Source organism: Oncorhynchus kisutch, linkage group LG6 (genome assembly GCF_002021735.2).
Source record: "Oncorhynchus kisutch isolate 150728-3 linkage group LG6, Okis_V2, whole genome shotgun sequence".
In the NCBI taxonomy this organism is placed as follows: domain Eukaryota; kingdom Metazoa; phylum Chordata; class Actinopteri; order Salmoniformes; family Salmonidae; genus Oncorhynchus; species Oncorhynchus kisutch.
Genome location: NC_034179.2, coordinates 48,612,863 through 49,179,614, shown reverse-complemented (window position 1 = coordinate 49,179,614; position 566,752 = coordinate 48,612,863). Strand labels below are relative to the sequence as shown.

The 566,752-nt window shown below is 42.0% G+C and overlaps 1 protein-coding gene and 1 long non-coding RNA gene across 2 annotated transcripts; both read right to left on the bottom strand.

Moving 5' to 3' along the window:
• Window positions 1-197,592: 197,592 nt before the first annotated feature.
• Window positions 197,593-502,838, bottom strand: LOC109891838 (kin of IRRE-like protein 3). Its single transcript, XM_031826835.1, has 16 exons — window positions 502,371-502,838; window positions 349,199-349,348; window positions 338,475-338,624; window positions 306,292-306,449; window positions 304,293-304,443; window positions 267,169-267,274; window positions 249,036-249,184; window positions 244,982-245,109; window positions 239,312-239,438; window positions 223,551-223,651; window positions 217,793-217,991; window positions 215,819-215,926; window positions 215,170-215,253; window positions 214,288-214,397; window positions 213,543-213,632; window positions 197,593-199,381 (listed from the first exon to the last, which is right to left on the bottom strand). The coding sequence occupies exons 1-16, from the start codon at window positions 502,417-502,419 to the stop codon at window positions 198,896-198,898; spliced, it is 2,346 nt and encodes a 781-aa protein (XP_031682695.1). The 5' UTR covers window positions 502,420-502,838; the 3' UTR covers window positions 197,593-198,895.
• A 58,430-nt stretch (window positions 502,839-561,268) lies between these two features.
• Window positions 561,269-562,563, bottom strand: LOC109892164 (uncharacterized). Its single transcript, XR_002255574.2, has 2 exons — window positions 562,443-562,563; window positions 561,269-561,719 (listed from the first exon to the last, which is right to left on the bottom strand). It is a non-coding gene; the product is annotated as an uncharacterized LOC109892164 (long non-coding RNA).
• Between the last annotated feature and the right edge of the window lie 4,189 nt (window positions 562,564-566,752).

Genomic DNA, 566,752 nt, shown 5'->3' with positions numbered 1-566,752 from the left:
TCTCATTCGCAGAGTGGAAACGTTGTTTGCTGAGTTCCCAACCTGCTACACATGTGAGAAACAAGTTTTGGTTTATTTCATAACTATAATTTAGGAGATTTGTCAATTTCTTCATTGTCTTTTGTTTGGAGTGCTCCATGTGAGCAATGAGCATGTGTGTGGTTTATCTGTCCTGATAATGTCGAGGGAGCGCATGCGCCTGAGCATGCAAACCTGCTGAGTTGATACAATGCTGCACTTCACTACATACAGTGGTTCCTCCTTTAAAAGTTGCAAGCTTACACCGCAGGACTTAGAGGTACCCATCTTCACAGCTTCATTGCTCCAGACCACCGCAAGGGGGAGTTAGAGCACTCATTATGCATTTGGGTCTCAAGGTTTTTATATGACCAATCATATTGAGTGGTTCCAATTATGAATTTGATGTGAGCCATCCGTCGCTGGTGACTTTCTTCAGCAAAGAAGGCTGGCAAAACATTACGGTGGAAGCAAATATAAGTAATTATAATGTCATAACGAGTCAAGCAAAAAATGCACAATTGAGAGGAATATGTTAGTGAATGTAGAGACAAATGATTGTGCATATTTTTTTGTCATAAAGGTAATTTGTGAAAATCTCATTCCGTACAAATGTGCGCAACCGCGACATTCAAACGAGGCTGCAAAGAAAACTAATGGGACTGTGTTGACATCAAAATCTGGGGTGTGAACTACATTTCTATTCAAGCTTTGATTGACATGGTAATGGCTCAATAGTATCGGAGAAAAGTTGAAAAACTGACCCCTCCGACAATGTTACATCGTGAAGTGTCATGGTGTACAGGACGCATAAAGCAACTAATTCTGTCTTACAGCCTCTCTCCACCAGGTGTAGCACTTCTCTCACCGTTTAAAAACAAGAAAGGGACAAGGTAAGGGGGGATACCTAGTCATTTTTTTGTGTCGTCACTGCAAGCTATCATGACTCTCAAAAGCCGTTGTTTACTTCTGAAGATCACTTTAGCACCACCCTAAAAACCCGATTCAAAATTGACACAGACCTTCAAATAGATATGTAATAACACATTATATAAACTCTTTATAGTGTTTTATGTACATTTTGGAGGCGATAAGTTGGACAGATATTTCCCCACACAACATCTCTCCTTCTCACTATCACGCAATAGGTTTCACATTTTTTTAAAGACGTGACGGAGCTCATTGCCTTCTTGAAACATGCAGAGATGGGCATCATGAAGGTCTCGTCATTGATTTTGTTGTAAAGGGGAGAAATTGTGCTTTACAATGGTATTGATATTACAGTTGATCTGGAAGTATTACGTTTTTTGGGCGCTAAAATAAGTTATATTGTATGGACCAGCGCGATGTACAAAAGTGAGTTAGTTCACGTTAGCTAGCTAGTTTTATGACATGAGTATGAAATTGTAATTCGTGTTGTTTAATGTTTTAGGGACTCCTGAGAAAACCAGCAAACCAGGCTGTCGTCTTGTGAAACAGTGAATGTAAAGAATCTAGCTAGTTAAAGCATTTACTGCAAATTGAATGTACAATTGTGTAAGCTTGCCTTGCTTATATTTTCCATGCAGTGCAGCTGAAGTAACATAGCTAGCTAACTATTTATTTGTTTATTGTGTAGTGGAGGAAAAAATAACTATGCTTATGGATGTGTAGCTAACTACAGTATGTAGCCAATCTGTGTATGGACCCTAAAACGGTTGGTATGAATATTTGTTCAGAACCTATGAACCTCAGCTATCATAGTTGTTGTATCGACTTCAAGTCTGAATGGCATTAATGAAGCCTATGGATTGAGTAGAGTATAATAACTTTATTGTGCCAAGGATGCAAGTCCTATATACACGTACTGTAGTTATTACCATGCATGAGATCCCCACATTGTAGCCTGTACATTGAACATATTCACTGATCATGTACTCTCCTTGGCAAATAAAGGTGTGGTTCAGCGATGAATCTCTGTGAGACATTCTTTTTCAGTCATATCCAATGTGTATATATACATATCCATGTGTATCAAACTCCATTCTTTGAATGATGCTGTGTCTGCATGTATGTATTACAAATATACACTTCAACAGTGTTTACCACTCCTGCTCCTGGGACATCAATGATTACACATTGTAACTATGCAATAGACTAGAAACATTATTTAAGTAAAGGCTGATTTGTAATTCACATATACAGAAGAAATCAGTACACTACACTTTCTATGCATATCAAACTCCCTTCATCTACATTCATCTGAGGACACAGGATAAGTGTAGTATTTCAATGAGATACTTAATTTCAACCAGTGGAGAATGTGAAACGCTTTATTGATAGTTCATTATCCAACTGTTATAAATACAGAATACATGAATTATAAATATTATAATTGTAATATTATATAAATACAAGTTCAATATGTACTTCAATACACATATGGTGTGCATTGTAAAAAAGAAAGAGGAAGAAAAATGAGGTGGGGAGAGGCGTAGAAGACAGAAAAGGAAAGAGGTAAAACAGAGGAGCAGGGAATACAGCCTATGATTAATGAATTGCAGTGCTACCCTAATATTCTCTCAGTTCGTCACAATTACATAGTGTCTCTAGCGGTGTCTCCTAACCAGCCTTGGGCTCTCAGTCAGCTCGAAGGTTATCTTAAGAGCGGGTGAGGCGGCGATGACGGGACTGGCTTCCTCTCTCACATCAAAAACATACCTGCAGATGAGAGACAGATCGATAGAGCGAGAGCATGATTAAGCTTCGTTTATTTTATTCTAACACGGTCGGTCATCATAATCATCAGGAGGTGAAATGCAAAACTGACCTTGGATCATTAACTCTGGGACTACTACATCTCTATATGTATTTCGATGTAAAGCACATCTTTAATAATACTTCCTGTTGACCTGACCATTTAAAATGGCAGCAGTTTTACAGGCACCTAAACAATTGTGCTATTATGTTTGTTTTTTTCGCGTTATTTGTAACTTAATTTGTCCATAATGTTTCTGCCACCGTATCTTACGGCAAAAAAAGAGCTTCTTCATATCTGGACAGCGATCATTCACCTCGGATTAGACACAGATTTTTTCTTCAACAAGCAGGACGCACAGGATATACTGCGAACACCCAACAAGGCCAACATCCTCGTTATTGGCAAGAGAAAGAGACGCAGGTACAGAGGACACAGAGCGGGGTGCCTCGTAAGGATCCGCAGATAGTGAGTGAGAAAGCTGTCGTTACCGCCAATATTACTCGCCAACGTACAATCATTGGACAATAAATGAGACAAGGTACGATCAGGAATATCCTACCAACGGGACATCAAAAACTGTAACATCTTATGTTTCACAGAATCGTGGCTGAATGATGACATGGATATTCAGCTAGCAGGATATACACTGCACTGGCTAGATAGAACAGCACACTCTGGTAAGACGAGGGGGGGGCGGGCTGTGCATATTTGTAAACAACAGCTGGTGCACAAAATCTAGGGATGTAGAGTACCTTATGATAAACTGTAGACCACACTATTTGCCAAGAGAGTTTATCTTTATTTTTCGTGGCTGTTTATTTACCACCACAGATGGATGCTGGCACTAAGACCACACTCAGCTGCATAAGGAAATAAGCAAACAGGAAACCGCTCACCCAGAGGCGGCGCGCCTAGTGGCCGGAGACTTTAATGAATGCAGGGAAACTTAAATCAGTTTTACCTAATCTCTATCAACACGTTAAATGTGCAACCAAAGGGGGAAAAAATTCTACATCACCTGTATTCCACACACAGAGACGCGTACAAAGCTCTCCCTCGCCCTCCATTTGGTAAATCTGACCACAATTCTACCCTCCTGATTCCTGCTTACAAACAAAAATTGAAGCAGGAAGCACCAGTGACTCAGTCTATAAAAAAGTGGTCAGATAAAGCAGATTCTAAACTACAGGACTGTTTTGCTATCACAGACTGGAACATGTTCCGGGATTCTTCCGATTGCATTGAGGAGTACACCACATCAGTCACTGGCTTTATCAATAAGTGCATTAAGGACGTCGTCCCCACAGTGACTGTACGTACATACCCCAACCAGAAGCCATGGATTACAGGCAACAATCACACTGAGATAAAAGGTTGACCTGCCACTGTCAAGGTGCGGGACTCTAACCCGGAAGCTTATAAGAAATACGTCTATGCCCTCCGACGAACAATCAAACAGGCAAAGCGCCAATACAGGACTAAGATTGAATTGTACTACAACGGCTCCAATGCTCGCCTTATGTGGCAGGGCTTGCAAACTATTACAGACTACAAAGGGAAAAATAACCGCAGGCTGCCCAGTGACACGAGCCTGCCAGCTGAGCTCGCTTCGAGGCAAGCAACACTGAGTCATGCATGAGAACATCAGCTGTTCCGGATGACTGTTTGATCACGCTCACCGTAGCCAACGTGAGTAAGACCTTAAAAACAGGTTAACATTCACAAGGCCGCGGGGCCAGACGGATTACCAGGACGTGTGCTCCGGGCATGTGCTGACCAGCTGGCAGGTGTCTTCACCGTCATTTTCAACATGTCCCTGATTCAGTCTGTACTACCAACATGTTTCAAGCAGACCACCATAGTCCCTGTGCCCAAGAACATCAAGGCAACCTGCCTAAATGACTACAGACCCGTACCACTCATGTCCGTAGCCATGAAGTGCTTTGAAAGTCTGGTAATGGCTCACATCAAAACCATTATCCCAGAAACCCTAGACCCACTCCAATTTGCATACCGCCCCAATAGATCCACAGATAATGCAAACTCTATTGCACTCCACACTGCCATTTCCTACTTGGACAAAAGTAACACCTATGTGAGAATGCTATTCATTGACGACAGCTCAGCGTTCAACCCCATAGTACCCTCAAAGCGCATCACTAAGCTAAGGATCCTGGGACTAAACACCTCCCTCTGCAACTGGATCCTGGACTTTCCGACCGGCCACCCCCAGGTGGTGTGGATAGGTAGCAAAACATTTGCCACTCTGATCCTCAACACTGGAGCCCATCAGGGGTGCGTACTCAGGCCCCTCCTGTACTCCCTGTTCACCCACGACCGCGTGGCCAGGTACGACTCCAACACCATCATTACATTTGCAGACGACAGTACAGTGGTAGGCCTGATCACCGACAACGACGAGGCAGCTTATAGGGAGGAGGTCAGAGACCTGGTTGGGTGGTGCCAGAATAACAACCTATCCCTCAACGTAAGCAGTACTAAGGAGATGATTGTGGACTGCAGGAAAAGGAGGACCGAGCACGCCCCCATTCTCATCGACTGGGTTGTAGTGAAGCAGGTTGAGAGCTTCAAGTTCCTTGGCGTCCACATCACCAACAAACTAGAATGGTCCAAACACACCAAGACAGCTGTGAAGAGGGCACAACAAAGCCTATTCCCCCTCAGGAAACTAGAAAGATTTGGCATGGGTCCTCAGATCCTCAAAAGATTCTACAGCTGCAACATCGAGAGCATCACTGCCTGGTACGGCAACTGCTCGGCCTCCGACCACAAGCCACTACAGCGGGTAGTGTGTATGGCCCAGTACATCACTGGGGCTAAACTGCCTACCATCCAGGACCTCTACACCAGGCGGTGTCAAAGGAAGGCCCTAAACATTTTCAAAGATCCCAGCCACCCCAGTCATAGAGTGTTCTCTCTACTACTGCATGGCAAGCGGTACCGGAGCGCCAAGTCTAGGCCCAAAAGGCTTCTCAACAGTTTTTACCTCCAAGCCGTACGACTCCTGAACAGGTCATCAAATGGCCACCCAGTGTCCCCCCAACCCCTCTTTTACGCTGCTGCTACTCTCTGTTTATCATATATGCATAGTCACTTTAACTATACATTCATGTACATATGTACATACTACCTCAATTAGCCCGACAAACTGGTGCCCCCGCACATTGGCTACACGGACTATCTGCATTGTGTCCCGCCACCAGACACCCACCACCCGCCAACTCCTCTTTTATACTACTGCTACTCTCTGTTTATTATATATGCATAGTCACTTTAACCATACCTACATGTACATACTACCTCAATTAGCCCAACTAACCGGTGCCTCGTTACTGTTATAGCCTCACTACTGTATATAGCCTCGCTACTGTTATTTTTTACAGTTTTTTATTTTTTTATACTTATCTATTGTTTACCTAATACCTATTTTTTACTTAAAAATTGCACTGTTGCTTAGGGCCTGTAAGTAAGCATTTCACTGTAAGGTACCTGTTGTAATCGGCGCAGGTGACAAATAAACTTTTTATTTGATTTGACCAAGTGACCTCTCAACTATGTGTCAAATCAAATCAAATCAAATCAAATTTATTTATATAGCCCTTCGTACATCAGCTGATATCTCAAAGTGCTGTACAGAAACCCAGCCTAAAACCCCAAACAGCAAGCAATGCAGGTGTAGAAGCACGTCAGCCAGTTCAGATGCGGGAGTGGTTCACCAACACAGCTGATATAACCTACAGGATATAGGGAAAAGGGGGAGAGGGATGAAGTGAAGGAGAAAGACTTTTATTGAGAAAACAAGGCAGTTAAAGAGACTGTGTTCAACAGGAATCTGTGTGTGTGTAGTCTCACCTGGTTTCCACACTATGTGGCTACAGAGTACTTTATGCTGAAAAACAGACAAACAATAGAAGATAATGTCATTGTTCGGCTTTTACATTACCAGATCACAAATCCTAAGGCAACAGCTGGTGAGGTGTAAGGTTCGCCTCTGTACTTAAAGGGCGATTATTCCAACTCTCTGTGAAATGCTGCAGATCTGCCCGCAGACAAGGTAGTAAGACATATCCCACACAGAAGAGGTGGATAGAATTCGACAGGTCAAGGTAGCCTTCTTCCTCCAAACTGTGTAGCAAGTTGTAGTACTGACATGTCACAGCACTCCAAACATCTCTCCATAAGCATTCCACTCTAACAGAGAGAAAGAAAAGGTTTTGTGGGGGGGGGGGGGGGAAGCTTAATCTCTGTGTTCCTGTGGTCTTCCTCCATTAATAGTGAACACTGAGGTGGGTCCGAGGTTATAGAAATTCAAGTTGTGTGTGCCTCTGTGAGTGGTTACTGACTGTATGTGACGCAGACACCTACCCACCTATATAGAGGGCTATGTGTCTCACCACTTGGTTACTGCAAGGCTAACCCCCAGGGAAATCATGTCTTGGCAGCAACAGGGGCTTGATAGTCTAGTGAAAATGGCTCTTTGTTTATGTGGTGTAAATCTCAAAATTAGCAGCTGACATCTTCTTCAGGATCGGTGTCCCATCCACGGGACGGTTGAGCTAACATAGGCTAATGCGATTAGCATGAGGTTGAAAGTAACAAGAACATTTCCCAGGACATAGACATATCTGACATTGGCAGAAAGCTTCAATTCTTGTTAATCAAACTGCACTGTCCAATTTACAGTAGCTATTACATTGAAAAAATACCATGTATTGTTTGAGGAGAGTACACATTTTTGAACATGAAAAGTTATTAATAAACAAATTAGACACACTTGGGCAGTCTTGATACAGCATTTTTAACAGAAATGCAATGGTTCATTGGATCAGTCTAAACCTTGCACATGCACTGCTGTCATCTAGTGGCCAACATCCAAATTGCAGCTGGGCTGGAATAATAATTATGGCCTTTCTCTTGCATTTCAAAGACAATGGTACAAAAAATACAAAATATATATATTTTTTTCTTTGTGTTATCTTTTACCTGATCTATTGTGTGTTATATTCTCTGACATTCCTTTCACATTTCCACAAACCTCAAAGTGTTTCCTTTCAAATGGTACCAATAATATGCATATCCTTGCTTCAGGGCCTGAGTTGCAGGCAGTTAGATTTGGGTATGTCATTTTAGGTGTAAATGTATGTTTTTTTACTGAATGCATGTGAGACAGGTTCCATGTACAACAAGACAGGCAGAGAGGAGAGAGAAAAAGAACACAGGACAGTTATATTACCTCTGGTTATGGACACTTTTGCCAGCAATAAAGCTTCCACGACCTGTTCCTCGGACAGTGAACATACATCTGGCAATATCTACATTTTCGACCCCTTGATCAGCTCGCACTCTGAAAGTAAAGAAAATAGCTTATTTTTTGTAGATATGAAAACAATAACTGAGATACGACTGTTCAATCCAAAGCAGCAGATGTAATTATCAGGATACGTCAATACAGCACAGAAAGCTTAACACCAGACTGGTATTGTGGTTGTTCTTTAGGTGATGGGAAATATGCAATATGCATGCACAATAATATACTTACCTTCCTTGAAAATCCATCTATACCGCCAAAGATGACAATGTTCTATCTCGAAAAAAGCATTGGAAATAAAAGTGAAATATTTATCCTATTAATTAACCTGCTATATTATTTAAGTATTACCAGTTGATGAAGAACAACTCCAATTTCATACATCCTTAAACATTTGTCTACGAATAAGTAAGAATAAAAAAGTTAACTTAAGACATTCTACATATTAGTACCTTATCAATTTATGATTTGTATCAATGTGGACGAGAGACAGGGGAGCAGGAACAGAGTATTTTTGCCAAGCAATGCAACGAAGCTGGATCATTCTGCCAATGATACCAGCACCATCTACATGCTGGAAAGACTCCCTAACTCTTCACCATTGTACACGATGGCCCAATGCTCTGAGACTTCCTTTGACCATTCTAAAGCCCACATGAGGCATCCTTGCCTTAATGGCGCTGACTTTCTGGTCTAACTCTTCATCTGACATATCAGAATAGCATTCCCTGACAGACATATTTTGTTCTTTAGTCCTTCTATAAAAAAAAAAGCTAACCGTTACTCTGTCATGAAATATGATTATATATCGACTATGAAACAAACATGACATGGCCTGCTTATGAGTTGCCATGAAAGAAAGTTAGATGAATTCAACTGAAAATGGTGAGAACAGGCATTCATAGCTAAATGTTTTTGGTTAGCATGAGAATAATAATTGCATGATTTATCATTATATGGTATGTATGTATGTATGTATGTATGTATGTATGTATGTATGTATGTATGTATGTATTTTTGTAATATAGTCGAATGTTATGATCCGACACTGAATTGTAGGAGCTAACTACTAGCTATGTAGAAGTTGGATGGAAGAACACCCAGTGCTGCTTACCTGAGATGCCATCATCACACAGTCCTTCGTACGTGTCCGCTATGACTTCCTTTGTGTCGGAAAGAAAGGCTGAGCAGTATTGGTTGTAGCCAAACGGACACTAAAAAAATGGCCAAAATGGAGGGTGGTTGACAGTGAAATTAAATTGGAGTTTTGTTTTCAAATATACTTTTTGTTCTCAAAATAATAAGTTAAAAGTTTTGCGTTTTATTACAAAATATTTTATTACAAAATATCAGAATAGCATTCCCTGACAGACATATTTTGTTCTTTAGTCCTTCTGTAAAAAAAAAAGCTAACCGTTACTCTGTCATGAAATATGATTATATATCGACTATGAAACAAACATGACATGGCCTGCTTATGAGTTGCCATGAAAGAAAGTTAGATGAATTCAACTGAAAATGGTGAGAACAGGCATTCTTAGCTAAATGTTTTTGGTTAGCATGAGAATAATAATTGCATGATTTATCATTATATGGTATGTATGTATGTATGTATGTATGTATGTATGTATGTATGTATGTATGTATGTATGTATGTATGTATGTATGTATGTATGTATGTATGTATGTATGTATGTATGTATGTATGTATGTATGTATTTTTGTAATATAGTCGAATGTTATGATCCGACACTGAATTGTAGGAGCTAACTACTAGCTATGTAGAAGTTGGATGGAAGAACACCCAGTGCTGCTTACCTGAGATGCCATCATCACACAGTCCTTCGTACGTGTCCGCTATGACTTCCTTTGTGTCGGAAAGAAAGGCTGAGCAGTATTGGTTGTAGCCAAACGGACACTAAAAAAATGGCCAAAATGGAGGGTGGTTGACAGTGAAATTAAATTGGAGTTTTGTTTTCAAATATACTTTTTGTTCTCAAAATAATAAGTTAAAAGTTTTGCGTTTTATTACAAAATATTTGATTGACACTTTTTTTCTACTTTGAAGCCTTGTTTTTGCTTTAAGAATAATTATTTATGATTGAAAATAAAAAAGTTGCTTTCGAACAAATATTTTTGATTGAAAAGAAAAACGTTTTGCTCTTGACAAAAAGATGTACCTCCATAGCATAAAACAATGAAATATAAACCAAATAATCAACTAATAATTGTGCACGACTTCAAATGAAACATGCAGGGAGCAGGTTTTGAACCCTCAACCTTTTTCCCCGAAGTCCAGCGCACTATCGACTGTGCACCAAAAGCATGCTCAAGCCCCAGAGTCGATAGAGCGCATCCTCTTGGTAGCCTGCTACTCAATGTAATAAAGTAGACTTTTCAAATAAGTTGCCTTACATGTTATGTTGACTGACAATTTGTTAGCTACACTGTCCTTACGAACCACATAGTGTATCATTACAGCAGTATGTACCGGTATGTTAGCTATCTACCTAACATTAGTAGTTATACAAGCTTGCCAGTATTTTAACTACAGGCTATCTAACTACCCAACGTTTATTGACGTGATTATTCCTGTCATTCTTAGCTTAGCTAAATGGTATAGTTGTTGTGCGTTCTCAATGGACATTCGGGTGCTTTCGTAAATTCGCTCTGGCAATCTACTCCAATTTCAGAGCGCTCTCATCTGAGTGTACCAGAGTGCTGAATAATGAATTTACGAGCGCTCAACACCAGTTGAATATGGCCGATGTCAGTAAACATCTGCATAAAAGCATAATTAAATTGTTTCCAGCAGCACAGTTACAGTCGCCAACGCTCTGGTTAAAACTACCTAACCAGCTCTGCTAGGGTAAGTAAAATGGTCAGAGTGGTCTCATTTGTGTCTGGAAGTAGCTAGCAAGCTAGCCAATGTTTGCTTGGGTGCTTGACTGCTGTTGTAAGGCCAGAACGCTCAAATCAACCCTACTCCTTGTCCCGAACGTCCAGTGTGCACTCCAAGAGTGAAATGGTCTGAATTTACAAATGGACAATCTGACAACGCTCTGAATTTATGAGCACAGGCACTCCAGATTGAATTTAAGAACACACCCAAAGTTGAAAAATGTCTAACTAGTCATTTGTAATGCTAACTAGCTAGCAAGAGGTTGCATAGCAACAGCATCAACTTCCGGTAGAGAAGTAGAGAAGGCAAACAAATAAATAACGTGCCACAGAATGCTCCTGCAGCCCGCAGCTGCAGTATGATGCAACTTTTAAAGGAGGAACCACTGTAGCTCAAGTCAAGACAGATAGAAAGGGAGGCAGACAGGCAGAGTAGAGAGATTAATGCGATTTGAAAGAACCTGAATTTTCATCAGGATATTTTCAATGTTTTTTTATTTGTCGGCTTTAGACCTATGTATTTTACTTAGTTGACTATGGAAGTAATAGGCCTACTGCTGCATTGGCCTATAGGCTATCTCTGAGTTCCATGCGCTAATTTGTTTACAAGCCAATGAATCTCGACGTATCAATGTGTCCATATGGCAAAGGCTGGTGATCTTGCATTAGTTGAATTTTAACTTTTAGATTTTTATCATTTTAATTAAAATGTTTATGATAAACCACATGACAATAATTTTGAGAAATTAAAACATTATTGAAATGAAACTGTTTCATGAAAATGCGCATATAAAATAATCATAACTAGGATGCAGATAGGTTGAAATGGCCAAATAAATTTGAAACTCTACCTATGGTCAGGAGATCCCATGAAAAAAAACCTGGCCATCCTATATAAATCAAATGCCCATCCAAATGATTTGTTCTGGCGCTGGCCCTGCTTCCCTGATTAAATAAAACACTGTTAAATCATATGCATAAATTAATGATGATGATTGCATTTTCAGTTGTCCAATTATGGTAAAGATAGTGAATCTACTTTATTTACAAAATAGGGAAATGACAACTACAAAATATGAGTATTTTTATTTTAAGAGTCACCACCTGAAAATGTCTGTACATTTGTACATTTTCGTCATTTAGCAGACACTTTTATCCAGAGCAACTTACAGCTGCAATTAAGTGCCTTGCTCAAGGGCTCAGACAGATTTTTCACCTAGTCGACTCGGGGATTCAAACCGCTAGGCTACCTGCCAACTAGCCTAAACTGATTCCATTCATCCAGCAGAAAGAGCATTGGAAGTGTAACTAGGGGTGCTGCTGATGACTCCCATAATGGAGAACACAGTGGCATCCACAGTACTACAGGGGCTGACTGGGACCATAAATATGCTTCACTATATATCAGTCCTTCCTTTGTCCGCAGGGTTCCGTTCAGGCAATACAATCTTTTTTTTCCAATATGGGCTTTTTTTTCTTCTATTCTTTGTAGTGGATTTCCCCACATGTGTATTGGCCTATGATGTATTGATTTTGCTGATAGGTACCAGAGCAAGCACCAGCAGTCCTGGCTGGATTACTAAATCTATCAGGTATGGATGTAAGACCCAGATGCAGACACGTCAAATTAACAATGGTTCAATAATCCAGAAGGGGCAGGCAGTAGACAGGTCAAGGCAGGCAGGGGTCAGTAAACCAGAGGTGGGGCAACGGTACCGGACGGCAGGCAGGCTCAGGGTCAGGGTAGGCAGAGGTCAATAATCCAGAGGTGGGGCAAAGGTACAGGTCGGCAGGCAGGCTCAGGGGCAGGCAGAGTGGTCAAGGAGGCGGGAGTCAGGACAGGCAAGGGTCAAAACCAGGAGGGCGAGAAAAAGAGAGAAAAGAAATGTTGGTTGACTTGACAAACAAGACTGGCAACAGGCAAGCAGAGAACACAGGTATAAATACACAGGGGATAATGGGGAAGATGGGCGACACCTGGAGGGTTGTGGAGACAATCACAAAGACAGGTGAAACAGATCAGGGTGTGACAAAATCATTGATAAAACTGCAAATAACTGGCAGCTTGCAGTCTCCAATCATCTAGCCACAACAGAAAGGGGCTGTTTTTTGTTCTACCTTATGTTATTTTTAGTATTACATTGTTATTGATTACTGCATTGTTGGGTTTAGAGCTTGCAAGAAAGGCATTTCACTGTACTTGTGCATGTGACATTAAAACTTGAAAACGTGAGAATGATGCTGAACGTTGGACACTGTACACATGACATCATTTCATGTCCTCCTATGACTTCCCAAATATAATTACGACATAGGTTCTAATTTCACCCTGTCCGTTGCTGAAGTCTAGTGCCACCCGAATAAACAATACAAACGCTGAACATGATTTTAAATGTGTGTTGACTGTGGATCTGACTTGAAATAGCAGGGCAGAACAAAGGCTCATTAAAAAATAAATCAAGGGGATATCTGCCTTCGTGTTTTCCCCCTTGCTCAGAGATTCTCATTGTGGCTCAATGATGGCAGAGGACATTAAAATCACTCCCAATAATGTGTTTCATTAAAGCTGCACTTATTACAGCAACCATTCCAAAACGGTAAGAACAATAATGACCAATTCCAGCGTCAAATTACTGCTTGGTTATCCGCTACTACTCTTTCTGAACAAACCTAAAAGTAATTTGTCTACATTGGGCAAAACAGATAAAACATCGGAACGAAGGACACACATTTCATTCCCATCATGATAGAACACAAAAGTGAAAAATGAGAGAGAAAATATGATTCCTTCATTGTTTCTGTCAAGCGTGTACAACTGTTATGGACTGGTATAACAGCCTGCCAAAACCTGGGGAGACGAAAAGGGCATTATTGTCAATGTAATCTGGAGTGAGACAGTAGGCAGCTCTACGAAATAAGCTTTCTCTGATAACCATGAGAGAGGGAGGGAGCCAAAGAGAGACTGAGATATACAGACAGAGAGAGAGAGAGAGAGAGAGAGAGAGAGAGAGAGAAATGGACAGACAAAGACAGGGAGATATTCAAATCTAGGCAAACCTCGGGCAGTCTATATAATGATGATGAGCTCTACACTTGCCCCAACTAATCTTTAGCTGTACCATAAACACTTGTGTTTACAACCATTACAATTCATAGGATTCTGGAATTGACCATCAAATTTAACAACAAACAGCTTGGTCTACTGGGATGGCACTGGTACACCACCATTGGTCAAAAACTGTTATACATTGAGTTCTAATTGGCTCAGACAACTCAGCTCAAACTAGTTATTGTCAAACAGTTCTCAGACTTGCCAACCTCTACAGCCATTAGAATGAATACAGTAACCACTAATGGACATAAGACTAATCTTACATAAGACTAAAGCTATGTCCTACAAGGAACCATAATCCCTAAAGTGTGCTACTTTTGAGTAGTGCACTATTTATACAAAAAAAATCCACCTTTATTTAACCAGGTAGGCCAATTGAGAACAAGTTCCCATTTACAACTGCGACCTGAACAAGACAAGGCAAAGCAGAGAAACAAAAACAACAACAACAACACAGAGGTACACACGGGATAAACAAACGTACAGTCAATAACACAATAAAACAACTGTATACAGTTTGTGCAAATGGAGTAAGGAGGAAAGGTAATAAATAGGCCATAGTGGCGAAGTAATTTCAATTTAGCAATTAACACTGGAGTGATAGATGTGCAGATGAGGATGTGCAAGTAGAAATACTGGTGTGCAAAAGAGCAGAAAAACAAAACCAAATATGGGGATGAGGTAGGTAGTTGGTTGGATGGGCTATTTACAGATGGGCTGTGTACAGTTGCAGCGATTGGTAAGCTGCTCTGACAGCTCATGCTTAAAGTTGGTGAGGGATATATAAGTCTCCAACTTCAGTGATTTTTGCAATTCGTTCCAGTCATTGGTAGCAGAAAACTGGAAGGAAATGCGGCCAAAGGAGGTGTTAGCTTTGGGGATGGCCAGTGAAATATACCTGCTGGAGTGCGTACTACGGATGGGTGTTGCTGAGATAAGGCGGAGCTTTACCTATTAAAGACTTATAGATGACCTGGAGCCAGTGGGTTTGGCGACGAATATGTAGCTAGGACCAGCCACTATGTAGGGAATGGGGTGCCATTTGGGGCACATGATTTGGGACACTAGCATAAATTAGATGGTTGATAGTATGTTGAGTGTTTACAGTCCTCTGTCCTTGTGCAGGATGTTCAGAGGAGCCAGTGCAGATCATTTTACAGGATATAGATATTTAAACCCTTCACACATAGGCAACACCTTGTATTGTATGTTCTCCATCGTGTGATTCTCAGCTTTAATGTGTTAGGGGATTTTCTCTGTGCTTGACATCCACATGCTGTTATTGTGCTTAATCAGTGATTTTAAACGTTTAGATATGTATTTTAAATGGGAGAGATTGACACTGGGAATTGATCCCAAATGTGGCTAAATTGTTTGCAGTGGCTAGTTTAACAAAACCAAATTGTGGATTGTAGTCACTCATTGTTCATTGACAGCTTTCAATGTAAAGAAACAAATGTGTAAATGTGTAAAATCACTCAACTATCCCTTTAACCTCTATCTTCAGTGAAGGAGCTGGGCCATCCTCTCAACATATTATCTCCAAACAGATACACAATGCATTCCTCTTCACTTTGTAGAAAACACTCCAATCTAATCGGGGAGGCAGGTAGCCTAGTGGCCAGTAACCGAAAGGTTGCTAGACAAGGTAAAAATCTGTCATTCTGCCCTTGAACAAGGCAGTTAACCCACTGTTCCTAGGCCGTCATTGTAAATAATCATTTGTTCATAACTGACTGCCTAGTTAAATGAAGGTTAAATAAAAATAAATAAATAAACGTCATAAAATAGAGCGATAGATAATGGACTAAAGTGTTGACAGTCAGTATCCGATGCATGGCTGAACCGAAGTCATCAGCAAAGAGCACTGACAAGTCCATGTTTCTTATGAACAAAGATGGTTCTGTCATCTGTGCCAACGACACAAAAACGTCATATTATTCTGCAAAATAGAGTGATAGATAATGTACTGAAGTGTTAACAGTCGGTATCCGATGTATGGCTGAACGGAAGTCATCAGCAAAGATCACTGACAAGTCGATGTGATTCAAAGCAACAAGCCCCACCGTTGATGATATACTGTAAGCCGGGACCAAATGAGAAACAGAGGTTCCTCATTAGGCTGGAAAATGTTAATATTTGACCTAATTTCATGGCCTGCCTCCCAAATGGCACCCTATTCCCTTCATAGTTCACTAACAGGTAGTACACTATAAGGAATATAGGGTGCCATTTGGGATGCATCCATGGGTTCTTCAGATACTTCTCTCTCTCCCTGGATGATTGGACTCTGTCGTGGGTTATTGTCTCTGGAACGTGATGAAAGTAATGAGCACACTCCTGACGTACATCATTAGAACATATTTTCCGAGGAGTCACCTCCTTTGTTATTCCAAGACGAAAGGCTACAACTGGGCCATTTTTTATTTTCTTGACATTTATTTTTAAATGTAAAATTGCACACATTTCGGAGAGTCAGCAAGTTTGTTTTTAAAAAGGGCCTCTTCTCTAAACATCAGTTGATTAGAGAGGGTGGCGATATTAATTACATTTGGTTTTTTTTGCAGCATAGAATTTTTCTCAAGTTATGGAATGGACAACATCAAAAGCCTTTCGCTACAATGGCCTGTAATTTTTTGTCTTCTCGTGAAAAAGGAACACAGAGGGAGGTTGGAACTTATTATCATGTCCTGATTAAGGAGAAGAGGGAGAAAAATCAACTGGTAGCAAAACAATAATGCGGCCCTGTTAGACGTGACGGCCCAAAGGACTGTTTTCAAGGGCAACGCTATTTTCAAAGTACAAGTATGCACTTGACTGTTTTTTATGCTGTTTTTGGAGACGAAGAAGATCCGAAAAGGCTCTTGTTTGTTTAGTCATGAATGACACGGTGAGCCCAATTTAAAAGCTATTCGTGCGTCATGATGCAATGTTGATTATTCAACCCGTCTCTTCCAGGCTGTTCCCCACGGTCGATGACAACATGGGGTGGAACAGTAGACTATTTACCGTCGATGTCATTTCGCAAACTAAGACAAAACTGAAGCCACGGATGAAAGTGGGTTTTGGAGATGATTAATTCATGTTCTCAGTTGCGAGACATTTAAGTTTAGCATCCTTATTTTGGTCATCCTGCCTTACCTGTAAACAAGGCATTTAAATAGCATGTCCCCAGGCAAGGGGCTGTTTAAACTGCTTAGCTCATGCACAAATATAACTCTTGATTACGCATCCCAACCTCATGATGAAAATGTGTTTGGTTTGACTGAAAAGGAACACCAGACCTCACTTGTTTTTCATATCAGTGATGTAAGTAATTATTGGGAACTGCTTCACGGTTCGAAACTTTTTGGAGTATTGTTAGATTTTTGTTTACTTGAATGCTACCTGTGTGGTTGGTCCTGTATTCCCACAGTGGTACACCAAACTAACCAGACATCTATCTCAACTAATTGGATTATCTAGTGATGGTATTGCAGTTCACTGTCTGCTATTGACCAAAACTGAATTAGGATCTTAGCTGGGGATAAAATACCCTTACAAAAAAAACACCATTTGTGAAGTGTTCCAAAAACACATGTTTTCATGTGATCACGTGATCTTAAGTTAAGTTAATGTGATAACATGTAAAGAAACATGTGATAACATGACATGTGAAGTGTTCCAAAAGCCCGTTTTCACATGATTTCACGTGAAATTTCATGTGAGATCATGTGGTTTTCTGTAAGGGTACATTGAGGGCTTCCAATTAAATTCATTTCGAGGCCTTGTGCCTATACGCTTGAAAAATGGGAGGGATGTGTGTATGTGTGATAGACGCACTGCAGGCACTACCTACAACCTCCTCCCAACCCTTCCCCCACTCTTCTTTATTGCCTGCCGGATGAATGTGTGTGTGTTCAGTGTGTGAATGTGCTTGTGTGTTAACTCACTGCAGGATGGCTGTAGTAAATCTGCAGGCACTCTAGATCAAGCTTTGGAGGGGGACCCATAACTCTCCCATAAGTGTTTGTTTATCAAGCAGCTAAATGAAGCACCCTCCCTGATAACATTGCTGAGATTCCTAACAGATTTTCACCTTACATGTTACTCCCCACACCTCTTTATCAATGAATCCTTCATACTACTATAGGCTAGTGTGTGGCTCTTCACTGCATTGCGATAGTCAAATGTGATGATGTCTTAGGCACACCCAAGGAAAGCAGTCTATTCTAAATGTAATTTAGTGTTACATCTTATGCCTCTAATTACAGTAGGTAAACCACAAATATTTAAATATTTACTTTTGAAGATATATGTATCTAGTTTAAGATTAAATCTGGAAAAGACAGACAATCAGAATGTGAAATGAAATGTTTTGAAAGTGGCAAGACTACCAATGTATCCCAAGATGTGTTTTCTAGCTACAAAACGTACAATTCGTTTTTTTCCTATGACATACAGTACCTGTAGAATGACAAAGTCAGATCTGTAATATGACAAGTACTGCATAGGAATGATGATGTGCAACAGCTTGTGCTAAGATGACTGATGATTGTCACACACACACACACACACGCACACACACACACACACACACACACACACACACACACACACACACAGGATCTTAATTAATAATCACCCTGTTGCAGGATAAGTTCTCAATGAAGGAAATGTAAAACATTTAGTGTATTTCAGGTTTGAAATTTCAACTTAGAAATTTCAGTCTTGATTTTCCAGTACGAAAAATGTATCAACACCTACAAAAAAGTCCATTCCTTACACAGTTTTTTTTACAGTTACCCTGGCACTAATATCAGAACCTATTTCATTTTTCAAAACTCTAGAAACAAAACTCAAAACGGTCATCACTTGTAACACAGACTGTCCAATGTTCAAAACATTGCATTGTGCAGTCAAATCTTTAACGAAACCTTGCATTTGCAGTATCATTGGTTCAAATAACTCATTTATCATGAAATACCATGGGAACATTAATTGAGATCACCCACACACAAGATACCGATAGTGTCACTGTGTAGTTGTTCATACAATCATTAAATATTGTTGTACAAAATATGTGATACGTGTTTCATTATAGTACTACACGTAAATACATCACTGTAAAATGAATAGTAGAGAGAATACTACAGACACAGTGGAATCATTTAACAAAATCTGAAATGTATTGATGAAATACAATAAAATCACAACATAGGTTTCTTTGAATCAAAGCAAAAATAATTAGCTACAAAAAAGAAAACTATAGTAAAACATCAACTGCAGTGTTCCTCACCTGGTTTACTGTAAAAAGCAAAACAAAGGCTTGATTACTGTACTTCAATATTTCTATCAACCCTGTCTTGTGGATCTGGCCACAGGTTCTCATCCACATCACAATGGATGTTTTCATTAGCCAAACATCTTGGGAAGAAGTTTCGGTCATGGCGATTCCAGGCCTGACACTGGTCTGCTGTGATGTCATTGCATGCGTCATCCATGGGCTGGAAAAGAATGGCTTGTTCGTGCTGGCGCCTATCATATACCTTCACCTCCATGTGGAGACAAATTCCTCAATCGGGTTAAGGAAAGGAGAGTATGGGGGTAAGTACAGGGTGGTAAATTGTGGATGGGCCTGAAACCATGCTTACACCACTTGAGCATGGTGGAACCTGACATTATCCCACATAATGACATAAGTCACGCCATCAGCTCTGCAGACCTGATTTAGCTCATAAAGGAAGGTTACAAGGAGAGCTGCATTATATGATCCAATACAAGGTATGCGTCCCACCACACCGTCTTCCGATTTAGCCGCAAACATGGTGATGTTGGACCCACATTATCCAGGTACTTGGATGGTTGCCTGCTGGCCAATGAAATTCCGACCTCCCCTCCTTGTCTTGGCCAGGTTGAAGCCTGCCTCATCCAAAAAGAGGAATTTGTGATGGTTTTCGTCAGCATCCAGCCCCATCACCCTCTAAAAAGAAATTTTGGAAAGAGAATTACTGATTACAATGATGTAGAGTTTTGGGTGAATTTTTCACAACAGGCATCTCGAAACTGAACATACCTGAACATACTCAGTCCTCAGTTGCTTCACTCTGTCTGCTTTTCTTTCAAAAGGCACACAGTATAGCTGTTTTAGAGACACCTGGTGCCTTTTCAGCATGCGTGCAATAGTCGGCAAACATGGCTTCCACATTGTTGAACGTGTTGTCATTGTCCAAGACGTGCTGCCAAATTTATGCAAGGAGAATATATTTTTGTCCCGAACCAAATTCACCACAGCCCGCTCTTGTTGGTCAGTCAGCATTTTGTCTCTGCCTCCGCTATTTGGCCAAGTCTCAATTCTGCAGGGGGAAATTACAGTAAGAACACATTTACTCACATTACCTACTCTGTGGTACACAGAAGCTAGGATATGCATATTATTAGATTTGGATATAAAACACTCTGAAGTTTCTAAAACTGTTTGAATGTTGTCTGTGAGTATAATAGAACTTATTTGGCAGTCGAAACCCAGAGGATAAACCATCCAGGATTTTTTTGAGGTCACTCTCTTTTCAATGGGTTTTCTATGGAGATCTAGATTTCTAAGGCACTTGCCTGCAGTTCCTATCGCTTCCACTGGATGCCAACAGTCTTTAGAAATTTGTTGATGTTTGTCCTTTGTGTAATGAAATAGGGCTGTTCAGAACGAGGCTCGAGTCTAGTGTACTGTTTGTTAGAGGCACGTGACCTGAAAGCACGCTCCACTTTGTTTTTGTCCGGTATTGAACGCAATTTATTCCATCTTAAATTGTATTGCAAGAAATTCTATAAACCTGTTTTTTCTTTGTCTTTATGGGGTATTGTGTGTAGATTGATGAGGGGAAAAAATGATTTAATGCATTGTAGAATGAGGCTGTAGTTTAACAAAATGTGGAAAAAGTGAAGGGGTCTGAATGCTTTCCGAAATCACTGTATGGTTTACCAGCAGCATACCACCCTGGGTCCTGGTCAGTCCCTGGATGGGAGACCAGATGATGCTGGAAGTGGTGTTGGAGGGCCAGTAGGAGGCACTCTTTCCTCAAGTCTAAAAAATATCCCAATGCCCCAGGGCAATGATTGGGGACACTGCCCTGTGTAGCATGTCCTGACTCTCTGAGGTCATTAAAGATCCCATGGCACTTATCGTAAGAGTAGGGATGTTAACCCCGGTGTCCTGGCTAAATTCCCAATCTGGCCCTCAAACCATCATGGTCACCTAATAATCCCCAGTTTACAATTGGTTCATTCATCCCCCTCCTCTCCCCTGTAACTATTCCCCAGGTCGTTGCTGTAAATGAGAATGTGTTTTCAGTCAATTTACCTGGTAAAATAACGGAGAAATAAAAAATAAAAAAATAAAATGTGGCTTCTATATGAGTCAGAAACCTTTATTCTATTGTCAAAATTGACTACAGAGTAAGTAGTACCCACATGCCCACAGCTGGCTGCACACAAGTTATCAATTTGGAGTGCAGGTGTGCGGTACCTTATCGTAATGCCTGTGGTAAATGTTGTTTGACTTTTGGCTTAATGAACCAAATCTAAAACAAGGCAAAATCAGGAAATTCATTCGCCCTTTAAGAATCAGCATTATTTAAGGCACACACCGGGCACTCAAACTGTAAAACTATGGTGTGGTCCAGAAACAAACCCTAGAGCGAAATACAGCAGTTTGCCCACAGGTCTTTGCTAACTTCTTGCGACGAGCAATCCCGTATCAGGAGCGTAATCATAGCCTCAAAAACATTAGCATAACGCAGCGGACATAAATGCCCCTAGAAACTTTTCCTATTCATGAAAATCGCAAATGAAATGAATTAAATATATTCAAACACAAGCTTAGCCTTTTGTTAACAACACTGTCATCTCAGATTTTCAAAATATGTGTTACAGCCAATGCTAGACAAGCATTTGTGTAAGTTTATCATGGCATAATGCTATGCTTGCTCTGCTGGCAGCAGGCAACATTTTCACGAAAATAAGAAAAGCAACCAAATTAAATAATTTACCTTTGAAGAACTTTGGATGCTTTCACTCAGGAGACTCCCAGTTAGATAGCAAATGTTCCTTTTTCCCCAAAATATTATTTTTGTAGGCGAAATAGCTCCCGTTTCTTCATCATGCTTGGCTGAGAAATCGACAGTAAAATGCTACAACTATAACGCCAAACTTTTTTCAAAATTTGCTCCATAATATCGACAGAAACACGGCACGTTGTTTACGATCCATCCTCAAGGTGTTTTTAACATATATATTCGATAATATATCCGTCGAGGCAATTGGTTTCTCATAAGAAGCGATTGGAAAAATGGCTACCTCAGTATTTTACGCTAGATTTTATGCGGGAGACACCATGTGACCACATGCTATATATGGTCCTTTACAGCCATTCTTCAATGGAAATGCCTAAAAATATGTCACAATGCTGTAGACACCTTGGGGAATAAGCTCATTCGTAGCTCATTCACAGCCATATAAGGAGTCATTGGCATGAGGCAGTTTAAAAAAATGCGGCACTTCCTGGTTGGATTTTTATCTGGGTTTTGCCTGTAACATCAGTTCTGTGGCACTCACAGACAATATCTTTGCAGTTTTGGAAATGTGTGTTTCTTTCCAAAGCTGTCAATTATATGCATAGTCCAGCATCTTTTCCTGACAAAATATCTTGTTTAAAACGGGAACGTTTTTCTTCCAAAATTTTTAATAGCTCCCCCTAATGCATAACAAGAACCTCTTTCAGCAAACCTTTCTAATCCACTTTGCTGGTTACTTTAGATGCCATGCCTAATGATCACTACAAAGTAGTGCCACCAACAACACATCTTCTAACAGTCTTTTCAATGTGACACAGGACCAATTATGATACAGGTTTATAAGTTGTGAACTTACAGTAGAAGTCTACATACAGATGCAGGTCTCCTCCATAAGTTGCTGTAACATTCTTGATGTCACTGACAAGTTGTATTTACACTGAAAAGAGTGAAAAGAGAGAGGGGAGGCATGTAATCAATAATGACACACTATCTATAGTCTTTTGTTTTGTCTGTAATACTTGTCAATAGAACAATGATGGGTTCAATGCCCTCTTGTCCAGTTATTTTAGACATCACGAAGCTATTTGTGAGTTTGTTTACTTGACTGCAGTGCTGCTTAAGGCACTGAAGGCTGAGTGTGGCATTCCAGTTGTTGTTGGTTAGCTAGCTAGCTACTTCACCCAACATTGACAGTAAGGAGTTCTAGTGACAATACAATTTTAAAACACTTCTCAGAAGTCAGAACACTCAAGAAGCAAAGCACAACCCCAAATCATTGGGAGTGGCTAACAAGCGGTTGCATGGTATAAAAACCAGGCATTGCTTACAAGCAAGCCTACATGAAGCTATTTCAGGAAAATAATTCCCTCCTCATATTGTACAATATGTGTGTCTTTATATACATACAGTAGAAATAGGTTATTGAAGGATTCAGGATGAGGTTGTTTTTATTGTTCCAATTCACAGTTTGCCCGTGTCAAAGTAGCCTGTCATTTCGAACATTTGGCAACGCAGACGGCGTGCGCGCGAGCAGTGTGGGTGCAATAATTGAATAACATAGATTTCTAAATATATTTTTCGAAATATATATTGTATGGTCAGCCTATTAACTAAAATGCTTAGCAGGTTAGGAGAATGAGGTTATGGTTAGGAAAAGGGTTAGGCTTATGCTACAGTTGTCAACAATCGACTCGTCATGCAGCCCAATCAGCCACACAAAATGGTCTTGGAAAAAACCCTGTCTGCCCTCAGTTACAACACTCACTACCGAGTTTCAAACTGCCTCTTGAAGCAACGTCAGCAAAATAACTGTTCGACGGGAGCTTCATGAAATGTGTTTCCATGGCCAGGCAGCCACATACAAGCCTACGGTCACCATGTGCAATGCCAAGCATTGGCTGGAGTTGGTGTAAAGCTCACTGCTATTGGACTCTGGAGGCAGTGGAAATGCGTTCTCTGGAGTGATGAATCACGATTCCCATCTGGCAGTCAGACGGACTAATCTGGTTGTGGTGGATGCTAGGAGAACTCTACCTGCTCCAATGCATAGTGCCAACTGTATTTGTTGCAGGAGGAATAATGGTCTGGGGCTGTTCTTCATGATTCGGGCTAGGCCCCTTAGGTCCAGTGAAGGGAAATCTTAAAGCTACAGCATACAATGACATTTGGCGAAGGCCCTTTCCTGTTTCAGCATGGCAATGCCCTCGTGCACAAATCGAGGTCCATGCAGAAATGGTTTGTCGAGATCGGTGTGGAAGAACTTGACTGGCCTGCACAGAGCCCCGACCTCAACCCCATTGAACACCTTTGGGAAGAATTGGAACTCAGACTGCTAAACTAATCAACATAAACATCAGTGCTTGACCTCACTAATGCTCTTGTGGCTGAATGGAAGCAAGTGCCTGCAGCAATGTTCCAACATCTAGTGGAAAGCCTTCCCAGTAGACTGGAGGCTGTTGTAGCGTAAAAGGAGAGGCAAACTCCATATTAATGCACATGATTTTGGAATGAGATATTCGACAAGCAGGTGTCCACATACTTTTGGTCACGTAGTATGGTGGCCTTAGAGTAAGTGCATTTCTTTTGGCTAAATTGAATTATCTGAGAGAGGGCTGAATCAAATGATTCATGTCACATTTGATGTGGCCACAGACTGGTGCTCGATAAAAAAAAAAAATGGTACGCACACTACACAACACATACATGGATATACATGGATATGCTCACACACACACACACACACACACACACACACACACACACACACACACACACACACACACACACACACACACACACACACACACACACACACACACACACACACACACACACACACACACACACACACACACACACACATTCCCCTTCAATAGAGCATGGCATCTTTGTTTGTACCACAGAGGTATTCAAACATGAGTTGAGGTATTTAATCTTCCTCTACATTTTCCAGTAGATTCGACGGCCCCTCCCTTATCACACTACAAAGTAAACCACCTGAGCTTACAGCACGGCTGCATCTTCCCAAATCAACGACTTGTTGCCTAGTCCTAGTGCATGAGAGAGAGAGAGAAACATCACAAGAATAGAGAGGAGAAATATTTATTCTTGCAAACATTGGTTGCTTTAAAGTCAAGTAATGAAAATGAGTGTGTGGGTGTTGTGTTTGTGCGTGATGTGTATGTTGCTTGTCTATGTGTGTGTTGTGTGTGTTGGGGGGGGGGGGGTATATTTGAAACACGGATTTAAGGCAAGTCGGTGGAAGCAAGAGAAAGAAGGTATGTTTTAAAGCACCTGGTGATTTAGCATTGCATCATCAGCGCACTGTCGGCTGGAGATAGAGGGGAGAGAACTACGGCAGAAGGGAGAGATAGATAGAGGTAAAGAGAGAGAGTGAGGATAGATGGAGAGATGAAACCTGAGAAGAGAGAGTGATGACAGGGGGAGAAATTAGAAGAGAGAGAGGGAGACATACATTTAGAGTGTGATAGGGAGGAGGACAATTGAAAGAAGAACAGAACAAGAGATTGGGGGGATGTCAGAGAGAGAGAGAGAGATGAAGGAGAGATGATGCAGTGATATCTACTCTGGGAGACACAGGCACAATCCTCTGGTGGAGTGGAGGTAAAGGCCAGGCAATTAATTTAGCTCTACTCACATACACTCCGGTCTTTAACGTTCCAGCAATCCAAAAGAAATAGGAGCTATCTTTCTGTCCTCCTCCTTTCCTACTCAGGCCAGAGACTGCGTCTGCATACCAAGTTGCATCCTATTCCCTATGGGCCCAGGTCAAAAGAAGTGCACTAAATAGTGAATAGTGATCCATTTGGGACGTATGCTGAATGTGCATTAAGGGAAGAATCACTGCAGCATTACAATAATGTGTCATTATTAAAGGAAACACAGAGGCAGCATGATTTCAAGGACTTCATTTCCTATGACACAGCTAAATGGGATGGTAAACAATACTTTCCAAAGCAAACAATGTGGTATGCTGTTCTAACGAGGATTAAGTTAGTAAATCAGAAACAAGTTTTGCACTAATTAACGTTCTGAACGGATTCAATTACAAACACACTTAGGTATGCAACCCAATGAATGGACGGCCTTCATTGGAGCTTATGGTTTTGGGGGGAAAAACTCATTAGCGTTATTTGAACAAGGTCCAGTGGTGCGTTTTTTTGGTGTTTTCTCAACGTTGTCGAAAGCTGGGATCAAGCTTCCAAGCGGCAGTTTGGAAATTCATTGGTCATAGAGGAATACCGCAATGAGTGATGTGTGCATCAATCACTCTGCACACGTGTCATCATTTTAAGTGGGTTATTTTAATTAATGAAATACTGCCTTGGCATGGACTTCTGGAACCATTAAATTTGCAAATGATGTTGGGTTATGGCGCCCAATACTAATCCTCATTCATAACCCATATCTGGCCCCCAAAATAGGCGACATACACACTCCACCTCTCATGCTTGGGCATCATGTAGGCCTACTACTGAATTCATGAATGGTGATGCGCCTAACCTCCTACATGGTCTATGATGACAATCATTTGAACATTTCATGGATGGAAATGTCAGCTGTCGAATAGCTTTAAAAAAAAAAAGTAGTCTTTGAACCTGTGACCTTAGAATTGGTGTCGCTCTCTGGTTCAGCCTGGCGGTGTGGATTATTTATTTGGTCTTTGAGGAACAAAAAAAGTAAGCCAAAGCGGAGGCGTGACAAACAAGATTCAGAAGTGCGCTGCTGCCCTCTTATTTCCAAGATGCAGCAATTATGCTAATATGCTCAGCCATCTGAATATTACTCAAAGCCTGAAATAAAACCTTTCATTTCCCAGTGAAATATGGATGCTAATTTCATTACTCTCACAACAACAGCCTTTACACAAATTATGTTGGATACAATGCATCAAGATTTATTTGAAATTCTATGAGGAACGCTATTGAGTAGTGTGATGAAGATGCAACATCAGTGGAGGAATAAAAAGATGAACCGATAACACATTCAGGATTGAATCCTTCATTTCAACTCTTCTACTTGTCGTCCATCAAAGCAGTATAAACCTGACCAGATGTAAACATACTTTCCGACACATTTTTGAAAGAAACATAGTTTGAAGTTTTCAAAAGAGCTGGAAAAATTAAGGGGATATGAAGATATGTAATGTACCTTTTCAAATTTAGCACAAATAAAGTCTTGCGATGAAACCATGTAAATGTCATATCTATGGTGTCCATATTAGGACAGCCTCAGTCGCAGCAGGAACATTGTCTGACCCTGTTCAAGATCAATAATTAAATTAAACAGAATCTCACAACGAATATGTGCTACTCACAACAATTAACTACACTGAATTGGAAGAGTTATCTCTTGCTTGCAAGTCCTTTGACACTATTTGAGTGATTAGTGTCCCACTGTCCAGTGGATCACAGAGACCGGCTAAAGAGGACAACAACACGTGGCAAATCTTTGACCCAGATTTGCTGTAAAAGTAAGTCTATGCTAAACAAACTAATTTCAAATCAAATAACATTTTATTGGTCACATGCAGATGTTAATGCGAGAGTAGCAAAACGCTTGTGCTTCTAGTTCTGACAGTGCAGCAATATCTAACAGCAATGGAAGAAAAATGTATAAATATATGGATGAGCAATGTCAGAGCGGCATATGAGTAATGCAAGATATGTAAACATTATTAAAGTGGCATTATTAAAGTGACTAGTGTTCCATTTCTTAAAGTGGCCAATGATTTCAAGTCTGTATTATAGGCAGCAGCCTCTCTGTGCTAGTGATGGCTGTTTAACAGTCTGATGGCCTTGAGATAGAAGCTGTTTTTCAGTCTCTCGGTCCCCAGCTTTGACGCACCTGTCCTAACCTCGCCTTCTGGATCATAACAGGGTGAACAGGCAATGACTCAGCTGGTTGTTGTCCTTTGGCGTTCCTGTGACATCGGGTGCTGTAGGTGTCCAGGAGGGCAGGAAGTTTACACCCGGTGATGCGTTGTGCAGACCTCACCACCCTCTGGAGAGCACTGTGGTTGTGGGTGGTGCAGTTGCCGTACCAGGAGGTGATACAGCCCGACAGGATGCTCTCAATTGTGCATCTGTAAAGGTTTGTGAGGGTTTTAGGTGATAAGCCAAATATCTTCAGCCTTCTGAGGTTGAAGAGGCTCCGTTTCGCCTTCTTCACCACACTGTCTGAGCGGTCCATTTCAGTTTGTTAGTGATATGTACGGAACTTACAATTTTTCACCTTCTCCACTGCGGTCCCGTCGAGGTTATTTTCCTGACACCACACTACGAGAGCCCTCACCTCCTCCCTGTAGGCTGTCTCATCTTTGTTGGTAATCAAACCTACTACTGTTGTGTCGTCTGCAAACATGATGATTGAGTTGGAGGCATGCATGGCCAAGCAGTTATGGGTGAACAGGGAGTACAGCAGGGGGCTGAGCATGCACCCTTGTTTGGCCCCAGTGTTGAGGATTAGTGAATTGGAGATGTTATTATCTATCCTCACCACCTGGGTGCGGCCGGTCAGGAAGTCCAGGACCCAATTGCCCAGGGAGAGTTGAGACCCATGGCCTCAAGCTTATTGATGAACTCTGGAGGCTAATGTTGAATGCTGAGCTATAGTCAATGAACAGCATTCTTACATACAGTGGGGAGAACAAGTATTTGAAACACTGCCAATTTTGCAGGTTTTCCAACTTACAAAGCATGTAGAGGTCTGTAATTTTTATCATAGGTACACTACAACTGTGAGAGATGGAATCTAATAAAAAATCCAGAAAATCACAATGTGATACATCAGAAAAGCAGAACTTAATATTTGATACAGAAACCTTTGTGTGCAATTACAGAGATCATACGTTTCCTGTAGTTCTTCACCAGGTTTGCACACACTGCAGCAGGGATTTTGGCCCACTCCTCCATACAGACCGTCTCCAGAACCTTCAGGTTTCGGGGCTGTCGCTGGGCAATACGGACTTTCAGCTCCCTCCAAAGATTTTCTATTGGGTTCAGGTCTGGAGTCTGGCTAGGTCACTCCAGAGCCTTGAGATGCTTCTTACGGAGTCACTCCGTAGTTGCCCTGGCTGTGTGTTTCAGATCGTTGTCATGCCTTCTCACCAAGCTGCTTGCCTATTGTCCTGTAGCCCATCCCAGCCTTGTGCAGGTCTACAATTTTAACCCTGATGTCCTTACACAGCTCTCTGGTCTTGGCCATTGTGGAGAGGTTGGAGTCTGTTTGATTGAGTGTGTGGACAGGTGTCTTTTATACAGGTAACAAGTTCAAACAGGTGCAGTTAATACAGGTATTGAGTGGAGAACAAGAGGGCTTCTTAAGGAAAAACTAACAGGTCTGTGAGAGCCGGAACTCTTACTGGTTGGTAGGTGATCAAATACTTATGTCATGCAATAAAATGCAAATTAATTACTTAAAAATCATAGAATGTGATTTTCTGGATGTTTGTTTTAGATTCCGTCTCTCACAGTTGAAGTGTACCTATGATAAACAATTACAGACCTCTACATGCTTTGTAAGTAGGAAAACCTGCATATCGGCAGTGTATCAAATACTTGTTCTCCCCACTGTAGGTATCCTTCTTGTCCAGATGGGATAGGGCAGTGTGCAGTGTGATGGTGATTGCATCGTCTGTGGACCTATTGGGGCAGTAAGCAAATTGAAGTGGGTCTAGGGTAGCCTAGTGGTTAGAGCGTTGGGCCAGTAACTGAAAGGTTGCTGGATCGAATCCCTGAGCTGACAAGGTAAAAATCTGTTGTTCTGCTCCTAAAAAATACAGTTTCCCCAGTAGGCTGTCATTCTAAATAAGAATTTGTTCTTAACTGATTTGCCTAGTTAAATAAAGGTTAATATATGCCAATGTTTGCATACTTTAAATGATGACGGAAGTGAGTGCTATGGGGAGATAGTTATTTAGTTCTGTTACCTTTGCATTCTTTGGTACAGGAACAATGGTCTCCATCTTGAAGCATGTGGGGACAGCAGACTGGGATAAGGAGAGATTGAATATGTCCGTAAACACACCAGCCAGCTGGTCTGTGCATGCTCTGAGGATGCGGCTTGGGATGCCGTCTGGGCTGGCAGCCTTTCTAGGGTTAACACGTTTAAATGTCTTACTCACAGAAGGAAAGCACACAGTTCTTGGTAGTGTGGCACGTTGGTGGCACTGTATTATCCTCGAAGAGGGCAAATAAGGTGTTTAGTTTGTCTGGAATCAATACGTCGGTGTCTGCAACGTGGCTTGTTTTCCTTTTGTTGTCTGTGATTGTCTGTAGACCTTGCCACGTATGTCTCGTGTCTGAGCTGTTGATTTGCGACTCCATTTTGTCTCTATACTGACATTTTTCTTGTTTGATTGCCTGTATTCTTCCATATTCCCAGTCACCTTGCCATTGTTAACTGCAGTACGTGCTTTAAGTTTTGTGCAAATGCTGCCATCTATCCACGGTTTCTGGTTAGGGTAGGTTTTAATAGTCAAAGTGGGTACAACGTCAATCAAAAATACTTCCTTATAAACTCACTCACTAAATCCGCGTATACTTCAATATTATTCTCTGAGGCTACCCGGAACATATCCCCGTCCGCGTGATCAAAACAATCTGGAGGATTCCGATTGGTCAGACAAACGTTGAATAGTCCTTAGCATGGGTACTTCCTGTTGGAGTTTCTGCCTATAGGAAGGGAGGAGCAAAATGGAGTCGTGGTCAAATTTGTCGAAAGGAGGGCGGGGGAGGGCCTTGTATGCATTGCGGAAGTTAGAGTAACAATGGTCCAGTGTTTTTCCAGTGCGAGTGCTACAGTCGATATGCTGATAGAATTGAGGTAGTTTCACACCCTGATGTTACAATCCCTGATGATCTCTGGCAAGCAACCCTTACCCTGAGTAATATACCCGGAAGCGGTGGGTGGTGTGCTCGCGTCTGAAGTCTGACTAGAAGACCGCTCTGACTCCCACTCCTCCTGCAGCGTTGTTTTGAGTCGACCTCTCGAATCAGTTCAAATGCCCTGGGTGGTGTGCTTCGGATCTGCTTCGGGAAAGTCGTATTCCTGGTCGTAGTGCTGGTAAGTTGACGCCGCTCTGACATCCAATAGTTATTCCCGGCTGTATGTCATAACACTTGTATGTAATGTAATAAAGATGTATGTAATAAAGATGAGAAAATACTGCAAAGTTTCCTAAGGACTAGAAGTGAGGCAGCCCTCTCTGTTGGCACCATTTTACATTATTTTCGTTTTATAAAGCAAAGTGTATTTTGAGTAATCCAATCTGCTCTAAATCCTGGCCTGGGGAGAATACACATCTTATTAATGTACATCTGTCAAGCCTCCCGTCTTTTTCCATTCCACGGAATACATCAAACACGAGCTCATACTTGATGTGTCCAGATCTCTATTTGTCACCACCGCCATAGAGCTAGCCTCAATTTCAGGCCAGATGAATTAAATGAAGCATGGTGAAAGCCAATCTATCGGGAAGTGGGGAAAGTAGAATATACACACTATGTCTAAATAACAGAAGAAAACATAACCTTTAAGACATTGTCTTAAATTAGGATTTTTACGAATGATCTTGATCAAGTGTATTAAAATACATTTCATTATACGGCTGTAAAGTGCTTGGATTGGGCCGGTACACACCGCTAGTGCCTTTAATTTTCTACAGCTTGAGTTCCGGGACCTCTTATACTATATTGGCTTACAAATATGATGAGTACTGGCACCTAAATATGATGAGAACCAGCACCTAAAATGAGTACCGGCAGCTATTTCAGAACATTTCAAGCACTGGCTGTAGTAACCCAAGTAATCAGTGGTATACAGTAGCACTACTCTAAATAAACTTACAGTGCAGTATCATAATTGGTCAAATATGGGACTGCACTTTCTCCTCATTTGAAAGGTAATGGTGTGAATCAAAGCAAGTCTCAAGGGGTCAGTGTATTTCTCTCCCGAACAACTAAAATGTTCTAACTAAAGTGGCAAGTCATTGAATTGTATCCGTGATAAAGTTTGACAAAGTAAACACAGTTTATAACAAAGAGACAGCATTATTTTGTGCTTTATTAAACCAAGACATTATTAGTCAGAACCCTTGATGCAATGATGTCAGGCTCATGATCATTAGCTGACTGTAAAAGGGAGTTTTGTAAGTAAAAATGTAGTGACTAGAAACATACATGTATCTTCTGCTGATCTCTCGATTGCTGCTCAAAAGGGAAATGCTATTTAAGAGCGGGGGAAAACAGAAACAGATATATATACACTGAACAAAAATATAAATGCAACATGCAACACTTTCAAAGATTTTACTGAGTTAGAGTTTACGTAAGGAAATCAGTCAATTGGAATGAATTCATTAGGCTCTAATCTATGGATTTCACATAACTGGGAATACGTTTCGTCACAGATACTTAAAAAAAGGACATCAGAAAACCAGTCAATATCTGGTGTGATCACTATTTGCCTCATGGAGTGCGACACATCTCCTTTGCATAGAGTTGATCAGGTTGTTGATTGTGGCCTTTGGAATATTGTCCCACTCCTCTTCAATGGCTGTGCAAAGTTACTGGACATTGTCAGGAACTGGAACACGCTGTCGTACACGTTGATCCAGAGCATGGGTGCTCAATGGGTGACATGTCTAGGAATTGGGTACAGATCCTTACGAAATGGGGCCATGCTTTATCATGCTGAAACAACAATGGTCCTCAGGATCTTGTCACGGTATCTCTGTGTATTCAAATTGCCATTGATGAAATACTATTGTGTTCATTGTCCGTGGCTTATGCCTACCCATACCATAACCCAACCACCACCATGGGGCACTCTGTTCACAACATTGACATCAGCAAACCACTCGCCCACATAACGCCATACACGTGGTCTACTGTACGTTTGTGAGGCCAGTTGGACATACTGACAAATTCTCCGTAACGATATTGGAGGTGAGAGAGAGAATAAAGTAGACGGCACGGGTCAAAGTAATTGATTTATGACCCTGTGTCCATGATGACGTGTACGTATGTCCAAATATGGGCCTCCGGCCAGGCCATCCTGTTCCTGTGGTCACGTGTTAGAGGGTGTGTGTTATTTTATATCTATATTGCATCCTTTGAAGTAGTCATGGTGATTGATGTCTAGGGGCCTGGTTGAACTGGGGGGGTTGAGTGTTTGAACTTTTGAACGTGTATGTCCCCCACCCCCAGTTTTATTGCCCTTATGGTTGTTATCTGATGAAGCAGGAATGTCCTGGGGTATTGGCTGTGGCATACGCATTATAAATGTCCAGATCAAGGCCTGCGATTTTTTTAATAAAGGCCCGAATATTAAACATAAAAAATATGTCTCCTAGGCCAATTCTCGGGGTGCTCTGCAGCTCCTGTCATGAACCCAATGACAAAAGCCTGGAGGATGTTTTGCGTGAGGCTCCAGAATGTTTTAAAGAATTTTTGGGTACGAGTGAGGGACACGTTTTACATATTCCAACCTGAGGAATCTACGGTTAAGATATTCACAGACAGCGGCCCCAAACCCCTTTATCGGGCAGAAGCCGAGAGTTTTTCTCCAGCGCTAAGGATGAGAGAATGGCTTAAAATAAGACTCACGCTGTGTCAAATTGAACATGCCCTGAGTGCTTCAAGTCTACCCAGATATGCGTTGGAAGAGCTGGTCTGCGGACGAAATGATCTGATGGCCCTAAGAGTCGCTTCAATGGCGTATACCCATGAACGGGTATGGCCCCCAGTTTTATTGCCCTTAGGGTTGTTATCTGATGAAGCAGGAATGTCCTGGGGTATTGGCTGTGGCATACGCATTATAAATGTCCAGAACAAGGCGTGCGAACCCAGAACAGTAAACATGGATTTTGCGAACAGTAAACATGGATTTTGCGATCAGTGGCAAAGCTGTGATGACTGTAACAACGGAAGCAAGACCGCGGCTGAAACATAGAGAAAGGGCAAAGTATACTGCCGCAATATACGATGCTCCAAAAAAGCGGTTTCTAAGTGTGTATAGAACCCAGATACCGCCTGCAACTGCGCTGAAAGATGAAGTGCTGATGTCTAATGGACAGCAATGGGGGTATCTGTTTGATTACTTGGCCTGTAGAGTGAAACTCTATACGGTAGCCGAAGGAGATGAATATACCGACCAGACATTAGGAGTGGACTATGTGGTTGAAGACTGGACGGTTTTTCGCCAGGTTTTGTGTCCCGTACTGAGACGTATCACCAAGGGGTGCAGCTTGTTCACAGGCTACGAGACCCATTGGGAAGGTACCCCTGACTCCTCAGGAAGAGTATTTCACAGGGTGAAAATACAGAGAAAGAATGGACTGCCCTGTGGCTGCGTGGAGTTCTATATCAGCACCGAGGAAATCCGCAACCAAAACATCCGGGATGGAGGCTTGGTCGGTGATTTTAGGTTGCGCATGCTTATTCCTTTTAAAAGTTTGGATTTAATGGAATTGAAAATGTTGGAGTTGTTGGACGCTCTGTTTGTACAGAGCCAACAGCGCCAGAGCATTGTTCGGCTAAAGAAGTGCATAATATATATGAATATATATATATGAATCAAAGGAGCCCCAAGAAGGTACATCGTCAGAAGGGTCACCCCACGAAGAAAACTAAGTACGCGGCTGCGTTAACCACGCCCAGATACCCCGAGGGCTGGTTCAACAATAAAAGAAGGGTCCTTAAAACCTACCGTTCTTCACTTACGCATTAACCATGGATATTCCTACCGCATGCCAGAACTCCGAAACGTCATGGGGGCCCGACCCTAAGGATTGTATGCCGCGCAGCCCAACATTCTACTCCCCCCTGGCTAGACCCGCGACACCCCCTACATGTACACAGCCTGAGGACGTGTTTGATGGGGTGGTCAGTACTATTTTTGTGGACACCATCAAGGCCTCTGTAGCCACACTTTTAGATGTGGTGATTGGAGAATATATCCGAGAAAAATGCATTGGTTGTGAGATTAATCACCCCAGCCAGCGCAGGGATCCATGCCTTTACGACCCCCCAAGATACTACTTCTTCAACCATTTTGAGGCGCTGGTGAAAATACTTTGGTCCTGCAGGTTTATACCATTGCTGGTCAGAGCCCTGGAGTCTATGGGCCTTGTGCCATCTATCCCCAGAGTTTACGGGGTAACCGAGGCATTCCTACATGAACTGAAGGAGGCGATCTACATCCACGAGAAACTCAAAGAAATCCGACACACCCTGGTGGACGATAACAAATACAGGGAGGCTGTGGTGGCTGATGTGATGACTTTCTGGCTCAATAAACCCCAAGAGACCGAGTGACATTTTTGTTATTTAGATGTAAAGCAATGGGTAACTATGTGTATACGATGTTAGAGAGAATAAATACATTTTTTCTTTTGAGAGAACTTACAAATGTTATGCATCAAATTATTGAAAATAAAGTGAACAATGTATCGTTCTACACAACCCACAATTCCTGGACTAATGTAGAGCGTGTGTTGAAAATGGAACAAATCATGAATCATGTACGACATGCGGGCGAGTGTCTACAATGGACACAAATGGTATCCCGGCTTGGTGGTGATTCTGAAGAACTAGAAACAACCTTGTTGTAAGATTTTACTTTATTTGTTTGAAACACCATTTAATTGTAACATGTATCATACGTGTTGTTTATATACTTTTATAGCGGATGTGTGTGTTGTAAAAATTCAGCGAAACAAACTGTCATGAACCTCGCTGAAGAGGGTGCCTCTTCCTGTTCGGGCGGGGCTCGGCGGTCATCGTCACCGGCCTATTAGCTGCCATCGATTCCTTTTTCCGTTTGTGTTGGTTATTGGTTAATTGGGTACACCTGTTTTGTATTAGGGTTTGTTTGTAGGGTATTTAAGGGCACTAGGCCCGCTGGGTATTTGTGCGGGCTTGTTAATTGTTACTCTGTGTTTGATGGTGTGATTTGTTTTCGTATCTTTATTCTCCGGTCTATTTTGTCCAGTTGTTTTGGACTGGCAACTTATATACGCCCTGTGTGTGGGCGTGATCGTTTTGGTTGCACCGGTGAAATAAATTTGATATACGACAGAACCCTGCTCTCTGCACCTGATTCCACCCACCACTCATAGTTATTCGTAACAGAAGCCCGCACCTGAAGAAATGGAGTCAGCAGGAGCAGCGACCACCCCTCTCCCCACTATGGAGGAGCGCATCCATCACCACACAGCTGTCATCCATCGGATTGGTACGGCAATGGATCAGATGATGGAGAGGATGGAACGATGGGAGAGGAGTGGTCTACCGACGTCTATCTCAGCTCTCCCACTGCCGACACCACCTACACCACCTACTCCACCTACGTCGTCCTCTGGGTCCGGCGCACTGCGTCTCTCCCCCCCGAGGGAGTACGATGGAGCAGCGGCTGGGTGCCAGGGATTTTTGCTCCAGCTAGAGCTCTACCTGGCTACCGTGCGTCCGGCTCCCTCGGGTGAGGAGAGTGTGAGCCTCCTCGTCTCCTGTTTAATGGGCAAGGCCCTGGACTGGGCTAACGCGGTCTGGAACAGTCCAGACTCGGCTCGGGACAACTACCTGGAGTTCACCCGCTGTTTCCGAGCTGTGTTCGATCATCCACCAGAGGGTAAAGCGGCGGGTGAGCGACTGTTCCACCTCAGACAGGAGATGAGAAGCACGCAGGACTTCGCGTTGGAGTTTAGGACCCTAGCTGCTGGTGCTGGGTGGAATGACAGGACCCTGATGGACCATTACCGGTGTAGTCTCCGGGAGGACGTCCGCCGGGAGCTAGCTTGCAGAGACACAACTCTCTCCCTGGATGAACTTATAGACATGTCTATTCGATTGGACAACCTGCTAGCTGCCCGCGGGCGTTCAGAAGGGGTCCTGTTGATTCCACCTTCCAGCTCTCCCACTCCCACTCCGATGGAGTTGGGAGGAGCTGCATCTAGGGGGACCAGAGGGGGCTCCTCCTGCTCCTATTGTGGACGGAGAGGACACACTTCGGACCGGTGTTGGAGGAGTCCCTCTGGGAGTCGAGATGGTCGGTGGAACACTCCTCGGCCACCCCAGGTGAGTAAGCACCAAACTCACTCAGAGCTCCCTGTTGGTCACATGTTTTTGTAAAAAAAATTCCCTTCGTTTTTCCCCTCTCTTCAGCATAAGGCGCTAGTCGATTCAGGCGCAGCTGGGAGTTTTATGGATCGTGGACTTGCCCGTAAATTGGGTATTCCGTTAGTGCAGATAGACCCACCTGTCCCCGTGCACTCCTTAGATAGCCGACCGTTAGGGTCAGGGCTGGTCAGGGAGGCCACGATTCCACTGGACATGGTAACGCAGGGGAATCATGGGGAGAGGATCAGTTTCTACCTTATTGATTCACCTGGGTTCCCGGTGGTGTTGGGGGTTCCCTGGCTGGCTATTCACAATCCCGTTATTTCCTGGAAACAGGGGGCTCTTAAGGGGTGGTCAGACGAGTGTTCAGAGAGGTGTATATAGGAGTTTCCATCGGTGCCACGATGGTGGAGAGTCCAGACCAGGTTTCCACCGTGCGCATTCCCCCAGAATATGCCGATTTGGCAATCGCTTTTAGTAAGAAGAAAGCGACCAAATTACCACCTCATCGACGGTGGGATTGCGTGATAAACCTCCAGGAGAACGCTGCACTTCCCCGGAGTCATGTGTACCCACTGTCACAGAAGGAGACATTGGCTATGGAGACATATGTCACGGAAGCTCTGAGACAGGGGTACATTCGACCCTCCATGTCACCCGTCTCCTCGAGTTTCTTTTTTGTGAGGAAAAAGGTGGGAGGTCTGCGTCCGTGCATTGATTATCGAGATCTCAATGCGATCACAGTGGGTTTTAGTTATCCGCTACCTCTCATCGCAACGGCGGTGGAATCATTCCACGGAGCGTGTTTCTTCACAAAACTGGACCTCAGGAGCGCGTATAATCTGGTGCGTATTCGGGGAGGAGACGAGTGGAAAACAGCGTTTAGTACCACATCAGGCCACTATGAGTACCTCATCATGCCGTATGGGTTGAAGAATGCTCCAGCCGTCTTCCAATCCTTTGTAGATGAGATTCTTAGGGACTTGCACGGGCAGGGTGTGGTAGTCTATATTGATGACATCTTGATTTATTCTACCACACGTGCCGCGCATGTTTCCTTGGTGCGCAAGGTTCTTGGGCGACTGCTGGAGCATGACCTATACGTCAAGGCTGAGAAACCAGCCGTTTCCTTCCTGGGTTATCGCATTTCCAGCTCGGGGATGATGATGGAGTGTGACCGCGTTAACGCCGTGCGTAATTGGCCGACTCCGACCACGGTAAAGGAGGTGCAGCGGTTTTTAGGGTTTGCCAATTACTACCGGAATTTTATCCGGGGTTTTGGCCAAGTAGCGGCGCCCATTACCTCACTGCTGAAGGGGGGACCGGTGCGTCTGCGGTGGTCAGCAGAGGCTGATGGAGCCTTCAATCAGTTGAAGGGACTGTTCACTGGAGCTCCCGTGTTGGCGCATCCGGACCCTTCGTTAGCATTCATAGTGGAGGTGGAATGCGTCCAAGGCTGGGGTTGGAGCTGTGCTGTCTCAACGCTCGGGCACGCCACCGAAGCTCCGTCCCTGCGCTTTCTTTTCTAAGAAGCTGGGTCCAGCGGAGCGGAACTATGTGGGGGATCGGGAGTTACTAGCTATGGTAAAGGCCTTGAAGGTGTGGAGACACTGGCTAGAGGGGGCTAAACACCCTTTTCTCATCTGGACTGACCACCGTAATCTGGAGTATATTCGAGAAGCGAGGAGACTGAATCCGCGTCAGGCTAGGTGGGTCATGTTCTTTACACGTTTTAGATTTACGATCTCTTACAGACCAGGTTCCCTCAACACTTAGGCCGACGCGCTGTCCCGTCTCTATGACACCGTGGACCGGTCCATCGAACCCACTCCCATCCTTCCAGCCTCTCGGCTGGTGGCCCCAGTGGTATGGGAGGTGGACGCGGACATCGAGCGGGCGTTAAGGGTTGAACCTGCGCCTATACAGTGTCCGACTGGTCGAAGTTACGTACCGCTTGGTGTCCATGATAAATTGATTCGGTGGGCTCACACACTACCGTCTGCGGGTCATCCGGGGATTGATAGGACAGTGCGGGGTCTTAGGGGGAAATACTGGTGGCCCACTTTAGCTAGGGATGTGAGGCTCTATGTCTCCTCCTGTTCGGTATGCGCCCAGAGTAAGGCTCCTAGGCACCTTCCTAGAGGGAAGTTACAGCCCCTCCCGGTTCCACAACGGCTATGGTCCCATCTCTCGGTAGATTTCCTTACTGATCTTCCCCCATCTCAGGGGAACACTACCGTTCTGGTCGTTGTGGATCGGTTCTCTAAGTCCTGCCGTCTCCTCCCATTGCCTGGTCTTCCTACGGCCCTACAGACTGCGGAGGCTCTATTTACCCACGTCTTCCGGCACTATGGGGTTCCAGAGGATATAGTCTCCGATTGGGGTCCCCAGTTCACGTCCCGGGTTTGGAAGGCGTTTATGGAGCGTCTGGGGATCTCGGTCAGCCTTACCTCTGGTTATCACCCCGAAAGTAATGGGCAGGTGGAGAGAGTAAACCAGGAAGTGGGTAGGTTTCTGAGGTCGTATTGCCAGGACCTGCCAGGAGAATGGGCGAGGTACGTCCCGTGGGCAGAATTGGCCCAGAACTCTCTTCGGCATTCGCCCACGAATATGTCGCCATTCGAATGCGTACTGGGCTACCAGCCGGTCCTGGCTCCGTGGCATCAGAGTCAGACCGAGGCTCCTGCGGTGGAGGAGTGGGTACAGCGCTCTAGAGAGACCTGGCGGGCAGTCCAGGATTCTCTCAGGCAGGCCAGTGAACAGCAGAAGAGAGACGCTGACCGCCACCGCAGTGAGGCCCCGGTGTTCGCACCAGGGGACAGGGTCTGGCTCTCGACCCGAAACCTGCCCCTCCGCCTGCCCTGCCGGAAGCTGGGACCGCAGTGTGTGGGGCCATTTAAAGTCCTGAGGAGGATAAACGAGGTTTGTTATAGATTGCAACTTCCCTCTTATTATCGCATTAACCCCTCGTTTCATGTGTCTCTCCTCAGGCCGGTGGTAGCTGGTCCCCTACAAGACAGTGAGGTGCCGGAGGTCCCTCCACCCCCTCTGGACATCGAGGGGTCCCCGGCGTACACAGTACGAGCTATTCTCGACTCGAGACGCCGGGTGAGGGGCCTGCAGTACCTCGTGGACTGGGAGGGGTATGGTCCGGAGGAGAGGTGCTGGGTACCGGGGAGGGACATTTTAGATCCTTCCCTCTTGAGGGATTTCCACCGCCTCCACCCGGATCGCCCCGCGCCTCGTCCTCCGGGTCGTCCTCGAGGCCGGGGTCGGCGCGCTGCGGGAGCCGCGCGTCAGGGGGGGTACTGTCACAAACCTCGCTGAAGAGGGTGCCTCTTCCTGTTCGGGTGGGGCTCGGCGGTCGTCGTCACCGGCCTATTAGCTGCCATCGATTCCTTTTTCCATTTGTGTTGGTTATTGGTTAATTGGGTACACCTGTTTTGTATTAGGGTTTGTTTGTAGGGTATTTAAGGGCACTAGGCCTGCTGGGTATTTGTGCGGGCTTGTTAATTGTTACTCTGTGTTTGATGGTGTGATTTGTTTTCGTATCTTTATTCTCCGGTCTATTTTGTCCTGTTGTTTTGGACTGGCAACTTATATACGCCCTGTGTGTTGGTGTGATCGTTTTGGTTCCACCGGTGAAATAAATTTGATATATGACAGAACCCTGCTCTCTGCGCCTGATTCCACCCACCACTCATAGTTATTCGTAACACAAACCTGTTAATCTAAACCAAATATACAGGGTTTTGCATGATGCGATCATTGAGAAAACGGGGACATGTATCCTGCAACGAATTCTGAATTGTCTGTATACGTAATACATAATGTTTTCTTGAAAATAAAAATCCCCAAAATGAAAATGAAATGTTGTCGTTATTTGAAAGTGGCTCATTAACGTTATTGTACCTCAGAGGCAAGAAGGATGGCAGAGCAGATGTTGAAAAACATTTATTATAATCCCTCTAATCCTGGGTCTTATGGGGGTAAGGAATGTTTACAGAGAGCTTTAGCCGAAGAAACAGGTAGCCGGTTAAGCGATGCTAAAGTGAATGAGTGGCTATCAGAGCAAGATGTGCACACTCTACATAAACCTGTAAGAAAACAATTTCCAAGAAATAGATTTTTTTCTACCCAACCATTGTCCCAATTTCAGGCTGATCTATGTGACATGCAGGCCCTTGCAGATAAAAATGATGGAAATCACTACATGCTAACGGTCATAGATATTTTCTCTAAAATAGCTTTTGTCAGGGTCTTAAAAAATAAGAGTGGGGCAGAGGTGACCCGGGCCTTTGACTCTATCTTGAAGGAAGGAGGAGTCCCCAAGAAAGTGCAGACTGATGGCGGAAAATATTTTCTTAATAATAATTTTCAGAAACTCATGAAGAAGCACAATATAGTACATTTTGCTACAGGCTTGGATTTGAAAGCTTCAGTTGTTGAACGCTTTAACAGAACTCTGAAGGAGCGGATGTGGCGCTATTTTACAGCTCACAACACGCATAGATATATCGATATAATTAGTTCAAGATTTAGTAATTGGGTATAACAATAGTTATCATAAGAGTATACGGATGAAACCCTCCGAGGTCTCTTCGGAAAACTCTTTTCAAGTCTTTAAAAATCTGTATGGTTTGTTCCCCCTTCGCCATAAGAAAAAAAAATGTTAAATTCATTGTGGGGGACTTGGTTCGTATATCCAAGTTGAGGGGTGTTTTTGACAAAAAATATGAGCAAGGATTCAGTGATGAGCTATTCACGGTTACAGAATGTCTGCTGCGCATACCCCCGGTCTACACATTAAAAGATTATGACGGGGAACTTATAGAGGGATCTTTTTATGAGAATGAATTACAGAAGGTACAGTTGGGTAAAGACAAAGTGTTTCACGTGGAGGAGATTCTAGATCAAAAGAGAGAAATGGGTCAAAAATGTGTGCTGGTCCGGCTGGAAAAACTGGCCCCAAAAGTTCAACAGTTGGGTATTAGAGCAGGATGTGGTGGAGGCATCGGGGGTTAATTTAAACCCACATGCATGATAAAATACATCATCATTCGTGTGTACACCGGAGTGCATAATGGAACACAGCGGCTTCTACCTGACTCTCCCCAGTAATGCGTCCGCACATATATATCATAATAATCAGAGTTTGAATTCTACAACCAATTTTCCAAAGCCTATAGAGTTATCAGAGGCCTGGGAAGTAGGTCTCAGCGAGATTACATACCCCCATAGCTGGTATAATATCAAAGATGAGGACCGTGATTTTTATTGCAAAAAGTTATCGGAACCTGCAAAACTTATTAAGGCTAAAAAAGGTTCTATAGAACCGTCGACAGGATCGTCTCCGATTGGCCTATCACTGGACAATATGGAAATATTCCTGATGTACAACCCTATACATCAACGTATACACGTCTCAGGAGATGCTGCCTGGGGAATAAAGACAGGTGGTAACTTAGCCTACATGTTGGGGATGGGTCCCAATAAATGGACGTATGTGAAAGATAAATTATTCCCATTCCTCGCGGATATACATGCAGGATTTTACAACATATTTGTGTATCCTATCAAAGGGTCGGAGACAGCTGTGTGCCACTCCTGAGAACGGTACATATAGACGGAAAGGATGGGGACATAGTCACTGTCACCTACGACAAGCCACACTACGTACCTGTAAGCAAGAAATATATTGAAAACATTCTTGTTGAGCTTAAAACGGATCAGAACGAAAACATTGAATTTACTTATGGTAAAACGATTGTAAAAATCCACTTTAGACCCACCAAAACCTCTCTACATATATAATATTAGTATTATATATTTTATATACATAATACATATACATTTAAAAGGGTTATGGAACACCAACATCTCGACCCTAACCGTTATGTCTCATACTATGTTGATCAAGTGGGTAATGGGTTACCCGGCTATTATGGTTCCCCCACCATGTATGGTTCGGAGATAGGAGGTATATTTCGTAACCTCTTTAGGATGGTTTTACCGTTTATGAAGTGAGGCCTCAGCATAGCCAAACCGCATTTAAAATCAGCAGCAAAAAATATAGTAAGTTAGGTTGCATAGTCAATGTTATGACCAGAAGTTCGTCACCAGATGCCGAGCGTCAAGAAGGCTCAGGGCTGATGATGTTGTCTCGAAGACCAAAAAAGAGACCTCCGGGTATAAGGCGCAGGCTTGCGCCTAAAAAAACGGAGGTTAACGGTTAAAAGAACTCAGTTAGTCAAAAACGGGGTAAAGTAAGGAGGTCTGGACCAAAAACGGTAAAGAAAGAATACTCGGAAGTATTTTCTAAAAGAACAAGCACCATGGCTCTTTTACACCGCATGTCCTCTGAAGCTATAAAGACAGAGCTCGATCTTTTCACGGCCCCCCTAACCCAACATTCAGTAGAGAGGTCCAGTTATGTGGAGATAGCCACACTCTCTGCCATTACAGACAACGGTCCCATAGAGTTTTTCATACCAGGCCACGGTGACAACTATCTGGACCTTTTTATTTATTTATTTATTTTTATTTCACCTTTATTTAACCAGGTAGGCTAGTTGAGAACAAGTTCTCATTTGCAACTGCGACCTGGCCAAGATAAAGCATAGCAGTGTGAGCAGACAACAAAGAGTTACACATGGAGTAAACAATTAACAAGTCAATAACACAGTAGAAACCAAAGGGGGAGTCTATATACAATGTGTGCAAAAGGCATGAGGAGGTAGGCAAATAATTACAATTTTGCAGATTAACACTGGAGTGATGAATGATCAGATGGTCATGTACAGGTAGAGATATTGGTGTGCAAAAGAGCAGAAAAGTAAATAAATAAAAACAGTATGGGGATGAGGTAGGTGAAAAAGGGTGGGCTATTTACCAATAGACTATGTACAGCTGCAGCGATCGGTTAGCTGCTCAGATAGCTGATGTTTGAAGTTGGTGAGGGAGATAAAAGTCTCCAACTTCAGCGATTTTTGCAATTCGTTCCAGTCACAGGCAGCAGAGTACTGGAACGAAAGGCGGCCAAATGAGGTGTTGGCTTTAGGGATGATCAGTGAGATACACCTGCTGGAGCGCATGCTACGGATGGGTGTTGCCATCGTGACCAGTGAGCTGAGATAAGGCGGAGCTTTACCTAGCATGGACTTGTAGATGACCTGGAGCCAGTGGGTCTGGCGACGAATATGTAGCGAGGGCCAGCCGACTAGAGCATACAAGTCGCAGTGGTGGGTGGTATAAGGTGCTTTAGTGACGAAACGGATGGCACTGTGATAGACTGCATCCAGTTTGCTGAGTAGAGTGTTGGAAGCCATTTTGTAGATGACATCGCCGAAGTCGAGGATCGGTAGGATAGTCAGTTTTACTAGGGTAAGCTTGGCGGCGTGAGTGAAGGAGGCTTTGTTGCGGAATAGAAAGCCGACTCTTGATTTGATTTTCGATTGGAGATGTTTGATATGAGTCTGGAAGGAGAGTTTGCAGTCTAGCCAGACACCTAGGTACTTATAGACGTCCACATATTCTAGGTCGGAACCATCCAGGGTGGAGATGCTAGTCGGGCATGCGGGTGCAGGCAGCGACCGGTTGAAAAGCATGCATTTGGTTTTACTAGCGTTTAAGAGCAGTTGGAGGCCACGGAAGGAGTGTTGTATGGCATTGGGCATTTGCATCTAAAAGTGACCAAAAGAGATGGTACTAATATTGCAAACGATGCCAAATTGAGTCTCATTAATTACCCAGTGGCCACCACCTTCTCTCAAGTGGACTTTGGGGGAATGTCTAATCAGTCAAAGCAGTGCCCCATACCCATACAGGGCCATCATGGAGTGTTTACTCAACTACTCTGAAGACACTCTCAAGACCCAATTCAGCACCGGGCTGTTTAGCAAGGATACTGCAGGAGGCTCTATGGAATCGACAGACCCATCCACCGGTGCAAACAAAGGACTGGAGGCACGGGCTCGCTACTGTGCAGAATCTTGAGAGTTTCATCTGCTAGGCCCATTACACTCTGACATTTTCTTTCAAGAACGTTTACTCTTAAATGCGGTTGATTTAAGACTAAAATTAACCAGGGCCAAGGATGAGTTTTGCCTAATGTCTGCACAGGACGGGGACTTTAGTTTAAAAGTGTTGGGGGCCACGCTTTATATTAAAAAAGTGTCTGTATCTCCGGCAGTTCGTCTGGGTCACTCACAAGGAAATGCCCTTAACCCTATCCAAAGAATTACCATGAAAACCTTTAGCATACCTGTGGGCAGCAGAATCTGCAGTCAAGAAAACCTATTTCTAGGCCCTTTACCGCAATACGTGGTTATAGGTTTGGTTGATCACGCCTCCAATACGGGCAGCTTAAATAAAAACCCATTTCATTTTCAACACTTCAATGCAGAGTATGTAGCTCTGTGTCAGGACGGATGTCAGGTCCCTGCTAAGGCTTTCCAACCGCAATTTAATAACACCATATCTGTGCGAGAATTTTACAATCTATTCCTGGCTACCGGGAGGCATCTAAAAGATCTCTCTTTACCTATTGACAGAAATTATTTTGCAGAGGGTTACACAATGTATGCTTTCAATTTATCACCTGATGATGACACCTCAGGAAATCTTTCGGTGGTGTCCCAAGGTAACCTCAGGCTGGAAATGCGTTTCCGTACACCTTTAGCCTGTACCGTTAGCATGATTGTTTATGCATGCTCTGATTCAATCTTGGAGGTGAATAGCCGAAGACTGGTTTTAGTAGATTATTATTAAGGATCGTTGAGCAAAGACATGAATACCCAAGAATTGGAAGGGCTCATGAGCCGACTGATTGGAAAACAATTTTGTGGAGTGTTGGCTTGTGATGAATTACCTATGGAGAAATGGATGGTGCGGCCTGCCATGTTTATTGTCAATACCCATCCTAAACACATGCCGGGTGAACATTGGCTAGCTGTGACATTAGAAGAGGAAGGAGGAAGAAAAATCTCAACTTTTTTTGATTCCTATGGCTTTCCCCCCGGGTTTTTCATAGCATAGCTTTTGGGACCACAGGAGGACCATTCTGTGATATGGTCACGCTCTGCGAGTTCACTCATTAAGCCACCCAGATAGTTGCTGAGTGGGGGGCTCCAATCCCCCTGTTTGCTTACATAGACCACAGAGTCTGTGTCGTGGTAAAGAACCCGCCTCTGAAGCTGCTCCATGAGCTTGTACAGTTCAAGTCGGCCATAGGCCGTGGTAAATGCTGCAAGAAACACATTTACATTACCCGGGGGTAGAACCCACTTCTTGTTACGTTGCCATTGCACCAAGGCAATGTCTTGACTCAAGAATGAAAAATGTGAAATTTCGTATTGGTCCGAAAAAACAAATTCCCAAAATTGTTAGGGGTCTTCAATAATCTGCCCCAAAGCGAATTTAAGTACAATTTCGACACATTTCGTTTGGTTTTGTTGACCTCTATTCTGTCAGGGTCAAGAAGTATGCCTTCTCTGTCGTGATAGTCTTGAATTTACCTGTCTTTGCTCTCTTGATCTGTGACCGATGCAGGATAGCCTGAAGCCATTTGCTTGCATCTCAAGAAGGTCTTGATGTACTCTTTAAAAAGAGTGTCTGATTTCTTGGAAAAGTTCCACACTTCAAAGATTTTAGCCACACGATACCTCATCTCTAAAGCCTTAGAGAATTCAACTGTGACCCACACCCCTGTCAGGGATCTTTCTTGATCTGAGTGATCACATGGGGTTTGTTGTTTGTTTTCACTGCAGGTGCGACAAAGGGGAAAGAAAAGTTTTCCTTGAGGGCCCCTGTAAGGCAACACTGGTATAAACAAACCCCTAGGAGGGTAGACAGTTGCTTTGATCAGACCAAAATAGTTTTGAGGTAAGTCAAAATCACAATGAATAATTTCCGGATGCCCCATAGGATAGCATGAGGAACTCATTACATGAGGATAAAGGGATGTAAAATCTACATATCCTATTGTCTCGTCGGGTTGCGCTACATACCGCAATGTCAAAGCATTGGTACGGCCGCCATACAAGGCCTGTCGGGGTTCCAGGGGTTCTGGAGTGTCATAGCTGGAAAGAAAGGCTTGAACATGAGGATCAGACATTTTGAGGGTCGGTCCATTCGTGCTCCCACAAAACCTCCACTTTTAGGCCATAAGTAGCCTGTAAATAATCCAATTTGTCTTGAAACTCTTGGTACATTTCCCCAAAAGTCTTTTGGGTTAGGACACACATGGTCTGGGGCACAAAGCAAGATTTACAACCATGGAAGAAACAACCGTTGTACTCTTACACGGTCTCAACCCCGTCAATCTGGGTGTAGCCATCTACATGGTAAGAGCCAAACGCCTTCTCCCCCCGATTCAAAGCATGTTGAATAAAAATGTCTTTATCCTGGGCCATATACTCCAACCATTGAATGGACCCACTAGAGTATGACTTGAATTGGCATCGGTAGTTGTCAGGCGAGGGGATAGCTATAGAGGATGTAGGCAGATAGTGTGTACGATTGGTTTTCATGCATGCAGGGATCAATGCCTGCATCTTTGATTACCTCTTCTCTGAATCTGAGGCATCCTTCACGAAGTATAACCACATCATTGTCACAGTATGATTCCATCTCTTTATGGAAATCAAAGGTGCCATGTCTTACTGTCTCGTACCACGTCATGAATCTCTCACGCTCTTTGGGAGACATTTGATCACACCCGTACATTTCTGGGCTGGGATTTGATCCGACATAATGTAGATTCTCCTCAGTTGTGAAGAAGTGGTGGAACCAGCCTTTCACAGAGTTTTCCAAACCCAAGGCCTCTGGCATTTGAGCCAATCGCATGGGTAAGAAGCTTAAACTGTCAATGTATCTCTGGTTGAAGGCTGGGTCTACAAAACACAAGATTTTACTACCTTGAGCTATGACACTGGGTGCCACGCCTTGCTGTATCAATGGGTTCAGAAGAAGGTAAGAGTCGTAGGCTCTAGCATTGTGGGCTATAAACGTGAAGTTTCTGTACTGTGGCTTTCTAAAATGTTTTAGAAAGAGTAGTGCACAATTGGATCCTTCTGCAGACCACTTTTCCCCCTTGAAAGTCGTGGTAGATACAAAAATAGGCAAATCATCCCCCGATTGATGATCTCAAAATCATAGAACACATATTTCTCTGAATGTTCATCTTTAGCCTAGGGCTGAATATAACACTCGTGTGGCACATAAATTCAATCTCTGTATTGTTGAATTTATTCCGGTACACAACCCGGAGACGTCTATCAATACCATCTCCCTCCAGATTTATTAGACAATTTTCCAATTCCCCAAAAACATAATGTGTCGTTTCAGACTCTACGGACATGGGCGTTAATGGTTGGTCTATCGCTGTTGGGGTGGCGGGGGCCGAAAATGTCTTACTCTCGTTCATCCGATTAATTAAGGTTATGAGGGCTTCGGGAATCTGTGATAACAGGTTTTCATCGGGCGTCCCTGACTCGTTCATACGATTAATCATTTCTAGGAGTTCGGCTGGAATCTGGGATAATATGCTTTCATCGGGCGTCCCTGACTCGTTCATACGTTTAATAACTTCTAGGAGTTCTGGCGGTATCTGTGCTAAGAGGCTTTCAACTGTCTCACCTTGTTCCTGTAGTTCTGCCATTTGGATAATTAAGGATGTGCGTTTTGGGGTATTTCTGGAATGATACATGTTACATATATGATTTTAGCGCCTGTATTTGCGTTTTTTAATCGGTTTGCTGTTTAACATGCATGGAATTGTTCTATGCCAGAATAACATATTGTCTCGGTACTGTCTCTCAATTAAAACCCCCAGTCATTTGTATAGCAAAACGTTCCTCGATTTCAAAGCCCTGGAAAATAATGTGAAAAACCTTGCTTGTTCTATTGCAGATCCCGATGCCATAGAATTGACGGGGTCAATAACGTTGGCCGCATCACAGAATAACTGGTCGTCAACATCTGAAATGTCATTAAAACAGGTCTATCCTCCGCTTTGGTTGTTTCATCGGGAATGTTCGGTGCGCCGGAATACCCCAGCTCTAGATGTATGTGTCCTTCTGTGCCAATTTTCGCCAGGGAGGAGTCTGAAAAAAAACAATACATACTAAATAGGTTATTAAATATAAAAATATGTTAGATACATAAAATGTTATACATTTCAGGTATAATACTATATATTAACAATACATAGTTAAAATACCTCGGCTTTTTTGGCGCTGGCTGTTCTGACGAATCGCAGAAACCGGGGGGGGGGGGTGTGACTTTTTTCATCTAGTGTTCCCGATTCTGCAGGGCCGGTCTCCTGGCAGTCTGAAAAAACATAATTTGTCCTTGTTTTAACATATTCTATCAAAAGAGGTATAACTAATAAAAAGACGTATAACTAATAACAAAAGTATAATGGTCTCATAACATGTCCATGGAGCGCCGGCTCGTGAAGCCGCAAGTTCCCTGCCCAGTAGTACTTTTCTGGAGGGGTGGATTCTGAGCAATATACTAGAGCCCGTGTTGTTGGTTGCTTGTTGGGGTCTGGAATATGTCGTGAGGGGGTGGAGGTTTCCGGGATTCGCAGTGTGTATGAAAAAACGTTCGTACAGAACGGGAGAATTGGTTCCAAGTCACCCGATGTGTCAGTTGTCCATAACGAATCCTTTATCATTCTTGGCTGTATGTCGGCTGTAAATACAAAAAATAGCTTTTAAAATAGTACACACTATTTATTTTTTTATTTTTTTATATATAAATATTCTTGGGTATGTGATTAATTATAAGGACTTACCGCGAAAAAATGATGATGGCGGGGTTTTGAGACTGAGAATCCCCCTCATGTTGTTCCAGATCCGTTAAACCTCGTAAAAGCTGCGTAAATGTTTGGGATCCTAACAAACGTTAGATAATATTACCAGTTATACGCTATATATATTGGCATTTGGCCTGAAATACACAAATAACTCGGGTTTAATATCACAATAATATCCCGATAATATTTTAAAAAACGTAAAATTTATTTTTCACTTACTCACCTCCAGAAATATCCATTAGGAGAGATTCACTTATTCAGAATATATTTTTTAATCTGTCCTGGCAGCTAAATATTCAGGCCTGTGGGTTTGCGCTAAAGCTGTGCTAACAGTGTTAAAATATATGCTCCACGTTCTGTCCCTAATTTGCGAAAGTACGGAAAGAGTTTAAAGATAGATATCAATGTTTAACCCCGGGCGGTCGGCAGATATCTGGACATGCCATATGCATGATAGTGCAAACATTGGTTTCAAACGATTCTCTACAGATAGAATGCTTGGGTCCCCCTGTTGAACACACACACTCCTGCTGCTCCGTCACACGCACACTCACGCACGCCCCCTGATTTTCCGTGTCTTTTTCCTTCGCGACAGAGCTGGGTGATGATGTGAAATACATTTTCCCATAGTTAAGGGGTGAGATACAGTTTTTAAATTCCTTTTATTGAATTCCAAAATATTTCGTACAATCTTTAAGACATGTTAGAATTAATTAACAAATGTAACTAATATTTAAACATGCATCACGAGTATTTTATGTAAATACCTTGGCGGCCTGCAGTTGTACATTATTACAAACTTTAATAACCAGTAATGTTTATAACATATAACAGACATATTTTTTATGTTTAATATTCGGGCCTTTATTTTAAAAATCGCAGGCCTTGTTCTGGACATTTATAATGTGTATGCCACAGCCAAATCAATTACTTTGACCCGTGCCGTCTACTTTATTCTCTCTGAGGTGGCTTATGTTAGAGAAATGAACATTCAATTCTCTGGCAACAGCTCTGGTGGACTTTCCTACAGTCAGCATGCCAATTGCACACTCCCATCTGTAGCATTCTGTTGTGTGACAAAACTGCACACTTTAGAGTGGACTTTTATTGTCACCAGCACAAGGCGCACCTGTGTAATGATCATGCCATTTAATCAGCTTCTTGATATGCCACACCTGTCAGGTGGATGGATTATCTTGGCAAAGGACAAATGCTCACAAACAGGGATGTAAACACATTTGTGCACAAAATCTGAGAGAACATTTGTTGGATCTTTTATTTCAGCTCATGAAACATGGGACCAACACTATACTGGTCCACTAATACAGGACCCTCAGCACCGATATTTCCCACTGCTATGGATGTAGCATAGCAAAATTGTAATATAGGCATATGAACCACTGTTTGCTGACTGGTAAAATAGTTTGAGGTTATTCTAACCTAGTGAAAATAACATTTGTTTTATCCCCACATTGACTGAAAGATGTCAGGCAGCTTGTGGGTCCTTTCCTCTCCGCTTGCACCTGGCTATCAGGTATTTGGTATTTGGGAAGGTTTTTGTAGTGACTTTGTCACAGGGAACATACATTATCTGATCCTGCACTAAACAAACAGATAAGCAAATTGCAGCAATAGTGGAGATACAGAAACATGGACAATGTTGCGGTTGATCAATTCCTTCAAACTGCTCTGGGCAGCCATTTTTATTAGGCACTGAATTGAGCACGTCAGGGGCTGGCTAGATGACAGGTCCCAATGAATTTAGTGCAACAGTGAAGAACGAGGTGTAATTATCGTCAGAGCTGTCCTGAGACAGCTCAACCGAGACACCTTGCTCAAGTCACAATGGGTTGAAAACGTTATCTAAATGGGAGGGCTTGTTTTTGCATCCATAGCTACAATTAACATATTGTCAAGGAGTGTCATCAATATATGAGTGAAGGGTGACAAAAATTGTCATGATATCAATTAATTGATTGTTATTTAATAATTGTCTATATCGATATTCTCTCAGCATGTAGATTATGATATAGTACAGTTTACAGCATGCTACATGCAGCACAAAGTGTGGCCCATATGTCACTGTCTGTCCACATTTTCAGTGCAGCTTCATTGTAACGAAGACGCTGGGCGACAGGATGCAGGTGCAGAAGATGAGTATTTAATAAGAAAAAGGAAGATCAACAAAATAGGAGAAGTGTACACAAAGCAATACTACCTGATGACTGAGGCCAAATAAAGGCAGAGTTATCAAGGTGAAGAAGCCCATGTGTGGGTAATGGGGAGCAGGTGTGCATAATGATGATTGCCAGGGCCGGTGGATAAACGACTTTGCGTGCCAGAGCGGGAGAAGCCGTGACAGTACCCCCGACGCGCAGCTCCAGCCGCAGGATGACACCATCCAGGAGGATGGCTCCAAGGGCGAGGAGCAGGCCGATCAACAAGGTGGAAATGGAAATCCCAAAGGACGTTGGGGTCCAGGATGTCAGCCTCCAGGACCCAACTCCTCTGGGCCGTTCCCCTCCCAGTCCACCAGCTACTGGAGTCGACCCGCACGACATCGGAATTCCATGAGGGACCTGACAGCATAGGCAGGAGTCTCATCGATGTCCAGGGGAGGCGGAGGAGTGTCGCGGGGGACGGCACCAGCCAGGGGACCAGGAACCACCGGTCTGAGGGAAACATGAAAAGGGGGTGAGATCTGGTAGTTGGTGGAGAGTTGTAAGGGATAAGTTACCTCATTGATCATCTGGAGGACTTTGAAGGGCCCCACAAACCAGGGGCTCAGCTTCCGGCAGGGCAGGCGGAGTGTGAGGTTCCTGGTGGAGAGCCAGACACAATCACCAGAATGTAACACAGGAGCCTCACCGCGGTGGCAATCCACCTGTTCCTTCTGGAGGCGGATGGCGCGCTGGAGCCTCACATGGGCAGCGTTCCAAACCGGCTCTGCACGCCAAAACCACTCGTCCACCGCAAGGGCTTTGTTCTGGCTCAGGGTCCACAGGGCCGGGGCCAGCTGATACCCCACGACACACTGGATAGGGGTCAGCCTGGTGGAGGAGTGACAAAGTGAGTTCTGGGTGTACTCCGCCCATGGAAGGAACGGGCTCACTCCTCCTGCTGGTCCTGGCAGTGACTGCGAAGGAACCTCCCCAGCTCCTGGTTAGTCCTCTTTACCTGCACATTGGACTGAGGCTGGTATCCGGATGTGACGCTGGCCGTGGCCCCCAGCTTCTCCATGAAGGCTCTCCATACCCACAGCGTGAATTGGGGGTCACGGTCATAGATGATGTCCTCTTGAAGACCATTGTGCCGGAAGACGTGCTGGAACAGTGCCTCAGTGGTGTAAAGTACTTGAGTAAAACTACTTTAAAGTACTACTTAAGTAGTACTACTTGACTACTTTTACTTCATTATATTCCTAAAGAAAATTATACACATTTTACTCCATACATTTTCCCTGACACCCAAAAGTACTAGTTTCAAGTTGAATGCTTAGCAGTACAGTAAAAAGGTCAAATTCACACACTTAAAGAAAACATCCCGGGGTCATCCCTGCTGCCTCTGCTCTGGTGGACTCACTAAACATAAATGCTTCCTTTGTAAATTATGTCTGAGTGTTGGAGTGTGCCCCTGGCTGTCAAAAAAAGGAATACAAAAGGAATAAAAAAGGAAATTGTGCTGTCTGGTTTAAGGATATATATATAAGGAATTTGATGTATAACATTTACTTTGTACTTTTACTCAAGTATGACAATTGAGTACTTTTCCCACCAGAGTACTTAAGTACATAAAAATCTGATACTTTTGGGGATTTTACTGGGTTACTTCCACTTGAGTCATTTTATATTAAAGCATCTTTTATGACTATTGAGTACTTTTTCCACCTCTGGACAGCGGTAGGGAGACCAGAGAGAAGCATAAAATGGCAGGATTTCGAGAATCTGTCCACAACAATCATAATAGTGGTCAAACCATCAGACGGGAGAGAGGTGATGAAATGTATAGACAGATGGGACCAAGGCTGCTGAGGCACAGGACGGGGGAGGAATTTCCCTTCTGGAGAGTGCCGAGTAGATTTGGTTTGGGCAAATACGGAGCAGAAGTTGACATAGTGGGCGACATCATGCGCCAAGGTGGGCCACCAGTACTTAGCGGCGATGGATTGAATGGTGCAGGTGATACTTGGGTGTCCAGCGCCAACATATATGTGTGTCCAGGTCAACAGCCGATCCCTTACCTATGTGGGAACGTATGAGTGCTCCGGAAGGAAGTTAGTAGTTCCCTCTCCAGGGCCTGGCAGATGTTCACATCTACGTCCAAAGCACGGGGGCAACGACACATCGGGGCACCACCAGTACAGAGCTTGCTCAGGAATGGCAGCAGGCAGGTGTGAGTGCATCTGCACGCACAGTGAGGCAAAGACTTTTGGAGGATGGCTTGGTGTCAAGAATGGCAGCAAAGAAGCCACTTCTCTCCAGGAAATACATCAGGGACAGACTGATATTCTGCTAAAGGTACAGGGATTGGACCCTGCTGATTGGACTGCTGAGGACTGGGGTAAATTTTCTCTGATGAATCGCATTTCCGATTGTTTGGGGCATCCGGAAAAAGGCTTGTCCGGAGAAGACAAGGTGAGCGCTACCATCAGTCCTGTGTCATGCCAACAGTAAAGCATCCTGAGAACATTCATGTGTGGGGCTCACTCACAATTTGGCCTAAGAACACAGCCATGAATAAAGAATAATACCAACACATCCTCCCGAGAGCAACTTCTCCCAACCATCCAGGAACAGTTTGTTGATGAACAATGCCTTTTCCAGCATGATGGAGAACCTTGCCATAAGGCAAAAGTGATAACTAAGTGGCTCGGGGAACAAAACATCGATATTTTGGGTCCATGGCCAGGAAACTCCCCAGACCTTAATCCCATTGAGAACTTGTGTTCAACCGTCAAATGGCGAGTGGACAAACAAAACCCCACAAATTCTGACAAACTTCAAGCATTGATTAGGAATTTAATTGACAGCATGCCAGGGCGGATTGCAGAGGTCTTGAAAAAGAAGGGTCAACACTGCAAATATTGACTTCATGTAATTGACAATAAGCCTTTGACACTTATGAAATGCTTGTAATTATACTTCAGTATTCCATAGTAACATCTGACAAAAATATCTAAAGACACTGAAGCAGCAAACTTCGTGGAAATTATAATTTGTGTCATTCTCAAAACTTTTGGCCACGACTGTACATTTGCAAAAATGTCAAAAACTTTTTAAAATTTTTAATCAATTTTAGAAAAAGGCTGTAATGTAACAAAATGAGACTGAATACTTTCCAAAGGCACTGTATATGAAAAAAATATTGCGTATCTTAATTTCCTCAGTTTATGTATATTATGAGTTTTACCCATAACCAGGATTGCCATTACAAAAATCACATTTTTGGCAAGAAATTATTATTATATTGTCCCTAACATCATTACCCCATAGTAACAGATAGGTTGGGATACATACATACACACACACTCATACATGCTCCCCACCCTTCCCCCACAAAAAAACACAAGCTCAGATGTTCAAAAGTTGTTCCATCCCCGAGCCCAACTCAAGACAGGACTTGATGTGTGAATGCATATACAGTTGTAGCTGTTTGAGAAGGCATGCAAAATGGGGAGATTTGATTAACCAATGCCAGGTCCTAGCTGATGGAGCTCAGATACACCCCCTTCCCCTGAAACATACACACACTGGTTCCCTGTTGTGACCATTTTCCCGAAGCATCTCTGTGCAGTCAAACCATTGATTATTTTGTGCCACCGGAGCCACAGTAATTTGCCCCCTCTCTGATTGTCCGAGTGTGACGCCCTCTCCATGGGTTACTGCAGTTCGTGTTGTCAGCACTGCCAATACCTGGGTGGGGGCACCCCACCGGAATCCCCACTGGATAGGTACACGGTTGTCAAGGTTCTCATTAGCAGCTTTAACAAATTCCTTGTATAGTATGCTCACCCATCTAGGGGCTTAGCCTTTGTGGAACCAACCCTGCCAGGCAGGCTCAGAATCTTGATGGAGTGGAGCTGCTTTAGTGGATCTCTGACAGCATTTATCTTTCTGTCTTTGCTGCGTATAGGCTTGCAGTAGGCCTATTAAACAGATAAGGACATCTCCTTAGTGTATGGGTTGCTTAGGTGGGTGTCTAGGGTATAGGATTGGGGACCGTTCAATCAAGATAGGACAATAAATAAATACGTGTATTTTTAAATGTATATCCAATATCTGCACAAAATGGTAAGCTCTCTGCTGGTAGAAACACATGGGCTCTGGCATTTGCAACCATTTTCCTTTTTCATTCACTCCATACTTTTCCAAACACAAAAAAAACACACCCCAGTCATCATCACAATACAACCGCACATACCCACATACTGTGCCTTTTATGTCCTCTGTTTGCTGTGTTTTTATCCCTACCATGTTGATTCCTACCTAATTTCATTATTTTGTTTACTTGTGTGTTCCAGTTTCTTATCATTGAGGATGTATTACTATCCTTTCTTCTAATGCTGTCTTTTATAAATAGACAGTCGAATACAATTGTTTTTTACAACTTTCCCTTTTCTCTTGAACGGTATAGTGTATTTGTAGTCTATTTCTTTATTAATTGTTGTAATTTGATTTCCAATACATTTTTATTACAATCCTTACCATGGATAGTATTGGGAGTTCCATTATTTGCCTCCTCTATGGGAACTTTGTGTCACGCTGGTATAAAGGATCTTGGAGGCAAGCGCAGGAATACACAATAGGGGTTTTTAATACACCCAAAACAAACACACATATAAAAACACTGGGCTGTACCCAAACAAAAGAGTGAGGGTAAACCTTGTTGAACGCCACGATACCCGTAATACACAATATATATAGCAAACAGCATAACAGCTGCACCAACACATAGGTAGTCACACCACCAACAGACATGGGAACAGAGGGCACTTAGGAACCAAGTGTGTGTAATCAGACAAGACAGTCCGGGGTTGATGATAATGAATCCCGTTCAGTGAAGCCTAGAAAGCCGGTGACGTAGACCTCCGGAACTGGTGAACAGAATGAGTATCAGCACCGGGGGGGGGGGGGGATCCGTGACACTTTGTAATATTTAGAATAGCCATGGAGTAGTTCTGGTGTCTCAGAACAATTGGTTATCAATACAGTTTATCGACTATGAGGGCTACATGTTTCCTTTTTAATCTATTCACATTGAAGAGTGGGTACAGAACAGCTCCGTTCTGCAATTTCCTTCAGGAACTGATCATTCATATCTATTTTCATGCTTGCGAGTCTTTTACCCAGGCTTTTAACCATTATTTTATCTTTAAAGAATACACATTTGGCAATGTTTGGGCGCTCATATCTCTGTCCTCTCTGTCTGAAATGGTGTACACGTTTTTAGTTTGATTTTGTTGACAGTATCGCCTGGGATCTGTAGCGCTTTAAGAAATAATTATTTCACCACCCTTTCAGGATCCTCACACTATTTTTCTTTGATACCAGTAAGTACCAGATTTTGTCTCATAGATCTAGTCTGCATTTCAAGTAAGGCTTCTCTCAGAAACATGTTCTCCTTTTCAAGTTCCAAAACGTCCTTTTCAATCATATTAGCTTGTTTGTTTCATAGTCTATTGTGACATATTTTTCCGTCATTCATCTGAAGGCTCGACTTCAACTCCTTCATATCTTTACTGACTAGTTCAAGTATGCCCAGTTATTAATTTATCGACTTTAGCAAGTCGGTTTCTACACTTACCATTCCTGGTGGTGAAAAGCATAAATCGTCCGTTGAGGAGTATCGTTTTCTTCTGGTGATTGGTTCTCCATGCTTACCCTCCGACATGTTTGGGTGTCGATTGTGTTTGTGAAATTTGTTGATAGATTTCTCTAGCTTTATAGTTAGTTTTGGTTTGTTATCCAGATTGAAAGTTATTGCCACAAGTGTGTGGAGTGAAGTGGTAATATTTCATCAAACTTACAGATATTGAATATTACGTTTCTATCTTGAGGCATTCTGCACCGTTGTGTTCAGTTCGCCATAACACCTCTCCCTCCTGCCCATCCCCTAATTGTTATCTAAAACCTGAAACAATTACTCAAAAGTAAACCAGGCACCAAGTTAACTAAAGGTATCTTTTCAATCATCTCTTCTGAGTTGCTGAATACCTCATTACTTGGGGTCAGCTGTTATCAGCACATGACCCACCGAAGGAGATCAGTCTTTACCACTGTCTGTCTCATTCAGCTTCTTGAAGAAGACAGACCTCAAAATGTGTCTGTCTATCTAGCTCGTTGGTCCTGGTCTTGATGCAGACCTGCCGTACAAGTTCATGTCTTGCTTGAACCACCTGGATGATCTTGCCCATGGCCCAGGAGTTACGAGGCACCATTTCATCCCTCGTCCAACGCTTCCAGAACAGGTCCAACATGTATTGGACTTGTTTCCATCTTCTTCAGATTCCTCGAGCTAGGGATTGCTTGGTCTAGACGAGCAGCAGGTGATTAGGTGTCAGCGCCTCCAGGTCATTAGGTCACTGGATGCCTTGGTAATAGGACAATGGGTAATGATATCCTCTCCCTCACACAGAATAGTATGAAAGCCCTTCTCATCCAGGGTTTGTATTCTCAGTGGTGTTGAGAATCTTCCAGTTGAGGATTCATGCCACTGCCTTGAGATGAAACCAGGAAGAGAAATGTTCCATCCCCTGCTGGACTGTATCACCTCTTCAGCTGTCATCACAGTGTTCCTTTTCACCTCAGCGTCCTCTGTGGTTAGATCCCGTGAGCAATTTGGGTACTCTGGCCACTCCTCCTCTGACTTGTTGAGAAAGTCTGGTCCCAAGATTCAGGTTTCATTCCGTATGAAGTAATGCACCTTCAGTTCTCTCGATGTGTGATCAGCTGGGTTCTTGGCAGCATTGACACATCTCCACTGCAATGGTTCTGACATCTTCAGAATTGCGGTGGTGGTCTTGTTTTTGATGTACTTCAGTACGGCTGTACCAGCTATCCAGAACACAGAATCTTCAAGCTGCAGCTGCAGCTCCCTTTTCAGCATCTTGCCAATGCGTCCTGCTAAGCTCCATATGGGGAATCGTGGTAGGTTTGAGCGAAGTGACTCTGGCCTTTCCTATGATGAAGAATCTTACTTCGAATCATAAGATCGAATAATACTACACCGGCTCTGATGCTTGTTGGATGTGGCAGTGCTTTCAAACTATCACGGATTACAAAGGGAAACCCAGCCGAGAACTGCCCAGTGATGCGAGCCTACCAGACGAGCTAAATGCTTTCTATGCTCACTTTGAGGCAAGCAACACTGAACCATGCTTGGGAGCACCAGCTGTTCCGGACGACTGTATGATCACGCTCTCCGTAGCCGATGTAAGACCTTTAAACAGGTTAACATTCAAAAGGACACAGGACCAGATGGATTACCAGGATGCGTACTCAGAGCATGCGTGTATTCTCTGACATTTCCAACCTCTCTCTGACCCTGTCTGTAATACTAACATGTTTCAAACAAACCACCATAGTCCCTGTGTATATAAACACAAAAGCAACCTGTCTAATTGACTACCGCCCCGTAGCACTCACATCTGTAGCCATGAAAGGCTGGTCATGGCTCACAACACCATCATGTCAGAAACCCTGAATCCACTCCAATTCGCATACCGTCCCAACAGATCCACAAACGCACACCACACTACCCTTTCCCACCTGGACAAAAGGAACACCTACGTGAGAATGCTGTTCATTGGACTGAAATGATTGGATAGGTGGACTCAATATGGTGAGTGGCTACACCAAGCCCTTCAGAAGCCATTACCATGACAATTATGTCTATCTAGGGTCATATTCAGTAGACCCCAAATGGACTGAAACAGGGCGTGACAACTAGGGATGTGACAAATGGACAATTTTATTTAACTTTTAAACTGCCATTTTTTAAAATCTGTTTAATAAAATTTCATGTGAATTCACAATGCATGTCACGTGTGCTTCATCTCCAGCCTCTAGGTCACCAGGTTGCTCGTTATGGCGCACACCTGTCATCGTTACGCGCACCTGCGGGTCATCACTCACCTGGACTCCATCACTTCCCTGATTACTGTCCCTATATATGTCACTCCCTTTGCCTCCTTCCCCAGGCGTCATTGTTTCTGTTCCTTGTGCGTTGTTCGTGTTTCTTATTTTTGTATTATGTTTATTTATTAACACTCACTCCCTGAACTTGCTTCCGGACTCTCAGCGCACATCGTGACAATGCAGCTGTGCTGCTGCCAGCAATGTTTTAGGTCTCAGTGTGACCCTTTCAGATGGTTAAGCATTCCACCCGTAGTACCATTACCGTACCTCCATTCTACCTCGCAAAGTTTGCATTTCCTTCTCATTTAACTTCTCAAAGCACTGCCATACAGGATGTTGCTGCTGACACTTGCCTGACATTCTCGGACATTTTTTCCCCACTGTAACGACGTAGTGGTGGAGAGTTGACTTCAAAATAATTGATTACTCCTTGCACGTTGATGTCGACACCCATTTCTAAGTGTCAAGATTTGATTGCACTAGGAATGGACTCCTAAGATGAACTATTTTTGGAACGGAGGATTGCCGTACTTCTGAGAACAAACACTTGCATCGGCGAGAGAGGGGAAGGGTACAATATAGGCAGGACGGCCAACAGGCAGAGTCAGAACCGTGCACTAGGCCTATCTATCGGCAATCATGAGCTGTATCTCGCAATGGAATGCTGTACCTCGCAATTTCTTGGTTTGTAATGTCTCGCAACTTCAGTAAAGCAGGGCCTATCATCAATGGTTAGGATATTCTACGTGCAACCGATCAAAGACTGAACACACACCCACATCATTAGCATGCAGAAAGAACCATGTGCATATGCTTTGGTAATCTGTATCTTGTCTTGTCTTGCATGCTCTGCAAATTCACCAAAGTAGCCTAATGTTTGCCACTTCCTATCTGGCTTTATTGAAATGACAAAACTTTCCCCAGGCCTTTATAGCCTATCGTTTAGTTAGGCTTTAACACAGAAAACAATGTTTTGTGATAACCTTATTGTGTGGGGGTAAAACACCATAGTCTTTCACTTAGGGATTTTCTTAGCATTAAGGATCCCAATTCCGTTTTAACATGTAAACATTCTTACCCCATGGGACAAGTCATAGAGATAGAGGACTCCAGTGCCCAAGAGCCTCTTTTAGCATGGGCAGCGTCATTGAGGACCTTTACCATTTTGAAGTGGTCAACTGGGTGGGACTTCCCCTGGTTTAAGGAAGGGTCACATAATTCCATACAGGTCACCAGGAGGGATCAGCCAATGAATTACACTCATGAGGAAATATTACACAACTGCAGGTGGCAATAGATCACCTTTATACCTGTTCAAACAACACACTCTAGGTGGCAGTGTGCAGCCTCTCAATCTGTTTGCCTACTCATAGAAGTAGTATAAGAAGAAAATGGACCATGCTCAAGATTAACCTTCACCTGTGTTCTCCTGTATCTGCGCTCTGAATTCTAATCAAGGCCCACCATTGTGTGAGAATGATGCAAATATCCACCCTAGTTCAATCATATACTGTGGGTATCTTTCCTTTCAAAAAGCCTTAAATGAAAGATTTCACCTATTTTGAATGTTAGATCATTTGTGCATCCCTGAGCGATGTTCTATCCATTCCCGTATGATGCAAAACTCATCATACCAGCTGTATTTTGGCCAATAGCTCAGATACACATGAAATGACCCCGAGAATCAATAGAACATCGTTCAGAGATGTGCAAAAACAATATAACACAACAAATGGATGAATCTTTCATTTAAGTCTAGAGTAGCATGCCTGACATTCTCATTCAAAGCATGTTTATGTCAATGATGTGAAGAGCCTTCAAATCGTTGGAATGCGCTCGAGCGGATGAACTGCGGTTGACGTAGGTAGAGTCAGAGTTGAATGAACAATGTTCATTGTTGAGTGTAGGGGACAGTGTACAAGACAGAGGCACGTCCATTCTATGTGATTCAAGCTCTATGCTCTGTCTGTCCCTATTCCATGTCACACAATAAGAACCTCCAGACCCACAAGCCAACTCTAATTGGTTTGCCTTGCTTTATTGAAAAGATTCCCCAAGAGTTTTCCCCCTAGGCTAGCACATATCACACCAAATGTAGATCTAGCATTTGTCTGCCAATCATTCAGCGTGCTGTGTGCACTTGGTTTGTAAATTACATTCAGAGGTGCTATGTACTCTCGTCCAGCAAACAGTATTATTGTGTCTGAGCCCTTAAGGTATTTTGAATAGTCCATCTCCTTCACCAGGGATTTAATTCCTCCAAAGGTTTGCATGGATAAAACAAGGTGGTTCGTTCCTGCAACCTAGCTTTTTGCCCTTGCGGTCGTTGTTTCACTATCTGGCAAGCAGCGCGTGTCAATATTCAATCTGCAACGTCACTTAGGAGATGAGACAATCCCATATAGCGGAGCGTTGCATCAGCACTTTTTGTCAGGCCTGCTCATTGGTATGCTGTGAGGTGGGCTCCCCTGCACATTACTCCGCTTGATCTTCCCTCCACTGAGGCCAGAGCAAAATAAATCTGCTTAAATTTTTCTGCGCTGTATGTCTGTGCATCGTCTAATTGTTGTCTAAAGTACCACTGGAACAATAGGCATGGCTAGGAGCAATGTGTATGGAATGTCACTGCATGATTCATGTTGTGACTGGGAATAAGAAATGTACAGTACATAGCAGTTGCTGGACATCTGCCTTCTGATACTGATTTTAGAAAGTTGTTGCAAAGGTTATCTCCCTCTTTTTAGCCACATAACACTATGGTTTCTCCTAAACAATGTGCCTGCAGGCCTAATGCAATATGGCACCTGTGGGACGTTAACACCTCCAACCTAAAAACAAATCAATGAAAAGAAACGGTCATATCATGGATATTGAGCTACTTTGATACAGCTATTACATTTTGATCTGCCTAAAATCCTGTCAGACTCTAGAAGCTTCCATAGACCAGGGTTCACACCATAGCATTTTGAGTAACCTCATTGGTACTCAAAATGTCTGACAGTCCACCAATTATGGCATCATTGACTTGAATTTCCATTCTATTTATTCTAAGTCTATGGTTCACACCATGTGGCTGTTTGCGGTTTGTCCCTCCATGTTGTGGCAGGCATGGGAAAGATTGGTTTTCGTAGGTTGTTGGGTTGTTGTTGATCTGCTATAAATCAATGTATACAATGTATCAGTGTATAAAAAGAAAAGTTGGGATAGAAACTATTGCTGTGACTGTGATCCAGCCGAACTAACTTGATTACAATGCAGCACACACTTTTCATCAAAGGGATATAGCACAATAATGTAACTCCTCTGGCATGAAATTGAACAGCAGATATCATTTTTGGGCATGTGAAGAGAGCACAACGTTGTTGTCTCAATGGATAACTGATATGGACTGGATTCATCTTGCTGTGAATACCCATTCTTACAGACAATATTGTCATTATTTTTCTTTTAATGGTTGCTCAAAATGTAAAGAGCTTTGTTATTTATGTCTGTAAATGAAAAGCACTCAATTTATTTATTATTATTATCATACCTTTTTCATCTGTTTAACACTGTGGAATAGAACACAGTGTGTTATTTAAAGTGTACAGTATATATCCTAAGTACAGCTGCTTGAAGAATGGGAAGCTCTTGTAACTGCTGTTTCTAGATCACAGTTCTACAGTTCTACATGCATTTCCTCAATGCAACATGAACACAGTTGTCTTCAAGTGTTGAGGAGATGCAACTAGGGCTGTGGCGGTCACAAAACGTAGTCAGCCGGTGACTGTCAAGCAAATAAGTGTCGGTCTCACGGTAATTGACAGTTAATTAACATAAACACATGTAGCATTTCCTGGCTTCCACACATTCAAGCCACTGATGCAGACCTTTGGAACATCTACAAGTCTAATAAATCCTCGTAAATATAGCCTACACTGTCACAATAAATCCATTATTTATTTTAGACAGGTCTAAAGAAGCATGATATGAAGAAAATGTAGTCTATTTCAGAAGAACAGAATAACATATTCTGAGTTGACCTGATGTTGGGCCCTGATCTGGCTATGCCAAATGGCTGTGGGCTACACTAGTTCCTTTAGCAGACAAGATTTGCTTAGAATTCCATACCATTATTTTATAGTATGAAGAATACAATTAAATAAAGCTGAAAAAAATATAAATTCGTCAGCCAACAAGATGAGTATGCCTAACGAACAGCAAAGCACTAGCCTATGTCAATCTACTATCCTTCATTGTACAAAGGTCGACCTATTCTGTGTGAGAAATAAATATTCCAAACATAGTCTGAGACAGTTGTGGGATTCGATAGACCCCAAATGAAAACAACAACTAGCATCAAAACAACTTTTTATGCAATGTGACTGACGCAACAGATCAGAACATTTAGCTTGAAATGTTGATAAACTATGTCTATTTCTTCACATTAGAAGCGCAAATATGTGCACATGGTAATAGGCTATAAGCGCACATTTTCCATTAGCGGAAAACACTTATCAAAAGTGAATGCAAATGCAATTATGCATGTAGTGCTTTTAGTATAAAGGTTCATTTTTATGGTGAAAATGATCTTCCCCAAACTTAACTCACGCGCTGATTATATATGGACTTGCTGACAAGGTACAAATCGGTTGTTCTGCCCCTGAACAGGCAGTTAACCCACTGTTCCTAGGCCGTCATTGAAAATAAGAATTTGTTCTTAACTGACTTGCCTAGTAAAATAAAGGTAAAATTAAAATATGCCTGTTAGGCTCTACACCCCTTGTAAATCAGATTAATGTGCTTACTTTTAAGAAGTTATTTGGCCACTTCAGTATGGACTAGGCTACATGAGGTGTGCGATGATTTGAAAAAGTCACAAAAAAGTATTGTTTCTTATGCTGGGCATGATTCACAACTGATAATATATGGGCAAGTGGAGGACACTTTTCACGTGGTTCATTTTCACCACAGTCAGGTAGACCATACTCCTGTTGTAAATATTTAAAAAAGTTGCATACTCCATGTATAAAATCCTAGCAATTTAATGGGTATCTATCATACTCCTGTTGTAAACATAAGCAATGTGCTTAATATTAGGAAAGTTGAGAAATAAATATAATAGGCCTAGCCTATTAAAAAGCTGACTGGATCCTCCTCTTTTTAGTAAAGGGCATCAATCTGATTTCTTGCGCAATTGCATAGCCTATAGAAATGTTGCTCAACATGAACTCATGGCCTGTCATCAAGTGTTTCATTAGATTTTTGATAACATTTGCATTGATGTCAGAGTGATTTGAGGGACAATAAAGTGCTGAGAACCAGGCAGTTAGCAAGTTTGGTAGGCTACTAATGACCAGCAGCAGCATCAGAGCTTGGAGAAGCCTAATTACCGTGACTAAATGGTCACGTGGATTTTGACTGCTTCCATGACTCGTGACTGCAGCAACAGCCGTAGGTGCAACCGCACTTGGCAAGTCCTGTCTCATTGGAAAAACAAACAAAAATCAGAGGAGAATTCTAGAAAGCTGAATGAGACAAAGGCCTAGGAATATGTGCCAGGGCTGATAAACAACTCAAATTAATAAAAATAACGAGCGAGAAGAAGACAAAAACCAACGACAACAAAGACAAAAAACAAGTATTTTATGTCGGCGCTCTTGCATTAATGCCACCGACAACTGGGACTAATGGTTCTTGCATAATGCAGCCTTGGAGGGAACAAAGCATAATGTAAAACACTAACGTATTCATGACAACAGTGTGGCCTATGCCCCATTTTGTTAAGAACTAAATGTTTCATATGGAGCCCCGTGAATTCTAGTCTTAGTTGATCAGTGTGGTAGTCTGCATCCCAAATAGCACCATATTCCCTGTGCTGTCCATTACTTTTGACCAGGGCCTACATGGCTCAGGGCCCACAGGACTCAAAAGTAGCTAATCTGAATCAAGCTACACTGGTCCTGTGGGAGTCAGTACATCGTTAATATTCACAGTCTGTACCCAACACATTCAGCTGATGAATCGTAACGTGCACGTGAAGCAGGAAACTTTGGTACATCCATGTGTGCTAATGAAGAAGATTTATTATTAAGAGTCTGAGTGAAGTGTTGGGTGGTACATGTTTTCCCAAAGGACACTCACTTTCTCATCATACTGTACAGTAACTTGTCCTTGGGTCCATCCCAAATTGCACCCTATTCCCAATATAATGCACTTATTTTGACCAGTTCTATGGGGCTCGGTCAAAAGTAGTGCACTTTATAGGGAATAGGGTGCCATTTGGAATGTACAACCTTGTCTTTCTTGATTAGGCCTGGATTCCATTAGTATGCTTTGCCATCTGTAGCCTACCCTCCCCGCCTCTCTTTGCCTTGCTACATCTTTTGATCTGGTTTGTCAGTTTCTGTCAGCGCACAAGTTCTAAAAATGTTCAAACACTCCGGAAAACATGTACTGTTCTGACCTGCACGCCCCATGTTCTCCCGTTCCCTGTAAAATACTAACACTTCCACCTTTCTTGTCCATGACTTGTCCTACTTTTACTGTTTACTTTTACTCCCATTAAAAGAGAATTCCCAAGCTTGCCAAGATTTCAGGTTTTTGTTATTACTTTTTTGAGGTCTCCTTTGCTTTTGAGATACTGATGATGACAAGAATTCTCAAACAATTCTGTCCCTATTGAATAGAACATTGTTATTTTTTTGTAATATTGATCAAACTTTTCAGTTTAAAAAGTCTGATAAAATTGGACCTGAAATCATATACATTATATTTATAGGAACTCTTTGTGTTAGCAGCATTTAGTATTTGTAGGGCTCTTTCAACCAAGGGTATCAACATAGAAGGTATAACTGTGGGATACGGTAGACATAAAATAGTGGAATCAAATCACCCCCACTGTCAGATTGTTTTTATTTAATTGAATCATATTTGCAGTTAACTGTTTAATGATTCATAATGCATTTATTACATCTTTATAGACCCTTTATAAAAACTATAAAGGAATCAGTTGGAACACCAACAAGGGGTCTTGCGGTCTACACGGCTGCCTCCGGAACACATAAACAGTGCATTCGGAAAGTACTCAGACCCCTTGACTTTTTCCCCATTTTGTTACATTACAGCCTTATTCTAAAATGTACTAAATTCATTTTTTTCCCTCATCAATCTACACACAATACCCCATAACGCCAAAGCAAATGTACTTTTTTTAAACCTTGGAAATATCACATTTACAAGTATTCGGACCCTTTACTCAGTACATTGTGGAAGCACCTTTGGCTGCGATAACAGCCTCAAGTCTTCTTGGGTATGATGCTACAAGCTTCACACACCTGTATTTGGGGAGTTTCTCCCATTCTTCTGTGCAGATCCTCTCAAGCTCTGTCTGGTCGGTTGGGGAGCCTCGCTGCACAGCTGTTTTCAGGTCTCTCCAGAGATGTTAAATCGGGTTCAAGTCTGGGCTCTGGCTGGTCCACTCAAGGACATTCAGAGACTTGTCCCAAAGCCACTCCTGCATTGCCTTGGCTGTGTGCTTAGGGTCTTAGTCCTGTTGGAAGGTGAACCTTCGCCCCTGTCTGAGGTCCTGAGCAATCTAGAGCAGATTTTGATCATGGAGCTCTCTGTACTTTCCCTCGATCCTGACTAGTCTCCCAGTTCCTGCCGCTGAAACACATCCCCACAGCATGATGCTGCCACCACCTTACTTCACAATAGGGATGGTGCCAGGTTTCCTCCAGACATTATGGTTGGCATTCAGGCCAAAGAGCTCAATCTTGGTTTTATCAGATCAGAGAATCTTGTTTCTCATGGTAAGAGTCCTTTAGGTGCCTCTTGGCAAACTCAGAGCGGGCTGTCATGCCTTTTACTGAGGAGTGGCTTCCGTCTGGCGACTCTAAAATAAAAGGCCTGATTGGCGGAGTGCTTCACAGATGGTTGTCCTTTTGGAAGGTTCTCCCATGGTTGTCCTTTTGGAAATATTTTTTTTGCATGCACTGGGTCTTTAACAAGCAATGCTCAACTGACAGAGCTGTGGCTCATATCGCTCCCTAATCCCTATAGGGCTGGGAATTGCCAGGGACCTCACGTAACACGATACTTGGGTGCCAATACGACATGTATTGAGTCTCACAATTGTATATGTATTGCGATTGGATATTGCGATTTGATGTTCCAAACATATTGTTCACTATATGTCTGTGCAGAGAGACGAGAGAGCATGAGAAAATTTGTTTTGATAAGTCATGGAAATAAAAGTGCTGAAAACATGTTGTGGCACAGGTACAGGCAACTAGTGCTAGCTAATGCTACCGACAAATTGTGTTTTACAAATCGATACTTTGAGTCTAAGTATTGATATAATGTTGTCCGAAAGTATCTTGCAATATGTACAGTTGAAGTCACAATTTTACATACACCTTAGCCAAATACATTTAAACTCAGTTTTTCACAATTCCAGACATTTAATCCAAGTTCAAATTCCCTGTTTTAGGTCAGATAGGATTACCACTTTATTTTAAGAATGTGAAATCTCAGAATAATAGTTGATTTATTTCAGCTTTAATTTCTTTCATCACATTCCCAATGGCTCAGAAGTTTACATACACTCAATTAGTATTTGGTAGCATTGCCTTCAAATTGTTTAACTTGGGTCAAACGTTTCGGGTAGCCTTCCACAAGCTTCTCACAATAAGTTGGGTGAATTTTGGCCCATTCCTCCTGACAGAGCTGGTTTAACCGAGTCAGGTTAGTAGGCCTCCTTGTTCACACATGCTTTTTCAGTTCTGCCCAAAAATGTTCTATAGGATTGAGGTCAGGGCTTTCTGACGGCCACTCCAATACCTTGACTTTGTTGTCCTTAAGCCATTTTGACAAGACTTTAGAAGTATGCTTGGGGTCATTGTCCATTTTTGAAGACCCATTTGGGACCAAGCTTTAACTTCCTGACTGAAGTAAATAATTTCCTTGATACCATCTATTTTGTGAAGTGCACCAGTCCCTCCTGCAGCAAAGCACCTCCACAACATGTTGGCCCCCCAGTGCTTCACGGTTGGGATGGTGTTCTTCGTTTTGCAAGCCTCCCCCTTTTTCCTCCAAACATAATGATGGAAATTATGGTCAAACAGTTCTATTTTTGTTTCATCAGACCAGAGGACTTTTCTTCAAAGAGTATGATCTTTGTCCCCATGTGCAGTTGCAAACCGTAGTCTTTCTTTTTTATGGTGGTTTTGGAGCAGTTGCTTCTTCCTTGCTGAGCGGCCTTTCAGGTTATGTCGATATGGGACTCGTTTTACTGTGGATACTTTTGTACCTGTTTCCTCTAGCATCTTCACAAGGTCCTTTGCTGTTGTTCTGGGATTGATTTGCACTTTTCGCATCAAAGAACGTTCATCTTTAGGAGACAGAATGCGTCTCCTTCCTGAGCGGTACGACGGCTGTGTGGTCCCATGGTGTTTATGCTTGCGATCTATTGTGTGTACAGATGAATGTGGTACCTTCAGGCATTTAGAAATTGCTCCCAAGGATGTTGTAGAGGTCTACAATTTTTTTTTGAGGTCTTCGTTGATTTATTTTGATTTCCCCATGATGTCAAACAAAGAGGCACTGAGTTTGAAGGTAGACCTTGAAATACATCCACAGGTACACCTCCAATTGACTCAAATTATGTCAAATAGCCTATCAGAAGCTTCTAAAGCCATGACATAATTTTCTGGAATTTTAAAAAGCTGTTCAAAGGCACAGTCAACTTAGTGTATGTAAACTTCTGACCCACTGGAATTGTGATACAGTGAATTATAAAAACGAGTTTTAATGACTCCAACCTAGGTGTATGTAAACTTCCGACTTCAACTGTACATACGAGGAGGCATGCAAAGGTATGTCAATTGGTATTGGTACTGTATTTTATGCTGATCAAATTTATCACAAAGGCCTATACATTATGGAAAAGGTATGTGTATGAAAACCATTATCAAAACAGTTTTCATTCGAATTCTGTCGTGTCATAATAAACACTGAGAACTAAAATATTGTGTTATTCTTTTTATTGTTATGTGTATTATTATTACTATTATTATTAATAATAATAATGGGGGGTAGTTAAAACATTTACCCCAATAGGTTCTTCAAAAGGATCTTCGAGCAACCCCAAAGGGGTTCTTTCCCAAGTCTGTATCAGAATGAGTAGATTCATCAAAAGTTAATAAGGGTGGGTTTCGATTTGAATAATCGCTTACTTTACCCACGGTTAATTCTATCCCAATTACCGGCATTTAATAGAGTGAATTTGTATTGAGAATAAACCATGTATGAATACTGAAGCTAGTTATTTAGTGAAGTGCACAATGCTAAATGTCTGATTAAGGCATGTGCATACAGTAGATAGAGGTATTATTGGAACACATGGTGTGTGTTAGGCAACTGATGAACAGTGAAATAGAACAGTGAAATAGAACACTCATAGAAATAGAACAACTCATTATTTGGTGATTAAAGAACTACATTTCATTCTAGGAAAACACTGCTCATGACATGGACCTTTTGGTCACAGCACGAGAGCCATCTGCACTAATTGGAATAAATGCGATTGGAATAAATGTCAGATTCCAGGAAGTCTATCAGTTGCATGTGTCTATACATTAATGTTCATTCGTAAGGCTTACGAGGTGTATGTAACTTTGTCCAATGTTCAGTACAGGTCTTATGATATAGTAAACACCTCTGGACTTGGAGCAGACGGACCAGAAATTGTTGCAGGAATTTTTCACATACCGGACCATTATTTTCTTGCAGCCCATTTTCATTGATGAGCTGTTCCACTAAACTACTTTGGAGCCAGTGTCTGTGAAATTTGACAGCAGAAAATTAGCCAAATTATGATTATTCTGCGCAAAAGTTTTCTAATGATGAACTGGCCCACCGGGGATTAGCCCGAACTGCCCTATGGCCAGTCTGTCATATGAAGATCTGTTGCCAATAATGTTTTCAGAGATAAATGGCACACGCATAGGCATGCACAACTGGAATGAAGGACAAAGCCAATAACATTCTTATGAGCAATAATCTCACTCTGCTAGAAATTCAAGGAAAAACATAGCCGTACACTATTTACGAGCTTACTTACTTGAACAACTTCAATTTCACAATGTGCTTTCCTACATTATGCATTCCTATAGCAATGTTGAACTGAGGTGTCATAAATGCTTACATTTAAAGGTATAATGTAGCTGTTTTCATCTCAATATTGAATAATTTATTGGTAACAAAAATGTAAACAAAAATATCTTCTTAGTGAAGAGCAATTTCACCTAGAAAGAATTTTGCTAGGACCAGGAGAGTTCTCTCTGAGATTAAACAGAGGATCTCCACAGCAGCTGCTGCACATTCGATATCACGTAATAGTGGATTTCCTGAATTTGTTTTTATGAAATATTTATCAAGAGTTATTTTTCTCAGCCGCCCTATTATACATTTTTATCGAAATTCCTCCCTCCACCCCTGAGTCTGATCGATCAATACTTAATTCCAAGTGTTTGCATAATGAAGTGTATTAATTCACATCTTTCATGTGCTAGGGAGAGTGAGGTTCTCAGTTGTACAACCGTGTTTCTGATGTGGGTTTGACTAGGAGGGACTATGTTTGTGTGTGTGTGTGTGTGTGTGTGTGTGTGTGTGTATTTGTGTGTATGTACAGTCAGGTAAAAATGTTTTGGCACCTTTGAATAAGATGAGGAAAAAATACTGTATACATTTTTTTAATACAAATACTGAGATATATTGTATGCTGAAAAGAATTAGAAAATTATATTATTTTATACTAATACAGATGCCAAAAGAAATAGATTTTATTTAACAAGTAAATAAAACAATGTCTCAAAAAGATATGGGTAAAAATGATTGTCACCCCTGTTTTCAATACCTTACAGGGATAATGAAACTGAGCCTTTTTCTAAAATGTTTTATGATTGGAGAACACATTGGGAGGGATCTTAGACCATTCCTTCATACAGAATCTTTCCTGATCCTTGATATCCTTCGTATGCGCTTATGGACTGCCCTCTTCAATTCAAACCACAGATTTGTAATGGGGTTCAAGTGCTGAGACTGAGATGTTGATTTTGTGGTGAATTATCAATTTCTTTGTTAATGTGCTTGGGGTTATTGCTGGAAGATCCACTTAAGGCCAAGTTTAAGCCTCCTGGCAGAGGCAACCTTGCCTGACCACTAAAAGTAAATTTTTCAAGGACAAGATTTTAGGAGTATTCAAACAGGGCTCCTATCAAACCTAATAGGGGCCATATTTGAATACTATAATACATCCTTCCTATATCCTAACCACTCTGACAGAACACACTACTTTTCTGCCGGCCTATCTTTGTCCCATTATTTTGTATTTTTAAGATAGTGAACATGCACTTTTGTATCATTTCTTTGTTGGATAGGTATAGAATAAGATGGGGAAACAGATATGGGGAGAGACAGAATGAAAGGTTGTTGGGCAGGTTTTGAACCCATGTCCAAAGGGGGCAGGGGTCAGCACTTGGCTGTACAACACTGGCTCAGACTAGCATTTTTGCCATCCTATCTTGTTGCTGTGTCGAGTGCTGTCTGGTCCGCCATGTCCGGTTGCGGTACATGTAGCTACTCTCCCTTGATAAGAGCTGAGTGCCCAGTTCTGTCCCCTTGCTGACAAGTCAGGCAGGTGATTTAAAATTTGTCAGAGGGCCCTCACCCTACTGTTTGATTGACAGGAAGACAATTGATGGCGCTCTGGACATGACTGGATGTGTGAGATGGTGTGCGTTTCAAATGACATCAATGCGAGCTGTGGCAAGAAGGTTTGCTGTGTCTGTCAGCGTAGTGTCCAGAGCATGGAGGCGCTACCAGGAGACAGGCCAGTACATCAGGAGACGTGGAGGAGGCCGTAGGAGGGCAACAACCCAGCAGCAGGACCGCTACCTCCGCCTTTGTGCAAGGAGGAGCAGAAGGAGTACTGCCAGAGCCCTGCAAAATGACCTCCAGCAGGTCACAAATGTGCATGTGTCTGCTCAAACGGTCAGAAACAGACTCCATGAGGGTGGTATGAGGGCCCGACGTCCACAGGTGGGGGTTGTGCTTACAGCCCAACACCGTGCAGGACGTTTGGCATTTGCCAGAGAACACCAAGATTTGCAAATTCGCCACTGGCACCCTGTGCTCTTCACAGATGAAAGCAGGTTCACACTGAGCACATGTGACAGACGTGACAGTCTGGAGACGCCGTGGAGAACGTTCTGCTGCCTGCAACATCCTCCATCATGACCAGTTTGGCGGTGGGTCAGTCATGGTGTGGGGTGGCATTTCTTTGGGGGGGCATAAAGCCACCCATGTGCTCGCCAGAGGTAGCCTGACTGCCATTAGGTACCGAGATGAGATCCTCAGACGCCTTGTGAGACCATATGCTGGTGCGGTTGGCCCTGGGTTCCTCCTAATGCAAGACAATGCTAGACCTCATGTGGCTGTAGGCTGAATAGTTTCTAATTGCAGTGTAGTAGTGCACTATATAGCAGGGTTGGGCTCAACTCAGAATTTTGGAATTGACTCCCATTCAACTCATGAGTTGACATTCGAATTGAATTGATTTTGAATTTGACTGACAGGAAGTAGAATTGAATTCAGTCCAGTTCAAAGAAATTTCACTCAGTAATAAAACATGATAGTTTCATTGAATCTGACAGGTTACACTTCCAGATACAAACTAATATCTTTTTTTCTCTAGAGACAATGTTCATATACTATTTTAAGCTTTGAATACCCAATACAATACCCAAATTCCACCAACCATTTAATTTGTTTGGCTTCATTTTGAAGGCCTCGGTGTCAACTTCTTGAGGGTTAAACAAATGCATTTTTGCAAATGTAGTATTTTCCCCATATTTCAGTATTTCAACCTTTTTGTTTTCATTGAGCAGTCACTCATTTTAAGAGTTTGTCCTGAACATCTATTGTTTCAACAATATTTAATATACATGTGTATAACAATGTTTTATTTACAAGATGTATATTTGAATAGACAACACCTAATATAGAATAGAAGAGGCATTTGAGTTTCGCTTAATTCAATTCTTTTTCCTTTAATTCAAATTTGAATTGCAATTCTGTATCCTGTTTACTACTTCAATTCAAATTCAAGATGGGGGTAAAATCAAGAGTTACAGTGAAGTCGGAAGTTTACATACACTTAGGTTGGAGTCATTAAAACTAGTTTTTCAACCACTCCACAAATTCAGTGTAAACTAACTATTGTTTTAGCAAGTCGGTTAGGACATCTACTTGTGCATAACAAGTAATTTTTCCTACAATTGTTTAGTGACAGATTATTTCACTTATAATTCACTGCATCACAACTCCAGTGGGTCAGAAGTTTACATGCACTAAGTTGACTGTGCCTTTTAAAACTTCTTTGGGATAGGGGGCAGTATTTTCACATCCGGATGAAAAGCGTGCCCAAAGTAAACTGCCTGTTACTCAGGCCCAGAAGCTAGGATATGCATATGCATGGTAGTATTGGATAGGAAACACTAAAGTTTCTAAAACTGTTAAAATAATGTCTGTGACTATAACAGAACTGATTTGGCAGGCGAAACCCCGAGCACCATCCATCCAGGGAAAAACCTTTTTGAGGTCATTGTGTTTTCCAATGCTTTTCTAAAGGAAACCTGATTTATTAGGGCCCAGATTGCAGTTCCTATGGCTTCCACTAGATGTCAACGGTCTTTAGAAATTGTTCTATGGTTTTCTTTTGAGAAATTAAGAAGTAGTCCTATTCTTTCAATGTGTCACTCAGAGGGTCTCTAGTCTTTTGGTGCGCGTGAACAAGAGCACGCTCCATGTTGTTTTTCTTCGGTATTGGAAGCTGTTTATCCTGTCTTAAATTTGATTGATTATTTACATTTTAGGGTACCTTAGGTTGGATTACAAACATTGTTTGAAATGTTTGGACCAGATACTACTTTGTAGTTGTGTTGGGCGAGTTGGAACCGGTGTATTTCTGAATCAAACGCGCCAAATAAATTGACATTTTGGGGATATAAAGAAGGAATTTATCAAACAAAACGATCATTCATTGTGTCACTGAGACAATTGGGATTGCAAAAATATGAAGATATTCAAAGGTAAGGCATTTAGTATATTGTTATCTGACTTTTGTGTCGCAACTGCGTTGTTGAAAAATGATTTTCATGTTTTTGTATGCGGGGCGCTGTCCTCAGATAATCACCAAGCATACTTCCAAAGTTGTGGCAAAATGGCTAAAGGACAACAAAGTCAAGGTATTGGAGTGGCCATCACAAAGCCCTGACCTCAATCCCATAGAAAATGTGTGGGCAGAACTGAAAAAGCGTGTATGAGCAAGGAGGCCTACAAACCTGACTCAGTTACACCAGCTCTGCCAGGAGGAATGGGCTAAAATTCACCAAACTTATTGTGAGAAGCTTGTGGAAGACTACCCGGAACATTTGACCCAAGTTAATCAATTTGAAGGCAATGCTACCAAATACTAATTGGGTGTATATAAACTTCTGACCTACTGGGAATGTGATGAAAGAAATAAAGGCTGAAATAAATCATTCTCTCTACTATTATTCTGACATTTCACATTCTTAAAATAAAGTGGTGATCCTAAGACGGGGAATTTTTACTAGGATTAAATGTCAGGAATTGTAAAAAACTGAGTTTAAATGTAGTTGGCTAAGGTGTATGTAAACTTCCGACTTCAACTGTACATTTCATAGAGCAAATGGGAATATAATTGACCACTTTGATCTATACTGTACAATACAGTATGCTGCATGATAAGGATGATAAGTATGATGATGTATGACCAAGCGAGTGTACCTAGTAAGAATCTCTTGCAGCCCTCCTTCAGAGCTCTGCGTGCTATCGCTGTAAAATTGACAGCTCATATGGTCAGGGACTGGTGCAGGATAAAACGCACGATGCTCGCCTTGTCAAGGTTACGTGATGAGTGACAGTTTGGTCACATGTCAGGAAGGAACCAAAAGGAAGTTCTTGGGAAGACACAAACAGGCCAAGTCGCTTCAGCTGTGTTGGAAATGGCACCCTATTCCCGATATAGTGCATTATTCCCTATATAGCCAGGTCAGTTGTTTATTTTTTCTACTCCTCTCTCTGACCTGCCCTGTCAGAGAGCTGAAGCCCATCACACTTTCACACCACGTGTTCTCCAGGGTCACAAGTTTGCCCCTCCATCTATTTGTACTTGAGGAAAAGAGGGCACAGGCGTTACCTCTCCAGGGGCACAGACAGGTGAGAGAAGGAAGTGAGGGGATGAATCAGCGCTGAAGTGGTATGACATACTCACTCAGGAGTGCACATACACTGTAAACCCACACTTACACTCACTCACACAATACACACGAACACAACACACTCCCTCACAGACACATTCCCTCGAAAGATCGCACCCGTAGGCTTCTGCTGCTTCTTAAACAGACATGGGCTGTGTGAAATCAAGTGAGGATTATTCAAAGCAACAGACTCACATAAACAGACCCTCCAGCAGCCTAGCATATGGCTCCAACCAACCCAACCTCCCACTGGTCTGTGCCAGTAGACCTGCAGGACAGTCTTACTCAACCTGGTCTCACAGCATTTTGTAAGTAAATCCGAGACAATCCATTTAGTTCGATGTATTATGTTTTGTATGGTATACAGTGCCTTGCAAAAGTATTCATCCCCTTTGGCATTTTTCCTATTTTGTTACATTACAACCTGCAATTTAAATTGATTTTTATTTGGATTCCATGTAATGGACATACACAAAATAGTCCAAATTGGTGAAGTAAAATGAAAAAAACGTAAAAGTGGCACGTGCATATGTATTCACATGAATATTCACATCTTTCCCATGAAGCCCCTAAATAAGATCTGGTGCAACCAATTACCTTCAGAAGTCACATAATAAGCTAAATGAAGTCCACCTGTGTGTCTCATGATCTCAGTATATATACACCTGTTCTGAAAGGTCCCAGAGTCTGCACCACCAAGCAAGTGGCACCATGAAGACCAGGGAGCTCTCCTAACAGGTCAGGGACAAAGTTGTGGGGAAGTATAGATCAGGGTTGGGTTATAAAAAAATATCAGAAACTTTGAACATCCCACAGAGCACCATTAAATCTGTTATAAAAATGAAAACATATGGCACCACAACAAACCTGCCAAGAGAGGGCCGCCCACCAAAACTCACTGACGCGGCAAGGAGGGCATTAATCAGAGAGGCAACAAAGAGACCAAAGTAAGCCTGAAGGAGCTGCAAATCTCCACATTAGAGATTGGAGTATCTGTCCAATCCAAAATAAGAAAACACGTTTGGTGTTCGCCAAAAGGCATGTGGGAGACTCCCCAAACATATGGAAGAAGGTACTCTGGTCAGATGAGACTAAAATTGATATTTTTGGCCATCAAGGAAAATGCTATGTCTGGCGCAAACCCAACACCAACCATTACCCCGAGAACACCATCCCGAGAGAATTTGTGGTATGACTTAAATATTGCTGTACACCAGCGGAACCCATCCAACTTGAAGTTGCTGGAGCAGTTTTGCCTTGAAGAATGGGCAAAAATCCTAGATGTGCCAAGCTTATAGAAACATACCCCAAGAGACTTGCAGCTATATTTGCTGCAGAAGGTGGTAGATTTTTTTCTCTTATTTCTTGTTTGTTTCACCAGAAAAAATATTTTGCATCTTCAAAGTGGTAGGTATGTTGTGTAAATCAAATGATAATAACCCCTCAAAAATGTATTTTAATTCCAGGTTGTAAGGCAACAAAATAAGATAAATGCCAAGGGGGTGAATACTTTCGCAAGCCACTGTATATTCATTTGTGGCTGTTCATCACCCATATCGTATGATAGGTTATGAATTTTCCATTTGTATTATACGTTACGAATTTGCAAAATTTACATAATGTTAAAAACAATTCTAAATGTACAATATGTTATGAATTTGCTAGACGTATTTGTTTACAAATTCTAACTGGGTGGCTAAGAGTTAGCTGACTAACGTTAGCTCGGATACACATTAGGGTTAGCGGTTACGGTTAAGTTGAGAAGTTATGTGAAAGGGTTCGGGTTAGGGGAAGGAGTTACCGTAAAAGGTACGGTTAGGGCAAGGGTTAGCTAACATGCTAAGTAGTTGCAAAGTAGCAACAAAAATTGTACATAGTTGAAAAGTTGCTAATTAGCTTAAATGTTACGATTTAAACTCGCAACCTTTGGGTTGCTAGACATTTGCGTTTTACACCCACCCAAACATCCTACTTTCTCTTTTTAATAAAGTAACCATGTGTCTTTTGTAACCATACCAAACATATCATACTAATTTGAGTGCCGGATTTAGGTGTTCTATGTTACGTCTAGGCTGTCTTAGTACATCCCAAATGGCATCCTATTCCCTTAATAGTGCGCTATAGGCCCTGGTCAAAAATTGTGCATTTCATTATAATGGGAATAGGGTACAATTTTGATGCAGATTCCTCTGCTGATCTTTTCACTGTCAATCTTTGTCCCGATTAAAAAGCCTCTGTACAGGAACAAGGAGGACTCTTGGGGCAGCCAGATACTTTGATTTGGCCTGGCAAGGTAACCCTGATATCATCCATCCTCATCTCCTTCTCAAATCATGTGTTTTAAAAACCGATTTCCCCCTGTGCACTCTTAGAAAAAGGGTTACAAAAGGGTTATTTGGCTGAACCCATAGTTGTACCATTTTGGGTTCCATGTAGAACCCTCTGTGGAAGGGTTCTACATGAAACCCAAAATGGGTCTACTTGGAACAAAAAGGGTTATCCTATGGGGACAGCCGAAGAACCCTTTTAGGTGCTAGATAGCACATTTATTTTCTAGGAGTGTAAGATCTTACAGCACGCTTAAATCAGGCATGAGTTCACAGCGCTTGGTCCAGTGTCTCTGTTCCATCGCTCCCCTAGAATTTACCTGTTGCTGAGGGCAGGCTAGGGGTGTATAAAAGCCTGTAGTCATTTGCCTAGCTGGTGGGCCCAGAGAGGGAGGGAAGGAGGGAGGTAAGAACAGATGAACTCTAAATAAGTCACAGGCCATTAACTGAACACTGCATTTAGCAAAGCACACCCAACACAAGGACACACGCACGCACACAGAGACAAACAGGCCACTGCGAAATGCATTTGGTTACATTTCAAATTCGCACAGATTGTTCAAGACAAGTTATGTTTCAAATAAAACTATCGCGATCTTACTTTTAATAGGCTCGCTAATGGTTCTTGAATAATTATCTTGCTTTAACGGCCCTAAGAGGAAGTAGCTTGAGTTAGTTGGTGTGTAGCCTATGGCAGTGTTTCCCAACTTCAGTCCTCAAGTACCCCCCAACACTACACATTTATGTTGTAGCCCCAGAAAAACAAACCTGACAAGTTGAATCAGGTGTGTCAGGGACTTCAATACAAATGTGCACTGTTGGGGGTACTTGAGGACTGGAGTTTTTTATTTGGGGCGGCAGGTAGCCTAGTGGTTAGAGTGTTGGGACACTAACTGAAAGGTTTCTGGATGAAAACCCTAAGCTGACAAGGTAAAATGTGTTGTTCTCCCCTTGCTTTTTAAATCTGATTCTATTGCTTACAACAGTTACCTGATGTGGAATAGAGTTCCATGTAGTCATGGCTCTATGTAGTACTGTGCACCTCCCATAGTCTGTTCTGGACTTGGGGACTGTGAACAGACTTCTGTGGCATGTCTTGTGGGGTATGCATGGGTGTCCGAGCTGTGTGCTAGCATTTTAAACAGACAGCTCAGTACCTTGTCAGCTTGTCAAAACCTCTTACATAAACAATTAGTGAGGAAGTTAATCTCTCTCCAACTTTGAGCCATGGGATATTGACAAGCATGTCATTAATGTTAGATCTCTGTGTACTTTTAAGTGCCAGCCGTGCTGCCCTGTTCTGAGCCAACTACAATTTTCCAAAGTCCCTCTTTGCGGCACCTGACCACATGACTGAACAGTAGTCCAGTTGAGACAAAATTAGAGCCTGTAGGACCTGCCTTGTTGATAGTGCTGTTAAGAAGGCAGAGCAGGACTTTACTATGGACAGACCTCTCCCCATCTTAGCTACTGTTGTATCAATATGTGACCATGACTGTTTTACAATCCAGGGTTACTCCAAGAAGTTTAGTCACCTCAACATTCTCAATTTCCACATTATTCATTGCGAGATGTAGTTGAGGTTTAGGGTTTAGTGAATAATTTGGCCCAAATACAATGCTTTGTTTTGGAAATATTTAGGACTGATGTATTCCTTGCTACCTATTCTGAAACTGCAGTTCTTTGTTAAGTGTTTCAGTCATTTCAGGTGCTGTAGGTGCTGAAGGGTATAGTGTTGAGTCATCCGCATACATAGACATACTGGCCTTACTCAAAGTAAGTCATTAGTAAAGATTGCTTTTTTCAAGGCGCCTAAACAGCTACCCTGGGGGATTCCTGCTTCTACCTGGATGATGTTTGAGAAGATTCCATTAAAGAACACCCTCTGTGTTAGGAAACACTGACCTATGGTGTAGCTTTTGAGGTGTCACATCGCTGTACATAGATCAGGGTAAAATGATGTCTGAGTGTGCCCCTGGCTATCCGTAAATAAATTAAATGGTGCTGTCTGGTTTGCTTAATATAAGGAATATGAAACGATTTATACTTTTACATTTACTTTTAATACTTAAGTATATTTTAACACATACATTTACTTTTGATACATAAGTATATTTAAAACCAAATTCTTTTATTCAAGTAGAATTTTACTGGGTGACTTTCACTTTTACTTGAGTCATTTTCTATTAAGATATCGTTACTTTTACTCAAGTATGACAATTGGGTACTTTTTCCACTGCTGGGCACAGTACAGTGTTATCTTAATCCTAATAAGGCCCTTTGAGACACAGAAAATAGCACAGTGGAGATAGTTGGGAGTTGACAATCATATCTGCTTCAGTCAGAGCTATCACTCTGATCCTTTGCACAAATGGGTTACTGCCCAAGGCCATTCAGTAACGATATCGTTGTTGTTTGCTGTTTTTGATGGATGTTGTTATTCATAAAGTAAAGAGCATTGATATTTCACACACTTCAACAAATGCAAGCCAAAACGTGTGAAGATCAAATGACTTTTGAAAACCTCAAGGCAAGGGCCACGCTCAAAAATAAATAATTATACTTAAACCATTCTCCTATTTGTTTAAAATGCAAATAGACCTTGCTACTGTGGTAAATATTAAAATAAAAGCTTATTCCAAATTAAACAAACACCCCCACCTCTGTGTCATGGTTTAACAAAATGTTTTCCCCATTTGGCTGAACTTGTCATCCCAGATCTCTCTGCACGTATCTCAGCCCATTTTCAGGTGTCCCAACTTTTCTTTCTACAAAAAAGGTCATTTTGTCAGCAAGACACATCAGTTAATTCGGGCTACAAGAGTGTTGACCCAATGACAATGTGCCGAATGTCATTACACATCAAATCGAGCAAGTGCACAGTGCACTGTTTGGATGCTGGAATTATTTTTGAGTGGACAGTAAGATTAAAACATCATGACTGGTTGTGTTCATGCCAAACTAAAAAGGTAAAAAAAAAATTAACAGTTTAATGACGGGTTTACTATTAGGCCCATAAACAATGTTGTGCAGGAGGTCCCGTGAAAAAAAGAGACCCCCGAATGTCACAGTATAATTCACATTCTGGTACAGATCTAGGATCAGCTTCCCCAATCCTAACCTTAACCATAAGTGTGGAAAATGGCCCAAACTGACCCAAGATCAGTGTCTTGGGGAAACATCACCTTGTACCAACTGACCTAGTTAGAGACAGTGACCAAGTGGATAAACAGCACACTCTGCACATCTTTCTATGTGATTTCTTAGTAACAGTATCGCTTGTACATTCTGCCATCTAGTGTTAGAATCAGTAATTGAGTTTCAGTACCATGGGAAAATACACTACGCAGGCCAGTTAATTAGACACACACACATGCTCTACCAACTGAGCCATACAGGACTACACACATCTGCTATGTGCCCTGTGCCTTTCTCTATCTGACTTGATTAAAGCAGTGACATGTTCTCTATGTTTCAAGTCCAGTGAAGAAAGAGGGCTGGACAGTGGCCCGGTGGAGAGGAACCTGCTACAGTGAGATCTTACTGTCCCTCACCACCTGTGCCAACCCTAACTGGGAAACAGCATGCACTGGGTTAAGTATACAATGTAACATGAGATACAATACTGTATATAGGTGGAACAGCTAGTACAGGTATTGACCTACTTGCACTAAGAGAATGTCACTAAGTATGTCACTTTCAGTGGAGGCTCCTCAGAGGGGGAAGGGTGCAGGTGAGAGTGTGATGCAGGCAAGAGTGTGCAAGGCAGTATTGAATGTGTCACTGTTTATCACCTTGATTACTCTAATTTCTCTTGACCTGTGTGCACCTACGTTGCAAACATCCAAACGTAGGCTAGGTTGTAGCAACCTCATGATGTGTACAGGGAAAATTTGAGTGTCATGTAGTAGCCTAAACCTATCGATGTTACATTAAGCTGGGTGAATGGAATATGAATGACAGACATCCAATATGCTGTAATAGAAATAAGGCCAAGCTCATAAAAAAATAAAACATTGTCCTCCCTCATTTTAAACGCCTGTCACGGGGGACTAGGTGTGTGAGGAAGGAATCGAGCGCAGAGAGTTCCACAGGGAAAAAGTGCACTTTAATCCGGCACAAACAAACAAGCCCACAAACACAGTTCGCGGAAATATTTGGACCACCCAAAACACAGGGTGCCAGGTTCAGAACACGAACACACCTAATTAACGCACACACGTAACACAAAATTGATCCCTCACAAAACAAGGGCGGGTAAACGTACTTTAAATAAGGAAGCCCATCAAGCACACACAAAAGGACACAGGTGCAACTAATAAGACAAAACAAACAGACAACGAAAAAGGGATCGGTGGCGGCTAGGAGGCCGGTGACGACGACCGCCAAGCACCGACTGAATAGGCAGGGGAGCCAACTTCGGCGGAAGTCGTGACAGTACCCCCCCCCCCCCCTGACCGGCCTCGAGGGCAACCCGGAGGGCGAGTGTGGAGGCGGTGGAAGTCTCTCAGGAGAGAAGGATCCAAAATGTCCCCCACCGGTACCCAGCACCTCTCCCCCGGACCGTACCCCTCCCAGTCCACGAGGTACTGTAGGCCCCTCATCCGGCGTCTCGAGTCCAGAATGCAGGGGACCCCTCTGTCCAGAGGGGGCGGAGGGACCTCAGGCACCTCACCCTCACCTGAAGGGGACCAGCCACCACTGGCCTGAGGAGAGACACATGAAACGAGGGGTTAATGCGATAATACCTAGGAAGTTGTAACCTGTAACACACCTTGTTTATTCCCCTTTTTGACTTTAAATGGCCCCACACACTGCGGCCCCAGCTTCCGTCAGGGCAGGTGGAGGGGCAGGTTTCGGGTCGAGAGCCAGAGGGGCCTCGCTGCGGTGCTGGTCAGCACTCCTCTTCTGCCGTTCTCCCGCCTGTCTCAGCGACTCCTGGACGGCTTTCCAGTTGTCCTTGGAGCGCTGTACCCATTCCTCTACCGCAGGAGCCTCGGTCTGGCTCTGATGCCATGGGGCCAGGACCGTCTGGTAACCCAACACACACTGAAAAGGGGACATGTTCGTTGAGGAGTGGCGGGGGGAGTTCTGAGCGAGCTCAGCCCAAGGAACATACCTCGCCCACTCACCAGGCCAGTCCCGGCAATATAACCGCAGAAACCTGCCCACATCCTGGTTTACACTCTACCTGCCCATTACTCTCGGGGTGAAAACCAGAGGTCAAGGTGACCGAGACCCCCAGTCTCTCCATAAACATCCTCCAAAATCTGGATGTGAATTGGGGGCCCCGATCAGAGACAATGTCCTCAGGAACCCCATAGTACCGGAAGACATGGGTAAACAGGGCCTCCGCAGTCTGCAGGGCCGTAGGGAGACCGGGCAACAGGATGAGACGGCAGGACTTAGAAAACCGATCCACAACGACCAGGATCATAGTACTTCCCTGGGACGGGGGAAGGTTGGTAAGAAAGTCCACCGATAAGTGTGTCTACGGCTGTTGTGGCATGCGGAGGGGCTGTAACTTCCCTCTAGGCAAGTGTCGTGGAGCCTTGCTCTGAGTGCACACCTTGCAGGAGGAGGCATAAAATCTCACGTCCTTAGCCAGCGTGGGCCACCAGTATCTCCCTCTAAGACTTCGCACTGTCCCCTAAATGCCAGGATGACCCGAGGAGGGTAGAGTATGAGCCCAACGGATTAGTTTATCACGGACCCCCCTCGGCACGTACTGAGCCCCTGCTGGACACTGAGGGGGAGCCGGCTCTAACCGTTATGCCCTCTCTATTTTGGTGTCCACCTCTGATACTACCGGTGCCACGAGACATGAAGGTGGAATGATGGGAGTCGGCTCAAAGGACAGCTCCTCGGTATCATAGAGGCGGGACAACGCGTTGGCTTTGGTGTTTTGGGAGCCTGGCCGGTACGAGATGGTGAAACAAAACCGGGTAAAAAACATGGCCCATCTAGCCTGACGCGGATTTAGTCTCCTCGCTGCCCGGATATACTCGAGATTACGATGGTCAGTCCAGATGAGAAAAGGGTGCTTAGCCCCCTCAAGCCAATGTCTCCACACCTTCAGAGCCTTGACTACAGCTAACAACTCCCGGTCCCCCACGTCATAGTTTCCCTCTGCCGGTCCGAGCTTCCTCGAAAAGAAGGCACAAGGGCGGAGCTTTGGTTGCACGCCTGAGCGCTGGGACAGCACGGCCGCGACCCCAGCCTCGGACGCGTCCACCTCCACTATGAACGCTAAAGAGGGGTCCGGATGCGCCAACACGGGCGCATTGGTGAACAGCTCCTTCAGACGACTGAAAGCACTGCCCGCCTCTGCTGACTAACGCAAGCGCACTGGTCCTCCCTTCAGCAGTGAGGTAATGGGAGCAGCCACCTGACCAAAACCCCGGATAAACCTCCGGTAGTAATTGGCAAACCCTAAAAACCGCTGCACCTCTTTCACCATGGTCGGAGTCAGACATTTACGTATGGCTATAACGCGGTCACACTCCATCACCAGCCCAGAGGTGGAAATACGATAACCCAGGAAGGAAACTGCCTGTTTGAAGAACACACATTTCTCGGCCTTGCAATACTCGGTCATGCTCCAGCAGTCGCCCAAGTACCTTACGCACCAGAGACACGTGTGCCGCGCGTGTGGCAGAATAGATCAAGATGTCATCGATGTACACTACCACTCCCTGCCCGAGCAGGTCTCGGAGAATCTTGTCTACGAAGGATTGGAAGACGGCTGGAGCATTCTTCAACCCATATGGCATGACGTGGTACTCATAATGGCCAGATGTAGTACTAAATGCGGTTTTCCACTCATCTCCTCCCCAGATACGCACCAGATTATACGCACTCCTCAGGTCCAGTTTTGTGAAGAAGCGCGCCCCATGAAATGATTCCACCGCCGTAGCGATGAGAGGTAGTGGGTAACTAAACCCCACTGTGATAGAATTTAGACCTCTATAATCAATGCACGGACGCAGACCTCCCTCCTTCTTCACAAAAAAGAAGCTTGAGGAGACGGGTGATGCGGAGGGCCGAATGTACCCCTGTCCCAGCGATTCAGCAACATATGTCTCCATAGCTACTGTCTCCTCCTGGGACAATGTGTCCACGTGACTCCTAGGAAGTGCAGCGTTCTCCAGGAGGTCTATCGCGCAGTCCCCTCGACGATGGGGTGGTAATTGGGTCGCCTTCCTTTTACTGAAGGCGATAGCCAAATCGGCATATTCAGTGGGAATGCGCACGGTGGAAACCTGGTCTGGACTCTCCACCATAGTCGCACCAACGGCAACTCCTATGCACCTGCCTGAACACTCCCCTGACCACCCTCTAAGAGCCCCCTGTTGCCAGGAAATCACCGGGTTGTGCTGAGCTAGCCAGGGAATTCCAAACACCACTGGAAACGCAGGTGAATCGATAGGGAACAGACTAATCCGCATCTTATGACCCCCCTGCGTTACCATGTCCAGTGGCACCATGGCCTCCCTGACCACTCCTGACCCTAATGGTCGGCTATCGAAGAAGTGCACGGGGAAAGGTAGGTCTAACGACACAAGGGGAATCCTTAGCCTTAACGCGAGCCCACGATCCATGAAGTTCCCAGCTGCGCCTGAATCGACTAGCGACTTATGCTGTAGAGATGGAGAAAACCCAGGAAAAGAGGTTAACACAAACATATGACCGACAGGAAGCTTTGGGTGAGTCTGTTGCTGACTAACCTGGGGTGACCGAGTAGTGCTCCGCCTGCCCTCCCGACTCCCAGTTCCTCCAGCACCGGTCAGCCATGTGTCCTCGCCGACCACAACTGGTGCAGGAGGAAACTCCTCCTCCGGTCCCCCTCAAAGCAGCCCCCCCCTCACTCCATGGGGATGGGAGCAGGAGGGCCCGGGGGTGGAAACGACCCGAACGCCCGCTAGCAGCCAGCAGGTTGTCAAGACGGATGGACATGTCTATAAACTCATCCAACGTGAGGGTGGTGTCCCGACACGCTAGCTCCATGCGGACGTCCTCCCTGAGGCTACATCGGAAATGGTCAATCATTCCTGCGCGCTCCTCGTCTCCTGTCGCAGGTGGAACAGCCATTCAACACAGAACTCGGGGTAGTGATCCCTCGCCGAGTCTGGGCCATTCCACACTGCGTTTGCCCACTCTAGGGCTCGTCCCGTCAAACAGAAGACGAGGACGCTCACACTCTCCTCTCATGAGGGAGTAGGACGAAGTTGTAGGAGGAACTCCTGACACCCAGCCGCCGTCCCATCATACTCCCTTGGGATCGCCAGCCGCAGAGTCCCGGAGCCGGATGCGGTAGCAGCGGTAGGAGGTGCTGGTGAGGTGGGAAGGCCACTCCTCTCCCATCGATCCATCCTCTCCATCATCAGATCCATCGCCAATCCAATACGGTGGAGAATGCTGGTATGATGGAGGACCCTTTCCTCCATCGATGGGAGAGGAGGTGCGGCTGCTCCTGCTGATTCCATGACTGGTGCGGGATTCTGTCACGCGGGACTAGGTGTGTGAGGAAGGAATCAGGCGCAGAGAGTTCCACAGGGAAAAAGTGCACTTTAATCCGGCACAAACAAACAAGCCCACAAACACAGGGCGCAGAAATATATGGACCACCCAAAACACAGGGTGCCAGGTCCAGAACACGAACACACCTAACTAACGCACACACGTAACACAAAATGAATCCCGCACAAAACAAGGGCGGGTAGGTAAACGTACTTTAAATAAGGAAGCCCATTGAGCACACACAAAAGGACACAGGTGCAACTAATATGACAAAACAAGCGGACAACAAAAAAGGGATCGGTGGTGGCTAGTAGGCCGGTGACGACGACCGCCGAGCACCGCCTGAACAGGCAGGCGAGCCAACTTCGGCAGAAGTCGTGACAACGCCACTGGTGACTAAAGACTATAATAAAACAGCGTTGATGTACAATATTTATGTTTTAACTGGTTGGTTTATGTACTGATTAATTAAACTGATGACGTTTGAATTAGGAGACTTATTCATGCTTGTGCAGCATTTTGTTCATTAGACAAAGCCATTTGACCGTATAGAGCAGGGTAATTAGCATTTTATTGCATGACATAAGTATTTGATCACCTACCAACCAGTAAGAATTCTGGTTCTCACAGACCTGTTACTTTTTCTTTAAGAAGCCCTGTTCTCCACTCATTACCTGTATTATCTGCACCTGTTTGAACACATTAGCTGTATAAAAAGACACCTGTCCACACACTCAATCAAACAGACTCCAACCTCTCCACAATGGCCAAGACCAGAAAGCTGTGTAAGGACATCAGGGATAAAATTGTAGACCTGCACAAGGCTGGGATGGGCTACAGGACAACAGGCAAGCAGCTTGGTGAGAAGGCAACAACTGTTGGCGCAATTCTTAGAAAATGGAAGAAGTTCAAGATGACGGTCAATCAACCTCGGTCTGGGGCTCCATGCAAGATCTGACCTCGTGGGGCATCAATGATCATGAGGAAGGTGAGGGATCAGCCCAGAACTACACGTCAGGACCCGGTCAATGACCTGAAGAGAGCTGGGACCACAGTCTCAAAGAAAACCATTAGTAACACACTACGCCGTCATGGATTAAAATCCTGCAGCGCGCGCAAGGTCCCCCTGCTCAAGCCAGCGCATGTCCAGGCCCGTCTGAAGTTTGCAAATGACCATCTTGATGATCCAGAGGAGGAATGGGAGAAGTTCATATGGTCTGATGAGACAAAAATAGAGCTTTTTGGTCTAAACTCCACTCGCCGTGTTTAGAGGAAGAAGAAGGATGAGTACAACCCCAAGTACACCATCCAAACCGTGAAGCATGGAGGTGGAAACATCATTCTTTGGGGATGAGGGGACAGGACGACTGCACCGTATTGAGGGGAGGATGGATGGGGCCATGTATCGTGAGATCTTGGCCAACAACCTCCTTCCCTCAGTAAGAGCATTGTAGATGGGTCGTGGCTGGGTCTTCCAGCATGACAACGACCCGAAACACACAGCCAGGGCAACTAAGGAGTGGCTCCGTAAGAAGCATCTCAAGGCCCTGGAGTGGCCTAGCCAGTCTCCAGACCTGATCTGAACCCAATAGAAAATCTTTGGAGGGAGCTGAAAGTCCGTATTGCCCAGCGACAGCCCCGAAACCTGAAGGATCTGGAGAAAGTCTGTATGGAGGAGTGGGCCAAAATCCCTGCTGCAGTGTGTGCAAACCTGGTCAAGAACTACAGGAAACGTATGATCTCTGTAACTGCAAACAAAGCTTTCTGTACCAAATATTAAGTTCTGCTTTTCTGATGTAGCAAATACTTATGTCATGCAATAAAATGCAAATTAATTACTTAAAAATCATACAATGTGATTTTCTGGATTTTTGTTTCAGATTCCGTCTCTCACAGTTGAAGTGTACCTATGATAAAAATTGTGACGACTCAGTGGTGCAATTTAAGCTCAGGAAGTCGGTTTCAGCTTGCTAAAATGGCGTATGCTTGGGCAGTATACCATGTACCGGGGTATTTGGAAATAGCCACGGGAAGGGTTTTCAATACCGTCATTACTGTCCAAACTATTTATTTAAAGTTTTTCAATAGATATGAATATTTGTAGTAACCTTTTAAGTAAATACCTGCAGTAAACTTGTGCAATAATTTAGGAGATAGCGTTGTTCAGTTCACCTGTCATTTTGATTTTCAAATGCCTCTCCTGTGAAGTAGTGACGTTCGACATACACCTAGATTCTTGAAACAGGTCACATTTTTCAGTGACAACATGTTTCTGGCTTCCTTCTTCCGTTACACACAGGTGTTCAGTGTTAGGAGCATGCTAGATAGGTAATTAGCACAGGAGGTCCCTCTGTCTTCCGTAAACACATGCTGTAATATGGAGATATGGCCGCATGGGAACACTGACCCTATAAAGGTGTGTATCAATTTAATTTTGTTTTTTGGAAAATAGTTTCTCTCTGATATGAAAGATAAGTTCCTTATGCTTCCAAAACTGTATTGCAAGCAATATGTGTTAATATCCCAACCCCCCCCCCCCCCCCCCCTTACAGAAGACGCCTTCATCCAATGACTCTTATATGTAATGTAATGGAACTGAGAGTCATGATCAATCTCCAACCTAGCAGAGTAAGATCAACGTTACATTGTATTGCTAAAGAAGTATTTGAAAGTACTGAAGGTGTTTAAGGTAAAAGGAAGGTGTTTAAGGTTACAAAGTAGAGCTTCGTAGCTACATTTTTATGTGTCGGTTGTCAGGGATTGGTCCAAATTCACGTTTCAATACCCCCATTTCCATGATGAGTGCTAGCTTGCTAGCTATGTGGGAGTGCCTGACGCCATTTGTTGGCGAAAGGCAGCACTGCCCTGGATGTATTATGCCAGCGAGTCATTTTGTAATTAAAGGTTTTATTCTTCAGTGGCTATAGCCCTACAATCAATAAAAACATAGCTAAATACCTATGATTTAAAAATGTGTCCCATCTATCTTTTTGAGCAGCTGGCTAGCAGGCAGCTCACTCGGTCTCTTCTGGAGGCTAATTATTTGCTTGAAATGGTGCAGTTTATTCTCCCACCACTAGAGCAACTCATCAACACCAAAAATAACATAACAATGTAACCCAACTCAGGTGTTATTAGACTAGTGTATCCTTCTGTGTTACAGTTAAGACTTAGTGAGAAGTGTGTGTCTCTGTTAGGGTGTGTGTGTGTGTGTGTGTGTGTGTGTGTGTGTGTGTGTGTGTGTGTGTGTGTGTGTGTGTGTGTGTGTGTATGCAGGTGGCACGGGCACCGGGTTGGGTGCATTATTTAGCACTCTAGGCGTAATCAGTCGGGCCATTGAACACAACATAACTGTGATATACACTGAGTGTACAAAACGTAAAGTGTACCTTCCTTATATTGAGTTGGGGTATGCCTCTATAAGCTTGGCACATCTAGCCACTGGAATTTTTCCCATTCTTCAAGACAAAACTGCTCCAGGTCCTTCAAGTTGGATGGGTTCTGCTGGTGTACAGCAATCTTTAAGTCATACCACAGATTCTCAATTTGATTGAGGTCTGGGCTTTGACTAGGCAATTCCAAGACATTTAAATGTTTCCCCTTTTACCTTTTGTGACTAGGGGGCAGTATTTTCATTTTTGGAAAAAATAACGTGCCCGTAGTAAGGACAAGATACTAGAATATGCATATAATTGACAGCTTAGGATAGAAACCACTCTAAAGTTTCCAAAACTGTAAAAATATTGTCTGTGAGTATAACATAACTGATGTTGCAGGTGAAAGCCTGAGAAAAATCCAATCCGGAAGTGCCTCATGTTTTGAAAGCGCTGCGTTCCAATGCGTCCCTATTGAGCAGTGAATGGGCTATCAACCAGATTACTTTTTCTCCATATTCCCCAATGGGTCTACAGCATTGTGACATCGTTTTACGCATTTATGTTGAAGAATACCCGTAAGCGGCTGCATTGCGCAAGTGGTCACCTGATGCTCCCAGAGAGATTCTCACGTAAAATACAGAGGTAGCCATTATTCCAATCGGTCCTACTGAAAAACGAATTGTCCCGGTGGATATATTATCGAATAGATATTTGAAAAACACCTTGAGGATTGATTATAAACAACATTTGCCATGTTTCTGTCGATATTATGGAGCTAATTTGGAATCTTTTTGGCGTTTCGTGATTTCTCAGCCAAACGTGAAGAACAAACGGAGCTATTTCGCCCACAAAAATAATATTTTGGGAAAAAAGGAATATTGGCTATCTACTAACTGGGAGTCTCGTGAGTGAAAACATCCGAAGCTCATCAAAGGTAAACTATTTAATTTGATTGCTTTTCTGATTTCCATGACCAAGTTACCTGCTGCTAGCTGGATAAAATGCTATGCTAGGCTATCGATAAACTTACACAAATGCTTGTCTAGCTTTGGCTGTAAAGCATATTTTGAAAATCTGAGATGACAGGGTGATTAACAAAAGGCTAAGCTGTGTCTCAATATATTTCACTTGTGATTTTCATGAATAGGAATACTTGTCTGTTGTGTTATGCTAATTAGTGTCAGTCAATGATTACGCTCCCTCATGCGGGATGGGGAGTCACTAGAGGTGAAACCACTCGAGTGTTTGCTTATTTTTTTCTTTAAGCAATGGCTTTTTTTCTGGTCACTCTTCCGTAAAGCCCAGCTCTTCCGTAAAGTACAGCTTAAAGTGGTCCTATAGACAGATACTCCAATCTCCACTGTGGAGCTTTGCAGCTCCTTCAGGATTATCTTTGGTCTCTTTGTTGCCCCTCTGATGAAATGCCCTCCTTGCCTGGTCTGTGAGTTTTGGTGGGTGGCCTTCAGGATTGTTGTGGTGCCATATTCTTTCTATTTATTAATAATGGATTTAATCGTGCTCTGTGGGATGTTCAAACGTTCTGATATTTTTTTACAACCCAAACCTGATCTGTATTTCTCCACAACTTTGTCCCTGACCTGTTTGGAGAGATCCTTTGTCTTCATGGTGCCCCTTGCTTTGTGGTGTTGCAGACTATGGGGCCTTTCATAACAGGTGTGTATATATATATTGACATTATGTGACTTCTGAAGGTAATTGGTTGCACCAGATCTTATTTAGGGTTTTTCATTGCAATGGGGTGGATACATATGCACGCACCACATTTTAAAATCACTTCACTAATTTGGACAATTTTGTGTATGTCAATTCATGAAATCCAAATAAAAACCCATTCAAATTTCAGGTTGGTAATGCAACAAAATAGGAAAAACGCCAAGGGGGATGAATACTTTTGCAAGGCACAGGTGTTGCCAGGTCCGGAGGACATGAGAACATAATTAGCAGAGGTCCTTGAAAGCTTTTCTGAACAGCACAGTCTTGAGTTGTGCCTTAGAGGACAGAGACTCAGCAGCCCTAATAGTGTCTGAACGTGCGTTCCATAGCCGCCGAGCTGCGCAACTGAAAGCCTTGTCGGCCATAGTTTGTAGTCGGACCTGGAGGAGCGATGGGTGCGTGTGTGGCAGGAGGATAGAATGAGGTCAGACAGGTGCTTGGGTCCATAGTTGTGAATTGCTTGGTAGGTGTGAACCAGGATTTTCTAGTCGACGCATGAGCATATGGAGAGCCAGTGGAGGTTGAACAGCACTGGAGTGATCTGCTCGCTGGGGAAGGTGTGGGTGAGGACACGAGCATTACAGTTCTGGATATATTGTAGCCTGTTTAAGCACTTGGCAGAGGCACCAACAAAAAGGGCGTTAACAATAGTCCAGACGGGATGAAATAAATGCATGGCTGAGCTGCTCAGCTGCAGGTTGTGATAGCATAGGTCGTAACCTGGCAATGTTCCGCAGATGGAAACTTTTTGGCTTTGGTCATACTCTTGATGTGGGCCTCAAACAAGAGATGACTGTCAAATATCACACCCAGGTTGAGAACCTCACTGGAGGGGATGACCTTGACAGCATCACTATTTAAACTGTAGCTGCTGATGTTGTTTATGATGGTGTGAGTGCCAATCAGGACGTCCTGTCTTTTTGCTGTTTAACTGCAGGAAAATCAACTTCATCCACTCTTTTATGTCCTGCAGGCAGCTGACCAGGAGTGCATTGGGATTGGCGAATGTCAGTGTTTGTGGAGACGTTTAGCTCACTGTCGTCAGCATAAAAGTGAAAGCCCAGTCCATATTTCCTCAAGATGTTTCCTAGTGGCAGCATGTAGATACAAAACAGTAGTGTCCCAATGGACAATGTCTGACAGGCCCAGGAGATTCTCCATGCTGACCAACAGGATGGAGTGGCTGACCGTGTCAAATGCTGCAGAGGATACTGGCAGCCCCAGAGTCAGCATTCATTAGGAGGTCATTGGTGACCCTTACCAGGGCAGTCTATGTGCTGTGTCTAGCTCTGAAACCTGACTGGAAGGGCTCAAGTAGGTTGTGAATGGCAAGATGGTTTTGGAGCACGTTCGAGAGGGTTACTCAGGAAGGGCAGGTTAGAAATAGGCCTGTAGTTCTTGTCAGTGTCAGATCCAGGCTTTTTAAGTATCGGTGTCACTGCTGCCTGAGGAACTTGTTGATAATATCTGTGAAGAAAGGCTCCAGAGCAGATAAGCAGGTCTTGACAAGGGACCTAGGGATAGGGTCAAGTAAGCAAGTGGTGGGCTTCAGTGTCCTAACCAGCTTGGTTACATCAGCTGCAGTGACTGTTGTGAAGGTGGAGAACCTTGACTCAGGGAGCGTAGGACTGGGTAGCTCAACTACCGGGGCTGGAGAAGACAGAATGGTGTAATTGATGTTTTCAATTTATCTTTGGAAGAAGCAATGGTATTGATTGCACCATTCTGGGGAGGCTGAGGTATCAGAATTGTTCACAGGTTGGATGAGCTTGCTCACAATAGAGAACAGCACCCAGGATTTACCACTAGGGCTGTGGAGAGAAAATCTGGAGCATTAACAGTAATTGACCGTTAAAGAGGCTTTTGGTCCTAGACATGGCGCTCCAGAAGCGCTTGCCGTGCAGTACCAGAGAAAACGGTCTGACTTCGATGACTGGAGTCTCTGACATTTTTATGGGCTTTCCTCTGTCACCGCCTATTATATAGGTCCTGGATGACAGGAAGCTTGGCCCCAGTGATGTACTGGGCCGTACGCACTACCCTCTGTAGCGCCTTACAGTCAGATGCCGAGCAGTTGCCATACCAGGCGGTGATGCAACTGGTCAGGATGCTCTCGATGGTGCAGCTGTATAACCTTTTGAGGATCTGGGGACCCAAAATATTTTCAGTCTCCTGAGGGGGAAAAGTTTTGTTGTGCCCTCTTCCTGACTGTCTTGGTGTGTTTGGACCATGATAGTTTGTTGCTGATGTGGACACCAAGGAACTTGAAACTCTCGACCCGCTCCACTACAGACCCGTCAATGTTAATGGAGGCCTGTTCGGCCAGCTTTTTCCTGTAGTCCATGATCAGCTCCTTTATCTTGCTCACATTGAGAGAAAAGTTGTCCTGGCACCACACTGCCATTTATCTGACCTCCCCCCTATAGGCTGTCTTATCATTGTCAGTGATCAGGCCTACCACTGTTGTGTTGTCATCTAACTTAGCGGAGCAGGGAGGCGTGATTAATGTGTGTGTGTTACACGGAACACAAACCGGCTGCGAGCGTCAGCCATCGTGCGCACATTTATTGTGTCCCCTTACACCAAACGCTATCATGACACGCCGGTTCAAATATAAAAACAAACTCTGAACCAATTACATTCATTTGGGGACAGGTCGAAAATCATTAAACATTTATGGAAATTTAGCTAGTTAGCTTGCACCTGCTAGCTAATTTGTCCTATTTAGCTAGCTTGCTGTTGCTAGCTAATTTGTCCTGGAATATAAACATTGAGTTGTTATTTTACCTGAAATGCACAAGGTCCTCTACTCTGACAAATAATGCACACATAAAACAATCATTCATAGTCATCTCTCCTCCTTTCAGGCTTTTTCATCTTTGAACTTATATGGCGATTGGCATCTAAACTTTCATAGTATTACTACGATGACCGGCAACACAGTTCGTCTTTCAATCACCCACGTGGGTACCTGCTTCTATAAACCAATGAGGAGATGTGAGAGGCAGGACTTGCAGCGCGATCTGCGTCAGAAATAGAAAGGACTTATATTTTAGCCCTGGGCAACGCAGACGCTCGTTGACGTGTGGGTGCAATAATTGAATAACAGATTTCTTAATTTATTTTGCAACGCTCGCGCACGCAACGCTAGCGGTGTGGTCAGCCTATTAGTGTACCAAACACTGCCCGCGGCCAGTGACGGACTTCTCCATCACACAATTACACAGCGTTGTACGAGATCTTCAGTTTCTTGGCAATTTCACAGCCTTCATTTATCATTACAAAAATAGACTGACGAGTTTCAGAAGAAAGTACTTTGTTTCTGGCCGTATTGAGCCCGAATTCGAACCCACGAATGCTAATGCTCCAGATACTCAACTAGTCTAAAGAAGGCCAGTTTTATTGCTTCTTTAATCAGAACAACAGTTTTCAGCTGTGCTAACGTAGTTGCAAATAGGTTTTCTAATAATTAATTAGCCTTTTCAAATGATAAACTTGGATTAGCTAACACAACATGCCATTGGAATACAGTAGTGATGGTTGCTGATAATGGGCCTCTTTACACCTATGAAGATATTCCATTAAAAAAAGAATCTGGCGTTTACAGCTACAATAGTCATTTACAACGTCTACACTGTATTTCTGATCAATTTGATGTTATTTTAATGGAATTTTTTTTTTGCTTTTCTTTCAAAAACAAGTTAACTTCTAAGTGACCCCAAACTTTTAAATATGTTTTCTTTTTTTGGAGACTAATTCCAATTCTTAGAAAAGATCTAATGACTTTCTTAGGAAAGTAACATTTTGTAATATTTTTAAATGTAACCTTTATTTAACCAGGCAAGTCAGTTAATGAAGAACACATTTTTATTTACAATGACGGCCTACCCCGGCCAAGCCCGGACTACGCTAGGCCAATTGCAAATGCAGTTGAATCTGCTGGCTTCACAGCACATCAACATCACTCTAACCACAGTCAGAAGACAGTTGAAGAAACTTGAGTGGACTTATGAAAATGCTCTGTAATATATATATTTTATTTAACCTTTATCTAACTAGGAAAGTCAGTCAATAACAAATTCTTATTTAGAATGACGGCCTACCCCGGCAAAACCCAGATGACTCTAGGACAATTGTGCACCGCCCTATGGGACTCCCAATCACGGCCGGATGTGATACAGCCTGGATTAGAAGTAAGGGCTGTAGTGAGGCCTCTTGCACTGAGATGCAGTGCCTTAGACAACTGCGCCATGTTCCCCTTTGGCCCTGGGCTGACTAACCCAACATCACCCCCACTTGCCCTTGTACCCCTTGTACAAGGTACAACCCTTTGACCTAACTCTTAGCTCCTGACACATCCCAGTCCTCAAGCCTGTATTCCACTTCTAGGGTTTGGTCTGTATATTCTTCTCCTTCGGCTAAGGTATAGAGCTTCACTTTACAGGATTGGTAATCAAACACATAACACCATAATTTGTCCATTAGAGATAACTACTTGATCTCTTAGTACCTTTATGGTTGGTATTTGGGTTCTGGGAGCATCATATATTTCTGATTTAAACTAAACCCTTTTTCCATGTTGTGGCCAGGGTCCTACCTTCAATGTCATGGTCATCAGATGCGCGTCAGTAAGTAACAACTCCATGTTTCATTTTTTTCTGTGGTTTATCAAATCAAATCAAAATCAAATCAAATGTATTTATATAGCCCTTCGTACATCAGCTGATATCTCAAAGTGCTGTACAGAAACCCAGCCTAAAACCCCAAACAGCAAGCAATGCAGGTGTAGAAGCACGGTGGCTAGGAAAAACTCCCTAGCAAGGCCAAAACCTAGGAAGAAACCTAGAGAGGAACCAGGCTATGTGGGGTGGCCAGTCCTCTTCTGGCTGTGCCAGGTGGAGATTATAACAGAACATGACCAAGATGTTCAAATGTTCATAAATGACCAGCATGTTCGAATAATAAGAAGGCAGAACAGTTGAAACTGGAGCAGCAGCACGGCCAGGTGGACTGGGGACAGCAAGGAGGGGGCATGGTCCTAGGGCTCAGGTCCTCCGAGAGAGAGAATTAGAGAACGCACACTTAGATTCACACAGGACACCGAATAGGACAGGAGAAGTACTCCAGATATAACAAACTGACCCTAGCCCCCTGACACATAAACTACTGCAGCATAAATACTGGAGGCTGAGACAGGAGGGGTCAGGAGACACTGTGGACCCATCCGAGGACACCCCCGGACAGGGCCAAACAGGAAGGATATAACCCCACCCACTTTGCCAAAGCACAGCCCCCACACCACTAGAGGGATATCTTCAACCACCAACTTACCATCCTGAGACAGGGCCGAGTATAGCCCACAAAGATCTCCGCCACGGCACAACCCAAGGGGGGGCGCCAACCCAGACAGGATGACCACATCAGTGAATCAACCCACTCAGGTGACGCACCCCTTCCAGGGACGGCATGAGAGAGCCCCAGTAAGCCAGTGACTCAGCCCCTGTAATAGGGTTAGAGGCAGAGAATCCCAGTGGAAAGAGGGGAACTGGCCAGGCAGAGACAGCAAGGGCGGTTCGTTGCTCCAGAGCCTTTCCGTTCACCTTCCCACTCCTGGGCCAGACTACACTCAATCATATGACCCACTGAAGAGATGAGTCTTCAGTAAAGACTTAAAGGTTGAGACCGAGTTTGCGTCTCTGACATGGGTAGGCAGACCGTTCCATAAAAATGGAGCTCTATAGGAGAAAGCCCTGCCTCCAGCTGTTTGCTTAGAAATTCTAGGGACAATTAGGAGGCCTGCATCTTGTGACCGTAGCGTACGTGTAGGTATGTACGGCAGGACCAAATCAGAGAGATAGGTAGGAGCAAGCCCATGTAATGCTTTGTAGGTTAGCAGTAAAACCTTGAAATCAGCCCTTGCTTTGACAGGAAGCCTCTCTTTTGGTTTCTTCTCTCTCGTAGTGCTAAGACTCACAGGACTACCCGGAAATGGCTTTTTCCTGTTCATTCTACAACAGGCAACCAGTTAATTCTTCAAGGGGTCACAACTCACTCAATAGCATTTCCACAAGTTCACTACAAAAGTTCATACTCAGGCGCTCCTGGGAAATTACTTTTTACTTCAAACACATTTCTTTAAGTTCAACAAGGTCACTACACATCACATTAATCACCAGGCCATTACTTTTAACTTCAAACACATTTGAAGAGGATGAAGAGGTCAATGTCACTAAGAGGTCAACAATTTCAACCGTCAAACATATTTTTTACTTCAAAGAAACAGGTGCACTATCAAGTTACCTAATGACACACTAAATATCAACCCCTTTCTGACAGCAACCGTCCACTATATTCTCTCTCACTGGCATCCTGGATCCACTTCCAATCTAAACTGTCATAAACCATTGTGTCAGAAATATCTCAAGTATGCCTAACTTGCCTGCTTCTTAATAAAATTGAATAAATATTTTTATACAAATGAACCAATTGAAATGATAAACTTTTCAGGTATTTACAAGGCATGTCATTAACTATTTTATGTCCTGCATAGTTCTGTATCGAAACAATCAAATCCGTTTCAGAAGCATGGTCAGCGCAATGTGCAATGCATTGGCATAGGCATACAGCTACACAGACTAAGATTTCCAGACATTTCAAATATACACTGTGCTGCTCGACGTGTTGTGTATAAGTTGTCATGAGACCGCATCTTATCAGCTTCTTATTGTGCCAAAGATTGACACACCCTTACTGTGCAGCAGATCATGACGCATCACCTCCCTCCACCCAGTTCAAAACTAAAGATCATGACAATGTTCTACAAGAAAAACAAGAAACTACAAGCGATCAATGTGCACAAGGGTAATTAATAATTAACAGTTTTGTGTTAGTGTGACATTTATTTAGATAGTTGCGTTAGGTATGGTTTAGGTTTATCCTACAGTGAGTTGAATATGATTTTAGAAAATTACATGGATTAATTGCTCAAAATATGTTATTGGCACTAAAGTACATTTTCTTGCCAAGATTAAAAATACATGATGGTTGCCTTGAGGAAGTGTGACACCTACTTGATACCCAACATCCAAAATGGGTTTTATATAGAGATTTTCTATAATTAAAATTGTATCTAGAGCAAAGTGCAGCGCAGATAAACCCAAGCGCCTGTCAGGCTATCATACAAAACAGTTGACAGGTTTAAGTCAATTTGCTGGAGGGCTAAACAGCAGTATTAGCAGAGTGCATAACAACAAGTAGTTTACAGACACATTCGTCAAAGTTTAATCCACAGTGGGGCTCACACCTTCAAACACCCCCCCATTTCTCACATTCAAAATCTAAAACATAGAAAAACAAACACCAGATCCTGATGTAAGGTGCTGAAGTTTATTAGGAAACTGCCAAATGCATGTTTGTATTCAGACTGAGGCAAAGCAGTTGTCTTCTTCACTGCTGTATATGAACTGTAGGGCTCAAAGGCTTAATAAATGCACATAATGATGTATGAGTCAAAGTCTGCCTCCCAAATAGCACCCTATTTCCTATTTAGTTTACTACATTTGACCAGGGTCCACAGGTCAAAAGCAGTGCACGATATAGGGAATAGGGTGCCATTTGGGATGTATTTAACACTTTACACCAGTTGAACTCGGGGCCACCTCCAGTCCATGCCTAAAGTGATACTGGCCGAGTGTGACAGATTCAATGTACTTCCGCTCATCCAGGCAATCATGGGACATGGGTTGCGACATCAGCGAGACAGGAAATTGCACCAGCTGCCCCAGGAAATGAACGGTGTGACTGGCCAGTGACATTTGGGTTTTATTCATTAGGCACAAAGTGGAAGAAAACGGACTAAAATTGTGAGGGACTATACCAGAAAACAGACATGTATTTTTTAAATTTGATTTCACCTTTATTTAACCAGGTAGGCTAGTTGAGAACAAGTTCTCATTTGCAACTGCGACCTGGCCAAGATAAAGCATAGCAGTGTGAACAGACAACAGAGTTACACATGGAGTAAACAATTAACAAGTCAATAACACAGTAGGAAAAAAAGGGGAGTCTATATACATTGTGTGCAAAAGGCATGAGGAGGTTGGCAAATAATTACAATTTTGCAGATTAATAACATTGGAGTGATAAATGATCAGATGGTCATGTACAGGTAGAGATATTGGTGTGCAAAAGAGCAGAAAAGTAAATAAATAAAAACAGTATGGGGATGAGGTAGGTAAAAATGGGTGGGCTATTTACCGATAGACTATGTACAGCTGCAGCGATCGGGTAACTGCTCAGATAGCAGATGTTTGAAGTTGGTGAGGGAGATAAAAGTCTCCAACTTTAGCGATGCATGGCGAGTAGCGCATGTTACAGCATTAGCATGTCACCTGGGTCAGGGAGTAACTGATTACATGTAATATGATTACCGAAAGAAACAAGTTTAAGTTTGTTCCACCTGAATGAGTCTGACCACAAGCCAGAGACCACAGTGATGACACACCAAATGGGTTTGATGTATATTTTTGTCTTCTAATGTTTCTTAAAGACGCACTCCGGGATTTTAAGAACTACAAATTTGTAACATTTGACACGATTTGGATTTGTAACATTTCACATGAAATGGATGACTTAGTACACAATTGGATGCAACACTGTTTCCCTGTATTTCATTTGCGCATGATGTGTGCGATGTGACATGACAGCACATGTTAAGCTAAAGTGATGGCCCTGTATAGAAATAATTTCCTACTAAATGGGTTCAAGATGACTTCTGAATAATACAGAGGACATTTAACATGCAAGGCTGTACTGTACATGTGCCACGAAGGCTGCTTCAGTGACTGCACAATTGTATGGTGTCCTGCTGAGACTGAGGCTGTACTAATATTGACACTGTACATTTGTATGGCATTCATTGAAGGCCTTACTCTGACATGGACATGATCTTCTTTTCTGCATGACATAGTTCATTTTGATTTGCGATCTTGTCTGAGCTACGAACACACAAGCTGGTTCATTCCATTCACCTTCAAAAGACGTATAAACATTCAAATCAAGTGCTCTCTCTCAGAAGATATGCCTGTTTTTTCCAACCATACAAAAGTATGTGGACAACCTTCAAATTAGTGGATTCAGCTATTTATATGCCATGGCAAAGCAATGGTGAAATTCCCCTTTAAATCCACTTCAATCAGTGTAGATGAAGGGGGGGATACAAGTTAAAGAAGGATTTTAAGACACAATTGATTCATGGATTGTGTATGTGTGCCAAAAATATTTAAATGCCTTTGAACGGAGTATGGTAGCAGGTGCCAGGCACATCAGTTTGAGTGTCAAGAACTGTAACGCTGCTGGGTTTTTCATGCTCAACCGTTTTCCATGTGTGAATGAAGAATGGTCCACCACCCGAAGGACATCCAGCCAACAGCAGGCTAGTGGTCCAGTACATCATTGGTGCCCAAAGACACATAAAAGAATGCACAACTCATCGTACCTTGACATGAATGGGATATGGCAGCTGTCAACCTTACATATTCCCACACAAGCCTAAGATCACCATTCGCAATGCCAAGCGTCGGCTGTAGAGGTGTAAAGCTCACCACCATTGGACTGTGGAGCAGTGAAAACATGTTCTCTGTAGTGATAAATCACGCTTCACCATCTGGCAGTCCAAAAGAAGAATCTGGATTTGGCGAATGCCAGGAGAATGCTACCTGCCTGAATGCATAGTGCCAACTGTAAAGATAGGTGGAGGAGGAATAATGGTCTGGGCCCCTTAGTTCCAGTGAAGCGGAATCTAAGGCTACAGCATACCAAATGACATTGTAGAGGATTCTGTGCTTCCAACTGAGTGGCAACAGTTTGGGGAAGTGCCTTTTCAGATTGGTGTGAAAGAACTTGACTGGCCTGCACAAAGCCTTGACCTCAACCCCATTGGAAAGCCGACTGCAAGCCAGGCCTAATCGCCCAACATCTGGTGGAAAGCCTTCCCAGAAGAGTGGAGGTTTGTATAGCAGTAAAGGGGGAGGGACCAACTCCATATTAATGCCCATGATTTTGGAATGTGATGTTCGACAAGCAGTTGTCCACATGCATTTGGTAATGTAGTGTATGTCCTGGCTCTGACAGATATAGGAAGGCATTCTGGTCTGTTTAAAAAGAATACCCTATGAAGAACAGTAGCTAGAAATGTACTGTGGGCAGTTTTCCTAATATTGAGTTGCACTCCGTTCCACAGGGATACTGGACCATGTTGACTAAAATGCTTCCCCACAGTTGTGTCAAGTTGGCTGGTAGTGGATCTCTACTCCGAATAACTCGTTCCATCTCATCCCACAGATGCTGAACTGGATTGAGATATGTTGAGTGGGCAGGCCACTGGAGTAAGCTGACTTCACTGTCATGTTCGTGGAACCATTCCTGGACAATTCTAGCCTTATGGCATGTGGCATTATCCTGCTGAAAAAAATACACTGCTAACATGAAGGGATGCACCTGATTGGCAATGATGTTCAAATATCCTGTGGCATTTAATCATTGCCACACTTTTATCAAGTCGCCCTATGTGTGCCATAAACACACTCCACACTATCACACCACCACCACCAGCCTGCAATGATGACATGCGGTATGATGAACCCATCAGTGGGAAACAGCAAAAACCGGTATTCATCAGACCAGGCAATGTTTTTCCAATTCTCCAATGTTTTCGTTCCTTGTTTTTTTGCTGAAAGAAGTGGGAATATGAAAGGTTGACAGCTGCCATATCCCATTCATGTCAAGGTATGATGAGTTGTGCATTCTTTTATGGGTCTTTGGGCACCAATGTTGTACTGGACCACTAGCCTGCTGTTGGCTGGATGTCCTTCGGGTGGTGGACCATTCTTCATTCACACATGGAAAACGGTTGAGCATGAAAAACCCAGCAGCGTTACAGTTCTTGACACACTCAAACCGATGTGCCTGGCACCTGCTACCATACTCCGTTCAAAGGCATTTAAATATTTTTGGCACACATACACAATCCATGAATCAATTGTGTCTTAAAATCCTTCTTTAACTTGTATCCCCGTCTTCATCTACACTGATTGAAGTGGATTTAAAGGGGAATTTCCCCATTGCTTTGTCATGGCATTATAGTCCATTTTATATTAACCAAACAGGGGCAGGTAAAAGGCAGGTCAAGGGCAGGCAGAAGTCAATAATCCAGATAGGTGGGCCAAAAGGTACAGGACGGCAGGCAGGCTCAGGTTCAGGGCAGGCAAAGGTCAGTAATTTAGAAAGGTGGGGCAAAGGTATAGGAAGGCAAGCAGGCTCAGGGCAGGCAGAATGGGGCAAGGGGCAAAAAGGGGTGTATCCTTAAGAGGATATTATTAACAACATTTCATTTTTGTCATACAATCACAATTATCCAAGCTAGAACTGGCACATTTTCATTCCAAATGGTAGAATCAGGAAATGTTGACTTCCTGGGTTTTCCTCTGCTCATGGTGAACCACAGTCTGTCATTCATAGCGAATGCAGATACCGCCTGCTAAGGTAGATGGGGCGTGCCCACAACCGTGGATGATGGCATTGTGTACTTCTATCAAACTCACAGCGATCTCAGAACTTCTGCAGGGACATCTTGTTTTTCACTAACATTTGTCATCATGTTGTATTCTGTGCATGGCTGTACTAATTACAAACAAGTGTGAGAATCTGTTTTCTTTTACCATTCTACTTACCAAAGATTTATCCCGATGCTGCCAGTAGAATGATGTGCCTTACGGTGACCAAAGATTATCAGAGGGAATTTCAGGCTGAACTGAAAATCAAGAGCTGAGAAGTGATGCGGTACTAGCAAGCTAACGTTAGCAAATGAGAGTAACTCAACATGGTAGCTATCTATTCCACCCTTGTATGGAAAACACTCCGTTACGAAAAATAGAATTGTCAATATAGCTAACATTCTCTGTTTGTGTCTTGATAGCAATGATGAATTTGCATACATCTATGGTTGGTTAGTTGGTTCTCAGCTTGCTAGAAATTTTGCTGCCAATTTAGTGACGCTAGTTAGCTAACAGCAAGCAAAGCTATCCAGCCTAATATAAAGATCAATACAATTTGTGGGGTGGTTAAATTGTGCATTGTTGTGTGTTTTGTTGTAGATGGTATCAAGGTGTGCTTCCAACCCCTAGCTCTGCACAAGGTGAAGGTAAATTGGCAAAAATATTTACAAGCTGAAGGTTAACATAGCTAACTGTACAGTAAGCATGGCATAAACATGAATTGGATAGTGTTTGTCTGGTTTGTGTTATGGGGTTACAGGTGGTTATAGGTAGCCTGAGGACCACAGAATATCTTCCAGACCATGTTATCAATTTAGTCTAGCTCACTTCTCTTTTTACCTCTTTGTGTTACTCAGGTTATGTGGAGTCATTCCACAGTGCCCTGCTGAACATTTTTGGATACATGAGCATAAGGGAGCAGACACACCTTGCGGTTATGGAGCACAACACGATTATGGTACAGAAACCAGCAAGGGACACTGAAAGTTATAAAATCAAGACTACAACAGTAATGACACAATCACCTCATTCTTTTATTCTCAAAAAACAATACAAAGACATGGCAACAAAAATCCCCTGCAAATGGATACTATTGACAAGATTGATCTGTCAAAGTCAATGGGCTGGGGCAGATTTACAGACAGTACTTTAAGATAAGGAACAGGGTTTTGGTAGGGCAGGGTTGTGCTTAGATGGTAAATGTATTGTTGTGTATGAGACTGATTGAGGTGACATTTCTCCTCAATCTCCCAAACACAACAATTCATAATGTTTTAGATTTTTCACAACTCCCAGCAGCTCCTAATGCCCCTCATTGTCCCTAAACAATACGCTAGCCGGTCCTGTTACCAACAAAGGCGTGTTGCTCTACGTCCCGTCCACAAAAAGTGTAACATGCTAACACCACAACCATGTCAGCATAAGCAAATCTTCTGCAAGAGGACCAAACAGTTGGTGGTTCAGAAGCCTTACACCATTTTTGGCAGAGTCTTATCCAGCTGGCTATTCACCACATACAGGAAAAGACCATTCGCCATGAGCACAAAAGCCTCTGCTTCCCCAGCCCATCATGCCAAACACCATTGCCAGTGTACCAAAGCAATATAAAGGACAATGCATGCATTTACACAGGCAGCCCTGACATTATTTTTTACTAACTGGTCTTTTGACCAATCATATCAGTCCTGAAAAAATGCTGATGTGAAAATATATGTGATTAAGACTAATTCATGGAAAAAAGATCAGAAATAGGCTGCTTGTGTAAACGCAGGCAGTGCTGCTCAGCACAGGACCATGTAGAACAGGGGTCTCCAACCCTGTTCCTGGAGAATCACCCTCCTGTAGGTTTTTGGTCCAACCTCAGTTGTAACTAACTTGGTTCAGCTTATCAAACAGCTAATTATTAGAATCAGGTGTGCTAAATTAGGGTTGGAGTGCAAACCTATAGGACTGTAGCTCTCCAGGAACGGGGTTGGAGAGCTCTCATCTAGAAACACCATAAAATAAATATGGATATTTTCTATCAATCTTTGATATTTGTCTGCATTTGTGGATTCACAGAATATATTTCTATAAGCTGCACAGGGCTCGGTATCATAAAACAGATGATAGACATTAAAATATCCAAATAATGTTTATTTGTCAAAATCTAAAGTGCAGGGGAGTTTACACTATTTTAATGCTAACTGAAGAGAACTTGGTATTCAGCAAGATTAATGGTAAAAGTAACAAAACATAAAAAGGGTGTCATGGAAAGAGCAAGTGTCCCTAATGTTTTGTACACATTCTATTTACTGTAACAATATAAATATGGCCACATATTCTGGTTTGGTCACAGGAGTAGGGTGAATGTGTACACTTTGGCCCTAAGGCCTAAACTGCAATCAGGAAAAATGGTTCATGACATTAGAACTGCAGACATGCGCGCTGTCCGTCTATCTAATGTTTTGTACACTCAGTGTACAGTATATCTGCTGTAACAATATACATCTGGCCACATATTCTGTATTGGTCACAGGAGTAGGGTGAAGTTGCCCCTGGAAGCTGATCTTGAGTCAGTTTTGCATTTCCCTCCCCCCAAAAAAGCTGACGCAAGATCAGTGTCTAGGGACAACTTCACTCTAATCGTGCAAAGGTTAGGATTGGGTGAGGGGAAGCGGATCGTAGATCTGTACCTAGGAGAAACTTCACCCCGGAGCTTGGTCACGGCTGTATTTTCTCTGACAGGATAATTCCAACCTGAGCCTTTGGATGGTGCCAGAGCATTGCTAATGTTTCATATTGCTGTGACTGTAGAAATGGTTGAAAAAGCTCTAACATTATTTTTAATGCGGAGGCCATTTTGGAAGGTGCCTTATTGAACCATAATAGTATTTTTCACTTTTTATTTTGCTTTTAAAGGAATACTACCAGGTGATGCGTTTTGCATGATACCTCAGGGCAGGTTTTTGCTCTACTGAAATGGCTTTATCTTGAAAACTTGACTGCTGACATACACCATCTTTTGGGATTGTATCGAAGTCCACTGGGGCATACCTGTTAGTACCTGCATGTATTATTTTGTTGGCAGTGCCCCTTATCGTGAAACCCATAGCCAATACTTTTTCTTTAACAGTTATTTGGGATTATTCCTAAATTATCAAAAGCAGCTCATGTACTTACTTTTCACAATGACGGGAACCCTGGTGACCTAAACAACTATCAAAGATTGTGTTTTGACAAAATATTTGAATTAATAAACTCTAAACTTCACTCCTTCTTAGGAGGCATTTAATGTAGTTTTTACGAGCAACATACATGGAACGCATTTCAGTATACCCCACAATTAGACACATTAGTGCCCTTCGGGCATTTCAGGGTATGTGTAAATGACCAGCTCACAGAGAAATGTATATGTTTTTTTATAATTGTGTATTTATTTTTCTCATGTTCCCGCCTTTTGCTGTTATAATTGTGACGCTAATTCTTTTTGCTGCATTTTTGTGAATCAGGTCTCCCTTGTTAAAGAGACATCGGTCTAAATAAGACTTCCCTGTATGAATAAAGATGTTTAAAAACAACAGTGGACTAATGAACAAAATACTAAAATATTGGTGTTGAGTGACGTATTCCTTAAACAGTATCCACATCTGCACACCTTCAACCCACTGGTAATCCTTCAAACCCGTATAAGACTTTCATGTTTTGGAAATAAGTATATTTTTCAACCATACTGTAATCTTATGTTAGATATCCAAACATAATATTCTCATTGACCATTATGTGTGAAGTATCAGACGACAGGGCACTGAGTTATCCTATAGCTAGGGCCTTGGGTATTTCCTCATCAAATCATGTGGTCAGGAAAACCTCAGGGTAGTACTGAGGAATGAAGTGATGCATTAATGCAAATTCTGGTTAAGCTTTAGCATCAATTTAGACTAGTGAAGAAAACAGTTGATTTTATCTGAAAGCATATTGGAAAGCATCCATCTAACAATCGGTTATCTTCCTCTCCAACTCACTCAATGATTGACTTGATTATGGCATGAAAGTAATTTTCTTGTGCTCCATTTTGTCAAGACACACTGTTCTCTTCCTTTGCTCTTTTGACTCTGACAACAGAAAAATGCCTTGGCTGTTACATTAATTTGCCCTAAGTAAGACAAAGCATGAAATTGGAGGAAGAAGAAAACAAAGGAAGACGAACGAGACGTGAACCAATCAGACACGTCTTGGAGGTTTGCTAATGTTGCCGGTGTTATGCTGTGCATTTTATATGCTTTTGTTTTGTGATCTGCTCTGTTCAGCATTTGTCATGCACATCACAAAGAGAAATGGGTTGGAAGTGTCTCATCTTAAAGGCACATGTGTCTTTGAACCGCAATCAGGCATATGACACTCTCGTAGATTCTAGGAAACCTGGTCCATCAAATTAGAATGGAGTGTGCATGCCTGCATGCTTGTGTGGGTCTGTAGATGCAGCACCTCTATGTATAGACGTAGGTATGTGTACACTTTGGCCCTAAGGCCTGAACTGCAATCAGGAAAAACTGTTCATCACATTAGAACTGCAGACATTCTGTCTGTCTCTCTGTCTGTATGTGCTTGTGTGTTTTCCTTCAAATGTAGATGCAGCACCTGAAAATGCAGCACTTTTATGAGAGAGAGGTGAGGCAGACAATGCCATTCCTGTGTGTGTGAATGTGTGCTTACATGCCTGTACGTTTGCGTTTCAATTTGATTGTCTGTAACTGTACATGTAGTACCTTGATATATGCAGAATAAATTGTCATGATTGTCACATTGTTGTATTCCGAATGACAACAACAATGAACGTTTATTTAAATGGCCATATGGGGCCTAGAGAAAAAATTACATCTGGGAATTACAGGAGTATCTATGACTATCAAGTAATACAAAAGCAGGGAAGAGAGAAAGAAATAACTAACGAAATAACAAAAGAACAAAAGAAAGGAGTCAGGGGTAATATCGTTTTTCATCTCTCAAAACATACTTAGATTGATTGGTGTGTTTGTTTGGTGCTGGTGAGCTGGCTGTGAATGTAACTAAGGGGAAGCTGTTGCTATGGTAAACATGTAGTCCTCCCAAAAATCACAAAGTACCTGCAGTGTATGAGTGGAAATCCAATGCAACATAGATCTGCCTTAGCAAAAGATGAAGAAACTAGCAATGGACATTATCTTAATTAGATGTTAATAGCATCTCTCTCCAGCTTTAAAAACAAATATTTCAGTGCACAAACCAGTCAGTGCATGTTTTTTTAATGGTCCAGGCAGAGATGATGGACAGATACTGTAGGGGCTTTAAAGACCATGCTGAAAGTTAGAATATATACCCCTTGTAAAAGAAAATGTGTGAAGCACGTGAGCTAGTAAGCAGTGCCCCTTCAAGTGCGACATTCGTTCAGGTGAAGACTCTGACCAGGGACAACAACTGAAGGAGAAGCCAGTTCTACAAACAAGTAGATATTAGTCCTCGGCCTGAAGTACAACTTTTCACTGTGGAAGAGGCTGTATTTATGTTGGTTGGGGATTTGGACAGATCCTTGCACTTTGAAAACGATGATGTTGAGAGAAATAGTAAGTAAACAGCAGATCGACAGTAATTTGACTTCTTACCATCTATGAAAGTAATCTGTCCATGGTTCTTGAAGTGTGTATACCCTAAATACTGTAGACTTTATGGTTATAATCTGACCCATCTATGGACATATGTTTGTGTACTCTATCCTGTCTGACTATCCATCAGTCTGACATACACTACATGACCAAGAGTATGTGGACACCTGCTCATTGAAAATCATGTGTATTAATATGCAGTGGTGGAAAAAGTACTCAATTGTCATACTTGAGTATAAAGAAAGACACATTTGAAAAAAGTGAAATACACCCAGTAAAATACTACTTGAGTAAAAGTCTGAAAGTATTTGGTTTTAAATATACTTAAGAGTCAAAAGTAAATGGAATTTGTACTTAACTATCAAAAGTAAAAGTAGAGGTATAAATCATTTAGAATTCCTTGTATTAAACCAGTTGGATTTAGGGGGCGCTATTTTAATTTTTGGATGAAAAACGTTCCCGTTTTAAACAAGATATTTTGTCACGAAAAGATGCTCGACTATGCATATCATTGACAGCTTTGGAAAGAAGACACTCTGACGTTTCCAAAACTGCAAAGATATTGTCTGTGAGTGCCACAGAACTGATGTTACAGGCGAAACCCAGATAAAATCCAACTAGGAAGTGCCGCATTTTTTGAAACCGCCTCATGCCAATGACTCCTTATATGGCTGTGAAGGAGCTACGAATGAGCTTACGTTTTACACGTTTTCTCCAAGGTGTCTACAGCATTGTGACGTCTTTTTTAGGCATTTCCCTTGAAGAATGGCTGTAAGGGACCATATATGGCATGTGGTCACATGGTGTCTCCCGCAGAAAACCTTGCGTAAAATACTGAGGTAGCCATTTTTCCAATCGCTTCTTATGAGAAACCAACTGCCTCGACGGATATATTATAGAATATATTTGTTAAAAACACCTTGAGGATGGATCCTAAACAACGTTTGCCATGTTTCTGTCGATATTATGGAGCAAATTTTGTTGTAGCATTTTAGGGTCGATTTCTCAGCCAAGCATGATGAACAAACGGGAGCTATTTCGCCTACAAAAATAATATTTTTGGAAAAAAGGAACATTTGCTATCTAACTGGGAGTCTCCTGAGTGAAAGCATCTGAAGTTCTTCAAAGGTAAATGATTTAATTTGATTGCTTTTCTTATTTTCGTGAAAATGTTGCCTGCTGCCAGCAGAGCCTAGCATAGCATTATGCCATGATAAACTTACACAAAGGCTTGTCTAGCGTTGGCTGTAACGCATATTTTGAAAATCTGAGATGACAGTGTTGTTAACAAAAGGCTAAGCTTGTGTTTGAATATATTTATTTCACTTCATTTGCGATTTTCATGAATAGGAAAAGTTTATCGGGGTATTTATGTCCGTTGCGTTATGCTAATGCATGTGAGGCTATGATTATGCTCCCGGATACGGGTTTGCTCGTTGCAAAAGGTTAAGCAAACTATTGACGATGTGGCGTACAGCAGGTCAGCCACCAGGGGGAGACTCGTCCAGGCTGCTGGCGCCGTTCCTCTCTGGGAATGCCCAAAAAGGCGTATTGGGACCTGAACGATGAACAGGCGGATAACTACGACGGACTCAAACGGGAGATACTCAGCCACTACGGGTACAGCCTGGCCCATCTGGCTCAGCTATTTCACAACTGGAGGTTCGTAGCCGAGACATCCAGATGAGCGATCTAGGAGGTTTTTTGAGTGTGGCTGGTGCCCGATGGCACATTGCCTGGAATTGCCCAGCTCGAGAGGAGTCGATGTCATCAGCAAGCCCCGGAGGCGAGGTGGGTCACACAGTGAACTACGTCTGCTCCTGTTGGGCACACCCCGAATCAACTGCACCCATGGTCCCGGTGAAGATTGATGGACATGACACAGAAGCTCTATTGGTACTCCGGCAGTATGGTTAACTTCGTAACCATGAGCCTGCTGAACCAGGAGACCAAACGTGGTAGGGAGATGTCCATTTCCTGTGTTTACGTGGACACAAAGTGGTATCCAACCGTATGGGCCAACATCGTGACGCCACAAGGGAACTGCCAGATGATGTTTGGTGCAGTACCAGAGTTGCCTGTACCTCTCCTAGTGGGATGAGATTGTCCACTGTTCGTGGCCCTGTGGGGGCACGAGCTGAGGAAGAAGGTATGCGCCGTCTGAAGACAAGAGCGAGGGCAACCTATAGCCTGTGCGGCCTGGAAGCAAACGGTTGACCAACCGGAGGGGGTGCCGGAACCCGACCCCACGGGAGATAAGAGCCCAGCGTCCCCCTCCTCTATTTCGAGGGGCCAGTTGAGACACCTGGGGGCCAACTGAGGGGAAAATTTGGGACGGCCCAGTGGGAGGACCTTAACTTGAAAGCTGCCGCAGCCCATGTGATAGCGATAGTTGGACAGCTACAGTCTGGCGATACCCCCATTTCCAAATCAAGAATAACCTTTTGTATCAGGTGTCGCGCCAACAGGGGTAACTTTGAGAGGTATTGTTGCTGCCCCAATGGTACGTGGGAACTGTTCTTGGCCCACACCCACCTGTTATGGGCGCACCTGAGAATCAAGAAGACCCGGGAACGTATTGCCTCCCGGTTCTACTGGCCCAGGAAGAGGAGGGCCGTGGAAGACTGCTGTCACAGCTGTCCAGAGTGTCAAATGACTGCCCCAAAGGCACACTTCCGAAACCCACTGGCCCCCTACCAATCATCGGGGTACCCTTTGAACGCATAGCCATGGACATAGTGGGACCCCTGATAAAAACAGCACAAGGACACCGGTACGTCCTGGTAAATCACAGACTATGCCAACCAGTATCCCGAGGCCATTCCACTACGGGCGGAGGTATCCAAGGGAATCGGCCGGGAGCTGTTCCACCTCTTTAGCTGGGTGGGCATCCCTAACGAGATCCTGACAGATCAAGGTACTGAGTTTATGTCCTGCCTAATGAAAGATGTGTGCTCTCCTGCAGATCAAGCAGATCCAGACCTCCGTCTTTCACCCGCAGATGGATGGGTTCGTCGAGCGGTTCAATAAAACGCTCAAACTTACGCAGCGTGGTAGAGCACGTGGAGACGACGAGGGAGCGGATGACAGTCATATGGCCAGTCATGAGGGAACGTATGGAGAAGGCCCATTGCGCCCAATCCCAGGTCTACAATCGGGGGGGCCAGCCCCGAGAATTCCAGGTGGGAGACAGGGTGTTGGTCTTGATCCTCACGGCCGAAAGTAAGTTCCTGGCACGAGGTGTTTGAGAAGCTGGGACCTGTCAATTACTGCGTACGGCAGCCCGGGAGACGGAAACCCCAACCGATTTACCACGTGAACCTGTTGATTAAATGGCACAAGAGGACCGCCTTGGCCGTGTTATGGTCGGAATCCAGGACGCCAACGGTACCAGTGGTGGTCCCGAGCAATGAGGACAAATGGTACGAAAGAGGCCATATCAGATTCCGGAGGCCCGAAGGAAGGCCGTGAAACAGGAAGTGGGGGCTATGCTGAGAATGGGGGTCATTGAAGAGTTTCACAGTGCATGGTGCAGCCCCATTGTGTTGGTGCCCAAATCGGACGGTAGCCTGCAATTCTGTAATGATTTCTGGTGTGTGAACGACATTAGCTTGTTCGACGCCTACCCCATGCCGAGGGTGGACGAGCTCATTGACCGATTGGGAAAGGCCCGGTACATCAACACCCTTGACCTGACCAAAGGTTATTGGCAGGTACTGTTGACAGCTTCCTCCCGGGAGAAGGCTTCTTCGACACCAGACGGATTGTATCAGTACCGGGTGCTCCCGTTTGGTGTCCACGGAGCCCCGCCCACATTCCAGCGACTGATGAACAAAGTACTTCGACCACACCAGCAGTACGCTGCTGCATATTTGGATGATATCCTCATCCACAGCCAAGGTTGGGAAGAGCACCTGACGCGCCTCCAGGCGGTGCTGGATGTGCTCAGACAAGCCGGGTTGACCGCGAACCCCAAGAAATGCAAACTAGGGTTCAAGGAGGTGGAGTACCTGGGGTATTTGATCAGACGGGGGAACATCATGCCCCAGGAGAGGAAGGTTCACGCGGTACGTGACTGGCCCGTTCCACACACCAAGACACAGGTCAAATCCATCCTGGGACTGGCAGGATACTATAGCCAGTTTATCCCCAACTTTGTGCCTATAGCTTCCCCCCTCACCGATCTAACCAGGACCCGCCTCCTGAAAACAGTGAAATGGACAAACGAGACAGATGCATCATTCAGCCACCTGAAGGAAGCGCTGTGCTCCCATCCGATTCTCGTAATGCCCGATTTCCAGGTGCTGATGTTGGTCCAGACAGATGCATGTGACAAGGGACTAGGGGCCGTTCTGTCCCAGCTACACGATGGGGAGGAGCACCTCATCTTGTACATCAGCTGAGTTCTGATATCCAGAGAGAAAAAATACTCTGTTGTTGAGAAAGAGTTTCTAGCTGTGAAGTGGGCACTAGACACTCAATTATTACCTGTTAGGTACCCACTTCACAATGGTCATGGACCATGCTCCCCTGGTCTAGATGGCCAGGGGAAGGGACACAAATGATCGGGTCACCAGGTGGTTTTTGTCCCTTCAACGCTTCTGTTTTTCTGTTGTGCACAGGTCAGGGGCGAAGCATGGAAACGCGGATGCCCTATCGAGAAGGGAGACATACTGATGACAGTCCACCCCCTGTCACGAGAATTTTCAATCCCAATGATGATAACTAACAATTATTTAAGCTTTGACCAATCCCCGAGATTTGTAGGACCCTGAGTTTAATAATAATTAGGCAAAGACTCAGTTTATGCAAAAGGTCCGTAAAGTTTATTCACGAGAACGTTCTAAAGTCCATAATACAAAGACATGCCATTTTATAACTCACCCCCTCCCTACATACTACACGCACATACAGACACACAAACGTTAGATGGGATGTATTTTTCCCCACAATTCTCACCACTCGTTTATCACTACCAAGCTGGCAGTTCCATCCTCCCGAGATTAGAGGGACCGTGACAGGACTCCCTTTCCTGCTGTAAGTTTCTAAGAGTTCTAACCAGGTCAGGTCATACATACTTTAATTGTTCTCTGTATTCTCCTAGACACACACACACACACACACATTTCTCTCCCTTACTTGTCTCTACCGAACCTTATTGGACTTATGTTTATCACTTTATTTATTCATTATAGATGTTACATAATCTAATAGTTACATTTGTCTAATTATTCATTATACATGTTACATAATCTAACAATTACGTTATAATTACGTTTCAGGGTGGAACTCTTTAGTCATTACCTTAAACATATAAATTCCATTATCACTCCCCGACATAGCTAAGGGGCGTTGGCGTACAACAGGTCAGCCACCGGGGGGAGACTCGTTGTATAGTTGGGGACGGTACCAGAGGTAACAGTAGGGAGTTCAGTTTGTGATCCCCACAGGATACAGCAAGACCCAGAGCCCAGAAGAGGATATCCTGGAGAGGGTCTCTTGGGGGAGACCTATTTTCTTTTGGACTATTTTTTTAATAAACACCTTTGAAACTGAGCTAATCCGACTCTGTCGGTGTCTGATCTGTGTAAATGCTTTGACCCAACCCCCTGGTCTGCCACCATGGATAGCCAGGGGAACGGTATGTCAGTCAGAGGCAGTAGGGATAATCAGGGATATTCTCTTGATAAGTGTGTGAATTGGGTCATTTTCCTGTCAAAATGTAACTAGTACTTTTGGGTGTCAGGGAAAATGTATGGAGTAAAAAGTATATGATTTAGTTGCAAGGTGATGAAAACAAATATCCTTCTGGTTTTGATGAAGTTCATAAATGCCATTAGCTAGCTAGACTGAAACTGCTGGGGGAGAGCTAGCTAACGTTACCTAACTCCCACCATCAGTTTCTGAGTTCACCACTATGCTATGTTTCAAGAAAATAACTACTACAGTACATACAGTATTTGCTAGCTGTAGTTTAAAGACTAGTTATTGAGTAATGAACACTTTCAGTCAAACTACACTGATTAAAAATATATACATAACATGTAAGGTGTTGGTCCCATGTTTCATGAGCTGAAATAAAAGATTGCAGAAACTTTCTTACTTTTTGCAGAAAAGCTTATTTCTCTCAATGCCACAGTTATCTCAAGTTTTGAGGGAGCGTGCAAATGGAATGCTGACTACAGGAATGTCCACCAGAGCTGTTGCCAGAGAATTGCATGTTCATTTCTCTATCATAAGCTGCATCCGACGTTGTTTTAAAGAATTTGGCAGTACGTCCAACCGGCCTCACAACCGGACAGTGGATGAAACTGTGGGTTTGCACAACTAAAATATTTCTGCATAAACTGTCACAAACCATTTAACGGAAGCTCATCTGCGTGCTCGTCATCCTCACCAGGGTCGTAACTGACTCCAGTGGGTAAATGCCCATCTTCGATTGCCACTGGTATGCTGGAGAAGTGTGCTCTTCACAGATGAATCCCGGTTTCAACTGTACCGGGCAGATGTCTGACAGTGTGTATGGAGTTGTGTGCGTGAGCGGTTTGCTGATGTCAGCATTGTGAATGGTGGGGTTATGGTATCGGCAGGCATAAGCTACGGACACAGAACACAATTGCATTTTATTGATAGCAATTTTAATGCACAGAGATCCTGATGCTCATTGTCGTGCCATTCGTCCACTGCCATCACCTCACGTTTCAGCATGATAATGCTATGTTGCAAGGATCTGTACACAATTCCTGGAAACTGAAAATGTCCCAGTTATTCCATGGCCTGCATACTCACCTGTCATGTCACCCATTTAGCATGTTTGGGATGCTCTGGATCGAAGTGTACAACAGTTTTTTCCAGTTCCCCGCCAATATCCAGCAAATTCACACATCCATTGAAGAGGAGTGGAATATTCCACAGGACACAATCAACAGCATGATCAACTCTAATCGAAGGAGATGTTTCGCGCTGCGTGAAGCAAATGGTGGTCACACCAGATACTGACTAGTTTTCTAATCTACACCCCTACCTTTTAAAAAAAAATCTGTATTCCCTGTCTTGAAGTACATAGATTAGGGACTAATTTATTTCAATTGACTAATTTCCTTATATGAACTGTAAAATCTTTGACATTTTTGCAAGTTGCATTTATATTTTTGTGCAGTGTACTTCGTTCCCCTAACTGTTTATTGATGCATTGTTGACTGAAAAAGTTGACAAGAAAATTGCCATCTTGATTTTATTGAAATAGGCTGTGGTGTTTTAGTATAATTTGTCTGAATAGGCTTGTGCACATTTACATGACTGTTTAATTAGTTAGAAAACTTACTGACTGATTAGGATCATTCTTATAATTTTTTGTTAGGGTTTTTGCATTTCAGATGGAGAGGGAGTTAGATCACTAGAAAGCATCTCAGCAGTCATTTCACCACAGGATTCAATGGTATTACTGTCAATGCTTATGAACTGAATATTGTATGCTAATTTCCAAATATCAGTGACAGTAACAAAATGGTTCAATTGTTCAACAACATGTGCAGTGCATGCTAACATGGCTTTTGTGATGAAAGGTACACAATGCATTCATTTTCATCTCCCCATCAGGTCACTCAGACCCAGCGCCAGGATAGTGACTTAGGGGGCAGTTGAAATCGGTGACGGGCACAATTTTGGGGGGTACTTGTATTGGAATTATATTGAATTATGTTTATATAATTCTATACCACAAACTTAACCTCTCTGGTACAAGTGGGACGCTAGTGTCCCACCTCAACAGCCAGTGAAATTGCAGGGCGCCAAATTCAAAACAACAGAAATCCCATAATTAAAATTCTTAAAACATACAAGTATTATCCACCATTTAAAAAAATAAACATCTTGTAAATCCAACCACAGTGTCTGATTTTAAAAAGGCTTTACTGCGAAAGCACACCATATGATTATGTTAGGTCAGCACCTAGTCACAGAAAACCATACAGCCATTTTTCCAGCCAAAGAGAGGAGTCACAAAAAGCAGAAATAGAGATAAAATTAATCACTAACCTTTGATGATCTTCATCAGATGGCACTCATAGGACTTCATGCTACACAATACATGTATGTTTTGTTCGATAAAGTTCATATTTCTATCCCAAGATTTTTGGATATAAATATGAACTGTATCGAACAAAACATACATGTATTGTGTAACATGAAGTCCTATGGTCAGAAATGCATTGTCTCAAACAAACATCCGGTGAATGTGCAGAGAGCCACATTGATAAACGATACAATTGTTAAACATACGAATAAAGATAAACTTTACCTCAATGCAACCGCTGTGTCAGATTTCAAAAAGGCTTTACGGAGAAAGCACACTTTGCAATTATGTTAGGTCTGCACTTAGCAACAGAAATCCATACAGCCATTTTCCAGCCAAGGAGAGTGTCACAAAAGTCAGAAATAGCATTAAAATGAATCACTTACCTTTGATGATCTTCATCTGGTGGCACTCCATGTTAGACAATAAATGTTTGTTTTGTTTCTATAAATTCCCTCTTTATGACCAAATACCTCCTTTTTGTTCACGCGTTTTGTCCAGTAATCCGAATGTTTAAGGCGCGTACACTAATAAGTCCAGACGAAAAGATTTTAAAAGGTACAATAAAAGTTAGTAGAAACATGCCAAATTATGTTTAAAATCAATCCTCCGGTTGTTTTTGTCATAAATAATCAATATTTCAAGCGGACAAAAGCTTTGTCAATAGGAAAGGAGAAACAAGAAAGGCGCGTTCCCGATCAGGCGCATGGCTGATGAATGGAAACTTCCACTGGCCACTGATTGTAAGAGCTGTATCTGCCTCATTTTTCAGAGTAAAAGCCTGAAACAATGCCTAAAGACTGGCCCCATGTAAAGGAAGCCATAGAGCTCGTGAACTGGGTCCTAAGTCTGTATGGCGGATAGGCTTTCAATGGAAAAACAGCCTTTCAAAAATAATAGTACTTCCTGGTTGGACTTCCGCCTGCCATATCAGTTCTGTTAAAATCACAGACATTATTTTAACAGTTTTGGAAACGTTAGAGTGTTGTCTATCCAAATCTACTAATTATATGCATATCCTATCTTCTGGGCCTGAGTAGCAGGCAGTTTAATTTGGCCAGGCATTTCATCCAAAATTCCAAATACTGCCCCCTACCCTAGTGAAGTTAAAGTTCAAATGTTGAGACTCATACATTGATTGACTGCTTTTGTAGTGATAGGTTGTGGCTAAATCTTTAACCTATCTCTGCTGTGCTGTATCAGCACAATGGCTGTGTCCTACACACCAAAGCAAGGCTGTTTTGGTAATGAATATAGGCTACAAGATAGATAGGGTATTCACCTATTACACGAATTCTATGTGAATGCAGCCATGCACACAGCTGTCTTACCAAAATAATGCTGAAAGTAGTAACTTCATGCACACAAACAAAAATACTGAATAGCAGTTTGTCTTAGAATACCAACACAACTGCTAATGGGAACAAATTCATATGAATAGAACAAAACAGCAGTACCAAGTAGGGCTAGTAAACAAAATATCAGATTGATTAAGGCATGACACTGGACATTCAGTTCATGGTCCTAGCAGCATCAATTCAAAAGTGTCCTTTTGGTGGGTAGCATTGTATTCTTTAGACATGCAAATGTCCTTAGGTAACACCTTCCTGCAAGCAAGTTAGAAAGGAATGTACTATTATTCTTTGTGAGAGCAAAACACAGAACTGAAGGTACACCAATAAATCACAGATTAATTCACATTTCAATTAGCATAAAATAGTGTGTTTATCTGATTAGATTGGCCAATAGCAACTTCAAATGTGGTTTTATCAAATCAGTCAGATGAATATTAAATATATCAAGATCACTGCATCATAAAGACAGTATATTTGAAAAAAACTGACATGTCTTGAATATTAGAAAAATATATATACTTACAGAATTTTGAAATAATAAAGAACAATTCTTGAGTTTAAATCAAAACGTGCCTAGGAAAGGCATGCGTGGGATAGGTGTACATTTCATAAGTCTGAATTGGGCCGTAAGGGCATAGACAACGTGGTCCCCACAGTGACTGTACAAACGTATACAAACCAAAAGCTGTGGATTACAGGCAATATCTGCACTGGGCCTCTACAGGACCGGTGTACCCCCACGGGACGGTTGAGCTAACGTAGGCTAATGTGATTAACATGAGGCTGTAAGTAACAAGAACATTTTCCAGGACATAGACATATCTGATATGGGCAGAAAGCTTACATTCTTGCTATTCTAACTGCACTGTCCAATTTACAGTAGCTAATAAAGTGAAATAATACCATGCTAGTGTTTGAGGAGAGTGCACAGTTATGAACTTGAAAATATATTAAATCAATTAGGCACATTTTGGCAGTCTTGATACAACATTTTGAACAGAAATACAATGGTTCATTGAATCAGTCTAAAACTTACTACATACACTGATGCCATCTAGTGGCAAAAATCTAAATTGTGCCTAACCTGGAATATTACATTTTGGCCTTTCTCTTGCATTTCAATGATAAAAAAATAAAATAAAGAACGCATGTTTTTTCTTTATTATCTTTTACCGGATCTAATGTGTTATATTCTGCTACATTCATTTCACATTTCCACAAACGTCACAGTGTTTATTTTCAAATGGTATCAAGAATATGCATATATTTGCTTGAGGTCCTGAGCTACAGGCAGTTAGATTTTGGTTTGTCATTTTAGGCAAAAATTGAAAAAAAGAAAGAAATGGGACATGGACATGGACGCATACAAGAAAGCCTGCTACGACCATAGACGAGACATCAAACATGCAAAGGGACAATATAGGAGGAAGTTGGAATTCTATTACACCGGACCCGTTGCTCATTGTATGTGGCAGGGCTTGCAGATGGTAACAGATTACAAAGGGAAACCCAGACGTGAGATGGCCAGTGATGCAGAACTCCAAAACGAGCTAAATGCCTTTTATTCTTGCTTCAAGGAACACAACACTGAGTCTTGTGTGAAAGCCCCTGTTGTTCCGGATGACTGACTCGCTCTCCATGGTCGATGTGAGTAAAACTTTTAAACAGGTTAACACTCGTAAGACCGCCAGGCCAGATGGAAAACCAGAGCATGTTATCAAAGCATTGCAGACTAGCTGCTAAGTGTCTTCACTGGCATTTGTAATCTCTCCTTGTCCCAATCTGTAATCCCAACATGTTTCAAGCCACCATTGTCCCTTTTACCAAGAACTCCAAGGTGCCCTGCCTAAATGACTATCGCCCTGTGGCACTCACATCCGTAATCATGAAGTGCTTTGAAAGGCTGGTCTTGACACACATCAACATAATCATCCTGTAAAAAAAATTACACACCCAAAAAATTACACACCCTTCCCCCTCATAACATTTACTAAAAAATAATTATTAGCACCACAAATAACAACTGTAGCAACCCTGTGTTGATAAACGTGGATATCGACTTTACCACTTCAGCATGGTTTGGTGGCACAGTTGATGCTAAGGGGCTAACAGGCCAGAAGGTTGAGGATTCGCTGAACACCACAGACAAGCTCACTTTCCCTGCCTGTCCCATTACACTACCATCAGAGCTGGTTGCAGCTAGGGGGAAATCAGATTTTCAATATATACTATGAATTTTCACTGACAAGTTTCTGTGCCAATGCCCCACACACAACCAATAAACAATGCATAAATGCACACCGATTACTGACTTTGAGAGCCCAATATCCTTTTGCTGTTGTTCTCGGATTGATTTGCACTTTTCGCAACAAAGAACGTTCATCTCTAGGAGTCAGAACGTGTCTCCTTCCTGAGCTGTATGACAGCTGCGTGGTCCCATGGTGTTTATACTTGCGTACTATTGTTTGTACAGATGAACGTGGTACCTTCAGGTGTTTTGAAATTGCTCCCAAGGATGAATCAGACTTGTGGATGTCTACAATATTTTTCTGAGGTCTTAGCTGATTTCTTTTGATTTTCCCATGATGTCAAGCAAAGAGGCATTGAGTTTGAAGGTAGGCCTTAAAGTACATCCACAGGTACACCTCCAATTGACTCAAATGATGTCAATTAGCCTATCAGAAGCTTCTAAAGCATTGTCATAATTTTCGGGAATTTTCCAAGCTGTTTAAAAGGCACAGTCAACTTAGCATATGTAATCTTCTGACCCACTGGAATTGTGATACAGTGGAATAATCTGTCTGTAAACAATTGTTGGAAAAATTACTTGTGTCATGCACAATCATTTTGTGTTGGTTGAAAAACTAGTTTTAATGACTCCAACCTAAATGTATGTAACCTTCTGACTTCAACTGTATATAAAATGTTAGTTTTTTTGCATATGTGCAGTGAAATCTGTTGTTTTACTGGGAAAGCCAGGTACGGCGCCCAAGGAACAAGTTAGGGTGAAGTGCCTTGCTCAAGCGCACATCAACCTTGTCGGCTCAAGTATTCGAATCAGCGACCTTTTGGTTACCGGCCCAACTCTCTAACCGCTAGGCTACCTGTCACCTTAAACGTGAAAAAGTGTAATGTATAAGAAATGTACCAAAACACCTTGATAGGGGAGCGGCATGCAAGCAGATGAGGAAATATGACTATTTGGAAGACATTATATAGTTTAACCTGCAAAATGGGGAATGTAAATCAGTGAAAAAACACACTACCCTCCTCTGTGATCCTAAAGCAGCGCTCATATCACACGTTTTGTGAATAGGAGCCCTGTTCTGGTATTACTGTCTCGAACCAGCAGGTGGCAGTTGCTCACTCCTTTAACCCACCACATGGAAAAAGACACCTGTGTGTGTTCTGAGCACTCTCCCTATCTACTCTATCTCTGTTTTGAGATCTTTCTTTCTCTCTCTGTCTCTCTGTCTTTCTCTCTCTGTGCTTCTTCTGTGGGAATTATCTAACAGGCATAATGAAAAAAATGATGAAACTAAGAGTAACCCAAGCACTTACTGGAGAAAATAGTCTCTATACCCTGTGGATAGTATTGACATTCTTTGAGGTTGCCTTGTGCATCCGTTGCCAAGAATAGAATTGGAGCGGCCAGGTTCATATTCATGTTAATGCATTTTGAAATACTTATAATATAACAATAATATATTTAAATGATTTAATAGCATAACATCTACAATGGATAATAATGATGCAAACAACTGTGGGAATTAGTCGATTTACATGTATGCAATCCTGTAAATCACTCTGGATTAGAGCATCTGCTAAAAAATGACAAAAAATATGATATTTTCGTTTGTCTCACTGCGCAGGGCTTCGTTTTGCATTAGGACATTTTCTTATTTTCTGCTAGCTCTTGTTGTAGGTTAACGGCCACTGTTTTGGCTATTAACCTTCTCCAGCCTTTTGACAGTTAGAGGTATTGTTTTCGTCTTTGTTAATTTCAAACACCACTTCTCTGTTGCCAAACAGATGTGATATACTTTATGTGCTCTTTGACATGGACATTGGGGAAAAAGTTCAATAATTTGACAAGAAAGATAAACTGGCATCTGAATTAGTTTATAAATCTTAATTAATAAGGAAACACATAATTGTGAAGTAGATTTGGTTGTTGCTGAATTAGGCAGCTAAAAGACTTTAAAATACATTGTAATGTATAAAAATGTATAATTTAAAAGTGGAACCACTGGTCCTCAACATTTTCTAATATACATTACCCTATAGGAGTTGTTATACAATTACCAGTGCAACATAGTGAATTGAGTAATCAAACATGCTCCAGTGCTAACATTTTTATGCAATCAATGCCATAGTGTGTGTGGGTGTGTGGGTGGGTGGGGGGGGGGGGGGGGGGGGGGCTAGTTCATGTGCATCGTTAACATTTACTTGGTGCCTCATTGGCCAATTATAACCCGGCTGCATTCCAAATGGCATGCTATTCCTTATATAGTGCACCCAATTATTGAACTTTTCCCCCCAAAAGTATTCCACCTCATAGGGTAAAGGGTATGATTTGGGACACAGCTCCTGTCCCTGTCACATACTATGGTTGTAGAACCTCATGAAGATAAGGCCATTGGCTGCAATAAAAACCAAACAAAAGAAAATGGAATGAAACGTGGACTAATCTTGTCATATAAGAAATTAGAGTTTTGGCTGCAATGGTGTGTCCTAATGAATAGACCCAGTTGCTGGTAACCAAGACATGTTGCTTTCTAGTAGCAACAAGTAGTAGGAGAGGAGATACATACGTATGGGAATTGAACTGGAATGAAAAATGTATTCTTGTTAATTAAGAGTGTAAATAGGACTGTGTCTGAACGGGAAGGGAATTGGTCCTCATTAGGTACTTGGCTCTTGATTCAGACTGGCCATACAGGGCACAATATATACAGTGGGGCAAAAAAGTATTTAGTCAGCCACCAATTGTGCAAGTTCTCCCACTTAAAAAGATGAGAGAGGCCTGTAATTTTCATCATAGGTACACTTCAACTATGACAGACAAAATGAGGGAACAAATTCCAGAAAATCACATTGTAGGAATTTATTTGCAAATTATGGTGGAAAATAAGTATTTGGTCACCTACAAACAAGCAACATTTCTGGCTCTCACAGACCTGTAACTTCTTCTTTAAGAGGCTCATCTGTCCTCCACTCATTACCTGTATTAATGGCACCTGTTTGAACTTGTTATCAGTATAAAAGACACCTGTCCACAACCTCAAACAGTCACACTCCAAACTCCACTATGGCCAAAATTGTAGACCTGCACCAGGCTGGGAAGACTGAATCTGCAATAGGTAAGCAGCTTGGTTTGAAGAAATCAACTGTGGGAGCAATTATTAGGAAATGGAAGACATACAAGACCACTGAAAATCTCCCCCGATCTGGGGCTCCACGCAAGATCTCACCCCGTGGGCTCAAAATGATCACAAGAACGGTGAGCAAAAATCACAAAACCACACGGGGGGACCTAGTGAATGACCTGCAGAGAGCTAGGACCAAAGTAACAAAGCCTACCATCAGTAACACACTACGCCGCCAGGGACTCAAATCCTACAGTGCCAGACGTGTCCCCCTGCTTAAGCCAGTACATGTCCAGGCCCGTCTGAAGTTTGCTAGAGAGCATTTGGATGATCCAGAAGAAGATTGGGAGAATGTCAGATGAAACCAAAATATAACTTTTTGGTAAAAACTCAACTCGTCGTGTTTGGAGGACAAAGAATGCTGAGTTGCATCCAAAGAACACCATACCTACTGTGAAGCATGGGTGTGGAAACATCATGCTTTGGGGCTGTTTTTCTGCAAAGGGACCAGGACGACTGATCCGTGTAAAGGAAAGAATGAATGGGGCCATGTATCGTGAGATTTTGAGTGAAAACCTCCTTCCATCAGCAAGGGCATTGAAGATGAAACGTGGCTGGGTCTTTCAGCATGACAATGATCCCAAACACACCACCCGGGCAACGAAAGAGTGGCTTCGTAAGAAGCATTTAAAGGGCCTGGAGTGGCCTAGCCAGTCTCCAGATCTCAACCCCATAGAATATCTTTGGAGGGAGTTGAAAGTCTGTGTTGCCCAGCAACAGCCCCAAAACATCACTGCTCTAGAGGAGATCTGCATGGAGGAATGGGCCAAAATACCAGCAACAGTGTGTGAAAACCTTGTGAAGACTTACAGAAAACGTTTGACCTCTGTCATTACCAACAAAGGGTATATAACAAAGTATTGAGATAAACTTTTGTTATTGACCAAATACTTTTTTCCCACCATAATTTGCAAATATATTCATAAAAAATCCTACAATGTGATTTTCTCAATTTTTTTTTCTTCTCATTTTGTCTGTCATAGTTGAAGTGTACCTATGATGGAAATTACAGGCCTCTCTCATCTTTTTAAGATGGTGGCTGACTAAATACTTTTTTGCCCCTCCGTAGTGCCCTACTTTTGACAGGAGCCCTATGGGCCCTGGGCAAAAGTAATGCACTTACTATATAGGGAATAGGGTGCCATTTGGGAAACATTTGACAAACTCACCTGGTTCAACTCATTCAGGGGTTGATGATTAGTTGACAAGTTGAATCACGTTTCATTGTCCGGGGTTAAAACAAAAATGTGTACTGGTGGGGGTACTGGAGGACTGAAGTTGGGAAACATTGATCTGAGGTGTTTCCCAAATGGCAGCACTGGAGTTGGGACTACACTATGTCAGGGTTTCCCCAACGTGTTCCTGGCTCTCCTATAATCCACAACAACCTTTTAAAGAGGGAACATGACCACAGTTTTAGATTTTGAATGAGTTCTATTCCTTTCATTGTATTGTGTGTTTTGAACCATTTTCAGCCACCTAGCACAAAGGGGGTCCAACATCGCAAGAATTCTGGGAAAGCGGACTCGGCAGACCAGAAAGGGGTTTGAGAAGTCAATCGAGGAGTGAAAAATTCTACCTTAGTTGTTAATTTCCACAAAATATAAAAGCACAACCTAGATTCAATCCAATATGTTCACGGATCTTCATTGTAAAGGGTTAAACACCGTTTCCCATGCTTGTTCAATGAACCATGAACAATTAATCAACCTGCACCTGTGGAACAGTCATGAAGACACTAACAGATTACAGACGGTAGGCAATTAAGGTCACAGTTATGAAAAGTTAGGACACTAAAGAGGCCTTTCTACTGACTCTGAAAAACACCAAAAGAAAGATGCCTGGGGCCCTGCTCATCTGCGTGAACGTGCCTTAGGCATGCTGCAAGGAGGCATGAGGACTGCAGATGTAGCCAGGGCAATAAATTGCAATGTCCGTACTGTGAGACGCCTAAGACAGCGCTACAGGGAGACAGGATAGACAGATGATCATCCTCGCAGTGGCAGTCCACATGTAACAACACCTGCACAGGATCGGTACATCCGGACATCACATCTGAGGGACAGGTACCATATGGCAACAACAACTGCCCGAGTTACACCAGAAATGCACAATCCCTCAATCAGTGCTCAAACTTGTAGGCCTGTTGTAAGGCAGGTCCTCACCAGACATCACTGGCAACAGCGTCGCCTATGAGCACAAACCCACCGTGCTGAACCAGACAGGACTGGCAAAAGTGCTCTTCACTGACGAGTCACATTTTTCGGATTTGCGTTTATCGTCGAAAGAATGAACGTTACACCGAGGCCTGTACTCTGGAGCGGGATCGATTTGGAGGTGGTGGGTCCGTCATGGTCTGGGGCGGTGTGTCACAGCACCATCGGACTGAGCTTGTCATTGCAGGCAATCTCAATGCTGTGCGTTACAGGGAAGACATCCTCCTCCCTCATGTGGTACCCTTCCTGCAGGCTCATCCTGACATGACCCTCCAGCATGACAATGCCACCAGCCATACTGCTTGTTCTGTGTGTGATTTCCTGCAAGACAGGAATGTCAGTGTTCTGCCATGGCCAGCGAAGAGCCCGGATCTCAATCCCATTGAGCATGTCTGGGACCTGTTGGATTGGAGGGGGAGGGCTAGGGCCATTCCCCCCAGAAATGTCCGGGAACTTGCAGGTGTCTTCGTGGAAGAGTGGGGTAACATCTCACAGCAAGAACTGGCAAATCTGGCGCAGTCCAGAGATGCACTACAGTATTAACCTCTTATGGATCCCTTAAGCACAAATCCCGCTCGAATTCTGTTAGCGGGATTGATTTGACAACATCCAGTGAAATTGTAGTGCGCCAAATATCAATATTCAACCTTCACAAAAATACAAGTTTAATATATGAAAATAAAGCTTAACTTCTTGCTAATCCACCCGCTGTGTCAGATTTCAAACAGGCTTTATGGCGAAAGCAAACCATGCGATTCTCTGAGGACAGTGCCCCGCATACAAATACATGAAAAACATATTTCAACCAGGCAGGTGCGACACACAAGTCAGAAATAGCCATATAATAAATGCCTTACCTTTGAAGATCTTCTTCTTTTTGCAATCTCAAATGTCTCGGTGACACAATGAATGGTCGTTTTGTTTGATAAATTCCTTATTTATATCCCCAAAATGCCCATTTATTTGGCGCGTCAGAAATACACCAGTTCCAACACGACTACAAACTTGGTCCAACAACATTCCTAATCCAACCTCAGGTATCCTAAAATGTAAATAAACGATAACATTTAAGACGGAATAAACTGTTTCTAATACCGGATAAAAACAACGTGAAGCGCGTTCCAGTTCACTCGCAACAAAAGACTAAAGCCCTTCAGAGTGACACCTACAAAGAACAGCCCTACTTCTTCATTTCTCAAAAGAAAAACATCGAACAATTTCTAAAGACTGTTGACATCTAGTGGAAGCCATAGGAACTGCAATCTGGGCCCTGATAAATCAGGTCTCCCAAAAATCTTTCCCTGGATGGATTGTGCTCTGGGTTTCGCCTGCCAAATCAGTTCTGTTATACACAGACATTACAGTTCTAGAAACTTCAGTTCTAGAGTGTTGTCTATCCAAATCGACTAATTATATGCATATCCTAGCTTCTGGGCCTGAGTTGCAGGTAGTTTACTTTGGGCACGCTTTAAAAAAAAAATACTGCCCCCTATCCCAGAGAGGTTAATGCAGCAGGTGGCCAATGACTATTATTTTTGATTTTGACCCCCATTTGTTCAGGGACACATTATTCCATTTCTGTTAGTCACATGTCTGTGGAAGTTGTTCAGGTTATGTCTCAGTTGTTTAAATCTTGTTATGTTCATGCAAATATTTACATGTTAAGTTTGCTGAAAATAAATACATTTGACAGTGAGAGGGCGTTTCTTTTGAACATTTTCAGTCGTGCTGTGAACAGGTAAACACCAGGGTTACTGTAGACCAAGGTAAGGCTAATGTTGATTTCTTAAAGCAAACTTGTTGCGTATTTAAGTGATAATGCCCAAGAAGTCGGTTGTAGGATATATTGGCATGGTGTTCATTGAGGGATGGCAAACTGTGCCAATATATCCTCCAAACACCGGCTTCGAGGGCATAATCACTTTTATACAACAGGTTACCAACATATTCAAATAACATTGACATATTTTTTTATTTTTTTATTAATTTATTCATATTCATATTTCATCCTTCCACAAGATATAGTCCCGGAACAAATCTAGGGTTGCTACCCAAGGCGGCTTGTCGTTTGTTCTATTGGTTTGGTTGCCAGAGACACAACCCGGTCGTTCAGTCTTTTTGTTCTGTATCTATGGACGTGACCCATTCGTTTGGTATAAATGTTCCATTGCCATACTGGCTGACAACGTTATCGCTTGCTAGCTATCCAACTACAGCTAACTTACAGTCATGTCAAACAGCGCAGACAGAACCACAACAGAAGCCCCATTTGTTTAAGCTGTTTTCTAATTACATTTTATTTGGATACATCTGTAACAATGAGGTAATGAGGCAGGATTTCGCCTGGCATAGAAAATGTGCTCTCTCGTTAGGACACTGTTGTTAAGAGGAGCTAGCCAAAACAGTAACTTCAATCTGAAGCTGCACTTCGTTTCGTTTTACCTTTTTTCAATTTACATTTCTTTGTATATATCCATAAAAATTATGCCAGTTTTTTCATCATTTCGACTGGCTAAGAAACACTGCCTGCCTCTCTCTCTCTCGCATCAAAACCCTTACAGGTTCAATACTATGGGACAGCTGGAGATTGTTTCAATATTCAAATTCAATGTTGCAAATATCAAAGAGACAGAAAGTGAGGTTTACACAAATCTCTGCTGTTGAAAACTAACTGTTAATCAAAAAGAAATGTGAGATCATGTCTAGATGCTTTTTAGAGTGTAGATCAAGTTCAGAACTTCCCTGCCTACGCTGATGAGACAGTGGATTGCGCAGTCAGATGGAACAGAGTAAATAGGCCATTTAACATCATAGATTTAGCCAGTAGTATCTTGTGGAATCGACACTGGCTGGAATGCACTTTTAACCAATTAGCATTTAGGATTAGACCCACCCATTTTATGATGTATTGTAATGCATTGTCTTGTGTTTTAAACAGTTTTCAGCCACAGAGCTACAATAATATTTTCAGTAGTGGGGGCTACAGTAGGCCAGCGTATGGCTAAAGTTGTTTACAAGTTTACAACTGGGGCGGCAGGGTAGCCTAATGGTTAGAGCGTTAGTAACCGAAAGGTTGCAAGTTCATATCCCCGAGCTGACAAGGTACAAATCTGGCGTTCTGCCCCTGAACGGGCAGTTAACCCACTGTTCCTAGGCCGTCATTGAAAATAAGAATTTGTTCTTAACTGACTTGCCTAGTTAAATAAAGGTAAAATAAATAAATACAATTTACTTAAAGCTAACTTATTGCTAGAACATTGGTCAATTGTATTATGTTGTACTAGTAATTTAACATACTGAAATGTTCATTTTATATAGAATAACAAATACCACATTACAGTAAATCATGTTTCTGCACCAATTATACCAAGTAAACGTATTAAATGATTCACTCATACTGTTAGAAGTCTACTGTTAACAAATTCATTATGATGGATATGAATGATGAACAGCTATGTTATTAAGTAAATCTGTAATAATGTCAGTGGTTTAATAAAACAGTCATTCATAACCAAAACTCATCATTGATATACAAGTAGGGGCATTCCATTGCATATTTATGTTTAAAGGGGCAATCTGCAATTACTACATCCATGTTTGGACTTTTAAGTAAATGATATACCCAATACATGCCTTGTTTTACTCCATTGTTTACAAACAATACAGTTGTAAACAAACACTGTGGTGTATAACCTGAAAACATTAGAAGTTCACTCGCGTTAAAAGTTCTGAATGAGAAAGTGTAGGTTGTATAGAAATAATGATGCTCACATTTACAATCATTAAACAAAATAAGGAGGATTTCTATTAGCCTAATGAAGTTCAAACACATTTCAGTGTTTGAACTTGTAAACAAGGCTGCATCGGTACACTCTTAGAAAAAAGGGTTCCAAAAGGGTTCTTCGGCTGTCCCCATAGGAGGACCCTTTTTGGCTCCAGGTAGAACCCTCTGTGTTCTCTGTCTTCAAAGCGTTCTCCTATGGAAAAACCCGAAGAACCCTTGTAGGTTCTAATAGCACCTATTATGTATAATGCCAGAAGCCGCTTGTGGATTTGACCTCTCTAACACAATTCCACATCCGACACCTCCAAAATTACCTCTATGTGGATGTTGGCTAACGTGGATCTGATAGAATAGAGCCCTAAAACTTTAATCTTGACCTGGATTCAATCCGATTGCCCTTGTAGATAGTGCATTCAAGGTAAATGTACCTTTAAAAGTCACGTGTGCTCTAACGGGGATCCATCACAGTCCGGATTGAATCCCTGCCTAAGATATCATGGAAGGTCAGTCGTTGCAATCATAGCTCTGTCTATGAATTTGAGACTGATTACGTTTCTCAAGCCCCACCCCTTAGCTGTTCACCAAACTGCTTTGTTATTGATTGAATAGCAGGCTGCCCCTTTAATATAGCTCGACTTATTTCTGCGGGAAAAAATATGCAAAGTTATGTAAAGGCATCAAGAGGTCAATTGTGGTCATACAATAAAAGGCAAAACACTTCTGGGGTTGAATATAAAAACGGGGGAAAAAATAACCCCAACCCTTTATAGGCATGAGGGGTTAATTCAAGCCATTACAGGCAGATACGTGGTGATAATCCACCAAATGGGTTTGAGCACTTGAAAGCTGCTGCTGATACATGCATCACACTTGCAAGATAAAAGTGAATGTGTCCCAAATGACACCCTATTCAGTATATAGTGCACTACTTTTGACTAGGGCCCATAGGGATCTGGTCAAAAGTAGTGCACTATGTAGGGAACAGGTTGCCATTTAGGACATAAACTGGAGTACTTGCTCCTGCTGCTGTAATAAAAAGTGGACAGCTTGATATAGGGTAGCTTTATGATAACTTCCACTCTACACTACGCCATGTCACAACATACCAAAAAGATGGATTTGTCATACTTGCATTCCACCACTGAAATGTGTACTTTTCCGAATATTTCTGATCACAAATCTGCCAAATGGTAATAAGGTTAAGTGGGGATATCAACAGAGACCTAGGTGTAAGATGTGCGATAGCGTAGGTTGAGGATTTTCTTTATTTTCTTTCTTTGTTATTCACAATATCCAACAATGTCTCTGCATCAATTCATGTGGAAAATACCAAATAACATAAATAATATAACATGCAATCAAGACAATGCATTCCATGTTAGAAGTTTGAGAATCTTTCTCTCCAATGTTTTAAAGTGGTCAAAAGTAGTGTACTATATTGGTAGTATGATGCCATTTGGGATACAGTCCAACACTGGCAGGGCTCTGTTGCTCTGCCTGTCACTGTATGATTTAATCACATTACTGCATTGCAGAGGGATCTGGCCACTTTCCTTCTCTCATCTCCAAGTCTCACAGCCGTGACACTCTATCCCATTCTCCCCAGTCCCTTGGGTGGAGAAAGGATGGGAAGGAGGGGGTAGTTTAAGCCTCATGCACATGTAGTTGGATTTTTCTGCTGTCAAATAGATGTTGCAATGCACAGTATGCAATGCTTCACTCTCATTTTATGAAGAAGTAATGTGAAACAATAATTTATCTCGTGAACCCACTTAATGAAAGCACTTCCCTCAAGGGGACTGCACTTAATAAGTAAGTGTTAGCATTGTATAATGTTGCACATACTAAGGATTAAGGTGAAGGCAGAGCCTTAAGTCTCCATGAGTTTCAAAGGTCATTGCTAGAGCTTTTCCAATGTGACCTTGACAAAAACACAGGAAATGTTTAATTCATGAAATGTTTTACTGTGTGTATGCTTTGGGTAAAAAATGAACCCTCGACCCCACTTCATCATATGAGCCTTCTCAACCTTTGACCCTTTGATGAGTTTTCTCCCTCGATGACGTCCATACATCAATATCATCATTGCTATTAATGTTACAATATGAAAGTTCTCGTTGAAAACACACACAACACATTTTCATACACTCTCTATTTACCTGTAAACATTACATGAAAACTCAGTATCCAGCTGTGAGGAGATAAAACTTTAGCGACAAAATATTTTCTAACTACTAGAAAAGAATCATCCATCCAAAAAAGGTCAAATAGTATGGACCTGAGACTGAAAACAATTTGAGAATAGATAGAGCTGGTAAAACTATTTCTGGAAAATGTATTTGGATAAATTTAATTACCAAGGATAGAATGACAAACCAAATAAATATGTATAGTAACCTAGAGGAAGGTAAATGGTGGTTTCTTCCCTGTCTTGTTCTCGGGCGGTGGCGAGAATGATGAAGAAATCTAGGTTATATGTGTGCACTGCCCGTCGGAGGCTTGACCACTTTGGCCAATCAGAACGTACATTTTTTTTATTCACCATGTGTCTGCTTTGATGTTCCTTAAACTCCACGGAGGCCCTCTTACACAGCTAAACCCAGAACGATACTTGCCACTTGATTACGGTGACACCCGCTGGCGGACAGAGTGGCCACCATCAAAGCCCAACGTGCCTGACCCTGTCTGGAAGTTGCTGTAGCCCTGCTTGGGATATTTAGCCTACATTGGCTATTGGTTGAGATGCAGGGCCCCTTCTAGCTTGGTATGTCAGGGTGAGAAATGTGAATTGGGCCAAGTTGGAGGTAATAATGCATTTAGGTTATAGTTTATTAAGATCCATGAATACACCACACCAAAAGCTTGATTTTATGGCTGTTTAAAAAGTAATTCCCTGCAATTCTACGCAGTAATGATTTACAGTATATTCACTACTCTGTCAATTGATTTGATAGCATGTTTAATCTATGCAAATAAATTATATGAATTTATAGTTCACCTCTCTGTTTACTTTTATTCTGTAATATGGTATATTTTAACCATGTGTTAAAGCTAATCAAAACAAAGTTTATTCATGATACACAGTGTAAGCTACACAATACAATGAAATGCCTACTCACAAAGCTCTCCTCGCAAATGACAATGCAATGACATTAAGCTATATGTACTATATTTGTATGCGTACAAATAGCTATTAGGCTATAGGCCTACTGCAAATTGTTGTTTTTTTGTTCATGAACTGGCCGAATGGCAGAGCTGTCCTTCAGCACCACACGTTGGTTCAACTTCTTTAACATCATTGAGCGATCCTGGTGCTGCCCTTTCAGCACCATGAAGGATGCTCCTATCGCTTAACATTACATCTCATCAAGATCTGTTGCCTACGAATAATAGTCATACTCATCACTTATTATTATTACAAATAGAAGATTATCACTTCTCACAATGGTGCTCGTTGAGTAAAGTTAGATCAAAGCTGAATTATTGTCTCGCAAGGTCATATAATGATTCATTAGCATTTTACATAACAGAACGGAATATAATACCACAGCATAGTAGGCCTATAATGTTAATGTTACACCAAAACACCTGTTCATTTCTAATGAGATTTTAGGGTGGTTAGCTGAAGATGAAATGATCATGCGCTTTTAAACTCAACAGAGCGCGCCACTAGGCAGGATATAGTGCCTTTGGAAAGTATTCAGACCTCTTGACTTTTTCCACATTTTGTTACGTTACAGCCTTATTCTAAAATGGATTAACTAAATCAATCTACACACAATACACCATAAAGACAAAGCAAAAACAGGTTTTTAGACATTTTTGCAAATAAGAATATGGATGAGCAATGACCGAGTGGCATAAGCAAGATGCAATAGATGGTATAAAATACAGTATATACATATGGGATGAGTAATGCAAGATATGTAAACATCATTATTAAAGTGACATTAATAAAGTGACTTGTGATCCATTTGTTAGTGGCCAATGATTTCAAGTCTATATGTAGGCAGCAGCCTCTCTGTGTTATTGATGGCTGTTTCACAATCTGATGACCTTGAGATAGAAGCTATTTTTTTTACAGCTTTGATGCACCTGTACTGACTCACCTTCTGGATTGTAGCGGCGCGAACAGGCAGTGGCCTGGGTGGTTGTTGTCCTTGATGATCTTTTTGGCCTTCCTGTGACATCGGGTGCTGTAGGTGACCTGTAGGGCAGGTAGTTTGCCCCCGGTGATGCGTTGTGCAGACAGCACCACCCTCTGGAGAGCCCTGTGGTTGTGGGCAGTGCAGTTGCTGTACCAGGCGGCGATACAGCCCGACAGGATGCTCTCAGTCGTGCATCTGTAAAAGTTTGCGAGGTTTTTAAGTGACAAGCCAAGCTCCTGAGATTGAAGAGGTGCCGTTGCGCCTACAAGCCAAGCTCCTGAGATTGAAGAGGTGCTGTTGCGCCTACTTCACCACACTGACTGTCAGACATAACTCACTATGTTGAATATGATATAAACATGTGCTTTATTTTTTTTAATTTGATTTATTTTACCTTTATTTAACCAGGTAGGCAAGTTGAGAACAAGTTCTCATTTACAATTGCGACCTTATAAAGGGTGACATGTTGTGCTGAAGGATGGCATGTGCTCTAAAGTGTTGTCATGTTAGTCACATTACAACGAATCTCATTCCAAGACACTTCCTCCCAAATGCACGGAAGGTCTGGTGGACCAACGCATAAAACTTGGCCGTCATTAGTTTTGCAAATCAAATTTTAAGAAGATAAAATGATGAAGTGGACAGGGTTTAGCCATAATTATGACTTTTTTACTTTGTTAACTAGTGACGAGTAAGGTCACTCCTATAGAATTCTATGGTCACTCCCACCAGGGCCAATTTTGAATGGTTGATATCCTCGGCTTATATGTGCTGTGTATTTTGTATTTGTATTTATTAAGGATCCCAGTCAAGGCACGAGCTACTCTTCCTGGGGTCCAGCAACATTTAGGCAGGTATATAATTTACAATGAAAAATATTACATTACATTATATTTCATAACACATAAAGTGTGTGCCCACAGGCCACTACTCTACTACCACATATCTACTTGTACTTGTGTGTAGAGTGCATGTGCTATCACTTGTATGCGTATGCCTGTGTCTGTGCCTGTCTGTGTGCCTCTTCACAGTCTCTGTTGTTCCATATGGTATATGTGTATCTGTTTTTAAATCTGATTCTATAGCTTGCATCAGTTACCTGATGTGGAATAGAGTTCCATGTAGCCTTGGCTCTATGTAGTACTGTGTGCCTCCCATAGTCTGTTCTGGACTTTGGGATTGTGAGGAGACCTCTGGAGGCATGTCTAGTGGGGTATGCATGGGTGTCCAAGCTGTGTGCTAGTAGTTTAAACAGACAGTTTTCTTACAGAAACAAGTTTTGATGAAGTCAATCTCTCCTCTACTTTGAGCCATGATAGATTGTTGTGCATATTATTCATGTTAGCTATCTGTGTACGTTTAACCTGTTGAGTGTAGGGGTATTTTGATGTTTGGATGAAAAATGTAATGTAATCATAGCCTCAAGCTCATTACCATAACGCAACGTTTCCTATTCATGAAAATCGCAAATGAAATGATATAAATATATTCAAACACAAGCTTAGCCTTTTGTTAACAACACTGTCATCTCAGATTTTCAAAATATGCTTTTCAACCAAAGCTACACAAGCATTTGTGTAAGAGTATTGATAGCCTAGCATAGCATTAAGCCTAGCATTCAGCAGGCAACATTTAACACAGGCAGCAGACCATTTTGTGGTGCTGAAATGTAAAGCTACAACTGTAGCACAATAAAAAGGAGGAGAACGGTTCCTAGTGCTGAAAATATAGCTAGCTTGTTATGCAAGTGGCACACAGAAAAGGATCGAGGAAAAAACTACACCAGTCGAGTAATTCATTTCAACAATAATTTTCATTTTTAATTTAACTTTACAAACAATGAGGGCTTAATTTGAGTCTATTTCTTCCCGAGCATAGGAATATAAAATAACAACTGGCTGAAGTAGGCTATGAGGCTGAACAGCATCTTTGACAAGAAATAAATAGATTTTTGTTATTAGGCCTCCTTACAATTGCAACAGGCCAAAAATGTAACATCCTACATAAAACAATAATTTAAAGAAAAAAGGCGATGTCTGTGTCTAAATGTCTGTATCGGGAATCTCGGGAGAGCCTGCTACCGACCAAAGAGAAAATACCTTCACCTTGAGACCTAAATGTGTTATTGTGTTATTGACTGCATGTTTGTTTTTGTCACACTGCTTGCTTTATCTTGGCCAGGTCGCAGTTGTAAATGAGAACTTGTTCTCAACTGGCCAACCTGGTTAAATGAAGGTTAAAACAATAAAAAGCCCTGGATAAGAAATCACAATTATGTTGGTATTTAGTTTTGATTGTTTTCATAGAGGTAAAGGAAGACTCGCAGGTGTAAGTGGATCCCAACATTGTTAGCACATAAAATGCACATTTCTTTATTGTGCTGTATTCATCTGAGCATGCCACCCAAAACGCACACAAGGACTCGACACTCCTGAGCTCATCCATGATTTTTCTCGATGTCTGGGATTCAATCAGCTCAGATTGAATTGCGGCCTCATCCAGCTAGGATATAATTTTCTTACTGTAGCAAGGGAGGAGAATTTTCCACCTTGGCGGACTGTGAGAGGATCATGTACAAACCCAATAATATCCCTGGGTAGACTGCAGACTTCAAATCTGGTGGAGAAATTGTCCCTCAGCTGCTTGATGAAATATTATATCACTTCTATGACAATGCTGTGGCCTGGTCCCTCTGCTTGTCATTTCTTCAGTGTGTTGAAATCCAGTAGCCTTTCAGATGACAAGTCCAAATCAAACAACTCAAGCTTCCTAGTAAAGGCCTCAACTTTTTCCACCATGGCCACGACTGTTTCCCCTCTTCCTTGTAAGGGAACACCCCCCTGAATCGTACAAAAATGAATGGGAAGTCATTGGCACTGGACAAACCATATACACGGTATCCAATACCACTCAAAAAGTGCTTTTTGGACTGTTTTTCGAAATTCTTTCGATTGTTGTGTCAATTACACATGTATAAGAACTGTATCAACATACTTTAGTCAAATTTTATTATCATAATTATTTATTTTTTACTTGTGCATAAGGCATATGTTTTGTCCATTTGCAATATGATTTCATAGGAAGTCAAAAGTCGAAAATGTGAACTTTTTTTCAAAAACATATCACCCCTTAACCCTTTCATGGGTGAGTTCCAAATATCTCTAACGGTCACCCCAGCGTGAGTTTTTTTATGCACGTGATGTTAGAACGTTCTCTCCATTCCAGAATGTGCTTGTTCGGTAACAGTACATTTAATCGGCGCTGCCCTCAAACCAAAGCACGCAGCCTGTTTTTATTTGTCAATTTTAAATTATTTTCTAATAAGTTTTTATTTCTAATAACAGTTTGAAATTAGGTGTGTTCCGCCTCATTCATTCACATACAAGTAGTCATTTTTACTTTTGCGGATCAATTAATTTTTTTGACATTTCTGACCCTGACAAAATTCCCCAAACTCTTCTCAATTGTTTGTGCAGTTCAAGTCTGCAGACTTGAACTGCACCAGAAACCAGAAACCGTGTTCATGTTTTCCACCTGTCGCCTGCATCGCAATCAAAGTTGTTTTCGTTACCAATAATAACTTTGGAAATGTGTGTGTTTATATCAATGTGCCTTATTACGTTATAATAGTTTCTGCATGTTGTTTCTACTGTAGCATAATATTTTGGGTATATTCCTTATAACCGTGGACACGCAATGTAATGTTACTCATTTCATAACATTTATGGTGTTATACTCAATGATTAGGTAGCTAGCTACATTCTTCTATTAGCTCTGGAAAACAATGCTAATTGCGTCAGGGAAGTATTAGCATGTGTTGTATTTTGAAGCTACCCTGGCTTTATGACTCCCAAGTGGCACAGCGTCTCCGTGCTAGAGGCGTCACTACAGACACCCATCTTCAAATCCAGACTGCATTTCTATCAAAGTAAGTGCCTTATTACGTTATAATAGTTTCTGTGTGTCGTGTTATACTGTGTCTACTGTAGCTCACTGTGTGTATGGAACATAATATATTTGTGTATATTCCTTATAACCGCGGACACGCTAGGTAACGTTACTCACCTTTTATGGTGTTATATTAAATTGTGCTTATGTAGCTAGTTACATTCTTCTATTAGCTCTATAAAACAATGCTAAATGCAGCAGAAGAAGATGTTGTATTTTGACGATACCCTGGAAAAATGTAGAAATATCTTATACCACTTGGTCGTTTTCTGAGTGCATTCCACAAAGCTGTTTATCATGTCCGCCTTATGCACTGCTCCCATTTTGAGGTTATAGTCAAGCACGCAGTCTAGTTTGATGTTTCTCTGTCTGGTTTGTTTCTCTCTCCCGTCAGGTGGTCCAACATCCCTGTGGCTGACATGGTTGCTGTATGGACAGAGGAGAGGACATGGACGTCTCGTTTGTCATGGAACTTTACTGCCAGCTGTTAACATTTTTTATTTTGTATAACGGGTCATTTAGGATGGCAGTAGCGTTGTTGATGAAATGCAGTCATAGCAGCAGAACTAGAAAGCAGTCTTGGGAAAAGAGGGTGGCAAAGAAGGGAGTTGCAAACATAGGAACTCTGCCCCAGTATTCTCTTATGGAGTTCCTCTTTATGGTCACCAGAAATGTATACATTTCACTAATTGTGGCTGCCCCCCCACTCCAGACTGGGACTCATCAACACAAACAGCAGGGCCAGGAGGGGTGAAATGGCTGGCAGCCTTCCAGCTACCACAGAACTCCTGTACTATCGGTCTGCCTCCGTCACCACCAGCATCTTCGAAGGGAACTGGGACTTTGTCAGTCGACAAGGGGTCCTCTGTCACTGTCAGAACCTGATTCCTGACATTCAGACTCATTGTCAGATTTTTTTTTAAATCTCCATTTCTGCATTTCTGAGTTGTCTCCTTTTGAAAGACATTGCAAATGCTACAGCTTAGCTCATTAGCTACGTACATAACAACACTGAATGGCTCAGAGCGGGAGTGAGAGGTTACGTGATTGACTGCCTGCACGCGCCATTTGTATCAATAAATCACTATCAGAAAATATTTTTTTTGTAGTGTTCCTATATTTACTATTTTATTCACGTTTTTCAATTACCGGTGATAAATCATGCATTCCGATTTTTGCATAGATTGTAAAGGGCACATATTATGTGTGTGAAATAATGTTTTGAAGGTTGTACTGATTATGAGCTAAGCTAATTCCAGCTATGTGTGTGGAGCCATGTTTGTTGACATACAATGCATTCTGGGTTTCACTTGATCGTCTGTCAGACTAAAGATGATATAGCAAAATGAGGTAAGAGTCCACACATTTTTTGAGGACTTCCAGAAATTAATGGTGGGATGTGAACGACGGTAGATGACACACCCCTTCAACATGCATACTATAAACAGACCAAACACATCTCGTCTTCTCTTATCTTCGGTTTCTGTGAGGAAAAAAAATGCATGGCTGCGCGCTGAAACTAATCGTCGGATTACTTTCAATTTCTATAAAGTGTTTTACTGGGCCTGCTCTGAAATATGTGATAGTTGGCTTCTAAATGAGTTGGAAAAAGTGGGTTTGGTGTCAGATGGTATCAGTTTGATGTCAGAATGACATCTAAATGACTGATGGACACTGACTTGCTAGTTGACTTTTGTACATTTGCAATATGTTTAAACGGAGAGGGACCATCACCAAAATGGCATTCTGAAATCAACACAGTCTCCAGACTGTGCCGAGTTCAACGAGACACCCCGCTTGACCGTAGCTCGCTCTGAGTGCAGCAACAGTGAAAAAAAGCAGGCTGAAAATGAGGCCTGGCCCTACATTTCAGGGGATTTTGGGAGACAGCGGCGGAACCGTTAGGTATAGAAGGACAATTCAATCACAGCAATGTTCCTAAGGTCCTCCCGATCTGTGCAAGCCTAACTTTGACCGTGTGGCATTAACCCTTAACAGTAAAACAGGGTTTTTTGATCTCACAGATTACAATGACATCTCTCCCCATAGGAATACATTGCCTGCTCCCCTAAATTCAACCTAGAGCCTATGTGGGTTAACAATACCTTATGAACCTGTCTTTAATGACAATCCATCAGGCCACTATGAGGTCTACCTGTGTCTATTCTAAGCTTCCTGGAGCAACTGGAAGTGGTTAAATTCACCCAAAAGGTATTTTGATGTACATAACCTGCAAATGTGAAAATTACTGCATTCAACCCTGTGTAGATCAGTCAATTCTTAACATAAAGTCCTTAAACTCAGGATTTTGTAAGAGCATATGCCAAGCAAGATATGTGTTTACTTATAGCTTCCTGTGCCGACCGGAAGTGCCTTTAATTGGGGTCACAGTGTCTGTTTCGAAGGGTTAAAAAAGGCCAGATAAAGGTTCTCCCACTGTCACCCAAAAGCAAATGAAAATTAGGGCCAGGCTTCACCTCCATGACCAAGGCCCTTCTCCCCTGATTGCTCAGTTTAGTTGGGTAGCCAGCTCTAGGAAGAGTATTGTTGGTTCCAAACTTCTTCCATTTAAGAATAATGGAGGCCACTGTGTTCTTGGGAACCTGCAATGCTGCAGAACATTTTTGGTACCCTTCCCAGATCTGTGCCTCGACACAATCCTGTCTCGGAGCTCTATGGACAATTCCTTTGACATCCTGGCTTGGTTTTTGCTCTGTCATGCACTGTCAACTGTGGGACCTTATATAGACAGGTGTGTGCCTTTCCAAATCATGTCCAATCAATTGAATTTATCACATGTGGACTCCAATCAAATTGTCGAACCATCTCAAAGATTATCAATGAAAACAGGGTGCACCTGAGCTCAATTTTGAGTCTCATAGTGAAGAGTTTGAATACTTATGTTTTTATTTTACCTTTATTTAACTAGGCAAGTCAGTTAAGAACCTGTTCACCCCACACGTACCTCTAGGGGTACCATCCCCCCCTGCTCAACTGACACAGTGGCGCACAGAACGCAAAAATATTCTTAGAAATATTTAACCTCCACACATTAACAAGTCCAATAGCTCAAATGAAAGATAAACACCTTGTTCATCTAGCCAGCAAGTCAGATTTCTAAAATGTTTTACGGCGAAAACATAGCACATATTTATGTCAAACCACCACCAAAAGATAGGCTAATTTACATAGCCATATTTGTAGAACAATAGATGCAATCACAAAAGCAGGATTAAAAGAAAAATAATTCACTAACCTTTTGAAAATCTTCATCAGATGACAGGAATAGGACATGTTATACAGTACATTTATGTTTTTTTCAATAATATGCAATTTATATCCATAAATCACTGTTTACATTGAACGTCATGTTCAAAAAATGCTACTAGAATGTCCGGAGAAATTATGATAACTCTGCCAGATAACAGAAATACACATCATAAACGTTGACTAAATATACATGTTCTACATATAGTTAGAAAGATACACTTCTTCTTCATAAAACAGCTGTGTTACATTTATTTTTAACGTTACAGAATTCGTTCACTTGTCAATAATATGAGACGGCGCTCATAGATTAGCAATATGGCTCCGCTATTTCGGAGTCCACAGAAACACATAATAACCACATAAATATTCCCTTACCTTTGCCGTTGTTCGATCAGAAGTCGTGGAAGAAGTCATACTTACCAAAACCAGCGTTTGCCTTTCAAATGTGTGTCTTTGGGTTATCAAACGCGACTAATTTCGGCTGAAATGCACCCAAAATTCTATGGGTTGCGCATCAAAACTTCAAAATTACATATTATATGTCGACTAAACTGGTCAAACTAAGTTCAGAATCGAGCTAAAACATGTTATAAACATACATAAAAATCCTTAGCCCGAAAGGACAAGCCTATATCGTTTGGTGGATCTTGGAACGAAGAGAGCCAAACACCGAGGCGCGCACGTATTATTGCGTGACCCGAGGGTTTCTTCCCGCCAAAGGGTGAGGGAGCGCGCGATCTTCACAATGAAGCGCCCCATTGAAAGAGGACATCGCGCTGAAGAGATAGGAACTGTTCCCAGATCTGTAGCTGGTTGGGAAGGGTGGGGGCGATGACGTCAAAGTTGGGCCAACTTTTCTGCTGACAGAAAGAGTTTGGAAGAATGGCTGCCCTGTGAGTTCTGCTTTACATAGAGACATAATTTGAACGGTTTTAGAAGCTTTAGGGTGTTTTCTATTCAATAATATTTATTATATGCATATATTAGCAATTTTTGACAGATTTTTTGTCAGTTTACTATGGGCACGCATTCCTCCAAAGGGGGCAGTATTCTGCCCTAGCCTTAACAGGTTTTAAGAACAATATCTTATTTTCAATGATGGCCGAGGAACAGTGGGTTAACTGCCTGTTCAGAGGCAGAACGACAGATTTGTACCTTGTCAGCTCAGAGATTTGAACTTGCAACCTTTCGGTTATTAGTCCAACACTCTAACCCGAATTACTCAACCACAAACCGTCACCACCACGATAAATCATCAAGTTTAATCCATCATTGTATTATTTTATTCATTAAATTGGAACATCATCCAACAACAGTATATCTAAGTCTGGACATTACATCATTAGCATGTCCATCATTCATGCATCAAGTGGCTAAGAGGAACTTTGAAATTAGTCTGCATAACAGTTGTTTTAGCTAACATTCCACTCCTTATCATTGCCAAAGAGACTGTACTTTCAGCAATCTCATTGTTTAACATGTGCTGGAATTAAGGCAGAGTTGCTCATTAGTTGTTGGAAATAATTAGAATTGATAGCAAAGTCAAAAACAAACATTTAGCTGTTAGCTAGGCAAGTTGTTGTATTTTGAGGACTAAGTTGTTTTGTGGCTGGAATGTATTTAGTTTGAGAATTTAGACATTCGCTATCAACTTTTTGGCAGAATGGTTTCTTCTGGACCAAAAAAATGGTTGCTTAGCAACCGGATAACAACGTCTTCTGTGGAGCAAAAAAATTACCATGTTCCTGTAACAATGTTCAGGGAGTGTGTTTAAATAAAATAAATGGAACATAATAAACTAGAAACACTAACATGAAGGAACCAAAGGAGTGACATACAGTATATCGGGAAGGTAATCAGGGAAGTGATGCAGTCCAGGTGAGTCTAATGGCGCGCAGGTGCGCATAACAATGGTGACAGGTGTGCACCATAACGAGCAGCCTGGTGACCTAGAGGCCGGAGAGAGAGCACACGTGACAGTTCCAATATTTCTATAATTGTTGTGATTGGAAGATAGCTGTGAGGGTGATTGAATCATGGTCAAATGCTCTGTTTTCCTGGAGCTCATTAATTATTGAATGTTAATATTTGAAGATGGCAGAAAGGTCAGTCTGGCACATGACATGGTGGACAGGGAGTGGACTAGCTAAAGAGATTGGTACCCAGGCTAGTGGGACAGGTGTATTTAATTGATAATTCAAATGAAACTGTTAACAGACATTACCCGGGGATTGTGGTGAATAACTTCCTGCTATCAACCCATCAGCATCCAGGATCCAAACTACCCATTTTATAAAGAATGTTAAGTCTCCTATTAACTGAGGTGAATGAAGCTACAGCAGCCAAGGTGATAACGAGTCAATTTTTCTTGTTTTTGTTGTTTTCCTAAATGCATTTGAGTTTTTAAAATGTGAAGAAATGCAGTAAGAGTTTCAAACTAATATATATATATTTTTTAAATATATATATATATATAGTCACGCCCTGACCTTAGTATTCTTTGTTTTCTTTATTATTTTGGTTAGGTCAGGGTGTGACATGGGTGATGTGTGTTTTTGTAGATTTATGGGGTTGTTTTTATCTAGGTGTTTATGTTGGTCTATGGTTGCCTAGATTGGTTCTCAATTAGAGGCAGGTGTTTATCGTTGTCTCTGATTGGGAACCATACTTAGGCAGCCATCTTCTTTGGGTATTTCGTGGGTTATTGTCTATGTTAGCACAGTGTTTATATAGTGGTCACAGTCGCCTTATTCATTTTTTTGTTTAAGTATTCTTCATTAATAAAGAAGAATGTATTCTAACCATGCTGCGCTTTGGTCTACTCCATACGACGATCGTGACAAATATATATATATATATATATATATAAAAAAGGGCGGGGATCACCCTCTCAAGTCCACCCCTGTCCCTTCGCCATACCCTAAGTTAAGCTGAAATTAAGCCTCTGCTGTTTTTTAAGTGATAATGCCCTCGAAGCCGGTGTTTGGAGGATATATTGGCACGGATGTTGTTAAACCAGAGACGAAGTCGAGGGACAACAATCTGCATTATCACTTTTATACAACCGGTTGCCAACATATTCAAATAATGATTGACATATATTAAACTTTATTTTGATGATTTTATTCATACTATTTCATCCTTCCACAACATACAGTACCGACACAAATCTAGGGTTGCTACCCAAGCAGGCTGGTTGTTCGTTCTATCGGTTCGGGTTGCCAGAAACACGACCCAATTGTTCAGTCTAAATGTTCCATTGCCATACTGGCTGACAATGTTCTTATCCCTTGCATGCTAGCTATCCAACTACGATTAACTTAGTCATGTCAAACAGTGCAGCCAGAATAACAGCAAAGTAGCTGCATTTGTGTTTGTTTTTGTTTAAGCTCTTTTCTAGTGACATTTATTTTGATACATCCATAACAATGAGGTAATGATGCACAATTCTGCCTGGCATGGAAAATGTGATCTCTCGTCAGGAGCTAGCCAACAACACAACTAACATAATCACTTGAAACTGAAGCTGGAAATATAGCAAACTAGCTGCACTTTGTTTCATTTTCCTGTTTTCTATTGATAGTTCTTTGAATATATCCATAACAATTACGCTGAGGGAGGATTTTGACTGTCTGAGAAAAGCTGCCTGTCTGTCTCATCCCGACATGTTCATTACTATGGGAAGCTGGAGATGTGAAAATCGAGATTGTGGAAAATGTTGGAGAGACAGACAGCAAGGTTTACACAAATCTCCATTGCTAAAAACTAAATGTTAGTCTAAAAGAAATGTGAGATAATGTCTAGATGCTTTTTATAGTGGAGATCAAGTTAATAAATTCCCCTGGCTGGGCTGATGAGACAGATTGCGCAGTCAGATGGAACAGAATAAATAGGCATGTTAAAGTCATAGATTTAGCCAGTGGTAACTTGTGGAATAGACACCGGCTGGAATGCAGTTTTAACCCATCAGCATTCAGGATTAGACCCACCCATTGTATTATATTCCAAAAAAGGATAGCATACCATTACTGTAATAAAGTCACAACTTCTACAGTAGAATTCTATTTTTCAACACTAGCAATTTAAACTTCTGCATTTCTTCGACTATCATAAAAATACTTTTGACCAGCTGAAATAGGTCACACAATTTTTCTTCATGGAAAATTACCTTTTTAGTTTTAATCACAAAATCAAATGTTAGCCAATGGTTGTTTACATTTCTGCAGAGCATTTCTACTCGGATGATTGAAAAAAGTCCTGTTGAGATTGAGGCTGTATTAATATGAACATAGCAGAGGAGGTATATTCTGCAATGTGTTGATCTTAATTTTCCTTACACAACACTTGGATCCATAGCCACTGGATAAACTATTTAGATCACTTTTAATTATTTCTGTCAGATTCACATTGAAATTAAATGGAGTACACAGCACTGTGTAACGGTTTTCTTCCTGGGAAGGAGAGGATGACCAAAACGCAGCGTGGTTAGAGTTCATGGTTTTTAATATGAGAAATTAAACATGAACACAATTCCAAAACAGTCCTATCTGGTACAGAGAACACAAAGACAGGAAACAACCACCCACAAACCCTAACACAAAACAAGCTACCTAAATATGGTCCCCAATCAGAGACAATGACTAACACCTGCCTCTGATTGAGAACTATATCAGGCCATACATAGAAACGGACAAACTAGACACACAACATAGAATGCCCACCCAGCTCACGTCCTGACCAACACTAAAACAAGGAAAACACAAAAGAACTATGGTCAGAACGTGACACACTGAATAGAGAATGATGAGCAGTTCCATGTGCTACCTTCGTGTAAGCACATTACCCATGGTCATGGATGACATTGAGCTTCACAGGGTATTTGTGTTTAAAGTCCATTGGCTCAAGACGAAAAGCAGCCGTTGTTAAGTGCAGACAGACATGCACAGGGAAATATTCCAAGTTCACCTTGAAACCCCTCTTCAAGAATGAACAAAGTTACAGAAACACAATCGCTGAATGACTGCATTATCTAAATGCCGCTACTCTGACGGGAGAATGGATGACTAAGTGAAAAGAGAATGTCGGCGTAGACATAGAACATACCGTAGCTCTCACTCTCACCTCAACTGACAAGTCTTTGTGCCATGTGTTTTCTTTGCCATTTGCCATGTATTTATATGGAAAACATATTCTACAGCAGCTGTGAATACCATTTTTGAAAGTAAATCACAGCTGAACATGTCCAATGTTCTTATATTGTATATACAGCTAATGTGGATACCTAATACATGTCTTTGATAGCAAGGGAAGATGATAATGTGCTAGAAATGTTCTTCTGAGTATCCAAAATCAAAACACCTCGTCTGTAGGTGTGCAGAGTTTTTTTTAAAACGTTTTTGACATTTTTTTGCATGGGTTTCAATGGACCACTTCTCTTCCCACCCTGTTAGAAAATGTTAACGTAAAAATGTTTGTCAGTGAACAACATCTTTTAGATCTAAAAGTAATGGGTAATTTACCCATTACTTTTAGATCTAAAAGATGTTGCACCAAATTCCATGAAATGAGTTTATTTTGCGTCCATTTGATATTGTAAGTAGACATTGTGCACCAATATTGACTTCTAAAGTCAATTATATAAAAATAAATGCCCTTAAATATAGACCACATGGATAATAAAAAACGTTTTTTTTTTTTTTGTTGAAAAGAGGCTTGCTAAAGTGCCAAAGTTCAGCATTTGACATGTTACTCCATCAACCATGTGTTACTTCTAGGATGATTTCAAACAATCAAAACATTTCTCCAAGTTTCACCCTCATTGTAAAGGTATTTTGTTGCTTTGACAAAGTCATTTCTGAAGATTGTGATTAGTGATTCATTTACTCTTACATGAACTGAACTCTCGTTTTAACATGGTGAAACGATTCCTATTAAAATGTTTTTTTTTTCTCAAAAGAAACATTGAGCATTTAATAGTCAAATTATAGTGTAAAAGCAGGTGAGCTGGTTTTACTGTTCTTGGCCATTTTCTGGTGTTTTGTGGTGGGAAACAGAACGGGTCGAGCACACAGTGCCTCCAGAAAGTATTCACACCCCTTCACTTTTTCCAACTTTGTTGTGCTACAAAGTGGGATTACGATGGATTTCATTGTAATTTTTGTCAATGATCTACACAGAATACTCTGTAATGTCAGTGGAAGAAAAATTCTAACATTTGGAAAACTTTTTGAAAAATAAAACATGAACATATCTTGATTACATAATTATTCAATGAATTGCAAAAATCACTGAAACTGGAGACTTATATCTCCCTCTCTAACTTCAAGCATCAGCTGTCAGAGAAGCTTACTGATCACTGTACACAGACAATCTGTAAATAGCACACACAACTGCCTCATCCCCATATTGTTATTTATCTTCTTGCTCTTTTGCACCCCAGTATCTCTACTTGCACATCTATCACTCCAGTGTTAATGCTAGATTGTAATTATGACTCTAAGGCCTATTTATTGCCTCACCTCCCTAATCTTCTACATTTGCACACACTGTACATATATTTTCCTATTGTGTTATTGACTGTCTGTTTGTTTATGTTTAACTCTGTGTTATTGTTTTTGTCGCACTGCTTTGCTTTATCTTGGCCAGGTCGCAGTTTTAAATGAGAACATGTTCTCAACTGGCCTTCCTGGTGAAATAAAAATTAAATAAATTCTTTAAAAAATTCATCAAGCTCTGTCAAGTTAGTTGTTGATCATTGCTAGACAGCCATTTTCAAGTCTTGCCATAGATTTTCAAGACGATTTAAGTTAAAACTGTAACAAGGCCACTCAGGAACATTCAATGTTGTCTTTGTAAGGAACTCCAATGTATATTTGGCCTTGTGTTTTAGGTTATTGTACTGCTGAAATGTGAATTTGTCTCCCATTGTTTGTTGGAAAGCAGACTGAACCAGCTTTTCCTCTAGGATTTTGCCTGTGCTTAGATCTATTCCATTTCTTTTTTTCCAAAAACTCACTAGTCCTTGCCGATGACAAGCATACCCATAACATGATGCAGCCACCCCCATGCTTGTAAATATGAAGAGTGGTTCTCAGTGATGTGTTGTATTGGATTTGCCCCACATGTAACAGGGTTATATTGGTGATTCCCCTTGCCACTTTATTGTTAGGCCAATGGGTTTTTGGTTTTAGTTTGGTCTTGCCTTCACCTACTCAACATAGCATCAACATGGCATCTTATTGGCTGGTTTGCGTGGATGTTTCAGTTAGAATCGTCCCAGTGAACAAGCACCAAACCAGCGGTAAGTTGTTGGTTGCAAAGCACTGTACATCAAAAGTTATTTTTATACTCCCAAGTGATGATTTGAATGTACAATTTATATTAATCTGTTTGTAAATGATATTAGAACTTCACACATAAGATGCAGCGTTTATTTTGTATTATTTGGGAACTACGTTGCCCAGCGACCAAGCACCAAATCAGCGTGCGTGAGTGCAGAGTTGGATGGTGAGCCGTGCACACCATGACGTGCACACCATGACGTGCAATTTTGTGCTGATGCTACTAGTTGGAGTTTGTATCAATGAGTGATTGTACACAACGCAAGAAGAGTACTGTTACACAAACATAGCACCTTGTATTCAGGACATAGTTGATTAGTTAGTTGATTTCTTTGACACATTTTCTGCGGTTTTACTGTAGTGCCTTGTTGCAAACAGGATGCATGTTCTTTTATTCTGTACAGGCATCATTCTTTTCACTGTTATTTAGGTTGATATTGTAAAGTAACTACAATGTTGTCAATCCATCCTCAGTTTTACGGATACAAGTATCCTGTGTATTTCTTTTCTCTCCTTCCTCCCCTCACAGGTGGCAATCATTCCCCAATCAGTCGCAAATCAGAAGACACCTGCTCCTTTTCGCTTACCCTATCACATCCCCTTTCCCTTGGTTTAAAAACCCATTCAGTTGTTTTCTCTGGAGCTCGATCTCTCTGTGTTTCAATCTCTCTGTGTCTCTCTCGCCATCTCTATTTGTATGCTGAGATCTCTCTTTTGGTGAAACTACATTTCACTTTGTCCGTTATCCTGTGATTTTTGTTATGGTGTTTGTTTGATGGTGGGAAAGGGGGTACCAAGACATGTTGCCCATGGGCATACACTACCCGTAGGTCAACTTTGTCTAAATACACTAGTTAGAACTGGGCGGCTCACACACTGTGTTTTTGGTTAGTTAGCTAGTCGTTGTCGAAGCAGGTAGACTAGCTTAGGGGTGTTTTTGAATACTTATTATTTATTTCATTGGGTCCAGCTCAGCCCCTTTTTCTGCTCCCCTTTACCGTGTGTTTAAAAAATAAACCATGAGTGTTTGATGGTCATTTAGTTGTCTGTGGTTTGTTCTCACTGTTACTTTTTCACTATTATACTTTGCATGAGTTATGTTACGGGTCTTGTTACCCCCCCCCCCCCCCCCAAAGGGATTCATAAGACTCAGTTTTCTCCTTTCACAGCTATTTAAACTTTGTAACTGTTGGAAAGTCAACATTGGCCTTATGGTGAAATCACTGAGTGGCTTCCTTCCTCTGCAGCTACTGAGTTAGGGAGGACGTGGTCACTGGTGTATTGATACTCCTTCCAAAGTGTAATTAATAACTTCACCATGCTCAAAGCGATATTCAATGTCTGCTTTTTTTTAACCCATCTACCAATTAGGACCGATCTCTGCGAGGCATTGGAAAACCTCCCTGGTCTTTGTGGTTGAATCTGTGTTTGAAATTCACTGCTTGACTGAGGGATCTTATAGATCATTTTATGTGTGGGGTACAGAGATGACAAAGTCATTCAAAAATCATGTTCAACATTATTATGAGTCCATGCAACTCATTATGTGACTTGTTAATTAAGCAAAGTTATACTCCTGAATCTATTTAAACTTGCCATACTCCTGAATCTATTTAAACTTGCCATAACAAATGGGTTGAATACTTATTGACAAGACATTTAAGCTTTAAATTTGTTTATGTAGGCCAGTGACCCCAAAATAATCCAAATGTAATCAATTTTAAATTCAGGCTCTAACACAACAAAATTGTGAAAAGTCAAGGGGTGTGAGTACTTTCTGAAGGCACTGTAACACACTAATCCTTTAACCCATAGACAGGCTAGAAATGTTTAAGCAATATTTTGTTTTTGAGGGGGGGGTGACGCTTACATTCAATTGTCACTGCCTTTTGCACATAACAAGCTTCCATTCCCCCTGTCATGATTTATGGCTGATTTAAGATGAACTTGTCGACCCTGATACTTTATTTGGCACTTAATAGATTTTTTTTATTGAGTTGGGAAAACGTGCTTTGTTATGGAGTTGAAGATGTGCTCTTCATGACAGAATGTTAAATTGAGGTGAAATCTAATGATTTTTGGGGGGAGAAAGTTCCACTTCTCAAAAGGCACCAACTCGGTGGAACGACCCTAATAACTAGGTCAAGATAACAGCTTGTAGCACCATAATCTGGTTGTTATAGTCAAGCACAAACACAATTTACAACATAAGGTGTCTTTCAACACCACCTGCTTGTCATATTGCTATGACAATGCACAAATATTCTAAGCTACACTGTACAATATGATAAGTATTGTTTTGACCATTTGAAATTGCTTTTCTTTAAACTGTGACATCCACATGGTTTTATTCAATCAAACTCACTCTCAGCGATAATAATGGAGGATTTCCAGGAAGAAACGCCACATGACCCAGATTTGGGGCGGCAGGGTAGCCTAGTGGTTAGAGCGTTGGACTAGTAACCGGAAGGTTGCAAGTTCAAACCCCCGAGCTGACAAGGTACAAATCTGTCGTTCTGCCCCTGAACAGGCAGTTAACCCACTGTTCCTAGGCCGTCATTGAAAATAAGAATTTGTTCTTAACTGATCTTGCCTAGTTAAATAAAGGTAAAATAAAATAAAAATAAATAAAAAATGACATTTGCTGTTACTTCTGCTTAGGTTGACTAGGGTCTTGGCCCCACTGTTGCTTCCATGGCCTGCGTGTAGCGGATAGCCTGATAATTCCCTAGCCTTGCACAATTAAGCCTCGATTACAGACTCCACTGGTCCAGGGGCTTTGAGTCAAGGTCCATCAAGTCCTCTACCTCTAACCTGTATCCCTTCCATTTCCTGATCCAGCTTACGAGTACATGGGGTTCTCTCTTTCAGTGAAACATCACCTGAGCTTTTGGTTCTGCTCTACTGACAGAGGGCAATGTAATAGGACTGCAAGGTACCGAACACCTGGTTTCAAGAGATTTAAAAAGAACATGGTTGGCAATGACGGTTTAAAAGTTGTGCACTTTTATGTATGGATAGCCTACTAAGTAGTTAAAAGTTACTGACCAATTTCCTTTATAGTAGCTGAAATGAATATCCTTCATTCATGTAAGGGACAATCAATGAGGGGCTATGTGTTTTATGGAAAATAATGCATGAACTGGAAGATGTGTGCCACAATGCACAGTGCAGTGGCACTCACCTTCCACAGAGTTGCATTACCTTCCATAGAACCCCAAGTTGATTATCACACTTATACAATGGCTATAATTTATCATACAAACACATTTTGCCACTAGAAATGTGTTCAACATTCACTGAAGTTAGCAAGTTTACTGGATGCCTGCAGTAGTTGCCATGGTAACCTAAGAACCAGGTTTGCAAGCTAATCAGGCCACCTCTCTGTGTAGTGTCGTTGTCTAATAGGGCTCAGTCCACCTCTATTGTGTTGTTATAATGTTGCACTTTTGGTTTTGCCATTTGGCAACATTGTATCAGCTATGCCACGCGTTATAGGGAATTATACAACGGGTGGGTTTAATCCTGGATGCTGATTGGTTAAAACCTCATTCCAGCAGGTGTCTATTTAAGTAACAAGGCACGGGGGGGTGTGGTGTATAGCCAATATACCACGGCTAGGGATGTTCTTAAGTACGATGCAACGCATACGATGCAACACATACCACACCCCTTATTGGTATTATAAACGGGTTACCAATGTAATTAAAAATAAATGTTTGACATACCCATGGTAAACTGTCTGATATACCACAGCTGTCAGCCAATTAGCATTCAGGACGCGACCCACCCAGTTTATAATACACAAGTGACCACTGGCTAAAGCTATGACATTGAAATGCCTATTTACTCTGTTCCATCTCACTGCACAATCCACTGTCTCATCAGCCCAGCCAAACCATTTACAAACTTGGATCTCCACTGTAAAAAGCAGACATTATCTTCCATTTCCTTTAGACTAGAATATAGACTAGGTATTCAATAGTGGATATTTGTATAATACTTGTGGTCTGTATCTCTAACATTTGCAACATTGTTTAAATATTGAAATCGATCTCCAGCTGTCCCATAGTAATGATCGTGTAGGGGTCAGGAGTCGGGAAAAGACAGACAGGCATGCAGCCAGTCGAAATCACGAATCAGCATCAGTTTTATGAACATATACAAAGAAATGTAAAATGAAACTAAGTGCAGTTGGTTTGCCTCCTGGGTGTCACAGTGTGCCACCAGAGATACTCGGTTCGAGTCCAAGCCGCGACTGGGAGGACCATGGGGCGATGCACAATTGGCCCAGCGTTGTCCGGGCTAGGGAGGGTTTGGCCGGCAGGGATATCCTTGTCTCATCACGAGGTCGCCAGGTGTACGGTGTTTCCTCCGACACATTGGTGCGGCTGGCTTCCGGGTTGGATGTGCGTTGTGTCAAGAAGCAGTGTGGCTTGGTTGGATTGTGTTTCGAAGGACACATGGCTCTCGACCTTCGCCTCTCCCGAGTCCGTACAGGAGTTGCAGCGATGAGACAAGACTGTTACTACTACCAATTGGACACCATGAAATTGGGGAGAAAAAAGGTGGTTGAAAAAAGAAATGCAGCTAGTTTGCAGTCTTTCCCGCGATTGTGTTAGCTGCGTTGTTGGCTAGCTGCTGAACAACAGTGTCCTGATGAGCGCAAACATTTTCTATGCCAGGTGAAATTGCGCATCATTTGCCCATTTTTATGAATGTATCCAAATAAATGTCACTCGAAAACAGCTGTAACAAATGCATCTACTTTGCTGTTATTCTGGCTGCCCTGTTTAACGGGACTGTAAGTTAGCCATACTTGATTAGCTAGCAAGCAAGGGATAAGAACGTTGCCAGCCAGTACGGCAATGGAACCCTTAGAACGAACGACTAGGTCATGTCTCTGGCAACCAAACCAATAGAAATGAACGACTAGCCGGCTTGGGTAACAACCGTAGATTTGTGTCAGGACTAAGTATGAATAAATTAATTATTTGATTATGTTGGTAACCCATTATATAAAAGTGATAATGCCCTCGAAGCCGGTGTTTGGAGGATGTATTGGCACGGTAACTTCGTCTCTGGTTTAACAACATCCGTGCCAATATATCCTCCAAACACCGGCTTCGAGGGCATTATCATTGAAATAATGAACACCAATCAGAAACGAGTATTCAACAATGCTGTGTTATAAATGTGATTACTGTATACTTAAATTGTAATTACCCTTTAATTAATTAGGTTGTCATGTGTCTACATATATATGCTGTCAAGCTTACAGGCATTTTCTTCAATGCCATGACAGGTGTCATCGAGTATTATTAACCTGGCCAGATCACGTGAGCACTCATTACTTCACCATAACCACAACCGGCTCACGGCTCTCACACCTCTGGACTATTCTTGGAAAATCTGCACCTGTGTCCAAGCCTATTTATCAAATGTGAGTTGTTTCTGCTGAAGCATAAAAATCATAGCATAGCTGTCAAAACATGATTTATTCCATTTGAGGACTGGTCTAAACTCATTTGGTTGTCACTCAGCTCTAAGCATATCAATTTACATGTCTTGTTCTGTGTTACATTTCACTCACCAGCCAGACTTCAGAAATGTCATGTAGAAAAACTTATTTGGATGTCGCTTATGATCTAACTCAATTGAGAAAGATAACCCTTTGTATTTTGATTGAGAATTCTGTCAGTTTTTTATGATCTTTCATAAGATCTTTTCAAAAACCAAGTGAATTGAGATCTAAAAGGCTGTTTGATATTTTTTGTCTCATCTTGGGCGTAATATCAGACTTATCTGATGATTCACTTTTACAAAACAAAGTCAATTTCATGATGACATGAAAAAAATATTTTATTGATGGAGAAGGGATGTCTTATATATGATTTCCCTCCCAACTCCTTAGTACTTTAACACGTGTCGCAAATGGCACCCTATTCCCTACATAGACATATGAGCCTTGGTCAAAATTAATGTAGTATATTAGGGAATAGGGCCTTAACCAGGGTTTGAGATTTAGTGAGGTCTGCATAGAGGCTCATTTACTGCACTTCTGTACGGTAAAAAAAATTCCTAAATGCTATTTGGAGAACAGCATAAACAAGCAAACATTAAAGCTGCAAACAGCATTCCTGGGGTTCAAGCTGTGTGCCCACTGAGACACCATCAGGGCAAATTGAAGTTCTGTACTCCTTACAACGGTTGGCTAATATCAGAACTCAAAATCAACAAGATCATGCTAAATGCTTTTGATTTATTTTGGACAATTTCTGTGATATTGAGTACTTTAAACATCTTCTTCTCTTGAACCAAATTGAGGATATAGCATCTATGTATTCATGTCTTTAAATGCAACATTTTCCGAGAGTATATCTAATACATGACCACTATGAACCAATGAGCTTGCATTAATGTTTTTTCCTGTCACACATTGCCACCATGCGGCCAAACTCAACCATACTCTACAAGTTAGCTAGACCCACCTCCCCTCACCTGCATCACTCTGAGTCAAACAGATCAAGATATATAAACATGTGTTTGTTATTACACCACCGTGTGGTCAATCTAAATGTGCTTAGATATATTGAGTCTGGACAGTGTTTGAATTCTTGTCACAAAATGAAGACTCATTTGTGTGAGACCTCGTCCATGTGAATGTTCATTGGCCAATAGCAGCCATGTTGTTTTTGTTACTAGTCTGGAAAATATTGCGTTGAGAGAGCTTAGTCCATGCATTCCACATGTCAAGTTTCATGCAGATCGGTACTAGAGGAGTAGAGTGATTTTCATAAAATTCAAAATGGCAGAAAATTCATAATTGCAGACTTTATGGGTTCTTGATGCAAATTTGTTCCTTGTGAGGGGAGTGACCTATGAATGAAATTCCATTTCTCTAGGTCACATGGGGTGCGGGTGCTGACCTTTCAAAGTTAGCATTTCAATCGCTTGTTATATGTGGCCAATTTGCATTGTATTGCATGAGCGGAGGTGGCCCTTGGGCCTTTCCCATATTACTTAGTTGCACAGTGCTGAGCCTTTACATATCACGGGAATTCTAATTTCTTCACCAAAAGGGCAGAAAAAGGAACATAATAATTAAATCGGCAAGCAGCATTGCCGGAGTTCAAGCTGTGGGTCCACTGTGCAACCGAATTGGACACATCGCCCTAGGATGAACAACTTCTGTACTCTTTACTACGGTTGGCAAATATCAGAAATAAAAAAAACAACCAGACCATGCCAAATGCTTTTAATGTACAGGACCAGTCAAACGTTCGGACACACCTCATTCAAGGGTTTTTCTTGATTTTTATTATTTTCTACATTAATAATGGTGATGACATAAACTATGCATTCTCTCAACCAGCTTCACGAGGTAGAAAGCGGCTTTTCAGGTTATGTCAATTTAGGACTCGTTTTACTGTGGATAAGATACTTTTGTACCGGTTTCCTCCAGCATCTTCATTAGGTCCTTTGCTGTTATGGGATTGATTTGTACTTTTTACACCAAATTACGTTAATCTTTAGGAGACAGAACGCGTCTCCTTCCTGAGCAGTATGACGGCTGCGTGGTCCCATGGTGTTTATACTTGTTTGTACAGATGAACGTGGTACCTTCAGGTGTTTGGAAATTGCTCCCAAGGATGAACCAGACTTGTGGAGGTCTACAAATAATTTTCTGAGGTCTTGGCTGATTTCTTTTGATTTTCCCATGATGTCAAGCAAAGAGGCAATGAGTTTGAAGGTAGGCCTTGAAATACATCCTCAGGTACACCTCCAATTGACTCAAATGATGTCAATTAGCCTATCAGAAGCTTCTAAAGCAATGACATAATTTTCTGGAATTTTCTAAGCTGTTTAAAGGCAGAGTCAACTTAGTGTATGTAAACTACTGACCCACTAGAATTGTGATACAGTGAATTATAAGTGAAATAGTCTATCTGGGATCAATTGTTGGAAAAATTACTTGTGTAATGCACAAAAAAATGTCCTAACCAACTTGCCAAAACTATAGTTTGTTAAAACTTCTCTAGGATAGGGGGCAGCATTTGGAATTTTGGATGAAAAGCATGCCCACAATCAACTGCTTGCTACTCATCCCCAGAAGATCCTATATGCATATTTTTAATAGATTTGGATAGAAAACACTCTGAAGTTTCTAAAACTGTTTGAATCATGTCTGAGTATAACAGAACTTATGTAGCAGGCGAAACCCCGAGGACAAACCATTCAGATTATTTTTTGAGGTCAATGTGTTTTCTTTGGGAATCCAGATTTCTAAGTGACTTGCTTGCAGTTCCTACCGCTTCCACTGGATGTCCCCAGTCTTTAGAAATTGGTTGAGGTTATTCCTTTGTGTAATGAAGAAGTAGCCCTGTTTAAAATGACTGTCACTTCAAGTGTACTGTTTGAGAGAGGCACGTAAGCACAAAGGTAGCGTCAGTTTGTTTTCTTCCTGTATTGAACACAGATCATCCCGTCTTCAATTTTATCGATTATTTACTTAAGAAATACCTAAAGTTGTATTACAAAAATAGTTTGAAATATTTTGGCAAAGTTTACAGGTAACTTTTAAGATATTTTGTAGTCACGTTGAGCAAGTTGGAACCAGAGTTTTTCTGGACCAAACACGCCAAATAAATGGACATTTTGGATATATATGGACAGAATTATTCGAACAAAAGTACCATTTGTGATGTTTATGGGACATTTTGGAGTGCCAACAAAAGGTAAGGCATGATTTTAAATTTTATTTCTGCGTTTTGTGCTTCGCCTGCAGGGTTGAAATATGTTCTCTCTTTGTATACGGAGGTGCTACCCTCAGATAAAAGCATAGTTTGCTTTCTCCGAAAAGCCTTTTTGAAATCTGGATTCACAACACGTGTAGCTTTTATTTGGTATCTTACATGTGTGATTTCATGAAAGTTTGATTTTTATAGTAATTTATTTGAATTTGGCGCTCTGCATTTTCCCTGGCTTTTGGCCAGAGAGGTTTTAACAAGAAATTTGTGGAGTGGTTGAAAACAAGTTTTATTAACTCCAACCTTAGTGTTGGAGTGTAGCCTCACATGTGAAGTGTAGCCTCACGTGTGAATCCTTAAAGAGATGGGTGAGACTAAAGCTTAACTTCTTATGGTATAGGGGACGCTTGCGTCCCACTTGGCCAAAAGCCAGGGAAAATGCTGCGCGGCAAATTCAAATAAAATTATATAAAAATCTAACTTTCATTAAATCACACATATAAGATATTAAATTAAAGCTACACTCGTTGTGAATCCAACCAACGTGTCAGTGTCACGGTCGTCCTCCTCTTCATCTGAAGAGGAGAGGCGAGATGGATCGGAGGACCAAAATGCGGCGTGGTATGTGTTCATCATTAATTTTAATAAAGAAAACACTGAACACTGAAACCCTATACAAAAAAACAATAAACGAAATAACAACCGTGAAGCTAATGCGAACTGCGCTGAAACAAGCAATCAACATAGACAATCACCCACAAACAAAACAGTGCAACCGAGGCTACCTAAGTATGATTCTCAATCAGAGACAACAAATGACACATGCCTCTGATTGAGAACCATACTAGGCCGAAACATAGAAAAATCATAGAAAATCAAAGCATAAGAAGCTATTATCTGATGATAGCAGAACAGTAAACAAAGAGGGTAGCATATTTCAAACCTGCAGGCGCTACACAAAACGCAGAAATAAAATATAAAAAATGCCTTACCTTTGACGAGCTTCTTTTGTTGGCACTCCAATATGTCCCATAAACATCACAATTGGTCCTTTTTGTTCGATTAATTCCGTCCATATACGTATATCCAAAATGTCAATTTATTTGGCACGTTTGATCCAGAAAAAAAACTACTTCCACATTGCGCAACGTCACTACAAAATATTTCAAAAGTTCCCTGTAAACTTTGACAAAACATTTCAAACTACTTTTGTAATACAACTTTAGGTATTTTTAAAAGTTAATAATCGATCCAATTGAAGACGGGTCTATCTGTTTTCAATAGAGGAAGACAACAAACCGAGCTACTTTTCAGGTCTTGTGCAACTCTCATCAGTGTTACGCAGTTCCTAGATGGCCATACTTCATTGCCTACAGGGAGGAGGTGAGGGCCCTCGGAGTGTGGTGTCAGGAAAATAACCTCACACTCAACGTCAACAAAACTAAGGAGATGATTGTGGACTTCAGGAAACAGCAGAGGGAACACCCCCCCATCCACATCGATGGAACAGTAGTGGAGAGGGTAGCAAGTTTAAGTTCCTCGGCATACACATCACAGACAAACTGAATTGGTCCACTCACACAGACAGCATCGTGAGGAAGGCACAGCAGCGCCTCTTCAACCTCAGGAGGCTGAAGAAATTTGGCTTGTCACCAAAAGCACTCACAAAATTCTACAGATGCACAATCGAGAGCATCCTGGCGGGCTGTATCACCGCCTGGTATGGCAACTGCACCGCCCTCAACCGTAAGGCTCTCCAGAGGGTAGTGAGGTCTGCACAACGCATCACCGGGGGCAAACTACCTGCCCTCCAGGACACCTACACCACCCGATGCTACAGGAAGGCCATAAAGATCATCAAGGACATCAACCACCCGAGCCACTGCCTGTTCACCCCGCTGTCATCCAGAAGGCGAGGTCAGTACAGGTGCATCAAAGCTGGGACCGAGAGACTGAAAAACAGCTTCTATCTCAAGGCCATCAGACTGTTAAACAGCCACCACTAACATTGAGTGGCTACTGCCAACACACTGTCAATGACACTGACTCTACTCCAGCCACTTTAATCATGGGAATTGATGGGAAATGATGTAAATATATCACTAGCCACTTTAAACAATGCTACCTTATATAATGTTACTTACCCTACATTATTCATCTCACATGCATACGTAGATACTGTACTCTATATCATCGACTGCATCCTTATGTAATACATGTATCACTAGCCACTTTAACTATGCCACTTGGTTTACATACTCATCTCATATGTATATACTGTACTCGATATCATCTACTGTATCTTGCCTATGCTGCTCTGTACCATCACTCATTCATATATCCTTATGTACATATTCTTTATCCCCTTACACTGTGTATAAGACAGTAGTTTTTTGGGGAATTGTTAGTTAGATTACTTGTTCATTATTACTGCATTGTCGGAACTAGAAGCACAAGCATTTCGCTACACTCGCATTAACATCTGCTAACCATGTGTATGTGACAAATAAAATTTGATTTGATTTGATTTGACAAGGGAATAACCTCAACCAAATTCCAAAGACTGATGACATCCAGTGGAAGCTTTAGGAACTGAAAACAAGTTCCTAAGAAATATCGTTTCCCAGTGAGATTTCACTGAACAGAGACCTAAAAAAAAAAAAATCTGAATGGTTAGTCCTCAGGGTTTTGCCTGCTACATAAATTCTGTTATACTCACAGACATGATTCAAACTGTTTTAGAAACTTCAGTGTTTTCTATCCAAATCCACTAATAATATGCATATCTTATATTCTTGACATGAGGAGCAGGAAGTTGAAATTGGGCACACTATTTATCCAAAAGTGAAAATCCTGCCCCCCTATATCTTAAGAGGTGTCAACAATGCTGAATGGGTGTAGACAATGAAGACCTCTCCAATAGGTACCAAAACATTCAAGTGCCAAATTGATCAAAAGTGAGGTTACAAGTTTAGCAGTTTTCAAAGCAGAATTACTTCCCCTTTGTTCCTCAACTGTAGAGTGTATGATATACCATTTTCTAGCTCTGAGTCTCACAATTTCAAATTTTGCTACAGAAAATTTGAATCGAGCTGGTCGGTCACATATATTCTATTTATCAAATGTTATGCGTATCGGTCATTCATTGCTAGAGGAGTATCGTTTTCAGCGTTTCTTTACAAAATTAATCAAGGCTGACCTTATTGGTCCTTGAGGAAAATGTGTTCCTTGTGAGGAGATGTATGTACCGAATTTCATGACTGTTGGTCAAAGGGGGGAGGGAGATTAGCTTTCAAAGTTAGCATTTTTAATAATTTGTTTTTGCACCAACATGTGGCCAATTGGCATGGGATTGCATAAGAGGTTTTGGCCAATGGGTCTTTACCATCATGTGAAGTTGCATGTTAATTTTCCATGACAGAATAATAATAATAATTATAATAATAATAGTGACTGCCAACAATAACAATAGGTTTTTATCCAGATTCGCTTCTTTGAACCCCTAATAACCCCAGCTGTTTTCACCTTGGCATGTGTAGGTTCATTCACTTCAGGCGATCCACAAACAAACAACAATTGTAATGTTATACTACTGAAATTGGGAAATATGAGAAATTATTGACACTGACAAGTAGCATCAGTGACTGTTCAGATTGTTGTATTCATGAATTGCATAAAGACCAAGACATTTTAGTAAATTACGTAGCGTTCACATTTGTATTCCTAGGAATTACTAATCAACCTCTGCACAAACAGACATCAATGGAGCACACAGATTATCATATCTCATTTACATGAATTATTAGAATATGACTTACGATTCTATATTAATATCAGTGACGTAATCGTAAAAAAGGTGGGTAATGGCTTAACTATAAACTCTAGTGGGCGTTAGAGATAAGATGAATAACCACCCATGTAAACAAAAAAGTATGACATTTTTAGAAGTGTATTTGTTCCATTCTGATTGCTTTAATTTTGTACGTTATCTTGCAAAGACACTATCAGGAGAGTCTCTAGTTGTCTACTTGAACTGGCTGCAAGATGGGGTAGTTCGCTTCAAGTCTCAGGCCCTTGGTCTGTGCCGTGAGAGGGTGGTGCAAGCCGTTTGAGAGTGTGGTGAATGATATAGAAAGAATTACTGCTCATAATTCCACTTGTTTGCAGAGGCAGACCCAATTAAAGCTTAGTCAGATCAAGAATATAAGCGTTCTGAGCCTAATATTGGGAGCAATATTTAGATGTTAATCTGTAATTGATTTTCTTTATTTTGTACAAAATACACTGAATATACAAAACGTTAAGAACTCTTTCCATGACAGACTGACCAGGTGAAAGCTATGATCCCTCATTGATGTCACTTGTTAAATCCACTTCAGTCAGTGTAGATGAAGGGGAGGAGACCGGTTAAAGAAGCATTTAAGCCTTGAGACATGTATTGTGTATGTATACCATTCTGAGGGTGAATGGGCAAAACAAAATATTGAAGTGCCTTTGAACGGCAGTATGACAGTAGGTGCCAGGCGCACCGGTTTGTGTCAAGAACTGCAACGCTTCTGGGTTTTTCATGTTCAACAGTTTCCTGTATGTATCAAGAATGATCCACCACCCAAAGGACATCCAGCCAACTTGACACAACTGTCACGTCTGCTCCCGTTCCCCTTCTCTAGCGCTCGAGGTCACCAGGCACCATTGTTACGTGCGCCTGCGCTTCATTGGACTCGATCACATCATTGATTGCCTCCCCTATACCTGTCACTTCCCCAGTTTCATTCCCGTGTCTGCATCGATGTTGTTTTGTTTCTCTTGTCCAGACGCTGTTCTTGTTCATTTCTTTTCAATTTATTATTAAATCCTCACCATGTTCTTGCTTCCCGTCTCCCAGCGTCTGTGGTTACGGAACCGTCACAACAACTGTGGGAAGCATTTCAATATTTGCGCAGGTATGTGAAGTGAATTACCCATCTCGCAGTCGGTTCAAGCAGGCACTTAGACGCTGCTGATAGTGTCTTTGCCAGATGCCGGACAACATTAAGGTCATTTTAAATAAAATGCAATCAAAATGCAAAAAATACAGTACTAAATATGTCATGCTTTTTTGTTTACATTGGTGGTTATTCATCTTATCTCGATCTCACCCACTGGAGTTTAAAATAGTTTAAAATAAATAGCAAATATACAGTTTATTCATGATGGAACGGTGTCCTACACTATATCACAGACACCCACCTGAGTGACCTACCCACTAAGGGGAAGTCATTATCCATTTCATAGGCCTACTGCAAATAGTTGTTGCTCAACTAGGTTTTGCGATTATGCTGTGGGATTTAGAGGTCATTTGTGGGTTAGAACGGTACCCTGCGTCACTACTTCCAGTGCAAGGGGGAGTTAGAGCACTGATTACGCTTTTGGGTCCCAAGGCTCTACTGTGTCTCTAACTGACAATGAATGGGCGACATAAACCAAATAGAAACTGATAATTGTGCACGACTTCAAAATTGAATTTCAATTAACTGAATGATGAGGATGGAATGGAGAAGGTGATTGAATTTACAACAACAGTTTAAGAACTGCACGTGCACACCCTGAAAAATACACTTGTTTTCTTGTTTCTACTCGTCAGTATTATTTACTAAAACTATTGTTACACTAAGGTTTTTATTCTAAGAGAAACAAACATTTTCAATTATATTCCATGATGTTCTTAAGATATACAGCATGTGTTGACTGAATATAAGCAAGTGATGTCTGCTAAATAATCAATTTGATGCCGGCGTAATATAGCCTCGGCAAATACATAAAATCTGAGTGACTCACTCATTCACGGCTTTGGATCAAAATGAATAAGTACCAACATTCTTTCTGATAGTCTTGAAGAAATAACTGTTTTGGTTATCCTGATCTGGACACCATGTATTATAATTGCCCATTATGGGCTATGAGCAGGTGTAACGGTTTTCTTCTATCTCCTCCTCTGACAAAGAGGTGTAGCAAGGATCGACCCAAAATGCAGCGTGGTGGTTATTCATGTTTTTAATAAAGGAAAACTATACATGAATAAACTACAAAAACAATGAACCGTGAAAACCTAAACAACCTAAACAGTCTGGTGCAAACACAGAGACAGGAACAATCACCCACAAAACACTCAAAGAATATGGCTGCCTAAATATGGTTCCCAATCAGAGACAACGATAAACACCTGCCCCTGATTGAGAACCACTCCAGACAGCCATAGACTTACCTAGAAAACCCCACTAAGCCACAATCCCAATACGTACGAAAAAACCCCAAGACAAAACACACCACATACAAAACCCATGTCACACCCTGGCCTGACCAAATTAATAAAGAAAACACAAAATACTAAGACCTGGGCGTGACAGCAGGACAATAGACTCTTGCCAACAACTCTCTGTATTTTGATAAGGCAATTGATCAGCATTAAAAACTTTGGATGGGACCTCACGAGTGGCGCAAAAATATTGTTATTTTTTCAACAAAGCGACTATTGTTATGATAATTCATTAATTTAGAATGATATAAAAGCCCCTTAGATATTCTCACAGATTAGATTTGCCCTAACGAAAAATGCCACTCATAATGGCGCTGATGAGGGAAATGTTCCCGCTGTTCTTAGTGCCTGTCTGCATGTTCAAACTAAAACTTAAACTGTAACTAATAATGGCGCAAACAATGCCGCTTAGATATGATTTCGGAGGGCAGAAATTATTAAATGATAGTCTACCAGTATTCTTGAAATGTCTCCAGTAGATTTTCCGTTCCTTCTGAAAGCCCTAATCTGCTCACTTAAATTATTAGAGAGCCTGGTCATGGTGCTACAGTATGTTAGAGAATAATCAAAGTGAGGACAATCGGCGATCTGCTGTATACTTATGGCCTATTGAATCTGAAAGTCACACCTTTCCAGTACTCCTCACCCTGCCCCAAACTCCACCCTAAACACAGTTACCATTCAAAAACGAGCTGTTTATCTGTTTATCTGCGACCAAATAGAACAGACGAAATGGACAAGCCAGCTTCTTTCTAAAGTGCCTTGCGAAAGTATTCGGCCCCCTTGAACTTTGCGACCTTTTGCCACATTTCAGGCTTCAAACATAAAGATATAAAACTGTATTTTTTTGTGAAGAATCAACAAGAAGTGGGACACAATCATGAAGTGGAACGACATTTATTGGATATTTCAAACTTTTTTAACAAACAAAAACTTAAAAATTGGGCGTGCAAAATTATTCAGCCCCTTTACTTTCAGTGCAGCAAACTCTCTCCAGAAGTTCAGTGAGGATCTCTGAATGATCCAATGTTGACCTAAATGACTAATGATGATAAATACAATCCACATGTGTGTAATCAAGTCTCCTTATAAATGCACGTGCGCTGTGATAGTCTCAGAGGTCCGTTAAAAGCACAGAGAGCATCATGAAGAACAAGGAACACACCAGGCAGGTCCGAGATACTGTTGTGAAGAAGTTTAAAGCCGGATTTGGATATAAAAAGACTTCCCAAGCAGCTTTAAACATCCCAAGGAGCACTGTGCAAGCGATAATATGGAAATGGAATGAGTATCAGACCACTGCAAATCTACCAAGACCTGGCCGTCCCTCTAAACTTTCAGCTCATACAAGGAGAAGACTGATCAGAGATGCAGCCAAGAGGCCCACTCTGGATGAACTGCAGAGATCTACAGCTGAGGTGGGAGACTCTGTCCATAGGACAACAATCAGTCGTATAGTGCACAAATCTGGCCTTTATGGAAGAGTGGCAAGAAGAAAGCCATTTCTTAAAGATATCCATAAAAAGTGTTGTTTAAAGTTTGCCACAAGCCACCTGGGAGACACACCAAACATGTGGAAGAAGGTGCTCTGGTCAGATGAAACCAAATTTGAACTTTTTGGCAACAATGCAAAACGTTATGTTTGGCGTAAAAGCAATACAGCTCATCACCCTGAACACACCATCCCCACTGTCAAACATGGTGGTGGCAGCATCATGGTTTGGGCCTGCTTTTCTTCAGCAGGGACAGGGAAGATGGTTAAAATTGATGGGAAGATGGATGGAGCCAAATACAGGACCATTCTGGAAGAAAACCTGATGGAGTCTGCAAAAGACCTGAGACTGGGACGGAGATTTGTCTTCCAACAAGACAATGATCCAAAACATAAAGCAAAATCTACAATGGAATGGTTCAAAAATAAACATATCCAGGTGTTAGAATGGCCAAGTCAAAGTCCAGACCTGAATCCAATCGAGAATCTGTGGAAAGAACTGAAAACTGCTGTTCACAAATGCTCTCCATCCAACCTCACTGAGCTCGAGCTGTTTTGCAAGGAGGAATGGGAAAAAATTTCAGTCTCTCGATGTGCAAAACTGATAGAGACATACCCCAAGCGACTTACAGCTGTAATCGCAGCAAAAGGTGACGCTACAAAGTATTAACTTAAGGGGGCTGAATAATTTTGCACGCCCAATTTTTCAGTTTTTGATTTGTTAAAAAAGTTTGAAATATCCAATAAATGTCGTTCCACTTCATGATTGTGTCCCACTTGTTGTTGATTCTTCACAAAAAAATACAGTTTTATATCTTTATGTTTGAAGCCTGAAATGTGGCAAAAAGTCGCAAAGTTCAAGGGGGCCGAATACTTTCGCAAGGCACTGTATGGTGCTACCCTTTCCAGGGTTAGGACCGTAAATGAGCCGGAGCTGAAAGGATCACCAAACTAAAGGTATTTTGTTTTCAGTGCATTTTCTTTTAAAACAAATTATATACCCTATCAATGTGTAGGCATACTGTGTAATAAAATAAAATAAATGTGAATTTGTTTTTGCAGAGCACACAACCATGATGACAACCGGGCAACAGCTAATGCGTTGGTCCAGAGCCAGGTGGTATTGGCAGAGAGTCACATGCACTGCCTACACCAAACGACTTCTTTTTAAATGATGTGAGCGAAACATTTCCACTTTACTTATAACAGCAAGCCAGACAAAATTAAATGGGCCTATTTAAATAATGAATATGAATTCGGAAGGCTGGAATTATAAAATATTAAAGCATTGACCCGCTCACTAAAGGCTTCAGTCATACAAAAGGTGTACTTAAATCCAAACTGGTTTTCCAGCAGATCAGAAGTAATGGCTCACCCAGTGTTGAAGAATGGCCTTTTTCCCATTTTCAAATTACAGTCTCTCACTTTCGGTTAGTTGAAAATGAAATAATCTCCAGAATGTAGCTATTTAAAAAAAAGCCATAGAAAACTGGTTGCAATTTCAGTTTAACCCACCAGAAAAGACAGCACGAATATTACAACAAATGTTATGGTTAAACTGAAATATACCAATTGAAATGAAAAATATATATTTTGGTAGAATAAAAAAAAACGTGTCTAATCTTTGGTAACGATATCATAAATAGGACTGGTAGAGTTATGTCACACATGCAGCTAACAAAAATATATGACAATGTCTGCTCTATCCAAAATTACAACCAACTGATTGTAGCATTATCACAAAATGAAGGAGGCAATTGGAAGGGGGAGAAGGAAAGGAACTTGTCTGTCTGCCCTACATAAAAGACCAGAATTGGTTAAAGAAAATTGTGATTAAAAAAGTATACCAGTTTTATTTCAAGACCAAAACATGTACACCTGCGCCATACAGGTTGCAAAATAGTTGGGAAGAGATTTTCAAAGTGCCGATTCCATGGCATGTGTTTTATGAAATGATACACAAAACAATGCCAGAATAAACACGTAGTTTTTCAATTTAGATTATTATACACATTTCTTGCAACCAATGACATGTTAAAATGCATTCAATATTCAGACCCCTTGACTTTTTCCACATTTTGTTATGTTACAGACTTATTTTAAAATTGATTAAATTCCATCAGTCTACACACAGTACCCCATAATGACAAAGCAAAAACAGCTTTAGATTATTTTGCAAATGTATAAAATAATAAACTCTGTAAATATCACATTTACAAAAGTATTTAGACCCTTTACTCAGTACTTTATTGAAGCACATTTGGCAGCGATTACAGCATCGAGACTTCTTGGATATGACGCTACAAGCTTGGCACACCTGTATTTGGGCAGTTTCTCCCATTCTTCTCTGCAGATCCTCTCAAACTCTGTCAGGTTGGATGGGGAGCGTCGTTGCACAGCTATTTTAAGATCTCTCCAGAGATGTTAGATCTGGTTCAAGTCCGGGCTCTGGCTGGGCCACTCAAGGACATTAAGAGACTTGTCCCAAATCCACTCCTGCGTTTTTTACCTTTATTTAACTAGGCAAGTCACTTAAGAACAAATTCTTATTTTCAATGATGGCCTAGGAACAGTGGGTTAACTGGCTTGTTCAGGGGCAGAACAACAGTTTTTTACCTTGTCAGCTCAGGGAATCAATCTTGCAACCTTCCTGGTTACTAGTGAAATGATCTAACCACTAGGCCACCTGCCGTTTTGGCTGTGTGCTTAGGGTCGTTGTCCTGTTGGAAGGTGAACCTTCACCCCAGTCTGTGGTCCTGAGCGCTCTGGAGCAGGTTCTCATCAAGGCTCTCTGTATTTTGCTCCGTTCATCTTTCCCTCGATCCTGACTATTCTCCCAGTCTCTGCCGCTGAAAAACATCCCCAGAGCATGATGCTGCCACCACCATGATTTATCTTAGGGATGAAGACATGTTTCCACTTGGCGTGATGCTTGGCATTCAGGCCAAAGAGTTCAATCTTGGTTTAATCAGACCATAAAATCTTGTTTCTCATGGTCTGAGAGTCCTTTGGGTGCCTTTTGGCAAACTCCAAGTGGGCTGTCATGTGCCTTTTACTGAGTAGAGTCTGGAGGGAAACCTTGCACCGTCGCATGGTGAAGCATGGTGGTGGCAGCATCATTCTATGGGGATGTTTTTCAGTGGCATGGGCTGTTTTTATTTGCAAACATTTCTAAAAACCTTTTTTTGCTTTGTTGTTATGGGGTATTGTGTGTAGATTGACGAAAAAAAAGACAATTTAATCCATTATAGATTAAGGCTGTAGCGTATTAAAATGTGTAATAAGTCAAGGGGTCTGAATACTTTCAGAATGCAGTATATGTATACTCTAAGCTGGAAGTAGAACACTAAGTATTGTTGTCCATTAGTTTACTCCAATTAATAAGGGAGGGGTGGTAGGGTTAGGGGAAAAAATAAAGAACAATATATGGGGGGATTGGAAATGATGCAGAGAATTACATTGAAAATACCCACAATCTATGTGCAATATTAAAGATGATCTACCCGATAAATTTTTTCTTTAAAAGAACAAGCTAAAATAATGGTCCACCACCCAAAGGACATCCAGCCAACTTGACACAACTGTGGGAAGCATTAATTTCAACTTGGGCCAGAATCCCTGTGGAACGCTTTCGACACCTTGTAGAGTCCATGCCCGACAAATTGAGCCTGTTCTGAGGGCAAAATGGGATGCAACTCAATATTAGGAAGGTGTTCCTAATGTTTTATTTATTTTTCCAATTTAGAAAAAATTACAGAGGTCCGGACTTCGGTGGCCTCGTAAGTAGTTACGGCCCTGGGTGCCATTAGGGACGCAGACTTCAACACTAAATCAATGGTGGGATGGCATTCATGTCCCACCTCAATGGCTTTCTGCTCAGTGCATGTTGGAATGTGCTACAAATCCCGGGGGAGAAGCAGCTTCTGTCAATTCAATACTTACTGTTGATTAATCGTCTTGCAGCGCTCTCTGTCAGTAGCCTATAATTTATGTAGAACAGAAACGAGACATTTGTTGATCCATGGGCTGCCAGATAGAGTGCACAGTGGGAAAGTGTAATTATAGGGAAGATCTGTCACACTATCTCAAAATTGTGGGGTCTCATTTATTTATATATTTTTATTTGTATTGATTGAATTTTGTTTTCTAATTTCAGGCGACAGGAACATTGTGTTATTAAGTTGTTAAAATGTTCCCAAATCAATTTGGTCGTGACTTATTCTGTGGAATGCAATCAGTTTAGGTAGGTATGGGCATGAATTTTGCATGATGTGTTTCTCCTTTTTTGGGATGCCGTATTCTTCAAGATGCCTTCTGATGCCGATCAAGTCAACCTAATTAGTCTGTTATTGCGCAATCATGTACAATTATTATGTACTTTTCATGATTCATTATACAATGCCAACTAATTGCATATGGTAATTGTCACCATTTAGATACTTTACATTCCTTCAAGTAACATGTCACATTCCACATACTGGTTGAATCAGCATTGTTTCCAAGTCATTTCAATGAAATTACGTTGGAACTAACGTAGAATAGATGTTGAATTGATGTCTGTGCCCAGTGGAATACAAAATACATCTGTGGTGGGTGTAATAATAGCTAATTGCTGGTTTCTCGCCATTTCATTGCTGTGGTATGCATAATATTTATCCCTGAAGCACTTACACATCTAAAGTATTGCTGTCTAGAGAGCCACCGTATGTTTGCACCACCCAACATTACTCAACCTACTACCTGAATATGATGGAACTGTCAAGTCAGCTCGGGGGAAGGTACAGATTCCCCTAGGTATGTATCTAGGATATGTAAGTCAGGGTCTAGGGGTAACTTCACTCTGTTCCAGATTATATAACCCATAGTACCTGAGTACTATGGAGCTGTCAAATCAAAACACTCAATTCCATAGTCCACTCTTGAGTTCATTCTGATTCAGGAATTTATTTCATACAAATGTGTGCTAATGTATTGAGGACAGCCATAAAGGAAAACCTAGGCAGTTGCACAATTGAATGCATTCAACTGAAATGTATTTTCTGCGTTTAAGAAAAATCCCCCCGACTCTTTCCTCTTTACCATGCATGACCAGAGAGGACTGGTAGAGGAATAAATATGGCAGTTGCTGTTCAAACACACAAACACACCCCACCAATGGTGTCTCTTCCTGTGTCACAAACACTCATTAGCTAAGTAAGCCAATTAAAAAAAGAGAGGGAAGAAAAACACCTGTTTATGTAGAGGCTTAACTGAATGAACAATAAAGACAGAATACAGTATGGAATTGTATTAAATAGTTTGGGGTATGGATTCCTCTGAGGATTAATCCTTGGAGCCAGATGCTGAACAGGTAGCCCTTTGCTGGGCATCTGGCATTGCTTACCTACAAGCCCTTAAAAACAATGCATTTTAAAAAATAGAGTTAAGAAAATATTGACTACATAAACTGAAGTGAAAATAAATAAAATGTAAAAGTAACACAAGGAAATCACATAACAATAACAAGGCTATATACAGGGGGTACCGGTACTGAGTTAATGTGCATGGGTACAGGTTAGTCAAGGTAATTTGTTAAGTGACTACACATGGATAATAAACAGTGAGTAGCAGCAGTGTAAAAATAAGGGGGTCAATGTAAATAGTCCGGGTGGATTCATTGTTCAGCAGTCTTATGGCTTGGGGGTAGAAGCTGTTAAGGAGCCTTTTGATCCTAGACTTGGCGCTCCGGTACCTTTTGCTGTGCGGTAGCAGAGAGAACAGTTTATGATTTGGGTGACTGGAGTCTTTTACATTTTTTGGGGCCTTCCTCTGACACCGCCTAGTATATAGGTCCTGGATGTCAGGAAGCTTGGCCCCACCCTCTGTAGTGCCTTACGGTCAGATGCGGAGCAGTTGCCATACCAGGTGGTGATGCAACCAGTCAGGATGCTCTTGATGGTGCAGCTGTAGAACTTGTTGAGGATCTGGGGACCCATGCCAAATATTTTCAGTCTCCTGAGGGGATAGAGGTGTTGTCGTGCCCTCTTCACAACTGTCTTGGTGTGTTTGGACCATGATAGTTTGTTGGTGATGTGGACACCAAGGAACTTGAAACCCTCGACACGCTCCACTTCAGCCCCATCACTATTAATCAGGGCCTGTTCAGCCCTCCTTTTCCTACAGTCCACGATCAGCTCCTTTGTCTTGCTCACATTGAGGGAGAGGTTGTTGTCCTGGCATCACACTGCCCGGTCTCTGACCTCCCCCTTATAGGCCGTCTCAACGTTGTGTCGTCAGCAAACTTAATGATGGTGTTGGAATCGTGCTTGGCCACACAGTCGTGGGTGAACAGGGAGTACAAGAGAGGACTAAGCACACACCCCTGAGTGGCCCCAATGTTGAGGATCAGCACGGCAGATGTGTTGTTGTGTACCCTTACCACTTGGGGGCGGCCCGTCAGGAAGCCCAGGATCCAGTTGCAGAGGGAGGTGTTTAGTCGCAGGGTCCTTAGCTTAAGGATGAGCTTTGTGGGCACTATGGTGTTGAACGCTGAGCTGTAGTCAATGAACAGCATTCTCGCATACTTATTATTTTTGTCAAGGTGGGAAAGTGCATTATTGTACCATACTTATAGACTAAAAGTAAATAGGGGAATGACATTCCACACATGGCTAATAGTAAAGAGAAGAATGAGACTCTAAACATCAATGAAATAGTCTATATTGATAAATTACTGTGATATTGCAAAGCACCACTTGTAAAATAGGCTACGATTATGCATGTAAGCCAATTTAATGTCAAATATGAATGACTATGCATACAGACTTTAGGAAACATGTTGTCTCTGATAATTATACGATATCAATTCATGATTGCTGCTGATGGTAATGGCGAGGCCGTTTGACAAGCTGTCCTCGGGTTCACCTTAGTTTGAGTCCACTCCATGAATTGGAGTGCCTTGAGAAATTATTCATACCCCTTGACTTATTCCAAATTTTGTTGTGTTACAGGCTGAATTCAAAATTGACAAAATCGATAGTAATTTTTTCACATTTATTGAAAGTTAAATACAAAAATACATAATTTATATAACAATTCACACCCCTTTTTTATTTGTATTTTATAAAAAAACATATTTGACTAGGCAAGTCAGTTAAGACCAAATTCTTATTTACAATGACGGCCAAACCTGGACGATGCTGGGCCAATTGTGTGCCGCCCAATGGGACTCCCAATCACGGTCGGATGTGATACAGACGGGAATCAAACCATGGACTGTAGTGACGTCTCTTGCACTGAGATGCAGTTTCTTAGACCGCTGCGCCACTCAGGAGCCCTTACCCTTTCTGAGAAAGACTAAGTGCTTTCCATACCTGGATTGTGCAACATTTGCCCATTATTCTTTTCAAAATTCTTCAAGCTCTGTCAAATTGGTTGTTGATCATTGATAGACAACCCTTTTCAGGTATTGCCATAGAGTAGATTTAGGTAGATTTAAGTGAAAGCTGTCACCCGGCCACCCACATTCACTGTCTTCTTGGTAAGCAACTACAGTGAAGATTTTGCCTTGTCTTTTAGGTTATTGTCCTACTGAAAGGTATATTCATCTCCCAGTGTCTGGTGGAAAGCAAACGGAACCATATTTTCCTCAGGGATTTTGCCTGTGCTTAGCTCCATTCTGTTTCTTTTTTATCCTGAAAAACTCCCGAGTCATTGAAGATTACAATCAGCTACCACTATTCTTGAATATATGGAGAGTGGTACTCTTAAATGTGTTGTATTGGATTGGCCCCAAACAGAACACTTTGTATTCAGGACAGAGTTAATTGCTTTTTGTGCAGTATTACATTAGTGCCTTGTTGCAAACAGTATGCATGTTTTGGAATAGTTTGATTGTGTGCAGGCTTCCTTCTTTAAACTCTGCAAATGAGGTTAATATTGTGGAGTAACTACAAAGTTGTTGATCCAACCTCAGTGGTCTCCTATCGGCCATTGAGCTCTAACTGTTGTAAAGTCACCATTGGCCTCATGGGAAATCCCTGAGCGGTTACCTTCCTCTCCGGCAACTGAGTTAGGAGTAGTGTCTGGATGTATTGATACACCATCGAAGTGTAATTAATAACTTCACCATGCTCAAAGGGATGTTCAATGTCAGCTTTTTTTTTTACACATCTACCAATAGGTGCCCCTCTTTGCGAGGCATTGGAAAACCTCCCTGGTCTTTGTGATTGAATCTGTATTTGAAATTCCCTGCTCAACTGAGGGACCTTACAAATAATGTGTATATGTAGGATATAGAAGAGAAGTAGTCGTTCAAAAATCCATGCAATTTATTATGTGACATTTTTACTCCTGAACTTATTTAGGCTGGCCATAACAAAACGGTTGAATTCTTATTCAGCTTGGGGGGAAAACATAATTCCACTTTGACATTATTGGGTATTGTGTGTCCAGGGACATAAAATCTCAATTTAATCCGTTCTAAATTCAGGCTGTAACACCATTTTTTTTGTTAAAGTCATGGAGTTTGAATACTTTCTGAAAGCACTCTAGCTGTGAACAGCACAACAGCAATCGGCTTATGTAGAGTTCTCACGGCTGGCGGGGCACGACCATAAATGTTAAGGGGAAAGAATAGGACTGTGGGCTACAAACCTGACATGATAAAAGCCCCATCATGAGTGAATAAGATTGCCTCTGTAAAGCTTATACCTTATATATAAGTCTAACCTGTACATATGAGAATAAACATTTTATTGTATTGATTTGCGCAGGCATGATAGCAGGTACAGTGAAGGCTAAATTATAATGACTATGCTTATGTAATGCATGCAGAACTTAACCCTTGTGTTGTCTTAAGGGTAAAAAATGACCAGCCACGATGTATAACAGCAAATTTGATTACTTTTCCTAGAGTGACCCCAACATTAGAAAAACTTAAACATCGCCTTCGTTCATATTTCCATGAAAGTTGTAGAGCACCAGAGTACAAAGATTGTCTTAGGGTAATTTTTGACCGAGGAGTTAAGATAATTTACACACCACAAAGACACACACATACACACAACGAGAAATTGAGATTATGTGTGCTACTGATTGAACTCAGACTAAACTGAAACAAAACTAAAACTGTATTGTGCATGTGCAGCATCTCCCCTTCACGACCCCACACATGACTCAAGTTCACAGACACATTTTTACAAAATTCAGACATAATAAACACAATTTCTGACAAAATAACAATTTACTGAATACATTGTTTACTAATGGAGAATGCAGTCAGGGGCTATAAAGGTGCTGCAGATGACGGTCCCCCCAGTTCTCTCTTTTGCTGAAGCCATGACTGCAAGTTTCAGTGCCCAACAGGTCGTAGATCTGATTTTTTCCAGATCTCCAGGAGGAACAAGTGAACAATGATTTAGAAGAGGAGGGGGTATCTGAAGAAGAAGATGGGGAGGAATTACAACCCAGAGCACGATGAATCATCTTCAGATGAAGAAGAAATCCCCCAAGCTGAAAGATAAACAATTTTGTCAAGTATTCAGACCCTTTACTCAGTACTTTCTTGAAGCACCTTTGGCAGCGTTTACAGCCGCGAGTCTTCTTGGATATGAAGCTTCAAGCTTGGCACACCTGTATTTGAGGAATTTCTCCCATTGTGCTCTGCAGATCCTCTCAAGGTCTGTCAGGTTGGATGGGGAGCGTCGCTGCACAGCTATTTTCAGTTCTCTCCAGAGATGTTCGATCAGGTTCAGTCCAGGCTCTGGGTGGGCCAATAAAGGACATTCAGGGACTTGTCCCGAAGCCACTCCTGTGTTGTCTTCGCTGTGTGCTTAGGGTCGTTGTCCTGTTGGAAGGTGAACCTTCACCCCAGTCTGTGGTCCTGAGAGCTCTGGAGTAGGTTTTCATCAAGGAACTCTCTGCACTTTGTTCCGTTCATCTTTCACTTGATCATGACTAGTCTCCCAGTCGCTGCCGCAGAAAAAAATCCACACAGCATGATGATGCCCCCACCATGCTTCACCGTAGGGATGGTGCCAGGTTTCCTCCAGACTTGACCCTTGGCATTCAGGCCAAGGAGTTCAAGCTTGGTTTCTTCCGAACAGAAAATCTTGTTTCTCATCGTCTGAGAGTCCTTTAGATGCCTTTAGGCAAACTCCAAGCGTGCTGTCTTGCCTTTTACTGAGGAGTTGCTTCCGTCTGGCCACTCTACCATAAAGGCCTGATTGGTGGAGTGCTGCAGAAATGGTTGTCCTTCGGGAAGGTTCTCCCATCTCCACAGAGGAATTCTGGAGCTCTGTCAGAGTGACCATCCGGTTCTTGTTCACCTCCCTGACCAAGGTACTTCTCCCCCGATTGCTCAGTTTGGCCCAACGGCCAGTTCTAGATAGAGTCTTGGTGTCTGCAAACTTCTTCCAATTAAGAATGATGGAGGCCACTTTGTTCTTGGGGACCTTCAGTGCTGCAGAAATGTTTTGGTACCCTTTCCCAGATCTGTGTCTCGACACGATCCTGTCTTGATGTACCACGGACAATTCTTTCGACCTCTTGGCTTGGTTTTTGGTCTGACATGCACTGTATACTGTGTGTACCTTTCCAAATAATGTCCAATCAATTGATTTTACCACAGGTGGACTCCAATCTATTTTTTTAAACATCTCAAGGATGATCAATGGAAACATATTTTTAACACATTTGCAAACATTTCTGTGTAGATTTTTATTTAACTAGGCAAGTCAGTTAAAAACAAATTCTTATTTTTTATTTTCAATGACCTCAATGGCCTAGGTGGGTTAACAGTGGGTTAACTGCCTGTTCAGGGGCAGAACGACAGATTTGTACCTTGTCAGCTCGGGGATTTGAACCTTCCGGTAAAAGTCCAACGCTCTAACCATTAGGCTACCCCGCCGCCCCAGATTGATGAGGGAAAAATAATATAATACATTTGAACAAGTCTAATGTAACAAAATGTGGAAAAAGTCAAGGGGTCTGAATAGTTTCTGAATGATCTGTATGACCCATTCCATTATATTTATCAGAAAGTGTTTTTTTTGTCAGACTTGCCTTCTGGATTCATGTGAACATTAATTTGCCTGTTGAAGGAATTCTAAATTCCTCTGTTTTAATTCCCAATCAAAATTAAACACTCTGTCAATGCATTAAGGGTTTGTAAGACCCTTATTTTATAAGAATGGACAGAGCCCCGGTCTTAAAAGTCAGGTAACAGCCTTTAATTCAAGAGAGTACTGCCTTCATACACATTTTACCACAGGTTATAAACTGAAAATGACGTCAGCGTTTTCTAAATGTTCTATCTCTTCTTGACACTGGTAGAGGGGCCCTATAGTTCTCGAGCCTTCCCTCCTCGCCTAAAGCCAAGGTCAGTCAGTGTAGATAAGCATTCTAGACAGTCTGGAGATAGTCCGTCCCTGCCATCTGGAGATAGTTCATTCATTTGTACCAAGGCATTGTTCTAAACTCCTGACTATATTATATACAATTGGGAATGGGAGCAAGAGAGAGAATTCATACATGTACAGTACATAATAGCATGTGGACTAGTCAGTCCTGATTGAAATGTATACATAATTAGTCATCATTGATAAAAATTCCCTTAACAGTGCCTTAATAACAAACGTGTATGTCATCTGTAAATACTTATAACATTTTTAAATTACGAGCCTAATTGCTTTAGCCACAGAAAAGACACAAACATTCACTCTAGCCATGATTGGCTGAGATAATGGATAGGCTGGACATGCCGAGAGATGAGATTGGAGTGGTCTGCCATGTAGCATGCTTCTGTCAATAACCTGAGCTGCTCTGTACCTGTAGATAATCCTTTCTACCGCAGCTTTTTTGGAAGATATCATGAAGAGCTGCAAAAGTGCTACTACTGCTCACAACTGAATTTAATAAGTCCTATCGACCAAGGTCAGTGGGAAAAAGTTGAGATTGACTACTTCCGAGGACGATCATGCCATGACTCTCACTGACTGAAAATGAATCAAATGTTGAGGAAATCCAACATTTAAGTAAAAACATTTTCATGGAACTAGACATTGTAGAGTATTCTGATGACAGTGATGGTGAAGAAATGGCAATCAACAGTGCTGTTGTCACGGAAGAAGTATAGTTTTGAAATTAGAGGAATGCCCAATGGAAGCACAGTATGATTGCAAATGCGGTGGGAGTCGAAAAGAGAACACAGACGGCTGTTGTATAAAACACCTTTCTCCGGGTTACATCTTCAAACTAAGGACAACTATGGCATCCATGACAGAGAGGGAGAAGCGTTCATCGATGTACAGTATATGGGTAAAAGTCTAGCTACATTTCGTCAGAAAGTTGTTTTCATTGCAAGTTAAAACATACTGTTAGAAAGCTAGCTGGCTGGCTCACTAGCTAACGTTATGTGTATGAGCTGTGTAGTAATATTATTTGTATCTCATTTTCATTGTTGGTTATATCCTAATGTTATCTAGCTAGCTAACATTGAACCTAGTTGGTTAGCTTTAGCTAGCTAACAGTACGCTTTCCATGGCATCCATGACAGAGGGGGAGAAGTGTTCATCCATGTATACAGGTAAGAGTCTTGCTACATTCTCTGATATTATGGTCCTTTCAAGGCAACTGGGAACGCTGCAAAATATGAGGTCAAATCATGACGTCAGTGATCTTCAGGTCAGAAAGTCAGAGCTCTAGAAAGAGGCCCGAGTTTCCAAGTTGGAATTCTGAGTTCGAAGCTCGTTTTCTCCCAGTTGTCTTGAATACACTAAAGACAGTAGTCTCAGAGTTACCAGTTGTTTTGAACGCGGCATTATACATTTCTAATTTTATCAGAAAGTAGTTTTCATTGCAAGTGAAAGCGTACTGTTAGCTAGCTATCTAACATTACCTGGCTGGCTCGCTAGCTACTCACTAGCTAACGTTGCGTGTATTAGCTGTGTAGTAATACTGTTCGCATATCAGAAATTAATTTGTGTTGCTAGTTATAGCCTAATGCTAGCTAGCTAGCTAACATTTAACCTAATTGGTTATTTTTTAGCTAACTACAGATTCATGCATGGCAGTACGAGTTGGGATTATGTTCTTACATTTTTATTTTATTTAACCAGGCAAGTCAGTTAAGAACAAATTTTTATTTACAATGAAGTCCTAGGAACAGTGGGTTAACTGCCTTGTTCAGTGGCAGAACGACATATTTTTACCTTGTCAGTTTGGGGATTCAATCCACCAACCTTTCGCTTACTGGCCCAACACTCAACACTAGCTACCTGCCGCCCGGGTTTAAACAAAAGACTCCACTATGCAAGTAACCATTTCACTGTACTGTTTACACCTTCTGTATCCTGTGCATGTGACAAGTAAACTTTGATTTTATTTGATATAGTGTGTGTTTACCAGAGATGGTAATGTGAAGAACAACATGGCCTGCATCAAAGTCAGATTACGACATAGGCCAAGAACTAAATGAATAGATTTTTATTACTACTTTCACCACTTTCAGTCTTAATCTTTGGTTGTTTATTACACTACCTCACTCACTCTGTTGAGCACAAGGATTAAGAGGGAACGTGTGAACAATGCTGAATTGGTGTAGACAAAGAAGACTCCAGTAGGTGTACCAAAACATTTACGGGTCATTTTTTCAGAAGTTTATCCATTTCCAAAGCAGAATTACATTCCCATTGTTTCTCAATGTCAGTGTAGGACATACCCTTTTCTAGCTCTAAGTCTCTACCCCTTAGCTGATGTAAAAAAAAATGTTTTTGTCACATTTTAGGACCAAATCAAGGTGATGGTTCTCATGCTGTAAACGCCCTTCAAGTCATTTTGACTTGTATTAAGGACATTACATCAAAGTTGGATCAGCCTGATCAGCCTGACTCCAAATCCATACCTCCATGGGTTGATAAATTTGATTTCCATTGATAATTTTTGTGTGATTTTGTTGTCAGCACATTCAACTATGTAAAGAAAAAAGTATTTAATAAGAATATGTCATTCATTCAGATCTAGGATGTGTTATTTTAGTGTTTTAGTGTCTTTATTTTTTTTAACAGTGTATTTACTCTGTTGCCTGCCTAGGTTTGTGCAGGATTATTCTTTCATTGTGATGTGCTCGGTGAGGTTATGCCATTCTTTGTTTTCACGGATTCATAAGAGTATTATTGTAGGAACTTTGTTTGTTCCTCCGTGCGTTTGTACGGTTTCTCTGTTGTCGAGAGCATGGTACTTTTTTTATTGTGCCATACCTGTATTGGTGGACTTGCCAATTAAAGTACGCTTCTAAGACATCTCTGCTCTCCTGCGCCTGACTCCTTCACCTACCTCCTAAACGTAACATTATCACAGCGGCGGTTCTGATTGTATATCTACTTCAAAAACACCAAAGGATTATGGTCCGTGAAGACCAGTATAGGCAAGGCACTGGAGCCCACATATACCTCAAAGAACAGTAAGGCTAGCAAAAAAGCCAGCGTCTCTTGTTCAATGGTGGAGTACTTTGAATGACACAAGTTGAACTTACGGAAAAAGAAACTGATGGGCTGATCCACTCCATCTTCATCTTCCTGCAAGAGAACCGCACCCACTCCCACTATACCAGCATCTATCTCCAACTTAAAAGGTTTGTCAAAGTTGGGTGGAGGCAAGCACTGGGGCACTTTAGCGGACTCAAAATCATAGTTACAGTCATGGGAGCACTTAATGGTACCTTAGGACTAAGAAGAGATGTAAGGGGAGCTACTACCGTCGAGAAATTCTTACAGAATGTACGATAGTACCCTACCATCCCCAGGATTCTGTGCAACTGGCGGCGAGTCGTGGGAGCAGGAAAAGCAACAATTGCTTCCACTTTGCCAGTTACTGGGCGCACTTGACCTCGTCCCACTTGTTTCCCTAAGTAAGTCACAGTAGCCTTCCCAAACTCACACTTGGCCAAAATGAGGCATTCTCCAGCCGCTGAAACACACGTTTCAAGGTGGAGAGATGATCAGACCAAGTAGACGAATGAATCACCACATCGTCAAGGTGAGCAGTACAATTTGGCACATCCACGAACATAATGTTAACTTGCCGTTTAAAAGTAGCAGGTGCATTACACATTCCAAAGGGCATCTCAGTGTATTGTACGAAGTTATCAGGCGTAACAAAAGCTGAGATGTCTGAAGCTCAAGAGGTCAGAGGCACCTGCCAATAACCTTATAGCAAATCTAAGCAGCAGAGCAAATTCTATCAATGCAGTCATCTAAGCGAGGTAGAGGAAAAGAATCAGACTTTGTAACTGCATTTACACGACGATAGTCCGTACATAAGCGGAACGTACTGTCAGGCTTAGGGACAAGAATACACAGGGAACATCAGGAGCTGTTACTGGGTTTTGCCATGTCATTCTGTAATAAATAAGCTACCTCACTTTTCATTACCTCCTCTAGGTCCCAGCCAGGCTTCAGCACCACCGCAGCCACACTGGAGACGACGGGCTGGCCTGGCTTACCTGAGGAACTGTTTGTAGTATCATGCACATAATATGCTTCAGCATGTTAACATGACACATATGGGAAGAACGCCTATGATCTGGGGTCTTTATCACATAATTGGTGTCAATAAGTTTAATTTCCACAAGATATGGCCCAGAAAAACGTGCCGACAGAGATGAGCCAGGGATTGGCCACAAAACTAAAACTTGATCCCCTGGTGCAAAGCAACGGCCAACAGCCTTTTTGTCATAATGCAACTTCATGCGTTTTTGAGACGAGGAGAGAGACTTTTGGGCTAACGCACATGCGGCGTGCAGTCTCTCCCGCATATTCGTAACATAACCCAACACATTTTATGGGGCGCCCCTGGGTGTAGGAGATAGGATTTGCTCCTTCAGAACTTTCAGCGGACCCCATGGGGTGTGTCCAAACACAAGGTCAGCAGGGCTGAACCCTAAGGACTCTTGTATTGTCTCCCCAATAGCAAATAGGACAAAGGGCACCCCCTCATCCCAATCGGTACTGGTATCCTTTTAATACTTGCATAGCTTCGCCTTCAGCGTCTGATGCCAGCGTTCGAAGGCCCCTTGACTCTCCAGATAATACGGACTGGAGACCTGATACACAGTGTCTTTAACACATTTGAGAAAAGTTTTTACATAAAGTTGGTTCCTTGATCAGTTTGGATTACTTTAGGGAGTCCAAATGTAGAGATGAATGTCACTAGTGCCTTCACCACAATCTTACCCATTATAGTACTGAGAGGAACAGCCTCTGGGTATTGAGTAGTACTGCACATTATTATTAGTAAGAACTGGTTGCCTGACCTGGTTTTTGGCAACGGACCTACACAATCGATTATCACTCTTTCAAACGGTTCCCCCCACCACAGGAATCGGGCAGAGCGGCACACGAGGAACTGTTTGATTCGCTTTCCCAGTGAGTTGACATACATGACATGTTTTACAAAATTGGACCACGGCAGATTTCAAACCTGGCCAGAAAAAATGTCGAAAGACTCAGTTATAAGTCTTCGTGATCCCCAAATGTCCGGACCACGCCTGGTCATTGGCGAGTGACAACCCCTGCTGTCGGGACGGTGTTCGAACAACCACTTGACACACATCACTCCGGTCACTAACGGTGTCATGAGTTGCCCATTTACGCATTAAAATGCCTGCTTCCATAAAGTAGGCAGTCTCCTTAGTTTTAGCTTCCTCTGTGGAAATTACCAAAGCAAAACACTTGCGAAGACTCCTTTTTGACATTCAATCACCTTCTCGGGGCTGACAGACAAAAGAATGTCATGTAATTGGGGTGCAATTTCGCTTTCCCCTGCCTTAGTTTTTACAAGGGTAAAAACCGTCAGCCTTGCAAAAGGAATACTCGGTGCATTGTCTTCTAACTCAACATTCTCAAAAATGGAACTAGACAAATCCACCACATCTCCTAGCTTACGAGATTGTGCCCTCGTTAACACAAGCAGGAAAAACATGTGGAAATGCTTGAACCAATTTATCATCTGTAGTTTGGATTTCTGGGTTGTCTACTACCTCTAACACAGGAGAGACGTTTACCACCAGCAATATCATTCCCTAGTAGCAATGTGACTCCTTTTACTGGCAGTGTAGACAAAACAGTTAAAACAGTTTTTTAAAACAGTTAAAACAGTCACGGATTTCATGAAAAGGCATAGGGTTGTCATAAGAAAAGCGACCTGAATGAGGCACTGATGACGTAATCGTTCGACCTTCAAAACGAGGCGCACCAAAGACGGTCTTGTGTGTCAAAACGTACTAATCTGCCAACACTGCTGCCTGGGCCACTTTCTGTTCATTTAAATGAACTACAATTCTATCAGGGAGGTTGCTTTTAAAATCCTCCAACAGCATCAATTCCCGAATATCAGCAAAGGTGTTAGCTTTGCTGGCTGAACATCATCAATTAATCAGAGACTCTTAGTCACTTGCAAACTCAACAAAAGTACGGTGAGAGGGTTTTTTGTGCTTCCGGAAGCGCTGCCTATAAGTTTCATAAGCCCGCAACACGGTAGTTTTAACTGTATCATAGTGTAAACTGTTTTCCAGGGAGAGAGCAGCTACTACTTCCTGGGCTTTCCCAGACAATTTACATTGCATTTGAATAACCGCATCCCATGTACTCCCATCAGTTTCCCAGTTACCAATCCCTGTGGCATGAGTATTCATAAACTGATATCCCAACAATGCTAATAAAGTGACCCCTGCTACTACTAACATGGTCCATGCCTATAATCTCCTTCAGTTGCGATCCCTTCGGCAACTGCCGTGAGAATAACTACTTCCTATAATCTATCAAGTGTTCGCCGGCTGTTAGATATTGGGAAAGAGATTAAGGAGTTGGAAGAATATTCAACCTACATATCATTCCATCTAAACCATAACACACTAGTCTCTACTCCTAATGCACTTCTACAGTTATAAACATACTAATGCATTCTCAAATCATTAAGTCAATATACATCACAGGACAATAACCTAAAACACAAGGCCAAATATACACTTTAGTTGCTTACTAACCTGATATTGAATGTTCCTATATATCCAAAATGTCCATTTATTTAACTTTCATAAAATCACGAGTCTAATACATCAAAATATATCTTAACTTCTTGTTAATCCAACCACTGTGTCAGATTTCAAAAAGGCTTTACGGTGAAAGCACACCATGCGATTATCTGAGGACAGCGGCCCGCATACAAAAGCATGAAAAACATATTTCAACAATGTAACGTTTTTCCTGTTGTGAAGGAGAAGCGGACCAAAATGCGGCGTGATTATATTGATTCATGTTTAATAACAAAAAGGATAAACATGAACACTACAAAAACAACAAACGTGGAAAACCAAAACAGCCCTATCTGGTGCAAAACACAGAGACAGGAACAAATCACCCACAAACACACAGTGAAACCCAGGCTACCTAAATATGGTTCCCAATCAGAGACACCTGCCTCTGATTGAGAACCATATCAGGCCAGACATAGAAATAGACAAACTAGACATGTAACATAGAATGCCCACTCAGCTCACACCCTGACCAACCAAAACATAGAAACATACAAAGCAAACTATGGTCAGGGTGTGACAAACAAGGCAAGTGCGCCACAAAAGTCAGATATACCAATATAATAAATGCCTTACCTTTGATGATCTTCTTCTGTTGGCACTCCAAAAGGTCCCAGATACATCATAAATGGTCCTTTTGTTCGACAATGTCCTTCTTTATATCCATAAAAACTCAGTTTAGCTGGTGTGCTTCAGTCAATAATCCACCCAGTTTCCCTCCATCAAAATGCATACAAAATGAATCCCAAACGTTTCTAATAAACTTTTCCAAATAAGATATATAATCAAACCTTAGGTACCCTAATACATAAATAGATAACATTTAAGACGTCGTTATTGTCTTTACTGGAGAAAAATACCAAAGAACGCGCTCTCTGCAACGCGCTTGGAAACACTACAGAAAAAATGGGACTCACCTAGAAAAACTACAATTACTGGCAATTTTTTCAAAAACCCGCATGAAACTCTTTCTAAAGACTATTGACATCTAGTGGAAGCCCTAGGAACTGCAATCTTGGAGAATTTTGTCTTATAATAAAAGTGACAGCCATTGAAAACAGTGGTAGGCTGAATTTGGGGGGGGTTGGTTTGTCCTCGGGGTTTCGCCTGCCATGTCAGTTCTGTTATACTCACAGACATAATGTTAACCGTTTCGGAAACTTTAGAGGGTTTTCGATCAACATCTACTAATTATATGCATATCCTAGCTTCTGGGCCTGAGTAACAAGCAGTTTACTTTGGGCACGCTTTTCATCCGGACGTGAAAATACTGTCCCCTACCCAAGAGAGGTTAAATGGTTCCATTCTGCCGTGAAGCTTTCATCCATTTATGCGGGTAAGAGTCTAGCAACATTTTCAGATATTATACGTTTCTAATTTAGTTAACACGTACTTGTCACGGCTGGCTGAAGGACTGGACCAAGGTGCAGCATGGTAAGCGTACATTTTCTCTTTATTGAAAAATGATGCCGACAAAACGAAGAACTAAAACCAAACTGTGAAGCTTTGGGCTATGTGCCCTGAACAAAGACAAAGTTAACTTCCCACAAAACAGGTGGGGGAAAATGGTACCTAAGTATGGTTCTCAATCAGAGACAACGATAGACAGCTGCCTCTGATTGAGAACTACACCCGGCCAAACACATACAAATAGAAAATCATAGAACATAGACTGCCCACCCAAATCACAACCTGACCAAACCAAAATAGAGACATAAAACGCTCTCGACGGTCAGGGCGTGACAGTACTGTTAGCGAGCTAGCGAACGTCAGCTTGCTGGCTCTCAAGCTAACATCTACAGCTATGCCAATGTTTGTATTGGTTGGCAGTAGTATGAGTTGGGATTATGCCAGTTCATTGTTTAGCTAGCTACATGTTTAAACAAAATACTTAATATCTAAACAAAACCCTTCGCCAGATGATTACATGACCCATCAAGTTAGCCATTTGTGTCTGGGGGTGATTATGGCCATCTATTGTATTTCATGAACATTTCTAGACAATAGTGACACATCCACTTAGCTAGATGTGACTGAGGGTTGGTTATAGCATTTCCATCACATGACAATCAATTTAGACAAGTTTGTCAGGTAAGTGTCATCTAATACTTTTAAAGTATTTATAACATATTTTTTATCTGGACACTTTCTGTTTTTGATATTTCTACTATGCAATTAACCATTTCACTGTACCATTTACACCTTCTGTAAACTGGCATGTGATAAATCCACTTTTTATTTTATTTGATGTAGTGTGTGTTTACCAGAGATGGTAATGTGAAGAACAACATGACCTGCACCAAAGTCAGATTAGGATATAGGCCAAGGACTAGATAAAGTGTATTTTTACCTGGAGTTTTTCCTCATTGTAGGCTACTATTTTCACCACTTTTAGTCTTGAAATATTTGGTTGTTAACTAAACTAATCACTCTGTTTAGAAAATTGTCTCATGTGAATCCTTAAAGAAATGAGTGGGGCTAAGGCTTAAGTGGGTGTGAACGATCCTGAATGGGTACAGAAAAAGAAGAGCTCTCCAATAGGTGTCCCAAAATATTCAAGGGCCATTTCAAAAGTGTGGTTACAAGTTTATAAACTTTAAAAGCAGAATTACTTTCCCAATGTTCTTCAACCGCAGTGTATAATATACCATTTTCTAGCTCTCGGTCTCTACTTTCATCCAATGTAAAAAAACACTTTCAAATGTTGTTACATAAGACCTAATTGACACAGTCAATCACATGTCATTCACTTGTAATGCACTGTACACAGACACAAGACCCACTGGAGACAAGCAGATATATTATTTTTGTAAGTTGGCATGTGCAATATCAGAAGTCTGATTCCTTGAAATCAATGTCCCATACCTTGTACTGAGATTGAGGCTATTAGGAATATGGACACTGTATAATGGCTTTAGTAAGCGGGGGGCAGAATAATTTACCAACAGTAGTAGTAGTAGTAAGTACTGTAGTCAGTAGGAGTAGTAAGTAAAATAGTGATTGATAGTGTGAATTTATACAACATCAATTGAATTAACGTATTCAATTGTAGTTAGACTGAACGTTTTGACCCAAGCAGTTGTCTCTTTTTAGTTGTTTTTTCCTTCTTCCACTTCTTCCAATACTCTGACTTTATCTGATTGATTGACTTTGCAAGGATCCTGAGTCATAATCCTTTCCATATGTGACCGACCGGCTCGATTTGTTCTTATGTAACAAAATTGAAATTGTGTTTTTCACATTGGATAAAAGTAGAGGTTCAGAGCTAGAAAATGGTAAAGTAATTCTGCTTTGAAAGTTGATGAATTTGTAATATCACTTTTGAGAAAATGGCCTTTGAATGTTTTGGTAAACCTACTGGAGAGCTCTTCTTTGTCTACACCCATTCAGCATCATTCACACCCTCTTAAACCTTCATTCCACTCATCTCTTTAACTTCTTAAGGTATAGGGGGCAGCATTTTCACTTTTGGATAAATAGCGTGCCCAATTTCAACTTCCTGCTACTCATGCCAAGAATATAAGATATGCATATTATTAGTAGATTTGGATAGAAAACACTTTGAAGTTTCTAAAACTGTTTGAATCATACAGAACTTATGTAGCAGGCAAAACCCTGAGGACTAACCGTTCAGAATTAATTATTTTTAGGTCTCTGTTGGTTCAGTGAGTCTCATTGGGGAACGATATTTCTTAGGTATTTGTTTTCAGTTCCTACTGCTTCCACTGGATGTCACCAGTCTTTGGAATTTGGTTGAGGTTATTCCTTTGTGCAATAAAGAAGTACGGCCATCTAGGAAATGGGTAACACTGAGAGTTGCGCAAGACTTGAAAAGTAGCGTTAGTTTCCTCTCGTCCTCTATTGAAAACAGATAGACCAGTCTTCAATTTGATCGACTATTAACGTTTAAAATACCTAAAGTTGTATTACAAAAGTAGGTTGAAATGTTTTGGCAAAGTTTACCGGCAACTTTTGAAATATTTTGTAGTGACGTTGCGCAATTTGGAAGCAGTTTTTCTGGATCAAACGCGCCAAATAAATGGACATTTTGGATATATATCGATGGAATGAATCGAACAAAAGGACAAATTGTGATGTTTATGGGACATATTGGAGTGCCAACAAAAGAAGCTCGTCAAAGGTAAGGCATGTTTTATATTTTATTTCAGCGTTGTGTAGTGTCTGCAGGGTTGAAATATACTACTCTTTGTTTACTTTTGTGCTATCATCAGATAATAGCTTCTTATGCTTTCGCCGAAAAGCTTTCTTGAAATCTGATATGTTGGCTGGATTCACAACGTGTGTGTTATGGCTTTCTAGTTGTGATGAAGGAGAGTCGGACCAAACTGCAGCGTGTCGATTGCGATCCATGTTTATTTAAACAAAGGTAAACACGACTAAACACGAACACTACAAAACAATACCGTATTGACATTCAATACCGCCTTGCACACTCTTGCCTGGATCTATCTGATATAGGTTAGAATCATTAGCCCAACAGTTGCAAATGAGTTTCTATTAGACAAATTCAGGTATGTTTATCCCTGTTTTGTTACGTTTGCTTTCGCTTAAGAAACAATTTTCGGTAGAATAGATACACCCGTGTTCACGCGTATAAACAGTTCACTTTCATGGCAGCCATGTCCTATGCCAGGGCTCTCCAACCCTGTTCCTGGAGAGCTTTCCTCCTTTAGGTTTTCAATCCAACCCCAGTTGTAACTAACCTGATTCAGTTGATCAACCAGCTAATTATTAGAATCAGTTGTACTAGATTAGGGTTGGAGTAAAAAACCTACAGGATGGTAGCTCTCCAAAAACAGGGTTGGAGAGCCCTGTCCTATTCACCTCTTCCCTTAGCTTGTGGAGTTCAATGCACAACACATTAGCTGTATGTGACCAGGCGAAAGCTAGCTGTCCTCCGGCTACCCTACAGAGTGCTGTTGATCTTCTTTGCAAAATAGTGTGTTTTAATCAGTTATTTGGTGGCATTTGATCATATTTAGGATATAAAAGGATATATTTTAAAATGTATTGATATTTGAATTTTTATGAAATTCACTGAGGAGGATGGTCCTCACATTCCTCCTCTGATGAGCTTCCACTGTTTAAGGGTAAGGAGCCATCTAATATTAATTTGTAGAGCACTGAACTAACCATTTTAAAACACACTTCAACAACGGCAAAGGAGCTTACTTGAGATTTTGACACTTTGATTGTGCGGGGACCCAGGTTAGTCAAGGTAATTGAGGTAATATGTACATGTACAGTTGAAGTCAGATGTTTACATACACCTAAATTTAAATACATTTAAACTCAGTTTTTCACAATTCCTGACATTTAATCCTAGTTAAAATTCCCTGGCTTAGGTCAGTTAGGATCACCACTTTATTTTAATAGTCAAGAGAATGATTTATTTCAGCTTTTATTTCTTTCATCATATTCCCAGTGGGTCAGAAGTTTACATACACTCAACTAGTATTTGGTAACATTGCCTTTACATTTAAAAAAAACTTGGGTCAAATGTTTCAGGTAGCTTTCCACAAGCTTCCCACAATAAGTTGAAGCTTGAATTTTGGCCACTTCCTTTTATTTATTTATTTATTTCTCCTTTATTTAACCCTAGTTGAGAACAAGTTCTCATTTGCAACTGCGACCTGGCCAAGATAAAGCATAGCAATGCGACACATGCAACAACACACATGGAATAAACAAAACATAAAGTCAATAATACAGTACAACAAAAGAAAACAAAAAGTCTATATACAGTGAGTGCAAATGAAGTAAGTTCAGGAAATAAATAGGCCAAGGTGGCGAAGTAATTACAATTTGGCAATTAAACACTGGAATGGTAGATGGGCAGAAGATAAATGTGCAGGTAGAGATACTGGGGTGCAAAGGAGCAAAATAAATAAATACCAGTATGGGGATGAGGTAGGTAGATAGCCCATCTATGTACAGGTGCAGTGATCTGTAAGCTGATCTGACAGCTGGTGCTTAAAGCTAGTGAGGGAGATATGAGACTCCAGCTTCAGAGATTTTTGCAATTCATTCCAGTCATGGGCAGCAGAGAACTGGAAGGAAAGATGACCAAAGGAGGAATTGGCTTTGGGGGTGACCAGTGAGATATACCTGCTGGAGCGCATGCTATGAGTGGGTGCTCCTATTGTGACCAGTGAGCTGAGATAAGGCGGTGCTTTACCTAGCAGAGACTTGTAGATAACCTGCAGCCAGTGGATTTGGCGACGAGAATGAAGCGAGGGCCAACCAACGAGAGCGTACAGGTCGCAATGGTGGGTAGTGTATTGGGCTTTGGTGACAAAACAGATGGCACTGTGAGAGACTACATCCAGTTTGTTGAGTAGAGTGTTGGAGGCTATTTTATAGATGACATCACCGAAGTCGAGGATCGGTAAGATGGTCAGTTTTACGAGGGTATGTTTGGCAGCATGAGTGAAGGATGCTTTGTTGCGATAGAGGAAGCCGATTCTAGATTTAATTTTGGATTGGGATGCTTAATGTGAGTCTGGAAGGAGAGTTTACAGTCTAACCAGACACCCAGGTATTTGTAGTTGTCCACGTATTCTAAGTCAGAGCCGTCCAGAGTAGTGATGCTGGACGGGCGAGCAGGTGCGGGCAGTGATCGATTCAATAGAATGCATTTAGTTTTACTTGCATTTAAGAGCAGTTGGAGGCCACGGAAGGAGAGTTGTATGGCATTGAAGCTCGTCTGGAGGTTAGTTAACACAGTGTCCAAGGAGGGGCCAGAAGTATACAGAATGGTGTCGTCTGCGTAGAGGTGGATCAGAGAATCACCAGCAGCAAGAGCAACATCATTGATGTATACAGGAAAGAGAGTCGGCCCGAGAATTGAACCCTGTGGCACACCCATAGAGACCGTCAGAGGTCCGGACAACAGTCTCTCCGATTTGACACACTGAGCACTATCAGAGAAGTAGTTGGTAAACCAGGCGAGGCAATCATTTGAGAAACCAAGGCTGTCGAGTCTGCCAATAAGAATGTTGTGATTGACATAGTCGAAAGCCTTGGCCAGGTCAATGAATACGGCTGCATAGTAGTGTCTCTTATCGATGGCGGTTATGATGTCGTTAGAACCTTGAGTGTGGCTGAGGTGCACCCATGACCAGCTCTGAAACCAGATTGCATAGCGGAGAAGGTATGGTGGGATTCGAAATGGTCAGTATTCTGTTTGTTAACTTGGCTTTCGAAGACCTTAGAAAGACAGGGTAGGATAGATATAGGTCTGTAGCAGTTTGGGTCTAGAGTGTCACCCCCTTTGAAGAGGGGGATGCTTTCCAATCTTTTGGAATCTCAGACGATACGAAAGAGAGGTTGAACACGCTAGTAATAGGGGTTGCAACAATTTCGGCAGATAATTTTAGAAAGAGAGGGTCCAGATTGTCTAGCTCGGCTGATTTGTAGGGGTCCAGATTTTGCAGCTCTTTCAGAAAATCAGCTATCTGGATTTGGGTGAAGGAGAAATGAGTTAGTACTACAGGATGCAAATTTCTGTTTGAAAAAGCTTACCTTGGCTTTTCTAACTGCCTGTGTATATTTGTTCCTAACTTCCCTGAAAAGTTGCATTTCACGGGGGCTATTCGATGCTAAGGCAGAACGCCACAGGTTGTTTTTGTGCTGGTCATGGGCAGACAGGTCTGGAGTGAACCAAGGACTATAGCTATTCCTAGTTCTACATTTTTTGAGAGGGGCATGCTTATTTAAGATGGTGAGGAAGGCACTTTTAAAGAATAGCCAGGCATCATCTACTGACGGGATGAGGTCAATGTCATTCCAGGATACCCCGGCCAGGTCGAATAGAAAGGCCTGCTCGCCAAAGGGTTTCAGGGAGCATTTGACAGTGATGAGGGGTGGTCGTTTGGTCGCAGACACATTACGGATGCAGGCAATGAGGCAGTGATCGCTGAGATCTTGATTGGAAACAGCAGAGGTGTATTTGGAGGGTGAATTAGTTAGGATGACATCTATGAGGGTGCCCGGGTTTACTGATTTGGGGATGCACCTGGTAGGTTCATTGATAATTTGTGTGAGATTGAGGGCATCAAGCTTAGTTTGTAGGGTGGCCAGGGTGTTAAGCATGTCCCAGTTTAGGTCACCTAGTAGCACGAGCTCAGAAGATAGATGGGGGGCAATCAATTCACATATGGTATCAAGGGCACATCTGGGGGCAGAGGGAGGTCTATAGCAAGCGGCAACAGTGAGAGACTTGTTTCTGGAAAGGTGCATTTTTAGAAGTAGAAGCTCAAATTGTTTGGGTACAGACTTAGATAGCCTGCAGAGTTCTGTATTGCTATCTTAGAGAGTAGGCTTCTAATGTTAACATGCATGAAACCAAGGCTTTTACGTTTACCGAAGTCAACAAATGAGAGCACCTGTGGGGTGGGAGTGGAGCTAGGCACTGCAGGACCTGGATTAACCTCCACATCACCAGAGGAACAGAGGAGAAGTTGGATAAGGGTACGGCTAAAGACTATACGAACTGGCCGTCTAGCACGTTCAGAACAGAGAGTAAAAGGAGCAGGTTTCTGGGCACGATAGCATAGATTCAAGGCATAGTGTACAGACAAAGGTAAGGTAGGATGTGAGTACATTGGAGGTAAACCTAGACATTGAGTAATGAAGAGAGAGATATAGTCTCTAGAGATGTTTAAACCAGGTGATGTCATCGCATATGTAGGAGGTGGAACAACATGGTTGGTTAAGGCATATTGAGCAGGGCTAGAGGCTTTACAGTGAAATAAGACAGTAATCACTAACCAGGACAGTAATGGACAAGGCATATTGACATTAGAGAGAGGCATGCGTAGCCAAGTGAACATATGGGTCCAGTGAGTGGTTGGGCTGGCTGGGGACACAGTGATTCAGACAGTTAGCAGGCCGATGCTAACAAGCTAACAGTTAGTAGGACGGGGCTAAACAAGCTAGCAGCTAGTAGACCGGGGCAAGCTAGCAGTTAGCAGGCTGGGTTAGCAAGCAAGCAGTTACAGACCGGGCAGGTAAGCTAGCAGTTAGCAGGCCCGGGCCGGCAGCTAGCAGTTAGTAGACCGGGGCAAGCTAGCAGTTAGCAGGCTGGGTTAGCAAGCAGTTAGCAGGGGATAGCAGTTAGCAGACCGGGTTAGCAAGCAAGCAGTTAGCAAGGGCTAGCAGTTAGCAGACCGGGCAGGCAAGCTAGCAGTTAGCAGACCGGGCCGGCAAGCTAGCAGTTAGCCGACTGGGTTAGCAAGCAAGCAGATAGCAGGGGCTAGAAAGTTAGCCTTTGGGGGACATCGCGATGGGGGTAAGTCTGCTTTTGCCTCTTCGTGCGGTGACGTCGATAGACCAGTCATGGAATTAGTAGGGTTCCAAGTAGCTCTAGGTAGCTAGCAGGCCTAGCTGGTTAGCATAATGGGCCTTCAGCGGGCGTCGCGCCTGAGGGGCCTGTTGGGAGTCCTCGGCAGACTATGTCGGTATTCCAGTCGTAGGGGATCTGCTGGGTTCCTCCTGACAGAGCTGGTGTAACTGAGTCAGGTTTGTAGGCCACCTTGCTCGCACACGCTATTTCAGTTCTGCCCACAAATGTTCTATAGGATTGAGGTCAGGGCTTTGTGATGGCCACTCCAATACCTTGACTTTGTCATCCTTAAGCCATTTTGCCACAACTTTGCGTCATTGTCCATTTGGAAGACCCATTTGAGACCAATCTTTAACTTCCTGTCTTGAGATGTTGCTTCAATATATCCACATATTTTTCCTACCTCATTTTGCCATCTATTTTGTGATGCGCACCAGTCCCTCCTGTAGCAAAGCACCCTCACAACGTGATTGTCATGACTTCCACCGAAGTCGGTCCCTCTCCCTGTTCGGGCGGCGTTCGGCGGTCGACGTCACCTGTCTTCTAGCCATCGCCGCTCCACCTTTAATTTTCCATTTGTTTTGTCTTGTTTTCCCTCACACCTGGCTCACATTCCCTCATCAGACTAAATGTATTTTACCCTCTGTTTCCCCCATGTCTGTGTCTGTAATTGTTTTTTGTGTAGGGTGTTACGCTACAGGCTGGCTTGCGCTAGGTTTATTTATGTCCTAGGTTTGTTTGTTTTGTTTAATGCGGTTCATGTTACCGTGCTTGTGCTTGGTGCTGCCTTGCCTATGCCTTTGGGCCAGGGTGTATATTAAAGTTCTCCTGTTATCACCCATCTCTGCTCTCCTGCACCTGACTTTCCGACAACCAGTTGCTCACCCCGTTACAATGATGCTGCCACCCCCGTGCTTCACGGTTGGGATGGTGTTCTTCCGCTTGCAAGCCTCCACCTTTTTCCTCTAAACATAACGATGGTCATTATGGCCAAACAGTTTCATTATTGTTTCATCAGACCAGAATACATTTCTACAAAAAGTACGATCTTTGTCCCAATGTGCAGTTCCAAACCGTAGTCTGGCTTTTAATGGTGGTTTTGGAGCAGTGGCTTCTTCCTTGCTGAGCAGCCTTTCATGTTATGTCGATATAGGATGCATTTTATTGTGGATATAGATACTTTTGTACCTGTTTCCTCCAGTATCTTCACAAGGTCCTTTGCTGCTGTTCTGGGATTGATTTGCACTTTTCACACCAAAGTACGTTCATCTCTTGGAAACAGAACGTGTCTCCTTCCTGAGCGGTATGACAGCTGTGTGGTCCCATGGTGTTTATACTTGTGTACTATTGTTTGTACAGATGAACGTGGTACCTTCTAAAGCCATGAAATCATTTTCTGGTATTTTCCAAGCTGTTTAAAGGCACGGTCAACTTAGTGTTTGTAAACTTCTGACCCACTGGAATTGTGATACAGTGAATTATAAGTGAATCATAAGTGAAATAATCTGTCTGTAAACAATTGTTGGAAAAATGACTTGTGTCATGTACAAAGTAGACGTCCTAACCGACTTGCCAAAACTATAGTTCGTTAACAAGGAATTTGTGGAGTGGTTGAAAAATTTGTTTGAATGACTCCAACCTAGGTGTATGTAAACTTCCGACTTCAACTGTACATCAGTTTTGCTGAATGGACAAAAAATGTATGCGAACTAGTTTATCTACCCAAATAAACAGCTTTAATATCAGAAAACAGTGAAAAATACAGAGCAGAGCAGGGGAGCAGGGGAGAATAAACCAGAAGACAGCAGTAACTCTACTACTTTTGCAGTTCTACAATTGCTGCAAGGCTCCAGGGTTGGAATGCAAATAGAAAGTTATTTATTTCTACATTCATAAATATGCTGGACTCTCATTGGCATACATACTCTATGCTGTATATTTGTTTATTTGAGTTGTTTTTTTACAAATCAAATGCAAGACTCAAAACAAACAGGCTCGAGTGAACATCTCCAAATATGTGCTCATCCAGTGTGAATCGCTCAGCAGTTGTCTTCTACAAGATGCAGGCTCTTAGCAGGCTCACAAGGGATCCCTGGTAAACAGTGGAACTGTAGGAGGAGGCGCAACACTTCAGGATGATTTAACATGTGGTTGAGTTGGCTTGTAAACACAGCTCCAATCAACACACATTTGGAAAAGACTGAATCCATTAGAGGATTCCTTATGATTTTACATTTCACTACCGCAAGGAAGATAGTTGTCTTTATGTTTGACCATTGCTTTATTTGAAACTTTGTATATGGGCTCAATGCCATTTTTATTATGTGTGGGTCAGTCCTACTCCTTTTGTATCTGTTGAAGTAATACTACAGTGTTGGATAGACGGGGAAGATAGGAGGATGAGTCATAGGGTAGTTGGCGAGATTCAAACCCCAGCTGACTCATACATTTCTCCTGGGCTCAGCAGCTCTAACCGATGGACCAGACTGGCCACTCCATAATTATTTTTAGCTTCAACTGCTCCACCATAAAGATACTCTTTGTGATTGCAGCGAGTTGTCATACGACTGTGAGATGTGGAATATCAAAAAGTCATTATTGTTATAAAAGAAGCCTGAAAATATATGATAGTCTATACTACAGTGATGGGACTGACTTTGATTGTAGAGTAATCCCCCCCCCCCCAAAATAAATAAATAATATATATATATATTTAGATGTTTAAAGTAGGATATTGCAGCTTTTTATTACTCAATGGTTTAAGCGCTTCAAAGCTGAAATGTTAGGCATTCTCCCTATGCAAAGCATAGGGAGAATGTTGTTGTTCTTTACATGGATAACTGCAGACAAAATGTTTTAGTCAATTGCAGATTGTCCCATAAGCAAAACACCTGTCCATTTTTGCAGTGTAAACATGAAGATTAAAATTATTAATTGACAAGGACGTTAACTCTAAAATGGTACCAATGTAGGGTTGTGCATATTATGACAATATTGGTTCAAGTTTAGGACACCTTCAGTCTCAGCAGGACTTGTTTAAATTCGAATGATGGACACCATACAAATATGCTCACTGCAAGGTCCACTAAAATACCTTTCTGTAATATGACAATAGACCATAGACACCCTTCATTTCTCTGCTTATAGTTATTATAAAAAGTCACCTCTATGTTGTCCATATTAGGAGAGCCATCTCTTTGTTGTAAGGCATATGATAATCAGTCATTATGAATGGTGGTGCTGGTAAATACTAAACAGGCATTGGAGGCTACTGTCACGAGTCCGACCGAGGGTGTTTCCCCTTCCGGGGCGGGTGGAGCTCGGCGGTCGTCTCACCGGCCTATTAGCTGCCACTGATTGTTTTTCCTCCCCCTCCTTGCATGTTTAGTGGTAGCACCTGGGTATGGTTAATTAGTTTGTCTTTATTAGACAGCCGGCCCGCCTGGTTGTTGTGCGGGATTATTTCAATGTAACCTTCGGCTCTGTTGTAGAGGTACGTGTTTGTGCCTGGTCGTGATTTGTTCCATTGTACATTTTGATTCCCTGTGTTTGGGAACGTAACTTTTGTGAGCACCCTGTGGTGCGTTGGTGCTATTAAAAGACGCACAGCATTGAACTCTCTGTCTCCTGCATTTGACTCCACACCCACGACACCCGGAGCATTACAGCTGCATTAAAATATCAAAACACATTGGGAAGTCATTTGGTTTATAAATTACATACTGGTGATTGTTTATATTGGTGTAATGCTTTGCAATTAGATAATTAACAAACGCCTTATTAATGATTGGAAACTGTTACCCAAATGAGTCGTTTGCTTTTGAACGTAGTTGAGAGAGGAATTATGATTTGTTGACTTTTTGTTGTATGAGACAATGCTGCACTGTGAGGATGCTCATATTGGCACTCTCAACTTAAAATCCCAAAAGATCACACGCAACCTTCATCATATTGTTATATTGATAAATTATTCAATTAATTATTTAATGAAATCCTATTACAGTAGGACCTCAGACACAAACCCCAGTATTACAGACTGATTGATCAACCGAACTGACAATATCAAACTGGGATATGTAAAAGTAAAACACATGTAAATATGCAATCATTATTTTTCTATAAAGCGGAATTCAAAGTCACAGACATTTCTGTGTTCCAAACGACCTACGTTCTCAACGAGTTCCTATGTTTTAGGTCCTACTGTAGTAAATATTAATTATATTGTTTGCTAACCACCTTCAGTATTTACTCTTGAACAGAACCACCTAATTGTCACTTCAAACTGAGTAGTACCATTTGAGACAAAACTTAAAACAGTGGGCACCAAGTCATTGTAACCACAGAGGCAACAGACAGAAAAAAGTTACTTTATCTTCATCGCCGTCATTTAGTGGCCAAATCACAGTACACAAAAATGCTGGATTTACAGAGCTCCAGTGTAAACAACACGATATCAGCTAAGTATGGCAAGCCACAAATATTAGAACAGCTCCGGCAGAGATGACATTGTATTTGGCTCCACAGCTATCTGCTCACACATATAAGATCAGGCTGCAAGTGTCTCACATTGAATGGAAAAGTACAGATGATAAGGTCCTTGACCCTTTCTCTGGATGTGTAAATATGACACTGTCCTTTCAGAAGAAGAAAAACGGTTCCAGGAACTGATGGTTTGTGAGTGAACAAAGCAATTGAAAAGTCAGCTCAAGTGAAGTAGTACAACAGTATGACACATCCACTTCTCCATGCATTTATCTATGATCTGTGACTCAGTAATGAACTTTCACAAGGCATACATCAAAAAGGCAAAAATATCACCATCAATCCAAAATAAAGGAGCAAAATATAGATTTTACCAAGATAACCAAAAGGGACAAAATCTATAATCCGTTGAGAATTAAAGTTGTCCAGGTGTAGGGCTATTAGACCTGCAGGTCAGCCAATTGGCAAGGTGTTCGTCTTTAGTACATTGCCTGCCACTCACACCATATTTCCTCAGAGGTTTCATTATCCATCTAAGGATATTTTTTTAGCACGTACAAGAAATGCCTCGGGTGGTTTTTAACAATACCCCTTTGTGCTTCAAACCCCAACCGGCCAGCTGAACATAGGCCCAAGAGTTTGTCTTCCTCCATAATGAAAATAAACTTTTAAACAATTCTGGAACTTATCCACACAGACGTGTGAATAATACCTACAGCTGTGCATTTTGAGGCAGTCCACTAGCTGAAACAGAATAGGGGACAACAGCAGAGCATTTTTCATTTAGGAAGTGGACTTCTGATTGTCATCTTTTTTTCCACCAATTGTAGCTCTCAAGGTTATGATCTTTTTTGTTTGAAAAGCTTGTTTCAAGGGGAATAGAGGTACCACATGTAATCCAAATAACATGTAAAAAGAGTTGTACGTACAATGTCCATATTACGACAGCCTCAGTCTCAGCAGGACTTCAGGCTGTCCTAATATGGACACCACAGTTGCCCACCGTCTGCCAAAGGTGGAATACTGCATCATCTCCCTCGGGTGGATCAGAGTACAAACCAAACAAAAAATAGCACTGTATACCAGTCAGGCAGTGTTCCTTAAAGTGTCCAAAGGTGCAATCCTCGACCCAACCCGTCCGAACCCACCCCCATCCATTGCTCCTTCTGCCATTACACATGGGTCTGCATGCGTTTCTGCAGCGGCCGAGTCTGGTCTGAGTTCTGCGAGGACGACTGCGAGTAGTGGGAAGATGAGGAGGCTGCCGAGGCCTTGCTGTCCTTGTCAAACTGCACGTAGCCGTCCTGCTTGCTGTAGCTGCTCACGCTGCTGTCACACTGCGTGTCGATGAAGGAGTTGGAGTCACTAAGTGAGCCTCGCTGGAACTCGCGCTCACACAACTCGATAGAGCTGCTGCCCATGCCAAGCACGAAGCGCTGGCTGTAGTCGTACAGGCGGTTGGGCCCAGCACCTAGCGTGTTGTAGATGTTTGTGAAGGACATGCCCGTAGGCACACGCTGCTTTCCCATGGTGGATGAAGAAGAAGCCAAAGGGTTCCTGACCTCAGTGCCGCTGGTCTGGTTGGCGGCCATTGACATAGTCGGGGTGCCATGGTGCTCCTTGAAGGTATTGACACTGTAATAGCCATTGGTTGGATCCTTGTGGAGGAGAGGGGACAAAGACACAAAAGGAGGTGTTCATTTAGTGTAAGGATAGGAGACAAATGTAAGGCATGTCAGTACAGCTACTATTTTGTTAGTTGTTATCGTGATCGAACTGGTCATTGTTAGCCAAAGAACATCTCAGGTCTGAATCACAGATAGCCGTTCCTATCTAAACTAATTTTTTCATTAGGCACAATGGCGATAGGAATGAAATGCATCTTGCCAGTATTGCCGAGGGCCACTGGGTGCTCAGGTCTAGTGTCCGATCAAGAGAAGCATTGTGTGGAATTGGAGCAAGTCACCTAAACTAAACAACACCAAACAGTGTTGTGTGTAGAATATTTTATGCTTTTTGCACCATGACTCCTGCATGCTTTGTTGACTATGAACTTGCTGATTTAAACCGAAACATGGGACAGACAATGTTTGTTCCTACTCAACTCTGACTCTATTGTTTACACGGACTCTTGGCCTCCGATCCTATTCTAACCACCTCTCATCGGCTTTGTGTTCATGTTATCTGATGAAATTTCTGTACAATATGATCTTGTTACCATCTGATGAACATTCAAATGTCATAGAAAAGCAACACTACAGAGCTTTCCATGTCCTCTGCTGTGGAAATGTGCATGTACACCCTTGACCATCTACTGTTGCTAGCCCCAATTCTGACTTGTGCTCTGATTTCTGCTCTCGTAAAAGCCTGGGTTTTCTGCACGTTAACGTGAGAATCTTATTACCTAAAATTGATAAATTGAAAGTGTGGGTTCACAACTACAATCCAGATGTGTTGGTCATTACTGAGACGTGGTTAAGACAGAGGGTTTTGAACAATGATACTAACCTTTCTGGTTATAACCTTTTTCGGCAAGACAGATCTTCCAAGGTGGTGGAGTGTCAATCTTTACCAAGGAACACCTTCAGTGCTCTGTTGTCTCCACCAAATATGTCCCCAAACAATTTGATTAGCTGGCTTTAACCATTCAAATAGCTCTTTGTTGACTGTTGCTGTGTGTTACTATCATCCACCATCAGCCGGCCTGCACCCTACCTGCCCTAATCTCTCTCTTGGCCCCTTACACTAAGTATGAATTTCTCATGCTATGTGACCTAAACTGGGACATGCTTAAACCACCTGACCAAGTCCTAAAGCAACGGGACTCCCGAACTCTTTCTCAGATTATTACCAATCTAAAACAGGCAGAAAAGTGTACTCTCCTTGATGTTATTCTCACAAATAATCCTGATAGGTCTTAGTGTTTTTCTGTAACGACCTAAGTGATCACTGTTTTACAGCCTGTGTTCGTAATGGCTTCTCAGTGAAACAACCTGTTTTGATTTGTCATAGACGCTTGATTAACTTTTATGAACAAGCCTTCTCATGACCTGGCCTCTAGTAAATTGGTATAGAATCAGCTTGATTCCCTCTGTCGAAGACACTTGGACATTCTTTTTATATTTTTAAGTGATATTGTTAAAACACCCTTGTAAAGAAAATGAGAATTAAAAACAGGTTCAGCCCCTGGTTCGACCGTGATCTGGCAGAGTTACTCCACCCCAAGAATTTCATTTAGGAAAAAGCTCTGCACACACATACTCAGGCTGGCTTACTTTCGTTCAGGCAAATGATGAATAAGTGCACACAGGCTGTCAAGAAGGCCAAAGGAGCAGTTCTCTCTGTGAGTCTAACCCCAAGAAGTTCTGGAATCCGGTGAAAGACCTGGAGAATAAACCCTCTTCCACACAGCTGCCCACCTCCCTTTAATGTTGATTTTGTTTTTACTGACAAGGAGAGCATAACTGAGCTCTTTAATCCCTACTTCATTAAGTCAGGATTTCTATTTGACTCATCCATGCCTCCTTGCCCATCCAAAATGTCCTAATTTCCCAGCCCTTCTAATGCGACTAGCCCCGATGCTCTACGACAAAGCTTTCTTAGTGTCCAACAAGCTTTCTCTGCCCTTAACCTTGTTGTGAAACACCTCCAAAGCAAAGGTCACGTTAACCTTGGGCTCCCGAATGGCGCAATGGTCTAAGGCACTGCATCTCAGTGCAAAAGACGCCACTACAGTGACTGGGAGTCCCATAGGGCGGCGCACAATTGGCCCAGCGTCGTCCGGGTTTGGCCGGGGTAGGTCGTCATTGTAAATAAGAATGTCTTCTTAACTGACTTGCCTAGTTAAATAAAGGTTAAATAAAAAAATGTAAATGTAGTTCGGTAAGAGGAATGCCCTTCTCCCCTCCCCGGTGTGATTATTACCTCTGAGGGTTTAGAGCTTGAGGTAGTCACCTCATGCAAGTACTTGGAAGTATGGCTAAACTGTACACTGTCCTCCTCTCAACACATATCCAAGCTGCAGGCTAAGGTTAAATCTAGCCTTGGTTTCCCCTGTTGTAATCACTCCTCTTTCACCCCAGCTGCCAAATGATCCCTGACTCAAATTACCATCCTACCCATGCTAGATTACGGAGATGTAATTTATAGATCATCAGGTAAGGGTGCTCTTGAGCGGCTAGATGTTCTTTACCATTCAGACATCAGATTTTCCACCAATGCTCCTTATAGGACACATCACTGCACTCTATAATCCTCTGTAAACTGGTCATCTCTTTCTACCAGCGGAGGCTCCTCAGAGGAGGAATGGGAGGACCATCCTCCTCAGTGAAATTTTATAAAAATAAAAATAGTGAAACATTAGTTACTCTATTTAGATAAAACTCAATATATTTATGTCACCAAGTAAATGTTTAAAATACACTGTTTTGCAATGAAGGTCTACAGTAACTTCAACAGCGCTGTCTGGGCTAGCACCACGGTGTAGCTGAGGACAGCTAGCTTCCGTTCTCCTCTGGCTTCATTGACTTCAATACAAAACCTAGAAGGCCGGCAGGCCTCATCCCCTTCCTTAGACATACATTGTAATTATGACCACTTCCGGAGGACGTCCTCCAACCAATCAAAGCTTTTGCAGTATGATCTGACAGGTTGTCCATCCAATCATAGATGCAAAATCAGAGAACGAACCTAGTGAGTTGTGTTGTGATTGTGCCACAGAGCATTATGGGGGTTCTATGTATTGAGAAGCTTGGTGACATTGTTGGATAGAGATTAAGAGTGAAGAATGATGTTTGAGCATTTTTGGGACATTATTCAATTCAAATTATTTTTTCAAATTACAGGAGATGGAGGAGGTATGTTATCAATTGTTTTCTTGGGTGTAGAACTTTATTTTTGTGTCCAGTTAGTGCAATGTATTTAAAGTTGCCTTGCTAACTTCAGCTAGCTACCAGTGCAAGTGTGCAGTTTTCTCCAACAAAATGGTAGAATGTTGTGGACTTTTTGTTGAAATACCCCTTTCATTCTCTGTGCGGTACACGAAAAGGTGTGAATTGCAAGCGAGGGTTGACCTCTGCCTGAGATCAGTTTCATGAAGAAAGATGAAAAGGTGAGAGCGTTCAATACCAACTGGTATCAAATGTATAGCTGGTTAACAGGGAGCCTATCATCAAGCCGCCTGTAATTGCACGTTACGACGCTTTACATGCTGAAAATCTTTTCTGGGATGTCGAAAACAATGATGAATGATTTGATAGCTCCCATCGCAACATCCATTAAATGTTAGATTAAAGAGAGAGGTTGATGCAGCACATTGTTTCGTGTGCGCTAAAGTAGGCTTTGCACTTTCCTCCGGTATTTATTTAGCAAAGATGATAACATGTAATCACCCTGGACAGACACATGCAAAAACTCATGACATAAATTTAACCGCAGCCTAGGCTACACCTAAGCATTCCAAATGAGACAATTTTTCTGTCTGATCAACAGTAGGCTACTAATTAGAGCAGCTGCATACAGCCTATGTGCCCTGTCCATCTGGTCAGGGTAAACTAATTGGTAACGTTATGTATTTATAGTCAATTTGTGTGTCAGTGGAACATGTGAATGTGATCAAATTTAGATTATATCCAAAATTGGGCTGGCTAGGCTACGTTTTTAATCCAAAATTATTACCTGGAATTAATCAATCGACATAATTATTATGTCAAATTTTTTTACAAGGCCTACAATCGCATTGGCCTGCATGATGCTAAGATGCTTAAAGCAAGCTCAGCCCTATGAGTTCTATTGACTATCAGTTGTTGTCTGGGTAGAGGAAATCCCCCTCTTAATCTAGTCTAAATGTTATTTATATGAACAAATACAGTGGGGCAAAAAAGTATTTAGTCAGCCACCAATTGTGCAAGTTCTCTCACTTAAAAAGATGAGATAGGCCTGTAATTTTCATCATAGGTGCTCTTCAACTATGACAGACAAAAAGAGAAAAAAAATCCAGAAAATCACATTGTAGGATTTTTTATGAATTTATTTGCAAATTATGGTGGAAAATAAGTATACTACTCGCCAATGTCCATTCTCTTGATAACAAGGTAAACGAAATCCGAGCAAGGGTTGCCTTCCAGAGAACATCAGAGATTGTAACATTCTCTGTTTCACGGAAACATGGCTCACTCGGGATACGTTATCAGAGTCCGTACAGCCACCTGGTTTCATCACGCATCACGCCGACAGAAACAAACATCTCTCTGGTAAGAAGAAGGGCGGGTGTGTATGCCTTATGATTAACGAGTCGTGGTGTGATCATAACAACATACAGGAACTCAAGTCCTTTTGTTCACCTGATCTAGAATTCATTACAATCAAATGCTGACCGCATTAAGAGAATTCTCTCAGATTATAATCACAGTCGTGTATATCCTCCCCAGGCAGACACCTCGACGGCCCTGAAAGAATTTCATTGGACTCTATGTAAACTGGAAACCACATCCTGGGGCTGCATTTATTGTAGCTGGGGATTTTAACAAGGCTAATCTGAAAACAGGTCTCCCTAAATTTTATCAGCATATTGAATGCGCGACCTGGGCCGGCAAAATTCTGGATCATTGCTACTCTAACTTCCGCGCCGCATACAAAGACCTCCCTCGCCCTCCTTTTGGAAAATCTGACCATGACTCCATTTTGTTGCTCCCAGCCTATAGACAGAAATGAAAACAGGAAACGCCCGTGCTCAAGTCTGTTCAATGCTGGTCTGACCAATCTGATTCCACGCTTCGAGATTGCTTCGATCACATGGACTGGGATATGTTCCGGATAGCGTCGAACAACAACATTGATGTATACGCTGATTTGGTGAGCGAGTTAATTAGCAAGTGCATCGGTGATGTTGTACCCACGGCAACTATTAAAACCTTCCCCAACCAGAAACCGTGAACTGATGGCAGCATTCGCGTAATACTGAATGCTCAAACAACTGCTTTTAATCAGGGCAAGACAACCGGAAACATGACCGAATACAAACAGTATAGCTATTCACTCCGCAAAGCAATCAAACAAGCTAAGCATTAGTATAGAGACAAAGTAGAGTCGCAATTGCCTCAACCCATCTGGACAATAGGAATACCTATGTAAGAATGCTGTTCATCGATTACAGCTCAACATTTAACACCAGAGTACCCTCCAAACTCGTCATTAAGCTCTAGACCCTGGGTCTCAACCCCGCCATGTGCAACTGGGTCCTGGACTTTCTGACGGGACGCCCCCAGGTGGTGAGGGTAGGAAGCAACATCTCCACCCCGCTGATCCTCAACACTGGGGCCCCACAAGGGTGCGTTCTCTGCCCTCTCCTGTACTCCCTGTTCACCCATGACTGCATGGCCATGCATGTCTCCAACTCAATCATCAAGTTTGCAGACGACACTACAGTGGTAGGCTTGATTACCAACAACGACAATACGGCCTACAGGGAGGAGGTGAGGTCCCTCGGAGTGTGGTGTCAGGAAAATAACCTCACACTCATCGTCAACAAAACAAAGGAGATGATCGTGGACTTCAGTAAACAGCAGAGGGTGCACCCCCCTATCCACATCGATGGGACAGTAGTGGAGAAGGTGGAAAGTTTTAAGTTCCTCGGCGTACACATCACAGACAAACTGAAATGGTCCCCCCACACAGACAGCATGGTGAAGAAGGTGCAAAAGCACCTATTCAACATCAGGAGGCTGAAGATATTTGGCTTGTCACCAAAAACACTCATAAACCTTTACAGATGCACAATCGAGAGCATCCTGTCAGGCTGTATCACCGCCTGGTACGGCAACTGCTCCGCAAACAACGATAAGAGGGTAGTGAGGTCTGCACAAAGCATCACCGGTGGCAAACTATCTGCCCTCCAGGACACCTACACTACCTGATGTCACAGGAAAGCCAAAAAGATCATCACGGACAACAGCCACCTGAGCCACTCATCCAGAAGGAGAGGTCAGTATAGGTGCATTAAAGCTGGGACCAAGAGCCGGAAAACCGCTTCAATGTCAAGGCCATCAGATTGTTAAACAGCCATCACTAACATTGAGTGGCTGCTGCCAACATACTGACTCAAATCTCTAGCCATAAATGTATCACTAGTCACTTTAAACAATGCCACTTTATATAATGTTTACATACCCTACATTACTCATCTCATATGTATATACTGTACTCTACACCATCTACTGCATCTTTCCTATGACGTTCGGCCATCGCTCATCCATATATTTATATGTACATATTCTTATTCATTCCTTAACACTTGTGTGTAAAAGGCAGTTGTTTTGAAATTGTAAGATTACCTGCTAGATATTACTGCATGGTCGGAACTAGAAGCACAAGCATTTCGCTACACTCGCATTAACATCTGTTAACCATTTGTATGCTGTTTGTATTTACAGCTAAGTTCCCACATGTTCCCTGATTAAGAGGTGATGAGTACTCCACTACCATTGTGATGAGTACTCCACTAGTGTGTCAAATCGGAGGGCCTGTTGTCCGGACCACTGGCACTCTCTATGGGGGTGCCACAGGGTTCAATTCTCGGGCCGACTCTATTCTCTGTATATATCAATGATGTCACTCTTGCTGCTGGTGATTCTCTGATCCACCGCTACGCAGACAACACCATTCTGTATACATCTGGCCCTTCTTTGGACACTGTTAACAAACCTCGAAACAAACTTCAATACCATACAACACTCATTCCGTGGCCTCCAACTGCTTTTAAATGCTAGTAAAACTAAATGCAAGCTCTTCAACTGATTGCTGCCCACACCTGCCCGCCCGAGTAGCATCACTACTCTGGATGGTTCTGACTTAGATTATGTGGACAACTACAAATACCTAGGTGTCTGGTTAGACTGTAAACTCTCCTTCCAGACTCACATTAAGCATCTCCAATCCAAAATCAAATCTAGAATCGGCTTCCTATTTCGCAACAAAGTCTCCTTCACTCATGCTGCCGAACATACCCTTGCAAAACTGACTATCCTATCGATCCTTGACTTTGGCGATGTCATTTACAAAATAGCCTCCAACACTCTACTCAGCAAATTGGATGCAGTCTATCAAAGTGCCATCTGTTTTGTCACTAAAGCCCCATATACTACCCACCCCTGCGACCTGTATGCTCTTGTTGGCTGGCCTTCGCTAAATATTCATCGCCAAACCCACTGGCTTCAGGTCATCTTTAAGTCTTTGCTAGGTAAAGACCTGCCTTATCCCAGCTCACTGGTCACCATAGCAACACCCACCCATAGCCCGCTTTCCAGCAGGTATATTTCACAGGTCATCCCCAAAGCCAACATCTACCTTGGCTGCCTTTCCTTACAGTTCTCTGCTGCCAATGACTGGAATGAATTGCAGAAATCACTGAAGCTGGTGACTTATATCTCCCTCTCTAACTTTTAGCATCAGCTGTCAGAGCAGCTTAATGATCACTGTACCTGTACACAGCTATCTATAATTAGCACACCCAACTACCTCATCCCCATATTGATATTTTTTGTTGTTGTTGCTCTTTTGCACCCCAGTATCTCTAAATAATCATCTATCACTCCAGTGTTAATGCTAAATTGTAATTATTTTGCCTCTACAGCCTATTTATTGCCTTAAAAAATAAAGATGAGCCGCACACTTTTGGAGCTCAGATGCAAAAATATTTATGTCCAACGTTTCGACAGACAAGCTGTCTTCATCAGGGCAGGATGACTCATTTATAGTGTCAAAAGACACACAGGTGTCTGTAATCATGACTGGGTGTCGCCTGATATCATTGGTTAATTCTCATTAAAATAGCATACAAAAAACATAAATGGATAGTGTACAATCAAGTGTTCCACTCAGCTAGCCAGCACCTCGCCTAAATAGGTGTGGATTTTCTTTCATTCTTTTATTGCCTTACCTCCCTAATCTTACTACATTTGCACACACTGTAAATAGATTTTTCTATTGTGTTATTGACTGTACATTTGTTTATCCAATGTGCAACTCTGTGTTGTGTTTGTCGCACTGCTTTGCTTTATCTTGGCCAGGTCGCAGTTGTAAAGGAGAGCTTGTTCTCAACTGGCGTACCTGGTTAAATAAAGGTGAAATAAATAAATTAAATACATTTACTGAAGCCAATACGTTTCATGTGCCCACTCATCCACAGGCACATTGAATGTTTCCCTTCCAAGCACTGTGAGTACCCCTATCCATTTTTTCTCCTTACTGTATGTAGAATCAATCACAATTACTACACATTATTACACAATACGTTACTACACATCAAAGATTTTACTCCTTGCTTTAGACTAACTCATTCTTAGCTATGTTGTCTAACTGTGTATTATCCTTTGTCATTGTTTTTTGTCTTACCAGTAAAGTCCTGTCCTCTGAACACCTCAACTCATTCCATACACCCTCATTCAATCACTGCTGCGATCCATTTCCAACACTGTAAGTAGCCCTCTCATTCCCCTTCCCCATAATATTGTACTATAAATGTCTTTATTAAATGCTTTAGGTTCAAATAAGTTATCTTTGATGATTTTTGAAGCACACTTTGTGGTCTCCGTGCGTTCTGCGCCTATACCGTGGGTCTCCCATCCTCCTTAATTTGTCAAGTCACCAGCCTCCACTGATTTCTACCCATTGCAAGACCCACTGGATGATGCGTATTTATAAAAACCCTCTTAGGCCTCACTTCCCGCTATCACATACAACACCCGTTCTGCCAGTCACATTCTGTTAAAGGTCCTCAAAGCACACACATCCCTGGGTCGCTCCTCTTTTCAGTTCGCTGCAACTAGCGACGGGAATGAGCTGCAAAAAACACTCAAACTGGACAGTTTTATCTCCATCTCTTCATTCAAAGACTCAATCATGGACACTTGTGGCTGCTTCGTGTGAGGTATTGTTGTCTCTACCTCTTTGCCCTTTGTGCTGTGCCCTTTGTGGCTGTGCCCAAATGTTTGTACCACGTTTGTACCATGTTTTGTGCTACTGCTATGTTGTGCTGCTGCCATGTTCTGTTGCCACTGTGTTGTTGTCATATTGTGTTGCTGCCATGCTGTGTTGTTTTCTTAGGTCTCTTTTTATGTATTGTTGTGGTGTCTCTTGTCATGATGTTTTTTTTTTTACCCGTCTCCGCAGATGGCCTTTTGCTCATTGTGAATAAGAATTTGTTCTTAACTGACTTGCCTAGTTAAATAAAGTTTAAATACATAAAATAAAATAAAAAAGATAACTCACTGAAAGATTGATGATTACAGTTCGAAAGAAGCTCATCTGTTCCCTTTATCTGCGTCAGCACAGTCATACAGAAACATCTCATTTCTGCCATTCCTCCTTTGATGAGCCAGTCATTGGCTTTCATTTGAACCGGGAAGAGTTATGCTGCGTCGTTTTGGTTGTGAATATATGTACTTAATGATGAAATATAAATACTTTGAGGCACCACTTACATTATTGGTGTTCTGTGTGAGGCTGATCCCCCAGCTGTTTCTTCAACAGAGTAGGGTAAAGGGTCCGTTTGACATTTCCCACACTAATTGTTAAGGTAAGAAATGGGGAAGGGTAAGGGGATCCTAGATCTGTACCTAGGGGAAACTTCACCCTGGAGTGCATAAGCAGAGTATAAACTTGACTTCTATGTCAGGCTTCATCAACAGGTATTTATGCCCTAATCCTAGGTGGTCTCAAGCTGTGACACAGCAACACCCATTGTTTCTCATGTATTCAAATGCTTGCCTTTTTGTGACCAAGGTCAGTCACATCCAAATGAACTGCTATTCATACGAATGGTGGGAAAACGAAGAAACAGGCTGATGCATGCCAACGTGAAAAATAGATTACTTGCTTTTGGGGTGTGAAATAGTCACCTCCCACGAAGACAAATAAATCCTGCTATCAGCCAATTAAATGGCCTTGATGATATCACATGTAGGAGCAGCATACTGTATGCGGAAAAATTACCACAGCAGTTTATTTTAGGTCACGGCCTACGTGTGTAAAGCGTTTTTTCCCCCTTCCATCTCTTATTCTCTCTGTTACTCCATTTCCTTTCTTGGAATTAACTGATTGTTCGATTCCTGGAGGAGGGAGATAAACTTTGCCTGCCGACATTCCAAAGGCGGAAAAATACTAATTTTGCTGTCAGAGCAAGCAGATTCTGTATCTTTGTCTGTACTTGTGGCTGGGGGCTATTGCAAATAACTATTAGTTATTAGTTAGATGGCTAGATAAAAGGGATGTGTCACGCCCTGACCATAGAGAGCCTTGTATTCTCTATGTTGGTTAGGTCGGGGTGTGACTAAGGTGGGTAATTTAGGTTGTTATATTTCTATGTTGGCCTGGTATGGTTCCCAATCAGAGGCAGCTGTTTATCGTTGTCTCTGATTGGGGATCATATTTAGGCAGCCATTTCCCCACTGTGTTTTGCGGGATCTTGTTTTTGTGTAGTTTCCTGTGAGCACTTCATTGACATCACGTTTCGTTTGTTCTTTATTGTTTTGTGCGTTTCACTTCAAATAATATGTGGAACCCATATCACGCTGCGCTTTGGCCCGAATGTTCTTACGACGATCATGACAGGATGGTACACCAAGCAGCAGAATATCAAGGGTGGGAATTGAATTAGCCGAGGAAGAGGACGATTTATTAGAATATACAGTGTCTTGCGAAAGTATTCGGCCCCCTTGAACTTTGCGACCTTTTGCCACATATTTTGGCTTCAAACATAAAGATATAAAACTGTATTTTTTTGTGAAGAATCAACAACAAGTGGGACACAATCATGAAGTGGAACGACATTTATTGGATATTTCAAACTTTTATAACAAATCAAAAACTGAAAAATTGGGCGTGCAAAATTATTCAGCCCCTTTACTTTCAGTGCAGCAAACTCTCTCCAGAAGTTCAGTGAGGATCTCTGAATGATCCAATGTTGACCTAAATGACTAATGATGATAAATACAATCCTCCTGTGTGTAATCAAGTCTCCGTATAAATGCACCTGCACTGTGATAGTCTCAGAGGTCCGTTAAAAGCGCAGAGAGCATCATGAAGAACAAGGAACACACCAGGCAGGTCCGAGATACTGTTGTGAAGAAGTTTAAAGCCGGATTTGGATACAAAAATATTTCCCAAGCTTTAAACATCCCAAGGAGCACTGTGCAAGCGATAATATTGAAATGGAAGGAGTGTCAGACCACTGCAAATCTACCAAGACCTGGCCATCCCTCTAAACTTTCAGCTCATACAAGGAGAAGACTGATCAGAGATGCAGCCAAGAGGCCCATGATCACTCTGGATGAACTGCAGAGATCTACAGCTGAGGTGGGAGACTCTGTCCATAGGACAACAATCAGTCGTATATTGCACAAATCTGGCCTTTATGGAAGAGTGGCAAGAAGAAAGCCATTTCTTAAAGATATCCATAAAAAGTGTTGTTTAAAGTTTGCCACAAGCCACCTGGGAGACACACCAAACATGTGGAAGAAGGTGCTCTGGTCAGATGAAACCAAAATTGAACTTTTTGGCAACAATGCAAAACGTTATGTTTGGCGTAAAAGCAACACAGCTCATCACCCAGAACACACCCTCCCCACTGTCAAACATGGTGGTGGCAGCATCATGGTTTGGGCCTGCTTTTCTTCAGCAGGGACAGGGAAGATGGTTAAAATTGATGGGAAGATGGATGGAGCCAAATACAGGACCATTCTGAAAGAAAACCTGATGGAGTCTGCAAAAGACCTGAGATTGGGACGGAGATTTGTCTTCCAACAAGACAATGATCCAAAACATAAAGCAAAAACTACAATGGAATGGTTCAAAAATAAACATATCCAGGTGTTAGAATGGCCAAGTCAAAGTCCAGACCTGAATCCAATCGAGAATCTGTGGAAAGAACTGAAAACTGCTGTTCACAAATGCTCTCCATCCAACCTCACTGAGCTCGAGCTGTTTTGCAAGGGGGAATGGGAAAAAATGTCAGTCTCTCGATGTGCAAAACTGATAGAGACATACCCCAAGCGACTTACAGCTGTAATCGCAGCAAAAGGTGGCGCTACAAAGTATTAACTTAAGGGGGCTGAATAATTTTGCACGCCCAATTTTTCAGTTTTTGGTTTGTTAAAAAAGTTTGAAATATCCAATAAATGTCGTTCCACTTCATGATTGTGTCCCACTTGTTGTTGATTCTTCACAAAAAAATACAGTTTTATATCTTTATGTTTGAAGCCTGAAATGTGGCAAAAGGTCGCAAAGTTCAAGGGGGCCGAATACTTTCGCAAGGCACTGTATCAGCAGATAACACATCTGACCTGGGAGATAGAGAAGGGGTAGCCTCACAGATAAGAGTCAGAGTCAAGGTTCAAAGGTGTCATGGAACAGGCTTAAATTAAGCCTTTGAAAGTGGAAGTTTCCAATATCCCAAATGATATTGCATATCCGTGCCTATTTCCGGATGACCTAGTCTGTTGTCATTTCATTCAAACAGTTTGAGCAATGGGCTTAAATGTTTGGATGAACTGACAATACCATAAGCCCTTTAATGCTTCATACTGCAATAGAGCACACATTTTAGTCTGTCAATTACAGACCACTGAACAGCCTACATACCCCACAATCCTACTCCTTATCCACAATAATGATGGTGACCTCTTAATGCATTTGGATGAATCTTCACTCCCGCATATCATACTTGGTTATATACAGTGGGGTCCAACATTTTTTGATCCCTTGATAAAGATGAGCAAAAAAGACTGAGCTGTGATGTCCGCTAAAAAACGAGAATAATATTATTTTATTTTACCAGTACAATTGCTCGGAGAAAGCGATTTGGTTTATCAAAATCAATTATTGGCTCCCCTGTTTTCAATACTCCAGCACCCTCCCCTTGCGAGGATAACGACACTGAGCCTTTCTCTAAAATGTTTTTTTGAGATTGAAGAACACATTGGAAGGGATCTGAGAGCATTCGTCCATACATACTATTTCCAGTTCATTGATATCCTTTGTCTGTGCTTATGGCTGCCCTAAATCAATTCAAAACCTCAGGTTTTCAATGGGGTTCAAACCCAGACAATGATGGCCATTGCAAAATGTAGATTTTTTTGGTCAATTAACCCACAAATAAATGGTTTTCATGTACATGGGGTTATTGTCTTGCTGGAAGACCCACTTGTGGCCAGGTTTTTGGCAGAAATATCCTGGTACTGGGTATAGTGCATGATGCTGTTGACCTTAACAAAGGCCCCAGAACCAGAGGAAGCAAAATAGCCCAATAACATCAAATATCCACCACCATATTTTACAGTAGGTATGAGGTACTTTTCTGCATATGCTTCCTTCTCTCCATGCCAAACCCACCACTGGTGTGTGGCCAAAGAGCTTTATTTTTTATGTCATTCAACAAATGTACACGCCTAGAGTTTACTAACTGCCATTGGCACTTTGATTGGAACCAGTACAATTGCCAAATGACATGAAAATAGAGCTCTTTGGCGAAACACACCAGTGGTGGGAGATGAGAGAGGCATATGCAGAAAATATCTAGCATTCCTTAAATCTGAGCAGAAATACCAAGAGTCATTCTTTGTGGAAAAATAACAAACAGAATAGGAGTACTAACTGAATAGAATACATGCTCCTCCTTGAACTACAATATCGTGTACATTTTAGGACATTCCTACTAATGTTGTATCACTGCCCCCTGTATACCTGGCTCTGTGCCCACCTTATTCGCTGTACATTTTAGGACTAATGTTATACCACTGCCTCCTTTATGCCTGTTTCTGTGCCCACCTTAATGTGCTGGAACTCCTTCTCTTCCTCTTGTAGGACCTCCAGCTGCTTCAGCACAGACTCCTGCGCCTGGAACTCCCCACGCTCAATCTGAGACACCAAGGGAGCAGACATGTCACTCACAGGCCGTTTGATATGCATGTAGTATTAGGGATGTAGTGGGGGGTAAACACATGCAACAATGTTTGCGGACCTTTTTATTTAGTTAATAGCATTTAAGTGCCTATTTACACTAAATAAGCATGGTTGTCCATCTGGGAGAGATGACAGGCTTTACCCACTTTTCTTTTTTAACACTATATCCCTGAGTAAAATTCCCTGTCTATTTGAGCTCTTTGGGTCCCTGTGTTTGCAGAAAGTCTGTTAGATAGATACAGATGTATGATCTTAATTTGATCACCTATCCTGTTGCAGGATAGGTTTAAAAAGGCTGCTAAAGTTGAATTTCCAATCGATTTTCCCCCCAAAAGAGTAGCAACCCCCCCAAGAAATATCCATGAATTATAATCCGCATAATAACTCACATTTACTCTTGCTGCAGGATTATTTCCCTGCTGTTTATAGGGAAATGGCTCAAATTAAGATCCTATACCTGTAGATGTACTGTAGAATGGAAAAAGCTCTTCAATGAACTGTCGATTAGAACATTTTCAGGCGATTCTGATGTACTACATACAGTGTGTATCGATGAACTCGCATATTACGTGCAGAGAGGAGAGATGAGGTAGTGTAGCGTTCAATTTACCATTATCTGCTTGATGGCTGTATGCTCCTCTGTTTCCCGAGCTGCGTTGTGATCCTTGTGAACAATCTCCACCCGGATGTCGTTTTTTGCCGAAACCACTCCTTTGAGATCTGGAGAGAGAAACAGGGAAACTGATGGGCACCACTGACATAAGTCAACTGGCACTAGATCATACCACATTTGTGTGGCCTCAAAAGCTGCTCAGATATCTTGATGGGAGCTTGAAGCATTTATGTTTAGATTATAAAGGTGTTGTGCTGCTTATTTATGTGTTATATACCTTATATAGGGCACTGGCTGTTTACTAGAGTGTCACTGAAATTGGTGATTATCATATACTGTACAATCCTATCCTTATGTTGGCAGGCTTCTTATTCTGTAAACAGACAGCAGTGATTGCTGTCGTTCATGGACATTAATGACATGGATATTTATGTATGTAGCATGTATGCATGGTACTAGTGAAATAAACCTAATTGCTTTATCGACAGCCACTGACATTGTAAAATCATATACAATCATATATACCAGTCCCTCCAGGATTAAGCTGGGGTTTTGTGTGATGTTTACGGACATTTTAGTTCTGTCATTTTGCATGGCAATATGCAATGATTGTCAAATTTGTTGCGAAAATGTGCTGAGGGAAAACGTTTGTTGACTAGTGGCTTGATTGAACCATATGCGGTAAATGTGCAGTGATTGGTTGAAATTGCCAGTCTTCTATTTGTACTGCGGTGATGGGTCAATTTTATGTGATAATATTGCACTGATTTTACTGATTTATGAGGAAAAGATGCAGTGATTGGTCAAATTAGCAAGCCCTCGCATAATATGCAGGGAATTACAGTATCCTGGAGGGACCTATATACAAAGGTGACTTACTCTCGGTTTTCATTTTGCCTGCAAGGTCTCTCTGGCAAGAGGCAATGGAGACGGGTAGGGAGGACATGACGAGGTGAACATCTTCTGGGGTAAACAACAACAACATGGTTAGCAGCAGATAACATTGACCGGATATCTGTGGGCTGTATCTCTACACTGAATGTCTTCTGTTGTAAACAACAGCAACAACAACAGTCTACATTGATCAGATATCTGTGTGCTGTATCTTGACATCCCACTGTATAGGATGGGCTTTAAATCAGATAAGGATATTGCTTTTGGGCACCAGACGGCTTCAAGCAATAAGTATTATGTTAGAGTCTGGCTGCAGATTAACTATCGGCTTTTTAGGTCCATAAATGTGCACTTTGCAATAGATTTGATAAAAAGGGAGGGAAATAGAAGTACCATAGTTTCAGCTTTATGTCCCATCTCAAAGGATTTCTTGAGTTGATATCCTAAAATCATGAAGCTTAACATTCCAAAGGGACTCATATTAAGCACTACCTAACATATTGATATGCATATTTAAAAAAAATTGGGCTGTGAAACTAAGAGCGTCAACTGAACCCTTTTACTGTGAAACCAAGGGTGTTTTAATGAACTCTTTGGCTGTCCCAGAAAGCATAGGGTTTCAAAATGCACTTACTCCTCTGGAAGCGAGCACAGCAGAAGGCACCCAATGTGCCCATGAGAACAATGAGGGCAAGGAAGGCCCCCACAGCCACTCCTATGATTACAGCCAATCGGAGGGACTCTGAGAAAACATGGAGGAAAGACATTGGTACGGTGTCCATGTTAGAAGTCCTGATGAGACTGAGGCTGATATGGACACTGTACAGGGTGGTTCAGTCATACAGTTAATGCAAGAAAAAAAATCAAGGGACACATTGTTTTGAACCACAGTAGTCTTACATCATGTCATATACACTGAGTGTACAAAACGTTAGAAACTGCTCTTTCCATGTCAAATACCAATAGTTCCCAAATCGAGTTCTTGAGTACACCCAACAGCACACGTTGTTGTAGCCCCGGACAACCATACCTGATGATTAATTTATTGATGGCCTGATGGTTAGTTGACAAGTTTAATCAGGTGCACTTGTTCAGGGCTACAATCAAAAGGTGTACTGGTGGGGTATATGAGGACTGGAGTTGGGAACCACTGACATAAACTGACCAGGTGAATCCAGGTGAAAGCTATGATCACTTATTGGTGTCCCCTGTTAAATCAGTGTAGATGAAGGAGAGACAGGTTAATAAAGAAGGATTTTTAAGCCTTAAGACAATTGAGACATGGATTGTGTATGTGTGCCGTTTAGAACGTGATTGGGCAAGACAAAAGATTGAAGTGCCTTTGAACAGGATATGGTAATAGGTGCCATGCGCATCGGTTTCAGTGTGTCAAGAACTGCAATGTTGCTGGGTTTTTCACTCTCAACAGTTTCCCTTGTGTATTACGAATGGTCCACCACCCAAAGGACATCCAGCCAACTTGACACAACTGCGGGAAGCACTGGAGTCAACTTGGGCTAGCATCCCTAAGGAAAGCTTTTCAATAGTTTGTAGTCCATGACCCGACGAATTGAGGCTGTTCTGAGGACAAAAGGCAGTGCAACTCAATATTAGGAAGGTGTTCCTAATGCAAAGGCGAATGGAACTCGCGAATGGCAAACTTTGAAAACCTTTTACAGTACCATTTACAGCACTGACACTTGACACCCATTATGCACATTTACTTCAAATGGCTGAGAGGTTTACCACTTTATAACAAGTGATGTTCTAAATGTTGTGAATAAGTTCATAGGCTTCAGGGGTTCATTGGTTGAACGGAGTTGTCTTAAAGATGAGTGTATAAGCCTGTGGCTAGTCGAGGTCTAGTTAATTAATTCACTTTAAGAGCAAGGTTGTCTCTAGTAAGATTCTCCATTGAAATGAATTGTTACAGAATTTGAATTTTCATGATCCAATTGAAAACAGATAGTTTAGTACTTTAGAAGGAAGAGACCTAATAAAAAGGGGGAAATAAATGAGAGAACATCATCTCATTTAGAATAAATATTTCAAATAAATCATATTTCAAGCTTTAACCAATTGAGGTGTCGTAAATTAGATTACAAATTGGATGCCGTTGCAGAATTTCACAGATTGAAATTGTTGACATTTACCCAAGTAAAAGGCTTATCACGAAGTCATTGCCCTCATGCTTGAAGTGATCACGGCAATATCCTTACTCTCCTAGGCATAACCGCACTTCCACGAAACACACAAACTTTCTTCTTCTCTCTCTCTCGCTTTAATTTACCCACTTTCTCCCAGATCCCAAATCTCTGTCTCAAACCCATATTCCGTCAGCCACATACATGTACCAACACAGACCACACCGCTTGATACAAAAACACACGTGTCCACTGTGTCGTGTCTTTGGCTCACGACAACTGCGTAAACATTCTGAGAAAACACAGTGTGGTTACACTTTAGAACAATAGAGAGAAAGCTATAACATGGCAAACTTAGCTAACAAGGCATTTATGCTAAGTGCATGAAAGCTGGCATCTTTATACACATCTGCCATTGATTGAATGAGGAATTGATTGAAGTGGTACAAAGGGAGTTTGTGTACCTTGTTCCTTCAATGTAATGATCTCTGTGTCGGACCCAAAGCTGTTCCAGGCAGTGCAGTTGTAGATGGTCTGGAAGTCAGCAGGGACGATGTTACTCATGGTGAGGGTGGAGATCACCCCCTCCTCGGTGCTCACCGTCTCCACGGTGTATCGGCCAGACGTCCCTGACTCCAAGACTGTCTCCTTCCACGACCAGGCCTTTGGCAGAGAAAACTGTCAGAATTATACGTTACAGATGGGGACACAAGCACACCGTAACACAGCCATATGCAAACGCACCACACACACACACACACACACACACACACACACACACACACACACACACACACACACACACACACACACACACACACACACAGGTATCGAGGCACGCACCCACAATCGCACATTCACAACACACCGGCACCTGACAGAAACCAACCAACAAAACCTATTAAAGATAAAAAGTATAATGAGCCTTTGGGTTGGGTTTAATGACTGTCCACTTCTATCTGCAATACAAAGTCACGGGTTATGTCCTAATGGCACCCTATTCCCTACACTTAAAAAAATGCTGAGTTGTTTGGATGACCCATTTACTGGTTTCCAGTCACTAAGTTGGGTTGTTAAAAAGAGCAAGGTTGGGTTGTTGATGCTGGTTTATTGATGTTCAGTTATTGAGATATGACCCAGTGAGTGAGTTAATTCTCCCACCAAATCCAGAAGATCAAAGATATTTTTTAAAACTTGTGAATTAGGACTGTTGCAACTGTAGCAAGTCTACCAGCGCAGCTAATGCTGAGTGGAATTACTTTTCGTCTGACAAATGGCTAAGTCGTTGTGGCTGATGTAAAACTGTGAGTAAGGTTACTAATTATCCATTCAAGTCAAATAGACCTAGCTATCATAATTATGTTAGCTAGCAACCCCATGCATGCTAGGTCGAGCATTAGCTAGATAGCTACTTAGCTAACATTTTTCTAACGGTTGTCTCTAGTTACCATAGCCACAAAGTCAAAATTGTCTATCCTAAAAAAAACATATTTAAGCCTAGGGTTAGGCATAAGGTTAGCAGTATGGTTAAGGTTAGGGTTAAGGATAGCATTATATTTAAAATCAGAATTTAAGAAGATGCAATTTAGAAATACAGTGCCTTCCAAAGTACACCTCATACTTTCCCACATTTTGTTGTGTTGCAGTATGAATTTAAAGTGGATTAAATTGAGATTCTGTGTCACTGGCCTAAACACAATACCCAATACTGGTCAACGTTTGTAATTTTAAATTTTTTATTCATGAAAAATGAAGCTGAAATGTCTTGAGTCAATAAGTATTCAACCCCTTTGTTATGACAAGCCTAAATATTAAAGAGTAATCATGTGCTTAACAAGTCACCTACTAAGTTGCATGGACTCTTTTTGATTGACTACCTCAATTCTGTACCCCACACATGCAATTATCTGTGAGGTCCTTCAGTCAAGCAGTACATTTCAAACATAGATTCAACCACAAAGACCAGGGAGGTTTTCCAATGCCTCGCAAATGTGCAAAAAAATTATAATCACCTTTTAGATCTATCAAAAATATTTATCAGATCAAATTTGAGCTTAAAAAATATATATATAAAAATAAAGCATAGGTAGATAGATAGCATAGATAGCATAGGTAGATCATCTGTGTATATGATCAAAAGACTGTGTCTAGCTAGGAAAGCTTTTCTTCTGTAGGCCTATTGTGTGGTGTATCGTTTTACGTAAAGTAGCTAGCTAGCTAGCCAACTTAGTGCCATGTGTGTCTTGATTATTATTTAACATTGTAGAGTCATATTCTCTAATCCTCAGGTGGGAACCAATATGGCTAAATATTCTGCCAGGCGACAAAAAGAACATGACATCCGAACCCTTTGTTCTGACTCTTGAGGACAATCACTTCTACTCCCTGGCATTCACCATCAGGAATGGGTAGGCTCTAGGTCAGAACACATTGTTTCATTGTAGTTGTTTTACATAAAATCATGTTAAATATTGTTACATGGAAGGTAGTGGTGCCTGAATGAGTGGGTATACTCAAATTTTGCCTAAATGTTTCCAAACGGCCCGCCCTTCGAACCTATAAATGAGGCTGTAAACTGAATCAGAAATTCACAGGTTTCTGATGATTTTTTTTTTATATATCTCTTTTCATAGAAAAACAACTAAATTGGATGTTCTAAGTTCATAACAATGCTTAAAACACATCAGGAGACCACTTTTGAGGAATAGGAAAAATCTAAGAAGTATAGATTTTTTTGTGTAGTTAACCTTTAATTAAAGTGTGCAGGCACCTAGCATTGTTGTTAATTAAGTTAGCTGTGTTTCTGCAGCGTATGAGATGGAGTTTGCAAAACAAATGGTATAATGCAAATACTCCTGATATCATTCTGCCAGGTAGACATAAGCTAATTTGTAGCTAGTTAACATTTAATTGAAAAGGTTTTTGGGAAAAGCAGAAGACGGTTAGGCCTATCATTAGCATCACTATATGTTTCCTGTTCCTTAATTGTATGAAACCTAGAAGTTTTACATCATATTATGAGGCATGTCTTATCATACCTTGCTTCAAAGTAGCCTGTAGCCAAAATCCGACGATAGAAACGTGGAGGAAATTCTTTTATAAAGACTTTTTCATGTGCATTTTCCTGTTCCATTGGTTTTCATTCATTGTCTAGGAGCCAAGCGCATTATCCTAGTCACATAATTGTTGTTGCATCCTTGGATGCATCTTTAGATCTCCCCTCTTTTTACATTTCTAAAGGACATGTTCGTCTCTGTCCATGAAACTGCTTGCATGTGCGGTGGTGCGCATTTTAGAAAAGTGTTTTCACGCAAATTGCAATTTGAAACATTCGTGCCTAGGCCTTCTGCCGTGTGCATATTGCTGCGCCTAGAATGTGACTAAATAAAGGTTTATCAACATTTTAAACTAAACATTCTGATCTGTTCTATATGATACGGCATATACCCTCTACTACACCACTGCTGTTAGGGTTTGGGGGAGTAGAGGGTAAAGTGGTTACTCTTCTTCAGCCCCATTCCTCAGCTTTAACTGGTGGGGCTGCTGTGATTTTCAAATGATGGACTGTACTTTCAAAGTTTTTGTTTATTTGTGTGTTCTTTATTTATAGTTTATCTTTTGCATTGGATTCATTTTGTAGCTGAAATTAATAGCTGAATTTGTGGGAGGCCAATCTGTCTACAATTTGTCATGTTTGGCCATATGTCACTTCAACAATTTCATAGACTGTGTAGTAATGTTTTAACATTGTTACTGTTTGTATTTTTAGACAATTTGCAGATTCTGTAAAAAAAATTACCCACTGCTCGGTAAAGAAAAATCGGAATAATGATAACCCTGCAATAAATTAAGAAATCATCCACTTCTAGGTCAAAAAGACATGAACAACAATAACCCAGCAAAATAGTAAAAATAATTACCACTGTTGGGATAAAGAAAGTAAATCAAAATAACCCAGTACTGGGTATGTACTATAGTGATCCAGCACTGTGTTACAGAATTGGGTCATTATTGACCCAGCATTTTTTTAAGTCTATATATTTCTCTAGTTGTGACAATGGGCCCTGGTCTAAAGTAGTGCACTGCATAGGGAATAGGTTGCCATTTGGGACGCAGACAGAATCATACCAATCACTCCTCTGATTTCTTCAATTGGGGCCATTAAACCTCTTCTGTTGTGACATGGTGACATAGAGCCACATGGTATAGAGAGCATATTTAGATTGAACATTCACTCAGAACAGGAAACGTATTAGTATAGGTCAGGGTTGGGATGAATTCCCCCATTTCCGCTGTGGAACGGCTTGGTATTCTGCTGTTATCTAAATGAGGATGACTGACTTCTAATTTTCAATTCACTTGCCTTCACTTCCCTTGATGTATTCCATTGCTAGCATACATATCTATGAGTTATTTCTCTGTGGACCACTACGCCCTCTTGTTTACCTTAGGATAGGATATTCATTAGGATATCATTAGGATATCTACGCAAATTCCTCAGGGTTGTCCTCACATGACCTACTTTCCTATCTCCCTCATTCACTTGGTTTGCACTGCCTTAAAGGGATAGTTATCCCAAATTACAAAATGACATATTGGTTTTCTTACTCTGTAAGCAGTCTACAAGGTAAGAGGACAATCCATGCTGTGGAATGCTAAGGAAGCCAATAAGTAAATGTGTAATTTGGACGATCCCTTTAAGAAGATACTGATGTCAAAATGCTTTACACACCATGCACTGTAGCCAATTAGTTTTGTCTTTATAGCTTATATTTCAAAGTTAAACTACTTTTTAACTTACAGTGCCTTCAGAAAGTATTCACACCCCTTGACTTTTTCCACATTTTGTTGTGGTACAGCCTGAATTTAAAATTGATGACATTTATATTTTGTGTCACTGATCTACAAACGATACCCCATTATGTCAAAGTGGAATTATGTTTTTAGAATTGTTTATAAATGAATACAAAATGAAAAGCTGAAATCTTTAGAGTGAAGAGGTATTCAACCCTTTTGTTTTGGCAAGCCTAAATAAGTTCAGGAGTAAAAATGTGCTTAACTGGTCACACAATAAGTTGAATGGACTCACTCTGTGTGTAATAATAATGTTGAAAAAGATTTTTAAATGACTACCCCATCTCTGTCCCCACACATTTCAAGCACGGATTCAAGTACAATGACCAGGGAGGTTTTCCAATGGTTCACAAAGATCTACCTATTGGTAGATGGGGTAAAAAAAAAATAAACAAAACTGATATTGAAAATCCCTTTAAGCATGGTGCAGTAATTAATTACAGTTTGGATGGTTTCGCCTAGGGATTTCACCATGAGTCCAATGGTGATTTTAAAACATTTACAGAGTTTAATGGTTGTGATAGGTGCTAACTGTGGATGGATCAAAAACATTGTAGTTACGCCACAATACTAACATACTGTAAATTACAGAGTGGAAAGAAGGAAGCCTGTACAGAATAAAAACATGCATCCTGTTTGCAATAAGGCACTAATGTAATAGTACAGAAAATGTGACAAAGAAATAAATTATGTGCTGAATACAAAAGGCTGTGTTTGGTGCAAATCCAAGACAACACATCACTGAGTACCATTCTTCTTCGTATTTTCAAGCATGATGGTGGCTGCATCATGGTTCAGTTTGCTTTCCAACAGATACTGGGAGACAAATTCCCCTTCAGCAGGACAATTACCTAAAACTCAAGTCCAAATATACACTGGAGTTGCTTCCAAGATGACATTGAATATTCCTGATTGGCCTAATTTACAGTTTGACTTAAATTGGCTTGAAAATCTATGGCAAGACTTCCAATGCGTGGCTGTATGTGTAGCAATGATCAACAACCAACTTGACAGAGCTTGAAGATTTTTTTAAAACAATAATGGGCAAATATTTTATAATCCAGGTGTGCAAAGCTCTTACCCAGATAGACTCACAGCTGTAATTTCTGCCAATGGTGAATCTAAGGTATTGACTCAGGTTGAATACTTATCTAATCAAGATACTGTATACTAGTGTTTAATTTTCCAGTAATTCCATTAAAAAAGACAAATCCATTTTAATCCCACTCTGTGAAACAACAAAATATGTAGAAATTCAAGGAGTGTGAATACTTTCTGAAGGCACTGTATTTCGCAAGAGTATATAACTTGAGGAAATCAGTCTTTAAAATAAATGTTTTTAGAAAGAAGGAGGGATGAGTGACTCACAATGCGGTCGGGAGGAGGAGTGCTGCGGATGAAACACTTGATCTGCCCCTTCTCCCCATAGAGGGCTTGCTGGGTCTGGGTGCTGGAGATAGTGGGAGGACCTACAGCAAAGCCAAGGGAAAACCAGTCAATCACTCCAATAAAACACTGACATATATCACTGGCCTATCAGAAGGCACACTTTAACGGCGCCGCAGCGGGGGACGGCGAAGGGCATAGGCATTATAATAGATTTGAGTTTACAGTAAAATGGAGATGAGCAATTATTCATGATGATACTAATTTGTTTTTTTAGGGTGAGATTCCCGGCATGATGAAAAACTGGTTGTTTTTCATTGCTAAAAGGCAAAGAAAGAGACTAAGAAATGTAGAAGGGTTGGAGGGAAGGGGGTGGACAGCAGAGGACAGAGGAAGGGTTAGATTAAGGGCTAGAGAAAATTAAGTCATATTCCAGTTTGCTGTCCTGTGCGTTAGTTCTATTTCTTCTCCTGCGCCTGTGAAAGGAAACCTTTGAAATGTGTTACCTTTGACTGACACATGGTGACGATGATAGACTCCCAACTCCCAACTCAAGGAGCTCTTGCTAATTCCAGAACTGCTGACTATGAGAATAACAACAACAAAAAATGTATTCCGTTCAACTGCAGCAGCATTTCACTCAACAAAACCAAGGGGCCTGAATTCTGTGTCACTGTTTACAGAAGCAAAACAGGCATCAATAGAAGTCAAATAAAGGGAGGAGGAAATAATACCTGCCTTCTTTTGAAGTAACAATGATTTCTTTTCAGGTAATTATTGTAGTTTTTAATGCTTTTTAGCAGAAGTAGTATCATCATAATATAATGACAGCCTCGTCCACATACTGTTTTATTTGTCCACCACAGCTTTTTAGCAGAAGTAGTATCATCATAATATAATGACAGCCTCGTCCACATACTGTTTTATTTGTCCACCACGGCTACCAATTACAGTTACCATTGCATTCCTAAAATGGCTGCTATTCTTGCAACTGCATTCCTGCAGAATGTTGTACACTCTAAAACAACAGAACTGTCTATTTTCCCCCTGACTAAACCTTGTGCTACATGTAAATGTTCCAGCCCAAATCCTCTGTCCTCATTATCACTGGCGATGTCCCTGCCTCTGACTTGGGTGTCATTGAGCTACGCTTCTCTGACCACAAGGTTGTGACACTGCCTCTGACTGCTCCAACTCCTCTACACTGCCCAGAGAGGACCTTTAAATTCCACAACCTGAAGAAACTTAACCCATCCCTCTTTCAGGAACACATCTGACTACAGTGAACTGGTCCTCGATGACATGGTCAATCTGTATAACAGCACTCTGAGTAATACGCTGAACATCCTTGGTTCACTGCGCAGAATGAAGACTCATCGCCCCCAGCGACTTTGGAGGAAGGAGGGCCTCACTGTCCACCGAGTGGCCTATAAAGACTACCAGGTTCTGCTTAAAAGCAGCACGTTCAGCTTTCTACTCTGCCATGATTGACAATAACAAAGGTAACCCCAGAACCCTGTTCTCTATCATTAACTGCATTTTCAACCTTGCAAACACATGCTCTATTGCAGCCTCATTTGAGCAGTGCAATAGCTACTCAGATTTTGTCAAGACAAAGATTGACACCATCAGGACAAACATCAAAGCCTCTAAGATGGCCTGCACCCCACCTCCTGAAACCCCAACTCAGACTGCCCCTCCCTTCAGCAACTTTACAGAAGTCACATCTGCTGTTGGGGAGTCAATCATCTCTAAAATAAAGGCCCCCACTTGCTCCCTTGACCCTATAAATACATCCCTACTCAAAACCTGCTAATCTAGCCTGCTTATGTTTGGCACCAAACTGATCAACAATTCCCTGCTGATGGGAGAGGTACCATCGATTTTCAAAACAGCTCCAGTCACCCCCTTACTGAATAAACCCATCCTTGACCAGGGCATCCTATCCATCTACAGGTCCATCTCCAACCTCCCCTTCCTATCAAAAGCACTTGAGAAAGTGGTTGCAATCCAGCTTCAATCACATCTATCATCTAACCAGTTGTACAAGGTTTTCCAGTCTGACTTCTGGCCCCTGCACAGCACCCGAAACAGATCTGGTTAAAGTTACCAATGACCTACTGATTGATGGCTGTTGATTCTGGATCTCCTAGCATCCTCCTCCTCTTAGATCTTAGTGCTGCTTTTTACACCATAGACCACAGTATCCTCCTGTGGTATCTCAGAGAGCACACCGCTGTCTCTGGAATAGCTCTGAACTGGTTCTTCTCCTACCTCTCCATTAGGAAGCAATACATTACTATTGTAGAGTCCAGATCAAAGGAGTCTGCTGTCACATGTGGTGTCCCACAGAGGTCAGCGCTGGGGCCTAGCCTGTTTTTAATTTACATACTCCCTCTCGGACAAATCCTCAGAGATTATGACATCAACTTCCACTGCTATGCTGACGATACCCAGGTCTACATTAACACCAAACTAGAAACAATCTTTGCCCTAGCAAAACTCAGCAGCTGCCTAGAGGACATCAGGGCATCAAGACTGAGGCTGTGCTTATTGGGATACCCAAATAGGTCACTAGTGCTGGAAACATCTGCCCTACAATCAACGGCCAGGCCACCCCCCCTAATCATCCTCAACGTAGGTGTCAAGTTTGATCCTGTCCTTTGAAGTCCTTCGATGCCCACATAAAACCAATATGTGAAACATAATTTTTCCACTTTAAAACTTTGCCCGGTTCATACCATCACTCTCCCTGCTAGATGCAGAGAAACTCATCCATGCCTTCATCTTCTCTAGGATGACAAGAAGTCAGATCATATCACTAAAGCATTGACTTCAAAATTCTCATGCTTGTATTTAAAGACTTGAATGGATAGAGCCCCACCCACCTCAGCAACCTCATCTCAATCACGAGCTATCTCACACTCGCACTCTCCTCTCCAGCTACTCCCTACTGCTTCAAGTCCGCAAGACATGTCTCCGAAGTATGCGGGACACAGCCTTCTGCTCCCTTGCCCCTTGCCTATGAAATGCTTTCCCTGACCATCTGAGAGCTGGTCCAACACTCAGAACCTTTAAAACGGGCCTTAAAACCTTCTTCCACAAACGATATTTTTCATAGTCCTAGCCCCAATCTAAAATGTATTTAACACTATTGCTACACTATTGCTATTTTATCTGCCTTGATTTAAATGTATGTTGTTTTTATGTATACCTTTTATTTAGCTTTGAGATAACTCTGTAATGAAAAGCGCTATACAAATTAAATGTACTATTATTATTAGTAGTAGTAGTAGTAGTAGTAGTAGTAGTAGTAGTAGTAGTAGTAGTAGTAGTAGTAGTAGTAGTAGTAGTAGTAGTAGTGGTCGTAGTAGTAATAGTAAAAAATATGGAGAGGAACAAAAAACAGTTTTTTCTGAGGGCGAGTGACTTTCCAGTGCAAAATGGGCTTCTCTATACAGCCAAATGTATTCACACAGGGAGTGGGGAGTTCGAGAGATCTGACAAGGGACGGAGAAGTGCAAATGAGTGCTATTATTAGATTACTTTATCTCCCAGCCTCAGCCTTGGAGCAGCTCTCCTGTTCTACCGGAGGAGGTAAACAGGGTGGGTGTATTTAATGGAGAAGGGGAGGGGAGGAGGAGAAAAAAATAATCGCACTGGTCGTTTCATACTAGCACCGGCATGTTCTTAATTGAGGAAAAATGTACTTACTATGACTGTAATATGTGGTTGTCTCACCCAGCTATCTTACGATGAAACTGTAAATCACTTTGGATAAGTGTGTCTGCTAAATGACTCAAATGTAAATGCAAAAATGAAAGAAGAGAAGAGGAGAAATGGTGTTACTTGTTTGTGATTGAATTTGAAGATTCACTAGCCTGGAAACTACACTGATATGCTCTGTTTCACCATTGTTTTACTTTTACTTGTCTTAACCATAACCTGTCCAATCAGCCTCCTTTCATAAATGATGGTGATGGGTGGGTTTAGCGTGAAAACCCTTTGGCCAAATGCTACACCTTTCCAGTTTGTCAAATAATGGACTTCCTGACACAAGCTTCAAGGAGAGAATAAGCCTCCTTCATAAGGAAGGAGAAATTCATACATGCCTCTCTTATTGCTTTGCAACAGCAGAACTGTATTACATCAAAACAGTTTGTCTACATGCCTCCAGAACTCTTTCTCATTGACTGGTTAAACCTGCAATGAGAGCAGACAATAAGAGGGCCTCTTTGGCAAGGGAGAGGGAGAAAAAAGTACAATTTAAGGTCAGCCATTTTGTGAATACCTACACACCTGTTATTCTTGTGCCATGAATTCTATGACGACCTCCCGTCTTCAGAAATTGTGCTTGTACGGGGGAGTTAGTTGATAGAGTTCGCCATCGATTTCCTGACTTGCACGGGCTTCAGGCGTATTAAACAACTGTCTTTGTTTTTCTATATCTATTTATTGATTAGTTAAAAAAGGTTGCAATAAATTTTCATTTCGCCTTGGCCAGCTGTAAGGCTGGGAGTTTAAATCGATTGAAAAATGTGTTAAATCGCTTTTTTCACCTTTAATGACATGTATCCTGTGTTGTTGTTTATTTCTGGTGCAACATACTCATTCCAGTCAAGGTGAAGTCATTGTCAATTATGCTGATTATATTATCGAACGCTAATTGACAATGACTGTTTTTTCCCTTTCAGATAACACACATACAGTGCCTTCGGAAAGTATTCAGACCTTTTGCCCTTTTCCACATTTTGTTACATTACAGTCTTATTCTATAATCGATTAAATTGGAGTCCACCTGTAGTGGAAAGGCACACACCTGTATATATGAGGTTCCACAATTGACGTGCATGTCAGAGAAAAAAACCTAGCCACGAGGTCGAGGCACAGATCTGGAGAACGATACCAACAAAATTTTGCAGCATTAAAGGTCCCAATTGCCTTACCTTCTCACGCCATTTGCACACACTGTATATATACTTTTTTCTATTCTGTTACCGACTGTAAGTTTGTTTATTTCATGTGTAAATCTGTTGTTGTTTGTGTCACACTGCTTTGCTTTATCTTGGCCAGGTCGCAGTTCTCAACTGGCCTACCTGGTTAGATGAAGGTGAAATAAAAAATGTATTTAAAAAATGTCCCCAAGAACACAGCGGCCTCCATCATTCTTAAATGGAAGAAGTTTTGAACCACCAAGACTCTTCCTAGAGCTGGCGCCCGGCCAAACTGAGCAATCGGGGGACAAGGACCTTGGTCAGGGAGGTGACAAAGCACCCGATGGTCTCTCTGACAGAGCTCTAGAGTTCCTCTGTGGAGATGGGAAAACCTTCCAGAAGGACAACCATCTCTGCGGCACTCCACCGATCAGGGCTTCATGGTAGAGTTTCCAGACGGAAGCCACTCCTCAGTAAAAGAATGCTGAGCTATAGTTAATGAACACGATTCTTACATAAGTATTCCTCTAGTCCAGATAGGATAGGGTAGTGTGCAGTGCGATGGCGATTGCATCGTCTGTGGATCTATTGGAGCTGTAAGCTAATTGTAGTGGGTCTAGGGTGTCAGGTAAGATAGAGGTGATATGATCCTTAACTAGCCTCTCAAAGCACTTCATGATGACAGAAGTGAGTGCTACGGGGTGATAGTCACTTAGTTCAGTTAGCTTTGCTTTCTTGGGTACAGGAACAATGGTGGACATCTTGAAGCAAGTTGGGACAGCACACTGGGATAAGGAGAGATTGAATATGTCCATAAACACTCCAGTCAGCTGGTCTGCACATGCTCTGAGGAAGCGGCTAGGGATGCCGTCTGGGCCGGAAACTTTGCGAGGGTTATCACGCTAAAATGTCTTATGTCAACCATGGAGAAGGAGATTCCACAGTCGCGGTGGATAGGTGGTAGCATTCGCTCAAAACTGAAAGCGCGAGCCATCGCATTTAATCATGGTAAGGTGACTGGGAACATGTCCGAATACAGGCAGTGTAGTTATTTCCTCCATAAGGCAACCAAACAGGCAAAAGTGACAAAGTGGAGTCGCAATTCAACGGCTCAGACACGAGACGTATGTGGCAGGGTCTACAGACAATCACGGACTACAGGGGGAAAACCAGCCACATCGCGGAGACCGACGTCTCGCTTCCAGACAAGCTAAACACCTTCTTCGCCCGCTTTGAGGATAATACAGTGCCACTGAAGCGACTTTGGAATCTCCTTCTCCGTGGTCGACGTAAGACATTGAAGCGTGATAACCCTCGCAAAGTTGTCGGCCTAGACGACATCCCTAGCCACGTCCACGAAACATGCGCAGGCCAGCTGGCTGCTGTGTTTATAGACATATTCAATCAATCCCTATCCCAGTCTGCTGATCCCACATGCTTCAAGAGGGCCACCAATGTTCCTGTTCCCAAGAAAGCTAAGGAAACTGAGCTAAACGACTATCGCTCCGTAGCACTCACTTCTGTAATCATTAAGTGCTTTGAGAGACTAGCCAAGGATCATATCACCTCCACCCTACCTGACACCCTAGACCCACTCCAATTTTTTTACCGCCCCAATAGGTCCACAGGCGACGCAATCGCAATCAAACTGCCCTAACCCATCTGGATAAGAGGAATACCTATGTAAGAATATTGTTCATCGATTACAGCTCAGCATTTAATAACAAACTTGTAAGCTATCTGTAAATACGAATAAAATTGTTAAATTATGAGCCTTGTTTGTTAAGCCACAGAAAAAGTAAGCAACATTCGCACTAGCTATGATTGGCTGAGATAAAGAGTGGGTTGGATATGCCAAGGGAGGAGTACGAATTGGTCTGCCAATGAAGCTCATCAGTCTGTGTTGGTAATCCTGTCGAACGCTACAAAGGGTATTGTGTAGTGGCGCTGCATAAGTGTGGCTTTCCACTTTCTGGAGGATCAAGCTTTGAAATCAGTGGAATTGGAGTAAAGCGAGTAAAGCGATGGAGGAAAGACCTGTCTCTGGATTATATCTTCAAACTAAGGGCAACCGTGGCATGGTATTCCTCACAGGGAGACGTGTCCATGCACAATGATGTATACAGGTAAGATAGTCTAGTGTCAGCTAGCTACATTTTTAGATATTACACCTTTTCTAATTTTTACTGAAAGTGGTTTAATTTCAAGCTAAAGTGTATTGTTAGCTAGCTAGCTAACGTTAGCTGGCTGGCTCCCTAGCTGATGTTATAATTAGTTTCCCAGAGCCGTTTGCTGTTCTAGTTAGATAACATTGAACATGGTTGGTTAGCTGCCAGCAATGTGGCATTGTTGGCACTGTTCATTGTTGTTTAACTAGCTAATGTTGGCTGGCTGGCTCGTTAGCTAATGTTAAGTGACGCGTGTACAAAACCCGTTGAATATGGCCAGTGTCAGTAAACGTATGCAAGAAAGCATAATGAAATTATAGCCAGCAGAGCTGGTTTGGCTGTTTTCATGCTATCCAGAGGTTAAGAAAATCATCGTTCAGAGCGTCAAGTGTGCGATTCGAGAGTGAAACAAGATGGGTGGGTTTAAGGTGAGTGTGTGAACAATGCTGATTGGGTGTAGACGAAGAAGAGCTCTTCACTAGATAGCAAAACATTGAAAGGCGATTTTCTCAAAAGTGAGTTTACAAGTTGATCAAATTTCTATGCAGAATTACTTTTCCATTGTTCCTCAAATGCAGATGCAAATGCAAATGCAAAATCATGTATGATATATAATTTTGCAGCTCTGTGTCTCTACATTTATCTAATGTAAAAAACACCATTTCAAATTTTGCTGCATAAGATCGATTCCAGGTGAGTCACATGTCAGCTCTGCTTCTAGCTCCTAAGCGACTTTGCAGTATTTTGTTTTTTTTGTGTATTATTTCTTACATTATTATCCCCAGATTTTTTGTGTGTTATTACATACAGCTGGTAGGAACTTTTGGATCTCAGAGCGACGGTAACTCACCAGCATTTACGACCAGGAATACGACTTTCCCGAATTGGATCCTTTGTTCGTACATCAGAGGGCAATTTTGCTTATTCCAGAGCCTGCTCCAAAACACCACTTGCAGAGAAGAGGTATTTGGAGTGGACTTCTAGTCCGACTCAGGAGGCGTGCACACCATCCACTGCTTCCGAATATATTACTCGCTAATGTTCAGTCTCTGGATAATGAAGTAGATGCGCTCAGGGCGAGGATCTCCTTCCAGAGAGACATCAGGGATTGTAACATACTTTGTTTCTCTCTCCAGGAAGAAGAAAGGTGAGGGTGTATGTTTCATGATTCCCTACTCATGGTGTGATTGTGATAACATACAGAAACTCAAGTCCTTTTGTTCACCCGACCTGGAATACCTCACAATCACTCATCTCCAAGGTGGCATAGCAGTTCAGACGTCTTTTGTCCTCGTCTTGTCGTGTCCTGTATATATATATATTTACAACTTTTTCACATACATTTTATTTTTATTTTCCATCAACTCATCTTCAAAACACTCTCCTGCAACCCGCCTCACCAATGTATATTTATAAAAAAGTATTATTTACCTCAGATCTGTAATCCTCCAAGAAGCTAGCCAGAAACTCCAGGAGGCTGGCCTGAAACTAGCCAGAAGCTAATCCAGAAGCTAGTTCAGAAGCTAGTTGGCTCCTTTACTGGCAAGCCGTTGGTGTTCAGCTAACCACGGTTTGTGGTCATCGGCTATCCTTTGGCTCGAAAGTCTATCGCCAGTTCTGTACGGCGCAGCGCGGCTCGGAGCGGAGCATACCGGACCAATTTTTCTCTCCATGTCCCTGGATTTCGACTGCTCTCTGGACATTCATGCCCGGATCTCACAGCTAGCTAGCTGCTATCCGTGTGACTATCGGCCTTCGTCGATTCCGGAGCAAACATCAATTGTTCCGGAGCTAGCAAGCTCCGTCAATCACTCCTGAGTTCCATCAATCGCACCTGGGCTGCAGTCGCCTATCCGGACCCGTTTTGCTGCCTTCGCGGAGCCCCACCGAGCCTTCACAACTGGACTGCCGACGTTATCTACCCGAAGGAGTTATTCGGCTGGCTCCTCCGTCGCGACGTTACCTGAACGCCCATCTGCGGCCTGCTAACCGTTAGCTGTCTTACCGGCTGCTATCTGAATAGACAATCGGACATTTTTTTTTTACATTATTTTTTATTTTTATTATTATTATGTTTTCTTCTTGGGCCTCTATAACTATATCTATTGTTTTTATTTTTGTTGTTGTTGTGTGATTTGGATTGATCCCCTCTACCACACGGAACCCCACTAATCTACTGACGGAGCGCAGGAGGTGGCTAACAACAGACCTCCATCCTATGCTAGCTTGCTACCGATGCCCTGGCTAGCTGTCTAAATCACCAACCAACCTCTCCACTCACCGGACCCTTTTGATCACTCGACTAAGCATGCCTCTCCTTAATGTCAATATGTCTTGTCCATTTCTGTTCTGGTTAGTGTTTATTGGCTTATTTCACTGTAGAGCCTCTAGTCCTGCTCACTATACCTTATCCAACCTATTAGTTCCACCACCCACACATGCAATGACATCTCCTGGTTTCAACGATGTTTCTAGAGACAATATCTCTCTCTTCATCACTCAATACCTAGGTTTACCTCCACTGTATTCACATCCTACCATACATTTGTCTGTACATTATACCTTGATGCTATTTTATCGCCCCCAGAAACCTCCTTTTACTCTATGTTCCAGACGTTCTAGACGACCAATTCTCATAGCTTTTAGCCGTACCCTTATTCTACTCCTCCTATGTTCCTCTGGCGATGTAGAGGTGAATCCAGGCCCTGCAGTGCCTAGCTCCACTCCTATTCCCCAGGCGCTCTCTTTTGACGACTTCTGTAACCGTAATAGCCTTGGTTTCATGCATGTTAACATTAGAAGCCTCCTCCCTAAGTTTGTTCTATTCACTGCTTTAGCACACTCTGCCAACCCGGATGTTCTAGCTGTGTCTGAATCCTGGCTTAGGAAGACCACCAAAAACTCAGACATTTTAATTCCAAACTACAACATTTTCAGACAAGATAGAACTGCCAAAGGGGGCGGTGTTGCAATCTACTGCAAAGATAGCCTGCAGAGTTCTGTCCTACTATCCAGGTCTGTACCCAAACAATTTGAACTTCTACTTTTAAAAATCCACCTCTCTAAAAACAAGTCTCTCACCGTTGCCGCCTGCTATAGACCACCCTCTGCCCCCAGCTGTGCTCTGGACACCATATGTGAACTGATTGCCCCCCATCTATCTTCAGAGTTCGTGCTGCTAGGCGACCTAAACTGGAACATGCTTAACACCCCAGCCATCCTACAATCTAAACTTGATGCCCTCAATCTCACACAAATAATCAATGAACCTACCAGGTACCTCCCCAAAACCTTAAACACGGGCACCCTCATAGATATCATCCTAACCAACTTCCCCTCTAAATACACCTCTGCTGTCTTCAACCAAGATCTCAGCGATCACTGCCTCATTGCCTGCATCCGTAATGGGTCAGCGGTCAAACGACCTCCACTCATCACTGTAAAACGCTCCCTGAAACACTTCTGCGAGCAGGCCTTTCTAATCGACCTGGCCGGGGTATCCTGGAAGGATATTGATCTCATCCCGTCAGTAGAGGATGCCTGGATATTTTTTTTAAATGCCTTCCTAACCATCTTAAATAAACATGCCCCATTTAAGAAATTTAGAACCAGGAACAGATATAGCCCTTGGTTCTCCCCAGACCTGACTGCCCTTAACCAACACAAAAACATCCTATGGCGTTCTGCATTAGCATCGAACAGCCCCCGTGATATGCAGCTGTTCAGGGAAGCTAGAAATCATTATACACAGGCAGTTAGAAAAGCCAAGGCTAGCTTTTTCAAGCAGAAATTTGCTTCCTGCAACACTAACTCAAAAAAGTTCTGGGACACTGTACAGTCCATGGAGAATAAGAACACCTCCTCCCAGCTGCCCACTGCACTGAAGATAGGAAACACTGTCACCACTGATAAATCCACCATAATTGAGAATTTCAATAAGCATTTTTCTACGGCTGGCCATGCTTTCCACCTGGCTACTCCTACCCCGGACAACAGCACTGCACCCCCAACAGCAACTCGCCCAAGCCTTCCCCATTTCTCCTTCTCCCAAATCCATTCAGCTGATGTTCTGAAAGAGCTGCAAAATCTGGACCCCTACAAATCAGCCGGGCTAGACAATCTGGACCCTTTCTTTCTAAAATTATCTGCCGAAATTGTTGCCACCCCTATTACTAGCCTGTTCAACCTCTCTTTCGTGTCGTCTGAGATTCCCAAAGATTGGAAAGCAGCTGCGGTCATCCCCCTCTTCAAAGGGGGGGACACTCTTGACCCAAACTGCTACAGACCTATATCTATCCTACCGTGCCTTTCTAAGGTCTTCGAAAGCCAAGTCAACAAACAGATTACCGACCATTTCGAATCTCACCATACCTTCTCTGCTATGCAATCCGGTTTCAGAGCTGGTCATGGGTGCACCTCAGCCACGCTCAAGGTCCTAAACGATATCTTAACCGCCATCGATAAGAAACATTACTGTGCAGCCGTATTCATTGATCTGGCCAAGGCTTTCGACTCTGTCAATCACCATATCCTCATCGGCAGACTCGACAGCCTTGGTTTCTCAAATGATTGCCTCGCCTGGTTCACCAACTACTTCTCTGATAGAGTTCAGTGTGTCAAATCGGAGGGTCTGCTGTCCGGACCTCTGGCAGTCTCTATGGGGGTGCCACAGGGTTCAATTCTTGGACCGACTCTCTTCTCTGTATACATCAATGAGGTCGCTCTTGCTGCTGGTGAGTCCCTGATCCACCTCTACGCAGACGACACCATTCTGTATACTTCCGGCCCTTCTTTGGACACTGTGTTAACAACCCTCCAGGCAAGCTTCAATGCCATACAACTCTCCTTCCGTGGCCTCCAATTGCTCTTAAATACAAGTAAAACTAAATGCATGCTCTTCAACCGATCGCTACCTGCACCTACCCGCCTGTCCAACATCACTACTCTGGACGGCTCTGACTTAGAATACGTGGACAACTACAAATACTTAGGTGTCTGGTTAGACTGTAAACTCTCCTTCCAGACCCATATCAAACATCTCCAATCCAAAGTTAAATCTAGAATTGGCTTCCTATTTCGCAACAAAGCATCCTTCACTCATGCTGCCAAACATACCCTTGTAAAACTGACCATCCTACCAATCCTCGACTTTGGCGATGTCATTTACAAAATAGCCTCCAATACCCTACTCAACAAATTGGATGCAGTCTATCACAGTGCAATCCGTTTTATCACCAAAGCCCCATATACTACCCACCATTGCGACCTGTACGCTCTCGTTGGCTGGCCCTCGCTTCATACTCGTCGCCAAACCCACTGGCTCCATGTCATCTACAAGACCCTGCTAGGTAAAGTCCCCCCTTATCTCAGCTCGCTGGTCACCATAGCATCTCCCACCTGTAGCACACGCTCCAGCAGGTATATCTCTCTAGTCACCCCCAAAACCAATTCTTTCTTTGGCCGCCTCTCCTTCCAGTTCTCTGCTGCCAATGACTGGAACGAACTACAAAAATCTCTGAAACTGGAAACACTTATCTCCCTCACTAGCTTTAAGCACCAACTGTCAGAGCAGCTCACAGATTACTGCACCTGTACATAGCCCACCTATAATTTAGCCCAAACAACTACCTCTTTCCCAACTGTATTTAATTTTAATTTATTTATTTATTTTGCTCCTTTGCACCCCATTATTTTTTTATTTCTACTTTGCACATTCTTCCATTGCAAAACTACCATTCCAGTATTTTACTTGCTATATTGTATTTACTTTGCCATCATGGCCTTTTTTGCCTTTACCTCCCTTCTCACCTCATTTGCTCACATTGTATATAGACTTGTTTATACTGCATTATTGACTGTATGTTTGTTTTTACTCCATGTGTAACTCTGTGTCGTTTTATCTGTCGAACTGCTTTGCTTTATCTTGGCCAGGTCGCAATTGTAAATGAGAACTTGTTCTCAACTTGCCTACCTGGTTAAATAAAGGTAAAATAAAATAAATAAATAAATAAATAAAATGCCAACTGTATTACCTCCTGAGAGAATTCTCTCCGGTTATAGTCACAGCCGTGTATATTCCCTCTCAAGCAGATACCATGACGTCCCTCAAAGAACTACACTGGACTTTATGCAAACTGGAAATCACATATTCTGAGGCCGCATTTATTGTAGCCTGGGATTTTAAGATCAAATGTTTCATATGAGGCGACAGTACAGAATGTCACCTTTTATTTTAGGGTATTTTCATACATATCTGTTTTACTGTTTAAAAATGAATGCACTTTATTTATCTAGTTCCCCCATTTGAAGAAGTATTTGGACAAATTCACCTATAGTTTATTAAAGTGTAAAGTAATCAAAGGTTTAGTGTTTAGCTCCATATTCCTAGCATGCAATGACCACATCAAGCTTATGGCTCTACAAACTTGTTGGATGCATTTGCAGTTTGTTTTGATTGTGTTTCAGATTTAATTTGCCCAATATGAACTGAATGATGTATTGTGTAATTTTGGAGTCACTTTTATTGTATATAAAATATGTTTCTGAACACTTTTAGATGAATGTGATTGCTACCATGTTTATCGATAATAATGAATTAATCGTATATACTGATGAGTGAAAAAGTTACAGAGGAACAAAGATCATACCACCCAAATAATGTAATCTCCCCTGTGTAATGGTGACCTGATATTTTGGTGGCATGATCTTTGTGCATCTGTAATTCTCTCACTCATCATTATTCACGATTCATTCATGATTATCCGTAATCATTGTAGCATCCACATTAATGTAGAAGTGTTCAGAAACATATTCTATTCTTATTTACAATAAAACTGACTCCAAATTGACACAATACATTATTTACCATTCATTTTTATTGGACACAACATAATCCGAAACACAACCAAAACTACAAATTCATCCAACAAGTTTGTAGAGTCAGAAGCTTGATGAAGTCATTGTGTGTGAGGAATATGGGACCAAATACTACGGTTTTGAATAAACGTAATACACTATAAGTGAATTTGACCATACTTGACACCTTCACATGGGGGGACTAGAAAGATAAATTGCATTCATTTCTAAACAGTAAAAGAGATACAGTGGGGCAAAAAAGTATTTAGTCAGCCACCAATTGTGGAAGTTCTCCCACTTAAAAAGATGAGAGAGGCCTGTCATTTTCATCATAGGTACACTTCAACTATGACAGACAAAATGAGGAGAAAAAAAATCCAGAAAATCACATTGTACGATTTTTGTGTTTGGGATCATTGTCATACTGAAAGACCCAGCCACGTTTCATTTTCAATGCCCTTGCTGATGGAAGGAGATTTTCACTCAAAATCTCACAATACATGGTCCCATTCATTCTTTCCTTTACACGGATCAGTCGTCCTGGTCCCTTTGTAGAAAAAGCCCCAAAGCATGATGTTTCCACCCCCATGCTTCACAGTAGGTATGGTGTTCTTTGGATGCAACTCAGCATTCTTTGTCCTCCAAACACGACGAGTTGAGTTTTCCCCAAAAGTTATATTTTGGTTTCATCTGACCATATGACATTCTCCCAATCTTCTTCTGGTCTTTTATACTGATAACAAGTTCAAACAGGTGCCATTAATACAGGTAACGAGTGGAGGACAGAGGAGCCTCTTAAAGAAGAAGTTACAGGTCTGTGAGAGCCAGAAATCTTGCTTGTTTGTAGTTGACCAAATACTTATTTTCCACCATAATTTGCAAATAAATTCATTAAAAATCCTACAATGTGATTTTCTGGATTTTTTTGCTCATTTTGTCTGTCATAGTTGAAGTGTACCTATGATGAAAATTACAGGCTTCTCTCATCTTTTTAAGTGGGAGAACTTGCACAATTATTTTTTGCCCCACTGTATGTATGAAAATACCCTCAAATATAAGGTGACATTCTGTACTTTCACCTCATAAAAAAACTTATTTCATATACAAAATGATGGAGTATAGAATCAAATTAAACGTTTTAGCTTCAGTGTCAAAATAAATATGTAGGGGAGTGCATCTATAATAGGAGTAGGGTTGAGCGATATTATGATAGTATCAGGTATCAATGATGATTGACGGCTATCTTGATATGACAGATGATAGCATTACATCTAAACAGTTAGTTAATTTTTACTTTCTAAGTTACAGTCCTAGCTGTGATCAAATCCATGCTTTTTTTCTCCCAGTTAAAAGCAAACTACACTATGAACCCCTGATATTGACACCACTATTGTAAATATGTCTCTGCTTTTACTTTGTTGTCCCAGAGTCCAGCTAACCTGAAACATGTCCCTGAGCTTGGAACAGCTTCCACATTCCACTGGGCAAAAACTAGTTGAACGTCATTTCAACCCCAAAATGTTTTGCGATGAGGTTAAATCATTGTGGAAAATTGATTGAGTTTTTAAAAGGCCAATTATTGAAGGGAATTTAGTTTTTTGTCACCCAACTTTTAACCTAAATCCAATGACATGGTGATTTTTTTTGTTGATTTCATGTTGAATTCATGTTAGTTGACAACTCAACCGAATGCAAATTAAAATTAGACGTTGAACTGACGTCTTTGCCCAGTGGGATCCAGCTTGGAAATGAATTTGGCATTAATCCTGATGTGAAGTGCACTTACCATTCACAGTGAGGGACACTTCCTTTTCTGCAGCTCCAACTCGGGGGACCACCGCCCGACATACGTACTTCCCAGCATCATCCTGCCTCACCGCCTTGAGCGTCAGGATGTTGTCATTGCTAAGCACCTGTGGACGGTCACGAAAGGTCAGGTTGGGTTAAAGGTCAAAGGTCAGGCAGGTAATAAAACGCTTGTCGCTGAACCCAAGACTGCAGCCGAGTACCGTCCAATCCTCACCTTAATGTATGCAAAGCCACTTGAGCCACTGCTTTAATAAACTGCATAAAAGTGTATGATAACTCAATAATACCAACATAAACTGCATGGGTGGAATTGCCTATATGACAGACTGAAAGCAGTGGACCATCTAAAATATATTATTTTCAACCAATACCATTATGAATGTCAAATCAAATCAAAGTTTATTTGTCACCTTCTATGCTATAGAATACAATTGAATAGAATACCGGTAAAAATTGAATATAATTAATGTTAGGATAAAACAGGATATAATAGAATTGAATAGAATGCAAAAATTTTAAAGAATAGAAATAGAACAGAAAAACATACGGTGCCTTAGGAAAGTATTCAGACCCTTTGACTTTTTCCACATTTTGTTACGTTTACAGCCTTATTCTAAAATTTATTAAAAAGTTATTTTCCTCATCAATCTACACACAACACTCCATAATGACAAAGGAAAAATGGTTTAAAAAAAAACTTAAATATCACATTTACATAATTATTTAGACCCTTTGCAATGAGAATCCAAATTGAGCTCAGGTGCATCCTGTTTCCATTGATCATCCTTGATATGTTTCTACAACTTGATTGGAGTCCACCTTTGATAAATTCAATTGATTGGACATGATTTGGAAAGGCACACACCTGTCTGTAAAAGGCACATGACAGCCAGCTTGGAGTTTGCCAAAATGCACCTAAAGACTTTCAGACCATGAGAAACAAGATTCTCTGGTCCGATGAAACTAAGCTTGGACTCTTTGGACCAAATGCCAAACGTCACGTCTGGAAGAAACCTGGCACCATCCCTACGGTGAAGCATGGTGGTGGCAGCATCATGCTATGGGGATGATTTTCAGTGGCAGGGACTGGGAGACTAGTCAGGATTGAGGCAAAGATGAATGGAGCAAAGTACAGAGAGATCCTTGATGAAAACTTGCTCCAGAGCTCTCAGGACCACAGACTGGGGCGAAGGTTCAGTTTCCAACAGGACAATTACCCTAAGCACACAGCAAAGACAAGGCAGGAGTGTCTGAATGTCCTTGAGTGGCCAAGCCAGAGCCCGGACTTGAACCCGATTGAATATATCTGGAGAGACCTGAAAATAGCTATGCAGCAATGCTATCCATCCAACCTGTCAGAGCTTGAGAAGATCTGCAAATACAGGATCTGAATACTTATGTAAATATGATAGTAAACATGTCAAATTTCTGGAGGGGTATTGTGTGTAGATTGACAAGTTAAAAAAACAATTTAATCCATTTTAGAATAAGGCTGTAACCTAACAAAATTTTGGAAAAAGTCAAATGGTCTGAATACTTTCTGAAGGCACTGTAGAATAGAATATAATACTTTATTGCCCTTAATCCTCATGCTACCAACATACATGGATTTCAAACTAGGGTCATTTTGACCCCAAGAAGAAACTACTGGGAAAAAGAAACAATCATAGTAAAATATAAACTTAATTGTAATCAAAACATAGACTAAGTTTACAAAACCTTTGGAACACCTTCCTAATACTGAGTTGCATTATTATTATTTTAGTAAAAGTACAATTAATTAGCATATTTTGTCAAACGAAAATATACATTTCCCCTTAAATAATGTGCAGCTTTTTTCCAAAGTACAATTCACACTAATAATAAAAAGCAGATTTACCTTCATTTGATTGTAGTATTATTTAGTTTTTAGAATTTTAAATATAATAATAATAAAAAAATGGGCGATACACCAACATTTGAAATATACTTCATTTTACTGACAAAAAGTTATTAACCAATTAATCCTGAGATAATTACCAAAAATATGGCTTCATTTTCTTTATTTACTTTACTTCTTTATTTACCCCACTGCCATCATCGCTGCTAGTGACGCAATGGGAGTGGTAGGATCTATGGCAGGATGCTCCAAAAACCATGCCCAAATCCTCAAAGTCACTTCAAACCAAATGTTCCAGCAAAGAAAGAAACATAAGTCACACATATAGAATATTGGAGGGCATTATAGGAATTCTGGTATTTATATACCATCTGCAGTAGAATAAGTATTTTTCGGGGGGATACACACCACTACAGTATGTGTACATTCCGAGAGTAGCTGGTTTCTGTCTTACAGTTCAACCAAGTATTCATGCCACTGACAGACTTTCATGAGCTGTTTTGACTGCAACTAAGCATATATCTAAGGTATTTTATATATTGTACACAGTCATAGTTATAGCCAGTTATAACCATAGACGAGTACACCAGGTGCTCCATCTCTGCAGGTGATCTGTCTATCAGGTCAAGATCACTGCAACAGGTACACCTCCACCCTCTGATTATCAAATCAAAACAAATGTTATTTGTCACATACACATGGTTAGCAGATGTTAATGTGAGTGTAGCGAAATGCTTGTACTTCTAGTTCCGACAATGCAGTAGTAACCAACGAGTAATCTAACCTAACAATTCCACAACTGCTACCTTATACACACACAAGTGTAAAGGGATAAAGAATATGTACATAAAGATATATGAATGAGTGAAGGTACAGAACGGCATAGGCAAGATGCAGTAGATGGTATCGAGTACAGTATATACATATGAGATGAGTAATGTAGGGTATGTAAACATTATATTAAGTGGCATTGTTTAAAGGGGCTAGTGATACATTTTTTACATCAATTTCCATTATTAAAGTGGCTGGAGTTGAGTCAGTCTGTTGGCAGATGCCACTCAATGTTAGTGGTGGCTGTTTAACAGTCTGATGGCCTTGAAATAGAAGCTGTTTTTCAGTCTCTCAGTCCCTGCTTTGATGCACCTGTACTGACCTCGCCTTCTGGATGACAGCGGGGTGAACAGGCAGTGGCTCGGGTGGTTGTTGTCCTTGATGATCTTTTTGGCCTGGGCGGAGCAGTTGCCGTACCAGGCGGTGATACAGCCCGACAGGATGCTCTCGATTGTGCATCTGTAAAAGTTTGTGAGTGCTTTTGGTGACAAGCCACATTTCTTCAGCCTCCTGAGGTTCCTGAGGCCTTCTTCACAACGCTGTCTGGGTGGGTGGACCAATTCAGTTTGTCCATGATGTGTACGCCGAGGAACTTACAATTTACTACCCTCTCCACTACTGTCCCATCAATGTGGATAGGGGGGTGCACCCTCTGCTGTTTCCTGAAGTCCACGATCATCTCCTTTGTTGACGTTGAGTGTGAGGTTCTTTTCCTGACACCACACTCCGAGGGCCCTCATCTCCTCCCTGTAGGCCGTCTCATCGTTGTTGGTAATTAAGCCTACTACTGTAGTGTTGTCTGCAAACTTGATGATTGAGTTAGAGGCGTGCATGGCCACACAGTCGTGGGTGAACAGCGAGTACAGGAGAGGGCTCGGAATGCACCCTTGTGGAGCCCCAGTGTTGAGGATCAGCGGGGTGGAGATGTTGTTACCTACTCTCACCACCTGGGGGCGGCCCGCCAGGAAGTCCAGTACCCAGTTGCACAGGGCGGGGTCGAGACCAAGGGTCTCGAGCTTGATGACGAGTTTGGAGGGTACTCTGGTGTTAAATGCTGAGCTGTAGTCGATGAACAGCATTCTCACGTAGGTATTCCCCTTGTCCAGATGGGTTAGGGCAGTGTGCAGTGTGGTTGCGATTGCGTCGTCTGTGGACCTATTGGGGTGGTAATCAAATTGGAGTGGGTCTAGGGTGTCAAGTAGGGTGGAGGTGATATGGTCCTTGACTAGTCTCTCAAAGCACTTCATGATGACGGAAGTTAGTAGTCGTTTAGCTCAGTTACCTTAGCTTTCTTGGGAACAGGAACAATGGTGGCCCTATTGAAGCATGAGGGGACAGCAGACTGGGATAAGGATTGATTGAATATGTCCGTAAACACACCAGCCCGCTGGTCTGCACATACTCTGAGGACACGGCTGGGGATGCCATCTGGGCCTGCAGCCTTGCGAAGGTTAACACGTTTAAATGTTTTACTCACATCGGCTGCAGTGAAGGAGAGTCCGCAGGTTTTGGTAGCGGGCTGTGTCAGTGGCACTGTATTGTCCTCAAAGCGAGCAAAGAAGTTATTTAGTCTGTCTGGGAGCAAGACATCCTGGTCCGCAACGGGGCTGGTTTTCTTCTTGTAATCCGTGATTGACTGTAGAACCTGCCACATAACTCTTGTGTCTGAGCCGTTGAATTGCGACTCTACTTTGTCTCTATACTGATGCTTAGCTTGTTTGATTGCCATGTTTCCGGTCACCTTGCCCTGGATAAAAGCAGTGGTTCGCGCTTTCAGTTTCGCGCAAATGCTGCCATCAATCCACGTTTTCTGGTTTGAGAATGTTTTAATAGTTGCTATGGGTACGACATCGCCAATGCACTTTCTAATGAACTCGCTCTCCGAATCAGCGTATTCGTCAATGTTGTTGTGGGACGCAATGCAAAACATATCCCAATCCACTTGGTCGAAGCAGTCTTGAAGCGTGGAATCAGATTGGTCGGACCAGCGTTGAACAGACCTGAGCGCGGGAGCTTCCTGTTTTAATTTCTGTCTGTAGGCTGCACGCAACAAAATGGAGTCGTGGTCAGCTTTTCCCGAAAGGAGGGCAGGGGAGGGTCTTATATGCGTCGCGGAAGTTAGAATAACAATGATCCAGGGTTTTACCAGCCCTGGTTGCAAAATAGATATGCTGATAGAATTTAGGGAGTCTTGTTTTCAGATGAGCCTTGTTAAAATCCCCAGCTACAATGAATGCAGCCTCAGGGTACCATGTCTCGTTAATCATAAGGCATACCCCCCCACCCCTCTTCTTACCAGAAAGATGCTTGTTTCTGTCGGCGCGATGCGCGAAGAAACCATTATATGTATAACTCTCCAGAGAAACCTGGATTCAAATAAACACTTTAGATTCGCCCTAGAATAACAAATTTTCTGAAAATACTGATTTTTATATGCACCATAATAATGTTGTTTTGGTTTGTACACAGTCAGACTTTACATGGTATGGAAAGTAAAACGTTAGTTTAGTACATGGGGAACTATATCTCTACAGGTGATCTTTCTATCTGGCCAAAATCACTGATTCAGGTTCCCATCCACCCTCTGGTGGTATGGATAAATTGTTATTATGTCTCCAGAGAAACATAGATTCAAATAAAGGGTCGGATCTATCAAATTACAATAGACGAAATTAAGTGTTTTTGTCTGGTGTCAAAATGACCCAAAAGGAGAAGATTTTTTTTTAAAGTCCATATTGATACAGAAATACCAAACAATAATTTATATTTATTAAGAACAAGATGATTGGCAAAGTCTTGTGCTATGATAAAAATGTGCCTCTGGGCTCAAAATAACCCGAGTCTGTAGTATGAGGGTTAAGAGTTAATGGGTCTTGCACAATAAGCAACTGGAAATACAAGCATAATAAAAAGGATGATGGTGATTACAATTCCTACCACTCCAGAGCCACGTTTCATCCACACAATGGTGAGGGAGGGGTTTCCTGTCCAGGCACAGTTGAAGATAGCATCTGATCCCTGGTCCACCTGTAGGGACTGTGGCTCAGCAGCCATTCTGGGCCCATCTGGAACCACAGGAACAGAAATGGTTACACTTGATTTGGATAGTCACCTATAGATGATGTACAGATACTTAAGCTCCAGTATCAACAAACAAATAATTGCAACTCTGTTGATACACAACTTGCTGGGGTTCAAATCAAATCAAATCAAATCAAATTTTATTTGTCACATACACATGGTTAGCAGATGTTAATGTGAGTGTAGCGAAATGCTTGTGCTTCTAGTTCCGACAATGCAGTAATAACGAACAAGTAATCTAACTAACAATTCCAAAAAAACTACTGTCTTATACACAGTGTAAGGGGATAAGGAATATGTACATAAGGATATATGAATGAGTGATGGTACAAAGCAGCATAGGCAAGATACAGTAGATGATATCGAGTACAGTATAACATATGAGATGAGTATGTAAACAAAGTGGCATAGTTAAAGTGGCTAGTGATACATGTATTACATAAGGATGCAGTCGATGATATAGAGTACAGTATATACATATGAATAATGTAGGGTAAGTAACATTATATAAGGTAGCATTGTTTAAAGTGGCTAGTGATATATTTACATAATTTCCCATCAATTCCCATTATTAAAGTGGCTAGAGTTGAGTCAGTGTCATTGACAGTGTGTTGGCAGCAGCCACTCAATGTTAGTGGTGGCTGTTTAACAGTCTGATGGCCTTGAGATAGAAGCTGTTTTTCAGTCTCTCGGTCCCAGCTTTGATGCACCTGTACTGACCTCGCCTTCTGGATGACAGCGGGGTGAACAGGCAGTGGCTCGGGTGGTTGATGTCCTTGATGATCTTTATGGCCTTCCTGTAGCATCGGGTGGTGTAGGTGTCCTGGAGGGCAGGTAGTTTGCCCCCGGTGATGCGTTGTGCAGACCTCACTACCCTCTGGATAGCCTTACGGTTGAGGGCGGTGCAGTTGCCATACCAGGCGGTGATACACCCCGCCAGGATGCTCTCGATTGTGCATCTGTAGAAGTTTGTGAGTGCTTTTGGTGACAAGCCGAATTTCTTCAGCCTCCTGAGGTTGAAGAGGCGCTGCTGCGCCTTCTTCACGATGCTGTCTGTGTGAGTGGACCAATTCAGTTTGTCTGTGATGTGTATGCCAAGGAACTTAAAACTTGCTACCCTCTCCACTACTGTTCCATCGATGTGGATAGGGGGGTGTTCCCTCTGCTGTTTCCTGAAGTCCACAATCAACTCCTTAGTTTTGTTGACGTTGAGTGTGAGGTTATTTTCCTGACACCACACTCCGAGGGCCCTCACCTCCTCCCTGTAGGCCGTCTCGTCGTTGTTGGTAATCAAGCCTACCACTGTTGTGTCGTCCGCAAACTTGATGATTGAGTTGGAGGCGTGCGTGGCCACGCAGTCGTGGGTAAACAGGGAGTACAGGAGAGGGCTCAGAACGCACCCTTGTGGGGCCCCAGTGTTGAGGATCAGAGGGGTGGAGATGTTGTTGCCTACCCTCACCACCTGGGGGCGGCCCGTCAGGAAGTCCAGTACCCAGTTGCACAGGGCGGGGTCGAGACCCAGGGTCTCGAGCTTGATGACGAGCTTGGAGGGTACTATGGTGTTGAATGCCGAGCTGTAGTCGATGAACAGCATTCTCACATAGGTATTCCTCTTGTCCAGATGGGTTAGGGCAGTGTGCAGTGTGGTTGAGATTGCATCGTCTGTGGACCTATTTGGGCGGTAAGCAAATTGGAGTGGGTCTAGGGTGTCAGGTAGGGTGGAGGTGATATGGTCCTTGACTAGTCTCTCAAAGCACTTCATGATGACGGATGTGAGTGCTACGGGGCGGTAGTCGTTTAGCTCAGTTACCTTAGCTTTCTTGGGAACAGGAACAATGGTGGCCCTCTTGAAGCATGTGGGAACAGCAGACTGGTATAGGGATTGATTGAATATGTCCGTAAACACACCGGCCAGCTGGTCTGCGCATGCTCTGAGGGCGCGGCTGGGGATGCCGTCTGGGCCTGCAGCCTTGCGAGGGTTAACACGTTTAAATGTCTTACTCACCTCGGCTGCAGTGAAGGAGAGACCGCATGTTTTCGTTGCAGGCCGTGTCAGTGGCACAGTATTGTCCTCAAAGTGGGCAAAAAAGTTATTTAGTTTGCCTGGGAGCAAGACATCCTGGTCCGTGACTGGGCTGGATTTCTTCCTGTAGTCCATGATTGACTGTAGACCCTGCCACATGCCTCTTGTGTCTGAGCCGTTGAATTGAGATTCTACTTTGTCTCTGTACTGGCGCTTAGCTTGTTTGATAGCCTTGCGGAGGGAATAGCTGCACTGTTTGTATTCGGTCATGTTACCAGACACCTTGCCCTGATTAAAAGCAGTGGTTCGCGCTTTCAGTTTCACACGAATGCTGCCATCAATCCACGGTTTCTGGTTAGGGAATGTTTTAATCGTTGCTATTGGAACGACATCTTCAACGCACGTTCTAATGAACTCGCACACCGAATCAGCGTATTCGTCAATGTTGTTATCTGACGCAATACGAAACATCTCCCAGTCCACGTGATGGAAGCAGTCTTGGAGTGTGGAGTCAGCTTGGTCGGACCAGCGTTGGACAGACCTCAGCGTGGGAGCCTCTTGTTTTAGTTTCTGTCTGTAGGCAGGGATCAACAAAATGGAGTCGTGGTCAGCTTTTCCGAAAGGGGGGCGGGGCAGGGCCTTATATGCGTCGCGGAAGTTAGAGTAACAATGATCCAAGGTCTTTCCACCCCTGGTTGTGCAATCGATATGCTGATAAAATTTAGGGAGTCTTGTTTTCAGATTAGCCTTGTTAAAATCCCCAGCTACAATGAATGCAGCCTTCGGATAAATTGTTTCCAGTTTGCAGAGAGTTAAATAAAGTTCGTTCAGAGCCATCGATGTGTCTGCTTGGGGGGGGGATATATACGGCTGTGATTATAATCGAAGAGAATTCTCTTGGCAGATAATGCGGTCTACATTTGATTGTGAGGAATTCTAAATCAGGTGAACAGAAGGATTTGAGTTCCTGTATGTTTCTTTCATCACACCATGTCACGTTGGCCATAAGGCATACGCCCCCACCCCTCTTCTTACCAGAAAGATGTTTGTTTCTGTCGGCGCGATGCGTGGAGAAACCCGTTGGCTGCACCACTTCGGATAGCGTCTCTCCGGTGAGCCACGTTTCCGTGAAGCAAAGAACATTACAGTCTCTGATGTCCCTCTGGAATGCTACCCTTGCTCGGATTTCATCAACCTTGTTGTCAAGAGACTGGACATTGGCAAGAAGAATGCTAGGGAGTGGTGCACGGTGTGCCCGTCTCCGGAGTCTGACCAGAAGACCGCCTCGTTTCCCTCTCTTTCGGAGTCGTTTTTTTGGGTCGCTGCATAGGATCCGCTCCGTTGTACTGTTTGTAAGGCAGAACACAGGATCCGCGTCGCGAAAAACATATTCTTGGTCGTACTGATGGTGAGTTGACGCTGATCTTATATTCAGTAGTTCTTCTCGACTGTATGTAATGAAACCTAAGATGACCTGGGGTACTAATGTAAGAAATAACACGTAAAAAAACAAAAAACTGCATAGTTTCCTAGGAACGCGAAGCGAGGCGGCCATCTCTGTCGGCGCCGGAAGTCAGGGTAAGGGCTAGGGTTGAGTGTATGATTTGCGTGAGGGAAAGGGTAAAGTTGGGGTTAGGTCTAGTGTTAGGGTAAGGATTAAGGTTAGAGAGAGGATTTAGTGGCTAGTTAGTTGAAATGTTGTTGACAGTTAGTTAACATCTACAAACCTTCTATTTGGGACTATCCATGTAGTGGTAGATGTGATTCTTAGTGCCTGTAGCTAGCTAGTTTTGGTTCCTTGGTCTCTTTGCTTGGGTACTACTCACAGTAGTGTGTGTTTGTGTGTGTGTGTGTGCGTGCACATGTTGCTTGCGGATTACTACTCACAGTAGACATCCACGTTCCTGCTGATGTTGGTGCTGCCCAGCGCATTGGTGACCTCACAGGAGACGGGCTCTGTGAAGAACGAGTGGTCCACGATGACCTCATAGGTGTCACCTGACACCTGTCTGATGACGCTGCCCCCTTTGGCCCATCTGAATATACAACAGAGTAGGTTGAAGTTAGACCTAGATGCTGATCTTGGGTCAGTTTAGCATTTTCCCCACTAATGGTTAATTAGGATTAGGGGAGGGGAAGCTGAACTGTACCTGAAGCTGCCTCTGGATGCTAATCTTGAGTCGGTTTTGCATTTCCTCACTTATGATTTAAAGGGGCAATCTGCTGAGGTAAGGAACTGGAGAAATGTAAGCACTCTTAAATTCATAGACGGTTATGATTTGGGTGGGGGAGGGGAAGCTGATCCTAGATTTGTACCTAGGGGCCACTTCAGCCCAGAGTGGTTACAACTGGGAAGAGGGAAGACAATGTGGGCTATGAAATCCAACCAGCAGCCCCTTTGGAGGTGGACATGAAAGACCTGTGTCTGTGTCACAAATGGCACACAAATCCCTGCATAGTGCACTACTTTTGACCAGGGCACATAAGGAATGGCGTGCTATCTGGGACTCAGCCAGTTAAAACGTGTTGCATTCGAGTGCAATTTACTCCGGTGTTCTGGGCTTCGCCAAGCATAGTGAAACAACAAAAGAAGAGGTGGCTTTTGTTTTGTTTCGGTGCATTGCTTTTATCTTTTCTTCGTTTGAGCATATTCATGTGCTGCTTGTTGTCAACAAAGGGAGTGCTTGAGGAGGGCTTTAGAATATAGGTTTTCTCATTTTGTCTCTGTCATTCACACGCTTTGATGCCGAAGTCATTATAATGGGGTATAAATAAATTGGCTGTGCAAAGGACCTTGCCCGGCACATGCATATCTCACCGCATTGCCAGTAATGGGTAGATCAAGCACCTGAACAAACAAACTATTGTTTACAATGACAGATGGAGGTGGGGGGGGGGGGGGTTTAAGGGAAAATACAAAGGACCCAGTTTAGAATAAATGCGATGAACAATTATGTATGCTAGGCTATACATCAGGATAAAACATAACTTTAGGATTCAGAGTGAAAAGAGCGACAAGTCATACATAATTAACTAGGACGAACATATTTGAAAATAAAATGTGTTGTTGTTTTTAACAATGCACTGTTTGTTGTGTGTAATGCTATGGTAGAAAAGATGGCCTGGTTATAGATGTCAACATTTAGATAATGAGATTATGAACATGCAGAACATTTTTAGTGAATACAGACAACACAGACATATACTATCTTTCAAATTCTTGTCAAAACCAAATACAGACATTCACAAAAAGTCCTGTTTTCAGTCCTGTATTTTGTTAAATTGTTGAAATCTATGCCTATGTCACAAACGACACCCTATTCCATATATAGTGCACTACATTTGACCAGAGCCTTATGGGCCCTAGTCAAATGTATTGCACTACATAGGGAATAGCGTACCATTTGGTAAGCAGACTGCATGTACTGTTGTAGAACACACTATTCACTTTTTTTTTGCACCATCCAGGCCCGCATTGACATTCCCTTCCAGAAACATTTCTCAATTGTGGAATGTCCATTTAAAAGTTTCATCTAGCATTCAAATCAAAGATACAGGTAACTGCCAAATTAAAGGAAACACCAACATGAACTCTTAATAGAGCGTTGGGCCACCATGAGCCAGAACAGCTTCAATGCACCTTGGTATAGAACTCTACTGGGGGGATTCGACAGCTTCAGTGCACCGTGTCTGGAATTCTATTCGAGGGATGCAAAACTATTCTTCCACGAGAAATTCCATCATTTGGTGTTTTGTTGATGGTGGTTAAAAACGCTGCTCCAGAATCACCCATCAGAGTTCAATTGGGTTGAGATCTGGTGACTGACGGCCACGGCATATGTTTTACATCATTTTCAAACTCATCAAACCATTCATTGACCACTCCTTCCCTGTGGATGGGGATATTGTCATCCCATAGCCATGGCAGCTAAAATAATGGCCTGCCCAGCATTTTTATACCCAAAGCATGATGGGATATTAATTGCTTAATTAACTCAGGAACCACACATGTGTGGAAACACCTGCCATAAATATACTTTGTATCCCACATTTACTCAAGTGTTTTCATTATTTAGGTAGTTACCTGTAGATCGGGGGTAAACAGGTTGCGATCCAAATGACACCCTATTTCCAATATAGCACACAACATTTAACTGGAGCCCAATAGGTTTCCCTATGGGCCCTGGTCAAAAGTAATGCACAATAGAGGGATCGGATGAGATTTGGGACAAACCCACAGAAGCGATGCAATACGTATAAGCTAGACACCAGATGCCATGTGACAGTCTGCCATTTTGCGAAAGACATTTCATCACAGCGTTGAAAGGGATCGTGACCGCATTGAAGGGGATCAAAGTAAACCAAATCGCCTATGAGTCAGAAAATATTTTACGGCCTTACCATGGCACTCGAAAAACACATCTTGAAAATGGCAAAGACGAACTCCAAAAGGATGATGCTGTCTGCTGTCAAGGTTTCTTCAATATCCCTTCTCGATTTGAATGAGCGTTCTCTCTGTTCTCTCTCAAGCCTCTGAATGTCAGATTCAGAAACAGATCAGAGCTACATGTCTGACGCCAATCCTTTCCCAGTCACTTCTGAATTATTCAGTAACAATCGTATACATGAGCACTGCTTTTGAACATGTAACCCCACGTAACTGTATGCACGAAGGAATCCATTTAGCTTTTTTGAGTTTTTGAAGTGCTATTCATGTTTTCTATGATCTTCTGCTGTACAATTCGAATGCAGGGTGTCGCACACGCACAGACACACTCACGCATGTTCACACACACTCTCCTCCCAGAGGGACCCTGTTGCATAAAACAAAAACAATCAAATGAGTTCATGTCGATACACATAGAGAGCAATTTCTGTTCAAATCACCCACGTTCTCATCAAACAGCTGACAAGCTGAACTAAATCTGCACAATTGAGTGTTTTCATCAGACACCTCAGAATTGACAAATTAGGAACCACAAATTGCCCTTCGACAAAAACAACAGCAGCAGTGACACCAACACCAGAAACCCCCGTGAGGATAAGAAGCGTACTTTATTTGCATGCGAAACCATCTCATTCGCTTCCCTCCCCACTTTATCCTATCTCTCTCTCTCTCTCTCTCTCTCTCTCTCGCTTTCTTTCTTTCTCTGCAGCTTTATTAGAAACAAAAAGTTGCTAATAGAGTTAGCTGCAGGACCACTCCCCCCTCTTACCTCTGTGCTGTCATTCAACCAGATGGCCTGCATCTCTCCCAAAATGGACCATCCCCTCTTCAGAGTTTATTTATCTTTCTGTAAGGTGATCTCATCTCCCTCCTTCATGTTTTTCTCTTCCCCCAATTGAGCTTGAATGAAAGACCACCTGGGCTACAGCTCAAATTTCACCCTATTCCCTAGATATTGCACAACATTTGACCAGGGCCCATATGGTTCTGGTCAAACAAAGTGCACTATATAGAGAAAGGGAGCCATTATGGACGCAGCCTGGAGTATTATATATTAATCTCCAAACCATTAGGTCTCCCCACGCTTCCAAACCACCACTTCCTCTGAGTAAAAGGTCTGGAGCGTCTGAGATAAGAGATACCTCCCTATTCCTATCCCTCCTCAGCCCTACATCCAGATTCCAAGCCCAACCTCATAGCATCGACAGCTCCGACCTCTCAGGCATCGGAAGAACACTCCTCATTTCACAAGGAAAATGGTAGCTCTATGGTGATCAATAGCCAAGCATTGGCTAAAGCCCTATACGCAGAGGTCTTGTATTACTAGAGAAGGTTGTGTATGTAATTATTACCCTATAATGTCCATTAATTCCAGATGACGATATGGAAGGGCTACATTTTTTCCAAACTGCCCCCTGTAATTTTTAAATTTTTTTCTCCATAAATTGACAGTTATGACGGAAGCCTGTAGGTTTTTATTCTAGGCATGATGATTAATGAACATGTCCAGGCAATTACAGGCTTCACCGGTAACTCGAGCTTGGCTTTCAAATTTCTAAACCATACCAAGCCATCTTTGGTATAGTGTTGACATAATATTTGGATTGAGGAAGTGTGATCATAATCATGAGGATATTTTAGCGATCCGCAGTAGGAAGACGTCCTAAATGCCCCCCAGTCTGCAGATGTGAGCTAAACAGCACTTGAGATGTGTTTTTAAGCTATGGATGAGAAAGTGAACTTGTCATTTCCAAAAGCTTTGCTCAGTTGTAATGCCGCTTTGCGATCTAACAGCAAGGGTTGCATTAAATATGCACAACGTTTTTTTTACTTAAGCATTTGGCAATGTTCAATTCATTGGCACAAAACGTATAAACAAAAGCATTCACTGTGAATGTTGATACATGTAGGCCATTCATATATAGGCTATGCGCAGCGCATCAATTTATCGAATCAGTTATTGCTTTCTTGCTCAAACCGTGAGCAACACCTGTCAAACATTATTTTTTTTACTTCGATATGCACGGGAAGTTTTTTTCCGGCTGGAATTATTACTCTCCTGCTATTTAGAAATAACCGACATGGCAGATTCGGACGGGACTTAAATTACAGATGTGGTGATTTGTGCTCATGCACCTAATTACATAACCCTATCTCCCCCAGTAAAATGAATCCCATGCAAATAGGGCGTAATAAGAGGGCATTAAGAAGGCAGCGAGAAACAAGCCTGTCTGTATGCAGCTTTACGGCATGTAGCTTAGTGGTTAGAACATTGGACCAGTAACCGAAAGGTTGCTGGACTGAATCCCGACCTGACAAGGTAAAAATCTGTCGTTCTGCCCCTGAGCAAGTCAGTTAACCCATTGTTCCCTGGGTGCTGAATATGTCGATTAAGGCAGCCCCCCGCACCTCTCTGATTCAGGAGTTGGGTTAAATGCGGAAGACACATTTCAGTTGAATGCATTTAGTTATACAACTGACTAGGTATTTCCCTTTAAAGAGAATAGATAGTAGTGATGTGTCCAAAATTGAAACCTAGTCCCAGTTTTAGCGCACTACTTTTGACCAGAGTTAATCAACCCTATGAGTTTCGTTGTGGGCCCTGGTCAAAAGTAGTGCATTAAATAGGGTGCCATTTAGGACAGAGCCAGAGGAGTAGAGAGGAGGAGGTGAGGATTTTTGCATCAAGTCTGGGCCCTACTGTTTCTTCTACAGTAGATTCCCATTCTCTCCTCTATCTCCTGGGTTGGGAGGGCTGTGGACTTCTGCCTGTGTGACCAATCCCACACGCTCTCTGTCCATTTCATCACGATGCTGGGAAAGGTTCTTCTATCTCTACAGTCACAGTGCTAACTGTCATTCATAGCTCTTTTTTAGGTTACTGCCTATACCTCGGAAAGGGGGATCCCTAGTCAGTTGTACAACTGAATGCATTCAACTGAAATGTGTCTTCCACATTTAGTCCAACACCTCTGAGTCAGAGAGGTGCAGGGGGCTGCCATAATCAACATCCACGGCGCGCGGGATCAGGATCAGAGCAACAGATTTTACATCGTCAGATCAGGGATTTGATCCAGCAACCTTTTGGTTACTGGCCCAATGCGCTAACCACTAGGCTACCTGAGTACAGTGATAAGGTGGCTATTGTGGGAACTACTTCAGAGGTGTACAATAACTTTTCCAACTGTTTGGTTGCCTAAAATGAATGCACACTAGAATAATCTATGCCAATCTGAGGCAAGTATTCAACAATGCAGTGGTATAAGTGTAACTTTTAACTGTCCTAAACAGCTGTTATTTGCTCACTGCCTATACCTGAGCCCTTACCGTTAACCTCTTAAAACTAGGGGGCACTATTTTCGGGGGGGAAAAATGACGTTCCCAAAGTAAACCGCCTATTTCTCAGGACCAGATGCTAGAATATAAATATAATTGACAGCTTAGAAAAGAAAACACTCTAAAGTTTCAAAAACTGTCAAAATATTGTCTGTGAGTATAACAGAACTGATATTGCTGGTGAAATCCTGAGAAAAATCCAATCAGGAAGTGACTCTTATTTTGAAACCCCTGTCTTTCTATGCATCCCTATTACCCATTGAAAGGGATATCAACCAGATTCCTTTTTCTGTGGCTTCCCTAAGGTGTCTACAGCCTTTAGACGTAGTTTCAGGCCTTTATTTTGCGTCAGTGGCCAGCTGAGGGCTCTCAGAGTGATTCTTGCATAAAAGACAGAGGTAGTCATTTTTCCTCTCGGTCCTACTGAAAAGCCAATTGTCCCGGTTGACATATTATCGAATAGATATTTGAAAAACACCTTGAGGATTGATAATAAAAAACGTTTGCCATGTTTCTGTCAATATTATGGACATAATTTAGATTTTTTTTCGGCGTTGTCGTGACCGCTATTTCCGGTGGATTTCTCAACATAACGTGACCAACAAAAGGAGGTATTTTGGGTATGACAATAATCTTTATGGAACAAAAGGAACATTTGCTGTCTAACTGGGAGTCTCGTCAGTGAAAACATCCGAAGATCATCAAAGGTAAACGGTTAATTTGATTGCTTTTCTGATTTTCGTGACCAAGTTTCCTGCTGCTAGCTGGACATAATGCTATGCTAGGCTATCGATAAACTTACACAAACGCTTGTCTTGCTTTGGCTGTAAAGCATAATTTCAAAATCTGAGATGACAGGGTGATTAACAAAAGGCTAAGCTGTGTTTCACTATATTTCACTTGTGATTTCATGAATATGAATATTTTCTAGTAATATTTTTTGACCGTTGCTAATTAGTGTAGTTGACAATTCTCCCGGATCCGGGATGGGTAGTTCCAAGAATTAAGTAAGTACCTTTCATATACACACTAGAGCAAATCTCAATTTACTAAGTCAAATTGTCACTCAGTCATGCATTACCGGCAAAAAGGGGACGTCCTAAGGACATTAGGCGATGTTAACACAAGGTCCCTTTTAGGGTTTGTGCGATGCGTTCTCTCAATGACCTTCTAAAAACGTTCTAGGAACATTAAAACCCTTGGGGCTAGGGGGCAGAATTTTCACTTTTGTATAAATAGCGAGCCCAATTTCAACTTCCTGCTACTCATGCCAAGAATATAAGATATGCATATTATTCATAGATTTGGATAGAAAAGACTCAAATCATGTCTGTGAGTATAACAGAACTTATGTAGCAGGCAAAACCCCGAGGACCAACTCTTCCGATTTTTTCCCCCTCCCTGACTTGTTATTGCCAAGGAATATTTCTTAGGAACTTCCACTGGATGTCACCAGTCTTTGGAATTTGGTTGAGGTTATTCCTTTGTGCAATGAAGATGTAGGCCAACTAGGAACTGGGTACACTTTTCATTCCTGTATTGAATACAGATTGCCCCGTCTACAATTTGATCGATCATTAACGTTTAAAAATACCTAAAGTTGTATTACAAAAGTAATTTGAAATATTTTGGCAAAGTTCATAGGCAAGTTTTGAAATATTTTGTAGTGACGTTGCGTTTTTTGTAAGCTGTTTTTTTCTGGATCAAACGCACTTTATAAATGTACATTTTGGATATATATGGATGGAATTAATCGAACAAAAGGACCAAATGTGATGTTTATGGGACATATTGGAGTGCCAACAAAAGAAGCTCGTCAAAGGTAATGCATGTTTTATATTTTATTTCAGCGTTTTGTGTAGCGCCTGCAGGGTTGAAATATGCTAACTCATTTGTTTACTGCTGGTGCAGATGTGCTGGCTATCAGATAATAGCTCCTTATGCTTTCGCCGAAAAGCATTTTTAAAATCTGACATGTTGGCTGGATTCACAACGAGTGTAGCTTTAATTGAGTATCTTACATGTGTGATTTAATGGAAGTTTGAATTTTATAGTATTTTTGGGAATCTGGCGCTCTGCATTTCCCCTGGCAATTGGCCAGTTGAGACATTTGCGTCCCGCTTATCCCTAACTAATTTTAAAACATGATGTTATACTCAACACCATAAATGGACTTTCAGTATAGGCCTCAGTTTGGTCGCAGTATAAAGTCATAAAAAAGTGGTCCATGACACAACGTCCAGAGAATGTCCTAAAATCGTTCTTGGGGATATGTCCCCTGACCCCTCCTGTCTCAGCCTCCAGTATTTATGCTGCAGTAGTTTATATGTCGGGGGCTAGGGTCTGTTTGTTATATCTGGAGTACTTCTCCTGTCCTATTCGGTGTCCTGTGTGAATTTAAGTGTGCTCTCTCTAATTCTATCTCCCTTTCTTTCTCTCTCTCGGAGGACCTGAGCCCTAGGACCATGCCTCAGGACTACCTGACATGATGACTCCTTGCTGTCCCCAGTCCACCTGGCCGTGCTGCTGCTCCAGTTTCAACTGTTCTGCCTTATTATTATTGGACCATGCTGGTCATTTATGAACATTTGAATATCTTGGCCATGTTCTGTTATAATCTCCACCCGGCACAGCCAGAAGAGGACTGGCCAGCCCACATAGCCTGGTTCCTCTCTAGGTATCTTCCTAGGTTTTGGCCTTTCAAGGGAGTTTTTCCTAGCCACCGTGCTTCTACACCTGCATTGCTTGCTGTTTGGTGTTTTAGGCTGGGTTTCTGTACAGCACTTTGAGATATCAGCTGATGTACGAAGGGCTATATAAATACATTTGATTTGATTTGATTTGGATATCCCAGGAACAAACCAGGAACAAGACAAAACCTCGACAGGAGCATAAAACAGCATCCTGAGCACTATGTTTCGGGGACATCATAACTATTCATTTTTGTTTGCAGGTTTGATGTCAATGGGAGACTTATGCTGCATTCGTAACCAAGTGGAAGGTGGGAATTTACCCGTTTTTAAGTCGTAAATACCCTATCAGAATGCAAAATATAAGCTTTATTTACTCCAATGTAAACACTATATAGCATATATATATATTTTTTTTTTTTACCTTTATTTTACTAGGCAAGTCAGTTAAGAACAAATTCTTATTTTCAATGACGGCCTAGGAACAGTGGGTTAACTGCCTGTTCAGGGGCAGAACGACAGATTTGTACCTTGTCAGCTCGGGGATTTGAACTTGCAACCTAGTCCAACGCTCTAACCACTAGGCTACCCTGCCGCCCCATATAACATGGTTAAAGCTATAATTTTGATGTCATGGATGGTAACATCAGTAACATTTCTCCAGCCCTATCCCTTAGCTTTTTGCAAAAACAAAGAGTACACTTATTTATTTTTCAGCTACTGATTGTCTCTTGTCTCTTGAAGGGGAAGGATTTTCAATTTGGCTAGAATTCTCTTGTAAATTGACTTTGGTCAAAAATATTTGTGGTCTTCAAGGGGAAGTTCAGTATTTCAGTACGGCTGCCCCTATCACTCCCAGTGATGTTTAGCTGACGTTTTAAATGGCTGTTTAAAACAAAGGAAATAATGGATTAAAGTTTATCCTGGCCTATAGACTAAATTCATGATATAACACAGGAAAATCATGCTGTCTCCACAGCGTGAGTTTTTTTAATGCGTGTGATGTCAGAATGCCCTCACTGTTCCAAAATGTGATTGTTACGCAACAGGACAGTTAACACATGCTGCCTGCAAACCAAGGCAAATTGCCTACTAATTATCTATTAAGATATGCTTAATCTGGTCTATTTCAAGTTATTTGCAAACAACAGTTTGAAATGAGGTGCGTTCTGCCTCCTCATTAATTCAAGTAGTTGTCGCCCATTTCACTGTTGCAGACAATTTACGTATGAGGCATGTTATGCAAATGTAAGATTAGGATTAGCTAGACAAATTTCTCTCTTCGATGAGAGCCCAATGAGTGGTTCCCCAGGTCAAGTATGCAGACATTTTCTCTAGTCAGAATAGAACCTGCCAAACTTTTTCCCCCTGGTGCCTGCATTGCTTTTATTGTTGTTTTCCTTACATTGTTTAAGGATCCATATCATGCTTGGGTCCAGGAATCATGCGGGCCATGGGAAAATGAAAATGAAATAGGAACTGTGATATTCGCGGCACGGCACAGCCATGCAGAGGAAAAGCACCATAAGAGCTTTGCACACTTGGATTAGACAATATTTGCAAATTGTATACAGTTGAAGTAGGAAGTTTACATACACTTACAGTTGAAGTTGGAAGTTTAAAAACACTTAGGTTGGAGTCATTAAAACTTGTTTTTCAACCACTCCACACATTTCTTGTTAACAAACTATAGTTTTGTCAAGTCTGTTAGGACATCTACTTTGTGCATGACACAAGTCATTTTTCCAACAATTGTTTACAGAGAGATTATTTCACTCATAATTCTCTGTATCACAATTCCAGTGGGTCAGAAGTTTACATACACTAAGTATGGAAATTCAAAAGAAATCAGCCAAGACCTCAGAAAAAATATTGTAGACCTCCACAAGTCTGGTTCATCCTTGGGAGCAATTTCCAAATGCCTGAAGTTACCTCATTCATCTGTACAAACAATAGTATGCAAGTATAAACACCATGGGACTATGTAGCCGTCATACCGCTCAGGAAGGAGAAGCATTCTGTCTCCTAGATATTAACGTACATTGGAGCGAAAAGTGCAAATCAATCCCAGAACAACAGCAAAGGACCTTGTTAAGATGCTGGAGGAAACAGGAACAAAAGTGTTTTAATGACTCCAACCTAAGTGTATGTAAACTTCCGAATTCAACTGTATGTATGTGTTTATGTATTGAGCGTAATGCATTATGTGTGTATTCCTTAATAACCACGCAAGGTACTTATTTCATAACAATTACGTTACACTCAATTGTGCTTATATAAAGTAATCTATTAGTTTTGTCAAAAACAATGCTAATGGCGTCAGAGAACTATTAGCTTCTTTGAAGCTGCCCTCATCATGACCATTGGCCTGAGTACACAATGGCTTGCAAAAGTATTCAACCCCTGTGGTAGCAGAATCAGAATTAGTTAGGTAACATTGATAAATAAGATGTTGTATTTGTATAATAATGCTTATGTGAGATATTTGTAATTAGAATGTCTTCTTTTGGATAATACTGTTGGCAGTTTGCAGTTATCCCTTCCCTGCTAGGGTTTAGTCACTTGGGCCCCAGAGAGGGGAGAGGTCAGGCCTGTCTTCTTATGGGAATGTGTCTGTAACTATTACATGGCCCCTCTGAGGTTGCCCTTATCTTGATTTAGGATATGACCTAAGAGGCTCACTGTCTTTTCTGATCTTGTCCAGGAGGGGGTGTATTTGATATATGCCATTGGATGAGGTAATGTTTCTGGTTCTAAGTGGTACCAAGAATGAGATGAGATCTTAGTTTAGGAGACCAAACTGAACGATAATTTATAGCCAATGTTGTCTGGCTATGTGTGTCTTTGCTATAAAGGATCTCAGTTGCCATTATGTAAGCACTCTCAGAGAATTCATTCATAGACACTGAATTGATCTGAGAGTCACAGGGCTATGTTGAAGCTCATATAATTAAAGATGGACTTTATGATAACTCTGACTTGTGTGTGGTTTGCTCTCTCATGATTTGGTAATACAGGAAATTTCCACGACACCCCCTAGGCATTTTTCCTATTTTGTTGCCTAACAACCTGGAATTAAAATGTATTATTTTGGGGTTTGTATCATTTGATTTACACAACATGCCTAAAAAGAGATGCAAGACATAAGACCAAAAAAATTACAACTTGATAATGCATAACTACTCACACCCCCCCCCCCCCCCCCCAAAGTCAATACTTTGTAGAGCCACCTTTTGCAGCAATTACAATTACAGCTGCAAGTCTCTTGGGGTATGTCTCTATTATCTTGGTACATCTAGCCACTGGGATTTTTGTCAATTCTTCAAGGCAAAACTGGATGGGTTCCGCTGGTGTACAGCAATCTTTAAGTCATACCACAGATTCTCAATTGGATTGAGGTCTGGGCTTTGTCTAAGCCATTTTAATATGTTAAAATGTTTCCACTTAATAAACCACTCAAGTGTTGCTTTAGCAGTATGCTTAGGGTCATTGTCCGGCTGGAAGGTGAACCTCTGTGCCAGTCTCAAATCTCTGTATAACTGAAACAGGTTTCCCTCAAGATTTCCCTGTATTTTGCGCCATCCATCATTCCTTCAATTCTGACCAGTTTCCCAGTCCTTGCCTATGAAAAACATCCCCACAGCATGATGCTGCCGCCACCATGCTTCACTGTGGGGATGGTGTTCTTCGGGTGATGAGGTGTTGGGTTTTCGCCAGACATAGCGTTTTTCTTGATGACCAAAAAGCTACATTTTAATCTCATCTGACCAGAGTACTTTCGTCCATATTTTTGGGAAGTCTCCCACATGCTCTTCGGCAAACACCAAACGTGTTTGCTTATTTTTTTCTTTAAGCAATGGCTTTTTTTTATTTTCTGGCCACCCCACAGAGATGGCTTAAAGTGGTCCTATGGACAGATACTCCGAACTCCATTGTGGAGCTTTGCAGCTACTTCAGGGTTATCTTTGGTCTCTTTTTTGCCTCTCTGATTAATGCCCTCCTTGCCTGGTCGGTGAGTTTTGGTGGGCGGCCCTCTCTTGGCAGGTTTTTGCGGTCTGTACAATGCATCACAGGGGGCAAACTACCTGTCCTACAGGACACCTACAGCACCCGATGTCACAGGAAGGCCAAAGATATCATCAAGGACATACACCAACAAAGCCACTGCCTGTTCACCCTGCTATCATCCAGAAGGCAAGGTCAGTACAGGTGCATCAAAGCCGGGTCCGAGAGACTGAAAAACAGCTTATATCTCAAGACCATCAGACTGTTAAATAGCCATCACTAGCACAGAGAGGCTGCTGTCTACAGACATGGAATCATTGGCCACTTTAATAAATGGAACACTAGTCACTTTAATAATGTTTACATATCTTGCATTACTCATCTCAAATGTATATACTGTATTCTATACTATCTACTGTATTTTAGTCTATGCGTCTCTGACATTGCTCATCCATATATTTATATATTCTTAATTATATTCATTTACATAGATTTGTGTGTATTAGGTATTTGTTGTGACATTTTTTTACATTACTTGTTAGATATTGCTGCACTGTTGGAACTAGAAGCACAAGCATTTTGCTACACCCGCAATAGCATCTGCTAAGCAAGTGTATGTGAGCAATAAAATGTAATTTAATTTGTTGTTAGAGAGCAGATGCTGTAAGAGTGTAAGACTGCTAAGTCCCATCCAAATGCTGATGTCAGGCTGGTGAGAACATTTCTTATTTTGTGTAAGTGTTCATTTAGGTTGGCAGCAGCATTTTCTATGAAATGCAGGCATAGCAGCAGAATTAGGAAGCGGTCTTGGGAAAAGGGGGTGGCAAAGAAGGGAGTTGCAAACATAGGATCCGTGCTCCAGTATTCCCTCTCAGAGTTCTACTTCACTATTTCCATGAGAAGGACTGTTACCAGGAAGGTATACATTTCACTCATTGTGGTTTTCATCCATTTAGCAAGCTTCCCCCTCAAACCTGGATTGCTCTTCTCCTGAAGCTCCAAGGCCTAGCGATTGATCATGTCCACTGTCTCCCACCTGCTCCTCTGTCAGAAACAGCTTAAAGCACTCTGACTCAGAGGGAGATGGCAAGGGGGCTTTGCATTCAAGACTAGGACTCTTCAAAGCCAAAAGCAGGGCCAGAGGAGGGGTGAAATGGCTGGCGGCCTTCCAGCTACCATAGACCCTCCGTACTTCACCCACTGTTGGTCTGCCTCCATCACCACCAGCATCTTCAGAGGGATCTGGGCCTTCGTCAGTGGGCAAGGGGTCTTCAGATTCAGGGTTCTCAATGGCCACAAGATTGGGGGGCAACTCCTCACTGTAACTGTCAGAATCTGATTCCTAATTTTAATACTCAGATTCTTTGTCAGAATAAACAAAAAGCTCCATATTTCCACATATCTGGGTAGTCTCCTTTTGAAAGAAATTGCTAAGGCTACAGCTTAGCCAACTAGCTATTTACAGTGGGGCAAAAAAGTATTTAGTCAGCCACCAATTGTGCAAGTTCTCCCACTTAAAAAGATGAGAGAGGCCTGTTCAACATAGGTACACTTCAACTATGACAGACAAAATGAGAAAAAATCCAGAAAATCACATTGTAGGATTTTTAATGAATTTATTTCCAAATGATGGTGGAAAATAAATATTTGGTCACCTACAAACAAGCAAGATATCTGGCTCTCACAGACCTATAACTTCTTCTTTAAGAGGCTCCTCTGTCCTCCACTCGTTACCTGTATTAATGGCACCTGTTTGAACTTGTTATCAGTATAAAAGACACCTGTCCACAACCTCAAACAGTCACACTCCAAACTCCACTATGGCCAAGACCAAAGAGCTGTCAAAGGACACCAGAAACAAAATTGTAGACCTGCACCAGGCTGGGAAGACTGAATCTGCAATAGGTAAGCAGCTTGGTTTGAAGAAATCAACTGTGGGAGAAATTATTAGGAAATGGAAGACATACAAGACCACTGATAATCTCCCTCGATCTGGGGCTACACGCAAGATCTCACCCCGTGGGGTCAAAATGATCACAAGAACGGTGAACAAAAATCCCAGAACCACACGGGGGGACCTAGTGAATGACCTGCAGAGAGCTGGGACCAAAGTAACAAAGCCTACCATCAGTAGCACACTACGCCGCCAGGGACTCAAATCCTGCAGTGCCAGACGTGTCCCCTTGCTTAAGCCAGTACATGTCCAGGCCCGTCTGAAGTTTGCTAGAGAGCATTTGGATGATCCAGAAGAAGATTGGGAGAATGTCATATGGTCAGATGAAACCAAAATATAACTTTTTGGTAAAAACTCAACTCGTCGTGTTTGGAGGACAAAGAATGCTGAGTTGCATCCAAAGAACACCATACCTACTGTGAAGCATGGGCGTGGAAACATCATGCTTTGGGGCTGTTTTTCTGCAAAGGGACCAGGACGACTGATCCGTGTAAAGGAAAGAATGAATGGGGCCATGTATCGTGAGATTTTGAGTGAAAATCTCCTTCCATCAACAAGGGCATTGAAGATGAAACGTGGCTGGATCTTTCAGCATGACAATGATCCCAAACACACCGCCTGGGCAACGAAGGAGGGGCTTCGTAAGAAGCATTTCAAGGTCATGGAGTGGCCTAGCCAGTCTCCAGATCTCAACCCCATAGAACATCTCTGGAGGGAGTTGAAAGTCTGTGTTGCCCAGCAACAGCCCCAAAACATCACAGCTCTAGAGGAGATCTGCATGAGGGAATGTGCCAAAATATCAGCAACAGTGTGTGAAAACCTTGTGAAGACTTACAGAAAATGTTTGACCTCTGTCATTGCCAACAAAGGGTATATAACAAATTATTGAGATAAACTTTTGTTATTGACCAAGTACTTATTTTCCACCATAATTGGCAAATAAATTCAGAAAAAATCCTACAATGTGATAGTTGAAGTGTACCTCATCTTTTTAAGTGGGAGAACTTGCACAATTGGTGGCTGACTAAATACTTTTTTGCCCCACTGTACATAAACAACAACACTGAACTGAGCGAGTATCAGGGTTGATGTGATTGGTTGCCAGCACATACCAACTGTATCAATAAATCACCTTCAGAAAATGGTTTGTGTCTTAATAATTAATTAATTTACTCTTTTATTCACGGAAACAAATGATGTGTGTAAAATACTTTTTTGAATGTTGTGCTGATCATGATAAGCTAATGCTAAGCTAATTGCCAGTAATGTGTGGAGCCATGTTTGTTGACATTGTTCAATGCCTTCTGTGTGTTACGTAAATGTCTGTCAGACCAAAGATGTTATAACAAAACGAGGCGAGGGTAAACTTCCCGAAGTGAATAATGGGAAGTTAATGATGGTAGATGACACAACCCCTTCAACATGCATACTGCAGACAGACCTCATCTTATTTTTGGTTAGGGTTTCTGTCAGCTGGTTGTTAACCAAAATGAATGCTTGTGTTAGCTCACACTTTCCCCAGTCAGCGCTTGTTAGCCCCCCCCCCCCCCCCCCCCCCCCCCACCACACAGGCATATGGCAGAGATATAACCGCCATCGTCTCAAGGACCCCGCCCATCTATAATATATGAGATGCCAGCTGCTGTCAAGAAGTTAAGGTCTAAGGTGAGATCTGGGTACATTTAGCACACTTTTTTACGCTGACTAACCACCTGCCCCACCCCGGACTACCTACAACAATGTGAAACATACAGTTGAAGTCGGAAGTTTACATACACCTTAGCCAAATACATTTAACTCAGTTTTTCACAATTCCTGATGTTTAATCCGAGTAACAACTCCCCAGAATGTGAAATGTCAGAAAAATAGTAGAGAGAATGATTTATTTCAACTGTTATTTCTTTCATCACATTCCCAGTGGGTTAGAAGTTTACATACACTCAAATATGTATTTGGTAGCATTGTCTTAAATTTTTTTTTTACTTGGGTCAAACATTTCGAGTAGCCTTCCACAAGCTTCCCACAATAAGTTGGGTGAATTTTGGCCCATTCCTCCTGACAGAGCTAGTGTAACAGAGTCAGGTTTGGAGGCATCCTTGCTCGCACACTCTTTTTCATGTCTGCCCACAAATTTTCTATAGAATTGAGGTCAGGGCTTTGTGATGGCCACTCCAATACCTTGACTTTGTTGTCTTATGCTATTTTGCCACAACTTTGGAAGTATGCTTGGGGTCATTGTCCATTTGGAAGACCCGTTTGCGACCAAGCTTTAACTTCTGATGTCTTTAGATGTTGCTTCAATATATCCACATCATTTTCCTTCCACATGAAGCCATCTATTTTTGAAGTGCACCAGTCCCTCCTGCAGTAAAGCACCCCCACAACATGATGCTGCCATCCCCCTGCTTCACAGTTAGGACGGTGTTCTTCAGCTTGCAAGACTTCCCCTTTTTCCTCCAAACATAACGATGGTCTTTATGGCCAAACAGTTCTAATTTTGTTTCATCAAACCAGAGGACATTTCTCAAAAAAGTACGATCTTTGTCCCCATGTGCAGTTGCAAATCATAGTCTGGCATTTTCATGGTGGTTTTGGAGCAGTGGCTTCTTCCTTGCTGAGCGGCCTTTCAGGTTATGTCGATTTAGAACCCGTTTTACTGTGGATATAGATATTTTTTGTACCTGTTTCCTCCAGCATCTTCACAGGGTCCTTTGCTGTTGTTCTGGGTTTGATTTGCACTTTTCGCACCAAAGTACGTTCATCTCTAAGAGACAGAACGTCTCCTTCCTGAGCGGTATGATGGCTGCATGGTCCCATGGTGTTTATACTTCGTACTATTGTTTGTACAGATGAACTTGGTACCTTCATGCGTTTGGAAATTGCTCCCAAGGATGAACTAGACACGTGGAGGTCTACAATTTTTTTCTGAGGTCTTGACTGATTTCTTTTGATTTCTCCATGATGTCAAGCAAAGAGGCACTGAGGTAAAGGTACACCTCCAATTGACTCAAATGATGTCATTTAGCCTATCAGAAGCTTCTAAAGCCATGACATAATTTTCGGGAATTTTCCAAGCTGTTTGTAGGTACAGTCAATTTAGATTATGTAAACTTCTTACCCAATGGAATTGTGATATAGTGAATTATAAGTGAAATAATCTGTCTGTAAACAATTGTTGGAAAAAGTGCTTGTGTCATGTACAAAGTAGATGTCCTAACTGACTTGCCAAAACTATAGTTTGTTAACAAGAAATTTGTGGAGTGGTTGAAAAACGAGTGTTAATGACTTCAACCTAAGTGTATGTAAACTTCTGACTTAAACTGTATGTGGTTGTTTATTGTGCTATACCCCAGTAGAGCAGCAGAACTTGGACAGAGAGACTACGGAACTCCTAAAGCAGCCTGTATGCATAAACATGAGAGGAATGTAGATAGTGTGTATATAGGCCTACTGAACACAATAAGTGCATCAAAAAGTGGAGATTTTGGGTCACCCAAACCAAAAGATTTAAATCGGAGAGAAAAATAGATATGTGTGTGTGAGAAAGAGAGTGTGTGTGTGTCTGTATATGCAGGTGTACTATCTCACCTGTAGTGGATGACTGGTGGGTTAGCTTTGGCAGAGCAGTGAAACTTTACCAGATTGCCCTCCAGTATGGGCTGGGGCTCAACAGATAGGTTGACCAGGGGCAGGTCTACATGGGAGAGAACAGAAGGTTAGTCTATAAACCAATGCCAGAGAATGGTGTTAATATTAGGACAGCCTCAAGTCCTGCCGAGACCGAGACTGTCCTATGGACATCGTACAGGTGTCTGTGCCTGGGTCGTGCTAGTAAGGGCACGCTACTAAAAATGCTTCAAAACGTTCTTGAAATGGAATTAAAAAAATGTGTGTTTTGTATTGGACAAGTCAAAATCAATGTCAAATTTTACTGCTCACATACACACATTTATCAGATTTTATTACGGGTGTAGTGAAATGCTTGAGTTCCTAGCTCCAAAAGTGCAGTAGTAACTAACAATTCACAACAATAGAAACAAACCTAAAGTAAAATAATTGAATTAAGAAATATACTGTATAAATATTAGGATGAGCTATGTCGGAGTGGCATTGACTAAAATACAGTAAAATAGATTACAGTATATACAGTCGTGGCCAAAAGTTTTGAGAATGACACAAATGTTAATTTTCACAAAGTTTGCTGCTTCAGTGTCTTTAGATATTTTAGTCAGATGTTACTATGGAATACTGAAGTATAATTACAAGCATTTCATAAGTGTCAAAGTCTTTTATTGACAATTACATGAAGTTGATGCAAAGAGTCAATATTTGTAGTGTTGACCGTTCTTTTTCAAGACTTCTGCAATCCGCCCAGGCATGCTGTCAATTAACTTCTGGGCCACATCCTGGCTGATGGCAGCCCATTCTTGCATAATCAATGCTTGGAGATTGTCATCATTTTTTGTTTTTTGTTTGTCCACCCGCCTCTTGAGGATTGATCACAAGTTCTCAATGGGATTAAGGTCTGGGGAGTTTCCTGGCCATGGACCCAAAATATCCATGTTTTGTTCCCTGAGCCACTTAGTTATCACTTATGGTAAGGTGCTCCATCATGCTGGAAAAGGCATTGTTCGTCACCAAACTGTTCCTGGATGGTTGGGAGAAGTTGCTCTCAGAGGATGTGTTGGTACCATTCTTTATTCATGGCAGTGTTCTCAGGCAAAATTGTGAGTGAGCATGAATGGTCTCAGGATGCTTTACGGTTGGCATGACACAGGACTGATGGTAGCGCTCACCTTGTCTTCTCCAGACAAGCTTTTTTCCGGGTGCCCCAAACAATCAGAAAGGGGATTCATCAGAGAAAATGACTTTATCCCAGTCCTCAGCAGTCCAATCCCCGTACCTTTTGCAGAATATCAGTCGGTCCCTGATGTTTTTCCTGGAGAGAAGTGGCTTCTTTGATGCCCTTCTTGACACCAGGCCATCCTCCAAAAGTCTTCGCCTCACTGTGCATGCAGATGCACTCACACCTGCCTGCTGCTATTCCTGAGCAAGCTCTGTACTGGTGGTGCCCCGATCCCGCAGCTGAATCAACTGTAGGAGATGGTCCTGGCGCTTGCTGGACTTTCTTGGGTGCCCTGAAGCCTTCCTCACAACAATTTAACCGCTCTCCTTGAAGTTCTTGAGGATCCGATAAAAGGTTGATTTAGGTGCAATCTTACTGGCAGCAATATATTTGCCTGTGAAGCCCTTTTTGTGCAAAGCAATGATGACGGCATGTGTTTCCTTGCAGGTAACCATGTTTGACAAAGGAAGAACAATGCACCACCCTCCTTTTGAAGCTTCCAGTCTGTTATTCAAACTCAATCAGCATGACAGAGTGATCTCCAGCCTTGTCCTCGTCAACACTCACACCTGTGTTAACGAGAGAATCACTGACATGATGTCAGCTGGTCCTTTTGTAGCAGGGCTGAAATGCAGTGGAAATGTTTTGAGGGGATTCCGTTCATTTGCATGGCAAAGAGGGACTTTGCAATTAATTGCAATTCATCTGATCACTCTTCATAACATTCTGGAGTATCTGCAAATTGCCATCATACAAACTGAGGCAGCAGAATGTGAAAATTAATATTTCTGTCATTCTCAAAAATGATGGCCACGACTGTACTTTTGAAATAAGTAAAGCAGAATGTAAACATTACTAAAGTGAATAGTGTTCCATTGTTAAAGTGACCAGTGATTCCATGTCTATGTATATAGGGAAGCAGCCTCTAAGGTGCATGGTTGAGTAACCGGGTGGTAGCCGGCTAGTAATACTATTTAACATTCTGATGGCCTTGAGATAGAAGCAATTTTTCAGTCTCTCTGACAGCCTTTGATACACCTGTACTGACCTCACCTTCTGGATGTTAACGCGGTGAATAGGCCTTGGCTTGGGAGGTTGATGTCCTTGATTATCTTTTTGCCATTCCTGTGACATTGGGTGCCGTAGGTGTCCTGGAGGATAGGCAGTATGCCCACGGTGATGCAGGAGAGCCCTGCAGTTGCAGGCAGTGCAATTGCCACAACTGTAAACATTTGTGAGGTTCTTAGGGGACAAGCCACATTTCTTCAGCTTCCTGAGGTTGAAGAGGTGCTGTTGCGCCTTCTTCACAACACTGTCTGTGTGGTTGAATCATTTCAGATTGTCAGTGATGTGTACACGCAGGAACTTGTAGCTTATCTCCTTCTCCACTGAGGTCCCGTCGATGTGGAAAGGGTTGTGCTCCCTCTGCTGTTTCCTGAAGTCCACAATCAGCTCCTTTGTTTTGTTGGCATTGAGGAGAGGTTATTTTCCTGGCACCACTCTGCCAGGGCCCTCAACTCCTCCCTATAGGCGGTCTCATCATTGTTGGTAATCAGGCCTACTACTTTTGTAATGTCTACAAAAGTTATTGAGTTTGAGGCCTGCGTTGACACGTAGTCATGGGTGAACAGGGAGTACAGGAGGGGGACTGAGCACGCACCCTTGTAGGGCCCCAGTGTTGAGGATCAGCGAAGTGGAGGTGTTGTTTCCTACCTTCACCACCTGGGGTCGGTCCGTCAGGAAGACTGGGATAGAGAGAGATTGAATATGTCCGTAAACACTCCAGCCAGCTGGTCTGCGGATGCGGCTAGGGAAGCCGTCTGGGCCGGCAGCCTTGTGAGGCTTAACACGCTTAAATGTCTCACTCACGTCGGCCACGGAGAAGGAGAGCCCACAGTCCTTGGGAGTGGGCTGGTTAGGTGGCACTGTGTTGTCCTCAAAATTGGTGAAGGTGTTTAGCTTGTCCGGGAGCAAGACGTCTGTGTCTGCAACATGGCTGATTGTCCCTCTGTAATTCATGATTGTTTCATGTCTGATCCATTGAATTGCAATTCTACTTTGTCTCTGTACTTACGTTTTTGCCTGTTTAATTGCCTTACAGAGAGAATAACTACACTGTTTGTATTCAACCTTATGCCGAGTCACCTTGCCATGGTTAAATGTGGTGGTTCGCACTTTAAGTTTTGAGCGAATGCTACCGTCTATCCACTGTTTCTGATTTGGATAGGTTTAAATAGTCACAGTGGGAACAACATCGCATATACACTTCCTGTTGAACTCAGTCACCGTGTCCATGTACATGTCAATGTTATTCTCAGAGGCTACCTGGAACATATCCCAGTCCATGTGATCAAAACAATCTTGAAGCATGGATTCCGATTGGTCTGACTAGCATTGAACAGACCTTAGCAAGGTAAAGTTTCTGCCTATAGGAAGGGAGAAGCAGAATGAAGTCATGATCTGATTTGCGGAAGGGAGGGCGGTGAGGGCCTTGTAGGGAGTAGCAGTGATCAGGCATTTTAGTAGCGTGAGTACTACAGTTAATGTGTTGATAGAACTTTTCTTCAAATTTTCTTTGTTAAAATCCCCAGCTACAATAAATGCGGCCTCAGGATATGCGGTTTACAGTTCGCACAAAGTCCTGTGTAGCTCAGCTTGTCGTAGTATCGGCTTGAGGGGAATATATACAGCTGTGACTATAACCAAAGATATTTTGGGGGGGGAGGTAATACGGTTGGCATTTGATTGTGAGGTTTTCTAGGTTTGGTGATCAAAAGGACATGAGTGTCTGTAGGTTATCACAATCACACCATGAGTAGTTAATCATGAAACACACACCACCGCCTTTCTTCTTCCCGGAGAGTTCTTTATTCCTGTCTGCGCAATGTACTGAGAACCCAGCTGGCTGTATGGACAGGGACAGTATATCCGGAGAGAGCCATGATTCCTTGAAACAGTATGTTACAGTCCCTGCTGTTTCTCTGGAAGGAGATACTCACCCTGAGCTCCTCTACTTCATTATCCAGAGACTGAACATTAGCGAGTAATATACTCGGAAGCAGTGGATGGTGTGCACACCTCCTGAGTCGGACTAGAAGTCCAGGCAGAATACCTCTTCTCAGCCGGCAGCGTCTTGGCGCAGCCTCTGGGATAAGTTCAATTGCCATGGGGGGTATGGACAAAAGATCAAATTCGGGAAGTCGTATTCCTGGTCATAATCTTGGGAGACCGTCGCTCTGATATCCAAAAGTTATTTCTGGCTGTATGTAATAACGTTAAAAAGTCCAGCTAATCCCCATGTTTCACTCCCTTTTCTGTTTTGGTGCCTAATGAACACTCCCCCTTAGACAGGGAGAGAGGATGTGTTAACCAACATTGGATATGGCGACAGCATCTAGGGCTCAATGAAATTAAAGGGATAGTTCAGGATTTTGGCAATGAAGCCCTTTATCTACTTCAGTCAGATTAATTAGTGGATACAATTTCTATGTATCTGAGTGCAATTTGAAGGATGTTGCTATCAAGCCCTTGCGCAATTGCTAACTAGCGTTAGCTTGACTGGAAGATTGCTAACTAGCATTAGCTTGACTATTGGAAGTCTATGGGAACAGCTAGCATGCTAGATTTCCAGTCATTTCGCTTATGCTAGCTAGCATTGGCTCGCGAAACGAACTAACTTTCTTCTTACTGGACACAGATACATAAAAATGGTATCCATAAATGTATCTGAATCTTTGGAAGTAAATATCGCCATCCCTTTAAACACCCAGTGCAGCATTTGCTGAAATAGTGCTTAATGACATATTGTGGTTAATTGTAAAATGGTTAATTCGGTTCCCTATTAGCTTTTGCAGAAGCAGAAGCTATTCTTCCTACAACAAAATCAGACTTAAAGGGGAATTTCACCCTGGCTCTGTCATAGCATACAGTCATGACTACATTCACAACATTACGTTTTTAATCATAAACAACACAATTATCAAACCACAAGCTAGAACTAGCACATAATTAAATATAAATATATATATAAATATATTAAATAAATAATTTCACAGGCAGAATTGGGCATTTTCGACTACCTGTGTATTCGTCTGCTCATAGTGAACCACAAAGTCTGGCATTCATAGCGAAGGCTGATACCGCCCGCCAGGTAGAGGGGGCGTGCCCACAAACTTGAATAATTACGCTGTTTACTTCGTACGACCAACACACAGTAATCTCAGAAATTCTCTACGCACGTTTTTTTTTAAACGTTTATTTTTCACAGTTTTTCATCATGACCGTGTAGTGTTCTGTGTCTGGCAGTGCTAATTACAAGCAAGATTTATCCCGCTTCTGCCAGTGGCTTGTGGCCATCAAGAATGATGCGGTGACCAAAGTCTATCAAAGGGATTTTCAGGCTTAACTGATGGGTAATCCATTTCGATGACAGCTGAGAAGTGATGCGATACCATCCATTTTTTCCCCCATTTACAACAAAAATGTAAGATTCTGATTTACAGGTAACCTTGCTAGCCTAGCCAGCCAAGTTAGTTAGCTAACATTACAGTCCTGTATTGCCATCAGCTAAATAATTTAGCTATCTTTTGGTATATACACTGTCAGTCAATTTTGCCTATTCCATGGTAGTCACTGCTAGACTGGTAGCTACCTTCAGCAGAGCAAACATGTTTGTTCATTCTATCTGACTGACGCAAGCTAGCTAATGTTACCAAATAAAGAGTATCTCAATTGGTAGACATCTTTTCCACACTTGTCTGGAAAACACTCCGTTACTAAAAATAGAATTGTCAATATAGCTAGAGTGACTCACTAACTCATGTGCATAATTAATTTATGGTTGGTTCGTTGGTTCTCAGCCAGTCTAAACTGGCCAGCAATCTTGCTGCCAATTTAGTGAGGCTAGTAAGATAACAGCACGCTGAAAATATTGAAATGTCCTTGTTAGGTGTACTTCGCTAGCCAGTCAAATATAGATAAATACAATTAGTGGAGTCATTAAATTGTGTGTTTTGTTGTAGGTGGTACAGAATCTGGGTCCACCAACATGCACTTCCAATCCATAGCTCTGCACAAGGTGAAGGTAAGTTGGCCAAAATATTTATAAGCTGACAGCTAAAAAATAGGTCAATTTACATGGTAAGCATGGTATAAACATGAATTGGGTAGTATGATTTGTGTTATGGGGTTACAGGTGATTAGACTTAGCCTGAGGACCACAGAGTACCTTCCAGACCAATTAATCCATTTAGTTTACCCCTTTGCTAAAACTCAGGTTATCTGGAATCATTCCACGGTGCCCTGCTGAAAAGTAAGTTTTGGGGCCTTTTTGGATACACACCTTACGGTTATGGAGCACAACAGATTGTGGGACAGAAACCAGCAAGGAACACTGAAAAGGTATACAATCAAGACTACAACAGTAATGACACAAACGCTTTATTCTCTCTGCAGATTCTCAAGACAATACAAATTCCTGTGGAAAGGGCAACTATTGACAATTATATGTCAAAGTCAATGGGCTGGGGAGGTTTAGACAGTACTTTGAGATGAGGAAGGGAGTTTTGGTTGTGCAGGGTTATGCTTAGACAGTTAATGTGTTGAGTGATTGAGGTGCACTTTCTCAATCTCCCATACATAAATTCATACTGTGCAAGAACTGCCTCCCTACGACTTTTCACACCTTTAGCCCAGCCCATTGACATTGTTGACTGATCTTTCCTCTAAAAAGCAGCTCCTAATGTCCCCTCATTGTGCCTAAACAATATGCTAGATGGTAAAGAGATCAACTGAATGGTACAAACAAAGGCATGTTGCCCTACGTCTCTTCCACAAAGTGTAAAATGCTTTGTTGCTGATGTTACACGCTTGCTAACAAGTTATAAATGTGAGGCATGGCGCATAATTAGTTAGCAGGCACCTGTCTAACTGTAATATTTGCGTTGTGGAGAAATGACCAGGCAGGAGGCGGGAGTACAGTTAGTTTTCATTTAGTCAAAAACCCCTCATGCTCTACAGTTCCCGGCACCCCAGTGCGCATGTGAATTTCCTATTAGGTGTAGTAACATAACACTGCCGTAATGCATTACTGCTTAGTAACAGCACAGTAACTAATATAAACAGATGTAGATCCCAGATACTACACTAACTAGCTAGCCAACTCCAGTAATGTGCTAACGTCTGCTGGAAAACCTAGCTTTAGGTTGCTAGTTGTAACAGCGTAGCTTGCTGTTTAGTAACTAGCCATATCTATGACTAAAAAGGGAAGAGGTTTAACAACCGAGATACAAAATATTTTATTTTTAGTCATAGATATGGCTACAGGTAGTTGTTTAGCTAGGTAATTTAGCTAATTAGTTCAAAATAATTTGATTTCTCCCCTGTAACACAGTATGTTAGCCCAATATGGGTTTCAGTAGTTAAACTAATGTTGGCTAGCTAGCTAGGTGGCTTGCAGGAAAAAATTACTTACTTAGCTAGACAACGTATTTGTCATCTGCCCTCTTGGCTCTGGTATCGGCTGTAGCTGAGCTTCTAACGTTAGCTAAATCCAACTCTTTGTTTCGAATCCTTTTCACTATATTCCGGTTAAAACATGTATGATTGAATATCAACATGTAGCTAATAGATGGTCCATCGACAAATTTGTGTTGATGAGAGGAATCACTTGAAGTCATTGCGTCTGGTAAATTCTTTCAGTATTGCCTAAAGGATTGTTGTTACGGGCCAGAGGATGAATCACCACCCAGTAGTTTTTCAGAGATTGTAAAAATGTGTCGGCTTGTATATTTTATAGGCCGCCGATAGGAGCATCGCTGAAAGACATCCAATGGCTCTATCGAAGAAGGACAACCATATCTAAACACACAAAAAAACTATGATCAGTATAACGTAGAGCCTTCGCAAAATGCCACAAAGCAGGACTACATGTATTTTTAGATCTCACCCCCCATCAGTGACCTTAAAGTCATCATAGGGTGTATAATTCAGTGTGCAAAACCCTGACCTGCCTTCCTCCTGGGCAATTATGTCTGAAACACATCTCACTGCCCTAGAAATGTATCAGACATGATGAAAACAAGCCCAAATTCCCCCAGGGTGAAATTCCCCTTTAACCCCATCAATCACGATGGCCTGAGTTATGTCGCCAAGATAATCGTGAAACCATGAACAGGCGTCAGAGCTCAGGCCTTCAATAAAATAGCATGATCACCAGCTTTTGACAGTTCCACAAACAAAGTAGCACATGTCATTTTAGTCTCTAAAGCATTGACAAGAACATTAACAACTAAAGTGGTTGCTGTAATAGTGCTATGCCCAGGCCTAAACCCTGATTGGTTTACATTCAAAATACATTTCTCAAATAAAAAAGAGCAAAATTGTACATTTACCAATGATTCAAGAATCTTAGCTAGACAAAGAAGCCTTGAAATGGGGCGGTAATTATTAAGATCACTACTACCCCGTCCCTTATGGATTTGCAGCACAATAACTGATTTCCATACTTTTGGAATATTTCCTGATAAATGTTACATAGCCAACAATGATGCACACTTAAGCAGAGCAGTATCCATTGGTCGCCTCCTGTGGATTTATTGTTGTCTGTTGCTAGCATAGCATCCAGGACTTCTTATTCTGTAAATAGCCCCCCAAAAAAGCTTTTGCTATCATTTCTCTGATCATTCAGCAAGTTTCCCCTAACAACATCCTGCCCAATATCATTGTGAATAGGCTTAGAGGTTATTTGAAAGAGAGAGCCCAGTGAAATAAAATGGTGATTAAATGCATAAATGATGGCATTTTTTTCTGTAATGAGGTCAGTGTCTGAATTAATTTGTTGTGGCAGAGAGGAAGTAATAGAACCCTTCAGGGATTGGACAGTTTTCCAGAATCGTATTAATCACCAGTTTATTATTAATCACTCTTTCTGACACTGATAGTAACTCCTTATTTACAATTTCAGTGAGCTCATCGGCTTTGTGTGCTGACATGTAAGAGTGTGGAATCATCTGCATACATAGTCAATCTAGCTTTGTGTAAGACCCGTGGCAAATCATTTGTAAAAAATAGAGAAGAGTAATGGCCCAAGGCAACTGCCCTGAAGGACACAACACTATACATATCTGACGTTAGAGAAGCTTCCATTGAAGACACTCTGGATTCCATTAGATAAATAACTTTCCAATGATCTGATGTTAGGTGATGCAGAGTTATTTGTTTGTTTTTCTATTCAATTACAATGTATGATCAATAACATCAAAGGCTGCACTTAAATCTAACGATACAGCTCCAACTGTCATCTTATTATGCATTATGCTCCGCCTCAATCTGCCAATGATCCATCGGGAGCTTTGCAATTATTTATTTTCTCACTTTCTCCTCAGACTCCGTCCAGGTCTCATGGGGAGACTCTGGTATGCCATCCACAACAATGTTATTCCTCCTGGATTGTCCCTCTAGATTGTCTGTTTCAATGACTGACTGACAGACAGTGCTGATGACATCTCGCGTTGACTTACAGTTTGTTGTCAACTTGCTGCAAATCTCTTACAGGACATCCACCTCTGCCTGGGAGAACTGCAAACTGTTCTCTAGGCGGGACGCTACTTTCCCAACTGACCAACATCCGGTGAAATGGCAGAGTGCCAAATTCAAATAAAATTACTATAAATATTAAAATTTCATGAAATCACACATGCAATACACCAAATTAAAGCAACACTTGTTGTCCAGCCAACGTGTCAGATTTCAAAAAGGCTTTACGGCGAAAGCAAAGCATGTTATTATCTGAGGACAGCACCCCATCAAACAAACACAGACGGTCATATTTCAACCCGCCAGGCGGAACATGAAACTTAGAAATAAAGATATAATTCATGCCTTACCTTTGAAGAGCTTCTTCTGTTGGCACTCCAATATGTCCCATAAACATCACAAATGGTCCTTTTGTTCGATTAATTCCGTCGTTATATATCCAAAATGTCCACTTATTTGGCGCATTTGATCCAGAAAAACACTGGTTCCAAATTGCGCAACATGACTACAAAATATCTCATAAATTACCTAGAATCTTTGTCCAAACATTTCAAACAACTTTCCTAATACAACTTTAGGTATTTTTTAAATGTAAATAATTGATACAATTTAAGACGGGATAAACTGCGTTCAATACCGGAGGAAAACAAAGTGGAGCGTGCTTTTCAGGTTGCGCGCCTTTATCAAACAATACACTTCCCTTGACCCTCCTTCTGAGCAGGGCTACGTCTTCATTTCTCAAAGGAAAAAACATAAACCAAGTTCTAAAGACTGTTGACATCCAGTGGAAGCGATAGGAACTGCAAGCAACTGCCTTAGAATTCTAGATTCCCAATGAAACCGCATTGAAAAGAGAGTTACCTCAATTTTTTTTTCTGGATGGTTTGTCCTCGGGGTTTTGCCTTCCAATAAGTTATGTTATACTCACAGATGTCATTCAAACAGTTTTAGACACTTCAGCATGTTTTCTATCCAACAAATACAAAGAATAAAAATAATATGCATATCCTAGCTTCTGGGCCTGAGTAGCAGGCAGTTACTTTGGGCTTTTCATCCGGACGTGAAAATACTACCCTCTATCCCAAAGAAGTTAAAAGACCTGGACCTCTCTGGTCAGATAATCCCTTGTTTTGTTAGTTGAGTCCACCAGAAATTTGACAACGCTATTTTCCTGTTTCTGTAACAATTGTTTGTCGATATTTAAAATATTGAAAAGATCAAAAGATTCGCTTCTGTGAATGTCAAAACACTGTCTTCTCCATACTTCCCACCTTCTTTAGCTTTGGGTGGCATGATGGTAGAAACTTAGGTTACCTCTGTTACTCCATGCAATTCCAACCAGCACAGCTCGCAGCCCAGATGGAACCAGCAAAAAACAGCAGGGATTTAATCAGCCACAGGCCTGGGACTATCTGCGGTCGCAGCTACAAGGGCTAACCGTGTCGTGGACTTTTTAGTGTCTGTAAAACCAGATTGACTTCCCTAATAGAGTAAGTAGATTCAGATGTGTGTGTGTGGTCTGTCTGTCTGTCTGTGTGTGTTTGTGTGAGAATATGTGTGTGTGTTAGCACAGGCACGTGTGTGAGCGTATGACCCCAATCGAATGCAGATGGATTCAGTTGTCAGAGTCAGATATGTGTGATTGCAAGAAGCAGCCTGTTAACAACTGTATAAACATTGTTGCAGTGGCTGGGGTTTGATGCTATCCTGACCCCCAGTAAAGATATTTTCACACAGCAGTGCTTAAACCGGTTAATTAAAGATTCACTCAGTCAAATGTTGGAGATAAAAGAGCAAAACAAAGCAAACAACAAACAGAGCGGAAAGAGCTCGTTAATACTCTCCTCTGTAATGGCTGATATTTTCCATTCCGATTAATTGGAGCCTCGTTTCACTTGCTAATTGCTACATTAGAAATGTATGCAACTTTTTAAAGAATACCCGTGATTAAGGACAGCTCCGTATGAAAGCAACTAACACATAAATTAAACAAATTAAGCAAACAACAGTGTTCAGACGAATTAACTGAATGTGCCTTCAGTGGGAGCGTTGCGAGCGATGTCTTCGTCAGGGTCCTTTTTCAGGCTGTTTTCAAAACAAATCACACTTATTTAAATAATCCACTGCTGAAATGACTGAAACCGATTGGGATTGTGCAAATACAACAGGCTATCCAAATTACCCCTGGCACTAGCCTAGGCAGCCTCAGCAGCCCCACAAGCACGCCAGAGATTGATAGCGGGGCCGGAACCATCAAATGCTCTCTCACTCTGTAACTCTCAAAGTGCTTTAGATGTGCGCAGCGATGTGAACCATTCTGTGCTGCTAGTTCCAAAAACGCCCTCTGTGATTTTCTTCAAAAGTACCTCTGATCTTTCATATAAGCAAATGCAACTCTTTCACTTTGACTTGTGCCGCCTTGATTGTGTTTGACTTATCAGGAAAAGGTTTAGAAAGTATACAAAATGACCTCCTGACCCTTTGGCCAAGGGGAGATTATAAAAATCTATTTATGTAGCTTAGTGTGTTTTTCATTCAACAGATCTTGCCAGTGCATTATTGGTGATTGTCACATTGGTATAAGGATCGGGAGACAGGTGCTGGAATGCGTAATGTTTTTTTATTATTACCCAAATTATAGCGTGCCATGTAAAGGCACAGGGACGAAGACCAAACAAACATGTAAACAAAACACACAGGGTTGAAACCCAAACAAAAGAGTGAGGAGTACCTCGAATAAATAACACAAGCGCACAATGATACCACACAGGACAAGACCCATAATCATCTGCACAATACAAGCGGCACGAAAGCCAAAACAACACAGCAGCAACGGACATTGTAACAATAATGGACAGCCCAATGGAAGCCAAAGGGCACATATATACAAATACTAATCAGTGGGAATAGGGGATAGGTGTGCGTGATGAAATTTCCGGAGGGATCCTTGTCAATAATAACTTTCATGGATTAAAGATGTTCATTCATTTCCCGTAAAATTAAATGGAGTGCTTGTTATTCCCCCGTAAAGGCCTTGTAGGAAGCTTTGCTCAAATATTACAGGTAAAAGATTGACAATTTACTCCCAGCTCCAAAGAAAAATAAATAATCCCCCAAATCTCCCAAAATATAAGGCAGTCACTTAAAAGCAAACATCCTTAGGTCAAGTCTTAACTCTTTTCTATATGTTGAAGAAACACTCTTATATTAGTTTTTTATCCAAATACTTTTTCTGAAGTACTTTTATGAGGACAGTGTGATACAGAAGTAGCCATATACATTTCAGTCCGAGAGCAGTTGCATCAATTTAACCATGGCCAGGTCAGGGGTGTTAAGGGAAAGAGAGCTGTAGCCAGGCTGATAAAAGTACAGTTTAGGCTAACTAGGGGATCTCAAGATGCCACTCTTTGAGGAGTGTTATACTATAGCCCTTCTAACGGCACTTGAGTAATCCTACTGGAGTTTTCCATATGGGCTCTCAGCTGGAATTTACAGTGCCTTGCGAAAGTATTCGGCCCCCTTGAACTTTGCGACCTTTTGCCACATTTCAGGCTTCAAACATAAAGATATAAAACTGTATTTTTTTGTGAAGAATCAACAACAAGTGGGACACAATCATGAAGTGGAACGACATTTATTGGATATTTCAAACTTTTTTAACAAATCAAAAACTGAAAAATTGGGCGTGCAAAATTATTCAGCCCCTTAGCTAAAACGAGCTATCCATGTGTTGGCGTGGATATAATAGTTTGTGGAGATTAGAAAGAGGAAAGCAAGTTGTGTTATATAGAATGTACTTTATTCCGTCTTGAAAGGGGAAACCTCAATGCAAAGTCACGTGAATGGAGCTGATTTTAGCGATTGTGATTGCATTCACACATCACTTCAATGAACGATTGCAATGGCGCAACACGTTTCTTTTCCTACTTCCATAACACCCTCACAGTATCTCCTGCCCCTGTTACACTCTAGAGTTGCGTTCTACCATGTATGAGCAGTCAGCAACCATCTTACAAATGGGTGGGAGTTTAAGTTGTGGACACTGCGTTGACTCATTAGCCGAGACACGGCAGCAAATGGAGGTTGGCCAAAGAAACAAGCTGACAAGCCATAAGACATACGCTTCAAAGTCTGGAACATCACTCCATCAAGGCCAACCAATCAAACTTTCCCTCTTTGAAATGTAAAGATGTTGTTTTACCATTGGCAGTCTGCTGTCTATTGTGGTGTAAGTACAGACAATTGGAAAGCAGTAAATAAAAACAGCTAAATGAAATTTTATTGGTCACATAACCATATGTATTTGCTGTCTTGAATGGCTTCTCTTTTCCATGTTGTTACCTCCAGACATCTTCTTTAACTGTTGGAGGATGCCTGGTCCAGATCATTGTTGTGCTGTTTGCTCCCATTGCTGATAGACTACTTTGTTGAAAGAAACAATGCTTTGTTGAGGAGCTCAGTAACAGGGTGGAGTGGGCATATGGCAATATTGTTACCTTAGCTGCTTTTATTTACTGCTTTCCAATTGTGTGTACTTCAACCACAATAGATAGCAGACTGACAATGGTAAAACAACATCTTCATATTTCAAAGAGGGAAAGATTGATTGGTTGGCCTTGATGGAAAAGTTTGGGAGTAGAAGCTACTGTTACGGAACAATAGAAGGCAAAATAACAACACCGACAACAATTATAAAAAGACACTTCTAAAGATAATTTTGTTCAAGAAAAAAGGTTGTCGAAAAGGGCTTGTTGTTGCTTGATTATCTGTTCATGTTTTTGTGCTTGTCATTCTTATGGAAATCAAACGCCTGTGCTTTTCAAAGTCGATCCACCTTTGAAGACTGCCTCAATCTACCCCAGTCTGTCGGTTCCAACTGGCTTGAATATCGGTTCTACATTCGAAACAGCAGATACCTGTGGGCCGTATTTCTCATTAACAGTCAAATGCATTTCAATCAGGAAACACATTTGCACGTCGGACAGATGTTCTATTCATAATGCCTTATGTTGCAGGATTCATCTTTGTTTTAACACACACCTGCAGGGTTTGCAAATTAGATAGCCAACAAAGAAGGATGGGATGGAATGACAAAACAAATAAAAGTGATTCCACCCACCTTATGAAGGCTAATGCACCGTTTGAAAAGAGGGAGAGGTGGGGAACTGTATAATGAGAATGACTGGGAGAGGGGTCTTCATGTGTTTGTACATAATATCCTGGGGGTCTTGTTTAATGTGACCAGATGCAGATTCATAAATGCTTAGTTGCAGATGACAATGTTACATCTCAGATTAGTCATTCCATTGGTGGAAAGGGGTACAAGGGATTTTCAGCTTTAAAGCTGAATTTATTTTAAAAAGCCAATGACTCTGACAATTACTAATTCATTTGCCATGAAATCTATGACAATGCAATGATGAAGGTTATGACAAAATTGGGCTCACAGGCTCAGTCACCCACAGGCACAAACATTACCCCTATGACGCTCACCTATCATGTTCACTTGCTTAGGAGCCTTCTGTCAAAAAACCTGTGAAGTTGCTAATGGGGAGGTTCTTATAGAGAGATAGATACTTCTGGTGAATGTAAATTCATGGGACTATTTTAGCGAGAGCAGCAGACTCCTGGGAGAGACTGGGCAGCTTCCTTCAGCTTGTTGAAGCACTCTTCTTACTTTAGCTGTCAGAGTGAGTGTGTTTTTGCTGTGAAGAGATACATTGTGTGGCTAAAAGTATTTTGTAAGGTGTTCCAAGACGATGGCGCAGAGAACATGAAAGCCCTTTTACCAAATTCAGTTCGGACATTTGGAACAGTTAGCAGGATAAAGTCCAGCGAACGAAGAGAGTACCCACCACATTTCTGAACAATAGAAATGCACAAATAAAAAGGTAGTAAACCCAAAATGGCTTTGTAAATAAAAGTATACCAGTGACTGAGCCTACGAGTGACTAGAGAAAGCCAGCCAACCCTGGTATACAAAGTGCAGTCAGTGGTGCGTAAGTGTTTTGCAGTTTAAAATAAATCTCAAAGTGCCATGTTAAAGAGTGTCAATTGATCTCAAACACTGAGCGGAAGCATTCTTATATAAAATATCCCCATAGTTTAGTAAAGGCATACATGTAGCTGATACTAGCCTCCGTCTGGCTTCAAAAGAAAAAACGGCCTTATTCCTAAAATAAAATCCCAATTTCAGCTTACATTTTTTGTAAGTTGTTGATTATGCAATTTAAAAGAGAGGCTGTCATCAATTAAAATAACAATATGTTTTTATGAGGTTACAACCTCAATCTCCTTGCCCTGACAGGTAGTTGAAAGGTTCAGTGGTCTATTTCAAGGTATTAAGGTACTTTCTGTACATAGGTGAAAGGTTCAGTGGTCTATTTCAAGGTATTAACATACTTTCTGTACAGTATCAGCAATGGGTACATACAGAGTGCTTACTGTACTGTAGAAATGTACATGAAGTGCTTAAATACAGTTGAAGTCGGAAGTTTACATACACCTTAGCCAAATACATTTAAACTCTGTTTTTCACAATTCCTGATATTTAATCCAAGTAAAAATGTTTTAGGTCAGTTAGGATCACCACTTTATTTTAAGAATGTGAAATGTCAGAATAATAGTAGAGAGAATGATTTATTTTAGCTTTTATTTCTTTCATAGCATTCCCAGTGGGTCAGAAGTTTACATACATTCAAAAGTGTATTTAGTAGCATTGCTTTTAAATTGTTTAACTTGGGTCAAACGTTTTGCGTAGCCTTCCACAAGCTTCCCACAATAAGTTGGGTAAATTTTGGCCCATTCCTCCTGACAAAGCTGGTGTAACTAAGTGAGGTTTGTAGGCCTCCTTGCTCGCACACACTTTTTCAGTTCTGCCCACAAATGTTCTAAAGGATTGAGGTCAGGGCTTTGTGATGGCCACTCCAATACCTTGACTTTGTTGTCCTTAAGCTATTTTGCCACAACCTTGGAAGTTTGCTTGGGGTCATTGTCTATTTGGAAGACCCATTTGCGACCAAGCTTTACCTTCTTGACTGATGCCTCTATTTATCATATAATTTAAAAATATTATGCCTTTTTAAAAACTTTTTATTGAACAATATCTTTTTTTTTAATCAATTTGTATATTTGAGATTATCCACAATATTTGTTGATTTATTTGTTCTGTCTTTTCAGGTGGATCAAACTGAAATTGCAACCAACTTTCTAAGGCTTGTTTAACCCTCCTGTTGTGTTCGTTTCATGTTAATTAATTCTGTGTTCCCGGTCCAAAATGACCACCCCATTATAGCTGATTATAAATCCATAATAATCCATATATTATCACCTAATGTTGTGTTAGATCTTTTTATCAACTTAAGTTCTTGTGAACATTACAAGTTTTGAACTTCTATTTGCTCTTTATGGCCTGTATGCCTCATTGATCTGAGCTCATACAACTAGTTCTTGAAAAAAAAGCATAATATATTGATTATTTTGACTATAACAAATACTCAGATGAAACATATTGTGCTATTTATCACAGACTAATTTATGTCAAATTATAACAAGGAGTCTCTCCTCCTCACCAGTGTCATGATCAAAGATACGATCAAGAGCCTCACATAGAGTATATTGTTTGGTCATTGTGCTTGCTGCCAGAGAATGAATTGTGAGCAAGGCCTCAAAAAAGCTTTATATACACGAGAGCTGCAAGAAATGTTCTATATATTATTGAAACAATGTTTGTTTGTGAGAATGCCAACAGGTGTGGTTCCCGTGGGGGAAAGATTCTACTAGGGAAATCCCATGGGGGTTTTCATGGAAGCCAAGAAGGGGAGTGAGGTGTGTGTGTGTGTGTTCAAACACACATGCATGTGGGGGTCTGGGAGAGGAAGTGTGTCCATCTGATGATTGGGCATGTGCCTGAACTCAATTTTATACACTAATTGTAGTCTCACCCATTAATTTCTAATGATCGGTCATTTTTTACCAGGAACACCACAGGTGTACAAAAGTTAAATAAAACACCCAAAATGTAATGGAAATCATCTAAATGTATTTTGTGTGGACAAAGTCATGGAACCTTATGATAATCAGCTTAAATGAACTACATTTTTCAGAGAGAACTTGTAAATCGGTCAAATTAGACCAGAACACAGCCAAAGGGTTAAAGAATTACAACATTTCGAAGATAATTTTGTTTTCAAATAACTGAAAGTGAGCATTTGTAATCTGAATAAAGGGAAAAAAAACATTCTTTAACATGGGGTGAGGCATTCTTACTAATTTACTAGAGAACCATTTCGGATTTAAGTATAACTTTTGTATGACTGATGCCATTAGGGAGAGGTCTAATGCTTTAAAATGTAATAATGTCTGCCCTCCAAATTCATATTCATTATATAAATATTGCCACGTCCTGACCATAGAGAGCTGTTTATTCTCTATGTTGGTTGGGGTGTGATAGTGACTAGGGTGGGTCATCTAGGTGATTAATGGTTTATGTTGGCCTGGTATGGTTCCCAAACAGAGACAGATATTTATCGTTGTCTCTGATTGGGGATCATATTTAGGCAGCCATTTCCATTTTTTTTCCCGTTCCACATTTTTCATTGTGCTTGGTGGGATCTTGTCTATGTATAGTTGCCTAGTAGCACTCTTAGCATCACGTTTCGTTTGTGCTTTATTGTTTTGGTGAGTTTTGATTTATTCAAATATGTGGAACTCTACGCACGCTGCGCCTTGGTCCAATCATTATAGCGATCGTGACAAATATGCCCTTTTAATATTGTCTGGCTTGCCATTCCAAGTAAAATTTTATATTTTTTGTTCATATAATTTAAAAAGCAGGTCACTAGGTGTAGGCAAAACCATGAGCAAATAGGTGAACTGTGATGTGACTAAAGAGTTAATCAGGGTGATTTTTCCACAAATCCATGGTAGCAATATACTACCTATTTTTGCTAACTTTCTATCAAAATGTATTGGAATGAAAATGTATTTATTTTGGGATATTTATACCAAGTATGTCCATATCCCCGTCAGACCATTTTATTGGTAAACTACACGGTAATGAAAAAGTTGAATTTTTTTGTGATCCAATACGTAATACACTTAATTTGGTTTTAATCCAGAGAGGTTTCTAGATCCTCTATGAGGCTGTGGATGGATTCTAATTGTGGTTTTAAAAGAAAACATTAATCATCTGCGTACAATGACACCTTAGTTTTTAAGCCATGAATTCCAAATCCCTTAATATTATTGTTGGATCTCATTTTAACAACTAATATTTCGATGGCAATAATAAATAGATATGCCGATAGTGGACAACCTTCCTTTACTCCTCGACAGTTTAAAACTTTCTGAGATGTAGCCATTGTTTACTATTTTACACCTAGAGTTAGTATACATAACTTTATAAGAGATTCTCCAAACTTGAAATATTCCAGGTATTTATATATAAACTCCAGTCATACTTTATCAAAAGCCTTTTCAAAGTCTACTATGAAAACCAGGCTTAGTTTCCCTGATATGTCATGCTATACTATTGTTTCCAGTACTTTTTCTTTTTTTGTTTCCAGTTATATTATCTCCAATGTATCTTCCATGTAAAAAAAAAACCTGTCTGATTAGGATGAATAATATCTGGCAAAACCTTTTTTAACTTTTTCACGCGTACCAACCCACGGGTGTGATCATTCTACAGTGGTCCCTGTAGCATATGATCAAACCGGTGTGATTAGAACTGTCAAGAGTGTGCGCAACTGGTTACCGAAGTTAGGTGCAGGAGAGCAGAGATGAGTGAACAGGCACACTTTATTTGGCAGAAGGAAAGCAACTGCTTAATGACACTCCCGCCAAAGGCAAAAGCGAATAGAGCACTCGTCACACAAATAATGTACAGCATACAATACCACGGGTTCCAAACAAAGACCTGGCGAAAAACCAGCATGAAGCGTCACACATGACATGTGACGAATGATTACACACAGAGACATGGGGGGAACAGAGGACAATATACACATAGAGTGATGAGGGGATGTAAAACAGGTTTGCGGAAAATGAAGACAAAACAAATGGAAAATGAAAAGTGGCGCGGCGATGGCTAGAATACCGGTGACGTCGATCGCCGTGCGCCGCCCGAACAAGGAGAGGAGCCGACTTTGGAGAGAGTCGTGACAAGAACACTTATTTAGAATGGCTAGTTTCGAATGACGCAACAATCAGCATTTGAGCTGGCCACACTCTTTTCAGAAACATTTTGCACAAACACAGTCCTTACAAAGTTATGTCCAGAATGTGAGCAGTTCATTTTTGAATGCAATTTTCAGACATTCACAAAAGTATCTACAGCATAACACAATCATCCAAACCGGAAAAATGTAGGCTACATTTGTCCTAACGGGAACTGAGGAAAGATTGACGTAACATAAGTGGTCATATTTGTACAACTCTTGCTTACAAACTACAATATGAATTAGCTAATATAAATGACTATTTATGGTTAATCACATCACGGGTGAGCTCACCATTGATCTAAATAATTGAGTAAAACACTCTTGAAATCGAAAGTAATCCAATGACAGGTAGTTTCTGTGCACTACCATGCTGTTTTTTCACCATTGTTCACATCCCACCATTCATTTCCGGAAGTCCTCAAAAAATGAGTGAACCCTTACTCACCTCATTTTGTTATAACATCTTTGGTCCAACAGAAGATTACGTGAAACCCATAATGCATTGTCCAGTCGTGGCCAAAAGTTTTGAGAACAACACAAATATTAACTTTCACAAAGTTTGCTACTTCAGTGTCTTTAGATATTTTTGTCAGATGTTAATATGGAATACTGAAGTATAATTACAAGCATTTCATAAGTGTCAAAGGCTTTTATTCAAGACATTTGCAATCTGCCCTGGCCTCAATTCAAACTGTTCTTAGAAAATAAAAAGTTGTTAGAAAATCATTTGAAATTAAAGTTGAAACAGCCTATAAATAAAAACAGGATAAATTCCTTGGTTTGAGGGCAGAGCATGTTAAATGTACTGTTGCGTAACAATCACATTCTGGAATGGAGAGAACATTCTAACATCACGTGCATAAAAACATTCACTCTGGGGCAACCGTTAGAGATATTTGGAACTCACGCATGAAAGGCTTAATTATATGCGCAAAGCATTTAGCTAAATTTTTTGCATAAACAACACTGAAGTGTAAGAGGCCTCCAATTTTGTTAATGGCATGGATCTTTATATAAACCACTTGGATCTAGTTTCAGTAATACAGAAATCAGACATTCTTGTTACGTGTCCGATAATCTACCGTTTATATAGGAGTGTTTAAAACATACTAATAATGGTCCTCTGAGTATATAAAAAGAAGTTTGCTATACCTCCACTGGTATGCCATCCGGCCCTGGAGTTTTCCCAGACTTAAAGGCTTTAATTGCATCAAGAAGTTCGTCCTCTGTAATTTGGCCATCACATGACTCTTTCTGTACAGGTGATGCTTTTATATTATTAATTGGAAGAAAATCTATACAATTAGCTTCGGTTAGTGTAGATGGAGAAGACTGAAACAAAAACATTCTTAAAGTACTTTACTTCCTCTTTCAAAATGTTTTTCGGTGAATGATGAGTGACTCCATCATTTGTAACAAGTTTACGGTCCATAGAGGTATTTAAAACTGTATTAAAATCTCCTACCACAATAATAGAGTCTAGTGTTGCTTGTATAGAGTTGATCAATTAGTTTATATATTTTCAAAGAAGCTTGGATCATAATTATTTGGACTGTATAAGTTAATAAGCCATATCTGTTTATAGTCCAATAACATATTTAAAGTCATTCATCTACCTTGAGGATCTGTTTGGACAATTTGCACTTTTGGATCAAAATTACTGTAAATGAATATCATCACCCTTTTGAATTTCTTTGATCACGGGATAAATATATTTCGCCCTCCCTGTCCTGTTTCCTCAAAACTTAATATAAAATTGTTGAATGAGTTTCCTGTAAAGAATAGATATTATATTCCTTCTCTTTTAGCCAGGTAAATACTGATAGTCTTTTCTTATTATCTGCTAAGCCATTACAATAACTGGCTATACTTATTTCACCAATTACCATAATGAGACAAAAGTTTAAATTCTATTTATCATAATATATGTTTGTAACATTAAAAAGTAACATGATGATTGAGTGTCTATATAGCTGTACCATGATATTTGCATTGCTACTAAGTAAACCTCCAACTGGTCCCCACTATTTCACCCGCTAAAACCCCTCCTCATCCTGAGTTGGGTTTTCATCCCAATGCCCGGCAGACCACCCCCGACCCCCCCCCGGATCCCATGGCCCTGGAGAGACAGGGACACATCCTTTGAAAAGAGCACACAGTGGCACCCACAGAACAGAAACGGATCAATCACCAAATGATTTCCTTCGCCCTCACCTCGATCTGTAATATATATAACCATTCAAAAATATATATTACAAAAATCCTGTTAATCTTATTTTCCATACTTAGCAATTCATATTTGTAGTAATGTAGGCAGTTTATGCTAATTATTTTTACCTTTCACCATTCTCTCCATTACCAAAATGACATTATAGCAAGGAATTATTATTTTAGCAAACAATAATTGTGATTCATCCTACAGTGGTTCCTTCTTTAAAAGTTGCGTCACACCTTACGGGCTGCTGCAGTATTCTGTGGCATGTTATCTATTTGTCAGCCATTTTTTCTGTTAATGCAAGTTATTGCTAGTTTGACCACCAGAGGGCATCTTTGAGAAGCATTTGATAGTCTTCTGTATTGGCATTACCAGAGAATTTTAAAACTTTTTTGTAATAACATAGTATGATTTTATTTTAAGAAATGTGGCTTAATTAATTTGTTCTTAACTGACTTGACTAATCAATTAAAGGTTACACTAAGAGCATAACATTTCTGCACCCTAATTTTCAAATTCTTGTCAACCAATACCCAAACAGAGATAAAAAATCTAATTGACTAATCAAGACCAGTCCCTATGCTTGTCTCAGAGCAGGGCGAAACAGTGCTAAAATAGTTGTAGGCTTTGCTTCTAACTTCAATATGCTCTTTAAATAAATGAGACCTACACCATTTTTAAAAGTATATCAACATTTCTTTTTTCAATGATGTGACTCTCCTCCCGGATTTGAGGACTCTATATTAATATCTAAGGGGCATTTCCGTTTGGATCTGTGAGACTATCTAAGGGGCTTTCATATAATTATAAATTAATTAATAATAATCACTTTGTTTAAAAAGAAAACAAGATTTTGGATATTTCGTTTTCATTTAACCTAGAGTGAGCAAGAAAAAGGCAATTCTTGAACATGGGGTGAGACAATCTCACTAATCTTTAAATAAAGCCAGTTTGTTATTTAGAATGATTTATTTCTGGAGAAACCTAAAAGCTGGCGAGACATTCATTAACGTCATCTTCACAGACGAATCAACCGTTGCTCAAAATTGCTACATAAAAAAGGAATAAGCTCAAGAAGATTAACGAAGGCATAAAGATGTTGATGAATAAATGCTGTTTTGAGTTAGAAATGTAACACCTTATAGTACTTAAGCATCGAATACATTGCAAGGTGAGGGATTTTCACAACAGTCGTTGCAACAACAACAATTGTTGCTCTACATAAAGATGGCCTGAGCTTTAAGAAGATTGCCAAGACCCTGAAACTGAGCTGCAGCACGGTGGCCAAGACCATATAGCGGTTTAACTGGATATGTTCCACTCAGAACAGGCCTCGCCATGGTCGACCAAAGAAGTTGAGTGCACGTGCTCAGCGTCATATCCAGAGGTTGTCTTTGGGAAATATACGTATGAGTGCTGCCAGCATTGCTGCAGAGGTTGAAGGGGTGGGGGGGTCAGCCTGTCAGTGCTCAGACCATATGCCCTACACTGCATCAAATTGGTCTGCATGGCTGTTGTCCTAGAAGGAAGCATTTTCTAAAGATGATGCACAAGAAAGCCCGCAAACAGTTTGCTGAAGACAAGCAGACTAAGGACATGGATTACTGGAACCATGTCCTGTGGTCTGATGAGACGAAGAAACTTATTTGGTTCAGATGGTGTCAAGTGTGTGTGGCGGCAACCAGGTGAGGAGTACCAAGACAAGTGTGTCTTGCCTACAGTCAAGCATGGTGGTGGGAGTGTCATGGTCTGGGGCTGCATGAGTGCTAACGGCACTGGGGAGCTACAGTTCATTGAGGGAACCATGAATGCCAACATGTACTGTGACATACTGAAGGAGAGCATGATCCCCTCGCTTCGGAGACTGGGCCGCAGGGCAGTATTCCAACATGATAACGACCCCAAACACACCTCCAAGACGACCACTGCTTGCTAAAGAAGCTGAGGGTAAAGGTGATGGACTGGCCAAGCATGTCTCCAGACCTAAACCCTATTGAGCATCTGTGGGGCATCCTCAAACGGAAGCTCTGTGATGTCATCATGGAGGAGTGGAAGAGGACTCCATTGGCAACCTGTGAAGCTCTGGTGAACTCCATGCACAAGAGGGTTAAGGCAGTGCTGGAAAATGATGGTGGCCACACAAATATTGACACTTTGGGCCCAATTTGGACATTTTCACTTAGGGGTGTACTCACTTTTGTTGCCAGCGGTTTAGACATGAATGGCTGTGTGAGTTATTTTGAGGGGACAGCAAATTTACACTGTTATACAAGCTGAACACACACTACTTTACATAGTAGCAAAGTGTAATTTATTCAGTGTTGTCACATGAAAATATATACTCAAATATTTACAAAAATGTAAGGGGTGTACTCACTTTTGTGATATACTGTATATAGATACATAGAGATATCAAATATCATCTATATGTATCTATCTACAGTATATATCTATCTTTATCGCTTTACCTCTTTATCTTTATCTATGAGATAAAGATATATATATATATATATATATATATATATCTTTATCTATCTATCTATATATATACAGTGCCTTGCAAAAGTATTCACCCCCCTTGGAATTTTTTCCTATTTTGTTGCATTACATCCTGCAATTTAAATGTATTTTTATTTGGATTTCATGTAATGGACATAGACAATATAGCCCAAATTGAAATGAAATGTGAAATGGAAAAAAATAACTTGCTTAAAAAAATTCAAAACAATTCAAAACGGAAAAGTGGTGGGTGGGTATGTATCCACACCCTTTGCTATGAAGCCCCTAAATAAGATCTGGTGCAACCAATTACCTTCAGAAGTCACATAATAGGTAAACAAGGTCCACCTGTGTGCAATCTAAGTGTCACATGATCTGTCAAATGATCTCAGTATATATATATATATGCCTGTTTTGAAATGCCCCAGAGTCTGCAACATCAATAAGCAAGGGGCACTATGCAAGCGGCAACATGAAGACCAAGGAGCTCTCTGAACAGGTCAGGGACAAAGTTGTGGAGAAGTACAGATCAGGGTTGGGTCATAAAAAATATCAGAAACATTGAACATCCCACGGAGCACCATTAAATCCATTATTAAAAAATGGAAAGAATATGACACCACAACAAACCTGCCAAAAGAGGGCCGCCCACCAAACTCACAGACCAGGCAAGGAGGGCATTATTCAGAGAGGCAACAAAGAGACCAACGATAACCCTGAAGGAGCTGCAAAGCTCCACATAGCAAATTTAAGTATCTTTCCATAGGACCACTTTAAGCCATATACTCCACAGAGCTGGGCATTACAGAAGAGTTTCTAGAAAAAAATCCATTGCTTAAAGAAAGAAATAAGCAAACACGTTTGGCGTTTGCTGTGGAGCGGAGATTGGAGTATCTGTCCATAGGACCACTTTAAGCCGTACACTCCACAGAGCTGGGCTTTACTTTAAGAGTGGCCAGAAAAAAAAGAAATTGCTTAAAGAAAAAAAAAAAAGCTACCCAAACATATGGAAAAATGTACTCTGGTTAGATGAGATGAAAATGTAACTTTTTGCCTAAAAACGTTATGTCTTACGCAACCCCACTACCTCTCATCACCCTGAGAACACCATCCCAAGCATGGTGGTGGCAGCATCATGCTGTGGGGATGCTTTTCATTGGCAGGGACTGTGAAACTGGTCAGAATTGAAGGAATGATGGAGGGCACTAAAATACAGGGAAATCCTTGAGGGAAACCTGCTTCATTCTTCAAGAGATTTGAGATTTGTTCACCTTCCAACAGGATGCTGACCCTAAGCATACTGCTGAAGCAACACTCGAGTGATTTAAGGGGGAACATTTAATGTCTTGGAATGGCCTAGTCAAAGCCCAGACCTCAATCCAATTGAGAATCTGTGGTATGGCTTAAAGATTGCTGTACACCAGTGGATCCCATCCAACTTGAAGGAGCTGGAGCAGTTTTGCATTGAAGAATGGGCAAAACTGCCAGTGGCTACATGTGCCAAGCTTGTAGAGACATACCCCAAGAAACTTGCAGCTGTAATTGCTGCAAAAGGTGTCTCTACAAAGTATTGAATTTGGGGGTGGGGTGAATAATTATGCACGCTCAAGTTATTTATTTTTGTCTCATTTCCTGTTTGTTTCACAATAAAAAACATTTTGTATCTTCAAAGTGGTAGGCTTGTTGTGTAAATCAAATTATACAACCCCCCCCAAAATACACTAGAATTCCAGGATGTAAGGCAACAAAATAGGAATAATACCAAGGGGGTGAATACTTTTGCAAGCCACTGTGTATATATATAATGTAATATTTTTTTTCAGAACATTAACCATGTGTACAGATAGATACAAATGATTTGTTGCAAGTTGGTAGGGGGGGTTTCACACCTAGCTCGACTATTAGACAAATCTTTAGTAAAGGTTGAATATTCTATTGCTCAGCTAATAGCCCATCCTGCTACGATTGTGAAAAGCGAATAAATGTAAAAGAATCCAATTGATAAAGTTTTTTTAGCCACAATTGGCCCGATCCCCAGTTAATAGATTTGGGCACAGTCGATAGTGTGCTGGACTTCGGGCTAGAATGTTGAGGGTTTGAAACATGCTCCCTGCTTGTTTCATTGCATTATTATGGTAGTCTCAGAGCAAATAGCCTGGATTGTTACTCCCATCTCGTTCCTTGCTCTCTTACACACATTGTTCTTCGCCTGAGTGGCTCGCTGGTGGGCGTGCTGGCAGGATGTACAGTGTTTTATTCTGTATATATGATATTGGATATGAATGAAAAAAACTTTGACCGATTTTTGTAATTTAATTTAATGACAAAAATATGCACAATCGTTTGTCTCTACATTCACTAACACACTCCTATCAATTGTTAACTTTTTTGCTTGACTCGTTATGACATTATAATTAATTACATTTGCTTCCACCGTAATGTTTTGTCAGCCATCAAATTTGTCATTGGAACTACTCGATATGATTGGTCATATAAAAACCTTGGGACCCAAAAGCATAATGAGTGCTCTAACTCCCTCTTGTGGTGGTCTGGAGCAATGAAGCCGTGATTCTGGGTACCTCTAAGTGCCGTGGTGTAAGCTCTCATCTTTTAAAGGAGGAACCACTGTATATTGTCCCTAACATTTTTACTCCGTCGCAACAGTTGTGGTACACACACACACACGCACACGCACACGCACACACACACACACACAAAGACACTCAAGACCTTTCCCCCACAACAACTATAGACTCAGATTCTCAACAGTTGCACCATCCCAGAGCCCAACTCAAGAAAGGTCTTGTTTAACGAATGCATATACAGTTGCAGCAGTATGAGAAGGCCTGCAAACTGAGCAAAAAAATGGGCAGAAATGGGGAGATTTGATTAACCATTGTCACGTCCTAGGTGATGGAGGTCAGATATACCCACTTCCCCTGAAACACCCACACATGGTCCCCCGTTTTGACCATATTCCCCAGCATCTCCGTGCAGTTATACTTTTGATCTTGTGCCACCAGGGCCACAATAAGATGCCCCCTCTCTGAATGTCCAAGTGTGACCATCTCCCCATGGGTTACTGCAGCTAGTGTTGCCAGCACTGCCACTGCTTGGGGGCACCCCAACGGAATCCCCACCGGCTAGGTATAAGGTCGTCAAGGTTCTCATTAGCAGCTTTGAGAATTTCCTCGTATATTATGCTCTCCCATCAGGGGGCTCTGGCTTTGCAGGGCCAACCCTGCCAGGCAGGTTCAGAATCTTGAGGGGGCGGTGCTGCTCTAGAAGGTCTCTGACCGCATTTTGGCTGCATTCAGGCCCATTACAGCAGGCCCATAAAACAGATAGGGACTTCTCATTAGCGTCTGGGTCGTTCAGGTGGGTGTCTAGGGTATAGGGTGGTGGACCGTTCCATCAATATAGGATCATAAATAAATAAATTAGATGTATATATATATTTTGTAATGTTCCCCATGATACAGTAGGACAGTAAATAAATTAGATGTATAATTTATTTTAAAATGCAGTCCCATCATGATAGGAGAATAAATAAACAAGTATGCATGTATAACATGTATAATTCATCATAAAATGAATATTCCTCATCTGCACCAAATTGAGAGCTCTCTCACAACCCCTGCTCACATTTCCTTTCTTACTCACTTAATGCCACCCTTTCCCAAACACCAAAAAACACACATCACCCCATCCATCTCAATACATCCACACATACCCACATACTGTGCCTTCTGTCTGTTGTTTTTATCTCCACCATTGTTGATTTAGTGCTTTAGTGTTGCAATTAGTTATATTTGAAGATAGATAGAAAAGCTATAGTATTGTGTGTTTCATTATTTGCCTCCTCTATGAGAACTTTGTAATTTTTAGAATAGCCATGGAGTAGTCTTTGAGTCTCTTAACAATTGGTTATCAATATACAGTTTATCGACTATGAGAGCTATGCGTTTCCCTTTCATTCTATTTTCCTTGAAAATTGGATACAGAACTTCCTTCGGGAACTGGTCATTCATGCCTATTTTCATGCCAGCAAGTCTTTTACCCAGGCTTTTAACCATTATTTTATCTTTAAAGAAAGCAAATTTGGCAACTATTGGGCGTCCATACCTTTGCCCTCTCTGTCTGAAGCGGTGTATATGTTTGTGTTGGATTTTGTCGATAGCTTCACATGGGATCTGAAGCGCTGTAAGGAGGAACTCGAATGACAGATTTAAGAACATTTCTCCTTATTTCTCTTGGATACCTGTAAGTACCAGATTCTCTCTCATGGATCTAGTCTGTATGTCAAGTAAGGCTTCTCTCAGAACGATGTTCTCCTTTTTAAGTTCATTAACTTCTGTTTCAATATTATTGACTGTCCCTTTCAGCTTGTTTGTGTCTTTCGCAGCTTTTTCGTCACTCATCTCGAGGCTTGCTTTGCCTTTACCTGTTTAATATCCTTACTTACTAGTTCAAGTATGCCCAGTTTGTCATTTATTGATTGAACAGATCGGTTTCGACCTTTACTATTCCCGGTGACGAAAATATTAAATTGTCTGTGTCTGTAGAAGAGTCACATTTTTGTTTTGCGATAGGTTGTTTGTTTTTGTAGTATTTGTTGATACATTTCTCTAGTTTTATGATTTGTTTTGTGTTGTTATCCAGATTTAAGGTTTTTACCCACCAGATTATGAAGTGCTAATATTTAGTCTAATTTACCGATCTAATTTACCGATCTAATTTACCGATATTGAATATCTACATTGCTACATTGCTACATATCTACATATCTACATTGCTGTGTTCCGTCCTCCATCTTGGTTTCTCTGGCACTAATTAAATCATGTCTTTGCTTCATTAATGATTAACTAACAATCTGTTCCAAAATGAAAATTGAGCGCATATCAGCCAAAATAAGATTTTCAGTAACCATCGGATCGCCACACCTACTTGCTTGCTTCAACAAACCTTAGCTAGTGCCCAAGAAATGGCCACTTCCCTCCCGGTGAATGGTGTATAGCACATCAGGTGTGCACCGTATCATCCATCAACCAATGGGTTTGAAGAAAAGCTTGTACAAACCAGGAGTTGGAAATGATTTAGCAATTGTTTAGTTCTGAACAAATCCACACAGCCTGGTACTGAACCAGGATCTGTAGTTGCGCAGCTAGCAGTGCGATTCAGTGCCATTGACCCTTGCGCCACTCAGGAGGCCTTTTTTCCTTTTTTAACTTCTTGATGCACCCATCATCCCGTTAGCGGGATCATTTTCGTCAACCACCGCTGAATAGCAGAGCGCCAAATTCTAATTAAATTACTAAAAATATTACATTTTCATGAAATCACAAGTGCAATATAGCAAAACACAGCTTCTCTTGATTTCAATAAATCTTTTCGGCGAAAGCATACAAAGCGTTTATGTAAGGACATCTCTCTCAGGAGACAAAATATTACAAACAGCTAGCAGCCAAGTAGGTCACGAAAGTCAGAAAAGCAATAAATTAAATCACTTACCTTTGATGATCTTTGGATGTTTGCACTCACAAGACTTACACAATAAATGTTCCTTTGGTTCCATAAATACCTCCATTTGGTTGGCGCGTTATGTTCAGAAATCCACAGGCTCGAGCGGTCATGACATTGCAGACGAAAATTCCAAATAGTATCGTTCGTAATGTTCGTAGAAACATTTGAAATGTTTTTTATAATCAATCCTCAGGTTGTTTTTACAATATATAATCGATAATATATCAACCTGGAATGTAGCTTCTTCAATAGGAGAGAGAGAAAAAATGGCTGCTCCAAGCTGTTGCGCATACAAAACGCTGCTGGCACCCAGCCATACAATGACGCGATGCGATCTTTCTCGCTAATTTTTCTAAATAAAAGCCTGAAACTATGTGTAATGACTGTTCACGCCATGGGGAAGCCATAGGAGAAGGAATCCGGGAGATATCCCTTAAAATGGAGTGAAGGCAGGTTATGGGGGGGCTAGGGTCAGTTTGTTATATCTACTTCTCCTGTCCTATTCGGTGTCCTGTGTGAATCTAAGTGTGCGTTCTCTAATTCTCTCCTTCTCTCTTTCTTTCTCTCTCTCGGAGGACCTGAGCCCTAGGACCATGCCCCAGGATTACCTGACATGATGACTCCTTGCTGTCCCCAGTCCACCTGGCCATGCTGCTGCTCCAGTTTCAACTGTTCTGCCTTATTATTATTCGACCATGCTGGTCATTTATGAACATTTGAACATCTTGGCCATGTTCTGTTATAATCTCCACCCGGCACAGCCAGAAGAGGACTGGCCACCCCACATAGCCTGGTTCCTCTCTAGGTTTCTTCCTAGGTTTTGGCCTTTCTGGGGAGTTTTTCCTAGCCACCGTGCTTCTACACCTGCATTGCTTGCTGTTTGGGGTTTTAGGCTGGGTTTCTGTACAGCACTTTGAGATATCAGCTGATGTACGAAGGGCTATATTAGCTATATGAGGGCTATTCTGTTGAATCTGACAATTAATCTTAATGGTTGTACAGTCGTCTCAAATAAAACTGTGAAGGACCTCGGCGTTACTCTGGACCCTGATCTCTCTTTTGAAGAACATATCAAGACCATTTCGAGGACAGCTTTTTCCATCTACGTAACATTGCAAAAATCTGAAACTTTCTGTCCAAAAATGATGCAGAAAAATTAATCCATGCTTTTGTCACTTCTAGGTTAGACTACTGCAATGCTCTATTTTCCGGCTACCCGGATAAAGTACTAAATAAACTTCAGTTAGTGCTAAATACGGCTGCTAGAATCCTGACTAGAACCAAAAAATGTGATCATATTACTCCAGTGCTAGCCTCTCTACACTGGCTTCCTGTCAAAGCAAGGGCTGATTTCAAGGTTTTACTGCTAACCTACAAAGCATTACATGGGCTTGCTCCTACCTATCTCTCTGATTTGGTCCTGCCGTACATACCTACACGTACGCTACGGTCACAAGACGCAGGCCTCCTAATTGCCCCTAGAATTTCTAAGCAAACAGCTGGAGGCAGGGCTTTCTCCTATAGAGCTCCATTTTTATGGAACGGTCTGCCTACCCATGTCAGAGACGCAAACTCGGTCTCAACCTTTAAGTCTTTATTGAAGACTCATCTCTTCAGTGGGTCATATGATTGAGTGTAGTCTGGCCCAGGAGTGGGAAGGTGAACGGAAAGGCTCTGGAGCAACGAACCGCCCTTGCTGTCTCTGCCTGGCCGGTTCCCCTCTTTCCACTGGGATTCTCTGCCTCTAACCCTATTACAGGGGCTGAGTCACTGGCTTGCTGGGGCTCTCTCATGCCGTCCCTGGAGGGGGTGCGTCACCTGAGTGGGTTGATTCACTGTTGTGGTCATCCTGTCTGGGTTGGCGCCCCCCCCCCCCCCCCCCCCCCCTTGGGTTGTGCCGTGGCGGAGATCTTTGTGGGCTATACTCAGCCTTGTCTCAGGATGGTAAGTTGGTGGTTGAAGATATCCCTCTAGTGGTGTGGGGGCTATGCTTTGGCAAAGTGGGTGGGGTTATATCCTTCCTGTTTGGCCCTGTCCGGGGGTGTCCTCGGATGGGGCCACAGTGTCTCCTGACCCCTCCTGTCTCAGCCTCCAGTATTTATGCTGCAGTAGTTTATGTGTCGGGGGGCTGGGGTCAGTTTGTTATATCTGGAGTACTTCTCCTGTCCTATTCGGTGTCCTGTGTGAATCTAAGTGTGCGTTCTCTAATTCTCTCCTTCTCTCTTTCTTTCTCTCTCTCGGAGGACCTGAGCCCTAGGACCATGCCCCAGGACTACCTGACATGATGACTCCTTGCTGTCCCCAGTCCACCTGGCCATGCTGCTGCTCCAGTTTCAACTTCCACCTGACTGTGCTGCTGCTCCAGTTTCAACTGTTCTGCCTTATTATTATTCGACCATGCTGGTCATTTATGAACATTTGAACATCTTGGCCATGTTCTGTTATAATCTCCACCCGGCACAGCCAGAAGAGGACTGGCCACCCCACATAGCCTGGTTCCTCTCTAGGTTTCTTCCTAGGTTTTGGCCTTTCTAGGGAGTTTTTCCTAGCCACCGTGCTTCTACACCTGCATTGCTTGCTGTTTGGGGTTTTAGGCTGGGTTTCTGTACAGCACTTTGAGATATCAGCTGATGTACGAAGGGCTATATAAATACATTTGATTTGATTTGATTTGCTATATAAATACATTTGATTTGATTTGATTTTGGAACACGGAGCTTTCAAAATAGAAGCCACTTCCGGGTTGGATTTTCCTCAGGTTTTCGCCTGCAATATCAGTTCTGTTATACTCACAGACAATATTTTGACAGTTTTGGAAACTGTGTGTTTTCTATCCTAATCTGACAATTATATGCATATTCTAGATTCTGGGCCCGAGAAATAGGCAGTTTAATTTGGGTACGTTTTTCATCCAAACATCAAAATACTGCCCCCTACACTCAAGAGGTTTAACCTGTGAAATCAAGTTTTTTACATTTAGCTAATTAAATTACCTCATCAGTCATTGCAGAAAGAGCTGGCAAGCTAGTTGTTTTCAAGCATGATGCACAGACAAAGACTATGGAGCAAGATGCAATTGACATTTTGCAGGTGGGGAAAGAGCGAGAGATGGTTGAGGGGGAGGCTTGAAATGCTGGGCATCTTTTTATGACATGCATTATATGAATTAGGTCCTCAGAATTGTACCTAGGAGGAGCGGCTTCTATGGAGTAACTTTGAATGTGCTTGAACTAGCTAGCTAACAAGCTTGTGTTTGTAGGGCTGTACCAGAATTAAAAACCCATCTTACATTTTTGAAATTAATAAATCCAACGTGAAATGTGATAACTAGGCCTATAGTATTCTTAACTTGCATTGAAAAAGTTAATCCATTCTTCTCTAGCTCAACGCTGCTTGAGGAAGACTCTAGTAGTCGAAACGCATTGCAGTTGTGCATCCTGATGTACTACGCTGACTGCTCCTATATGTATTCTTTTGTAAATATATTCTGTTAATAGTTCACTAAAGTCAATTGCAATCTACTGGCTCCCTACTCAACTTCTTTCTCAGATTACATGACATTAGGGGCCTTCCCACTGCCCTCATCTCATCCTAGCTAATTAAAAATCTCTCTCCCTATCTTCTGAATCAAGTGCCAATGTAACGTCAGTATAGTCAGTAGCCTATGCTTCGGAGCACAGACAAAGATTTTAGCTTGCAGGCAGACACTGGAATATGTTTCTGAGGGACAGAGTGAAGGCTTTGCATAGGAGCTTTGTTGCATTTTGTTGTGGGACTGGAAAAAAATGCCTGGAATGTAAAATAACTGGTTATTAACTGGTTCCCATGTTTTTAAAATAACGCTTCTGTTCAGGAACAGTATGGATCACTTTTGTTCCAGGTTATGTTTCTGTTCGTTGAAAAATGTCAATTTTTTCAGGTTTTCAGTTCTGTTCCCTGAACTGGTTCCAAGCCCTGGTACAGACCATGAAACATGCATTGAAAGCGTCTCAGGGTCAAGGGATAGTGCACCAACGCTTGAACAGCGTTCTTCTATCCTACATGGATTTTGTACTGTAGATATGTGGTAGTGGTAGAGTAGGGGCCTGAGGGCACACAGTGTGTTGTGAAATCTGTGAATGTGTTGTAATTTTTTTTAAATTGTATAAACTCCTTTATTTTGCTGCACCCCAGGAAGAGTAGCTGGGGAGCCATAATAAATACAAATACAAATACAAGAACATTCCTCATTACACATGAAGAGAGATCTACACGCAAGCTTTGACCTTCTCAAACCTCCGAACGCAAGAGACATTACGCCGTCAATAGGAGAGTCAAGTCAAATATTGTGAACTGAGAGCAAAGGACAGCCCTTTCAACCCAAGAGAAACTGTCTTAGCCAGGAACTACCTCAACGGACCAAAGTGGGTTGCTGCTACAGACATTGCTCAGACTGTGTCCTACACTGTTAAGACGGCATAGAATGTCATCTGAAAAAGGCACACAGATCACACAGTAACACAGACCGTTACTGTTGAGTAAAACCACACCGAAAGAACCGCCAGTCCTGTCTGGTCCAGAACTGTTACTGGGTGACACCTTGACCCAGCAGTGGTCACATAGGGACTCACAGGCACGTTCTCAGGACACTGAATCAGCCGTACCCACTCAAGGATGTGACGAGACTGTGACACAGGCTACTCACAGGCTACAATGCCTACACCACAGTCTAAAGACATTGTTATTGAGAGCCACGTTGACCACCGTTACCCTATGAGAGATAGACGGGCACCAAGATACTTGCTTGTAAGTTTGTTCATAATTGTGGTTCATAATGGGGACAATTTGAGTAGGTTGGGAGGAGATGTGTATTGGGGTTGTGCCGAAGAGCATCATGGGAGTGTGTGTTGAGATGATTGCATTCTAGATACATGGTCTACCATCTCATCAATATTGAATTGTTATAAAGATGTGGTCATGAAACCCATGAGACATAAAACCCTACAGTGTTTATTTCTACTGCATAGTGGACCACCACAGATATTCAGGTGGTCAGGAACACATTCACATAGACAGAGAGCTAGGAGAAATATGCTAATACTCCATCAAAACACCCTTGCAAGCAGTAAGAGAATGTCTGACGTGATTGGAGTGGCCAACAAGATGGTCCCCGTGTCCCAAGCTAACCCTCCTCCCCCGTGTTTGTCTGCCCTCTGCCCAATGCATTATGGGGCATGTGTTTGTGTTTGTGCTTCTTTCCACACCGCCCGCCACCGTCACCCAAACCAGCTGCCTCTCATCAATATTAACTGGCTACTGTGACAGTAGGGCTCTCCTTGTGGCAGTCAGCGCCCCCCCGAGGACCCCTACGAGCCTCGTGGCCTCTTCTCCTCGCCACGCGCTGTCATCACTTATTCATCGAACACCTGTTTCCATTCCCCCACCCTCGGTAACAGGGGAGCCTGTGGCTAGTGGCTTATGTCTGGCTTTCCACTTTTCTAAATTGCTTCCTTGTGTTTTATTTTACCCCCCACCCCTCCCTTTGCTGCTGAATGCGCATGCAAAGTGAAACAAGAGACACATTTAGGTGGGCCCACGCAAATGCCCAATTGGAAATCAGTAAGGCTAATGCTGCGTGCTAAAGGCAGACCCATCGCTCAAGCTCTTCCCGGTCTGTTATGGCGAGGGGGGGGGGGGGGGTAGTCTTCTCTCACATTTCCATCCTGAGGAGAATTGATTCCTACAGCTTTGCCATGCCAATAGAGTGTGTTACTCTTGGGAGGCTTTGTTCTTTCACCACTATTGGTGTATTGGGGAGAGTCCTGTCCTCAACCCTGCATTGTTGCAGTTCATTCCTATCAAACGAGCTACGCTTACGATCGGTATCAGATTCACCTTAATACCCAAATTGATTCGAGCACAAACGGCATCACTATTGCTCCAGTGCTGCTGCTACTGCCTGCTAGGTATATATTTTATTTCAGGCAAACTCAAGTCTACCCAAACAGAAAGAGCTAGAGCTGAATCAAACATTTGTTTTTATACAGCAGTTGACTTGCCGCGAGGGAAAAATGCGCCATTGTTTTTCATGACAAAATGATGAGGCCCCTCTCTGGCAGTATACACAACAACAGCTAGTCAGTTAGCGCTCTTGTTTCTGTCTCTCCCCGTGCCAAGGCTTGGGGAGAGGATTCCTTTTGGATGAGACACAAAAATAAAAAGAATGCACGATGAGGAAGAATGGACCTGTCAAACGTAATGGATCCTTGAATAGTATTTCAGTTTTATTAGTCAAACTTAATAGCTTTGAAGGAGCTGTGAGGGACGCAAAAGGCCTTTGTTCAAAATTCCTAACTTATGGCAAATGGTTTTAGTAATCAAATAATACCTTCTGAGAATTGCATTTTTGTACAGAGGAGGCCTATTTTTCACTATTCGGAAGGAATCTCTTTTGGTAGTAATTTCGTATAAATGAGTAGTGGCAGGTTGAGCACAAGAAAGAAAGAAAGAAAGAAAGAAAGAAAGAGAAGTGCACACAATGGCCACACACACAGGAAGAATCAAATAGCAAACACTAACATTGATTTTCACTGGCTGAAACCATGACATCAAACACATGATCTCTTTCATTGTGCTCCCAGACAAATATGTTAATTATTCTTTGAATGGGAAGTGCTGCAATTAATAGAATTCACATTTCGACAGTGTTTGTCAAAACCCAGCCTTGGACCCTCCAAAAGACATTGTTAATAAATATTGGAGATGTTGGGTTAGCATGTGCAATGTTAGGGGTATAATTCTGCAGTAGAAATAGGATAAAGACCGTGTTTGATTGTTCAAATAGATAGACCAATGGATGAGTTTTGTGTGAGATATGGGGCGCCGCACTCACGTTGGATATCGATGGTGACAATGGCATCTTTCCCATTGGGCAAGGCCTTGTTTGAGGCCCGACAGGTGATTTGTTGGCCTGTCTCGATGTTGGAGGCAGAGAGGTAGAGTGAGCTGACTGTACTCTCCCTTCGCTCATCCCGCAACAGTGTCTGAGGAAACAATGCAAGAACAGAGATCGCTAGTATCATTACAACATGTCTTATTTAAATTACATTTACATTGTGTTCATTTAGCATCTTTATCCAGAGTGATGAGAGCAACTAAAGTAAATAAGGCAAGCACATATCACTGCCATTGCAAATTATACAGTAGGTGGGTGGCAATCGATTTACAGTACATCATGCAATATATACAAACTGTATGACCTCATGAATCTCAAGTATGGCTTACCCTTAATTACATAGTAATAATGTGGTAGTAACATATTTGTAATGACATATTATAGAGTTTAGTGGTACATTTCTTGAAGATTTCTGATGTCATACTGGACAGATGGAATCAGTTGTCTCTCTATCGTTTGCCTCAATTTGCATGCCTTGATATGCCAAGCCAAGTCATGATCTGACTCAAAGTATGTTTTTCCAAAACCCAGCTTCATCCTTGGATGAAGATGAAACATATTGGTTCTCTGTCTCCAAAGTTATTTATCCTGATGAGTCTAAAATGGAGCTGTTAACAGATTCAGATGAATCAAAAAGATTTGACGTCCTAACAGTGTGACGTGTAATCAATATGATGCAAACATTATCAAACGTGACACATTTCAAATGTTCTATACAGATGCTGATACTAAGTACTAACAAAGTAGCTATACACTATCCGTGTCAGTTATTAACCATCAAGATCCCAATAGAATTATTTTCCCAAAATAGTCCTCTCATTTTTCAAAACGCCCAAAAACATTTCTCAAGCTTTGAGACATTTATTTAATCAGGAAAGAGAGCGCTGATATAGAAATACATATGTCTAAGTGGCATGCCTGTGTCTAAATCATGGTCTTACAATGAGTGAAGGGAGCGCCCTCCAGTCAGTTTGTGGTTAGACTCACCCCAGAAAGAGCAAGATCACACTGCAAGATTAAACGCGCCTCTCACTTTCTCCGTTTCCTACTCAGGACTGAGAACGTGAACAAATTGCCCATGAACACATCCATAATGTAGAGTGTTGGAATGCTTTCTCTTTTTTTGTCATGTTTAAAGAAAAACGTGAGTGCTCCATCTTGCCCCGTGAATCAAATAAATAATCTCAGCTGCCATTAAATTGACAGAGTGAGGCTTTTTTCAGGACACTTCGAGGAAAGGATGAGGAAGAGTGGGAAGGATTCCTCCAAGTGAGGGAAGAGCGAGCACACCTCTTATCAAGGTCCAAAAGACACATTTCAGGTGCATAATGAATTTATTTATGTAAACTTAATTTCAGTGAATGCACCTTTAAACTTTTTAGTGCATCATATCCTAATTCCTGTCTTGTATAGAGTTATAATAACAGTTTTATTAGTATGTATTGAATTTGTCCGTTAATAAATACAGTACCTACAGTACATGTATGTGGCGACTAGGTTTGGATCTCTTGGCGTAACAGCTATGGTGTCGGGTTGACATTCACTGGAGTTCTGGTCAGTGCAAACCCCTGAATTCTATATATTGGTGTCAGAAGTGGGATGATGTTACTGTGATACCATCAAAGTCTGGGTATGAGTGACTGCATATAGAAAAGTGATGGGCACTCTTTCCGTAGGAAGGGGACATTGTAGCAACCTTGATAAGTCCGTTTGAATCTCTTGGTGTAATGGTTAAGGTGTTGAATTAGTTTCAATATGTGCGAAATAGCGATGTCCTGTTGAAAGAGTCAGGTCAGCACAGAGATCAATCAAAACTAGCCCAAACCATACCCAGTCTAGATCCATAGCTACAGTGAAATTATAAAACTGCAATTTTAGAATATGGAGGGGACATGTCCTGCCTCATCCCTAGTGGAAGTTACGCCAACATCCTTACCTTAGAGAACATGGCGCCATTCAGGACCTGCCCGTTGCGAATCCAGATGATGGAGGCGGCAGGCTTGGCATTGTCGGCGTGGCACGTCAGGTTGAGGGGGTCACCGGCCCTTAGGCTCACCACAGGTGCCCCAACAATCACAGGGTCATCAGGGGGAACTGTGGAGTACCATAAACCATTTATTTGCATTCATTTCTGTTAGATTTGTAGTGTTGTAGAGCAGTTAAAGACTTACAATAGCGGTTCATCCAAACAACAAAATTACATATTGGTTTCTTTACTCTGTAAGCAGTTTATAGACATGGTAAAACAGCAATCCATGCTTAGGTTTTGCCACTGTCTCTAAATGCTAAATCTTCAGCATGTTTGGCCCAAAACCAATGCAAGTGCTTTGTTATGACATTGTATACCAACTCAGGGTAACACTTCTGATGTTTCAGTCCGGGATGAAAACATGCAGTGCTTTCAGAAAGTATTGACACCGCTTGACTTTTTCCACATTTTGGTGTATATTCAACCCCTTTGTTATGGGAAGTTAAGATAAGTTCAGGAGTAAAGATGTGCATAACAAGTCACGTAATAAGTTGCATGCAATATCATGTTTAACATGATTTTTGAACGACAACATAATCTCTGTACCCCACACATACAATTATCTGTCAGGTCCCTCAGTCGAGCAGTGAATTTCTAACACAGATTCAACCACAAAGACCAGGGAGGTTTTCCAATGCCTCACAAAGAAGTGCACATATTGGTAGATGGGTAAAAAAATAAAAAAATAAGCAGACATTGAATATCCCTTTGAGGATGGTGAAGTTATTAATTACAATTTGGATGGTGTATCAATACACCCAGTCACTGCAAATATACAGGCGTCCTTCCTAACTCAGTTGCAGGAGAGAAGGGATATCGTTCAAAGATTTCAATTTGAGGTACATTTTGACTTCATAACAGTTACAGAGTTAAATGGCTGTGATAGGAGAAAAGTGAGAATGGATCAACAAGATTGTAGTAACTCCACCATACTAACTTTCATAAGAGTGAAAAGAGGGAACTGATTACAAATAAGGCACGGAAGTAAAACTGAAAACAAATGTGGCAAAAAACATATTTTATGTCCAGAATACAAAGCATTATGTTTGGGTCAAATCGAACACAGCACATCACTGAGTAGTACTCTTCATATTTTCAAAAATGGTGGTGCTGCATCATTTTATGGGTATGCTTGTCATCTGCAAGTTTTTTACGATAAAAATAAATGGAATAGAGCCAAGCATAGGCAAAATCCTAGAGGATAACCTGGTTGTTTGCTTTCCAACAGACACTGGGAGATAAATTCACCTTTCAGCAGGACAATAACCTAAAACACAAGGCCAAATATACACTGGAGTTGCTTACCGAGACGACATTAAATGTTCCTGAGTGACCTACTTATAGGGTTGACTTTAATTGACTTGAACATCTATGGCAAGATCAAGAACCAACTTGACAGAGATTGTAAGAATTTTTTAAAGAAAAATGTGCAAATATTGTACAATCCAGGTGTTTTCACTTTGTCATTATGGAGTATTTTGTGTAGATGGGTAAGATGGGTAAATATTTAATGCATTATGAATTCAGGCTGTAACACAACAACATGTGGAATAAGTCAAAGGGTATGAATACTTTCTGAAGGCACTATAGAATAAAATACACTTCATTTCAGAGCAGCATGGGGGCTGAAGTATATACATTCAACGTGGTCGCAAATCCAAATATTGTACATCATCATGAACAAGTAGCCTACATTTCAAATACATATTCAGTGGTAGGAATTTGCTTAGACTGTGTTGCATAGAGGCTATACATCATCATCCTCACCCCTGCTACTGCTTTGTGTGGTCTGACACTTCTCACAGGTGAGCGATTACTCAGAGGCAAAAGAGGAAGCAGAAACCAGAGAGTCTGCCTCCTTTCAGGCAAGAGAAAGAAGAAAAGAAAGAAAGAATGAAAGAAAGGCAGAACGAAAGACAGAAGGAAAGAGGGTAGCTAGTTGGGGAGAGTTTTGCCGAATCCCAGCTCGTTAATGACACTTACATTCTTGTGTGAAACCAGCTCTGATCACCCTAGATTTGTATTCAAACTCCAGGGAATTATTGATTAAACACTCAGCTCATTAGAGAGCAGATCTGGGGCACGCCTAAATCAAAGGCAACATAAAGCTGGCATATCCTGAGTGCTTGGCAGAAAGAGAGTAAGGGAGAGAAGGGGAGAGAGAGAGCAGCATCTGTCAATGATCTCTCTGTCACTCCTTAACATGCACAATATGCACTTCCATACACTTCATATGTAACATATTACATGAAACAGATACAAAATAAGGCCTATCGTCATCACCACCACTTCAGTGCAATACTTAGACATTGGACATCCCCACCGCGGCCTTCTATCACCACTACTGCCTTTGCTGCTTTCACTTCATTAGCGTCATCCGTTTTTCTTCCCTCCCAGGGGTAAATTAGGAGAGAGGTATAGCTTGCTACATGCAGACAAATGCCTTATACGGCACGGTGGCAGCAGCAGGAGAGTTAGAGAAAGAGTGTTTGATGGAGATGGAGTTTGAGAAAGCTAGCTGACTTCATTAGGGCATGACTTGGCCTATTTGCTCATTACTCATCCCTCACAGCTGGGGGAGGACTGATTAGAGCTTTGGCAATTGCTTTCACTTTTGTCAGCCATCTTTGTTCAGCACAGTTACAATGAGACTGGTAGAGCCAAAGATTGTCCATTATATTGACAAGATAGTCAAGTGACCGCTGTAACAATGGAAACGTCCTCAAAGATGAAAGGCAGCTGGGAGAAGGCGAGATCACATGGGACCATTATAACCATTGAGAGGGCGAATACAACAGGCCATGAATATAGATAGAGGACTCATCTTTCTATCTGTGCCATTATAGCGTTTGTGGGCAGTGCCATTTAGGCTACCTTGCACTTCTTCATTGGCTTATTGCTCCCAACTCATAGGAATCCCCACCCAGTTAACTACTTTAAAATGGTGGAAGCCCAGTGGCATAGTGCAATTTCAAGCATTGAGCATTTACAGACGCACAATTATCATACCCCCCCCCCAAAAATGGTGAGAGGTTAGCATGCCTTGGTTCTATGATATTTGTGCATCTGTAACTTTCTCACTCGTCATTATTAATGTTAGGTTGACAACCTGCATTTGGTTTGCTTTCAGTTCATGGTAGCATCAACATTAATGTAGAAGTAATTAGAAACATATTCTATACTTATTTACAATAAAAGTGACTCATAAAACGACACGATACATTATTTATCATTCATTTCTATTGGACACAAAATAGTATTAAACACAACCAAAACTAACAGCAAATGCATCCAAAAATGTTGTAGTCTCAAGCTTGATGTAATCATTGCATGCTAGAAATATGGAACCAAATACTAAACATTTGACTACTTTAATACACATGTAAGTGAATACATAGTCCTAAAATGGGAGGACAAAGTTTTTATTTCTTCAAAGTTTATTTGTCATGTGCGCCTTACAGTGAAATGCTTACTTACAGGCCCTAACCAATAGTGAAAAAATGGTATCAGGTGAACAATAGGTAAGCAAAGAAATAAAAACAACAGTAAAAAGACAGTGAAAAATAACAGTAGTGAGGCTACATACAGTAGCGAGGCTACATACAGACACCGGTTAGTCAGGCTGATTGAGGTAGTATGTACATGTAGATACGTTTAAAGTGACTATGTATATACTGTATGATGGACAGAGAGTAGCAGTAGCGTAAAAGAAGGGTTGGTGTGTGGTGGGTGGCGGGTGGCGGGACACAATGCAGATAGCCCAGTTAGCCAATGTGCGGGAGCACTGGTTGGTCGGGCCAATTGACGTAGTATGTACATGAATGTACAGTTAAAGTGACTATGGATATATGATAAACAGAGAGTAGTAGCAGCATAAAAGAGGGGTTGGGGGGAGGCACACAATGCAAATAGTCCGGGTTTTCATTTGATTACCTGTTCAGGAGTCTTATGGCTTGGGGGTAAAACTGTTGAGAAGCCTTTTTGTCCTAGACTTGGCACTCTGGTACCGCTTGCCATGCGGTAGTAGAGAGTGCAGTCTATGACTGGGGTGGCCGGGGTCTTTGACAATGTAGCGGTCCTGGATGGCAGGCAGCTTAGCCCCAGTGATATACTGGGCCGTACGCACTACACTCTGTAGTGCCTTGCGGTCGGAGGCCGAGCAATTGCCGTACCAGGATCTCAGGACCCATGCCAAATCTTTTTAGTTTCCTGAGGGGGAATAGGCTTTGTCGTGCCCTCTTCACGACCAGCTTGGTGTGTTTGGACCATTCTAGTTTGTTGGTGATGTGGACACCAAGGAACTTGAAGCTCCCTCAGGAGGACTATGTACATAAAGTGGTGTTCTTTCTAAACAGTTCACCCGATATCAATGAAAATACCCTCAAATTAATGCTGAGAATCTACACTTTAACTTCATAGTCATTGTATAATTTCAAATTCAAGAGCTGGAGTAGAGAGCCACATTTTTTTATTATAATCACTGTCCCAATACTTTGGAGCTCACTGTATATACGTTTAAGTAACTTCAAGAATAGTTTAAAAAGTCAAAGTGTAAATAAAGTACAGGCTTCAACAACCTTCACCTTGACCAAAATCTGCACAATACATTTTTCTAATATTTTCAAATCTGAAGATCAAGACCTTGCTTGAAGATCTGAAATGTGAAACATCCCCCACAGCTTGAACGGATACTGTGAGAATAAATGGTCACATTGAAATTTGAAGTAATTTTTAAGTCATTTCATGAAGGTGATGCATTGGTGGAGTACCAGTTAACATTTATACATTATCAGTGCTCTAAAATCAAGTCATAATGGGGCAATTTCCTCCCTGAGTTTCCACTCTAATTTTACCATCTGTATACTATATACTATACTATAGACTATATTTGTTATTGACAAGGTGGAGTCTCAGGTTTCAAATCAGTGGTGATCCTCTGTGTTATACTGTGATGTTGGAAGAAAAATCATCTTTGTGTTTTAATTTCTTCTCTATCGACTAATGAGACCAGCAAGAAGGCAATAATGTTAGGTTGACAACCTGCATTTGGTTTGCTTTCAGTCTCATTTGTGTCACGCCTTGGTCTTAGTGTTTTGTGTTTTCGTTATATATTTTGGTCAGGCCAGGGTGTGACATGGGTTTATGTTATTGTATTTCGTATTGGGTTGTAGTATTTGGGATCGCGGCTGATTAGGGGTGTTGTATAGGCTTGGCTGCCTGAGGCGGTTCTCAATCAGCTGTCAGGTGATTCTCGTTGCCTCTGATTGGGAACCGTATTTAGGTAGCCTGAGTTTCGCTTTGTATTTCGTGGGTGATTGTTCCTGTCTCTGTGTAGTGTTCACCAGATAGGCTGTATTAGGTTTCACGTTCCGTTTGTTGTTTTTTTGTATTTATCGTTATTTCATGTACCGTCTCTTTTTTCATTAAAGACATGAGTAACCATCACGCTGCATTTCGGTCCTCTCTTTCAACAAACGAAGAACGCCGTTACAGAATCACCCACCACACACGGACCGAGCGGCGTGGTTACAGGCAGCGACCGCAGGAAAAGCTAAAGGAGGACGTTATGGAGTATACGACGTGGGAAGAAATCGACAGGTGGGCGGCCGACACAGAGAGAGTGCAGGAGCCCGCATGGGATTCGCTGGAACAGTGCGAAGAAGGCTATAGGCGAATGGAGTTGGAGAAACAGACACGGCGGCGCGGAGCGAAACCCGAGAGTCACCCCAAAAACTGTATTGGGGGGGGGGGCTCAGAGGGAGAGTGGCTGAGCCAACTCTCCTTGTTTATCGTGAGGAGCCAAGGAGGAGACCAGAACCAGAGCCGGTGTTAGAGGTGAGCGAAGCAGAGACTGTGAAGGAGTTAATGGGGAAAGTGGAGTGGAGAGTAATGAGGGAGTTGCTAGCTTGGTGCTATAGATATCATATTCGTCCGACGGATCGTGTCGGGGATTTGATGGCACCTGAGTTAGCGCTCCATACTCGTCCTGAGGTGCGTGTTAGTCAGCTGGTGAAGTTGGTGCCAGCCTCACGCACCAGGCATCCTGTGCACATCCCTAACCTTGCACATCCTGTGCCACCTCCACACACCAGTCCTCCGGTAGCAGCTCCCCGCACCAGGCTTCCTGTGCGTGTCCTCGCTCCAGTATCACCAGTGCCCGCACCACGCATCAGGCCTACAGTGCGCCTCGCCTCTCCTGCTCTGTCGGAGTCTCCCGCCTGTTCAGCACAGCCAGAGCCTTCCTTCCCTCCTGCGCTGTCGGAGTCAACCGCCTGTTCAGTGCAGCCAGCGTTTTCCTCCTCTCCTGCGCTGTCGGGGTCTCCTGTCTGTTCAGCGCAGCCAGCGTTTTCCTCCTCTCCTGTGCTGTCGGAGTCTCCCGCCTGTTCAGCGCTATCAGAGCCTTTCTTCTCTACAGCGCTGCCGGAGCCTCCTGCCTGTTTGAAGCAGCCTGAGCTGCCAGTCTGCAGGGTGCTGTCAGTCTGCAAGGAGCTGCCAGTCTGCAAGGAGCTGCCACTCTGCAAGGAGCTGTCAGCCTGCATGGAGCAGTCAGAGCTGTCAGTCTGCATGAAGCAGCCAGAACTGCCAGTCTGCAAGGAGCTGCCAGTCTGCAAGGAGCTGCCAGTCTGCAAGGAGCTGTCAGTCTGCAAGGAGCTGTCAGTCTGCAAGGAGCTGCCAGTCTGCAAGGAGCTGCCAGTCTGCAAGGAGCTGTCAGTCTGCAAGGAGCTGCCAGTCTGTAACGAGCTGTCAGTCTGCAAGGAGCTGCCAGTCTGCAAGGAGCTGCCAGTCTGCAAGGAGCTGCCAGTCTGCAAGGAGCTGCCATTCTGCAAGGAGCTGTCAGCCTGCATGGAGCAGTCAGAGCTGTCAGTCTGCAGGGAGCTGTCAGTCTGCAAGGAGCTGTCAGTCTGCAAGGAGCTGTCAGCCTGCATGGAGCAGTCAGAGCTGTCAGTCTGCAAAGAGCTGCCAGTCTGCAAGGAGCTGTCAGCCTGCATGGAGCAGTCAGAGCTGTCAGTCTGCATAGAGCAGCTAGATCCGCCAGTCAACCAGAATCTTCCAGATCTGCTAGTCAACCTGAATCTTCCAGATCCGCCAGCCAGCCAGGATCTACCGGAGCCTACTACCTACCTGAGCTTCATCTCAGTACTGGGCTTCCTCTCAGTACTGGGCTTCCTCTCAGTACTGGGCTTCCTCTCAGTACCGGGCTTCCCCTCAGTTCCGGGCTGCCCCTCAGTTCCGGGCTGCCCCTCAGTTCCGGGCTGCCCCTCAGTTCCGAGCTGCCCCTCAGTCCCGAGCTGCCCCTCAGTCCCGAGCTGCCCCTCAGTCCCGAGCTGCCTCAGTCCCGAGCTGCCCCTCAGTCCCGAGCTGCCCCTCAGTCCCGAGCTGCCCCTCAGTCCCGAGCTGCCCCTCAGTCCCGAGCTGTCCCTCAGTCCCGAGATGCCCCTCAGTCACGAGCTGCTCCTTAGTTCTGTGGGGTTCTGGGTGAGGACTATTAGGCCATGGTCGGCGGCGAGGTTGGATTATCCCAGGACGCGAAGGGGAGGAACTAGGACATTAATGAAGTGGGGTCCACGTCCCGAGCCGGAGCCGCCATCAATGACAGACGCCCACCCGGACCCTCCCTATGGTTTTGAGGTGCGTCCGGGAGTCCGCACCTTGGGGGGGGGGTTCTATCACGCCTTGGTCATGGTGTTTTGTGTTTTCGTTATATATTTTGGTCAGGCCAGGGTGTGACATGGGTTTATGTTATTGTATTTCGTATTGGGTTGTAGTATTTGGGATCGCGGCTGATTAGGGGTGTTGTATAGGCTTGGCTGCCTGAGGCGGTTCTCAATCAGCTGTCAGGTGATTCTCGTTGCCTCTGATTGGGAACTGTATTTAGGTAGCCTGAGTTTCGCTTTGTCTTTCGAGGGTGATTGTTCCTGTCTCTGTGTAGTGTTCACCAGATAGGCTGTATTAGGTTTCACGTTCCGTTTGTTTTTTTGTATTTATCGTTATTTCATGTACCGTCTCTTTTTTCATTAAAGACATGAGTAACCACCACGCTGCATTTCGGTCCTCTCTTTCAACAAACGAAGAACGCCGTTACAATTTGTGGCACCCTATTCCCTATTTAGTGCACTACTTTTGACCTGGGACCAAATGTGTCTGTTCAAAAGCAGTACACCGTATAGGGAATAGGGTGCCATTTGAAACGCTGACCAAGAGAGACTGAAAGCAAACCAAATGCAGTGAATAATTCATGGGGCTCCTTTCTGCGCCGACTGGTGCAATACAGGGAACCATTTTCAATATCTCTCGGTCTGTGATGCTAAATCAACAAACACTACAGCTGTCACTGGCACAACATATCATAAACAAGCACATTTACATTATTATCTAATACAAGCCGCTACTGTTAGCCATCTGTCCTCAACTGCCTGCCTGACTTTTCATGCTGTTGGGTTCCTTGTCTTAGGCCACATCCAAAATGGCACCCTATTCTCTATTTGTAAAACAAAATGTTTTTCACTAAATAGGGAATAGGCTCCCATTTGGGACACAGCATCAGACTCTGGATGAGCATCAGGTAACACCAACCACACACACATTTTAGAGGTGTGAAACAGCTATGCAACAGGCCTTGGGAACTCCACATATAATACTGACCAGTGCAGTGAGTTCACCCTCCCACCCTCCCAGGCCTTGTGTTGTGTCGTCCGTGATGTCAGAAATGAGGGAACCAGATGGCATTTTTGCAATGTGTCGGCAAAGGAGCTAATACCGCGTGACTCATTACACGGGCCTAATTCACAACATCAGCAGTGATGTTTGGTCTCTGAAGCCAAGTTAGACCCCAGAGAGAGCAAGGGAAGAGAGAGCGAGAGAGATTGAAAAAGAGAGGGGGGGGGGGGGGGTTGAGAGAGGGGGAGAGTGACAGGGAGAGAGAGAGAGATGGGGCCCTCCTTTCCAGTAACCCCATCATCATTTCTACCATGTTTGTGAATGTGGCATGGCCTAATGGTTCCAAATTGACGATTTAACGTGGCCAGTCAATAGATTTCTCATGAGCTGGCCTACATGGAGGTGGACTAAGCACCCCCTCCTTTAATTACTGCCGCTGGATGCAAAAAGCCCCCTCTCTTCCCCTTCCCTCTCTCCCGTTCTTTCTCTATTTCTCTCTCTCCACACTAGAGCCTTGTTTTTTGTCACCAAATTACATTTTCTTTCTCTCCCCTTGATTCACTGACCCCTTGGGAGGGACCAAAGTCATTCAGTTCTGTAGATGGGGGAAAAAATTGCCAGGAAGAAATAGCAATTTAATTTAGGAAATAAACTGAAGGGAAGGATGACTTGGGGAAAATGTGACCCATTTTCAAATGTACCTGGATCTGGTTGTGAGTTCTTAAGATGGCCACCTCGCAGGAATTGGTGGCTGGGACCGATTAATCACTTTCATGGTGGGTTCACTGGCAGTGCCACATTTGTGCCTTCACCCTCGCACTCTCACCCTCTATACTTTAAGATGGATGACGTAATACATCCTCTTCTTCACGTCAGCTGTTAGCATGCACTTAGCACACACATGCAGAGCTGTCGGCATATCCTTCTTGAAAGTTCTACGCTACAAGTTCTATGGTATGGCACGCACAGCCCAACATCCAGATAAAAACGTGTCCAGGGCAGGATATTGCAGGCGAGAGAAAACGTTTTCTTCTGGAGATTTGGTTGGGGACAAATTCTCTTCTACCAGCCTAAGTTTTCTACCTCCTCTTTAGGCTTTCACCCTCATTTTCCCCACATTTATCCATGCCATTGTAGCCCATTCACTTGCTTGAAATCGAATGGAAAGAGTCAGTACCAAGTCTCCACCGCCAACTGTCACATCTAATCAAGGTGGTTGGATAACAGACACAGAAACACAATAACACCGACAGACGAAAATGAATGACAAAATAAACAATCCCGCACAAAACAAGGGTGGGACAACCTACATTATATACAGACACTAATTAACTAAACAACACACAGGTGAAACCAATCAGACAAAACCAACAGATACACGAAAAGGGATCGGTAGTGGCTAGTAGGACGGTGACGACGACCGCCGAGCACCGCCTGAACGGGCAGGAGAGCCAACCTCGGCGGAAGTCGTGACACCAACAAACAGCACCGAAGGAGATTGGCAGTGCATTTGTGTCTGTATGCGTCACATTCGCAGCAGGAGAACTTGCCAGCGTTTGCCTGTCACACCGTAACACCTTGCCTTAGTGAATGTTACCTCTCCAGATAAGGGAGATGCCACTGAAGTTAATTAAACTGTGATTAATTAAAATGGGGAATGTAATGGGTCCCAGAGCCCGAGATAAGGTACAATTTGTTTCACCGCTCTGGCTGGAGACTCCGGAGGGGCACAATGTCAACTGATGTACAGGCAGGAGGAGAATGAAAGAGAATGAAGACATTCTTTCAGTCTCTCGTGCCGGCAAGGATTTGTTGTGCCAAATACGAAGTAGGAAGAAAAATACTTGTGGCCATGCCTCCCATCCCTCCTCTGTGAATCCATGACAGATCTAAAGCAATTAACAAGTTCTCACTGCTAAAGACATTTCAAAGCTGGCAACAGCCTTTAGCCAAGTTTTAATTAGGAGGAAATGGGAATATTATGGTTAAATTAGTTTATCCGTCAAAAACATTACAATTAAATATGTTGTCGTAAATAGGAGGGTTATCGACAGAAGGAATTAGACTGACTAGATTCTGATAGTAGTTACAGTATCCTGTCAAAGATTCCAATGTGTTAAGATGAGGTGGTTTGGGTTATTCCACACATCAATCAGATTGATTGGTCTGGTGAAAAGTGAGTTAAACCCAGTCCTACACAATCCACCATCTGTGGGTGCTTGAAAACACAATAATTCCTCATTAAGGTGTTATTCACTGCTAATTAACATGTCACAGACAATGTATATATGGCACATCATACAAGGTGTGACCAGAACCAGATTCATTCCCCACAAATAATGGCTCCTCTCGGATATTCAGATGTTATTCACTCCTTAATGTGTATTTGAGGCCATTCATTTATTATTCACTGCTAATTAACACGCAATAGACAATGATGCCCTTCATATGAGGTGTGATCAGATTCATTCCACACAAAGACTGGCTCCTCTTTGACATGCATTCAACTGTGTTTGGAGGATATAGATGTAGCTGCATTTGCATTTGTTTAAGCTGTTTCCAAGTTACATATATTTGGATACATTAATTGTAACGGCCGATGGTGGAAGAAGGTGAGGACCAGGGTGCAGCGTGGTAAGTGTTCATCATTTTAATGGTAAAACTGAACACTATCAAACAAGCAACAAAAGAACAACCGAAACAGCTCCGTCAGGTGCAAAACACACTAAACAGAAAATAACTACCCACGACCCATAGTGGGAGAACAGGCTGCCTAAGTATGGTTCTCAATCAGAGACAACAATAGCCAGCTGCCTCTGATTGGGAACCATACCAGGCCAAACACATAGAAATAGAAAACATAGAACACAAAACATGACCCTGACCAAACTAAAATAGAGACATAAAAAGGGAACTAAGGTCAGGACGTGACATTAATAAGAATGATTTAATGATGCGTGATTTCACCTGGCACAGAACATGTGTGTTCTTGTCAGGACACTGTTGTTCAGAGGAGCTAGTCAACAACACACAATCTTTTTTTATTTTACCAGGTACGTTGACTGAGAACACATGATCATTTACAGCAACGACCTGGGAAAGAGTTACAGGGGAGAGGAGGGGGGATGAATGAGCCAATTGTAAACTGGGGATGATTAGGTGACCGTGATGGTATGAGGGCCAGATTGAAAATTTAGCCTGGACACTCCTACTCTTATGATAATGGACATGGGATCTTTAGTGACCACAGAGAGTCAGGACACCCATTTAACCTCTCTAGGGTATGAGGGACGCTAGCGTCCCACCTGGCCAACATCCAGTGAGATTGCAGAGCACCAAATTCAAATACAGAAATACTCAGAAAAATTCAGAAAAGATACAACTATTTTACATAGGTTTAAAGAGGAGTTACACAAGTCAGAAATAGAGAGAAAATTAATCACTTACATTTGATGATCTTCATATGGTTGCACTCAGAAGACATTCATTTATTCAATAAATGTTCCTTTTGTTCGATAAACTCTCTCTTTATATCCAAAAACCTCCGTTTTGTTCGCACGTTTTCTTCATTAATCCACAGGCTCAAACACAGTCACAACAGACAAAAAAATCTAAATTGTATCTGTAAAGTTCATAGAAACATTTCAAAACGATGTTTATATTCAATTCTCAGGTTGTTTTTAGCCTAAATAATCAATAATATTTCAACCGGACAATAATGTTGTCAATATAAAAGGTAAACAAGAAAGGCACTCTCTTGGTCGCGAGCATGAAAAAGCTCTGTGACACGGCAGTGTCCACTCATTCAGACTGCTCTTACTCCCTCATTTTTCAGAATACAAGCCTGAAACAACTTCTAAAGACTGTTGACATCTAGTGGAAAGCATGGGAACTGCAATTTGAGTCCTACGTCAATGGATACTGTAATGGCATTGAATAGAAAACTACACACACAAACAATCCTACTTCCTGAATGGATTTTTCACAGGTTTTCACCTGCCAAATCAGTTCTGTTATACTCACAGACACTATTTAACAGTTTTGGAAACTTTAGAGTGTTTTCTATCCAAATGTACCAATTATATGCATATCCTATCTTCTGGGCCTGAGTAGAAGGCAGTTTAATTTGGGCACGTGTTTCATCCAAAATTCCAAATGCTGCCCCCTACCCTAGAGAAGTTAGCGTCCCATCTGAAAGACGGCACCCTACACAGGGTAATTTTAGACCAGATGAAAGGGTTCCTCCTACTGGCCCAATCACTTCAAACTGAAGCTTGAAAGACTGCAAACTATCTGCATTTCATTTCGTTTGACCTATTTTCTATTGACATTTCTTTGTGTGTCCATAAAAATGATGCTAGCTGATTATTTTGATTGGCTGAAAAAAGCTGCCTGCCTATCTTGTCCAGACTCCCGACCTCTACACATGTATTGCTTTGGGACTGCTGGAGATCGAATTTGAATCATTAATAATGGAACAATGCTGCAAATGTCAGCGAGACAGACCTCAAGTTTTATACAAATCTCTGCTATTGAAAACCAATTGCTAGTCTAAAAGAAATGGGAGATAATGTCTAGATGCTTTTTACAGTGGAGATTGTCTGGCTGGGCTGAGATGGAACAGAGTGTATAGGCATTTCAAGATTTAGCCAGTGGTAACTTGTGGAATAGACACCAGATGGAAAGCGGTTTTAATCAATCAGCGTCCAGGATTATGTGTGCCTTAATTTGTCCTTAATTTATCAAATGAATTATGTGCAAAACCAGGTGTTATTTAAAATTTCAAAACACCTTACACCACCCCTTAAACAGGGTTTACAGGGTATTTAAGGGGTAAAATGCCACAAATCATGCATATTTCACCCTAATTTCACTTAGTTGCAAAATAAATCCATTAAAGAGAAACATCAAGGATATTTTAAGATGCAGAATGGGTATGTACTTTACACATGCTTAAATTTTCCAAGTTAGGTGCTCTGAATTAAAATACATTGAATGACACTGGAGAAACACCTCAATTCAATTCACTTTAAAGAAGTTTTTATCCTTTAGATTCTAAAAAAATAAAAGTCTCAAATTGACGTTATCAGAATTTATTTAGCAGGTGAAAGCCTTATTATATATATTTTTGCTTCCCTGAAATGGGCTTAAATGCTTTTGGGGGCTGTAGTCAACATTTTGCCAACCACTTTTCCTTGCCCCCCCCACTGCTCACTTCAAGTGTCTCTCCTCTCTCTCTGATCTTACCCGCTCTCTCTCTGTTTCCTCCATCTCTGCACTTTCTCCTCCTCTCTTCCCCCCTCTATCTACTCCCTTCCTCGCTCTCCCCCTCACTCTAATTGCTCTATCATCTTCCACTCTCCCTCTACTCTCTCTTGTCTTTCCCTGGGTGCCAAACTTACTTCATATTTACTCCTGAAGTCTGGGGTGACATTAATTAACCTCAGCTTTGTGGAGTAGTCTTTAGCTGTGTATGAAACAAAAGGAAAATGAACTAGAGATTATTTCAACAGGCTACTAAAAATAGACCCAGTGTTTCCTCCACGCGTATTTGTTAGCGGCAGCCTACCACTGCTATATATGCTGCAAAAAAATCATTTGTATGCTGCATCTTTAAATTAGATTTTATCCATTACTTTCCTATCTCATAATTTCAAGAGTAAGGCTCATTCAGTGAATTTAGGAAAGTATTCAGACCTCTTGACTTTTCCTAATTTTGTTACGTTACAGCCTTATTCTAAAATGGATTAAAAACTTTTCCCCCTTATGAATCAACACACAATACCCCATAATGACAAAGCAAAAAGAGCTTTATAGATTTTTTTTTGCAAATGTATAAAAAAATAAAAAACAGAAATACCTATACTTGCGCTTGTGGTTTTCTTACAAAGTGCAGTGCCATCATTACTCGAAAGGATGCATAATCTTTAAGAAGCGTCATGTGTTCCTTAATCAGCACTTAATCTGAACATTCGAGGATAAACAAAAAAAATCTCAATTAATGTATCAAACGTTTGTAGTAAGTTATTATTAAGGATACGTTTCGTGACATCCTTGATATGCCCTTAAATTTAAAAATAATGTGCACTGACCAACAATTGAAATTAATGTATGTTTAATGCGTCCCCTTCTGGTTTTTAAAATAAGGGAGGCCAATTGTTTAATTTAAGGCCGATATAATTCATATTAAGGGATCTTAGCATGGTTTAAGGGAAAATTCAGGTACATTTAATACTAATTTAAGGCAGTCCTGTACTACATACAGTACCAGTCAAAAGCTTGGACTCACCTACCCAGGGTTTTCCTATATTAAAAAAACAAACATTTTTGAATAATAGTAAAGACATCAAAACTATGAAATAACACATATGGAATCATGTAGTAACCAAATAAAAGTGTTAAACAAATATATTTTTTATTTGAGATAAAGTAGCCACCTTTTGCCTTCCACACTCTTGGCATTCTCTCAACCAGCTTCATGAGGTAGTCACCTGGAATGAATTTCAATTAACAGGTGTGCCTTGTTAAAAGTTAATTTGTGAAATTTCTTTCCTTCTTAATGCGTTTGAGCCAATCAGTTGTGTTGTGGCAAGGTAGGGATGGTATACAGAAGACAACCCTATTTGGTAAAAGACCAAGTCCATATTATGGCAAAAACAGCTCAAATAAGCAAAGAGAAATGACAGTCCATCATTACTTTAAGACACGATGGTCAGTCAATACGGAACATTTCCAGAACTTTGAAAGTGTCTTCAAGTGCAGTCACAAAAACCATCAAGCGCTATGATGAACTGGCTTTCATGAGGAAAGGAAGACCCAGAGTTACCTCTGCTGCAGAGGACAAGTTTATTAGAGTTTACCAGCCTCAGAAATTGAAGCCCAAATAAATGCTTCCCAGAGTTCAAGTAACAGACAAATCTCAACATCAACTGTTCAGAGGAGACTGCGTGAAACAGGCCTTCGTGGTCGAATTGCTGAAAAAGAATACTACTAAAGGAGACCAAGAAGAAAACATGCTTGGGTCAAGAAACACGATCAATGGACATTAGACCGGTGGAAATCTTTCCCGATGAGTCCAAATTTGAGACGCAGAGTAGGTGAACGGATGATCTCCACTTGTGTGGGGTCCCACCGTGATGCATGGAGAAGGAGGTGTGATGGTGTGGGGGTGCTTTGCTGGTGACACTGTCTGTGATTTATTTAGAATTCAAGGCACACTTAACCAGCATGGTTACCACATCATTCTGCAGCGATACATCATCTAATCTGGTTTGTGCTTAGCCCTTACACACATCCAGGCTGTGTAAGGACTGTTTGACCAAGAAGGAGAGTGTCACGTTTCTTCAAAATCGAACCCAGAAGCAGACCAGGACAAGGAGAGTAGGAAGAAGGTGAGTATTTATTTACAAGTGAATGTGAGTGGGTAGATACATCCAGGTGGCGTAGCGGGCAGCGGTGGTGAGTTGATGGGAGTAAATAGGTGGATCCAATGGGGAAGCGGAATCCTCCGATGACCAGGCGGGAATGGGGTAAATGATCCGGGTGAGTAACTGAAGACAGAACAAACGGAGGTAAGTTGAAGGCAAGCAAGACGTACAAAACAACAAAACAAATTCTATCCAACTTGAGGCTGATACTATGGCACAACATACTGTTCATGGCTAACGATCCGGCAGGGAATGGATGTCAGGTCAGAGCTTTTGAAGGGGAGAGGTGATGATCAGGACAGGTGTGCAGATTACTGATGGGATACAGGTGCGGGTGAACATCGATCTCCCAACAAGCTAATCTGCCCGGCAACCAGACAGGGTGCGTTCCAGGACACCGGAAACACACTCCAGGACAGAAACACAGGCAAACACAGACTCAGGAAGCGGGGTTCGTGACAGAGAGTGATGGAGTGCTGCATCAGATGACCTGGCCTCCACAATCACCCAACCTCAACCCAATTAAGATGGTTTGGGATTAGTTGGACGGCAGAGGGAAGGAAAAGCAGCCAACAAGTGCTCAGCATATATGGGAACTCCTGTTGGAAAAGTATTCCAGGTAAAGCTGGTTGAGAGAATGCAAAGCTGAGTGATGTTTACAACTCCACTGTCACTCTACCGTAGTGCCTTTTAGTCTTGCAATCAAAAATGCTTGTTTTCCGTCACGCCTGCACCCGCTCCTCCTACCTGGTGCTCAAAGGCGCAAGGTTCCACAGTATTACGCACTCCTGCCAGCATCAGTACGCACATCTGCTTTCCCTGTCACGTGCATCAGCATATTGTTGGACTCACCTGGGCTCAATCACCTGTTTATTACCTCCCCTATATTTGTCAGTTCCCCATCTCTGTTCGCAGCTGCTGCATTGATTGCCGAATGCCTTTGTGTTGCCCGTGTGCCGACATTGTGCATGTCATGTTTCATGTCTGTTCCATATTAAATGCTGACTCCCCGTACCTGCTCCGCCACCGGTCCTTACAGAATGCAGCAACCATCTAGCAAGGCATCGGGGAGGGCTGGAGTTCCGGTCGGTGGTGATGTCGGGTCTGGGGTCCTCCACCAATGGAACCAGGGGTGCCTAAGCCAGCTCGTCAGGTTTCACGCCCTAGCTGGCTCGAGAGGTTTTCTTGTCCCGGGTTGGCTCAGCAGGCACCCATCCCAAGTTAGGCCTCAGCCGGGCTCGCCAGGCATCTAACTCTTCAGACGGCTCATCAGGCTCCCATGTGCCAGTGTACTCATCAGGCTGTCACGCCTCAACCGGGTAGTCAGGCTCCAACGCCTCAGCCAGTTAGCCAGGCTCCCATGCCCCTGCCAGTTCGTCTGGATTTTACACCCAGCTGCTTTGTCCAGTGCCTGTGCCTCGGCCGGCCCGTCAGGATTGCCCAGGTGGGTTGTCGGGTGGCATGCTGGGGGGGGGGGGGGGGGGGGGGGGTACTGGGGGGTACTGTCACGCCTTCTCCCGCTCCGCCTCCTTAGTGCTCGAAGGCGCCAGGCTCCCCAGCATTTCACAGTCCTGCCACCATCAGTACGCACACCTGCCTTTACCCGCCATGCACATCAGTGTATTATTGGAGTCACCTGGACTCAATCATCTGTTTATTACCTCCCCTATATTTGTCAGTTCCCCATCTTTGTTCCCCGCTGCTGCATTGATTGTCGAGTGTCGTTGTGTTGCCCGTGTGCCGACACTGTGCCTGTCTTGTTTCATGTCTGTTCCTTATTAAATGTTGCCTCCCCGTACCTGCTTCTCATCTCCGGCGATGGCCCTTACAGTTTTCATTTAATGTATTAGCAGATCATTGAGTAAATTTGTCTTCCTTCCACAAGAGAAGAATCCAAAGAGCTATCAGAGATGTCAGATCAAGTCGAGGTAATATAATATCTAGCTAATGCCTGTATGAATTATCAATGGGTGTTAGCTAGCTACCATTAGCTATCAGTCATAGCTAGGTCTATGACATATTTACAGCATATTTAATAATCTACTAATTGCAACACTTACATAGAGTAGATTTTCTGTTTATTGCTGGAAGCACCATTTCACCAGGTCAAATTTCTGGTACAGGTAAATGTGCATATACAGTTGAAGTTGGAAGTTTACATACGCTGAGGTTGGAGTAATTAAAACTTGTTTTTCAACCACTCCACACATTTCTTGTTCACAAATTATGGTTTGGCAAGTTGGTTAGGACATCTATTTTGTGCATGACACAAGTCATTTTTCAAACAATTGTTTACAGACAGATTATTTCACTTATAACTGTCACGCCTCTCCTTGTTCGGGCGGCGTTTGTCGGTCGACGTCAATGGTCTTCTAGCCATCGGTGATCCACCTGTCATTTTCCATTTGTTTTGTCTTTGCTTTCTAGACACCTGGTTTCATTCCCCAATTAGATGTTCATGTAACCCTCTGTTTCCCCCATGTTTTTGTACACGATTGTTATTTGTTCAGGTCGGTATGTTCCGACTGGTTTGTACCGAGAGGTTCTTTTTGAACTTTGTAAATTGTTTACGTTGTGCTGTCAAGTAAAGTGCATTGTTTCACTCATCTCTGCTCTCCTGCGCCTGACTTTATACACTAGCTACACCCACCATCTTGACAGAATCACGCACCAAACCATATGGAGTAAGCAGGAGCAGACACCCCCTTATTAGGGGTCGAGGAGCGCGTCCAGCAGCATGCGGCCATGCTACAACATCTCAGAACTGCTATGGATCGCGTCCTACAGAATATGGATAGTTGGGAGAGAAGAGGAGTTCCTCCAGCGCTTCCACCAGCACCACCAAGGGCACCCCTACTCACCCCTCCTTCACCCAGTCCCAGTGGAATTCGGGTCGCTCTTCCGAGGGAGTATGGACGGCTGCGGGATGTCAGGGGTTCCTACTCCAGCTGGAGCTCTACCTGGCAACCATCCAAACGGCTCCTTCGGGCCGTGAGAGCGTGTCCGCCCTCATCTCCTGTCTTTCAGGGAAAGCCCTGGATTGGGCCAACGCCGTATGGGAGGAAGGAGTTGGACCAATTCGAGGATTTCACCCACCGATTCAGGGCAGTTTTCGACCACCCGCCTGAGAGTGAACGTCTCGTCCACCTTAGGCAGGGGACGAGGAGCGCACCTGAGTTCGCCTTGGACTTTCGGACCCTGGTCACCGACGCGGGATGGAAGGACAGGGCCCCGATCGATCACTACCGTTGTAGTTTACGCGAGGACGTCCGTCGGGAGTTGGCCTGCAGGGATACCACTCTCACCTTTGACCAGCTGGTGGACCTGTCCATCCGGTTGGATAACCTGCTGGCTACCCGTGGATGTCCAGATCGGGGACTGTCGATTCCATCCCCCAGCACCACCGCTCCTACGCCCATGGAGCTGGGAGGTGCTGCAATTAGGGTGACTGGAGGAGGGGCCGGTCCATGCACCATCTGTGGCCACAGAGGGCACACTGCTGGTCGGTGCTGGGAGTTGATGCAGCAGGCAGGGCACTCTCGTGTCACCTCAGGTGAGTCGGCACCAGGCTCACCCAGAGCCCTCTGTTGCACACGTTTTTGTACATTAGTTTTCGCCGCATTCCCAGCATAAGGCGTTCGTAGATTCAGGCGCAGCTGGGAACTTTTTGGACAGATCATTTGCCCATAGTTTAGGGATCCCTATTGTTCCAGTTGATATGCCCTTTCCAGTTCATGCCCTAGATAGTCGACAATTAGGGTCAGGGCTAATTAGGGAAGCCACCCCTCCACTGGGCATGGTGACACAGGAGGGTCACAAGGAGAGAATCAGTCTCTTCCTTATTGATTCTCCTGCGTTTCCCATGGTGCTGGGCCTACCCTGGTAGGCCTGTCATGACCCCACTATTTCGTGGCAACAGAGGGCTCTCACGGGGTGGTCACGAAAGTACTCTGGGAGGTGTTTAGGGGTTTCAGTTGGTGCGACCACCGTGCACATCCCCTCTGAATATGCCGATTTGGCTCTCGCCTTCTGTAAGAAGAGGGCAACTCAATTACCACCCCATCGACGGGGGGATTGTGCAATAAATCTCCTGGTAGACGTAGCAATTCCCAGGAGTCAAGTGTATTCCCTGTCACAGGAGAAGACGGCGGCTATGGAAACATATGTCTCCGAATCCCTGGGGCAGGGGTAAATTCGGCCCTCCACTTCACCTGCCTCCTCGAATTTGTGAAGAAGAATGGAGGTCTGCTCCCGTGTATTGACTATCGAGTTATCAACCAGATCACTGTTAGGTACAGTTACCCGCTATCTCTAATTGCCAGTATGATTGAGTCAATGCACGGGGCACGCTTCTTCACCAAATTGGATACATACAACCTGGTGCGTATCCAGGAGGGAGACGAGTGGAAGACGGCTTTCAGTACCACCTCAGGGCACTATGAGTACCTCGTCATGCCATACGGGTTGATGAATGCTTCATCAGTCTTCCAGGCCTTTGTAGAAGAGATTTTCTGGAACCTGCACGGGCAGGGTGTAGTGGTATATATTGATGACATCCTGATATACTCCGCTGCACGCGCCGAGCACGTGTCACTGGTGCGCAGGGTGCTCGGTCGACTGTTGTAGCATGACCTGTACATCAAGAATGAGAAATGTCTGTTCTTCCAACAGTCCGCCTACTTCCTAGGGTACCTTATTTCCACTTCAGGGGTGGAGATGGAGAGTGACCGCATTTCAGCCGTGCGTAAATGGCAGACTCCCACCACGGTAAAAGAAGTGCAGCGGTTTCTAGGGTTTGCCAACTACTACCGGAGGTTTATCCAGGGTTTTGGTCAGGTAGCAGCTCCAAGTACCTCACTGCTGAAGGGGGGACCGGTGCGGTTTCGTTGGTCAGTTGACGCAGACAGGGATTTTGGTCAGCTGAAAGATCTGTTTACCTCAGCTCCAGTGCTGGCTCATCCGGATGGAGGTGGATGCATCCAAGGCTGGGATAGGAGCCGTGCTCTCTCAGCGCTCGAGTACGCCACCAAAGCTACGCCCTGTGCTTTCTTCTCAAAAAAGCTCAGCCCGGCATAGCGAATATTTTACTTTGGGGCATTGGGATATTTTACTTTAGACCAGAGGAAAGAGTGCCTCCTACTGGCCAGCCAACACAACTTCGATCAGCATCTTGTCACCCATCCAGGGACCGACCCTTCATGGGAGTGTTACAAATCCATTTCTCACATAGCGCCTGGCCAGGTGGTGGGCTGAAACCGACATGCCCCTGCTGACTATCATTAGGTAATGATGGATACCTCCCTAGCATCCTGCCCATGCTCCGAAACACCAGACAGACATGGCCCAGTGGCCCACAACACTATTCCCCCGAACCAACACAGCTCAAGAAAAAAGAAGAAGAAGAAGAAGAGAGAGGGGGGAGTGTTCAAATTTAGATAGGATGAGCTGGAATTTTCTCTCCACCGTCTAGTGTTCTGAATCCACCGTGACAGCAGAAAATTCAGAAAAATGGCCGATTTCTATCCGTTTGGAGAGAAAAAATATTGCTCAAACGAAAATGGTCCACCACAGAGAATCGTCATCCTTTTGTGTTAGATAAATATTTCAAGCAAATTAATAGAGGGGAATGTCACTAACTAGGTTTCTGTCCAACTATTTCACGTGGATGAATTACCTGATGCATGTCAAACCCCCTAGAGTCGATGTCCGTGAGGAAATCCAATTAGCATAATACAAAAATCCCCATAAAAATCAGTCAGTTTAAACTAGAGACATTTTTTTGCATTGGATGCATCTCAATCCACCGCATCTGACGATGTCCCACTTTTGCATCTGCGGTGAAAGGTAACAGAGCTTGAGCTGTGTTTGTCAGACCATGAGACATATCAATATCAGTCTTCTCACAAAATCGTCTGTAGCATCCAAGTATGACCCCTCTGTGGAAAGGTGAGACTCTCACGAACACGGTTGTCAGTTGTTTTGCTTTAGGATGCCAACAGGCCTCACAAGACTCGTCTGAAGGTCCCCCAGGACCAGTTGAAAAAATGTATGTAAGTGTATATGGCGACTGTTTAGTGACAAAATAAGGGGTTAAATACATGTACAAAATATATATTTCCTGATATTTTTATATCTCTCAGATATATGACAGACACTTCCTTGAGATATTTTAGGAGGGACCATCTATTGTTCCATGGAGTGAATATGTTATTCATTGCGTTTGTATGAGCTAATAGCCATAAGGTCAAATGAAAATGTTCATCAAATATATATATAAATATTATACTTCCGTTCAAAAGTTTGGGGTCACTTAGAAATCTCCTTGTTTTTGAAAGAAAAGCAAAAAATTTTGTCCGTTAAAATAACATCAAATTGATCAGAAATACAGTGTAGACATTGTTAATGTTGTAAATGACTTTTGTAGCTAGAAACAGCAGATTTTTTAATTGAATATCTACATAGGCGTACAGAGGTCAATTATCAGCAACCATCACTCCTGTGTTCCAATGGCACGTTGTGTTAGCTAATCCAAGTTTATCATTTTAAAAGGCTAATTGATCATTAGAAAACCCTTTTTCAATTATGTTAGCACAGCCGAAACTGTTGTCCTGATTAAAGAAGCAATAAAACTGGCCTTCTTTAGACTAATTGAGTATCTGGAGCATCAGCATTTGTGGGTTCGATTACAGGCTCAAAATGTCCAGAAACAAAGTACTTTCTTCTGAAACTCGTCAGTCTATTCTTGTTCTGAGAAATGAAGGCTATTCCATGCGAGAAATTGCCAAGAAACTGAAAAGCTTATACAAAGCTGTGTACTACTCCCTTCACAGAACAGCGCAAACTGGCTATCAATGTTTGTCACTAAAGTACAGCAGACTACCATTCCCTCTCCAATCTAGCACTTTTTTATATAGCCTGGGCCACTTTGACATTAAATATGAGGCAGATTGGTAGAACGGGAGGATGTTGAGATGAGGGATAACAATATCAGCTTGCTATGTATGAGAAGACATCAATCACCATAGCAAGGTTACAGTGACCAAAAAACTGCCACTGTTGGGGGGAAGAGTTCAGTGAGTTGGGGACATCAATGTGCAATGGCTCTATGGCTGCAGGCAAGAGGCGGTCTCGTAGACGAGGTGGTGTGTGCTGCTTCTCCTCAGTTTGATTGATATTTTATTGCTCGGCACAGGGGGTGAATACGTCTGGAGTAAAGGCTAATCCATGACAAAAGATTGATATTAATAAGCGCTAAACTCCTGAGGGGAGGCGAAATCCTTTTTGCTCTGAAAAACACTGGTTAATCTGCCCGAAGGTAGCCAGAGGTTCACACAGGACATATGTATGTAGATGTATGTAGCAAGGCTTAACTTCATGTTTTATTTAGCAATCTCTCACGGCACACCAAGGTAGATCTGAGCCTGTAATTCACTTTCATCCAACACAATGCTTGTGAATTGAAGTTTACAGTTCACTTTGCATTTTTCCTCTGAAAAGGTATTGATCGAGTTAGCATGCAACAACCTTTTTGCAAAGGTATTCGACAGGCACTTTGGAAAATGTCAATGATGAGCTCAGTTTATTTTATTCAAATGACAAATCACACACATTGATTAGAATAAATAACTGGAAAACGTTTATGGATAACGATAGAATTTGCAGATATGTCCTATGTAATTTCCCTAAAGAGACATGTCAAAGAAAACACTTGTGAAATTTGCCCCCAGCCCTCAATATAATGCCGATAGCTGGGATGGCTTATACGACTTCATAATATAAGGGAAATACCCAGTCAGTTGTACAACTGAATGCATTCAACTGAAATGTGTCTTCCGCATTTAACCCAACCCCTCTGAATCAGAGAGGTGCAGGGGGTGCCATAATCGACATCCATGTCTTCGGTGCCCGGGGAACAGTAACTGAGCAGACACTGGCACTCCAGGTCATATGTTCCCTAATACAGAGGCTGTAGAGAAACTATTTAGGGACTATTATTCAGTCCTGAAAGGCTGATGTCTGCCCACGATTATAAAACTGCTTGCCAAAATAAGGGCTTTCAAAAAGCATGTTCAGATCTAGCAGCCGACATGAGGAGAGACGAGACGAGACAAAACTAGACAGTTTTAGAATTTTGTGTTGAAGAACAACTGACCAACACTTTTGTTAGACTTCAGTGCGGCTTTTGACATATTCGATCATAGTCTGCTGCCTGAAATACCTATGTGTTATGGCTTTACACTCCTGTTATATTGTGGATAAAGAGTAACCTGTCCAACAGAACACAGAGGATTTTCTTTAATGGAAGCCTAACCAACATAATCCAGGTAGAATCGATCTAGGCCCTTACTTTTTTCAATCTTTACTAATAACATGCCACTGGGTTTGAGTAAAGCCAGTGTGTCTATGTATGCAGATGACTCAACATTATACACGTCAGTGACTGAAATGACTGCAACACTTAACAAAGAACTGCATTCAGTTTCAGAGTGGGTGGCAAGGAATAAGTTAGTCCTAAATATTTCAGACACTAAAAGCATTGTATTTGGGACAAATCATTCACTAAAGCCTAACCTCAGCTAAATCTTGTAATGAATAATGTGGAAAATGAGCAAGATTAGGTGTATCCCTGGATTGTAAACTGTCATGGTCAAAACATATTGATGATGTACAACAGTAGCTAAGATTGGGAGAAGAGAACAGGTCCTAGAGGCCCTAGCTTTGTTGCAACTGGACTACTGTTCAATCAAGTGGAAATTAATATTGGCTCATAACAGGGCAGCAGGGCTGGCTGTACACAGAGAGCAAACATGAATAATATGCATGTCAATCTCTCCTGGCTCAAAGTGGAGGAGAGATTGACTTGATCAAATCAAACTTCATTTGTCACATGCGCCGAATACAACAAGTGTAGACCTTACTGTGAAATGCTTACTTACAAGCCCTTAACCAACAGTACAGTTCACAAAGAGTTAAGGAAATATTTACAAAATAGACTAAAGTAAAACATAATAATAAAAAGTAACACAATAAGAATAACAAAAAAGGGGTTACCGGTAACGAGTCAGTGTCCGGGGGTACAGGTTAGTTGAGGTGTTTTGTCATGTTGGTAGGAGTGAAGTAACTATGCATAGATATTAAACAGCGAGTAGCAGCAGTGTACAAAAGGGAGTGGGGGGGGGGGGGGTCAATGTAAATAGTTCAGTGGCAAGTTTATTAATTGCTCAGCAGTATTATGGCTTGGGGGTAGAAGTTGTTGAGGAGCCTTCCAGTCCCAGACTTGGAGCTCTGGTATCGCTTGCTGTGCGGTACCAGAGAAAACAGTCTGGACTGGAGTCTGACAATTTTATGGGCTTTCCTCTGACACCGCCTATTATATAGGTCCTGGATGGCAGGAAGCTTGGCCTCAGCGATGTACTGGGCCGTACATACTACCCTCTGTAGCGTCTTACGGTCAGATGCCGAGCAGTTGCCATACCAGGTGGTGATGCAACCGGTCAGGATGTTCTTCGATGGTGCAGCTGTATAACCTTTTGAAGATCTGGAGATCCATGCCAAATCTTTTCAGTCTACTGAGGGAGAAAAGGTTTTGTTGTGCCCTCTTCATGACTGTCTTGGTATGTTTGGACCATAATAGTTCACTGGTGATGTGGACAACAAGGATCTTGAAACTCTCGACCCGCTCCGCTACAGCCCAGTCGATGTTAATAGGGACCTGTTCAGCCTGCCTTTTCCTGTAGTCCACGGTCACATCCTTTGTCTTGCTCACAATGAGGGAGAGGTTGTTGTCCTGGCACCACACTGCAAGTTCTCTGACCTCCTCCCTATAGACTGTCTTACCGTTGTCGGTGATCAGGCCTACCATTGTTGTGTTGTCAGCAAACTTAATGATGGTTTTGGAGTCATGTTTGGCCACGTAGTCGTGGGTGAACAGGGAGTACAGGAGGGGACGAAGTACACAGCCCTGAGGGGCCCAGTGTTGAGGATCAGTGTAGCAGACATGTTGTTGCCTACCCGTACCACCAGGGGGGGCCCGTCAGGAAGTCCAGGATCCAGTTGCAGAGGGAGGGGTTTAGTCCCAGTGTCCTTAGCTTACTGACGAGCTTCGTGGGCACTATGGTGCTGAATGCTGAGCTGTAGTCAATGAACAGCATTCTCACATAGGTGTTCCTTTTGTCCAGTTGGGAAAGGGCAGTGTGAAAGCAAACTTAACATTTGTAAATATTTCTATGAACATAACAAGGTTCAACAACTGAGACATAAACCGAACAAGTTCGACAGACATGTGACTAACAGAAATTGAATAATGTGTCCCTGAACAAAGGGGGGTCAAAATCAAAAGTAACAGTCTGTAATAACAGTATCTGGTTTGGCCATCAGCTGCATTAACTTCTAATGTCTTGGGGGCAGTATTTGACATCTGGATGAGAAGCGTGCCCAAAGTAATCTGCCTGTTACTCAGGCCCAGAAGCTAGGATATGCATATAATTGGGTTTGGACAGAAAACACTCTAAAGTTTCCAAAACTATTAAAATAAGGTCTGTGAGTATAATGGAACTGATATAGCAGGTAAAACCTGAGGAAAATCCATCCAGGAAGTGGGATTTATTTGATGTGGGCATTTTCAATTGAATGCCTAAAGCTTTTCTAACGGGTTAGGACCCAGATTGCAGTTCCTATGGCTTCCACTAGTTGTCAACAGTCCTTAAACGTTGTTTCAGGCTTGTTTTCTGAAAAATGAAGAAGAATGATTCCATTTTATCAGTGGACTGTAGAATCAAGCAGAGCTGGTTTGCGTGTGTGACCAATTGTGCGCCCTTCGTTGTTTTTCTTTTCTATTGAATACGCTATTGTCCGGTTGAAATATTATCGATTATTTAGACAATTGACAACCTGAGGATTAATTATGAACATCGTTTGACATATTTAAACAAACTTTACCAGTACTATTAGGATGTATTCATCTGCATGTTTAGACCGCCTCAAACAAAACAAACATTTATTGTGTAGCTGTGACTCTTGTGACTGCAACCATATGAAGATCTTCAAAGGTAAGTGATTAATTTTATCGCTATTTCTGACTTTTGTAATTCCTTTGCTTGGTTGTAAAATGTTTGTATGCTTTTGTAAGCGGGGCGCTGTCCTCAGACAATCGCATTGTATGCTTTCACCGTAAGCCTTTTTGAAATCTGACAAAGCGGCTGGATTAACCTCACTAGGGTAGGGGGCAGGAATCAGAATTTTGGATGAAAAGCGTGCTCAAAGTAAACTGCCTGCTACTCAGGTCCAGATAATAGGATATGCATATAATTTAGTCGATTGGTAGATTTGGATAGAAAACACTCTAAAGTTTCCAAAACTGTAAAAATAATGTATGTGAGTATAACAGAACTGATATGGCAAGCAAAAACCTGAGGAAAATCCATTCAGGAAGTGCTATTATTTTGAAATGTCTCTTTTCCATTGAAAGCCTATCCACCATACAAAGACTTATGACGCAGTTCACGATCTCTATGGCTTCCACAACACGTGGCCAGTCTTTAATTAAGCATTGTTTCAGGCTTTCACTGAAAAATGAGGGAGAAACAGCACTTTGAGTGGACAGTGGAATTTTCCAGACATGAGTCCAGTGTGTGACAGGGAAACCTTTCTTGCACCTTTCTTGTTTATCCTTTTCTATTGACGAAGCATTTGTCCGGTTGAAATATGATCGATTCCATTATTTATGACAAAAACAACCTGAGGATTGATTATAAACATCGTTTGACATGTTTCTACGAACTTTTATGGTACCTTTAAGATTTTTGACTGTTTTGTCTGTCTGTTGTGACCGCGCTTTGGTCCAATGTATTACTGAACAAAACACACCAACAAAACAGAGGTTTTTGAATATAAAGAGGGACTTTATCAAACAAAAGAAACATTTATTGGGCAAATTTTAACGCTATTTCTGACTTTTGTTACTCCTCTTCTTGGCTGCTAACTGTTTAATGATTTGTCTGCTGGGCGCTGTTCTCAGATAATCGCATGGTTTGCTTTTGCCGAAAAGCCTTTTTGAAATCTGACACTGCAGTTGGATTAACAAGAGGTTTATCTTTAAGCTAGTGTATAACATTTGTATCTTTTATGTATGTTTATTATGAGAATTTCTGTTTTGTTGAGTTTCACGCTCTGCAATTTCACTGGATGTTGTTTGAGACAGTGTTTTACTGAACAAAATGCGCTAACAAAACGGAGGTTTTTGGATATAAATAGGGACTTGATCGAACAAAATGAACATTTATTGGGTAACTGGAAGTTTTGTGAGTGTAACCATATGAAGATCATCAAAGGTAAGTGATTAATTTTATTGCTATTCCTGACTTTTGTTACTCGTCTACTTGGCTGGTTACTGTTTGTAATGATTTGTCTGCTGGGCGCTGTTCTCAGATAATCACATGGTTTTCTTTCACCGTAAAGTATTTTTGAAATCTGACAACGTGGTTGGATTAACAAGAAGTTAACCTTTAAACCGATGTATAACACTTGTATGTTTATAATGAGTATTTCTGTTTTTGAATTTGGCGCCTTGCAATTTCACTGGACGCTGGCCAGGTGGGACGGTAGCGCCCCACACACCCTAGAGAGGTTAACAAGAAGTTAATCTTTAAACCGGTGTATAACACTTGTATTTCTTATGAATGTTTACTGTGACTGTTTCTGTATTTTGAATTTGGCGCTCTGCAATTTCCCCAGATGTTATCGAGGTGGGTCGCTAACGGAACGCCTGCGCCAGAAAGGTTAAATACTGCAGTGCATCTCCTCCTCATGGACTGTACCAGATTTGCCAGTTCCTGATGTGAGATGTTACCCCACTCTTCCACAAAGGCACCTGCAAGTTCCAGGACATTTCTGGGGGGAATGGCCCTAGCCCTCATCCGCCGATCCTACAGGTCCCAGACGTGCTCTATGGGATTGAGATCCGAGCTCTTCGCTCACCATGGCAGAACACTGACATTCCTGTCTTGCAGGAAATCACGCACAGAATGAGCAGTATGGCTCGTGGCATTGTCATGCTGGAGGGTCATGTCAGGATGAGCCTGCAGGAAGGGTACCACATGAGGGAGAAGCACGTCTTCCCTGTAACGCACAGTGTTGAGATTCCCTGCAATGACAACATGCTCAGTCCGATGATGCTGTGACACACCGCCCCAGACCATGACGGACCCTCCACCGCCAAATCGGTCCTGCTACAAAGTACAGGCCTTGATGTAACACGCATTCCTTCGACAATAAACGCAAATCCGACCATCACCCCTGGTGAGACAAAACCGTGACTCATCAGTGAAGAGCACTTTTTGCCAGTCCTTTCTAGTCCAGCGACGGTGGGTTTGTGCCCATAGGTGACCATGTTGCCGGTGAGGACCTGCCTTACAACAGGCCTACAAGCCCTCAGTCCAGCCTCTCTCAGCCTAATGAGGACAATTTCAGCACTGATGGAGGGATTGGGCGTTCCTGGTGTAACTCAGGCAGTTGTTGTTGCCATCCTGTACCTGTCACGCAGGTGTTATGTTCGGATGTACCAATCCTGTGCAGGTGTTGTTACACGTGGTCTGCCACTGCGAGGACGATCAGCTGTCCATCTTGTCTCCCTGTAGCTTTGTCTTAGGCGTCTCACAGTACAGACTTTGCCATTTATTTCCCTGGCCACATCTGCAGTCCTCATGCCTCCTTGCAGCATGCCTAAGGCACGATCACACAGATGAGCAAAGACCCTGGGCATCTTTCTTTTGGTGTTTTTCAGAGTCAGTAGAAAGGCCTCTTTAGTGTCCTAAGTTTTCATAACTGTGACCTTAATTGCCTACCATCTGTAAGCTGTTAGTGTCTTAATGACCATTCCACAGGTGCATGTTCATTAATTGTTTGATTCATTGAACAAGCATGGGAAACAGTGTTTAAACACTTTACCATGAAGATCTGTGAAGTTATTTTGATTTTTACGAATTATCTTTGAAAGACAGGGTCCTGAAAAAGGGATGTTTCTTTTTTTGCTGAGTTTACAAATATGTATAATGCTCAGCTTATGAAAGCATCTTATCAACAGAATATATTACTGATTGAGGCCATGTTGCCATGTTGTTCAATTAATTGGTGGCCATGTATGTCTGCATACCTGCAGTTGTAAGAAGCCCACCCCCCACATGTCTCCAAAGCCATTTAAAGCATCTGTGACCTCTGATAGCGCAGTGCTATCCCCTTTTAGCCCGGTAATTGGTGGGGGTGGGTCCCCTGAACGCTTGGGGGGGGGGGGTTCTCCAGATCTAATTAGCCTCAAGGGCCCCTCCTCTGGATCGTGTCCCTGGACTCTCTCTTATTCAAAAGTGCCACCGCCACCCGGCCACTCTTAGATGGGGTTCAATGTTTAAATGTCACCGGTAGAGGGCATTTTCATCCCAGCGATAATGCATGGAGTCACAAGGGTCTTTGGTTTCAGTGTTGTTTACAGTCCCTTGGTTTATCTGTAGTTCAGGTCCAGGCAGGCTGTAGTGTGTTGGGATATTATTGTGGGTCGGCAAGTAGAGTTATTTTATTATGAGTGTGGAAAGAAAGTTCAGGCTATTATGGAAACAGCACTGCCTTGTCTCATGCAGCACATAAAACTTGTGTGATGGATTACCAATGCTGTGTATGAACACAGAGCACTTTTGCAGTTTGGGACATTGTATTGGGAGGGTATTGCAATGTATATTATAAATGTTCAAATAACAGGGTTAGAAAAGGAATCCCACAGTATGTCTAGCACCTACCTTCAACATCCCCAAAAAACATTGAAGCTGGAGTTGGGATTAATGGTAAACTATCCACTCTGGTTATGAGAGCACAAGAAGGCGAGGCTGTCATGCTTTGGCGGTTGGCTAACGCCAACTCTCCAACTGTCTCCAGCATTGGAGAAGTGAAAGGCGGTGATTGACCCTGACAGCGTCCATACATTAACTTCATTACCTTACGGGGCTGCTGGTAGCTTGGTGTGCAACTTTTTTCCTATTTCGAAACGATTTGTCTGGGATTAAATGTCAGGCTAATGGCTAGGCCTAGGGAGGAGGATGATTTGCCTCCCTCTCCCGCCCTCCCAACCCGGAAATAAATATAAAAGCAAATGGTGTCCTTGTTATCTATAATTAATCATTTTAATGGAGCCGGATCGCCAACATCTTAACTCTCCCCCCTTTGACCTCCCCACTAAGTAACCAGCTTTAGATTAGTGGGCAAAAATGTTACCACTGAGGGAGGGAATAATGAACTGATACCTCTAGAATATATCATGCTTTAAACAAGGGAGGATGAATCGATCATTCTAATTAGGGTGCTCCTCCCCTGCCTCAGCCCAAGGCACAGGAGGGTTTGCATCGGAGGGTTCCATCGATTCCAGCCCAAATGATGGTTGATAGAAAACAGATTGGGGCAGGATGGCATCACCTGATTAGGCCTGATTTGAGGATACACCCATGATTTATCTCTTGCCAATTAATGTTCTGTCCCATCCCCCTTTTCAAATGATTACTGAGCAATTTCAATATTACTATATTCCTAACTCTCCTCATTTTCTTCCCCCTATCCCTTCTTATCACTCACTTTAAGTGTGCACTCCAAACGGCACCCAGTTCCCTATATAGTACACTACTTTTGACCAGGTACCATTTTACTATGGTTAAAAGTAGTGCACTATAAAGGGAATAGGTGCAATACGGAAGGCAACCTTAACCCTCTAAAATGCACTCTCTTCAGGTTCCCCAGATCTACCATTTGTCCTACCTGCTGTGAAACAGGTTGAAACCATTTTGCAAGTGTAATGTGTTATGCGGCATGAACAGGAAGTTCACTCAACACTCTCTCAGATAGCTCACCTATATGTACCATCAACTTGAGATACAGTAGTTGGCTTTCCCATTAACCTAAACCTTGCGGAACATACACACAATGGTTCAATGATCTTGAACGTAATCTAATAGTACTGTAGCTGTGTCTTACCGAGCACAGTCAGTCGGGCGGGGCGTGTTCTGATAGCTGCCTGGATGGCCTGGCACTCAAAGAAGGCGTCGTCCTGCATTTCAGTTCTCTGAATCAAGAGGTGGTATTCTCCCTTGCTGTGGTCTCCCACAATGTCATAGCGTGGGTAGCCTGGAACACAAGAACACACATTGTTACTCCCGCATCACTGCATGCACACACATACCCACACACATACTCACCCGCACACACACATGCACGCACACACACACGTTCATGCACACACACTATCATGTACACACACACTCACAGACACACACACACACACAACCACATCTTCATTATGTAAGTTCACACGCTAGCGTTTCCAATTATCCAGGGCTATGGATTGTCATGACTACTAGTTTAAAGAAACTAAATTAAAGAACATTTGGTTTTCATTTCTTTCATGAGAACACACCCAAACAATTACAATGGAGAACACACACACACGCACAACTACAATAATATATGTGATGTGGGCTGCTTTATTGTTGCTTTCCACTCCTTTAAGATAAGACGTCTTTAGCACAGCAAAAGATGAACGTACAGTAATTACTTTCTCGGTTCACCTACAAATAGCATTGGAAGCTGAGAGGAGAAAGCAGGGTGACATTTCTTTTTTTCTTCTTCAAATTTAATTTGGTCTTCCACAAAAAAAATTGAGCAGCTGTCAGAAGACGAGCGGACTCAATTCTCCCATTGCCAATTGCGTCTAGTCCAGTGTGTGCAGTAATGGCTATTATAACCATGTTTAAAGAAATATTAGAGATATGTAATATCTATTTGCTGTTTATTCCACTGCCCATGGATCAATGGTACGACTGAATCATCCATAAGCATTTTACCAAGCAGTAGTGTATGGGGAGGCGTAAGTGAGTTGAGTAGGAGAGACCAACTCCATAATATGACAGACGCCTACGTATAAGGCCTAATAGTAATCCTAGTAGTCAGACCAACCTATGTTAAAACCTGTTGGGGATAGGGCTGATTGCTGCCCCCTTTGGGGTGATTGCGTGCCCCATGGTAAACAGAAAAAAAATCTGTCAAAAACTGCTAATATATGCAATAAAAAATTATTATTGAATAGAAAACAATCTAAAGCTTCTAAAACCGTTTAAATTATGTCTGTAAGTAAAGCAGAACTCTCAGGGCACTCATTCTCCCAAACTCTCTCTTGTCATCCAAAAAGTTGGCCCAACTTTGACGTCATCGCCCCCACCCTTCCCAAGCACCTACAGTCCTGGGAACAGTTCCTATGCCTTCAGCGCGGTGTCCGCTTTCAATGGGGCTTCTCATTGTGTGAATCGCGCGCTCACGAGAGTAATGACGGGCCAAATCCTTTTGGTCGCGCGAAAAACAGGTTACTCTCATGCGTGTTCTGCTCCTGTTGTGTCTTTCTTTCAAGATTGATTAAACGATGCGTGTGTTTCTCTTTGTCCTGAGAAATGCGGTGAAGCTATATAGCATGCTAACGCTGTGTTCTGAACCAAGTTTGACAAGTTTAGTCAACATATAATATGTAATTTCGACGTTTTGGTGCGAACTAACTTTACTTTTTGGCTGCATTTAAACCGAAATATGTCGTGTTTGATAACCGAAAGACACAGACTTCAAAACTAAAGCTGTTTTTGGTAAGTATAAACCCTTCCAGGTCTTCTGATGGAAGAACAGCAAAGGTAAGGGAACATTTATGTGTTAAATTTGGGTTTCTGTGGACTCCGAGATAGAGGAGCCAAAACGAAATCTGTAAAGTTAAAAATAAATGTAACACAGCGATTGCATTTAGAAGAAGTGTATCTTTCTATATATATGTAGAACATGCATATTTAGTCAAAGTTAATGTTGTGTATTCCATTTTAGCTGACGGCGTGTGCAGAAGCCATCGTCATTTCTCCAAACATTTGAGTAGCATTTTTTTAACAATGCGTCATTGTAAACAGAGATTTATGGATATTTATGGCATATTATTGAAAAAAACATAAATGTACTGTGTAACATGTTATATTACTGTCATCTGATGAAGATTTCAAAAGGTTAGTGAAATTATTTTTCTTTTAATCCTGCGTTTGGTGATTGCATATTTTGTTCAATTTGGCTATGGAAATTAGCTGTGTCTTCGGTGTGTATTCGGTGGTGGTTTGACATAAATATGTGCTATGTTTTCACCGTAAAACATTTTAGAAATCTGACTTGCTCAATAGATAAACAAGTTGTTTATCTTTCATTTGAGCTATTGGACATGTTAATGTGTGGAGGTTAAATATTTCCACGAGTATTTTTGCATTCCGTGCGCCACCGTTCCAGCTGACGGTGGGGGGGCTGTTCCACAATTGGGAACCAACATCTTTGTCAGGTTAATAGGATGCAGAACAAACATTTTTCCTCATAGGAAAAGGATTAAATTCAAAAAACTTAATTTGACTTGACCCTCTCACAAAGCATGTGGGTTACATTTACATTAGGGCATAAACACTTTCTAAACCCTTTGTAAAGGGTACCTTCATGTAAAGAGTTACCAGCACATGTAGTCACTTCTATTTCTGCGAGGGACATGATTCTGCTCAGTGAAACGAACTGTCCTGATTTGTCATAGACGCTTGCTAAAAAACTTGAATGAGCAAGCCTTCCTTCATGAACTGGCCTCTGTAAAATGGTATAGAATCAGCTTGATCCCATCTGTCGAAGATGCTTGGCACGTCTTTTTTTATATTTTCAGTGGTATTGTTAACAAACACGACCCCCGTAAAGAAAATGCTAATTAAAAACAGGTTTGGCCCCTGGTTCGACTGTGATCTTGCAGAGTTACTCCACCTCAAGAATTACACTTCGCGAAAGGCTCGACACATGCATACTCAGTCTGACTGGCTCTCGTTCAGGCAAATGAGAAATAAGTGCACTCAGGCTATCCGGAAGGCCAAAGTTAGTTACTTTAAGGAGCAGTACTCTCTGTATGGGTCTAACCCCAATAAGGTCTGGAAAACGGTTAAAAACCTCTCGGAACTACCCATCCCGGATCTGGGAGAATTGTCATCAACTACGCTAATTAGCAGAGCGCAACAGTCTAAAAATATTACTAGAAAATATTCATATTCATGAAATCACAAGTGAAATATAGTGAAACACAGCTTAGCCTTTTGTTAATCACCCTGTCATCGCAGATTTTGAAATTATGCTTTACAGCCAAAGCAAGACAAGCGTTTGTGTAAGTTTATTGATAGCCTAGCATAGCATTATGTCCAGCTAGCAGCAGGAAGCTTGTTCACGAAAATCAGAAAAGCAATCAAATTAACCGTTTACCTCACGAGACTCCCAGTTAGACAGCAAATGTTCCTTTTGTTCCATAAAGATTATTGTTATACCCAAAATCCCTCAGTTTGTTGGTCACGTTTGTTCAGAAATCGACCGGAAATAGCGGTCACGACAACGCGAAATTATGGCAAACGTTTTTTTTATAATCAATCCTCAATGTGTTTTTCAAATATCTATTAGATAATATATCAACCGGGATAATTGGTTTTTCAGTAGGAGCAAGAGGTAAAATGACTTCCTCTGTCTTTTACGTAAGAATCACTCTGAGAGCCCTCAGCTGGCCACTCACTTTTCGTTACGTTCATTACGTTCTTTGTTTTGTAGCGTTTGTATTGATTCGTGTTTTACGTTTGTTTATTAAACATGGATCGCAATCTACACGCCGCATTTTGGTCCGACTCTCCTTCACCACAAGAGAACCGTTACAGAATCACCCACCACAACAGGACCAAGCGGCGTGGTAACAGGCAACAACAGCAGCAGGTGCAGCGTGACAAGAATTTCTGGACTTGGGAGGAAATCCTCGACGGGAGAGGACCCTGGGCTAAACCAGGGGAGTGTAGCCGCCCCAAGGTGCAGCAAGAGAAGGAATGGACATGGGAGGACGAACTGGATGGTGAAGGACCCTGGGCTCAGCCTGGAGAATATCGCCTAGAGGCGGGAAAAAGCGGAGAGGCGCTGGTATGAGGAGGCAGCACGGCGACGCGGATGGAAGCCTGAGAGTCAGCCCCAAAAATGTATTGGGGGGGGCTCACAGGGAGTATGGCTACGCCAGGTAGGAGACCTGTGCAAACTCCCTGTGCTTACCGGGGGGCTAGAGAGACCGGGCAGGCACTGTGTTATGCAGTGGTGCGCACGGTGTCCCCAGTGCGGGTGCATAGCCCGGTGCAGTATATTCCAGCTCCAGGTATCGGCTGGGCTAGATTGAGCGTCGAGCCAAATGCCATGAAGCCGGCTCTACGCATCTGGTCCCCAGTGCATCTCCTTGGGCCGGCTTACATGGCACCAGCCTTGCGCTCGGTGTCTCCGGTTCGCCTGCATAGCCCAGTGCGGGCTATTCCACCTCGCCGCACTGACAGGGCGACCGAGAGCATTCAACCAGGTAAGGTTGGGCAGGCTCGGTGCTCAAGAGCTCCAGTGCGCCTGCACGGTCCGGTCTATCCAGTACCACCTCCACACCCCAGCCCTCCGGTAGCAGCTCCCCGCACCAGGCTTCCTGTGCGTGTTCTCGGTCCAGTACCACCAGTGCCAGCACCACGCATCAGGTCTACAGTGCGCCTCGCCTCTCCAGCGCTGCCAGAGCCTTCCTCCTCTCCTGCGCTGTCGGAGTCTCCCGCCTGTTCAGCGTTACCAGAGCCTTCCTCCTCTCCTGCGCTGCCGTAGTCTCCCGGCTGTTTAGCGCTGCCAGAGCCTTCCGCCTCTACAGCGTTGCCGGAGTCTCCTGCCTGTTTAGCGCAGCCAGAGCTACCAGCCTGCATGGAGCAGCCAGAGCTGCCAGCCTGCATGGAGCAGCCAGAGCTGTCAGTCTTCATGGAACAGCCAGAGCTGTCAGTCTGCATGGAGCAGCCGGAGCTGCCAGTCTGCAAGGAGCTGCCAGTCTGCAAGGAGCTTCCAGTCTGCAAGGAGCTGCCAGTCTGCATGGAGCAGCCAGAGCTGCCAGTCTGCAAGAAGCCGCCAGAGCTGCCAGTCAGCATGGAGCAGCCAGAGCCGCCAGTCAGCATGGAACAGCCAAAGCCGCCAGTCAGCATGGAGCAGCCAGAGCCGTCAGTCCGCCAGGATCCGCCAGTCAGCCAGACTCTTCCAGATCTGCCAGTCAGCCAGGATCCGCCAGTCAGCCAGACTCTTCCAGATCTGCCAGTCAGCCAGACTCTTCCAGATCCGCCAGTCTGCCAGACTCTTCCAGATCCGCCAGTCTGCCAGACTCTTCCAGATCCGCCAGTCTGCCAGACTCTTCCAGATCCGCCACTCTTCCAGATCCGCCAGTCAGCCAGACTCTTCCAGATCCGCCAGTCAGCCAGGATCTGCCAGAGCCTTCCTCCTCTCCTGTGCTGCCGGAGTCTGAAGAGCCCCTCTGTCCCGAGCTGCCCCTCTGTCCCGAGCTGCCCCTCTGTCTCGAGCTGCCCCTCTGTCCCGAGCTGCCCCTCTGTCCCGTGTTATTAAGTAGGGTTGCCGTGGCTAGGAGGTCACGGAAGCGGACAAGGTGGGGGAAGACTACGGTGAAGTGGGGGCCATGTCCAGCACCAGAGCCACCACCGCGGACAGACGCCCATCCAGACCCTCCCCTATAGGTTCAGGTTTTGCGGCCGGCGTCCGCACCTTGGGGGGGGGGGGGGGGTGTACTGTCACACCCTGACCATAGTTTACTTTGTATATTCCTATATTTTCATTGGTCAGGGTGTGAGCTGAGTGGGCATTCTATGTTTCATGTCTAGTTTGTCTATTTCTATGTCTGGCCTGATATGGTTCTCAATCAGAGGCAGGTGTTAGTCATTGTCTCTGATTGGGAACCATATTTAGGTAGCCTGGGTTTCACTGTGTGTTTGTGGGTGATTGTTCCTGTCTCTGTGTTTTCACCAGATAGGGCTGTTTCGGTTTTCGTTACGTTCATTACGTTCTTTGTTTTGTAGCGTTTGTATTGATTTGTGTTTTACGTTTGTTTATTAAACATGGATCGCAATCTACACGCCGCATTTTGGTCCGACTCTCCTTCACCACAAGAGAACCGTTACACTTACGCAATGTAGTCGTTTACGCACATTCTTCAACATAAAGGTGTGAAACTACATCAAAATGTTGTAGACACCTTAGGGAATACGTAGAAAAGGGAATCTGGTTGATATCCCTTTCAATGACCAATAGGGGTGCATAGGAACACAACGGTTTCAAAATAAGAGGCACTTCCTGATTGGGTTTTCCTCAGGGTTTCGCCTGCAATATCAGTTCTGTTATACTCACAGACAATATTTTGACAGTTTTGGAAACGTTAGAGTGTTTTTTATCCTAAGCTGCATATTCTAGCATCTGGTCCTGAGAAATAGGCAGTTTACTTTGGGACGTTATTTTTCCAAAAATACAAATATTTTCAAGAGGTTAAAGACCTGGAGAATAAACCCTCCTCCTCACAGCTGGCCATGTCCCTTAATGTTGGTGATGTGGTTGTTACTGACAAGAAGCACATGTCTAAGCTCTTTAATCACCATTTCATTAAGTCAGGATTCATATTTGTCTCAGCCATGCCTCCTTGCCAGTCGAACATATCCTTATCTCCCACCCCTTCTAATGTGACTATCCCTGATGCTTCTACCTCTTTTTCCCCTGCACCGCTACAAAGTCTCTCCCTGCAGGCAGTCACTGAGTCCAAGATGCTGGAGGAGCTTCTGAAACTTGACCCCAAAAAACATCTGGGTCAGATGCTTTAGACCCTTTCTTCTTTAAGGTTGATGCCCCTATCATCGTCAAGCATATCTCCAAACTTTTAAACCTGTCTCTCCTTTCTGGGGAGGTTCCCATTCCCACACACATCACTGCACTCTATAGTCCTCTGTAAACTGGTCATCTCTGTATACCCATCGCAAGATCCACTGGTTGATGCTTATTTTTAAAACCCTCTTAGGCCTCACTCCCCCCTATCTGAGATATCTATTGCAGCCCTCATCCTCCACAAACAACACCCATTCTGCCAGTCACATTCTGTTACAGGTCCCCAAAGCACACACATCCCTTGGTTGCTCGTCTTTTCAGTTTGCTGCAGCTAGCGACTGGAACGAGCTGCAACAAACACTCAAACTGGACAGTTTAATCTAAATCTCTTAATTCAAAGACTCAATCATGGACATTCTTACTGACAGTTGTGGCTGTTTTGTGTGATGTATTGTTGTCTCTACCTTCTTGCCCTTTGTGCTGTTGTCTGTTCCCAATAATGTGTGTACCATGTTTTGTGCTGCTACCATGTTGTCTTGGTACCATGTTGTTGTCATGTTGTGTTGCTGCCTTGCTATGTTGTTGTCTTAGGTCTTTCTTTATGTAGTATTGTGTTGTCTCTCTTGTTGTGATGTGTGGTTTGTCCCGGCCCCCGTCCTGTGGGGACGGGGGATGTGTTTTATTTATTTAAAAACATATGTTTTATCCCAGCCCCCATCCCCACAGGAGGTCTTTTGCCTTTTGGTAGGCCGTCATTGTAAATAAGAATTTGTTCTTAACTGATCTGCCTAGTTAAATAAACATTAAATAAAATAAATTCTTCAGGAAATACTAATATACATTTAAATATCCCTGAGGAAACCAATTTTCCCTCTCGGGGTGTTGGAGAGAAAAAGTGTAGACCCAGAAAACCATTAAGACCCGAGATCAAGTGTTAGATTAATGTCCCCAGGCGAAATGGGAATGAATAGCTGAAGAAGCTGAAGACAAATACTTTTCAATTATGGAAAACAATGTACAATAGCCCTAGTTATAACCTCTGTAGAGGCGATGGATCCATCAGGATTAGTTAGTTTGAGAGGAGGGTTCAGGTGGATGGTGATGTATTTCAGTATGTAGGAGGCACCTAACTGACACATCAATGGGAGAAAACGGCAATGAACACTCTCTGGCCGTATCTCAAATGGCACCCTATTCCCTAAATAGTGCAGTAGTTTTGACCAGAGTGTAGGGCCCTGGTCAAAAGCAGTGCACTATAAAGGAAATAGAGTGCCATTTGGGACACATCCTGTGTAGAGCCAGATCAAAGAGAAACAGGAGAGAAGGTAAAGGACACATGCAAAGTGAGCACTCCCTCGCTCCAATTAAAAGAGTGGAAAAAGGAAGAGTGCAAATCACAGACAGAGAGAAAGCAAGAGGCTAGAGCAGCACCGATGCCATTGACAGTCAAACCCCTCCCTCAGCTTTCTTTCGAAAACCATTTCATCGTTCTGTATTAGCATTTAAAAATCTGATTTTCCTTCATTGACTTCAGCCTTTGATTTAACACACCACTTCATTGCCATAATATATCCTATTCAGTCAAATATGCTAATTATGTTTAACTTTAAGTGCCATTATCCCTTACTGCTCAATCTTTTCGTCCATTGTCAGTATGTAGCCCTGCTGTCTACCCTCTCATAACTGTTGCATTGGCTAAGACGTCAAATGTTCCTGTCGTCACTAAGAGTAAACACTGTCCACAGTTCACACGGCCAGGAGATAACCTTTCCAGTTCACACTTGTCCCCGCTGTCATTGATCCACCAAAAATAATGAAGTCTCTCTCTCTCGCTCGCTCTCTCGCTCTCTCTTTCTCTCTCTTTCTCTCGCCCTCGCTCTTGCTCTCGCTCTCGCTCTCTCGCTCTCTCTCGCTCTCTCGCTCTCTCTCTCTGAGCTGAAAGTGATGTTTTGGTGGCGATGGGTCCCAGGATGCTGCTAAAAGGACCTGGAGTGGGATTGTATGGACATAATGGGATTGTTCTCCTAGGCCCAATTATGGAAACTCTGTCCATGACGAAATAGAACAGGGGACTGAGGCAAAAGCAGACCATGTCTACAGGGGAAGACAATGTAACAGATTGGCATAGCAGGAGTCGTAAGAGAAGAAAACAAATCTGATGAGATGGCATTGTACCCAAGCTGTGATCCATTACCATACTGTAAACGCAGGTGGATTATTTTCTTTAGATGTTATTTAATATTTTATTCAAAGAGTTTATCTAGTCGAGTGTGCCGTGCACCACATCTCTTCAAATACATTTATTGGGTAAAATTGTTTCCAAGGTGGGTTGTTAATGCTGATTCATCTAGTATTTGACCGCCATTCTACCTACAGTATCCAAACAACACAATAATGTTTTTCTCTGTTCCAAGGGCCTGTGCAATGTTCCCAACACAGCTTTGAAAGCTGATTGTGGGGAATGATTTCCTCAGGCAGCCATCAGAGCGACGGAATGGTCTTCAAAACAGCCAGAGGAAAGATTGGGGGAAGGAGACTCTCTGCCGCTCTGGAAATGAGCAAAACACAATTTAACCATCTGCCGGAGCAGCAGATGTTGCGATAAATTGCTGCAACTTTCAAATGTTTACTCTTTTTTTTTAAACCCAGATGCAGTTTGGAGGGCTAGTTGAGTTTACTGTATTCTGCGAGATTGAGAAATTGTTTTTTCTGGCTGTAATGTACATTTTCAACGACCTCTCATGTGACAACTGCAGTGTCGTAAGATTACTAACGCAAAGGAGTAGGATCATTTGAAAACAACAAAGAAAACAATTATGGTATTAACATAAAGGTACTCTAGCAGGAATCAACACACACTGACAATGGCCTAACAGCCAAACAATTCGTTTTTGTTATTTTTGCCTGTAAATGAAAACATTTAGTGTGGATCCTCCACAGATTAAACTCTAGCAATATTGGCCATTTACCATATCATTTGCACTTACGACAATTTGATGTTTGTGATTGTGCCCAATCCCCCAAGTTTCTCTCACGTTATTCAAAAAGCCTGTTGCCATGTAACCTCCTAATTTGTCTTTGCTTAATAATTCACAAGAGGGTTCTGATTAATGCGAACCAGGAAATATATTCAAAACACTTGTGAGAGCTTTGAAAGCAGCAATAACACAATCAGTGTGTTTGTGACTCTTGTGCCATGTGAAGTGGCTCTTTTAATTAATGATCAAACTCTAAATACTCCATTGCTCTGTGGCGTTGCTCTGTCATTTGTCCAGATGTGACAAGTGACAGCTACCTTTTTGATGACGAGACCATGTATGGATTTTTTTTTATTACATGAAAGTAATGAAAGGAAAAGTGCAGATCAATGGTCATGTGAGTGACACAACAACAACAAAGAAACAGGAAAGGAAAGGAAAGAGAGGAAGAGAGCGCAATAAGAAGGTGAGACGTAGGCTAATACAGAGAGAAAGAGAGCTAGACAGGAAGACGAGTAAGGTGAGGAAAGAGAAAACAAAAAAAGAGATTTACTGAAAGCCTTGCCCAAGAAAGAGAGACGGAGTGAGAGGAGAAGAGAGAGTAGGAGAAAAACTAAAAGGTAAGTGGCCCTGCTCGAGGAAAATAGAGAGAGAAAAGAGGGAGGTAGACAAAGAGTTTGATTGGGAGAGGAGGAAAGAAAGATAAAGCCATGTAAAAACAAAAAAAAGAAGCTTAGCATTCATAAAGCCTTCATAATGCCTTTATATGCTTGACATAAAGAGTTATACTACCCTATGTTTATATGCTCTTTATAATTGGCATTAAACATAACACCCACTCCATAACATCTGTCATAATTTATCAAATATAATTTAAACATATGTAGGGCTTATTACAGGCATTATGACTCTTTATGTCATGCATATAAAGGGTTTATGAATGTTTCATGAATGCTACATTATCACCATTCTAAGTAAAGTGAGGGACTCTCCTACCTGAGAGGTCCCTGTTGACCCCAAGGGCCATGCCGTCTCTGAGCCAGAGCACCATGCCATGGTAACCAGGGATGGAGCAGGGCAGGGTCACCGGCTGACCTGCCACCACCACCAGGTCTGTGGGCTGTTGAGTGAACACTGCACTGGCCCCTGGAACAGAGAAAAAGGTTATTGTGTCAAAACAGTGCAACTTTTGATCAACAGTTTCGATATGATTTCATTTTCTTCACAGACATATAGTGTCATATGCCATTTAGCAGACACTCTTATCCAAAGAAACTTATAATAGCACATGCATTTTCGTATGGGTGGCCCCGGCAGGAATTGGACCCACAACCTTAGCATTGCATGTGCAATGCTCTACCAACCGAGCCACAGTAGCCTACTCTGCATCCAATGAGGTACCGTCAGGGTAGATGTTGAATTGACAAAGCATTCAATGTTTTTGTGTCTATGACAATGAATCCTAATAGCAATGTTGCCACAGTAGGCCAGTGAAAATAAGAATACAGAAGCTATGGAGCTGCTAGTGGAGTTACAAACCAAAAAAAGTTATTGAATGGGCTATGCAGAGATGAACGGACAGACTGATCAAACAGGTGTAAATCTTGCTGAGATTGAGGCTGCCCTACGTACACAGCTCAGTTGAGTATTCAGTGTATAGTTAGATAGCATCTATGGATGGTTGAATGAATGGGGATTGGTTCGCGTAGTGAGAAAGAGCACAGGAGATGGTACTGGCATCCGGCCACATCATCCCACATCCCACATTAATACTCTGACCCATTTCCACATAGGAATAATCACACTTTCATTCCCAGTCATTTAAAGTTGATGTAAGACTTACAACACCGATGAGCCCAGATATTAGGCGAGAGTTTCTATTCAATTACCTTTTTAACAGAAAATGCATTACAGCAAACATTAAATCAAAACGAGCCCATGCAGCTGTTCAACCCAATCTGTCTTCGGGCCTCATTCATTACCATCTCACCCCTCATCGCAAAAAAATGACTTCCGTTTTGGTGGCTTCAGTTTGGGAAGGCAGCGGAGTGGTGCATTGCTGACAGCAGCTAACCTCATTTAGAGAACACATCTTGAAAGGGTGTGAATATAAGCAGACAGAGGGTTCAGTACAAAGTACATGCAGGACACAGACGGCTTTCATATATTTTTGTATGAGGGTAGAGCCGAAAACATATTTTTTGTTCACACCAACAGTTTTCCCCACCAACGACTGATCCCTCTCATTAAAGCCACGGAAGTTGAAGAACGACCACAGTACTACAGACATTGTTGGTGGAAAACAGGACCCCCCCCCCCCCATTATAGCGAATCTTTGTGTAAATAAAACATTTTTTGAGGACAATCATGGTACCATTAATTGCTTATAGTACACCAGCGGATGTATGTCCTTGAACCGATTATTTTAAAATGTCACACAGAAGAAGTTATGAGGATAATTGTGTTGCTATTGGCAGCCTCCTGTATTCCAGCATCTCACTGAAGAAGATAACACATAATTCGAGGTCTTGCTATTTTGGGATTCTACCATATGAATATCTCCGGTACACGGAGTCCAAACATTTATACAGGATAAGTCTTGACTCTATACTTAATTTAATGGTACATTTCTGTCTTTTAATCCAAAAGGTTGCTGGTTCGAATTCCCGAGCTAACTAGGTGAAAAATCTGTTGATGTACCCTTGAGCAATGCACTTAACCCGATTTGCTCCTGTAAATCGCTCTCGATTAGAGCGTCTGCGTAAATGACAATCATTAACAGACACAACAAACAGAGAACTGCTGTGTTTTATTAGTGTGGTAGAGAGGATTATATGTCCCACATGGCACCCTATACCCTGTCTCGGCCCATAGGGCATGGTCAAAAGCAGTGCACTATATCGGGAATCGGTTGCCATTTGGGATGCAGACATAGAATTGTCTTTGGGTATATGCTTCACAAATGCAGAAGACACATTTCATGTGAATGCATTCAGTTATACAACTGACAAGGTATCCCCTTTTCCTTTCCTTTCCCTTTCCATTCTGACAGTCACAGCTCATAAGATGTCTCATTTGTATTTACTGTATATGACTTATATGGTAACCTGTATTTCCATCTTATATCTTTTGTTCATGTTATCAAGAGCACTTGCTGTAGTAATATGTGTTCGTTACTTGACGTAAACATGCAAAAGAGAAGATATTTTATTACTTGCTTTAAGATTATTTATCTACCAGTCATCCCCTGGTCCAGATCCAGACAATTGCAAGATGGATGGTATGTTGAATATTGATCGGGCTAAAAAGTTATAATGCTTTGCTCCCCAGACAATCAAACATTTTCTCAGAGTCCATTAGTGGAATCAACATTCTGTAACATGAGGCCTTTTTGGTGCTCTTAAGGGGAATATTTGTTTAGCTCATCCAGGCAGGGTAGCAGCGTTTCACAGATTTAGGTAAAGGCATGGTTTCATTTCGACAAAACTATTGGGAATGAGTGTCGTTTGGAGGCTCATTGTCTATTCCAAAATTGAGTCAAACATCCAATAATTTCTGAATCAATCTACAGTATGTGGACACCCCTTCAAATTAGTGGATTCAGACCCGTCTGTCCCCGTCAAGCTCTCAAGGCATCTCAGGACGGATATATGACGAGATGGCCAACACCACAAAAACAACATTAGCGATGAATCTAAATTGTAATTGCTCTGTTATCTCTCCTTGCTTCCTCAAACACAAACACGCATCGGAGGAGATCATCAATTTGAGGAAGAGGTGAGGGGAGAGAATGTGAGGAATCAAGGAAATACATTAAGATTCACAATTTTGAGGTGCATTCTATGTTCTGTTGACCTGGGACTCACGAGTATCTGATTTGTAGACAACATATGTGTCAGCAGTATTTCTACTCTGTGCTGTATGCATAAGGGAAATACAACTGCCTTCACAAACTGTTTACTTCTACTCATGATAAACAGCCCAGTTGAATATTGTCTTTGTCACTATTGGCGACATTAAACAATATTCATATTGACTTTCCACAGCAAACGTTTTTCCTAGTACTCCCACCAATGTCAAAAGAATCATCATCTCAGAAGTCTGAAATATGACTCTGGTTTGACAGTTTCCATACAAACTGACAGTTTGAGACTTCAAAGATAACCTCAGAAAGAGTGCAATCCACCAAGAGGGACTTAATGGCAAAGTCTGTTCACATTTGCATTGCATTTCTCAGAATCTGTGAGGGTGCAATGTAATGCTTCAATCTAGCCATGTACTCCTAGTGGTGCCTCACAACAGGGATTCTGCAGAGCATGGCTAGCTCTAATGGGAGTCTCAATTGAACAAATGAATCTCATCATCACATCGCCGGCTTCTCAGTGGGCGAAAACACTCTCAGTCAAATCAAAATAAATAAATATATTTTGTCAAGGATACTTCTTTCACATCAATTTTCTGTTTGCCTTAAGCTTTTCAATTTATTTTGCAATCAGAATGCCAAATTACATGAACTCCTCCAGCACAAAAGCAAACATTTTGCCTACTCACAAACATTCTGCATTAGCTGGGGACTGAATTTCTCAGAAGTCCAGAATGTTTTGTTGTTACAAGACAAAATATAACACTGAGTCATCACTTTGTTTTCGCCATGTCTTACTCAAGACAATACCAAAGTCTACACCCACAAAAAGGACTCAAGAGAAACTTAAGCTGAATTCACAAATGAGTCATCTCAGTTCTAAATCTCAATACATTGTTGCTGTGCCTATCTGATGATAGTTACATTTGTCTGAAAATCTCATCTTGAGTCATGGCTACATAAGATAATTCATTTTGACAGGGTCACAGAGATATGTTGTGGACAATTTCACAGTAACAGAGTGATGCTGAGACTCTGTTTTTTCCCTTTAAATAGAATGCCAAACAAAAACGAATGATTGATAAGTTTAACAAACCATACAATGATATGTACAAGGACTACTTTGAACAATTTCCACAGAAAAGTGTACAAAAACACATCTACTTGAAGAACAGTGCAGATGCAAAGTTTGTCAACAGAATGACAGTGTGTGCTGTTTGTGCCGTCATTCTGTTACCAAACTTTGATTTTCATTGTTCTTTAAATGTTTTGTTAAAAGTAGTCCTTGTTCATAGAGTTATATGGTTTATTTAACTGTGCAATCATTGGTTTTGTTTGACATACATGTTACAGTGAAGAATCAGTCTCAGCAATACTCTGCTACTGTGGAATTGCCCTTGTACTACATGGTTGATGAATACTGTACATACAGTATTTGATAGGCAAATGCTTTTTTCATTCAAATACCCAATATCATATTACCTTTCATGTGGAAATACTTTACACTTTTGATGACATCAGCTATAAAGATGGTACAAGATTTAAAGCAGCATTTAACACAAGCACATCGTTCCTAGTTGTGTTTGCCTATGCAATATGCACGGTATAACAGGGATCGATTTCTCCCGTTGGCCTCGGATTTACTGAAATGCAATTAGGTCTACGAGCAGAGCCTCATATTCCCTTACCTGTTGAGAACACTGAAAAGAGCGGGCAGCTTTATTTAATTGTTGCAGTGGACTGTGAAAGGTTTTTTCCGCAGCAAGATGGAAATGTGTGCCATAAACAGTGTCAGCGATTTAGTGCCAGAGTGCTGGGAACCATACAGTCTCATCACCGTCGTAGTCCAATCACACTGCTCTACGGAGAGGACCACTGGTGACGTAAAACTAAAACAGGAGAGAGTGAAATATGGGGTTGTGTGCCCTGTCGATTTGGTGGGGACTACATTACATTGACTGTGGATGCTAGGCTACAGCGCTAGTGTGACAGTAGCAGATTGAAAAGTATTTATTACCTCCGTTTGGTACCTGTCAGTGCAATGTGAATTGTTAACAGCTGTGCCAAAAAGGGTTACATTTCATTGTCATTCCGGGTACCCTTTGTATTGTTACTGTCGGGAGGAGAAAATGTTATTCTATCTGAGGAAGGAAAAAAAGAAAGAAAAAAAGAAAACAGGCTTTGAATTAATCTGGTGTTTATAATGGAATTTTTTACAGAGGATTGCCACGGTCCACCTACAGTCTACAGTACTTTGAAATATGTTTTCTAAGGTTTTGACCAAATGTGTTTCCTGAATGCTTATCAGCATTTTCAAGATAGAAAAACCAAATGATAAAGAACGAAAATGTGCCGCAGTGTGCCAAACATAAAACCATTACAAGCTGCCTCCCATGGGTCCTCTGTGAAAAAATATTATTGTTACTTGTCTGGTTGCAGACAGACCTTTGAAGATAAGGGGTTGGGTTTTGGGGGAAAATTGGACTTCCTTTCAATTCATCAAGTTACCTTATTAACTTAACTATCCCTTTGCTATGAGACTCGAAATTGAGTAAAGGTGCATCCTGTTTCCAATGATCATCCTTGAGATGTTTCTACAACTTGATTGGAGTCCACTTGTGGTAAATTCAATTAATTGGACATGATTTGGAAAGGCTGTCACGCTCTGACCTTAGAGATCCTTTTTATGTCTCTATTTGGTTAGGTCAGGGTGTGATTTGGGGTGGGTATTTTATGTTCTATTATTTGTATTTCTATGTTTTGGCCAGGTAGGGTTCTCAATCAGGAACAGCTGTCTATCGTTGTCTCTGATTGAGAACCATACTTAGGTAGCCCTTTTCCCACCAGTCTTTGTGGGAGGTTGACTTTGTTTAGGGCACATAGCCTTTAGCGTCACGGTTTGTTTTGTAGTGTTTATTGTTTTGTTTGGCGTCTTTTCCAAATAAAGAGAACATTTACGTTCACGACGCTGCACCTTGGTCCTCTTCTTTCAACGGCCGTGACAAAGGCACACACCTGTCTATATAAAGTCCCACAGTTTATATAGACAGTGCATTTCAGAACAAAAACCAAGCCATGAGGTCGTAGGAATTGTCCGTAGAACTCCGATACAGGATTGTGTCGAGCTACAAATTTGGGGAAGGGTATCAAAACATTTCTGCAGCATTGACAATACCCAAGAACACAGTGGCTTCCACCATTCTTAAATGGTGGCACCACCAAGACTCTTCTTTGATCAACTTACTTGAACTGTGTTATTGAAACACTATTGAATTGAATCATTAGAAATTATTGTAAGATTGACAAAATGTATTCAGGTAATCATGTTTCAACTGAATTAGAACAAGTACCTCCCAAATTAATCAATTGTATCAGTTCTAGCTCTTTGAGTTGCGTTCATCCTAGCTAACGACTAAATTAAAAAAGCTCTTATTTTATTTCCAATTAACAATCGTTTAGGGCAGATTTCAGTAGGGAGCTTTGTGCTCCCGTCTGCTTCTGCTCCTCCACGAGCTTCTCCGCCAGCGAACCAACCGACATTCTCATGAACTGTTACATAACATTTTTACATGTACAGTAGTTGTTTATCTACCTTAGTTGAATGCACTGACTGAATGACCTAAATGTAAATGTAACTGTACAAATATATGGTTGCAAAGCATGCAGTAGGGGTGGTAGGTAGGGTGGCACATATATTAGCGGTTAGGAGTGTTGAGTCAGTAACTGAAAGGTTGCTGGGTCAAATCCCCAAGCCGACTAGGTGAAGAATGTCTAATAGCTCATGTAAGTCGCTCTGGAAAAGAGCGTCTGATAAAATGTAATGCTGGGTATTATATTCTTTTGAGCTCTGCCCCCCCAAAAGACATTTCTACAGTTCATTTCTACATTAATGAATCGGATACACATCAATTCCACCGGAGTTAAATTCTACAAGAGACAATTACATTTCACCAAGATAGAGCAAAACTTAAGGGCAGCCAAGATATTTTGGGGGGAGTGTATAAACATTATAAACATACTGTGACTCCTGTGTCTTCTCCAGCTTCATTGAGGGTAGGGAGGGAAGAAAATGTATCTTGACTAACTTTTATTCTCTGATTGATCCACTGCACGGACAAAAGGCGCTCAAACGCGGCCCTAGGCCATTATCGCTGAAATAGAAAACATAAATTCAAATGCTGCCAATCAAATACGTTTTACTTCATCTAAACCCAAGATGAAAGCACATGAAGATCACACTTTTGTCCCTTTCTCTTACTACAACATGAGGTGTATGGGTGTTTCTACATGACTCTGTTCACTTTAAACAACACTGCAGTTGCTTTGCGTACACAGTATGCATTAACTGTGGGAGGAACCTTCTGTCCTAAAGAAGTCAAGAAGGTTTGTTGTGCCTTTGGATTATGGAAAGAAGAGAGTAGAGAAGTGCCTATGCTTGAGGCCTATTCCCATTAGTCTTTCAAAACACAGATCTTTTAACAACAGAGAAGCTGGGAGTAATTGATAGATCGTCTGCAGGGAGGTGTGTAGTGGGGGGATTGAGCGTTTAAAGAAATGTGGGTAGAGAAGATAATCTTGCCGCTGAGATGTGGCAAAAGGCCAAGCCATTGTGTCGGCATAGAAGCCTGTGTATCCAACTCGCTGTTCCTCTCTGTTATGATTTCTTTTTATCTCTGTTGAACAAAACTACACAGTAATTTCAAGGCACCACTGCTTCAAGAAGATTAGTTACTTTGTGTAATAACAAAGCCACAGACAACAACCTTGAGCACTCTCAAAGCACCCACGGCTATAAAGCAATATAAAGGTGGAAGTTCACGACATGTTTCCCAGTTACGGTTTACTGTAAACTAATCTAACATATGAATTTGTATTTTTTCTTCTATAAAAGAAAATAAACATTGGTTGTGTTCTGCCACAGGTTATGATGTAGAAACACATTTCTGGAATGAAATCCCAGCGATTAGTTAGGCTGTAATGATACATTGATTATTGTCAATATAAACCACAATCATTATAATCAATCACTTATTCAGAGGCAAAATAGACCCAAGTTGGTCCCACTTCAAATGACGTGCACTTTATAGATGCTTCATATAGCCTTAATACAGCCTTCATAAACACCACATAAATGTGTCAAAAATCATCTATAACTGTATGTAATGCTCTATAAAGGGTTCATGAATGTGGCATAACTGTTTGACATAAACGCCAATGTCAAATATGTCAAAGACCTCTGCTTTATAAAGGGTGACATAAGCACATCTTAATAAAGGGTTTATAAATCATATTAAATTCACACTTCAAAGTATTTATAACCTTGTCATGTATCTTGGTAGAGCATTGCAGCGCCATGATAGTGGGTTCGATTGCCGGGACCAGCCATATGTAAAAATGTATGCACGCATTACTGTAAGTCGCTTTAGATGAAAGCGTATATATTATATTTGTAATGGGTGCGTGCTGGTGGCAGGGAAGTCAGGCGCAGGAGAACGAACTTGGTATAAAAACTGAGTCGTTTAATAAGTGCTCACAAAACTCCAAAAAACTAAATATACAAAATAATAAAAGTGGGTACAAAACCCGTCGCACACCAGAATATAACTTGCACATAACATACAATCACACAATCGCCGACAAGGACATGAGGGGAAACAGAGGATTAAATACACAACATGTAATTGATGGGATTGGAACCAGGTGTGAAGGAAGACTAGACAAAACCAATGGAAAATGAAAAATGGATCAGCGATGGCTAGAAGGTCAGTGACGTCGACCGCCGAACACCGCCTGAACAAGAGGGACCAAATTCGGCGGAAGTCGTGACAATATTACTCAAATTGCTGGGATCAGCCAACGGTTTTCCCACTTTAGTGCATAGCCAATATTGGATCTGACCCTCAACATTCCCCAAAATACAACGCTAAAATGTAGTGCAAAGCAAAAAACGCAAAAACTAAATTATTTCCTAAATTTCCCCAAATGTTTTCTCGGTTTTGTTTTCCCCCCATTTTTTTCTGCTATTCCCTGTAGTTTTTTCACACTTTTTTCTCACAACATTTTTTCTGTGTTTTTACTTAAACCACATCAGGGGATGACTTCTGAGTTCAGGGAAAAATCTAAATTTCTAAATGTTTTTGTGTAGTTGCCCTTGCATAGGGAGCCAGGCCAACCCACCCACCGGGGAGTCAGGCCAAGCCAATCAGAATGAGTTTTTCCCCACAAAAGGGCTTTATTACAGACAGAAGACTCTGTTTGTGACAAAACTGCACATTTTAGAGTAGCCTTTTATTGTTCCCAGCACAACGTGTACCTGTGTAATGATCATGCTGTTTAATCAGCTTCTTGATATGCCACACCTGTCAGCCATACGCACAAAAATCTTAATGAATTCATTTCAATTGACTGATTTCCTTACATGAACTGTAACCCAACAATCTTTGAAATTGCTGAACACCGCAGCTCAATCAGGTGGAAGAACACTGACTATCCAGTAGCAGCTCACTTTGCTAGTCTACTCGCTCAAATACACAGGCATTGAGCATGTTACTCTACCAAGGAGAGAAGGTAACATCGAGATCCTACTAATACACAGGGAGGCCTACTGGATATCATATCTTCACTCAATATTTTCTAATCAACCTAATAATTATGACACACCGCTCACTTTTGTCATTGGTTGCCCCTGAACAGGCAGTTAACCCACTGTTCCTAGGCCATCATTGAAAATAAGAATTTGTTCTTAACTGACTTGCCTAGTTGAATAAAGGTAAAATAAAATAAATAAAAAATTGCACTGTTTGTCTGCATAACCTGGTTCAAACATTCATGACATTACCCTGAAGAAGGCACAGTGATGCCGAAACATTGGTGGTTAACCCAATACATTTTATATAGAGTGTGCATTTGTTTATATAGCTTACAGTTGATTCGCCGTTAGTCAACACATCTATACAAAATAACTTTCTCTGGGTGTGCACCAGCTCATGCTTTTTATTAGACTTGTAAGGTTGGAACCAACATGCAGTACCTCCAGCAGGCAGAGAGACAAGAGCCATTCGTCCTTCAACTACACTATTCACAGCCCTTGTAATGTTCAATGTCATGAATTGTATTACTGGACTTCTGAACCATTATGTATTTGCATTTTTTAATCAAAAAATTTAATGAAATGTATGGTTTAACATGTCATTAATGTTTATTTGTTTTAGTCATTAGTGATAATTCCCTATGTGTTAATACATTTTGGTTTACATCATTAAGCCATTATGTTTATTTTAATGTTTTATTTAACATTCATTTAACTAGACAAGTCAGTTAAGAACAAATTCTTATTTACATTGACGGCCTATCCCGGCCAAACCCAGACGATGCTGGGCCAATTGTGCCCAGCAATTGGGACTCCCATTCACGGCCGGTTGTGACACAGCCTGGAATCGAACCAAGGTCTGTAGTGATGCCTCTAGCACTGAGATGCCGTGCCATTCGGGAGCCCTATGTATGTGTTATGAATGGCCAAAGGTGTCGGACTTTAAAGGACAGCGTCATGTGATATAAGGTATTTATGGATGTGTTATGAATGACCGAAGGAATTACAGGACACCACATAAAGTGTCAATAAATAGGTTATTAATGTTCTGCTGATTTTCTAAGGTTCTCTCATGATCCACAGGTTACTGTAGGTTGTGAGAGGTATTTAAATGAGCTGAAAAGCTTGCGTTTGTGTGTGTGTCAGAGCCAATATGATTTCGAATAGTCCAACCTGAGACTACCGTACTCCTCTTCTGTTCCCATGCTGGAGACCAGGGCTTGGTTACAACCTGCGGGGGAGTTGGTAAATATTACAAAGACCTGACTGTGCTTTAGCACAGCACGGTGTCACGCCCTGGTCTTAGTATTTTGTGTTTTCTTTATTATTTTGGTCAGGCCAGGGTGTGACATGGGTTTATTATGTGGTGTGTTTTGTCTTGGGGTTTTAGTAGGTATTGGGATTGTGGCTTAGTAGGATTATCTAGAAAAGTCTATGGTTGCCTGAAGTGGTTCTCAATCAGAGGCAGGTGATTATCGTTGTCTCTGATTGGGAACCATATTTAGGCAGCCATATTCTTTGAGTGTTTCGTGGGTGATTGTTCCTGTCTCTGTGTTTGTTTGCACCAGATAGACTGTATAGGTTTTCACGTTTGTTTTGTATTGTTCGTTTTTTCATCATTATTAAACATGTATGAAAATTACCACGCTGCATTTTGGTCCGACTCTCCTTCACCGGAAGGAAACCGTAACACACTGCTTGTTATATTGTTGTGTGCGTGTTTGTGTACTAAGAAAGATGCAACATGGTTCCCGAAGAAAGCCGATTTCAATTTCCTTATTTTGTGGGCTTTCATAAAGGTAAGTGTCTCTTGGTGTAACGTCGCCCCAGGCTATTGAGCACACAGCACGCATATGCTTGGGATATCAACCATTCAAAGTTGGCCTTAGTGGGCCTGACCATATAATTAAATGGGAGTGACCTTACTGAGTAAAATATCTGTCATCAGGCTATGTCATTGTTAGCAAAAACATTCCCCCTGGTCATCAGTCATAATTCATAAAGTCATAATTATGCCTAAACCCAGCCTATTTACACAATTTCTCTTCTTACAATTTGATTTTTAACCTAACCCTAACTACTGAAGGACAAGTTTGATGTGACTAGCATGACTTCACTTTAGAGTGTGTGCCATTCTTCAGCACAACATGTCACCCTTTATAAAGCACACATTTATATCATATTCAATATAGTGGGTTGTGTCACACTTGACATTGGTAATTATGTCACACAGTTATGTCACATTTATGAACCCTTTATATAGCATGACATAAGGTTATAACATATTTGTAAAACATTTATGTAGTGCTTATGAAGGCGTTATAAATGCTTTATGAATCCTTCATTAGCTGAACATAATTTAAAGTGGGACCATAAAGGGTCATACAGTTTAATAAACGGTCTCTAAAGCTTTTACTTCTTAATGAAAAAAGGACCCAGGATAGGTCATTACTGCGATGGAAGACACCAAAATAAGTTGCTCGTTTTTTGCACAGAATGACGGTGAAACTCAACCAATACCCGTTATCTCTAGCTATGGTGATATAACACCATAGAAGAAATCGATTGTTTTGATGATGGGTATGAACCCAGTCAGTGCTATCCGTTACAGTGATGGGTAGTGACACTTTGGTGATGACCAAAAAGGGATTTTATTAAATGTTGAGCTTCTTCTCATTTACAGATGGAGGCCATGTTGTGTTCTTTGAGCGCGGGTGGTGTTCATATGTGGACGTCGAAATCACAACATTCGATCTTAATATCTCAATGGCATGCACATGCACTGTGTCGACGCACTTTGCCCTCAAGTCATGTTGTGACATTGGAAAGTGAAATAGGCATCGGTGCGTAAAACGGTGTCCAGTTTGAACACACAACAGTTGATGCACAGATATTTGTGGTGCGGGACTATATCCGATTACCTCCACCAAAACAAGACAAGGATGTTGTCTGGAAATGGCGGACCAATACATGCATTTTGTGGTCTTTCGACAGCTTGTACAGCTTATCTGTGTGGGCTAAAGACTGATATTGACGTGTTGAAATACATGTGATTTTTACTTTGTTTTGTACGGCACAGGATGTCATGATTTGTGTGGCTTTGCAAGTGAAGTGCGCTGGGCAGTTACAGAATGTTTTTTGACCATGAAGCCCACCAACTCAGCTTGATATTGCTTAACAATGACCTTAAGCTTCATCCTTGTAGATTGTCAACATAAAAGCTGAAATAATGAACTGTATCTGGTTTTGGAGGATATGTACATGATAAATGTCCAGCAACGTTAAAGAGAGGTAGCTAGAGTGCTCCACATCTGAAGTTGTGAATGTTTCAACTTAGCTGAGTGGTATTAGGCACAATACTGGCGACAATAAAGGCATTTGTAACTCAGTTATTTTCTAGCAGGACCTCTTTGCACTCAGCAATGACTTGTGGCTCTAAATCCATTTACTTACTCCACCAACCATGAAGAGACTGCACACAAACACAAACACACAGGTGGTAGAGAAGCAAAGAAAACATTCAATACCTCCCTTATGTGATATGTTTACTCTCAATTTTTCCTCTCATCTTTAGGGACTTATATTTCTCCAGTCAGGCCTTTAGTCTCAAAATCCCAGACCTGTGACAAAAAGATTGTAGGCGGGCAATTCCAAAAACACATTCACTGGAAGACCTGTGCAGATACAAAGTTTGGTAACAGAATTCCGGTCAAATCTCCCTCAGTTTTGTATGTGATTCAAAGATGTCTACTGAAAGAATGGGGTGTAAGCTATGACATGACACCATGAGTATGAAAAAAATCTAGTTTGGTTATTGAACTAAAAATATTCCTAAGCAATATATAACTGACACACCACTCTGCTTTGGTATAATAAGTTAAGTGCACGTGACAACGACATAATCCTAACAGCCCTACTACCAAGCATGTATTACCCTGCTGTAAGTGAAGTGGGTTTACATCTGGACCAAATCTGAACCAATCATAGATGTCTATGTTTCACAAGTTTGGACAGGAAAGTATATCACAGTAGAGCTCAAAGGAGTACAATACAGTACAGCTCAGCAGAGTAGAGATCAATACAGTAGAGTTTAGTACAGTATAGTACACTACAGTATTGTCAAGTAGAGTGTAGTACAGTATAGTACAGTACAGTAAAGTATAGTTCAGTACAGTACATTATAGTCAACTCTAGTGTGCTCTACAGTCTTCTGTACTTAACTCGATTGTACTCTATTCTAATCTACTGTACTGTAGAGGACTGTACTCTACCTTTCTTCACAGTACTGTAATGTAATGTACTGTACTGTGTCCAAAGTGGTGAAACACAGACGTCAGTGATTGGTTCAGATTTGGTACGGACCAGACCATTTCTGAACCAATCATGGACTTCTATGTTTGGGACAAATGAAGGCCAGACAAGACCTCTGTGGACTTTGAAATCAAAACTAGTCCGGACCAAACCAAAAATGGTCCAAGACCAGGGTGGACTGACCAAATTTCTACTAGTTTTCAACATCCATGGATGTCCAGGTGCTGCTCTGTGGGTGAGGATGCTGGTTACAGTAAATGGAAAGAGAGGGAGGTGTCAGTAAGAGCTGGTAGAGGTGAACATGATTGGAGGGAGAGAGAGAGGTTGTTCAGACTTTTCACACTCTTGCTTTGACCACCAGACAACAAAAAGAGAAAGAAAACGGTTATAAGCTGAACATAACAGTATGCCAGTGGACGGGAGAACAGTAGCGGGTGACCGAACTGTGGTTTGTGGCTACTATGATTTCCCATTGTAGCCAATTCATTTACAGAAATTCCGTTCCCGAGTTTTAATTACTTGATCATTCAAACTAATTGATTGGGCTACATTTACTTGTTACTTCTGTGAACTGTAATTATCCCCCTCAAGTGGGAGAGAAATTAGATAAATATCTTAAAGATATGTGTTTTTCATAATGGAATTTCGAGCACAAGCCAATGTTTCTAAAACTTACAGAAGGCAGAAAACACAAAGTATAAAATGTTGATATTAGTTGGCAGGGGTCTTCAGCTCGTCATTATTGTGTTTTGATGTATTTCCAATACCTTTTGTGACTTATTCTGGTCTGTGTTTTCTAAGACCCCTTTTCCATCTGTTTGACAAGAAATCAAAGCATTTGCTTATTCCTAATGTTTAGGATGGAAAATTGTTGAAAAAAGGTATATACAGTATGCTTTAATTATAATAGACTCTTAGCTTTCATTTGACATGCTCCTATGAACTTCACATGTTTGTGCTTATGGAAATGAACAGACACAAACATTGCACACATACAAGCTGATGGAACCACGTATACTATACATCAACACCTTTCCCCCCTCCTGTTACGGTTTTCTTCCGATGAAGGAGAGGCGGACCAAAATGCAGCGTGTTTACTTAGATTCATGTTTAATGAATAAGAACACGAACAGTACAAAAATAATAAACGTAACGCGAAAACCTAAACAGTATAATCTGGTGCAAACTAACACAGAGACAGGAACAATCACCCACGAAACACTCAAAGAATATGGCTGCCTAAATATGGTTCCCAATCAGAGACAACGATAAACACCTGCCTCTGATTGAGAACCACTTCAGGCAACCATAGACTTTTCTAGAACATCCCCGTATACCACAATCCCAATACCTACAAAAAAAACAAGACTAAACACACCACATAATAAACCCATGTCACACCCTGGCCTGACCAAAATAATAAAGAAAACACAAAATACTTAGACCAGGGCGTGACACCTCCAAACTCGGTCTCACTTTTCTACATTTTACATTTTAGTCATTTAGTAGACGTTCTTATCCAGAACGACTTACATTCAACTAAGGTAGTAAGAAAACTACATATCACAGGCATTACTAGAAAAACTCATTTTTCTACTCAAAATACTTTCTCTCTTATTTCAGCATGTGCTCATTTATCAGGTTTTCAGTATTCTGCCTGCCTTTGTGTTCATTTTGCAGGCCTTTGACAGGCAGGCAGCACTCAGCGTGAATGCTGCTGCAGGGGGTTTGGCTAGTTCTTTTGTCTGACCTCAGCACCTCTCCCATGGCAACTCATGCAGGTGCTGTTCTGAGTCCACAATGGCACCCTATTCCCTTTATAGTGCACATATAGCTCTGGTCAAAAATAGTGCCCTATATGAAATAGGGTGCCATTTGGGATGCAGACTCTGTGGAGGGAGACTGAGAGCTGCAGGAAAAAAACACTCGTTCCTCCATCCATCCCTCCCTCCTTCGCTTTATTCCCCTGGCTCCTCCCTCTGTCCTATCTTTCACTCTCCTCCCTCTGTTCGCCTTCTTTTCTCCCTCTGCTTTCCTTTATTCTCTCTCTCTTTTCCTCTGCATGCCTCCTTGATGGTAATCTTGCCCAAGGCACTGCCGAGGGCCACACTCCAGCTTTCAGATTGTTAGGGTTCTCTGTGGACTGGCTTGTGCAGTAGGTCTGAACACACACACACACACACACGGTAGATACAACTTCTAGTATCGGGTCAGACCCCCCTTTGCCCTCAGAACAGCCTGAATTTGTCAGGGCATGGATTATACAAGGTTTGGCATTCAAATGTTGCTCAGTTTCCCAGCTTCCCATATCAAGAATGGTCCACCACCCGAAGGACATACAGCCGACATGACACAACTGTGGGAAGCATTGGAGTCAACATGAGCCAACTCAATATAAACGTGACATGCAACAATTTCAAAGATTTTACTGAGTTGAAGTTCATATAAGGAATCAGTCAATTGAATAAATTCATTAGGCCCTAATCTTTGGATTTCACATGATTGGGAATACAGATATGCATATTTTGGCCACAGACACCTTTAGAAAAAGGTAGGGGTGTGGATCAGAAAACCAGTCAGTACATTTATAAACTCAGGGGGAAAAAAGAAACGTCCCTTTTTCAGGACCCTGTTTTTCAAAGATAATTCTGAAAAATCTAAATAACTTCACAGATTGTAACTTCACACACTTCATTGTAAAGGGGTTAAACACTGTTTCCAATGATTGTTCAATGAACCATAAACAATTAATGAACATGTACCTGTGGAACGGTCGTTAAGACACTAACAACTTACAGACGTCACCTACGTCAAAAAGGTTTGTCTCACCAGGGGTGATGGTTGGATTTGCTTTTATCGTCGAAGGAATGAGCGTTACACCGAGGCCTGTACTCTGGAGCGGGATCGATTTGGAGGTGGAGGGTTCGTCATGGTCTGGGGCGGTGTGTCACAGCATCATCGGAATGAGCTTGTTGTCATTGCAGGCAATCGCAACGCTGTGCATTACAGGGAAGACATCCTACTCCCTTATGTGGTACCCTTCTTGCAGGCTCATCCTGACACAACCCTCCAGCATGACAATGCCACCAGCAATACTGCTCATTCTGTGCATGATTTCCTGCAAGACAGGAATGTCAGTGTTCTGCCATGGTCAGGGAAGAGCCCGGATCTCAATCCCATCGAGCACGTCTGGGACCTGTTGAATTGGAGGATGAGGGCAAGGGTTATCCGCCCCAAAATGTCCCAGGAACTTCCAGGTTCCTTGGTGGAAGAGGGGGGTAACATCTCCCAGCAAGAACTGGCAAATCTGGTGCAGTCCATGAGAAGGAGATGCACTGCAATACTTAATGCAGCTGGTGGTCACACCAGATACTGACTGTTACTTTTTATTTTGATTCCCCCCCTTGTTCAGGGACACATTATTCACTTTCTGTTAGTCACATGTCTGTGGAACTTGTTCAGTGTATGTCTCAGTTGTTGAATCTTGTTATGTTCATACAAACATTTACATGTTAAGTTTGCTGAAAATTAACACAGTTGACAATGAGAGGACGTTTTTTTGCTGAGTTTATATTTTATTCAGTGTGAATACACACTTAATTCAGGTGATAATTATTAGTGTAAAGCACAAACAAACTGACATTTGCATTATATATACATACTCAGTTTCCAAGGTAACCACACAATAATCTTGGATGACAGGTAACCTAGTGGTTAGAACGTTGAACTAGTAACCGAAAGGTTGCAAGATCAAATACCCGAGCTAGCTGGTGCAGATGGTGCAGGCTATCAGATAATCGCTTCTTATGCTTTTGCCGAAAAGCATTTTTTAAATCTGACATGTTGGCTGGATTCACAACGAGTGTAGCTTTAATTGAGTATCTTACATGTGTGATTTAATGGAAGTTTGAATTTTATAGCATTTTATTTGAATCTGGCATTCTGCATTTCCCCTGGCAATTGGCCAGTTGAGACATTTGCGTCCCGCCTATCCCTAAGAGGTTGTTAAAGATAGGTTAAAGATAGGGCTGATTACTGCCCCCTTTGGAGGAATTGCGTGCCCATAGTAAACAGAAAATAAATCTGTCAAAAATTGCTAATATATGCATATAAAAATTATTAATGAATAGAAAACACTCTAAAGCTTCTAAAACCGTTTAAATTATGTCTGTATGTAAAGCAGAACTCTCAGGGCACTAATTCTCCCAAACTCTCTCTTGTCATCATAAAAGTTGGCCCAACTTTGACGTCATCGCCCCCACCCTTCCCAAGCACCTACAGTCCTGGGAACAGTTTCTATGTCTTCAGCGCGATGTCTGCTTTCAATGGGGCTTCTCATTGTGAGAATCGCGCGCTCACGAGAGTTTTGGCGGGCCGAAACCTTTCAGTCACGCGAAAAAGCAGGTTACTCTCATGCGTGCTCTGCTCCGGTGATGTCTTTCTTCCAAGATTGATTAAACGATGCGTGTGTTTCTCTTCGTCCTCAGGATTGCTGTGAACCTATATAACATGCTAACGCTTGGTTCTGAACATAGTTTGACAAGTTTAGTCGACATATAATATGTAATTTCGACGTTTTGGTGCGCATCCACTTGACTTTTTGGCTGCATTTCAACCGAAATATGTTGTGTTTGATAACCGAAAGACACAGACTTCAAAACTAAAGCTGTTTTTGGTAAGTATAAACCCTTCCAGGTCTTCTGATGGAAGAACAGCAAAGGTAAGGGAATATTTATGTGTTAAATTTGGGTTTCTGTGGACTTCAAGATAGAGGAGCCAAAATGCTAATTTCTGAGCGCCGACTCATATTATAGCCTAGTGAACGAAATCTGTAACGTTAAAAATAAATGTAACACAGCGATTGCATTTAGAAGAAGTGTATCTTTCTATATATATGTAGAACATGCATATTTAGTCAAAGTTTATGATGTGTATTCCTTGTTAGCTGACGGCATCTGCCGGAGCTATCGTCATTTCTCCGGACATTTGAGTAGCATTTTTTGAACAATGCGTCATTGTAAACAGAGATTTATGGATACATATAGCATATTATTGAAAAAAACATAAATGTACTGTGTAACATGTTATATTACTGTCATCTGATGAAGATTTCAAAAGGTTAGTGAAATTATTTTTCTTTTAATCCTGCGTTTGGTGATTGCATATTTTGTTCAATTTGGCTATGGAAATTAGCTGTGTCTTCGGTGTGTCTTCGGTGGTGGTTTGACATAAATATGTGCTATGTTTTCGCCGTAAAACATCTGACTTGCTGGCTAGATAAACAAGTTGTTTATCTTTCATTTGAGCTATTGGACTTGTTAATGTATGGAGGTTAAATATTTTTAAGAATATTTTTTGCGTTCCATGCGCTACATTCCAGCTGACGGTGGGAGGGCAAGTTCCCAGTTGGGACTCAAGATCCTTAACAGGTTGCTATTGACTTGGTAACCATCTCTCACTCTTTTTCTCTCCCTCATCAGCATCTACAGGCAACTTCAACCTACACCACTTTGTGGGGTCAAGAGCCTGTCAGCTGTCTCACACATACATAGCAGGTGTTAACACATACAGTTGAAGTCAGAAGTTTACATACACCTTAGCCAAATACATTTAAAGGATCACCACTTTATTTTAAGAATGTGAAATGTCAGAATAATAGTAGAGAGAATGATTTATTTCAGCTTTTATTTATTTCATCACATTCCCAGTGGGTCAACGTTTGCATACACTCAATTAGTATTTGGTTGCATTGCCTTTACTTTGCTTAATTTGGGACAAAGTTTCCCACAATAAGTTGGGTGAATTTTGGCCCATTCCTCCTGACAAAGCTGGTGTAACAGTGTCAGGTTTGTAGGCCTCCATGCTCTCACAAACCTTTTCAGTTCTGCCCACACATTTTCTATAGGATTGAGGTCAGGGCCTTGTGATGGCCACTCCAATATCTTGACTTTGTTGTCCTTAAGCCATTTTGCCCCATTTTTGGAAGTATGCTTGCGGTCATTGTCCATTTGGAAGACCCATTTGCGACCAAGCTTTAACTTCCTGACTGATGTCTTGAGATGTTGCTTCAATATATCCACATAATTTTCCTTCCTCATAAGACATATATTTTGTTTAGTGCATCAGTCCCTCCTGCAACAAAGCACCCCCACAACATGATGCTGCCACCCCCGTGCTTCAAGGTTGGGATGGTGTTCTTCAGCTTGCAAGCCTCCAAACATAACAGTGGTAAGTATAACCAAACAGTTCTATTTTTGTTTCATCAGACCAGAGGACATTTCTCCAAAAAGTACAAACTTTGTCCTCATGTGCAGTTGCAAACCGTAGTCTGGCTTTTTAATGGCAGGTTTGGAGCAGTGGCTTCTTCCTTGCTGAGCGGCCTTTCAGGTTATGTCAATATAGGACTCATTTTACTGTGGATATAGGTACATTTGTACCTGTTTCCTCCAGCAGCTTCACAAGGTCATTTGCTGTTGTGCTGGGATTGATTTGCACTTTTCGCACCAAAGTACGTACATCTCTAGGAGACAGAACGTGTCTCCTTCCTGAGCGGTGTGACGGCTGCGTGGTCCCATGGTGTTAACCTTTCATACTATTGTTTGTACAGATGAACTTGGTACATTCAGGCATTTGGAAATTGCTTGTGGACTTGTGGAAGGTCTACAATTGTTTTTGTGAGTTCTTGGCTGATTTATTTTTATTTTCTCATGATGTCAAGCAAAGAGGCACTGTGTATGAAGGTTGGCCTTGAAATACATCCACAGGTACACCTCCAATTGACTCAAATGATGTCAATTAGCCTATCAGAAGCTTCTAAAGCCATGACATAGTTTTCTGGAATTTTCCAAGCTGTTTAAAGACACAGTCAACTTAGTGTATGTGAACTTCTGACCCACTGGAATTGTGATACAGTGAATTATAAGTGAAATAATCTGTCTGTAAACAATTGTTGGAAAAATGTATTGTGTCATGCACAAAGTAGATTGCCAAAACTATAGTTTGTTAGCAAGAAATGTGTGGAGTGGTTGAAAAACAAGTTTTAATGACTCCAACCTAAGTGTATGTAAACTTCCAACTTCAACTGTACCTGTACATTGCTGCTATGACACTAATGACACAGGCTCAGACACCAACAAAAGTAGCAGCACAATCTTCCCTTTTCAACACTGGTGATACACACATTCATACACACACAGCACAACCCTAATTAGGCTGGGGCACCACATAGGACTACAGAGAGGGGAATGTTTCGTTTTTTAGGTACCCATGCTACATTTCTAGAAGCTTTTCCTATTAATTTGTAGCTAAAATATGTTGGTATCACTTTACGTTGTAGCTCAGAATAATGGAATAATAACAAAGTAATAACCATTTCCAGTAATGCCTTTTAGTTACCAGTAACAAGAAAGGTTATTACAAAGTAAATCAGACTGTAGTTTCTACATTGGTTGATAGATGCTTATTTCATACATATTATTTGTCTGCTGTTTCCACATTGTTCTTGTGCTGTTGAAATCTACAAATAAAATACAAATGTAATGGGATATAAAATCCAGAAACAGATATGGAAATTATAATGCAATTGTGTTGTATTCGTTATAGTTTGGTGTGTACAGATGCTATACAGATGGCATAGTTTCAATGTAATACAATGTAATATCAGGACTGGAAATGTAAGACCCTCTTGCCCTGGTCGACACAACACCCTGAAACAAGCAGAAGGATTACAAAAGCAATGGAGGAAATAAACAGGAAACCATTGTCTAGGAGGCCCTTGAGAACCACAGACCAGAGACCCCTGAGAATGCTCCTATTCCCCTTACTATGGCCTTCGTATCACGCAGGTGAAGATGACCTATAGGAACATATATAAATCACCAGCCTCCCCTCTGAGACTGAGTGGTCCGAGACCACTCAGTGCTACTCTAGTCACAGGTGCACACATACCGTGTTGAAATCAGGTCAATTTAAGCTATGGAAATCACCCATAGCCGTTGTGACACGTGAATCACATTCGGCTTATGGACAATCTGGTGTGACTGCATTACTTCTGCCTGCCAGAGCCATACTCGCAACCACCCTCCTGCATCCTCGCGATCCCCCTGTGTGTCAACAAGCAATTCCATTTCCATCAATGGCGGTGGTGGTAACGTTGCGGCGGTGACAGGTTGCTCACAGGCGAAGGCTTTCCTGCTCTGCTAATGGAGTTTATGCTCGGTAGAAAGGTCAAATCAGGTAAGATTAGGGCCTAATCTGCTGCTGACAGCTGTGACCTTATCAACATTGATGTCTCCACACAGCCCCATACCATCTCTCGCCATCTCCCCTGTCACTGCCCTCGCAGCTCTGACTAACACTGAGGCTGCCGTGACCACAGAACTGACAGACTAACAAAGGATGCGGGTTGGTTTAGAAACCCTGAAGATGGCCTGGATTAGGTCCAAGGTCAAGGGTCAACACCAGGATTTAGAGTGTGACGCCAGTTGACCCTGTGATGTAACATTACAGGGATGATTCAGAACTGCTGAAATGATCCCCCATTCAAGGACAGGGTTTGGGAAGGTTCTGTCTGTGTCTGCACCTCTTGTGTCAGGGAAGATGCTGTCATTTGGCTTCTGGGGTTATGTCAGATATTTGAATGCAAGTTATGTTATGTCATATATTTTGTGTTATGTTAGGTTACATATTATGTCCTGTGAACAAATAACATAATACATCAAATAACATTCCACAGGAGATAAGCATGAGGCTCGGATTTATTCTTCAATTTAAAACCGCTCTTCGACAAGCCCAGGAACGGGCGGAGCTGGGGGAAAACAGGTGTTTAACCTCACTTCCATATTTCAGGGAACATTAGTTATAGTCATACACAACAAGACCAAAAGTATGTGGACACCTGTTCGTCGAGCATCATGGCCATTAATACGAAGTTAGTGCAATGTTGGAACATTGCTGTGGGGACTTGCTTCTATTCAGCCACAAGAGCATTGGTGAGGTTGGGCACTGATGTTGGGCAATTAGGCCTGGGTGCAGTCCACATTCCAATTAATCTCGACAAACCATTTCTGTAAGGACCTCGCTTTGTGCACGGGGCATTGTCATGCTGAAACAGGAAAGGGCTTTCCCCAAACTGTCACAAAATTGGAAGCATAGAATCAACTAGAATGTCATTGTATGCTGCAGCGTTAAGATTTCCCTTCACTGGAACTAATGGGCCGCTTGGCATTGTGCATGGTGATCTTAGGCTTGTTGCTCGGCCATGGAAACCAAGACGAACAGTTCTTGTGCTGATGTTGCTTCCAGAGGCAGTTTGGAACTCGGTAGTGAGTGTTAGAACCGAGTACAGAGGATTTTTATACGCTGCGTGCTTCAGCACTCGGTGGTCCCGTTCTGTGAGCTTGTGTGACCTACAACTTCGTGGCTGAGCCGTTATTGCTCCTAGACATATACACTTCATAATTTCAGCACTAACTGTTGACCAGGGCAGTTCTAGCAGGGCATAAATGTGATGGAAAGGTGGCATCCGATGATGGTGCCACTTTGAAAGTCACTGAGCTCATCAGTAAGACCATTCTACTAACAACGTTTGTCTATTGAGATTGCATGGTTGTGTGTTCAATTTTATACACCAGTCACCAACAGGTGTGGCTGAAATAGCCGAATCCACTAATTTATAGGGGTGTCCACATACTTTTGTATATACAGTTGAAGTCAGCAGTTTACATACACTGATGAGTCATTAAAACTCATTTTACAACCACTCCACAAATTTCTTGTTATCAAACTATAGTTTTGGCAAGTTGGTTAGGACATCTACTTTGTTCATGACACAAGTAATTTTTCCAACAATTGTTTACAGACAGATTATTTCACATATAACTCACTGTATCACAATTCCAGTGGGTCAGAAGTTTACATACACTAAGTTGACTGTGCCTTTAAACAGCTTGTAAAATTCCAGAAAATGATGTCATGGCTTTAGAAGCTTCCGATAGTTTAGTAGACATAATTTGAGTCAATTGGAGGTGTACCTTCAAACTCAGTGCCTCTTTGCTTGACATGGGAAAATCAAATGAAATCAGCCAAGACCTCTGAAAAATTATTGTAGACCTCCACAAGTCTGATTCATCCTTGGGAGCTATTTCCAAATGCCTGATGGTACCACGTTCATCTGTACAAACAATAGTACGCAAGTATAAATACCATTCGACCACGCAGCCGTCACACCGCTCTGGAAGGAGATGCGTTCTGTCAGAAGAGATGAACATACTTTGGTGCGAAAAGTGCAAATCAATCCCAAAACAACAGCAAGATGCTGGAGGAAACAGGTACAAAAGTATTTATGTCCACTGTAAAACGAGTCCTATAATGACATAACCTGAAAGAAGCCACTGCTCCAAAACCGCCATTAAAAAGCCAGATTACAGTCAGCAACTGCACATGGGGACAAAGATCGTACTTTTTGGAAAAATGTCCTCTGGTCTGATGAAACAAAAATAGAACTGTTTGGCCATAATTACCATCGTTACGTTTGGTGGAAAAGGGGGAGGTTTGCAAGCCAAAGAACACCATTCCAACCGTGAAGCACAGGGATGGCAGCATCATGTTGTGGGGGTGCTTTGCTGCAGGAGGGACTGATGCTATTCACAAAATAGATGGCATCATGAGGCAGGAAAATGATGTGGATATATTGAAGCAACATCAGTTGGGAAGTTAATGCTTGGTTGCAAATGGGTCTTCCAAATGGACAATCACCCCAAGCATACTTCCAAAGTTGTGTCAAAATGGCTAAAGAACAACAAAGTCAAGGTATTGGAGTCACCATCACAAAGCCCTGACCTCAATCCTATAGAAAATGTGTGGGCAGAACTGAAAAAGTGTGTGCGAGCAAGGAGGCCCACAAACCTGACTCAGTTACACCAGCTCTGTCAGGAGGAATGGGCAAAATTCACCCAACTTATTGTGGGGAGCTTGTGGAAGGCTACCCAAAACATTTGACCCAAGTTAAACAATTTAAAGGCAATGCTACCAAATACTAATTGAATGTACAAAAACGTCTGACCCACTGAGGATTTTGATATTCTGATTCTGATATTTCACATTCTTAAAATAAAGTAGTGATCATAACTGACCTAATATAGGGCATTTTTACTAGGATTAAATGTAAGGAATTGTGAAAAACTGAATTTAATTTTATTTGGCTAAGGTGTATGTAAACTTCTGATTTCAACTTTATATATAGGACAAAACACACATCACGACAAGAGAGACAACACTACATAAAGAGAGACCTAAGACAACAACTTAAAATGACAGCAACACATGACAACACAGCATGGTATCAAAACAACATGACAACAACACAATAAAACATGGTACAAACATTATTGGGCACAAAGGGAAAGAAGGTAGAGACAACAATACATCATGCAAAGCAGCCACAACTGTCAGTAAGAGTGTCCATGATTGAGTCTTTGAATGAATAGATTGAGCTAAAACTGTCCAGTTTGTGTGTTTGTTGCAGCTCGTTCCAGTCGCTAGCTGCAGCGAACTGAAAAGATGAGCAACCCAGGGATGTGTGAGCTTTGGGAACCTTTAACATAATGTGACTGGCAGAACGGAGGATGAGGGCTGCAGTAGATATCTCAGATATGGGGGAATGTGGCCTAAGAGGGTTTTATAAATAAGCATCAACCAGTGGGTCTTGTGTCGGGTATTCAGAGATGAATCAGAGTTGGTTTGGTCGCTGGGGTAAAAGAGGAGTGATTACAATAGAGGAAACCTAGTCTAGATATAACTTTAGCCTGCAGCTTTGATATATGCACTTTTTAAATAATGGACGAACCGTGGCTGCCTTCCAAGAACTGGGAACCTCCCAAGAGAGGAGAGATAGGTTAAAAAGGTCATATATAGGCTTGGCGATGATAAGGGCAGCAACCTTAAAGAAGAAAGCGTCTAAACCATCTGACACATATGTTTTTGGGAGTCAAGTTTAAGGAGCTCTTTTAGCACCTTGGACTCAGTAACCACCTGCAGGGAAAAACTTTGTAGCGAGGCAGGGGGAAAAGAGGAAGGAGCATCGGGGCTAGTCGCATTAAAAGGGGTGGGAGATGAGGAAATGTTGTACGGGCAAGGAGGTATGGCTGAGTCAAATTGGAATCCTGACTTAATGAGGCAGTGATTAAAGAGCTCAGCCATGTGCTTCTTGTCAGTAACAACCACATCATCAACATTAAGGGACATGGGCAGCTGTGAGGAGGAGGAAATATTCTCCAGGTCTTTCACCGTTTTCCAGGACTTATTGGTGTTAGACCCACAGAGAGAGTACTACTCCTTAAAGTAATTCACTTTGGCCTTCTGGATAGCTTGAGTGCACTTATTTCAAATTTTCCTGAACGAGAGCCAGTCAGCCTGAGAATGCGTGTGCCAAGCTTTTCGTCAAACGCAATTCTTGAGGTGGACTAACTCTGCAAGATCACAGTCGAACCAGGGGCTGAACTTGTTTGTAATTCTCATTCTCATGGGGGCTTGTTTGTTAAAGTTTTTAGCAAGTGTCTATGTGAAATCAGGACAGGACTTTTCACTGAGCAGCCATTACAAACACAAGCTGTAAAGCAGTGATCACTAAGGTCATTACAGAAAACACCAGACTGGTACCTATCAGGATTATTTGTGAGGATAACATAGAGGAGAGTAGCCTTTTCTGGGTGTTTGGAGTCATACCTTTTGGGATTGGTCATAATCTGATAAATATTTAGGGAATCCCATTGCTTTAGGACTTGGTAAGGTGGTTTAAGAATGTCCCAGTTTAGGTCACATAGCAGGGCAAATTCAGACTTAGTGTGAGGGGCCAGGAGAAATCTTAGGGCAGGTAGTGCTCAGGCCGGTGCTGATGGAAGACGATAGCACCCAGCAACAGTCAACACAGAGCTATTGGCAAGTTTAATGCTTAAAACCAGCAAATCAAATTGTTTGGGGACAGACTTTTTGGAGACAACCGAGCACTGAAGATGATCCTTGGTAAAGATTGCAACTTCCCTACCTTTGGAAGATCTTTCTTGATAAAAAACATTATAACCAGAAAGGTTGACATCAGTATTCAAAACACTCTTCCTTAACCACGTCTCAGTAATGACCAACACATCTGGTCAACCATTTAAATGCCCAAGACACCGCCAAAACCATGGTAGAGTGGGCGCGTACACCACTAGATATCCCTGGCAAATAGCAGCAAGGGGCAAGGGTTATAGCCTCCATAATCCAGTGGGAGATGCTGATTAGTGAGCGCCCTACCACGACCTGGATTAGCAAAACAGACAAAAAGCTGGCACTACTCCCTGAATTGAATAACCCTCGCACAGCGTGACCCACCCTTGGGAGGAAGTGCCTGTTGTGACCACTTTGCAGGACAACACCTGGCCCAGGGCTCCCTCCACTGGGCCAATGCCCAAAGACATGTCGGTGACACCTGAATAAACCAGTCAAGCACGTTGCTACTTGTGGGTACTGTCGTCACAACGGGTGTTTAGGGAGGTTGGCAAGGCAGGACAGGATCTCGTGTCACCCCCCCATCCCCGAGCTAGGTGCGAGGGGGCTGTCTCCTTCCCAGAGTCACGGCAGGACTAATTATGACACCTGCTTGTTGATAGTAGAGCTGCCCTTTAATGAGATACACATGGAAATTATCAGAGGCAACCAATTGATGGTGTTGATCTTTGTGGTTTCAAATCTCTGGAGACCTACGCAATTACAAAGTATTTGATAATCCCTTTACCTTTCAGTGTATTCAAGTCTTATCACAAATCGCACAAGAAACACTGACAAACAAAACACAATTCATCTGCATATTGCAGGGGGAGGCAGTTTAGGCTGAATTAAATTCCATTCCCGTGTGTCACTCCGGGACACTCCAATGTCATTAAAGTGCACTGAGGCAGGTTGAGGAACTGCGTGAAACATAGCGAGGTACAGTGATTCTGGAACCATTTGCACTGACACACCTTACCAGCAATGATCAGGCTTCTTTCAAATAGAAATGTCAAGACCAGTAAACGCTCTCCTTCCTGCCTCTACCACCCCCCGCCCCCGCCTCCCAACATAAACTACCCTCCAACCTTCTCTCACTCTCTGTCTATTTCTGACAGACACACGCACACACAAACACACAAATAAGCCACACTTGCCCTCCTCCACCGAACTGCCGGGTGGGTAAGACAAGCCATGTCATAACCAAACTCATCAGTTCCTTGATAACCGTACTTGTCAGCGCGCCTGCCCTTGCTTCAGTAAACAATCATTCAACAGTGTAGGAGGATGAACAGCAACAGCCAGCGCCAACCTCTGGGTCCAGGTAGGGGGTAGGAGGAAGAGCACTGCTGGTTGTTGTTGTGCCCTAGTTGTTTTATTTACAACCTCTGCTGTGATTTACATCATATGGAACGTTTAAAGAGCAAGAGCTAATGCAGCTATACCTGGGGACACTTGGAGTTAGTTTAATGGGTTTAATATGAAAATGTTGCTATGTGAGTATCATTGTTGAGTAGTTTGGTCGCAGATCTTACTCTAAAAGGTATCAAAACAATACAATACAATAATACAGGGAACGTATCACATTTCTAAGCTTTAGCCTGTACAGCTTTATATTTGAGAGTACTGTTGTTGACTAGAAATCTCATAGACTTTAATCTTTAATTCATTTAAAAACATGTCCTTGGAAAGAAATAATTTGTATTAAGGATGAACACATAATACAAAAGCGTTTAGCCTTTGTCAAATGGAACTTCTTGATTCCTGGCATTACATGGCATTGCAATAATGTTTCACTGGAAACAGAATTCTGCCCCTGGCAATAGAGCTAGGCTAGCGAACGAATACTTGTCAACAGATGCACACAACTTTTTCTTACTTTGCAGTTACATCTACAGTTGTTTCCAAAATGTGTCAAATACACTGCAGAGATAATTGGTTATTTAAAAATGTGTGTCCTCACAGTGGTTTCAAGCGTATCTTCAGACATGGAGAAGGATTCAAACAGACAATGATGCTCTAATTAAATGTACTGATATTATTATATTAAATAATTATCTGCCTTTTCATCCAATTTTACCTTCAATGAATGTCCTTGTGGAAAAAAAGGGCAGGTGATTTGCAACATGTGCAATGCAACACTGGAAATATTAAGATAAGTTTGTCGTTGTGACCAATGTTGGGGGAAATGGGTTACAAAGTTATGTGTTACGTAATCAGATAACTTTTATGATTAATTTAGTAAAGTAACACACTGCTTTTTCAAATTGGGTAATATCATTAGTTACTTTGTCAAGCAACGCGTGTTACTTTCAGAATCATATCTCTACCGGGAGTGTTTCGATGATCCAATCTCGGCTTGTTTCATTATTTAATTCTCGAGCGAGCGGAGAAAGGCTGTTTGGAGAAATTTCACGACAGCTGATGTCTATAGAAATGTATAGAGGGCGCACTTCTGAACTATGCCATTGATCGCCTCTGTGATACCATAGAGGGCTTTCCCATCTAGTGGCAAATGTGCCCTTTATACTGTACATCCATATGAGTAAGTGTGGTCTCCTAAACAAGAGTGGCGGATCGAGAAAATGATTTTGAATGAACAGATAGGATATTTGTATAGATGTTTGCCTTACAGTATATATGGCTAATTAAAAAGCCCATATGATTGAGCAGAACTTGTAGACTAGCACAGGAAAGCAGCGCCACAGATAAAAGCAGAATGTGAGTGATCAATCCTGAGTTAGTAAGTAGCCCATCTTTGGTAGAACGCGAGCGGTTCGCCTTCCTCCCTCCAACAGTCAAACAAATGGTAAGATTTTTAAATATTTTTTTTTCATTAAATTCATGCAAAGTAATTTATACTCCTTGACTTATTCCACATTTTGTTGTGTTACAGCCTGAATTCAACATGGATTAAATATATTTATTTTCTCACACAATACCCCATAATGACAAAGTGAAAACATGTTTTTAGAAATGTTTGCAAATGTATTGAAAATAAAATACAGGAATATGTCATTTACATAGGTTTTCACAAACCTGAGTCAATGCATGTTTGAGTGTTGCAGCAGTCCAAGACACTGCATCTCAGTCCTAGAGGTGTTACTACAGACCCTGTGTCACGGATCCCTCCGGAACTTTCATTACGCACACCTGGCCCCTATTCCCAGTGATTAGTACTTGTATAAGTGTGCCCTTTGGTATCTATTTGGTGGTCGATTATTGTTACAATGTCTGTTGTTGCTTGTGAGTGAGTAAGTGTGCTGTGTGTTTTGGGCTTTCGTGCCCTTGTAGATTGCGCAGATGATTACGGGTCTCATCCCGGGGGTTAATCGTTGTGCGAGTCCAGCACAAACACGCCTTTGGCTTTAGAGTTCTTTAGTGAGCTAATCACCTTGTTCACCTCTGACTCAGAAACCTCACTTATGATGAAGACAGGTTGAGTGTCATTCACTGGTGCTAAGCTGAGCCCAAGAAACCAGTGTAATTGAAGGCTGTTGCTATTTTGACTGTGTCCTGTGTTAGACTCATTCACATTGATTTCTAGTCTTTTTGCAGTGTTACTATGGTCTTCCCTGTTCACTTTTTTTAGATTCTCCCAGATCAATTGATAATTTCCCGTCCAATTATTTTGATAAAAACGTTTGCCTTGAACTGTTTGATTCCTTTCATCACCTTATTTCTCAACATGATCTGTCATGCTCTAATCAGAACTTTAGAGCTATTTTTAGAGCATGATCGTGTTCTTTCATGCTCTTTTGGCCAGTTTTGGGTGAGATTTTCTTCAGGAAGCAATTTAATGTAGTCTGGATTGTGGATAGGACAATAGATCAGTGCAGTTAATTCCCTTAATTGCGTTTTCAGAATAATTTAATTCACTCTTAGGCTTTCTAACAGTAGAGAGGTTAAACCTGTTCTTTGGAAAGCTTTCTGGCTATAAATGTCAGATTATGATCAGACAGCCTAGTAACCATATTCAATTATTTAGTCACTCTCTCTGGTCTATTACTGAACACCAGATCAATCTGTGTTTCAGAACAAGTCACCCTGGTGGCCCTTTAACTAGCTGTGTAAGGTCAAATGTATTAGTGACCTGTTTGAGGGTTTTCCTACAAGACTTGACTTCATAATTCATGTTAAAATCTTCCATTAAGAGGACCTCTTTCCCAAAATCACATTCCCTAAGCATGTTATTAAACTGATAAAAAAACACACTTTTGGTGGAAGGTGATCTACAGTATACAGTACATTCCAATTAAGGTAAAATACATTTGGAAAGACAGTGTAATGTTTAGGCCAATACATTCTAGTTCATTATCACATGACCACTCAATTTGTTTACATCGGACTTGTTCTTTAATGTAAATCATCAGACCCCCTCTTCTTTCAATCCTGTCTCTTCTGAAAACATTGTAGCCAGGCAGAATCAAAGCAGCAGATGGAGAGTTTTTATGGAGCCGTGTCTCTAAAAAAGCAGATGAAGGTTGGAGTCTGTGAGAAGATGTTAAATTTGATCACTTTTTGGAATCTTCTGTGTTTTCTGACTGCTGGGTTTAGGCCGTTTGTTTCGTTTTGATTATGGGCAGTTCGGTAGTGCAATTAACTATCCCTTCCGCTTGCACTGGATGCAGTGAACGAATTAGAACAGCTTGCATGCCAGAAGCAGAGTTGGGGATCGAATAACACTCAGAGATTTCACCATGAGGCCAATGGTGACTTTAAAAAAAGCTACAGAGTTTAATGTCTGTGATAGGAGAAAACCGAGGACGGATCAACAACATTGTAGTTACTCTACAATACTAACCTAAATGACAAAGTGAAATGAAGGAAGCCATTGCAGAATAAAAATATTCCAAAACATGTATCCTGTTTGCAATAAGCCACTAAAGTAAAACTGTAAATGATGTGGCAAATAAATTAACTTTATGTCATGAATACAAAGCAATGTGTTTGGAGCAAATCCAATCCATCAAATCTTCATATTTTGAAGTATGGTGGTGGTTGCATTATGTTATGGGTGTGCTTGTCATCGGCAAGGAGTTTTTGGGGGGATAAAAATAAACGGAATAGAGCTAAGCAATGGCAAAATCCTAGAGGAAAGATTGGGTCAGTCTGCTTTCCAACACACACTGGGTGACAGATTCACCTTTCAACAGGGCAATAATCTGAAACACAAGGCCAAATATATATATGTATATTTAACCTTTATTTAATTAGGCAAGTAAAACAAATTCTTATTTACAATGACGGCCTACCCCGGCCAAACACTAACCCAGAAAGTGCTGGGCCAATTGTGTGCAACCCTATGGAACTCACAATCACAGCTGGTTGTGATACAGCCTGGAATCACGTTAGTATGAATGATTCAGGAGACAGGCGCTGGAATGCGTAATAGGGGTTTCTATTACACCCAAATTACGGGGTTCCGTGTAAAGCCACGGTGTTACCTCTTGTTCCAGTGCTTTTCTGAAGACAAAGGAATTCTCCGGTTGGAATCTTATTGATGTTTTATGTTAAAAACATCCTAAAGATTGACGTTTGACTTGTTTCTACGACCTGTAATGGGACTTTTCAAGTTTTTTTCTGGACAAAGTGCTCGCGCCTCATGAAGATGGATTACTGGGCTGAACACGCTAACAACAAGTGGCTATTTGGACATAAATTATGGACTTTATGGAACTTTATGGAACAAATCAGTCATTTATTGTCGAACTGGTATTCCTGGGAGTGCCTTCTGATGAAGATCATCAAAGGTAAGTAAATATTTATAGTGTTATTTCTAGCTTCTGTTGACTCCAAAATGTCGGATATTTCTCTGGCTGGATTGGGCTCTGAGCGCCATTCTCAGATTATGCTTTTTCCGTAAAGTTTTGGGGAAATCTGACACAGCGGTTCCATTAAAGAAAACCCTCCAAGTTATATTAGATAGATAGCTCTGAATACACAATATGGCAAACGGTTGAAAAGCCATAACATATATGTTTTTTCAACAACAGGTTATGGTGAATAATATCAAAAGCTGCACTGAAATCTAACAGTACTGCTCGCACAATCTTCTTATTATCAATTTCTTTCAACCAATCGTCATTTGTTTCAGTGCAGTACATGTTGAGTGCCTTTCTCTATAATCATGCTGAAAGTATGTTCTTAGTTTGTTTACAGAGAAATAGCATTTTTTTTGGTCAAACACCATTTTTTCCAATATTTTGCTAAGAGCTGGTAGCAAGCTTTTAGGTCTGCTGTTAGAACCAATAAAGTCCACTTTACCACTCTGGGTAGCGGAATCACTTTGGCTTCCTTTCAGGTGTGTCAGATTTCAAAGTAACTTTACGGAAAAAGCATAGTTTGAGAACGGCGCTCAAAACCCAAAACAGCCAGAGGAATATCCTCCATTTTGGATTCAACAGAAGTTAGAAACAACACCATAAATATTCAGTTACCTTTGATGATTTTCATCAGAAGGCACTCCCAGGAATCCCAGTTTTACAATAAATGACTGATTTGTTCCATAAAGTTCCATCATTTATGTCCAAATAGCCACTTGTTGTTAGCGTGTTCAGCCCAGTAATCCATCTTCATGAGGCGCTTCATCCAGACAAAAACTCGAAAAGTTCCGTTAGAGTCCTATAGAGACATGTCAAACGATGTATGGAATCAATCTTTAGGATGTTTTTAACATAAAACATCAATAATGTTCCAACCGGAGAATTTCTTTGTCTTCAGAAAAGCACTAGAACGAGAGGTAACTCTGTCGGGAGCGCACGTCATGAGACCAAGGCTCTCTGCCAGACCACTGACTCAAAGAAAGTGCAACTTTATCCATATCTCAATGTGTATTTGGTAGGCCAAGCTTTGAAAAACTACAAACCTCAGATGTCCCACTTCCTGGTTGGATTTTTCTCAGGTTTTCGCCTGCCATATGAGTTCTGTTATACTCACAGGCATCATTCAAACAGTTTTAGACACTTCAGAGTGTTTTCTATCCAATACATAATCATAATATGCATATCTTAGCATCTGGGACAGAGTAGGAGGCATTTCACTCTGGGCACACTATTCATCCAAAAGTGAAAATGCTGCCCCATATCCGAAAAAGGTTAATGGAAGCTTCTCTAATGTCAAACATGTAAAGTGTGGTGTACTGCAGGGCAGCTCTCTATGTCCTCTACTCTTTTCTATTTTTACCAATGACCTGCCACTGGCATTAAATCAAATGTTATTGATTTAATAAGTTAAGCAAAAAAATACAAACAAGTCCGACCTCTCTTTTAAAAAGCAGGTGAAATGGTCATTCAAATAACAAAATTCAAACTAGCTAATTTCTTATTCATAAAAAAATGATATACTACAGTAGTAGCAAAACTTTACTTGAATGCTATGATAATACACCACTTAACATACTGCTTGACTAGTTGGGCACAAGCTTGCTGTACAACATTAAAACCCATTCAGTCTGTCTACAAACAGGCTCTCAAAGTGCTTGATAAATAGCCATCATTACCGTTACATTCTCAGAAAGCATGAGCTCCTGAGTTGGGAAAATCTTTTGCAATACACCAATGCATGTCTTGTATTGAAGATTCTAAATATCCTGGCTCCCGCTCCACTTAGTACTTTTGTCAAACAGAAAACCCAAACCCATGGCCGCATGTCTACAAGGTCTGCCATGAGAGGTGACTGTATAGAACCCTTAAGGAAAAACACCTTTAGTCAATTCTCTGTGAGAGCTCCTGAGGTCTGGAACACACTGCCATCAGACACAGACAACTGCACCACCTATCGCATCTTCACAAAAAACAAAGACAGTGCTAAAGGACAATCTGCCTGAGAATATATGGACAACAACAAATACCTAGGTGTCTGGTTAGACTGTAAACTCTCCTTCCAGACTCACATTAAGCATCTCCAATCCAAAATTAAATCTAGAATTGGCTTCCTATTTCGCAACAAAGCCTCCTTCACTCATGCTGCCAAACATACCCTCGTAAAACTGACTATCCTACCAATCCTTGACTTTGGCGATGTAATTTACAAAATAGCTTTTTGTCACCAAAACCACATATACTACCCACCACTGCGACCTGTATGCCTTCACTACATATTAGTCGCCAAACCCACTGGCTCCAGGTCATCTATAAGTCTTTGCTAGGTAAAGCTCACTGGTCACCATAGCAACACCCACACGTAGCACGTGCTCCAGCAGGTATATTTCACTGGTCATCCCCAAAGCCAACATGTGCTTTGGCTGCCTTTCCTTCCAGTGCTCTGTTGCCAATGACTGGAACGAATTGCAAAAATAACTGAAACTGGAGACATATCTCCGTCACTAACTTTAAGCATCAGCCAACAAAGCAGCTTACCGATCACTGCACCTGTACATAGCCCATCTGTAAATAGCCCACCCAACTACCTCATCCCCATTTTTTTGTTGTTGTTGCTCTTTTGCACCCCAGTATCTCTACTTGCACATCATCATCTGCACATCTATCACTCCAGTGTTAATGCTAAATTGTAATTATGGCCTATTTATTGCCTTAACCTCCCTAATCTTACTGCATTTGCACACACTGTACATATATGTTTCAATTGTGTTATTGACTGTATGTTTGTTTATCCCATGTGTAACTATGTGTTGTTTGTCACATTGCTTTGCTTTATCTTGGCCAGGTCGCAGTTGTAAATGAGAACTTGTCTACCTGATTAAATAAAGGTGAAATAAATAAACAAATTAAATCAGACTAATGAACATAATCCTTAGTTGTGTATTGCTGCTTCCCATGTTATCCATTATCTGTAGCTTGTGAGGTGTGGAAACACTTTGTTGTTTTTATGTATTTTGTTTGGTTGCTTTTTGTGCTATTTCTCTGTCTGTTGCTTGTTCTATGTTGCTCTGCATGGGCTCACTGCTCATTGTTTGTCTGTATTGTTATTGTAATTGCTTTTAATAACCTGCCCAAGGACTGCGGTTGAAAATTAGCTGGCTGGCTAAAACCGGCACATAAACTGAAACATTAATTAATGTGCACTGTCCCTGTAAAAATACAAATAAACTCAAACACTATTATTGCACACAGAGTGACTTTTTATGTGACTTGTCAAGCACATATTTGCTCCTGAACTTATTTAGGCTTGCCCTAACAAAGGGGTTGAATCCTTATTGAATCAAGACATTTAGCTTTTCATTTTTTATTCATTTGTATACATTTCTAAAAAGATCATTCCACTTTGACATTATGAGGTATTGTGTTAATATATTTTAAATTCAGGCTGTAACACAACAAAACGTGGGAAAAGTTAAGGTATGTGAATAGGTATGTGAATACTCTCTGAAAGAACTGCTACTAGTAATATAACATGTTACTTTCCACACAAAGTAATATTGCGAAGTATTATGAAATATATTACTTTCCTCAAGTAAACTAATGTACAAAAAATGTCAATGTGAACACACTAACCTATGCTCAACCTTTTTACGGCTTATGCTTTTAGAGCTAAAATAAGGACGTGCCATCCACATAAAAAAATAAGAATTACATAGCATAGTGTAAATACATTCAGTGCACATGTTGTGGTTCAAGGTCTGGGGGTTTGATGTATAATGTATATAACATACTATATGAGGTGAAGTGCAGGACAACAGTGTTACTTATAGATGGGCTTCCCACTTGAGAAGCTGTATAGTACAGTATATTAAAGTAAACATGTTGATACTAATACCATCAGCACAATAGGTATGTTGGGGGCAAATGGGTCTTCCAAATGAACAATGATCCCAAGCATACTTCCAAAGTTGTGGCAAAATAGCTTAAGGACAACAAAGTCAAGGTATCGGAGTGACCATTACAAAGCCTTGAGTTCAATCCCTTCGAACATTTGTGGGCAGAACTGAAAAAGTGTGTGCAAACAAGGAGGCCTACAAACCTGACTCAGTTACACCAGCTCTGTCAGGAGGAATGGGACAAAATTCACCCAACTTATCGTGGGAAGCTTCTGGAAGGCTACCCAAAACATTTTACCCAAGTTAAACCATTTAAAGTTAATGCTACAAAATACTAATTGATTGTATGTAAACTTCTGACCACCTGCGAACGTGATGAAAGAGATGAAAGCTGATATAATTCATTCTCTCTACTATTATTCTGACATTTCACATTCTTAAAATAAAGTGGTGATCCTAACTGACCTAATACAGGGAATTTATACTTGGATTAAATGTCAGGAATTGTGAAAAACTGAATTTAAATGTATTTGGCTAAGGTGTATGTAAACTTCCAACTTCAACTGTATACGATCCATATCTCCAGGTTTAAAAATCAATATTTAACCTGTCTCCTCCCCTTCATCTACACTGATTGAAGTGAACTTAACAAGTGACTTCAATAAGGAATCATGGCTTTCACCTGGATTCACCTGGTCAGTCTTGTTTTGTTGATTTGTACACTCAGTGTACGTAATGGCTATGTTGGGCAAGCTTTACAACAATGAGGTGTGGGCTTTGGAAGGCTTGATAGATTGATGCTACAGATCAACCACCCATATATCACTGAATCTACGGCTTATTAAGGGAAATTCTAATTATGAGTATCTGTTACAGAGATTTAGCGGAGAGAGAGAAAGAGAGTGAGTGAGAGGATGTGTGTGTGTGTGTGTGTGTGTGTGTGTGTGTGTGTGTGTGTGTGTGTGTGTGTGTGTGTGTGTGTGTGTGTGTGTGTGTGTGTGTGTGTGTGTGTGTGTGTGTGTGTGTGTGTGTGTGTGTGTGTGTGTGAAAGACAGATACTGTAAAGAGGGAGTGTGAGAGGGACTGGGAAGGTCTGGCTGAACAGGCTTCGGATGCCATTATTAAGGACTGTGTAAATCGGTAATTTGGCACACAATTTGGGGTGATCAACTGGAGAGCAACAGGCTGTCAGCCTTTTCACAGTAGAATCTGTCTAGCCTCAGATGTCCTACTCTCATCCCCCTTAGAGAAAGGGCGGAACTAAGTAGGTCTGTGGATTTGATAGAGATATCTAATGTGGCGGTCATCATAGCAGCTTTGGTTCGGTAAACTCTGTTATCGGGGAAACACATTTCCAAGGTAAAAAAGGGAGACTTTTATCTAAGGGCAAACTAGAGTATACAGTTCTCCTCTGCTTGAAGAAACCCAATTAAAACCATGGAGTCAACTTCATTCACAGGAACGACTAAACTAGGGTATGTGCTTTGGCTTTGATGGTTTTGTAAGGATTAATGCACTCTGTAGGCCTATTTCATCTATTGCTTTTCAGTCTGTACAATTGTGTAAAACAAGCTTCAGTAAGTTAGCTCAAGGACTTGGCAGCCACGATGACCTCCAGCTCAATTTCTACATGCCTTGCTATTTTCAGCTCAAATGTACTGTATACCCACTAACTAGAACTACTGTAGCAGTTGCCGCCGTCTGTGAAGGAAGATCCCGTGTCTTCTAAACATAATTTACTCTGACACATAGTTATAATCTTAGTGAAGTACTTTTAAATTCATATAGTGTATATTATGCTTATGACCTGCTGTTAATGGTCCGAGGTCAGTAAAAATGGATTCAATCTAAATTTGGTCCTGAGTGGCTCAGTTGGTAGAGCATAGTGCTTGTAATGGCAGGTTAAATTCCCAAGGGGAAAATGTTTTTTTTATTTTTATGTTTTAATCGCTCTGGATATGAGTGTCTGCTAAATGAAAAACAAACACACAAAATCATTATCATGATTACCATATAATTTAAGGCACTACACTACAGTGAGGTCATGGGGCTTAATGTTGCTTATGTCACACCTGCTCCCCCTTCCTCTTCTCTGGCGCCAGACTGCCCTTCATTAAACACACCTGTTACCATCATTGCGCGCAGCTGCGCAATATTGGACTCACCTGGACTCCATTACTTTGTTGATTACCCCTCTATATCTGTCTGTTCCTCACTTTGTTCCCTGTGTCAGCATTGATGTCATTCATTTACCCTGTCCAGACGTTGTTCCTGTTCTGTTTCATGTCTGTGTTTCATTAAATGTTCTCTCCCTGTACCTGCTTCTCTTTTCCAGCGTTGATCCTTACAGCTAAATAATCATCAAATGGTTAACCTTTTAGTCAAGCCAAAAGATACAAACCAACCAGCAGGGTTCATAGTTGCTGTTGCACAACTTTCAGACCACTCCCCAGTTTTAATACTTTATCACAAACTGAATAGAATACACTTGATTTTGTTTTGACAATGTCTCTGCTGGGTGAGAGTGTATCGCTTCAGGCCAAATAGCACTATGAGGCAAACCTATATATTTTTTTCAAAAGGTATGTGTTTGAGTAGTAAACAAAGAATATTATACAGAGGTCAAATACATGTAAAATAACAGAAATACTGTTTGCAGCTGCCTCAGGCAGACCATTACTAGAGACATATTCATAGCAAACATCTCTGCAGTCCGAGTTGATGGATAAGACAGTTTACCGAGCCACTCCTTTCTCCTACCCTCTCCCTGGCCTCTGGCTGTGGCTGCTCAGTCCTCCATGACATGTCCCTTGGCATAATCATGCACGGCACCCTGCATATGGGACACCCTGTACTCTAGCCCCACACACCACAGGGTCTCATTTCCTCAGCCATGCTTTCTATTGACAAAGTGGCTTGAACAGCATCTAAGTTGATGTTACAGTGGGATGCTGAGAGAGATGAAAAGGGTTCACTAGTCACAACACCTGACCAGCCAAAGACAGTGTGATACCTTGCCAAATATTGGCATGAGAATAAAGGCAAGGAGGCTGAAAAATACCTGACATGGTCACTGACATCATGAACTGGCCACCAGTACACTTACAGTGAATTCGTAAAGTATTCAGACCCCTTGACTGCACATTAAGTTACGTTAAAGCCTTATTCTAATGTATTAATTTATTTGTAAAAATCTTAATCAATCTACACACAATACCCCATAATGACAAAACAAAAACAGGTTAAGAGACGTTTGCTAATTTATTACAAATAAAAAAACATAAATACCTAATTTACATAAGTATTTTGACCCTTTGCTATGGGACTCAAAATTGAGCTCAGGTGCATTGTGTTTCTATTGATCATCCTTGAAATGTTTCTACAACATGATTGGAGTCCACCTGTGGTAGATTCAAATGATTGGGCATGATTTGGAAAGGCACACACCTGTCTATACAAGGACCCATGGTTGACAGTGCATGTCAGAGCAAAAACCAAGCCACGAGGTCGAAGGAATTGTTCGTAGAGCTCCGATACAGGATTGTGTCGAGACAGAGATTTTGGGAAGGGTACCAACAAAGATTCTGCAGAATTGAAGGTCCCCAAGAACACAGTGGCCTCCATCATTCTTAAAATGAAGAAGTTTGGAACCACCAAGACTCTTCCTAGAGTGGCCACACTTGGGGGAGAAAAGAATCAGGAGGCAACCAAGAACCTGATTGTCAATCTGACAGAGCTCCAGATTTCCTCTGTGGAGATAGGATAAACTTCCAGAAGGACAACCATCTCTGCAGCACCCCACCAAACAGGCCTTTATGGTAGTAGCCAGATGGAAGACACCCCTGAGTAAAAGGCACATGACATGCCACTTGGAGTTTGCCAAAAGGCACCTAAACACTCTCAGACCATGAGAAACAAGATTATCCGGTTTGATGAAACCAAGATTTAACTCTTTGACCTGAATGCGAAGCGTCACGTCTCGAGGAAACCTGGAACCATCCCTACGGTGAAGCATGGTGGTGGCAGCATCATGCTGTGGGGATGTTTTTCAGTGGCAGGGACTGAGAGACTAGTCAGGATCGAGGGAAAGATACACAGCGTAAAGTACAGAGAGATCCTTGATAGAAACCTGATCCAGAGCTCAGACTGGGGTGAAGGTTCACCTTACAACAGGACAACGACCCTAAGCATACAGCCAATACAACAAAGGAGTGGCTTCGGGACAAGTCCTTGAGTGACCCAGCAAGAGCCTGAACTTGAACCTGATCAAACATCTCTGGAAAGATCTGAAAATAGCTCTGCAGCAATGCTCCCCATCCAACCTGACAGAGCTTGAGAGGATCTGCAGAGAAGATTTGGAGAAACTCCCCAAACACTGGTGTGCCAAACTTGAAGTGTCATACCCAAGAAGACTCGAGGCTGTAATCGCTGCCAAAGGTGCTGTTGTATAGCACACTGTATTACTTATACAACTAATATAAGGACAGGACGTGAGACGGGAGTAGAAATTAACGTGGGCATTGTTTAATAATGCGTTTCACAGGAAGAACATTCCAAGCATTTCAACGTAGGTAAGCAAGGGGGGTTTACAGGTGCCCTAAAGGGATACAACTAGAATATCAATACACAACATATTCCTCCCCCTTTATCTTTGATGACTCATAAGGAAAAATAAAATTTTCACTGTTTTGCCTATTGTTTTCTTTTTAACATAAGTTCTCTTAATGTAAATAAATGAACTATTCAGAATAACCTTTTCTCAACTAGGGAAAGAGGGTAGACTGCCTCAGTTCCCAGACTTAACCCTGGGGTGTATTCTGCCTCCATGTCGGAGGTTAGTCTGAACTAAATAGTCAACCTGTCAGGGAGTTGTCTTTCTCTTGCAGGGTAATGACGACGTACAGGGGAGTCTACATTGTCTCTGAGTCTGAGTGGTGATGGTGTATGCCCAGCCTGGGGTGCAACAGTACCCTGAGTAGAAACTGGCTGGTTCAGGTGAGTCTGGAGCACTTTCCACATTTGTAGGTTGCTGCAGTGGATGTTCAGGTGGGTCTCCAGTAGCTGATCTTCGTTTGTCACTTGACAGGAGTTATCTCTGAGGTTGGTTCCTGGCAACAGTTGATCCACGTGTCTCCTCCAGATGATGTTTTCCGGTGTGTGAACTGTGTAGGACACAGGCCCTGTTTGTGCAACCACTGTGGCTGGTATCCACTTTGAACCTTTGCAGTAGTTTCAAGCAAGAACTATCTCCAGCTATGAAGCTTCTGTCTTTTGCTTTGCTCCGTCTCTCCACCTGTGCTCTCTGTTGTGTCTGTACAACCTGTTTAGTCTTTGGAGGTCGAGTCACGTGCAAAACTGTCTTTTCTTCATGGCTGACGTGGGTGCCACTTTGGTTGTAGCGTGGGGAGTGTTTCTGTAGGTTAACAGGAAGGTGTTTATGCGCCTATTGAAGGAGGCGTTCACCTTGTGATGCTTTTAAAGCTTGCTTCATCGTTTGGACAAACCTTTCAGCGAGGCCGTTCGTTGCAGGGTGATACGGCGCTGACTTGATGTGCTGAATTCCATTTGCTTCCATGAATGACCGGAACTCTTCAGACACCAGTTGGGGGACATTATCACTAACGAGTTGCATTGGCAAGCTGAAGCGATTGAAGATTGACCTCTTCGATGGTCCTCTCCGCTGAGGTGCTCTTCCTCACTGTGACCTTAGGCCTATGTGCGTGAACTATGACTAAGAACATACGATCCTCCAGTGGGCCTGCATAGTCTATGTGGACTCGCTGCCAAGGCTCCTCTGGGAAGTCCCATGGGTGTAGTGGTGCTAGCTGAGGCATGTTAATCTTTTGACATGCAGAACATGACTTGACCTTGTCTTCGATAGCTGCGTCCAGACCTGGCCACCAAAAGTAGCTGCGTGCAATGTCCTTCATTCCCACCATGCCACAGTGCCCTGAATGGAGTTCCTCAAGCACCTGCCTTCTCAGTGTCGGTGGTATGATGACTCGAAAACCCCATAGCAAGCATCCAAAATGAACTGTGATCTCGTTTCTCCTCACTAGGTAAGGTTGTATGTTGGCTGTCCGCCATCTGTCCTTTTCCAGAAGTGGTAATGTCCACGACCTCAGACATCACTGGATCAGTGTGGGTGAACTTTTTCACTTGGACAGATGTAACTGGGGCGTTCGTTGAAGTAACTGGGGCGTTTGTTGAAGTAGACTTGCATCCATACTGTGTTTCCATCCAGTAGTGGTGTCACCCAGTATCCGTATCCCTTGTCTGAAATGAACAAAACATGCAAAGATTGTTCCCCTTCAGACAGGGTATCACTTTGTTCATCCTCTGTGTTCTCCATTTCATGCACTTTCTTTTATACTCCCTGAAGTCGATTTTACTTTGCTCACTACTTTTGTTTGATTGTCTCTTTTTGTTTTTACATACACGTTTCGATGTGACCCTTTTTCCCACAACTTCTGCCGTCTAAGTCTTTGTGCCAACGCTCTGCTTGGTGACCTGGTTTCCCACAGCAATAGCATGGCTTGCCACCTCCTGCCTTGTTTTTGAACTCCATAGACACCTTATGCACTAGGGTCGATGCACTTAGCTGTTGTGTATCTTTATTTGCCATTTCCATTGACGTACTCACTTATATTGCTCTCTGCAATGTTAAATTACTCTCAGTGAATAGGCGATCCTGAATTGCCTCGCTGCGCATGCCACACATTAACCTATCACGTATAGTGTCACTCATTGATCGCCCAAATTCACAGTGTTCAACAAACTGTAAGATTGATTCCCCCTCCTCTTGATTTCTCTTATGAAACCTGAATCTCTCTGCGATTATCAGTGGTTTGGGAGAATAATGTTCTTTTAAGGTAGCCACAATTTCATCATATGATTTATCACCATGTTTTTCAGGTGTTACTAGGCTACGCAGTAGATTGAATGTTTTTCCTCCCATAACAGTCAAAAATGTTGGCACAACGGCTTTAACAAAAGGCTAAGCTGTGTCTCAATATATATATCATTTGTGATTTTCATGAATAGGAACATTTTCTAGGGATATTTATGTCCACTGCGTTATGCTAATTAGTTTGAGGCGATGATTATGCTCCCGCATGCGGGATGGGTAGTATCAAGAAGTTAATTCCATTAGCAACACAAAGTACTCAAAACTTTCTATGTAAGAACTCCATTGTTCCACAGATTAATGTTCCTATATTTCCAACCAATGTAAACATGTTCAGTTTATTTTTCTTTCTGATACTTTTCAGACTGTCCCTTACTCCCAGACAATTTATTTTTATTTTAACTCACTCTGACTTCACTTTCTCCCCCAGCGAAACGCTTCCTATCCCTCGAGGGTCTCGTTGCTGTGACATCAAAAGCTAGCTAGAATCACTCGACTGGCTAGCTCCACGTTTTGTTTGCATCTTTCTACAGTAGAATTTAAATCAGACTTTCTTTCGAAGATAATGAGCATCAATGTGAAAGTGTTTCTTCCTCGTCGCCAGTTTTGTTGTATAGCATACTGTATTACTTATACAACTGATATAAGGACAGGACATGAGACGGGAGTAGAAATTAAAGTGGGCATTGTTTAATGCGTTTCACAGGAAGAACATTCCAAGCATTTCAACGTAGGTAAGCAAGGGGGGGTTACAGGTGCCCTAAAGGGACAAATCTAGAATATCAATACACAACAGGTGCTTCAACAAAGTGCTGAGTAAACAGTCTGAATACAGTGCCTTGCAAAAGTATTCACCCCCCTTGGCATTTTTCCTATTTTGTTGCATTACAACCTGTAATTTAAATTGATTTAAATTTTTATTTCATGTAACGGACATACACAAAATAGTCCAAATTGGTGAAGTGAAATAAAAAAATAAAAAAATTGTTTCAAGAAATAAATAAAAAATAAAAACTGAAAAGTGGTGGGTGCATATAAATTCACACCCTTTGCTATGAAGCCCCTAAATAAGATCTGGTGCAACCAATTACCTTCAGAAGTCACATAATTAGTTAAATAAAGTCCACCTGTGTACAATCTAAGTGTCACATGATCTGTCACATGATCTCAGTATATATACACCTGCTCTGAAAGTCCCCACAGTCTGTAGCACCACTAAGCAATGGGCACCACCAAGCAAACGGCACCATGAAGACCAAGGAGCTCATACAACCAGGTCATGGACAAAGTTGTGGAGAAGTACAAATTAGGGTTGGGATATAAAACAATATCAGACACTTTGAACATCCCATGGAACACCATTAAATCCATTATTAAAAAAATGTAAATTGCGCCACAACAAACCTGCCAAGAGAGGGCCGCCCAACAAAACTAGGCAAGGAGGGCATTAATCAGAGAGGCAACAAAGAGACGCTGAAGGACTCTGAAGGAGCTGCAAAGCTCCACAGTGAGATTGGAGTATCTGTCCATAGGACCACTTTAAGCCGTAACCACTACAGAGCTGGGCTTTATAGAAAAGTGGCCGGAAAAAAGCCATTACTTAAATACTTTTTTTAATCAAAAACGTTTGGTTAATGTGGGAGACTCCCCAAACATATGGAAGAAGGTACTCTGTCCAGATGAGACTAAAATTGAGATTTTTGGCTATCATGGGAAACGCTATGTCTCACGCAAACCCAACACCTACCATAACCCCCTAGAACACCATCCCCACAGTGAAGCATGGTGGTGGCAGCATCATGCTGGGGGGGGGGGGGGTTCAGCAGCAGGGACTGGTCAGAATTGAAGGAATGATGGATGAAGCTAAATACAGGGAAATTCTTGAGGGAAACCTGTTTCAGTCTTCCAGTGATTTGAGACTGGGATGGAGGTTCACCTTCCAGCAGGACAATGACCCTAAGCATACTGCTGAAGCAACACTCGAGTGGTTTAAGGGGAAACATTTACATTTCTTGGAATGGCCTAGTCAAAGCCCAGACCTCAATCCAATTGAGAATCTGTGGTATGACTTAAAGATAGCTGTACACCAGCGGAATCCATCCAACTTGAAGGAGCTGGAGCAGTTTTGCCTTGAAGAATGGGCTAATTCTTTCCATTTTTTTATAATGGATTTTATGGTGCTCCGTGGGATGTTCAAAGTTTCTGACATTTTTTATATCCCAACCCTAATCTGTACTTCTCCACAACTTTGTCCCTGACCTGTTTGGAGAGCTCCTTGGTCTTCATGGTGCTGCTTGCTTGGTGGTGCCCATTGCTTAGTGGTGTTGCAGACTCTGGGGCCTTTCAGAACAGTTTTCATTATTATATATTTTTTTTAAACAAGTTATTTTTTTCACTTCTCCAATTTGGACTATTTTGTTTATGTCCATTACATGAAAACCAAATAAAAATCTGACTAAATTACAGGTTGTAAGCAAAAAAAATTGGAAAAACACCAAGGGGGATGAATACTTTTGCAAGGCACTGTAATAAGTAGATTTTTACTGTCAGTGAAAGACATAAAGAAAGATATACAGATCTGGTCATTTCATTTGACCCAACATTACATTTTGCCATGGATGTAAATTAGGACGTAAATGGCTTTATGCTCTCAATCAAATTACACATACTGTATCAGGCAGTTGTACGATTTATTGTGTACACAGAGCAGTCAAGTTATAAAGTGTATAACAGAATCTACGATTAAGGGACTTCATCTTGGTGGTCATTGAGAGTCTCATCTGTCACAGTGACAAAGTGTCTAAATCCCTCATTCCTTTTTCCCTCAAACAGGAATTAGGATTTAGACACTTTATCACTGTTATTGTAATTGACTACTACTAATATTTACTAATTGACTTGGTAACATAAGAGGGAATGCTTTGCAGTATTTATCAATAAGATTCGATAACCCAAATGTTGATCTCCAATAAACAATAAATGTTTCTATCCTCTGTGATACACTTGGGTGGGGTTACAATCATCATCACCCTCAGTAATAGACAGTGTCAACCTGCAATGCTTCAAACTAAACACATCTAAGAAAGTTCACCTAAGGACCATACTAGCAAATTATTCATTTTCAGCAGACTTCCCCCCTTCAAGATGAAAGAACACTCTACCACCATCAAAGCGAATTATCATTTTCCGTCGAACTTCCCCTTTAAGGTGATCATCAGCCTCTACAGCTTTGCTCCTCCATAACAGTGCATTGATCCTGTGGTTTTACAAGTATTGAGCAACCCGGCTTCTGAAATTGGGTTTGAACTTGAACTTTGAGTCAGCATATTCACACGGTCACATCTTTAATTATCAATGTAATAGCCAGGCCAACCTTGGCATTTATGTGACAGATTCCGCCAATAGGGGACAGGTTGATTTCCAGTGTTTGGCTGGCTGGCTTTCCTAAATGGGGTGAGGTTAGAGGGTGAGATAATACAGCAATATACAGCAGTGGGGGTCTAAAAGTGTACACCTAATGGGATGAAAATAACCCCTTTTTTCTAGCTACATAGTAATCCATTAATGCCTTGGACAGAGATGAGGCAAATTAAATATGTGGGCAACACTTTACAATAAGGTAACCTTGATAAAGGGTTTTACAATAAGGTACCCTTTAAAAATGGTTTATAAAGGACTTATAATTGCATAAACCCTTCATGAACTCTTTCTAAAAAATACCTTATTGTAAAGTGTTAACCGTGTAAGCATATAAGAATACTTGTAAGCAGCACAGGGCTACAGTATAGTGTATTCATTGTCTTGGTCAATGTAGACTAGTTCGGCACATACAGTAGCTCCAGGTGGCAAGAATATGGGAACATCTAAGCTGTCAACATGTCAATTGTCAAGGGACTAGACAACAAGCTAAGGTTGGGAGTCATATTTTGCTTCATATGTCAGAGATGTGTCTTTTAAGGCGTCATCTCTCCTGATGTCTGTCATAAGATTGATAAGACTGTTGCATGGTGTGTATAAAACACAAGACATGCAGTCTGAGCTGTTCATGTTCTGTTTGATTGAAGCTGTCAAAAACATACAGTAAAACGAGCATGGATGTGCCCCAAATGGTACCCTATATCCTATAGTGCACAAATTTTGACCTGAGCCCTATGCAATACATTGGGAATAGGGTGCGATTTGGGATGCAAGTCATGTTACTTGTAGGCTTTATCAATATGTATCTCCAATAAGGCATTTCCCTTCACTACGGCTGTCTGAATTCAATTAGAGGGTGGAATGTTGGTAGAAAAGCAAAGAAAAGCATTCATTTCCAAAAGGTAAATCACTGTCAACTTCTATATCATTCACTTGTATTTTCTGTCTATCCTAAAATATTTCTCAGCCGCAAACATACGCACACACACACACACACACACACACACACACACACACACACACACACACACACACACACACACACACACACACACACACACACACACACACACACACACAGCAAGAATACATTACATTTCCCAAACCATTGTGCCATGTGTCTTTATTGAATTTCCCATGTGGTCATAATATATGACTTTAAAGACACTAGGCGCCCTCTTTACCAGTGAAATTTCATATACTTTATCTGCTTTATGACAATTTTCCCAAACCTTTAAATCAGCAGAGATTTCCTGTAAAAGCAGCTGCTCAATTTGGGGAGGCCTTTCAGAGTCCTCCTGGGAAATTAGGTTTTATTTGTTGGGAAACACAAAGCCAGAGAGCAGTGACTTTTGATTGTGTTGTGATTTAATTCAATCTTCAACCTCATCATTTTGACTTCACTCGAATGTGTGCTTGTTCCTCCTTATGTGGATTCATTCACAATGCTTTGACACTCTTTTCAGCAGTTTGCAGTTTGCAATTATGGTATGGTTCTTTATAAATAATTCTCTTAAAAACAATATTTCAAAACAAGAACGTTCTTTTCATTTGCAGAAGTCACCCGACGGGGTCCTTGCATACATAATAACAATATACATCAGATGGAATACATTGAACTGTGGTTGTTTTGGTGGTGCAAACAAAACTTAATTAATTAAAAAGTTGAAACACAAAGAGCCCAGGGTGGAAGAAAGCCAGGCGAGTTGCAGCACTCTCCATGGTCAATTGCAACACTACGGCCTCTAATTTACAAACCTAACGCAATGGTAAATCTTAGCACTGGCAGTGGCGCTATAGGTCAGGGGGTGTGTCCGATTTTTTTTTTTGCTATCTTAACAGCAGGAGTTAATGGCGCAAGAGCTAGCAGTGGCGTGAAAGGGCTGGTTGTAGATGTGTCGAGGCTTGACCCCTCACTGGCCAATCAGAACATGCTTCATGGCTTAATACTATATGTGGTTGCGTATTTGTGTATTTGTGTATTCACAGTCTTATGTACTGCATTGTCATCAACTCCAATTCGAAGTTTGTTATATCCTATAGTTTGGTAAATAGCCTACAACAACAAAATAACTCAATGTAGGCCTTTGCCATGTTTGCTAAAAATGTTAAACATGTTAGCAGACGACATTGTTCTAAGTAATTCCATGGCTTCAATATGGAAATATATACATAGCATTTACACTGATATAGGGGCTAGGCCTGCTGTAAATTGCATTATGTCTGAGCCAAGGTCATGAAAAACGTTCTGAATAAGCAATATAACATTCACAATTGATAAGGCAGAAAAGAAAGTGAATCATTTGAATGAAATTCTATTTAAAACAAAACATCTTTTTTTTTAAATAGGCTCTCTAAATACAGTTACATGCACCATAATTGCTCCATGTGGGAATACAGTCGGCTATTAAGGCAATGTAGACTATGGAGGGTTTTACGCACATTCAAACTTTTCACAAGGGCTGGACAAAGATGCAATATAAAGAGAAGGGGGATGTCCACTCACTGTTACACTGCCCCCAAATGTAATGTTTTATAAACACTGTGGAAACGTTTTACAGATTGTATTTGTACTTCTCCAGAAATAAATTGCATGGGGGCCATCGTCAAGAACGATGAAGGACGATGAATCATTCTAATAAGTTTGTTTGTAATCAAATTAAACGAAGAACAGCCAATCTGTTTTTTAAAACAACAATTATATGTCCAAGTAGGATGGGGTCAGAAGTATAGGGAGGCAGGTAGTATAGTGGTTAAGAACGCTGAGCCATTAAACGAAAGGACTAGAGCAAGGCACATAACCCAAATTGCTCCTGTAAAGTCATTCTGGATAATATAATACACTCTTATATTCCGAGAAAATGGCAACCAAACTCTATGTATGTTTGGTGTGACGTTGATGGAACACTCTCCAAACCTCTCAGCCATTATCAGCTAGATTTCAGTTTCCCCCTCCCCAATCAAACCTCCCCCAGAAAGTCCTAGCAAAATTATTGGTTGGGAAATATTGCTTTGCTAAAAATATTGTGTAAACAATGATTGAAATACAGTATATTGCACAAGTGATTTTATACATTCAAATATAACATGGGAAACCTTTTTTTTTTTAAAGGAGATAGGAATGTACACTAAGGGTACAAAACCTGATTGACACCTGCTCTTTTCATGACATAGACTGACCAGGTGAATCCATGTAAAAGCTATGATCCCTTATTGATGTCACTTGTTATATCCACTTCAATCAGTGTATATTAAGGGGAGGCGACAGGTTAAAGCTGGATTTTTAAGCCTTGAGACAATTGAAACATGGATTGTGGATGTGTGGCATTCAGAGCGTGAATGGGCAAAAAGGAATGTGCCTTTAGAAGGGGTATGGTAGTTGGTGCTAGGCGCACCGGTTTGTGTAAAGAACTAGTACGCGACTGTGTTTTTCACGCTCAACAGTTTCCCGTGTGTATCAACAATGGTCCACCAAACAAAGGACATCAGCCAACTTTACACAACTGTCAGAAGCATTAGAGTCGACATGGGCCATCATCTCTGTGGCACATTTTCGACACCTTGTAGACTCCATGCCCGACGAAATGAGGCTGTTCTGGAGGGGATGCAACTCAATATTAGGAAGATATCCTTAATGTTTTGTACAGTCAGTGTATTTGATATGCCCGTACAAAAATAAATAATACTTTAAAACAAATCATACATTAAAAACAACAACAACAAAGTATAACAAAATCACAGCTTGTCTTCAAAATTTATGTAACAATTATAATATTACATTAGGCTAATATTAAACACTTACAAAATTAGATAAATTTGAAACAAAACTAGTATAGGCACTTTAGGAGTAGAGGGAAATTGCAGTGTCTCTATGTAGGTAAAGAGAGGCTGCCACATTTGGTAGAATTTGTCAGAAGAACTTCGTAGGGTATATTTAATCTTCTCCAATTTACTAAAGTGTAAGACATATTTAATAAACCCAGAATGAGAAGGAGGAGGAGCTGACATCCACAGAAGTAAAATCAACCTTCTTGCCTGTCACGTTCTGACCTTTATTTCCTTTGTTTTGTCATTATTTAGTATGGTCAGGGCGTGAGTTGGGGTGGGCAGTCTATGTTTGTTTTTCTATGATTTGGGGATTTGCAGGAGTGTCTACTTGGTAGTCAACCGTGCCCCCCACTGCACTTGTCTTTTAAAAGGTTCCAATGCTTCTTTTTTTTCTATGTTTTTTTTCTATGTTATTTCTATGTTTCGGCCTAGTATGGTTCTCAATCAGAGGCAGGTGTCATTAGTTGTCTCTGATTGAGAATCATACTTAGGTAGCCTGGGTTTCACTGTGTGTTTGTGGGTGTTTGTTTTCGTGTCTGTGTTTTTCACCACACGGTACTGTTTTGGGTTTCGTTCATTCCACATTTATTGTTTTTGTATTCACTTGTTCATGTGTACTATTTCTTATTAAAAGAACCATGGACCCTTACCACGCCGCATATTGGTCCTCCGATCCTTTTCGCCTCTCCTCTTCGGAAGAGGAGGAAATCCCTTACATTGCCAACAAATTAAAAAATGTCAGAGTTATGTTTTGGCAGCATCAAAGTATCAGGTATTAACTCAAATAATGTTATGGGCAGTGTAATACTTTAGATATGTTAGCAAAGATGGGAGGCAAATAGTTATGTCGCAAACAGGGTCAACATCAGGATAGCTCTTCGGGAGTCTGAGTTCAGTCCATTGAGTGTGGTGGAGGATTTTGCACTGGATCAAACCATGTTTAGCACAAGTAGAAGAGGAGTGGACACCGTACAGAATATCTTCCCATGTGTCATCACCTAGATCTTTTTCCCATGAAGGTTTTAATAGCTGCAAATGAAGGAATATAAGTGTGCAGCTTTGTCTGTGACATGACCTCTCAATTCCCCTCCTTTTACAGTTGGAGATGGTGTAAAACATGCATGAGCGGAAGGTCTCACAGGAAGAGTGGGGAATTGAGATGTCATGTCACAGACAAAGCTGCACACTTACAGTGCATACGGAAAGTATTCAGACCACATCACTTTTTCATTTATTTGTTACGTTACAACATTATTATAACATTTATTAATTGTTTTTAATTGTTATTTTTCTTCAACAATCAGAGACTCTGGGTTCGTGCCCAGGCTCTGTTGCAGCCTGCCGTGACTGGGAGGTCCGTGGGGCGACGCACAATTGGCCTAGCGTCATCCGGGTTAGGGAGGGTTTGACCGGTGGGGATATCCTTGTCTCATCGCGCACCAGTGACTCCTGTGACACATTGGTGCGGCTGGCTTTCGGGTTGGATGCGCGCTGTGTTAAGAAGCAGTGGCGGCTTGGTTGGGTTGTGTTTCGGAGGGCGCATGACTTTCGACCTTCGTCTCTCCCGAGCCCGTACGGGAGTTGTAGCGATGAGACAAGATAGTAACTACTAATAATTGGATACTCCGAAAGTGGAAAAAAAACTAACAAAAAAAACAATCTACACGCAATACTCCTTAATGACAGAGCAAAAAAACGTTTTTTGTTTGCATATTTATTCAAATTAAAAAAACGAAAATATGACATTTACGCAAGCATTCAGACCCTTTACGTCGTAGTTTGAGGAGTGGCTTCAGTACTTTGGCATCGAAGTCTTCTTGGGTATGACACTACAAGCTTGGCACACCTGTATTTGGGGAGTTTCTCCCATTCTTCTCTGCAGATCCTGTCAAGCTCTGTCAGGTTGGATCGGGGGCGTCACTGCACAGCTATTTTCAGGTCTCTCCAGAGATCTTAGATCGGGTTCAATCCGGGCTCTGGCTGGGCCACTCAAGGACATTCATATACTTGACCCGAAGCCACACCTGCATCGTTTTGGCGATATATAATACAAATCATTGAATTATTTGATGCCAAGGCTAAACCAAATGGAGAGGGCTCCATCTACTAGGTATGGATGGAAAATGTGATTTCATAGTAGAGGTGCCCATAATTAATAGGTTTGCATTTCAAAGCTCTGCAAGGGTGAGTAAAATGGTCAGAGTGAGCTGTTCTCTCATTTGTGTCTGGAAGTAGCTAGATTGGGTGCTTGACTGCTGTTGTTAGGTCAGAACGCTCGGATCAACCCTCCTCCTTGGCCAGAGTGTCCAGTGTGGGTGCTGAACGCTCCGAGAGCGAAATGCTCTGAATTTACAAACGGACAATCTGACAACGTTCAGAGTTTAAGAACGCCCAGAGCACACTCTGGCACTCCAGATTACATTTTACGAACACATCCGTAGTATAAACCAGCCTTTAGTCTTGAAATCTTTGGCTGTTTAGCACATGGCCTCACATGTGAATCATTAAAGAGATTGTTGGGGCTACAGTTTAAGAGGGTGTTAACAATGCTGAATTGGTGTAGACAAAGAAGAGCTCTCCAGTAGGTGTACCAAAATATTCAATGGCCTTTTTCTCAAAAGTGAGGTTACCAACTTTCAAAGCAGACTTTCAAAGCAGAATTACTTTCCCATTGTTCCTCAACTGTGGCTATGATAAACCAATTTCTAGCTCTGATTCTCAACTTTTATCCAATGTAAAAAACACAATTTCAAAATTTGCTACATAAGAACGAATCGAGCCTGTCGGTCACATATACAGTATGATGTGTCCTGGCAGTGTATGTTTGAGTGTGTGTAATTGTGTATGCAAGTGACTGTTTGTGTGTGCAAGCAAGTGTGTGCATGTGTCTGTGTGTGTGCATGTGGCTGTGTTTGTTGTGTGTGTGTGTATGTGAGCATGTGAACAAGTGTCTGTCTGTGTGCAGGTGTCTGTTTGTGTGTTTGCAAGGATGTGCACAAGTGTCTATGTGTGTGCAAGTGCCTGTGTGTGTTTGTGTGTGTGTGAGAATGGGTGGGTGGGAACAGGGGTCCTCTCAACACTGGCGCTCCGAGCTAGCTGGTTACTGTGTGTTTGTGTGTGTGTGTGTGTGGATGGGTGGATGGGTGGGAGCAGGGGTCCTCTCAACACTGGTGCTCCGAGCTAGCTGGTTACTGTGTGTTTGTGTGTGTGTGTGTGTGTGTGTGGATGGGTGGGTGGGTGGGAGCAGGGGTCCTCTCAACACTGGCGCTCTGAGCTAGCTGGTTACTGTGTGTTTGTGTGTGTCGCTGTGTGTCAAGACATGATGGATCCGTTTGGACAGAGGGGTGCCAGCACTGCCACATGGCATTAAGATCAGTGGGGAAAGAGGTGCACACTTGGAGCCCACACAGGGGGCGCAGCGATCACAGGGGGTGCAGCGATCATTATACTGTTTGACTTTCTCACTTGACTAACACAGACAGAGATGTAGGTTTCTGTGTGTGTGCACGACAGAGGCTAAACACATAGCAACACACAATTTTAGATACATTTTGCTCTTGAATATTTCACTGGTCAACCCAAGGCCTACACTTAAATCAAGTTCTACAAAGTTGACTGATGTGTTCTTGATAAATGTACACTTTTTCCAGACAAAATGAACAAACCTTCTCAAAATATGTATCGAATACAATTCTTTGGCTCTTGACTATGGTACTAATTGACCCAATTAAGGCCTACACTTACACTTAGATCAAGTTCCACAAACTTACTGTCGACTTTATTAAGATCGTGTTTGATAAACATGAACAATAATTCCCACCAAATAATGACAAACAACAATACATCTCTTATATAATTATTTCAAGCATAATTACATCCAATCTCACATGTTGCTACCACATGGAGTGTAAATCCCCTAGAGCTAACTAGAGGAAATTAGCTCATCAAGTTAATTGCCTCTGCTTCACACTAACATCCATCTACAGGTTTCCAATCATTGTTGATCTAATATTAGAAATAGATTTCAGTGAGTTCATTTCTCATTGAGCGCAAATTCATCATTACTACGTTAATATGAACAACTTGTTTCCTAATACCTGCAGTTTTGCTGTATAGGCTAGTTGACATCAAATCGGTCTCTTACCTAACCTGTCACGCCTTGGTCATAGTGTTTTGTGTTTTCGTTATATATTTTGGTCAGGCCAGGGTGTGACATGGGTTTTTGTGTTTGGTTTCGTATTGGGGTTTTATAGGATTTGGGATTGCTATGATTAGGGGTGTGTCTAGTTAGGCTTGGCTGCCTGAGGCGGTTCTCAATCTGGAGTCAGGTGATTCTCGTTGCCTCTGATTGGGAACCGTATTTAGGTAGCCTGAGTTTCGCTTTGTATTTCGTGGGTGATTGTTCCTGTCTCTGTGTAGTTTCACCAGATAGGCTGTATAGGTTTCACGTTCCGTTTGTTGTTTTTTGTATTTATTAGTTATTTCATGTATCGTCACTTTTTTCTTCATTAAAGACATGAGTAACCACCACGCTGCATTTCAGTCCGACTCTCTTTCAACAAACGAAGAACGTCGTTACAGAATCACCCACCACACACGGACCGAGCAGCGTGGTAACAGGCAGCGACAGCAGGAGCAGCGAAGGGAGGACGTTATGGACAGCAATGGCATGGAGTATACGACGTGGGAAGAAATCGACAGGTGGGCGGCCGACCCAGAGAGAGTGCAGGAGCCCGCTTGGGATTCGCTAGAGCAGTGTGAAGAGGGCTATAGGCGAATGGAGTCGAAAAGGAAAACACGGCGACGCAGAGCGAAACCCGAAAGTCACCCCAAAAAATGTATTGGGGGGGGGGGCTCAGAGGGAGAGTGGATGAGTCAGGTGTCAGACCTGAGCCAACTCTCCCTGTTAATCGTGAGGAGCAGCGATATAAGGACTTCTGGTCTTGGGAGATGATATTAGACGGAAGAGGACCCTGGGCTCAGCCTGGTGAATATCGCCGCCCCAAGGAGGAAGCAGAGGTAGCAGGAGATAGGAGCCGACGATACGAGGGAACACGGTTGGCAAGGAAGCCCGAGAAGCAACCCCCAAAAATTATTGGGGGGGGGCTTACAGGGAGTATGGCTATGCCAGGTAGGAGACCTGCGCAAACTCCCTGTGCTTTCTGGTGGGCTAGAGAGACCGGGCAGACACCGTGTTATGCTATGGAGCGCACGGTGTTTCCAGTGCGGGTGCATAGCCCGGTGCGGTTCATACCAGCCCTTCGTATTGGCCGTGCTAGAGTGGGCATCGAGCCAGGTAAGCTTGGGCAGGCTCGGTGCTCAAGAGCTCCAGTGCGCCTGCACGGTCCGGTCTATCCAGAGCCACCTCCACACACCAGTCCTCCGGTAGCAGCTCCCCGCACCAGGCTTCCTGTGCGTGTCCTCGATCCTGTAGCACCAGTTCCAGCACCACGCACCAGGCCTTCTGTGCGCCTCACCTGTTCAGCACAGCCAGAGCCTTCCTTTCCTCCTGCGCTGTCGGAGTCTCCCGTCTGTTCAGCGCTATCAGAGCCTTTCTCCTCTACAGCGCTGCCGGAGCCTCCTGCCTGTTTGGAGCAGCCTGTGCTGCCAGTCTGCAGGGTGCTGTCAGCCTGCATGGAGCAGTCAGAGCTGTCAGTCTGCATGAAGCAGCCGGAGCTGCCAGTCTGCAAAGAGCTGCCAGTCTGCAAGGAGCTGCCAGTCTGCAGGGTGCTGTCAGCCTGCATGGAGCAGTCAGAGCTGTCAGTCTGCATGAAGCAGCCGGAGATGCCAGTCTGCAAAGAGCTGCCAGTCTGCAAGGAGCTGCCAGTCTGCAGGGTGCTGTCAGCCTGCATGGAGCAGTCAGAGCTGTCAGTCTGCATGAAGCAGCCGGATATGTCAGTCTGCAAGGAGCTGTCAGTCTGCATGAAGCAGCCAGAGATGCCAGTCTGCAAGGAGATGGTAGTCTGCAAGGAGCTGCCAGTCTGCAAGGTGCTGTCAGTCTGCAAGGAGCTGTCAGCCTGCATGGAGCAGTCAGAGCTGTCAGTCTGCAAGGAGCTGTCAGTCTGCAGGGAGCTGTCAGTCTGCAAGGAGCTGCCAGTCTGCAGGGTGCTGTCAGCCTGCATGGAGCAGTCAGAGCTGTCAGTCTGCATGAAGCAGCCAGAGCTGCCAGTCTGCAAAGAGCTGCCAGTCTGCAAGGAGCTGTCAGCCTGCATGGAGCAGTCAGAGCTGTCAGTCTGCATAGAGCAGCTAGATCCGCCAGTCAGCCATGATCTTCTAGATCTGCCAGTCAACCAGATTCTTCCAGATCAGCCTGTCAACCAGAATCTTCCAGATCTGCTAGTCAACCAGAATCTTCCAGATCTGCTAGTCAACCTGAATCTTCCAGATCCGCCAGCCAGCCAAGATCTACCGGAGCCTACTACCTACCTGAGCTTCCTCTCAGTACTGGGCTTCCCCTCAGTCCCGAGCTGCCCCTCAGTCCCGAGCTGCCCCTCAGTCCCGAGCTGCCCCTCAGTCCCGAGCTGCCCCTCAGTCCCGAGCTGCCCCTCAGTCCCGAGCTGCCCCTCAGTCCCGAGCTGTCCCTCAGTCCCGAGATGCCCCTCAGTCACGAGCTGCTCCTCAGTTCTGTGGGGTTCTGGGTGAGGACTATTAGGCCATGGTCGGCGGCGAGGGTGGATTATCCCAGGACGCGAAGGGGAGGAACTGGGACATTTATGAAGTGGGGTCCACGTCCCGAGCCGGAGCCGCCACCATGGACAGACGCCCACCCGGACTCTCCCTATGGTTTTGAGGTGCGTCCGGGAGTCCGCACCTTGGGGGGGGGGGGGGGGTTCTGTCACGCCTTGGTCATAGTGTTTTGTGTTTTCGTTATATATTTTGGTCAGGCCAGGGTGTGACATGGGTTTTTGTGTTTGGTTTCGTATTGGGGTTTTATAGGATTTGGGATTGCTATGATTAGGGGTGTGTCTAGTTAGGCTTGGCTGCCTGAGGCGGTTCTCAATCTGGAGTCAGGTGATTCTCGTTGCCTCTGATTGGGAACCGTATTTAGGTAGCCTGAGTTTCGCTTTGTATTTCGTGGGTGATTGTTCCTGTCTCTGTGTAGTTTCACCAGATAGGCTGTATTAGGTTTCACGTTCCGTTTGTTGTTTTTTGTATTTATTAGTTATTTCATGTATCGTCACTTTTTTCTTCAATAAAGACATGAGTAACCACCACGCTGCATTTCGGTCCGACTCTCTTTCAACAAACGAAGAACGTCGTTACATAACCCTCCTCAGCAAGCAATCTGAACTTTCTCCACAGACCGTGGGTGAAATTAGCTACTGTAAAATTACCCTTAAAGAGGTCTTTAAAAATGTATCACACCAAATGAATAATGAAAAGCTTTAATAAGAACAGTGTGGCTTTTTCCCTGAGCCCCCTGATATTAGTCCAGTCAATGACCAGTCGCATAGCTGTATATGTAAAGTCCTGTAGAGGGGATATGGGACGCAAAACTGGGATTAACCAAAGACAGGAAAGCAATCTACAGCCAGGCTTTCATCTCAGTAGGATGCCCAGCAGTGGCCACGGCTAACTGTAAAAAGGAACAGGGTGAGAGTTGAGGGGGGAAATACACACAAAAAAAAACAAGTTCGAGGAGATAACCCTGCACTTTATTTACTTCGGTGCTTTCCTATAGCCTCTTCCTATTCACTTTATACGCCAATGACCACACTTCAGTTATCATTAGTTCATCTGTATTCACCTGGGGATTCTCCTGTGAATTTCATTTCCTCCATCGCTCACTGGGGGATGATTTGAAGGGGTTTGAACTAGGAAAGGTTGAAGACTAGGAATCAACAATAAAGTCAGGTATGAGTTAGAGCGTTACATCTTTGTTGTTCGTGTTCATTCACCCAGTCATGTTTGGTTTGCTGTTGCAGGTTTGCGGTTGCAGTTCATCACTGACTGTACATATGACTGGTGATTTGATGAGGTGAAAACCTCTATTGATCAAATTCCGTGGATATACTTTGAAGTCATACCTCTCTATTGACAGAGAAACCCCATCCAAGGAAAGAGTAACACACGTATGGTTTTTGTGACAATGCTAACGATTTCATATTTACCTATTAAGGGGGGGTTGTCGATTGGTCCTCACTGTGTGAAGAGTTTTGTTGATTGCATCCATACCCATTCCCATTTCACCATTTAGAGGGATGTTTGCTGGGTTATCCCATAACGTAGCATGTTTAATTTAGCCATACACAGAAATGGCATGGTAAATGAGCCATGCCTTTATGCTAATTTTGCCACAGAGCGAGAGTGACTGCTGAGAGCAATACTGTAACCGAACACTCAATAGATTTGTTGCTTTTTACTCTGTGATGATGTTTGGATAAATGTAATGATCCATTGGTAACGAGGAGAATGTGTATGTTTGTCTAGCATAAATATTATCATGAAGCCGCATGAATGAGGACTGCACGGTTGGGTGGCAGTAGACATTTTTATTTTCTAACTCAGAGCTCAATAAGTGACATTTGGAAGTGTGAATGTCTAGAAATGTCATGTTCGTAGACAGGGGGAGTGAAAGTTAAGTTGTTCCACTATTTCCCCAAGCCCCAGTGATTCTGGGTCAAGTGAGATAGACTGGACATGACTGAAGAGGACATCAGAGAGGATGCCTTTTAAAATAGTATTGGCTGTTGTGCTCTTTGTTCTGTTTACTTGGTGGGTTATTCACACTGACTGATGCATTGAGACATCCCACAGAGATGTTAGAAGTAGCCATTCTGTTCTGCAGCTTTGTTGCGTTCTGTGACGGGGAGCTATAGCATAACTCTGGGGTAGTGAGGAGTGTTGCTATAATGGTTTGTCCATCGGACAGGGAGGATGACTGGTGGTGCATGAGGAGAAGCAAAGAGATGTGGGGTTTTCAGAGGAAAGGGAAGTACTGAACAATCACCCAGAGGAGTGCAGGTATTCGGGGTCCTACGGGTCTGCTGTCTATACTAGTAGGACAACAGAGATCAGCCGAAGGATAAGGTTGGGCCTTGTCCTTGTTTGGGCATTTATTTTTTTCTTCCTTTCCTGTCTCCTTTTGTGATTTCTTTCCCTGATAAATCTATACATTTTTTCGGGAAAACTACAGTCTGATATTACTGCTTAACACCGATACCAAAATAATGCTGTGTTGTTATTTGACTGCTCCCACCAGCGGTATTGTGGAAGGAAGGAGGGAGGGGGAGGCGCTGACCGCCGCTCTAAATTTTTATTTTATTTTATTGAATTTGTGGAAGGCTTTTTTTCTGTGAGGATATGCTGACCATAGGCAGGTTGCTGTTCCATTTGATTAACATTTTAAATGGGGAACAACACAGAGGCCTGTCGCATGGACCGGCTAATTGGAAAAGACGCCTGGAGGGATGGGCCGTCTTCCCCCCGGGCTCCACTGTGCTGAGCTGCCGGTGCTTGGCTAGAACTGAAGGCACTACCAAGCAGGAATGTCAATTTCCATTAGCCATCAGGTTTCATGCTAAGCTGCGCTGCATGCTTGGCCAACCCCCTGTCAAGCTCCGGGCCTCCTAACCCTAATTGACAGTCTCTGGGCCAATCTCCAGTGGTGGCCTATAGAAGGCCCGGACCAGGCATTGTAGAAAGGGCTGTAGTGACGGTAGCACAGAGGAACGGTTTTCAAGGATATGGTGGGTGTCCTGACAGTCCTTGCAATGGACTCTCACTCAGCAGCCACAACACAAGCTGCCCCTGCCACTGAGTTTGTAGACTTACTTTACTAAGTTACGTGTCAGCAAAAGTATTACTGTCTGTTCTTTCCCACTTATACAATTATTGGATTCTTTATAGTTGGCTGTATTAGCAAATTGGATCCACAGTTGAGACGTCAGCTCAGCAAGAGCACAGGGAACATTTCTCTGACTAAAGGGCACAGCTTTTGTGGGGCTGAGTTCTCAAACATACTAGAAATAAAGAATGAAGAACCCACAAATTAATATGAATTGGTTATGTGAATAAATCCACATACCGTAATAGTCAACATGGATTTATCCTGGATGTACTCAAGAAGGTCTCTTATTTTGTTGTTCTTTTACAAGAAAATAAAGGTATAAGTTATATCTGTCTCTTCTACGCCAGAGAGGGAAATACTTAAATAAACCCCTTCTCATTACTGGCACTTCAAGTTGTCATATTTCTTGAAATAAGCTGTGAGCTCTGTCTACTGTGTTGACCTTGGTAAAGCAATACATTTCTCACCGATTTCTTTGAACCAGTGGTGTAGGCAGAAATTGCTGTGTGGCATAGGTAAAAGTGGCTGGACCAAGAAGTACCAGAAGAAATACACTGACATATTTAAGTGAACATTTGTGCAATCACATTGCATAGTATAACACATAACACAGGATAAATGTGACCAAAAAAAGACCACACATTACCCTTGACAAACAAGCCCGTTATTATTGCCAAGTAGGCAGCGCAAGGGTGCAACTACACATCCGACAATAAACAAACATAATGAAATACACAACGTCTATCACCTACATATTCAGAGAGAGAGAGAGGGAGAGAATGAGAGAGGGATAGCGAAAGAGAGAGATTCTACAGCTAGCAGTACAGTGATAAAATGCAAAAAATGATATTGTCACAAAACACGGATAATGAATGAAGTGTTCAGTCCGACAGTCCAACCTCATGAAATAATCAACATATTATCAGATCGACAACTCCTACTCAAAGCAGCAATCTGCAGTACAGGCACAACGGGTGGATTCAGGACCATGGTCAGCACATCAGCCTGACACCAGCTTGGCACTGGTTTGGAATATGCGCAAACAGCTTATTGCACAAAATAAGCGAGGAAGAATAGAAAGCCCTGAAGGTGTTTGCATTAGGCCCAAAAGCGCACACTTTTTGCCATATGAAAACAGCCACACACAATAAAATACAAACACTTTAGGCCTCTATCTTGAACTGTATGGCAGGTATGAAATTAATAGCTCATTTTGAATAAGGCATGAAAACATGAAATAATTCTACATAATACCACGGGCGGGTAAGAATACACTAGGTCACTTGAATCTGCAGGCATGAATACACTGGCCTACCATGAAATCATCATACATAGCCTAATATCACAGCAGTTATGAATACACTAGCTCACTTTGATAGTGATACCATATGATAGCGATAAAACCAATTACATCCCAGGAACCTCCTGCATTTTTCAACATTTTTGATTAGTCAGGAGACAATATACGAAAACAATATATATATATATATATATATATATATTTACGACGGGCTTGTAGTAATGGCTGGAGCGGAATGAGTGGATTTGTATTACACACAACAAACACATGTTTTCCCTATGTTTGATGCCATTCCATTCACACCGTTCCAGCCATTGTTGTGAGGTGTCCACCCCTCAGCAGCCTCCGCTGATATATATATATATATGTAAGGGGTTACAAAAAATGGTAAATGTAATCCATTACGTTAACAGCTAATTGTAATCCGATTACAGATACTTTTGAAAAACTAGATGATTACTTCGAGGATTACTTTTAAATTCATAAAGTATGTTTGCGAAAATAAATCTTTGACACTTCTCTGTTTTCTCGATGACATTCAAATCAGCATTGAAAAAAGGCAGAAGTTTAAGTTTGTTCCACCAGGGCGAGTCTGACCACAAGTCAGAGACCACTATGATGACACATCAAATTTGTTTGATGGATCATGGGAAAAGAGCAGGAATAGGCTTTTGTAGGCTACAGTCCAAGCTATGTCTTCCAATGGTGCGACTGCTGTCTGCATCCAAAGATGATCCAACTTGAATAAACGCTTGGAGGTAAGGATGACAGCAGTGGTGTAGCCTACAGCGATACGGATATCACTTATTGTTGATATCTACATAGCGTATTGATGTGAATCACACTGCTACTCTCTCATTTAGCTATGTGCGTCTTATGGATTGTGGTTGTTGTGGATGGCAGTTCAGAAGTCTATATGTGTATTTCAACCCAATAATGGTTGAATTCGAGAAGTTTAATCAGCCTATCAATCATTGTTTTTGAAACCAGTGGACAGCCAGTGAAAAATGCGCTCTTGCAACAGCTGCACAGTGCAGATCCCAGCAACAGCTGCATAGTGCAGATCCCAGCAACAGCTGCATAGTGCATTGCTCAATCTATTTCATGCTGATAAAAATAAATCCATAGGCTTAATGGACACATGCACAAACTTACACACTTTTGAGGGTCATTTTTAGACTTATAAATTATATATATATATTCATGAAAATATATAATTTAATCATATTATATGTAGTAGAAAGTGAGTGGTTAGAAGAAGCCTACACAACCAATCCCAAAAAGTAAAATTTAACATCCATATATGGCCAGCTACATAAACTTTTAATATTGATTTATCCTGAAATAGATTTTTGTCTTCTAAAGCCTCTTAAGGGGAAAGTAATCTAAAAGTAACCAAATGTAATCAGATGACGTTACTGAGTTTGGGTAATCCAAAAATTACGTTACTGATTGCAATGGATTACATTTAGAAAGTACCCTACCCAACCCTGTATATATATATATATATATATATATATATATATATATAAAAAGGTCTAAGCAGTGTCACAAGCGTAAACTTAATATCAACCATTTCAGTGGGTTATGTTAATTTTTTGGGTAAACTATGTTTTGGAGCCCCCTCTTTTCTAGCATGCATTCAAAGCAGAGGTGAAGCCAAAGCAGGGCCAGGTTGGGCAGAGGCCCTGACAGTTTGAACATTGGCCCACACAATGAGGCTGGCTGTAACCATATATGAAATGGTTGATATTAAGTTTACGCTTGTGACACTGCTTAGACTTTTTTACTAGGCTCTGAACCTGTAATAGCTTAACATATTTCTGGGTCAGGGCCTTAAGCGAAAGTCATCTTGACAAACAGCAGGATGACTCTCAGTTTCAGTTTCTATTTCTGCTCTTATGTTTCATCTTAATATCAGTGGAATAGTATCACACACGTGTCATGTCTGGTCCCGCTTCCCTTCTCTGGTGCTCGAGTTTGCCAGGCTGATTATCATTATTCACACCTGCCACCATCGTTACACGCACCAGTGCTTCATCGGACTCACCTGGACTCCATCACATCATTAATTGCCTCCCCTATATCTGTCACTTCCTCAGTTTCATCCCCGTGTCTGCATTGATGTTGTTTTGTTTTGTTTCATGTCTATTTATTATTAAATCCTCACCCTGTACTTGCTTCCCTTCTCCCAGTGTCTGTCGTCTCAAGACCGTTACAACACTAGCAACTAGAAAAGAAAACTGCTGAGAAAGAAAACCGTTTTGAGTAATGGACAGGTTGCTTCAAATATGAGAATACATTTTATTAAGGCACATTAGACCAACATTCTGGAGATTAAGGGCTGGTTTCCTGGACCCAGATCAAGTCATATTCCTGGACAAAAGGCCCTGCTCAAATTAGTATCTTCATTGAAAGTGCTTTTTAATCGAGGATTAGGCTTAATCTGTGTCTGGGAAACCAGCCCCAACAATTATAATATTTTAGTTGATCGATTGGAAGTGGAAATTAGTGTTTGTGCACATTTAGAGAGGGATTACAATTCAGTTACACATTATTTGATGATGACGATCAACTGCAGCTGTTGATTAGGTTAGGGTCTGGTTTGGGGTTAAATTTAGGGCTATGGTTACGGTTGGTGGATAGTAACTATCATTTTTATTGTTAATTGAACATCTATAACTCATCTGTAAGGGGACTCACCAAATAAAGTGTTACCTGATATTCTGTGAGACACCAGACTGCAAACTCACAATCCTGAGTTAGTTTTTCAGACAAACAGCAGCTCTGACACTTATGTTAGTTGAACTAAACTCAGGGGGCATGTCTAAGTTTATATTATTCAAGAATGAATAGGTATATATAATACATCAAATTACCATTGAACAGCAGTAAACACAACAGATTGTACATTTAATGAAACCTATTATTTGGAAAGTAAAGCACATTCTTGGGAAAATGGTAGGCTAACCATGTAAAAAAAAAATATACAGTAGTTGGGCTAAATTGCATCTTTTGAGGACATACAGACTCGAGAGGAGAGTAGCCCTTTCCTGCAGTCAAATTACCTAGTAGCCTCAGGGGTGGAATCATCTTAATATTTGTCATAATTTCATAAATAATAAACAGTAGATCAAAAAATCTGCTGGAAATCTGGTTATTTTATGTCAAATGGATGTTATATTTCAGTCTTCTGTGATGTATATAAAGTGTATTACAAACTCAAAATTGAATAGAACTCAAATATATAACTGACATGGTACAGGTGACGTCTTTATTTTAAACCCATAACCATGTATGTGAGGTGAAACCTTTTATTTTGAAGAAGATTTATTTAAGACAACCAAGAAACAATCTGTTTGACCCTGATTTAGCCCACTGCAGTAATTAAGGGGAAGACAATGGCTCAGTTTGATGAAAGTTCTTTGGGAGAGAGTAGTTTGTTGAACAACAATTCTGTTGAAGTGGTCACATATTAAGGACCAATCAAAAGATTCATTCAAAGGTTTTTCTTAATTTGATATTATTAAATTGTAGAATAATAGTGAAGACATAAAAACTGTGAAACAACACATATGGAATCATGTAGTAACCACATCAAAATATATTTTATATTTGAGATTCTTCAAAGCAGTCACCCTTTGCCTTGATGACAGCTTTGCACACTCTTGGCAATCTCTCAACCAGCTTCATCTGGAATGCTTTTCCAACAGTCTTGAAGGAGTTCCAACATATGCTGAGCACTTGTTGGCTGCTTTGTCTTCACTCTGCTGTCCAACTTATCCCAAACCATCTCAATTAGGTTGAGGTCAGTTGATTGTGGAGGCCATGTCATCTGATGCAGCACTCCATCACTCTCTTTCTTGGTCAAATAGCCCTTACACAGCCTGGAGGTGTGTTGAGTCATTGTTCTGTTGAAAAACAAATGATAGTCCCTTTAAGTGCAAACCATATAGGATGGCGTATCACTACAGAATGCTGTGGTAGCTATGTTGGTTAAGTGTGCTTTGAATTCCAAATCCATCACATACAGTGTCACCAGCAAAGCACCCCCACACCATCACACCTCCTCTTCCATGCTTCACGGTGGAAACTACACATGCGGAGATCATCTGTTCACCTACTCTGCGTCTCACAAAGGCATGACGGTTGGAACCAAAAATCTCAAATTTGGACTCATCAGACCAAAGAACAGATTTCCACCGGTCGAATGTGCATTGCTTGTGTTTCTTGGCCCACGTAAGTCTCTTCTTATTATTGGTGTCCTTTAATAGTGGTTTGCAGCAATTCGACCATGAAGGCCTGATTCACACAGTCTACTCTGAACAGTTGTGCTGAAATGTGTCTGTTACTTGAACTCTGTGAAGCATCTATTTGGGCTGCAAACTGAGGTGCAGTTAACTCTAATGAACGTATCCTCTGCATCAGAGTTAACTCTGTGTCTTCCTTTGCTGTGGCGGTCCTCATGAGAGCCAGTTTCATCATTTTTTTTCAGTTTCATCATCAGTTTCATCATTTTTATTTATTTTTTTTAATTTTTTTTTATTATTATTATTATGTTTTCTTCTTGGGCCTCTATAACTATATCTATTGTTTTTATTTTTGTTGTTGTTGTGTGATTTGGATTGATCCCCTCTACCACACGGAACCCCACTAATCTACTGACGGAGCGCAGGAGGTGGCTAACAACAGACCTCCATCCTATGCTAGCTTGCTACCGATGCCCTGGCTAGCTGTCTAAATCACCAACCAACCTCTCCACTCACCGGACCCTTTTGATCACTCGACTAAGCATGCCTCTCCTTAATGTCAATATGTCTTGTCCATTTCTGTTCTGGTTAGTGTTTATTGGCTTATTTCACTGTAGAGCCTCTAGTCCTGCTCACTATACCTTATCCAACCTATTAGTTCCACCACCCACACATGCAATGACATCTCCTGGTTTCAACGATGTTTCTAGAGACAATATCTCTCTCTTCATCACTCAATACCTAGGTTTACCTCCACTGTATTCACATCCTACCATACATTTGTCTGTACATTATACCTTGATGCTATTTTATCGCCCCCAGAAACCTCCTTTTACTCTATGTTCCAGACGTTCTAGACGACCAATTCTCATAGCTTTTAGCCGTACCCTTATTCTACTCCTCCTATGTTCCTCTGGCGATGTAGAGGTGAATCCAGGCCCTGCAGTGCCTAGCTCCACTCCTATTCCCCAGGCGCTCTCTTTTGACGACTTCTGTAACCGTAATAGCCTTGGTTTCATGCATGTTAACATTAGAAGCCTCCTCCCTAAGTTTGTTCTATTCACTGCTTTAGCACACTCTGCCAACCCGGATGTTCTAGCTGTGTCTGAATCCTGGCTTAGGAAGACCACCAAAAACTCAGACATTTTAATTCCAAATTACAACATTTTCAGACAAGATAGAACTGCCAAAGGGGGCGGTGTTGCAATCTACTGCAAAGATAGCCTGCAGAGTTCTGTCCTACTATCCAGGTCTGTACCCAAACAATTTGATTTTAAAAATCCACCTCTCTAAAAACAAGTCTCTCACCGTTGCCGCCTGCTATAGACCACCCTCTGCCCCCAGCTGTGCTCTGGACACCATATGTGAACTGATTGCCCCCCATCTATCTTCAGAGTTCGTGCTGCTAGGCGACCTAAACTGGAACATGCTTAACACCCCAGCCATCCTACAATCTAAACTTGATGCCCTCAATCTCACACAAATAATCAATGAACCTACCAGGTACCTCCCCAAAACCTTAAACATGGGCACCCTCATAGATATCATCCTAACCAACTTTCCCTCTAAATACACCTCTGCTGTCTTCAACCAAGATCTCAGCGATCACTGCCTCATTGCCTGCATCCGTAATGGGTCAGCGGTCAAACGACCTCCACTCATCACTGTAAAACGCTCCCTGAAACACTTCTGCGAGCAGGCCTTTCTAATCGACCTGGCCGGGGTATCCTGGAAGGATATTGATCTCATCCCGTCAGTACAGGGTGCCTGGATATTTTTTAAAAATGCCTTCCTAACCATCTTAAATAAACATGCCCCATTTAAGAAATTTAGAACCAGGAACAGATATAGCCCTTGGTTCTCCCCAGACCTGACTGCCCTTAACCAACACAAAAACATCCTATGGCGTTCTGCATTAGCATCGAACAGCCCCCGTGATATGCAGCTGTTCAGGGAAGCTAGAAATCATTATACACAGGCAGTTAGAAAAGCCAAGGCTAGCTTTTTCAAGCAGAAATTTGCTTCCTGCAACACTAACTCAAAAAAGTTCTGGGACACTGTAAAGTCCATGGAGAATAAGAACACCTCCTCCCAGCTGCCCACTGCACTGAAGATAGGAAACACTGTCACCACTGATAAATCCACCATAATTGAGAATTTCAATAAGCATTTTTCTACGGCTGGCCATGCTTTCCACCTGGCTACTCCTACCCCGGACAACAGCACTGCACCCCCAACAGCAACTCGCCCAAGCCTTCCCCATTTCTCCTTCTCCCAAATCCATTCAGCTGATGTTCTGAAAGAGCTGCAAAATCTGGACCCCTACAAATCAGCCGGGCTAGACAATCTGGACCCTTTCTTTCTAAAATTATCTGCCGAAATTGTTGCCACCCCTATTACTAGCCTGTTCAACCTCTCTTTCGTGTCGTCTGAGATTCCCAAAGATTGGAAAGCAGCTGCGGTCATCCCCCTCTTCAAAGGGGGGGACACTCTTGACCCAAACTGCTACAGACCTATATCTATCCTACCGTGCCTTTCTAAGGTCTTCGAAAGCCAAGTCAACAAACAGATTACCGACCATTTCGAATCTCACCATACCTTCTCTGCTATGCAATCCGGTTTCAGAGCTGGTCATGGGTGCACCTCAGCCACGCTCAAGGTCCTAAACGATATCTTAACCGCCATCGATAAGAAACATTACTGTGCAGCCGTATTCATTGATCTGGCCAAGGCTTTCGACTCTGTCAATCACCATATCCTCATCGGCAGACTCGACAGCCTTGGTTTCTCAAATGATTGCCTCGCCTGGTTCACCAACTACTTCTCTGATAGAGTTCAGTGTGTCAAATCGGAGGGTCTGCTGTCCGGACCTCTGGCAGTCTCTATGGGGGTGCCACAGGGTTCAATTCTTGGACCGACTCTCTTCTCTGTATACATCAATGAGGTCGCTCTTGCTGCTGGTGAGTCCCTGATCCACCTCTACGCAGACGACACCATTCTGTATACTTCCGGCCCTTCTTTGGACACTGTGTTAACAACCCTCCAGGCAAGCTTCAATGCCATACAACTCTCCTTCCGTGGCCTCCAATTGCTCTTAAATACAAGTAAAACTAAATGCATGCTCTTCAACCGATCGCTACCTGCACCTACCCGCCTGTCCAACATCACTACTCTGGACGGCTCTGACTTAGAATACGTGGACAACTACAAATACTTAGGTGTCTGGTTAGACTGTAAACTCTCCTTCCAGACCCATATCAAACATCTCCAATCCAAAGTTAAATCTAGAATTGGCTTCCTATTTCGCAACAAAGCATCCTTCACTCATGCTGCCAAACATACCCTTGTAAAACTGACCATCCTACCAATCCTCGACTTTGGCGATGTCATTTACAAAATAGCCTCCAATACCCTACTCAACAAATTGGATGCAGTCTATCACAGTGCAATCCGTTTTATCACCAAAGCCCCATATACTACCCACCATTGCGACCTGTATGCTCTCGTTGGCTGGCCCTCGCTTCATACTCGTCGCCAAACCCACTGGCTCCATGTCATCTACAAGACCCTGCTAGGTAAAGTCCCCCCTTATCTCAGCTCGCTGGTCACCATAGCATCTCCCACCTGTAGCACACGCTCCAGCAGGTATATCTCTCTAGTCACCCCCAAAACCAATTCTTTCTTTGGCCGCCTCTCCTTCCAGTTCTCTGCTGCCAATGACTGGAACGAACTACAAAAATCTCTGAAACTGGAAACACTTATCTCCCTCACTAGCTTTAAGCACCAACTGTCAGAGCAGCTCACAGATTACTACACCTGTACATAGCCCACCTATAATTTAGCCCAAACAACTACCTCTTTCCCAACTGTATTTAATTGTAATTTATTTATTTATTTTGCTCCTTTGCACCCCATTATTTTTTATTTCTACTTTGCACATTCTTCCATTGCAAAACTACCATTCCAGTATTTTACTTGCTATATTGTATTTACTTTGCCATCATGGCCTTTTTTGCCTTTACCTCCCTTCTCACCTCATCTGCTCACATTGTATATAGACTTGTTTATACTGCATTATTGACTGTATGTTTGTTTTTACTCCATGTGTAACTCTGTGTCGTTTTATCTGTCGAACTGCTTTGCTTTATCTTGGCCAGGTCACAATTGTAAATGAGAACTTGTTCTCAACTTGCCTACCTGGTTAAATAAAGGTAAAATAAAAAAATAAAATAAAAATCATAGTGCTAGAGGGTTTTTGTGACTGCACATAAAGAAACTTCACATTTTGACTGACCTTCATGTCTTACAGTAATGATAGACTGAAATTTATTTTTGCTTATTTGATCTGTTCTTGCCATAATATGGACCTGGTCTTTCACCAAATAGGGATATAGTCAGTATACCACCGCTCCCTTGTCACAACACAGCTGATTGGCTCAAACGCATTAAAAATAAAATAAATTCCACAAATTAACTGTTAATTGAAATGCATTCCAAGTGACTACCTCATGAAGCTGGTTGAGAGAATGCCAAGAGTGTGTAAAGCTGTCATCAAGGCAAAAGGTTTGAACTTTGAACATGTTTTGGTTAGTACATGATTCTATATGTTTTATGTCATAGTTTTGATGTCTTCACTATCATTTTACAATGTAGAAAATACAAAAAATAAAGGAAAACCCTGGAATGAGTAGGTGTGTCCAAACGTTTGACTGATACTGTACTGTAGATGTTGACTTATATCAATTGCAAGCACAATAGACAGCATACATGGTTAATATTTGCCATTTACCTCTGCTAGATCACATTTATCAATAAAAGTACTTTTTAAAATTTTTATAAAATGTGATTTTTGTAAACAAAAATCATTTGTAATCAAGACAGTGGTGGAATAAATCATGTTTATCTTGAACAAATATAAATGAATCAAGGTTTTCATCACCATTGACGTTAATTGCTTCGAACTAAGCAAATCGGAAGGACAAATTGTACACATAGTATTTTGCTGCAATCTAAAATTATGAAAACACTAAGTGTTTATGAAAACACTTAGTTCAGACAGACACACATGTAACAACATCACTCACACTTACTTCCGGTATTGGAGTTGTTGGGTCTGTGGGTCAGGCAGATCGGGCACCAGCATCCTCCTCCTGAATCCTCTTCACGATGGCTGCAGAAGCTGGGGTCGTTAAGATATGTTGCCGCCTCTGGATTTGAGGTCGTACCAATGCCTTGCCCAGCTCCTCAAGAAAGAGCTGTCTCCTCTGGAGCTTCCCTCTGTTCCAATCTGGGTTAGATGCCATCCAGATGGCAAAAACGCTTTGTAAGTCGAGATGGCCAGCGTAAGGTAATTTTTTTTGCAGCTTATCACCAGCTCGTCTAAATTGTCCACCCCTCCATTTGAGGCATTGTAATCCATTCTGATGTCTGTTTTTTGGTGTTCCTGGCCACAGATTCTCCCATCCCTATGCAGCGTACTCATGAGTACCAAATGTTTGACTTTCTTTGACACGTAGAACACTAGGGATGTGTCGGCCATGACCAAAAACTTAGAGGAATTGATAGGGATGTTCCGTGTATTCAACAGCTGAAGTGGGAGCTCTGGCTTGTTTGTTTCGTACTGTTCCTGCTATTGTCAGGTTCCTGTTGAGGAGCTCTTGTCCCAGCTTGTGCAAAGAAAAAAGTTATCACATGTAATGTTGTGGCCACGGAGTACATGTGTCCTGTGTCACGTCCAGAACAACACACATCCCTTGGTTCTTCTCAGGGGCTCCTCCATCTGGCTTCCCCGTATACACTTGCAAGTGGCATCACAGGCAAACCAGATCTTGATTCCATATTTTACAGATTTAGATGTTATATACTGCCTGAATGGGCAGCAGCCCCTAAATGGCATAAGCTGCTCATCAACAGTACCATTTGGCCCAGGTTTGTAAAACAGGGGAAGGCGGTCCACCTAGTTGTCCCACACTGACCTGATTGCAGCTAGCTTGTCTCTCTGCCACCGAGCTGGTTTGGTGTCTTGGTTACCGAACCGGATCATCCTGGAAATAATTTGGAAGTTTTCCAGAGACATTGTTGCATGGAAAAGTTCTCTGCCAGTTTCTTTATCCCACAGGGATTCTGTGGATTCCCAATGGATCTTAAAACACCAGCAAGGTTAAGAATCTCAGTATGGATGTAAATGAGTTTGGTCCATCTCTTTCCATCTCTCTCCAAAAACATGCCTTCCCTTCAAACTAGTGCAGTCCGGAAGGATTTTCTAGATGGTGTCTGGGATGAACAGTTTAAAAGAAGACTTTATGTGCTGCACACGAGTAACCACCATCCGTGTCGGCCCTGGTTGCATCCTTATCACATTGGCAGCCATGAGGGGTGACTCATTCCGATGGGCATATATCTCCTCCTGCAGGCTGCTGATGAGCTGGTTGCTGACAGGCTGGTCCTGGGGCTGGCTGCTGATGGGCTGGTCCTGGCTGAGGGTCAATCTCATCATCTTCTTCCAACTCACTGTCAGACTCCGGATTGACAGACATGATCCTCATTCTGAAAATTCTTCATCTTCCAAAGCAGAAGAGGCTCCTTCCACACTAGCTTCTCTCTTTGCAAAAAAACATCTGAACAGAGATTATTTTTGCCATACTGATTGACTGTGATAAGGAGCCACACATGCAAAGCTATTTATTTGTTGTGTCCCTCCCCCAGTTTCCACCTGGCTGGAGTAGAGGGTGGGAAAATACTTGTTTTCTTTTTTACAATGTATCGAAATATTGTATTGTAATAACATTATGCAGGTTCTCGCAAGACATTGTGTAGTTTAACACACTACAAAGGGTGTGAGAAAACCGGCAGGCAGGCAGGCACACAGACATGTTCTTGGACCTATGTTGAAACAGCAGGCTAAGGGAGGAGGAAGACAGAGTGAAGGCACACAGCAAACCTATGTTTCATTTTTACTTGTTTTCACCTACACTCGCAGTGTTGCACACTTTTATTACCCTCGATCCAGTGGATATAAATGTGCAAGAGGGGTGCACAGTGTATTTTACATGTTCTTCACAGAAAATGAGCCAAGGTCAATGAGTCTCAGATTGAAAAAAATTATTAAGTGTATAATTTTTATTTTAGTAAACATTGAAAATGGGTTCCACAGACCCGAACATCACACAAGGGTTCATTGAAATGCATTCCAGGTGACTACCTCGTGAAGCTGGTTGAGAGAATGCCAAGAGTGTGCAATGCTGGCAAAGCGTGGCTACTTTGAAGAATCTCAAATCTCAAATAAATGTTGATTTGTTAAACACTTTTTTTGGTTACTATGTGATTCCACATGTTATTTAATGGTTTTGATGTCTTCACTGTTGTTCTACAATGCAGAAGATAGTAAAAATAAAGAAAAACCTTGGATTCAGTAGCTGGCCAAACTTTTGACTGGTACTGTATGTATTTTGACCGATCTCTACACACAAACATTTCATAAACTTTTTAGACATAGTAAATCATTAATATATTATGATTTGTCAATATGTAAGTAGTTTGTAACGAGATGTACAGTGCCAGTCAAAGTTTGGACACACCGGCTCATTCAAGGATTATAGGGTGTGCCTTGATAAAAGTTAATTTGTGGTATTTCTCTCCTTTTTAATACTTGTAAGCCAATCAGTTGTGCTGTGACAAGGTAGGGGTGGTATACAGAAGATAGCCCTATTAATTAAAAGACCAGGTCCATATTATGGCAAGAACAGATCAAATAAGCAAAGAGAAATGACTGTCCATCACTACTTTAAGACATTAAGGTCAGTCAATGCGGAACATTTCAAGAACTTTGAAAGTGTCTTCAAGTGCAGTCGCAAAAACCGTCAAGCGCTATGATGAATCTGGCTCTCATGAGGACCGCCACAGGAAAGGAAGACCCAGAGTTACCTCTGATGCAGAGGATAAGTTCATTAGAGTTAACTGCACCTCAGATTGCAGCACAAATAAATGCTTCACAGAGTTCATGTATCAGACACATCAACTGTTCTGAGGAGACTGTGTGAATCAGGCCTTCATGGTCGAATTGCTGCAAAGAAACCACTACTAAAGGACACCAATAATAAGAAGAGACTTACGTGGGACAAGAAACACGAGCAATGCACATTCGACCGGTGGAAATCTGTTCTTTGGTCTGATGAGTCCAAATTTGAGATTTTTGGTTCAACCGCCGTGTTTTTGTGAGACACAGTGTAGGTGAACAGATGATCTCCGCATGTGTGGTTCCCACCATGAAGAATGGAGGAGGTGTGATGGTGTGGGGTGCTTTGTTGGTGACACTGTCTGTGATTTATTTAGAATTCAAAGCACACTTAACTAGCATGGCTCCCACAGCATTCTCCAGCGATAAGCCATCCCATCTGGTTTACGCTTTGTCGGACTATCATTTGTTTTTCAACTGGACAATGACTCAAAACACCTCCAGGCTGTGTAAGGGCTATTTGACCAAGAAGGCGAGTGATGGAGTGCTGGATCAGATGACCTGGCCTCCACAATCACCTGACGTCAATCCAATTGGGATGGTTTGGGATGAGTTGGACAGCAGAGTGAAGGAAAAGCAGCCAACAAGTGCTCAGCATCTGTGGGAACTCCTTCAAGACTGTTGGAAAGCATTCCAGGTGAAGCTGGGTGAGAGAATAACAAGAGTGCGCAAAGATGTCATCAAGACAAAGGTTGGCTAATATAAAATATATTTTCATTTGTTTTGCACTTTTTTGGTTACATCATGATTCCATATGTGTACAATGTTGAAAATAGTCAAAATAAAGAAAAACCCTTGAATGAGTAGGTGTCAACTTTTCACTGGTACTATATATACACACAGAGTGTATATATATATATATATATATATATATATATATATACATATATATATACACACAGAGTATACAAAACATGAAGAACACCTGCTCTTTCCATTACATGGTGAATCCAGGTGTGAGCTACTCTACATAACCAGAAGTGAGTGGACACCTGCTCGTCAAACATCTCATTCCAAAATCATGGGCATTAAAATGGAATTGGTCCCCCCTTTGCTGCTATAACAAGCCGCCACTCTTCTGGGGAGTTTTTCCACTAGACATTGGAACATTGCTGAGGGGACTTGCTTCCATTGATCCACAAGAGCATTAGTGAGGTCGACCACTGATGTAATTCGGCTCGCAGTTGGCCTCCAATTCATCCTAAAGTTGTTTGATGAAGTTGAGGTCAGGGCTCAGTGCAGGCCAGTCAAGTTCTTCCACACTGGGCCATTGTCGTGCTGAAACAGCAGGGGCCTTCCCCAAACTGTTGCCACAAAATTGGAAGCACAGAATCGTCTAAAATGTAATTCTATGTTGTAGCGTTAAGATTTCCCTTCACTGGAACTAAGGGTCCTAGCCCAAACCATGAAAACAGCCCCAGACCATTATTCCTCTTCCACCTAACTTTACAAGTAATACTATGCATTCGGGCAGGTAGCATTCTCCTTGCAGCCGCCAAACCCAGATTTGTCTGTCAGACTGCCAGATGGTGAAGTTTGATTCATCACTCCAGAGAACACTTTTCCACTGCTCCAGATTCCAATGGCACTTTGCTTTACACCACTCCAGCCGACTCTTGGCATTTCGCATGGTCATCTTAGGCTTGTGTACGTACGACTGCTCAGCCATGGAAACCAATTTAATGAAGCTTCCAACGAACAGTTCTTGTGCTGACGTTGCTTCCAGAGGCAGTTTGGAACACGGGTAGAGAGTGTTGCAGTTAAGGACTGACACATTTTATGCGCTTCGCATCTCAGTACTCGATGGTCCCGCTCTGTGAGTTTGTGTGGATACCACATCGCGGCTGAGCCGTTGTTGCTCCTAGACTTTTCCATTTCACAATATCAGTACTTGCATTTGACCGGGACAGCTGGGCAGAACTGACTTGCTGAAAAGGTGGCATCCTATGACTGTGCCACATTGAAAGTCATTGAGCTCTTCAGTAAGGCCCTTCTACTGCCAATGTTCGTCTATGGAGATTGCATTGGCTGTGTGTTCGATTTAATACACCTGTGTGCCTGAAACAGCCGATTCCAATCATTTGAAGGGGTGTCCACATACTTTTGTATATATAGTGTATGATCCCTTATTGATGTCACTTGTTAAGTCCACTTCAGTCAGTGTAGATGAAGGAGAGGAGACAGGTTAATGAAGGATTTTCTAGAGACATCTAGCCAACTTGTCACAACTGTGGGAAGCATTGGAGTCAACATGGGCCAGCATCCTTGTGGAACACTTTTGAGAACTTGTAGACTCCGTGCCCTGACAAATTGAGTCTTTTCTGAGGGCAAAAGGGCGTGCAATTCAATATACACGTATCCAAATGATTCTGAATGAGATGATTATTGTAATCAGTGAGGAGAATCAGCTGTTAGAGGATATGAACAATGGTCCTGGCTAAAATGCAATATCTCGTTCCAATCTGTTGTTGTGATGCGTGTTTGCCATTAACGCAGCACAAAGGCTGTAAACACCGTGTTGAATGATGTTCTGACTTCAGGTTCCGCATCCCACATCGCCCAGTGCTGCAGCTCAAAGACTTCGATTTGAGAAATAGGTAGTAGGAATGCGTGAGAAAGATATGGTAAGGAGGTGCTGATTGGATGTGTACAGTCTTTTGAATGCGCTTTTCCATTTGTTTGTGTTTACTTGCAGATTCCCTCAAAATGAATCAAGCAAGAGAGGAACAACACATATTAAGTCCATTTGATTTGGGGAATATGACAATTGGATTGAAACCCATGAAATCCCTCTGTCTGCAAACCGGACATCAGAACTGAACCAAAGCTATTAGACCTATTACAAAAGCTCTGTGCTTTGAAAATCTAATGTTGGGACATTAAACTAACAGAAAGTCAATACATGGAGTTTGAGGTTATACAAAGCAAGTAACCATATAACGAAACGAGACCTCGTATTTTTTTCAGTTGAATAGAAAGTGCACTTGACAATACATGTTATTGATCTATTATTTTCAGGAAATGTATTTAGTCTCTAATGTCTTCTCTTATCCATGGTGCGGAAGTAAACATTTGAATATGCCAGTAATATATCTATAATAAAACATTAAACAACCTCAAACTCTGTAACAAAATGGTCTCTTAGAAACCAAAACCCTACAATAGAGATAAACATCTACAGCATATTTTCCATTTCACCATATGACTACACAAAGCCCATAGATAACACTTGGCCCAGGCAGCAATAACAAGCTCAGGTCCCCCTTACCCTTCTGTCAGAGCCACTGTCCCCCCTAGGGAAGAAGAGGTGACACACTGCCAGCCCCTGATAACTGACAGCTTCATCAGCTCCGCCACACACACCTGTCAGGACCGAGCCTGAGCCAATGCTGGCCCTCGTTCAACAGCGGTCAGGCTCATTACCGCAGAGCCACATTCTCTACAACGCCTTTTGTCCTCTGCTCTACTCCCTTAGTGATATCAACATGGACGACATAGGCAGTGTTCTATTTTTCCTTTCTACTGTTCCCTCTCTGGGTGGTATTAACATGGAATGTACAGGGTCAAAACCAGGTTGAGGCTATGATTCTATTGTTGAATTTTTCTTATGCAAAGTGAGGAAGTATATTTGAACACATTAGCAAATGAGTTTCACTTTGTTGCCATGTGTAAACATTGTTTGGTGGGGTATACGACTAAAAATGTGAATTATTGGAGCACAGTACAGACCATTTGCTTAATATGGAAAGCGGGTTTCATTGAAGCTGCATCAGGTGTGTAGTTGTGGGAGATGCACATAAAATCCGTATGGTGCTTTACTAGGATGAATACATTTGAAAAAAAAAGTTAAATATTAAATGGTCACTTCCTATGAAGAAAAATTGATTGATTTTAGATTTGAAAAGCAGTGAAGTAGACTAAGAATTTAAACGCTTTAAATTTTAGTCTAAGTTGTTGTGAAAGTGGTAAAAAATGTGATTGTTTAATTTTTTTTGAGAAAATGTAGTTGAATGCAGTGAATTAAACAGCTGTGACATTTGATTGAAAGAGGACATTTCTGTTATAAGTTCTGTACTTACGCTCTATGTTTATATATAAAAGGGATGTTTGGATCCTGGATGCTGATTGGTTGATAGCAGGGATTTAATCACCACAATCACCATGTAATGACTTTTAATAGTTCCATTTAAATTGTCAATGCACATCCACTGTCCCACAGCCCAGCCAGGCTGTTAATCAACTTCATCTCCCTTGGCAAATGTGTCTAGACAATATTTCCCAATGCTACTAGCCTAACATTTGGTTTGCCACAGTTGGGGTTTGTCTAAACCTTAATATATACCTCTCCAACCTGTGGAACAATGTTGCTGTTTGTTTTTTGGGGATTTTCACCGTGCCATGAATATGAATGTGATGAGCATCATTATAATGGATACATCCAAAGAAATGGCAATAGAAACAAAGATAAAATAAATGAAAATGCACATACTTTTCTGTCATCTCAGCTGCTTGATTTGTGTTAGCTAGCTAGAAAAAGAGAAGTAACTAGCCTAAATAGCTACATGCCAATTTTTTGTTTAGTATAGCAACCATTGCAAATAGAATAGAATGAACGACCAGCCCATTTGGCTAGAAACATCAGAATCTCAGAACTAACGATTGGCTTTTGCCGGTACTATTTTGTATGATGGCAGGATGAAATAAAACTAATTTACTCATTAAAATAAAGTTAATGAAATCATGTCATGAATCTTTTTTTAATATGTTGGCATCCATTTTATAAAAGCAATGAGGCTTTCAAACCTGAATAACACCCTAAAGGCTGTTCCCCTGGCCCAAGCCTTCGCCTTGAGCCTAAGAACAACCCTTAGTCGGGAGTTATTCACATGATAAGTCCTGGGTTCTCAGGCCTTGTTGCATAAGTCTAAGTTGTTGGGAAAGTGGTCAAAGTAGCTGATTTTTGTCAAAAGTCAAATTGTTTACTAATTATGTCTTAGAATGTACTTCCCTGGTGATATAATTTGACATTTCTGTCATTTCCATGGCAGTAAATTCAACAGTGGGAACTTAATGAAAGTAGTTGATACAGTTACTTAAACAGCTGTATATATATATATATATATATATATATATATATATCTGCAGATATTTCAGATTTGTGTCAACATTTTTTTTAAAGTTACAGTGAATAGAATGTTGGAATTCTGGGAGCTTTTAGAAAGGCGACCTTTATAAGTCGAAGAAATCCCATAAAAATTTTATAGTTTAAAAAGTACAAATGTTGTACTATAGCACACTATTCCAGACAGGTCTACACGTTTTAAAGTTTGAATGGCATTTCTAGCTTGTAAGAGGAGTAGTGTTGCAAAGAATATGTATAAAAAAGTCTGAAATAATTCTTACAATATTTAAAGTGGGGACTTTTGCTTTCATAAGTTTTATGAACATTTCCCTCTCTCATTTTGCAAAGCGATCTGCAGTATTTGATGTTGCTGCAGTATGATACTTCCAAGGGTAAAATGAAAGTCTGTAACACTTTCTATGAATCGCCTGTGTGTTGTGCTGTTATGAATGCATAGCACCACTATGTAATGCATTATTAAGTGCGGAGTTCAATCCGTTCACGCTTGTAGACAGCGCATATTTGAAAGGAAATGTTACCCTGTTCGTGGAGATTGCATTTAAGGTAAACTGCAGATGTCCACTCAATTAGAAATTACCTTTAAATGTCAAGCATGCTAAAATGCGGATCAAGTGAGGATCGGAAACGATTCCCGGCCATAGGTTTTAAATGGAGCCCTGGGTCTAGGAATCTTGTGAACGCTCATAACACATCTTTGGATACACTATGGGGTGATAGACATTATGATAAAAGCATTCATAATACATTCTACAGACACAGAGTGAACAACTGGTGAAGACTCATGTACATTTTCTCTATCTTTCCTCTGAGACCATTGATCTGAAAGAACTACATATGAAGCAAATATGGTAGAAATCTCACATGATGGAAATTGATTTAGCCTATACAACACTTTTCATTAGTGCATGAAGGAGGGGAAACAAAGAGATGATAAAGAACCTTTGACCCCAGAAGTAGCCATATCGAGTCATGAGATGACTTTGTGTTTTAACATGACTATTCCTGCTTTTTTTTTAAACCAAGTCTACATTTAATCAACATAAATTGCCGGCCTCACGCTTGATTGCATAACGATTTCTGTTCCACCAGGATCTTCATTTTAGTCTATACATGCAAATCCTACTGTGACACCACCTATGTCTGTTCCTGTCATGACTCCCATTGAGTCTTGCTTCATGGACACTGACTTGTATAATTCCTCCATTACTCTCCCCATTGTTACTTTGCACAGCACATTAAACACTCGTATTGAACCATCACTGAAGCATGATACATGGATTTTTTTATTTATTTGGTGGGCACTAAAGAGAGAGAAGGGAAAGAAAAAATAAAGCCTGTTTAAAAAAAAACTAAAAACCTTCGGAGTCTATTAGAGATTTGAAATCACAGGCGCTCAACAGTGTTTCATCCGGTACATTAGCTTGTTAAATTCACGTAAAATGCTACAGAAACATTTCTACATTTACACAGAGATAAGGCTGGGCCTCCTCTGTATATCATTGTATTTTGTTCTCCTCCACTAGCCGTCGCCAGGTCCTGTGGGTTTTCCAGGCGTGTGGCATTAAAGAGGTATTTCTATTACATTTGCGGGCAAAGAGGGCTGATTTATTACTGCCCATGTATTCCATCTCTCTTGAAAAAATGCACAAAATGGATGGAGCTGACTTGTATAATTCTCAACGATAATATTGTTGTGATTATTGGTACGTTCATTCAAATTTGCTAGTTATGCTTAAAAACACGGCAAGAATCCTTAGGAGAATTGAAATATCAAGAGGGAAACCATGCTTGAAACCGACTATGAGGCTTGCTGCCACAGGACCGCCTTTTGAGAGGTTGGCGTGCTTGAACATCACCCACCCAAATACTCTGACGTCTGCAGGATTTGAAGGGTCGACTCAGGATACGAGGGCCTTCTTTGTGGGTCACCATTGCCAAAACAGAAATTAGCACACACAGCCAATGCCAGCTGGACACGATGGCAGCAATAACATACACTCGATTGTGAATGCAAACCCTGAATACATTTGAGAATGTTGCATTAATGTCATGTTTTTGTCTGGTAGCACCTGTTTTTGCATTGTACAGTGAGGCGCAACGGAAGCCAGCCAACCAGTCAGCACGTATAGCATCTCAAACAGTTCTTCTCTCCTCTCCTCACAAGGTGAGGTTTTGTAAAAGCAACAGGGAGCCTATCGCTCAGAGCAGCTGTTATCAGTCTGGAGCAGGATGCAGAACACTAAAAACATCCTCCACCCTCCACCCCAAGCCAGAATATCACCCTCCTCCTAGCCGAGCAGTCAAGTGCCCTTCACCTCGGAGACAGCTAAGGCTTGGCAACACCATCAAAATCTTGCATTACTTCCAAAGCTGGCTCTGTGAATGGTTGCAATTACTGCCATTAGCATGCTTAATTAACAGATTGCTGTCAGCCAGAGCAAAGTGACATTGCCCTCCATTTTCAGTCCATGTGGCAGTGGCGGCCGATTGGCTGCTCGACAGCTCTCGAGTTGGAGGTTCATTACTGAAACGGTGAGAAAAACACTTATATTTCTCTTAATGCCTCACCTCAAGCTTCTTTATACATTTTTTGTCACATTTTATTTTCATTTACAGAGGGTTACAACGAAAACAAAAAGTAATCACCTTAACCCTCCAATAAGCTGCCTTCACGAAATGTGTATCACGAAGACGGTCCTGATGTAAAGTTGTTAGATCGGTTTATTAAATGAAGTATGAATGCGTGACGACATTACCAGACCTTTAGCTGACCGTTAACTGACCCATGACACCTCAGTGGCTGGTTTTCAGTAGACATGCTGCACATCTCTTCCAACGGTGAGCTCTGCTAGACATCACATTAGAGTCCAGGTCTAATAGGTTTTTAATGAACCCCAAATTACCCATACGTACCAAACCCATCATAGACTTCGCATGTCTTTGTAAGGGAGAAAAGTACAATAGTAGAGCTCATTGTTTGTGCTTGATTTAAGTCGAGTAGCTCAAGGCCAAACACCTTGAGCTAAAAAATGAACCTAAATGTTTTATACTCTTACAATCACCAGCCGAAACCAAAAACTTTTAAGTCTAGAGAAACATAATTCAACCAGTGATAATTTTGACAATAATTTTTAGATGTAGTCTATTCTTAGACATTTTGAAATATCATTGTCTGATTTAGTCAAATTATTTTCAACATGATGAAAAAGAGAGGGCTATTTTCACTTTAATTTTTAGTCACATCTTTGTAGTGACTGGGTGTATTGATACACCATCCAAAGCATAATTAATAACTTCACTATTCTCAAAGGGATACTCAGTATCTGTTTTTTATTTTATTTTTACACATGTAACAACTGGTCTTTGTGGTTGAATCTGTGCTTGAACTTCGCTACTCAATTGAGGGATCTTACAGATAATTATATATGTGGGGTACATTATTGAACACAGAATGAGTCCATGTCATTTATAATGTGATTTGTTAAGCACATTTTTAATTATGAACTTATTTAGGCTTGCCATAAAAAAAAGGTTATTGACTCAAGACATTTCAGATTTGTATTTTTTATCAATTAAAAACATGTTCTACAAACAAAATGTAACTTTGACATTATGGGGCATTTTGTCTCAAGCAGTGTCACAAAATCTAATTTTAAATCTGTTTTAAATGCAGGTTGTAACACAACAAAATGTGGAAAATGTATATTGGTGTTAATTATTTTATACATTCCGAAGGCAGTGGAAAGGTGTTTGATGAATATTTTTGTCACTATTAAACAGGACTAGCAGGAAGTCAACCCACCATCACCAAAAAGGAATATCACTGACTGTGAAAGATGAGTTTGTTCTTGTTCTGTTTAGTTTGACTCAGCATGCTATTGTTCCTCGCAGACTTGTTTAATACCAATCAGTACGCTTGTTTAATTGAAACCACCAATTTTATGAATTAGTATTCCGGATGAAAATGCAAGCCGGTACACATTTGGTGCCCTATCTGCCTGCGCCAAAGCGAGGGGTGATATTTTTACATGATTACCACAGAGCCTCATTGGCATCGCCCACTGGGTGCCCCTTTGCGCTTCCCCCGCCCCCATCAGCCTTCATGCCAACCCCCTCTGGCTCCTCTCCCGACCTCTGTTGCTAGCAACTTACATCACTGGGATTTGCCAGAATCCCCCATGAAGAGGATGAAAACTGATCCCCACTCCTTACTCCAGTTAATTACAACACAGCTGCCATTTATGTAAATATTTGTATGCTGCCCACACCGTCTGCCAATTTGCACAGAGACAAGGCGGCCGGGCATCGTCTGGCTCCTCCAGGAGACCCAGGTTAAGCCATTCAATTGTTTATCAGCTGCTTGATTTTAAGAGGGAAAAGGAGGGAAGAGGTTGACGTCCTGGTTAGCTTAGCTGTCCGCCCTTGTTCGGGACCGAGCCCGTCTGAGCCTGTCTTTGGTTGACCAAATTAATATTATCTACAGTGGATCTGAAGAGCAAATGGACAGGACTTAATGAACTAAATAAATCATATTTTCCAGGTGGCTATTTTACAGGCGTGATATTTTAATAGATCATGGTTAGTCATTAGCGAGACGAAGGAATTTAATAACCTGGATACGAAGTGAAATAAAAAGCATGGGAAGCTGGAATATAAAATGCTTCGAAACCTGCAATGAAGGGTTGATTAAAAAAATATATGTTTTTATGTGAGTCAACTATAAATACTACCAACAAAATATCTTGACAACCCATGAGCAAACAGCAACACTTTAGACCCAACATTTTCAGTTTGTATAGATTCAGAATGTCTTTGTGTACCTAAAAACACTCACATGTTCCCTATTACAGGTGTAATGATACATGCTTTGGGGGCTAGAAACAACACATTCTGCATCAGTTATGCTACCTGAGTCAACAGATTTATGTGAAAAATATGGATCATTAATTGGAATGTACTGATGAGCCTCATGACACTGGAGGAAAAAGAGGCAGAAAGATTGCAGATGAGGGAAGCAATAAATCAATAGCATCTGACGCCACAGCACATCAAGGAAACAATAGCTGTACATCTTTACTGACTTTATTGTCCCCTTGGAGAAATGTTGTTGCAGTATCATGTACATGTTTAAAGTGGTATTTAAATACAGTAGACAACAAATTGACACTACAAACTTCTTAATAGTTACAGTGTATACCGATGAAAGAACACCAGCTTGCTGGCCTTACCAGGTGGATAGGAACATTAGACCAAGCTATTTAGGAGGGACATCACACCTGGCACAAATTATTGTCTAGTTCTGTTTTTCCTGCCGAGGGGATACCGGCACCCAGAGTAGTGAAAGTCCAGTTACAGGGGGTGGCTTAGGTATAAAAGGATCCCCCCAATACACACACACACACACACACACACACACACACACACACACACACACACACACACACACACACACACACACACACACACACACACACACACACACACACAGCACCCACACACAACACATATACAGCAACACACACACACACACAGGCACACACACGGGCACACACCCTCCAACTGCCCCAGCTGTGCTTGGTGCAAGACGGAGAGTAGCTAATGAGCCAAACAAATTGTTTGACAACTCCCATCTGTTCCCCCTCTTAAGAAACCCTGTGCCAGCTCCATAGAAAATCCGGGTCACTGTTGGCCAAGCTCCTTCACTCATTCACTCCTTCCCTCAAACCATGGCTCCGGTGGTTACTAGGGCTAACCCATTCTGGACAACAAACAAGAGCCACCTCTATCCGACTCGGTGGAGAGCAAAGGACCTGGATCGGTTTGTTTGGAACAAGAAAATATTAGTTTGGACGCAATGTAGAGTCGAATAACGCTTTGCAACATAACGAGCAACATAACATCTGTCTAAGTTTGTATTCATAATAAATCATGTTGCTTTCCATATGGGAATGGTGAAGCACATTTCCCAGGTCCCGGGGAACACATGCAGACAGATTACACGGTGTGTGTTTGTGTGTGTGTATAATGGGAAGCTCGCAAGGTTGGTTGTCAGTCTCCAATGCTCTCTCGGCCTCCTGGTTGCAACATAAAAGGAACAAACTGGGTAAAGCCATCCTGTTATTTTCAACACTCTTTTAAGCATCAGGAACATTCTGTAAGTGACATCTACATCTGATTCTTCATCCTCGCTAAACAAACACGAGACAGGGCATTCAAAAGCCTGAGTGACAGTAGTCTCCCCCATTCATTTCTATTTTAACGAGGACAGAGAGGGAGAGAGAAGAAGCAGCAGCCCAAAGGAGCATAACTGTCAGTCATGGCAGCCGTTATTGTAACACAATTCATATTCCTGGAGAAAGCTGCATTGAGTGAGTGTGTGTTTGTGTGTGAGCATGTAATACTATACAGTATGTATGTGTATATGAGTCTACTGGAAGTGTGAGTGTGAGTGTGCACTGTATGTGTGTGGGTGTGTTTGTGTGTGTGCCAAAGCCGTATAGGGGTGAGACTGGAATCCCAGGGTCACGGCCCTCCATCACCATCGCTCATTACATTGCATTATTTGGCAGTTGCTGCATTAAGTGAATGGCATTAGATGCATGTTTGTCAGTTTCCTCAGGAAAGTAACCTGCACGGAGGAGGGGATTTCAGTTGATTGGATTCCAGTTTATTTAAATGTGACATTTAGCCTTTTGTGTTAATGTTATTATGCTTTTTATAGGGGACTATTCTAACCCTGCAAAGTTTCACCTAACCTTATAATTTGCAGACCATGGTGTATAAGTTCAGGCTGTCCTAGAATGGACAACATAACAGATACCAACAGCAGGTATTATCCAATCGAGAGTGGCGGAGGGCAGCTAGTGATAGACTGAGACTTCACCTCAGGGAACGGATTGCCTTGAGACGACTCATTGGGAAGATCTCAATTGCATACTCCTCGCGTCCTTCTCTTCATCTCCTTCTCAAAGCCCATTGGAGGAGAAGGTCATAGGGGCGGGACCTCTGGCTTCCTCATCCAGTGGGTTTTGAGAAGGAGACGAGGAGTGAGGATGCGCGGAGTATGCAATTGAGATCTTCACAATATCTTGTTTTCAAACTGCTAAAACTCTACCACTGTGCTGGGAACAGGCCACCTAGCAATTGTATGAAGTTGGCTTTAGCTAGCCTAGATATGTCCCCAATCTCCGAACATAACTAGCTACCAAGAATCAATCGAGTTAGAGTAGCTAGCTTTTATAACTAGCTTAGCTGGCATTCCTGCTGGCAAGATTGTTAGACTTTAGAAAATACAGCACAGGAAATACAGCACAGGAAATACAGCACAGGAAATACAGTACAGAAAATACAGCACAGGAAATACAGCACAGGAAATACAGTACAGAAAATACAGCACAGGAAATACAGCACAGGAAATACAGTACAGAAAATACAGCACAGGAAATACAGCACAGGAAATACAGTACAGAAAATACAGCACAGGAAATACAGTACAGAAAATAATACAGTACTAAATAAGACTCACATTCCTTTCAATATTTTACCCAGATTTTAGCAGAGACACGGAGAAACATATTTAGTTTATTAAAAAAGAATTACCACCAGTCAGAAGGATACAGACTGCTGAAGAGGTATGCTTAGATATGCAGAAAAATAAACATATATTTTTTTACATAGAATTAAGCATAAGGATTGTGGCTCTAGACTGCAGGAAAAAGCTGTTTCAGGTGTTTGAATTTTTTTTTAATTCTTACTTACTCATGGGGGGGGGGCTAGCCTTTGTGACCCCTCAAATTTGTGGGGTGCATGACGCCCCTGAGAGGGACAGACAAGAGAATTGAATTTGCACGCCGGGGCAGGCATAACCGCACTCTTGGCTTGTGCTCCCCGTTCATTTAGCACACTTCCCTTCTATTTTTCATTAGCAACATCTGCTTTTTTGCATTAGGGAGAACTACACAGGAAAGAATGCATGATCTGTGGCTTGCAGCTTTGGAACCAACATTCCCCTTTCAAATTATTGGTCTTTGACATGACAAGAACCATTGCCAACTATGTTGACTATGGATGTTTATCATTGTAATTGTCTGATTCTAACTTCAGTAGCAAACATGTTCATGAAATAATACATTGATCTGAGGGTTATAACATATTTATTGCAGTGTTATACATGCTTTACAACATAGGGTACAAGTTGGAGGACACCAGCACTGCTATAACAAATGACCCAATATCTTACACTAAATACAATTACGTCTTACATAACTTAATTAAAATTATCTTAATTGTGTAAAATTAGCTTTCAGCTTCCCCAAGCTGGGTCTAAGGTCCCATTCCAAATGCCACCCTATTCCCTTCATAGTGCACTACTTTTGACCACAGCATTGTGAGCCCTGGTCAAAATAAGTTCACCATATACAATTTGGAACAGAGACTATGGTCAGTGACTAAAGGCAAACTAAAAATCCTAGAAAGTTAGCCCATTCTCAATACTCCAGGGACTGGGAAGATAAGGGGCTAAAAGATGGTGATGTCTGTGGATGAGCTGTTGAGCCGTGTCTTATCTGCCCTCAGCTGTCAAGTGGGAGGTCTCATGTCTCTGGGTGTAAGAGACTGAGGGAGCTGCAGTCCCCTCAAGGTTGCACAGTCTAAACCGTGCCGTGGCCATAAATCCTATCCAGCACCTCTACTCCAAAAGCCTGGCAATTGAGAATGAGCAGGTGGTTGTGTGGAATGCATGGCTATTACATACGCATGGCTATTACATACGCTGTCACTATTCCAGCACAGTGGCGCTCCCTGTCTCAGCACAAGTCAATGGAGGAGCTCTCAACAGATGTGTATTTACAAGGACAGAGGGGATGGGGAGGAGGCTCCAGACTGCAGATAAGAGTATAAGGGTATATTTGAAGTCGGAAGTTTACATACACCTTAGCCAGATACATTTGATCTCAGGTTTTCACAATTCCTGACATTTAATCCTAGTTAAAATTCCCTGTACTAGGTCAGTTAGGATCACCAATTTATTTTAAGATTGTGAAATGTCAGAATAATAGTATAGAGAATAATTTATTTCAGCTTTTATTTCTTACAATTTGGTAGCATTGCCTTTAAATAGTTTAACTTGGGTCAAATGTTTTGTGTAGCCTTCCACAAGCTTCCCACAATAAGTTGGGTGAATTTTTGTCCCATGTAAGTCAGGTTTGTAGGCCTCCTTGCTCACACATGTTTTTTCAGTTCTGCCCACACATGTTCTATAGGATTGAGGTCAGGGCTTTGTGATGGCCACTCCAATACCTTCACTTTGTTGTCCTTAAGACATTTTGCCACAACTTTGGAAGTATGCTTGGGGTCATTGTCCATGTGGAAGACCCATTTGCGACCAAGCTTTAATTAACTTCCTGACTGATGTCTTGAGATGTTGCTTCCTATATATCCACATAATTGCTGGAAATTGCTCCCAAGGATGAACCAGACTTGTGGAGGTCTACAAATGTTGTTCTGAAGTCTTGGCTGATTTCTTTTGATTTTCCCATGATGTCAAGCAAAGAGGCACAGAGTTTGAAGGTAGGCCTTGAAATACATCCACAGGTACACCTCCAATTGATTCAGATGATGTCAATTAGCCAATAAGAAGCTTCTAAAACCATGACATCATTTTCTGAAATTGTCCAAGCTGTTTAAAGGCACAGTCAATTTAGTGTATGTAAACTTCTGACCCACTGGAATTGTGATACAGTGAATTATAAGTGAAATAATCTGCCTGTAGGCTATACTATGTAGGCTATACTCAGCCTTGTCTCAGGATGGTAAGTTGGTGGTTGAAGATATCCCTCTAGTGGTGTGGGTGCTGTGCTTTGGCAAAGTGGGTGGGGTTATATCCTTCCTGTTTGGCCCTGTCCGGGGGTGTCCTCGGATGGGGCCACAGTGTCTCCTGACCCCTCCTGTCTCAGCCTCCAGTATTTATGCTGCAGTAGTTTGTGTCAGGGGGGCTAGGGTCAGTTTGTTATATCTGGAGTACTTCTCCTGTCCTATTCGGTGTCCTGTGTGAATCTAAGTGTGCGTTCTTGTCACGCCTTGGTCATGGTGTTTTGTGTTTTCGTTATATATTTTGGTCAGACCAGGGTGTGACATGGGTTTATGTGTTGTGTTTCGTATTGGGGTTTTGTAGGATTTGGGATTGCTATGATTAGGGGTGTGTCTAGTTAGGCTTGGGCTGCCTGAGGCGGTTCTCGATCAGAGTCAGGTGATTCTTGTTGTCTCTGATGGGGAACCGTATTTAGGTAGCCTGAGTTTCGCTTTGTATTTCGTGGGTGATTGTTCCTGTCTCTGTGTAGTTTCACCAGATAGGCTGTAATAGGTTTTCGCGTTCCGTTTGTTGTTTTTTGTTTTCATAAGTTATTTCATGTATCGTCATTAGTTTTCATTAAAGATCATGATTAACCACCACGCTGCATTTCGGTCCGACTCTCTTTCGACAAACGAAGAACGCCGTTACAGAATCACCCACCACACTCGGACCGAGCAGTGTGTTAACAGGCAGCAGCGAAAGGAGGACGTTATGGACAGCAGAGGATTAGAGTATACGACGTGGGAAGAAATAGACAGGTGGGCGGCCGACCCAGAGAGAGTGCCTGAGCCCGCCTGGGATTCGCTAGAGCAGTGCGAAGAGGGCTATAGGCGTATGGAGTTAGAGAAACAGACACGGCGGCGCAGAGCGAAACCCGAAAAGCAGCCCCAAAAATGTATTGGGGGGGGGGGCTCAGGGAGAGAGTGGCAGAGTCAGGAGTCAGACCTGAGCCAACTCTCCCTGTTAATCGTGAGGAGCAGCGATATAAGGACTTCTGGTCTTGGGAGATGATATTAGACGGAAGAGGACCCTGGGCTCAGCCTGGTGAATATCGCCGCCCCAAGGAGGAAGCAGAGGCAGCACGGCGACGCGGATGGAAGCCTGAGAGTCGGCCCCAAAAATGTATTGGGGGGGGGGGCTTACAGGGAGTATGGCTATGCCAGGTAGGAGACCTGCGCAAACTCCCTGTGCTTACCGGGGGGCTAAAGAGACCGGGCAGGCACCGTGTTATGCTAGTGAGCGCACGGTGTCTCCAGTGCGGGTGCATAGCCCGGTACGGTTCATACCAGCCCTTCGTATTGGCCGGGCTAGAGTGGGCATCGAGCCAGGTAAGCTTGGGCAGGCTCGGTGCTCAAGAGCTCCAGTGCGCCTGCACGGTCCGGTCTATCCAGAGCCACCTCCACACACCAGTCCTCCGGTAGCAGCTCCCCGCACCAGGCTTCCTGTGCGTGTCCTCGCTCCGTATCACCAGTGCCCGCACCACGCATCAGGCCTACAGTGCGCCTCGCCTCTCCTGCGCTGTCGGAGTCTCCCGCCTCTCCAGCGCTGTTGGAGCCTTTCTCCTCTCCTGCGCTACCGGAGTCTCCTGTCTGTTCAGCGCTATCAGAGCCTTCCTTCCCTCCTGCCTGTTCGAAGCAGCCTGAGTTGCCAGTCTGCAGGGAGCTGTCAGTATGCATGAAGCAGCCAGAGCTGTCAGTCTCCAAAGAGCTGTCAGTCTGCAAGGAGCTGTCAGTCTGCATGGAGCAGTCAGAGCTGTCAGTCTGCATGAAGCAGCCAGAGCTGTCAGTCTGCAAAGAGCTGCCAGTCTGCAAGGAGCTGCCAGTCTGCAGGGTGCTGTCAGCCTGCATGGAGCAGTCAGAGCTGTCAGTCTGCATGAAGCAGCCAGAGCTGTCAGTCTGCAAAGAGCTGCCAGTCTGCAAGGAGCTGTCAGCCTGCATGGAGCAGTCAGAGCTGTCAGTCTGCAAGGAGCTGCCAGTCTGCAGGGAGCTGTCAGTCTGCAAGGAGCTGTCAGTCTGCAAGGATCTGTCAGTCTGCAAGGAGCTGCCAGTCTGCAGGGTGCTGTCAGCCTGCATGGAGCAGTCAGAGCTGTCAGTCTGCATGAAGCAGCCAGAGCTGCCAGTCTGCAAAGAGCTGTCAGTCTGCAAGGAGCTGTCAGCCTGCATGGAGCAGTCAGAGCTGTCAGTCTGCATGAAGCAGCCAGAGCTGTCAGTCTGCAAAGAGCTGCCAGTCTGCAAGGAGCTGCCAGTCTGCAGGGTGCTGTCAGCCTGCATGGAGCAGTCAGAGCTGTCAGTCTGCATGAAGCAGCCAGAGCTGTCAGTCTGCAAAGAGCTGCCAGTCTGCAAGGAGCTGTCAGCCTGCATGGAGCAGTCAGAGCTGTCAGTCTGCAAGGAGCTGCCCGTCTGCAGGGAGCTGTCAGTCTGCAAGGAGCTGTCAGTCTGCAAGGATCTGTCAGTCTGCAAGGAGCTGCCAGTCTGCAGGGTGCTGTCAGCCTGCATGGAGCAGTCAGAGCTGTCAGTCTGCATGAAGCAGCCAGAGCTGCCAGTCTGCAAAGAGCTGCCAGTCTGCAAGGAGCTGTCAGCCTGCATGGAGCAGTCAGAGCTGTCAGTCTGCATAGAGCAGCTAGAACCACCAGTCAGCCATGATCTTCTAGATCTGCCAGTCAACCAGATTCTTCCAGATCAGCCTGTCAACCAGAATCTTTCAGATCTGCTAGTCAACCAGAATCTTCCAGATCTGCTAGTCAACCAGAATCTTCCAGATCCGCCAGCCAGCCAGGATCTACCGGAGCCTACTACCTACCTGAGCTTCATCTCAGTACTGGGCTTCCTCTCAGTACTGGGATTCCTCTCAGTACTGGGCTTCCTCTCAGTACTGGGCTTCCCCTCAGTTCCGGGCTGCCCCTCAGTCCCGAGCTGCCCCTCAGTCCCGAGCTGCCCCTCAGTCCCGAGCTGCCCCTCAGTCCCGAGCTGCCCCTCAGTCCCGAGCTGCCCCTCAGTCCCGAGATGCTCCTCAGTCACGAGATGCCCCTCAGTCACGAGCTGCTCCTCAGTTCTGTGGGGTTCTGGGTGAGGACTATTAGGCCATGGTCGGCGGCGAGGGTGGATTATCCCAGGACGCGAAGGGGAGGAACTATGACATTTATGGAGTGGGGTCCACGTCCCGAGCCGGAGCCGCCACCATGGACAGACGCCCACCCGGACCCTCCCTATGGTTTTGAGGTGCGTCTGGGAGTCCGCACCTTGGGGGGGGGGGGTTTCCTGCGCCAGTGAGCTTGGGACAGAAAGCAGTTTTTTAATACCTTTCCACTGGATATATTGGATCATCAGATCATGATATTTTCCTCTTTCTCACCGAGGCTTGGTGATCATCAAAGCAGGGAGTGTTGGAAAGATTTTTCAACTACTGATGAACTAAAAAAATCTGACTTTCTTGACCTGTGTGAGGCAAAGAAAAAAGGAGTGGTGTACATGGTGATTTAAGACAATCAGAAATAAGTCATTGACAAGTGGGCACTTTCCTACATATGCATGCTTTCTGGAGAGAGACACGCCATACTTTTGCCACACCCCCCTCCCCTTCTTCTTGATGCAACATTTATACTCAAGACACATTATTTTTTGCACATATTTTAGACGCTTTTCATTGACAACCGCATCTCAATCAGCTAGACCTATTCTCACACGCACTACCCAAATTGCGGGCTTCCCAAAAACACTTGTGGTTTAAAACAATCCACAGCAACAACAACAAAAAATGTAAAGAAGCTACTGATCCTCTGTGACTAAGTCATGCTCCCTCCCTGGTGAAGTATTTTGAATTATTTTATTTTGACAGAAGCAATTATATAATTTTGTCAAAATATGAATTTACTTCAGGGCACTGTGCACCTGGCAACTTTAAGTTCCAATTTCAGAGATCTGTATATAATGATGACATGCTCATGTCTCAACCCTAACTATGGGAATCTTTGTCCCAAAGGCGGGAAGGCAGGCGACATGCTTTGGTCTGCATATTATTCCCATAGAAACGCATTGGCATTACACTGGACGATTTTGGCGAGAATAAACCCTCTCACTCTCTGCTGAAACTATATCACTGGAGAAAGCATTCAAGCGAGAGAAACAGCGCCCCTCTCTATGTAGCTCATGTATCTGATGCTGTCTGCCCTGAAATAATATGACATGCCATGCTCTTTTGGTCCAGATAGCATCAGATACAGTACATGGTCTACACATACTGAGACAGAGGAGTACTGTTTCACTTGCTCGGATGCTTTCACTGAGATTGATGCGTCTATCTGTTGGAGCGTGTCTCATTCAAATAAATTATCAATATTTCAATATTTTGGGGGGATGGGCAAGGAGGTATGGTGGTGCGGGTCAGCTCTGGTTACTAGCTCCTAACAATGCAGTACAATGTTTAAAAAATATATTTTTTAAAGTACATAAACAATAATACAAAAATTTATAAATCAAAAACAACAAGAAATCAAGAAATGTCGGAACCAATCCAATTAAAAAGCCAAATAGCACTGTAACAGTAATCCAAAGGCAATCTGTACTTTTACACTAAGTATACCAGACATTAGGAACACATTCCTAATATTGACTTAATTTTTTTGTCTTGCCCACTCACCCTCCGAATGGATACACAATCCATGTCTCAAAAGTCTTAAAAATCCTTGTAGTTAAAGGGATCCATTGCCAAAAATTATGAATTATCCCTTTAAATACACAGTACAAAACTCCTAGCAAAATGGATAGAGATTCAGGAATATAAATGTATATGTATGTGAATGGTGTGTATAGACAGTATGGACAGTACGTGTATCCAAGGTGTCAGGGTGGAGAGAGGGGTTAATAGATAGAGACAACCTTGATCAGTAGTCATGATTGGACTGCAAGTCCTTCGATGTCACACAAGGGCCGATGCGATGACCACTTCCGTGGCAGACAAGACAGGCAAGGACAGAGGGACTGGAGAAAAAGGGGAAATTACTGTCATGCAGGCAGCTTGAGCTAGATTGGCAGGAGGGTACACAGAGATAGTAGATTAATCAAAAATAGATATTGCATGAAGATGGGCACCTTATTTCTGCATTGCGGAAAAAGCCAATCACAGGGCATCGAGCTGATAGACATTTTGTGGAGACTGACGAGGCACAGGCAGTCAGGGAAAGAGCTACACTTAATAAATCAAACCTGACAACTCCTTCTGCATGGACCTTCAGCACAACTTTTTCTACTTCCCCCAATTCTCCTCTCATTCATCTGCTGCACTGACAGAATAACACCAGTAACCTGCCCCCTTGAGCACCGAGAGCTAATATAAACCATCCCCCAAATAACAGCCTTTTCACAAAAGGAAAGTACAGACACATTTGAAGATAGTTACTCACTACATGGTAGTGCCACAGATGTAGGATCTTAATTTAATCACCTTGTTGCAGGATAACTTTCCTTCAATGCATAAAATGTTTAACTTGCAGTGCATTTGAGGTTTAAAAATGCTTCTGAAGTTTGTAATATCCACTTTGAATTGTCAGACTTGAATTAATTATTATTAATTAAGAAAAATGTATCAACCCCTACAAACATGTCTATTAGTTATAAACCACAAATTAAGACCTGCCATCTGTACAACAAGCAGCCACCTCTGCACCACACACACATAATTGTATGTGCACATAAAAACACACACACACACACACACACACACACACACACACACACACACACACACACACACACACACACACACACACACACACACACACACAGACACACACACACACACACACAGCATGTAGTGATAAATATACAATAGGCAAAAGCCAGTCATGATAATGTACTGTTTGTCACAGAAAGTGTTTGCTAATGCACATCAACACCCTCATCCCAGACACCAATTCGCATACTACCCCAATAGATCCACAGATGACACAATCTCTATTGCACTCCACACTGCCCTCACCCACCTGGACAAAAGGAATACCTATCTAAAAATGCTGTTCATGGACTACAGCTCAGCTTTCAAAACCATAGTCTCCTCCAAGCTCATCACCAAGCTCAGGACCCTGGGACTGAACACCTCACTCGGCAACTGGATCCTACACTTCCTGATGGGCCACCCCCAGGCGGCGAGTGTAGGCAACAACACATCCGCAATGCTGACCATCAACACAGGGGCCACACATGGGTGTGTGCCTAGTCCCGTCCTGTACTCCTTGTTCACCCACGACTGCGTAGCCCCCTCATGACTTCAACGCCATTATAATGTTTGCTGACGACACGACCATGGTACGACTGATCACCATTGACGATGAGGCAACCAATAGGGAGGAGGTCAGAGACCTGGCAGTGAGGTGCCAGGACAACAACTTTCCCTCAACTTCATCAAGACAAAGGAGACATAAGAGCTGATCATGGACTTCAGGAAACGGAGGGGTAAGCACGCCCCCATTCACTATAGTGGAGTGGGTCGAGAGCTTCAATTTCCTTGGTGTCCACATCACTAAGGGATTAACATGGTCCACACACATCCACACAGTTGTGAAGCTGGCACGACAGTGCCTCTTTCCCCTCATGAGGCTAAAAAGATTTGGCATGGGCCCTCAGATCTTCAAAAGGTTATACAGATGCACCATTGAGAGCACCGTGACAACTACAAGACACCTGACCACAAGGTGCTTCAGAGGGTGGTGAGTATGGCCCAGTACATCACTGGGACCGAGCTCCCTGCCATCTAGGACCTCTATGCCAGGCGGTGCCAGAGGAAGGCCCAAAGAATTGTCAAAGACTCCAGCCACCCAAGCCATAGATTTTTCTCTCTGCTACCGCAAAGCAAGCGATACCGAGTATGGAACCAACAGGACCCTGAACAGCTTCTAGCCACAAGCCATAAGACTTCTAAACAAGACTGCTAAATAGCTAATCAAATGCCTACCTGGACAAACAGCATTGACTCTTTTTTGCACAAACTCTCTTGCACTGATTCTATGCACACACACCGGACTCGACCTTCATACTTACACTGACACCCCAACACACACACACACACACACACACACATAGCATGCGCACACATGCGTGCTGACGCCACACACACCCTCACACACACTTTTCACATCACACATGGTGCATCAAAGCAGGGACCGAGAGACTGAAAAACAGCTTCTATCTCAAGGCCATCAGACTGTTAAACAGCCACCGCTAACATTGAGTGGCTGCTGCCATACATGTAAAAAAAATTATCACTAGCCACTTTAAATAATGCCACTTAATATAATGTTTACATACCCTACATTACGTATCTCATATGTATATACTGTAATCTATACCACCTACTGCATCTTGCCATCTTTATGTAATACATGTATCACTAGCGACTTTAAACAATGCCACTTAATATAATGTTTACATACGCTACATTACTCATCTCATATGTATATACTGTACTCGATACCATCTACTACATCTTGCCTATGCCGTTCCGTACCATCACTCATTCATATCTTTGTGTACATATTCTTCATCCCTTTACACTTGTGTGTATAAGGTAGCTGTTGTGAAATTGTTAGGTTAGAATACTCGTTGGTTATTACTGCATTGTCTTAAGTAGAAGCACAAGCATTTCGCTACACTCGCATTAACATCTGCTAACCATGTGTATGTGACAAATAAAATTGGATTTGATTTGCTGCTACTGTCTATCATCTATCCTGTTGCCTCGTCACTTCCCCCTTTCTGTATGTACATAGCTACATTCCCTCAATTACCTCGTGCCCCTGCTCATTGACTCGGTACTGGTACTCCCTGTACATAGCAATGTTATTTTTACCCGTTATAGTTAGTCGTTATTCACTGTGTATTTATTCCTCATGTCACTATTTATTTTGTTTTATTAACCCATTTCACTGTTCGTCTACACCTGTTGTTTGCGAAGCCTGTGACAAATAAACTTTGATTTGTTTGAAAAGTAATGTATCATTATTCTTAAAGCAGCATCATTCTGTGTATGCAATTACTCAAAATGTTGCTTGCAATTAGATTTTGTTTGCTGGATTGCTTGTTTTTTTTTTCAATTAAAATACGCCCTGCTTCCAGCAGAGACCTCCTTGTGCATGCCGAATCGGCATTCAAAATTGCAAATTTGTGATAATGGGAAAGTTTTTCCCTGCCTCACCAATTCCTATTGTGAATGCATGGTGTATATGATGCTCATTCCGACAATCAAGGAGTGTCCCTGCACCTCGGGGAGACGCTATGAAATCAGCCAAGCAATTACCCACACAGATGTTTTACTAGAGAATATTAAAGCAATGCTAATCAAGTACTGAAAGTTGACAAATTATCCTCCCTAACCCCCCCCCCCCCCTCTCTCTCTCTCTAGCTCCCATATCTCTCTCTAGCTCTCTCTGCCCAAACTAGCAAACGGGCCCGAAAACATCAAACACTTTGCATAACACTTTACATGCCTTCTCTGAAAAAAGGTTATGATTTCTGTTCAGCCAAAAAGGTTGATGAAAGGATCCCAGGATCGCGGCTGGAATTTCAACCAGGCCTCTAACGCACACACAAATGCAAACTCCACATACTCTCAAAACAGGCATTGAGGGCCTCTTTAGTTACTATTTGTTCTTTGCATTTCTCTCTGAAATTACTTTACTTTTAAACTGCAAAGAGGCTTAGGTTGCTGCCTCTGATGGAGTGTGACAGTGGATGAGGTTATGATGTGACCAGATTGCTAGTCTTGGCACACCAGCTCTTAAGCAGCATGGATGGAGGGAATGGGTGCGGACATGTGAGGGGAACAAACAGCCTAAACTCAGAGTACTCGTTCAGAACTGCGTCTCTCTCGTCTTCTGGCAGCCCATCTTCTGTGATTACTGCACTTCCAGGTCTCCTCTTCTCTGTGGGGTCTCCAAAGGACTTTGAAGGACTGTACTTTCAATAAGACCAGACATGTTTTTGGGAGAGAAGAAAAAGAAACAACAACGATGCTGTGGGGTTCTGTGTACCATTGTAACTTGTACACATAGAAATGGATAATGAGCACGTGTGTAAAGTAAAATCTAAATATTTTCATGTGAAAGTGTTCATTGCAGTGTAAAAGGGTTAACTACATTCCAGTGTTACTTGTAGTTCTGTTTTACTCATCGGCAAATAATAAGACATGGGAAGAAAGACAAGGCACTTTCAAGTCTCCAAATCAACAGGGAAGAGACATGCCTCATCTGTGCTTGCACGCATGCAAAACTCCTTTCATCCTTCAGCTAAGCAAACCAAGATAGGAATGTGCTTTTTTTATCTTTATTTAACTAGGCAAGTCAGTTAATAACAAATTCTTATGTTCAGTGATGGCCTAGGAACAGTGGGTTAACTGCCTGTTCAGGGACAAGCTGTACCTTGTCAGCTCGGGGGTTTGAACTCCAACGCTCTAACCACTAGGCTACCGTTCCGCCTCTAATGTAGACCTAATGTAATGTAGACCTCTTATTTGATGTTCATATAAAAAATTATAGCAGAGAGCAAACAAATACAGATTTGGTTATAGCACTTAGAAAAGATTGCCTGAATATTCAGCGAATAAACGTCCTGAAATCATTGCATGGAATAATTATTCAGACCAAAACTAGTGTGGTCACCCTAAGCAGTCAAGCCTGAATGACGTTTTCACAAGGTTCTACTAAGCTATATGGATTTTTTTTTAAGGTCATTCCAAGGATCATTTTGCCATTTGATTAAGAATTTTAAGACCCCTTCAAACAAACAAAAAATATAAAAAATGTATTTGATTAAATATTTTATTTGGCCTTACTGCTATTAGCCCATACAAAGGCATTGAATAACAGATTCACTACATGGAGTGTCTGTCCGATATCTGAGAGACATGAGAAAAAACAGGAAACATTAGTTTTTTTTTTGTGCATGCATTCAACAGGTAATTTGTGGCACAAAACAGTCTCCATAATCCATTCATTTTTTCAACTGGTACCCAGGGACCTTCAGACTAGTCTTATGATGCCTGTGGGCATCCTAAAGCAAAATAACCAACTTGTACGTGTTTTTGGGAGTCTCCCATTTCTATTAGTGTAGCCAAAACTATTGGGATGCTACAGACAGAAGTTGGCAGATCAGCTGTGTCAAGATGCTTGTGGGGGTCATAGAGCAAAACGGAGAACACCATTGTGTTTGTGAGAGTCTCATTTTTCCATATAGGTGTCATAATTCTGACGCTACAGACGATTTTGTCTCATGGTCTGGCAATCACCACTCTGTCACCTTTCGCCGCAGCTGTAGATGTGCGACATAGGCGGATGAGGTGGAGTGAGAATTTGGATTGGAACCGGTGCTTTGATCAGAGGACATGAAAATAGAGCTCTTTGGGCACTTACACCAGCATTTTGCATAATCATGATGATGTGTCTGGTGACACTTTCCTTCATGAAAGTTCAATGTCTTGAAAACTTGACTGATGACATGCAAAACATTTTGGGACATCAACAGTAGACTAATGAAAAAAAAAACTAAATAGAATTTTGCATTCGGTTTTCCTTTTAGCAGTTTCATTTGAATTGTCAATGCGCATCCACTGTCCCATAGCCCAATCCATGAACTTCATCTCTCCTGGAAAAAAATTACATTTCCCCATGCTACTAGCCTAGCATTTAGTTTGCAACTGTTGGGTTTTGTCTACTCTAAACCTTGCTGTCTTCCTCTCTGACCTGTGCAACAATGTTGCAGTTTTTTTTTGCGATCTCCACCATGCCAAATGAAAATGAACGTGACGAGATTGACAGCTTCTCTGAGCCAAGCAAATACATTTATCAGGATCATTGGAAAGGATTTATCCAAAGGAATAGAAATAAAGATAAAGTAAACAAAAATGCTGTATTTTCAGCTGCTTGACGTGATTGTGTGTTAGCTTTAGTTGGCAAGCTAGCAAAGGAGAAGTAGCGAGGCTCCATAGCAACCTTGTTAGCTTAGAATGTCCATGCCAATAGAATGGACATCCAGCACATTTAGCTAGCAACTTCAGAATCTCAGAACAAACAACTGGACTTTTTCCCGGACTATATTGTATCGTGGAAGGATGAAATAAAACAAATGAAATAATTAAAATAAAGTTTTTAATGAAAACATGTTATTAACCTTTTTGACTACATGTTTCGCATTGGGCCTAAGAACAGTCCTTAGTCGGGAGTTATTCACACAATAGTTTCCGGGTTCTCATGCCTATTTAATTAAGTATTCCAAAAAAGTGTCTTTTTCAGCAGATTTTTTTCCCAGACTTCAGATACACACTGTATGTACACTCTTAGAAATAGGGGTTCTTTAGCTTTCCCTATGGGTAACCCCGTGGAAAGGGTTCCATATGGAACCCAAAAGGGTTCTCCCCGGGGACTGTCGATTAATAACCCTCTTTTCTTTCTAAGAGTTTAAGTTTAAAAAGAAAACGTAGCCACAGTTGCTGCATCCTGCTACACCTACACCAATACAGATGTAATATCCTAGGAAGGCATCAATAGATAATACAAAGTCAAAATAAGAGTTTCTTGGAAAACTGTTGACAATAGAGCGATGACAATATAACTCCTTTTCTAATTGTATATAGCTTTGTAATGTATCAAAGCCAAAAAGACAGCCTCAACAGGAAATAAACATGGTTTATAGCCTTAAAACATTTCAATTTGTTAGGGGTTATGCCTCAATATTGACTATTCCCATTTAGTTATTGTACCCTTTAAACAATTATCGGTAGCACTTCACAATAACTCCTTGTAAAAAAGCATTTATAATGGATCAGTAAATAATTTTATCATCATTACTCCATTCATAAGATGTTTAATATAGGTCCTTAATAATATAGTAAGCACCATGATAAGGTCTGTTCAACGTTGGTCTGAACAATCGGAATTAATGCTACAAAACTCCATGTATTGCATATGTATGTCACAACTTCCACTGAAGTTGGTTGCTCTCCTATGTTCGGGCGACGTTCGGCGGACTGCGTCACCGGCCTTCTAGCCATTGTCGATCCACTTTTCATTTTCCATTTGTTTTGTCTTGTTTTCCTACACACCTGGTTCTCATTTCACTCATTAAGTGTTGTTTATTTAACCCTCTGTTCCCCCCACTTCTTTGTGTGAAATTGGTTGTGGTAAGTGCTTGTGCACATGTTTTCTGGTGCGCGTCGGGTTTTGTACCAATGTTGGTAAATTCTTTATGCCGTTGGTTTCGAAAATAAACTGCTCCGGCTATTACCTAATTCTGCTCTCCTGCGTCTGACTTCACTGCCACCAGTTACGCACCCCATTACAGAATTCCACACCTGATTATGGAGTCAGCAGGAGCAGGTACCCCGGTTACAGGAGTCGAGGAGCGCGTCAGAGAACACGCAGCGATGCTACAACATCTCTGGAAAGCGACGGACCTCGTCCAGACCATGGACCACTGGGAGAGACAGGGAGTCCCTCCAGCGCCTCCACCAGCACAACAGGGGTTCCCACTACTCGTCCCTCCGGATGCATCTCGCCCTTTCCAGGGAGTATGATGGGACGGCAGCATGGTGCCAAGGGTTCCTGCTACAGCTGGACCTATACCTGGGCACCATTTACCCGGCTCCCTCGGGAAGGGAGAGGGTGTCCGCCCTCGTCTCGTGCCTCTCAGGGAGAGCTCTGGAGTGGGCTAACGCCGTGTGCGGAGAAGGAGATGCGGCGTTGGATAACTTCACGGAGATCACCCGTCGCTTCCGGGCAGTCTTCGACCACTCACCCGAGGTTAGAGCGGCGGGTGAACGTCGGGTGAATGCACTGAGGCAGGGGATGAGGAGCGCCCTGAAATTTCAGACCCTGGCCACAGGAGCGGGATGGAACGACAGGGTCCTTATCGACCACTACCGTTGCAGCCTGCGCGAGGATGTCAGTCGGGAGTTGGCCTGCAGGGATACCACCCTCACCTTCGACCAGCTGGTGGACCTGTCCATTCAGTTGGATAACCTGCTGGTCACCCGCGGACGTCCAGAGAGGGAGCTGTCAATTTCCTCTCCCAGCACCACAGTTCCGGTGCGTATGGAGCCAGGAGCCAGGAGCCAGGAGCCAGGAGCTCAGGGAGGCCGGAGGAGGGACTGTCACGTGTACCATCTGTGGTCCCAGAGGTCACACTGCTGGTCGGTGCCGGTTGGTACCTCAAGGGGTCGAGGCAGCAGGCAGGGCTCTCTGGCGTTGCTCCAGGTGAGCATGCACCACTCTCATCCAGAGCCCTCTGTTGTACACCTGTTTGTGGTTTACTTTCCTGAGTTTTTCCCGCATTCCCAGCATAAGGCGCTCGTCGATTCAGGCGCGGCTGGGAATTTTATCGACAGAGCATCAAATCAAATCAAATTTGATTTGTCACATACACATGATTAGCAGATGTTAATGCGAGTGTAGCGAAATGCTTGTGCTTCTAGTTCCGACAATGCAGTAATAACCAACAAGTAATCTAACTAACAATTCCAAAACTACTGTCTTATACAGGGGATAAAGAATATGTACATAAGGATATATGAATGAGTGATGGTACAGAGCAGCATAGGCAAGATACAGTAGATGGTATCGAGTACAGTATATACATATGAGATGAGTATGTAAACAAAGTGGCATAGTTAAAGTGGCTAGTGATACATGTATTACATAAGGATGCAGTCGATGATATAGAGTACAGTATATACGTATGCATATGAGATGAATAATGTAGGGTAAGTAACATTATATAAGGTAGCATTGTTTAAAGTGGCTAGTGATATATTTACATAATTTCCCATCAATTCCCATTATTAAAGTGGCTGGAGTTGAGTCAGTGTCAGTGTGTTGGCAGCAGCCACCACTCAATGTTAGTTGTGGCTGTTTAACAGTCTGATGGCCTTGAGATAGAAGCTGTTTTTCAGTCTCTCGGTCCCAGCTTTGATGCACCTGTACTGACCTCGCCTTCTGGATGGTAGCGGGGTGAACAGGCAGTGGCTCGGGTGGTTGATGTCCTTGATGATCTTTATGGCCTTCCTGTAACATCGGGTGGTGTAGGTGTCCTGGAGGGCAGGTAGTTTGCCCCCGGTGATGCGTTGTGCAGACCTCACTACCCTCTGGAGAGCCTTACGGTTGTGGGCGGAGCAGTTGCCGTACCAGGCGGTGATACAGCCCGCCAGGATGCTCTCGATTGTGCATCTGTAGAAGTTTGTGAGTGCTTTTGGTGACAAGCTGAATTTCTTCAGCCTCCTGAGGTTGAAGAGGCGCTGCTGCGCCTTCTTCACGATGCTGTCTGTGTGAGTGGACCAATTCAGTTTGTCTGTGATGTGTATGCCGAGGAACTTAAAACTTGCTACCCTCTCCACTACTGTTCCATCGATGTGGATAGGGGGGTGTTCCCTCTGCTGTTTCCTGAAGTCCACAATAATCTCCTTAGTTTTGTTGACGTGTGTGGTTATTTTCCTGACACCACACTCCGAGGGCCCTCACCTCCTCCCTGTAGGCCGTCTCGTCGTTGTTGGTAATCAAGCCTACCACTGTTGTGTCGTCCGCAAACTTGATGATTGAGTTGGAGGCGTGCGTGGCCACGCAGTCGTGGGTGAACAGGGAGTACAGGAGAGGGCTCAGAACGCACCCTTGTGGGGCCCCAGTGTTGAGGATCAGCGGGGTGGAGATGTTGTTGCCTACCCTCACCACCTGGGGGCGGCCCGTCAGGAAGTCCAGTACCCAGTTGCACAGGGCGGGGTCGAGACCCAGGGTCTCGAGCTTGATGACGAGCTTGGAGGGTACTATGGTGTTGAATGCCGAGCTGTAGTCGATGAACAGCATTCTCACGTAGGTATTCCTCTTGTCCAGATGGGTTAGGGCAGTGTGCAGTGTGGTTGAGCTGGCATCGTCTGTGGACCTATTTGGGCGGTAAGCAAATTGGAGTGGGTCTAGGGTGTCAGGTAGGGTGGAGGTGATATGGTCCTTGACTAGTCTCTCAAAGCACTTCATGTTGACGGAAGTGAGTGCTATGGGGCGGTAGTCGTTTAGCTCAGTTACCTTAGCTTTCTTGGGAAAAGGAACAATGGTGGCCCTCTTGAAGCATGTGGGAACAGCAGACTGGTATAGGGATTGATTGAATATGTCTGTAAACACACCGGCCAGCTGGTCTGCGCATGCTCTGAGGGCGCGGCTGGGGATGCCGTCTGGGCCTGCAGTGAAGGAGAGTCCGCATGTTTTCGTTGCAGGCCGTGTCAGTGGCACTGTATTGTCCTCAAAGCGGGCAAAAACGTTATTTAGTCTGCCTGGGAGCAAGACATCCTGGTCCGTGACTGGGCTGGATTTCTTCTTGTAGTCCGTGATTGACTGTAGACCCTGCCACATGCCTCTTGTGTCTGAGCCGTTGAATAGAGATTCTACTTTGTCTCTGTACTGACGCTTAGCTTGTTTGATAGCCTTGCGGATGGAATAGCTGCACTGTTTGTATTCGGTCATGTTACCAGTCACCTTGCCCTGATTAAAAGCAGTAGTTCGCGCTTTCAGTTTCACGCGAATGCTGCCATCAATCCACGGTTTCTGGTTAGGGAATGTTTTAATCGTTGCTATGGGAACGACATCTTCAACGCACGTTCTAATGAACTCGCACACCGAATCAGCGTATTCGTCAATATTGTTATCTGACACAATACGAAACATATCCCAGTCCACGTGATGGAAGCAGTCTTGGAGTGTGGAGTCAGCTTGGTCGGACCAGCGTTGGACAGGCCTCAGCGTGGGAGCCTCTTGTTTTAGTTTCTGTCTGTAGGCAGGGATAAACAAAATGGAGTCGTGGTCAGCTTTTCCGAAAGGAGGGCGGGGCAGGGCCTTATATGCGTCGCGGAAGTTAGAGTAACAATGATCCAAGGTTTTTCCACCCCTGGTTGCGCAATCGATATGCTGATAAAATTTAGGGAGTCTTGTTTTCAGATTAGCCTTGTTAAAATCCCCAGCTACAATGAATGCAGCCTCCGGATAAATGGATTCCAGTTTGCAAAGAGTCAAATAAAGTTCGTTCAGAGCCATCGATGTGTCTGCTTGGGGGGGGGGATATATACGGCTGTGATTATAATCGAAGAGAATTCTCTTGGTAGATAATGCGGTCTACATTTGATTGTGAGGAATTCTAAATCAGGTGAACAGAAGGATTTGAGTTCCTGTATGTTTCTTTCATCACACCATGTCTCGTTAGCCAGAAGGCATACGCCCCCGCCCCTCTTCTTACCAGAAAGATGTTTCGCCCATAGGTTAGGGATCCCTATTGTTCCAGTGGTTAGGCCTTTCCCAGTTCACGCTCTGGACAGTCCAGGGTAATTAGGGAAGCTAACATCCCATGGGCATGGTGACGCAGGGGGGTCACGAGGAGAGAATCAGTCTCTTCCTCATTGACTCTCCTGTATTTCCCGTGGTTCTAGGCCTTCTCTGGTAAGCTCGTCATGACCCCACCATTTCATGGCAACAGAGGGCTCTCACGGGGTGGTCGCGAGAGTGCCCAGGGAGGTGTTTAGGGGATTCCGTTGGTGCTACTACGGTGGAAAGTCCAGACCAGGTCTCCACTGTGCGCATTCCCACCGAATATGGCAATTTGGCTCTCGCCTTCTCCAAAAAGAAAGCGACTCAATTACCACCCCATCGACGGGGGGATTGTGCGATAAATCTCTTGGTAGACGCTGCACTTTCCAGGAGTCACGTGTATCCCCTGTCACAGGCGGAGACGGCGGCTATGGAAACATATGTCTCCGAATCCCTGCGTCAGGGGTACATTCGGTCCTCCACTTCACCCGCCTCCTCGAGTTTCTTTTTTGTGAAGAAGGAGGGAGGTCTGCGCCTGTGTATTGACTACCGAGGCCTAAATCAGATCACGGTGAGGTACAGTTACCCTCTACCTCTTATCGCCATGGTGATTGAGTGAATGCATGGGGTGCAGTTCTTCACCAAACTAGATCTCAGGAGCGCTTACAACCTGGTGCGTATCAGGGAGGTAGACGAGTGGAAGACGGCGGACCGGTATGTTTTCAGTGGTCGGCTGAGGTGGACAGGGCTTTTGGTCACCTGAGGGCTCTGTCTGGTCATCCAGACATTAGTCAGACGGTGCGCTGTCTGAGTGGGAAGTACTGGTGGCCCACTTTGGCCAAGAATGTGAGGGTTTATGTTTCCTCTTGCTCGGTGTGCGCTCAGTGTAAGGCTCCTAGGCACCTGCCCAGAGGGAGCTACCTGTTCCACAATGGCCATGGTCGTACCTGTCGATCGATTTCCTGACCGATCTCCCCCATCACAGGGAAACCACACGATCCTGGTTGTTGTGGATCATTTCTCTAAGTCCTGCTGTCTGCATCCTCGGTGGTCTCCCTACGGTCTCCCTACGGCCCTTCAGACTGCGGAGGCCCTGTTTACGCATGTCTTCCAGCACTACGGAGTGCCTGAGGATATAGTGTCTGATCGGGGTCCCCAATTCACTTCGAGGGTCTGGAGGGCATTCAGATCAGCCTTACCTCTGGTTTTCACCCCGAGAATAACGGGCAGGTGGTGAGAGTTAACCAGGATGTGGGTAGGTTTATGAGGTCTTATTGCCAGGACCGGCCAGGGGGAATGTTTGTGTCCTGGGCAGAGATGGCCCAGAACTCACTCCGCCTCTCCTCCACTAACCTCTCCCCCTTCCAGTGGTTACTGGGGTATCAGCCGGTTCTGGCTCCTTGGCATCAGAGTCAGACCGAGGCTCCTGCGGTGGACGACTGGTTCCGGCGTGCGGAGGAGACATGGGACGCCACTCATGTTCACCTTCAGCTCGCTGTATTGAGCCAGAAAGCCAACGCAGACCGTCACCGCAGTGAGGCCCCGGTGTTCGCACCGGGGGACCAAGTCAGGCTCTCGACGCGGAACCTGCACTGAGCCTGAGCTGGTCACCTCATATTCTGTTTATATATTGTTGTTTACTCACTCACTGTGTATGTGTTTACACTGTATTCTGGACATAGCCCATCCTAATATAGTACCTACTACTGTACATACCATTTCCATACCATATACACACCACTTACAGTATTTATATTCTGGATTCTGACACAGACTCACTCTAATACACCTACTCTTGATTGTTTATTAGACCCCTGTAGTCATTGACAGATTTCTTATTATTTGTATTGTATTTGTGAGACATTCTACTGCACTGTTGGAGCTAGTAACAAAAGCATTTCGCTGCACCTGCTATAACACCTGCAAATCTGTGTATGCAACCAAATCTGTATTGTGTGCTTCTTGTTCAACCATTGATATGTTCTAGGGGAAATTTTGAGACCTTCAAGAGCATAAGGTACTTCTGGAATGTCTAGCAATGGCATGTCCATCTTTATGTGAGAATTTACACTGGTCACTCAAAATATGTATAATGTGTAAGTAGCCCACACTTTAGATGATGCCACGCAAAAACAAATAATTAGTAAATGGTTAATAAGGACCTATATTAAAAATCTTATGAATGGCATAATGATTAATACATGATGAATAAACTCTTTACTAATCCATTATAAATGCTTTATTACACAGAGTTAATATAACGTGCTACCAAATTCTCCAATTTAAACATTACATTTGTTGACTAGAACTTCCTGTAAACATTACTGTCCTGTTCCCCAGTCAATATTGAAACATTATTTGAAGGGTACCTGTGTACCCTTAGGAGTGTGCATGCATGACTGTAAGTCTCTTTTGATAAACGTGTCTGATAAATGACATATACAGTATATTAGTACCATATGACACATTTATATACAGTGAGTTTGTGATAAACGTAGGGGCCCGAATTTGGCTCTAGCTTTTGAACGGTTGGGTCTATTAGGTACTATGACCCCATTCTGAAAGGTTAGACCAAAGAGATCCTATTAAATTACTTCTAATTCCTAATTCTATGGGTAAGACTTGTAATTGTCTTCCTTTTCCTAATGCTGTGCAGGACACATTAGAGTGGGACTGTGACTAAAATGCAATTGAAACAATGTAGATCTTTTTTTCTACACTAGTGGAGGTTCGTCAGAAGGGGAAGGGGAGGACAATCCTCCTCAGTGAATTTCATTTTTTTTAAATTGGAAAACATTGAAAAAGTTATTATTTCTAGATAAAACTATCGGTGGACGACTGGTTCCGGCGTGCGGAGGAGACATGGGACGCCACTCATGTTCACCTTCAGCTCGCCGTATTGAGCCAGAAAGCCAACGCAGTGACCGCATATATTCACATGTAATTAACCAAATAATTAATTAAAACACACTGTTTTGTAATGAAGGTCTACGGTAGCCTAAACAGCCCTCTGTAGAGTAGCACCATGGTGTGGATGGAGGACAGCTCTTGGTTTATTGACTTCAATACAAAACCTAGGATGCTCTTGCTTCTCCCCCCTTCCATAGACTTACACAGTAATTATGACAACTTTAGGAGGATGTCCTCCAACCTATCAGAGCTCTTACAGCATGAACTGACATGTTGTCCACCCAAAGTTCAGAGATTGAATCTAGCACTAAAAGAATAAGCTAGAGCTAGCTAGCACTGCAGTGCATATAATGTGGTGAGCAGTTGACTCAGAGAAAAAGACAATACTTGAACAGTTTTCAACAAATGTATTTCTTCCAAATTGAAGGCGAGAGAGAGATTTTTTTTCACTTTCAGTTTCACTTACTTAGCTAGCAAATGCAGCTGGCTAGTTTAGTTACTCAAACACCAGGCTCAAACAGAGGGATGCTATGTTAGCTAGCTGGCTATGACTATGACTATCCAACACAACACTGGAACTATTCCAAGTCAAGGTAAGCTTTTGGTTTAATGTATTTATTGCCACCAGGGCCTGCTGGTGTAACTGCTTACGGACTATACAGTGTAACGTTACTGCATGATTTTAGCGGGTTTACTAACACATTAGATCTATTAGCTATGTTGACTAGGACGTTACTTTAGCTAATATGGGGACAATGATATAGTGTAGCGGTTATGACATGGTTTGGCTTGTAAAGTTTTTTTTAGCTTGGTCACATACAGCTTGTGTTGTTCATTGAAGTCCACAAACGAAGGGGAAAGGTGAAAGGGAATATAACGTGGCTGCTTTGAAAGTGACCATGTTTATGCGTGATCAGGTGTGTATTCATTCCGCCGATTCTGTTAAAAAACATTTCTGTAACGGAAGAAAACAAAACAGGGATAAAATACCTGAATTTGTCCAATAGAAACTCTCGTTTGCAACTGTTGGACTAATGGTTGCACCCTAGATACGCTAGATGCAGGCAAGAGTGTGCAAGGCAGTATTTAATGTGCCACTGTCTGTCATCTGAAATGTTTCTCTCGACCTGTGTGCACCTACGTTGTAAACTGTAATTCAAAGGCTCGGTTGTAACAACCTCATGATGGCTATAGGGAAAATTTGAGTATCATGTAGTAGCCTAAACGTATCGATGTTACATTGAACGAGGTGAATGGAATATGACAGTCACATGCTGTAATAGAAAAAAGACCATTCTCATCAAAAAAAAATAATCCTCCCTCTTAAACAGCACTGACCATCACTGTTCTACATACACAATTATTACCTGTTGATCATGCCAGATTTTTAACTGTGCTAGATTGGCCAATATTGCAAAGAAAATATCTGATATAGGTATTGTCCCAAAATGTCCACAATATTGCATCTCTAACATGAACCTCCAAATAACAAATTATAATGGACCTGTATACCGTATTTATTTTTCTGGCCCAGACATGGCTTTTGACGAAACAATGGGTCCCAAAAAAATCTGTTCAGGGTCTCCATAAAGGAATGTCCTGTACAATGAATAAAAACATATACAGTATATATCCTTTTTCCACCATTAACATTTTCACCATTCAATTTACTTTTCTGAGATGTTTATCATTAAGTGAAATGTTCTGATCCTAGAGTGTGTTTTCTGCTCAGTCATTGGCTGCTTTAGTGAGGGCTAATTGACAACCCCCCTGGGAAGACAGTGACTAAAAAAGGTCAGCCTTTCTTCATACGACAGCCTTTCCATCCCTTATTGAAAGGTCAAAATCGTAACTTTAAAAAGGTGGCCTAAGTAGCAGTGATAAAGAAACTAAAAATAGGCACAGCTTGAGTGTAGCAGCTTTTCTAAAATACCCTTTTCCATCAACATGAGTCCGTGGGAGTTTCCATTTGAACAGGCACAAGACATCAGGGTGAGGTTTAGTCATGTGAACGAACACACCTGACAGCATGTCTCCACTGACCTCCCATTTCCAACCACAATGTAGTGGTGATAAGGGTCACCTTTACAGATGAACTCTTCAAATTAAGTGTTCAGTTTTTAAAAATCCGTCAGCCATAAACCAAAATCCATAAACTTTATATTCATCTACGCTATACATTTGGTAGAGACAAACTGGGGACACAGCACATGCCTAACCACTGTAAAGGGAAAGTAGATGAGTCACAAACCAGGAAAGAAGCATCTACCTATATACAGTTGAAGTCGGGAGTTTACATACACCTTAGCCAAATACATTTCAAGTCAGTTTTTCACCATTCCGGACATTTAATCCAAGTAAAAATTCCCTGTCTTAGGTCAGTTAGGATCACCACTTTATTTTAAGAATGTGAAATGTCAGAATAATAGTGGAGAGAATGATTTCTTTCAGCTTTTATTTTTTTTCCATCACATTTCCAGTGGGTCAGAAGTTTACCTGCTACAAAATACTAATTGAGTGTATTGCCTTTAAATTGTTTAACTTGGGTAAAGCTTCCACAAGCTTCCAACAATAAGTTGGGTGAATTTTGTCCCAATCCTCCTGACAGAGCTGGTGTAACTGAGTCAGGTTTGTAGGCCTCCTTGATCGCACACACTTTTTCAGTTCTGCCCACACATTTTCTATATGATTGAGGTCAGGGCTTTGTGATGGCCACTCCAATACCTTGACTTTGTTGTCCTTAAGCCATTTTGCCACAACTTTGGAAGTATGCTTTGGGTCATTGTCCACTTGGAAGACCATTTGCAAATAAGCTTTAACTTCCTGAATGATGTCCTGAGATGTTGCTTCAATATATCCACATAATTTTCCATCCTCATGAAGCCATCTATTTTGTGAAGTGCACCAGTCCCTCCTGCAACAAAGCACCCCCACAACATGATGTTGCCACCCCCGTGCTTCACGGTTGGGATGGTGTTCTTCTGCTTGCAAGCCTCCCCCTTTTTCCTCCAACCATAACGATGGTCATTATGGCCAAACAGTTCTATTTTTGTTTCATCAGACCAGAGGACATTTCCACAAAAAGTACGATCTTTGTCCCCATGTGCAGTTGCAAACTGTAGTCTGGCTTTTTTATGGTGGTTTTGGAGCAGTGGCTCCTTCCTTGCCAAGTGGCCTTTCAGGTTATGTCGATATAGGACTCGTTTTACTGTGGTTATACTTTTGTACCTGTTTCCTCCAGCATCTTCACAAGGTCCTTTGCTGTTTTTTTCTGAGGTCTTGACTGATTTGTTTTGATTTTCCCATAATGTCAAGCAAAGAGGCACTGAGTTTGAAGGTAGGCCTTGAAATACAGTACATCCACAGGTACACCTTCAATTGACTCAAATGATGTCAATTAGCCTATCAGAAGCTTCTAAAGCCATGGCATCATTTTCTGTAATTTTACAAGCTGTTTAAAGGCACAGTCAACTTAGTGTTTGTAAACTTCTGACCCACTGGAATTGTGATACAGTGAATTGTATGTGAAATAATCTGTCTGTCAAAAATTGTTGGAAAAATTACTTGTGTCATGCACAAAGTAGATGTCCTAACTGACTTGCCAAAACTATAGTTTGTTAACAAGAAATCAAGTTTTAATGACTCCAACCTCAGTGTATGGGATCTTCCGACTTCAACTATACCTATCACTCCTTCAGAGGTTTTCATCTGTCTCCCTCACCATTAACACTCCTTTATTTCCCTTGTTGAAAACCCAATGGCCAATATTCATCCCTACAGGATGTTTACCGGAGACGGCTCAATTACCAAACATGAAATGCAGCACGTGGGTCCCGCCAAAAAACTGAAAATTGGTGCTCTGTTAATAACTATCTTCAAATGTTCCATCCTCCACCCACAAAACTCTCCTATCTACCTGTTGAAGGCAGAGAAATTACAACAAGTTAACAAGTTAAGCAAAGCGAAGGTTCTATTTATCATTGTTTTCTCCAGGCACCACCATCTCCCCCCGATCACTGCGTGGTTGTTAATTAACCGATGACATCGATTCACAATGTTTTCTGCGGAAACACAGCAATGAGGAGAAATGAAACTCTCCCGCCCTGAGTAACAGCTTTGGGGGCAGACACAGGTGGCAGCCTCCATAACACAGACATTTGGAACAGGGGACAGGGGTGTGGTCTCTGGTGTAGTTTGGATGGATGATGGATGGATGGATAGACAGAAAGAAAGAAAGAACTGTTTTAATCTTAAAGATAAACACCAAGACAACCCCCAATTAAATGCTATTGTTGTCTCCATCTTGTGTCGGGTTGTTTTGTTATTCATGTTCATCCTTGCTTCTTGCCAGTTAGTTCCATGTTGTTTATTTTCTAATGATTTCTCACTCAGGTCAGCCGAGTGCATCCACTACAAAACAGGCTTTGCAGACATTAGAATTGTTGAGGATAATGCTTGACCTACTCTATTGGAAAGAGAGATTATCTTGCAAGGTTTTTGTCAGTGGTTATCATCCAGACACCGACAATGACATGATCAAACAAGCTTATTAGATTGGCCTTGTGAAAGTTTTTTTTGTATTGACTTTCCCGAGATGTTTTTCAGCAAGTGAAACTTTCAGATCCTAGAGTGTGTTTTATGGTCTGTCATTGGCTTCTTTAGTGATGGCTAATTGACAACCCTGTTGAGAAGAGAGTGGCTAAAAAGGTCATTCTTTCTTTCAGAGGAAAGCCCTTTCAGCGCTTATTGAAAGGTCAGAATCCTACCTTTAAAAGACTGCCTAAGTGGTTATGATAAATAAACTAAAAAGAGGCACAGCTTGAGTGTTTGTAAAAAAAAAGAAGGCAGCTTTTCTAAAACACCCTTTTCCATCAACATGAGTCCGTTGGAGTTTCCATTTGAACAGGCACAAGACATCAGGGTGAGGTTTAGTCATGTGAACGAACACACCTGACAGCATGTCTCCACTGACCTCCCATTTCCAACCACAATGTAGTGGTGATATGGGTCACCTTTACAGATGAACTCTTCAAATCAAGCATTCCGTTTTTCAAATATCCATCAACCGTCAACCAAAATCCATAAACTTTATATCCGTCTAAACCATACGTTTGGTAGAGACAACCTGGGGACCCTACTCATGCCTCACCACTGTGAAGGGAAAGTGGATGGGTATTGAGTGACTAAACAAGCAAGAAGCATCTACCTATATACCTATCACTCCTTGTGCATTTAGAGGTTTCCGTCTGTCACCCTCACCCATCACACTCCTGTGTTTCCCTCGTTGAAACCCCAATGGCCAATATTCATCCCCACAGGATGTTTACCAGAGACGACTCAATTACCAAACATTAAGTGCAGCACATGTGGGTCTCGCCTAAGAACAGAAAATTGGTGCTCTGTTAATTAACTATCTCCAAATGTTCCATCCTCCACCCACAAAACTTTCCTCCGATCCTGTTGGAGGGAGAGAAATTGCAACGAGCTAATTAGAGGCAAAGCTGCTCTTTATCATGGCTAGCTCCAGGCGCCACCAACTCCCCCCGATCACTGGCTGGCTGTTAATTAACCGATGACATCGATTCACAATGTTTAGTGCGTAAACACAGCGATGAGGGGAAATGACTCTCTCCCATCCTGAGTAACAGCTTTGGGGGCAGACACAGGTGGCAGCCTCCGTAACACAGACATGAGGGACAGGGGACAGAGGTGTGGTCTCTGGTGTAGTTTTAATCTGAAAGATAAACACCAGGACAACCCTATAATTAAATGGCATTGATGTCTCCATCTTGTATCGGTTTGTTTTGTTATGCATGGTTGTCTGTGCTTCTCGCCAGTTAGTTCCAGGTTGTTTACTTTCTAATGATTTCTCACTCCGGTCAGTCAAGTGTTTCCACAACAAAACGTGCTCTGTGGATAACTCTTGACCTCTATTGGAAAGACTTTCTTGCGAGGTTTCTTTCAGTGGTAATCATCCAAGCACCAACAATGACATGATCAAACAGGCTTTTTAGAATGGTCTTGGGGAAGGGTTTATTGTACTGAATTAAAGTGTATCTCCTATTTCTCAATCATGTAACACCTGAAAACTGTTCAATACATCGTTTTGTTTAATGCCCAAGGCAAATTATAATATTTAACATGTCAAATATGTGCTGTATCAAACAACATTTGTTTTGACATGTTTTCTTCATGTACATTGTTTAACCTCCAGAACTATTCGTCTTCAAGACGAATGGCATTTTTGAAAAGAAGAGAAAGATAAAAAGCCAAGAGTATTTTACTGAAAATAATTTGAAATACGTTTTCAGTCATTTTGAATAAATGGTAATTTCGTTGTCACTGAACAGAAGCCTTCATTCAAGTGTTCATGTTTTTGTCAACTTCATTCTAAACTGATGTGAATGCAGTCGGGCATGGGCAAGGACATTTTAAAGGATAATTTATTTCAGAGAAGATTAATCATAATTATTTTGGTTCTTTATAATTTTGGTTCTTGAAATTAATTACAAAGTGAGCAGAAGAACTCAAAACAACATATTCCCATGATGAAAATACTGTAAGTATTATCAAGCTGAATATGGAATAGTCCCCAACTGGCAACATGCAGGTCAAATTCGGCCTGAGGGTAGTTTTATGTCGCCCCCAAGTATTCTTTGCAAATAATTACATACAGTTGAAGTCGGAAGTTTACATACACCTTAGCCAAATACATTTCAAATCAGTTTATCACAATTCATGACATTTAATCCAAGTACAAATTCCCAGTCTTAGGTCAGGCAGGATCACCACTTTATTTGAAGAATGTGAAATGTCCGAATAATAGTGGAGAGAGTTATTTATTTCAGCTTCTATTTTTTTCATCACATTCCCAGTGGGTCAGAAGTTTGCCTTTAATAAGTTTAACTTGGGTCAAATGTTTTGGGTAGCCTTCCACAACCTTCCCACAACAAGTTGGGTGAATTTGTCCCATTCCTCCTGACAGAGCTGGTGTAACTGAGTCAGGTTTGTAGGCCTCCTTGCTCGCACATACTGTTTCAGTTCTGAACACACATTTTCTATGGGATTGAGGTCAGGGCTTTGTGATGTTCGCTCCAATACCTTGACTTTGTTGTCCTGAAGCCATGTTGGGATTGATTTGCACTTTTCACAGCCAAGTACGTTCATCTCTAGGAGACAGAACGCGTCTCCTTCCTGAGCGGTATGACGGCTGCGTGGTCCCATGGTGTTTACACTTGCGTACTATTGTTTATACAAATGAGCGTGGTACCTTCAGGCGTTTGGAAATTGCTCCCAAGGATGAACCAGATTTGTGGAGGTCTGCAACCTTTTTTCTGAGGTCTTGACTGATTTCTCTTGATTTTCCCATGATGTCAAGCAAAGAGGCACTGAGTATGAAGGTAGGCCTTGAAATACATCCACAGGTACACCTCCAATTACCTCAAATGATGTCAATTAGCCTATCAGAAGCTTCTAAAGCCATGACATCATTTTCTGGAATTTTCCAAGCTGTTAAAAGGCACAGTCTACTTAGTGTATGTAAACGTCTGACCCACTGGAATAGTGATACAGTGAGTTAGAAGTGAAATAATCTGTATGTAAACAATTGTTGGAAAAAATTACTTGTGTCATGCACATAGTAGATGTCCTAACTGATTTGCCAAAACTATAGTTTGTTAACAATACATTTTTGGAGTGTTGCCTATCTGAATGATTATGATGAAGTTGATTCAATTTCAAACAACAATTGTGTAATGATGAGTTTGTGTTATACCTATTTATCGGCGTTGGCACCCATTTTAATAATTTGAACGCACGCCTTGCAGGTTGATACCATTCTCTTTTAAGTTCACTTTGCAAAAATAAGCTGTTACAGGACTGTTTTATTTCCTGCAACTCTATTATTAAAATAAAAATATACCATGTGTTGCAGTAGGCCTTTAGAATAATGCAAAACATATCCTTGACTCTATTCAAGTTGATGAGTGGAACTATGGAACCCTGACCTGTTCATCGGACGTACTACCTGTGCCAGTGCTGCTGTTTTCAACTCTCTAGAGACAGCAGGAGCGGTAGAGATATTCTGAATGATCGGCTATGAAAAGCCAACTGACATTTACTCCTGAGGGGCTGACCTGTTGCACACTCGACAACCACTGTGATTATTATTATTTGAAGCTGCTGGTCATCAACATTTTAACATCTTGGCCATGTTCTGTTATAATCTCCATCCAGCACAGCCAGAAGAGGACTGGCCACCCCTCATAGCCTGGTTCCTCTCTACTTTCTCCCTAGGTTCTGGCCTTTCTAGGAGTTTTTCCTAGCCACCGTGCTTCTACACCTGCATTGCTTGCTGTTTGGGGTTTTAGGATGGGTTTCTGTACAGCACTTTGTGACATCAGCTTTATAAGACTAAGACTTTGTAAGACTTTATAAATAAATGTAAGGCTTTATAAATACATTTTATTGATTGAACTTGATTGATGAGTGGGAAACAAACAATGCCAGTCAGCCTCCACAGCCAGCCCATCGAAACTACACCTAAACTATACCAAAACTAATTTCACACATAAGCCTATAGACAAGATTAAATTGACAATCATCTGATGAGTGACAATACTAGGCCTATCAGTTGTCAAATTTGACATGCAGAGATGGGTGTGCCTTATAATTGACAGATGCAGGGAAAGGAGCATTGCTTTATCATATCCTCCTCCTTCACAGTCACATGCAGGTAAAACATGATTTATATAGTATCTGAAATAGCATATTCTGTGGTTTCTTTCACAATTACCTTTGTAAATTAAGAGGGTGTGAACAATGCTGAATGGATTTAGACAAAGAAGAAGAGTTCTCCAGTAGGTGTACCAAAACATTCAAGGGCCATTTTCTCAAAAGTGGGGATACAAGTTTATTAACTTTGAAAGCCGAAATACTTTCCCATTGTTCAACTACAGTGTATGATATACCATTTTGGTCTATACCATTCTGGTCTGATGAAAGCAAGATTGAACTTTTTGGCCTGAATTCCAAGCGTCACGTCTGGAAGAAACCTGGCACCATCCCTACGGTGAAGCATGGTGGTGGCAGAATAGTGCTGTGGGGGTGTTTTTCAGCGGCAGGGACTGGGATACTACTCAGGATAGAGGCAAAGATGAACGGAGCAAAGTACAGAGAAATCCTTGATGAAAACCTGCTACAGGGCTCTCAGGACCTCAGACTGGTACAAAGGTTCACCTTCCAACAGGACAATAACCCTAAGCACACAGCCAATGCAACACAGGAGTGGCTTTGGGACAAGTCCTTGAGTGGCACAGCCAGAGCCCGGATTTAGCTGTGCAGCAACGCTCCCCATCCAACCTGATAGAGCTTGAGAGGATCTGCAGAGAAAAATGGGAGAAACTCCCCAAATACAGGTGTGCCAAGCTTGTAACGTCATACCTCAAGCAGACATGAGGCTGTAATCGATGCCAAAGGTGCTTCAAGTACTGAGTAAAGTGTACTTATTTCAATGTTTTTTTTCTTTTAATAAATTAGCAAAAAGTTTTAAAAACCTGTTTTTGCTTAGTCATTATGGAGTATTGGGTGTAAATTGATAAGGGAAAAAGACAATGTAATCAATTTTAGAATAAGGCTGATGTTGAGTAAGGCCTATGGCAAGGTGTCCCTTTGTCCCACGTGAAGTTATCTTCTTGTTAGCCTGTCGAATGGAACAGGGGGGAGTTAACACAAGATGCCTCAGAACTCCACTGTCATCTTAATGGTGTGAGTGTCCAGAGGCTTGTACTGAGTTGGAGGTCACAGCCAAATCTTCAGTCAAGGTCTTTTAGTAAGGCTGCGAATGGGGATTCAGAGTTGTGATGGACAGATACTTTTTTTTCTGCATGGCAACAACAACAGGGTGGCCTAAGTGACTTTCAAGTAGAAATATGAGAGGCAAGATGTGGGCATTGATGTTACATGTGTTTCTCAGTGTGTCTCACATTATGGAGGATATGGTGAAGAAGAGAGACATTCAGATGTGTTTTTGATTGTGCTAGTGGGACTTCAGGGATACCAACAATGAAACTGCAGCACTGAGAAGGTGCCACATCGAGTTTATGATTTGGAGCACCGACTTGAAGAGAGGGGTTGCTGAAAGAGCACTAGCAGGGGGAGGAAGTCTCTCGGGGCAAAGAAAGTCTGTCACTTTGATGAATTCACATGCAAGCAAGGCAACCTGGGAAATGGAACCAGTGAATGTGTCTTCTTTGAAACTCTGTGTGAGTGAGAGAGCGGGACATAAAAAAAACACAGAGATAAAACGACTGCATATGTAGGGTCTTAAACCCCTTGGATGGGCAACAAGCTTGGTGTCACAATTTTCTCTATTTTTCCTCTCCCCCTCCTTCCCCCTCTCTTTTCCTCTTGCTGCCCCCTGGGAGCACGGAGCTTGTCATTCCACGTAAAGCTCAAAAAGCCATGACATGACAAAGCTGTTTTCACTTGTGGGGTCTTTGAAAATCATTGACAGACAATGGCTCCCGGTATCACATGTCACTCAGGACTCCCGATGCCTCAGACAGTTAATGAGTGGAAAATCTTTAGCACAAGTGGTTCAAGTGGACTCAAAATGGGAGAGAACTGAGGAGTAAGCAGCAGAACAAGCACAAATGGCAGTCTGCTCACCTCGGTTTCCTCAACTATCATCGGCCCCTTATGCGATACAGTAACATATTGCTGTGTAGTGATTTTCGCAGATTGATCTGCGGTAAGGGGGAGGACTCCATTGACATCTTGCTGTCAGTACAAGTGCTCTCTCTCCTTTGCTTAACCTCTCTGCCCTGGCAGCCTACAGCCCTCCAGTTCAGTCTTCCCACCAGGCCTGGAAGATGGCTCTATCATCAAATTACATTGGGTGAGCCGTGTGTGTGTGTGTGTGTGTGTGTGTGTGTGTGTGTGTGTGTGTGTGTGTGTGTGTGTGTGTGTGTGTGTGTGTGTGTGTGTGTGTGTGTGTGTGTGTGTGTGTGTGTGTGTGTGTGTGTGTGTGTACTGTATGTGTGAGCATGTCTATGTTAGCTTGTGTGAGTGTGCGCGCATTTTTAACTGTGTGTGCTTTTGTTTGCCGAGCTCAAAGACGTGCAAGAACCCTCGCCCACACTTCCTCTCCAGCAGAGACAAATCCCCATAGAACCTGGCCTCCAGATTACATCAGCTCTGTCCCTGTTTGCAGCTTCTCAGGACAGCAGCGGGACAGCGGGCTTGACACCAGCCAGGAAAAAAAGGACTCTCGGAATCTCGGAAAAGTCATTTAGCTGGAAATTGAACTCAGAACTGTAGAAAAATTATATTTATTTAGAAAATATATTTCCCTCTGAACCAAGGAATGGATTGGCAAAATATGGAGAATAAAAACATCCACATTGAGGCCACTGTTTGAGTTGCTACTTAATCCTGCTGGTGTACAGGCCTGTCTGTCCTATCAAGAACCACTTATTTACATTATTCAGAGTTGGGGTCTTTTCAACCAAACTTTTCATAGCACAGCTTACTCAGTGTCTTTGTGTACACAACTGCTGCCTGCAAACACACGTGTCATATTCTAAACTAGACACATCCAACTGTGAGTGTCTTCTTTGTTGTTTTTACATGACCAAAATCCATTTTGACAAGGGGGAAATAATAATGTTTATAAAATACAATAATGCAATGTAGGTTCGATAAAACTGAGCCCTTACACTCCAAATAAGTGTCCTGTGACCATATTAGGACAGCTTAGGTCTCAGCTGTCATAATAGGGTCACTGTACAAGTGGACATTTCTCAAGTAATACAATTAGTTTCAAGTCAAACTCCAGTAAATCTCCAGTTGGCTTGCTTTTTCTGAAGCAGATGTTGTCACTCAGAGTATGAGGCCTTGTGGAGGTAAAAGGTTGGCGAATGGACAGTGCCCAGCCCTCTCCACCGGTGTCTGCCCATTCCCTCTCAGATGGAAGGAGGTTGGCATGTTTGATGAGTAGAAAGAGGGGAGAGATAGGGGGCAGAAATAGAGAAGGAAAAGGTATGACATGGTGGACGAGGAGACCGCCTTGCTGCTGTGCTACCAGCTAAATTAAAGCCCCCCCATTTGATTGTGGGTGAGGCAGATCCACATGGAGATCAACTGTATATGATGCCAGAGAGAGGTGGTGCACAGACAGAGGTCTTGCTGTCAGTATATCTCCACTGCTAGTCACATTTATTTGTTATTTTATAATTTGACACTTTATTTAGACAGTTGGAAACATAGAGGGAGACAGGCAAACGGGAAAACAGTAGGAAGGGTGGACGCAGGGATTGAACCTTGTATGGGCTCTGGTGGGGAGTACGATATGTGACTACCACTCCCCCTAGACCACGGGCTCTGCATTGCTCGTCACATTTGTTGTGACTCAACTGCTAGTCACATCTGATGGCCAAAGGCTTGGTGGCTGGTTGGTGGCTGGTTACCTGTGATATGTGGACATAGAGAGGGTTTGGCTATATCTCCGCTGGTTCTTTGTTACCCAATTGTCTGTCTGTCTGTTAGTTTGTTTGAAGTTGTTAGCTGTGTGGTGGTGGTGCTGACTGGGGTGAGTGGTTGATGTGGGGACAGAGGACGCCTGCTGTCCCTCCTCCCTGGCAGCCCACTGATGTCGACAGCCCTGTTTGATGTCAGGAAGTAAAGAAACACGTCTAAGACACCTCCATTGTCATCTTATCATGTTTTTCTTCCCACTGTTAAATGGCCGTGGCTTTGAGGACACTTGGCGTCTTGTTGCAGCCCTGTCATCTCTCCCCTCCCCCCCCCCCCATCCCCAAAGCTACATGGTCTCCATTGGCAGCACGCTGTCATGGCGATGACGCTGTCACAGAGCCCAAGTTTTGAAGTGAAATATGGCGGTTGGTGTGGCAGCCCACTGTCGACCATCCCAGCAGACAGAAAAGGTCCCGCCCCGCCGCTCAACCCATCAACATCAGACAATGGGGAGCGACATCTGTGTCACCTCTGGAGCTCTGCTGGGACTGCCAGCCAAGAGCGCCAATGAACTTTGATCTTATTGTCAAAATACACTGTCAACAAGAGGACTGACGAATGGGAGTTGCAGACAGGGGGGAGATGGGGGGACTACTCACATCTTTGCAAGTTTTTTTGTCTTTAGTTTATAGTTCTCCAAGACGTGTATTTGCTAAAGTGCTGATGAGCCCTCATAAAAACTCATATGAGTCAAGCATACATTTTTGGGATATTTATTTTACTACCAGCTCATATACAGTAGACACACTTACAGCAATTTATTCTACTCGCATGATTAGGCAATACTTGCGACAACATAGTCATATACATTTTGCTTGAGAAAAGGCATCAACGAGATCCAAACATAGGACCTTCTATTTTTAAAGTGTTGGACAATCCCATTATTTTTATATGTTTTGTGTTTTTATTGGATTGGATAGATTTAAGGAGTTAGAGAGGAAGGAAGAGAGAGAATTTCTAGAGCAGTGGATTCGAATTCATGCTCGCTGTGGTTCATAGTACATATCAATCAGAGGTAGTGGCTTAGACCACAAGACCACCCCAGGGCACAAACCTGTGACCCTCTGTTCTAAATCCCTGTATTTAAGGCATTGTTCCCATTACAACAGTGGAAATCAGTGTTGCACAATCTATGGAAAATTAACCCTCCTCAGTCGACTGCCAGAAAATGCCAATGACAATGGATAAAATCCTTTACTGATGAGATAAACATTCCTTTGGCATGGCACGGAGCAAAAACCTCTCTGCAACTACAGTCTGCACTCATGCCTTGCCATGGTTAACTCTGCCACATTGACATGATTGGTAGTCATAAGCTAAACAGGAGAAGTCTGTATTTTAACAATGCAACAGACAGTTAAATGAGCTCAAACCTCAACCGCATACACACTTAGATCATTTAGAAAAATATCTAGTTAAAGGGACAATCTGGGATTCGAACAACAACAAAGTGGGCACCTGACACTTTTTTTGGTAAACAGCTTAGATTTTGGGTTCTGATTAGATTAGACAGTTGAACTAAGCTCATGAATCATTTATAGGTCATAGTCTTCCAAAAAAAATGGCTATATACACTGTATTTAATATACAAGTAAAATAAAAGATGTGCCAATCCCAGGTTGACCCTTTAACTTTCTGTGACTTTCAAAACCAACGTATCAATCAAGGACCAAACTAGGAAAATAAAGTGTAAGTTCATGGCTGAAGCATGATTACCTTTTTGACAGCTGTAACCCACATCTTGTTCTATGAAAATATTTTTTTTTAGAAAAGGGAACTTCACATGCTCATTATTCCCACCTATCATGATATAAATGACTAAAATAAGTCCTGAAATGGATAACATCCGTTTCAGTGTCAAGTTACTCAGTCGTAGCCCGCCACATTTAGTCATACCCTGCGGTAATAGCAGCTTTGAGTCTTAAGTGAACTGGATGTCATCATTGTAAAAAGCCCTCCTTCAGTGTTTAAGGTACCAGGACAGTATACAGTATTTGAAGCTAGAGCTCTTATCAGTTCTCTATTTTTCCACTCAGCTTGGCAACACGTATCTGACGGTATATAACATTTTTTAGACATGAACATAGTATTTACAAAAGTGTTTCTTTACTGTGTACAAAGGAAGTAGAATAAACGTATCACAATTCACTTGTAGCATTGGGAACAAGCCAAGACAGACTTCTCTGGCAGCTGACAAGGAATGAAAACAAATACTGTTACTCCACTGGTTTTCTCCCAGTTGGAGAGCTTAATAAAGTAAATGAAGTAGTTCATTGTATAGCGCTGCAACAAGATTGGTTAATTATACTTATCATCCAATGTATTGAATTGGATAGCAAATAGAACTTTACTACTATCTTACTGTCTAGACCAGGGATGGGAAAATCCAGTCATCGGGGACCTGATTGGTGTCACCCTTTTGCCCCATCCCCAGCTAACACACCTGACTCCAATAATCAACTAATCAGTTTAGAATGCAATTTGTTTTAATCAGGTGTGTTTGTTAGTGAAGCTGGAGGTCAAGCAATTTAAATAAATAATCATAAAAATAATGGATATTAAACATTTAGGGACATATAAGTGTCTTATATCAGTTGAAAGATGAAAGTCTTGTTAATCTAACTGCACTGTCCGATTTACAGTAGGTATTACAATGAAAACATGCAGTGCGATTGTTTGAAGACGGTGCCCCACATCAATCTATTTTTCAGCTTGCACAGGTTTCATAATTTCAAAAATAGCGATTAAATATTCACGTACTTTTTGAAAATCTTCCTCTTATTTGTCTTCCAAAGGGTCCCAGCTAAAACATGTAGTGTTAGATAAAATGTTTGTTAGATAAACATGTTTGTTAGATAAAATCCTTGTTTATATCCCAAAAGGTAAGTTTAGTTGGCGCCATCGATTTGAGTAATCCACTCGTTCAACCGCAGAGAAAGGAATCCAAAAGTCCACTTCTAAACTTTGTTTCAACAAGTCAAAATATGTTTCTATTTACTCCTCAGGTACCCTAAAATGTAATCAAACTAATATTTCTTACGGAAAGCAGTATGTTCAATTGGAAACCGATCATAGCAGGTGCTTCCTGTCTTCATGGCGCACAAACACAGATTTCCAAGACTGTGTCCCTGTACTAAAACTGATATTTCTTATTCTTGACGTTTTTGAAGTTACAAGCCTTAATCCTTGAACATAGACTGCTGACACCCTGTGGAAGTTATATGAATTATATCCAGGGAGCAAATTTTTTATATGACCTTATACTTTCCATTCTAAGAGGATGGTCTCTCAAAATAAAATTCTGGTTGTTTTTTCATTGGATTTTCTCCTACCATATCTATTGTGTTATATTCTCCTACACTATTTTAACATTTCTACAAACTTCAAAGTGTTTTCATTCCAATGGTACCAATTATATGCATTTCCTGGCTTCAGGGCCTGAGCAACAGGCAGTTTACTTTGGGCACCTCATTCAGGAAGACATTGAGAAAAAAGGGGCCTAGTCCTTAACAGGAAATTTGTGGAGTGGTTGAAAAATTTGTTTAAATGATCCAATCTAATTGTATGTAAACTTCCGACTTCAACTGTATACCAGACTCTCAGACAGTAGGCTATGCATATGCTGTAGGTTGAACGGGAAACTAGAGGACACACACTACCCTGAACCCCTTCAACATCTTCCATTTAGAGACTTTACTCTGGAATCCAAGCTGTGGATGAGCTCAAGCCCAGCTTCCTTGGCAGAAAAGCCAAGCGAGCATTGAAGATCAGTGTCAATGCGAAGGATGATAATTGTGCCAAAATCGGAGCCATCTGGTCTCAATCTCCACCCAAATCCCTACGCACAGCTTGCAATCCGTTCCCCCAAATCCTTAAATCCTCACAATCTGCCAAAACTCAGTATATGGCACCCTTAATCCTTGATGCAACCCACCACCCCTGCAATCCCTCTCTCCTCTGCAGCTCCACACACTGACCCAATGTATCCATTGAAATCCCACAGAATACCCCCTACGCAGGGAGAACTAAGGACATCAAGGTTTTCCGGTAGCTGGTGAACCACTTTTTTTCTCTTTCTTTCAAGGGAAGGGACATGAAAATAATGTAGATTGTTGGTCGTGAGGAAGAAAGAGGAGAGAAAAAAGCATGATTGTAAGCTGCTATTGAAAGTGGCAGATGAGGCGTTGTTGTGTCATGATAGTGATTCAGATATCACTTTGAATAGAATGTAATAGGAAATGCTAACAAGTTATTATGTCTAGATACAGCAATGCCCAACCTGCTTGTTGAACAACTCATTCCAAAATCATGTGCATTAATATGGATTTATTCCCCCCTTTGCTGCTATAACAGCCTCCACTCTTCTGGGAAGGCTTTCCACTAGACGTTGGAACATTCCTGCTGCGACTTGCTTCCATTCATCCACAGGAGCATTAGCAAGGTCGAGCACTGATGTTGGGAGATTAGGTCTGGCTCGCAGTTGTTGTTCCAATTCATTCCAAAGGTATTTGACAGGTTGAGGCCAGGGCTCTGTGCAGGCCAGTCAAGTTCTTCCACACTGATCTCAACAAACCATTTCTATATGGACCTCGCTTTGTGCAAGGGGTGATTGTCATACAGGAAAGGGAGTTCCCCAAACTGTTGTCACAAACTTGGAAGCACAGAATGTCATTGTATGCTGTAGCGTTAAGACATACCTTCACTGGAACTAAGGGGCCTAGCCCGAACCATGAAAAAAAAGCCACAAACCATTATTCCTCCTCCACCAAACTTTACAGTTGGCACTATGGATTGGGGAGAACTGTGTTCTCCTGGCATCCACCAAACCCAAATTCGTCCGTCAGACTGCCAGATGATGAAGCTTGATTCATCACTACACAGAACGCATTTCAACTGCTCCAGGGTCCAATGGCATTGAGCTTTACACCACTACAGCCGACGCTTGGCATTGCACATGGCGATCTTTGGCTTATTTGCAGCTGCTTGGCCATGGAAACCCATTTCATGAAGCTCCCAATGAACAGTTATTGTGCTGACGTTGCTTCCAGAGGCAGTTTGGAACTCGGTAGTGAGTGTTGCAACAGAGGACAGAACTTTAAAGCGCTATGCGCTTTAGTACTCGCCGGTTCTGTTCTGTCAGCTTGTGTGGCCTACCACTTTGCGGCTGAGCCGTTGTTGCTCCTAAACATTTCCACTTCACAATAGCAGCACTTACAGTTGACTGGGGCAACTCTAGCAGGGCAGAAATTTGACGAACTGTTGGAATTGTGGCATCCTATGACGGTGTCACATTGAAAGTCACTTAGCTCTTCAGTAAGGCCATTCTACTGCAAATGTTTGTCAATGGAGATGACATGGCTGCGTGCTCGATGTTATACACCTGTCAACAAAGCATGTACCTGAAATAGCCAAATCCACTAATTTTGTATATATTGTGTATGTTTGCTTTGAAGAATCTGTGTGTCACCATACAACATAGCTAGATAACTCTGGTAGACATTGTTAGAAGATAACTTTCTCAGCAACATAATGAGAAAAGAATGCTGCTCTTCTTAAAGGGGGTTGATCATTAGCACATGAATGATGGAAGCTTTTTATGTTTGGCCTCCTGGTAGCCACTCAAACAATCACCCATAACCTGCTGGCCTGAAGTAAGGACCTGATGCCCAGCTGGCACTGACATTTGTGAGGCATGAAGAGAAGAGTTGCCAGGGTCGACTTGACCAAGCCAAGTGCCAACAGAAGTCATAGAGAAAAAGTGGGTCCTGGGCAATGTTCCCTGTAATTTTTTTGGGCACTGAGCAAATTTCAGGTCTGCTGAGTGCAAACTTTCGGTGCAATTTCCAGTGCGTGTTTACTGAGCCTTAACCCTCTTTAAGTTACAGTTTTAACAGTGGCCAAGTAGGCTACTGTGGTTACTTGATAATAGTGTTTAGGCCTACCAGAGTGGCCTACCATCACAAACAATGGATAAAAATGATTCCCATAATATTTTAACATGAAATAGGTGTTCTATCATTCAGCCTACAGTAGAAGAAAACGTGTGGTGTTCAATGTAGACCTACATGTAAGAGTTGGCATTAACCTGTTAATCCACCTGTCCTTCAGACAATGTGGTGACTGAAAATGTTGTGTGATTTGATGGACTTAATAAAATATATTATTTTTTCCATAGCATTATTACAGAGAATCAGACACAATTATGCTACCCTGTTATTCAAGATAGTCTCAAAATACAACACTTCTCCTTAAAGACATAAGAAAATGCTCTTTATCTGACTCACTTTTCAAAGATGGCTAGAAATGCACACATTTCGGGCTCTTGTAGGAAGCAACCACTCCCCCATTGTTGGCTAGAGATGAGCTATAACTGGGCTAACAACTTACTAACTAGCAAAGAATACGAATACATGTGCACAGGTGGATACAGGTAGCTCTCGCTTTGATCTCAAAACAAGCGCATCTACTCGCAACCACTCATTCTGTACACACAGTCCAGTTCAAAGTGAATGGCACAGATCCATATATGGCAATGGCTATTTGCATATAGGCCTATTGCAGCTCTGATTGGTTATGATACACCGGTCTGTGTAGAGTAAGTGCCTGAGTCATGCCTGTCAGTGCAATAGAATCCTACTCCAATGCACTCTGCCTACAAAAAAAATCTATTTCACAATTAGTTTTGCGTAACTAAGTCTTGCATAGTTAGTTTTGTTTCGTGTATGTTACTTTGAAAATGAATAATATTGCGTTGATTGGAGCACCATTCCCACAGTAGACTGAAATGTTAACTAACAGGGAAAGCTCTAGAAAGTTGAGTGAAGTTCAATCTCGTGCTCCTCTGCATGAGCTGAAATTTCTTCTGTGCAGCAGTCAGAGGGGAGCTGCATGCAGCTTAGAGGGAACATTAGTCCTGGGTGGCACAGTGGTCAAAAGCATTGCCCCACATTGCTGATGCTGTGTCACAACTGGCCGTGACCGTGAGTCCTGGCACACAATTGGCCCAGCACAATCCAGGGTAGGGGAGGTTTGGCCAGTGCTTTGCTTGGTTCAACGTGATCTAGCGACTCCTTGTTACAGGACTGGGCGCTTGCATGCTGAATCCGGTCATCATTCAAACCGTGTTTAGGTAGCAGTGTTTAGGTAGCAGTGTAATAAGACGTAGGCGACCAGGTGGGTCATGTTTCATTTGATTCATGACTATATCTTCACCTGTCCCGAGCCCATTGAGAAGTTGCAGAGTTGAGCCAAGGGACCTAATTCATGGAGAAAATGTGGTCAAAAAAAATATGCTTGTGGCCATACGACCCTGAACATGCTTGTACCGCCTGGGAATCCTGAATGCCTTAAAGAAAAAGAAGCCATAGAGAATGGCAAACATGCCCGTCTGTCCAAGACATTGTTAATACCTGTAGAGCAAAAATCTGGGGGGGAAACGACAGTTGTTAAGCTACAATACTTTTTTAGATGAATCCAACCAATTATTGACTCCATTTGGCTCTTTATTTCAAATTGAAATACTTTATCAGAATGATGTACACTGGGTATACAAAACATTAACAACACCTGCTCTTTCCATGACAGACTGACCAGGTGAATCCAGGTGAAAGATATGAACCCTTATTGATGTCAGTTATTAAATCCACTTCAATCAGGTGTAGATGAAGGGGAGGAAATTGGTTAAAGAATGATTTTTAAGCCTTGAGACAAGTGAGACATGGATTGTGTATGTGTGCCATTCAGAGGGTGAATGGGCAAGACACAGACTGTAAGTGCCTTTGAACGAGGTATGGTAGTAAGTGCCAGGCATACCGGTTTGTGTCAAGAACTGCTGAGTTTTTCATGATAAACAGAATCCTGTGTGTATCAAGAATGGTCCACCACCCAAAGGGCATCCAGCCAACTTGTCACAACTGTGGGAAGCATTGGACTCAACATGGGTCAGCATCCCTGTGGAACACTTTCGAAACCTTGTAGAGTCCATGCCCGACGACTTGAAGCTGTTCAAAAAGGGGGAGAGCGAGCGAGTGCAACTCAATATTAGGAAGGTGTTCCTAATCATTGGCATACTCAGTGTATATGGAACCATGTTTTTTTTTATTATTCCTCATAGCACTCATTTGATTGCGCACCTGACTTAGCCTGGAATTTTTCCCATTCATTTGGAAGGGTTTCACCTCTTTGTAGCCTTTTGAACCATTTTGTTATCACCATTGTAGCATTAAACATCCCACTACATTACAGCTGGCATGCCGATTGTTCACGATAACTTGCCGGTTTGACTCAACTGTTCATGGATATAGCAGGGGGAGTCAGGGAGCTGAGGACAGGAGGTATTTGATAAAACCACAGTCGATTGCAAGTGCCACTTCCCCTGTGATGGAGGAGATGAAACGCAAAGGCATGTTAATTATGCATCTGTCTGAAATAGATAACACTCTGAGGAGGCATGTCCTGATTCATTTGCAATATTATTCTTCACATCTGTATGGGGATTCAAAATATATTATTTATTGATGTACTTTCATTGTGACGTTGTATTATGAATGTGTCACAATTTTGCTTTGATTATGGGTTGATCAACCCTGATGTTCAGTATATGTAGCGTAGAAAATGTGCACTGTAGGAAATGCACATCAGCCTCCTTTAAGTTTGCTTGCAAATTGAAAATGCATGTAGATGATATAAAGCAGATCCGTGAAACTCTGTGAATGTAAAGCTTTTAATAAAAGGTCACAGCACGATAGGATCATCCCCTGTAATGATATTCATAAATGGTCTGAATGGCACATGTGTGAACCTTCTAAACAACCAAGGTTTGTAGGTGCTCTTCAGTATCCCACCAATGCCATGCTATTACATATTTATTATTACCCTTCAAACATGGGGTTACGCATATATGTCCTTGCAACGGAAGACCGCAATATACATCATTACAACACATCATTGCTTCTCAAAGCGATCCTTGTCTCAGTGGAAGACACAGGCCCATTTCAATGTTATTTCGTACAATTAGAATCTTATTTGAATCTTAAGGCAACTGGCTGAAGTCAGCTCAGTGTACTCATTATCATTTGACACTTAATCCCTCACACTGCACACTTACAAGTGTGAATATTAAAGGCCTAATGCTGGACCTTACTGTAATAGATTTCCATTAAAAAAAATATAAGTACAAATTTTTATTTAACTTGGCAGGTCAGTTAAGAGGAAATTCTTATTTACAAGGGGGTAGAATGACAGATGTTTTACCATGTCAGCTCAGGGCTTCAATCGAGCAACCTTTCGTTTACTAGCCCAACGCTCTAACCACTAGGCTACCTGCTGCCCCATAGGCAACATTTTTATATCAACCAATAATTTTGACTAAGACTTCTGGAGCGGCTTTCAAGGGGAGGGGGTAAACTGAAAACTAGCTGTTTTTGGCAGAGAGGCTTAGAACTCTGTTTGTTATTGGTCTATTATACAATGGGTGGGTTAAATCTTGGATGCTGATTGGCTAAAACTGCCTTCCAGCCACGGTCTAATCCACAAGTTTCCACCGGGTAAGGCTATGAAGCTGAAATGCCTTTTTACTCTTCCATCTTACTGTGCAAACCAATGTTTCATCAGCCAAACCAAGCAATTTTTTAAATTCCTCGCCTCTTTAAAAAAGAACCTAGACATTATCTTCCCTTTCTTTTAGACTAGCATTTTGTTATCAACAGCAGATATTTTTATAAACCTTGCTGTCTGTCTCTCCGACCTTTGCAACGTTGTTTCCATATCAAAATTCGATCTCCACTGTCCCATTGAGGATCGAGTAGCATAAAAATACACGATCAAGTAGCTTAAATGTACTTTTTTTATGCTTATATCACTCGGATCGGACTGGGTCTGGATCTGACCAGGTCTATACGGAACAAGTATCTGTTCGGGTCCGTTCGGAACGGGTCACTATATGTAAAAAAAGTTTTTAGGGATATCGTGTCCGGATGATAAAGCCCCACGTCCATTTCAAAAAGGTCCAACTTTTGGGACCTGTGAAGGCCTCCACAGTTGAAGTCGGAAGTTTACATACACTTAGGTTGGAGTCATTAAAACTTGTTTTTCAACCACTCCACAAATTGTTAACAAACTATAGTTTCGGCAAGTCGGTTAGGAGAACTACTTTCTGCATGACACAAGTAATTTTCACAAAAATTGCTTACAGACAGATTATTTCACTTATAATTCACTTTGTCACAATTCCAGTGGGTCAGAGGTTTATATACATTAAGTTGACTGTGCCTTTAAACAGCTTTGGAAATTCCAGAAAATTATGTATGTAAACTTCTGACCCACAGGGAATGTGATGAAAGAAATAGAAGCTGAAAGAAATAATTCTCTCTCCTATTATTCTGACATTTCACATTCTTAAAATAAGGTGATGATTTTTGCTAAGATTAGAATTTAAATGTATTTGGCTAAGGTGTTTGTAATCTTCCGACATCAACTGTACATTGAGGACTGAGGATGAATCTTCTGGGCATTTCTTTCAGAGGTCAGAATGTAGTCTTAGTTATCTAGGACTATGGCTGCATCCCAATATTTCTCCTGAAATGGGCACTCTTTCACTACTTCTTGTTAAGCTAAAATAATTGGATTGGTGGAGGCATGGGCTAGAGGGAGTGTACACGCTATTTTTATATAACAGCCATTTCCGTTTCAATAAGTGAGGTCTGATCTACCCGTCCCGGATCCGGGAGCATAATCATCGCCTCAAACTAATTAGCATAACGCAGCGGACAGAAATCTTCCTACAAAATCTTCCTATTCATGAAAATCACAAATGAAATATATTGAGATACAGCTTAGCCTTTTGTTAATCACACTGTCATCTCAGATTTTCAAAATATGCTTTACAGCCAACGCTAGACAAGCATTTGTGTAAGTTTATCATGCTATGCTAAGTTTATCATGCTATGCTAGGCTCTGCTGGCAGCAGGCAACATTTTCACAAAAATAAGAAAAGCAATCAAATTAAATAATTTACCTTTGAAGAACTTCGGATGTTTTCACTCAGGAGACTCCCAGTTAGTAAGAAAATTTTCCTTTTTTCCAAAAATATTATTTTTTGTAGGCGAAATAGCTCCCGTTTGTTCATCACGCTTGGCTGAGAAATCGACTGGAAAATGCTGTCACTACAACGCCAAACTTTTTAGCTCCATAATATCGACAGAAACATGGCAAACGTTGTTTAGAATCAATCCTCAAGGTGTTTTTAACATATCTATTAGATAATATATCCGTCGAGACAATTGATTTTTCATAAGAAGCGATTGGAAAAATGGCTACCTCGGTAATTTACGCAAGATTTTCTGCGGGAGACATCATGTGACCACTTGCTAAATGTGGTCCCTTACGGCTATTCTTCAACAGAAATGTGTAAAAAGACGTCACAATGCTGTAGACACCTTGGGGAATACGTAGACAACGTAAGCTCATTCGTAGCTCATTCACAGCCATATAAGGAGTCATTGGCATGAGGCGGTTTCAAAAAATGCGTCACTTCCTGATTGGATTTTTATCTGGGTTTCGCCTGTAACATCAGTTCTGTTGCACTCACAGACAATATCTTTGCAGTTTTGGAAACATCAGAGTGTTTTCTATCCAAAGCCGTTAAATATATGCATAGTCGAGCATCTTTTCGTGATAAAATATCTTGTTTAAAACGGGAATGTTTTTTATCCAGAAATTAAAATACTGCCCCCTAGTCGTAAGAAAGGGTCCACTTTGGGAGAATGGAGAGATAATTTGGACAGGCCGCATGACGCTGAAAATAATAGAACATTCATAGCCTCCAGTCATTTGCTCAACAAACTTCCCTGTTTGCAACTAAATAAATCTGAGACTTCATGATGAAGCTGAGCATGGTACGTCCAAAAGTCAGGCCTACCTTTCCAACCCAGACAGAGTAGGCCTACCTTTCCACCCCAGACAGAGTAGACCTACCTTTCCACCCCAGACGGAGTAGAATACCTTTCCACCCCAGACGGAGTAGGCTACCTTTCCACCCCAGACGGAGTAGGCTACCTTTCCACCGCAGACAGAGTAGGCCTACCTTTCCACCCTGAACAGAGTAGGCCTACCTTTCCACTCCAGACAGAGTAGGCCTACCTTTCTACCCCAGACAGAGTAGGCCTACCTTTCCACCCCAGACAGAGTAGGCCTACCTTTCCACTCCAGACAGAGTAGTCCTACCTTTCCACCCTGAACAGAGTAGGCCTACCTTTCCACTCCAGACAGAGTAGGCCTACCTTTCTACCCCAGACAGAGTAGGCCTACCTTTCCACCCCAGACAGAGTAGGCCTACCTTTCCACTCCAGACAGAGTAGGCCTACCTTTCCACTCCAGACAGAGTAGGCCTGCAGACGCAGAAAGATGTAAAGCTTTAACTGCTGGCTACTCTTCTTCCATTGGCTTAAACCAACGAGAGAAGGTCACAAGTGTTTCCCTAAAAGCTGTCTGGGTTTAAACGTCTTCTACCGCACAGAAAGTAAATGGCTTAATCAATTGATAGCGAGGAGTTCCCACATATGCTGAGCACATGTTGGCTGCTTTTCCATCACTCCGCGGTCCAACTCATCCCAAACCATGCTTCATGGTTTGAACCACATATGCCGAGATCATCTGTACACCTACTCTGCATCTCACAAAGACACGGCGGTTGGAACCAAAAATCTCCAATTTGGACCAAAGAACAGATTTTCACTGGTAAAATGTCCGTTGCTTGTGTTTCTTGGCCCAAGCAAGTCTCTTCTAGTTCTTGAAATTTACTGACCTCCATATCTTAAAGTAATGATGGGCTGTCATTTCTCTTTGCTTATTTGAGCTTTTCTTGACAGAATATGGACTTGGTTTTTTACCAAATGTGGCTATCTTCTGTATACCACCTCTACCTTGTTACAACACAACTGAGTGGCTCAAACGCATTAAGAAGGACATTTATTCCACAAATTAACTTTTAACAAGGCACACCTGTTAATTGAAATGCATTCCAGGTGAATTCCTCATGAAGCTAGTTGAGAGAATGTCAAGAGTTTGCAAAGCTGTCATCAAGGCAAATGGTGGCTACTTTGAAGAATCTATAATGTATTATACATTTTAATTTGTTTAATACATTTTTGGTTTCTACATGATTCCATATGGGTTATTTCATAGTTTTGATGTAGTTGTTTGATCAACTTGTCTACAATGTAGAAAATAATCAAAAACTCTGGAATGAGTAGGTGTCCAAACTTTTGACTGGTACTGTACTTGGCAGATGGTTCCAATGGATTGGGAAGACAAACTTACCTGTCATACAAAATCAATCACCAACGCATTGTCTTCCCCATTCAATAGTTAAATGACTTCGGTGCGACCATGATAATTACCATATCATCAGCGAGTGTGTTCGTGCACACTGTTTCTTGCCCTCATGTACCAATGGTCTATTTTAACATGAAAAGTTTCCATTCTGCAATGTTCTCTTTGAAAACCTGTTTTTTGAGAACAGATGGCTCAAAGAAAGGAAAATAGCAAGTGTATTGTAATTGGGCAGAAACTCAGTGCTTCAGTTTGTCACCTGTGACTAATAAGAGTCAAGCCGAAAGGATGGCAAAGCATGGCTAATTCCCTGGATCAACAGACATGACACCAGAGCTAGGGACATGAATACAACAATAAGTCCTCCAAGTTATAAAGGGGTAATAACTAGGTTATGTCAGTTTGAAGAAATCATTAATATGTTAATGACTCTTGGTTGAAATGGTATGCTTGTTGGATAGTCAGTATGAAGCAACAAAGTAACTATTACAAAATAACAAAGGGATACGGTGTCCATATTAGGACAGCATCAGTGTCAGCAGAAGTTGCCTCAGTATACCTGTTTATGAAGTTTATTTTTATTCTATAGGTACGGACTGTATAGAGTGCTAAATGGATACCTGGTCAGTCTCCAATGACACCCGACACGAGCCATCTTTCTAAATAACCGAGGCATTGCAGTGAGGAGCTGCTGGAGCCTGTCTAGGGAAGTGAGCTAACTGTTGGATTATTAGCCATTGATTCATATTCATATGGTGGAGCGAAGACAGAAGAAAGGCATCAAGAAAGGAAAAGTGAGACATATTCTCTTAGTCTCGCAGGAAATTACTAGTGCTTAATTGGTCAATTGGGAGGTATCAGAACAAAATGTGAGCATGGGAGGGGGGTGTTCTGGGGAGTTCTAAGGTACCTGAACGCATGAGATTATAATAAAGCATTATAATAAAGCATTGCATGCATATCATCGCATTTGCATCGTGGCATAGAGCAGTAGAGTAGAGGCACTTACAGAAGTTTCACACATGTCGAACATTTATAGTAGCCTAGAGTCCAGAAAATAATTGGCCTTTTAAAAGCCTCTTAAGGATCGGATCCTTTTTTTTTCATTTTCGCCTAAAATGATAAACCCAAATCTTACTGCTTGTAGCTCAGAACCTGAGGCAAGGATATGCATATTCTTGATAACACTTGAAAGGAAACACTTTGAAGTTTGTGGAAATGTGAAATGAATGTAGGAGAATATATCACATTAGATCTGGTAAAAGATAATACAAACAAAAAAAAACATGCGTTTTATTATTTTTATTTTTATCATCTTTGCAAGAGAAAGGCCATAATATAATATTGCAGTTTAGGATCAATTTAGATTTTGGCCACTAGATGGCAACAGTGTGTGTGCAAAGTTCAGATTGATACAGTGAAGCATTGCAATACTGGACAATATTGTGTATCAAGTCTGCCCAAATGTGCCGAATTGGTCAATTGATACATTTTCAAGTATATAACTATAGATAACATACAAAAATGATGTGGTAATACAAAATTTATGTTTACACACTCCTATGAATGTCATACATGATGGATCATTAGCTTATACACTAACTTTCACAGATCTAGATGGCCGGCGGGGTGGGTGTGGAGCCAGAGACAGCAGGGGTTCAAACTGTAGAACCCAGTTCCTACATTTGAATATAAAAATGGATTTTATCAAACAAAACTATGCTACATTTTATCTCTGGGACCCTCTGGATGACAAATCAGAGCAAGATTACTGAAAGCACATTATTTACCTTGAATGTATCGAACCAGTTGCCGCAATATATTTTTTGTTTTGTCATTCTGGCAACAATGGTTGACACTAAAGTAACCCCACAAGCTATGCTTGAAGAAGAACCACTGTAGGTGTGTGGAGACTTATTGTAGGTTACCATATGAGGAGGAAATTATAGTCATAAAAATGCTTTCCATTTTCACTGACTCAACCAAAATGATATGCAGCTCACTTGCTGGTGATGGCCAATGCGCTCATGCCAAAAGTCTCTCTCTCCCTCTCTCCTTTGTAAAACATATTTTGAAGTTGATCAAATATTTTGGTTCTCTGTTTTCAGCAGGAGCCATTTGCTTTCCAACATGTTTTCCCTCGATTGTATTTGAAATATTGTGAAAGGCCTGCATGCTGTTTTTTCACTTACAGATTTGCCACGCGTTCCCAACTGTAGGCTATTCCTTGTTATTGGGCTACAATCCACAGATAGAGGATCAATAGCTTCTGTGGCTAAATTACAGGCCTTCTCACGGTAGGCTATTCTGAATGATTTCATTAATTTCTGAACAGACAGCAGATATTCTATAACTTTGGCAAATGTATTTCAATTCATCAGGGGTGCTGCAGTTCCTTCAGAACCCTGTGATTCTATTGGGAAATAAATCATGAAGTTCAACACTGGAGAGATGAGAGTTGCTGGCTCATGTCTATCAGAGCAGAGAGGGAGAAAGATCATAGGCAGTGAATCTCACTCTTGTTATGTTAGAGATACTGGCGTATTTCTCACAGCCACAGCCATGCGTTTTTATCAAACTTAGGTTACAATGTTGAGCAAACCATAAACCGGGCTGGCCCAACCCAACTGTTAGAATATTAGGCCCAAGCTGAAAATCTACTTTTTCACATAGTTTTTTTGTGGGGTCCTCGAATGAACTTTGATAGCTTTTATTATATAAAAAAAAAGTATTATTAGAAATCCCTCATGAAAATAATTTTTCATGCCAGGAGAGGTACCAGATCCAGCCAAATAGGTTCTGGAACAAAACAGTCCAAAACGGAAAGGTGCCGGATCCAGTTCTGGCAGGATATGGATCAAATTAAACACTGGACATGCTGAGAGACGAGTTCAGATTGGTCTGCCATGTAGCACACTTCTGTCTATAACATGAGCTGCTCAGTATATGTAGATAATACTTTCTAACTTAGCTTTTTTGAAAGATATACCGAATATCTGAAAAAGTGTTACTCTCCACTTTCTGTAGGACACATTTTTGAAATCAGTGGAGAAATGGAGAAAATTCTGCCGTTTAATTGCAAATATGCGGAGAGAGTTGAAAAAAGAGCAAACAGAAGGCAGTTGTATAAAACACCTGTCTCCGGATTACATCTTCAAACTAAGGGCAACCATGGCATCGGTGATAGAGAGGGAGAAGTGTTCATCCATGTATATGCCAGGGTCTAAGAGGGTCTAGATAGCTACATTTTTATTATAAGTTTAAGATTATAGTTAATTGTTTAGCCAGCTAGCTACATGTCTAAACAAAAAGACTCCACTACGCAAGTAACCATTTCCCTGTACAATTTACACTTTCTGTATCCTGTACATGTGACAAATAAACTTTGAATTTATTTGATATAGTGTGTGTTTACCAGAGACGGTAATGTGAAGAACACGACCTGCACCAAAATCAAATTAGGATATAATGATAGGCCAACGAGACAGTGTCCAAGTTCAAAAATTCTCCGATACGTTGTCACACTCACAACCATAAGCTATTTTCTGTAATTAGCTCGCCCTTAACTTGTAACTAATAATTTTGTTGTGATTTTTTTCAAATTATCTAGCAAATGTAATTTTTCACATTTTGTTAAGTTACAGCTTAAACAAAAAAATCCTCATCAATCTACACACAATACCCAATAAAGACAAAGCAAAAACAGGTTCTTAGATTTTTTTTTGCAAATGTACTAAAAAAACTTTTAAAAAATACCTTATTTACATATGACCCTCACTCGTATGACCCTCACTCAAAATTGAGCTCAGGTGCATCCTGTTTCCATTGACGATCTTTGAGATGTTTGTACAACTTGATTAGAGTCCAGCTGTGGTGAATTCCATTGATTGGACATTATTTGGAAAGGCACACACCTCTCTTACATAAGGTCCCAAAGTTGTCAATGCAAGTCAGAGCAAAAACCAAGCCATGAGGTCGAAGTAATTGTCCTTAGAGCTCAGAGACAAGATTGTGTCGAGGCACAGATCTGGGGAAGGGTACCAAAAATGTCTGCATAATTGAAGGTCCCCAAGAACACAGTGGCCTCCATCATTCTTAAATGGAAGAAGTTTGGAACCACCAAGACTCTTCCTAGAGCTGGCAGCTCGGCCAAACTAGACAATCGGGGGAGAAGGGCCTTGGTCAGTGAGGTGACCAAGAACCTAATGGTCACACTGACAGAGCTCCAGAGTTCCTTTGTGGAGAAAGTAGAACATTCCAGAAGGACAACCATCTCTGCAACACTCCACCAATCAGGCCTTTCTGGTAGAGTGGCCAGACGGAATCCATTCCTCAGTAAAAGGCACATGACTGCCCACTTGGAGGTTGTCAAGAGACACCTAAAGGACTCTCAGACCATGAGAAACAAGATTATCTGGTCTGATGAAAACAAGATTGAACTATTTGGCCTAAATGCCAAGCGTCAAGTGTGGAGGAAACCTGGCACCATCCTTACGTTGAAGCATGGTGGTGGCTGTGGGGATGTTTTTCAGCAGCAGGGACTGGGAGACTAGTCAGGATACAGGTAAAGATTAATGGAGCAAAGTACAGAAAGATCCTTGATGAAAACCTGCTCCAGAGTGCTCAGGACATCAGACTGGGGCAAAGGTTCACCTTCCAACAGGATATGACCCTAAGCACACAGCAAAGACAATGCAGGAGTGGTTTCGGGACAAGTCTCTGAATGTCCTCGAGTGGCCCAGCCAGAGTCCCGACTTGAACCCGATCGAATATCTCTGGAGAGACCTGGAAATAGCTGTGCAGCGACACTCCACGACACTCCCCATCCAACCTGGCAGAGCTTGAGAGGATGGGTAGAGAAGAATGGGAGAAACTCCCCAAATGCAGGTGTGCCAAGTTTTCAGCATCATACCCAAGCAGACTTGAGGCTGTAATCACTGCCAAATGTGCTTCACCAAAGTCCTGAGTAAAGGGTCTGAATATTTATGTAAATGTGATAATTTTGTTTTTTATTTTAAATACATTTGCAAAATGTCAAAACACTATCATTATGGGGTTTTGTGTGTAGATTGATGAGGATTATTTTCTTTTATACATTTTAGAATAAGCATGTAACATACATTTTTGGAGGGAAAAGTCAAGGGGTCTGAGTACTTCACGAATTTACTGTATATGGCCATTATTTGACCTGGCTAGCCAGCTAACTTAACATTAGCTAGCTAGCTAACAAGCTAGAAACTTACCAAAACATTTTTCAGAAAGTTGTTTTTAGTTGCCTGATTTGCTAGATTGACATATACTAAATTCATTTTAAAGGGATGGGTTTATTGGTGGTAAAATACACCAGTTATGCTATTTTGGACCACAAGGCTGTTGATGTCATGCACCATGTAGTTCTTGTGTTTATTCTTTTTCATAACGACAACAACAGGTTAGATGTTGGATGACAATAGAATGTTCATGATGTCACTGTGACAGATGTCTTCAGACATGTCGATAGATAGTAGTATAAACCAGCCTTTAGTCTTGAAATCGTAGTTTTTTTTAGTACATAGCCTCACATTTGAATCCTTAAAGAGATGGGTGAGGTTAAAGCTTAAGAGGGTGTGAACGAATGGGTGTAGACAAAGAATAGGTACCAAAACATTCAAGGGCCATTTTGTCAAAAGTGAGGTTCCAATTTTATCGACTTTCTTAGCAGAATTACTTTCCCATTGTTCCTAAACTGTAGTGTATGATAAAACATTTTCTAGCTCTGAGTCTCTACTTTTATCCAATGTAAAAAAAACACTTTTCAATTTTGATACACAAGACCGAATCGAGCCGGTCGGTCACATATTAATGATTTATTCAAACTGACAGACTTATACATAACCTAGTTATAACCCCTTTATAACTTGAAGGACTTATTGTTGTATTCGTGTCCCTAGCTCTGGTGTCATATCTGTTGATCCAGGGAATTAGCCATGCTTTGCCATTCTTTAGGCTTGACTCTTATTAGTCACAGGTGACGAAGTGAAGAATTGTTTCGGCCCAATTACAATATGCTTGCTATTCTCCTCTCTTTGATCCACCATCTGTAAAAAATATATATAATGGTTTTCAAAGAGAATATTGCAGAAAGCAACCTTTTCATGTTAAAAACGTGAATCAAATAGAGCAATGGTATATGCACACGAACGCACTCGCTGACTATATAGTAATTATCATGGTTGCTCTGAAGTCATATAACTATTGAATGAGGAAGACAATGCTTTGATGACTGATCTTGTATGGTAGAGGAGTTTGTCTTTTCCATCCATTGGAACAACCTGCCCAGTATGTCAATGTCAGTATTTCTATTAATTAGTAACGATGACAAAAATAACCCAAACTCAACTGTTGAAACCATATGCTCCTTTATATATCACGGAATTGACACAAAACATTGAATTTCTTGTTTATTATTTTCAACGCCACACAGCCTGTGTCCAAATTATCTTAGCATCCTCCCAAAGTGTGCACTTGGTCACTTCCCTCACTTATTGAAAAGGAAATGACTGGTTAAAAAAACAGGGTGTAAACTCCCACTAGCCCATGCCTTCACTAATCCAATGCTTTGAATTAATATGAAGTAGTGAAAGAGTGCCCATTTCAGGAGAAATATTGGGATGCAGCCATAGTCCTCACTAACTAAGACTACTTTCTGACCTCTGAAAGAAAACCCAGAAGTTTCCACCTCAGTCCTCAATGTATTTTTACATTTTTATTTAACCTTTATTCAACCATTTGGACCTGTTCCAAAATGGACCTGTGGCTATACTATCCGGACCTGATATGCATAAATTATATATTTTTTATATAGTGATCCGAGCACAATTAGACCAGTTCAGTATAGACCTGGGAGAAGCAGGGAAAAGTCCATTTTTAAACTACTTTATTAACCGGATTTGATAAAGCCTGAGGGAGAGGAGGTAGAGAGAGGTAACTCTGTAGCAGGGGCCATGCTGTGTGTGTACACTACTGTGAGTGTGAGCAAGTAACACGGGAAGAGGAGGGAGGGAGAGACGAGAGACTGAAATCAACAAAGCCAATTCGCACTATAGTAGACTAATAGCTGCCATAGCTAGGTTCTTTATCATACAATATTATTACGTAGTACCGGTCTTGACTGCATTAAATCGAGAGATGCTGGCTAGCTAGGCTAATTGATGCTGCATGCTCTTTCTCTTTCTATAGTAACAGCCTACCTGATGGCACTTGGTCTCCTTTCCTTCAACTTCTAATTCCATCATCTTTATTCAATCTTCCATTGATTAGATATCTCCTCACTTTATCTCACACGGAGGCTCTATGACTTTAACCTATTGACGCTTTGATGTCTTATGATTGGCCAACAACAACAAGAATTGATACACGCGTCACTCTCGTGAAAAGAAAAGGGGCAGCAGCATAAATTATACAATCTCTCTCTCTATTGCAGCAGTCACATTCAGATCTGTATGGGTCCTTCCTGCGAAGTCCAGTTAAAATTACACAGACCCGTGACAATCATATCAGATCCGACCCAGACCTGTGACATTTTTTGGAATTCTGGATCCGGACCCACTTTGGTCCCGGATCGGGTCTCAGGTATTCAGGTACGGGTAAATCCTAAAAGACCTCTACCTCAATGTAGTCCCTACCAGGGACAGACCTAATCGATACTCCAGACAAGTGGATGGCGATGGAACTTGTGTGATTTGCAGTTGCTGTCTCTCCCACGGTAACCGACTGAACCGGTCGCTGGGCCCCCACAGTCCAAAACTCTTTGTTATTTCAGAATGAAGTTAGGTCATGTCTGCTGACTCCGCTCCAGCGCTGAGGCTCCCAATGAACAGCCAATCAGGAAAGGATCTAGCTGAATTTCTTTCTGACGGCACTGCCCCTGACACTGGTCTACACTTATTAACCACGATACAATGACCTTTGGTATTCAATTTGAAAGGCAGAGCATACTATGGCATTCGAAACGCTTGTTATAAAATGTAAAGTTACCATTCTGAAAATACTCCATTCTTTGACTGTCCGGAGAATTGTTTACACTTCATTTCGCTGACAAGCTTAAGTCATCAGTAGAAATGGACTGGCAGTTTGGGCAAATGCCATGTCCAGTTGGCCATGTCTAAATAGTTTTTTGTGTGCATAATATTAATAATTGGTATCTTTGTGAATAAAATAGTGTAGTGTGTTAAAAATGCCTGGGCCGATTTCTGGTTCCAGTCTGTCCTGTTTAGATGGTCTATATGCATCGGTCCCGGTTTAAATATTTAACAAATGAGTGCATCGGTCCGTGGGACCCCAAACTGATCCAAATGTAGCATGCAAAAGTCAGAAAAGGTATTCACATGTTGAGAATCGCCGGTTTCACTAACATTTTTGCTCAAATTACTTTCGCTCTACTTTCCGAAAATACCTCTAATCTTTTGTGGCAACTGCATCCTCGCCTTCAGTGTCGAACTAAGCATGTATATGACAATCGAAGTCAACAATATCCGTTGCTAAAAACAGCTGGTCAAACTAGAAACATGTGGGAGGATATGACAACAGAGCACCACTTGAGTCATGACTGCAACATTGAAGGACCTGGGAAAATCAAGTTAATCCCATCACTCACCACTTTAGTTCATCAGATGTCTCTGCAAAAACAAAATGAATGCTAGCTAGCTACGTTTTTCCTCGTTGGACCTGCATTTACAATGTATCCAAATTCGGTTTGTGTGGTTCTTTCTGTAACTTTGTAACAAGTACGGTCTGCATGTGCAGTGCTTCATATTGAGTCATGATTAGGTGTCCCATATATCTGTCCCAGAGACATCCAAATGTCCCATATATCTGGTTTTAATGCCCATTCTAGAATGCCAATCAGAAATGAGTTTTCAAAAGAGATGTGGTATAAAATTGTGATTAATAATCTCTCTCTCTCCATTAGGCCTTTTAGTGCCCAGCAGTCAGCCACTTCTATTTCGATACCAGCACAGTACTTCTCAGCCAGCCAGAACCCCCTCCTCCCCACATCCTCCACTTTCTTCTGTACCCTCCCTCCCAGACTACCCAGTTCTGCTGCTTTGGGCTGGGACCATTAGGCGGTGGAGGAACCCCACGTGCCCAGAAAGAGTTCCCAACCTGGCTGAGAAGGACAGGATACTAGTGCATGGGCGGGAGAGTACTGTCACATGTTCAAAGTTGCCTCGAAGGGGAACGCATTGACCAGCAGCATAGTGAGTGAGCAAGAAAAATGAAGTAGCTATGTGAATTATATAAGGAGACATGAAGCAGTATGCCTACAAATGACACAATATATGAAATATATCTGCTCCATATCTCGGTTAATACACTGAGGGGAGTGAATAAGATGTCTAGAACAGCTGTGGGGAAGTGGCAAACGTACAGGAATTCGATACGGTGAAGTCCTCTTGAAAATGTAGGCTTATGCTATTATTACACTGACCAAAAATACACACGCAACATGTAAAGTGTTGGTCCCATGTTTCTAGAGATTAAATAAAAGATCCCTGAAATTTTCCATATGCAGAAAAAGCTCATTTCCCTCAAATGTTGTGCACAAATGTGTTTACATCCTTGTTAGTGAGGATTTCTCCTTTGCCAAGATAATCCATCCACCTGACAGATGTGGCATAGCGAAAAGCTGATAAATAGCATGATCATTACACAGGTGCACCTTGTTCAAGGGACAATAAAAGGCTACTCTAAAATGTGCCCTTTTGTCACAAAATACAATACCACAAATGTTGAGGAATCATGTAATTGGCATTTCTTTACCATAAGCCACCTCCAATGTTGTTTTTGAGAATTTGTCTGTATGTCCAACCGGCCTCAAAACTGCAGACGACCACGTGTAACCCAGCCAGCCCAGGACCACCACATTGTGCTTCTTCACCTGCAGGGTCATGTAAGACCAGCCACCCAGACAGCTGATGAAAATGTGGGTCTGCACAAACTGTCAGAAACCATCTCAGGTAAGCTCATCTGTGTGCTCGTCGTCCTCACCAGGGTCTTGACCTGACTGCAGTTCAGCGTCATAACTGACTTGAGAGGGCAAATGCTCATCTTCGATGGCCACTGGCACGCTGGAAAAGTGTGCTCTGCATGGATGAATCCCGGTTTCAACTGTACCGGGCAGATTGTAGACAGCGTGTATGGTATCTTGTGGGCAAGCGGTATGCTGATTTCAACATTGTGTACAGGTGGTGGTTGGGTTATTGCAGGCATAAGCTTCAGACAACAAACAGAATAGCATTTTACCAATTGCAATTTGAATGCAGAGATATCGTGACGAGAACCTGGGGCCCATTGCAGTGCCATTCCTCCGCCGCCATCACCTTATGTTTTAGCATGATAATGCACAGCGCCAAGTCAAAAGGATGGTGGCTTCTTTAAATAGTACCTGCAAAACACCAGTCTCAAAGTCAAACAGTGAAGAGGCTCTGGGATGCTGGCCTTCTAGACAGAGTTCCTCTGTCCAGTGTCTGTGTTCTTTGCCAATCTTAATCTTTTATTTTTATTGGCCAGTCTGAGATATGTTTTTTTTCTACTCAACTCTGCCTAGAAGGCCAGCAACCCGGAGTCGCCGCTTCACTGTTGACTTTGAGACTGGTGTTTTGCTAGGTACTATTTAACGAAGCTGCGATTTGAGGATGTGAGGACCGACGATTTGAGGCATCGGTTTCTCAAACTGGACACTCTAATGTACTTGTCCTCTTTCTCAGTTGTGCACCGGGGCCTACCACTCATCTTTCTATTCTGGTTAGAGCCAGGTTGCGCTGTTCTGTGAAGGGAGAAGTACACAGCGTTGTATGAAATCTTCAGTTTCTTGGCAATTTCTCGCATGGATTAGCCTTCATTTTTCAGAACAAGAGTAGACTGATGAGTTACAGAAGAAATTCCTTTGTTTCTGGACATTTTGAGCCTGTAATCGAACCCACAAATGCTGATGCTCCAGATTCTCAACTAGTCTAAAGAAGGCCAGTTTCGTTGCTTCTTTAATCAGAACAACCATTTTCAGCTGTGCTAACAGTTGCAAATATGTTTTCTAATGATTAATTAGCCTTTCTTTTCAAATGTTAAACTTGGATTGGCTAACACAATGTGCCGTTGGAACACAGCAGTGATGGTTGCTGATAATGGGCCTCTATGTAGATATTCCATTTAAAAAATCTGCCGTTTCCAGCTTCAACAGTCATTTACAACATTAACAATGTCTACATCGTATTTCTGATCAATTTGATGTTTTTTTATTAACAAAAAGTGTGCTTTTCTTTCAAAAACAAGGACATTTCTAAGTGACCCCAAACTTTTGAACAGTAGTGTAGTTTTGACAAATATCCACTAGGGATGCTGTTCATTGTTTTCTTGCAGCACAAGCAAAAACACCATTATAATTTGGAAACTCATTGTTATTGTTAAAAAAACACAGACTTGCAGATCCCTGCTGTATGTTAAATTATTGCGATTCGATTTTTAAAAGCCCAATGTAGCCGTTTTTATATCAATAATTTCTGGGTAACAATTAATTATCTTACTGTAATAGCAGTTTAGCAATAAAAAGATTTCTCAATATCGAATTTTGCTAGGACTGCCTGGGAGTGGTCTAAGTGGGGAGGGGTAAACTAAACTACCTGTTATTTGCAGAGAAGTTTGGAACTCTTTTTGTTATTGATCTATTAACCAATTTACCGGATGGTGATGTCCCCATGGAAAGCCGAAGCTCCCACCCATGAAAACCTGCTGATTAGGTTGTATTTTCATCCAGCAACTATCAGGAAATAGCACTAATCATATATTTTCACACTTTCATAGTGTTAGTTCCATCAGCTGATGTACAATATGATATAAAGCACAAGAAAAACAGAATTGACAGCACTGGGCCTTTAAATGTGGCTTTTGGGGATAGATAGAGTGGTTAGAAGTGGACCTCATGGCAATGAAAGAACATAACAGAGCTATAGGCTTCTCTGGAAGCCTGTGTATCATCTTAATCTCTGTGAAAAGGTATCAGTCTGCTGCCTACTCTTATCCAGTATGAACACTTGACTGCTCCCCTTCTCCTCAGACTGACAAAGTGCTCTGCGTCTGAAATGGGAAAATAAAGAGGAGAGCTGTCTGGCCCTAGCTGCCACCGTCTCACTCTTAGATCCCTGTTCACTTTCGGTTGAGCCGTCTCACCTGTCCCTCTAAACCATCCACAACCAAGCATCATTTAAAAAGACAGACAGCCTACCCCTCCCTTAAAATCCCCTTGCTCATCCGCCCAGCAGCCACGCTCTGCTCCGACATATTGAGTGTACATTCCCTTGCTCCCTCTGGGAGCTATCTGATCTGACATTAGGCCTTCTATAAGGTAAGGCTACATTCTGCTGCAAAAACGTTGCTGTTTATAAATTCTACTCACCACGAGTGTCGGTGAGCTGATGGTGGGGTGTTTAGCTCCTGGGCGGAAGCCAAGCAACAGTGGCAAAGGGATGAGTCCGGTGCGGCTGGGAGATTTGTGACGGATGTCATCTGTGAATGAAAGCCACGACTGTAGCGGATTCGCCAAGCAAGCATGTCAAGAGGAACTCCCTTGCTCAATGTTAATTCACCCAGCCCATTATGAGTGCATCCCTTTATCCATGAAACATAACTCAATCTTCCGTTTTTGCATCCAATGGATTTGGGAAGGCATGCATTCAGCCCATTGTCCTTTTCAAGGTTATGAAATTAATTGGATACAAAGCTCACTTTGACAGAGCTCAACCAAAAACATAGTCAACCGGGTATCAAACTGTACCGTGCTTTACAGTATACTCATATTAACCCATCCCATTAAATGACTCGTGTGTACCATCTACAAAAGTCACTGCTGGCACCAATCAATCTTGAAAGTTGGCAGAGATCTGCCACAGTGTTTCTGAAGCCTTTGACTTTCCAGAATCAGTCGAAAGAACTTTGGAAACAAACTTTTCCTCTGAAAGGGTCATTATTAGAGGCCTTCTATTAGAAAGGCTTTTTGCTGAACACAGTCTTCCAGCTTCAGCTGAGGTTCAAGTGGCGGAGTTCAAAGAAACATGCCGTGAACAATTATTATAAGCTCACATGGTGATTGCTTGTGCGCCCCATCAAAAACATTGCATCAAACCCCCACCACCACCACCACCCCAGCCATCCCCAAGCCCCCAGTTTACCATGCAAAATAACGAGGCTGGGGTAATTGAGCACGGCTCAGATGGGTTTCTGGTGCCTCACAGGCGTTAGATCACAGACAAACACCAAGCGCTAATGATAAGAAAAGCTCCTCCGCTGAGACTCTTCAGGATAGGGAGACTGGTCACTTCACTATCCAGTTAGCTAGCCGGCCATTAACGATCCAACAATAGAGCCCAAAGAGAGGCTAGCTAACCTAGCGATGCTATAGTTGCCATATTCATGGAAGTGCCGCCCCAATGCCTTTGTGAGGGATGCATAGTAACAGCAGGGAAACACACATCATTATCTGAAGGTGAGCAGCTTCCCTAGGTCTCTCCAAGCCCTCCCATCCCTCCCCTTGACAGAGTCCATGTGTACGGGTTAAAAGGCTAATTGACTTTTATATTGCAAAAAAGCTCATGGTTGTGGAACCTGATTCCCCCCATTCATGCAATTGCATGTGTTGTGCAATCAGAGGGTCTCTCCACCTGCACAAGGCTGCAAAGGAAAGAGTGTGTGTGAGAGAAGAGGAGAAATACAGAGAAAGAGAGAGAGTGAAAGATAGAGTCAAGTCTGTCCAGGTGGAATAGAAGGTGGAAAATTCTGTCAGACACTGCCTCCCTTATCAGATCATCAGCTCAATTCTTCAAAGGTCCTCCTGTCCCGCAACACAAAATACATCTTCTATTCTGCAGGGCCTGTGCAGGACATAACAGCTCTGTCAATATCTACGCTGGCTTGTTTACTCCAGCATTTTTCAAATGCTGCCCGGAAAATGCAATGTAACAACAGTGTCCAGCGCAGATATAGATCTGCGGTGACAGGTCCATGATTAATAGCAGCAATAGTATAGGAAAAATGATGTTGATGTTTCCGCAAACTACTTCGGCAACACTTTGGCAGAGGAGGAATGAGTGATGAAATCATTGTGCGAGACAACATCAAACTCGGGGCGTACCTGCTCGGCATGCAGTCACATGTACGCTGAGGTACAATGCACATCCAAAGCAATCCTGCCACCTCTATGCACCTCTCTGAGCAGGTTGTTGGCAGCTCCTACAGCCCTCTGGGAATACAACAGCACTTTTGCTTGATTTACAATAAAAGGTAGAGATCAACAATGGTAAAATATGTAACTGTGACTATAGGAGAATAATTCAGAGAGAAGATAAACACCAAATTGTTAACATAACCTTTCTTTCCATAACCGGCATTTTTGTCTGATGGATATCCACCGATTGATCAGCTGATGCTAGATATAGATTCCCTATTGATCGTTGGAGTGATTAGTGGCAATTATGGGTTCTATCTTCTCTCTGGAGACCTGGAGTTGATGAGTCAGTTACGGTGAGACGATTATGTGCACGCTTCCCGAATGGCACCCTATCCCTTATATAGTGCACTACTTTTGACCAGAGCAATAGGGGCCATTGTCAAAAGAAGTGCACTATAAAGGGAATAGGAGGAGCATTTGGAACTCACCCTGTGTTGGGTGGCTCAGGAGTGGGGCTTTCTGTTAATTGTTTCCTGTGCATTAGGCATCAGGTTGAAGTGGATTTATCCATCAGCAAACAGAGGGAAATGCACTTGGAGCAGTGTGGAACCCACCGCACAGTGCTAAACTACACTTCCATGACCTTATTTTAATTTGCTATTTCCTTATTTACGCTCTGGTCCGTCACTGTGTTCCCATTTATGCATGTGATAAAGAACAGTATATAATAGAGAGAGATGGGATGCACAGGTGTGTGTCAGGGTGCTGTGGGGTCAATTCAATTTCAGTGCAACCGATTCAGGGAGCGAATTTAAATTCTCAATTAAAAAATTAAGGGACAGTCGTTTTAAATTCACTTTTTGAAATTGAATAGGCACCAAATTCTGGTTTGTACACATGTTTTTGACTGATCTAGTCAGGTCAGCATGTTATCTCTCTGTCTCTTTCTATGCATTGGGCCCACAGATTGAAAGTAACGTGAGAGTGCTGTCCAAGGTGCTGAAGGGGTACTGTCTAATGTACAGGTGTTGTCCAAGGTGCTGAAATGTGGACTGATTTACTCAGCATTATACAGTGCAAAATCTGAACAAAATAGTGCCTCTATCTGGCTGTGCATCTCTCTATGCATTCCTGCCATAGATTGGGGGTGATGTCAAAGGTTCTGCAAGCACATATTGCCTGTGTAACAAGTCACAAACTGAATATGCAAATCAGTAACAACAAAAATAACTACAGAGCATACTGACAGGCAGCTTTGAATAGCATGACAATGTTTTGAAATATACATATTCCACACGGCACATTTCTGAAGCGCCGCGTACATCATTAACTGTCGTGCTGTCAATTCTGAAGGGAGTAAAGGGCTGTGGAGCAGTATCTTTCCAGTTGCCACTACATCTCAAAGCAGTGGATTTTCTTTCATACATTCACTCAATTATCTGAATAGCGAGGCCATTGCAATCACTGTAGTGTCCATAGGTTAACACAGACTGCCAGAGGGTATAGTGGCAAGCAAGTCTTTAACCAGAAAGATCAAGCCAAGTTCACCACAACGTATCGGGGGCTGTCCTTTAAGACGGATGAGGCATAAAAAAGTGCAATCACGCTCCATTGGGAAAGTCAATAGGACTTTCCTGTGTAAAAGATGAGGTGAAACTGTGATCAAAGGTGGTTTAGTATGAAAATACTGTACAGTGTGTAGAAACTGCTTCTCCAATGGAAATCCCCAATCACGCTTGCAGGCAATGTCATGGTGATGTTGACTAGCAGAAACACGTCCTCGGGTCATCTAACAGTCATCTTGTGCCAAACTGTGCATGTGCTGACCTTCAAATCAATGGCACTCCTTCGATATATTATTGTAGTATTATTGACGAAAATGAAAACGTGTCAGTTTGTCACTTTCACGAGGTTGGAGTAATAACATGTTCAGCTACTTAAGAAATTGGACGAATCTAGGTTGTGCCTTTATATTTCGAGAAAAATTAACAACTATTGGAATGATTCTTCACTTCTCTCATTGACTTCTCAAACCCCAGTCTGGTCTGCTTTGCAAGCTTTCCCGGAAGTCTTGCAATGTTGGGCCTCTGGGTTTATAAACTGTGCTCATGCCCCTAGGAAACTCATCCAAGGCCAAAGACTGTAGCTAGAAGTGTGAGTGGGTCTCATAGTATGCTCACCTGTGCCAGAGCTTGACTCTGAGGTAATCTCCTGGAATCCCCAGGGGCTAAACCACCAGTCTATTTTTAAGATAATGATTTTAGCTCTCTTATGGTCAACTTTGCAACACTACAGGTGAACGTCTGTCCACGTGGCTTCCTTACCTAAACCATTTAAGTGTCTCTTATTCATTCTAAGACAAAGGTATCGTGATTACTTTCCACTTGACAGTGTGCCATGGAAAACAGTCCATTTGCTGCTAGTTCGTAGTATAGTGAGAAAGTTCCTGAATGCAGCACGCTCCAGACATGGCATTGCCATTTCATTGCTCTTTTAGAGTTATGTTCAAAGGCTTCATCACCCCTCCCCATTGGGAGTACAGGGGGACTGTGATCTCAGCGTGATAATCCTTGAGTGGCGAGTTGAGTTTGGAGAACATAGGCGGGGATGGAGTGGGGTAGAGAGGTGCTGCTCAGTGCTCATCACTGCTCCCACCATAATGTTACTGCCAGGAGCTCCAAGAATTAAGGATTTATGTGAGGATGGTGAAGGAGTGTAGAATGGCTGTTTAATCAACACACTTTAACCTTTAATCAAGAGTCAGTTGTGTTCATTGGATGCTATTAATCGATGGGAGAGGTCCTTTGAAACATTCTGTAGTACTCTGATACTGATGGCAGCCTTGTCCCCCACACCCCCCTCCTCCTCATCCTCTGTTTTCGATAACCACTCTGATTCTGCTGACAACAATGGATGCAAACTACAGCGCTTGATCAGTGTATCACAAGAGAGAAGCGACGTCAAGGAAGAGCACTTGATCCCCCCCCCCCCCCCCCCCCAGACGACTGAGAACAAATATATATGGCTGTCGGCGGCAAGCACTGAGGATTGGCTTGGGCTCACCTGCGAACTGATTAGGAGCCTTAGAATGGTAAAGCAGGATCCAGCAGTGACTGCCAGATGAATTAGCAGTATATACAGTATGTTGGTTAATTATAGGGGCTTGAAGTTGTCCAAGCTCTGATAGCTTGCAGTTTGGAGAAAAAAATGCTTGTAGAGGAGAAGAGATATTAACCCATAGGTGAGCCTATTGCTTAGAGAATGAAGCAGTAATTTGGGAACCATAGAAAATGCCCCCAACCTCTCCAACTTTCAATTCACTGAGCGGAGTAGATGGGGTAAAAATCCGATATTAACTTCCGACGCTGGCACACACACTCATATACTCATAAAACTAAGCAATAAAGCTGACACCCTCTTGAGGTTTGATGTACAGTCTCTGAAGAGGGCTGCTGAGAGCGCTATTAAAAGCTTTATTACTGGTGTCAAATTCAAATTAGTGGTGCGCCGCGCACTCTGTATGTCCAAAGCGAAAGGCGGAGTATTTGTACAGTCATACACGACTGGTTCCGCACACCCAACCTTAACATTAGGACCAGCAATAACATTAGGGGAATTACCATTTAGACGAGCAGAGATATATGACTGAGCAAGTGAAATAGGAGTTCAACAGTGCAACAGAGGAATTGGACAAATCTTGGAGAGTATATCAGGAAAAGGGGAGAGGAAGTCAGTTCAGGGGAGGGTGAGTGTATTGAAACGGAGAGAGTTATTGTAAAATCGTCTGTTTCCAACACCCATTTGCAATCATAGGCCATAGCTTTGGAATTACTGTGAAAATGATGTGTAGGTAGAAACACATACAAACACACACACCTTATCCACACACACACACACACACACACACACACACACACACACACACACACACACACACACACACACACACACACACACACACACACACGCACACACACACACACTTGCATACATGTACAAACATGTACACACATACACATACACACACAGTCACAAAACACATACACACATCATTTTTGCATGCACTTGTGTGACAGCATTGCATATACGAGTGTGGAGTTAATAATTAAGTTTAGAAATCATTGAGAAACAACTAAATGACAATGTTAAAAATAAATGTCTTACTGTTTACAAAACTATCCTTGAAACTTTTTTTTTTAGATAACTAATGTGACAGACATTCTGGTCTCTCAGAGTGCAAGGAGAAATAAATGCTTAATCTTGTTGCTTTCTGCAAGTGTTTCTCTGACACACTGATGAATGATCCCAGCATGTTTAGATCAATGCAATGAGAGACAGACACAAATTCAACACCGTAAGCAAGATTTCGATTCAAGCACACCTGCTCATTCAGAACAAGCAAAGACAAAATCCTTTCTTGCCAGACGTGAGATGCAGACATAGAAAGTCAGGGACATTTCAGTTTCAAAGGACACCGAAAATGATTCTTATCGATTAAAAAACACTGATGTAAATCTCAATAACCAAAGCAACTTATAGCTCTCTGAGATTACACCACAGTCCCACAGTAGACAATTCAAGTATCACTCAGAGCTACTGTGGAGAAGCTTTAGCAAAGGCACATCAAACTGCAGCCAAACTTACAGAAAAGCAGTCCCTCCAAGTCACAGACGTAGTATCAATTACAGAGCTTCCACCATCCATACGGATCAGTCAGAGTCACAGAATGGAGAGAGATGGGGAGAGAGTGAGAGATAGACAGAAAGAAGAGAGAAAACGCAGCTCACTTCCATTCGGATCAGTCAGAGCCACAGAAGGGAAAGAGACAGAGACAGATAAAGAGAGAGAGAGAGACAGATAACACTGTTTACGTACCAAGTCCAGCCATCCAAGAGAACAGAACCAGCCAAGGGATCATCATCATTAAAGAGAAGTAACGGGGGAAGAAGTCTGCTGAGATGTTGGTGACGCCGAGACAAAGTTAGTAGCAGAGGTATAAAGAGAGTTGTGCATCTGTCTGTGTGTGAGAGGCTGGCACTGTAGCTCTCTTCTTCAGCTGCTGCTCTCTCAGTGAGAGAGTGTGCCCCTTCTCTCCTGCTCTCTTTTTATATGTCCTCTCCTATTTCCCAGAAAATCAAATCTTCACTCTTCCCTGCTGCCGGTGGCTCAGCTTCATTCTAGCTTTACTCACAGTTTCACTCTCCCTCTGTCTCTCTCTTTCTTTCTCTCTTTCTCTTTTTGCCGTTCACACTCTCAGTGCATCAGTGTGTTGCTCTACAATTGCGTCTCCCATGCTCTCCCCTTCCTCTTTCTCTCTTTCTCACTTGCGTTCTTGCTCGCCAGTAGAGAAGGGACACAGTCAGTGGAGATGTTGCTCCTCCCTCTCTCTGCCTGCTTGCATGCCTCCCAGCCTGCCTTCCTGTCTGTCTGTCTGTGTCTGCCTGCCTGCTTGCATGTCTCCCAGCCTCCCTTCCTGCCAGTCTGTCTGTCTGTCTGTCTGAGGTCCCGTCGCTGCTTTTCCTAGAGAAAAACACTGGAAGAGCAGGCTAGGTAGGAACAATATCATGGGATAATGATATAGCGGCTCCCTATAGACAAACTTTATAATATAAAAAGGCCACTTACAAATCACTCTATCATCTGGTCTTTGTAAAATAATACTATAATTGTTAAGACAAAAAAATATTTTGTTGTGAGAGAGAGGCATTATATATGCCATATTCAAATATAGTATGACATATACCACTGGAGTTATTTTGCCAAGATAAAGTAATGCTAATGATAATAATAATTCTCCTGACTCTTCACAATGTAAAATATGTATTTGTTTCTAATACCTCAAATTCTGAAAACTGTCTTCTGTAAACTGTGCATAATGTGTGATTTAATAGCATAAATAAAAAATACATCAGATTTCTTTTTAAATCAGAAGAGGACTATGAAATGAAGAGAAAATACACACTCAACAAAGGAAATTGTATTCTCTTGGAATATAGTTGAAGAAGTGAATATGTTTACAGAAGCACACTAGCTAGCTTCACAAAGCTCAAACCCTGCAAGGTACTGTTGAACACAATGTTTCTGCCTTCAAGAGACTGATATGAACGCAGAAAGAGAGAGAGAGAGAGAAGGAGAAAGAGACAGCAACACGTGTTATGTGTGTTCACCTAAAAATAAGTGCCTTTTAGTTGTGCCTGCATTTTAACAAGCTAGCTTTGAAATATCAAAGGATAGGAGCCCTAAGCTATTCCCTGATCACTTGGGCTGTTTGTTTTCACACAAGCAGAGAGAGAGAGAAAACATCTAAACAAGTAGAATGCTGACATCTATTACAGGTTTTATTGTGTGAAACGACATAATTGGGCAAAGCGTTGCAGCAAGGTATCATGTCATATTTTTTAAGGCCATTTCTTACCCAACATAACTATCTGTAACAGCTTAAACCATAAACCCAAATGTAAAGAGATGACTGAAGGAAAAGAGCATCACAAGAACATCACAATATCTAGCGATTTCCTCTATCAATGCATATCAATGGTGTCTTTTAATAAATATTTTGATGTTGCTTTGGTTAGATAGAGAAGAGACAGTGGGAAAGACATAGTGTGTGTCACACAGGCAGTGTGCCAGATATGAACCCACACTGTCACTCGCAAATATGAGTGTGGCACTGACCGCTGGACCACCCGGCCCACATGCATATGCACAGACGCTGTGACTGAGTACATCAGGAAGTGTATAGGGGATGTTGTTCCCACTGTGACTATTAAAACCTAACCAAACCAAAAATCGTGGATAGATGGCAGCATTCGCGCAAAACTGAAAGCGAAAACCACTGCATTTAGCCATGACAAGGTGGCTGGGAATATGGTTGAAAACTAATAGTGTAGTTATTCCCTACAAAAGGCTATCAAATAGGAAAACCGTCAGTAGAGACAAGGTGGAGTCGCAATTCAATGGCTCAGACACGCAACATATGTGGCAGGGTCTACAGAAAATCACGGACTACGAAGGGAGAACCAGCCACTTCGCTGACACCGACGTCTTGCTCCCGGACAAGCTAAATTACTTCTTTGCCCGCTTTGAGGATAAAACAGTGCCACCGAAGCAGCCCACTCCTAAGGACTGTGGGCTCTTGTTCTCCGTGGCCGACTTGAATAAGACATTTAAGCGTGTTAACCCTCGCAAGCCTGCCGGCCAAGACGGCATCCCTAGCCGCGTCTTCAGAGCATGCACAGACCAGCTGGCTGGAGTGTTTACGGACATATTCAATCTCTCCCTATTCCAGTCTTCTGTCCTCACATGCTTCAAGATGTTCAACATTGTTCCTGTACCCAAGAAAGCAAAGGTAACTGAAGTAAATGACTATTGCTCCTAGACCTTAGTGCTGCTTTTGATACCATCGATCACCACATTCTTTTGGAGAGATTGGAAACCCAAATTGTTCTACACGGACAAGTTCTGGCCTGGTTTAGATCTTATCTGTCGGAAAGATATCAGTTGGTCTCAGTGAATGGTTTGTCCTCTGACAAATCAACTGTAAATTCCGGTGTTCCTCAAGGTTCCGTTTTAGGACCACTATTGTTTTCACTATATATTTTACCTCTTGGGGATGTCATTCGAAAACATAATGTTATCTTTCACTGCTATGTGGATGACACACAGCTGTACATTTCAATGAAACATGGTGAAGCCCCAAAATTGCCCTCGCTAGAAGCATGTGTTTCAGACATAAGAAAGTGGATGGCTGCAAACTTTCTACTTTTAAACTCGGACAAAACAGAGATGCTTGTTCTAGGTCCCAAGAAACAAAGAGATCTTCTGTTTAATCTGACAATTAATCTTAATGGTTGTACAGTCGTCTCAAATAAAACTGTGATGGACCTCGGCGTTACTCTGGACCCTGATCTCTCTTTTGAAGAACATATCAAGACCATTTCAAGGACAGCTTTTTTCCATCTACGTAACATTGCAAAAATCAGAAACTTTCTGTCCAAAAATGATGCAGAAAAATGTATCCATGCTTTTGTCACTTCTAGGTTAGACTACTGCAATACTCTACTTTCCGGCTACCCCGGATAAAGCACTAAATAAACTTCAGTTAGTGCTAAATACGGCTGCTAGAATCCTGACTAGAACCAAAAAATTTGATCATATTACTCCAGTGCTAGCCTCCCTACACTGGCTTCCTGTCAAAGCAAGGGCTGATTTCAAGGTTTTACTGCTAACCTACAAAGCATTACATGGGCTTGCTCCTACCTATCTCTCTGATTTGGTCCTGCCGTACATACCTACACGTACGCTACGGTCACAAGATGCAGGCCTCCTAATTGTCCCTAGAATTTCTAAACAAACAGCTGGAGGCAGGGCTTTCTCCTATAGAGCTCCATTTTTATTGAACGGTCTGCCTACCCATGTCAGAGACGCAAATTCAGTCTCAACCTTTAAGTCTTTACTGAAGACTCATCTCTTCAGTGGGTCATATGATTGAGTGTAGTCTGGCCCAGGAGTGGGAAGGTGAACAGAAAGGCTCTGGAGCAACGAACCGCCCTTGCTGTCTCTACCTGGCCGGTTCCCCTCTTTCCACTGGGATGCACTGCCTCTAACCCTATTACAGGGGCCGAGTCACTGGCTTACTGGGGCTCTCTCATACCGTCCCTGGGAGGGGTGCGTCACCTGAGTGGGTTGAGTCACTGATGTGATCATTCTGTCTGGGTTGGCGCCCCCCCCCCCCCCCCCCCCTTGGGTTGTGCCGTGGCGGAGATCTTTGTGGGCTATACTCAGCCTTGTCTCAGGATGGTAAGTTGGTGGTTGAAGATATCCCTCTAGTGGTGTGGGGGCTGTGCTTTGGCAAAGTGGGTGGGGTTATATCCTTCCTGTTTGGCCCTGTCCGGGGGTGTCCTCGGATGGGGCCACAGTGTCTCCTGACCCCTCCTGTCTCAGCCTCCTGTATTTATGCTGCAGTAGTTTATGTGTCGGGGGGCTAGGGTCAGTTTGTTATATCTGGAGTACTTCTCCTGTCCTATTCGGTGTCCTGTGTGAATTTAAGTGTGCTCTCTCTAATTCTCTCTTTCTCTCTTTCTTTCTCTCTCTCGGAGGACCTGAGCCCTAGGACCATGCCTCAGGACTACCTGACATGATGACTCCTTGCTGTCCCCAGTCCACCTGGCCGTGCTGCTGCTCCAGTTTCAACTGTTCTGCCTTATTATTAGGATCATATCACCTCTACCTTACCTGACACCCTAGACCCACTTCAATTTGCTTTACCGTCCCAATAGATCGACAGATATTGCAATCGCCATGGCACTGCCCTAACCCATTTGGACAAGAGGAACACCTATGTAAGAATGCTGTTCATTGACTACAGCTCAGCATTCAACATCATAGTACCCTCCAAGCTCATCATTAAGCTCGGGCCCTGGGTCTGAACCCCGCCCTGTGCAACTGGGTCATGGACTTCCTGACAGGCCGCCCCCAGGTAGTGATGGTAGGAAACAACATCTCCAATTTGCTGATCCTTAACACAGAGATCCAACAAGCGTGCATGCCCAATCCCCTCCTGTACTCCCTGTTCACCCATGACTGCATGGCCAAGCACGCCTCCAACTCAATCATCAACTTCGCAGACGACACAACCATCACCACCTGGGGGCAGTCCGTCAGGAAGTCCAGGACCCAGTTGCACATGGTGGGGTTAAGACCCAGGGACCCGAGCTTAATGATGAGCAGTGTGGTGAAGAAGGCGCAACAGCGCCCCTACAACCTCATGAGGCTGAAGAAATTTGGGTTGACCCCTAAGACCTTCACAAACTTTTACAGGTGCACAATTGACAGCATCCGGTCGGGCTGTATCGCCTGTAATGGCAACTGCACCGCCCGCAACTGCAGGGGTCTCCAGAGGGTGGTGTGGTCTGCCCAACGCATACCCGGGGGCACACTGCCTGCCCTCCAGGACACTTGCAGCACACAATGTCACAGGAAGGCCAAAAAGGTAATCAACCACCTGAGCCAAGGCCTGTTCAGAAGGTGAGGTGAGTACAGGTGCATCAAAGCTGGGACCGAGAGACTGGAAAAACAGCTTCTATTTCAAGGCCATTAGACTGTTAAATAGCCATCACTAGCTGGCTACCACCCTGTTACTCAACCCTGCACCTTAGAGGCAGCTGCCCTGTATACATAGACATGAAATCACTGGCCACTTTAATAATGGAACACTAGTCACAATAATAATGTTTACATACTGCTTTATTCATCTCATATGTATACACTGTATTCAATTCTACTGTATTTTAGTCAATGCCGCTCTGACACTCTTTCTTGAACTGCACTCTTGGTTAAGGGCTTATAAGTAAGCATTTCTACACTTGTTGTATTCGGCGCATATGACAAATACAGTTTGATTTGATTTGACATTGCTCAATTGATATCTATATATTTCTTAATTTCATTCTTTTGCTTTTAGATTTTTGTGAATTGTTGTGAATTGTTAGATACTATTGCACTGTTGGAGCTATAAAAACAAGCATTTCCCTACACCCGCACAAACATCTGCAAAATTTGTATGTGGCCAATAAAATGTGATTTGATTTGATCAATGTTACAAATTCACAAATCAAAATCAAATAAAATTGTATTCGTCACATGCGCCGAAAACAACAGCTGTAGACCTTACAGTAAAATGCTTACTTACAAGCCCTTAACCAACAATGAAGATTAAAGAAAAATATGTGAAAAAAAGAAATAAAAGTAACAAATAATTCAAGAGCAGCAGTAAAATAACAATAGCGAGGAAGTATACAGGGGGGACCGGTACCGAGTCAATGTGCGGGCGTACAGGTTACTCGAGGTAATTGAGATAATATGTACATGTAGGTAGGGGCAAAGTGACTATGTATGCATAAATAATAAACAGCGAGTAGCAGCAGCGTAAAAAAAAAGGGGGGAGCAACTCAAAAAGTCTGGGTAGCCATTTGATTAGATGTTCAGTAGTCTTATGGCTTGGGGTACATGTTTACAATGCATTGCTATTCACCATTATCACTGGACTATTTGTTGAACTTGCTCTTGCATAAGTTTAACCTGAGTTAATAAATTAACTATATATACAAAACTATCTGGACACACCTTCAAATGAGTGGATTCAGCTATTTCAACCACATCCGTCGCTGACAGGTGTATAAAATTGAGCACACAGCCATGCAACCTCCATAGACAAACATTGGCAGTAGAATGGCCCGTGCTGAAGAGCTCAGTGACTTTCAACGTGGCACCGTCATAGCATACCACCTTACAATCAAGTCAGTTTGTCAAACTTCTGCCCTAATAGAACTGTCCCAGTCACCTGTAAGGTCTGTTATTGTGAAGTGTAAACATCTAGGAGAAACAACAGCTCAGCCGTGAAGTGGTAGGCCACACAATCTCACAAAAAAGGACTGCCGAGTGCTGAAGAGCGTAGCATGTAAAAATCGTCAACAACCGAGTTCCAAACTTCCTCTGGAAGCAACATCATCAGAAGAACTGTTCGTTGGACGCTTCATGAAATTGGTTTCTATGACTGAGCAGCCGCACACAGCAATAAGATCACCATGCACAATACCATGTGTCGGCTGAAGTGGTGTAAAGCTCACCGCCAATAGACTCTGGAGCAGTGCAAATGTGTTCTCTGGAGTGATGAATCATGCTTCACCATCTGGCAGTCCGACAGACGAATCTGGGTTTGACGGATGCCAGGAGAACGCTACCTGCCCAAATGCATAGTGTCAACTGTAATGTTTGGTGGAGGAGTAATAATGGTCTGAGGCTCTTTTTCATGGTTCGGGCTAGAACCCATAGTTCCAGTGAAGGGACATCTTAATGCTACAGCATACAATGGCATTCCAGACAATTCTTTGCTTCCAACTTCGTGGCAGCAGTTTGTGGAAAGCCCTTTCCTGTTTCAGCATGACAGCATGCACAAAGCAATGTCCTTACAGAAATGGTTTGTCAAGTTTGATGTGGAAGAACTTGACTGGAACCCTGACCTCAACCCCATCAAACACCTATGGGATGAATTGGAACGTTGACTGCGAGTCAGGCCTAATCGCTCAACATCAGTGCCCGACCTCACTAATGTTCTTGTGGCTAAATAGAAGCAAGTCCACGCAGCAATGTTCCAACTTCAAGTGAAAGCCTTCCCAAAAGAGTGGAGGCTGTTAGAGCAGCAAAGGGGGACCAACTCCATATCAATATGTTGGTTGTGTAGTATATTTCAAATGAATAAACCAGTAAATGCAACATCTCTCAATCCAAATCAATTGCGTTGTCTTATCTAAATCACGGGTTGATGGTTTCAAGCAAGAATCCAACATACTGTAACCATTATCATGATAGTGGTTAAATATTACTGTAATTTAAGAACACATTTACAATTAATTATAGATACAAGGTTCCTTTCTGTACAGTCACCGCAATTAAAATATTTTGAACTGGCCTAATGATTTTTCAAATGTGTCTGCCTGTCTTCAATGTTAGCATGAAATTGAAACAATTTATGCTGAGACTGAGGCTGACCTAAGATGGACGCCATTAGATTTTTTTTACCTTTTATTTAACTAGGCAAGTCAGTTAAGAACAAATTCCTATTTTCAATGACTGCCTTATTTCAGGGGCAGAACGACAGATTTGTACCTTGTCAGCTCGGGGACGTGTTCTTGCAACCTTTTGGTTGCTAGTCCAACACTCTAACCACAAGGCTACGCTGCCACCCCCACCATACATACTATCTGTCTGATTACTTGCCATTAGATTATATATTATTGGTATTTTTACTTTAAAATGTGTCATGACGTTGGCCTCTTTGGGTATAGCAAGCCCCATCCTCCTCTCCCTGCCTTCCCCTTGCCTACTTCAACTAGGTTGCTGTGGTCAGAGAGGTCGTAAATTCCTGAGAAGACCCTGCCACACAGTATAGAGAGAGTAGATTTTCATGGAGAACAAAGGAAATCCTTCCACCTCACAGGACTTGAGGTACGAACAAATGTTATGTTCCGGAGAAAGTGTAAAAGATCGGTGAAGAATCCAGCTACGAACTGGTCCGTTTGTCACAACTTGGTAAAGCTCATGGGAGACGGTGTGGCCACATTACCATAACGCTGTTTATATAATAGCCTCACATATGAGGTTTACATCTAATTGTTGTATAACCTCTTGAAGCTAGGGGGCACTATTTTTATGTTTGGAAAAATAACGTTCCCAAAGTAAACGTCCTATTTCTCAGGACCAGATGCTTGAATATGCACAGATTAGGATAGAAAACACTCTAAAGTTTCCAAAACTGTCAAAATATTGTCTGTGAGTATAACAGAACTGATATTGCAGGCAAAACCCTAAGAAAAATCAAACCAGGAAGTGGCTTCTATTTTGAAAACTCCATGTTCCATAGCCTCCCATTGCTCCATTTAAATGGATATCAACCAGATTCCTTTTCCTATCGCTTCCTCAAGGTGTCAACAGTCTTCAGACATAGTTTCAGGCTTTTATTTAGAAAATGGAGCCAGAAAGATAATATCGCGTCAGGTGGTCACATGAGTTTTGCTCGCGCAACAGAGTTTGGACAGCTATTGTTTTTCCCTCTCCTACTGATAAAGACATTTGCGGTTGATATATTATTGATTATATATTTGAAAAACAACCTGAGGATTGATTATAAAAAAAGTTTGACATGTTTCTGTGGACATTACGGATATTATTAGCAATTTTCATCTGCGTTGTCGTGACCGCTCTTTCCTGTGGATTTCTGAACATAACGCGGCAAACAAACGGAGGTATTTTGGATAAAAAAATAATCTTTATGGAACAAAAGGAACATTTAATGTGTAACTGGGAGTCTCGTGAGTGAAAAGATCCGAAGATCATCAAAGGTAAACGATTAATTTGATTGCTTTTCAGATTTTCATGACCAAGCAACTTAATGCTAAGTGTACTTAATGTTTTGTCATGCGATTGATAAACTTACACAAACGCTTGGATTGCTTTCGCTGTAAAGCATCATTTCAAAATCTGACACGACAGGTGGATTAACAAAAGGCTAAACTGTGTTTTGCAATATTGCACTTGTGATTTCATGAATATAAATATTTGTTTTAATATTATGTGAATGTGGCGCTATGCTTTTCAGCAGTTGTTGGTGACAATTATCCCGCTAAAGGGATGGGTAGCGTCAAGAAGATAAGATGAATGAGTGAGTATAATACTGTTTGTAAAAGTGTGTAATATGATTTTGGACTGTTTAATGAAGGAAAACTCAAAAAGGGGATTGGTGTTAACTAAATCAGAGGACCGCCCCTGAGCCCAGTTTGGGTCAGGCATCCTGGGACAGCCCTTTTCTGCCTTCCGAATAAAACCCCCACTCGGGTTTTTGATCAGGAGACCGAGCTTACCTCAATTACGAGATGGCTAAAGGTTGCAGACCATGTTTTTCTCCATTAGGAGGACAAAGGTTGTAGACCATTGCTGAATCTTTTAACCATACCACGTGGTTAAACTCTTAGACTGTTGATACTGACAGAATAAGAACAAGTCTTTGATATTAATTACTAGTCTGCAGCTAGTAATTCGGTATCATTGAACGCGAAGAACGACAACCGCAAAAACATCCATTCTATAACTAATGTCACTCTGAACTATCCCCTCTAACCACAACCGAGAGAGAGGGAGAGAGATGGACAATTCTACAAAAGAAACAAACTTTTTACCAGAGATCAAGACGACACACTGAGCGTAAATATATATATATTGATTATTATTGTGCCCGAATGAGTGAGCATTCATGGGTAAAGGATTAGCATTTCAATTGTTATAATTATCACTCTGTAGTGACTTCTTAGTCGACCCCCACTCCCCCTTTTGTCTAACAAGCCGCCATGCCGGGTTTAGCCCACTAGGGCACATTCTCCTATCATTTCATGTAACCACATTTACCTTGTTTGTTTGTTTATGCATTTCTGTGAATTACTTAGTTAGTAATAAATAAATGATTAAAGACAATTGATGTATGGATGACTCATAGTGAAGACTGGGTTCATGCAGATAACCAACAATTTACGACGTTTGGAATGAGACTAACGTGAAGTAAATAATTCATTAATTCGAAAACTAATTGATCAGATAAAATATCTGAAAAGTTATTTTCGGAAATGATAACTTTGTAATCTGAATATTTTTCCTTGGTGCCCCGACTTCCTAGTAATTACGGTTACATGATTAATCAGTCTAATCGCGTAATAACTAATTACAGAGAATCTTTGATGAAAACTATCAGTCTTCAGTTAATGATAGTAAAGACACGACAGATGACAGGTATAAGATATTATGATTAAGTAACATGCCCCCCTATCATCTCATAATGATCCTGATGTAAGAAAACATGAAGGGTCATTCCATGTCATTTCAGCAAGCCATGACACCCACCATCTCAGATTTTTATGAAATAGTTTCTGTAATTAGAAACAGATAACATTAGCATTCCTGCAATGTTATTTTGTTGAAATAAAATTGGCCATTTTAATTTACAGCCTTAATACAATATTCAATATTTGTCCTCGGGGCAACATTGAAAATTAGGCCTTGTTCTCAATTAGGCTCCCCTGATTAAATAAGTTAATAATGATAAAATAATAGTACTTAACATCTGATTGTACTAAACTTTTTTTCTAACAATAAGTAAGACCTGAGGAATCCAAAGAAATTGTCAAAATCCACTCACAGACTCACAGACATAGATTTCCAGTCTATGGACAAAGATTGACAGCAACCAATGCTTTGGTTTTGTTTCAAATGCCAACTTTTTAGCATTTGCTGCACAAATCCAATGTTAATCAATGGTTTATTAGCATTTTCACGCTTCATATAATGAATATCATTGAGATAAACAATGAGTGGTGCAGTGGTCTAAGGCACTGCATGTCAGTGCAAGAGGTGTCACTATAGTCCCTGGTTTGAATCCGGGCTGTATCACATCTGGCTGTGATTGGGAGTCCCATAGGACAGTGCACAATTGGCCCAGCTTTGGCTGGGGTAGGCAGTCATTGTAAATAAGAATTTGTTCTTAACTGACTTGCCTAGTTAAGTAAAGATTACAGATATTAACTTTGCTTTACAGAGAGTAGGCTACTGAGACAGATGGTGATGTGTCGATCATTGTTGAGGCAGGCTGCAATGCATGAGAGAAAGAGAGAAAGAGAGAGAGAGAAAAGTAGGCCTACAGTGGATCCCATACCTGTGGTCGGGCCCCATGTGCGGTATCCAGAGAAAATCTGTACTAATCTTAACAACAAGTTAGGAATAAAAATATATGTTTTAATATGAATCTCCTATATTTCCTATAGGCCTACATTAAAATGTAAACAATACAGTTCTAAAAATGACAAATGTTTAATGCTAAAGTTACTAGGTTGTTAGCTACACGAGGTAGCATGATTGAAAAAATTTTAAACATGACCCGTATGTAGTTTGTAGTTTATTGCTGCATTTGTAACCAAATGGGAATTTACCACAAACAATTTGGAAAAATCTACTTCAACAGCCCTCCATCTGATTACTAGTTGGAAATTCATCAATCATCCTGAGCTCCCCTTTTCTCCCACATGGTAATTTCACCTACTAAGGAAATTAGCTTGATAACAGCATTTTTGCCAGTTAAATGAAACAAAAGGCAATAAATTCTTTTTTTAACACTATAGTTTGTTTGCAAGAATGATAGCTATACTTTTCATTTTTGTTTTACGCAGCTTGTTGGCCATTATCCAATCTGCAATCCTCAACCAGTTCATAGCACCAACTGGTATTTACGACTTCACAACTGGTAGATTCCCACCCTCCACTTGGTTAAAATGGCTCACAACTTGTTTTATGAATGTAAATTGCCGTCCCCTCGCTATAGGATGAATAAAACATTGTGCCGGTAAAATGGGTCGGATCTTTTGAAGTGTTTGGGGTAGAAAAGAGACGTTTTCACTTTAGTAATGGTGCATCACTGAGATCACACAGCAAAATATTTATTTTCATACTTGAGATCCCTGCCCAAATCGTTAATGTCCTAATTCATTGTGCCCCCTTAAACGGGGCAGACCTTGCCCCTGGACCAGTGTTGTAGTAGGAGTCCGGTCTCATGACCACATATTGAGTGTCTCGGGCTTGTCTCGTTATTGGACAGTGAGGACTAGTCATTTCTTCCTTAGACCAGCAAAGACCGAGGGAGTAAAACAACTCAGAATTATCAGCTTCCATTCAGTCAGTGCATAAAACCGCTTTGCCAGGCCAAATATATACACTCCTCTCTTGAAACATTAATACAGTCTTTTATCAGCCATAATATCTATACATGTTTGTGCAGTGGTGAACCTATAGGCCTTCATTGTGTGAGAGGTTCATGATTCTGAAAGAATAGCAACCGTAATACCAGCAGAACTCATGTAGGAGAGTGCAATTTTTGCTTAACACAAAAAGGTAGTGAAGGTAATACTCAGGTATAAGCCTTGTGCCCTCTTTTTTTCAGCGGGCATGTCCAAGTAGTGTATTTGAGGTATAGGAAATCATGCATAAAGTAGCCTACACAATCGCAAACATGTAAAATATTTTCCCATGCATGCTGCACACATAGCCTAGTTTCAATGGAATATAATCTGCAGGCAGCAAGAGTGTGCAGCTCTTAACTGGTTTTGGCATGGAGCAGCTCACATAAGAATGACTGTAGCCGATAGGGTAGGAAAGACGTTTTAACTTATATCTACCAGTAAATGCTAGCTAAGACAAAATGGTATGCAAACCAGGTATTGAAAAAGTTTAGTCTGAAGTGTTGGTCAGTAGACTATTTGTGATGCGCAATTGTCATCATGTGCTGTTTGTATCAGTGCCGTAGACATGGATGGGCCTGGGTGGACAAAAGGCCTACCAACTGGGGAGACGGGTCCTGACAGGCCACCCAATCAGATTGATGTGGGTTAAGCATTGTTGTGGACTTAGGCCATCACATTTTTGTATTTTTCCTACAAAAAAAGAGTGTGATTTTGAGACTGAAAATTTTCCCACAGGGTGCCTTTCCTTAACTGGGCAGGTCATTTGGGAACTTTTTGGCTAAATGTTTGTATACCCACTTCGCCAGGCACCAGTCACACACAACATGATGTTAAAAGATAAGCAGTCCATAAACTCGGACATAATAAACCAGTAGTCTCAGTCATAGGAATACAAAAATGCAACCATTTAATTACATCCAGTGAAAAGGCAGCGCGTCAAGTTCAAACTACAGGAATATCAATATTCAACATTCACGGAAATATATGTGTAATACATCAAAATAAAGCTTAACTTCTTGTTAATCCAGTCGCTGTGTCAGATTTCAAAAAGGCTTTAAGGTGAAAGCAGACCATGCGATTATCTGAGGACAGAGCCCCGCATACAAACACATGGAAATAATTTTTCAACCAGACAGGTGCGACACAAAAGAAATAGCCATATAATAAATGCCTTACCTTTGAAGATCTTCTTCTATTTGCAATCCCAAATGTCTCATTGACACAATGAATTGTCGTTTTGTTCGATAAATTCCTTCTTTCTATCCCCAAAATGTACATTTATTTGGCGCGTTTGATTCAGAAATACACCGGTTCCAACTCGCCCAAAATGACTACAAAGTATCTAATAAGTTACCTGTAAGCTTGGTCCAAACATTTCAAATAGCGTTCCTAATCCAACTTCAGGTATCCTAAAATGTAAATAAATGATACAATTTAAGATGGAATAAACTTTTTCTAATACCGGATAAAAACAACGTGAAGTGTGCTTCAGTTCACGCGCAAAAAAAGACTAAAGCCCTTCAGAGTGACACTTACACAAAGAACAGCCCTACTTCTTAATTTCTCAAAAGAAAAGCATCAAAGAATTTCTAAAGACTGTTGACATCTTGTGGAAGCCATAGGAACTTCAACCGGGTTCCTAATAATAAGGGCATCCCATAGAAAATGATTGGAAAACACAGTGACCTCAACAACAAAGAATTCCCTGGATGGATTGTGCTCGGGGTTTTGCCTGCCAAATCAGTTCTGTTATATTCACAGACATTATTCTAACAGTTTTAGAAACGTCCGAGTGTTTTCTATTCAAATATACTAATTATATGCATATCCTAGCTTCTGGGCCTGAGTAGCAAGCAGTTTACTTTGGGCGCAGTTTTCATCTGGAAGTGAAAATACTGGCCCCCCATCCCAGACAGGTTTTAACATTTCCCAATCGTAATGTACAACTATTACTTCACATTGCAAAAAACATTTCACGTTTAGCACACAAAGTAACCGATGACCTAAAGTTGAAAGTGGAACTGGCCAGCGTTTGAAATACGCTGCAGATATGGAACATACAGACAATCATAATATCAGTAAAAAAGATCAAGTTCATAGTTTATGCTTCAAAACCATCTTTATAAAAGAGGTTTTAAAAATAGGTTCTATTTAACTCAGCGTTCCATTACATTCACCAAGACATAAGTGGCAGAATAGATGTGTGTAGTTAAATGCATGATGAATATAATTCACCAATACATTTCTTATTAGTCCAAAAATATTGATAGGTTGTAAATCACAGCTGGCCTGGTACATTTTTGAGTTTTCAGTTTCAATGACTCAATATTCTGGCCAAAAACAGACAACTGTAACTAAGGCTGGGAATGTCAATACAATCAAACTAGCAAGGGAAATGATCACAAGTCAGTCATAACGTGGCCAATAGGATAGTGTATCTATTTATGTAGCAACTTAAAAACACAGAGCCTAACATTTGCTAGATAGCGATTGAGTAACTGACTTTTCCCCCTGATATTGTTTTTCAGTGACTATACAGTACATCGCTAGAGATGCAGGTGTCATTTGGTTAGCTAGCAAGAACTTGAACAGCTGTTATCCATTTAGCATATCTCTTGCGTTTGCAAATTCACTCTGGCTATCTACTACGATTTCAGAGCACTCTCGTCTGAGTGTACCAGAGTGCAGAACAACTGATGAGTTTACGAACACACAACACCTGCTGAATATGACCAATGTCAGTAAATGTAGACAAAACAAGTAATAGCTAGCCAAGAACGCTCTAGATAACATGTAAACAGCCTAACCAGCTCTGCTACTGCGATTAAAATGGTCACAGTGAGGTGTTTTCTCATTTGTGTCTGGAAGTAGCTAGCTAGCAAGCTAGCCAACTTTAGCCAGTTAGCTTGGGTGCTTGGGTGCTTGTTTGGGACAGGTATGCATGGGCAGGCAAGTTCCAGAAGGGCGAGGAGGCTACAATTCCCCCTTCGTCTATCAGTGCATTTTTGACTGCCATCTGGCTGAAAAAGTTTGACATTTATCTAATGTTCCATTGTTAGATTTTATCTTATCTTGCGCTGGATAGCAGTAGTTGTTGATCTTGTTGTTGTTGATGTGCATAACTGAGGGAGAGAGAGCCTAACTTTTCATGGTTGTTTGATTAATAGGACTGTAAAGTTCCCAAATGTAAGATGACTCATGTGGTGTATAAATATTTTGCAGAAATCCATTAAGGTGTATTTTGTGGCTTTTGGCGAATGAGTTCTAATGATCTAAAGTTGCGCTGTTGCAAATGCGTTCTAATGATCTAAAGTTGCGCTGTTGCAACTGCCTGTAATCACACAGTCCAGTTCAAATGATGACATGCCCGTTTGGCAAATAGCTTGTTTGTATAAAGGCATACTGTAGCTTTGATTGGCTATAGCCCACCGGTCTGTGTAAACTCCGGACAGGTGTTTTAATTCGGTTTAACTGACTGCAGTGTGTATTAATTGTTCAAATCAAGGCCGCTTTCCCATTATATATTGCTATAGGATTTTCACTCATGCCTTAGTGTACGTAATTCCCAAACATTCTAAGAATTTATGAAAACGTGAAAATGACCATTTTTAAATGGTCCTTTGTCAGAAAATGTTTAAAATAGTGTCATATTCTTCCTGGGGGTGTATTTGAACATATTTGAATACGATTTCATGTTGCTAAAAAGCTGTTAGTTCCACTTTGAATACAACGTTTCACACACATAAGTTATTTTCAAAGACATGGCTAAGAGCAAGCGCACTGCAATAAAAATTACAGTTCCACTCACCAGATGATGATCATTTGAAATTGAACTTCTTGCTGAAAGTTATTTATGAAAAGGGAGACGCTAACAAATTAGCAACAACATCCTCTTTGATAACACCTGCTGAAGCCGCTGCAAACTAGCCGACAACAAAAGCTAGCTAGCTAGACCGTGGGAAAACTACTGCTTGCTATTATGTGGCCTTCAAGAAGGCAGAAGTTTCCATACGTTTTTGTAAAAACGGTCCAACTCATTGAGTCAAAATGTGTTTGGTTGATTTGACTGTCACTCCAAAATGTTGCCCTAAACTCTAAATAGAGTTTAATGGCAGATGCCTTTATCTAGCTTCTGATAGCCTAGCCAATGGCTGACTTAGCCAGCTAGATTTATCTCCTCAGAGACCAGAAAATACAAATATGTTATCTTCAGCGTTGACCCTTTCTTTTCTAACAAAAACTGAAGATATTAAATCAGAGCATCATTGAAAATAATAATATAATTAAGCAATAAGGCATGAAGGGATGTGGTATATGGCCAATGGGCTCAGGGCTGTTCTTAAGCACAATGCAATGCAGAGTGCCTGGATACAGCCCTTAGCTGTGGTATATTGGCCATATACCACAAACCCCTGAGGTGCTTTATTGCTATTATAAACTAGTTACCAACGTAATTAGAGCAGTAAAAATAAATGTTTTGTCATACCCATTGTATACAGTCTGATATACCACGGCTGTCAGCCAATCAGAATTCAGGGCTCGAACTACCCAGTTTATAACTCTCAAATCCTCTTGAGGATTTCAACTTTAAATAAATGTGAGTTCCCAGTGACCATTATTTAACACTGCAGAGTTAGAGTTTTCTATGGTGCCTTCGGCTACAAACGGCAATGGGACGTATAAACACAATATGTGGGCAGACTTTTGTTATTCCTCTCTAGCTTCTGTCTTTAAGGACCTATTTTAATGGAGAAAAAACTGGACACAACTTTTATCAGTCAGAGTTTCTCCTCTGAATCTAGGAGAGACTATCATATGCTTGCAGGTAAAGCAACTGAATAACTCCCCAGACTACTTCCTGAACCTTCATGAATTTACCTGCTTTGCTATGATTACACTCGACAGTTAAGCTAATTACAGTAAGGTTGTTTTGTTTTACGGGGGCTTTTTATGCTAAAACATTATGAATTAGCTTGAAGCAGGTTTATATGACAACACAAACACATTATCAACAAACACGAACTATCACAAATTATGTTTTTTCTATTCTATTTTATTTCACTTTGTTTTTCATGAATATGTAATGTGTTGTCCAGAGTTTAACATTGGAACACTATCAAACATCTCTTTCCAGTGTACAGTATATATTGTATCAACAGAGTCATCCACTGTGTTTAAAAAAAATCTGAGCAATTGATGAATGGTTCAACTCTGCAGAGAGATCTGTTCGACAAGAATGAACATTTTTCTTTGGGTCAAAGTGCTTAAGATGCCAAACTGGTAACCAATTTCCATGTTTGTCATGTCAACTAAATTATGCATACAGCTTGTAGGCTTTTACCTCTGAAATAAATAAGGACATAATTTATTCCATGTTTTTTTCTGGGGGCTTTGTCTCAAGGTGCTAAGAGTATGTATACATGCATACAGAATTCAGGGAAAGTAGCCTAGACCCTTCTTTATGCAATCTCTGAAAGTAGAACAACATATTTACATGTAAATACCAAAAGGTTACAGACTTTCCTGTAGCTGTAGTTGAAACAATTACTGTAGTGTGAAGAAAACATATTATAGTATTTATACCCTTTGACTTATTCCACGTACAGTATTGTTGTGTTATGACAAAGTGACAAAGTGAAAACATACTTTTGTGAAAATGTTTTGAAAAGGAAATACAGAAGTCTAATTTACATAAGTATTCACACCCCTTTGCTATGACACTCCAAATTGAGCTCAGGTGCATCCAATTTCCTTTAATCATCCTTGAGCTGTCACAACAACATGATTGGAGTCCACATGTGGCCAATTCAATTGTTTGGACATGATTTAGAAAGAAACACACTATATAAGGTCCCACAGTTGACAGTGCATGACAGAGCAGAACTTATACCATGAAGTCCAAGGAACTGGCCATAGATCTTTGAGATAGAATTGTGATGAGGCATACATCTGGAGAAGGTTATAAAACAATTTCTAGAGTGTTGAAAGCTTCCAAGAGCACAATGGTATCCGTCTTTGAAAAATATATATTTAATTTAACAGACCTTGAGAAAGGTAGAATGGGAGTAAATCCCCAAATCCAAATTTGCAAAGCTGATACAGACATACCCAAGACCACTCAAAGCTGTAATCACTGCCAAAGGTGCTTCTACAAAGTATTAACTCAGGTGTGTGAATATGTATGTAAATGAGATATTTCCGTATTTAATTTTCAATACATTTGTAGAAAAACATTAAAACATGTTTTCACTTTGTCATTCTGGGTATTGTGTGTAGATGGATAAGAAAAAAATATACTTGAATTCAGGCTGTAACATCAAAATGTGGAATAAGTCAAGGGGTACTGTATAAGTCAAGGCACTATCTCATCTAGGGATGGCCATTTGAAATTATTTCACTATTCAAATAATATCATAATATTTTTTGGGATATCCCGATAGTCGAAATGCATGCGTTTTAAAGAGAACATTACATTTATTTGAAACTTCAATGGAGACCTGCTTGCGCAACTCAAGAGAGCCGGTGTGCTGCAATCTGCTTGTTTCAGCAGAAGGGTGGGGGAAGGGCGAGAGAGGAGCAGGGGCCAGTGTGTGTGAAAGTCTGTGTGTGGTGTGGAGGGAGGGAGAGGGAGAGGGAAAGGGAAAGGGAAGGGAGAGGGAAAGGGAGAGGGAGAGGGAAAGGGAAAGGGTAGGGAGAGAGAGAGAGAGCCAAACTGACTTGTGTTAGTTAGATAACCTAATGGCAGCAACAAGTTTGTCTATCATACCATCTGGTAGTGCCTGTCTTGACTGCATCAAATTGTTTTAAAGAATCTAGACAGTTACAGTAGCCAGCTAAATCAGCCAGCTAGCTACTGTAGCTTAAGTAGCAAGGCTAATTGAGGCTATTTTGCTGCTCTTCCTATCAAATCAACTTTATTTGCTACATGCGCCGAATAGAGCAAGTGTAGACTTTACCGTGAAATGCTTACTTCCAAGCCCTGAACCAATAGTGCAGTTCAAGAAGAAGGAAATATTTACCAAGTAGGCTCAAATAAAAAAGTAACACAAGAAGAATAACAATAATGAGGCTATATACAGTGGGCACCGGTACCGAGTCAGTGTGCAGGGGTACAGGCTAGTTGAGGTAAACTGTACATGTAGCTGGGGGCGAAGGGACTATGCATAGGTAACAAACAAACAGTGAGTAGCAGCAGTGTGCAAAAGGAAGGGGGGGCATTGTAAATTGTCAGGTGGCGATTTTTATGAATTGTTCAGCAGTCTAATGGCTTGGGGATAGAAGCTGTTGAGGAGACTTTTGCTCCTAGACTTGGCGCTCCGGTACTGCTTACCGTGATGTAGCAGAGAAAACAGTCTATAACATGGGTGACTGGAGTCTCTGACAATTTTATCAGCTTTCCTTTGACACCTTTTGAACATCTGGGGACACATGCCAAATATTTCCAGTCTCCTGAGGGGGAAAGTGCCGTCTCCACGGCTGTCTTGGTATGTTTGGACCATGATAGTTTGTTGGTAATGTGGACACCAAGGAACTTGAAACTCTCGATCCGCTCCACTTCAGTACTGCCGATGTTAATGGGGTCCTGTTCGGCCCGCCTTTTCCTGTAGTCCACGATCAGCTCCTTTGTCTTGCTCACATTGAGTGAGAGATTGTTGTCCTGGCACAAGTTCTCTGACCTCCTCCCTATAGGCCATCTCATCATTGTCGGTGATCAGGCCTACCACTGTTGTGTCGTCAGCAAACCTAATGATGATGTTGGAGTCGTGTTTGGCCAGGCATTCGTGGGTGAACAGGGCATACAGGAGGGGACTAAGTACACACTCCTGAGGGGCCCCAGTGTTAAGGATCAGCGTGGCAGATGTGTTGTTGCCTACTCTTACCACCTGGGGGGCGGCCCGCCAGTAAGTCCAGGATCCAGTTGCAGAGGGAGGTGTTTAGTCCCAGAGTCCTTAGCTTAGTGATGAGCTTTGTCGGCACTATGGTGTTGTACGCTGAGCTGTAGTCAATGGACAGCATTCTCACATAGGTGTTCCTTTTGTCCAGGTGAGAAAGGGCAGTGTGGAGTGCGATTGGGATTGTGTCATCTGTGGATCTGTTTGGGCGGTATGCATATGCGAGTGGGTCTAGGGTTTCTGGGATAATGGTGTTGACTCTGTAGCACTTCATGTCTACAGACTGAGTGCCACAGTACGGTAGTCATTTAGGCAGGTTACCTTTGTGTTCTTGGTCACAGGTACTATGGTGGTCTGCTTGAAACATGTTGGTATTACAGACTCAGACAGGAAGAGGTTGAAAATGTCAGTGAAGACACTTGCCAGTTGGTCAGTGCATGCTCGGAGTACACGGCCTGGTAATCATATGTTGATGATGTAAAGAATATTTGCTGGTCTGTGGTGTGTAATGAGGAGCAACCAGACACTACACTTGACGCATTTATGAAATGTCTTATTCCAGTTAATAATAATCACGTACCCATTAAGAAAAAGACTGTAAAAATTGTTAAATCCCCTTGGATTTGTGAGTAATTGAAAAATTCTATGGTTGAGAGGGATGAGGCAAAAGGTAAGGCAATTAAGTCTGGCAGCCCAACTGATTGGTAAACGCACTGCAAATTAAGAAATCATGTGGCAAAACAAAATAAAAATAAACTACAATATGAAACAAAAACTAATTATATAAAGGATGATTATAAAAAGCTTTGGGGCACCTTAAATGAAGTTTTGGGAAAAAAAGCCAACTCGGCTCCTTCATTCATTGAATCAAATGGCTCAATCATCACAAAGCCTACTAATATTGCAAACTACTTTAATGACTTTTTCATTGGCAAGATAAGAAAACTTAGGGATGACATGCCAGCAATAAACACTGACACTACACATCCAAGTATATCGGACCAAATTATGAAAGGCAGAATTTTACTTTTGAATTCCGTAGTCAGTGTGGAAGAGTGGAAAAATAGTTATTGTCTATCAACAATGACAAGCCACCAGGGTCTGACAATCTAAACTCAGCAAAAAAAGAAACGTCCCTTTTTCAGGAACCTGTCAATCAAAGATAATTCGTAAAATCAAAATAACATCACAGATCGTCATTTTAAAGGGTTTAACACTGATTCCCATGATTGTTCAATGAACTATAAAGTAATAATGAACATGCACCTGTGGAATGGTTGTTAAGACACTAACAGCTTACAGATGGTAGGCAATTAAGGTCAAAGTTATAAAAACTTAGGACACTAAAGAGGCCTTCCTACTGACGTTGAAAAACGCCAAAAGAAAGATGCCCAGGGTCCCTGCTCATCTGCGTGAACATGCCTTAGGCACGCTGCAAGGAGGCATGAGGACTGCAGGTGTGGCCAGGTTAACAAATTGCAATGTCCGTACTGTGAGACTCCTAAGACAGCGCTACCTTGGATGGACAGCTGATCATCCTCACAGTGGCAGACCACGTGTAACAACACCTGCACAGGATTGGTACATCTGAACATCACACCTGCGGGACCGGTACAGGATGGCAACAACAACTGCCTGAGTTACATAAGGAATGCACAATCCCTCCATCAGTGCTCAGACTGTCCGCAATAGGCTGAGAGAGGCTGGACTGACTTGTAGGCCTGTTGTAAGGCAGGTCCTCACCAGAAATCACCAGCATCAACGTCGCCTATGGGCACAAACCCACCGTCGCTGGACCAGACAGGACTGGCAAAAAGTGCTCTTCACTGACGAGTCGCAGTTTTGTCTCACCAGGGGTGAGGGTCGGGTTCGCGTTTATCGTCGAAGGAATGAGCGTTACACCGAGGCCTGTACTCTGGAGCTGGATCGATTTGGAGGTGGAGGATCCGTCATGGTCTGGGGCGGTGTGTCACAGCATCATCGGACTGAGCTTGTTGTCATTGCAGGCAATCTCAATGCTGTGCGTTACAGGGAAGACATCCTCCTCCCTCATGTGGTACCCTTCCTGCAGGCTCATCCTGACATGACCATCCAGCATGACAATACCACCAGCCATATTGCTCGTTCTGTGCGTGATTTCCTGCAAGACAGGTATGTCAGTGTTCTGCCATGGCCAGCGAAGAGTCCGGATCTCAATCCCATTGAGCATGTCTGGGACCTGTTGGATCGGAGGGTGAGGGCTAGGACCATTCCCCCCCAGAAATGTCCGGGAACTTGCAGGTGCCTTGGTGGGGTAACATCTCACAGCAAGAACTGGCAAATCTGGTGCAGTCCATGAGGAGGAGATACACTGCAGTACTTAATGCAGCTGGTTGCCACACCATATACTTTCTTTGTTCAGGGACACATTATTTAGTGACATGTTAGTCACATGTCTATGGAACTTATTGCATTTTATGTTTCAGTTGTTGAATCTTGCTATGTTCATACAAATATTTTCACACGTTAATATTGCTGAAAATAAATGCAGTTGACAGTGAGTGGATGTTTCTTTTTTTACTGAGTTTAGATGGAAAATTACTGAGGATAATAGCAGACGACATCTTCAATTTAACCCTTGTGCCCTCAGGCCTGGAGTGAAGCTAAATTCATTCCGCTACCCAAGAATAGTAAAGCCCCTTTTACTTACTCAAATAGACAACCAATCAGCCTGTTACCAACCCTTAGTAAACTTCTGGAAAAAGCTGTGTTTCACCAGATACAATGGTATTTTACAACAGAATTTACGCATGTTTATAGGGAAGGACACTCAACAAGCACAGCACTTATACAAATGACTGATGATTGGCTGAGAGAAATTGATGATACAATTATTGTGGGGGCTGTCTTGTTAGACTTCAGTGCAGCTTTTGACATTATTGATCATAGTCTGCTGCTAGAAAAATGTATGTGTTATGGCGTTACACCACCTGCTATAATGTGGATGAAGAGTTACTTGTCTAACATATTACAGAGGGTGTTCTCTAATGGAATCTATCAAATATTATTCATTTAGAATCAGGAATTCCCCATGGTAGTAGTTTAGGCACCTTACTTTTTGAAATTTTTACTAATGACACGCCACTGACTTTGAGTAAAGCCAGAGTATCTATGTGTACGGATGACTCAACATTATACAAGTCAGCTACTACAGCGACTGAAATGACTGCAGCACTCAAGAAAGAGCTGCAGATAGTTTCAGAGTGGGTGGCAAGGAATAAGTTAACCCTAAATATTTATAAAACTAAAAGCAATGTTTTTGGAACAACACTCACTAAACATTAACCTCAACTAAATCTTGTAATAAATCATGTGGAAATTGAGCAAAACTGAGTAACACTAGATTGTAAACTGTCATGGTCAAAACATATTGATGCAGTAGTAGCTAAGATGGGGAGAAGTCTGTCCATAATAAAGTGATGCGCTGCCTTCTTAACAACATTATCAACAGGGCAGGTCCTACAGGCCCTAGTTTTGTCGCGCCTTGACTACTGTTCAGTGTGGTCATGTGTGATCAGGTGCCACAAAAAAGGACTTTGCAATTGGCTCAGATCAGGGCAGCACGGCTGGCACTTGGATGTACACAGAGAGCTAATATTAATAACATGCATGTAAATCTCTACTGGCTGAAAGTGGAGGAGAGTTTCACCTCATCACTACTTTTATTTATGAGAGGTATGGACATGTTGAAAGCACCAAGCTGTCTGTCTAAACTACTGGTACACAGCTCGGACATACCCCACAAGATGTCTCTTCACAGTCCCGAAGTCCAGAACAGACTATGGGAGGCACACAGTACTCCATAGAGCCATGACTACATGGAACTCTATTCCACATCAAGTAACTGACCTAAGCAGTAATATTACATTTAAAAAACAGATTAAAAAAACACCTCATGGAACAGCGGGGACTGTGAAGCAACACAGACACATGCATACAACACATAACATACGCACAATACATACACATGGATTTAGTACTGTAGATATGTGGTAGTGGTGGAGTAGGGGCCTGAGGGCACACAGTGTGTTGTGAAATCTGTGAATGTATTGTAATGTTTTAAAATGGTATAAACTGCCTTAATTTTGCTGGACCCCAGGGAGAGTAACTGCTGCTTTGGCAGCAGCTAATGGGGAACCATAATAAATACAAATACAAATACATCTGGCCCTGCGACCTTGTGAGTGTTGACCTACTTAAAGATCCTACTCACATTGGCTGCGGAGAGCGTGATCACACAGTCGTCCGGAACAGCTGGTGCTCTCATGCATGTTTCAGTATTATTTTGTTCGAAGCGAGCATAGAAGAACTTTAGATCATCTGGTATGCTCGTGTCACTGGGCAGCTCTCGGCTGTGCTTCCCTTTGTAGTCTGTAATGGTTTGCAAGCCATGCCACATCCGACGAGAATCTGAGCCGGTGTAGTACGATTGGATCTTAGTCCTGTATTGATGGGCATAGCGGGATTTCTTATAATCTTCCAGGTTAGAGTCCCATTTCTTGAACGCGGCAGCTCTACCCTTTTTGCTCAGTGCGAGAGAAGTCTGGGTTCACTGAGGTCAGTGAATGATGGGCCAGCCCTAGGTGGTAATGGTAGGCAACTACACATCTGCCACGCTGATCCTCAACACAGGGTACCCTCAGAGGTACGTGCTTAGTCCCCTCCTGTAATCCTTGTTCACCCATGACTGCATGGCCAATCACGACTCCAACATCATCATTAAAGGGCGGCAGGAGTGGCAGGTAATCTAGTGGTTTGAGCGTTGGGCCAGTAACCAAAAAGTTGCTAGATCAAATCCCCCAGCTGACAAGGTAAAAATCTGCCATTCTGCCCCTGAACAAGGCAGTTAACCCACTGTTCCTAGGCTGTCATTGTAAATAAGAATTTGTTCTTAACTGACTTGCCTAGTTAAATAAATGAAAAAGTTTGCTGACGACACAATGGTGGTAGGCCTGATACCTGACAATGATGAGACAGCCAATAGGGAGGGGGTCAGAGACACAATGCCTGGACAAACACCTATCCCTCAATGTGATCAAGACAAAGGAGATGATTGTGGACTACGGGAAAAGGAGGGGGGCAAAGCACTCCTCCATTCTCATCGACGGGGCTGTAGTGGAGCAGGTTGAGAGCTTCAAGTTCCTTGGTGTCCAGATCACCAACAAAGTATCTTGATCCAAACACACCAAGACAGTCATGAAGAGGGCAAATCATTGCCATTTCCCCTCAGGAGACTAAAAAGATTTGGCATGGGTCCTCACATCCTAAAAGTTCTACAGCTGCACCATCGAGAGCATCGAGAACTGGTTGCATCACCGCCTGATATTACAACTGCTCGGCCTCCGACCGCAAGGCGCTACAGAGGGTAGTGCGTATGACCCAGTACATCACTGGGGGCAAGCTTCCTGCCATCAAGAACCTCCATACCAGGCAGCCACCCTAGTCATAGACTGTTCTCTCTGTTACCGCATGGCAAGCAGTACATGAGTGCCAAGTCTAGGTCCAAAAGGCTTCTTAACAGCTGTGAGCTTGTGTGGCCTGTCACCTCGCGGCTGAGCTGTTGTTTCTCCTAGACGTTTACACTTCACAATAACAGCCCTTCCAGTTGACCGGGGCAGTTCTTTTTGGGCAGAATTTTGACCGACTGACAAGTTTGTAAGGTGGCATGCTATGACGGTGGCACGTTGAAAGTCACTGAGCTCTTCAGAACGGGCCATTCTACTACCAATGTTTGTCTATGGAGGTTGCATGGCTGTGTGCTCCATTTTCTACACCTGCCAGTGACGGATGTGGCTGAAATAGCTGAATCCACTCATTTGAAGGTGTGTCCAGATAGTTTTGTATATATAGTTCATTTATTAACTCAGGTTAGACTTATGCAAGAGCAAGTTCAACAAATAGTCCAGTGATAATGGTGAATAGCAATGCATTGTAAACATGTACCCCCAAGCCATAAGACTACTGAACATCTAATCAAATGGCTACCCAGACTATTTTAATTTTACGCTGCTGCTACACGCTGTTTATTTTCTATGCATACATAGTCACTTTACCTCTACCTACATGTACATATTATCTCAATTACCTCGAGTAACCTGTACGCCCGCACATTGACTCGGTACCGGTACCCCCTGTATACATCCTTGTTATTGTTATTGTTGCTTTTATTTCTTACTGTTGTACATGCATGTGACAAATCAAATTTGATTTGATGATTAGGTGGCTATGAGGTACTGTATAAAAGTCAGATTTGGGAATTTAGCCAGGACACCGGGGTTAACATCCCTACTCTTACGATTAAGTGCCATGGGCTCTTTTGTGACCACAGAGAGTCAGGACACCCATTTAACATCCCATCTGAAAGATGACATCCTACACAGGGCAATGTCCCCAATCACTTCCCTTGGGCATTGGGATAACAAAAAATAATTAGACCAGAGAAAAGAGTGCCTACTACTGGCCCTCTCCCATCCAGGAGACAAGATTAGCTTCAGAGGCTAGACAGCAGTGGGATGCAGGGTGGTATGCTGCTGGCTGTTTTTATCCATACACTGTGGTGGGTAAACATTATTAGCTGATTCATGGCCATGGGTTCAGCTCCCATGATGAGTAATGGTAGGCTGAATCAAAATGTACAGAACCTTGTATTGCAATGCATGTATATTTAAAATCCTTGCCTTCCTTAAGAATTGCAGTCCTTGAAAATTGACAGTAATCTAATATCCCCCTCTTCTAACTGACTTTTCCAATGACAAAATGTCTGAGCCACTCTTTGATTAGGTAATATATGTCTATTCAGCAAAGTTCACAATAATTTCACAGCTATTCATTTTTCATAGAAAATGTATTTATGTATTTATCAGTTTAGATGTTTTTGCTCGGCACACATGGCAACAGCAGTCTCTTCATCAGTCACACACAGTTACTCGCTCTCTGACAACTCCAACAGCTTTATCAGAACAATCCTTATTATGTTTTCTCTATAATCATAATTGAGATTCCATTGTATATAATCAGTGGTCATCTCACTCAGCCGAGTGTTCAAATGGGCCAAGATTTCATATTCGAACAGATGACTCTCTCCTCGCCAAAAGAAAAAGAGAGAGAGGGTAGACAGAATACAATTCTCCACTGAGTGACACTTCAATTAGCCCCCTGTCCTCCCCGGCGCTAATAGTCAGATGAGCGAGCGATGCGGGGAAAGGGCAGGTCATTAAAACATCTTTAAAACTCGCAAGGTTTACTCAAGGCCAGTGATTAAGGATCTGTGCCCCTGACAGGTGGCCAGGGCTTGTTCCCCATCTCCCGCTAGAAATAAAAGCAATCTCAATGTAATTGCAAAGGCCAAGTGATTACACAAGATGAAAAAAATTATCTGTGGCCTAGCTGTAGCCAGACCTCTCCATTCCACAAGTTGGATAACAAGTGTAGACTCACACGTGGCTGGAGTCCCTGGCTATATACCAAATGGCAGCCTAGTCCTTGGTCAGGGCCCTGGTCAAAAGTAGTGAACAATTTAGAAAATAGGGTGCCATTTGGGACTCAACCCCATCCCTCTCAGCCCAGCCCCATCGCAGATCAACAGGGTCTCCCTACCTCTTTTGTTATGTGTCATAGACGTACCCTGACAAGCCCGAACACTGTGGTGTATAGTATTTTATAGTATTTCAACAATGGTTTCACTTTCACATGTACCTCTAATTTAAGAAATGACTGTACTTTATATGCATTATAAACAAACGTAATATATATAGCCTGTCAAGATATGTTGCATGAATTCATAATGGAAATACAATTAAATACAAAACTGATTTAATTATTAGACCTACTCAAACCAAGATGGCATAGCAGTCAGACGTCCTTTGTCCTCGTCTTGTCGTGTCCCGTATATATACATATATATATATATATTTACAACTTTCTTCGCATACTTTTTTATATATATTTTTTTATTTTCCATAAACTCAACTTCAAAACACTCTACTGCAACCTGCCTCATCAATTTACAGTGCCTTGCGAAAGTATTCGGCCCCCTTGAACTTTGCGACCTTTTGCCACATTTCAGGCTTCAAACATAAAGATGTAAAACTGTATTTTTTTGTGAAGAATCAACAACAAGTGGGACACAATCATGAAGTGGATCGACATTTATTGGTTATTTCAAACTTTTTTAACAAATCAAGAACTGAAAAATTGGGCGTGCAAAATTATTCAGCCCCTTTACTTTCAGTGCAGCAAACTCTCTCCAGAAGTTCAGTGAGGATCTCTGAATGATCCAATGTTGACCTAAATGACTAATGATGATAAATACAATCCACCTGTGTGTAATCAAGTCTCCGTATAAATGCACATGCACTGTGATAGTCTCAGAGGTCCGTTAAAAGCGCAGAGAGCATCATGAAGAACAAGGAACACACCAGGCAGGTCCGAGATACTGTTGTGAAGAAGTTTAAAGCCGGATTTGGATACAAAAAGATTTCCCAAGCTTTAAACATCCCAAGGAGCACTGTGCAAGCGATAATATTGAAATGGAAGGAGTATCAGACCACTGCAAATCTACCAAGACCTGGCCGTCCCTCTAAACTTTCAGCTCATACAAGGAGAAGACTGATCAGAGATGCAGCCAAGAGGCCCATGATCACTCTGGATGAACTGCAGAGATCTACAGCTGAGGTGGGAGACTCTGTCCATAGGACAACAATCAGTCGTATATTGCACAAATCTGGCCTTTATGGAAGAGTGGCAAGAAGAAAGCCATTTCTTAAAGATATCCATAAAAAGTGTTGTTTAAAGTTTGCCACAAGCCACCTGGGAGACACACCAAACATGTGGAAGAAGGTGCTCTGGTCAGATGAAACCAAAATTGAACTTTTTGGCAACAATGCAAAATGTTATGTTTGGCGTAAAAGCAACACAGCTCATCACCCTGAACACACCATCCCCACTGTCAAACATGGTGGTGGCAGCATCATGGTTTGGGCCTGCTTTTCTTCAGCAGGCACAGGGAAGATGGTTAAAATTGATGGGAAGATGGATGGAGCCAAATACAGGACCATTCTGGAAGAAAACCTGATGGAGTCTGCAAAGGACCTGAGACTGGGATGGAGATTTGTCTTCCAACAAGACAATGATCCAAAACATAAAGCAAAATCTACAATGGAATGGTTCAAAAATAAACATATCCAGGTGTTAGAATGGCCAAGTCAAAGTCCAGACCTGAATCCAATCAAGAATCTGTGGAAAGAACTGAAAACTGCTGTTCACAAATGCTCTCCATCCAACCTCACTGAGCTCGAGCTGTTTTGCAAGGAGGAATGCAAAAAAATGTCAGTCTCTCGATGTGCAAAACTGATAGAGACATTCCCCAAGCGACTTACAGCTGTAATCGCAGCAAAAGGTGGCGCTACAAAGTATTAACTTAAGGGGTCTGAATAATTTTGCACGCCCAATATTTCAGTTTTTGATTTGTTAAAAAAGTTTGAAATATCCAATAAATGTCGTTCCACTTCATGATTGTGTCCCACTTGTTGTTGATTCTTCACAAAAAAATACAGTTTTATATCTTTATGTTTGAAGCCTGAAATGTGGCAAAAGGTCGCAAAGTTCAAGGGGGCCGAATACTTTCGCAAGGCACTGTATATAAAAAAGAAAGTATTATTTACCTCGATCACCTATCCCCAATTCGGAGCCCCACCGGGCCTTCACAACTGGACTACCGACGTTATCGGCCCGAGGGAGTTACCCAGCTGGCTCCTCCGTCGCGACGTTACCTGAACGGCCATCTGCGGCCCGCTAATCGTTAGCTGTCTTATCGGCTGCTATCTGAATAGACCTATCGGACAATTTTTTAGGGGACTCAATAACTATATCAATTTATTTTGCGAATTGGATTGATCCCCTCTACCACACGGAACCCCACTAATCCTACCGACGGAAACGCACGAGGTGGATAAAAACAGACCTCCATCCTATGCTAGCTTGCTACCGATGGCCCGGCTAGCTGTCTGAATCGCCATGACCCCAACCAACCTTACTACTCACTGGACCCTTTTGATCACTCGACGAAGCATGCCTCTCCTTAATGTCAATATGCCTTGTCCATTGCTGTTCTGGTTAGTGTTCATTGGCTTATTTCACAGTAGAGCCTCTAGTCCTGCTCACTATACCTTATCCAACCGATTAGTTCCACCACCCACACATGCAATGACATCTCCTGGTTTCAATGATGTTTCTAGAGATAATATCCCTCTCATCATCACTCAATACCTAGGTTTACCTCCACTGTATTCACATCCTACCATACCTTTGTCTGTACATTATACCTTGAAGCTATTTCAGAAACCTCCTTTTACTCTCTGTTCCAGACGTTCTAGACGACCAATTCTCATTGCTTTTAGCCGTAACCATATCCTACTCCTCCTCTTTTCCTCTGGTGATGTAGAGGTGAATCCAGGCCCTGCAGTGCCTAGCTCCACTCCTATTCTCTAGGCGCTCTCTTTTGATGACTTCTGTAACCATAATAGCCTTGGTTTCATTCATGTTAACATTAGAAGCCTCCTCCCTAAGTTTGTTTTATTCACTGCTTTAGCACACTCTGCCAACCAGGATGTTCTAGCTGTGTCTGAATCCTGGCTTAGGAAGACCACCAAAAATTCTGAAATTTTCATCCCTAACTACAAAATTTTCAGACAAGATAGGACTGCCAAAGGGGGCGGTGTTGCAATCTACTGCAAATATAGCCTGCAGAGTTCTGTCCTACTATCCAGGTCTGTACCCAAACAATTTGAACTTCTACTTTTAAAAATCCACCTCTAAAAACAAGTCTCTCACCATTGCCGCCTGCTACAGACCACCCTCTGCCCCCAGCTGTGCTCTGGACACCATATGTGAACTGATTACCCCATATCCATCTTCAGAGCTCATGCTGCTAGGCGACCTAAACTGGAACATGCTTAACACCCCAGCCATCCTGCAATCTAAGCTTGATGCCCTCAATCTCACACCATTTATCAATGAACCTACCAGGTACCTCTCCAAAGCCGTAAACATGGGCACCCTCATAGATATCATCCTCACCAACTTGCCCTCTAAATACTCTCCTTCTGTGGCCTCCAATTGCTATTAAATACAAGTAAAACTAAATGCATGCTCTTCAACCGATCGCTACCTGCACCTGCCCGCCTGTTTAACATCACTACTCTGGACGGCTCTGACTTAGATTACGTGGACAACTACAAATACCCAGGTGTCTGGTTAGACTGTAAACTTCACTTCCAGACCCACATCAAACATCTCCAATCAAAGTTAAATCTAGAATTGGCTTCCTATTTCGCAACAAAGCATCCTTCACTCATGCTGCCAAACATACCCTTGTAAAACTGACCATCCTACCAATCTTCGACTTCGGCAATGTCATTTACAAAATAGCCTCCAATACCCTACTCAACAAATTGGATGCAGTCTATCACAGTGCCATCCGTTTTGCCACCAAAGCCCCATATACTACCCACCATTGCAACCTGTACGCTCTCGTTGGCTGGCCCTCACTTCATACTCGCCGCCAAACCCACTGGCTTCATGTCATCTACAAGACCCTTCTAAGTAAAGTCCCCCCTTATCTCAGCTCGCTGGTCACCATAGCAGCACCCACCTGTAGCACGCGCTCCAGCAGGTATAACTCTCTGGTCACCTACAAAACCAATTCTTTCTTCCAGTTCTTCCAATTCCTCCTCCTTCCAGTTCTCTGCTGCCAATGACTGGAACGAACTACAAAAATCTCTGAAACTGGAAACACTTCTCACTAGCTTTAAGCACTAGCTCTCAGAGCAGCTCACAGATTACTGCACCTGTACATAGCCCATCTATAATTTAGCCCAAACAACTACCTCTTTCCCTACTGTATTTATTTTATTTTATTTATTTATTCATTTTGCTCATTTGCACCCCATTCTTTTTTATTTCTACATTGCACATTCTTCCACTGCAAATCTACCATTCCAGTGTTTTACTTGCTATATTGTCATTTTTGCCACCATGGCCTTTTTTTGCCTTTACCTCCCTTATCTCACCTTGGGGCGGCAGGGTAGCCTAGTGGTTAGAGTGTTGGACTAGTAACTGCAAGGTTGCAAGTTCAAATCCCTGAGCTGACAAGGTACAAATCTGTTGTTCTGCCCCTGAACAGGCAGTTAACCCACTGTTCCTAGGCCATCATTGAAAATAAGATTTATTTTCTTATCTGACTTGCCTAGTTAAATAAAGATTAAATTAAATTTGCTCACATCGTATATAGACTTGTTTCTACTGTATTATTGACTGTATGTTTGTTTTACTCCATGTGTAACTCTGTGTTTTTGTATGTGTAGAACTGCTTTGCTTTATCTTGGCCAGGTCGCAATTGTAAATGAGAACTTGTTCTCAACTTGCCTACCTGGTTAAATAAAGGTGAAATAAAATAAAATAAAACAATTTCACACATTTTCAACATATATTTTGCTCATTCTATGCTTGACAAGCAGTTCCATTATACCACTACTTGGCACTTTGCGTACGCACCGTTATTGCTGTGTGTAAATTTACACACACTCCTAAGAAACATTCATATTGATATATCTCACACTGTGCCGTTGAATTGATCCCACTCATGGTTTACGCACAGATTTGTGCCTACGCATGTTTGATAAATGAGGCACCAGGGATGTTTGTGTGAATATATATATTCTAGCGGTTCAAGTTACTTGTCTGTTGTTAGCAATCCGTCTTAAAGGGGCATTTCAGTATTTTATAACTTAATGTTGTAAGGTTCCTCACCCTGAAAGTAGTCATAGAGAGATGTAGAGAGATGCACAGTTACAACATATTAGTGTAGCCTACTGAGAGTTCAAAGAAATGTCAAAAGTCCACTCCTGACTCCTGAGTTCTATTCATACAGTATCTGAGTGTGCTTTTCCAAATCCCACATTTTTTAATTCTACACACTCTAAAAAATATAACATTTTCTGTTTACCATTGGAGGGACCACAAATATCCAGGCATTTATTTATTATTATATTATATATACTTTATATATACTTAGGAGGATTCAAGTAGCCTCAAGGCGTATTATGTTGTGTGCAAGCGCTACTTGTCAAGGCTCCACAAATGGAACAAACACCTGGTAAATAAATGTAGGCATATGGCTCTTTTGTGGAGATAGCAATAAAGCTTGGCAGCTTGTAGATCTAAAAAACAGATATTAGTTAACATTTTCTACCTCATTGGCCCTTCCTATGGGGGGAAATAAATGTTGAAAGAATGGGGTCTGCATTTATCTTTAAAAAATATATAAATAATTTCCCCATAGGCTTTGGCCAACGAGCCATGGTGGAGTTAGCCTCAATTAGTGCCTACAAAAAGACACCATAACTATTGCTCTCTATAACAAACAACATAGATGGAATTTGCTATTTGTCCTTCAAATATTAATTTATTCAGATGTCACCCCATGATGCAAAAATTGTAATTGGAAAATGGACTGACAGCTTCGATACAGATTTAAAGGGGCACTATGGGATTCAAACAACAAAGCAGGCACTGTTGGTACTGTGTTATATGTTTTGCTTGTACCAGTCCATCACCACAAATAAAGTTTCTTCTCAGGAAATAAAAGTTATTTAATTTAAAGAAATGGCAGACCTTGGCAAAACTAAACTCTCAATAAGACAGCTGTAGAGAACCCAGACAAAAGGAGAGAAAAACGTTTGATCTCTTTAAGCTATAGAACAAATCATAAAATGTTTGTGTCGATTACTGTAATTGACTGAATGTAGGAGAGCTACTCTGCAAATATCTAGCCTGCTGGTCATACTTGCACCTGTAAGCAGGCACTGTATCCTGCTGGCTTGCAATCTAGTGCCCTGCCTTTTAGAAGGACCTATTCTCAAAAAAGGGTTTATTATCAAATCAAATTTTATTTGTCACATGCACCGAAAACTGTAAAATGCTTACTTACAAGCCGTTAACCAACAATACAGTTCAAGAAATATAGTTTACAAAAATGTACTAAAATCTAAAAGCAAAACAAGAATATTACATAACAATAATGAGGCAATATACAGGGGGTACCGGTACCGAGTCAATGTGCGGGGGTACAGGTTAGTTGAGGTAATTTGTAAAGTGACTATGCATAGATAATAAACAGTGAGTAGCAGCAGTGTAAAAACAAAGGGGGGAGCGCATTTGATTAATTAGTAAGGAGTCTTATGGCTTGGGGTAGAAGCTGTTAAGGAGCCTTTTGGTCCTAGACGTGGCACTCCGGTTCCGCTTGCCGTGCCGTAGCAGAGACAACAGTCTATGACTTTGGGCCTTCCTTCCTCTGACATTACATGGTATAGAGGACCTGGATGTCAGGAAGTTTGGCCCCAGTGATGTACTTTGCTGTATGCAATACCCTCTGTAGAGCCTTGTGGTAGGAGGCAATGCAGTGGCCATACCAGTCGGTGATGTAACCGGTCAGGATGCTCTCGATGGACCCATGACCCCCTCCTCCTGAGGGGGAATAGGCTTTGTCGTGCCCTCTTCACGACTGTCTTGGTGTGTTTGGACCATTCTAGTTTGTTTCTGATGTGGACACCAAGGAACTTGGTGCTCTCAACCTGCTGAATGGGGGCGATGAGAATGAGGGCGTGCTCGGTCCTCCTTTTCCCGAAGTCCACAATTATCTCCTTAGTCTTGGTTACATTGAGAGATAGGTTGTTATTTTGGCACTACACAGCCAGGTCTCTGACCTCCTCCCTATAAGCTGTCTCGTCATTGTAGGTGATCAGGCCTAACATTGTTGTGTCGTCTGCAAACTTAATGATGGTGTTGGAGTTATGCCTGGCCATGCAGTCGTGGGTGAACAGGGAGTATAGGACGGGACTAAGCACGCACCCCTGGGGAACTCCAGTGTTGAGGATCAGCATGTCAGATGTGTTGCTACCTACCCTCACCACCTGGGGGCCCGTCAGGAAGTCCAGGATCCAGTTACAGAGGGAGGTGTTTAGTCCCAGCATCCTTAGCTTAGTGATGAGCTTTGAGGGTACAACGCTGTTGAACGCTAAGCTGTAGTCAATGAATAGCATTTTCACATAAGTGTAACTTTTGTCCAGGTGGGAAAGGGCAGTGTGGAGTGCAATAGAGATTGCTTCATCTGTGGATCTGATTGGGCGGTATGCAAATTGGAGTGGGTCTAGGGTTTCTGGGATAATGGTGTTGATGTGAGCCATTACCAACCTTTCAAAGCACTTCATGGCTACGGACGTGAGTGCTACGGGTCTGTAGTCATTTGGGCAGGTTACCTAAATGACTACATAGGAGTAGGTCTAGCGTTTCCAGCATAATGGTGTTGATGTGAGCCAAAATCATGCAGTTCAAAGCACTTCATGGTTACCAACGTGACTGCTACGGGGCAGTAATCATTTAAATAGGTTACCTTATCTTTCTTGGGCACAGCAACTAGGATGGTCTGTTTGAAAGATGTAATTATTACAGATTCGGTCAGGGAGAGGTTGAAAATGTAATTGAAGACACTTGCCAGTTGGTCCGCGCATGCTTTCAGTACATGTCTTGGTAATCCGTCTGGCCCCATGGCTTTGTGAATGTTGACCTGTTTAAAAGGTCTTGCTCACATCGGCTGCGGAGAGCGTTTTCACACAGTCGCCCAGAACAGCTGGTGCTCTCATGCATGCTTCAGTGTTGCTTGTCTCGAAGCGGGTATAAAAAGCATTTAGTAGGCTTGCGCCACTGGGCAGCTCGTGGCTGGGTTTCCCTTTATAGTCTGAAATAGTTTTCAAGCCCTGCCACATCCGACGAGCGTCAGAGTCGATGTAGTAGGATTCAATCTTAGTCCTGGATTGATGCTTTGCTTGTTTGATGGTTTGTCTGAGGGCATAGCGGGATTTCTTACAATTTATTATTAGTGTTCCGCACCTTGAAAGTGGCAACTCCAGTCTTTAATTCGGTGCGGATGTTGCCTGTAATCCAAGGCTTCTGGTCACTGTGGGGACGAAGTCGTCGATGCACTTATTGATGAAGCCGGTGAATGAGGTTGTATACTGTTCAATGCCATTAGATGAATCCCGTAACATATTCCAGTCTTTGCTAACAAAACCGTCCTGTAGCGTAGCATCCACGTTATCTGACCACTTCAGTATTGAGCGATTCACTGGTACTTCCTTCCTTAATTTTTGCTTGTAAGCATGAATCAGGGGGATATAATTATGGTCAGATTTGCCAAATGGAGGTCAAGGGAGAGCTTTGTATGTGTCTCCGTGTGTGGAGTAAAGGTCGTCCAGAGTTTTTTCCTCCCTCTAGTTGGACTTGTGACATGCTGGTAGAAATGAGGTAAAACCGGATTTAAGTTTGCCTGCATTAAAGTTCCCAGCCACTAGGAGCGCCGCTTCTGGATGAACATTTTCTTGTTTGCTTATGGTCTTATACAGCTTGTTGAGTACGCTCTTAGTGCCAGCATAAATTTGTGGTGGTAAATAGACAGCTACGAAAAATAAGGAACTCTCTTGGTATATAGAGTGGTCTACAGCTTATCATGAGGTATTCTACTTCTTTAATATTAGACATCGTGCACTAGCAGTTATTGACAAATAGACACACACCCCCGCCTCTCGTATTACCAGACTTAGCTGCTCTGTTCTACCGATGCACGGAGAAGCCAGCCAGCTCTATATTATCCGTGTCGTCGTTTAGTCATATCTCGGTGAAACATACAATTTTACAGATTTAATATCCCGTTGGTAGGATAGTCTTAATCGTAGATCATCCAGTTTTTTCCCAATGTTTGCACATTGGCAAATAACCTTGAGGGTAGTGGTGGTTTTCCTGCTTGTCGGCAAATTCCTACAAGGCATCCCCCCTTCCCCCCCTTTTTCTCTGTCTTTTCTTCACGCGAATAACAGGGATTTGGGTCTTGTCTCGACAAAGCAGTATATTCTTTGTGTCGGACACATTAAAGAAAAATCTTCGTCCAGCTCGAGGTGAGTAATTGCTGTTCTGACATCCAGAAGTTATTTTCGATCATAAGAGACAGTAGCAACAACATAATGTGTAAAATGAGTTACAAACAATGCGAAAAAGCTAACAAAATAGCACAGTTGGTTAGGGGCCTGTAAAATGGCAGCCATCCCCTCCGGCGCCATTATCATCCTATCATATTATGATTCCACTGATGTGAAAGCTACTATATAGCCTCTCTAACTGTTTCATTCTTAACAAATTTCAGGGAAAAAGAGAACGCTCTAAGTAAAATGGCTGTCCTATTTCAGTAGTTCTGGCTTACCAGTTTCTTTTTTATTAAGTGAAGCTCCCAGGCAGTTCAATAAGAGGATTTTTACCCCATTGAGACGCATTCCTGAACTTTCAGAATGCTCTCATTGACGTAATAAGCACATTAATTTCTGAACTGCATACTTCATGCAAAAATTGTTGCATTTTCTAGTTCAATAAATGAGTCCCACTGCGTCTAGCTATGAGAGTTACTTCCAGCCTTGTCTTGGAGCCTGAAGCATCAATTCAAATGAAGAAACAAAACCGAAGCGTGTGTGAGCCCTAGAAAGCTTTGAGGACAGCAGTAAATAAAACAGTAATCCCCTGATGGTTGAAAACACACACGCACACACACGCACGCACACACACACACACACACACACCTGTGTTAGTCGATGTTGAACAGATCCCAGCTTTTGTTCAGCATTTCCCCGTGTAGTTATAAATTGAATCTAATGCCTTTTGCAATTAGGGCCACACACGGCAAAAATAACAGATTTCTTATGAAACATTTGATGACAGACAGCTTCAAAAGCTAGCTAACTTTTATGTGATTGTTGCTGAAATAAATATACTGTGTATCTAATCTTAGACAATCGAGCAGAGTATTGAAATCCCAATATTATGATAATCTCCCATCTTTAAAAAAAATAGTTTTATTTGCTATGAATCCTTTTTCACATTAATGAAATTCCCACGCCCCACCATTTCATTCATCTCTATTGTTATTATGACTTGATAACCTACCTTGATAACATACACACATATTTCACATCTGGAACTAAATCCATTTTTCCCATTTGATGTTTACATTGTCCATATTTGGACAGCCTCAATCTCACATATTCTATATTGCTTTCATCATGAACCCCCAGTACAATTTATATCCTACGTAATACATAGTACAATGACTACAAATAGCTGCACACAACAATGCAAACGTGCCAAGTAGGTCATGCCTCTAAACAAGCTGCACTGTCTTTGATTATGAGGTTAGGCCAGTCAAGCCAATGCTCTAGGTCTGAATAGAGCCCGCTGCCTATTTAGTTATGTTTTTTTAATCAATTGTTTTTATTATATAATCATGCAAATAGGCAGAATAAACAGTATTGGACAAATACTAGTTGCATTGTCAGAGCACGTCCAAGACATATTCATATGTTTCCCGCCCCTCCCACCCTGCCTGATACAAAATCTATGGAGCATCTCTTTGATCTGGCAAACAGCTGTTGAAACAATGTGTTTTCTCTACCCGTTTCAGTAAAAAGCTGAGGGATTGGGCAGGAGAAATGTAACCACTCTCAAATTCATAAACTGAGCTATGGATGCAAGGTATGACCTTCCATGATATCAAAATGATAGTTTTAATCATATTTTGAGGCTATATAGTTTGTGTTTACATTTACTTTGTTCACAAGCATTGGAGTAAAACAAACTTTTATTTTGGGTTCTGTTGGGGTTATGACCGTTGAACTAAGCTCATGAGGCTTTTATATGTTATATTCTTCAAGAATCAATGGGTACACACTCCAAAAATGTATGTTGCAACTGCAGATTGCCCCTCTAACTCCTTATAGCAAGATTACCTTACATTTTCTGCTGGGTTCGACCACATTTTTTATATTATTTCATTTGTGCCATGAAAGCGAGCAGTGGACAATTCCAAAAGTACAGTATCAAGTCAGGAGGAGACCCATTGGAGCCATGTAAGTATGTGGAGGAGAGCAAGGCACATTTCATATTTCAAAAGGTTTCTCTACCAGACTTTTTTCAGATGAAAGCCTACGTGTCTGGGTGATTGGTGGATGCGCGTAAGAATAGATGCACATAGTGTGGGATAATGCGGGGCAATACATCATTTATGAAAAAAGGGATATTCAGAGGGCCTCAGAAAACAATGAAAGACCAACAACGTGAGTCTTAAACAGGTGAATTCATATGCACAAGACATTTTTGCCATGGTTTCTCAGCGTTTTTTTCTTTTCTTCTTTTCTTCAAATGATCAATGTGTTTTCTAAAAGGTGTGCCATTAAAATGTTTTTTTTTTTTTAATGGCACAGTGTCCACTGAACTGTAATGTTCCCTTGTTTAACAGTGTAATCAATAATAAGATGTGTTATTTGCCCTCTTCATTCTTTCACAACCTTCTTCATCATAAGGACACATTCTTTCAACAGCAGATTAATAGATTCATAGATGTATAGATTGTGACTGAAAAATTCAATGTGAAAAGGGCATGCATATTTTGCCGTCCCTGCTTTCATTCCTCTGTTGATTTGGTTGGTTGATACGTTTCCGTTTGATCTCTTAAAGGTTATGTATCGTTGTGGACACATGCGATCTTAGCTTGTTGGTGTGCTTTTTTATATTTGCTGGTGTGAACACCTGTTTCGTTAGCATGCATCAACTTTAATCTAGGACTGTTCACATCTTGAACTAAAATGCATTGTGAAAATACATTGTTTTGCGGTGGTGGTTGGTGTCTACAGTATTTTGACTTCAACAAGTCACCTGTTATACAGCTTTCAGCAACCCTCTCTCCCTTTTTCTATATCCACCCCTCTCGTTCTCTCTATCCCCCCTCTTCTTCTCTCTCTCTCCCCCTGTGTTACACGAGCAGACTGCCAGATTACACCGGGCTTTCCAGCTTCAGGGATACGTGGAGCCGGTCTTTATCTTTGGGAAACAGACGCAAACATTTGCATTCTGAAGGGTTTTATGGATAGGTATGTGGGTGTTTGTCTGAAGGGCTTTTATTTTCAGGTTTTTAATTGCAAATTATCCAAATACACCCTCCCCCCCTCCCCCCCTCCCCCCCTGTTAGCTTCTATCGGCTACATGGGCCATTAACAAAATCCCTCTGATTTTATTTCCTGGATGGTAAGTAACATTTTGATCTCCACGCAAACAAGGTCGTTGCACGATTACAACAGGAAATGCTTCTACACCACATCATATGAATCTGATGACGGTCCTATTATGGGGACCTTATGTATCTCTTTACCTCTTAAGGATCGTACCCCTCGGTTTTGAGTGGTGTCCTGGGAAACTTGGCAGTACAGTTAATTATAGTCTTTGAAGATGAATTTTCTCAAATTCTCAAATTTCTCAAAATAGTCTCAATAGAGCTGTACTAGAACAGTGGGTCCAGTGGGATTAGTGGGATATTGTTTGCTAGGTGTCAATGTTGTGGCAGTTAGAACTGAAGTTTTTGTTTCAAATACATTTCAAAAGTGATGATTTTGATCGCAGGCAAATATCAAGTCTAAATATGTGTCAAGACAAATGGCAAGCTAGTTTCTCTGGTTACAATAATATTTTTGGTGTAACATTGAGCTGTTCTCTAGTGCTTTTCAACCTTTGGAAAATGTACTTTGCTAGTGATGAATCATACCAAGGAATTACATTTTAAAACAGATAAACATGCAACAATAACTGATATTCATTCAAAAGTTAAAATGGTAGAAAATCATGTCAGATCCCTGCTACTTGCTTTCACCTTTTTAAAAAGGTACAAGGCCGCCCTAATACAGTATGTACACCGTATAATACTTTGTCCAATGTACCAGTCAGACCAAGATTAAACATTGGAACATCAACATAGCTCACCAGGTGAATATGGAATTGGTTGGAATAACAGTTGAGTTGATCAAAAATGGCATATTCACATTTCCCACTAAAACACAAATGAGGAATATTTACATCAGGGATAAAAAAAACTGCAGTATCATCAGGGGGCTTCTTTTTGCCTCATTTGGAGAGAGCCCATGTGCATCAGTGAGGCTCCTGCCTAAGCCTTGAGCATGGAACAGGCTTAATCATACCCACTTTTTAATGGATGAATTACTGCATATAGATTTAATTGAATTTCATATTAGTCATAAAGACACAATTCCAAGCGGCGCAATCCTTTCTCTCCCATTCCTCTGATTAACCAGGCGGTGAATAGGGCCTGCATTATCTGGAGCCGCTCCTTCATATCTGCTTCAGCTCCACAGCGATGTTCGAGGGCCTCTACCGACTGAGGAGCTTAGAGAGAGTGGAGAGAGTGAGTTCTTTTTCATTTGCTTGTAGTGGCGAGCTGAGTGTTGGTGGAGTCAGATTGTTGGTTTGTGCGGAGGAAGACGAGTGGTGTGTATTTCTCCCCTGCATGGGCAGAGCAGAGCGCTGAGCGAAAAACATAAAAAGGAGTAAGTATTCCTTCAGGGGCTGTGTTTGGAGTAAGTTGTGTGTAAATAGTAATTGAAGACCTTTGACTCTGCAAATTGACACTCATTGCCCCTACGTCAATCTGTCGCAACCTTCAAAGGTGACCATTGAACCCTGGCCACCTCCCCAAAATACCAATTTCCAGAAGATGGCTTTTTCCCCATGGGTAATCACAGTGGGAAATCAGTAGCCGGGGCCAGGTTGGAAGGGGGAGAGTTCAAGGAAATATCACTCAGTGATTGAGATGGTCAATTACTGGCTGCGCTACTGTGTCAGTGTGACAAGCCTCACAGCAGCATGCGGTCTACAAGTCCTGCTGAGATTGAGGCTAACAGACACACTGTACCTATTAGTTCTTCATCAAATCCTTTTCAGATGTACACCATCTTCACATTGGCTCCGAATAGAGAGAGTCATTGTACTACAGAGATGTTGCACTAAGGAGAGTTAGATTTCATGCATCAGTACCATGTGGATCCGTAATGGGTTGAAAGAATGTCCAGAGGATGCTACTAATAATTTGTTTGACGAAGCAGATTGCCTCTGGTTAGTACTATTGACCTGTTTGCTCTGTTGTATCCAGTGTTGATAGTCTGAACAAACCGTGCACATTCACAGAACTAGGAAGCACTTCCATTCAACTAATACACAATGAGTCCTACTGAGCTGTATTCCACCACAAGCAAACAGAAAACACTCCAGAGGTGGAGCTCCTAGTGGCCAGGGAAACTTAAATCCGTTTTACCCCATTTCTATCAGCATGTTAAATGTGCAACCGGAGGGGGAAAAAACTCTAGACCACCTTTACTCCACACACAGAGATGCGTACAAAACTCTCCCTCGCCCTTCATTTGGTAAATCTGACCATAATTCTATCCTCCTGATACCTGCTTACAAGCAAAAATTAAAGCAGCAAGGAACACTGACTCGGGTCAATAAAAAGTGGTCAGACGAAGCAGATGCTAAACTACAGGACTGTTTTATTAGCACAGACTGAAATATGTTCCGGGATTCTTCCAATGGCATTGATGAGTACACCACATTAGTCATTGGCTTCATCAATAAGTGCATTGATGGCGTCTTCCCCACAGTAACCGTATGTACATACCCCAACCAGAAGCCATGGATTACAGGCAACATCCGCACTGAGCTAAAGGCTAGAGGTGCCGCTTTCAAGAAGCAGGACTCTAAGCTGGAAGATTATAAGAAATCCTGCTATTCCCTCCAACAAACCATCAAACAGGCAAAGCGTCAATACAGGACTAAGATCCAATTGTACTACACTGGCTCCGAAGCTAGTCGGATGTGGCAGGGCTTGCAAACCATTACAGACTACAAAGGGAAGCACAGCCGAGAGCTGCCCAGTGACACAAGCCTACCAGATGATCTGAACTACTTCTATGCTCACTTTGAGGCAAATAACACTGAAACATGCATGAGAGCACCAGCTATTCTGGACGACCGTGTGGTCACGCTCTCCGCAGCCGATGTGAGTAAGACCTTTAAACATGTTAACATTCACAAGGCCGCAGGGCCAGACGGATTACCAGGACGTGTACTCAGAGAATGCGCGGATCACCTGGCAAGTGTCTTCACTGCGAAGCCATGCTGATCCTCAACACAGAGGTTGGCACCAGTGATGTACTGGGGAGTACGCACTACCCTTTGTAGTGCCTTGCAGCTGGAGGCCGAGCAGTTGCCATACCTGCCAGTGATGTAACCCGTCAGGATGCTCTTGATATTGCAGCTGTAGAACCTTGTGAGGATCTGAGGACTCAAATCTTTTCAGTCTCCTGAGGCGCAATAGGTTTTGTTGTGCCCTCTTCACGACTGTCTTGGTGTGCTTGGACCATGTTAGTTTGGCGTTGATGTGGACACCAAGGAACTTGAAGCTCTCAACCTGCTCCCCTACAGCCCTGTCGATGAGAACGGCGGGGTGCTCGGTACTCTTTTTCCTATAGTCCACAATCATCTCTTTTGTCATGATCAAGTTGAGAGAGAGGTTGTTGTACTGGCACCACACTGCCAGGTCTCTGACCTCCTCCCTGTAGGCTGTCACATTGTTGTCGGTGATCAGGCCTACCACTGTTGTGTCATCGTGTAGTGAGGGCTCAGTATCATTGGGCATACTCAGGAACATTCTGCAGGGCTGAAGTAGGAACAAAATGTAATCATCCATATAGCCAAAGAAAAGTGAGACAGATAACTCTACATACACCCAATATGATATATGTTTCCTTGAAACACTGCGTTTTAAATGGCACCCTATTTTCTATTTTTACACAGTACCTTTGACCACAGGGTTCAGGTCTAAAGTAGTGCACTATATAGGCAATAGGGTGCAATTTGGCACTCGATCCATACCAGTCGTAAATAACAGGACCGCAGAGCACCTGCAGTGGGTGATAGATCATTGCTTTGGGACTGAACTGATGAATTTCTCATGATATCATGTGGAAAGGTCTGGTACAATTCTGTTGAGGCATTGCCTCTTGTCTAAACACCATTGATTTTCCTCAAAATAAAGAGCATACAAATGGCATGCCCATTGCATCATACCCATAGTATGTAGAGCATGCCAACCTCCTGTGTCACCAAACCCCTTTTCTCTTCATCGTGACGGCATGCCTTTTGCTGAAGGAACGAGAAGGGGCGGGAGGTGAATGTTGTTTTCTTCCTTTGAAGTGCTGCTATTGCCTTTCAATTAAACTCCAATGTTATCAGCACATTGCAGCACGTTTTTTCCTTCAATAAACTTCAACCGTTTTTGGATTAGAGTGAATCTGGAAATTCCATAGGAGGGCACCCAATTAAGATTAGTTTTGATAGAACGCTAGCTTTGGTAATTTGGGCGCCTGAGGCAAAACATTGCAACTGTAACCTCCGTGGAAGGTTTGATGTTGGTGGGGGATCATTTTGTTGATTATGAAGTGGTATCTGTTTGGTTCCTTCATCTGCTATTAATGACACTGTTAGAGTCATGTCGAAGGTCACAGGCTATCCAGGCAAAACGTGTCCCAAAGCAGTTCAAAGTGGTCAATTGAACATTTGTTAACATTATCATTGGAAGCTACTTGAGAAGAAACTGTCTCCCAGTACTCAAGGAAAAGACAATGCTGTCTTAGCAATAAAGAGTTCCCAACACAATCCCATGTAAAAAAAGTCAATAATCCAACAGAAATCCAATAGGTCCAATGGAAATGGATAGCTCTGAAATATTCAATGTCTATTTTCCACCAAAATGGTGTGGAATATGGCAAAAAAGCAAAGAAAGGCCTGAAATCTTAATCTCTCATCTTAATTCAAGATGTAACCTGTCGGGTGGACACACCTCCCACCACTACGACTTCTTCTTCAGTATCATGGTGTTCGTACATTTTGTTTGGTAGTGTGTGGTCGATGACGTTACATTTTGTTTGGTAGTGTGTGGTCGATGACATTACATTTTGTTTGGTAGTGTGTGGTCGATGACGTTACATTTTGTTTGGTAGTGTGTGGTCGATGACGTTACATTTTGTTTGGTAGTGTGTGGTCGATGACGTTACATTTTGTTTGGTAGTGTGTGGTCGATGACGTTACATTTTGTGATACAACAATAAAAAGGAAGGGGGTAAAAAAGAACTAACCCTACACCTATATATCACTATTTCATAAAAATAAAACTCACCACCCTATTCCAAACCTAACTGATCCAATACCAGGCCGATGTACCTTGTAATGTTTCTGCAGTAAAACCTTGTACACCCAAGTACTTCTCTAAAGCTGCCACCACAACATATATTTTCTATTTTCTGTGATTTATGTTCCATTTCTGCGGAACAGTTGATAGTTATGGCAATGAATGCTAAGTAGCCAATGTTACTGAAGCACAAATGTGTATCACTCCTTATTGGCCTAGGCCTACGACTCACCCTTGACCCATCATCCTCTACTCTCTTCACTTGCTCAACATATGACACTCTCTATTTTACTCTGACCCTGGCAACCTCAACCTGTCTCTCTCGCAACGGGAACTTTGGATTCCCAGAAACATGGGAATATGGGTCAGCAAAAAGGCACTCCCACCGGGCCCAAAAACCGCCTCCCACCACACCTATACCTGCAACCTTAAAGGCCTAACACTTAAAATAGGCTTTTTTTTCACCACAATACAGTGTAGTAACATAATATAAGTATTTTCTACGTAAGACTAACACATTTTCATAGTTAAATCATTTTATTTATTTTGGTAGCAATGTTTCATTGTAAGCTTTCGTGGTAACATGTTACGACCTTGCGGTTGAGACGTTTCATAACGAATAGTTATTATGCTTCCCATTATGAGCTAACTTAACCTACATTGCCAGCGGAGTATATTCGTCTCCTCAAGGTACTTGCGTGTCCAGGCTAGCTACAGGCTCATGCCTGTGTCTCCTTGGAGGCCCGCTGGCCTGACCCCTCACAATGGATTAGCTGTCCATGTAAATGAAGCCAATTAGGAACCTCCACATCACCTCACAACTGGGGCTAATTAAGCTCACTCCACAGGAGTAATGCCTTAATGTGTTCACTGGTCAGAGAGAGGAGGCGAACAGGGAGTTAGATTTCCCCCATTTCATTGTCTAAGACATGCACACTAGAGGGAGGGACGTTTGTGTGGAGGTGGAGGGGCAGTGCTTGATGAGAATAACAATATTAAGCTTTTGATGGAAACTTGATGAAAATTGCTGTGATACCAGCACCTGATGTTTGTGCAAATGACGCATCAATCAATTAAAGATCTGCATGGAAATCCAGTTAAATGATGGGTACATTGAGAGCAGTTCGACGTAAGGAGCGAACTAATACAATGTTATCACTGAGAGGGTAGACACAAAGTGGAATGCACATGATTTTATGAACACTATTATAATCCACTGCTTCCTTTTAGATCAATGCCTGGGTTGGTGAATACAGTATTTCCTGTCGTTTGGAGCATTGACGGATACAGAATTTGTCGAAGGGTGAAATGGATTGTTCTGGCGTTTAGGGATTTCGAAGGCTACTCTGGAAAACATGCAGACAGAGCATGGAAATACAAGCCCATCCAGGCTTAAACAACAAATAGTAGGTGACTGTTAAAGACTTAGCCTGAGAGGATTATTTCAAGTGATTTATTCAAAACAATGTGCCGCTAACCAGGTATGGCGCTTAACTTCGACATATGTTACAGTTTAATTGGATGAGGTTCGACTTTGCCTGGGGAGTTTATCGAGATGACACTCCAACACCCAGCTGCATGTTCGCAGCAGACACTGTATGTAATTATCACTTCCCTCAGCTCCTCCATAAGGATCAGAACAGTCCTCAATGGAAGAAGTGAGAGACCCTGTGAGAACCTTAGTGGTGAAAATTCTAAATTCTCAACAACAACTAAAAACATCAATCCCTGACTACAAACTTGAGTGCGGGAGTTATAGTGAGATATGGTCGAGAGAGGGAGTATACATTTGGTCTATTTGATTAGTAACAGCATAGTAGTAGCAAATCCTATGAAACTACAATGTTACATAGGAATTGCTTAGTTAAGCGTTTCACTGTACTTATGCATGTGAGAAATAACACTTGATGTTGTTACTACGGTTATTACTGTGTAGTAACATATAGGACTGAAGATAGTGTTATGAGATGTTCTATTTTCAGACGTAACAGTATATTTTTGACGCTTGAATCTTGAAAGATTTCTCACATTTTGAAGGGCTTTGTTGGAGGGTCTTAAATGATTTGCTTCTCTGTGTATGTATCCCTTAATGTGTATGGGTTTTGAAATTCATAGTCTACAATACTCATTGGATAAAATTTTTGATAAATCCTAACTCCCGAGTGGTGCAGCGGTCTAAGGCACTGCATCTACAGTCCCTGGTTCAAATCCAGGCTGTATCACATCCGGCTGTGATTGGGAGTCCCATAGGGCGGCGCACTATTGGCCCAGCATCGTCCAGGTTTGGCCGGAATAGGCTGTCATTGTAAAGAGGAATTTGTTCTTAAATGACTTGCCTAGTTAAATAAAGGTTAAAAATAATCTCCTATTCCTTTAGGGTCGTTCCATTGGATTTCAGTCACTGCATCCCTTTTAATTTGAACAAAACTTCCCATACCTAATGGCCAATGTGTTCAAGAGTATGCATGCTGTAGGCACAGCACATACACCTCGGATGATGTAAATTAGGGTCTCAGCTACAAAATATGAAAAAAAGTTATAAAATTTTTATCAGAATTTGTTTTTCCCCACAAAATCCTTGCTAAACTGGAGCAGTGTAAAATAAGCTTTCTGTCATTGACCCAGCTGTCACGCCCTGGTCTAAGTATTTTGTGTTTTTCTTCACGTATTGGGTCAGGCCAGGGTGTGGCATGGAGTTTTTGTATTGTGGTATGTTTTGTCTTGGGGTTTTGGTGTGTATGTATTTGGGATTGTAGCTAGTGGGGTTATCTAGCAAAGTCTATGGCTGTCTGGAGTGGTTCTCAATCAGAGGCAGGTGCTTATCGTTGTCTCTGATTGGGAACCATATTTAGGCAGCCATATTCTTTGAGTTTGTCGTGGGTGATTGTCCTTAGTGTCTTTGTTCCTGTCGCTGTGTTAGTTGACAAGTATAGGCTGTTTCGGTTTTCACATTACGTTTATTGTTTTGTAGTGTTTGTGTTATTTCGTGTTTACTTTTGTTTGATTAAAAATGGATCGCAATCTACACGCTGCGTTTTGGTCCGACTCTCCTTCACCACACCTAGAAAACCGTTACACCAGCCTTAATGAATTTAGTTTATTATTTACATATGAATTTGATTGACGAACATCAGCATTTCTTAATTTCATGGCCAGCCTAGAGTGGCCTCTTTTCTCTGCTGTGGTGCTGGAACCGATGTTTTCTCTCTATAGCTGTCCATGGTCCTGAAATAAAAAAATCTGAGCGAAACAGAGAGCTTAGGATGTTGTCACGACTTCTGCCGAAGTAGGTTCCTCTCCTTGTTCAGGCGGTGTTCGGCGGTCGACGTCACCGGTCTTCTAGCCATCGCCGATCCATTTTTCATATTCGATTTGTTTTGTCTTGTTTTCACAAACACCTGGTTTCAATTCCCTAATTAAATGTTGTATGATTCTCCCCCATGTCCTTGTCGGGAATTGTTTATTTGTAAGTACTCGTGCTATGTGTTACTGGTGCCCATGTGTTTGTTGTTTTGTATGCCATTAGTTTTATATACTAAACTGCTCCGGCTATTCTGCTCTCCTGCGTTTGACTTCCCTGCCACCAGTTACGCACCCCATACAGATGTAGTCTCTTTAAGTCTTAACATCACAGTGTAAACAGGTGACAGATAATTGAGTAATCTTACAAATTACTCAGTGATAGAAAGAATGTGAGTTTATGATCAACGCTTACCTTTTCAAAGAAAAGTTGACTTGCCTGGCCTTCCTGGCAGCAAAAACATGCACGGCTTCTTGGAGGTTGATTTTGTAACGCACAGGTTTCATAGTCTCCACCGGGCTCTCACATCTCGTGGTGCTGAGGGATTTCACAGTGAGTCCATCTTTTACGTTCTCTTTCAGCACGTCCCAACAGTGTGTAGATCCGGATAAAATGTTTAAATCTCTTGGATGGTGTGAAACTCAGGCACCTCCAAGCAACAAGATGCGACATCAAAGAGAACCAGGTTCAGCAAGTGCGTGCTACATGGACAAAAAAGGCCCTTGGATTAATATCCTGCAGTAACAGCAGCACCACTGTCATCGGGGATGTGGAGCGACGAATCTGAGTCCGGTCCCCAAACTGTAGGGTCCCTGCTGGCATTGTTTGGAGGTGGGGAGAGCAACATGCACTTCCACTGATGATGACAGCTCTCTGGGTGGACAGGAAACGTGCGACCAACATTTCTTGTCCACCCAGAGAGCTGTCATCATCAGTGGAAGTGGATGACTCGGACTCCTCCACGGCTCCTGCGTCTAGGCGAACTAAGCATTAACGGCCTGTCCTCAGAGGCATTTTGCTCTCCACACTAGTTGATGAACATGGCTGCAAGCAGCAAATCCCTTTGTTTTAGAGATTGTTGCTCTTTTTTTATATTCGCTTCCTGATCGTTTTTGTCTCTTAGATATGGTAGCAAATTTGGTTACAAATCTCTATAGCTTACTTTAGCAGAAATTATTCCACTAGTAGCTAGCTAAAGTTAACAGGCTAGATTAGGCTACTGCCTTAATCACTAATAGTCTTCGCCATACACAAGCATTAAAAAACAATACAATAGTTTAATCGTCTGATTTATTTTTATTAATGTTGGGTAATCCCATAAATTTCCAAAATTCCGCCCCGAATTCAAGCTCCGCCTTAGGCGACTGCCTAATCTTGCCTAATGGGAGGGCCGGCCCTGTTTATGGGATTTTTTATTTCAGCTCATGAAACATGGGACCAACACTTTACATGATGTGTTTATATCTTTGTTCAGTGTAACTTAACAACCCTGTAAGCTTTTGAATGATATCAAACTAAACGGTTAATATTTTACAGTGATGAAGACATGGATGTTTCATGGTTTGGTGGGGTATGCAAAATTGGTCAACTTTGAGCACCTCTATCTTCTGAATATTTTGGCATTCAGGTCCAAACAGTAACTTTCTGACCTCTTCTACCATGGGCAAATATGTATGAAAGTTTGGTTCAAATCAAAAGGGTTCCGGTCAAAAAGTGATTGAAATCAAATGGAACGACTTTTTATTTACTGAACAAAAATATAAACGCGACATTCAACAACTTCAAAGACTACTGAGTTACAGTTCATATAAGGAAATCAGTCAATTGAAATTCATTCATTAGGCCTTAATCTATGGATTTCAAATGACTGGGATCAGATTACCAGTGGGTCAGAAAACCAGTCAGTATCTGGTGTGACCACCATTTGCCTCAGGCAGCGTGACACATCTGCTTCGAATGGAGTTGATCAGGCTATTGATTCTGGCCTGTTTTATTGTTGTCAGACTCTTCTTCAATGGCTGTGAGAAGTTACTGGATATTGGCAGGGACTGGAACACGCTGTCGTACAAGTCAATCTGGAGCATCCCAAACATTATATCTGGTGAGTATGTAGGCCATGGAAGGACTGGGACCTTTTCAGCTTCCAGGAATTGTGTACAGATCCTTGTTACATGGCGGCGTGCATTATCATGCTGAAACATGAGGTGATGGCGAGTGATGAATGGCACAACAATGGGCCCCAGGATCTCTGTCAAGGTATCTCTGTGCATGCAAATGACAATTTATAAAATGCAATTGTGTTCGTTGTCCATAACTAATGCCTGCCCATACCATAATCCCACCACCACCATGGGGCACTCTGTTCACAACGTTGACATCAGCAAACCTTTAACCCACACACCACTATACACACTGTCTATCATCTATGGTTGAAACCGGGATTCACTCATGAAGAGCACACTTCTTCAGCATGCTAGTGGCCATCAAAGGTGAGCATTTGCCCACTGAAGTTGTTTACGATGCCAAACTGCAGTCAGGACAAGACCCTGGTGAGTACGACGAGCACGCAGATGAGCTTCCCTGAGATGGTTTCTGACAGTTTGATTTGGTTGTGCAAACCCACAGTTTCATCAGCTTTCTGGGTGGCTGGTCTCAGATGGTCCCGCAGGTGAAGAATCCGGATGTGGAGGTCCTGGGCTGATGTGGTTACACGTGGTCTGCGGTTGTGAGGCCGGTTGACGTACTGTCAAATTCTCAAGAATGTCATTTGAGGTGGCTTACGGTAGAGATATAAACATTAAATTATATGGCAAACGCTCTGGTGGACATTCCTGCAGTCAGTATGCCAATTGCACGCTCCCTCAAAACTTGAGACATCTGTGGAATTGCGTTGTGTGACAAAACTGCACATTTTAGAGTGGTCTTTATTGTCCCCAACATAAGGTGCACCTGTGTAATGGTCATGCTGTTTAATCAGCTTCTTGATATGCCACACCTGTCAGTTGGATTGATTATCTCGGCAAAGGAAAGGCTCACTAACAGCAATGGAAACGAACATGTGCACAGCATTTTAGAGAAATAAGCTTATTGTGCGCATGTGTAATGTCTGCTTCCAACTCACACCCTCAAACACGTAGATCCCCAGAACGCAGCTCACTTTCCAGCCCACTTTCCAGCTCACACTCTCAAACACCTAGATCCCCTGAACGCAGCTCACTCTCCAGATCCCAATCACCTTAATTCTAATCACCTGTTCACACACCTGTAAGTCATTATCACACCCTATTTAGTTCAGTTCCTTGCACCCCATCACTGTTAGGTATTGTTTGTTTTGGGACACATGTCTTTCGGGGTGCTGTTGTTCCTATGAGTTACTTCTCCCGTGTATGATAGTTTTTGCCGGCCTCACTAATGATGCCTTTTGCCTATTCCCTGCCTGAAATTTAGCGGATTTCGGATTTCCTATTATCTACCTATTGCCTGATCTCCTGGATTACCTTACTAGCCTTTTCCCTGCCTGTACTGTTGCCCTTTTGGACCCCCTGTGTATGACCTTCTGCCTGCCCCTGGACCCAGCTACCTGCCTCCTCCTGTGGTCCTTTGCAATAAACACCTGCTGCGCCCTGCGCTTGAAACCAGCTCTCTGTCTCCCCTCGTGTTCATTACAATATGAGATGTTTTATTTCCGCTCATCAAACATGGGACCAACACTTTACATGTGGCGTTTATATTTTAAATTGTAGAAATAAGCACCACTCATAATTGGTTAGTGACTAAGACTCGAGGCCTAGGAATGATACTTCCTACCTTCCTATAACAATCAAATCAAGGATTTTACTGTTTGTTATTGTTTACCATCAATCATTAATCCTCTTTTTCAGATTAATTACTGAAATCTGGAATGAGTTTCTTATGAAATTGATGCAGTGTGTTCTGTGATCACCTATGGGCTATGCAGCAAGGTTTATAATCCAATTTGGCATTTGACACGTAATACTGACTACATGATTGTCTTGCAATCAAATTAATTCCAAAGCCTGATTCCATCCTTATCTTTATTCGTAATTCAGTGAACATACACGTTCCATGTATCCAACATTCAATGTGTGTCACCAATATGTGTGTGTGTTGTGCCATTATAGCTCAGGCTCAGGGCCCAGGGACATGTTCTGTCGTCCCCCAGACACTTCCATCCCTGTAATTAGTGTCTCTCTGCCTTTAATGACACATTATTTTAATACAGAGCACTTCTACTCTGGGGCGGCATGCCACTGCCACTGCTGCCTTCCTGGGGGAAATCATGAACTGCTAATTAAGTAATGGCCCCAAATCCACTTTTTCCCCATCAGCACATTAGGAAGAGAGACACAGGGACAGTGGATTTTTAATCACTTTTTAAAATAGGTGTGGATAGGGAAGGGTGGAGGCTGGCGTGGGGCCTATTCCCATTGGACCTGAGAGAGATAATGCCCTGAGAGAAGTTCCCTATAGGAAGGGAAGAGAGTAAGTCATAAAAGTTGGGGCACTTGTGAGAACAAAGGGAGATAGTGAATTATAGAAGAGTACTGTTTTTGTCTAAACATGGGCACAAGGCGAGGGAATGCAACATCTGGTCTGACAGACTGGCGATAGCACAATAAATGTTTGTCTTATAGTCAAAACATAAGGGTATAGGCAAGTCCTACAAAATACAGGTCCTCTTAGTAAAATAGAGGCAGCAAACGTTTCATCAGTAATGGGCCTAAAGTATAACAGTGTGTCCTACACTCAAATGATTATTTAAAGGGAGTTAGAATAGTCAAGCTACAGGAAAAATGCACACAACCGAAGCATTAGAGATCTAGTTGTGCGAACAGAAATGGGCCATTACATATCTAATGTCTAAATGAGCTACTTTACCATGTACTGTAAGGCCAGTGCATAATAAACACTATTTCCTCTGTGTCAAATGACAGCATAGGGCACTTCTCAGGAAGCAAAATTCGACCTTAACTGGGTTTTTTTCTCTCCGCCAAAAATATACAAAGTCAATTGTAATAATTTTCTCAATGGATATGCCACCACAGTGTAATTTCGGATGAAGATCATTCATGGTTCGTTTAACGTCAATATCTGCTCAATGAAGTATGATGAGAACCTCTTATTTCCATGGAAGCCGTTGAAAGCGCTAGTGACTTTCTTACTCCCCAGCGTCTTAACATCATCTATAATGTCACTAACATTCCATTTATTATCCGTACGCAATCCAATTACTTGTTATTTTCCCCCATTGTTTGCTCGCATGGTAAAAAATTGGCTAGACTGTTATGCCTGAGTCTATATCTTCAGCCATTTAGCACATTTCCTAACAGGTTTCAAAGTTGTCTGTGGGATTTATTGTGGACTACATTATGTTCGTACAAAAGAAAAATGTATTTGAATGGGAGTTATATGAGCCTGTGAAAATGTTGTGGCGAGTCTTAAACAGTGCATGGGGTTTTAAGCTCATGTAAATATTGATGTCAGTTAATATTTAATATGTGGACTTTTTGCCTGTGTGGACACTGCCAAATGGCACCCTGTTCCCTACATAGGACTCTGCACAAAAATAGTCCACTATGGGCCCTGGTAATATTTCAAATCAAATTTGGGACGCTTACTTTGTTAACTGAACCCTTCAACTGAAGAACTATAAACTTCAGTTTTGGAAAATGTTGATGATATGGTACATTTAAGGAACAAGGCCCGAGTGAATGTGTTGTATGGCCATTATACTATGCCTAAGGGCTGTTCTTAAGCACGACACAACGCGGAGAGCCTGGATACAGCCCAATCAGCATTCAGGGCTCAACCCACCCAGTTTCCAATTTTAGTTGTATAGTGAATATGAATCCTCCACAGTATTGATATTACCTACAGAATATAAACAGACAACATGTACAATACATCTCCATTTCAGTTGACAACTTACTGATAAAAGAGCAAACATGTCTGAGAGTCTATGCTCAATCCTTCATTGCTTAGTTAAATTATGAATTCAATTGAGTTGGGAGCCTCTGTCGAAAAGTATCCTAAATGTATCACCACATAGTGCGAATTGGAGATGTGTTATTTGATGAGTAGTGATTATATGGGGGTTATGAAGACCTCCTGTATACTGTGCCTCTTCTATGAGACATTAACTAAAGGTGATGTTACAGGCCTGTGGAGAAGCTTGTGTAGCCCTGGGTTTAATTTCACATGCCAGTCCCTGAGTCAATAGTAACCACCACCTGATCTGGGTTTAAAAAATATTTGTAATCTTTCAAAATACTTTAGCTGTGCTTGGTTGCGCTTGCCTGGAGCAGTGGCACCAATGGAATAGTCCCAAAAGTGCAAACACCACCCCTCTGGCACCCCTGCAGGTGAAAGCGAATACAATCTGAACCCAATATTTAGCAATGTCTAGGATATCAATAATAACCCTTTCATGGCTACCAGAGAATCCAAATGCATGTCTTTAATCAGTGCGTGGAAGAGTTGATATGGAATACCAATTTGATTAGTTATTGCGTATTAGATATTGACAAATATTCTTATGTTATATTATGGGATTAACAATCTATATAGATCTTCACCACCATATGAATATATCCTTGTTTGTGAAGTCATATAGCCTTTCCAAGCTGTGGGATTTGGGTTGGGCATTGTGTTATTGGAATCCATAGCTCCAGCTCGAGATATACCCACTGTTTGTTCTCTCCGCTGACTTCTAATAGGTCATGTCAATCATCCATCTCAGTCTATCGCTGTCAGTTGTGAAATAATACCACCCTGCTCTTCAGATTCTACATTGGGGAACAGTCGAGAAAAGTAACCCAGCTAGCACGTTTGGTTCTTTGGAAGTTGTGGGAACAAGTTTTAGTTTCCCATTGATTATGGGAACGAAGCCATACATTTCCTGACCAATAAAACTGAAAGTTTTTAAAATGTTCTGGGAACTGAAGTTAACATTTTACATGTTGTGGCAACATACATTTTAAAACCATGAGGAAATCTGCAGAAAACTCTGTTGAAGTACTGAAATTCCCACAGGAGAACATTGTTTCTTAACATTCTATGAAAACTGTAAGAATAGACTTGTCCAAAAGCCACTGCTGCGTTGTCTTGGCTGTGAGCTTAGGGTTGTTGTCCTGTTGGAAGGTGAACCTTTGCCCCAGTCTGATTTGGAGCAGGTTTTCATCAAAGAACTCTCTGTTCTTTGCTCTGTTCATCTTTGCCTTGATCCTGACTAGTCTGCCCTTACCTGCCGCTGAAAAACATCCCAACAGCATGTTGCTGCCTCCACCATGCTTCACCGTAGGGATGGTGCCAGGTTTCCACCAGATGTGATGCTTGGCATTCTGGCCAAAGAGTTGAATCTTGGTTTCATCAGACCAGATAATTTTGTTTCTCATGGTCTGAGAGTCTTTAGGTGCCTTTTGACAATCTCCAAGTGGGCTGTCATGAGGAGTGGCTTCTGTCTGGCCACTCTACCATAAAGGCCTGCCTGACTGGTGGAGTGCTGCAGAAATTATTGTCCTTCTGGAAGGTTCCCCTATCTCCACAGAGGAACTCTAGAGCTCTGTCAGAGTGAATATCGGGTTCTTGGTCACCATCCTGACCAAGGCCCTTCTCCCCCGATTGCTCAGTTTGGCCGGGCAACAAGCTCTATGAAGGGTCTTCGTGGTTCCAAACTTCTTCCATTTAAGAATGATGGAGGCCACTGTGTTCTTGGGGACCTTCAATGCTGCAGAAATGTTTTGGTACCCTTCCCCAGATGTGTGCCTCGACACAATCCTCAATCGGAGCCATACGAACAATTCCTTTGACCTCATGGATTGGTTTTTGCTCTGACGTGCACTGTCAACTGTACAGTCGTGGTCAAACGTTTTGAGAATGACACAAATATTAAGTTAACTCTCACAAACTCTGCTGCCTCAGTTTGTATGATGGCAATTTACATATACTCCAGAATGTTATGAATAGTGATCAGATGAATTGCAATTAATTGAAAAGTCCCTCTTTGCCATGCAAATTACTGAATCCCCAAAAGACATTTCCACTGCAATTCAGCACTGCCACAAAAGGACCAGCTGACATGTGATTCTCTCATTAACACAGGTGTGAGTGTTGACGAGGACAAGGCTGGAGATCACTCTGTCATGCTGATTGAGTTCGAATAACGGACTGGAAGCTTCAAAAGGAGGGTGGTGCTTGCAAGGAAACATGTGCCGTCATCATTGCTTTGCACAAAAGGGGCTTCACAGGTAAGGATATTGCTGCCAGTAAGATTGCACCTAAATCAACCATTTATCAGATCATCAAGAACTTCAAGGAGAGCGGTTCAATTGTTGTGAAGAAAGCTTCAGAATGCCCAAGAAAGTCCAGCAAAATCCAGGACCGTCTCCTAAAGTTGATTCAGGTGCGGAATCGGGCACCACCAGTACAGAGCTTGCTCAGGAATGGCAACAGGCAGGTGTGAGTGCATCTGCGCGCACAGTGAGGCGAAGACCTTTGGAGGATGGCCTGGTGTCAAGAAGGGCAGCAAAGAAGCCACTTATCTCCAGGAAATACATCAGGGACAGACTGATATTCTGCAAAAGGTACAGGGATTGGACTGCTGAGGACTGGGGTAAAGTAATTTTCTCTGATGAATCCCCTTTCCGATTGTTTGGGGCATCCGGAAAAAAGCTTGTCCGGAGAAGACAAGGTGAGCGCTACCATAAGTCCTGTATCATGCCAAAATTAACGCATCATGAGACCATTCATGTGTGGGGTTGCTTCTCACCGAAGGGAGTGGGCTCACTCACAATTTTGCCTAAGAACACAGCCATGAATAAAGAATAGTACCAACACATCCTCCGAGAGCAACTTCTCTTCCATCCATACAATGCCTTTTCCAGCATGATGGAGCACTTTGCCATAAGGCAAAAGTGATAACTAAGTGGCTCGGGGAACAAAACATCAATATTTTGGGTCCATGGCCAGGAAACTCCCCAGACCTTAATCCCATTGAGAACTTGTGGTCAATCCTCAAGGGGCGGGTGGACAAGCAAAAACCCACAAATTCTGACAAACTCTAAGCATTGATTATGCATCAGTCAGGATGTGGCCCAGAAGTTAATTGACAGCATGCCAGGGCAGGTTGCAGAGGTCTTGAAAAAGAAGAGTCAACACTGCAAATATTGACTCTTTGCATCAACTTCATGTAATTGTCAATAAAAGCCTTTGACACGTATGAAATGCTTGTAACTGTACTTCAGTATTCCATAGTAACATCTGACAAAAATATCTAAAGACACTGAAGCAGCAAACTTTGTGGAAATGTGTATTTGTGTCATTCTCAAAATCTTTCGCCACAACTGTATATAGACATGTGTGTGCCTTTCCAAATCATGTCCAATCAATTGAATTTACCACAGGTGGACTCCAATCAAGATGTAGAAACATTTCAAGGATGATCAATGGAAACAGGATGCACCTGGGCCCAATTTCAAGTCTCATAGCAAAGGGTCTGAATAGATATGTAAATAAAGTATTTCTGTTTTGCAAAACATTGATTTAAAAGTTTTAAAATGGATGTAGTAATGGCAGATTAGTTTTAGGAAAGGGGAAGCTGATTCTATACCCAGGGGAAACCACGGAGCAATCTTTGACTGTTCTGTATATTGGGTCACAATTCTCACAAGTACGGTGTCCATATTAGGACATCAGCAGAGTATTCAGATGAGGACATCTACCTATGCTTTTGCTGTCACCAGTCCAGCTCGTAATACTGCTTTGAGCTGTTTGGGTCCCTAGTCAAGCTTTCAACCGGAGGCCAGAAGGCATAACAATGAAATGAATTAAGAGTTCAGGTCAAACATATTGTAACAAGTCTTTTCAACTGTCATTAGCATCTCATAACATTTGAGCTGTCATGTTAGTTGTGCATCTATTTGTCCCTGCTCCAGTAGTCGATTGTGCCTAAACTCAAATTATTTTGTCACATACAATGATAAAACAGACTCATTATAATACATGTGAACTTTTGCATTTGTTATTGTTTATTTTATTTTTATCCAAGCAAGAGAGTCCATTACTCTCATTGACAGTATGATCATATCAGCAAATGAATCCATATTCCATTAAATCCATTGCAATTACATATTACTTCACTTATCTGATTGTAAAGCCTGATACAAGGAAACAATACGTAGCTCAGAAAGTCATTGATTCAAGTCTCGGTTCTGGTGATGAAAATCTGGAACTAAACTGACAACTGGAAGACTGCTGGTTTCAGGTCACAGCTACAATTCCCTAATGTTGTGTCCTTGATCGAGGCACTTAACCCCTCAACCTCTCCTGGAGCGTTGCACTGTGGTTGACCCTGCATTTGCTGCTCCCGAGAAATGTGTATATGTTTCTATAGTGTCAGGTGGGAGTTGGTAGTGTAACAGGTCCCGAATTAGGACCACGTCAACAGATAACAGTATCCTGTAAAAGAAGAAAGAGAAGAGAAATTATAAGGAGAAATTATTAGACTGGAAGGTGTTCGTGGACGGCGTAGCTCAGAATTTATCACATGTATTTCCAAAATATCTCTTTTGTATTTTCCTTTTGGTATCAACAATAACAATTTCATACAACAATAAAATCCCTCACATAAATGTCATTCATCACTAACACATGTGGAAATACATTTGGACCTAAAGTAAATCCTAACACATTCACACTCTCCCATTACACAGTGCAAGACCACACACACAGGCCTTTTCACAGCTTAAAACTATTCATTTAACTAGCACACGTAGCTAGAAACATTCACTAAACCTCCCTGAGTAACAATGATCAGCCATCTTCCACTTCAAAAGGAGCGCCATGAGGCTACTGAATTTACAGAAACAAACACTGGAAATGTAAACATTTCTAACATCCAAACAGTACCAAAATAATATTACTAGATATACATGATGAAATGGAGCCATAGAGATATGAAATAAGTGACAAGAGCTACAAAATACACGCAAAACGGCAACCAAACAGTCCGTAAATTCCCCCCCAAAATTATCTAGCTAAGCTGCATGTCTTGCCACACAGCACCAAACTATTTCAGCACCTTCACAAAACTATCAAATAGTAAAACCACTAACTGACCATTAGTAGTATATTATACTTACAAGTAAGAATAAAGTGCATATGTTTATACATAATACTGACCTGCAAAACATTACAAATGATGAGACTGGTTCGTGGACAGCTTCGCTCAGAATGAGGAAGTAGCACCAATGTCAAAGTACATCACCAACCAGAGCTCACAAATGCCTGTCTCCCCCTTGTGGTGAGACTTGGTATAAAAGACTTCCAACATAACGTCTGGAGGACATATATTCTTAAATAAAAGAAAACAAAATTAACACAGAACTGTGACCATACATTTTGTGTTTGTCAGAGTAGCCGAGCAGAATACACATTGATTTAGCAAAATGGACAATAGAGCATACTATTTTATATTCTGTAAATACAATTGTTTTCTAAGCAACTGTTGGGTGAATACCCTCTTTAGTTCAGAGCCCAATCTGCTTGAGTTCATTGTTGATCTAGTACTTCTGAAGTTATTTCACTTTCTGTATTGTGCTATCATAAAGAAGAAAAAACTTCTTTCAACATCGATTCAGACAGACTGCATGTCATAGAGACTCCATTCATTATACACCATAGTTCAAATAGTGATAGAAGAACTAATGTAATTCCAAACATTATGAAGATGAATTAAAATACATGACTAATTGGTTCAAAATAACATGGTTGGTGTTTCTCTGTGTTCAATGTATATTCAGCGGCTAAGAGTCTTTACTGCTAAACTAATTTATCATTGCCATCTGCTCATTTTATAGAAACAAGCAATAAGGAACTCTAAAAAATATGATTCTAAGGCATATCTAAACTTTTGACAAGACCTTGCGTGACATTTTCTATTGGAAAATAAATTAAATGTTAAGTATTTGGCAACACATTTGTTATAATAATTCTAAAAGTGCAGAGTATACTTTCAAAACAGAATTGCATCAAGATGTGTTTGTGAACCAGACTATTATTAGTCTCTCTCTCTGTTTATATAACAGATACATTATTATAGCCAATTCGGGTTGTTAGGGCAAAAGATCCAAACCTCTTGACAAGGTCGCTAGGTGTGGGGTTGAGTTTTCTAGACTACCCTCTTACCTAGGGAGAGTGTGTCCACATGCTTCTCTAAAACAAAGTCCCTCACATGTGCATGCCTCTCCAATGGACCTCACGGGTGCCATCCCACTTGATCCCAGTGCAGCGAATTCGGGGCTAGCCCAGACTCGAAAGCGGGTCCAGCAAATGTTCAACCAACACCTCAGCCATTCCGCTAAGAGATCCTCTTGACAAGGTTGCTAGGTGATGGGTTAAGGTCACTACATTATGCATGGACATAGACATCATCAATCTACTACAAATACTATCCAGTTATTGACCTCATGTCAATTTGAGGTTACTGACGTTAGAATGCATGACTGTTCTTGCGAAGCCAATATTTATATCCAAAAAAGGAGTGTTCATTTCTAGTGATATACAGTACCAGTCAAAAGTTTGGACACACCTACTCATTCAAGGGTTTTTCTTAATTTTCACTATATTCTACCTTGTAGAATAATAGTAAAGACATCAAAACGATGAAAAAAAAAACATTTGAATCATGTAGTAACCAAAAAAGTGTTAAATAAATCAAAATATATTTTATATTTTACATTCGTCAAAGTAGCCACCCTTTGCCTTGATGACAGCTTTGCACAACCAGCTGCACCTGGAATGCTTTCCAACAGTCTTGAAGGAGTTCCCACATATGCTGAGCACTTGTTGGCTGTTTTTCCATCACTCTGCGGTCCAACTCATCCCAAACCATCACAATTGGTTTGATTTTGGGTGATTATGTAGGCCAGGTCATCTGATGCAGCACTCCATCACTCTCCTTCTTGGTCAAATAGCCCTTACACAGCCTGGAGGTGTGTTTTGGTTCATTGTCCTGTTGAAAAACAAATGATAGTCCCACTAAGTGCAAACCAGATGGGATGGTGTATCGCTGCAGAATTTTGTGGTAGCCATGCTGGTTAAGTGTAGCCATGCTGGTTAAGACATGGTGGTTGGAACCAAAAATCTCATATTTGGACTCATCAGCCCAAAGGACATATTTCCACCGGTCTAATGTCCATTGCTCGTGTTTCTTGGCTCAAGCAAGACTCTTCTTATTATTGGTGTCCTTTAGTAGTGGTTTCTTTGCAGCAATTCAACCATGAAGGCCTGATTCACGCAGTCTCCTCTGAACAGTTGATGTTGAGATGTGTTTGTTACTTGAACTCTGTGAAGCATTTATTTGGGCTGCAATCTGAGGTGCAGTTCACTCTAATGAACTTATCCTCTGCAGCAGGGGTAACTCTGGGTCTTCCTTTCCTGTGGTGGCCCTCATGAGAGCCAGTTTCATCATAGCGTTTGATAGTTTTTGCGACTGCACTTAAAGAAACTTTCAAAGCTCTTGAAATGTTCCACATTGTTTGACCTTAATGTATTAAAGTAATGATGGACTGTCGTTTTGCTTTGCTTATTTGAGCTGTTCTTGCCATAATATTGGGCTGCAGGTAGCCTAGTTGTTAGAGCATTGGACTAGTAACCAGAAGGTTGCAAGATCGAATCCCTGAGTTGACAAGGTAAAAATATGTGGTTCTGCCCCTGAATAAGGCAGTTAACCCATTATTCCTTGGCCATCATTGAAAATAAGAATTTGTTCTTAACCACAGCTGCCTTGTTAACAAAATATGAGCTTAGTCTTTTACCAACTAGGGCTATCTTCTGTAATACCATCCATACCTTGTCACAACACAACTGATTGGCTCAAACACATTAGAATGGAAAGAAATTCCACAAATTAACTTCTAACAAGGCACACCTGTTAATTGAAATACATTCCAGGTGACTACCTCATGAAGCTGGTTAAGAGAATGCCAAGAGTATGCTAAGCTGTCATCAAGGCAAATGAATCTCAAATATAAGATATGTTTTGATTTGTTTAACACATTGTTGGTTACTACATGATTCCACATGTGTTATTTCATAATTTTGATGTCTTCACTACAATGTAGAAAATAGTAAAAATAAAGAAAGTGAGTAGATGTGTCCAAACTTTTGATTGGTACTGTATTTGCAGTGATTAAAATTATATCCTGCCCAGGAAGATAAACAAACTAGTGACTTGACACAAGGTTTTGATTATCATGAAACTGTAACATTATAGGATCTCATCAAATGAATTATAAATAGCGCATACTATTCTATTCTGTAAATACAAATATGTTCAAAGCAACTGTTGGGTGAATACCCTCTTTAGTTCAGCCCAATCTTCTTGAGTTCATTGTTGATCTAGTACTCTCAAACGCCCAAGAGACCAATACATCTGGCCGACGCACAAATGATACGTATGGGCTCCTGATGGAACAAAGAAGACGCCCAAGAAGAGTTTTGCGATGTGAAATGTTCCTAATCCACTTGTTTGAGGGTCTCCCCAATAAGCCCACTAATGGCACTGGCTAATTAGACTCCCAGGGAGTTAGAGCGATGCTGTGGTTTGGGCTCCCGTCAGGATGGGTAGGCAGAGTGGTATTCTCCAGGGCAGAGGTGCCCTGTTATTGTGTGTCAGCTGGAGTAGATGAATGCCTCCTCTTCAGCGCTGCGTGCCAACAGCTGTTGTTTCAGACCACTGATAAACGATCCTCTGTTCTCCTCTGTGCAACCCCTGTACCCATTCTTCAAAACCAAGTTAATCTCAGCAACACAGAAGGGACCGATACCACCGCAGCAGCCCAGAACGATCGGGGAGCAAAGTGTGTGTACTCTGTTAGTATGGGCCTCTGTATGATGGTGCATATGATGAATAAACTCTTTTGTGTGTACCTGTTTGTTTGTGTGTTGACATATGTGGACTGTCTGGATATCAGTAATTATGTGTGCCTATATAGGCAATTACATGCATTTCAAATCAAATGTATTTATATAGCCCTTCGTACATCAGCTGATATCTCAAAGTGCTGTACAGAAACCCAGCCTAAAACCCCAAACAGCAAGCAATGCAGGTGTTGAAGCACAGTGGCAAGGAAAAACTCCCTAGAAAGGCCAAAACCTAGGAAGAAACCTAGAGAGGAACCAGGCTATGAGGGGTGGCCAGTCCTCTTCTGGCTGTGCCGGGTGGAGATTATAACAGAACCTGGCCAAGATGTTCAAATGTTCATAAATGACCAGCATGAACAGGTCAGGATTCCATAGCCGCAGGCAGAACAGTTGAAACTGGAGCAGCAGCAAGGCCAGGTTGACTGGGGACAGCAAGGAGTCATCATGCCAGGCAGTCCTGAGGCATGGTCCTCAGGGAGAGAGAGAAAGAGAGAAAGAGAGAATTAGAGAGAGCATACTTAAGTTCACACAGGACACTGGATAAGACAGGAGAAGTTCTCCAGATA

Bases quoted from the DNA above. Each gene is read 5' to 3' on its own strand.
- LOC109891838 (XM_031826835.1), bottom strand. From the start codon at position 502,419: ATGATGATGATCCCTTGGCTGGTTCTGTTCTCTTGGATGGCTGGACTT. The intron at 239,439-244,981 runs GTAGGAATTGTA...GACCGTCCACAG, and splicing joins TGAAACGTGGCTCTGGAGTG to GTGCTTAGCAATGACAACAT. The intron at 213,633-214,287 runs GTAAATTGAACG...TTGGTGTCTCAG, and splicing joins CAGCCATCAAGCAGATAATG to ATTGAGCGTGGGGAGTTCCA.